Source organism: Macaca fascicularis, chromosome 1 (assembly GCF_037993035.2).
Source record: "Macaca fascicularis isolate 582-1 chromosome 1, T2T-MFA8v1.1".
NCBI lineage: Eukaryota > Metazoa > Chordata > Mammalia > Primates > Cercopithecidae > Macaca > Macaca fascicularis.
This window is the reverse complement of record NC_088375.1, coordinates 195,369,901-195,946,616: the sequence shown is the minus strand read 5'-3', so window position 1 is coordinate 195,946,616 and position 576,716 is coordinate 195,369,901. Positions and strand designations below refer to the sequence as shown.

General features: G+C 44.1%; 6 protein-coding genes and 1 non-coding gene across 47 annotated transcripts; 6 read left to right on the top strand and 1 right to left on the bottom strand.

Moving 5' to 3' along the window:
* The first annotated feature begins 19,675 nt into the window (after positions 1-19,675).
* On the top strand, positions 19,676-33,061 carry AKIRIN1 (akirin 1). Its single transcript, XM_005543905.5, has 5 exons — positions 19,676-19,997; positions 26,610-26,750; positions 29,389-29,523; positions 30,538-30,609; positions 31,233-33,061. Exons 1-5 carry the CDS (start codon positions 19,775-19,777, stop codon positions 31,241-31,243), a joined length of 582 nt encoding a protein of 193 aa, XP_005543962.2. The 5' UTR covers positions 19,676-19,774; the 3' UTR covers positions 31,244-33,061.
* A 22,850-nt stretch (positions 33,062-55,911) lies between these two features.
* On the top strand, positions 55,912-63,748 carry NDUFS5 (NADH:ubiquinone oxidoreductase subunit S5). 3 transcript variants are annotated; one of them, XM_045373936.2, is made up of 3 exons: positions 55,912-55,947; positions 58,376-58,593; positions 63,514-63,748. In XM_045373936.2, exons 2-3 carry the CDS (start codon positions 58,378-58,380, stop codon positions 63,616-63,618), a joined length of 321 nt encoding a protein of 106 aa, XP_045229871.1. In that variant the 5' UTR covers positions 55,912-55,947; positions 58,376-58,377; the 3' UTR covers positions 63,619-63,748. The 3 variants fall into 3 exon arrangements, with proteins under 3 accessions (XP_045229871.1, XP_045229864.1, XP_045229876.1); XM_045373929.2 differs by having other exon boundaries at positions 55,912-55,964; XM_045373941.2 differs by having other exon boundaries at positions 55,912-56,018.
* Positions 63,749-117,749: 54,001 nt separating this feature from the next.
* LOC135968272 (uncharacterized) lies at positions 117,750-140,803 on the top strand. Of its 2 annotated transcripts, XM_065534077.2 has the most exons (4): positions 117,750-117,896; positions 120,210-120,264; positions 121,018-121,289; positions 140,113-140,803. In XM_065534077.2, the coding sequence occupies exons 1-4, from the start codon at positions 117,821-117,823 to the stop codon at positions 140,247-140,249; spliced, it is 540 nt and encodes a 179-aa protein (XP_065390149.1). In that variant the 5' UTR covers positions 117,750-117,820; the 3' UTR covers positions 140,250-140,803. The 2 variants fall into 2 exon arrangements, with proteins under 2 accessions (XP_065390149.1, XP_065390153.1); XM_065534081.1 differs by lacking the exons at positions 121,018-121,289; positions 140,113-140,803 and having other exon boundaries at positions 117,806-118,408.
* A 1,016-nt stretch (positions 140,804-141,819) lies between these two features.
* Positions 141,820-528,091, top strand: LOC101867430 (microtubule actin crosslinking factor 1). 38 transcript variants are annotated; one of them, XM_065533991.1, is made up of 101 exons: positions 141,820-142,149; positions 271,880-271,941; positions 288,204-288,293; positions 290,043-290,138; positions 292,489-292,566; positions 295,821-295,913; positions 320,416-320,582; positions 321,406-321,518; positions 321,626-321,732; positions 322,283-322,402; positions 322,550-322,645; positions 323,293-323,420; positions 323,507-323,600; positions 323,808-323,962; positions 325,504-325,780; positions 330,088-330,216; positions 330,951-331,028; positions 331,639-331,800; positions 333,473-333,577; positions 334,213-334,308; positions 335,927-336,052; positions 338,500-338,652; positions 340,839-340,993; positions 347,198-347,324; positions 347,874-348,057; positions 348,463-348,632; positions 353,107-353,285; positions 353,985-354,123; positions 354,810-355,003; positions 356,038-356,200; positions 357,523-357,606; positions 360,407-360,514; positions 360,709-360,807; positions 362,156-362,308; positions 362,609-362,697; positions 365,164-365,299; positions 369,083-374,539; positions 374,927-375,076; positions 378,665-378,880; positions 378,967-379,116; positions 385,123-385,356; positions 387,615-387,764; positions 388,933-389,166; positions 391,488-391,712; positions 396,213-396,731; positions 397,525-397,701; positions 397,979-398,102; positions 399,534-399,742; positions 400,101-400,418; positions 407,038-407,204; positions 408,916-409,072; positions 411,362-411,479; positions 417,544-417,606; positions 418,285-418,526; positions 419,347-419,476; positions 421,050-421,249; positions 424,667-425,162; positions 426,423-427,894; positions 460,968-461,129; positions 461,324-461,494; positions 462,344-462,510; positions 466,332-466,491; positions 466,832-467,158; positions 468,111-468,195; positions 469,635-469,876; positions 470,515-470,721; positions 472,357-472,476; positions 472,900-473,007; positions 474,054-474,272; positions 475,190-475,393; positions 477,462-477,693; positions 478,960-479,186; positions 480,248-480,370; positions 480,469-480,570; positions 481,196-481,297; positions 481,391-481,564; positions 481,656-481,811; positions 481,953-482,150; positions 482,694-482,822; positions 483,613-483,786; positions 486,375-486,530; positions 486,635-486,841; positions 486,976-487,095; positions 487,536-487,705; positions 490,005-490,164; positions 491,082-491,276; positions 491,610-491,738; positions 492,622-492,765; positions 493,827-494,015; positions 498,495-498,615; positions 499,201-499,364; positions 500,764-500,926; positions 501,968-502,122; positions 503,993-504,067; positions 505,467-505,484; positions 508,684-508,801; positions 509,608-509,676; positions 521,072-521,283; positions 522,186-522,296; positions 525,680-525,809; positions 526,617-528,091. In XM_065533991.1, exons 1-101 carry the CDS (start codon positions 142,056-142,058, stop codon positions 526,871-526,873), a joined length of 22,659 nt encoding a protein of 7,552 aa, XP_065390063.1. In that variant the 5' UTR covers positions 141,820-142,055; the 3' UTR covers positions 526,874-528,091. The 38 variants fall into 38 exon arrangements, with proteins under 38 accessions (XP_065390063.1, XP_073867579.1, XP_065390087.1 ...); XM_065534015.1 differs by lacking the exon at positions 141,820-142,149 and adding an exon at positions 142,530-142,621; XM_065534003.1 differs by lacking the exon at positions 141,820-142,149 and adding an exon at positions 200,522-200,676.
* On the bottom strand, positions 161,013-161,117 carry LOC123570912 (U6 spliceosomal RNA). Its single transcript, XR_006695130.1, has one exon. It is a non-coding gene; the product is annotated as a U6 spliceosomal RNA (small nuclear RNA).
* Positions 528,092-532,662: 4,571 nt separating the features above from the next.
* Positions 532,663-567,883, top strand: LOC102137293 (bone morphogenetic protein 8B). The gene is made up of 7 exons (XM_045386722.2): positions 532,663-533,348; positions 553,026-553,215; positions 553,635-553,783; positions 560,967-561,161; positions 561,989-562,068; positions 562,549-562,659; positions 565,193-567,883. The coding sequence occupies exons 1-7, from the start codon at positions 533,015-533,017 to the stop codon at positions 565,340-565,342; spliced, it is 1,209 nt and encodes a 402-aa protein (XP_045242657.2). The 5' UTR covers positions 532,663-533,014; the 3' UTR covers positions 565,343-567,883.
* On the top strand, positions 556,821-559,650 carry LOC102136922 (succinyl-CoA:3-ketoacid coenzyme A transferase 2, mitochondrial-like). The gene is given in 2 exon segments (XM_005543876.4): positions 556,821-556,951; positions 556,953-559,650. Coding segments are annotated over 2 exon segments (1,554 nt in total). The 5' UTR covers positions 556,821-556,834; the 3' UTR covers positions 558,390-559,650.
* Positions 567,884-576,716: the final 8,833 nt, after the last annotated feature.

Below are 576,716 nucleotides of genomic sequence, written 5' to 3'. Positions count from 1 at the left end.
GGGCAACAAGAGTGAAACTCCGTCTCAAAAAAATAAAATAAATAAGAATAAAAAATAAAAGTAAATTAAAAAGACATCCCTTTTTAAAAACTATTATTTTAATAGAGAGAGAGATGGGGTCTCACTATGTTGCCCATGCTGGTCTCCAACTCCTGGCCTCAAGCAATCCTCCCACCTCAGCCTCCCAAAGTGCTGGGATTACAGGCATGAGCCACCACAACAGAGATCACTTTTTACTGTGATATGCCATCTACTGAAGAGATGAACTGCTCATGCAGAGATGATTAGTATCACACAGCATTTTTTTTTCTTTTTTCTTTTTTTTTTTTTTTTTTTTGAGATAGAATCTCTCTCTGTCGCCCAGGCTGGAATGGAATGGCGCGATCTCAGCTCACTACAAGCTCTGCCTCCCAGGTTCACGCCATTCTCCTGCCTCAGTCTCCCGAGTAGCTGGGACTACAGGTGCCTGCCACCACACCCAGCTAATTTTTTTGTATTTTTAATAGAGATGGGGTTTCACTGATCACACAGCATTTTAAATAGACACTTGCAACACTTAAGCAAGGTGGCTATGAAATTATTGCCATAGTACAGTATTACTACAGTTAATTTTATGAAGTTATGATTTAATGCTGCATCTTTACATTTTTTACATTTCTCTCCACTGTGAATGGCACCATGTATGGTCTGTGTTTGTGATATGTTAATGCTGAGAAGGGAAGAGCGTGGTCCCTTTAAATGATACAGAAATAAGGGAGGGCATGGTCCCTGACTAGGGCTCCACCCCCGCAGACCTAGGTGAGAGCAGGCACTCCTAGCTTTGCACCCAAATATTGCGTTTCCCAAGACCACCCTGGCCCGCCACACCCCCATCCTGTGCCTATAAAATCCGGAGACCCAAGCTGGGTGCAGTGGCTTATGCCTGTAATCCCAGCACTCTGGGAGGCCGAGGCGGGTGGATCACTTGAGGTCAGGAGTTCGAGACCAGCCTGGCTGTAATTTTTGCCCTGCTACAATTACAAAAATTAGCTGGGCGTAGTGGCGCCCGCCAGTAGTCCCAGCTACTCGGGAGGCTGAGGCAGGAGAATTGCTTGAACCCAAGAGGCAGAGGTTGCAGTGAACTGAGATCACGCCACTGCACTCCAGCCTGGGCAACAGAGCGAGATTCTGCCTCAAATAAAAAAAAACAAAAAACAAAAAACAAAAAACCAAGACCCCCAGCAAGGCACAGAAGGGGCTGGACATTGAGAGGAGCACATCGGTGTAGGAATACACCGGCATCCAGACTTCGAGAGGAACGCACTGGCACTCACATGCCGGCAGGCCACTGACCGGTGGAACATTGTGGAGTTTGGCTGGGGCAGTCGGAGGAGAGCCCGGGACGAGTGGCCCCACTCCAGGGGAAAACCAATCTCCCTTCTGGCTCCCACATCTGTTAAGAGCTAGTTCCACTCAGTAAAACCTTGCACTCGTTCTCCAAGCCCGTGTGTGATCTGATTCCTTTGGTACACCAAGGCAACAAACTCTGGGATACAGAAAGCCCTCTGTCCTTGCAACCAAGTAGAGGGTCTAATTGAGCTGGTTAGCACAAGCCACCTATAGACTAAAAGACTAAAAGAGCACCCTGTAACACAAGCCCACTGGGGCTTCAGCTGTAAACATTCACCCCTAGACACTGCGGTGGGGTTGGAGCCCCGCAGCCTCCCCATCTGTATGCTCCCCTAGAGGTCTGAACAGCAGGGCATTGAAGAAGTGAGCCACACCCCCATCACACGCCCTATGAAACGGGACAAGGGAACTTTCCCTGATTAATTTGTATCTGTAAGTTTTGATACACTTTAACTTTTTATAATAGATTTTTGTATATTTTATGATAGTAAATGAAAACATAGGCTAGTTTTGACACATTTTATGCATTCATGACATACCCAACGTTTTCTTTTTTTTGATATTTCTAAACTTGTTCATCTGTAAGTTTTCTCAAATTGTCACAAATGTCTAAAAATTTTTCCAACATGTTTATTTTTTAAAAATCTCAAATAAGTTGATCCATGCAGTTGAAACCTGTGTTGCTCAAGAGTTAACTGAAGTTCTTTCTTTTCTTTTTTTTTTTTTTTTCTGGAGGCGGAGTCTCACTCTGTCGCCCAGGCTGGAGGGCAGTGTCATGATCTCAGCTCACCATAATCTCCACCTCCTGGGTTCAAGCAATTCTCCTGCCTCAGCCTCCCGAGTAGCTGGGACTACAGGCACACGCCACCATTCCGGGCTAATTTTTGTAATTTTAGTAGAGACGGGGTTTCTTCATGTTGGCCAGGTTGGTCTCAAACTCCTGACCAAAAGTAATCCACTGGCCTCAGCCTCCGAAAGTGCTGGGATTACAGGCGTGAGCCACCACTCCCGGCCCTGAGGTTCTTTCTTTTATAACAGCTGGGTTTGCTGCTGTGGTTAGGAAGGTCTACTTCATACCTACATTGTACATGTGATCTCTTCTATTTTATTCTAAGATTTTTGTTCTTTAATTTTATGTTTTCATTTAAATATAAACGTTTAAACCATCTTTCTTTGGTTTTGTTTTGAAACTGAGTCTCCCTCTGTTGCCCAGGCCGGAGTACAATGGTGTGATCTCGCTCACTGCAACCTCCGTCTCCCGGTTCAAGCCATTAAACAGCTGGAACTATAGGTGTGCGCCACCACATCCAGCTAATTTTTGTATTTTTATTAGAGACGGGGTTTCACCATGTTGGTCAGGCTGGTCTCGAACTCCTGACCTCAGGTAATCTGCCCACCTTGGCCTCCCAAAGTGCTGGGATTACAGGCATTAGTCACCGCGCCCGGCCTAAACCATCTTTTGAAATGGTATGACATAGGGGTCAAATTATCTTTCACAGTTATTTTTCTTTCATATGGAGAAACAGTTCAATATCATTTACTAAATGAACCACTTTTTTGCCTGGCTTATAACAAATAACACTATTGTCACATGCTGAACTTTCTTCCATATCGGGATCTAGTTCTAGATTTTCTTTTCTTTTCTTTTTTTTTTTTTTTTTTGAGACAGGGTCTCATTCTGTTGCCCGGGCTGGAGTTCAATGGCACAATCTCGGCTCACCGCAACCTCTGCCTCCCAGAGTCAAGGGATTCTTCTGCCTCAGCCTCCCAAGTAGCTGGGACTACAGACATGCCACCACGCCCGGCTAATTTTTGTATTTTTTGGTAGAGACAGCGTTTCACCCTGTTGGCCAGGCTGGTCTCAAACTCCTGATCTCAAGTGATCTGCCTGCCTTAGCCTCCCAAAGTGCTGGGATTACAGGCATGAGCCACTGTGCCCAGCCTCTAGGTTTTCTATTATTTTTCCAGTATTCTATTCCTATGCCAATGTTATACTAATTTGATTAAAGTAGGTTTATGAATGTTCTGGTATCTAGTTAAGCAAGTAGCTGCCCTTCATTGTACTCCATGTTCATACTTACCTAGTTTATTCTAGGATATAAATTCTTCCATATGGATTTGAGATTATTTTAACGATTTCTTAAAAACTGCCTGCCTGGCCAGGTGCGGTGGCTCACGCCTGTAATCCCAGCACTTTGGTAAGCCGAGGCAGGCGGATCACTTGAGGTCAGGAGTTCAAGGTCAGGAGCTCAAGACTAGCCTGGCCAACATGGAGAAACCCCATCTCTACTAAAAATACAAAAATTAGCCTGGCATGGTGGTGATGCCTGCAATCCCAGCTACTTGGGAGGCTGAGGCAGGAGAATTGCTTGAACAGAGGCGGAGGTTGCCGTGAGCTGAGATTGCATCACTGCACTCCAACCTAGGTGACAAAGCAAGACTCTGTCTCAAACAAACAAACAAAAAACCTGCCTGCCGGAATTCTAATTGGAATTGCATTAAATATAAATATTTTTAAATATTTTTGTTGTTACAACGTTAAGTTTTCTTATCTAAAAACAAATAACTTTCTACTTGTCTAGCTTTGAACTTTATGTTGTTCAGTAACATTTTTATTATATTCTTCATATACATCCTGTGACTTTGTTCAGCTCATTTATAGGTATTTGAAAAAAACTGTTTACCAGGCATGGTGGCTAACACTTGTAATCCCAGCACTTTGGGGGCTGCTGAGGCAAGAGGATTCCTTGAGGTCAGGAGTTGGAGACCAGCCTGGGCAATATAGCCAGATCCTGTCTCTACAGTTTTGTCTTTATTTATTTATTTATTTATTTATTTATTTATTTTTATTTTTTGCTCTGTCGCCCAGGCTGGAATGCAGTCGCGAGATCCCAGCTTGCTGCAATCTGCCTCCGGGGCTCAAGTGATCCTCTCACCTAAGCCTCCCAAGTAGCTAGCACTATAGGTGCATGCCACCACACCTGGCTTATTTTTGTAGTTTTTATAGAGATGAAGTTTCACCATGTTGCCCAAGTTTCGCCATGTTGCCCAGGCTGGTCATGAACTCCTGGGCTTAAGTGATTCGCCCACCTTGGCCTCCCAAAGTGTTGGAATTACAGCAAACAAACAAACAAACAAAAATTGTTTTAATTAGCCAGTCATAGTGACACTCGCCTGTAGTCTCAGCTACTCAGGAGGCTGAGGTGGGAGGAAAACTTGAGCTCTGCAGTTTAAGGCTTCAGGGAGTCCAGATTTCACCACAGCACTTCAGCCTGGGTGACAGAGGGAGGTCCTGTCTCTATAAAAAAAATATATATATTTTTTGAGACGGAGTCTCACTCTAGGCTGGAGTGCAGTGGCGCAATTTCAGCTCACTGCAACCTCCACCTCCTGGGTTCAAGTGATTCTCCTGCCTCAGCCTCCTGAATAGCTGGGACTACCAGCACGCACCACCACACCCAGCTAATTTTTGTATTTTTAGTAGTGACAGGGTTTCACCATGTTGGCCAGGATGGTCTCAGTTTCTTGACCGCATGATCCACCCACCTCCGCCTCCCAAAGTGCTGGGATTACAGGCGTGAGCCACTGTGCTTGGCCTACAAAAAAATTTTTAGGATAAAAAATTTAAAGATCTTTTTTTAGAGACAGAGTCTCACTGTGTTACCCAGGCTGGCCTTGAACTTCTATGCTCAAACAATCCTGCATCTGCTTCCTAAGTAGCTAAGACTACAGGAAGTCCCACCACACCGGGCCCTGGGTATTTTATATTATTGAGAATGATTTTTTTTTTTTTTTAGAGACAGGTGTGTCTGGAATTGGTTCCTTCCAGTGGGTTCATGGTCTTGCTGACTTCAGGATTGAAGCCACAGATCTTCGCAGTGAGTGTTACAGCCCTTAAAGGTGGTGCGGACCCAAACAGTGAGCAGCGCAAGATTTACTGTGAAGAGTGAAAGACCAAAGCTTCCACAGCATGGAAGGAGACCCCAGTGGGTTGCCCCTGCTGGCTTGGGTGGCCAGCTTTTAGTCCCTTACTTAGCCCCACCCACATCCTGCTGATTGGTCCATTTTACAGAGCATTGATTGGTCTATTTTACAGAGTGCTGATTGGCCTGTTTTTACAGAGTGCTGATTGGTGCATTTACAAACCTTTAGCTAGACACAGAGCGCTGATTGGTGTGTTTACAATCCTCTAGCTAGACAGAAAAGTTCTCCAAGTCCCTACCCGACCCAGAAGCCCAGTTGGCTTCACCTCTCAATCCCCCACCTCTAAAGAGGACACCCCAACTGCTGTTGGGAATTGGGCGATGACTGTTCTAGCTACTTCCTGCTGGATAAGGGTGAAGAAGGGGCCCTGCAGTTATAGTGTCCTCCAGAGGGGAACGCTTTAAGCCAAAGGGCCAGTGGGTCAGTCCAGGGGTCCTCGATAGAAGTTGTTAGTTGAGCTCATTTGGGGTTCTCTTTATAAGACCATCTGTAGCTTGATGGCCTCTATTCTAGAGGAAACAAATTTGACAAGGAGGTTAAAAATACAGGGCCCAAAGATGGGTAATAGCAAAATGGCTGTCATGGGACCTAGAAAGGGGAGTAGCCAGGTTGCCCAACTCCAGAGGTTGGTATAAGAGTTTGAAAGGGGTTGTCTGATTTCAGAAACCTTTTCCTGTAAATGCTGAGTGGCATCTAGTACTATCCCTGACTGGTTAGCGTAAAAGCAACACTCTTCCCCTAAGAAGGTGCAAAGTCATCCTTTCTCAGTAGTGAGGAGGTCTAGGCCTCGGCGGTTTTGGAGAGTCACTGCTGCCAAAGAGTCTATATTGGATTGTAGTTACTATCCTTACTGGATAGATTTTGTTATTTCTTGCAAACTGTCTGAGAAATCCTTTGAGAATATGTGGTAGTAGGATAATGCATGTTACACTGTTAACTTTTAGCAAACTTTAGTTGAAAACCTTGTAAGTTTGGTTTTAATTTTTCTTTGCTAGTAATAAAAACCTCGTTCAGTCCATATTGACTTAGAGTTGGTATAGATGGCTCCTTCCTGATTCTGTAAGTACTTTAAGATTTGGCTGAGTGCAAACAACTCACATGTTTGAGCAGACCAATTATTAGGAAATTTTCCTAACTGCTTCTGTAAGAGTTCCCTTATGCTTACTGAATACCCATTGTGTCTTTTTTTTTTTCCTTAATCCCCTGGGAGGAACCATCTATCCTCCTGTCCTGAAGGGAGTTCCTCCTAGATCTGGTCAGACCTTTGTATGGTAATTAATTAAGATTTAGATCCCCCGTTAGGAAACCTGCTGGGTTAAGGATTTTTGATAGGAAGGCTATGGGTTGTCAGTGGCCTCAATGCTTTCAGGTTATGCCCTTGTTTGCACTGACAACAAGATGGTATTGGAGTATTACAGGGTCTCAGAGAAGACCTTCAATTATCAATTATAGGTTTTAAATTTAGCCTGGCTTTTAAAGGAATAGAGTACACAGTTTTTTCTTTACTACTTCCATCTCTCTTTCTTTCTTTTTGAATTCTTTGTCTCTCTCTTTCTGACTCCCTCTTTGTCTGTCTCTTCCTCTCTCTGTTTGACTCCCTCTTTGTCTCTGTCTCTTGGGGTCTCCCTATGTTGCCCAGGCTGGCATCAAACTCCTGGGCTCAGGCCAGGAGTGGTGGCTCAAACCTGTAATCCCAGCACTTTGGGAGGCCGAAGTGGGCGGATCACGAGATCAGGAGATCGAGACCATCCTGGCTAACACGGTGAAACCCTGTCTCTACTAAAAACACAAAAAATTAGCCGGGCTTGGTGGTGGGCGCCTGTAGTCCCAGCTACTTGGGAGGCTGAGGCAGGAGAATGGCGTGAACCTGGGAGGCGGAGCTTGCAGTGAGCTGAGATCAGTGCCACTGCACTCTAGCCTGGGCCACAGAGCAAGACTCCATCTAAAAAAACAAAAACAAAACAAAACAAAAAACTCCTGGGCTCAAGTGATCCTCCTGCGTTGACCTCTCAAAAGTGCTGGGATTACAGGTGTGAACCACTGCACCCCACTTCTCTTACTTTCTTTCTTTTGGGGGGGGGATAGAGTGTCGCCCAGGCTGGAGAGGAGCAGCTGGTGCCATCTTCGATCACTGCAACCTCCACCTCCTGATTCAAGTGATTCTCCTGCCTCAGCCTCCTGAATAGATGGGACTACAGACACGCACCACTACACCTGGCTAATATTTGAATTTTTAGTAGAGACAGAGTTTGGCCATATTGGACAGGCTGGTCTAAAACTCCTGACATCAGGTGATCTGCCTGCTTTGGTCTCCCAAAGTGCTGGGATTACAGGTGTCAGCCACCACACCTGCCCTTAATTTTTTAATATTAAATTTTTTTTCTTTTCATTATATTTTTTCATAACTGTGGTTCTCAGGTACATCAGAGGACTTGAATTTGCCTGTTCCCCTAAATGATAGGGTAAACGTGCTTTTGACATGTGATTAAACTGAACATTCTTAAGACTGGTACAGCTGGGTGCAGTGGCTCACATCTGGAATCTCAATGCTTTGGGAGGCTGAGGTGGGACAATCCCTTGAGACCAGGAGTTTGAGACCAGCCTGGGAAATATAGCGAGACTGTCTCTATAAAAATACTTTTTTTTTTTAAATTAGCCAGGCTTAGCTCCTGTAGTCCCAGCTACTCATGAGGCCGAGGAGGGAGAATCACTTGAGCCCAGGAGTTAGAGGCTGCCGTGAGCTATGATTCTACCATTGCAGTCCAGCCTGGCAATAGAGAAGACCCGATCCCTGAAAAAAAACAGAAAAAGACAAAGAAGAGGAAAGGCTACTGAATATTATTAAAGCCTTTTCAGCATCTATTGGTACAATCTTAAGGTTTTTCTTCTTTAATTCACGGAATTTATTTATTCATTTATTTATTTTTGAGGCAGAGTTTCGCTCTTGTTGCCCAGACTGGAGTGCAATGGCGCGATCTTGGCTGATTGCAACCTCCGCCTCCCAGGTTCAAGCGATTCTCCTGCCTCAGCCTCCCAAGTAGCTGGGATTACAGGCACCCACCACCATGCCTGACTAATTTTTGTATTTTTAGTAGAGACGGGGTTTCACCATGTTGGACAGGCTGGTCTTGAACTCTTGACCTCAGGCGATCCACCCTCCTTGGCCTCCCAAAGTGCTGGGATTACAGCGCCCAGCCAATTCAAGGAATTTATGAATTATGTTGATATGCTTCTTGATAGTCTAGCCACCCTCATACATTTGGAATGAGCTAGTTTGGTCACCCTGTGGACTTGAATCTGCCTGGGCCCCTAAATGATATGGTAAGCTGGTGTGACTCTGAAACCAACCCAATAGTCCCATAGACAGTTGTTTTTGGATAAACATAGAAATTAACCCTTCTGATCCTAAAGCTTGAAACTTACATTTGTTTTATCTGAGTTCCTTCCTCAAGAAAGGATCTCCAGGCCAGGCGCGGTGGCTCAAGCCTGTAATCCCAGCACTTTAGGAGGCCAAGATGGGCGGATCACGAGGTCAGGAGATCGAGACCATCCTGGCTAACACGGTGAAACCTTGTCTCTACTAAAAATACAAAAAAAAAAAAAAAAAAAAACCTAGCCGGGCAAGGTGGCGGGTGCCTGTAGTCCCAGCTGCTCAGGAGGCTGAGGCAGGAAATGGCATAAACCTGGGAGGCGGAGCTTGCAGTGAGCTGAGATCCGGCCACTGTATGTACTCCAGCCTGGGCAGCAGAGTGAGACTCCATCTCAAAAAAAAAAAAAAGAAAAGATCTCCAGTCCTCTCAAAATGTGTCAAAGAACTGAAACTCGCCAGATCATCTCGTCCAGACAATGAGACTCCAGGCCCCTCATTCATCATGATTGCTTCTTTATCCTTCTGAGCTTCTGCTTTCTCATACATAGTTACATTTCTTCCCCGTTATATAAATCCCAGATTTTAGCTGGTCAGGGAGATGGATTTGAGACCAAGCTGCTGTCTCCTTAGCTGCAGCACCCGATTAAAGCCTTCTTCTAGCAATACTCATAGCCTCCGTTATTGGTTTTCTGTGCTGCCAACAGTAGCACCTAGACCGAACTCCTGGTGTTTCGGGAACAACTCTTGTGTACTGGATTCCAATTGCTAATATTTTATTTGGAATGTTTGCCTCTGTTCATTAGTAAAGTTGGTCTATAGTTCTTTCTTGGTACTATATTTTTCAAGGTTTGGTTTTAAAATGATGTCAGCAGCATAAAATGAATTGGAGAGCTTCTCAATTTTCAATTGGATTAAATAACTGTAATAGGTCAAATAACTATAGACCTGTGTGTTCTTTCAAGGTTAAATGGAACTTAGTTGGAAAGCTATTAGGTTCTGTTCTTTTTATTATCTAAAAGTGGATCTTTAATCACCTTTCAGATCTCTTGTGATGTGTTCATTCTCACATTGCTATAAAGAAATACCTGAGATCGGCTAATTTAAACAGAAAAGAGGTTTGGGCCGGGCGCAGTGGTTCACACCTGTAATCCCAGCACTTTGGGAGGCCGAGGTGGGTGGATCACCTGAGGTCAGGAGTTCAAGACCAGCCTGGCCAACATGGCGAAATCCCATCTCTACTAAAAATACAAAAATTAGCCAGGTGTGGTGGCATGCCCCGGTAGTCCCAGCTACTTGGGAGGCTGAGGCAGGAGAATCGCTTAAACCCGGGAGGTGGAGGTTGCAGTGAGCCGAGATCACGCCACTGCACTCCAGCCTGTGTGACAAAGCGGGACTCTGTTCCCTGCCTCTCCTCACCAAAAAAAAAAAAAAAAAAAGAAAAAAGAAAAGAGGTTTGGCTGGCCACAGTGGCTCATGCCTATAATCAGAACACTTTGGGAGGCCAAGGCAGGTGGATCATTTGAGGCCAGGAGTTCAAGACCAGCCAGGCTAACACGGTGAAACCCCATCTCTACTAAAAATAAAAAAGTTAGCCAGGCATAGTAGTGTGTGCCTATAATCTCAGTTACTTGGGAAGCTGAGGCACAAGAATAACTTGAGCCCAGGAAGCAGTGCTTGAAGTGAGCCAAGATCACATCACTGTACTCCAGATTGGGTGACAGAGTGAGACTGTCTCAAAAGAAGTAAAATAAAAAATGTGTTGCCATCAAGTTGTACACAGTATTCTCTTATAATTCTTTTTCATTTCTAATTTATTTATGATTGGCTCCTTTCTTATTCCCAAGCTTAAACACTTTTTTCCTGTCTCCTTAGTGAGATTTTTAAGGAGTTTATTATCCTTTTAAAAAAAACTAATTTTCGCCAGGCGCGGTGGCTCAAGCCTGTAATCCCAGCACTTTGGGAGGCTGAGACGGGCGGATCACGAGGTCAGGAGATCGAGACCATCCTGGCAAACACGGTGAAACCCCGTCTCTACTAAAAAAACACACAAAAAAACTAGCCGGGCGAGGCAGCAGGCGCCTGTGGTCCCAGCTACTCAGGAGGCTGAGGCAGGAGAATGGCGCGAACCCGGGAGGTGGAGCTTGCAGTGAGCCGAGATAGCGCACTGTACTCCAGCCTGGGCGACAGAGCGAGACTCCGTCTCAAAAGAAAAAAAAAAAAAACACTAACGTTCAGATTTATTCATCCTTTTTACTATTTTTATGTCCTAGTTTACTAATTTCAGCTTTATCTCTTTTAGCTATCTTTTATTTTATTATTTTTTTAATTTCTTAAGATGAGTTTTAGGTCATGTATTTATATATTTTTTTTTCTTTTTTTTTTTTTTGAGACACGGCCTCACTCTGTCACCCAGGCTGTAGTCCAGTCACGTGATCTCAGCTCACTGCAGCCTCTGCCTCCTGCAGGTGAATCTTCCCACCTCAGCTTTCCAAGTGGCTAAGACTACAGGTGTACGCCACCATGCCCAGCTAATTTTTGTAGTTTTTGTACAGATGGGGTCTCACCATGTCGCCCAGGCTGGTCTTGAATTTCTGAGCTCAAGTGATCTTCCTGCCTCAGCCTCCCAAAGTGCTAGGAATACTGGCGTGAGCCACCGTGCCTGGCCTAATGTTTCATTTTTAATAATAAAGGCATTAAAGCGACAACATTCTAATTGAATATAGTTTTTGTTTTGTCCTATAGGTTTCAATCTGAAGTGTTCTGTTTTTCATTGCTTTCTAGATAGTTTACAACTTCAGTTTTTATTTCATCTTTGATCTCAATGTTATCTAGGAGTATGTTTATTAATTTACAGGCATTCATAGGTTTTCTTGTCACCTTTTCACTACATATTTCTAGTTTTATTAAATTATGATCAGAGCATGTGTTTTGTAAACTTGCTTTTTTTTTTTTTTTTTTTTTGAGATGGAGTCTTGCTCTGTCACCTATGATGGGGTGCAATGGGGCAATCGTGGCTCATTGAAACTTCTGACTCCCAGGTCAAGCGATTCTCAAGCCTCAGTCTCCTGAGTAGTTGAAATTACACCCAGCTAATTTTTGTATTTTTAGTAAAGACAGAGTTTCTGCCATGTTGGCCAGGCTGGTCTTGAACTCCTCGCCTCAAGTGATCCGCCTGCCTTGGCATCCCAAAGTAATAGGATTACAGGTGTAAACCACAATGCCCTGCCTAAACTTGCCTTTTTTTTTTTTTTTTTTTTTTTAAACAGAGTCTCACTCTGTTGCCAGGCTGGAGTGCAGAGGCGCGATCTCAACTCACTGCAACTTCTGCCTACGGGTTCAAGTGATTCTTGTGCCTCAGCCTCCCGAGTAGCTGGGATTACAGGCATGTGCCAACGCACCCAGCTAATTGTTTGTATTTTTAGTAGAGACGAGGTTTCACCATGTTGGCCAGGATGGTCTTGAACTCCTGACCTCGTGATCCACCTGCCTCGGCCTCCCAAAGTGCTGGGATTACAGGCGTGAGCCACCGCGCCTGGCCCTAAACTTGCTTTTTAAAACATGTGTTGACCAGGTAAGTGGCTAACACCTGTAATCCCAGTGCTTCGGGAGGCCAAGGCTGGTGGATCACTTGAGCCCAGGAGTTTGAGGTTACGGTGGGTGCCCAGATGTCTCTTCCATTTCAATTTTTTTTAACCTTTTTATGGTGTATCTCCAGATAGTCTATCAACATCCAGTGAGAAATATATGTATTTCCATAGTCTATCAGTATACAATAGATATCCAATGGATTTTTGTTTGTTTGTTTGAGACAGAGCCTCGCTCTGTCACCCAGGCTGCAGAGCAGTGGTGCAATCTCAGCTCACTGCAACCTCTGCCTCCCAGGTTCAAGCGATTCTCCTGCCTCAGCCTCTGGAGTAGCTGGGATTACAGGCGCGCGCCACCACACCAGGCGAATTTTTGTATTTTTAGTAGAGATGGGGTTTCACCATGTTGGCCAGGCTGATCTCAAACTCCTGACCTCAGGTGATCTGCCCACCTCGGCCTCCCAAACTGCTGGGATTACAGGCATGGGCCACTGAACTCGGCCTCCAATGGATATTAATGGACTATCTCAAATTTGTTATATATAACATATATTAATACATAAATATATAATTATATAAGCATAAAATATATAAATGAATATATAGACAAATATATTGTATTACAGCTGTGTTCCTCTGTAATCATATGTATTTTATTTTATGCATTTAAAAACATTCAGATAAGGGGTGTACAACACACAAGGAAAAGCTAAGAACTCCTACCTTTGACAATCCCACCTGCCCCTACAACTTCAGTAACCATTTTTCCACCAATTACTCACCTGAATTGTTTTCTCCAATTCAGATCTTTCTTGAATTCTAGACCCACATATTTACATACAAATACCTCCACTGGACGCCCAAGTGAGGCTTTAAAGGAACCTCTAACACAACATGTCCAAAACAAAACTCATTTTCCTCCTCAGTCTGATCATTTTCCAATGAAAACTTTCTCAGAATATGGTGCTGGGAAAGCCAGTAGCCTAGTCCATCTCCCTCACCTCCATATCTAATCCTCACCAAGGTCTGTTGATTTAATCTCCTAAACTTTGTTCATTTCCGTCTACTTTCCTCGTAGTGTGGAGGTGGAGGTTACTGGTGACCTTACTTGTTTTAGTGGAATGGGAAGGGCACAGGTCAGATAGACATGGGTTAATGAGTAGTGAGTAGGAGGCACAAAAAAGGAGGACATAAATACAGACAATTCCTTTGGAAACTTTGGACAAAGAATCCTAGAAGATTTTGGAAGATGGTATCTTTCATTCCTTCAATCCAAACAACACTGTTCCCTGGCACCAGTAAATAGGCAGAGCCTCAGATCTCTTGCTAGGCTTTACAAGGTAAACCAGCATAAAAACACCCCCTCCACTCTGTGAGGATATGAAAGAATTTGTGTGTGCTTGGAGGTGGGAGGTACCTGTAATATTACAAAAGGAATACTGCAAGACGTGCATCTGGACAGATACAGTAACCTCTTTATTGATTTCCTTCATCCATCCCTGCTCTCCTCCAAACTGTTTTCCACGGGGCAGCCATGAACTTCAAATGTAATTTCTGATCATATTTAAATTCCTTTCTTTGCTTTCCTCACTAGTTTTTTCTCCCTGACTCCAGATTCATACTCTGGACCACAGTCACTAGAGACGTATTTGGATTCCTCACACTATGTTCTCTTCTATCACAGGCCTTCATATGTGCTGTCCCCTCTGCTGTCTCCACCCTTTCGTTGTTTGATTAACTCCGACTGATTCATCAGCTTTTAGCTCAAATGTCATTTCTTCAGGGAAGTTTTCATTGCCCTTCAGGACAGGCTAGGACTCCTGACTTTAATCACATCCTGTCCTGTTCCTTCATAGTACTTGTCATAGTTTGCAGTTACATATTTGTTGTGATTATTTCATTAACATCTGTCATTTCTAACAGCTGGGACCCCTGTGAAGGGGGAAGGAGCCTCTTTTCATACCATGGTATCCTCAACCATGACATTAAGTTAGTATAAAGCCTAGCACACTGAAGATACTCAATAATGTGTGCGTATGTGTATACTGGCCAAGGGCCTGGATATGCAAAGCAAAGCAAACATGGACTGTGGCGATCTTATAAGGAGACACTAAACTGAGTGGCTATTTCAGGGCTCCCTGAAGAACATCTCTATGGTTAGGCCTTTGTCATCGGCAGCATATAATAGGATATACCATCTACTTGTTTGGTTTCTGAATCCACCCACACTCAGCAATGTGGACTCTCAGCTTTCAGAGAGAGACCAACCTTGAGATAATTGCCATTTCTTTCTTTTCTTTTTCTTTTTTTGAGACAGAGCCTCGCTCTGTCACCCAAGCTGGAGTGCAGCAGTGTAATCTTGGCTCGCTACAAACTCCACATCCTGGATTCAATCAATTCTCATGCCTCAGCCTCCCGAGTAGCTGGGATTACGTGCGTGTACCACCAGGCCTGCTAATTTTTGTATTTTTAGTAGAGACGGGTTTTCACCTTGTTAGCCGGGATGGTCTTGAACTCCTGGCCTTGTGATTCACCTGCCTCGACCTCCCAAAGTGCTGGGATTACAGGTGTGAGCCACCATGCCCGGCCCCATTTCTTCATTTGACCAATATTTATTCTGAACCTATCCCTACTGTATTCAAACACTGTATTGGGGGTGGAAAAACACAGATGAATGAGGCCTGGCTATTATTCTCAAGGAATTTATAGTTTGGAAGCATAGTCAGATACACAAATTATAACTTCCTCTCTTATTTATTTATTTATTTATTTATTTATTTATTTGGAGATGGAGTCTTGCTCTGTTGCCCAGGCTGGAGTGCAGTGTGGCACGATCTCAGCTCACTGCAACCTCTGCCTCCTCGGGTCAAGCGATTCTCCTACCTCAGCCTCCTGAGTAGCTGCAACTACAGGTGTGTGCCACCACACCCAGCTGATTTTTATATTTTTAGTAGAGACGGGGTTTCACCATGTTGGCCAGGATGGTTTCAATCTCCTGACCTCATGTGATCGGCCTGCCTTGGACTCCCAAAGTGCTGTGATTACAGGCATGAGCCACCATGCCCAGTCCATACTCAAAAGTTTTAGAGAATCTCAGAGAAGACAGTGACTATCAAAGCATTTCGTAAAACCCTAGCTTAGCCGGATGTGGTGGCTCACACCTGTAATCCCAGCACTTTCGGAGGCCAAGGAGGTGGATTATGAGGTCAGGAGATTGAGACCATCCTGGCTAACACGGTGAAACCCCTCCTCTACTAAAAATACAAAAACAAAAAATTAGCCAGGCATGGTGGCACGTGCCTGTAATCCCAGCTACTCAGGAGACTGAGGCAGGAGAATGGGAGGTTTCAGTCAGACGAGATCACGCCATTGCACTCTAGCCCGGGTGACAGAGCAAGACTAGGTCTCAAAAAAACAAAACAAAACTGCCATTGCACTCTAGCCCGGGGGACAGAGCAAGACTCCGTCTCAAAAAAAACAAAACAAAACCACACACAAAAAAATCCCTAGCTTATAGAAGTCTTGGTCGAGGTGGTTCATGCCTGTAATCCCAGGAGGCCAGGAGGTTGAGACCAGCATGGGCAATATAGTGAGACCTCTGTCTCTACAACAAATTTAGCAAATTTAAATTTAAGTTTAAAAATTAGCCAGGTGGGGCCAGGTGCGGTGGCTCACGCCTGTAATCCCAGCACTTTGGGAGGCTGAGGCAGGCAGATCACCTGAGGTCGGGAGTTCGAGACCAGCCTGACCAACATGGAGAAACCCCATCTCTACTAAAAATACAAAATTAGCCAGGCGTGGTGGCACATGCCTGTAATCCCAGATACTCAGGAGGCTGAGGCAGGAGAATTGCTTGAACCTGGGAGGCAGAGGTTGCAGTGAGCCAAGATTGCACCATTGCACTCCAGCCTGGGCAACAAGAGCAAAATTTCGTCTCAAAAAAAAAAAAAAAAAAAAAAAAAAGCCTGGTGTGGTGCTGCACACCTGTAGTCCTAACGACTTGGGAGGCTAAGCCCAGGAGTTTTCAGGGCTGCAGTGAGCTATGATTGCACCACTACACTCCAGCCTGGATGACAGAGTAAGACCCTGTCTGTAAAAGAGAAAAAAAAAAGTGCTATTTAGAATAACTACCCAAGGTGGCATACTTTTCAAACCTTCTAAGCTCTCACTTTGGACCTGTTTACACCATAAGAAGGCAATTTACTTGGCCCACATTAGACAACAAGCCCCTTAAAAAATAACCATCACTGGCCGGGCGCGGTGGCTCAAGCCTGTAATCCCAGCACTTTGGGAGGCCGAGGCGGGTGGATCACGAGGTCAGGAGATCGAGACCATCCTGGCTAACATGGTGAAACCCCGTCTCTACTAAAAAAATACAAAAAACTAGCCAGGCGTGGTGGCGGGCGCCTGTAGTCCCAGCTACTCGGAGGCTGAGGCGGGAGAATGGCGAACCCGGGAGGTGGAGCTTGCAGTGAGCCGAGATCGGGCCACTGCACTCTAGCCTGGGCCACACAGCGAGACTCCGTCTCAAAAAAAAAATAAATAAATAAATAAAATAACCATCACTATGCTGGACGCAGTGGCTCACGCCTGTAATCCCAGCACTTTGGGAGGCCAAGGCGGGGATCACTTGAGGTCAGGAATTTGAGATCAGCAGTTTGAGAAACCCGTCTGTAGTAAAAATACAAAAATTAACCGGGAATGGTGGCACGCGCCTGTAGTCCCAGCTACTGGGGAGGCTGAGGCAGCAGAATTGCTTGAACCCGGGAGGTGGAGGTTGCAGTCAGCTGAGATTACACCACTGCACTTCAGCCTGGATGACAGAGCAAAACTCTGCCTCAAAACAAACAAACAAGCAAACCATCACTAGGTAGGTTTTTTTTTGTTTTTTTTTTTGTTTGTTTTTGATACGGAGTCTCGCTCTGTCGCCCGGGCTGGAGTGCAGTGGCCGGATCTCAGCTCACTGCAAGCTCCGCCTCCCGGGTTTACGCCATTCTCCTGCCTCAGCCTCCCAACTAGCTGGGACTACAGGCGCCCGCCACCTCGCCCAGCTAGTTTTTTCTATTTTTTAGTAGAGACGGGGTTTCACCGTGTTAGCCAGGATGGTCTCGATCTCCTGACCTCGTGATCCGCACGTCTCGGCCTCCCAAAGTGCTGGGATTACAGGCTTGAGCAACCGCGCCCGGCCACTAGGTTGCTTTTTATGTCCTTGGCTTTCATTAGACATAACAAAAAGTATCCATGTCAATTTTGCTTTAGCATTTGTTGTTAAAATCTTCTTGATTGCTTTATTAAATCATTAACTGTTTCCTAATAAAATCACATGAGAAACTACCTTTAGAATTTGGTTATACAGGAAAAAAAAAATCTGTGATGTCTCCTATGATTAATTCATTCCTTTCAGATAGCAAAATAAATTCAACATGTACTGTGTTTTCATTTTTACCCTAGCATCCAGGAAACTCAGAACTACATTCTTCCTTCCTTCCTCCCTCCCTCCCTCCCTTCCTCTCTCTCTCTCCTTCCCTCCCTCTCTTTTTCTCTCTTTCTCTCCCTCCCTCTCTCTCTTTCTTTCTTTTTCTTTTTTGAGACAGGGTCTCACTCTGTCTCCCAGGCTGGAGCGCAGTGGCACAATCTCAAGGTGGCGAGTCCAAGCAATTCTCCCACCTCAAACTCCCCAGTGGCTGAGATTAAAAGTGTGCACCACTACGCCTGCCTAGTTTTTGTATTTTTAGTAGAGACAGAGACAGGGTTTTACCATGTTGTCCAGACTGGTCTCGAACTCCTATCTTCAAGTGATCCACCCGCGTCAGCCTCCAAAGTGCTGAGATTACAGGCGTGAGCCACCGCACCCAGCCAAGAACTAAATTTCAAATTCAGTTACAGTCTTGTTTAAAACTATGATGATTGTGATCTCCTTTTTCTCTGGCCCTAATATTCTATTTCTAGTTTTCTAGCCTATTGTAAAGTCCCTTTATGCTCTTTTGGACAAGAGAGGAGATAAAATTAACATTTGGTATGCTGATTTTAGAATTATTTCTGCAGTTTTACAAAGATAAATGCAAAAATACATGTCCTATGTTATGATATTTAAAGAATGTGTAGAGGTTACTCCGGGCACATTGCCTATGGGGTAGCCCTGTTCACAAGGAGCAGGGGGAAAAAAAAAAAAAGAATTTGTAGTAACTGAAGATGATCCACAGGAAAGCAATGGAAAAAGAACAATGAATGGGGACTGGGAGAGTATGCCCATATTCTCCAACTCAAATATTGTGGCACACTGATGTAGCATATGGGCTAATAGAAGTGAATATCTGAAATTCGGACTGTCCTGAAAAATCCTGGAGATATGTTGAAGACAGATCCCAGGAGTCATCGTCATTATTCAGTATATACAAGAAGTTACAGAAAGGCTTCATCCTTTCTTTGGATCACAGATTCCTTTGATGATCTGTTGAAAACATCGGAACTGCTCCCCAGAAAAATACAGAAGCGTAGAGTTTCAGAAAGCAGAACCCTCCTGTTATCTATTTATTTTTCCAGAATATCAAAAGCACTTTACAGTTGGTATTGCTGTAAAGAATTCAGAAAGACGAGGAAGAACCTGAGCTGCCAAGTCAGATGGGAAGAATGGCAAATCAGCTACTAGCTGAAGTTCTTAACACTCTGAAGCCATTCTAACACGGTTTAAGCCAGTGGGTGCTTTTTGTGTATTCTCAACTTTTTAAAGTAACATATCCCTTCGGTGAGGTGCTTAAGGTATGGGTCAGCTATCTCAAAAATACTCCCACAAACATCCCCACCCTCGCTCCCACCCCACAAATCTGCAAATAATTTCATGGGGTTCATGGACTTGCTAAAGCCCATCCTCCAATAATCGTTTCTGTTTAAGTGCAGACTTCCCAGGACTCAGCGGAATGCCCTCGATGACCTTTAACAATCACCCTTTTATCATGGGGACAAGAGCGGCCTAGAACGTTGTTTTTGGAGTCACCAGACCCCCACGGCCCCTCACCAGACCCCTTCAAGTTCTCCCCTCCCCCACGCCCGCGCAGCGCAGGTGCGAAAACCTTAGGGGCCACCCGGGCGCTACAGCCCCAAAGCGTGGGGGGGGATGGGACCCTGGGAGGGGCGGGGGTGGGGGTGGGGGCCTTCCCGGTGTTGCTTGGTGACCACGCTCTCCGCCCAGACCGTTCCATTTCTTCAACAGGGGGTGCCCCGGGCCGGGCCGGCGCTGACCAGCCTCGCAGAGCCACCCTCTTCCGGCCTGCCCCCCTCTGTCGGGCGATGGCGTGCGCCCGTGACGTCACAGAAGGCGGGGCCAGCGCCGCTGCCGGGTGCTGGAGGCGCCATTGGAGCCGGCTTGGCTAGCGAGCCCCGCTGAGGAGCCGGAGCTTGGGCCGCAGTTACCGCCGCGTCCGCTCCCGGTTCCTGGCCCCTCAGCAGCATGGCGTGCGGGGCGACGCTGAAGCGGCCCATGGAGTTCGAGGCGGCGCTGCTGAGTCCCGGCTCCCCGAAGCGGCGGCGCTGCGCCCCTCTGCCCGGCCCCACTCCGGGCCTCAGGCCCCCGGACGCCGAGCCGCCGCCGCCGCCGTTTCAGACGCAGACCCCACCGCAGAGTCTGCAGCAGCCCGCCCCGCCCGGCAGCGAGCGGCGCCTTCCAACTCCGGGTAACCTGCGCTGCTGCGGGCTTGGCAGGAAGCCAGGCCCAGGCATTTTTTTGGGGGCGTTGGGGGAGGGTTGGGAATACCAGGCCAGTTTACCCAGGGACCCCTTCTTTGCCTTGAGAAAAGGGAACTGGGATGCCGCTGGGTCTGGTTGCTTCCGGGGATGGGAGGCATCTGGGAGGGGTTGTGGGGCCACAGGGTCGGTTTTCGGTTTTCCTGGAGCAGGAGAGCCTGGAGGGGTGGACACCAAAGAGGAAGATGGGAATACCTCTGGCCGCTCAGGGCCCTCCTTGTCGCTGAAGCCCCTCCTGCCTCCGCTGGCCGGGTCTACACCGAGCCATCCTGCAGATCCAGTGGGCCATGGAGAATTGGATTCTGCTCACGAACCTGGCCTGGAGGGCGGGGGTGGGTTGGGGGCGGGTTACCGGGAAGGGGCGCGAGTGCGTGCTGTTTAGCGCTGTACTGTGTAGCTTGTAGGGAGACATGATTTCCAGAAGTCTTTAGGGACTCAGAGGCCGCCGGAAGAGTCACGGAATCCAATTTCAACCTGATCATTTCTAAGGGACTGGCCACGTTCTTTTATTATGTGGCTATTGCCTTGCACCATATATGGCTTGAAATCGGTAGATCATTAGCTAGAATTTGAGAATCCTACGACGTACGGAGGTTCTACAGAACCAAGAATGTAACTGTCCTTAACAGGGACTCTCCAGTAATGCATTCCACTTTGTCCAAGGAAAAGGAAGGACTGGCATTACAGTAGACACCTCATAGCGCAGGAGTAGAGGGGAGGGTGCTTCAGCATTAATATTCTGCGATTTTAAAGGACTTCCGGAAATGAGGGGGACGTCTCAATAATGGATTAGGGCAAGTCGTTTCTTTGTGTCTTCTTCTATTCCTCAAGCTTAAGCAAAACCTTAGGCTCACCCTAAAATCATCCTTTCTTCACCCCTTTTCAGTAGCAGTGCCTTCAGGTTTCATTTCCTCCTTCCTCTGCATATCGATCCGCAATGCAAATTGCAGGCCTTCTGCCTCACACCAAGATTCCTACACCCCGCTAAAGCTCTCCCAGACTTCATATCCTTAACTCGAGTTCACTTTTTTATTCTAGAATTCCAAGTACTTATGCACTGTGACCATATCTTACCTAGTCAGTCTCTTACGCATTTTTTTCAAACTGTGCCTCTGCTCTTTCCTCCAGACCCACCGCTCTGTGCCCTTATCATGTTTTTCCCTTCTGTTTGCTAATCCCAAAAGAGTAATTACTTCGTCTCTTATCCATTACCTGATTAACCTGCCCATAAAAACGCTGTTCTACTTTAAATTCCCTGGCCATTCATTGTTGTATAACCTTATGTACAGAATGAGATAATGTTTGCAAAAGTCCATTTTAAAGAACCCTCAAAGACAGGCGCCACAGATGGCCACTTGCAGGGATGTTTTGTTCTTCCTTGGCTCCCGCAGATACCTAAAGATAGTCCATAATCTTTTTGGGTCTCACTTCTGCAAATTGGAGTTAATATTTGCCCTATCTTTTGTTGAAGAACCCTCAAGATAGTTGCAGAAAATATTTTGAAAAGTATAAAGTGATGGGTTTAATGTAAATGTTTTATTTTTTCAATACTACCCTCTAGACTAATTCGGTTGTAGTTCACATTACAGTAGCTGCTTTGTAAGTGATTTTTGGGCCAGGCGAGGTGGCTTACGCCTGTAATCCCAGCACTTTGGGAGGCCATGGCGGGTGGATCACAAGATCAAGAGACCGAGACCATCCTGGCCAACATGGTGAAACCCCGTTTCTACTAAAAATAGCCGGTCGTGGTGGCTGGCGCCATCCCAGCTACGCAGGAGGCAAGAGATCACTCAAACTCGGGAGGCGGAGGTTGCATTGAGCCAAGCTCGTGCCACTGCACTCCAGCCTGGCGACAGAGCGAGACTCCATCTTAAAAAAAGTGGTTTTTGTTGTGGGGCGAGTGGTGGCGTGGGCCTGTAATCCCAGCTACTAGGGAAGCTGAGGCAGGAGAATCCTTTGAACCCGGGAGGCAGAGGTTGCTGTGAGCGGAGATCACACCATTGCACTCCAGCCTTGGGCAACAAGAGCAAAACTCCATCTCAAAAAAAAAAAGTGGGCAGGGTGTGGTGGCTCACACTTGCAATCCCTGCACTTTGGGAGGCTAAGGCAGGCGGATTGCTTGAGGCCAGGAGTTCGACACAAGTCTATGCAACATAATGAGACCTTGTTTCCACAAAAGAATTCTAAGGCCGGGCACAGTGGCTCACTCCTGTAATCCCAGCACTTTGGGAGGCAGAGGCAGGCGGATTACTTGAGGTCGGGAGTCTGAGACCACCCTGACCAACATGGAGAAATCCCGTCTCTACTAAAAATACAAAATTAGCCGGGAGTGGTGGTGCATGCCTGTAATCCCAGCTACTTGGAAGGTTGAGGCAGGAGACTGGTTTGAACCTGGGAGGCGGAGATTGTGGTGAGCCGAGATGGCGCCATTGCACTCCAGCCTGGGCAACAAGAGCTAAACTCCATCTCAAAAATAAAACAACTCAAAAATTAGCTGGGTAATTTTTCTGGAATCCAAAATGCTGCAAAGTCTGAACTGTTCCAAAAACTGAGTGTCAATATGACACTTAAAGGAAATACTTATTCATTGGAGTTTTTCTGATTTGGGGTAAGGGATGTTCAATTGGTAAGTATAATGGAACTATTCCGCAATCCAAAACTTCTGTCTCAGGCATGTTGGATGAGGGATGCTCAATCTGTATGGTACTTTTTGTGGAAAGATCCTGTAGAACTAAGGCTTTTATTGCTTAAATCTTTATTGAGGGGTAGGTGGATTCCAGGCATGGAGGAAGGGGTTGCTGACCACAGTAGCGTTTTAGCTGAGTCTTTTTTTTTTTTTTTTTTTTTTTTTTTTTTGAGACAGAGTCACTCTCTTGCCCAGGCTCTGTTACCCAGGCTGGAGTGTACTGGCGCAATCTCGGCTCACTGCCACCCCCGTCGCCTGTGTTAAAGCGATTCTCCTGCCTCAGCCTCCCCAGTAGCTGGGATTACAGGCATGCGTCACCACGCTTGGCTAATTTTTTTTTTTTTTTGAGATGGCATTTCATTCTTGTTTCCCAGACTGGAGTGCAGTAGTGTGATCTCAGCTCACTGCAACCTCTACCTCCCAGGTTCAAGCGATTCTTCTGCCTCAACCTCCCAAATCGCTGGGATTAGAGGTGCATACCACCATGCCCAGCTAATTTTTGTATTTTTAATAGAAATGGGGTTTCATCATATTGGTCAGGCTGGTCTCAAACACCTGACCTCAGGTGATCTGCCCGCCTCAGCCTCCCAAAGTCCTGGGGTTACAGGCATGAGCCACTGCACCCAGCCTGCTAATTTTTGTATTTTTAATCGAGACAGGGTTTCACTATGTTGGCCAAGCTGGTCTCGAACTCCTGACCTCAAGTGATCTGCCCACCTCGGGCTCCCAAAGTGCTGGGATTACAGGTGTGGGCCACTGCGCCCAGCTAGCTGAGTCTTGATAAAGTTTGAGCAATAGTCCCATTTCGAGCACAGGGAAACTGTGAGAGCAAAGTCCAAAAAATCCACAATTTAAGGAAAGAATAATGTGAATGAATTGTAGTGGAATCCAGATGGAACCAGGAAAATAAATTGAGGCCAGATCTTGGAAAGTGTTGACTGCCATGTTCAAGAGTTTGATTTTTGGTTTGCAGCAGGTAGGAACACTGTAGAGTGTGGAGGATGGGCTTAGACCTGAAAGAATCTGGCAGCACCATCTCAAGTAATGGAGGCAAGGATTAAAATTATCCACTGTTAAAATGAAATTTGGGTTTTTCTTTTTAAAAAAAATTTTGTGTTTTATATGGCCTTCTTCAGAAGAAAATCATGTCTACTTTCTTATTTTTTTCCCATGGATACCGTGTTTAGATTTCTGGACTTCTTAGTCCTACCACCCTCAAAATAGTATCTTTCCATTTGTTAACATTGCCATACAGGAGGCAGAGGTTTATCAAAGACCTTCTGTTCTCTTGAGCATTTTCCTCTTACTTGTCCTTTCTTGTTTCAAGTATTTCTAGTTCTTATCCTTGTATTGGCTCTGGCTTGAGGAATAAGACATTTTAAAATGAAGTGGGGCAGCGGTGGCTCTCGCCTGTATTCCCAGCACTTTGGGAGGCTGAGGCGGGTGGATCAGCTGAGATCAGGAGTTTGAGACCATTCTGGCCAACATGGCGAAACCCTGTCTCTACTAAAAATACAAAAATTTAGCTGGGTATGGTGGCGGGTGCCTGTAATCTCAACTACTCTGGAGGCTGAGGCAGGAGAATCACTTGAACCTGGGAGGTAGAGGTTGCAGTGAGCTGAGATTGTGCTATTTGCACTACAGCCTGGACAACAGAGTAAGACTCTCTCAAAAAATAAAATGAAGTGAAAACTTAATAAATTCAGGGATCTAAAATATGAGCTTCATAGCACTGTCTTCCTCTTCCTTTTTTTTTTTTTTTGAGGCAGAGTCTTACTCTGTCATCCAGACTGGAGTCCAAAGGCGTGATCTCAGCTCGCTGCAACCTCCGTCTCCCGGGTTGAAGCAATTCTCCTGCCTCAGCCTCCCAAGTAGCTGGGATTACAGGTGCATGCCACCATGCCCAGCTAATTTTTGTGTTTTTAGTAGAGACAATTTTGCCATGTTGGCCAGGCTGGTCTCTAACTCCTGATCTTAGGTGATCCACCTGCCTAGGCCTCCCAAAGGGCTGGGATTACAGGCGTGAGCCACCATGCGCAGCCTTTTTTTTTTTTTTTTTTTTTTGATACTGGGTCTTGTTATGTTGCCCAGGCTGGCCTCAAGTGATCCTCCCATCTAGGCCTTCCAAAGTGCTGGATTGCAGGCTTGAGCCACTGTGCCTGGCCCATGGCACTCTGTTTGTTTGTTTGTTTGTTTGTTTTTTGAGACAGAGTCTCATTGTGTTTCTCAGGGTGGAGTGCAGTGGCGCAATCTCGGCTCAATGCAACCTCCGCCTCCCGGGTTCAAGTAATTCTCCTGCCTCAGCTTCCCGAGTAGCTGGGACTACAGGCACCCGCCACCACGCCCGGCTAATTTTTTGTATTTTTAGTAGAGACAGTGTTTTACCATGTTAGCCAAGATAGTGTCGATCTCATGACCTCGTGATCTGCCTGCCTCAGCCTCCCAAAGTGCTGGGATTACAGGCGTGAGCCACCATACCCAGCCGGCCCATAGCACTCTTAAAGCATCTCCTACATTGTTCCAGTATTTAGGCTGAACAATTCCAGTATTTAGGCTGAACATTATTCCAGTATTTAGGGAGTTTGACTATGTGTGGAACCACTTGAATTCATGTCAGTTCCTGGACTGTACTGTCACTTGTTATGACATTATTGTTATCTTTGGTTTTTATTTTTATCACCTTATCAGGTAGGTATTTGATGTTTATATTGAAGAAGTAAAGATCTTGAATAACTTCTCAAGGTTATAGTCACACAGCTAGTAAGAAGCAAAGTGGCATTGTTAATACCTCCTTTAAAAAAAAGGTGGTTATATAGCAAAGTATACACTAGAATAATTTGAGTTGTTTGAGATGGGTACAGTTATCTTTTTTTTTTAAATTAGTAGGTACAAACAAAGAACTTGAAAACCACATCCTTTCAGATTCTTTGTTGTTTCTAGGAGTGTATTTCAAGGTAGTTAGTAATTTGTGTTTCCTGGGCTCCCTTTAATAGTGTTAGCAAATTTGCTTTGTGATTACCTTGACTTAGAATCTCCCCACACACTGCGTTGCCTCTTAGGATCAGAAAATTATTTTCTAAGCCCTGGCCATCACTTCTAGACGTTGAATCTCAGTTATTTCCTTGGTCAGTGTCCACACTGCAAACATAATGGTTTCTGCTGCCCTCTTTCCCAAAGTTTGTTTTGATTTGTTTTTTAGATAAATCATCCAGGCTCCCCTGTGGTTTTTTGTTGAGATGAGATTTTGCTGTGTTGTTCAGGCTAGTCTCCTGGGCTCAAGGGATCCTCCCCCCTCAGCCTGCAGAGTAGCTGGGATTACACCCAGCTTTGGAGCCACCACTTCCGGTTCCAAAGATGCTTTTTTAAAGTCCCATACGGGACAAGAGCTTCCTTGTTAGAAGGCCTTGGGCAGTATGAGACTCACCCCTTAATACCCTAGTTTGTGAAATTGTAAAATTTAAAGGAGATTAAAAAATAGTCCCTGTTAGGTAAACAGAGGTTTCTTTTACTGTAGATTGTACTAGTTAACCATCCAGCTAATTGCAGATCTTGTGTTCATTGCCACAGGAGAACGAGTAAAGGGAACTCTGGCTGGTTTATGCCAAAGTAGCTGTTCTTTTATGCATTGTTGAAATAGTGGCAATAAGAACATACTGTCTTTGAAGACACTGGGGAGTGCTTTGTACAGTATCAACATTTTGCTTGTTTATGTGGGGAGAGGGAAAGATTGAGACCTACATGCCAAAGGGAGTATCTGAAGTCTAGTCAGAAGATCTTTGTCTCTTCCCACTTCTGAAGAAAGTTTGAAGAAACGAGACAATAAAGTGAAAGCTCAAGTTTGTTTCTTTTTTGTTAGAGCAAATTTTTCAGAACATAAAACAAGAATATAGTCGTTATCAGAGGTGGAGACATTTAGAAGTTGTTCTTAATCAGAGTGAAGCTTGTGCTTCGGAAAGTCAACCTCACTCCTCAGCACTCACAGCACCTAGCTCTCCAGGTAAGCCCGCTTTGATCTGCAAAATCCACGTAAGGGTTTGTAAATGGTGCTTATAATGATGAATCCAGAATTGGCCTCCTCTAATGTAATACAGTTGCTAAAGTGGGTATATTAATACTAAAAGATGTTTTTAAAACTATACAGTCATGAAATTGGAAGAAACCTCACATTGATTTGATGTGCTTCCATCCACCCAATCAATACAAGACTATCTTCCTGTATAACTGCAATGTGTAATGTTGTAGCCAGTATGTAATAAATAGCCACATATGGGCTATTTAATTTTAAACTAATTAAAATTATATAAAATTTTGGCTGGGCGAGGTGGCTCATGCCTGTAATCCTAGCACTTTGGGAGACTGAGGCAGGCGGATCTCCTGAGGGCAAGAGTTCAAGACCAGCCTGGCCAACATGGCAAAACCTCGTCTCTACTAAAAATACAAAAAAATTAGCCAGGCATGGTGGCTCGCACCTGTAATCCCAGCTACTCAGGAGGCTGAGGTTACAGTGAGCTGAGGTCACACCACTGTACTACAGTCTGGGTGACAGAGTGAGTCTCTGTCTCAAAAAAAGAAAAAGTTTTTTTTTTTCAGTAGTCACATTTCAGGTACTTGGTAGCCACATATGGTTGTTGTATTGTACATACAATTACAAGATATTTCCATAATTGCAAAAAGCTCTGTTCAACAGGGACTGCTCATTATTGACAAGTGGTCAAAGAGGATGTGCTAAAAAATAGAATCTCAAGGTTGGAGACGATCTTTATGGTCATGTAGTGACTCAGTTTTGCCTGCCATATTGCCTCTTGTTGGGGTTCAACAGCCCAGTGTTTGACCATCTCCAGTGGTGGTGAAATCTGTCTCCTTTAACAGCAGCCAAGAGTCTATTTCCTCACAAAGTATTCTACTTAACAGTTCTAAAGGTTAAAAGTTACCTTGATTAAAAATTGTCTCCTTACAAAATATGAACTGGGGTTTGGCCGGAATTAGGGTTAGGGGAGAATGAGATACTGCTTGATGGGTAAGGGGTTTTAGTTTTTGTAGTGATGGAAGTGTTCTGGAACTAGAAGTGGTGGTAGTAGCGCAACATTTTGATTATGCTAAATGCCACTGTCTTGTTTGCTTTAAAGTGATTGCTTCTATGTTATGTGACGTTTACCTTAACAAATTATTACTTTTTTAAATCCAGAGTTCCTGGCTCTGGAACTGCACCCTTTCTAATTGCTCTTGCACATACATGATAAACCTGTCAGTGGTTACAAGAAGCACTATTCTCTTGAGATTTCAGTAATATAATTTTAAAGTAATAGGATATGTTATGGTTAACAAAACAATTACAAATAATGACTAGTGAGATGTTTTGGTTAAATTTTATTTGTAGAGAAAAAATACATCCTTTAGTTAGTTTAAGCAAAAAATTATTTGTTCCAGGGTGTTAAATGGCTTACAGGCTAACAAATGGCCAAAGAAACAGATTTTAGCCTGAGCTTTGAAGAACAACTCAGAACTGGGCTGCCACCAGGGCTGCCCCCCACCCCCACCCCCACCCCCCCGCTTTTTTTGTTTGTTTGTTTTTTGTTTTTTGAGATGGAATATTTCTCTGTCGCCCAGGCTGGAGTGCAGTGGCATGATCTCAGCTCGCTGGAACCTTCACCTCCTAGGTTCAAGCAATTCTGCTGTCTCAGCCTCCTGAGTAGCTGGGAATACAGGCGCCCACCAGCACGCCCGGCTATTTTTTGTATTTTTAGTAGACACGGGGTTTCACCATGTTGGCCAGGCTGGTCTCAAACTCCTGACCTCAAGTGATCCACCTGTCTTGGCCTCCAAAGTGCTGGAATTACGGGTGAGAGCCACCATGCCTGGCCAGGGCTGCTGCTTTTATCATGATCAGAAAGCCACTTGTGGGATCTGTTCACTTGCCAGCTCCAGAACCAGGCTAGTAGAAGCTTATCCCTGTGACTTATCTCTGTACTGAATTCAAATCTTCTGTCAGTGAACCTGATTAGGACAACCTTTTTTTCTTTTTTTTTTTTTGAGACAGAGTTTCACTCTTGTTCCCAGTTTGGAGTGCAGTGGTGTGATCTCGGCTCACTGCAACCTCTGCCTCTCAGGTTCAAGCGATTCTCCTATCTCAGCCTCCCGAGTAGCGGGGATTACAGGTGCCCGCCACCTTGCCCAGCTAATTTTTTGGTATTTTTAGTAGAGATGGGGGTTTCTTCATGTTGGTCAGGCTGGTCTCGAACTCCTGACCTCAGGTGATCCGCCCATCTCGACCTCCAAAAGTGCTGGGATTATAGGCATGGCCACTGCGCCCGGCCTTTTTTTTTTTTTTTTTTTTTTTTTGAGATGGCGTTTTACTGTTGCCCAGTCTGGAGTGCAGTGACACAATCTCAACTCACTGCAACCTCCACCTCAAGCAATTCTCCTGGCTCAGCCTCCTGAGTAGCTGGGATTATGTGCATGCCCCACCACGCCTGGCTAATTTTGTATTTTTAGTAGGGACAGGGTGTCTCCACGTTGGTCAGTCTGGTCTCGAACTCTCCACCTCAGATGATCCACCTGCCTTGGCCTCCTAAAGTGCTGTGATTATAGGTGTGAACCACCGCACCTGGCCCATACTCACTTTTTCTTTTGGCCAGGTTCCTCATGGATGAAGAAGGACCAGCCCACCTTTACCCTCCGACAAGTTGGAATAATATGTGAGCGTCTCTTAAAAGACTATGAAGATAAAATTCGGGAGGAGTATGAGCAAATCCTCAATACCAAACTAGCAGGTAGGCCGAGGCAGTAACTATGCCATTGTCCTTAACAGGGTTCAGTTAAGAATTAACGCCAGTTAAATAACTTAGAAAAAGAGAGTAGGACTTCATGCAAGGGAGTTTATTGAGTTGAGGGTATTGAAGTTACTCTTTGGTAGTTGCAAACACGTCATTTATACATTATATGGAAGGACTTTGTTGTTTTGTTTGTTTGTTTTTTGAGATGGAGTTTCGCTGTTGTTGCCCAGGCTGGAGTGCAATGGTGCGATCTCGGCTCACCACAACCTCCGCCTCCCAGGTTCAAGCAATTCTCCTGCCTCAGCCTCCTGAGTAGCTGGGATTACATGCGCCACCATGCCTAGCTAATTTTTTTGTATTTTTAGTGGAGACGGGGTGTCTGCATGTTGGTCAGGCTGGTCTGGAACTCCTAACCTCAGGTGATCCGCCCACCTTGGCCTCCCAAACTGCTGGGATTACAGGTGTGAGCCACTGCGCCCGGCCAGGACTTTGTTTTTTAAATAGAGACAAGGTTTTGCTATGAGCCCAGCTCCAGGAGTCTCCAGCTCTAGGCCTCAAGAAATACTCCACCTCAGCTTCCCAGAGTGCTGGCATTACAGGAGTGCTACACTTTGCCCAGTGGAAGGGATTTTTCATTTGCATTTCTGAAAAGAAACAAACCAAGCTCTTGCAATAATTTTGTGTGTCAGTAAAGGCATTGAGTAGGCCATTTGGGCTAGCTGGCTGGTAAACAGATGGTTGTGATACTGTACTAAACTCTCAACAGGTGTTATGGAAGAGTGCAGTATTGTCAACATAGTCAAACTTCCTAGTAGAAGTCATAGTTACGGATGTGGAGAGTTGGGTGTGATTTGGGAGGAACAGTAGAGTGAAAGCAAGGCTAGGGCAGGCTCTGGGTTCTAAGAGGAAGGGTGGAGAATTCATATTGGGAAGCTATTTGTCATCCTGACACTTGATTCTTAAAAATTGAGGGAGAGTTGCTGAGGATAAGTATGTACCGTCTTCTCACAGAACAATATGAATCTTTTGTGAAATTCACACATGATCAGATTATGCGACGGTATGGGACAAGGCCAACAAGCTGTAAGTATTGCTACATTTTCTTTGAATTTTCTGTTTCAAGAGCAAAATTTCTACACTGAATCTTAACTCCTGAGAGTAAAAAGTCCCTGTGAAATAAAATGTGCCTGCCAGTGTGCTAAGCGCATTAAATCCACACCAAAGCTTATATAATCCTCACAGTGACCCTATGAGGGAGTACTATTATTAGCTGCATTTTACCGGTAAAGATAGCAGTTACAGAGGTTAAATAATTTGCCCAAGCTTATATAGCTAGTGGTTCAGCTAGGATTAAAATCTAGGTAGTCTGACTCAAGCACCAATTTGTTACCTGTCTTTTCTCCAGAAAAATGGTTTCAGTTGTTAATTTATGAAAGTTGATTCCTTAAGTTAGTTTATCAAGTGTGGTCAGGATTTCTTATCCTAAATAATTTGCAACTACCAGATAGTCAAAGCATAAAATATAAACAGCTGTATATCTAACTGAATTTGAGTCAGGTTCCTTAAATTCTTGATTTTTAGTATCTTTTAAGTGGTGACTCATCGTTCATGCTATTTCTCACGTTTACTATTAGTGAAAATTTTTAAAGCATGACACTCCAATTTTTAGTATTCTTACCTTTTTGTTTTTTATTCCTAATTTACAGATGTGTCCTGAAGCTTTGTCACATATCTGGATACCAGGTTTGACCTCAAGAGATGGCTGCTGTACACTTTTTGCAACTGGTTTGATATCACATTTCAGCTCCAACTTTGCATCCTGAGAACACTTAAACGTTTCTGCAGGTCCATTTTATACAACTTGAAAGACCGTAAAACTTTCTGGTTGCCACAAGCATATCTTTCTTTTCTGCTCATCCAATAAACAGCTGTGCCCTACTGTGATAGATTTTCCAAACAAAAATACCTGGAGCAGCAGTTTAGCAAAATATGCCTTCAGTGGCACTCAACAAATGGAGTTTCCCCAAGCACAGTTCTGTAAGAAGTGCGTGTGAGAGTGTGTGTATATGTGTGTATGTGTATTTTAAGTTATTATTTGTATTGTGCAAAAAAAAATTTTTTTATCTTGGGGATTCTGGCTGTGAATTTGGTGCACGACAATTATGGTAAAAAAACATTTGCTTGGTCTACAGGAGATCATTAATGTTTTGTGACCATATAAGTTGTAACAGTGGATTGTTTTTATGTGTAGGTATTGTTAAATACAGGGACTGTTTCCAGGCACAGAACATGAATCGTAAGTTAGGATGGACATTAGATGTGATTATGATGATAAAGCGAAGGTCTGCAGTCCTATATCTACAGATGCGTGGTGAGAAATTAGAACAAACTGGAGATGGGCCATTGACACATGGACTCTGCCTGGGCATGTTAGGAAAATACTTTGACTCCAAGCCTTAAAATACTCACATGGAGTCGGCGCTCACCTCATTCACACAATCATAGAGCTCCCTGGACACTGAACCTCTAAAGGGAAAAGGTCTACCCTGGAGCAGGAGCATCAGGGTTTGCTTGGGAGCATGAGAGGTGAGCTCAGGGCTAGGCCTGGGCCAGGCCCCGGCAGCACTGCTACTTGGGAGGAGCCACTTCACCTTTGTATTAGTTATTAAAAATATAATTTGGGCTGGACGTAGTGGCTCACGCCTATAATCCCAGCACTTTGGGAGTCGGAGGCATGCGGATCACTTGAGGTCAGGAGTTTGAGACCACCCTGGCCAATACGGTGAAACCTCGTCTCTACTAAAAATACAACAAAATAAGCTGGGCGTGGTGGCAGGCGCCTGTAATCCCAGCTGCTTGGGAGGCTGAGGCAGGAGAATCGCTTGAACCTTGGAGGTGGAGGTTGCAGTGAGCACAGATCGCCCCACTGCACTCCAACCTGGGTGACAAAACGAGACTTCGTCTCAAAAAAACCATAGAATTTGGATCCTTTGGTCAGATTCTCCTGAATTCCTTTGAGGTGTCCATGGTCAACTGCTTCAGCTTTGTTTTGGCAACCCCCTGCCCAAAGTCGCACATAGGCTGTTCTTCACCTTGTTTCCAAGGCTGAGGAACAGAAAGTAGCCTCTGTTTTGAGGAGGTGGAAGTTAAGTATACATTTATTTTTTACTGTGACTTGTTCAGGACCACATTTTACAAAATGCCTTGTTTCCTTTATTGTTTCTGGAAAGGAAAGTTCTATTAATATTGTTTTACTTTGAATATAGAATAGTTTTTTTAATTAGGGCTTATTTTGAAAAATTCTGAGTTTAATTCAAATGTATGCCAATACCTTCCAAAGTAAGGTAATATTCAGAGACAGTTGTTCTGATCAGATGGCTTAGAGAAATTTCTGGAATATTCACATTCGAAGATTCCTTATTAATGAATGTCTTTGACTTAAATCTAACCAAAAACTGCAACATTATTCTTTGTACATTTTCATTATATAGTGTTAACAAGCTTAGTTGCAAACAAATAAAATACTTAAGCTATTTGTTTACCTTGCTTTCTTAATACTGTGATAATGTTTATTAATTAACATAACTTATGTGAGAGCTGCTATAACCATTTCCCCAGTTAAACATTGCATTGAAGATTTATGGACCTTTAAAAAAAAAGCCCAACAGTGATTTTTTTTTTTTTAGTAATTAAAGAATGATTTTACTTTGTATTTGAAGGGGATTTGTTTCATCTCTTCTTTTTTCAGGGTAGTCACTTGTTCCTAAAAGAGGAACATAGCAGTGGCTGTAATGGGAATGACTCTGCAGTGGTTAAGTCACACCAAAATAAGGAAAGAGCAGCTGTGGGGGCCATCAAAAGCTGTGGAGGCTGGACCAGTAATGGGGAATGCTGCCCCACTGAAGTCTTACTGGAGATCAGTGTGATGTGCTCACTTAACTATAAAGTGTCAGCCCCCATTCCAACTAAGTGACTCCTGGCTGGGAAGTAGAGTAGGTTTCTCTAAGGAAAATGACACCTGCTCACCCCACCCTCTCACTATACCCGTTGTTGTTAGGCTATCGTATAATGATAAGGTTGCCCTCTGAGGCCACAAGGTAAGACCAAACCGCCAGGGCTGGGCTTTGGGATCCGCTCTAAATAGACCACACATGTTTGTTTAGTGTTTATAATCTAGAGAAAAGAATTCCTGGGACAGAAAATGGGGGCCTGGAAGGTGGATCTTAGACTGGTGAATGAAGTAATTTTTCTCTAGACCTTGATTTCCAGAGCTTGAATTTAAGGGCATTCCTAGGTAGAGAAATGTCTTTGTCACATGGAAGTTATAGACCAAGGAAGACATCAACCTACAAAAACCTGTAAGGGTCTCTCAGGACCAGTGTTTTCAGAATATCTGGTGAGCTAGTTAATTTTTTTCTCTATTTTAATTCCAGTTATTATCCTCTTGATAAAGTCTTAAGCGTAAGGGGAAAAAAAGGAGTAAGTGTCCATCCTTGGGTCAGAAGTTAAAAGGAAGATCAGAACTCCTAAGGCAGTGATAATTGTTAAGATCTTCCTAAGGGGAAGACCATCAGGGAGTACAATAATTTAAGCCAGTGGAACGCAGTGGCACACACCTGTAATCCCGGCAGTTTGGAAGGCTGAGGTGGGCGGATCACCTGAGGTCAGGAGTTCGAGACCAGCCTGACCAACATGGTGAAACCCCATCTCTATTAAAATACAAAAATTAGCCGGGCAGGTGGCGGCACCTGTAATCTCAGCTACTTGGGAGGCTGAGGCGGGAGAATTGCCTGAAACCAGGAGGCAGAGGTTGCAGTGAGCCAAGATCGTGCCATTGCACTCCAGCCTGGCAACAGAGCAAGACTCTATCACAAAAAAAAAAAAAAAAAAAAGAATTTAAGCCAACCTTTCAGACCTGGTGAATCTTCTGCTTACCATGGAGGATTGGTTGGCTAGCGTAGTAGTTAAAGGACTGACTGGGTGTTTGTAGCTCTGTAGTTTAGTTTCTTCTCTGCCACTAATTTGCTTATGTCAGCCTTGCCAGGTTAATACACTTGCTGAACATGGCTTCCTTACCTGTAAAATTAAGGTTATAGTAGGTACGTACTGGGTTTTGTTTTCAAATGCAAGAAATAATCCAAGTAAAGAAAGTATTATAGCACAGCTTAGGACATAGACTGTGCACTTTAAAATGTTAGAGCAGGTTTCTTTATAGTAGTCTTTGTCAGACCTGGAGACCCAAACTTCAGTGTCCCAAGTAGTGATTCTCAGCTTTCCAATATGAATAGCTCCTTGTTAACATAAAGATCTCACTTTTTCTTATTAGAATTTGTACCTTTAAGTGTTTGGTTAAGGAAATAAAAGATGAATGACAACTGAATTTGGTAATGCCTTCCTGTGAATCTGTATTCACTATGTATGTTTTGTATGTTAATATAGCAGGGTCATACAAAAACTGGCCTATTTTTGTAAAGTTTTGTAGAAACACTGCTGCACCTATTCATTTCTCTGTGGCAGCTTTCACACTGCAACTCCAGACTTGAGTAGGTGCTACAAAGACCGAAGCGTGGGCCACAGAGCTGAAAATACTTACTCTATGTCCTTTTACAGAAAAGTGTGCTGGCCTTTGCACTACAGCATGAAGAAACATTTGGAAGAAAGCACACAGGCTGGGCACAGTGGCTCACGCCTGTAATCCCAGCACTTTGGGAGGCCAAGGTGGGCAGATTACTTGAGGATGGGAGTTCAAGACCAGCCTGGCCAACATGGAGAAATCCCATCTCTACTAAAAATGGAAAATTAGCCAGGCGTGGTGGTGCATACCTATTAGTAATCCCAGCTACTAGGAAGGCTGAGGCAGGAGAATTGCTTGAACCTGGGAGGTGGAAGTTGAAGTGAGCCAAGATCGTACCATTGCACACCCGCCTGGGCAACGAGCAAAATTTTGTCTCAATTTTAAAAAAAGAAAAAGCAACAAACAAGGCAAAGTTACTTCATTTATAATCCTTGTTGCATCATGAGTTGGTGAACACTTCCCCTAATATGTCATTCTTAATTATGTTACACCTTAAGTTGAGGTGTGATGAAAATACCCTTTTTGCTAAGAAATAAAAACTGATTGCCAAAGTAAGTATGTTACAGAAAAAGCTACTGAACAACTGTTTGGAGCACTGATTCTCAAGGATGGGGACAGGGAGCAATACTATTTGGGGAGGGGAAAAGATTTGAAATGACCAATTTTATTTCAAGCATTTTTAATTTTGGAATTTTAGGTACAAAAATGGGTGTGAATTTTGTTTAATAGAAGATAGCACAGCTCTAAAGATTGTAAAATACTGTTCTTAAGAAACAGAGTTTAATAGTGCCCATGGGCTATTAAAAAAGAACAGAAACTTCTTTGCTACTCTGGAGTCCTTTGTTAAAAACAGATTGAGGGAGTGCTGTAGTCTTCCAGAGCTACAGTTAAACTGGATGAGGTTGGACACTTGGAAAAAAGCGTACATTTACCCACCCTAAACCACACCTTCTTTTTTTTCTTCTTTTTTTTTGAGATGGAGTTTCATTCTTGTTTCCCAGGCTGGAGTGCATTGGTGCGATCTTGGCTCACAGCAACTTCTGTCTCCCGGGTTCAAGCAATTCTCCTGCCTCAGCCTTCTGAGTAACTGGGATTACAGGCATGCACCACCACGCCCAGCTAATTTTGTGTTTTTAGTAGAGACAGGGTTTCACCATGTTGGTCGGGTGGGTCTCGAACTCCTCACCTTGCGATCTACCCGTCTTAGCCTCCCAAAGTGCTGGGATTACAGGTGTGAGCCACCGCACCTGGCCACCAAACCATACTTTCAAGTAAGTAGCACTTTCTTGTACTGAAGGTGTGGTATTTTGAGAATTTAAAGTTCTGGTCTTCATGGGTCTTTGTTTACTGCTATATCTAATATCTCCTTTTTTTTTTTTTTTTTCCTTTTTTGAGAGAGTTTCAGTCTGTCGCCCAGGCTGGAGTGCAGTGGCGCCATCTTGGCTTACTGCATCCTCCGCCTCCCAGGTTCAAGCGATTCTTCTGCCTCAGTCTCTTGAATAGCTTGGATTACAGGTGCCTGCCACCACACCTGGCTAATTTTTGTATTTTTCAATAGAGACGGGGTTTCATCATATTGACTAGACTGGTCTCGAACTTCTGACCTCGTGATTCGCCCGCCTCAGCCTCTGAAAGTGCTGGGATTACAAGCATGAGCCACCACGCCCTTCATAGTACCTCATTTTGTGCCTGGTTATCTGTGAGCTGGACAGTATATTTGAAAAATTATGGCTGGGCATGGTGGCTTAGGCTGTGTGCGCTAGCTCACGCCTGTAATCCCAGCACTTTTGGAGGCCGAGGCGGGCGGATCACAAGGTCAGAAGTTTGAGACCAGCCTGGCCTATATAATGAAACCTCATCTCTACTAAAAATACAAAAAATTAGCCAGGCGTGGTAGCGGGTGCCTGTAATCCCAGCAACTAGGGAGGCTGAGCTGGGAGAATCACTTGAACCCAGGAGGCTGAGATTGCAGTGATCCAAGATCGCGTACCATTGCACTCCAGCCTAGGCAACGAGCAAAACTCTGTCTCAAAAAAAAAAAAAAAAAAAAAAAAAATATTTGCAGGAGTAAACAGGACAAGAGTGAGGGTATCTACCTCTAAGAAGGATTTATGTTTCCTGTGGCTGGGAATACTACCAAATCATCTGATGCAGGTTTCAGAAGACTGAAAGTACCTCAAGTCATCCAGATGAAATATAACCTGGTGGCAAATCCACTTGAGAACTGGTTTACTTTTTTTGTTTGTTTGTGGTGGTGGTGTTTTTTGAGACAGAGTCTCGCTCTGTCACCCAGGCTGGAGTGCAGTGGCACGATCTCGGTTCACTACAATCTCCGCCTCCCGGGTTCAAGGGATTCCCCTGCCTTGGCCTCCTGAATAGCTAGGAGTACAGGCACATACCACCAAGCACAGCTAATTTTGTGTTTTTAGTAGAGACAGGGTTTCACCATGTTGGCCAGGCTGGTCTTGAACTCCTGGCATCAGATCACGTGCCCACCTTGGCCTCCCAAAATACTAAGATTATAGGTGTAAGCCACCACGCCTGGCCAAGAAATGGTTTACTTTCTATTCACCTTTATCTTAAAGGTGTAATTCTTTGGGATCCCAAATTAAGGTGTCTGTGGGGAGAATTCCCACCATTATCTAGCCTTAGGTTTTGACTTTTGTGCAGTCCTCAAGGCTGCTGAAAGACTTCTAAAAGCGCAGCTCAGGCATCCAAGAACTTACAGATTGGCAAATGCCTTAAAGGAAAAAGCAGCTCTGACTGCTAGGCCCAGCTCTGTTTTCTCCTCGCTTAGACTTTGGTTCAGTTATTCCTTATTACCTGGTTAGCTTTTTGATGCTTTTAAGAGAATGACGGGCTGGGCGTGGTGGCTCATGCCTGTAATCCCAGCACTTTGGGAGGCTGAGGTGGGAGGATCATTTGAGACCAGCCGGGGCAACTTAAAGAGAACCTGTCTCTGCAAAAAATAAACTAAAAAAATTAGCCAGGTATGGTGGCACACACCTGTGGTGTCAGCTTCTTTGGAGGCTGAGGTGGAAGAATCACGAGCCTGGGAGGTTTAAGCTGCTGTGAGCCATGATTGTGCCATAGCAGTCCAGCTTGGGTGCCAGAGTAAGACTCTGTCTCAAAAAACTATATACATATAATTTTTTTTTAACTGCTTATTTTTTGAGGTGGAGTTTTGCTGCTGTTGCCCAGGCTGGAGTGCAGTGGCATGATCTCTGCTCATTGCAAACTCCGCCTCCCCAGTTCAAGTGATTCTCCTGCCTCAGCCTCCCCAAATAGCTGGGATTACAGTCATCTGCCACCATACCTGGCTAATTTTTGTATTTTTTAGTAGAGACGTGGGTTCACCATGTTGGCCAGGCTGGTCTCGAACTCATGACCTCAGGTGATCCACCTGCCTTGGCTTCCCCAAAGTGCTGGGATTACAGGTGTGAGCCACTGCGCCCAGACGTTTTCATTGCTTTTTAGTTGGCTTTGTCAGTAGGTTCTTCAATTTATTTTTTAGAGATGGTCTCCCTCTGTTGCCCATGTTGGAGTGCAGTGGTGCAGTCATAGCTCACTGCAGCTCAAGCGATCCCCCCACCCTCGGCCTCCCAAAGAGCTGAGATTACAGGTATGATCTCCCATATTTTCTTTTTTTTTTTTTTTTTTTGAGATGGAGTCTCGCTCTGTCACCCAGGCTGGAGTGCACTGGCCGGATCTCAGCTCACTGCAAGCTCCGCCTCCCGGGTTTACGCCATTCTCCTGCCTCAGCCTCCCGAGTAGCTGGGACTACAGGCGCCCGCCACCTCGCCCGGCTAAGTTTGTATTTTTTTTTAGTAGAGACGGGGTTTCACCGTGTCAGCCAGGATGGTCTCGATCTCCTGACCTCGTGATCCGCCCGTCTCGGCCTCCCAAAGTGCTGGGATTACAGGCTTGAGCCACCGCGCCCGGCCCATATTTTCTTTTTTTAAATTTAGGGTGACCATCGCCCATGGCACAGCCTTCAAGAGGTCATGTGCCCCAGGTGGATCCAGATTTTCTAATGCTCCATTTCTAGGAGTGAAATTACCTATGTATTTCTTGTCTCATCAGAGCTTTGATTAGTGGATGAAGGCTATTAACCTGCCTTGCTACACAACATGCCTTCTTGTTAGTTAAATGTAAGGAAAAGACATGTTTATTTGGCTTTGAGTGTTAATCATTCAGCAAATATTACTGCTGTCTTCTGTGTTCTTTATTTATGGAGGAATGATATTTGAGTTTTTAAAGCCTGACAAGTTCTATAAATGGCCCTAGCCTTTCTGTCTTAAACCCTGGTACCCAATTTAGAGTTTAACATCAATAGTCAACTGAATCTAGTGAGAAAGGACTCAGTCTAGCAAGAGATAATAAGCAGGCAAGGTAAAAGTTGGCAAGTGTTGTGTGACTGGTACAGGTAGTAGACTGAGGAGAGGGCGGTTCTGATCAGGGAAAGCTTCATTGGAGGAGGTAGGGTTGAAACAAGGTTCAAAGAATGAATGGTGGTATGCAGAGAGGACGTTCTTAGCCAGAGTACAAAACTGTTGTGCATCCCAGGAAAAGTCTGGAGCTAGGTAGTAGGGGCTAGATAATAGAGGGCTTTGACTAATACGAGTTTGGCCCTTATCCTGTGGAAATCTGAAGGATTTTGGGAAAATGAATTCAGGGCTAGGTGCAAGACCAGACTTAGAAGGGCAAATACCAGACTAAGACAGCCACTAAGAGCCTTTTTTTGTATGTGTGTGTGTCCAGTCAGAAGTTATGAGGCTTATATATTTATTACAAAGGATGATTAGCCATGGCTGTAGCTTCACCTAAGAGGAACGTGGCTCTTGGGCCGGGCACAGTGGCTCATGCCTGTAATCCCAGCACTTTGGGAGGTCAAGATGGGCAGATCACCTGAGGTCAGGAGTTCGAGACCAGCCTGACCAACATGGAGAAACCCCGTCTCTACTAAAAATACAAAACTAGCCGGGCATGATGGTGCATGGCTGTAATCCCAGTTACTCGGGAGACTGAGGCAGGAGAATCGCTTGAACCTGGGAGGCAGAGGTTGCAGTGAGCCGAGATCACGCCATTGCACTCCAGCCTGGGCAACAAGAGCAAAACTCTGTCTCAAAAAAAAAAAAAAAGAGGAATGTGGCTCTTGAATCTTTCTAGTCTCATCTTCCCTGTCTCCTTAGACACACCTTCGAAGATCCTTTTTATTTTGCTTTGGCTTGTCTTTCCCCCTAACTTTACTTAATCCAGCCCAATTCCATAGCTGCTGCTGGTTCCTTTAACAGCGGAGGGGAGTGGGGTGACATAGATTCTCTTAAACCTACCTATTTAAAGGCATTAATTAGCTTTTACATGCACTACTTTAAAATTTTCCTCTCAATTGTTTGAGTCCAGGAGTTCAAGGTTATGGTGAACTATGATTTCGCCATGCAGTCCAGCCGAGACGACAGAGCGAGACCCTGTCTTCTTAAAAAACAACAACAACAACAACTTTTTCCTCTCAAACTCTGTCCCTAGCATTGACTCAACCCATAATTTTTTTTTTTTTTCTTGAGATGGAGTTTCAAGAAAAAACTCCAGGCTGGAGGCAGTGGCACGGTCTCAGCTTACTGCAACCTCTGCCTCCCAGGTTCAAGCGATTCTCCTGCCTCAGCCTCCCACATAGCTGGGATTATGCCACCACACCCAGCTAATTTGTATTTTTAGCAGAGACGGGGGTTCTCCATGTTAGCCAAGCTGGTCTGGAACTCTTGACCTCAAGTGATCTACCCGCCTTGGCCTCCCAAAGTACAGGGATTACAGGCATGAGCCACCGTGCCCGGCCTTGACCTATTATATCTATTAATATGTTAATATTATTATATATATAATATATAGTATATGTATCTATTAATATGTTATTAGTATCTATTATGTCTTTTAAATAGTGAGTGACTTCACAGCTCAGTCTCTTTGTTCTGCATGTCTATTCTGAGTCGAAGCCCAGGTACACCTTAGGAAGGGCTGGATCCCCTTATCCTGTCCCTGAACACCAACTACCGAGACAGCTGATGAGGCTGGCTCGGTGTGTGACAGAGGCCCCCCAGAGTCAGCAGAGCCAAGCATACAGCGAACATCAGGCAGAGCAGGCCAGGGGCAGGGAAGACACTGGGGCAGGGCCAGTGGGCACATCCGGACCACCTGCAAGGACTCTGCAGGGAACCGTGACTACGGGCCAGTTGTGAGTAGTCCCCCTGCAGAGGCTGCCCACCCAAGGTTTGGTTGGGGTGGAATGTGATGACAGCATATACACTGAGAAGGTGGGAACTGGGGTCTAGGCATGGTGGCTCATGCCTGTAATCCTAGCACTGGGAGGCCGAGGCGAGTGGATCACCTGAGGTCAGGAGTTCGAGACCAGCCTGGGCAATGTCATGACACCCCGTGTCTACTTAAAATTCGATTTAAATAAAACAGTGGGGGCTTGGCGTGGTGGCTCACGCCTGTAATCCCAGCACTTTGGGAGGTTGAGGCGGGTGGATCACGAGGTCAAGAGATTGAGACCATCGTGGTCAACACGGTGAAACCCTGTCTCTACTAAAAATACAAAAACTTGCCGGACTTGGTGGTGGGCACCTGTAGTCCCAGCTACTTGGGAGGCTGAGGCAGGAGAATCGCTTGAATCCAGCAGGTGGAGATCGCGGTGAGCAGAGAGAACGCCACCGTACTTCAGCCTGGTGACAGAGTGAGACTCTGTCTCAGAAAACAAAACACTGGGAACAGGGTTGTCACCTACTTAACAGGGCTCTGAGAGAGCCAGGCAGGCCCAAAGTGGCTTGAGAAGGTAAGGGAAAAATCCTGGCCTGCGCTCAGGGTCACAGAGCGGGGCCCGGGGGAGTTCCTGCTGAGGGCAGGGCCTTGCCAGGCTTCAGTCTCCATCCAGTGCCAAAGGTGGGAGCTCCCAGGCTGTCAGCATCTCCAGATGAGGGCAGAAGGGAGAGGTTTAAACCCAAGTCACATGTCCAGCAATGGAGTCCCACTGCCGCAAAGTCTGGGAAGTGAGGAGCGCCTCTGCCCGGCCGCCGCCCCGTATGGGAAGTGAAGTGAGGAGCGCCTCTGCCCAACTGCCACCCCATCTGGGAAGTGAGGAGCGCCTCTGCCCGGCTGCTGTGCAACCCTCCAAGTGTGAAGTGACAGCCTTGTGTGTGATCTTTCTGCCCTCCCCAAGTTTGCATTTTCGACATTAAAGTTTACTTTTTAATTAAAAGTTCTAAATTGGAGAATTAAAAAAAAAAAGTAACAAATGAATTATGTGGCTACTCTTCCTCTTCCCCAGTTTTCAGTATTCTACTGAAACTCTTTACTGTTAACTCCCAGATGAAATAAATTTAAACCTTCTGTAGGCTGTCTCTCTGCAGCCAAAATCAGTGATTCAGCAGTCCTCATCGTAGAGAAGCTCACAATCTAGTGGGCAGAGGACTCTTTGGCAAGTGTTCTTTGGGTCTGGACAGAGAAAGAGCAGGGTGCTTCCTGGGGAAGGTTATTCAGCTGCTCTGGCAGGTTCCCTCCAGGTAGTGTAATTACCCTCATCTGTGTTCAGGAATGCTGACTCACTAATAAAGCTATATTAGTCTATAAAACCAGACTCCAGTGTGTTAATTTATGATGAGAATATATGTCAGGTAGACTGGTCCTTTGGCCATACTAGTTTGTTTTCTTCATGTAATCATACTACTTGGAAAGTCTAGTTAAAGTTAAGAGGCAGCTCTATAAATCAAAATGAGAGGAGTTAGTTGTTCTAGGGATGGGATATTTACCAAAATCAAGTTGCCCCTTCCACCATGAGCCTGGCACAGTCTCTCCCCGATTCATTTTGCCTCAGTGATTCCTGATTGTTTCACCTGTTCAACTTGATAGTTCCTACACCCCCAAATGGCACAGTCTTAGATGTCACTTAGACAATCGCTCTGGTTTCCATTATATTCCAGCCCTTAGGACCCGTTTGTTTTTCACATTACTTTGCTTCTCTGCTCTGTTGTGTCTGTCCTACAGCCGAATTACCAGGTTAGGAGCAGGGAGACTTTCCAAAGACCGTCTTCCCCAAATGTGCTACCCAGCTTATTCAAATCTGTGTGGCAGTGGTACCAGGATACAGACCTCAATAAAGTTCCCAATGTGCTACATTATAGATGGCCTATCTGTAGAAGGGTACTGTGAGAGCTTTTCTCAGGTTATGACTAAGAGGTGTGTAAACATGAGGGAACCTTACAGGTCAAGGACAGAAATCCCGTGAATGCAGACCCAGGGATCCTATAGACGGCTCTGCCTACAACCTTACAGACACCCTGTGCAGCTGAGGCTTGTTCAGAGGGGTGGGACTGAGGGCCTTGCATTAGGACTTCCAGCCCCGCTTTGTTACACTGGGAGCAAAGCTATGTTGGGAAGAATACCTAGTCCTATTCCACTGGGTGTCGGGGCAACGGGGATCCATGAAACGGAAAACAGTGATAGCCTTGGCTTGCCTCTCTATGCATGAAGGCCTCCTTTTTTTCAGCATAAAAACACCCGTGAAGCAATGGATATGCAGATCAGGCAAAGAAAAGGTAAAGGTGGGGAAGCGGGGAGTAGACAGCAATATTACCTCGCTTGTGACGTAGGGAGCAACAAAATGCAGGCAGCCGCCAGTGGCAACACACAGGCTCAGTTCTGGCAGAGGGTACTCTGGGAGTTGTAGTTTCTTAGCCTTTGCGGCCAAGGAAGACTGACACCTACATCCTTGCACCCCTGTCATGCATACAGCAAGACTGTATGCATGGCCCAGTGGAGGAGGCTGGGGCATCATCATTTAACAGTATCTATAATAGATGTTTACAGGGCTGGTGGGATCTCAAAAAGGCCTAGTAAATGCCTGAGGAATTCAGGAAGTTTTCACCAGAAAATGACATGATAAACCGTATCTGGATGGATTAGGTATTCACCAGGGAGACAGTGGGAAGGTGGCGGCAAGTGGGCGGGATCATTCTAGGCGAATAAACTGCTCCTATGAGCTTGGAATGTGAAAGCAATTGTGGATGGCTGAGAACACGAGTTTGAGTGGGGGCGGTAAGCAATGGGATCTAAGGATTTAGAAATGGGTGAATAATCTTGAATGCCAAACCCAAGAATTTTTATCTTTTCTTGAAGCATTGACACCTCACACAGCCGGAGCAGAATGAACGGCTCCCTCTGTTGTGTTTCATTCATTTTCTGTAACAGAAGATCACTGGCTACAACATTTTGACTGTTTCTTCATCCCAAGAACCCAAGGGTCATGAAAGTGTTGTTGTTTTCATAAGTTATTAGGGTACGGGTGGTATTTGGTTACATGAGTAAGTTCTTTAGTGGTAATCTGTGAGATTTTGATGCACCTATCACCCAAGCAGTATACACCATACCCTATTTGTAGTCTTTTATCCCTCACCTCCCTCGCGCCCTTTTCCCCAAGTCCCCAAAGTCCACTGTATTATCCTTAAGTCTTTGCATCCTCATAGCTTAACTCCCACATATCAGTGAGAACATACGATTTTTTATTTTCCATTCCTGAGTTACTTCACTTAGAATATTAGTCTCCAGTCTCATCCAGGTCGCTGCAAATGCCATTAATTCATTCCTTTTTATGGCTGAGTAGTATTCCATCATATATATATATACACTACAGTTTCTATTTTTTTTTTTTTTTGAGACGGAGTCTTGCTCTGTTGCCCAGGCTGGAGTGCAGTGGTGCGAACTCAGCTCACTGCAACCTCCGCCTCCTGGGTTCAAGCGATTCTCCTACCTCAGCCTCCCGAGTAGCTGGGACTACAGGCACGTGCCACCACACTCGGCTAATTTTTTGTATTTTTAGTAGAGACGGGATTTCACCGTGTTAGCCAGGATGGTCTCCATCTCCTGACCTCATGATCCGCCCACCTTGGCTTCCCAAAGTGCTGGGATTACAGGCATGAGCCACTGCGCCCAGCCCACAGTTTCTTTATCCACTCGTTGATTGATGGGCATTTGGGTTGGTTCCACATTTTTGCAACTGTGAATTGTGCTGCTATAAACGTGTGTGCAAGTATCTTTTTCATATAATGACTTCTTTTCGTCTGGATAGATACCCAGTAGTGAGATTGCTGGATCAAATTGTAGTTCTACTTTTAATTCTTTAAGGAATCTCCACACAGTTTTCCATAGTGGTTGTACTAGTTTACATTCCCACCAGCAGTGTAGAAGTGTTCCCTGTTCACTGCATCCATGCCAACATCTACTGCTTTTTTGTTTTATTTTATTTTATTTCATTTCATTTCATTTCATTTTTTAGAGACAAGAGTCTTGCACTATCCCCCAGGCTGGAGTGCAGTGGTGTGATCTCAGCTGACTACAACCTCTGACTCCCAGGTTTAAGCGATTCTCATGCTTTAGCTTCCCGAGTAGCTGGGATTACAGGCGCCTGCCACCACGCACAGCTAATTTTTGTACTTTTAGTAGAGACAGGCTTTCACCATGTTGGCCAGGCTGGTCTCAAACTCCTGGCCTCAGGTGATCTACCTGCCTTGGCCTCCCAAAGTGCTGAGATTACAGGCATGAGCCGCCATGCCTGGTTTTTGAATTTTTTTTTATTACGGCCATTCTTGCAGGAGTGTGTTGGTATCACATTATGGTTTTGATTTGCATTTCCCTGATCATTAGTGATGTTGAGCTTTTTTTCATATGTTTATCGGTCATTTGTGTATCTTCTTTTGGTAATTGTCTATTCATGTCCTTAGCCCACTTTTTGATGGGATTTGTTTTTTCTTACTGATTTGTTTGAGTTTGTTGTAGATTCTCGATATTAATCCTTTGTCAGATATAGATTGTGAAGATTTTCTCCCACTCTGTGGGTTGTCTGTTTACTCTGCTGGCTGTTCCTTTTGCCATGCAAAATCTCTTCAGTTTAATTAAGTCCCAACTATTTGTTTTTGTTTTTATTGCATTTGCTTTTGGGTTCTTGGTCATGAAATTCTTGCCTCAGCCAATGTCTAAGTTATTTTCTAGACTTTTTATAGTTTCAGGTCTTAGATTTAAGTCCTTAATCCATCTTGAGTTGATTTTTATATAAGGTGAGAGATGAGAATCCAGTTTCATTCTCCTACACGTGGCTAGCCAATTGTCTAGACACTATTTGTTGAAAAGGTATTCTTTCCTCACTTTATGTTTTTGTTTGCTTTGTCAAACATTAGTTGCGTGTAAATATTTGGGTTTATTTCTGGGTTCCCTATTCTGTTCCATTGGTCTCTGTGCCTATTTTTATTATTATTATTATTATTTTCTTTTTGAGATGGAGTCTCGCTCCTGTCGAGCAGGCTGGAGTGCGGTGGTGCAATCTTGGCTCGCTGCAACCTCCACCTTCCAGGTTCAAGCAATTCTCCTTCCTCACCTCCTGAGTAGCTGGGATTACACGTGTGTGCCACCACGCTGGGCTAATTTTTGTATTTTTAGTAGAGATGGGGTTTGGCCATATTGGCCAGGCTGGTGTCAAACTCCTGACCTCAGGTGATCCACCTGTCTCAGCCTCCCAAAGTGGTAGAATTACAGGTGTGAGCCACCACACCCGGCCTACATGCCTATTTTTATACCAGTACCATGCTGTTTTGTGACTATGGCCTTATAGTATAGTTTAAAATCAGGTAATGTGATGCCTCCAGATTTGTTCTTTCTGCTTAGTCTTGCTTTGGCTATGCAAGCTCTTTTTGGGTTCCATATAAATTTTATGATTTTTTTTTTTTTAGAATTGTTTTTTCTAATTCTGTGAAAAATGGCAGTGGTATTTTGATGGGAATTGCACTGAATTTATAGATTGCTTTTGACCAGTATGGTCATTTTCACAATATTGATTCTACCCATCCATGAACATGGGATGTGTTTCCATTTGTTTGTGTCATCTATCATTTCTTTCAGCAGTGTTTTGTAGTTTTCCTTGTAGAGGTCTTTTGCCTCCTTGGTTAGGTATATTCCTAAATATTTTATTATTATTTTTTGCAGCTATTGTAAAAGGGGCTGAGTTTTTTGTGTTTGTTTGTTTGTTTGTTTTGAGACAGAGTCCCACTCCATTACCCAGACTGGAGTGCAGTGGTGCGATCTTGGCTCACTGCAACTTCTGCCTCCCAGGTTCAAGTGATTCTCCTGCCTCAACCTCCAGAGTAGCTAGGATTACAGGCACCCGCTACCATGCCCACCTGATTTTTATTTTTTTTTTAGTAGAGACAGGGTTTCACCATGTTGGTCAGGCTGGTCTCAAACTCCTGACCTTGTGATCTGCCCTTCTTAGCCTCCCAAAGTGCAGGGATTACAGGTATGGGCCGCTGCGCCCAGCCAAATTTTTATATTTTTAGCAGAGACAGGGCTTCACCAAGTTGGCCAGGCTGGTCTCAAACTCCTGACCTTAGGTGATCCACCGGCCTTGGCTTCCCAAAGTGCTGGGATTACAGGTGTGAGGCACCGTGCCCAGCAGGGTTGAGTTCTTCATTTGATTCTCCGCTTGGTCGCTGTTGGTGTATAGAAGAGCTACTGATCTGTGTACATTAATCTTGTATCCAGAAACTTTGTTGAATTCTTTTATCAGTTCGAGGAGCTTTCTGGAGGAGTCTTTAGGGTTTTCAAAGTAAGCAATCATATCGTCAGCAAACAGTGACAGTTTGACTTCCTCTTTACCAGTTTGGGTGCCCTTTATTTCTTTATCTTGTCTGATTGCTCTGGCTAGGACTTCCAGTACTATGTTGAGAAGAAGTGGTGAGAGTGGGCAATCTGTCTTGTTTCCATTCTCAGAGGGAATGCTTTCAACTTTTCCCCATTCAGTATTATGTTGGCTGTGGGTTTGCCATAGATGGTTTTTATTACATTGAGGTATGTCCCTGTCCCTTGTATGCCAATTTTGCTGAGAGGTTTTTTTTTTTTTTCCTTCTGAGACAGAGTCTCACTCTGTCACCTGGGCTGGAGTGCAGTAGTGCAATCTTGGCTCACTGCAACCTCTGCCTCCCTGGTTCAAGTGATTCTCCTGCCCCAGCCTCCTGAGTAGCTGGGATTACAGGCGCGTGTCACCACACCTGGCTAATTTTTGTATTTTTAGTAGAGACGGGGTTTCATCATGTTGGTCAGGCTGGTCTCAAACTCCTGATCTCGGGATCCGCCCACCTCAGCCTCCCAAAGTGCTGGGATTACAGGCATGAGCCACCGTGCCCGACCCAATTTTGCTGAGAGTTTTAATCATAAAGTGATGCTGGATTTTATTGAATGCTTTTTCTGCATCTATTGAGATGATCATGTGATTTTTGTTTTTAATTCTTGTTTATGTGGTATGTCACATTTATTGACTTGCGTATGTTAAACCATCCCTGCATCTTTGGATCTTTGGCATGAAACCCACTTGATCATGGTGGATTATCTTTTTGATATGTAATTGGATTCAGTCAGTTAGTATTTTGTTAAGGATTTTAGAATCTGTATTCATTGAGGATATTGGTCTGTAGTTTTCTTTTTTGGTTATGTCCTTCCCTGGTTTTGGCATTAGGGTGATGCTGGCTTCATATAATGAATTAGGGAGGGTTCCTTCTTTATCTTGTGGAATAGTGTCAAAAGGATTGGTACCAATTCTTCTTTGAATGTCTGGTAGAATTCTGCTGTGAATCCATCTGGTCCTGGACTTTTTTTGTTGGTAATTTTTAAATTACCATTTCAATCTCACTGCTTGTTATTGTTCTGTTCAGGATATCCAATTTAAGTTAGGAGGGTTGTATTTTTCCAGGAATTTATCCGTCTCTTTTAGGTTTTCTAGTTTATGTGCGTAAAGGTGTTCATAGTAGCCTTGAATGATCTTTTATATTTCAGTGATGTCAGTTGTAGTGTCTCCTATTTCATTTCTTTTTATTTATTTTTGAGATGGAATTTCACTCTTGTTGCCCAAGCTGGAATGCAATGGCATGGTGTGCAACCTCTGCCTCCTGGGTTCAAGCGATTCTCCTGCCTCAGCCTCCCAAGTAGCTAGGATTACAGGCATGAGCCACCACACCTGGCCAATTTTGTATTTTTAGTAGAGACAGAGTTTCTCCATGTTGGTCAGGCTGGTCTCGAACTCCCAACCTCAGGTGATCTGCCCACCTTGACCTCCCAAAGTGCTGGGATTACAGGCGCTAGCCACCGTGCTCGGACTGTTTTGTTTCTTTTTTTTTTTTTTTTTTTTTTGAGACGGAGTCCCGCTCTGTCGCCCAGGCTGGAGTGCAGTGGCCAGATCTCAGCTCACTGCAAGCTCCGCCTCCCGGGTTCACGCCCGTTCTCCTGCCTCAGCCTCCCGAGTAGCTGGGACTACAGGCGCCCGCCACCTCGCCCGGCTAGTTTTTTGTATTTTTTAGTAGAGACGGGGTTTCACCGTGTTAGCCAGGATGGTCTCGATCTCCTGACCTCGTGATCCGCCCGTCTCGGCCTCCCAAAGTGCTGGGATTACAGGCTTGAGCCACCGCGCCCGGCCTGTTTTGTTTCTTAATGAGGTTGTTTGGATTTTCTCTCTTCTTTTCTTGGTTAATCTTGCTAATGGTCCATCAATTTTATTTATCTTTCAAAGAACCAGCTTTTTGTTTCATTTATCTTTTGTATTTTGTTTGTTTTAGTTTCATTTAGTTCTGCTCTGACCTTGGTTATTTCCTTTCTCCTGCTGGGTTTGGGTTTGGTCTGTTCTTGTTTCTCTAGTTCCTTGAGGTGTGACCTTAGAATGTCAATTTGTGCTCTTTCCATCTTTTCGATGTAGGCATTTAGGGCTATGAACTTTCCTCTTAGTAGCGCTTTTGCTGTATCCCAGAGATTTTGGTAGGTTGTGTCATTATTGTTGTTAGAAGTGTTTTTGAATGATCAGATTTGAGTTTTAGAAAAGTAGCCAGCAACAATAGGGGAGTGAGTAAGAAAGGAGCAAGACTGTGTACAAAAAGCCATCAGAGTTTCAATTCCTTTGCCTGCCTCCATTTTACCGGAATCTAAGGGTTGGCATCTGGCAGCTCAAAGGCCACTTCTAATCGGGGTTCTGTTTGGCCAGCACACACACACACACACACAAAAATTAGTCACCTCACATTTTAAAGTGGGAGGGTTCACATTTAAACAATAACAACAGATTTCTAGCTTCTCTTGAAAAATCTTCAGATTTGACAGTTTGGGGCCCCAATTCTCTTATAATAACAATAAGATGGACCTGAGTAGATGCTGCTGCCTTTAGGCAGAACATACGCTCTCCAGTTTGTCACATTTCCCACCACTCCCAGCCCTCAAACTGAGGCTATCTGTTGCCATTTATCCTGATGTAGTTGTTGTCATTTCCTGATAGTGAGCCCTTGGAGGCATTGGAGTTGCCCATCTTCATACTAATCCTGCATGGTCTTCTTCCCTCCCTTCCTTCTTTCCTCCCTCCCTCCCTCCCCCTCCCCCTCCCTCCCCCTCCCCCCCTCCTTCCCTCTCTCCTTCCTTCCCTTTCCTTTTTCCTTCCTTTCTCTTCTCTCCCTCTCTCTCTCCCTCTCTCCCTTTCTCTCCTTCTCTCCCTCTCTCTGTCTCTGTCTGTCTCTCTCTCTCTCTTTTTTTTTTTTGAGACGGAGTCTCACTCTGTCGCCCAGACTGGAGTGCAGTGACACCATCTCGGCTCACTGCAAGCTCCGCCTCCCGGGTTCATGCCATTCTCCTGCCTCAGCCTACGGAGTAGCTGGGACTACAGGCGCCCGCCACCACACCCGGCTAATTTTTTTGCATTTTTAGTAGAGACGGGGTTTCACCATGTTAGTCAGGATGGTCTCGATCTCCTGACCTCATGATCCGCCCACCTTGGCCTCCCAAAGTGCTGGGATTACAGGCATGAGCCACTGCGCCCATCTCTCTCTCTCTTTTTGACAGGGTCTTGCTCTGTCACCCAGACTGGAGTTCAGTAACTCAATCATAGCTCACTGCAGCCTCAACCTTTTGGGCTCAAGTGATCCTCCTGCCTCAGCCTCCTGAGTAGCTGGCACTACAAGCAACACATCGCCATGCCCAGCTAATTTTTTTTTTATTTTTATTTTTGTATAGACAAGGTCTCACTATGTTGCTCAGGCTGGTCTTGAACTCCTGGGCTCAAGCAATCCACTTCGGCCTCCTAAAGTGCTGGGATTACAGACATGAGCCATCATGTCCAACCCTGCATGGTATTTCTGAGGAATGATATGATGAAATCTGTGTTTTAGGATGATCAGTCATGCAGAACAGATTGAAGTGAGGAGTTGGGAGACAAGAAGGAAGAGATAAATTAGCAATTTGTTGAAGGAATATTTGACAGAAATTGTGCTGTAATTAAATACTGGATGAAAGAAAAGGAAAAGGCAGAATACAACTCCAGGGTTTGCTGCCTAAGTGGCTGGGAAGATGTCACCATCAACAAACAAGAAAGGGGACAGGGGACTGGAAAATGTAGTGATAACTTGCCACTAGCACTTCATGAGCAAGGGCCGTGAGCTACCAGTTATATAGTCCTGCAGTATTCAGCTGGACATACAAGAGGTCTTCACAAAGTTTATGAAAAATGTGTATTATGAAAAAACTATGCATAGATTTCAAAAACTTTTTGCACCACAATAAATTTGTACTAACTTGTTATAACATGTCTGAGCAGGATCTACTTTGAGGCACTATGAAGGATAAGACATTAGTTTGAAACGAGCCCCTGTAAGAGCAACATGAATTCTGCTAAAATTGAAGCAAGAATAAATATCAAGTTTATGGTTAAGCTTGGGTGGAAGAATGGTGACATCATTGATGCTTTATGAAAAGCTTATGGGGACAATGCCTCAAAGAAATCAGCAGTTTACAAATAGATAACTTGAGGTCTCAGGTGATCCACCCGCCTCGGCCTCCCAAAGTGCTAGGATTACAGGCATGAGCCACTGCACCCAGCTACGCCTGGCTAATTTTTGTATTTTTAGTAGAGACGGGGTTTTGCCATGTTGGACAGGCTGATTTTGAACTCCTGACCTCAGGTGATACACCTGCTCGGCCTCCCAAAGTGCTGGGATTACAAGCATGAGCCACCGCACCCGGCCAGATAATTTTTTTTAAGAAGGGATGAGATTAGGCTGGACTGTCGCTCTACTACAGACTCATAGTATTTATTTTCTTTAAGAATACTTGGCCAGGTGTGGTGGCTCATGCCTGTAATCTCAGCACTTTGAGATACCGAGGCAGGTGAATCACCGGAGGTCAGGAGTTCAAGACCAGCCTGGCCAACATGGCAAAACCCCATCTCTACTAAAAATACAAAAATTAGCTGGGCATGGTGGTGGGCGCCTATAATCCCAGCTACCCAGGAAGGCTGAGGCAGGAGAATTGTTTGAACCCGAGAGGCAGAGGTTGCAGTGAGCCAAGACCACGCCATTGCACTCCAGCCTGGGCAACGAAGCAAGATTCCATCTCAAAAAAAGAAACAAAATAAAGAAGGGATGAAATGATGTTGAAGACGAAAACCACAGTGGCAGACCATCCACATCAATTTATGAGAAAAATGTGTGTCCTAACTGAAGTGGGTTGACACCAGCAGAATAATAACCAACACGATAGGCATCTCACTTGGTTTGGCTTACATGATTCTGACTGAAAAACTAAAGTTGAGCAAACATTCCACTTGGTAGGTGCCAAACCATCATGCCCAGATCAGTTGCAGAGCTTTCAATGGGAATTTTAAATAAGCAGGATGAAGATCCTGAAGCATTTCATTGAAGAATTGTAACAGGAGATGAAACATGGCTTTACCAGTACAATCCTAAAGACAATGCACAACCAAAGCAATGGCTACCAAGAGGTGGAAGTGTCTGGTCAAAGCAAAAGTGGACCAGTCAAGAGCAAAGGTCATGACATTCGTTTTTTTGAATGTTCAAGGCATTTTGTTTACTGGATTTCTGGAGGGCCAAAGAACAATAACATCTGCTTATTATGAGAGTGTTTTGAGAAAGCTAGCAAAAATTTTAGCAGAAAAATGCCTGGGACAGCTTCACCAGAGAGTCATTCTCCACTATGACAATGTTCCTGCTCATTCCTCTCAGCAAACAAGGGCAATTTTGCAAGAGTTTTGATGGGAAATCATTAGGCATCCACCTTACAGTACTGATTTGGCTCCTTCTGACTTCCTTGTGTTTTCTTTCTTCTTCTTCTTCTTCTTCTTTTTTTTTTTTTTTTTTTTGAGACAGAGTTTCAGTCTTCTTGCCCAGGCTGGAGTGCAATGGTGCGATCTCGGTTCACTGCAACCTCTGCCTTTTGGGTTCAAGCGATGCTCCTGCCTCAGCCTCCTAAGTAGCTTGGATTACAGGTGCCTGCCACCATGCCTGGCTAATTTTTTTGTATTTTTAGTAGAGACAGGGTATCACCATATTGGCCAGGCTTGTCTTGAACTCCTGAACTCAGGTGATCTGCCTGCCTCAACCTCCCAAAATGCTGGGATTACAGGCATTAGCCACTGTACCTGGCCCTTGTTTTCTAATCTTAAAAAACTCTTTCAAGGGCACCCCATTTTTTCTTAGGTTAATAATGTATAAAAGAGGCTGTCTCATACTTACAAGCAGCCTGCCCTCAACTCTCTCTCAGGGTGTTAAAAGAAAATGTATAAAAGAGCCAGGCATGGTGGCTCATGCCTGTAATCTCAGCACATTGGGAGGCCCAGGCAGGATGATCAGTTGAGCCCAGGAGGTGGAGACCAGCCTGGGAAACATAGAGAGATCCTCATCTCCACAAAAAAAATTTTTTAAAGAATTATCTTGGCTGGGCGCAGTGGCTCACGCCTGTAATCCCAGCACTTTGGGAGGCCAAGGCGGGCAGATCATGAGGTCAAGAGATTGAGACCATCCTGGCCAATATGGTAAAACCTCGTCTCTACTAAAAAAAATACAAAAATTAGCTGGGCATGGTGGCCCACACCTATAGTCCCAGCTATTCAGGAAGCTGAGGCAGGAGAATCACTTGAACCTGGGAGGTGGAGGTTGCAGTGAGCTAAGATTGCACCACTGCACTCCAGCCTGGTGACAGAGCGAAACTCTGTCTCAAAAAAAAAAAAAAAAAAAAAAAGAATTAGCTGGGCACAGTGGTATGTCTGTAGTCCCAGCTACTTGGGAGGCTGAGGCAGGAAGACTGCTTGAGCCCTGGAGTTTGAGGCTGCAGTGAGCTATGATAGCACTACTGCACTCCAGCCTGGGTGATGGAGTGAAACCTTATCTCAAATAAGATGATGATAATAATAATAAAGACTGCCAGGCGCGTGGTGGCGTGCACATGTGGTCCCAGCTATTTGGGAGGCCGAGGTGGGAGGATCACCAGAGCTCAGGGAGGTTGAGGCTGCAGTAAACTGTGATTGTACCACTGCACTCCAGCGGGGCAATGGGAGTGAGACCCTGTCTCAACAATAATAATTATATATACACATATATGTTCTAGTATTTTCCTCCCATACCTCCAATGTATAATATCTCATGCACCCTGTGGTCCACCCCCCAAAGACATATACACAGCACTTTAGAGTCTCTGATGTAGTCAAAGGGAGTCATTGGAGGTTCTGGAACAGATGACAGGCATGGGAGCAGTTGATTCACAAACTGAAAGCTGAGACATCAAAGAACTGCGACTGCCTTGGAATGTTTCCCGTGTGCTAGCCACCGCCTCAGTGCTTTATACATAAATCAGTTAATCCCTATAGCAGCCCTCCATTGTGAGTACCATAATTATCTTAACAGATGAGGAGACTGAGGCACAGTGAAGTTAAAGTCACATGAAGTTGGTGGTGGGGGTCTACTTTTTTTTTTTTTTTTTTTTTGAGACGGAGTCTAGCTCTGTCCCCAGGCTGGAGTGCAGTGGCGCGATCTCGGCTCAGTGCAATCTCTGCCTCCCGGGTTCAAGTGATTCTCCTGCTTCAGCCTCCCAGTAGCTGGGATTACAGGCACTTGCTGCCACGCCCAGCTAAGTTTTGTATTTTTAGTGGAGACAGAGTTTCACCATATTGGCCAGGATGGTCTTGATCTCCGGAACTCGAGGTCCACCTCGGCCTCTCAAAGTGCTGGGATTACAGGCCTAAACCACTGCGACCGGCTGGGGGGCCTACATTTGACCCACGTGGTGGTTTGGGTTCATAGTCCATGTGCTTAACCACTAGTAGGCAGGCAGGGAGCCAGTGTTCTTTCTCTCCTGTGACTTTGGTGAAGTCTCTCACCAGTCAGTGTTGGCATGAGCATGCTAGGCACAGTGCAAGAAAGGAGCAAGAACTCACTAATGACTAGGACTTTCCTGTGTCTCTATAATTGATGGGTTTGGTTTCTTTTCTTTCTCTCTCTCCCTCCTCTCTCTCTTCTTCTTCCTCTCTCTCTCTCTCTCGCTCTCGCTGTCTCCCCCTGAGATAAGGTCTTGTTGTGCTGCCAGGACTGGAATGCAATGGAATGGTGTGATCATGGCTCACTACAGCCGTGATCTCCTGGGCTCAAGGGATCCTCCCACCTCAGCCTCCTGAGTAGCTGGAACCACAGGCATGCACCACCATGCCCGGTAATTTTTTATTTTTTGTAGAGAGTTTCGCCATGTTGCCCAGGCTGGTCTCGAACTCCTGGGCTGAAGCGATCTTCCTGCCTCAGCCTTCCAAGGTGCTGGGATTGCAGACGTCAGCCACCATACCAGGCCAAGGGGCTTGGTTTCTATGGTTTTCGGGAGAGACTGCTGAGGGAAGGTCAGCTTCCGGCGTCGCGCTGCAAACGTCGCGCTGAGGTCATCCTTTACGGCAGGCGTCCGCGTCGCAAGCTAGTCGTCCTGAAGCGGCGGCCAGAGAAGAGACAAGGGTACGAGCATCGGATCGGTAGGGGCTGTTTATATCCGCGCGTCAGTTTAGGTCAAGGACCTTCCTTCCGAGGTCTCTTTAACAGATTTCCTCTTGACTTGCTGTGTGTCCCCTTCTCCCAGACCCGAACTCAGGGCGTGTTCCCTGCCCTCCCAGGCCGCTTCACCTCCACAGCTAATGGCACCGAAGCCTGGAGATTGCCGCTCTCTCCACTTTCTAGATTTGTTTAGGTTTTTGCCGGACTAATGTTTTGGTTTTCTGTTTCTTAACCTAAAGTCTACGATCCTTATCCCAGCTTTCTAGGCTCTGCGTGATTTCGGCCCCGTCAACCTCCTGAGCTCATTTCATTCTTTTTCCCGTCATGCACGCTGCGCTCCATTGTCCCCCAAACATACCCAGCGCCTCCGGCTGTCTGTAACTCGGGCTGTTGCCCAACTGGAACACTCTGCCCATTGATCTTCACTTGGCTAACTCGCAAGCCATCTTAAAGGCATTTTCAAGTCTCCGGGCAGAGTTGGTGCTTCCTCCTTCGAGCTCTTACCCACTCGTGTTCCTTGCAGTGTATTCCCAGTTCCGAGTGTGTGTGTCTCTGGTGCTTACGTTGGAGCTGCTTTCCCCCGCATCTGAGTGCCTGGAACGTAACTACTCAGTAAATGATGACTGAGGGATGGGAAGGAACTTTAGAAGTTAAATTCACCTTTTTGTTGAGATGGAGTTTCGCTCTTATTGCCCAGGCTGGAGTGCAATGGCGCAATCTCGGTTCATCGCAACTTCCGCCTCCCGGATTCAAGCGATTCTCCTGCCTCAGCCTCCCTAGTAGCTGGGATTACAGGCATGCGCCCCCACGCCTGGCTAATTTTGTATTGTTTTTTAGTAGAGACGGGGTTTCGCCATGTTGGTCAGGCTGGTCTTGAACTCTCAACCTCAGGTGATCCGCCCGCCTCGGCCTCCCAGAGTGCTGAGATTACAGGTGTGAGCCACTGCGCCCGGCTAAATTCACCTTTACATCTACCATGAGTACACATTTATATTGGTATTTGTGAGTCTGCGCACGCGCTTCGTTTCAGTCAACTTAGGCAGTGAGGCTTTTTTTTTTTTGGAATACTGTTTTTTTTTTTACATTTAACATTATTATGTATTTGCATATAAATTTTTTTTTTCCCTAATATCTGTTATATTCTACAAAGTAAGTCTTAACCCATTTCTTTCACTCTGGGTTTTTTTTTGGTTTTGTTTTGTTTTTGAGACAGGATCTCGCTTTGTTGCCCAGGATGGAGTGCAGTGTCCAGGTCATAGCTCACTGAAGCCTTGAACTCCTGGCCTCAATCTCCTGCCTCAGCCTTAGGAGTAGCTGGGACTACAGGTGCATACCACCACAAGTGCCTTTTTAATTAATTAATTAATTGATTTATTTTTTTGAGGCAGAGAATCTGACCAAAGGATCCAAATTCTTTTTTTCTTCTTCTTTTTTTTTTTTTTTTTTTTTTTTGATACAGAGAACCTGACCAAAGAATCCAAATTCTTTTTTTTTTTTTTTTTTTTTGAGACGGAGTCTTGCTCTGTCACTCAGGCTGGAGTACAATGGTGCAATCTTGGCTTGCTCTGTCTCCCGGGTTCAAGCAGTTCTCCTGTCTCAGCCTCCCGAATAGTTGGGATTACAGGCATGTGACAACACGCCTGGCTAATTTTTTTGTATTTTTAGTAGAGATGGGGTTTCACCATATTGGCCAGGCTGGTCTTGAACTCCTGACCTCAGGTGATTCACCCACCTTGGCCTCCCAGAGTGCTGGGATTATAGGCGTGAGCCACCGCGCCTGGCCCACAAGTGGCTAATTAAAAAAAATTTTTTTAGGCCCGGCACAGTGGCTCACACCTGTAATCCCAGCACTTTGGGAGGCCAAGTCGGGCTGATCACCTGAGGTCGGGAGTTTGAGACCGACCAGCCTCGCCAACATACTGAAACCCTGTCTCTACTAAAAATACAAAAATTAACCGAGTGTGGTGGCGTGCACCTGTAGTCCCAGCTACTTGGGAGGCTGAGGCAGGAGAATCGCTTGAACCCAGAAGGTGGAGGTTGCAGTGAGCCGAGATCTCGCCATGCACTGCAGCCTGGGTGACAGACCGAGACTCCATCTCACACGATGGGTGAGCCACTGTTCCCGACTTAGAAAGGATTTCTATGCATTGTTCTTTAGTTATAATTATCTTTTCCTTGAGTTTTGAAAAAGCACAAAAACTGCTTATCTGCCATAAACTGGAAGAAGCTATTTAATGAAAAAGTTTGGTGAGAAGAAATCAGGAGAATAATATCAAACAGTGTTCTAGAGGGCTACTTATCATGATTATCTAATTTTTTTCTTAGAAATTTCTTAGTTGATTGCCTTCTTGTGGGATTTTATTTACTTATTTTTTTAAGTCTTCCATTACAGCCATGCCTTTCTTGGACATCCAGAAAAGGTTCGGCCTTAACATAGATCGATGGTGGACAATCCAGAGTGCTGAACAGCCCTACAAGCTTGCTCCTCGATGCCATGCTTTTGAAAAAGAATGGATAGAATGTGCACATGGAATTGGTGCTATCCGGGCAGAGAAAGAGTGCAAGATAGAATATGATGATTTTATAGAGTGTTTGCTTCGGCAGAAAACGGTAAGGAAGTGATGGAGGTGGAAGCTGAATTACTTTCTTGTTCCTTTGGGATTTTTTTTTTTTTAAAGACGAAGTCTTGCTTTTGTCCCCTAGGCTGGTGTGCGATGGTGCGACCTCGGCTCACTGCAGCCTCTGCCTCCCAGGTTCAGGCGATTCTCCTGCCTCAGCCTCCCGAGTAGCTGGGATTATAGGCGCCCGCCACCACACCCGGCTAATTTTTGTATTTTTAGTAGAGATGGGGTTTCACCATGCTGACCAGGCTTGTCCTGAATTCCTGACCTCAGGTGATCATCCCGCCTCGGCCTCCCAAAGTACTGGGATCATAGGCGTGAGCCACCATGCCCGGCCTCCTTTGGGATTACTCTTAAGTGTTTTTAGTGGGTCATAGGGCAGTGGCTTGCCAAATGTGAATTGGCAGAGCTTTTCTGGTGAAATACCTTTCCTACTTTGGTACCATGATGAGGAAATTAAATACCTTCAGATATGAGGATGGCCCACTGTTCCTCAGCATTCTTTCTCTTCTCCCAAATTTTCCTTAGTATTTTACCCTGCTTTAGCCACTAGGTTAGAAATTGCATGTGTGTGTATACCCATTTTTTCAGTTGGCTGTGAAGCAGAGAATATCAACTAGCTTTGAATGTTGACCCTTGAAATCTTTGGGTGAAAATATTTCAAATTCATTGAATCCAAAAGAGGTTTAACCTTGCAAATCCATTACATTCAAAATCTCTGGATTCATTCCACTCTGAAGAAGATGGAGGTGTTAATGAGATTGCTGTACATGAGTCTGAACAATGAATGCAGTGGAAAAAGGATGTTAACAGCTTAGTGTTCCCCTCCTCAAAAGTTGAATGAGTTGGCCAGGCACCGTGGCTCAAGCCTGTAATCCCAGCACTTTGGGAGGCCAAGGCTGGTGAATCATGAGGTCAGGAGTTTGAGACCAACCTGGTCAATATGGTGAAACCCTGTCTCTACTGAAAATACAAAAATTAGCTGGGCATGGTGGCACGCGCCTGTAGTCCCAGCTACTCGGGAGGCTGAGGCAGGAGAATTGCTTGAACCTGGGAGGTGGAGGTTGCAGTGAACCGAGGTCATGCTGCTGCACTCCAGCCTGGGCGACAGAGCAAGACTCTGTCTCAAAAAAAAAAAGTGGCTCATGCCTGTAATCCCAACACTTTGGGAGGCCAAGGCAGGCAGATCACCTGAGATCAGGAGTTCAAGACCAGCCTGGCCAACAAGGTGAAACCTCGTCCCTACTAAAAATACAAAAATTACCCAGGCATGGTGACAGGCGCATGTAATCTCAGCTGCTCAGGAGGGTGAGGCAAGAGAATTGCCTGAAACCAAGAGGCAGAGGTTGCGGTGAGCTGAGATCACGCCACTACACTCCAGTCTAGGCAACAGAGCGGGACTCCATCTCAAAAAAAAAAAAAAAAGATGGCCGGGCACAGTAGCTCAGGCCTGTAATCCCAGCACTTTAGGAAGTCGGAAGTCGAGGCAGGTGGATCATGAGGTCAGGAGTTCGAGACCAGCCTGACTAACATGGTGAAACACCATCTCTACTAAAAGTACAAAAAAATTAGCCGGGCATGGTGGCTGGCGCCTATAGTCCCAGCTACTCGAGAGGCTGAGGCAGGAGAATGGCATGAACCCAGGAGGTGGAGCTTGCAGTGAGATCGCGCCACTGCACTCCAGCCTGGGCGACAGAGCGAGACTCCATCTCAAGAAAAAAAAAAAGGAAAAATAAAAAGATTTTTATGAATTGATACCAACAGGAGGCATTGTAGTAAGGTAGAAAAAACATTGTATTGGGAGTTAGGAGAGTCAGCTTCTGATGCTGGTTCTGCCACCACTCATTTGTTGTTGGTTGGTTATTTTTAATTTATATCTTGAGACAGCGTCTCACTCCCATCGCCCAGGCTGGAATGCGGTTACATGTTCACAGCTCACTGCAGCCTCAACTTGGGCTTAGGTGATTCTTCCACTTCAGCCTCCCACGTAGCTGGGACTACAGGAGTGCATCACCACGCCCAGCTAATTTTTTGTATTTTAGTAGAGACAAGGTTTCACTATGTTGCCCAGACTGATCTTGAACTTCTGAGCTCAAGTGATCTCCCTGCCTTGGCCTCCCAACGTGCTGGGATTACAGGTGTGAGACACTGCACCTGGCCCTAATTTTGATTTTATGTATATAAAATAGAAATGGGATCTCCCTGTGTTGCCTAGGCTGGTCTTAAACTCCTGGGCTCAAGCGATCCCACATTGGCCTCCCAAAGTGCTGGGATTACAGGTGTGAGCCACCACACCCATCCTGTTAGTGGTGTTTTTGAGACAGGTCTTGTTCTGTCACCCAGGCTGGAGTGCAGTAGCGTGATCATAGCTTACTGCACTCTCGAGCTCCTAGGCTCAAGTCATCCTCCTGCCTCAGCCTGAAAATGGGGTCACCTTAAGTGAATAGATACCTCCCCGTAAGTGAAGAAGCTCGTGAGTCAGAGAATTAGAATCAAGTCCTATTGTAAGTTCTTAGCATATTATAATGCATTTATTTCTCACAATAATTCTATGAAATGAGTTACTATTAGTTTCCCCATTATACAGTTAAAAATTTAATTTTGGGAGGCTAAGGTGGATGGATTACCTGAGGTCAGGAGTTCGAGACCAGCCTGACTAACATGGTGAAACCCCCTCTCTACTAAAAATGCAAAAAATTAGCTGGGTATGGTGAGGGGGTGCCTGTAATCCCAGCTACTCAGGAGGCTGAGGCAGAAGAATCACTTGAACCCGAGAGGCAGAGGTTGCACTGAGCTGAGATCACGCCACTGCACTCCATCCAGCCTGGGCAACAAGAGCGAAACTCCGTCTCAAAAAAAACAAACAGATGAACAAACAAAATTTAAGGCAAGGAAAAGTTAAGGACATTGCCTGAACTTACATAGCTAGTAAATGGTGGAGCTGGGATTTTATCCTGGCAAGGCTGGCTTCAAAACCTATCCTTTTATCCAGAGTTACTGCTTTTAGCTCAGAGGAAGATTTGAAATATGGTATTGTCATAGTTCAAAACCATGACTAGTCTTGTGTTGGGAGACTCTTAAGATAAATGGTAAGAAAGTAGTCTTTTAAAATGTTTAATGTTTATATCAGGGTTTTTTTCTACTGAAGTTATAGCAATGCTACTTCTTTAAGGTTAATGAGATGTTTAACTGAATATATGAATTTTTCATATCTTTGTGAAAAGTTAGTCATTTGTTAAAAAATTTATGTCAGGAACTAGTCTAGGCACTAGGAATACAGTAAGCAAAACAGCAAAAAACTCTCTGACTCGGTGGAACTTATGCTACAGTGGGAGGAAGGGCAGAAAAATAACAAGTAAAAATACAGGTAATAAGAAGTACTATGAGGAGAATAAACAGGAGAAGGATAGAAAGTGCTAGGGGCAGGAGCTAGGTGGATGCTACTTTAAATAGGGTAGTCAGAGAAGAGCTCAGCAAAAGAAGACCAGAGAATTAAAGAAAGCGAGCCACATGGATATGAGGGAAGAATGTTCCATGCAGAGTAAACAGCAAGTGCAAAGGTCCCTGAGCCGACTGGAGGGAGCTAGGGGAAAATTAAGAGATGAAGTCGCTGCAGGAGGCCTTGTAAGCCATGATAAGGATTCATCTTTTTGTCTCACTAACATAGAAAGCCATTGGAGGGTTTTGAGCAGAGGAATAGTGCGATCAGAATTAGTAAATTTTCTATGTCACAGAACCCAGGGACCAGTTCATTGTTGTGGCTTTGGTGTAACATAGCTTTGATTTGTTGAGAAGCAACCAATGCCCTATCTGAGTAGAAGAGACAGAATTCAGGACTCAGCGGTGACTAGTGGATGAGTAAGAATCAGGCCTTTACTTCCATATGGAGAAAAGAGACCTCATATTGGCTATTTCTGCTTCATTCATACCCATTGCATAGTCACCAGCAGCAGTGCCACTTCCGCATAGAATATGTAAGTGCTGAGGTTGTCTTAACTTTTATTTATTTATTTTATTTTATTTTTTAATTTTTTTGTGTGATAGAGTCTCGCTCTGTCGCCCAGGCTGGAGTGCAGTACCGTGATCTTGACTCACTACAACCCCCGCCTCCCAGGTTCAAGCGATTTTCCTGCCTCAGCCTCCCAAGTAGCTGGAACCACAGGCGCGCACCACCATGACTGGCTAATTTTTGTATTTTTAGTAGAGACGGGGGTTCACCATATTGGCCAGGCTGGTCTCGAACTCCTGAGCTCGTGATCTGCCCGCCTTGGCCTCCCAAAGTGCTGGGATTACAGGCATGAGCCACCACGCCCAGCCCAGCTTTTATTTATTTATTTACTTATTGAGACAAAATCTCGCTCTGTCACCCAGGTTGGAGTGCAGCAGTGCAATCTTGGCTCACTCCAACCTCAACCTCCCAAGTTCAAGTGATTCTCCTGCCTCAGCCTCCCCAGTAGCTGGGATTACAGATGTGCACTACGATCCCCGGCTAATTTTTGTATTTTTAGTAGAGACAGGGTTTCACAATGTTGGCCAGCCTGGTCTCAAACTCCTGACCTCAGTTATCCACCTGCCTCAGTCTCCCAAAGTGCTGGGATTAACTTTTAATATTTTAAAGATTTTAGTGTACACAAATATGCCTCTTAAAGGTTTTTGCAAATATCTGTATTGCTATATATATTAAGAACATTTAGTTTTCAGAGAGGTTATATATACTAAAAATTTGTTTGAAAGCTTGGGAAGTGATTTCATGTTAATTCTTTGAAGGCAGACTTCATTTCAGAGGCCCTGTAAGATGAAAGGCCTTCTGTAGTTTAAAAATGAAACCAAAATTGATGTCAGTTTTTCCAGTTCTCACTTTATGGCACATATCTCCTCCCTCAGTTTAACTGCCATTTTCCTTTGACAGATGAGACGTGTGAATGCCATCAGGAGGCAGCGGGATAAGCTGATAAAGGAAGGGAAGTACACCCCTCCACCTCACCACATTGGCAAGGGGGAGCCTCGGCCCTGAGCAGAGCAGCTGGTGATGTCTGGAGGCTGATTTTCCCGTTCTCTGTTCTCCACTGGAAAGGTTGTTTACGGAAAACCTCCTTGTCAAAGTGTGTAAAAATAAAGGATTGCTCCATCCTATTTGTTCAAAATATTTTCTCCTGGATCATGCCTTTCTTTTCCTCCCGCCTCCTGTTCCCTCCCCTCCCCGCTCTCCTCTCCTCCCCTCCCTTCCCCCTCCCTCCCCTCCCCCTCCCTTCCCCCTCCTCTCCCCCTTCCCTTCCCTTCCCTCTCCCCTCCCCCTTCCTTTCCCTCTACCCTCCTCTCCCCCTTCCCTTCCCTTCCCTTCCCTCTCCCCTCCCCCTCCCCTCCCCTCCCCCTTCCCTTCCCCCTCCCCTTCCCTCCCTCTCCCCCTCCCCATCCCCCTCCCTCCTATTCCTGTCCCATCCCCTCCCTCCCACTCCCCTCCCCTTCCCCCTCCCCCCTCCCCTTCCCCCTCCCCCCTCCCCTTCCCCCTCCCCCCTCCCCTTCCCCCTCCCCCCTCCCCTTCCCACTCCCCTCCCCTTCCCACTCCCCTCCCCTTCCCACTCCCCCCTCCTCTTCCCACTCCCCTCCCCTCCCCCCTCCCCTTCCCTCTCCCCCCTCCCCTTCCCCTCCCCTCCTTTCCTTGTTTTGCTCTGTAGCCCAGGCTGGAGTGCACTGGCACGATCTCAGCTAACTGCAACCTCCATCTCCCAGGTTCAAGTGATTCTCTCACCTCTGCCTCCCTAGTAGCTGTGACTATAGTCACACATCACCACGCCCAGCTAATTTTCATATTTTTAGTAGAGATGGGGTTTCACCATGTTGACCAGGCTGGTCTCAAACTCCTGACCTCAAGTGATCTGCCCCACCTTGGCCTCCCAAGTGCTGGGATTACAGGCGTGAGCCACCATGCCCAGCCTATTTTATTCTTTAATATTTATTTTTTTGAGACAGGGTGTCACCAAGACCTAAGTGCAGTGACATGATGACGGCTCACTGCAGCCTCGACTTCCTGGGCTCCAACGATCCTACCAACTCAGCCTCCCAAGTTTCTGGGACCACATGTGTACACTGCTATGCCTGGCTAATTTTTGTAGTTTTTGTAGAGACAGGGTATTGCCATGTTGTCCCGGCTGGTCTCAAACTGCTGTGCTCAAGCGATCCACCCACCTTGGCCTCCTAAAGCGCTGGGATTTCAGGCATGAGCCATAGTTAACATGTTTAGAAGCTTGTGGTTTTTGTTTTTTGTTTTTGAGACAGAGTCTCTGTTGCCCAGGCTGGAGTGCAGTAGCACCATCTCGGCTCACTGCAACTTCCACCTCCCAAGTAAAAGAGATTCTCTTGCCTCACTTCCTGAGTAGCTGGGATGACAGACATGCGCCACCACGCTCAACTAGTTTTTGTATTTTTAGTAGAGATAGGGTTTCACCATATTGGATGTTGGCCAGGCTGGTCTTGAACTCGTGACCTGAAATGATCTTCCTGCCTCAGCCTCCCAAAGTGCTGGGATACCAGGCGTGAGCCACTGTGCCTGGCTAGAAATATGTTTTTAAAAGAAACAGACCAGGTGTGGTGGCTAACGCTTATAATCCCAGCACTTTGGGAGGCCAAGGAGGGTGGATCACTTGAGGTTAGGAGTTGTAGACCAGCTTAGGCAACATGATGAAACCCCATCTCTACTAAAAATACAAAAATTAGCTGTGTGTGATAGTGGGTGCCTGTAATCCCAGCTACTAAGGAGGCTGAGACAGGAGAATTGCTTGAACCTGGAAGGCAGAGGTTGCAGCAACCCGAGATCATACCACTGTGCTCCAGCCTGGACAACAAGAGCAAAACTCCATCTCAAGAAGAAAAAAAGACCCAGATATAGAAAGTATGAAGCTGCCTGGACATGGCAGTTCATGCCTGTAATCTTAGCACTTTGGGAGGCTGAAGCAGGTGGATCGCTTAAGCTCAGGAGTTTAAGACCAGCCTGGGCAATGTGGCAAAACCCCGTCTCTACAAAAATTATCTGGTGTGGTGGTGTGCATCTGTAGTCCCAGCTACTTGGGACGCTGAGGTGGGAGGATTGCTTGAGCCCAGGAGGCAGAGGTTGCAGTCAGCTGAGATTGCACCACTGCATTCCAGCCTGGGCAACAGAGCCAGACCTTGTCTAAGAAAAAAAAAATTATATGGGGTTATAAGGAACCTAGAATATGAAAAAACAATATTGAAAATGACAAGCATGGCCGGGCGCAGTGGCTCAAGCCTGTAATCCCAGCACTTTGGGAGGCCGAGACGGGTGGATCACGAGGTCAGGAGATCAAGGCCATCCGGGCTAACACGGTGAAACCCCGTCTCTACTAAAAATACAAAAAAACTAGCCGGGTGAGGTGGCGGGCGCCTGTAGTCCCAGCTACTCGGGAGGCTGAGGCAGGAGAATGGCGTAAACCTGGGAGGCGGAGCTTGCAGTGAGCTGAGATCCGGCCACTGTACTCCAGCCTGGGTGACAGAGCGAGACTCCATCTCAAAAAAAAAAAAAAAAAAAGAAAATGACAAGCATATTTAGAGGACTCAATACTTTCCAATTATTTCAGAACTTACTACAAAGCAGTAATAATCGAGACAGTGTGGTGTTAGCATAAGGTTAGACATATAGATAGAATTGCAAGTTCAGAAATAAACACATCTATAGTCAAATTTTAAAGTAATTTAAAAAAAAATCACAATAGGCAAGCATTTGGTCAGTTGTTTTTTGTTTGTTTGTTTGTTTGTTTTTTGAGATGGAGTCTCACTCTTGCCCTGGCTGGAGTAGTGCAATCTTGGTTCACTGTAACCTTTGCCTCCCAGATCCAAGTGATGATTCTCCTGCCTCAGCCTCCCTGTAGCTGGGGATTACAGGTGCACGCCACCATGCCTGGCTAATTTTTGTATTTTTAGTAGAGATGGGGTTTCACCATGTTGGTCAGGTTGGTCTCAATCTCCTGACCTCAGCCTCCCAAAGTGTTGGGATTTACAGGCCTGAGCCACTGCACCCTGACCAGTCAATTGTTTTTTGACAAGAGTACCAAGACTACTGAATGGTCAACAAGTGGTGCTGGGATAATCGAATAGCCACATGCAAAATAATGAAGTTGGACCTCCTAGTTATACTGTATACAAGTTGAAAGGTCTTTTCCTAGACCCAGCCTAACATTGGATAAAATGAATTTTCCATAAACTCAAAGAGAATTGCCTGCCAGAACAAAAACCAACACTTTTCAGTAAATAACAACAGAAGCCAGAGTCTACAACTTTTATCATTCACAATGTTTAGTATACAACAGACATGTATATTGTAAATGGGAAGTGGGACATATAGTAAAGGAGAAAAGCAGTCAACAGAAACAGACCCCAAGATGACTCAGAAGTTGAATCAGCAGAGAAGGCCTTAAAAGTATCTATCAAAAATATGTTTGGGCTGTGCATGGTGGCTCACCCCTGTAATCCCAGCACTTGGGGAGACCGAGGTGGGTGGATCACCTGAGGTCAGGAGTTCAAGACTAGCCTGGCCAACATGGTGAAACCCTGTCTCCACTAATAATACAAAAATTAGGTGTGGTGGCATGCGCCTGTAATCCCAGCTACTTGGAAGGCTGAGGCAGGAGAATCGCTTGAACCCAGGAGGTGGAGGTTGCAGTGAGCTGAGATTGCACCATTGCACTCCAGCCTGGGTAACAGACTGAAACTCTGTCTCAAAAAAAAAAAAAAAAGTTTGGCCAGGCACAGTGGCTTAAGCCTGTAATCCCAGCACTTTGGGTGGCCGAGGCAGGTGGATCACAAGGTCAGGATATCGAGACCATCCTGGCTAACATAGTGAAACCCCATCTCTACTAAAAATACAAAAAGAAATTAGCCAGGCGTGGTGGCGGTCACCTGTAGTCCCAGCTACTTGGGAGGCTGAGGCAGGAGAATAGTGTGAACCCAGGAGGCGGAGCTTGTAGTGAGCTGAGATTGAGCCACTGCACTCCAGCCTGGGTGACAGACCGAGACTCTGTCTCAAAAAAAAAAAAAAAAGTTCAAAGACTTAATAGTCATAATGAGTGAACAGACAGGCAATCTTAGAAGAGAAACAGAAACAGCAAAAGACCTTAATGAAAATCTTATGAAGAACACCTGCAATATCTAAGATAAATAATTTACTAGCTAGGCTTAACAAATTAGAGGGGAGGCCAGGCGCGGTGGCTTACGCCTGTAATCCCAGCAGCACTTTGGGAGCCTGAGGTGGGTGGACTGCCTGAGGTCAGGAGTTCGAGACCAGCCTGGCTAACATGGTGAAACCTCGTCTCTACTAAAAATACAAAAATTAGGTGGGCGTGGTGGCACATGCCTGTAGTCCCAGCTACTTGGGAGACTGAGGCAGGAGAACCGCTTGAACCTGGGAGGTGGAGGTTTCAGTGAGCCAAGATCACACCACAGCACTCCAGCCTGGGACAGAGCAAGACTCCATCACACACAAGAAAAAAGAGGCAAAAGGTTCAGTGAAGTTGAAGGTAGGTCAAAGCATACAAAGAGGGATGGCCGGAAAAAAAAGGCCAATACAGGAAATCTCAAAATCAGGCTGCTTTAAAGAAGCCAAAACAAATATATATATATATACAACCAGTATAGTGTGTATGCACAATAAGGTTTACACATACACACCATATGATTCCATTCATATGAAATTGAAATTCAAGAACAGGCAAACTAATCTCTGAGGATAGAAAGTAAAGCAATAATTGCCTAAGGAGGGGATAGGGATTGAATGGGAGAAGACATGAGGAACTTTCTGGGGTGATGGAAGTGTTCTATATCTTGAATATAGTGGTGATTAAATGGATATACCCAATCATGGAATCTCATGAAAGATACCCTTTATTTTTTATTTTTTGAGACAGAGTTTCACTTTTGTTGCCCAGGCTGGAGGGCAATGGCGCCATCTGGGCTCACCACAACCTCCACCTCCTGGGTTCAAGCAATTCTCCTGCCTCACCCTCCCGTGTAGCTGGGATTATAGGCATGCGCCACCACGCCTGGCTAATTTTGTAATTTTAGTAGAGACGGGGTTTCTCCATGTTGATCAGGGTGGTCTTGAACTCCCAACCTCAGGTGATCCGCCCGCCTCGGCCTCCCAAAGTGTTGGGGATACAGGCGCGAGCCGCTGTGCCTGGCCCTCCAAAGAGGATTTTAGAAGAGAGGAAACCGGTGAAAGGGATTCTTTAAGCCTGTTTATGAAGTCCTAGGTAGACCCCTGACTGACCCATACATCAAACTGAATAGAATTAACAACAACAACAAACTCAGCAACTAGAATATATAAAACTAGAAGTAGAAAATTTTAAAGTGGGCTGGGTGCAATGGCTCACGCCTGTAATCCTAGCACTTAGGGAGGCCAAGGCTTGAGCTCAGGAGTTCAAGACCAGCCTAGACAACGTAGTGAGACTATGTCTCTAATTTTTAAAAACAAATTAAAAAATATATATATAGATACACATGCAGAAACTATTATGAAAGAGTCTATCTGAAATTGTTTAAAAGAAAAATATAACAACCAGAATTTTTTTTTGTTTTGTTTTGTTTTGTTTTGAGACAGAGTTTCACTCTTGTTGCTGAGGCTGAAGTGCAATGGCATGAACTTGGCTCACTCTAACCTTTGCCTCCCAGATTCAAGCGATTCTCCTGCCTCAGCCTTCTGAGTAGCTGGGATTACAGGCGCCTGCCACTGCACTCAGCTAATTTTTTTATATTTTTAGTAGGGACAGGCTTTCACCAGGTTGGCCAGGCTGGTCTTGAACTCCTGAGCTCAGGTGATCGACCTGCCTCGGCCTCTCAACGTGCTGGAATTACAGACGTGAGCCACGGTGCCTGGCTCAGAATTTTTTTTTTTTTTTGAGGCGAAGTCCCCCTCTGTCGCCCAGGCTGGAGTGCAGTGGCATGATCTTGGCTCACTACAACCTCCACCTCCCGAGTTCAAGCAATTCTCCTGTCTCAGCTTCCCAAGTAGCTGGGACTACAGGTGCCCACCACCACGCCTGGTTAATTTTTGTATTTTTAGTAGAGACGGGGTTTCACCATATTGGTCAGGCTGGTCTTGAACTCCTGACCTAAGGTGATCCACCCGCCTTGACCTCCCAAAGCGCTGGGACTATAGGTGTGAGCCACCACACCCAGCCTCAGAATTTTTTTTGAAAAATGGATGGGCTCAGCCAGGTGCAGTGGCTCACGCCTGTAATCCCAGCACTTTGGAAGGCTGAGGCGGGTGGATTGCCTGAGGTTAGGAGTTTGAGACCAGTCTGGCCAACATGGTGAAACCCCATCTCTACTAAAAATATTTAAAAAAATTAGCCAGGTGTAGTGGCACACGCCTGTAATCCCAGTTACTCAAGAGGCTGAGGCAGGAGAATTGCTTGAACTAGGGAGGTGGAGGTTGCAGTGAGCCGAGATTGCGCCACTGCACTCCAGCCTGTGTGACAGAGCGAGACTCTGTCTCAAAAAAAAAAAAAGAAAAAAAGAAAAAAAATGGGTGGGCTCAGTAGCAGAGTGAAAATGACAGAGAAAAGAATCAGCGAGGCCAGGCATGGTGGCTCACACCTGTAATCCCAGCACTTTGGGAGGCAGACAGGGGCAGATCATGAGTTCAAGAGTTCAAGATCATCCTGGTCAACATGGTGAAACCCCTTCTTTACTGAAAATACAAAAATTAGTTGGGGTGATGCACGCCTGTAGTTTCAGCTACTTGGGAGGCTGAGGCAGGAAAATCACTTGAACTCAGGAGGTGGAGGTTTCTGTGAGCCAGGATCGTGCCACTGCACTCCAGCCTGGTGACAGAGCAAGACTCCGTCTCAAAAAAAGAATCAGTGAAGTTGTTGAAGATAGTATAGTTCTAAAAGAAAATGCAAAAGAATATGCAAAGATATATTAGGACACAGAAATCACTAACCATTAAGAAAAACTGATAATTTGGATTTTGTCAAAATTAAAATGTTTCTTCATCTGGCCAGCCACAGTGGCTCACCCCTGTAATCCCAATACTTTGGGAGGCCAAGGCAGGGCGGATCACTTGAGGCCAGGAGTTGGAAACAGCCTGGCCAACACGGCGAAACCCCATCTCTACCAAAAATACAAAAAACTTAGTCAGGCAGGGTGATGCACATCTGTAATCCCAGCTACTCAGAGTCAGGCACAAGAATCACTTGAACTCAGGAGGCAGAGGTTGCATTGTGCTGAGATCGTGCCACTGCACTCCAGCCTGGGGGACAGAGTAAAGCTGTCTCAAAAAAACAAAACAAACCTTTTGTTCATCAAAGGACACTATGAAGAAAATGAATACGCTAGCCAAAATTAAGAGAAATGTTCAATATACATATATCTGACGAAAGTCTTGTGTCTAAAGTACGTCTGTGTGTTTACACCAGTATATATTACTCATATCTGCAAATCTGTAACTAAAAGGCTCACAATACAGTGTTTTTTTTTTTTTTTTTTTTTTTTTTTTTTTTTTTAAATATGACGGAGTTTTGCTCTTATTGTCCAGGCTAGAGTGCTGGAGTGTAATAGTGTGATCTCAGCTCATTGTAACCTCCGCTTCCCAGGTTGAAGCGAGTCTCCTGCCTCAGCCGTCGAGTAGCTGGGATTACAGGCATGCGCCACCACGCCCAGCTAGTTTTGTATTTTTTTTTAATAGAGATGGAGTTTCTCCATGTTGGTCAGGCTGGTCTCGAACTCCCGACCTTAGGTGATCCACCTGCCTCGGCCTCCCAAAGTGCTGGAATTACAGGTATGAACCACTATGCCCAGCCAATACAACTTTTTAAAAATGACAAAATACTTGAACAGATATTTTCCTAAAAGAAGATATACAAATTGTTAATAAGCACATAAAAAGATAATATCATTAGTAATCTGGAAAATGCAAATTACAACCATGCTGAGATACCACCTCACATCCACTGGAATGTCCAAAATTTTTGAAAATCTGACATCGCCAAATGTTGCTGAAGATGTAGAGTGTCTGGAACTCTCTTACATTGCCAATAGGAATATAACATGATACAGTCACTTTGGAAAACTGTTGGCCTGTTTCTTATAAAGTTTAGTATACACTTACCACATGACTAAGAACCTTCATTCCTAGATATTTTCTCAAGATAAATGAAAATGTATGTTTAAATAGAGACTTGTACATGAATATTCATAGCAGCTTATAATAGCAATAATAATTATTGTTGTTACTTTTTGAGATGGAACCTTGCTCTGTCACACAGGCTGGAGTACAGTGGTACAATCTTGGCTCACTGCAACCTCCACCTCCTGGTTCAAGCGATTCTCCTGCCTCAGCCTCCCAAGTACCTGGGATTACAGGCACACGCCACCATACCCAGCTAATTTTCATATTTTTAGTAAAGTCGAGATTTCGCCCTGTTGGCCAGGCTGGTCTTGAACTCCTGACCTCAAATGATCTGCCTGCCTCGGCCTTCCAAAGTGGTGGTATTACAGACATGAGCCACTGCACCCAGCCCCGAAGTTTCTTATTTAATTGACAAAATCGTATATATTTATCATGTACAACACGCGGTTTTGAAATATGTATACATTGTAGAATGGCTAAGTCAAGCGAATTAATATATGCATTACTCCATATACTTTCATTTTTGTGGTGATAACACAAAATCTTAGTAATTTTTAAGAATACAATACACTGGCCGGGTGCGGTGGCTCATGCCTGTAATCCCAGCACTTTGGGAGACCGAGGGGGGTGGATCACTTGAGGTCAGGAGTTTGAGACCAGCCTGGCCAACATGGTGAAACCCCGTCTCTACTAAAAATATAAAAATTAGCCAGGCATGGTGGCACACACCTGTAATCCCAGCTACTCAGGAGGCTGAGGCAGGAGAATTACTTGAACCTGGGAGGCGGAGGTTGCAGTGAGCTGAGGTTGCACCACTGCACTCCAGCCTGGGTGACAGAGTGAGACTCCATCTCAAAAAAAAAAAAAAAAAAAAGAATGTAATACATTAATACATTGTTATTAATTATAGTCACCATGTTGTACAACAGTTCTCTTGAACATATTCCTTCAGTCTAATTGAAATTTTGTATCTTTGGACCAACATCTCTCCATCTACCCTCCTCAGGAGATAGAAATTCCTTATCCACAAGGATGGAGACAATGTTGGTCAACCTACTTTCATTTACCTAACATTACTTTTATTCTTGGTGTGACATCTGGCATGAAACCAAGGACAAGACACTCAGTTGAGCTTTGTGAAAGAGTGACAGATGATGGACAGAGTCATAGGCCCGCCTCTTACGGAGCTGAGAAATGAAATCTGGATACAGATAATTAGTTTGTGGAAGAAAGTACTCACTCATTTCCATGAAGGAAGCACAAGTCCTGGGTAGGCCCAGAGAAGGGAAAAAGCCTTTTTGGGCATGAAGTGAATGTTGAGGGTTGGAGACAGAAATGGTCTGGAGGCTTTGTAGCATTCATGTTGTGCCCTAAAGGACAGATAACATTTGGATATGAGAAGCTGTAGTGAGCCATGACTGCACCACTGCACTCCAGTCTGGGTGACAGGTTGAGACACTGTCTCAAAAAAAAAAAAAAAAGAAGAAGAAGATTTGGACATGAAGAGATGAAGAGATGCCAGGCATTACATACAGAGAATACAGCATGAGCAAAAGCATGGGTTTTTTTGTTTGTTTGGTTTTTGGTTTTTTTGAGATGGAGTTTTTTGCTCATTTTGCCCAGGCTGGAGTGCAGTGGCACAATCTCGGCTCACTGCAGCCTCTACCTCCTGGGTTCAAGCAATTCTCCTGCATCAGCCTCTCAAGTAGCTGGGATTACAGGTGCACACCTGCATGCCTGACAAATTTTTGTATTTTTAGGAGAGATGGGGTTTCACCATGTTGGTCAGGCTGGTCTCAAACTCCTGACCTCAGGTGATCGTCCTGCCTCAGCATCCCAAAGTGCTGGGATTACAGGTGTGAGGCACCGTGCCTGGCCAGCATGGAGGTATTTGAGAGCAATGGTGATCAGAACCATTTGGTTCAAGCAGCGGTTTTCAAACAGAAGTGGAGAAGGAATTATTAGCAGATCCCTGACATCCTCTTCAATCAGAGTTCCTCCACTGTGAACTGGTTTACATGTCAGCATTATGGATTTTGGTGCAACACCCCCAACCCCCCAACAAGAAGAAAAAGGAAGAAGAAGAGGAAGGAAGAAGAGAAAGACAAAGAAGAAGAAGGAGGAGGAGGCAGGAGGAGTAGCAGGGAGGAAGAAGGAGGAGGAAGATAAAAAGAAGGAGGAGGAAGAAAAAGAAGAAAGGAAGAAGGAGGAAGGAAGAAGAAAGAAGAAGAATTGGGAGGCTGAGGTGGGCAGATCACAAGGTCAGGAGTTCGAGACCAGCCTAGCCAACATGGTAAAACCCCATCACTTCTAAAAACACAAAAATTAGTTGGGCATGTTGGCACATGCCTATAATCCCAGCTACTTGGGAGGCTGAAGCAGGAGAATTGCTTGAACCCGTGAGGTGAAAGTTGCAGTGAGCCGAGATCTTGCCACTGGGCAACAAGAGCAAGACTCTGTCTTGAAAAAAGAAAAAGGAGGCCGGGCGCGGTGGCTCACGCCTGTAATCCCAGCACTTTGGGAGGCCGAGGCGGGCGGATCACAAGGTCAGGAGATCGAGACCACGGTGAAACCCCGTCTCTACTAAAAATACAAAAAATTAGCCGGGCGCGGCTGTGGGCGCCTGTAGTCCCAGCTACTCGGGAGGCTGAGGCAGGAGAATGGCGTGAACCCGGGAGGCGGAGCTTGCAGTGAGCCGAGATCGCGCCACTGCACTCCAGCCTGGGCGACAGAGCAAGACTCCGTCTCAAAAAAAAAAAAAAAAAAAAAAAAAAAAAAAAAAAAAAAAAAAGAAAAAGGAAAGAAAGGAGGAGGAGAAAGAAGAAGTTTTTATTGTTATTTTTTGAGATGGAATCTTGCTGTGTTGCCCAGGCTGGAGTACAGTGGCACACTCTTGACTCCCTGCCACCTCTGCCTCCTGGGTTCAAAGGAGAAGGAGGAAGAAAAAGAAAGAAGGAGAAAGACTGGGTGCAGTAGCTCATGCCTATAATCCCAGCACTTTGGGAGGCCTAGGCGGGTGGATCACAAGGTAAGGAGTTTGAGATCAGCCGGGCCAACATGGTGAAACCCTGCCTCTACTAAAGTACAAAAATTAGCCGGGCGTGGTCTGAGGCAGGAGAATCGCTTTAACCCAGGAGGAGGAGGTTGCAGTGAGTCGAGATGGCACTACTGCACTCCAGCCTGGGTGACAGAGTGAGACTTTGTCTCAAAAAAAAAAAAAAAAAAAAAAAGGGAAGAAAAGGAGGAGGAGGAGAAGCAGCAGGAGGAGGAGGAGAGGGAGGCGGAGAAGAAAGGAGGAGGAGGAGAAGGAGAAAGAAGAAGAAGGAGAAGGAGACGGAGAAGGAAGGAAGGAAGGAAGGAAGGAAGGAAGGAAGGAAGGAAGGAAGGAAGGAAGGAAGGAAAGAAAGAAAGAAGGAAAGAAAGAAAGAAAAAGAAAGAAAGAAGGAAAAAAAGAAAAAGAAAGAAGGAAAGAAAGAAAAAGAAAGAAAGGAAAGAAAGAAAAAGAAAGAAGGAAAGAAAGAAAAAGAAAGAAAGGAAAGAAAGAAAAAGAAAGAAAGAAGGAAAGAAAGAAAAAGAAAGAAAGAAGGAAAGAAAGAAAAAGAAAGAAGGAAAGAAAGAAAAAGAAAGAAAGAGAAAGAAAGAAAAAGAAAGAAAGAAAGAAAGAAAGAAAGAAAGAAAGAAAGAAAGAAAGAAAGAAAGAAAGAAAGAAAAAGAAAGAGAAAGAAAGAAAGAAGAAGAAGAAGGAGGAGGAGAAGGATAAGGGGGAGGAGGGAGAATGGAGAAGGAGGAGAAAAGTAGTTGAGGTTCAAACACCAAGAGGGAGCAAAGATTGAAAAAGATAAGATGAACCACGAAAGCAAGCACAGGAATTACTGACAGTACTGGGGAGCCCGTGTAGGTTTAGGATCTGAGCTTTTGGAAGATTGATCGGGTGGCCTTTGAGCCACCTGGTAAGTGGAAAGAACAAGAGAGGCTGGACCTGTGTTTTCAGGAAGCACATGTTGGCCCAGCAATCTCTGGCTTGTAGTGAGGAGGCACACAGCTGGCCGAGGACAGTGGTCGTGAAAATGCAGAGGAGGTAAAGTCCCTGCCCTCCTAGGGAGACTAGTCCTGATGTCCCTGCCTGGAGTCAGTCCAAATAGTGTCCTCTCCCTCCCCGCACTACCCAGCCCAGTCAGTTGGAGGACTTGCTCAACTCCAGTAGCCATTCAAGTCCCTGGAATTGGTGGCTGTCACTTGCAAACTATAGCAACTTGAGCAGAAATGGGCCAGGGTTACTTATCTTTAATCTGCATATCATTGGGAGGCACTTACCTGCTAGCTCTGGCTAAAAACTAGAGCAACCCTGACCTGCTGTAGCTCCTGCTGCCCGGACAACTCCTCCAATATGAAAGGGACGAGGGGAACTCAATGTTACAATGTCCTACTTGGAGCAGTAAGTTCAGTAGACAGATCACTTGCCTCATTAACATCAAGCATCCCAAAACCTAGTCTGGGTCAGTTTTGCCCAGAGTGGGGTTTGTAGAACATGGGTTCTCCTGGGATCCTATACCTAGCCCAGAATCAGTTCCAAAAGCCAGGCCATAGCAAATTGTCCTGCCAGCCAGACAGCAGAGAATCTGATGACAACAGGCAGAAGGAGCCGCTCCATAGCACCAAGCCCCGTTCCCCTGCTCCTGCTAGAAGTGGTTGGTGACAAGGACAGCAGTCATTACATTGCCCAGTGGTGTTCAAAGTCCTGGTCAGGATTCTGAATAAATGATGGGATTGAGCAGAAAAATCAAATCTATAGCATCATGAGCTGTCCTTGGGGGGATCCCAGCAGGAAGCGGATGGCATATTGGATTTGGTATGAATTGAAGAGTTTAATAAATTGACTATTTCTTAGGGAGGCCGAGGCGGGCGGATCACGAGGTCAGGAGATTGAGACCATCCTGGCTAACACAGTGAAACCCCGTCTCTACTAAAAATACAAAACGTTAGCCAGGCATGGTGGCATACACCTGTAGTCCCAGCTACTTGGGAGGCTGAGGCAGGAGAATGGCGTGAACACAGGAGGGGGAGCTTGCAGTGAGCCGAGATCACGCCACTGCACTCCAGCCTGGGCGACAGAGTGAGACTCCACCTCAGTCTCCCAAAATGCTGAAATTACAGGTGTGAGCCACCACGCCCAGCCTCTGAGTCGAAGTTTCTTTAATTGCAAAGTAGAGATCTTTCTTTTTTGTTTTTTGTTTGTTTGTTTTTTTCAGATGGAGTCTCGCTCTGTTGCCCAGGCTGCAGTGCAGTGGCTCGATCTCGGCTTACTGCAATCTCTGCCTCCCGGGTTCAAGCAATTCTCCTTCCTCAGCCTCCCGACTAGCTGGGACTACAGGTGTGTGCCACCATGCCTGGCTAATGTTTTGTATTTTTAGTAGAGACAGGATTTCACTGTGTTAGCCAGGATGGTCTCGATCTCCTGACCTCATGATCTGCCCGCCTCGGCCTCCCAAAGTGCTGGGATTACAGGCGTGAGCCACCGTGCCTGGCCTGAGATCATTCTTACTTCACAGGATTTTCCTGATAGTTAAGTGAACACACACACACACACACACACACACACACACACACACAGCATTTAACACAAAATACTTTGTACACAATAGATACTAGACAAAAGATAACCATGGCTACTGCTGCTGCTTTTTTCTCCTCCTCCTGCCTACTCTTCCCCCTCATCCTTTTCTCTATGGCCAAGCCCTCCTGAAGGATCTCTTTGAATTGGGTTACCTCCTAGTTTGACACCAGTGCTCTTTCCCTGTGGCATTGGAGGGCTAGGCACATGGCACTGTGGCCAAGGAGAAGGATGACGTTCCAGGCCAAACGCATCTGCAAATGTGTTGAGCTGGTGTCCTTGATAACAAATCAGATTGTTTTGTGTTTGGTCCCCCAGAGGCCTGAATACCTCAGGGAAGCCAAGGTTCCTACAGGAAGCTCGTGCCTGCTGTCCACGCTGGGCTTCATTTTATCAAAATACAGCAAAAAGCTCATCATTTCTCAGCTCTGGTCAGAAGCATCGGTGGCTGTTCCTGGACACAGAGCTGTGGACAAGGAGTGGTGAGGATTCAGGCAAGAGCAGATGGGCAGCTTCCCCTGGATGCTTCCCTCTCAGAAAGAAGCCAGAGTGCCCAGGATCAAAGAGGCTAGGAGGCTGATGAGGCCTTCTGTCCCTGAAAGCGGTCAGTGAACCCAAAGTTGAAAAGCCTGTGCTTTGAGAGTGGTTCTGCTGTGCTACTGATGCTGACAGTTTTAGAAACTGACATGGCAGAGCTGACCAGGCAGACTATATTTTTAGGACTCCGCTGGGGCCTATTGAAACGTCCACATTACTCGGATCACCAATCTGGCTGGAGCTACCAACACAGCATTCTTCGCTGTTTTAAAATACAGAGCTACCTCCCCTCGGGGCTTCACTTTGCAGCCACTGAGAATCCAAGGCTTCTGCTAAATTACATGTTTCCATGGGCCCACTGGCTTGCTCTGCAGGGCTCCCACAAGAATGGGCTGGGAGCATAACTGAGTAACTGAGTCATGATTAGGGGCTAATTGAGAGGAGAAATGAGCTAACTGTTTCCTAAGATAAGGGAGGGGAATTTTTTTTTTAAACTGTAACTGCTCAGAACAGTAAGTGCTAAGGCAGAGTTTCTGTGCTGGGAGACAGAACGCTTCTGCAGTGATGTAGCAGAATCCTTAAAGGATCCTGCCAACAACTCTTTTTTTCTGGTGTCATATCCAATCTTTGCTGCGGCCAACACTTCCTGGAGATGAAACACAACTTCGATACAGAGATAGCAAGTTCAGACTCCTGCCGTCATGCAAGGATGAGTGATGTGGGCCTTTTGCAAGTGAGTATGAAGAGGTGGGGCCCACGGTAAATTCAGTGCAGTATAATCCCTCTGCGGAGCAGTGGGCACCCAGCAACAGCCAACTGTTACCAAAACGGAGTGCAGGCCTAGCATGACTCATCTTCCAGCATTTCATGAGCAACCAGAAGTCTACATTTCTTTGAGAAAAAAAAATTGTTTTGAGACAGGGTCTCACTCTGTTGACCCGCCTGGAGTGTGTAGCTTCAACCTCCCGGGGCTTTCGTGATTCTCCCACCTCAAGTCTCCCAAGTAGCTGAGACTGCAGGCGTGTGCCACCACGCTGGATAATTGTGTGTGTGTGTGTATTTGTTTTTTTTTTTTTTTTTTTGAGACGGAGTCTCGCTCTGTCGCCAAAGCTGGAGTGCAGTGGCGCGATCTTGGTCACTGCAAGCTCCGCCTCCCAGGTTCATACCATTCTCCTGCCTCAGCCTCCCAAGTAGCTGGGACTACAGGCACCCGCCACCACGCCTGGCTAATTTTTTGTATTTTTTAGTAGAGACGGGGTTTCCCTGTGTTAGCCAGGATGGTCTCCATCTCCTGACCTGGTGATCCGCCCGCCTCAGCCTCCCAAAGTGCTGGGATTACAGGCATGAGCCACCACGCCCGCCCCATGCCAGTTGATATTTTTGTAGAGACAGGGCTTCGCCATGTTGTCCAGGCTGGTCTCCAACCCCTAGGATCCCCGCCTTGCCCTCCCACAATGTGGAGATTACAGGTATGAGCCACTGTGCGTGACCATTTTGAGGAATTTTTAAACACTGGCATTAATTTTTCAAAGTATGTGGAGCAACTTCTGCTTCTGAGAGATAGAGCAGGTATTCTTTTCCCCAGTCCTCCTGCTAAGTACAGCTAAAAACCCCCAAAACATTCTATATTATACAAAATGAACATAAGACTCCGAACAAGAAGAAAGCAGATTGGTTAGGGACCTGCAGACCCAAGGAATGACTGAGCAGTGACCTGCCTAAGTTTTCTTTTTGCCTCATATATGTCAGAACGGGTACTGGAGAAGCCAGCAACCCACAACTGCCAACGACTGCAGACAAAAGCCCCAAGAAAAGCTTGGTTTTTTTCTTTTCTTTTCTTTTTCTTTCTTTTTTTTTTTTTTTTTTTTTTTTTGAGTGAGTGTCTCACTCTATTGCCCAGGCTGGAGTGCAGCGGTGCAATCATGGCTCACTGCAGCCTTGACCTCCCAGGCTCAAGCTGCTGAGACTACAGATCTGCGCCACCATGCCTGGCTAATCAAAGCCAGGCTTTGATTTTTTTTTTTTTTTGAGACAGAGTTTTGCTCTTGTTGCCCAGGCTAGAGTGCAGTGGCGCGATCTCGGCTCACTGCAACCTCTGCCTCCTGGGCTCAAGCAGTTCTCCTGCTTCACCTCCTGAGTTGCTAGGATTATAGGCATGCACCATCACACCCAGCTATTTTTTGTATTTTTAGTAGTAGAGACAGGGTTTCACCATGTTGGTCAGGCTGGTCTCAAACTCCTGACCTCAGGTGATCTGCCTGCCTCGGCCTCCCAAACTGCTGGGATTACAGACATGAGCCAACGCGCCCGGCCTTTTTTTTTTTTGTAGAGATGGGTGTCTCGCTGTTTCCCAGGCTGATCTCAAATTCCTGGGCTCAAGCAATCCTCTGGTCTCAGCCTCCCAAAGTGCTGGAATTATAAGCATGAACCACGGTGTCCTGCAAGTCTGCTTTCTGTAGTCAAAGGACAAGAAAATAAACAGCCTAGAAAGACGAACAGCCTTGTTTTTTTATTTTTATCTTTCATTTGATTTGATTTTTTTTGAGACAGAGTCTCACTCTGTCGCCCAGGCTAGAGTGCAGTGGCATGATCTTGGCTCACTGCAACCTCTGCCTCCCAGGTTCAAGCAATTCTCCTGCCTGCCTCAGCCTCTCGTTCAGCCTCAGATGATCCGCCTGCCTCAGCCTCCCAAAGTGCTGGGATTACAGGCACGAGACACTGCGCCCAGCTGACAGACAGCCTTTAGACCATAGCCCCTCTACTCCAGCCCCACCCTCATCCCCATCAGCAAAGGCCAAGTGGAAAGCCTAGATCTCCACCCTTGCTGGGCTGTAATGAAGTACTCCTTCCCCTCCCCACCAGGGTGATTTAGAAGAGGCCTAGTTATCCACTCAGGCCTTTCATCCATAATCAAGGTCAGGCAGGAAAGGGGCAGGAAAAAAGAACAAAAAGAGCAAACACATAGAACAATACAATAGATTGTCTTTTTCCTCTTGAGTATTCTAAATTATGTTCAACAGTTGAAGCAAAAATTACACTTGTCTGGCCGGGCGTGGTGGCTCACACCTGTAATCCCAGCACTTTGGGAGGCCGAGGTGGGAGGATCACGAGGTCAGGAGATTGAGACCATCCTGGTGAACACTGAAACCCCATCTGTACTAAAAATACTAAAAATTAGCCGGGCGTGGTGGCAGGCGCCTGTAGTCCCAGCTACTTGGGAGGCTGAGGCAGGAGAACGGCATGAACCCGGGGGGCAGAGCTTTCAGTGAGCAGAGATCACGCCACCGCACTCCAGTCTGGGCAACAGAGCGAGACTCCGTCTCAAAAAAAAAAAAAAAAAATTATATGGCTGTCCATATATGTAGAGGAAATACTTAAGACAATTACATTATAAATAGCGAGAGTAAAGGGACACAGAAAAAGGTTTCTTTCTTTGTTTTTAACCTGGTAGAACTTTCCAGAGGTATAGAGGTAAAGTTTCTACATTTCACTCAAACTGGTAAAATGTCAACACCAGTACACTGTGATAAGTTACTGCATTCCAGCCTGGGCAACAGAGTGAGACCTTGCCTCAAAAAGGAAAAAAAAAAAAAAAAAAGGAATACATACCAAACTTAAATGTGTATGTACCAAACAACAGACTTGAAACATAAGTGAACCTGGCCGGATGCGGTGGCTCATGCTTGTAATTACAGAACTTTGGGAGGCCAAGGCAGGTGGATCACCTGAGGTCAGGAGTTCAAGACCAGCCTGGCCAACATGTTGAAACCCCCATCTCTATTAAAAATACAAAAATTGGCCGGGCGCGGTGGCTCAAGCCTGTAATCCCAGCACTTTGGGAGGCCGAGGCGGGTGGATCACGAGGTCAGGAGATCGAGACTATCCTGGCTAACATGGTGAAACCCCGTCTCTACTAAAAATACAAAAAACTAGCCGGGCGTGGTGGCGGGCGCCTGTAGTCTCAGCTACTTGGGAGGCTGAGGCGGGAGAATGGCGTGAACCCGGGAGGCGGAGCTTGCAGTGAGCCGAGATCACGCCACTGCACTCCAGCCTGGGAGACACAGCGAGACTCCGTCTCAAAAAAAAAAAAAAAACAAAAACAAAAATTAAGCTGGGCGCAGCAGCTTACGCCTGTAATCCCAGCACTATGGGAGGCCGAGGTGGGTGAATCATAAGGTCAAGAGATTGAGACTGTCCTGGCCAACATGGTGAAACCCCATCTCTACTAAAAAAATACAAAAATTAGCTGGGTATGGTGGTGCACAGCTGTAAACCCGGCACTCAGTAGGCTGAGGCAGGATAATCGCTTGAACCTAGGAGGCAGAGGTTGCAATGAGCCGAGATCATGCCATTGCACTCCAGCCTGGGCAATAAGAGCGAAACTCCATCTCAAAAAAAAAAAAACCCCAAAAACCAAAACAAAAAAAGCTATTAGACAGAAAGTCAACAAGTTCGGGAGGGTGGCTCACACCTGTAATAGGATATAGAATTTAACACTACCATTAGCCAACAGGATGTAATCAGCATTTATAGTACATCAACAACAACAAAATATACATTCTTTTTAAGCACCCATGAAACATATCAAGTTCAACCATATCTTGGGTTATAAGACAAACCTCAACAAATTTAAAATAATTGAAATCATACAGAGTGTATGACCAAAATGGACTCAAACTGAGAATTGATAACACAAAGACAATCTCCAGGAAGATCTTCAAACACTTGAAAACTAAATAATCTATGAATCAAAGAGCAAGCCTCAAGAGAAATAAAAAATACATTAACCTGAATGAAAATGAAAATACAATGTATCAAACTTTGTAAGATACAGCTAAATCACAACTAAGAAAGAAATTAATAGCACTAAATGCTCACATTAGAAAAGAGGAAAAAAATCTCAAATCAATAATATAAGCTTCCATCTCAGGAAATTAGAAAAGAATAAAATAACGCCAGGCATGGTGGCTCATGCCTGTAATCCCAGCACTTTGAGAGGCCAAGGCGGTTGGATCACCTGAGGTCAGGAGTTCGAGACCAGCCTGACCAACATGGAGAAACCCTGTCCCTACTAAAAATACAAAATTAGCCAGGTGTGGTGGCACATGCCTGTAATCTCAGCTACTAGGGAGGCTGAGGCAGGAGATTCGCTTGAACCTGGGAGGTGGAAGTTGTGGTGAGCCAAGATCGTGCCATTGCACTCCAGCCTGGGCAATAAGAGCAAAACTCCGTCTCAAAAAAAAGAAAAGAAAAGAAAAGAATAAAATAAACCCTAAACAAACAGAAGGAAGGAAAAGAAGAGAAATCCATATAATTGAAAACAGAAAAACAGTAGAGAATACCAACAAAACAGAAAACTGGTTCTTTGAAAAAAATCAGTAAAATTGACAAATCTCATATTTTCTTTTAATTGAGACAGGCTCTTGCTCTGTTATCTAGGCTAGAGTGCGATCACAGCTCACTGCAACCTCAACCTGCTGGGCTCAAGCAATTCTCCTGCCTCAGCCTCCTGAGTAGCTGTGACTACAGGTGCATGCCAATGTGCCTGTCTAATTTTTGTATTTTTTTTTAGAGACGGGGTTTTACCATGTTGCTCTGACTAGTCTTGAACTCCTGGGCTCAAGCTGTCCACCCACCTCAATCTCCCAAGGTGCTCGGATTACAGATGTGAGCCATTGCATCAAACCAAATTGACAAATCTTTAGCAAGGCTGACCTAAAAAGAGAGAGACAGGCTGTGTGTGATGGCTCACGCCTGTAGTCCTAGCACTTTGGGAGGGCAAGGCAGATGGATTGCTTGAGCTCAGGAGTTCAAGACCAGCCTGGGCAACACGTCAACAACCCAACCCTGCCTCTACAAAAAAATACAAAAATTAACGGGGCATGGTGGTGCACGTGTAGTCCTCGTTAATTGGGAGGCTGAGGCAGAAGGATCCCATAAACCAGGGAGGCAGAGGTTGCAGTGAGCTGAGATTGTGCCACTGCACTCCAGCCTGGGTGGCAGAGTGAGACTTCATCTCAAAACAATAGAAAAAAAAAAACGTATAGAGACAGAGTCTTGCTATGTTGCCCATGCTAGCCTTGAACTCCTAGGCCCAAGTGATCCTCCAGCCTCAGCTCTCCCAAAGTGCTGGGATTACAGGCATGAACCACTGTGTCCACCCCATATATTCTTCATATTAGGAATAAAACAGAAGCTATCACTGCAGACCCTGCAGATATCAATAAGGGAATTTTATTTTATATTTATTTATTTATTTATTTATTTATTTATTTATTGAGACAGAGTCTCGCTCTGTTGCCAGGCTGGAGTGCAGTGGCATGATCTCGGCTCACTGCAACCTCTGACTCCCCAGTTCAAGTGATTCTCCTGCCTCAGCCTGCCAAGTAGCTAGGATGACAGGAGCCCCCCCACCACACCCGGCTAATTTTTGTATTTATTTATTTTTATTATTATTTTTTTGAGATGGAGTCTTGCTCTGTTGCCCAGGCTGGAGTGCAGTGGCACGATCTCGGCTCACTGCAAGCTCCGCCTCCCGGGTTCATGTCATTCTCCTGCCTCAGCCTCCTGAGTAGCTGGGACTACAGGCACCCACCACCATGCCTGGCTAATTTTTGTATTTTTAGTAGAGATGGGGTTTCACCATGTTAGCCAGGATGGTCTTAATCTCCTGACCTCGTGATTCACCCACCTCTCCCTCCCAAAGTGCTGGGATTACAGGTGTGAGCCACCGCACCCAGCCAACTTTCCTATTTTTAGTAGAGACGGGGTTTCACTATGTTGGCCAGGATGGTCTCGCACTCCTGACCTCATAATCTGCCCGCCTTGGACTCCCAAAGTGCTGGGATTACAGGCGTTGGGCCTGGCCCTGGAAATTTTATAAACAATGTTACAAACACACATTTGACAACTTAGATGAACTGGACTAATTCCTTAAAAAATAAAAACTACTACAACACACCTGATATGAAGAAGATAATTTCAGTAGCTTTATAACTATTAAGGACGTTGAATTTGTAATTTAAAACGTGCCCCCCAAGAAATCTTTACTCCAGATGGTTTCAGTGGAGAATTCTGTTAAACGTTTAAAGAAGAATTAACACCAGTTCTACGAATCTGATCCAGAAAATGGAAGAGATGAAGCATTTCTTAAGTCATTTTATGAGGCCCATCTTACCCATATCAAAACCAGACAAAGAAAATACAAAAAAGATAGATACAGACCAATGACCTTTAATAAGAACACAGATACGGCCGGGCGCGGTGGCTCACGCCTGTAATCCCAGCACTTTGGGAGGCCGAGACGGGCGGATCATGAGGTCAGGAGATCGAGACCATCCTGGCTAACACGGTGAAACCCCGTCTCTACTAAAAAATACAAAAAACTAGCCGGGCGAGGTGGCGGGCGCCTATAGTCCCAGCTACTCGGGAGGCTGAGGCAGGAGAATGGCGTGAACCCGGCAGGCGGAGCTTGCAGTGAGCTGAGATCCGGCCACTGCACTCCAGCCTGGGCGACAGAGCGAGACTCCGTCACAAAAAAAAAAAAAAAAAACAAACAACAAAAAAAAAACACAGATACAAAAATCCTTAACAAAACATTAACAAATAGGCCAGGGGCGGTGCCTCATGCCTGTAATCCCAGCAGTTTGGGAGGCTGAAGTGGGTGGGTCACCTCAGGTCAGGAGTTGGAGACCAGCCTGACCAACATGGTGAAACCCTGTCTCTACTGGAAAAAAAAAAAAAAAAAAAAAAATTGAGCCGGACGTGGTGGTACGCGCCTGTAATCCCAGCTACTCCAGAGGCTGAGTCAGGAGAATCACTTAGAATCCAGGAGGTGGAGGTTGCAGTGAGCCACGATCACGCCACTGCACTCTAGTCTGGGCGACAGAGTGAGACTCTGTCTCAAAAAATATAATTATAATAAAATAAATAAATAAACAAATAAATAAATACCAAATACAGGCTGGGCACTGTGGCTCATGCCTGTAATCCCAGCACTTTGGGAGGCCGAGGCAGGCGGATCACCTGAGGTTAGGAGTTTGAGACTAGCCTGACCAACATGGATAAACCCCGTCTCTACTAAAAATACAAAATTGGCCAGGCACAGTGGCTCACGCCTGTAATCCCAGCACTTTGGGAGGCCTAGGTGGGCGGATCACGAGGTCAGGAGTTCGAAACCAGCCTGACCAACATGGCGAAACCCCGTCTCTACTAAAAATACAAAAATTAGCCGGGCATGGCAGTGAACACATGCAATCCCAGCTACTTGGGAGGCTGAGGCAGGAGAATCACTTGAACCCGGGAGGGGGAGGTTGCAGTGAGCCAAGATCGTGCCACTGCACTCCAGCCTAGGTGACAGAGTGAGATTCTATCTCAAAAATAAAATAAAAAATACAAATACAAATACAAAATTAGCCAGGCATGGTGGTGCATGCCTGTAATCCCAGCTACTTGGGAGGCTAAGGCAGGAGAATCGCTTGAACCTGAAAGGCAGAGGTTACAGTGAGCAGAGATTGTGCCATTGCACTCCAGCCTGGGCAACAAGAGAGAAACTCCGTCTCCAAAGAAAAAAAATGAGCCAGGCACGGTGGCTCACACCTGTAATCCCAGCACTCTGGGAGGCCAAGGCGGGTGGATCACGAGGTCAGGAGATCAAGACCATCTTGGCTAAGATGGTAAAACCCCATCTCTACTAAAAATATAAAAAATTAGGTGGGCATGGTGGCGGGCGCCTGTAGTCCCAGCTACTTGGGAGGCTGAGGCCGAAGAATGGCTTGAACCTGGGAGGTGGAGCTTGCAGTGAGCCGAGACAGCCACTGCAGTCCAGCCTGGGCAAAAGAGCGAGACTTTCCGTCTCAAAAATAATAAAAATAAAAAATAAATAAATAAAATAAAATAAATAAAAAAAAGAAAAAACAAATGAATAGAATTAAGCAATATATGAAAAGAATTATATACTATGACCAGGTGGGGATTATTCCAGGGATGCACGGCTGAGTCAATATTCAAAAATCAATCAATGTAATCCACCCTGTTAACAGGCTAAAGAAAAATCAATTGAAAGAGATAAAGCACTTGACAAAATTCCGTACCCATTCATAATAAAAACTCTCAGGAAACCAGAAATAAAAAGGAATTTTCTCAATTTGATAGAGTATCTACAAAAAACGTACAAGTAGCATCATACTTCATAGTGAGAGACTGAATGCTTTCCCCCTGACAGAACACAAGGCAAGCATGTCCACTCTCACCAATCTTATTCAACACACTGCTGGAAATTGTAGTCCGTGTAATAAGAATAGGAAAAGAATTTTAAAAGCATACATATTGGAAAGAAAGATATCAGGCTGTCCTTATAATGACATGATGGCCTTTATATAAAATTTCATGAAAAAAAGCTAGAATGAATAAGTGAATTCAACAAGGTCACAATACAAAATCAACATACAAATATCAACATATATATTAGCAATGAAAACACGGGCATCAACATTTAAAACATGATATCATTTTTAATCATAGAAAAAGGAAATATTTAGGTATGACTCTAATAAAACACATACAAGACTCAAATGATGAAAACTAGAAAATGCTGTTGAAATAAATCAAAGAGGCCGGGCGTGGTGGCTCAAGCCTGTAATCCCAGCACTTTGGGAGGCCGAGATGGGCGGATCACGAGGTCAGGAGATCGAGACCATCCTGGTTAACATGGTGAAACCCCATCTCTACTAAAAAAATACAAAAAACTAGCCGGGCGTGGTGGCGGGCACCTGTAGTCCCAGCTACTCGGGAGGCTGAGGCAGGAGAATGGTGTGAACCTGGGAGGCGGAGCTTGCAGTGAGCTGAGATCCGGCTACTGCACTCCAACCTGGGCGACACAGCGAGACTCCGTCTCAAAAAAAAAAAAAAGAAAGAAAGAAATCAAAGAAGATCTAAATAAATGGACAGATATACTGTTTTCATGGCTTCAAAGACTCATCACAGGAAGGATGTCAATTCTCCCTAAATTAATATACAAGTGCAATTCCTATCCAAATCCCAGCATGATTTTTGTAAATAAAGATTATTCTAAAATGTATGAGGAAAGGCAAAGAAACTAGAATAGCTGAAAGTTTTTTTTTTTTTTTTTTGAGACAGGGTCTCACTCTGTCACCCAGGCTGGACCACATTGGTGTGATCACAGCTCATTGCAACCTTGACCACCTGGGCTCAGGTAATCCTCCTACCTCAGCCTCCCAAGTAACTGGGACCACAAGTGCATGCCATCATGCCCAGCTAATTTTTTAAAATTATTTTTTATATAGACAAGGCCTTCCTGTGTTGCCCAGGGTGCTTGAACTCCTGGACTCAAGCAATCCTCCCACCTCAGCCTCCCAAAATGCTGGGATTACAGGTATAAGCCATTGTGCCCAACATAAAATCATTTTCCTTAAAAAAAGATTTTTTTTTGAGACAAGGTCTTGCTCTGTCACCCACCCAGCCTGGAGTGCAGTGGCACGATCTTGGCCCACTGCAGCCTCCCGAGTAGCTGCAACTATAGACATGTGCCACCGCACCCAGCTAATTTTTCAATTTTTTGTAGAGACGGGGTTTTGCCATGTTGCCCAGGCTGGTCTTGAACTCCTGAACTCAAGCAATCATCCCGACATGGCCTCCCAAAGTACTGGGATAACAGGCGAGTGCTACCACACGTGGCCTAAAATAATTTTTAAAAAGAAGATTAAGCTGGGTGTAGTGACTCATGTCTGTAATCTCAGCACTTTGGGAGGCTAAGGCAGGTGGATCACAAGGTCAGGAGTTTGAGACCAGCCTGACCAACATGGTGAAACCCCGTCTCTACTAAAAATAAAAAAAATTAGCCAGTCGTGGTGGCGTGCACCTGTAATCCCAGCTGCTTGGGAGGCTAAGGCAGGAGAATCGCTTGAACCTGGGTGGTGAAGTTTGCAGTGAGCCGAGATTGCATCACTGCACTCCAGCCTGGGCAACAGAGTGAGACTCTGTCTCAAAAAAGAAGATTAAAATGGAAGGAATCACCGCCCAATTTCAAGAATACAGCTATAGTAATTAGGACTGTGGGGTATTGGTGGATGGAAAGACACATCAATCAATGGAAGAAAATAGAGGACCCAGAAATACTCCATGCAATACAGTAGAGCAAGGATAGTTTTGTCAACAAATGGTACTGAAGCAAATTGATGTTCATAGGCAAAAATGAAAAAACAACTCCACAGAAACTGGCTTTCCGTGATCTGATACAGCCTGCCTAGAAGCAGAAGTTCTGGTTGCCCATCACACTGTTTTTAGTAAACCTAGAGTTTTATTTGAAATATTGAGTCTGTCTCACTTTCCACGACTTAGAGGATATAGGTTTTAATAAACAAAGAATAGTAGACTTTGGGAGACCAACACAGGCGGATCACGAGGTCAGGAGATCGAGACCATCCTGGCTAACACAGTGAAACTCCGTCTCTACTAAAAACACAAAAAATTAGCCCGGCGTGGTGGCGGGCGCCTGTACTCCCAGCTACTCAGGAGGTTGAGGCAGGAGAATGGCGTGAACCGGGGATGCGGAGCTTGCAGTGAGCTGAGATTGTGCCACTGCACTCCAGCCTGGGCAACAGAGCAAGACTCCGTCTCAAAAATAATAATAATAATAATAAATAATAATAGGCTTATGCCTGAGCCATGGGGCTTCAAAAATTAAGGGTAAAGGAAGAAGATTTAGCAAAGAGTCTGAATGGGAACTGAGAAAATGGGAAAATTGGGCAAGCATGGGATTTCAGAATGCAAGAGAATAGAGATTAATGTGTCAACTTAGGCCACCGTGCTCAGTTTTTGGTTAAGTACCAGTACAGAAGTTGCTGTGAGAGTATTTTTAGATAAGATTAACATTTAAATCAGGTGACTCTGAGTAAAGTAGATTACCCTCCAAAATATGGGTGAGCCCCATCCATCAGGCAAAGGCCTTAAGAGAAAAAAGATGGGCTGGGCGCGGTGGCTCACACCTGTAATCCCAGCACTTTGGGAGGCCGAGGTAGGTGGATCATGAGGTCGAGACCAGCCTGGTCAACATGGTGAAACCCTGTCTCTACTAATAATAAAAATTAGCCAGACGTGGTACCGTGCGCCTGTAGTCCCAGCTCCTTGGAAGGCTCAAGTAGGAGAATTGCTTGAACCCGGGAGGCAGAGGGTGCAGTTAGCCGAGATTGCGCCACTGCACTCCAGTCTGGGTGACAGAGCAAGATTCCGTCTTTATTTTTTTTTTTTTTTTTTTTTTTTTTTTTTTTTTTTTTTTTTTTTGAGACGGAGTCTCGCTCTGTCACCCAAGCTGGAGTGCAGTGGCCGGATCTCAGCTCACTGCAAGCTCCACCTCCCGGGTTCACGCCATTCTCCTGCCTCAGCCTCCCGAGTAGCTGGGACTACAGGCGTCTGCCACCTCGCCCGGCTAGTTTTTTGTATTTTTTTAGTAGAGACAGGGTTTCACCGTGTTAGCCAGGATGGTCTCGATCTCCTGACCTTGTGATCCGCCCGTCTCGGCCTCCCAAAGTGCTGGGATTACAGGCTTGAGCCACCGCGCCCGGCCAAGATTCCGTCTTTAAAAAAAAAAAAAAAAAAAAAAAGAGAAAAAGATGGAAAAGATGGAGAGCCACCGAGGAAGCAATAATTCTGTATCTAGACTGCCTTCAGACTTAAACTGCAACATCAACTCTTCCCTGGGTCTCTAGCTTGCTGGACTGTTCTACAGATTCAGATTTGCCAGCCCCCACAATAAGACAATTCCTTTAATTGCCTTAATTCTGATAAATACAGAGATCTAGGCTGGGTGCAGTGGCTCATGTTTGTAATGCTAGCACTTTGGGAGGCTGAGGTGGGCGGATCCCTTGAGGCTAGGAGTTGAAGACTAGCCTGACCAACATGACAATACCCCATCTCTGCTAAAAATACAAAATAATTAGCCAGATATAGTGGTGTGCAACTGTAATCCCAGCTATTCCTGAGGCTGAGAATCATTTGAACCCGGGAGGCAGAGGTTGCATGAATGCTGCTGAAAAAAAAAAAAGGTAAAATAAAAATATAAAAGTGACCATTAAAAAAAAAACCAGCCTAAACCTCATGCCTTATACAAAATTAACTCAAAATGGAACATAGGTTTAAATGTAAAATTACAACATGTTTAGAAGACAAGATAGAAGAAAATCATCAGGACCTAGGGGTCCTTCCCTAGGGCCCAGGGAAAAGTTATCAGACATGACGCCAAAAGTAAGAGCCGTAAGAGAAAAAAGAATACATAATTGGACTTCATCAAAATTACAGACTTTTGCTCTGTGAAAGACCCCGTTAAGAGGAAGAAAAGACAAACTACAAAGTGAGAGAAAATATTTGCAAACCATGTATCTGACAAAGGACTTATATTTAGAATATATATAAAGAATACTCAAGGCCAGGCATTGTGGCTCATTCCTGTAATACCAGCACATTGGGGGACTGAGGCAGGCAGATCACTTGAGGCCGGGAGCTTAAGACTAGCCAACATGGTAAAACCCCATCTCTGCTAAAAATACAAAAATTAGCTGGGCATGATGGTGCATGCCTGTAATCCCAGCTATTCAAGAGGCTGAGGCACGAGAATCACCTGAACCCAGGAGGTAGAGGTTGCAGTAAGCCGAGATCGCACCACTGCACTCCAGCCTGGGCTACAGAACTAGACTCTGTCTCAAAAAAAAAAAAAAAAAAAAAAAGAACACTCAACTCTCAACAGTAAGAAAAACGCCAGATAATCCAATTAGAAAATGGGCAAAAAAAGGCCGGGCATGGTGGCTCACACCTGTAATCCCAGCACTTTGGGAGGCCAAGGTGGGAGGATCATGAGGTCAGGAAATCGAGACTATCCTGGCTAACTCGGTGAAACCCCGTCTCTACTAAAAATACAAAAAATTAGCTGGGCTTGGTGGCGGGCGCCTGTAGTCGCAGCTACTCGGGAGGCTGAGGCAGGAGAATGGCATGAACCCATGAGGCAGAGCTTGCAATGAGCCGAGATTGTGCCACTGCACTCCAGCATGAGCAACAGAGCGAGATTCTGTCTCACAAAAAAACAAAAACAACAACAACAACAACAACAAAAAACAAAACTCCCCAAAGAGGATATGCAGAAGGCAAATAAACACATGAAAGAATGTTAACATAACTATCCATTAGGAAAATTAAGACCATGATGAGATACCATTATGTACTTGTGAGAACAGCTAAAATTAAAAAATAGGGCCAGGCGTGGTGGCTCATGCCTGTAATCCCAGCACTTTGGGAGGCTGAGGCAGGCGGATCGCTTGAGGCCAGGAGTTGGAGACCAGCCTGGCCAACATGGTGAAACCTTGTCTCTATTAAAAATGCAAAAATTAGCCTGGCATGGCTGTGGTGCACACCTGTAATCCCAGCTACTTGGAGAATTAATTGAACCCAGGAGGTGGAGGCTGCAGTGAGTCGAGATCATGACACTGTACTGTAGCCTAGGTGACAGAGTGAGATTCCATCTCAAAAAATAATTAGGCCGGGCGCGGTGGCTCAAGCCTGTAATCCCAGCACTTTGGGAGGCCGAGACGGGTGGATCACGAGGTCAGGAGATCGAGACCATCCTGGCTAACACGGTGAAACCCCGTCTCTACTAAAAAATACAAAAAACTAGCCGGGCGAGATGGCGGGCGCCTGTAGTCCCAGCTACTCGGGAGGCTGAGGCAGGAGAATGGAGTAAACCCCGGAGGCGGAGCTTGCAGTGAGCTGAGATCCGGCCACTGCACTCCAGCCCAGGCGACACAGCGAGACTCCGTCTCAAAAAAAAAAAAAAAAAAAAAAAAAAAAAATTAAAAAAACAAAAAAACCCACAAAACAACAGCAACAAAAAAAACCAGTGAGAATATCACATGCTAGAGGATGTGGACAATTGAATCTTTTTTTTTCTCTTTTTTTTTTTTTTTTTGAGACAGAGTCTTGCTCTGTTGCCCAGGCTGGAGTGCAGTGGAGTGATCTTGGCTCACTGCAACCTCTGCCTCCTGGATTGAAGCAATTATCCTGCCTCAGCCACCCAAGTAGCTGGGATTACAGGCGTGTGCCACCACATTTGGCTAATTTTTGTATTTTTAGTAGAGATGGAGTTTCACCATGTTGACCAGGCTGGCCTCGAACTCCTGACCTTGTGATCTGCCCACCTCAGCCTACCAAAGTGCTGGGATTACAGGCTTGAGGCACTACGCCCGGCCAACAGTTGAATCTTTCATACGTTACTGTTGGGAATGTAAAATGGAATAGCTACTCTGTAAGCTAATTTTGTATTTTCTTTATTATTTATTTATTTTTAAGAGACAAAAACTTGGAGTGCACTGGTGCCATCATAGCTTACTGCAGCCTTCAACTCCTGGGCTCCAGCAATCCTTCCACCTCAGCCCCCCGAGTAGCTGGGACTACAGGTGTGCACCCCGAAGTCTGGCTAATTTCTTAATTTTTAATTTTTGTAAACATAGGGCTTGATTACATTGCCCAGGCTGGTCTTGAACTCCTGAGCTCAAATGACCCTCCTGCCTTGGCCTCCCAGTGCACTGGGATTACAGGCATGAATCACCATGCCCGGCCCCACTATTTGCTTTAAACACTAAACATTCCCTTAGCATATGACCCAGAAATTTTCCTACTTGGTGTTTATCCCAGATAAATGAAAACTTATGTCCACATGAAAGCCTGTACATGATTTTTCATAACAGCTTTATTTGTAATAGCCAAAACTTGGAAACAATCAAAATGTCCATCAAATAGATGAATGGCTAAATAAACCGTGATATATCCATATCACATGTAGTGAGTTAAATGGGAGCCCCCCAAAAGACATGTACATATCTTAACTCCTGAACCTGTGAATGTGACGTTCGAAAATAGGGTCTTTGAAGCTGGGTGTGGTGGCTCACACCTGTAATCCCAGCACTTTGGGAGGCCAAGGTGGGTGCATCACCTGAGGTCAGGAGCTCGAGACCAGCCTAACCAACACGGAGAAACCCCATCTCTACTAAAAATACAAAATTAGCCGGGAGTGGTGGCACGCCCCTATAATCCCAGCTACTCAGGAGGCTGAGGCAGGAGAATCACTTGAACCTGGGAGGTAGAGGTTGCGGTGAACCGAGATCACGCCATTATACTCCAGCCTGGGCAACAAGAGCAAAAACTGCATCTCAAAAAAAAAAAAAAAAAAAAGGGTCTTTGCAGCTGTGATTAAGTTAGGGATCTTGAGATGAGATCGGCCTAGATTATTTGGGTGGGTCCTAAATCCGATGACAAGTGTCTTTTTTTCCCCAAGCAATCAATTCTCTTGTCAGCCTCCCTAGTTGCTGGGACCACAGGCATCTGCCACCACACCTGGCTGATTTTTTTTTTTTTTTTTTTTTTTGTGACAAAGTCTCTCTGATATCCAGGCTGGAGTGCAGTGGTACTATCTGGGCTCACTGCAACCTTGGCTTCCTGGGTTCAAGCAATTCTTATGCCTCAGCCTCCCAAGTAGCTGGGATTACACGGGTTCTCCACCATGCCCGGATAATTTTTGTATTTTTAGTAGAGACAGGTTTTGCTACGTTGGCCATGCTGGTCTTGAACTCCTGTCCACAAGTGATTCGCCGCCCTCGGCCTCCCAAAGTGCTGGAATTACAGGCGTGGGCCACCATGCCCAGCAAACACTTGGCTAATTTTTTAAAATTTTTATGTAGAGACAGGTCTCACTATGTTGCCCAGACTGGTCTCAAACTCCTCGGTTCAAATGATCCTCTCGCCTTTTCCTCCCAAAGTGCTGAAATTACAAAGGTGAGCCACGTCACCCAGCCAATAAGTGTCCTTTTAAGAGACAGGATAGGAAAAGGCACAGACATAGTGAAGGCCATGTGATTGGAGCGATGCCCTTACAAACCAAGGAATGGCTAGAACCAACAGAAACTAGCAAGGAAACACTCTCCCCTTGAGCCTTCAGGGGGAGCATGGCCTGGCTGACACCTGGGTTTCCGACTTCCAGCTTCCAGAACTATCAAAGAATAAATGTCTGTTGCTTTAAGCCACCAAGTTTGTTGTAATTGGTTATGGGAGTTCTAGGAAACAAATATACTGAATATACTATGGGATCCTACTTAGTAATAAAAAGGAACAAACTTGATACAGCAGCAACTTAGCTGGATCTCAAGGGCTGAGTTAGAAAAGCCATCTGAAAAGGTCACATACTCTATAGTTCCACTTACAAAACATTCTTAAAAAGACAAAAATTATAAAGATGGAAAAGAGTGCTTGCCAGGTGTTAGGGATGGTGGGGGACGGTGTAACTATAAAGGAATATCTCCCTGCACAAAGAAGGGAGATCTTTGTGGTGATATATTTATCTTGGTTGCAGTTGGGCTTACGGGAATATAAATGTGATAAAATGATGTAGAACTATGTATTCATGTCAGACCAGTATACATTTCCTGCTTTTGATATTGTATTGATGATGGAAGAGGCAGCCGTCGGAGGAAACTGAGTGAAGGCTACATGGAACTTTTCTGTACTATCTTTGCACTTCCTGTGCATTTATAATTATTTCAAAGTGAGAAGCCAAAAAAAAGTTAATTCGAATGAGGGAGCTGGGTGCAGTGGCTCATGCCAGTAATCCCAGCACTTTGGGAGGCTGAGGTGGGAGGATTGTTTGAGCCCGGAGTTCAAGACCAGCCTGGGCAACAAAGTGAGAACCCATTTCTATTTAAAAAAAAAAAAAAAAAAAAAAAAGACCGGGTGCGGTGACTCACGCCTATAATCCCAGCACTTTGGGAGGCCGAGGCGTGTGGATCATGAGGTCAGGAGTTCGAGACTAGCCTGGCCAATATGGCGAAACCCCATCTCTAGTAAAATGCACAAAAAATTAGCTGGGTCTGGTGGGGCATGCCTGTAGTCCCAGCTACTCAGCAGACTGAAGTAGGAGAATCGCTTGAACCCGGGAGGTGGAGGTTGTGGTGAGCCAAGATCACACCACTGCACTCCAGCTTGGGCAACAGAGTGAGACTCCATCCCCCACACCCCCGCAAAAAAAAAGGGCCAGGCACAGTGGCTCACAACTGTAATCCCAGCACTTTGGGAGGCCGAGGCAGGCAGATCGTAGATCATGAGGTCAAGAGTTCGAGACCAAGCTGGCCAACATGGTGAAACCTCGTCTCTACTAAGAATACAAAAAATTGGCCAGGAGCGGTGGCTCACGTCTGTAATCCCAGCATTTTGGGAGGCTGAGGCAGGCGGATCACGAGGTCAGGAGATCGAGACCATCCTGGCCAACATGGTGAAACCCTGTCTCTACCAAAAATACAAAAAAATTTAGCTGGGCATGGTGGCGTGTGCCTGTAATCCCAGCTAGTCAGGAGGCTGAGGCAGGAGAATTACTTGAACCAGGAAGTCGGAAGTTGCAGTAAGCCGAGATCGCGCCACTTACACTCCAGCCTGGTGACAGAGTGAGACTCCGTATCAAAAAAAAAAAGAATACAAAAATTAGCCATGCGTGCTGGTGGCGCATGCCTATAATTCCAGCTACTTGGGAGGCTGAGGCAGGAGAATTGCTTGAACCCAGGAGGCGGAGGTTACAGTGAGCCAAGATCATGCCACTGCACTCCAGCCTGGAGAACACAGCAAGACTCTGTCTTGAAAGAAAGAAAAAAAGAAGGAACTTTTTGGGACGATGAATATATTCTACGTTTCATGGGTGAATACAACTCTCAAAACTCATCCAACTAGACCCTTAATGTGGGTACATGTTCTTGCATGTAAATTATACCTCAGTAAAAGAAATTTTTTTTTTTTTTTTTTTTTTTTTTGAGACGGAGTCTTGCTCTGTCACCCAGGCTGGAGTGCAGTGGCCGGATCTCAGCTCACTGCAAGCTCCTCCTCTCGGGTTCATGCCATTCTCCTGCCTCAGCCTCCCGAGTAGCTGGGACTACAGGCACCCGCCACTTCGCCCGGCTAGTTTTTTGTATTTTTTAGTAGAGACGGGGTTTCACCATATTAGCCAGGATGGTCTCGATCTCCTGACCTCATGATCCGCCCGTCTCGGCCTCCCAAAGTGCTGGGATTACAGGCTTGAGCCACCACGCCCGGCCAAGAAATTTTTTATACAAAAATTAGCCGGGCGCGGTGGCGGGCTCCTGTAGTCACAGCTACTTGGTAGGCTGAGGCAGGAGAATCGCTTGAATCCGGAAGGCGGAGGTTGCAGTGAGCTGAGATCATGCCATTGCACTCTAGCCTGGGCCACAGAGCAAGACTCCATCTCAAAAAAAAAAAAAAAAAAAATTTAGTTAAAAAAAAAAAAGCAAGAGGAGCAAACAAAATGTGTTAGTTTTCAGCTGAGTTTTTCTAGGGCAAACACTAGAATATTCTACCTTTTGCTACCTGATACCTTATCAATCAAGATATATTACTGAGCACTTCGAGGCAAGGATTTCATCGCTTCCCCAACATCTGACATGGAATAGAAGCAGGTAAATGTTTACTAAATGAAGGTACGAAGCGGGCTTTTGGAGAGGAGATACACTCTGGCCTCCAGCCTAATGGAATAATTTATACTGTCTCTTGCTAACATACCTGGAGCCGTTTCCTCATTTTGTGATCCAAAGAGTAAACACGTAAAACCAGCCAATCTTAGGTTATATTCTGACCATCCTAGAGAGTAAACGCTCCAGGACATCAGAGTAAGAAGTCTGGACCAGGGGCAATTCTCTTTGTATAATGTGGATTATTGTTTATGTTCCTATCTTGTTTCCCTATTAGACTGTGAACTGGAGGGCCCGCACTTTTATGTGTCGTTCTAATCCTCTCAGTCCTTACAGTTCACTGAACCCAGCAGCCAGTCAAAAATCTTTGCCACTGTTGAATTGTAATGCCGTATGTTCAGGGGAATGCATTGCTGTTTATGACATGAAGGAGAACTTTCAAATTTAAGAAGCGATTGTTTTGCATGCTGAAGACAGTAGGTATTATAAAATACTTAAATGGGAGCCTTTCCCACCCCAGAATAACCTACTTAGCATTAAATAAATTTACTATTTAAAGTAGCCAAAGACCACTTCTAGAAATAGAACCTACAGAAATAATAGCAAATGCATGTAGAGAGAGAGAGAAAAAAAGAAGTCTTCATAAAAACAAACAAAATAAAACCGCATTTAGAAGATTTGTTGCAGCATTGTTTGTTTGTTTTGAGACAGGGTCTCACTCTGGCGTCCAGGTTGGAGTGCAGTGGTGAGGTCTCAGATCACTGCAACCTCTGCCTCCCGGGTTCCAGAGATTCTCGTGCCTCAGTCTCCCAAGTGGCTGGGATTGCAGGCATGCACCACCAAGCCCAGCTAATTTTGTATTTATTAATTTTTTAATTATTTTTTTTTGAGACAGACTCTCTCTCTGTCACTCAGGCTGGAGTGCAGTGGCACGATCTTGGCTCACTGCAACCTCTGCCTCCCGGGTTCAAGCTATTCTCCTGCTTCAGCCTCCTGAGTAGCTGTGATTACAGGTGCCTGCTCCCACGCCGGGCTAATTTTTGTATTTTTGGTAGACATGGGGTTTCACCATATTGGGCAGGCTGGTCTCAAACTCCTGACCTTGTAATCTGCCCTCCTAGGCCTCCCAAAGTGCTGGCATTACAGGTCTAAGCCACTACACCTGTCCAAAATGCACACCAGATTTTGAGAATTTTGTTCAAGAAAAATTACTTTTTTTTTTTTTTTGAGTAGTCTTGCTGTGCAGTGGCGCAATCTCGGCTCACTGCAAGCTCCACCCCCTGGGTTCACGCCATTCTCCCGCCTCAGCCTCCCGAGTAGCTGGGACTACAGGTGCCCACCACCACGCCCGGCTAATTTTTTGTATTTTTCTTTTTTTTTTTTTTTTGAGACGGAGTCTCGCTCTGTCACCCAGGCTGGAGTGCAGTGGCCGGATCTCAGCTCACTGCAAGCTCCGCCTCCCGGGTTCACGCCATTCTCCTGCCTCAGCCTCCCGAGTAGCTGGGACTACAGGCGCCTGCCACCTCGCCCGGCTAAGTTTTTGTATTTTTAGTAGAGACGGGGTTTCACTGTGTTAGCCAGGATGGTCTCGATCTCCTGACCTCATGATCCGCCCGTCTCGGCCTCCCAAAGTGCTGGGATTACAGGCTTGAGCCACCGCGCCCGGCCAATTTTTTGTATTTTTCGTAGAGACGAGGTTTCACCATTAGCCAGGATGGTCTCGATCTCCTGACTTTGTGATCCACCTGCCTGAGCCTCCCAAAGTGCTGGGATTACAGGCATGAGCCACCACCCCCAGCCAAAAGTACTTAAATTTTTAAAATATTGGTTACATTTTGAGATGATAATATCTTGGATATGTTGGACACATAGGGTCATTGTGAGGACTGAATATGCTGAGAGTTCTTATACATTTCCTGCCCTCATAAACGCCCAAGTTTCCTACTGTCAGCATCCCACAGTACAGTGGTACCTGTACAGTACAGTACACGCCTGTAATCCTAGCACTTTGAGAAGTCGAGGCGGGTGGATCACTTGAAGTCAGGTGTTTGAAACCAGCGTGGCCAACATGGCAAAACCCCATCTCTACCGAAAATACAAAGATTAACCGGTGTGGTGGCAGGTGTCTGTAATCCCAGCTACTCAGGAGGCTGAGGCAGGAGAATCGCTTGAATCCGGGAGGCAGAGGTTGCGGTGAGCCAAGATTGCTCCACTGCACTCCAGTCTGGATGACAGAGAGAGACTCCATGTCAAAATTAATTAATTAATTAATTAATAGCTCTGGTTGGGGGCAGTGGCTAATGCCTGTAATCTCAGCACTTTGAGAGGCCAAGACAGGAGCATCGCTTGAGCCCAGGAGTTCAAGACCAGTTTGGGCGACATAGGGAGACCCCATCTCTACAAAAATAAAAAAAATAGCCAAGTGTAGTGGTACATGTCTGTGGTCCCAACTCCTTGGGAGGTGGGAGGATCGCTTGGGCCTTGGGAGGTTGAGGCTGTGGTGTGTCATGATTGCATCACTGCATTCCAGCCTGGGCAACAGAGTGAGACTCTGTCTCAAAAAATAAAATAAAATAGTAACTCCCAGTGTGATGTTTTTCTATTTTATTCTTCCTGACACTTTTTAATAACTGCATTAGACAGAAAATAAACAGGTAAACAAATGAGCCACATGATGACAAAGTGATCAAAGTTATGAAGAAAATAAAGCAAGGCTTAAAGGAGGGGGCTACTTTGGATGGGTGGTCAAAAAGGGCCTCTTTGGGAAGGTGACTTCTAAGATGAATTTTAGGTGATGAAATGGCACCAATCATGCAATGATTTTAGGGAATTCCAAGCAGCCAGAATAGCTTTGCAGAATCCCAAAGTGGGACAGAAATTCACTTATCAGAGGAGCAGAAAGATTTGATTTGTTAGAATCCAGTGAGCAAGGGGGTGCTGGAGCACAAGTCAGATCATTTGAACATTATGGTCCATTGAAAAAAGTGCATATTTTAATCTAAGTGCAACTTTAATCTATTGCAACTGTGTAAGTGACATGGTTTATGGTTTGTTTGTTTATTTGTTTGTTTGAGATGGAGTTTCCTCTTGTTGCCCAGGCTGGAGTGCAACGGTTTGATGTCGGCTCACCGCAACCTCTGCTTCCTGGGTTCAAGTGATTCTCCTGCCTCAGCCTTCCGAGTAGCTGGGATTACGGGCATGCACCACCACTCCCGGCTAGTTTTGTATTTCTAGTAGAGATGGGGTTTCTCCATGTTGGTCAGGCTGTTCTTGAACTCCTGACCTTAGGCAATCCGCCTGCCTCAGCCTCCCAAAGTGCTGGGATTACAGGCATGAGCCACGGCACCCAGCCCAACCATAGGTGATCCGCCCACCTTGGCCTCCCAAAGTGCTGGGATTACAGGTATAAGTCACCGCACCCAGCCATTGATCTATATTTTAAACAATTCACTCTTGGCTGCAGTATGGATTGAAATAGGGGAGGGAGAATGAATGGAAATAGGAGGCCATTCAGAAGGCTGCTGCAGTTGTCCAGGTGAGTGATGGCAAGGCTTGGACAAAGATGGTGACAGCAAGATAGAAGAAATGGGTGAATTCAGGACATATTATGGAGGTAGTTTGTCAGAACTGGCTGATAGGGATAAGGGGAATGAGAGAAAGAAAAATCAAGAGTGACTTCTGGCTGGGTGTGGTAGCTCACGCCTGTAATCCCAGCACTTTGGGAGGTTGAGGCAGGTGGATCACCTGAGGTCAGGAGTTCGAGACCAGCCTGACCAATATGATGAAACCTCATCTCCAGTAAAAATACAAAAATTATCTGGGCACGGTGGCACGCTCCTGTAATCCCACCTACTTGGGAGGCTGAGACAGGAGAATCGCTTGAACCTGGGGGGTGGAGGTTGTAGTAAGTCGAGATTGCGCCACTGTACTCCAGCTTGGGCAACAAGAGCAAAACTCTGCCTCAAAAAAAAAAAGAAAGAAAGAAAAAAGAAAAAAAAACGACTTCTAAATCTTGGACTTGAGTAACTGGGAAGGTGGTCAAGCCATTTTCTGAGATGGCAAAAACTGGGAGAAGAACAGTTTTGTGGGTGTTCTGGGTGTTAGAAGCCAGATATCAAAAGTGTGTGGGACACTTAGGCTTTGAGATGCTTATTAGACAAGCAGGTCGGGAAGGAGGCAGTTGAATATGAGTCTGGAGCTGGGAGGAGAGAGATGAGAGCTGTAGGTACAGTTGGAAGTCAAATCTGGATGTCACCAGGTGTGGTGGCTCACACCTGTAGTCCCAGCACTTTGGGAGGCCAAGGCAGGCTGATCGCCTGAGGTCAGGAGTTTGAGACCAGCCTGGTCAACATGGTAAAACCCCCATCTCTACCAATAATACAAAAATTAGTCAGGCATGGTGGCGGGCACCTGTAGTCCCAGCTACTTGGGAGGCTGAGACACGAGAATCGCTTGAACCCGGAAGGCAGAGGTTGCAGTGAGCTGACATCGCGCTACTGCACTCCAGCCTGGGTAACAGAGTGAGACTCCATCTAAAAAAAATAAATAAATAAATAAAAACAAATCTGGATGTCATCAGTGTATGGATGGAAGGGATCAACTAGGAAAAGGTGGGAGGAAGAATGTTCTAGGCAGAGCTTGGAGATCTTCGAAGTCCCCCCAATTTGAGGATTCTGTGCTATTTCTTCGTTTGACAGTGCTACCTGCACAGAGTTTCAGTCTCAGGCTCATATTTCAATTTCAACCCGTCACCTGTCTTGAGTCCAGAGGGTCCAATGGAACAGGTTGAGATGGAGGGCAATTGTGGAAGGAAAAGCCAGTATTGAAGTGTGACCCCTGAAAATTTGAGACGGGTCTCAGTTTTTGTTTTTTTTTTAAACTGAGTCTGGCTCTGTCACAGGGCTGGAGTGCAGTGGCGGATCTCCGCTGACTGCAACCTCTGACTCCCTGATTTGTATTTATAGTGGTGACGGGGTTTCACCATGTTGGCCAGGATAGTCTTGATCTCTTCACCTTGTAATCTGCCCGCCTCGGCCTCCCAAAGTGCTGGGATTACAGGTGTAAGCCACCATGCCTGGCCAAGAATAATTATTTTTTTACATAGGCTTTAAATTGGCTTTAATGGAACTTTGTTCCATACAAGGAATCCCAGACAAGACTTTTTAAAAAACTGATCCCGGCCATGGATTTGTGCCATCAAATATCTATGAGTTGGGAGAATTTTCTCTCCCCTTGAGGTTCCAAGATGAACCTGGGGCTTCTGTGCCTGTTAGAAAGTGACATTCTTTACTTACCACAGGTCAGAAACCCTGTACATGAATTGTGTACAGAAAATATGAGGCCAGTTTTTCCAACGGCTTTATTGGCTCCATAAATCAACTTTTTTTTTTTTTGGTTTTTTGTTTTGTTTTGTTTTTTGAGACGGAGTCTCACTCTGTCACCCAGGCTGGAGTGCAGTGGCGCCATCTCAGCTCCCTGTGAGCTCCACCTCCTGGATTCACGCCGTTCTCCTGCCTCAGCCTCCCGAGTAGCTGGGACTACAGGTGCCCGCCACCTCCCCTGGCTAATTTTTTGTATTTTTAGTAGAGACGGGGGTTTCACCGTGTTAGCCAGAATGGTCTCAATCTCCTGACCTTGTGATCCACCAGCCTCCCAAAGCGCTGGGATTACAGGCGTGAGCCACCATGCCTGGCCTGTCAAGTTTTATTCCTTAAAGGAAAGCACCCCATTCCAGTCAAAGCCTTGGTTAAAATGACCAGTTTCTCCAATTGTGTCCTGTTACAAGTGAAAACAGATTCTTATTGCACTTATTCAAATAACTGTATTGCTGTAAGTTAAGAATACTCATGAATACTTTCCAAATTCTGGAGAAATCAGGTAGAGAGAAACAAATATTCTCCAAATTTTGTTCACGGGAGTATACTAAATTGTTAAAACCTATCAATAACTCAAAAAAAAAAAAAGTTTTAAGACTCTGAAAAACAAAACAAAGGATCAGCAACATTTTAAGTCACAAGTCGAAAGATTAGTTCAGTCCATACAGTTAATTTCTGTTCTGCTTAATACTCATGAACATTTTAGTTCTCCATGAGTCCTGAAAGTTTTTCCTCTATTCTGATGTCACAATCTCCAAAGTTATCAGAAGCCTGCATCCAGCAGCACCTGTTAAGAGTTTTTGATTATAAAACCACCTTCTAAAGAGGACCAAAACAAGACAACAATTGTCTGTGGATAACAAAAAGTTCTAGGACAGCCATAGTCAAAAACACAATTAAAAAGGAAATTCTTTGGGGGATGGGAGAGTGGCTCAAACCTGTAATCCCAGCACTTTGGGAGGCCAAGGCAGGTGGGTCACCTGAGGTCAGGGGTTCAAGACCAGCCTGGCCAACATGGTGAAACCCCATCTCTACTAAAAATACAAAAATTGGCTGGGTGCGGTGGCTCACATCTGTAATCTCAGTGCTTTGGGAGGTTAAGGCAGGAGGATGACAAAGTCAGGAGTTCGAGCTCAGCCTGTTCAGCGTGGTGAAACCCCGTGTCTACTAAAAAAAATACAAAAAAGGCTGGGCGCCATGGCTCATGCCTGTAATCCCAGCACTTTGGGAGGCCGAGGCAGGCGGATCATGAGGTCAGGAGATCGAGACCATCCTTGCTAACACGGTGAAACCCTGTCTCTACTAAATAACACAAAAAATTAGCTGGGCATGGTGGCAGGCGCCTGTAGTCCCAGCTACTCGGGAGGCTGAGGCAGGAGAATGGCGTGAACCCAGGGGGCGGAGCTTGCAGTGAGCCGAGATGGCACCACTGCACTCCAGCCTGGGCGACAGAGTGAGACTCCGTCTCAAAAAAAAAAAAAAAAAAAATACAAAAAGTAGGCTGCATGCAGTGGCTCACACCTCTAATAGCAGCACTTTGGAAGGCTGAGGCTGGTGGATCACCTGAGGTCGGGAGTTCAAGACCAGCCTGACCGACATGGAGAAACCTCACCTCTACTAAAAATACAAAATTAGCCAGGCGTGGTGGCACATGCCTGTAATCCCAGCTACTCAGGAGGCTGAGGCAGGAGAATCGCTTGAGCCGGGGAGGTGGAGGTTGTGGTGAGCCGAGATCATGCCATTGCACTCCAACCTGGGCAACAAGAGCGAAACTCCATCTCAAAATAATAATAATCATAATAATAATACAAAAATTAGCTGGGCATGGTGGTGTGTGCCTATAATCCCAGCTACTTGGGAGGCTGAGGCAGGAAAATTGCTTGAACCTGGGAGGTGGAGGTTGCAGTGAGATCGTGCCACTACACTCCAGCCTAGGTGACAGAGCAAGACTCCGTCTGAAAAAAAGAAAACAAACAAACAAACAAACAAAAAGGCTGGTCGCGGTGTCTCACACCTATAATCCTAGCACTTTGGGAGGCCAAGGCTGGCAGATCACGAGGTCAAGAGACTGAGACCACCCTGGCCAACATGGTGAAACCTCTTAACTACTAAAAATACATAAATTAGCTGGGCCTGGCTGGGAGCGGTGGCTCACGCCTGTAATCCCAGCCTTTGGGAGACCAAGGTGGGCGGATCACGAGGTCAGGAGATCGAGACCATCTTGGCTAACATGATGAAACCCCGTCTCTACTAAAAATACAAAAAAGATTAGCCGGTGCGGTGGCGGGGTGCCTATAGTCCCAGCTACTCGGGGGACTGAGGCAGGAGAATGGCGTGAGCCCGGGAGGCGGAGGTTGCAGTGAGTCTAGATCGTGCCACTGCACTCCAGCCTGGGTGACAGAGCAAGACTCCGTCTCAAAAAAAGAAAAAAAAAGGCCGGGCGCGGTGGCTCAAGCCTGTAATCCCAGCACTTTGGGAGGCCGAGACGGGCGGATCACGAGGTCAGGAGATCGAGACCATCCTGGCTAACACGGTGAAACCCCGTCTCTACTAAAAATACAAAAAACTGGCCGGGCGAGGTGGTGGGCGCCTGTAGTCCCAGCTACTTGGGAGGCTGAGGCAGGAGAATGGCGTAAACCCAGGAGGCGGAGCTTGCAGTGAGCTGAGATCCGGCCACTGCACTCCAGCATGGGCGACAGAGCGAGACTCCGTCTCAAACAAAAAAAACAAAAACAAAAACAACAAAAAAGAAAAAAAAAACACCAATTAGCTGGTCCTGGTGGCATGGGCCTGTAGTCTCAGTTCCTCGGGAGGCTGAGGAAGGAGAATGCTTGAACCTGAGAGGCAGAGGTTGCAGTGAGCCAAGATCGCGCCATTGAGCTCCAGCGTGGCGACAGAGCAAGACTCCGTCTCAAAAAGAAAAAAAAGAAAGAAAGAAATTGTTACCTCTGTGGCACACAATAATTTTAATTTAACAATTATGATTATCACTGATAATGTACACTAAGTTATGTCAGAATTATAGGAGTTTCCCATAATTTTAGAACCCATACCAATAACATATTTGTACAAATACAGCCCAAAGAAAAACCAGTACGATTTCCTATTTGACAATGCTTCCTGTATAAATTTTGTACCAAATAAGGCAAATTATGTTATTTTTTGGACTTTAGGGAACCTAATATCTTAAAGGATTTAATTAGGTCAGAAAAAGACATAATTCATCATTTGATTGTGAGAAGTTTGTCAAATATCAAAGGTTTTAAACATTTGATATCACAAAATAGAATCACAGGTTATTGTAAAATAAGTCATTCGTTTAACCAAAGCGATAACTCATGGATTTCAACGAAAGCCAGGAATCTTTATTCTTTGAGAGAGGAGACTTAATTTTCCAAACAATAAATCCTCATAAAGACAGCATGAAGCCAATTAAATTTGTTTTCCAAAATTTTATAAACATTCTATTAAATTTTAATCTTGACCATAAGATATAGCTTCCATAATCCTTTTATAACCTCTATTAAGGAGTGAGTTAATGCTTCAAGAAAACCTTGTTAACCTGACGCAGGAGCCCATATACTGGTCTTGCATTAGTGTGCCTTTTGACATTAATGGTTGATTGATTGATAGAGAAATTGAACTTATTTTATCTTTTTTTTTTTTTTTTTTTTGATACGGAGTCTTGCTCCGTCGCCCAGGCTGGAGTGCAGTGGCGCCATCTCAGTTCACTGCAAGCGCCGCCTCCCTGGTTCACGCCATTTTCCTGCCTCAGCCTCTCGAGTAGCTGGGACTACAGGCCCCCGCCACCTTGCCCGGCTAGTTTTTTTGTATTTTTTAGTAGAGACGGGGTTTCACGGTGTTAGCCAGGATGGTCTCGCTCCTGACCTCGTGATCTGCCTGTCTCAGCCTCCGAAAGTGCTGAGTTTACAGGCAAGATTATTTCTCTTTAAGCTTTCTTGCCACACACACAGAAAAATATCTTTTTATTTTTATAACTTTCTTTACATATATTTTTATTTCCTGGTTCTTTTTACCTTATTTTATTTTATTTTATTTTATTTTTTGAGATGGAGTCTTGCTCTGTCGCCCAGGCTGGAGTGCAGTGGCCGGATCTCAGCTCACTGCAAGCTCCACCACCTGGGTTTACGCCATTCTCCTGCCTCAGCCTCCCCAGTAGCTGGGACTACAGGCGCCCACCACCTCGCCCGGCTAGTTTTTTGTATTTTTAGTTTCGGGGTTTCACCGTATTAGCCAGGATGGTCTCGATCTCCTGACCTCGTGATCCGCCCGTCTCGGCCTCCCAAAGTGCTGGGATTACAGGCTTGAGCCGCCGCGCTTTTTACCTTATTTTATACATAAACATTTAAAGAAGCTTTGAATCAGACAAAAATTTTTCATCTTTTTTTTTATTGAGAGAGAATATTGCTCTGTCGTCCAGACTGGAGTGCACTGGTGCGCTCGGATCACTGCAACCTCTTCCTCCTGGGTTCAAGCGATTCTTCTGCCTCAGCCTCCCGAGTAACTGGGACTACAGGTGTGCCACCAAGCCCAGCTAATTTTTGTATTTTTAGTAGAGATGGGGTTTCACTATATTGGCCAGGCTGGTCTCGAACTCTTGATCTCGTGATCCACCTGTCTCAGCCTCCCAAGTGCTAGGATTACAGGTCTGAGCCACCGCATACTGGGCCTTTTTTTTTTTTTTTTTTTTTTTTTTTTTTGTGATGGAGTCTTGTTCTGTCACCCAGGCTGGAGTGAGTGCAATGGCTCCATCTCAGCTCACCAAAACCTCTGCCTCCTGGGTTCAAGGGATTCTCCTACCTCAGTCTTCCAAGTAGCTGGGATTACAGGCATGTGGCACGACGCCCGGTTAATTTTGCAGTTTTAGTAGAGACGGGAATTTCTCCCTGTTGGTCAGGCTGGTCTTGAACTTCCGACCTCAGGTGATCCGCCTGCCTCAGCCTCTCAAACTCTCAAAGTGCTGGGTTTACAGGAGTGAGCCAAGGCGCCCGGCCCATCTTTTTTTTTTTTTTTTTGAGAGGGAGTCTCGCTGTGTCACCCAGGCTGGAGTGCAATGGCGCGATCTCGGCTCACTACAAGCTCCGCCCCCTGGGTTCATGCCATTCTCCTGTCTCAGCCTCCGAAGTAGCTGGGACTACAGGCGCCCGCCACCAAGCCCCGCTAATTTTTTTGTGTTTTTAGTAGAGGCGGAGTTTCACTGTGTTAGCCAGATGGTCTCCATCTCCTGACCTTGTCATCCGCCCGCCTCCGCCTCCCAAAAGTGCTGGGATTACAGGCTTGAGCCACCGTGCCTGGCCTCTTTTTTTTTTTTTAAAGGACGCTTTTTTTTTTCCTGCAAGATGCCCAAATAACGAAATATATATTGTTTATTTTAATATAACTTTATATTCTAAATTATGACTGGTTTATGTACAAGTATTTATCCCTTTACATTTACCTAATTATGTTAATTGTTTACCAGGTTATTTATGAAAACTGTGATACTCATGAATGTAAAGTTATGAAACTGCCATTGTAAAATTATAACTGAGACAGTGAAATAAGATTTAACCTGACTCCATCTTGCTCTTTTTTTTTTTTTTTTTTTGAGATGGAGTTTTGCTCTTGTCATCCAGGCTGAAGTGCAATGATGTGTTTTCAGCTCACTGTAGCCTCTGCCTCCCGGGTTCAAGCGGTTCTCCTGCCTCAGCCTCCTGAGTAGCGGGGATTACAGGTGCGCGCCACCACACCTGGCTAATTTTTGTAGTTTTAGTAGAGATGGGGTTTCACCATGTTGGCCATACTGGTCTTGAACTCTTGACCTCAGGTGATTCACCTGCCTCAGCAGGTGCTGGGATTACAGGTGTAAGCCACCTCTCCAGGCCTCCTTCTTGCTCTTAACCTCCAAACTGTCCTTGTACGTTCCTGGGCATAGGCCAAACTAACTTTGGGAGGAACTTAGTTTATAGTTTAGCTTTGAAACAAAGATGATGACAGTCCTGTCTCAAAACACACCTCCTTATTGCCTGTGGACTAGACTGCCTAAAGCCACAGGATTAGAAGTCATGGTAATCTTACTAATTCAAGATGCAATTATTTTCATTAAACTCATATCAATGTCTTATTTATTAAAAATTACAGGTTGGGGCCATGTATGGTGGGTCACGTCTGTAATCCCAGAAATTTCGGAGGCCAAGGCGGGTGGATCACAAGGTCAGGAGTTTGAGACCAGCCTGGCCAATATGTTGAAACCCCATCTCTACTAAAAATACAAAAATTAGGCTGGGCATGGTGGCTCATGCCTGTAATCCCAGCACTTTGGGAGGCCGAGGCAGGCGGATCACACACGAGGTCAGGAGATTGAGAGCATCCTGGCTAACACGGTGAATCCCCGTCTCCACTAAAAAAAATACAAAAAATTAGCTGGGCTTTGTGGCAGACGCCTGTAGTCCCAGCTACTTGGGAGGCTGAGGCAGGAGAATGGCCTGAACCCGGAAGGCAGAGCTTGCGGTGATCCCAGATCGCGCCACTGCACTCCAGGATAGGCAACAGAGTGAGACTCTATCTCAAAAAAAAAAAAAAAAAAAATTAGCTGGGTATGGCGGCATGCATCTATAGTCCCAGTTACTCAGGAGGCTGAGGCAGGAGAATCACTTAAACCCAGGAGGCAGAGGTTGCAGTGAGCCAAGATTGTGCCACTGTACTCCAGTGTGGACGACAGAGCGAAACACTGTCTCAAAAATAAATAAATAAATAAAAATTAAAATTTAAATTTAAATTTAAAACATTTAAAAAAATAAAAATTACACAATCAAAAATCATTATCTTGGGCTGGGTTTATAGTCATGTAACCCCTATGCCAAATTTTGACACCTTATAGTATTTGGTAGGGATAAGTATGACATTGCTTGATTAATAAATACAAAACAAAAAAATGTATGCTGGCAATTGTTAAGACATTTCTAAGGTTACTTTACCAATAATTTAAAAATTAACTTATTTATTAAAGGCTATACTGAAGCTATAGAATCTTGAAAAAGCAACTGACTAGCCTTTTGTTTTTAGTATCTGATTTATTAGTATCTGATTTAAGGTCTTTTATTTTTCTTTAAGCCAATTAATTAGAGCTTTTAAAAATATTTTAATTGTGAAACATTTTGTACACAACACATAAATACATATAAAGACATATTAGGCATGCTGATGGAGGTACATTAAAGACCCTCCCCTTTTTTTTTTTTCCTATCTTGGATTTTCAGATTTTTTTTTTTTTTTTTTTTTGAGACAGAGTCTCACTCTGTCACCCAGGCTGGAGTACAGTGGCTTAATCTCAGCTCACTGAAACTTCTATCTCCCAGGTTCAAGCGATTCTCCTGCTTCAGTCTCCTGAGTAGCTGGGATTATAGGCTCCTGCCACCACGCCCAGCTAAGTTTTGTACTTTTAGTAGAGACGGAGTTTCACAATGTTGGCCAGGCTGGTCTCAAACTCCTGACCTCAGGTGATCCACCCACCTCAGCCTCTGAAAGTGCTGGGATTACAGGCGTGAGCCACCTGAGAAATCCTTTCTCTACCAAAAATACAAAATTACCCAGGCATGGTGGCACATGCCTGTAATCCCAGCTACTTGGGAGGCTGAGGCAGGAGAATTGCTTGAACCCGGGAGGCAGAGGTTATGGTGAGCCGAGATCATGCCATTGCACTCCAGCCTGGGCAACAAGAGCGAAACTCTGTCTCCAAAAAAATAAAATAAAATGAAAACTTTGCTCAAAAAAAGACAGTCTTAGGAGACAAAAACAAAAAACACGAAGGCCTTTCAAATACAAACATGGACACCTGCACACATACACACACACATCTTGATGTTAGCCTTTTAATTAAGGTGACTTTTAAGCACTGACCTCCTTTAAAAACAATTCTTTTTTTTCTTTTTCTTGAGACAGAGTCTCACTCTGTTGTCCAGGCTGGAGTGCAATGGCGTGATCTTGGCTCACTGCAACCTCTGCCTCCCAAATTCAAGCAGTTCTCCTGTCTCAGCCTCCCAAGTAGTTGGGATTACAGGCATGTGCTACCACTCCTGGCTAATTTTTGTATTTTTAGTAGAGATGGGGGTTTCACCATGTTGGTCAGGCTGGTCTCGAATTCCTGACCTCAAGTGATCTGCCTGCCTTGGCCTCTCACAGTGCTGTGATTACAGGCGTGAGCCACCATGCCTAGCCTCTTTTTTCTTAGTACGTATTTCAGCTAGGACAAAATGCTACCAAACTAACAATGATCACACAATTTATATGATTTCTGAGTGCTCTAAGCATAAGCAGAAATTAACACCAGCTGGTGGTTAAATGCTAACTTTACTTGTTTAAAAGGAATTTGCAAGACAGATTCCCAAACCAGTTTCTTACCTAGTGATGGGTCTCAGGCTGTAGACTGCTCTCTACCATCCTAGAAGCAGGAAAAAACAAACAAACAAACAAACAAAAACAAAACTCATTTTTCCTGTTGGAAGGAACCTCAGACTCCATAAAGGAGTTACCTGTTTTCTATCATCATGGAAGCAGGAAAAATTGTCTTCCTTGTGTTGGAAGCAAGTAAGACTCCAAAAAAAAAAAAAAAAAAAAAGAGGAGTTATACAACAAAATAAACTTCAGATCTTGACCAAATTTTGGGAGATCAGGGATTCTGTGGAGGGGGTGCTCTAAGACCTCAGCAAATTGTTCTATTGGTTTGAGCCATAAAGTTAGCTCATGCTGGTACCAAGCACCGATAGGAGATTTGTCAAAGGTCAGGGGCATCTCCACTCAGCATCCCTTTGTGGTTGCCATAATGTGAACCCCCAAAATTTGAGAGAGGTCTCCGTTTATTAAGAAAGTTTATTTTGCCTCTGGGCGCACTGGCTCATGCCTGTAATCCCAGCACTTTGGGAGGCCGAGGCAGGTGTATTACGAGGTCAGGAGTTCGAGACCAGCCTGGCCAACGTGGTGAAACCCCATCTCTACTAAAAATACAAAAATTAGCTGGGTGTGGTGGCGCGTGCCTGTAATTCCAGCTACTCAGGAAGCTGAGACAGGAGAACTGCTTGAACTCAGACCCAGGAGGCAGAGGTTGCGGTGAGCCGAGATCACGTCATTGCACTCCGGCCTGGGCAACAAGAGTGAAACTCTGTCTCAAAAAAGAAAGAAAGAAAGAAAGAAAGAAAGTTAATTTTGCCAAGGTTGAGGGCACGCCCATGACACAGCCTCAGGAAGTCCTGACAACATGAGCCCAAGGTATTCGGGGCACAGCTTAGTTTCATACATTTTAGGGAGACATGAGACATCAATCAATATATGTAAGAAATACATTGGTTTGGTCTGGAAAAGTGGGACAATGTGAAACAAAGACAGGAAGACTCCAACCAGAGAGGGGGCTTCTAGGTCACAGGTAGGTGAGAGATGAACACTTGCATTCTTTTGAATTTCTGATTAGCCTCTCCGATCAGACATACATCTATCTCAGTGAGCAGAGGGTGACTTTGAATAGAATGGGAGGCAGGTTTGCCCTAAGCAGTTTCCAGCTTGACTTTTCCCTTTAGCTTGTTGATTTGGGGGCCCCAAGATTTGTATTCCTTTCACAGAAGAATAAAGCTTTTCCAGGAAAACAGGTAACTGAAAGAGTTTCCATTTGGGTAAGGACTTAGAAAGACAAGGAGGAGAGGCCTAGTGAAATAACCTGGCCTCAAGCTTCTCAGCAGTGTCCTTTTTCTTCGCTCCCTCTCAGGGTACCCTGTACTTCCCCTGTCTCAGCACAAATCAAACTGAAGGGTAATTTTGCCCTTTTACTTGTCTGTCTCTCTGTCTCCCCACCTACACTGTGAGCAGCTCGAGGACAGGGGCCATGTCTGTCTGACTCTTTTTGTTTTTTTTCAAGACGGAGTCTTGCTCTGTCACTCAGGCTGGAATGCAGTGGCGTGGTCTCGGATCACTGCAACCTCTGCCTCCTGGGTTCAAGCAATTCCCCTGCCTCAGCTTCCCAAGTAGCTTGGATTACAGGTGCATGACACCACGCCCAGCTAATTTTTTTTTTTTTTTGAGACAGAGCCTCCTCTCTGTCACCCAGGTTGGAGTGCAGTGGCACGATCTGAGATCACTGCAAGCTCCGCCTCCTGGGTTCATGCCATTCTCCTGCCTCAGCCTCCTGAGTAGCTGGGACTACAGGCGCCCACCACCATACCTGGCTAATTTTTTTTTTGTATTTTTTAGTAGAGATGGGGTTTCACCATGTTAGCCAGGATGGTCTCAATCTCCTGACCTCGTGATCTGCCCGCTTCGTCCTCCCAAGTGCTGGGATTGCAGGCGTGAGCCACCACACCTGGCTAATTTTTGTATTTTTTGTAGAGACGGGGTTTCACCATGTTGTTCAGGCTGTTCTCAAACTCCTGACCTCCTGATCCTCCTGCTTTGGCCTCCCAAAATTCTGGGATTACAGGCTTGAGCCTCCCAGCCCGGCCTGTCTGATTCATTTTTGAATCACCAGTACAAAGCTAGATGTTGTTCTTTTTGTGAAAAGTTGCCCCATCAGACCCCAAAGAGGACCTTATCAGGCATTTGGGGTGTGAAGTTCCAAGGCCACTTGCTTCTGGAGGGAATGAGTAGTGGTCTGCAGTTGGTGAAATGAGACAGAATGGTGGGGAGCACTCACCAGACCTGGGGGATGTTGTGGACGGAAATAATTTTTAAGTGCCTGCACCTCTACCATCCTGTGAATCCTCAGGGACAAGGACCTGATTGGATTCACTTCTGTGTTCCCGACAGAACCCAGAACTCTCCCTAGGACATAGCATTCCTCCATAAAAGATTGCTGAAATGAACCGAAGCCCAGGAGCTCAAGGTTACTGGCCGGCTGCCAGCGGCGAAAAGCTTGGCAAATCTCCCCAGCAGCTCAGTCCCAGGGTAGCACTGTTGGAGTTGGAGAAACAGCCCTGGGAAGACACAGCTGAATGTCCTAAGTCCTACATCCAGAAGCTTCCGGAAGCTCCACTCACGGCTCACAGCATGAATAATTTAGGACAGGACTGGTGGTCAGATTTGGGAAGGGCATTGAGTTTGGAGAGGAGAGCCTCTTAGGTGTTCTCTCAGCAGGGCGGCCGTGCTGTCTGGCTTCCACGTGACTGCACAGCCTCCGTGAGCCCTCCCAGCTGGCCCTGCCTGCTGAGACCCTGCCCACAGGCCCTGGCCCTATGGAGGTTCAATTTCCCACCCAGGTCCCCCACACTGTTCCCATGCTTGCAGCTTGGCTTCCCTTGGTGTTCATCTTCTCCTCTCACCACGGAAGGACTGTGGCACTTACTTCTCTTCTCCTTCTCCTTCTTCTTTCTTCCTCTTCCTCTTCTTGTTCTTATTTGTAGACAGGGTCTCGCTGTGTTGCCCAAGGTAGTCTCAAGCTCCTGGAGGCCTCAAGAGATCCTCTCACCCCAGTCTCGCAAAGCAGTGGAATTACAGGCATCAGCTACTGTGACTTGATGCTCATTTATTTATTTATTTATTGAGACAGAGTTTCATTCTTGTTGCCCATGCCGGAGTGCAATGGCGTGATCTTGGGTCACTGCAACCTCTGCCTCCTGGGTTCAAGCGATTCTCCTGCCTCAGCCTTCCGAATAGCTGGGATTACAGGCACCCGCCACCATGCCCAGCTAATTTTTGTATTTTCAGTAGAGATGGGGTTTCACCATGTTAACCAGGCTGGTCTTGAACTCCTGACCTCAGGTGATCCACCCACCTCGGCCTCCCAAACTGCTGGGATTACAGGTGTGAGTCACCGCACCCGGCAACACTCATTTCTAAGTTGAAAATGATTCTTCAGCTTCAAGACTTAGTGCATTTTAGCCCACCCCACAGGATCTTTTTTATTTCTATTTTTAAAATTTTATTTTTTATTTTTTAGAGACAGAGTTTTGCTCTTGTTGCCCAGGCTGGAGTGCAATGGTGTGATCTTGGCTCACCACAACCTCTACCTCCCTGGTTCAAGTGATTCTCCTGCCTCAGCCTCCTGAGTAGCTGGAATTACAGGCATGCACCACCACGCCTGGCTAATTTTGTATTTTTAGTAGAGATGGGTTTCTCCATGTTGGTCAGGCTGGTCTTAAACTCCTAACCTCAGGTGATCAGCCCAGCTTGGCCTCCCAAAGTGCTGGGATCATAGGCATGAGCCACCGTGCTTGGCATATTTTGAAAATTTATTTGTTTATTTATTTTGAGATGGAGTCTCGCTCTGTCGCCCAGGCTGGAGTGCAGTGGCACTATCTCAGCTCACTGCAACCTCCACCTCCCAGGTTCCAGCGATTCTCCTGCCTCAGGCTCCTGAGTAGCTGGTATTAAAGGTACATGCCACCATACCCGGCTAATTGTTTTTTTTTTTTTTTTTTTTTTGAGATGGAGTCTTGCTCTGTCACCCAGGCTGGAGTGCAGTGGCATGATCTCGGCTCACTGCAACCTCTGCCTCCTGGGTTCAAACAATTCTCCTGCCTCAGCCTACCAAGTAGCTGGGATTACAGGCGTGCGCCACCACACCCAGCTAATTTTTGTATTTTTAGTAGAGATGGGGTTTCACCATATTGGTCAGGCTGGTCTCAAACCCCTGACCTCAGGTGATCTGCCCATCTCTGCCTTCCAAAGTGCTGGGATTACAGGTGTGAGACATCACACCTGGCTTACTCTCTGCCTCTATGAGCTCAATGTTTTTAGGTTCCACATGTAAGTGAGATTACACAGTATTTATTTTTCTGTGCCTGGCTCATTTCACTTAACATAGTATCTTCCAGGTTAATCTGTGTTGTCACAAATGACAGGATTTCTTTCTTTCTTTTTGTTGCTCTTGCCCAGGCTGGAATACAGTGGCTTGGTCACAACTCACTGTAGCTTCAAAAGCTCCTGGGCTCAAGTGATCCTCTTGTCTTAGCCTCCAGAGTAGTTAGGACTACAGGTGGGAGCCACTATGCCCAGCTAATTTATTTTTATTTTTAAATTTTTTTTGTAGAGTTGAGGTCTCCCCATGTTGCCCAGGCTGGTCTCAAACGCCTGGCCTCAAGCAATTATCCCATCTTGGCCTCCCAAAGTGTTGGGGTTACAAGTGTGAGCCACCACACCCAGCCAGGATTTTCTTCTTTTAAACGCTGACTAGTATTCCATTGTCCCATAGGAACTTTAGAATCAGGCTGCAGAATTCTCCAGTGCTGAGGCCTCTGCAGGCTTCTGTGGAGAAAATATCCCACAGAGGGACCTGCACTTAGGCAGATTACAATTGTGGTCTCCTAATCTTTCTCCGGAAGCCCCCGAGGTACCTGTGGTCTAAGGAAAAGAACCCTTGGCTGAGTCATAGGACCTAGATTCTTTGCCTTGGTTTCAGATAGTAGAGAGCAGTGGTTAAAGCATGAGATTTGGAGACAGGCTTGGATGAGAACCCCAGCTCCAACACTAGTTTGCTTTGTGATCTTCAGCAAGTCATTTAACCTCTTGAAGTTTCTGTTTCCTTATTTGTAAAATGAGAATAATAAAGGTAACTACTGCACAGGGTTTTTAGGAAGACTTAATGAGATAATATATGCAAAATGCTGAGTTTAGTAAATGGTGGTTGCTTTCCCTTAATACGAAAGAGTGCCTGCAAACACAGAAATTTAGCAAGTTTCAGTGGGTGGAAAACATCCCTTCCCATCTCCATTGTCCCTGCTCCAGTGCAAGCCTCATTACCTTTGGCTGGGACTACTAGAGTAGTCTCCCAAGCATAACCATCCACACCCATCTGGCACCTGCCTCTGGGTTACTTTCACTGTTACTTTGACACCTTTCTTGGCTGCTTATAATCATTAAATTTAGGCCAAATTTCTTTCTTGCTTTCTTGCTTTCTTGACGGAATTTTCACTCTTGTTGCCCAGGCTGGAGTGCAATGGCACGATCTCGGCTCACCACAACATCCACCTCCCGGGTTCAAGTGATTGTCCTGCCTCAGCCTCTCGAGTAGCTAGGATTACAGGCATGCGCCACAATGCCCGGCTAATTTTTTTGTATTTGTAGTAGAGACAGGGTTTCTCCATGTTTCTCAGGCTGATCTCGAACTCCCGACCTCAGGTGATCTGTGAGCCTCAGCCTCCCAAAGCGCTGGGATTACAGGCGTGAGCCACCACGCCCAGCCAGTTTAGGCCAAATTTCTTAGCTCAAGGACCTTTGTAAATTGCTCCAACACATTTTTTTTCTCCCAATCATTATGGTGAAAAATAACAGAATGTGAAATCTGAAGACAGGGCTCCAGTCCTGGGACCATCCACTTTCTCCCTACATGACTTTGAGGAAATCATCTCAGTTCTACATCTATACATTAGAAATAATACTGCCTCATGGGATGCATCCATCTTTCCTGCTGGACTGTGAGCCCGTGGTCAACAGGCAGGGATGAAATGCATCTTGCTCACACTCTATCTTCAGTATCCTGCATGCGGTCTGACACCGGATAGATGTTCAGCACATATTTGTTGAATGAATGAACAGGGTTGTGAGGACTGGATTTGGCGTGGTCCAGGTAAAGCGCCTGACACAGTCACCAGGAGACACGCCCATATGGTAGCTGTTGCTATGCAGGTTACTAAGTGGAATGACTTTAGACACATTCCCTCTCTCTCTGGAAACATTCACGTATCTGTCCTAGGAGAGGATAGAAGGGACTCCTGCCTCTTGTTTTGTGTATCATTAGATCGTGCGTGCAGAAGGAGCTCAATAAATGCTTCCTCGGTGGATAAAGCCTCTTCCAAGGCTCCACTTGGGGCTAGCGCTGTCTAAAGAGACTGAGTTCCCTCGTTGGGGCCTGGTTCTTTTCTGCTCTTTACCCTGCGGGGAAGATGAGGCCTTCTTTAGGTCCTTCCATTCAGTTCCAGAAGCCCAGAGGATAGGTGGGCCTATAGTTCCCGCAGGATCTGCAGGACGCTCTCCGGCAGCTGGAGCAGGAGCGCCAAGGGCGGGGACGGAATGTGGGTTTAAGGGAAACCGGCGAAAGCGGGGTGGGCATGGAAAAGGGTTGTTTGAGAATCGGGGTCTGGGCAGATGGACAGCTCGGCAGCCTGAGAGAGCGACTTGGGGACGGTGAGGAACTCCAAGGGGGCGGGTCGGCTGAGCTGGCCCCGGGTCAGCGAGCGGCCGCGGGGCCGGGGCGGAGAGGTCGCGGAGCAGAGGGCGGGGAATTTGGGGGTGTGGTTGGCCTGGGGGGGACACCGGAGGCCACCGGGGAGGAGCTGCAGAGGGGAGGGACCGCCTGGAGGCGGCAAGAGGACGCGGGGTCAGTGCGGAGGGGGCGCGGGGCGACGGACAGGCAGGGGAGCGCGGGGCGAGCGGAAGCGCAGGGGTGGGGTGCAGGGCGGGGGGAGCGCGCATCGGGGGGCGGGGGGCGGCGTCGGCGCTGGGAGTGGGGGAGCGGGTTGGGCGGCTGCGCCGGCTCTGCTTCAGCCGCTGCCGCTAGGGCGCGGGGGGCGGGGGGCTCGGCGGCGCGAGCTCGGCCATTGTGGGAGCCGCTCCCCTCGGCTCCGCCACGCTCCCCTCGACTGAGCTCCAGCTCGCTGCCGCCGCGGGTCCGTTTTCTTCCTCCTTCGGCTCCCAGGGTAAGGCATGGGGCGCAGGGTTGGATGCAGGCGCCCTACCCGGTGCGCGGGGTGCAGTGATTGATCGCCCCAGGCGGCCGCGCCCCAGCCCCCGGCAGCCGGCGGCCGTGGACAGGCGGCTTGACAGGCGCGGGCACAGCGGCCGTGCGGGCCTCGCACCTGCAGCCCCCGCGGCCGGAGCCGGGGAGCGGTGAAGACGCGGAGCTGGGGTTTCCCCTGTGCAGGCGCTGCCAGGGTGGAAGGGAGGCGTGTTCCCAGGTAAAATGGGACACGGAGCCCTGCCGGGGCCCGGCGCCGGACCTTCGGGAGCCGGCAGGGCTGGGCGGGGAAGGTCGCTTCCCGGCCCCAGGGCTCGGCCGCTGGCCCCAGCGCCCTGTTGGTCCTCGGTCGCGCGTCCCCGCTCTTTGTCAGCCACGCTTGGCGGGCACGCGGACCCACCCGCGTCGCTCCAGGCTCGCGGGCGCGCCCCTCCTCCACCGTGGGGAATCGGGTGGGGGCCAGGTGGGGAGGGTCGCAGCGAGTGAGAGCACCTGGTGAGGTGCCTGTCGCCGACCGGCCTGCGGCCTAGCGGGTGGGCTGGGGCATGGGCGGGCGCTTCTGTGAATCTCGGGGATTGATGGAATGACCCAGGTGACCGAGGGTCGGGCGGGAGCCCGGAGGTCAAACAAGTGTTTGTGAGCGGCCGGAGATTGACGGGGTAGAGCCTAAAAGGGACGCTTTCTCCGGGAGGAGGCCTTGGGAGAGCCGGCCTTTGTAGTGAAATGGGTGTCTTGGAGAGGAATGGGCGGTTCTGGGATGAAGCAGGTGGTCTGAGAGGAGGGGCATTTTTTCTGCCCCCGGGCTAAGGGTAGGGATGGAAGCTTGGCCTGAGTTTCCCAGAGGTTGAGGCTGTCACTTCAGCACCTGCCCTGGCACCAGAAGGTAATGGGAGGAGGGGTAAGTGCTAGGATAAAGGGCAAAGCTGTGCCAGGACCCTGGGTCCTTTCCTTTCTGCTTCCTGTGGCTAGATCCCTTCTAGATGTTCCTTGGGAAGAGGGCCCACATGCTGCTGGCACAAGGGGTGCCCTGGCAGGGAGGCTCTGCTGCCCGAGGCTGCCTACAGGCCTCCTACACCGTTTTTATGTTTCTTTTGTTATCTCTTTGAATTCTGTGCTTATGGTGGGGATCTGCCAATGACCCAGGAGGCTGTCTCTGCCCCTTGCTACCTCTAGGCTGAGAATCGAGAATCCCGGAGGAGCTGTGGTCACAGACCCATTGTGTCTAGCCATGTAGGCTACCTTGCTGTCTCTACATAGCTCTGTGTGCAGGTATTCCCTATAAGGGAAAATCAACAGCTCCTGCCCTCCCTGGACCCTACAGCCAAAGTCAGAGTTGGGTACCCGGGTTGGCTTTGGGACCTGTAGGAAGGCTGGTAGCTGAAGGCACATACCATTCGCGCTCTGATGGAGCCCTTGGCATGGTGGGCTGTGTGTAGCAGATGGTTCTGGGAAGCGAGCTTGACCTGGCTGAGGGAAGGCTGCCCAGTCTGGCTGGTGGAGCCCAGCTGGCCTTAGAGCAATTGTATTTTCACTCAACCCTCTCCACTAGCTAAACTGACCAGAAAAAATGGACTTTCTGTCCTATCCCCCCACCCCATCCTCATGCTGTGCCACTTATTCCCACAACAGCCCTTGGAATAAGCAAATGAACATTTAATCTAATGCCTGCTGGGTGCCATGCATGGCATCAACCAGTGCTATATTTGCATTTGACAATGTTCTTTAAATATCCTCTGAGGTGGAATATTACCCCCATTTTGCAGATGAAGAAACTGAGTCTCAGAGAGGTGAAGTGACTTGCCCAAGATCACAGCAATTGTAAGTGGCCAAACCAGAATTTATACCCAGGTCTGTCTTACTTCAAGTCTAGTACATTTTCTAATATATCTGCTGGAAACAGAGTGGGAGAAACCAGGGAATTTCTGCCTATTCTAGCCCATGGTTTGCTTCATGCCTGCTATTGAGATCATGCTTTAGCTTTTTGAAAATACTTCCCATCTGTTGCCCCACTTTATCCTTATAGCATTCCTGGGAGGTAAGTAGAACAGGAATATAATAATAGGTACTGTGTATTGAGTGCTTACTGGGCAGTAGGCACTATTAAGCACTTTACATGCAGGATTAAGCACTTTACATGCAGAACCCAACCCGATAGGGCTAGGTTCTAACTATCATCATCCCCATTTTGTAGATGAGGGTGCTGAGGCTCAGAGAGATTAAATGGCTTCTCCAGGCTCACACAGCTAGTAAATGGAGTAGAATTTAAACCCACAGCGTTCTGTCATGCGATCTGTGAGCTTAATCCTCCAAATGTGCCAAATAGCAATAATAATAGTTCCTAGGAATAGGAGCTAACTTTTACATGATGTTTTTAAGATTTATAGACATCATCACATATAATATCCCCCAAACCTCGTGAATTAGTTTTGGGATGTATTATCTTCATCCCATTTTCCAGGTGAAGAAACTGAGGTACAGATAGGCAGGACTAGAACCTCTGCTTCCCAAGTCCCAGTGTTCCTTATGGGATCATTGTCTGTGTCTGCTCACATTCAACCCTTTCTCCTTCAGATCACTTCTCCCTGGGCTCCCAGGCCCTCCTGCGGCAGCCCCCACCTGGGCCATGTCTTCCTCAGATGAAGAGACGCTCAGTGAGCGGTCATGTCGGAGTGAGCGGTCTTGTCGGAGTGAGCGATCTTACAGGAGCGAGCGGTCAGGGAGCCTGTCTCCCTGTCCCCCAGGGGACACCTTGCCCTGGAACCTGCCACTGCATGAGCAGAAAAAGCGGAAAAGCCAGGATTCGGTGCTGGACCCTGCAGAGCGTGCTGTGGTTAGAGTCGCTGGTAAGAGAGGTCCCCCAGCAGGCTGGATGGTGTGGGTGTGAGGGAGGAATGGGCCAGGGTGCAGCAGCTGTGTGGGGAGCTGAGGGGTCCTCACCAGGGTTTCTGACAAAGCAGCCATAATCTGATTTGTTATTATTATTCTTGGAAAGATGTTGAAATAACATTAACGAAAAACTCTAAAGAGGAAAATCTGCCACCCCTGTGCTCATATGAGACCTGTTTTCATTTCTGCACCTTCTTCCCTGTCTTTGTCTCCATTCAGTTATATTTTCTATGCAGTTGCCTTCATGGCTTAGGTACCATTCTGCAGCTGACTCTTTTTAGTTACTCTTATATTAAAAAGATTTTCCATATTGCACTTTAGACTTTATAGTTACCATTTCTAAAAGCTGTCTACTATTTCATGATTTTCTAAATCCTACTCTTTTTTCACTTTTTGGCTATATTAGAAGATGCTGCTGAGAACATGGTTAAGAATGATTTGACTTTTGTTATTTCCTTATAATGAAATCCTTGGAGACCACAGTTTTACTTGTATTGCCTTCCAAAAGTGGTGTACATGCTGACCTTTAACACAGTGTGAAGGCTGGGGCTACCTCCTGTGGTGGGATGTGCCCAGCTGTTTGCCAAGCAGCAGTGCAGTGCAGTAGTTATGAGTGTAAGCTTTGGAATCAGAGAGGGTAGGGTGCTGGATTGTGGCCCTGCCACTGACCAACTGTGTGACTCTGGGCAAGTCCCTTATTCTATCTCAGTGTCACTTTCTTTAAGAATGCCCACTGTGCAGGGATGCCTTGAAGGTGAGATGAGATACTGTGTGGAAAGCCCTTAGCACAGTTTTTGGCTCAATAAAGGAGATGCTTCCACTGAAGGCATCCACAGCTGCCTCCCCGAAGTGTGCTCAGCATCTCAGCAGGGTGTTGGTGCTACAGTACAGATAGGAAGATAGAGCAGTGCCTGCAGCTAATTCAGTGACATCACCCGCTTTCAAGCCATCACCAAGGCCTATACTGCTACCTTCTTTGTGTCCCTCAAATAATACAGCCACCCCCTCCACTGTGTCATCTCTCACCTGGACCTTCCAATGAGCATTTAATAGCTCTTCCTCTCTTAGTCTTGCCACTATCCTCCACATGACTAATAGAGTATTTTTTTTCTAAAATGCAAACCTCAATAACACATATTCTATTTTATGAAATGAAGTTTTGCCCGTACAACACTTCATTAAAAATACAATAAAAAATAAAATAACTTTGGGAGGCCGAGGCGGGCGGATCACAAGGTCAGGAGATCGAGACCACGGTGAAACCCCGTCTCTACTAAAAAAATACAAAAAATTAGCCGGGCGCGGTTGTGGGCGCCTGTAGTCCCAGCTACTCGGGAGGCTGAGGCAGGAGAATGGCGTGAACCCGGGAGGCGGAGCTTGCAGTGAGCCGAGATCGCGCCACTGTACTCCAGCCTGGGCGACAGAGCGAGACTCCGTCTCAAAAAAAAAAAAAAAAATAAAAATAAAATAAAATAAAATACAAACCTAATTCTATTACTCAGCTGCTTAAAAACCACCTTTGGCTCCTAATTTCCTGCAGAATAAAGGCTTCAGCATAAAGACCAATCAAAATTACTTACCTCTTCAGCTTCACCTGCCACCACCTCTACCCCCAATTTCCCTGCCACAGTACACTGTAACTTGCCCCCCAAAGGGATGCATCTTGCAGGATGAAACCACCACGCTTTAATTTTCTTCTCTGCAAGATGCTGGTAAACCCTCCTCCTCTTTTAAGTGCCGCCTCCTCTGTCCTTAATGCCCCCAGTGGTATCCAAAGCTTCCTCCTCCGCTCTAGCAGTCATACTTTTCTCTCCTCCATGTTCCCTTGTTCAATGTAGCAGTTAACCCACAGGGTGCCCATCACTCCCTTAGAACAGTGAGCAATTTGGGACGTGTCTTATGTTTTGAGTCCCTGAGGGCTGCACAGGGCCTTGTGCATGCTAGAGATCGACCGCTATTGAACGACTGAATGAATGCTGAATGAGTGTTTTGAGGATATTATGTGATGTGACAGATTGTGATCCAGAAACAGGCACTGAGCTGTAACAGAAAGTTAGAGAAAGGCTTATGTGGGCTCAGGTAATCAGGAAAGGACTTTAGAGGGAGTGAGCTCCAAGTGAGGAGACAGCAGTGGGGTCTAGAAGGCAGGAAGGAGAGTTTGAGCTCTTTCTAGTGGGCAACGAGGAGTCCTTGGAGGAAGTCCTTCTCAAAACCTTTGGGCCTGCAGCATCAGCCAGTAACAGAATTTTAGAGCTGTCCCTAGGGTGCAGGAAGGGCTTTACTTGTCCCCAGTCTTGAAGGGCCATAACTCAGGGCCCTGAAGACTCGTAAACCTCTTTCTCCTGAAGACAGAGTGGGCTGTCTCATTCTTCCTTCTTTATACCCTCTGCCTCTATCACTCATCACTCATGCATACTTAGATTGCTTTGTGATGATTTCCACTTCCAGTCTTCTCTGAGGAGGCCCACGGGATGATTTGCCTGCTGCTTCAGATTTGGAGTCTAGAATAGAAGTGGAGTGGACTCAAGGAGGCTTAATTTTACACAGGCAAGGCTCCTAAGGACCTGCTGGGTCAACTGAGCAAAGGGACGGCAGGTGCTGCGCTGTGCTGTGTTTCTGGCAGAGATGCTGATCTCCTTTGCATCCTGACACTGCTGAATGCCTCTTTTGAGGAGGGGGCTGGGCCAGTGAGGCTGAAAATGGGGAGACTGCCACGGTTAAAAATAACTTGTGCACTGCAGTTGGGCGTGTTTCTTTAGCAGGAGAGGAGAGAAGCAGCAGAGACGAGGCGGGACTGCGACTTTAGGGTCTTGCTGAAATCTTCATGTGATTTTAGAATGCTGTGGGGGCTCCACCAGAGTAATGGAAAAAAAGGCAGCCTTAGCTCTGCAGGAACTCCTTCACAGGAGGTGCAGGAGGGGCATGTCTGGGAGACCCCGGATGCTCTGAAGCTCTCTGAAGCAGAACTTTAATTGTGGGAGGAAATGAAATCAGTCTTACACTGGAAGCCAGCTGTGGCCTGTGCAATTTTCTCCTCCCCCTGGATCTTGCTTATGAAGCCAAGTGGGGGTGTTTGAATCACTCTTACCAAATAGAGAGCTTCCCTTTCCCTGGCCCACTCCGTGTCCTGAGCTGGTCTTAGGGCCTCGCCCTTGCTTGAGAGGCCCGTTGGGGCAAGCCTGGTGGTCACACATGTCAGAATAGAGAGGGATGTTGGGGCTGAGAAACCTGCTGATTTCAAACAGGTTTTAGGGTGCTGAACCTTGTTCTTCTGCCCATCTTCCTATTCTCATCCTTTCCCTCCATTTGTTTCTCCTTCTTCTTTGCCAGCCATATTCTCCACTCCCTAAGCCCAGCCACATTCAAATGTAACAAGAGTCACTAATGAAAGTGTCTTGTTTCTGTTTATCAGCTTTATGGTTTACACAGAGATTTCAAAATAACTCTGTTAGGCAGGACATATGTTAGCATCCGAGGCTCAGAAGGTTTAAGGGACTTGCCTGTAGTTACACAGGACTGGTAAACACAGATCTTCTAACTCCAAGTACATTGCTATTTCTTTTTATTGAGACAGAGTCTCACTCTGCCACCCAGGCTGAGCGCAGTGGCGTGATCTCAACTCACCGCAACCTTCATCTTCCGGTTCAAGCAATTCTCCTGCCTCAGCCTCCCAAGTAGCAGGGATTACAGGCGTGCACCACCATGCCCAGCTAATTTTCGTATTTTTAGTAGAGATGGGGTTTCACCACGTTGGTCAGGCTGGTCTTGAACTCCCGACCTCAGGTGATCCGCTTGCCTCGGCCTCCCAAAGTGCTGGGATTACAGGCGTGAGCCACTGCACACGTCCCTGTACATTGTTATTTCTATTTCCTTGGGCAGTACCTGGCAACCAGGCCAGTCTGAATCTTCTGTAGTTGACAGTCTAAATCTCCACACTCATCTGAGAGACTTGGTCACTTCCGGGAAAGGCCTCAGGATCCTGGTCTATAGAAACAGGAAAGGGGAGAGACAAAGATCTTGGAAAATTTGCCTCTTCCCCTCTGGCTTTCTGTCTAGTGAAGAGCAGTAGAAATATTCTTACTTAATGGTGGGGAGCAACAAGGAAGTGGGGCGCTAGGGAGCTTAGTCTAGCAAGGAGTACAACCCCAAAGGGTAGAAACAAAGAGAGGAAGAAATGATGTATCCCTTGGGACCTGTGAGGAGTATGTTGAGAACAGGGTACAAGACAGGGTGTCACATGGCTGTACACTGCACAACCTTGGGGGTGTGATTCACATCACATTTGTTGTCATTGCAGATGTGTACATTTATTATTACAAGTTTCCTGCAGATGGCAGTAACATATCTTGAAGAAGGGCTCATGTTTGGGCTAGGGCACGGTAGGGTGCAGGAAGATTCCACCAACTACTCATCAGTGAGGTATTCATTCGTCTAACATCACATAATCAGGACCCTCCCTGTCCTTGGCATTGATATTCAAAGATGACTGAAGATGTGGTCCCTTCTGCATGGAACTCAGTCTAGTGGAGAGGATAGAAGGGAAAAAGGCCGGGTGTAGTGGCTCACACCTGTAATCCCAGCATTTTGGGAGGCCGAGGCAGGAGAATTGCTAGAGCTAAGGAGTTCAAGACCAGCCTAGGAGACGCTGTCCCTATTTTTTTTTTTTTTTTTTTGAGTAGTTAGAAGGGAAAAAATAATTATATCCCCGTATATGTTGTGAAAAAGGGGAGCGCAGTGACTCAGAGCTAAGGACTGGACCCCTCTCTGGTTGTTCATTTATTCATTCATTCAACTAAAAAAGGGATTAAGCTATGTGCCAGTAGAAATCATCTATGGGATTCATTCCTGGGAGTATCAGCAAATGCTGCTGAAATGATCGTTCCCAACATCTGCTCCATTGTGGCCTTCTAGTCAGATGGCAATTGTTTCTCTGCACAGCCCTTGTTTCAGTTGGCTTTATATTCACGTTCATTGTTCCCAGGTTCATTTCCCTCACCAGCTCTGGAGCTCTCTGTAGTCAGGAGTCCCATCTTACCCTGTTTGCCCCGGGACAGAGAGTCATGAGAGCACTACTTGGTCAAAAGCTGGAGCTTACTCCTCTGGGCCCATGTGTCTCTCCTCCAGGTTGGGAGCTCTGAGAAGACATCTCACAGGCACGTCTCTGCTCATTCATTCATTCAATAAAAAAATGGAGTAAGCTCCTGCCACGTGCCAGGCACTGTGGAGACAACTGAATCTGGAGTCACAAGACTTAGGCAAATGACCTTGCTTCTTGAATCCTCAGTTTCCATATCTGTAAAAGGGAGATGGTGATGAAGGGTGTAAAAGGGAGATGAATGAGAATCAGAATGTGCTGGAAAAACACAGGTTCACATGGCCTGTTACTGCACTTAGCAGTGTCATTCCTTGTAACCTCCCTGGCAGCCAGATGAGGCAGTGGAGACTCAGGAGGCCAGCAGTTTCCCAGGCCAGCAAAGAAGGGGCCCAAGCCTCTTATTTCTGTCCCCTTCCTTTGTTCTTTAGGCCTTTGTCAGGGAGCAGATGGAAGTGGCTTATTTTGGCCAAGCTGTGAGTGGGAAGAAGGGAATGCAGGGATGGGAAATGGAACCCTAAAGACAATCTAATTGGGAATCCTTACTCCTGAGCTGGCAACCTTCCTTGCCCTGAGGCTCTTCGAGTTTTGTATCCAGGAAGGCTCCTCCTCCTTCCCAGCTTCTCTTCTTCCTGGCGGTGTCCTCAGAGTCTCTGTGGCCCTGTCCTGGAGCTTGGTTTCAGTAGCAGGAGAGATGAGCAGAGGAGAGTGCCCTGAAAGTGGGGCAGAATGAATTGTAGCTACACACCACCAGCTCAGCTCCAGCTCTTTGAAAGTAAATCTGGGTCACATTAGCTGTGGGCTGGAACATGACCACGTGGGCAGAATTCTGTGCAGGCAGCAGAAAAGACAGCCAATCTGTCCTTTCTCTGAGGTGCAGGGCCCCTGTGGGACCCCAGATGGTGTGGGAAGGTGGTTTCTGGATTGCAAGGTGTAATGTCGTCTTAACGCCATCATGCTTTTCTAGTGACTTCCTAGGTGACATAGAGAAAGGTATGGAATGGCAGTTTGGCTCATGCCTTTCTGTTTGTTATGGGAGAAGCCTACGCTGAAGGTAGGAATGCAGAGGAAGGACTGGTTACTTTGGGGACCGTGGAAGTCCATCATTTCTCAGTCTCATGGGCTCAGGGGTTAGATGCCACCAGAGTAGCTGACACTGCAGCAAGATCTAGGACTGCACTTGTTCTTTACTTCAGCAGTACTGTCCTTGAGGAAAGGTCTGTGAACAGATCCATCATCACTAAAATGTTATATGGATGCTGGCTGGCCTCCTCTTTCTGGTTGCTGTGGCTAGGGCCTGCCATGATTTGGCCCTGCCACTGCCTGTTGCCACCTGTCAGTTAGAAGCCTGCCAGCCTCTTCTTCTGTCTTGGCTTTCCTGTAGGAGCAGGATGGGTGCTCCTTGCTGGATTCTCTGCCTGGATCTGGGATGCTGCTACAGGGAAGGTCTGAAGTCCCTATAACTTGAAGGGTGATGATTATGGGCTGAAGCTTCTGTCCTAAGCTGTGCCCCACCCCTACCCCAGAAGATACCAGGCTTTTGCCTTGTGGTCAGGGGAGGATTCTGCCTCGGGCCTCAGTGGGTGTCTCCAGGGATGCCCTCCCTGGCTTATTCACACCTTTCCTCATGTGCTTACTCTTCCATTCATTCATGCAAAGGACTGGCTTTGGGAGTCAGCTGGAGTCCTAGTTTCCATTGCTCACTTACTAATTGGGTGACCCTGGGATGTTAGTAACCTAATTGAGCCTCAGTTTCTGATACTGTTAAAATGGGGGAACAAGACCACTACCTCAGAGACTTGCACAGTAGATTAAATGAGGTAGCTGGGAGTAGGATGCTTGGCCTAGTTCCTGCTATATAGTCAGCCCTTAATACTTTTTTTTGAGACAGAGTCTCGCTCTGTCACCAGACTGGAGTGCAGTGGCGCGATCTTGGCTCACTGAAGCCTCCACCTCCCAAGTTCAAGCGATTCTCCTGCCTTAGCCTCTGGAGTAGCTGGGACTACAGGTGCGCGCCACCACGCCCAGATAATTTTTGTATTTTTAGTAGAGATGGGTTTCACCATGTTGGCTGGGATGGTCTTGATGATCTGCCCGGCTTGGCCTCCCAAAGTGCTCGGATTATAGCCACTGTACCTGGCTGCCCTTGATACATATTAGCTCTTTTCATTAGTATCATTAATTCACTCATACATTTGTTCATAGATTCATGAATGTGCTGATTTATCCCCTTGCTTATTCACTGATTACACACTTGCTTATTTAACAAATATCCCTAGGGCTACTTTGTTCTAGGCTCAGACTGCACTTCAGAGCCCAGCTCCTGCCTATGAAGACAGTTAGAATGCGGCATGAGCTGAGCTACGGTGCAAGTCCAAAGAGTTCTGAGGAAGTTCTGAAAGGGAAGGAACTTCTACTCCTGCCCCTCCCTGGCTTAGAGCAATGATAGCATTTCTTCTGGAGCTGGGAAAAGAAATACGAATTAGCCAGGACAACCTGAAGAGACAGGGCACTTCCCGGTGGTTTGCATCTATTCTTGCTCTCCTTTCTTTGGCTTTAGTAGAAAGGGAAGAAGGAAAATGAAGAGAGAAGAGCTGGTGAGAATTAGGAACTAAAGAATCTAGAGGGTGGTTTGGGGAGTCTCTGGACTCAGTTTAGGAGCGCCTGAGAGCTGGTGCCAGCTGGAATCCTCCGGTAAATAATAGCTGGTAAAGCCAGCTATTATTAAAGCTGGTAGAGTCCTAGATGTGTGCCAGGCATTTTACATACATCATTTAATCCTCATAGAACCCTGAGAAGTAGTTGCTATTCTTAACAGACATGTTAAGGAACTTTTCTGAGGTTATACATTGACCAAATAATGGAGCTGGGATTCAGCATTACTTAATGTGCATGGCGCCCCCTGGCCCTCAACATGTACAATATGCTCTTTGGAGTTATTCAAGTGCTGAGTTTCGGGTCTGCCTAACTCCAAAGCCCTGGCACTTTTCAGGATATTTCAAATATGCTAAAGTAGTGAGAATAGTACTCCCATCACCCAGAAACAAGAATGATCAATTCATGGCCAATTTTATTTCATTCATACACTCCTGTCAGTGGAAAAAACACAGTTCCTGTTGTTTCTTTTTCTTTCTTTTCTTTTTTTTGAGACGGAGTCTCACTCTGTTGCCCAGGCTGGAGTGCTATGGCACCATCTCAGCTCACTGTAACCTCCGCCTCCCGGGTTCAAGCGATTCTTTGCCTCAGCTCCCTGAGTAACTGGGATTACAGGCACGTGACACCATGCCCGGCTAATTATTTTGTATTTTTTAGTAGAGACGGGGTTTCACCATCTTGGCCAGGCTGGTCTTGCACTCCTGACCTCGTGATCCGCCCACCTGGGCCTCCCAAAGTGCTGAGGTGTGAGCCACCGCGCCCGACTAGTTCCTGTTTTTCTATTCTCTTACTCAACAATCAACACAGAAGACTTCTGTGACCCCAATATATGTGAGGATTTCTCCCCACCAGCAAGTTAAACAATAGTTCTGCAGTGGACACCAGCAGGGTGTCCCCAGTTTAATTATGACACTGTCTACCAGGAAATAGCATCAGAGTTCACAGTTTGAGGGTTCAGTCCCCAAGACATTCCCCCACTTCACTACTTTTTTTTTGCAGGGGGAGATGGTGTCTTGCTCTTGTTGCCCAGGCTGGAGTGCAATGGCGCAATCTCTGCTCACTGCAACCTCTGCCTCCTGGGTTCAAGCGATTCTCCTGCCTCAGCCTTCCAAGTAGCTGGAATTACATGTGCGTGCCACCATGCCTGGCTAATTTTTTTTTTTTTTTTTTTGAGATGGAGTCTCGCTCTGTCACCAAGCTGGAGTGCAGTGGCGCAATCTCAGCTCATTGCAACCTCTGCCTCCCGGGTTCAAGTGATTCTTCTGCCTCAGCGTCCTGAGTAGCTGGGACTACAGGCATGCGCCACCACGCCTGGCTAATTTTTGTATATTTAGTAGAGATGGGGTTTCACCTTGTTGGCCAGGATGGTCTTAATCTCTTGACCTTGTGATCCGCCCACCTTGGCCGCCCAAAGTGCTGGGATTACAGGTGTGAGCCACTGCACCCGGCTGAGGGATTCTTTCTTTTCTTTTTTTTTTTTTTTGAGACAGAGTCTTACTCTTTTGCCCAGGCTGGAGTGCAGTGGTGTGATCTTGGCTCACTGCAACCTCTGCCTCCTGGTTCTCCTGTCTCAGCCTCCTGAGTAGCTGGGATTACAGGTGTGTGCCACCACGCCCAGCTAATTTTTGTATTTGTAGTGGAGGCGGGATTTCACCATGTTGGCCAGGCTGGTCTCAAACTCCTGACCTCAGGTGATCCACCTGCCTCGGCCTCCCAAAGTGCTGGGATTACAGGCATGAGCCACTGTGCCTAGCCCACCCCACTCCACTTCTAATGCCAATCACAAGACCCAAATTGTTTTTACCTGTGCTTCTGACTGACTGGCTATAAATGGGGTGCTGGCTGGGTTCAGTGACTCGTATCTGTAATCCCAGCATTTTGAGAGGCCAAGGTGATGAGCCACTGTGCCTAGCCCACCCCACTCCACTTCTAATGCCAATCACAAGACCCAAATTGTTTTTACCTGTGCTTCTGACTGACTGGCTATAAATGGGGTGCTGGCTGGGTGCAGTGACTCATACCTGTAATCCCAGCATTTTGAGAGGCCAAGGTGGGAGGATCGCTTGAAGCCAGGAGTTCGAGACCAGCCTGGGTAATACAGTGAGACCCTGTCTATACAGAAAATAAAACGAAGTTAGCCAGGCAGGAGAATCGCTTGAACCCAGGAGGTGGAGGTTGTGGCGAACTGAGATTGCGCCATTGCACTTCAGCCTGGGTAAGAAGAGTGAAATTTTGTCTCAAAAAAAAAAAAAAAAAAAAAGAGAGAGAGAGAAGGAAAGAAAGAAATTAGCCAGGCATGGTGGTATGCACCTGTAGTACCAACTACTCAGGATGCTGAGGTGGGAGGATTGCTTGAGCCTGGGAGGTCGAGGCTGCAGTGAGCTGAGATTGTGCACTGTACTCTAGCCTGGGCTACAGAGTGAGACTGGATCTCAAAACAAACAAAACAGAAACCAGAAAACATACAGAGGATACAGGTGAAGAGATGCAGAGGGCGAGGGCAAGGTATGGAAGAAGGAATGTGGAGCTTCCATGCCCTCCCTTGTATGCCACCCTTCATGAATCTTCACACGTTCACTTATCCTGGAAGCTCCCTGAATCTTAGGCCTTTCATGGAGACTTCCTTGGGTAGGCATGGTTGACAACCATGTAGAAATGTGATTGGGCAAAAAGGGTATGGTCTAACACTAACAGTGTGGAAACCCAGCAAAGCCTGGCTGTTCAGATTCTTCTTGGATTTTCTGTGCAGCATTCCTTCCCCCAGGATATGGGGCAAGACTCCTGAAATAGGGGCCTCATGATTACAGTCAGAAATGTGGGGGAAGGCAGCCGGGCGCCGTGGATCATGACTGTAATCCCAGCACTTTGGGAGGCTGAGGTGGGTGGATCACGAGGTCGAGAGATCGAGACCAACCTGGCCAACATGGTGAAATCTTGTCTCTACCAAAAATACCAAAAAATTAGCTGGGCTTGGTGGTGTGCACCTGTAGTCCCAGCTATTCAGGAGGCTGAGGCAGGAGAATCACTTGAACCCAGGAGAAGGAGGTTGCAGTGAGCTGAGATCACACCACTGCACTCCAGTCTGGCAACAGAGCGAGACTCTGTCTCAAAAAAAAAAAATTGTCGGGGAAGCCTGAGAGTTGTGGCTCACACATATAATCCCAGCACTTTGGGAGGCCGAGGAAGGAGGATCACTTGATGCCAAAAGTTCAAGACCAGCCTGGGCAACATAGTGAGACCACCATCTCCACACACACACACAAATTAATCAGGTGTGGTGGTGCATGCCTATAGTCCCAGCTAATCGGGAGGCTGAGATGGGAGGATCCCTTGAGCCCAGGCGGTCACTGCTGCAGTGAGCTATGATTGTACCACTACACTCCAGCATAAGCAACATAGTAAGACCTTGTCTCTACAGAGAATCAAAAAATAAGCCAGGTGTAGTGGCACATACCTGTGGTCCCAGCCACTCAGGAGGCTGAGGTGGGAGGATCGTTTGAGCCAGGGAAATTGAGGCTGCAGTGACCCGTGACCATCATCCAGCCTGAGTGACACAGTGAGACCCTGTCTAAAAAAGAAAAAAAAAAATTGCAGGGAAAATTGAGTCCTGCTTTGGGAGGAAAAAGAAACAGATGAAAGGAGGGCAGAAGGTCAGAAAGATTGTTTTCTAAGACTTGCTTTGCTTGTGAGGTCTACAGTGCCTCAACATTATAGCAGAAAACTATGACAAAGGCTATAGAAGTTATGAGCCAGGAACTGTGGACAAAAAATCCATATATTGCAACCCCACTTCTCCCTCCCCAGTTACGTATAAGAAGTTTCCAGTAGCTGGGTGTGGTGACTCATGCCTGTAATCCCAGCTACTCGGGAGGCTGGGGCAGGAGAATCACTTGAACTGGGAGGCAGAGGTTGCATTGAGTCGAGATTGTGCCACTGCACTCCAGCCTGGGTGACAGAGCAAGACTCTGTCTCAAAAAAAAAAAAAAAAAAAAAAAAATCAGAAAGTTCCAGTAATCACATTTACCTTCCTCAGTTTTTGTTTTTGAGACAGAGTCTTGCTCTGTTGCCCAGGCTGCAGTGCAGTGGCACAATTATAGCTCACTGCAACTTCAAACTCCTTCACTTCCCTCACTTTTTAACCGTTATATTATACTACCTTTCCTCTAGTAGTAAATATACCAGTTTATCTGCTTCAGAATCCATGTCTGAGGACTGGAACCACTGCCACCTGACCTACTGCCCGGAGTCTTCATGAGGGATTCTTTTTTTTTTTTCGAGATGGACTCTTGCTCTGTCACTTAGGTTGAAGTGCAGTGGTGTGATCTTGGCTCACTGCAACCTCTGCCTCCCAAGTTCAAGTAATTCTCCTGCCTCAGCCTCCCGAGTAGCTGGGATTACAGGTACCCGCCACCACTCCCAACTAATTTTTGTATTTGTAGTAGATACGGGGTTTCACCATGTTGGCCAGGCTGGTCTTGAACTCCTGACCTCAGATGATCTGCCTGTCTCAGCCTCCCACAGTGCTAGGATTACAGGAATGAACCACCGTGCCCAGCCTCTTCATGAGGGATTCTTTTTTTTTTTTTTTTTTTTTGAGACGGAGTCTCGCTCTGTTGCCCAGACTGGAGTGCAGTGGTGCAATCTCGGCTCACTGCAAGCTCTGCCTCCTGGGTTCATGTCATTCTCCTGCCTCAGCCTCCCGAGTAGCTGGGACCACAGGCAAACGCCACCACGCCCGGCTAATTTTTTGTATTTTTAGTAGAGACGGGGTTTCACCGAGTTAGCCAGGATGGTCTCAATCTCCTGACCTTGTGATCCACCCGCCTCGGCCTCCCAAAGTGCTGGGATTACAGGCATGAGCCACTGCACCCGGCCTTCATGAGGGATTCTAACACCCAGATGTTCAGGCTCCAGGGGCAGTGTGTCCCTCCTAGCGTTGCTTGGCTGATCCTCTGGTCCTTCCAGCTTGAGGTTCAGGCTTTACTCCCATAACACACAGAAGTAGGCTAGAGTCTATCTGGTTCTGTTCTGCCAGTATAATTAAACAAAATATCCCAAAAATGAGTTTCAAGGATTCAATCTTGACAGACTGAAGTTGAGTTGCAATAGGACTGAGGTCCTTAACATCATCACAGGAGGATGGCACAGTGGCTCATGCCTCTAACCTCAGAACTTTAGGAGGCCAAGGTGGGTGGATCACTTGAGCTCAGGGATTCAACATCAGCCTGGATTACATGGCGAAACCCCATCTCTACAAAAAATACAAAAATACAAAAATTAGCTGAGAGCGGTGGTGTGCACCTGTAGTACAAGCTATCTGGGGGACTGAGGCTAGAGGATCACTTGAGCCCAGGAGGTTGAGGCAGCAGTGAGCCATGTTCATGCCACTGCACTCCAGCCTGGGTGACAAAGCGAAACTCTGTCTCAAAAAAAAAAAAAAAAAATCATCAAGGGAATGAGTTTCGTTTTTGTCATAGGGGCCTGTGCCCCAGGACTGCCCTGATGCTGGTGAACTGCTTCGCGTGACTCTGATCTCAACTGAGAGCAGTGGCCACCACTCTTGAGGGCCTCTCCCGGCCTCAGTGATTTGTGCTCTTTCCAGGCTGCCTGTTAGTGCCTCTTTAGAGGTTTCTACCCTGAGGTGGTGTTGAATGGAGAGCTGTGGTTTCAAGTGAAGGGAAGTTTCATAGATAAAACAAAAGCCACACCTCACAGTTTGGGGAACCTCCCAATTCCCCAAAGAGTATAGACTCCCTCAGAGGACCCCCACAGGTTAAGACCCTGTCCTGCCTCAGAGCAGGAAGGGAGATTGGGTGTGGTTCAGCAGGGCTCACATTAGCCCGATTCCTTCAAGAGTGAAGATAAAAACAGTTTTACTGACAAAGAAGCTGGGAGACAGCAGAGGGGCCAATATCTTTTATAACTGCTATTGTTAGGTTCCGAATGACAGCCTTGGTGCTCAGCATCTTATGTGCTGTATTTGACCTGCTCCTCAAAACAACTTTAGGAGGCAGATGTGCTATAGCAGAGGAAGCAGAAACCCAGAGAGTTCGGTAACTTGCTCAAAGTCTCCCAGCCAGTAAGGGGCCATGCTTGGAATGGTGCTAGCTCTGCCTAGGGCAACCCACTGCCTCTCCCATTACAAGGAACAGTAGTTTAATAACAGCTAACATCTGTGTAGCACTTCAAGGTTCACAGAATGCCTTAACACCCATTATCACCACTGTGCCTCGGGAAGCCGGTGCGGTGAGGCCTTCCACGCCCCTTTGGGATAGCTGCCTGTCAGGGGTCCAGCCTCTGCTCATTTCCCCCAGGAAGCATGGGAGATTCTTTGGAATTGACTCTGACAAGCCATGGGAGAGGCCTAGGGAGAGGCTGAGGTGGAGCGACTTGGCCGGTTGCTATGGTAACCCAGATGGCTGAGTAACCATTTTGAGGGTTGCTATAGTGATGAGCTGCTGGTGGCAGGGATCTTGTCTTCCTGGGTGGCTGGCACCCTCCAGGCCTCTTAAATTGAGATGTTGCACTTTCTGAACAGAAGAGGGCAGCATGAGAGCAGGCAAAGGCTTCTTACCCCAGAGCGGATTTGGGAACTTGAGGCAAAGCTTAGAAAGGATTTCAAGGAGCTGGGCAGAAAGGGAGCTTTGGCTGGTGCTCAAGCTTCACTTCTGAGACTAGAACTAGGTAATTTTCTTCCAAGAGCTGGTCAAAGGATAATGTTTGGGGCTGCCCCTTCGGTGCCTGGCATCAGCTACTATTGGGGAATATAAAAGGCACAGCAGACAGCTACCCTTGCAAGGAGGAATGGAAAGAATATGTGCATGTGTGTGCACACACACAATCACTCAATCACTACTAGCAAAGAACTTCTTTTCTTTTCTTTTCTTCTTTCTTTCTTTCTTTCTTTTTTTTTTTTAGATGGAGTTTTGCTCTTGTTGCCCAGGCTGGAGTGCAATGGCATGATCTCGGCTCACTGCAACCTCTGCCTCCCGGGTTCAAGTGGTTCTCCTGCCTCAGCCTCCCAAGTAGCTGGGATTACAGGTGCCCGCCACCACGCCCAGCTAATTTTTTGTATTTTTAGTAGAGATGGGGTTTCACCATATTGGTCAGGCTGGCGTCGAACTCCTGACCTCAGGTGATCTGCCCGCCCTGGCCTCCCAAAGTGCTGGGATTACAGGCATGAGCCACCACGCCTGGCCTAAGAATTTCTTTATAAAGCATCAGTTAACACATAAAATAATACAGCATGAACCAAAGGCAAAGAAGAGCTGGGAATAAACTTTCTAGAGGTTGAGGAAGGAGCACTAGCAGAAAGAGAAATAATTTTGTACTTCCCTCTTTTCTCCCTACACATGAAGTGCCCTCAGCCCTTGACCAGTGAGTGGACATTGAGCTGGATTCTCAACTGTCTTGAATCAGATCTGGCTCCCTCCCCCGACCCCCATATGAGTTCAGTGAGGCATCCATTCCTTCAGCAAATATTTATTGAACATGTACTACGTGCAAAGTATTGTGTTAGGCCCAGTGATGAAGAAAGATGAAGTAGATGTCTTTGCTGTCAAGAACCTATGAAGTAGGAGGTTAAGGAGGCAGTGATACAAACATCCACAGTACATGTACCTGGAGTTCAAGACCAACACAGTGAGACCCTGTCTCTATAAAAATTTTTTTTTAAAAGCCGGGTACAGAGGCTCACACCTGTAATCCCAGCACTTTGGGAGGTTGAGGCAGGCTGACTACTTGAGCCCAAGAGTTCGAGACCAGCCTGGATAGCATGGTGAAATCCTGTCTCCACAAACAGTACAAAAATTAGCTGGGGTGTTGGCACCTGCCTGTAGTCCTAGTTGCTGGTGGGTTAGTTGGTGGGGGCGCTGAGGCAGGAGGATTGCTTGAGCCTAAGAGGCAGAGGTGTCAGTGAGCCGAGATTGTGCCACCGCACTCCAGCCTGGGTGATAGAGTAAGACGCTGCCTCTAAATAAATAAATAGAAAAAAAAATTCATGTCATTTGGGGTGAACTTTCAAGGTAAATTTCAGTAGGTGGAGTTGGGGGATGGGACATTCTAGGCAAAGCCTCAGAGTTTGATTATAGGGAAATGAGGTATACACAAGGGTGTCATAGCAGATCAGCCTGAAAAGGAAGATAGATGTCTAAATATGGAAGACTTGGAATTCCAGGCTTAGAATAAGAGATGCTGTGAGACAAACATACTCTCTCCTTAAATACTCTAGCCTTCCAGCTAGTCAGTAGTCACAGACAGCCAAGTATTTTAGGATCATCTGGTTCACTCATTCATACATTTAATCAAAAATTTAGGCCGGGTGCGGTGGCTCATGCCTGTAATCCCAGAACTTTGGGAGGCTGAGGCGGGCAGATTACCTGAGGTCAGGAGTTCGAGACTAGCCTGGCCAACAAGGTGAAACCCCATCTCTACTAAAAATACAAAAATTACCCAGGCGTGGTGGCGGGTGCCTATAATCCCCGCTACTCGAGAGACTGAGGCAGGAGAATCGCTTGAACTCGGGAGGTGGAGGTTACAGTGAGCCGAGATCGTACCATTGCACTCCAGCCTGGGTGACAGAGTGAGACTCCGTCTCAAAAGAAAAAAAAAAAAATTAAATATACAAATACGTGTGCGCACGCGCGCGTGTGTGTGTGTGTGTGTGTGTGTGTATGTATATGTATATTTTTAGAGACTGAATTTTGCCATGTTACCCAGGCTGGTCTTGAACTCCTGAGCTCAAGTGATCCTCTTGCCTTGGCCTCCCAAAGTGTTGGGATTACAGGTGTGAGCCACCATGCATAGCATTAAAGAAATAGTTGACCGGGTGTGGTAGCTCACACCTGTAATCCCAGCACTTTGGGAGGCTGAGGTGGGCGGATTACCTGAGGTTATAAGTTCGAGACTAGCCTGGCCAACAAGGTGAAACCCCATCTCCACTAAAAATACAAAAATTAGCCAGGCGTGGTGGTGGGCACCTGTAATCCCAGCTACTGGAGAGACTGAGGCAGGAGAATTGCTTGAACCCGGGAGGTGGAAGTTGCAGTGAACCGAGATTGTGCCATTGCACTCCAGCCTGGGTGACAGAGCGAGACTCCATCTCAAAAATAAATAAATAAACAAATGTGTGTGTGTGTATGTATGTTTTAGAGATCAAACTTTGCCATGTTGCCCAGGCTGGTCCTAAACTCCTGGGCTCAAGCAGTCCTCCGGCCTCGGCCTCCCAAAGTGTTGGGATTACAGGTGTGAGCCACCATGCACAGCATTAAAGAAATAGTTGTCTGGGTGCGGTGGATCATGCCTGTAATCCCAGCACTTTGGGAGGCTGAGGTGGGCAGTTCACGAGGTCAGGAGATCGAGACCATCCTGGCTAACACAGTGAAACCCCGTCTCTACAAAAAATACCAAAAATTAGCCGGGCGTGTTGGCGGGCACCTGTAGTCCCAGCTACTTGGGAGGCTGAGGCAGGAGAATGGTGTGAACCCGCGAGGTGGAGGTTGCAGTGAGCCGAGATCGCGCTACTGCACTCCAGCCTGGGTGACAGAGCAAGACGCTGTCTCAAAAAAAGAAAAAGAAATAGTTAATGAGTGCCCTATATGTGCCAGTGCCAGATCATTTGCTAGGTGGTAAGGATCCTGTGGTGAATTAGACGACAAACAGTCCCAGCCCTCAGGGAGCTTACGATTTAGTAAGGATGAAAGACACTGTACCATAACTTCAAGTGTGATGAGTATTACCAAAGGGTAGAGGAGGACCTATTAATTGGAGGAGGGGGGGTCAAGGAAGGCTTCCCCCTGGGGAATTTCAGCAGAAGCATGGGTAGGAGTGAGCCAGGCCAAAGTAGAGTGATGAAGGATTATAATCTGGGAGGAAAGCCGGTTGGATGGCCCTGAGGCGACATAACACATTTGAGGTGCTGAAAGCAATAGAAAGTGGCAGGGCTTTAAGGATAGGGGCATTTGATGAGGCTTTAATTGGGAGAACACCAAGGATAAAGGGCTTTAATTTCCTTGCATTACTCTTCTCCTCCACTAGATGCCCTTCTGAGTACATCCTTCTGCTTCCCCCATTGCAGCCTTCTTAGAAATGCAGCAGCAGTCTCACCCATCAGGAGCAAAAGAAAATCAAAGACCAAAAGGAGAAAGGCTCAGAGCTTTTGCGACTGTGTGGTCTGGCTATAAATTTAGACTGTTGCTTGAAAGAAGCGAAAAACCTCCCCTTCGTAGACTTCCTTCTTCCCATCCCCCCTGTCAGCCGGCTTTGTTCCTCTAGCCTTGTAAAATTTTCTCTGTATAAAACAGGAACATCAGCCAAACATGTGGACTTCCCCGCTTTCCATTCATTAGAAGAATGCATTATTTCAAAATCTCCTGGGAGCATTTAAATGCAAATTTTGTCAAGAAAGCAATTTGAGTCTTAGAGAAGCCCTCTAGCCACAACCCAAAGCAGAAGTTTCTTCTTTGATTTCTGTGTTTCTTAAAAGGAATCTCAACCCCTTGCCTTCTCCCCGCAACCCCCCCAGGTCTTCTCTGATTCTCACGGCAGACTCTTCCCCTTTTTGCCCCTGTTCTTTCTTCACCTTTGGCAAGCATCAGTGACACATCTTGAAGAACCTGCTCACAAAGTGGCGCATGTAGCAGCCCCAGGAGGGAATGGAGGGACTTTTCTATGTACTGTAATGGACATAAGGAGGCAGATGTCTGTGTGGGGGCGAGATGTCTGTGTGGAGGTGTTTGTATGCGTGATTTCTGTCTGGGCCTTCTTAGCCCTGCTGGCATAAAATAATATGGGAAATGCAGATGACTCAGCACTGACACAGTCAAGATCCCCAGAGTTAGCATTTCTATATTCTCTGCTGTTTACGAAAAATGTGCTTGTGCCATCAACCAGCAACTCATCCTGCTTTTTCCACTAAAAGCCTTTTACTGAAAAACATATATACTTCAAACTTATTCTCCTTCTTTTTGTAAACTGAGCTCATTAGCAGCTGACACCAAACTGATAACTAGTTCTTTTTGTTTGTTTGTTTTTAGCACGGAGGATTAAACTGGAAGGAAATGAGCATTTGTCTAAGGATCCTCCCTGTCCTCTTTCAGGCCCTTCCCTGCATGATCTTCATGCCCACAACTTGGGCAGGCCAGCAACACTTGATGGGAAAAGATATGATTAATGACTTGCTCACCTGATTTCTGATCAGGGTGTGGTGTGGAAACAACCAGCGTGCACCTATTAGCGAAAAGCGTCTTTTTTTTTTTTTTTTCTTGTTATGAATGTGCTGAGCATTGACCAAAATACTTGGCACTACTCACGAGGTACAAAGACACCTTCCCTAGCCTGGGGTTAAGAAGTTTCTCCTTCAAACTCTTGAGAATGGGAACTGGAATGGAAGCCTAAGTCCCAATTTTGGCTGCTCAGTGTTGCATGAATTCTTTTTTTACTTGCTAATTTGCCCTTATTGTGAGATCAGCCAGTGTAACTTCTTACCCACAACCACCTCTCCAGACCTCCTGAGAAATCAAGTTAACAGGGGAGGATAAAGGCTGAATGGGGGTGGAGGGCACAACGTGTCACCTACATTGACCAGAGTTCTTCATTCACTGCTCATGGCTCTGGCGCACTCCATGAATATTGGGATTGAATGATACACAACTGAATGTTGGATCAAATGATGTTGGGAGCTCTGTCCTCAAAATGGGCCCCAATAAATCCCTACCCATATTTTCCAGTTTCCTTTCTTTACTCTTTCCTTTCCCCTGATGACAAAGAATAATTGGCTTCCCCTTTTCTTCCCTGACCAGCTATGCTCCAGAGCCCTTTCTTTGTTCCCTAACAGTCCTGGTTCCGTCTCAGGTTCCCACATTTCTCCCTTTTGATCTCTGTCTCTCTGTTCAGATGGCTGTCACAGTTTAATAATCCTGGAGGGTCTATCCCCCACAGATTTATGTCTCCCAGTCTCTCCTCTTATTCACCCCATGGTGCAGTCAGAATCCTGTTTTCGTGCCTCCCTGGGTTGTCATTTCTCAGGTTCTGGCTCCTTGGCCTGGTTTACTTCATGGTGCTGGATCTGCCCCGTCACTTCTCGTTCAGCTTCTTCTGTTTCTGGAAAACCCTTTGTTCCCGGGATTCTTTGTGGGCTCAGTGTCCTCCGGGCCCACACTGCAGCCCTGTCTGGATCTTGCCCTTGTCCTGGTTCTGACCGCGTCTAGCCCTGGGATCTGAGGCATTGTGGTCTTTTGCCCTCTACTTTCCCTTCAGCTTCTCCAGGTCCTTCTCCAGCAGCCGCACAGGCCCCGCTGGGTTTCTATCCAGCCAGGGGGCTCCCTCCTTTGTCCCGCTCCCGGCGGCGTAAGTCAGCGTTGACTGGGGCTCCCGCCCGCTCTGTGGAGCCGGCCCGGGTCTCCCTGCCGTTCGGCCGGCCTAGCCTTTCATTCTGACGCGCGGGCCTCTTACCCAGCCGGACTCCCGCGTGGGCCGGCCTCTCGCGCCCCTCGGCTCGGGCCCCAGTCCGGGCCGGGCGGGGGTCGGCAGCCCCTGAGGGACCCGTGTGGGCAGCCCGGGCCCAGCCGGCCGCAGCCTGGGGCCGAGGACTCGCCGGGCCCCGGAGGCGGCGGGGAGAGGGGGCGGGGAACGGGCCGGGCCTGGCGCTCCTGACAGGAGGAGCCGCTGCCGCCGCCCGCCGCCGCCGCCGCCGCCGCGCCGGGGCGGGCTGAGGGAGGAGCGGAGCCGAGGGGTGGGGAGGCGGAAACGCTAGCCGGGACCGGCGGAGCGCGAGCGGGCCGGGTGCGAGCGGACTGAGGAGCGAAGCGCGACTGCCGGGCCGGGCGAGGCGGGCGGACAGCGGAGAGCAAGGGCGCCGTCGCCGCCTCTGATACGCACAAAGGGCAGAGGCTGGGGCCGCCGCCGCCGCCGCCGCCTCAGCGCGCGGGCCTGGAACCGGCAGCCCCCGGGGCTCGGGGAGAACGCGGTGCGGGCGGCCATGGCCGGCTACGTGCCGGGTCAGCAGCCGGCCAACCGCAGCCAGGAGAAGGAGTTCGTGCAGGCGTACGAGGATGTGCTGGAGCGCTACAAAGGTAGGGCCGGGGACTGGCCGGCGCTGAGGCCCGCGGGCCGGCGCGGCGTGGCCTTCGGTACCGGTCGGCTCGGCCGCTGCAGGTGGGGCGGCCGGGCGGGGTCGCACCCACCGCGCGGGGCTTGGCCCTGAGCTGCTGCTTCTCGGGGCCAGTTTATTTACAGAGTTGAGATGAGCCTTCGGAACCCGCTCCCGGGGCAGTCGGCGCGCTCAGAGCGCCAGTTACATGATTTGCCCTATTATCCGGCCCCAGCTGGAAGGAGGCGAGACAAGGCGCTGGCCCGGAGACCGGCCGCCGTGGGGAGTTGCTGGGGAGGAGGAGGAGGAGGAGTTGGGCGCGGGAGAAACCACCCGATCTGCTCTGGGTGCGAGCTTCCTCCCAGAGGCGCTCGGACCTCTGTGTGCCCGCGGAGAGTCTCTCCTTCGCCCCCTTTTGTCTCCCTGAGTCTCGGATGAGTCGCGTGGAAGCTGAGGTTGGGAAGCACCTTGGTGTCTTCGGGGTGGGGTGGGCAGCGGTGTGGGTGAGTGTGCAGGATTTGGTGGCGAGGCTTTCCCCGACCCCCATCTCCCCGGGGGTCTGGGCCTGCTGGAGGCAGGGGTCTATTTGTTTTTTTCCTCCAACATAAAGATTTGCCTTGGAGCTCGGATTTCAGCCCTGAAGGCTCTCTTGCGAGACACTTGTGCAAGTTAATGCCTAATCTGCGCCTTGGGTGTGTGGGGAGAAAGTTTTGACAGGCAGAGGGCCTGTGAACTGCATTTCCCTAACTGCTGTAGGTGCCCCTGAGTGGCAGCCAGGGATGCGTGGCCTTGGGAGGCCCTTGCCTTGATCTTTAACATCCAGTTCTGGGATTTTGCTTTGGGTGGCAGTTATCCTATCCACAGACGGGGAGATTTTCCCAGAAACGACACAGGCAGCACTTTTCCCCATTTTATTTAGCTCGGGCCCTTGTGACTAGGCCCTTAGTTTCTTTTTATCTGAAGGAGAGAAAACTTCAGCCCCTATGACTGAGCCCAGCATACTTGTTTACAGCACCTACCCAGTGAAGGGAAACTAATGAAGAAGCTGTAAGGCGCCCCCCCTCCCTTTTTTTTTTTTTTCTTGTGGCATTGGAACTCTGCTTGGGAATGCAGCAGGAAAAAAAATAGAGATGAAATGCGAAAAAGGACCTACTAGGGTTTCTACTTGTTCCCTCTGCATCAGCTCCTGTAAACTGTCCAGCTTTTCCTGCCTGCAGCAAGTTTTCTGTCAACCCCCTGTGGTCTTTCTTTTAAGAAATGTGGTTCATTTCAGAGCACAAAGAGGTTAGATTGTGCTGCTGAACTTCATTGAAAAAATGCTGCTCAGTGAATGGTTCCATTAAGTTTCCTTTGCAGGCTTTTGAGTAACACTGCTCTCTTCAGAGAGAGGAGATACATTAGGACCGTCTCGGGCTGTGACAGCTTCAAACGAGCAGAATTAAGGCCCAAAATAGGTGAAGAAATCTCAGCACCTCACTGGATGGTAGTGCTGGTGACCCCCAGCGGAAAGGAAGTTGGACTCCTAGCAAATGAGGCTGGGAAAGAAGGAGGCAGTAGGCCTTGTTCCAGGAGAGACCTCTTTTGTTCAGTTTTTTTTTAGCTGTCTCACTCAGTTTGGCTTTCCTCTGAAGGACCTTGATCAGGTGTGTAGGAACTTAATCCTTCCCAGATACAGGTCTCTTTCTTGAGGGGAGGAATGAGTTAAAAATGGTTGCCTAAAGTAAAGTAACTCGAGTTGTATAAGGTGGTCGTGCAGTCTGCTCTTGTGATCCGTGCAGAATGATCTCTCTTCCCCTCACTGCACCATTCTCACTGGGAAGTCAGAGTGGCTTAGCATCCGGGCCTTTGTTACTTTGCTTATGGAATTCCTGCATTTTTCAGACTTAGAAATCCCCGTACTACCTTAATAGGAGAACAGTTTGTCTAAGCAGAGGAGTGAACTGGAATCTATAGAGTGACCAGGGGAAGGAGTTTGTGAAGATCATGCCAAGTATTGGTTTTGGAAAGAGAGAGGGAAATACTGATGATGATGGGGTGTTCTAGACCCTTATTGGCTGGTCCCCACATTACTTGGATCTCTCTCTGCTGCTGTTAATTCATTCTACAGACTGAAGCAGGATTTTTATATGCAGAAGGAGAGCTAAAATTTTCAGCTGCCTAAACTGCCCCAAGGGCCAAGGTGAGAAGGGCAGTAATGTATTTGGAGTGTGAGGGAAGCAGAGCTGTGTGTATGTAGTGCAGCTGTATTAGGAATGGTAGTCAAGTATGGGTTTTCCAGAACTGTGCTTGGCAACTATTTTTTTTTTCTGTGTGGTGGCAGTGAGCATGGTCTTGGCAGGATTAGATGATTCAGCATGGAAATAAATGCTCTCCCTTATTTCCTAAATGTCCCAAAGGTTCTTTCAGATAGCTGGCCAGTAAACAGGAGGCATTAGATAATAACGCTGGATTCTAACATTTCAGAGTGGGCAGCAACCAAGAGAACCAGGGTATATCCTTCATTTCCCCAATTCGCTGACAGCCATTAAAATCTGTCTTGGAGGTGACACAATGTTAGATGCCAGAATTCTGAATGAGATCTGGTTTTTGCCCTTGGTTATTCACATCTGGTAAGGGAAAGGTACTCGCAAACAAGTAGTTATGATACTGTGATAAGTGCTAGAACAGAGATACTATGGAAGCAAGAGGAAGGCTGAAACCCTATTTGGGTTTACCTGGGAGATTTGACAAAGGAGGTGACATGAGAGGGTTTTTGTTTTTTGTTTTTTTGTTTTTGATTTTGTTTTGAGATGGAATCTCACTCTGCCGCCCAGGCTGGAGGGCAGTGGTGAGATCTCGGCTCACTGCAGCCTCCACCTCCCGGGTTAAAGTGATTCTCCTGCGTCAGCCTCCATAGTAGCTGGGATTACAGGCGCCCGCCACCACACCCGGCTTATTTTTAGTAGAGACAAGGTTTCACCATGTTGGCCAGGCTAGTCTCGAACTCCTGACGTCAGGTGATCCACCTGCCTCAGCCTCCCAAAGTGTTGGGATTGCAGACCTGAGCCACCATGCCCAGCCAGCGAGGCTTTTAAGGATGAATAGGATTTAGCTCGATAGAAGAGAGGGTGGGCTGGGGAGAAGGCAGAGGAAGTAAATAGCACATGCAAAGGTATGCAGGTGTGATAGTGAATGGAAGGACTTAAGGAGTGAGAGTAGTTGGGTGCCACTAAAGGGCTAGAGTTTTGGTGGGAGCACATGATACTGTAAATAATCCAAGGTCTAGCTTGTAAAGATTCTTTTTTGACTTTAATCCATGGGCAGTGAGGGAGACATTGAAGGTTTTGGAAAAGGAACAAAGGCTGGGCACGGTGGCTCTCGCCTGTAATCCCAACACTTTGGGAGGCTGAGGTAGGCAGATCACCTGAGGTCAGGAGTTCCAGACCAGCCTGGCCAACATGGTGAAACCCTGTCTCTACTAAAAATACAAAAATTGGCCGGGTGTGGTGGCGTGTGCTTGTAATCCCAGCTACTCGGGAGGCTGAGGTAGGAGAACCACTTGAACCTAGGAGGCAGAGGTTGCAGTGAGCCAAGATGGCGCCATTGCACTCCAGCCTAGATGACAAGAGCGAAACTCAGTCTCAAAAAATAAAAAAACCAACACTTAGGATGCCAATTTTATTAATTCATAATAAGAGAACACCTGTCCAGTGGTTAGAATATTTATATTGGTCTCCGTGGCACCCTCTTCTAGTACCAAAGTGCTTATGAAGTTGAGTTACTAATCAGATGGTTGCTTTGTAAATAAGGAAACAAAAGAGAAGTGAATCAGTTCAAGGAATATTTCATCCAGATGGTACCGGCCGGTCACAAAATTTTCTTCTCTGTGGCTTGAGGTCCTTACGAACACCAGAGGAAATTAAGAGGGAATAGTTGAGGAGGTAGGAGAACCAGGATTTTATTCTTCTCCTAGGATAGGGACCAACTCTACTGAAGAAGCAGGTTACATATGAGCATAGTTTTAGGTTTTAAAGAGGTGGTTAATAACCAGCATACTTGGTTGATGGTGGTTGGTTCAGACGGAATTAGACTTTGGTTTTCACAAAGCTTTAAGGGCTAAATAGTCTTTACTTGCTGGGCTGGGCTAGGAATAAAAAAGAACATTCACATTTCGACATTGGTAACATCTATCTGGTACTTATAAAATTCAGATTTCTCACTAGGTGTTGTGGGTTATGTGAAGCTAGTTAGGACCAATTTTCATTTATCCTAGTGCAGAAAATAACTTACAAAACTTACTGCACAGAGGGCTACGAGTGAAGAGTCTGCATATTACTTAACATACAAAATTGATATTGTAGAAAGACTGTGCTTTGGATTTCTTCAGTTTTGGGCTCCAGTCCTAGTTTATGCCAGTTAACTTCTACTGTGTGACCTTGGAAAAGTTTCTCTGATCTTTTGGGTTTCTCATTTGTTAAAATAGGGATGATAATACTAACTTCTTGGGATTCATGAGACTATAAATGAGCTCTGGGTGTATATTAGTCCTTTAATGTTTCATTTTATTTTACTTTATTTTATTTTGAAATGGAATATTGCTCTGTTGCCTAGGCTGGGGTGCAGTGGCATGATCTCGGCTCGCTGCAACCTCTGCCTCCCAGGTTCAAGCAATTCTCCTGTCTCAGCCTCCTGAATAGCTGGTGCTATTAGAGGTGCACGCCACCATGCCTGGCTAATTTTTTCTGTATTTTTTTTTTTTAGTAGAGACGGGGTTTCACCATGTTGGCCAGGCTGGTCTTGAACTCCTGAGCTTGTGATCCACCTGCCTCGGCCTCCCAAAGTGCTGGGATTACAGGCGTGAGCCTCCGCGCCTGGCCTATTTTATTTTTTAACTCTTTTCTCTCCTTTTCTTTTTTTTTTCTATCTCCTACCAGAAGGGTCCTTTAATGTTTAGAAAAACGTTGAATTTATATCTTATTTAAGCTTTATATGTTATATCCTGAAGGATAGTATTACACAGATGAGTAAATTTAGGCATACAGACTTAAAATTACTGTCTGAGAGCCAGGCTCCAGATTTCTGGGTGAAGGTTTCACATTGTATCACAGAAGAAAGTTTTAAAATCACAGCAGATGACTTGGGTTAAGTGAGATGATTGTGAAAATGCTTTGTTAGTATCATTATTGTTGTTAGTTTTAGTTTCTGAAGTATAGTCACACGCTTTAAGTGACACACATTTCCAGATCTCTGAACTGTGGAGAATTTCTTTTTCCCTTATTATGGGAGAAGTTTTATGATATATAAGTCACATCGAAATTTTCATACAAAAATAATGTGGTACAAAATGATGAAATTTTGTTAACACAGTGATTGGAAATTATGGGCTGAGGATTTGGGATTGTTTACCTAAGTAATGCTCTGAAGCGACCTCTTGGTTATATGTAGATTCAGCTTATTTATCCTTTTTAATGGATTTTTTTTTTTTTTTTTTTTTTTGAGACAGAATCTTGCTTTGTTGCCCAGGCTAGAGTGCAGTGTGGTGAGATCAGGGCTCACTGCAGCCTCCACCTCCCAAGCTCAAGTGATCTTCCCACCTCAAGCCTCCCAAGTACCGATTTTTAAATATTTTGAAGAGACAAGGTCTCACTACGTTGCCCAGGCTGATCTCAAACCCCTGGCCTCAAGTGATCATCCCGCCTTGGCCTCCCAAAGTGCTGAGATTACAGGCTTGAGCCACTGTGCCTGGCCTACACTCAGTTTTTAAGTTCCTTTTTAGAACAAAGTCCTAGAGTTGGAGTGGATAGTTTTTAGCCAGAACAAAAGAGTAATTGCTACTTCTGGACATGAACACTGTTAATTCAGAAAGTGAGTCAAGTCCGTCTGCTGGGAAATCACAAGTTTTGGCCACGTTCATGCTGTTGAAATAATAAAATGTGTCCATGTGCTAACAGTGCTTATGGGAGCTACTGCCTTGTCTTGAGCTTGTTGGCAAGTGACATAATACAAACCAGGGAAATGCACCAGCTTAAGCCTATTATCCTGGTATTTTTCAGTGCCAATTCCAGGTTTAAGAGATCTACGATGGAAAGAATACTTCAGAGTGCACATCTGAGAACAGAAATATCCCAAGATCAAAAGTCACAAATAAACAATTATAGATTGTAAGGAGTCTGTTGTGTTTTCTCAATGTTCTTGAAAACACCCAGTCTTTCTACTCCTTTTTCTAAGTAAGGTTGGCCCTTTCAGCTTCTGATAATTATATATTGAGCCATGTTGTGACTAGGTTGTATGGAATGCGAGAGCTCCTGCTTTTACTCTCATGGTTTTGATTGGAATTGAAGCCTCTCTTGTCTGGCTTCTACTGGTGGCATTTACTAATTTTCTGGCCTGGTAAATGGCTTGTGGTATCTAAGAATGTTTATTCCAATTTTTTGGAGACAGGGTCACCCATGCCGGAGTGCAGTGGTACCATTGTAGCTCACTCTAACCTCGAACTCCTGGGCTCAAGTGATCCTCCTATCTCAGCTTCCCGAGTAGCTAGGATTAAAGGTGCATGCCACCATGCCCAGCTAATTATTATATTTTATTTCATAGAGATGGGGTCTAGCAATGTTTTCTAGGCTAGTCTCGAATTCCTGGCTTCAAGCCATCCTCTTGCCCTGGCCTCCCAAAACACTGGGATTTCAGGTGTGTATCTTCTGAAAGTAACTAGTTTGTTATTTCTAATGAAATATTTTTTTCTTCCAGAGCTTCTCAGTTCCTGAAGTAAATTAGAATGAATCTCTTATTCTTTGTCTCTTTCAGGGCTTTTCATAATTTGACTTACTCTGCACACCCAACTATACCAACAGTTACCGCCTAACACAGTTCTCTTCTCCATTTGGGCTGAGCTTAGCAACCCTTCCCCTTGGGTCCTGTGCCTTTGTTTACATTCTCTTTTCCAGGAATGCCCTCTCCCTTCCTGATTATTAAATCTTTTTTTTGTTTTGTTTTGTTTTCTTGAGACAGAGTCTAGCTGTGTTGCCCAGGCTAGAGTGCAGTGGCATGATCTCAGCTCACTGCAACCTCCACCTCCTGGGTTCAAGTGATTCTCCTGCCTCAGCCTCCTGAGTAGCTGGGATTACAGGTGCATGCCACCACGCTTGGCTAATTTTTGTATTTTTTAATAGGGATGGGGTTTGCCACGTTGGTTAAACTGGTCTCGAATTCCTGACCTTGTGATCCGCCTGCCTTGGCCTCCCAAAGTGCTAGGATTACGGGTGTGAGCCACCGCACCCAGCATTCAAACCTTATTTCTTTTTTTTTTTTTTTTTTTTTGAGATGGAGTCTTGCTCTGTCACCCAGGCTGGAGTGCAGTGACCGGATTTCAGCTCACTGCAAGCTCCGCCTCCCGGGTTCACGCCATTCTCCTGCCTCAGCCTCCCGAGTAGCTGGGACTACAGGCGCCCGCCACCTCGCCCGGCTAGTTTTTTGTATTTTTTAGTAGAGACGGGTTTCACCGGGTTAGCCAGGATGGTCTCGATCTCCTGACCTTGTGATCCGCCCGTCTCGGCCTCCCAAAGTGCTGGGATTACAGACTTGAGCCACCGCGCCCGGCCCTTATTTCTTATTTATCTTTTTTTTTTTTTTTTTTTGAGACAGGGTTGCTCTGTTGCCCAGGCTGGAGTGCAATGGTGTGATTATGGCTCACTATAGCCTCGACTTCTTGGGCTCAAGTGATCCTCTCACCTCAGCCTCTTGAGTAGCTGGGACGACAGGTGTGTGCCACCATGCCTGGCCAATTTTAAATATGTGTGTGTGTGTGTGTATGTGTGTGTGTGTGTGTGTGTATGTGTGTATATATATATATATATATATATATATATTTTTTTTTTTTTTTTTTTCTTTCAGAGTTGAGATCTCCCTGTATTGCCCAGGATGGTCTCCAGTTCCTGGGTTCAAGTGATCCTCCTGCCTCACCCTCCCAAAGTGCTGGGATTACAAGTGTGAGCCACTGTGCCCAGCTTATCTCTTTTTTATTAAAGCCAAGCATGAAACCTGCGTTCTTCATGCGGCTTTCTCTGATTACTCTAAAATTAATCTTTCCTCTGTCATCCAGGCTGGAGTGCAGTGGCGTGATCATAGCTCACTGTAGGCTCGAACTCCTGGACTCGTGATCCTCTTGTCTCAGTCTCCCAAATAGCTGGGACTGTTGTGTTTCCGTAATGAAGTTTTATGCTCTTTTAGTGTAGGGACTTTTTATACTTCTTATGTATGTGGGTTAATTGGTAGGGGATTTCTCTTGAGAGAAGGGGCGAGCATATCAGTGCATATGTTATTTTTAGAGACATGGACTTTGATTTATATTTTTAAATAATTTCTCTTCATATTATGAACATATATTAATGTGGAAAATTGTAAACAATACAGGAAAGTATACAGAGCTTTAGATAATATGCTTTCTGTGGTTTTTGGGTGGGGGATGTGTGGGGGCAGGGGATGGAGAGGCAAGCTGACAAACAGGTAGATGCTTGGGAGAGAATGGAATGCGCAAGGATGGGACTTTTTTTTTTTCTAGATGGAGTCTTACTGTGTCACCAAGGCTGGAGTACAGTGGCGCAATCTGAGCTCACTACAGCCTCTGCCTCCTGGGTTCAAGCCATTCTTCTGCTTTAGCCTCCCAAGTAGCTGGGACTACAGGCATGTACCACCATGCCCGGCTAATTTTTGTATTTTTGGTAGAGGTGGAGTTTCGCCAAGTTGGCCAGGCTGGTCTCGAACTCCTGACCTCAGGTGATCCACCCACCTTGGCCTCCCAAACTGCTGGGATTATAAGCGTGAGCCACCGTTCCTGGCCAAGGATGGGATCTTTTTTGCTTGCCTGGGATCTTATATCCTCCACTTGCTGTGGCTACCTAAAATTGTGTTATAGTGTAAGTCTGCTTTCATTGGGCACAAGCTTTTATTTTTCTCTGTTCAAAATTGCTTTCTTCTGTATGACCATGTGTCAACCATCAGGAATGTTCCAATTATCAGGGATGATGAGTAGTCACCTAAGACTCATTAAATAATTGGTCAGTCAGCATCTTTCTTTTAGGCAAGAGCATTGCCAGATGTATCATTGGATCCCCTCTTACCATGGCAAATTTCTGTAGTGATTTTTATTCAGAACAATAAACACAATTCCTTTGTGTTGATGAAAAGAAAGGGCTTGCTTGAAGTGTCTTTTGGAGTTTATAGTTTTCAACCTGCAGGAACATGTTGGATTAAGACATATAAGAAGTGATTTTTTTTTTCTGTGCTTTTTAGTCAGTCAACAACCATGAATAAGCTCACTGTGTGCACTATATTCTACTAGTACCTATAAGCAGATACTATGATGGGGAAAGTGGTATTAGGGAGATGGGTGAGACACTTAGAAACACTGAAAGAATGATATTGAGATTAGGGGTAGGGAGAGGAAGATCCGGAATGCTAGTAGGAAGAATTTGAATTTTATGTGACAGGCAGGATTACTGAAGAGGTTATGTAAATTATGGATGACAGTGGAAATCTATTCTCTGGGAAGCCGCATTGTAATTGAGTCATGAGGTTAGATTAAGGGATTACTTTTTTGGGATTTTTAAATTTTTTTGAGATAGGGTCTTGCTCTGTTGCCCAGGCTGGAGTATAGTGGGGTGATGATAGCTCACTGTAGCCTCAAACTCCTGGACTCAAGCGATCCTCCTGCTTCAACCTTCTTAGAAACTGGGACTACGCCCAGCTCTAGGGATGACTGTTAAAGAAGAGAGGGTCATATTTGAGAACATTTTGGGCAGGTACAGGGAATTAAGTTTAGATACTAACATTGCTAATTCTTTTCTAGAAGATTTGCCTTGAAAAATAATTACCCCTCATCCCAGGACTTTTCTAGAACAAAGTTCTCTTCTTTTTTTTGTGACAAAGTCTTGCTCTGCTGTCTGGGCTGGAGTGCAGTGGTGCGATCTTGGCTTAATGCAGCCTCCTCTGTCTCCCAGGTTCAAGTAATTCTTGTGCCTCAGCCATCCGAGTAGCTGGGACCACGGGCTTGCACCACCATGCCTGACTAATTTTTGTATTTTTAGTAGAGACAGGGTTTCGCCGTGTTCACTGGTCTCGAACTCCTGGCCTCAAGTGATCCGCCCGCGTCGGCCTCCCAAAATGCTGGGATTACATCTTACTTCTTTAATAAAAATCTTTTAAAGATTTTACTGTGGCCTGGCACACTCATGCCTGTAATCCTAGCACTTTGGGAGGTCGAGGCGGGTGGATCACAAGGTCAGGAGTTTGAGACCAGCCTGACCAATATGGTGAAACCCTATTGGGCCAAAAATTAGCCGGGTGTGGTGGTGCGTGCCTGTAGTCCCAGCTACTTGGGAGGCTGAGGCAGGAGAATTGCTGGAACCCAGGAGGTGGAGCTTGCAGTGAGCTGAGATTGGGCCACTGCACTCCAGCCAGGGCAACAGAGCGAGACTCTGTCTCAAAAAAAAAAAAAAAAAAAAAAAAAAAAACTTTTACTCCTTCTGAACTTCTTAGATAGGGCTGTGCATTTGAACTGTAACTCAAGGTTGTATTTCTTAGCCTTTACTTCTCATTTAAATTAGCAATGCTGAATCCCCCAGTCCACCTATTCTACCCATTCTCTGGACAGCTTTCATTGTATGTTTCCAGGAATAAATACCTGGCAAGAATTGCATAAGAAATACCCTTAAATCCCCTCTGAGAGCTGAGTACAGTAGCTCAGGCCTGTAATCTCAGCTACTCGGGAGACTGAGACAGGAGGATTGCTTGAGCCTAGAAGTTTGAGGCCAACCAGGGCAACATAGTGAGATCCCTGTATTGAAAAAAAATCCCCTCTGCAATCTTCAGAGATATCTATCTATCTATCTGTCTGTCTGTCTGTCTGTCTGTCTATCTATCTTTTTTTTGAGACAGGGTCTCACTTTGTCACCCAAGCTGGAGTGCAGTGGCATGATCATAGCTCACTGCAGCCTCAATCTCCCAGGCTCAAGTGATTCTCCCAACCTGACCCCCCAAGTAGCTGGGACTATAGGCACATACCACCACACCTGGCTAGTTTTTGTGGAGATGGGGTTTTGCCATGTTGCCTAGGCTGGCCTTGAACTCCTGAGCTCACACAATCTGCTTGCCTCGGCCTTCCAAAGTACTGGGATTACAGGTGTGAGCCACCGTGTGGAGGCCAGTTATATCTTGATTTGCTAATCTCCCAGGGTGTCAGCAGGCTTGTTTGGAGGATCCATTTGTTCATTTAATTTTTTTTTTTTTTTTGAGATGGAGTCTTGCTCTGTCACCCAGGCTGGAGTGCAATGGCGCGATCTCCACTCACTGCAAGCTCCGCCCCCCGGGTTCATGCCATTTTCCTGCCTCAGCCTCCTGAGTAGCTGGGACTACAGGCACCCGCCACCATGCCCGACTAATTTTTTTGTGTGTTTTTAGTAGAGACAGGGTTTCACCGTGTTCGCCAGGATGGTCTTGATCTCCTGACCTCATGATCCATCTGCCTTGGCCTCCCAACGTGCTGGGATTACAGGCGTGAGCCACCGTGCCTGGCCCATTTATTCATTTAGTTAATAAATATTTATTGAATGTCTACTATGAACCAGAGAGTAGGCGACATGCTGAGACGACAAAGATATTGTCCTTGTATCTCTATGATCTTACTGTTTAATGGAGGAAACATATTGGCAAACTGACAGTTACTGTCTATTGTAGGGAGTGCTATCATTTAGAGAAATACTGGTGCTGTGGTAGTGAAGAGGAGTACCCAGTATAGCCAGAGTGGGAAAGTGTCCAGGAAGGCATCCAAGAGTAAGTGAAACCTGAATTGTTACCTAAAGGATGTGGGACCCCGAGCAAAACGTTTGGGGAAAGAGCATTCTGGGCAGCATGAACAGAAGTAAGGGGATGAGCAAGTTTGAGAGGGGTAATATTGGGCATTGGTAAGGTTGGAGCGTAGGATGTGAGGGAAGGAGAGAGAAGATGAGGTAGGGAGAGTGGGCAGGACAAAAATGTTGACTGGCTTTGTATGTCATATTGTATAGAGCTTGGACTTTATCCTAAAGGCTTTTGGGAGCCATTAAATAAAAGTAGGCAAGGGGCCGGGCCTGGTGGCTCACGCCTGTAATCCCAGCACTTTAGGAGGACGAGGCGGGTGGATCACGAGGTCAGGAGATCAAGACCATCCTGGCTAACATGGTGAAACCCCATCTCTACTAAAAATACAAAAAAAAAATTAGCCGGGCGTGGTGGCAGGCGCCTGTAGTCCCAGCTACTCGGGAGGCTGAGGCAGGAGAATGGCGTGAACCCGGGAGGTGGAGCTTGCAATGAGCTGAGATGTGCCACTGCACTCCAGCCAGGGCAACAGAGCGAGACTCCGTCTCAAAAAAAAAGTAGGCAAGGAAGACTGTGCTTAGATTTACATTTAGGAGTACTCTTCCTCTGGCAGCAGTGCCAAGGAAGGTAGGGGCGGGGAGGAAAGACTAGTGGCGGACAAGTTAGGAGGCTGTCACAGGAATTTAGGCAGGGAGTGAAACTAAGGTTGTGAAAGTAGTAATGTAACAAAGCAGGCAAATCAAGAAATGTGAAGGGGTAGCATCCATGTGTTTTGATGACTAATTGAATGTAGTGTATGAGGGGGAGAGGGAAGAACCTAGGATGACTTGCAGGTTTCTGGCTTGGGTATTTGCGTGGGTGGGTCGTGTCGTGAACTAAAATAGAGAATATAAGAGGAGGAAGGTTATTTTCAATGAAGTAGTGGCAGTGTTGATCCAGGAGAAGATACTGAGTTTAATTTAGGTTACATTGCGGTCGAGGCTTCTGAGGGATGCTAGGTAGAGATGTCCAGGAGGTAGTTGGTTGTAATGAACATGGAACTTAGGAGAGTGATAGGTGAGAGGGTGAGAGAGTCATTAGCTTATCAAACCACAGCCATAGGAGGGGAGAAGGAGCTGGCTTTAGGAGTGTATGTATATCGAGACAAAAACTCTGGGGAACTCCAACAGGGGAATGGTGTCAGAAGCAGAGTAAGAGGATCTCCTGAAGGAAATTGTCCACAGAAAGAGAGTGGTCAGAAAGGTAAGAGGAACAGGAGAGAAGTGAGTTTCAAGGAGTGTGTGACATACAGTGTAGATTATGCAGAGGTCAAATAAGACAAAGACTATAGATGTTGATATAAAGGTTACTGTTACTGGAACGTTTTCAGCGGAGTTGTGGGAAGTGAATGGAAAGTGCAGAAGAGGAGTCAGTGACCTTTGGAACTTGGACTTTGAAGGAAGAGAAGGAAGACAGGTGAAGGGTGGGGAGAGTTTTGTTTATATATTGTAACGTAGGAGAGACTTGAGCATGTTTATTTTAAGTGCTGTTTTGAAAGAGCCAGTAGAGAAGGAAGATATAATAAAATTCAAAAAAGGGAGATAAAAATTGATGGAGCATGGGATCTAGAGTCAAAAGTGTGTCTTTCAGAAAGGTCAGAGGGTAAAAAGTAAGAATGCAGGTGATTAAGTTGGTTGGTTAGAGGTGTAGGAACTTGAGGGGATTTCTCCTGATGCTCATATTCTCTCTATGAAGTAGGAGGTGAAGTTATTTGCTAAGAGTCAGGAGGAAGGAGAGAAGGGTGTGTGTGAGTGTGTGTGTGTGTATGTGTGTGTGTGTGTGTTTTTTTTTTTTCCCTCTAGCCCTAGAAGCACTCACCAACCTGATTGTAATAGATTCCAAGGCAGACAGGTAGATTGATCCAGGATCAGAATTTCCCAGCATAGTTTTGACAGAAGAATAAGGGGTCCTTGGGCCGGGCACAGTGGCTCACGCCTGTAATCCCAGCACTTTGGGAGGCTGAGACTGGCGGATCACGAGGTCAGGAGATCGAGACCATCCTGGCTAACACAGTGAAACCCCATCTCTACTAAAAATACAAAAAATTAGCCGGGCGTGGTGGCAGGTGCCTGTAGACCCAGCTACCTGGGAGGCTGAGGCAGGAGAATGGCGTGAACCTGGGAGGTGGAGCTTGCAAGTGAGCCAAGATCATGCCACTGCACTCCAGCCTGGGCAACAGAGTGAGACTCTCTCAAAAAAAAAAAAAAGGCCCGGGGGACCTTGTAGTTTGTCTAAAAATGTAGCATCAGTTTCATTATCGATTATTTGTATGTATTGTTCTCTGGCTGGCTTGTATTTTGGCCCCCCAGTAACATTGTCTACTCCTCTGGGAAGGAGCATATATGGAACTTGCATTCCTGCTTGTCATTTAGCAAAGTGCTACGCAGAAATTAATTCTTATATTTTTGTTGAGATAATTTGACTTTTGGACAGGACATCTTGACTTTTGACATAGAGAGAGGCTTTCCTCACTTGTGGTCTTTAATCCCCATCTCATTATCTGACATGGATAGTGGAGGATTCATTGGTTTGAGAGTGAACTCCAGGCTTAGCTTCTTCATTAATCTTAACAGGTTAGCTTTACTACTCTCCCCAAGGTAGCTGAGCTTAGAAACATTTTTGAGCTTTGCTTTCCATGAAGGTTACATAGTTAGTATACCCAGTTCTATTTGCACTAGGCTTGTGAAGACCTGGGTTTTTACAAGACTGGACAGAGGGACTACTGTGGAAAATGCAGCCTCCTTCTTGTTTGTTTTGGCAGGCAGGCAATGAAGGAGATAGATTTGTTCTCATGACTCAGAGCCCTACCTGCATTACCTTAACAGGTTCAATATAACCACCACCTTTCAGATGTGATAGTGTCCTTCAGAGTTTATCTGACCTTTATATCTAAAAAGAGTATTAGTTACCCTTTGTCCTCTACTTGCTTGGTTTTTTTTCCACTGTAGAGGATATTTCCTAATGTGTTAGGGCCAGCTCAGAATTGATGTAGTTATTTCCCATTGGCACATTCCACATCTTTAGTTGTTTATTGCCATGTTCCCCACAGTGTGACTTGTTTTGTGCTCCTTATTTTGTGAAGTTGGACTCTTATCAGATAAACTTGCCATGAATCACACTGGGGAGTGGAAGGTATGTCTCCACTAATTTGGAGAATCTTTGATCTTGTTTTCACTCCCTGGTTTGGCTTGTCCAGTACAATTTGTCTCTCAACCTGCAAGAGGGGTGTGTGTGTGTGTGTGTGTGTGTGTGTGTTTACTTGGGTGTCCCTTGCTTGTGGCTTCATCTATTGCCATGAATGGTTGACTTTAGGGCATGCCTCTTTGTGTATACAGACTTCCTGTACTATTGTTATCACCATCAGCAAAAATGTCTCTGTTAAGAGCCTCTTTGAATGTAGTATATAGTATATAACACTGAGAGTTCATAAACCCTCTGTCCTCTAGGGATTTACAGTATATAATACACATTACAAATGACAAAAGACGATAAAGAATGTGTAAGTGGTTGAACAAATAATGGATGATTACTCCTCATTTAGCTATCATTTTCACAGTAGAAGATATGCTAAAAAGACATGTAGTCAGTGAGGAAGAGGATTAACAGAGACAAGACCCTCTTCAGCTCCAACTAAGATGGCAGAGAGCTGCCACCTGTGGCCCTTTGGTACCAGGTAATTTCTCTCTGATATCCTTTCTAGTCATGCAGGACCTTTTGGCCATATTATCTATACATATGGGAAAGGATCCTAACAGGACCGTTGCTCTCTAGTGGTGACCTGTCACTGAAGTGGGAGGCTCCAGTTTCCAGCAGGGAGAGTGCCTGGAAGGCTTGGCTCTTCTGGTACAGTTATCTTTGTAACTTCAGGAAATTTATTCCACACCTACTACAAACACTCGTGTGCTCACAAGCACCACAGACAGAGCAGCAGCCAAGGCGAGCTGCAGCCTGAGCATGGGTCAGTGCAAGGTTGGAAAGAAGCTAACTGACCTGGCCTGAGTCACCTCTAGAAGGGCAGAGTGTAGCACTTGTCCTAGCCTTTGTTGGTTAGTTTCGCAAATGGAAAACAGGGACCAGAGTAGGTGGAGTACTTTGAGGTCCTCATACCTGTCAGAGGACTGGATCCTTGTTTTCGTTCTTGTTCTTATTGTTAATAAGTGTAATAACAGTATTCATTTAATACTGCCTTTATTAGGAAGAATGAGGAACTGCCAAAGGGCTGGAAATTTTCTTTACTTTCCCTGTGGGAGAGAAAGATAGATGGAGCATTACGTGCCCATCTCTCAGGCCTCCTCTCTCTGATTATCCTGTGGGAAGTACTTGGAAAGCAGTGAGGCAGTGGAGGGAATGGTCTAGGCCTTGGCATGAATATGTGGTTGTGAAGGCGTAAGACAAAATATCTTGTGTAGCTGGAGCACAGGTGCTCTGGTAAGAGGAAATAGGTTTGGGGGCAGTATTAAGGGGGCTAATAAATGCAGAAAATAGTATTTGTTGCTGTCATTAGTTGCTTTGCTTTGCCTTGCCTATATATGTTGTCTGATAGCAGAACCGAAACTCCAGCATCCTTTTGTCTCCTCCTCCTCTTCCTCCTCTTTTTCTTGATTATTTTCTGACTTATAAAGATGTATAATATCTCCAGTAAACAGGCTTGTGATGATATGGAAAGTTAAATAAATAAAAGTTCTAGAAATTGGAAAACTAAGTGGTGATTTCATTATGGTCTTTAAATATAACAAGTGTTATAGGCCACGGTGGCTCACGCCTCTAATCCCAGAACTTTGGGAGGCCAAGGCTGGCAGATCACCTGAGATCAGGAGTTCGAGACCATCGTGACCAACATGGAGAAACCCCGTCTGTACTAAAAATACAAAATTAGCTGGGCGTGGTGGCGCATGCGCATAATCCCAGCTACTCAAGAGGCCGAGGCAGGAGAATCACTTGAACTGGGGAGGCGGAGGTTGTGGTGAGCCGAGATTGTGCCATTGCACTCCAGCCTGGGCAACAAGAGTGAAACTCTGTCTCAAAAAAAAAAAAAAAAAAAAAACCAACCTAAAAAACAAACAAGTGTTATAATTGTAATTCTTGTAATTCCTTAAGCCAAAACTCCCTTATAACATTTCTTAGTTTTTTTTTTTTTTTTGAGACGGAGTCTTGCTCTGTCACCCAGGCTGGAGTGCAGTGGCCAGATCTCAGCTCACTGCAAGCTCCTCCTCTCGGGTTCACGCCATTCTCCTGCCTCAGCCTCCCGAGTAGCTGGGACTACAGGCACCCGCCACTTCGCCCGGCTAGTTTTTTGTATTTTTTAGTAGAGACGGGGTTTCACCGTATTAGCCAGGATGGTCTCGATCTCCTGACCTCATGATCCGCCCGTCTCAGCCTCCCAAAGTGCTGGGATTACAGGCTTGAGCCACCGCACCCGGCCCACATTTCTTAGTTTTTGTTGTTGTTGTTGCTGTTACTTTTCATGTGTATTTGTCTGAACTTCCCGGCTGTATTGTGATCTCTTTGAAGCTCTAGATTATGTCAGATGAGATGCATATGATGCACTTCATGAATTGAGCCACTTTGCAAATGATGCTGGTTGTTTTATTTCTTAGTGTTTTCAGCAACTTCCAGCACCTTTCACAATGTTTTTTTCCACGTGGTTGTTCCACAGATGTTGCATACTTGATATGTCCAAAAGGGACATTGTTGTCCCCGTCCCTGCTCCTGGGTCTGCCCTTCTCCTATGTTCCTGATTTTACTGAATGCTTTTCCCATCCATCCAGTGGAGAAATTCTAAATACTGAATGCTTTGTGTAAACTAAATATATAATCTGTCCTTTTCAGAGCTTAAGACTAAAGTGTTGCTATCAGATGGAGAATTGTAATGTGCAGAATATAATAAAGCCTCTTTTTTTTTTTTTTTTTTTTTTTTTTTTTAGAGACGGGAGTTTCTCTCTTGTTGCCCAGGCTGGAGTGCAATGGCACAATCTCGGCTCACCGCAACCTCTGCCTCCCAGTTTCAAGCGATTCTACTGCCTCAGCCTCCTGAGTAACTGGGTTTACAGGCATGTGGCACCATGCCTGGCTAATTTTGTATTTTTAGTAGAGACGGGGTTTCTCTGTGTTGGTCAGGCTGGTCTCGAACTCCTGATCTCAGGTGATCCACCTGTCTTGGCCTCCCAAAGTGGTGGGATTACAGGCGTGAGCCACCGCCCCTGGCCAATAAAGCCTCTTTATACCATTTTCTAATTTCCATTTCATAGAATTTTAAAACTGCATAAGCCTTTAACCTCTGTTTCTCAAATTCACTTTCCCCTTGGGATGTTATAATTCTACTTCACCTGACTCCTGGAACTCCTTGTTATTATGTAACATATTTTATTTATTTTGGTTGTTGTCTGAGTCTTCCTACTACAATGCAAACTTTTTTTTTGAGACTGAGTCTCACTGTATTGGCCAGGCTGGAGTGCAATGGTGTGATCTTGGCTCACTGCAACCTCCGCCTCCTGGGTTCAAGAGATTCTCCTGCCTCAGCTTCCCGAGTAGCTGGGATTACAGGTGTGCACCACCACACTCGGCTAATTTGTGTATTTTAGTAGACATGGGGTTTCACCATGTTGGCCAGGCTGGTCTTGAACTCCTGACCTCATGATCCACCCACCTTGGCCTCCCATAGTGCTGGGATTACAAGTGTGAGCCACCGCACCCGGTCAACAATGCAAACTTCTTTAAGAAAGATTTTTAAAAAAAATGTTTTTGGGTACGTAATAGGTGCATGTATTTATGAGGTACATGAGATGTTTTGATACAGGCATGCAATGTGAAATAAGCACATCATGGAGAATGGTGTATCTATCCCCTCAAGTATTTATCTTTGTGTTGCAAACAATCTAATTACACTCTAAGTTGTTTTAAAATGTACAAGTAAGTTATTATTGACTATAGTCACCCTTTTGTGCTATCAAATATTAGGTCTTATTCTAACTATTTTTTAAAAATGTAGAGCACTTCACGAATTTGTGTGTCATCCTTGTGCAGGGGCCCTCCCTAATCTCTCTGTTGTTCCAATTTTAGTATATGTGCTGCTGAAGTGAGCACTAGAATGCAAACTTCTTTTTTTTTTTTTTTTTTTTTTTTTTTTGAGACGGAGTCTTGCTCTGTTGCCCAGGCTGGAGTGCAGTGGCCGGATCTCAGCTCACTGCAAGCTCCGCCTCCCGGGTTCAGGCCATTCTCCTGCCTCAGCCTCCCGAGTAGCTGGGACTTCAGGTGCCCGCCGCCTCACCCGGCTAGTTTTTTGTATTTTTTAGTAGAGACGGGGTTTCACCATGTTAGCCAGGATGGTCTCGATCTCTTGACCTCGTGATCCGCCCGTCTCGGCCTCCCAAAGTGCTGGGATTACAGGCTTGAGCCACCGCGCCCGGCCTAGAATGCAAACTTCTTAAGAGTAGAGGTTTTTATTTGTGTATTAACTCATTTCCCTAGCACCTAGAAGAGTGTCTGGTGTAAAGTAGCTGCTCCAATAAATATTGAATGAATGAATTGGAAACGTTAAGTTAGTTCACTCTTGTTCCCCATAAGGAAAAGAGGCATGGAAAGGAACAATAACTTCCTCAAGCTAAAGCCATATCTCCTTACCAGGTAAATGGATTAAAAAAAAAATTAAATAAAATGATGCTTAATCACAGTTCCTTAATGTGGTTTGGTACTAATGTGTATTATGTACTTAACTGTATTATCTCTATGAAGAGGGGTGGAGAAGCAAAAGGGAAGAAGCTAATATATATTGAGCCCTTCCTATATGCCAGGTATTTTGTTTTATTTAATTAATTAATTTATTTATTTTTGACACAGAGTCTTGCTTTGTCGCCTGGTCTGGAGTGCGGTGGCGCGATCTCAGCTCGCTGCAACTTCCACCTCCCGGGTTCAAGCGATTCTTGTGCCTCAGCCTGCTGAGTAGCTGGGACTACAGGCACGTGCCACCACTCCCGGCTAACTTCTTATATTTTTAGTAGAGACAGGGTTTCGCCATTTTGACCAGGCTAGTCTCGAACTCCTGACCTTAGGCGGTCTGCCCACCTCGGCCTCCGAAAGTGCTAGCATTATAGGCTTGAGCCACTGTGCCAGGCCAGTCTTATTTAATCGTCATAAATGACTTCCTATGATAGTCCCGTAACCTTACTAGATTTTAACGGATGAGGGAACTGAGGCTTAAGGAACCTATATCACTTCCCGGAGGGTCACACAGCTAGTAAGTGACTGAACTGGGTTTCGAACCCAGGCCTGATTAACTCCATTTGGCCTTCTTTTACCTTAAGGCACAGGAAAATTTTGGATTTGTGGTCTGGGTTGCTTTAAGATTCCCAGATGAGACTACTCTTGAAAATGGTCTGATTTGAACTACTCAAGTAGAGTTACAAAAATTGTTTACCTTAAGATAACCCCATGGAGCAGTGGGGTTGTGTCTGTAGGGCTGTTGAGTAAAAAAAAATCCTGTGTTTCACATACTCCCACTCAGTTGTATCGTATATAATTCACATTTCAGACTTTCTTTTTAACCAGGGATCCAGAACAACTATAGAAAGGTGATTATGTAACATACTTGTACAGTGCAGCCACTTTTGTGTTTGGTAATATTCTTTTTTTTTTTTTTTTTTTTTTTGAGATGGAGTCTTGCTCTGTCACCCAGGCTGGGTGCAGTGGGGCGATATTGGCTCACTCTAACCTCTGCCTCCTGGGTTCAAGCAGTTCTCTACCTCAGCCTCCCGAGTAGCTGTGATTACAGGTGCCCACCACCAAAGTTGGCTAATTTTTTGTATTTTTAGTAGAGATAGGGTTTCACCATCTTGGCCAGGCTGGTCTTGAACTCCTGACCTCGTGATCCACCCGCCTCAGCCTCCCAAAGTATTGGGATTACAGGCGTGAGCCACCACGCCTGGCCAGTAGTACTCTTAAGCATGAAGAGCACAAACAAAAACTATGTCTAAAATATAGGGCAGGTAGACCAGGTGAGGACAGGTGAGGACTAAACCCAGTTGAAATTCATGGTTTCAGTAGTAAGTGGGCAGATCATAATTACCTGTGTTGCTCAGAGACCTAAGCTGAGAGTGGGGGTGGGGAGAGGTCTCACCCATTATCTTTGGAGAAATGATGGGAGTAAATAACCCATAGTTTCCAGTTTATTCCAGAAGCATTCTCGCCAGAGCCACAATGTTGATGTGGATTTTGAGTTGGACCTTGTTACTGCAAATCATCCAAGGTTAACATAGTTTCCTTAGTTTTCCTTATACCACAGACATTCATTTTGAACGCCCTGTTAGCTTCCTCTTAGGTAGCTTTGTGTGGCCTACCTTAGAAAGGAGGGTGGGGTCCGGAACGGGAGAGGAGGGAATAGTGAAAGTGACAGAAAAACAAAGGACTAATTAGGAGGTTCCTCAGTCATTTGGGAGTAGATCTTTTTCATTAGCTGATCACTGAGATAAAGGATGGAGGTGGTGATCCAGGAGGAGGAGGAGTTGTAGTAATCAGAAGCAGAATAGAATAACTTGGCAGTCAGTGGTGGTCCAAGGACCAGCATTTGATAGCTTGTTAGAAAAAAAAAAAATATATATATATATATATATATATATATATTTTTTTTTTTTTTGAAACAGAGTCTCGCTCTTTCACCCACGTTGGAGTGCAGTGGTGTGATCTTGGCTCATTGCAACTTCTGCCTCCCAGGTTCAAGCAATTCTAGTGCCTCAGCCTCCTGAATAGCTGTGACCACAGGTGCATGCCACCACACCCTGCTAATTTTTGTATTTTTAGTAGAGATGGGGTTTTACCATGTTGACCAGACTGGTCTGGAACTCCTGACCTCAGATGATCCACCCGCCTCAGCATCCCAAAGTGTTGGGATTACAGGCGTGAGCCACTGTGCCTGGCCTGAATCAATTTTAATTTTATCAAGATTCCCAGGTGACTTTTTTTTCTCTTAAGGCAGAGTCTTACTCTGTCGCCCAGGTTGGAGTGCATTGGTGTGATGACTGCTCACTGCAGCCTCAATCTTCCCGGGTTCAGGTGATCCTCCCACCTCAGTCTCCCAGATAGCTGGAACTATGGCTTGTGCTACCATGCCCGACTAATTCTTGTCCTTTTTTTTTTTTTTTCTTTTTTTTTTGTCTGAGACAGAGTCTTGCTCTGTCATCCAGGCTGAAGTGCAGTGGCGAGATCTTGGCTCACTGCAACCTCTGCCTCCCAGGTTCAAGCAATTCTCCTGCCCCAGCCTCCTGAGTAGCTGGGATTACAGGCACATGCTACCATGCCTGGCTAAGTTTTTTTGTATTTTTAGTAGAGATGGGGTTTCACCTTGTTGGCCAGGCTGGTCTCGAACTCCTCACCTCATGATCCGCCTGCTTTGGCCTCCCAAAGTGCTGGGATTACAGGCTTGAGCTACCGCACCCAACCAATTCTGGTATTTTTTTTTTTTTTTGTAGAGATGGGGCTTTGCCATGTTGCCCAGGCTGGTCTCAAGCTCCTGAGCTCAAGTGATCCGCCCACCTTGGCCTCCCAAAGTGCTAGGATTACAGGCATGAGCCACCACGCCTGGCCCCCAGGTGGTTCTTTAATTTGATTCTGTGCCTGTTAAAGTTTGAGAAGCACCAAGTTTGTGATTAGGTGGTTAGTGCAAGAGGCTTTGGAGTTGGACGGACCTGGGATTGAAACCTGGTTTGGCCATTTACTACCTGTGTGACTTTAGATAAATTATTTGAACTCTCTGTGACAGTTTCTCATATGTATAATAGGGGAACTCTCTATTTCATAGAGTTGTTGGGGAGAGTAAATGACATGGTGCATTTTGCAACAGACACTATCTTAGATTTAATGAAATTTAGTAATGTCTGTATCATATTAAGCACTGAGTCTAGCACAGCCTAGCATACTCAGTAAGTGTTATTACTAATAATTAAATTAGGCAAATTTACAGGAATAAAGAGACTTTCTCCTCTTCCTTTTTTTCTCTTTCAATATCTCTCAATGAGTACATTTGTCTGCAGTTTCATAAAGCAGTATTGTGTGTATATACTCTTTGGTGTTTTGCCTAGCATTATTTAGTGGTAGTTATAGCAGCAGCATTAACACATCTTGTACTTATTAATGTGCCAGGCATAATTTTAATGTACTTTATGCATATATTATTTCATTCAGTCCTTAGAGCAACCATGTGAAATAAATATTATTGTCTCAATTTTCAGATGAAACAGGACAAACAGGTTAAATGACTTGCCTGAGATCACATAGCCAGTCAGTGGCAGAATTAGGATTTGAATTGAGACAGTCTGATTCCAGCATCTGTGCTCTATTTTCATGTATTGCTATTGCTCTCCAATTTGTGTGGTGTAATGGAAATCAGGAAACTTTGATTGGATACTTGATTCTGCCACTGATTTATTTGTGACCTTGGTCAAGTCACTTGTCATCTTTGGGCCTATTTCCTTATTATAAAAATAGAGGGATTATCAAACTCAAAGGAAAGCAATTAAACAAAAAAAAAGACAAAAAAATGAAAAAAGAAAAAACACACAAAAACAGAGGGATTAGATAAGATTTGTAAAGTCTCTTCAGTGATTCATTCGGCATATAGTGATTTCAAGCAAAGGGTGGGAGAAAATTATATCTAGGGAATTGGTTCAAAAGTACTTGTTCAAGCAGGTTGGTGTCATTAAGAACCAGGGGTTTTTGCCAGGTGCAGTGGCTCATGCCTGTAATCCCAGCACTTGGGGAGGCCGAGGCGGGTGGATCACCTGAGGTCGGGAGTTCAAGACCAGCCTGACCGACATGGAGAAACCCTGTCTCTACTAAAAATACAAAATTAGCCAGACGTGGTGGCACATGCCTGTAATCCCAGCTACTAGGGAGGCTGAGGCAGGAGAATTGCTTAAACCTGGGAGACGGAGGTTGCGGTGAGCCGAGATCGTGCCACTGCACTCCAGCCTGGGCGACAGAGTAAGACTGTCTCAAACAAACAAAACAAAACAAACAACAGCAAAAACATATAATTAATAGGATAAATGCCATTTTTTTGACCAGCCTGGTCAACATAGTGAGACCTGTCTAATAATAATAATAATTATTATTATAGTAATAACAGCAACAGCAAAGTACTACAAACTGGGTGGCTTAAACAACAGATATTTATTGTCTTACAGTTCTGGAGGCGAGAAGTCTGAAAACAAGTTGTCACCAGAGCTGGTTCTTTCTGAAGGCTGTGAGGGAGAACCTGTTCCGTACATCTCTCTTCTAGTTTCTGGTTGCCTCAGATGTTCCTTGGCTTGTAAATGATGTTGTCTCACCGCCTTCACTTCTGTATGTGTCTGTCTGTGTTCAAATGTCCCCTTTTTATAAGAACACTAGTCATATTGGGTTGGAGCCTTTTCAAATGACCTCATCTTAACTTGATCATTTGTAAAGACCCTATTTCCAGATAAAGGCACATTCACAGTCCCTGGGGGTTGGAACATCTCTCTGGGGGATACAGTTCATCCTATAGCAAATGGTTTAGGGCCGAGCATGGTGGCTCACACCTGTAATCCCAGCACTTTGGGAGGCTGAAGCAGGCAGATCACCTGAGGTTAGGAGTTCGAGACCAGCCTGGCCAACATGGTGAAACCTTGTCTCTACTAAAAATACCAAGAAATTAGCTGGGCGTGGTGGCGGGTGCCTGTAATCTCAGCTACTTGGGAGGCTGAGGCAGGAGAATCACTTGAGCCTGGGAGGCAGAGGTTGCGGTGGGCTGAGACTGTGCCACTGCACTCCAGCCTGGGCAGCAGAGCAAGACTCTGTCTCCAAAACAAAACAAAACAAAAACAAAAAAATAAAAACAAATGGCGTAGTCAGTTTGTAACCTGGACAGAGGAGTGAACATATATGAAATTAACTTTCTTTGGTCTTTTAAGATTTATTACTAAGATTCTCTTAGTATACAGTTAAAACTCTCCTTGCCCTATTGGCTGGGTGCCTTGGCTCAAGCCTGTAATCTCAGCACTTTGGGAGGCTGAGGCAGGTGGATCACCTGAGGTAGGGAATTTGAGATCAACATGGTGAAACCCCGACTCTACTAAAAATAACAGATTAGCTGGGCGTGGTGGCACATGCCTGTAATCCCAGCTACTTAGGAGGCTGAGGCAGGAGAATTGCTTGAGCCCAGGAGGCAGTGATTGCAGTGAGCTTAGATTGCGCCACTGCACGCCAGCCTGGACGACACAGCAAGACTCCTTCTCAAAAAGAAAACAAAAGCTCTTCTTGTCCTGCTAATTCTGCATTTTGATTTTTGGCAGCATTTAGGAAAGAGCTGAGGTGGACCTGGTGTGTAGCTTTGGTGGGAGATGCCTGCCTTTTCTGGGCTGAATGATTTAATAATAATATAATAGCAGCTTTCATTAATTTTTTACTATGTGCCCGGAATGGACTGTGTTAAGCACTTTATGTACATTAACCCACTTAATTCTCATGATAACCCTGTGAAGGAGATTATCTCATTTTGCAGAGGAGAAAAGTGGGGCTCAGCCAGTGAAATAACTTGCTCAGGTTCTCTCACCTAGTAGTGAATGGTAGAGCAGTCATTTATATGTAGCTCTGCTGGACTTCAGAACTCCAGCTCTTAACTCAGTATATACCTTTCCTTCACTTCCTTGAATAGAACTGTCTGGCCTGAGACCTGAGTCTCCTTTTCTCTAAAAACTCCTAGTTCTGGAATGGTGCCAACTGAGGGGTCAGGGAAGTGACCTTTATTTGTGTTCCCTTGAGCTCTTATTGTTTTGAGTGGGAAAGAGAATGTGAAGTCAGTTGACATTTCCTACGTACTGGTTGCAGTCTTGCCATGGGGCCCTAGTCAGATGTGAGACGTTGTAAGTTACTTAAAAAAAAAAAAGTCCTAGCGGTTAAGAGGAAAAAACATAGGCCTGCTATGTTTATGTAACTCTCTTTTGTGTTATTACAAAATTAAACATGTTCACTGTAATACATTTAAGCAGAAATTACAAAGAAAAAAGTAAAAATTCTCTTTTCTAGTCTTTATTTTCTCCACCTAGGCCCACTGGTCAAGGTAACTACTGTTGAAGCTTCGGTTTGTATCCTTCCAGGTTTTTTTCTTTCCACGCTTGCTTTGGAACTGCACCTTTACATCGTTTATTCCTTTATCTTGGTTGTGTCTCTTCTTGACTCATGAGCCTTACCACTTATTTATTTTTATTAACATACATCTGGCTTACAGTTTAAAAAAAAATTTTTTTTTTAGAGACAGGGTCTTGCTACATTGCCCAGGCTAGTGTGCAGTGGCTGTTCACAGACACCATCACAGCACACTGCAGCCTCAAACTCCTGGTCTTAAGCAGTGCCCCCTGAGTAGCTGAGACTACAGGACTGCACCACTGCACTGGGCTGGCTTACTTTTGAGTCTCCCTTTGATACTTAAGAGTTCTGCCATAGGCCAGGCATGGTGGCTCACGCCTGTAATCCCACCACTTTGGGAGGCTGAGGCGGGTGGATCATGAGGTCAGGAGATCGAGACTGTCCTGACCAACATGGTGAAACCCTGTCTGTACTAAAAATATAAAAAATTAGCTGGGCATGGTGGCAGGTGCCTGTAGTCCCAGTTATTTGGGAAGCTGAGGCAGGAGAATGGCATGAACCCGGGAGGTGCAGCTTGCAATGAGCCGAGATTGCGCCACTGCTCTCTCCAGCGTGGGTGACAGGGTGAGACTCTGTCTCAAAAAAAAAAAAAAAAAAAAGATTTCTGCTATTGCACCCTTTTCTGTAAAGTCTTCCCTCACCTCCTGGTAAAATTTTACTTATCTTTGGAGCTCAGTTCAAGTCCTCCCTTTTCCATTAATCCTTTGCAAGCCATACTCACAGATGATAACTCATTCTGCCTCATAACTCATAGCATTAATTTCTACCACTCATTTGCCAGTTGACCATGAAATGCTGTGTATCATCACTTGTATTTTGTTATTTGTTATTTAACTTCTCACACATTTGCCCAGTTAGATTGTGCTGCTTGGGCTCATGGTCATTTATTCTTCTTTCTAGTCCCAGTTTTGCCTAACACAATGTCCTACATTTAGCAAGTAGTCAATAAATGTTGATGTGATTGGATTTTGTTAGTACTTCACACCCTTCTAAAGTTTAGATCAGGTGCTCAGAGCCGGAAGCCTAAGGGAACACTTACCTGGCTGACATCATCTTGGCTGCCTGTCAAGATGGGGTGTGTGCCTGAGAGAACTGCCTGTAAATGAAATACTTGTGCAACAGGTTATGTTTTCTCCTTTAGTGGGTGGGATTCAGGACGTCACATTGGGAAAAAGAGATTTTAAGTGTAGGAGGGTGGCTGAAAAGGGGATGGATGGGAGGATGCTACCTTGTGAGAGGTGGGGATATGGCTTTATTAAAAACATAAATATAGGCCGGGCGTGGTGGCTCAAGCCTGTAATCCCAGCACTTTGGGAGGCCGAGATGGGCGGATCACGAGGTCAGGAGATCGAGACCATCCTGGCTAACACGGTGAAACCCCGTCTCTACTAAGAAATACAAAAAAATAGCCGGACGAGGTGGCGGGCGCCTGTAGTCCCAGCTACTCGGGAGGCTGAGGCCGGAGAATGGCGTGAACCCGGGAGGCGGAGCTTGCAGTGAGCTGAGATCCGGCCACTGCACTCCAGCCTGGGCTACAGAGCGAGACTCCATCTCAAAAAAAAAAAAAAAAAAACATAAATATAAAAGGCCGGCATATTGCAGAGAAGCTTCTTGGAACCAGTAGGCTAATTAGGCAAACTGGCTTCTCTGGTGCAAACCAGTTATTAATTGCCATTTATTTTCTTTGCTATAAAACTGTACCACCCATCTACTTACTTTCTCATTAGAGTGAATCTGGAGAAAAGGCTTAGGTTAGATTTAGGAAACCCAGGAGAAAAATGCAGGACAGTCAGAGGAGGACAAGGGATGGGGATAGTCCTTTCTCTCATTTGTCTTACCAGCCCTAGACCTAAAGGGTGGCCAGGACCTCCTTGCATTTGCCAGTAGAGGTTGCTGTTGAAGTGGTATAAAACTTCTTGTTTCTATCCCTACTACCTCCTTTTGCCCCATCTTATTTTTCTCCTTCACTGACACCCTCTGATCACACACACATTATTGGTTAGTTATCATTCCCATCTCTGAGGCCTAGATATGCAGTGGACCACCCTGCCTTTAGCTGTCCAGACTTTGACTGCAACCTATCTTTCTATTCCACTCCTCCTCCCCTCCCCCAAGTGATTCGAAACGGAGAGGAAAGGAAATGGAGTTTGATGGTTTTAACTCTTCTGTGGCTGTGGCTTACGGGGGCAGAATGTTTTGGTTGCTTGATTTAGGGGTCTTGAGGTCTCCTAATACAATATTCTTTTTGCGCAAATTCGTGAAGCGTTCCATATTTTTACCGGCCGGGTGCGGTGGCTCAAGCCTGTAATCCCAGCACTTTGGGAGGCCGAGACGGGTGGATCACGAGGTCAGGAGATCGAGACCATCCTGGTGAACACAGTGAAACCCCGTCTCTACTAAAACTACAAAAAACTAGCCGGGCGAGGTGGCGGGCGCCTGTAGTCCCAGCTACTCGGGAGGCTGAGGCAGGAGAATGGCGTGAACCCGGGAGGCGGAGCTTGCAGTGAGCTGAGATCAGGCCACTGCACTCCAGCCTGGGCGACAGAGCGAGACTCCGTCTCAAAAAAAAAAAAAAAAAAAAAAAAAAAAAAAGACAGACCCCACTCCGTATTTTTTTTTTTTCCTCTGAGTAATGTGGACTCAGAAAGTTTTGTGTTGAAATGTCGGTACCTGCCCCTGAAGGAGAAAAGATCCCTTTCAGAGTTGATTTTTCCCCCCATTCATGGGGAATTCTTCTCATTATCAGAAGATGAAGATTAATGGTCCTTTGAACAGAGTATAAATATAGCCAACACCCTAATATATTTCTAATGATTGGGCTTTAGCTTTAAAAACGTTAGGCTAGATAGATGCCTCCCTATTTTTTGTGGGATGATTTAGCTGTAACTAGCTTGGAGGCAATAGCAATACTACATGATATTTTGTAGTCACATTAAACATTGAGATGGTACTGAGACTGCCTTGGTGGGGAGTTTTGGCCTATGGAAATGATGTGGGTTTTCGTTTCTACTCCTTTCTCTGTTTTCAGATAAATCCTCCCACATGTCCCATTCTCTGGCTCTGGGAAGTACTGACAGTAGGGAAAAGTTGGTACACTAATCTCATTGTTCAGATCAAGTTTCCTGGGTGCGGTTTTGCAGAACTTCCTACAAGAGCTGACTCAAGAGTTCTCTTCTATTGTGGAGTTGTTCCTGCTCTTACATGTCATACTAATTTATATCCTTGAAATTCTGAGCAGCATCATTTGGATGTGTTTAAGTTGGGAATGAAGGAAATGAAAATATTTTCAGAGGTTCCTTGAGAAAAGGGTTTCTATTGCTGGGTAAATCAACGTAACCTAGATGCTGTGGCTAAGAAGTGAAGAATTCTAAGCTTTTTTTTTCTCCCCTTTTCTTTTCTTTACTTTTTTTTTTTTTTTTAACATGTTTCACACTCATTTTATTAGTAAATAGACAACAGTTTGTTGTGGGTTTTTTGTTTGTTTGTTTGTTTTTGTTTTTGTTTTGGAGACAGAGTTGCACTCTTTCACCCAGGCTGGAGTGCAGTGGCGCAATCTCAGCTCACTGCAACCTCCGGCTTCCGGTTTCAAGCTACTTTCCTGCCTCAGCCTCCCAAGTAGCTGGGATTACAGGCGCCCACCACCACGCCTGGCTAATTTTTGTATTTTTGGTAGAGACGGGGTTTCACCATGTTGGCCAGGCTGGTCTCAAACTCCTGACCTTGTGATCCGCCCACCTTGGCCTCCCAAAGTGCTGGGATTACAGGCGTGAGCCACCGCACCTGGCCCCAAATGTCACCTCTCCATTTCCACTCTTGTCAAACAACTGGAAAGCCACTATGAACATGGAATCTGGAGCACATAAAACAGATTCAAATGCCAAGAACTCTTGATAGGAGATCAACCCATCCTTGGTTTGATCAGCTACTCCTGCCAAGAGCTGCACGATCTTTGGGTTACTATTTGGATCATTATACAGTCCAAGATAGCGCTGAACAAAGTCTTCTGGAGTCATGTAATGTTCTCCATCAACCTCAGTACTGGCATACTGTAGAAATATGTTTCTTAACTCATGAGGATCCCCTTGCTTAGTTGTCTGCACCTTGACCGCCATGCTGTGCTCGGAAGCCGGGGACGAGCGAGTTTTTTTTTTTTTTTTTTTTTTTGAGACAGAGTTTTGCTCTTGTTGCCCAAACTGGAGTGCAATGGTGCGATCTTGGCTCACTGCAACCTCCACCTTCCAGGTTCAAGTGATTCTCCTGCCTCAGCCTCCCGAGGAGCTGGGATTACAGGTGTTACAGGCGTGCGCCACTACACCCGGCTATTTTTTTGCATTTTCAGTAGAAACAGGGTTTCACCATGTTGGCCAGGCCGGTCTCTAACTCCTGACCTCAGGTGATCCACCCGCCTCAGCCTCCCAAAGTGCTGGGATTGCAGGCATGAGCCACTGTGCCCGGCCTTTTTTTTTCTTTTTTTTTTTTTAAGAGACAGAGTCTTGCTCTTTCACCCAGGCTGGGGTGCAGTGACATGATCATAACTCCTTGTAACCTTGAACTCCTGGGCTCAAGTGATCCTCCTGCCTCCACCTCCTGAGTAGGCTAGGAATACAGGCACATGCCATCATGCCCAGCTGAGTTTTATTGTTTTTTATTTTTTGTAGACACGGGGTCTCACTATATTGCCAAGGCTGGTCTTGAACTCCTGGCCTCAAGCTATCCTCCCACCTTAGCCTCCCAAAGTGTTGGATTATAGGTGTGAGACACCTTGTCCAGCGCCTGCTTTTCCTTTACGATGTCAGATCCCTCTGAATAACAAGTTATTTGCCTTTTTTTTTTTTCCCTCCATAAGACTGTGAGCACCTTGAGAGCTGCGCGAACATCTCACTTATCTTTATTTAGGATAGTGTCCAGCTTAAAGTGTCTATAAATGTATGTTGCATTGAATAGTGGAGGGAAACTTTAAATGCATTTACTGTAGACAGATGCATGCTTAGCATATTGAATTGGGAGACATTATTAGAAAGTGGAGATGGATAAAGGAATTTTTGTGGATATGATATAGGGAATTTTTGTTTCCTAAGGATTTAAAATTTTTGTTTACTTTTTTATTTAGAGATGGGGTCTTGCAGTGTTGCCTAGGCTGGTCTCGAACTGCTGCCTTCAGGTGATCCTCCTGCCTCAGCCTCCTGGGTAGCTGGAATTACAAGCATGAGACACTGCACCCAACTTGCTTAACAATTTTTAGAGTAACAGTTATTTTGCAGTTCCTTTACATGGAGAACCTTTAGAAGTGTTCCATCTGACTACCTTGGACAAGGCACTGCCACCTTTGTAGCAGGGACTAAAGGTACCTGCCCATTCCCCTCAAATGGAGGGATATCCCTCAGTAAAGGAAGGGGCTCAGAATTAGATTGGGAGTGGAGAAAGGGAGCATTGAGTCCCTCCTAGCCCTGCACTGCGGAAATGTAAAGCTATTATTATGATAATTGTTGTTGGCAAACAAGAAAAGTCTTAGCCTCTGGTTTGTACCTACACCCAGTCACAACCTCAGATTGGGTGGATGCAGACTTTAAATATTGGGGTCACCTGTAGCTGTTGGTAAAGGTCCCTGTGGTTTCACTGGGTGTTGTGCAAGCATTACTTTTTGGCTCTTTTCCCCGTGTCCATCAGTAAAAAGTAGGAAGTTTGAGGAGCCGTGCTTTCGGTTGGCAGCAGGCATTGGAGTGCCTTTATTTCCCACATTTAACTAGTAAATACACAACACTCCATAACAAGATGGCCCTGCTTGGAAATTCTTACCTAGGGAGTGACTGAAGCCTAAGAGGAACTGCACCGCCCCCTGTATTGAAAACTGAGTAGTCATTTCCCAGAGCATGGCTTGGATCCTGATCAGCTGATTTCCTGTCTCTACAGGGATGTGATGTGATCCCTCCCCCTTCCTTCTGGAAGAAATGGGTATTTTTTTTCATTTCCTGTTTGATAGCGTATTTTTTGAGTACCAGGAGACACTTGATGACTATAAATCATTTGGTATATTGGGGGCGGGAAGGAAGGAGGCTTTTGTTTTAATCAGAATGGCTTTCATTTGAGGAATTCAAAGCACATACATGAACCCAAGCTTCTTTGTTCCCATGGGAGAGACACAGGATCTAAGAAGATTGTTTTGAATCCCTTTCCTGGGCTGTGTCTACTTGACCTGCACTGGTAGAGCCCCTTCTCCCCTATAGGGTAGAAAAGCTTAGTCCCTCATGGGGATCTACATGCTGTGGATTCCGCTCTTGCCACATCCCCTACTCAGCCCTTTTCGTGCCTAGATCCGCTGGAGAACAACTGTTAGTCCCTGGGGGAAGTGACACCACCCTTGGAATGGAACCTGGCTGGATGCCCCTTGATCCCTGACTGAGTGACACAGACTGGGACAGGAATCTGGCTGTCCAGATTTCCTGTCCTCTGTCCTCACCAGCAGACTCTGCTGCTTCCACTCTGGGGCTGGGGGTATGGGGTGTGGTGGGATCTGGTTGCTAACTAGCAGCGCCACCTATGGACCTGCACAGCCACTTGTTTTCCTAACCAAGAGCTGCCGGTCCTGTCTGGCCTGTTCCTGATTCATATGGAGTGAGAGCAGAGGCCTGGAAGAGAGATCAGTGGGGAGGCAGTCATTGTGATCCCTTTTGTTTGTAGTGAAGCTTTGCTTAGTGTTTGAGGGCCTGGGGTTTAATTTTGTAACAGACTCTTACTATAGTTGTGTGTGTTTAACTCTAAGATTTTCTCCTTCTTCTCCTTTCTCCTTTCTCGTTTTTCGTCCTCCTCTTCCTTTCTCCTCCTCCTCCTTCTTCTTCTTGTCTGTTTTTTATTTTTCCCAACTTTATAAAGGTATAATTGATACATAAAAATTGTGTATCTTTATGGTGTACAATGTGATGTTTTGATATATGTATACATTGTGGAATGATTAAATCAAGCTAGTTAACATATCTATCACCTCACATAGTTTTGTGTGATGAGAATATTTAAGATTTACTACTTCCAGAATTTTCAAGTATACAATACATTGTTATTGCTATAGACACCATGCTGTACAATACATCTCCAGAACTTATTCATCTTTTCTAGAGTTTCTTTTTCTTTGATGAATTATTAGGTTTCTTCTTGACCTTGAAGAAGTTCAGAAAAATTCTTACAAAATAGGGAATTGCATGGTAGGTAGGTTATGAGAAGTTTTGTTTTTGGGTTTTGTGGGTATTACAAACAGCTTTTCCTAGTTTGCTAGGGATTTGCATGGGCAGGTATTTGCTGCATTTAAAGTTCTTAGATATTATCATCAGAAGAACAATCTTAACAAGAATAAGTGGAATCAGGGAGCATGCCCCTAACGTTTAACAGTACATTCTTCCTTTTACCTCTGTTGTTGACCATTCTTGCTCCAGGGGTTTTCAGTTTTCTTTTATTTTGTAGTATCAGATACATTTTCCCTCTAGGGTAGAAAGCAGCATCTTACAGTGGAAAGGAACCCTGGCTTTGGATCTCACTAGCTCTGTGGTCTTAAACAGTCACGTAACCCCCCTCAACTAGGTGCTTTTCCTAATTCCTCATTTGTAAAACATTGGTGGTGATAACCATGTTGCAGAGTTTTTGTAAAGGTTAAATGAGTTAATATACGTAAAGCACATTTGTTGGCACATAGTATGTAATTGTATCTTGTTTTTTGTTAGTAGGAGTCATAATAACAATACGATTGATTTTATCATGATAAAATACACTAACATAACATTTAGCATTTTAGCCATTTGTAAGGGTAAATTTAGTGGCATCAAGTGCATTCACTTGATTGTTGTTCAGCCATCACTATTATCCATCTTCAGAACTTTTTCATCTTAAACTAAAATTCTAAACCCATTAAACAATAACTCACCTTCCCCCTCCTTAGCCCCTGGCAAACACGATTCTACTTTCTGTTTCTATGCATTTGACTACTCTGTGTAGTGGAATCATACAGTATTTGTCCTGTTGTGTCTGGCTTATTTCATGTAGCATAATATCCTCAAGGTTCATTCATGTTGTAGCATGTGCCAGAATTTCCTTCTTCTTTAAAAGCCTAAATAATATTCCATTTATGTATCTACCACATTTTATTTATCCATTCATCTGTTGATGGATACCTGGCTTGCTAATAATATGATTATTTTGATTTTGTTTAACATTTTATTTAATTAATTAATTTATTTAGACGGAGTCTTGCTCTGTCGCCCAGGCTGGAGTGCAATGGCACGATTTCCGCTCACTGCAACCTCTGCTTCCTGGATTCAAGTGACTCTCCTGCCTCAGCCTCCCGAGTAGCTGGGATTTCAGATGTGTGCCACCACGCCTGACTAATTTTTGTATTTTTTTTAGTAGAGACGGGGTTTCACCATGTTGACCAGGCTGGTCTTGAATTCCTGATCACCTGTTTTGGCCTCCCTAAGTGCTGGGATTACAGACGTGAGTCACTGCGCCTGGCCAGATTATTTTTAATAGTGATGTATTGATTCTCTAAGGTTCGTTCAAAGGCTTCAAAGCTGGGGAGAAGAGGATGAAGTAGAACAATATCCTTGTTTGTGTGTTGACTTTCTCTCTCTGGGTTTTGCTTGCAGGACCTATTCTGATAGGAGTCTGATGAATGATGGACCTACTGAACCCCATACGGAGGGTCCAGACCTGGTAGAATTCTAGGAAAAAAAATTTTGCCTCCTAGTCTAATTTTTCTCAGTGATAAGCTACTCTGTGTGCTTACAGTTTGTCTATCTTGCTTCTCTCCCTCTCTCCTTTGCTCCTACTGTGAATGGGATTCTTGGAGTGGTGATATGTCTAGACTCTTGGATTGTTTTGCAGAGGTCAAAGGCTGAGAGGAAATTGCTGTGTAGCTGAGGGGTGATGAGTACAGCGAACAGCCAACTATGTGCCAGCCTGGCTTTCCAGGGCAGTATTTTTAGGATGTGTGTACCTATGTGTGTACACGCATATGTCTACACACACATACATACATATATACACACAACAAATATCCCATTATTGATACTTGACACAGTAAAGGAGCCACATGTTCTTCTCTGGGTTCTCCTCAATGCAGCCCACCACCAGAATGCATGCATTGGAAATGGGTCCAGGATAATGTGAGAGGTTTCCAAGGGGTTCCAAGTATAAAGAGCCTTAGCAGAAGGGCCTTGACAGCTTAGACAGGCTCTTACAGTGTCTACCAAAATTCTGAAGAAAGGCTACTATCCAGCTGTGATTTTTCTGCCCTCCAGGTTAGACCTGAAAAAGTCCGGGAGCCTAGCTTCTGTGTCCTGTACTTATGCTGGACATGGGTGGAGGGTGGGAAGGAGAGGCAGTAGTTCCTCCAAACCCTTGTATCTCCAACTGTGGATTCTCCTATTTGTTTATAGAGTGGAACGGGTGGTTTATACTGGTTTGTCCCCAGTTCCCGCTCTGTGCCTGAGGGGACTGCAGTGGCATTGGGATTTTTTGCCCAGTTGTGTCATGGACATAGAGACACGTCACCTCAGTGCACTCCCCTATGCAAATTGGCCTACCCTCATATTACCTGCTTTTGTACCTCCAATGCCTAGAGACCGGTTTTCTCTCAAAAGCTACTCAGGATGATTTTATGCTGTCTGCATAATAAAAGTGAATTAATTCTATATTAAATTAATAAAAATCATATTTAGTATTAGTCAACTAAGGTTGTATATGTATATATGACTAAAGAAAAATGAATTTTAAAAAAGAACCTATTTTAGAGAAACAGATTAAATATGAGCGACAGTAGGGGGCACTTGTATGACAGTAGAATAAAGACAAGCATAAGAGTGTTCAGTTTGAAATTTGAAGTTTAACTTTTCCTTGCTTCTTGGAAGTTCATGTTTTTTCCTCATGCAACTTTCTGCAAAACTGAAGGTTGGATTTTAAATATAAAATATGTGACATGACCAAGTTATATTTACTCTTTGTCAACTAAAAATGGACTTTTTTCAAAGTTCATTATTTATATTTTGTTTTATTTTATTTTGTTTTGTTTTGTTTTGTTTTATTTTGAGACAGAGTCTTCCTCTGTTGCCCAGGTTGGAATGCAGTGGTGCGATCTCAGCTCACTGCAACCTCCACCTCCCGGTTTCAAGAGATTCTCATGCCTTAGCCTCCTGAGTATCTGCAGTTACAGATGTACACCACCATGTCTGGCTAACTTTTGTATTTTTAGTAGAGACAGGGTTTTGCCCTGTGGGCCAGGCTGGTCTCGAACTTCTGGCCTCAAGTGATCTGTGTGCCTCGGCCTCCCAAAGTTGGGGTTACAGGCGTGAGCCACCATACCCAGTCTAATTTTTTTAAAGACAGGCTCTTGTTCTGTCGCACGGACTGGAGTGCAGTGGTGCAATCATAGCTCACTGTAACGTCTGTCTCCCAGGCTCAACGGATCCTCCCACCTCAGTTTCCCAAGTATCTGAGACTACAGGCGTGTGCCACTACACCTGGCTAATTTTTAAATTTTTTGTAAAGATGAAGTCTCATTGTATTGCCCAGGCTGGTCTCAAACTCCTGGGCTCAAGCCATCCTTCTGCCCTGGCCTCCCAAAGAACTGGGATTATAGGCATGAGCCACTGTGCCCCAGTTTTTTTTTTAATCTTCAGGTGCTCTTTGGCAAGCAAGTACGGATTGCTCGATTAAAAGTATTGCATTATCTCATTCAACTCTATGAACATACAAGACTTAAAAAAAATTTGTCTTGAGGCCAGGCGTGGTGGCTCATGCCTGTAATCCCAGCACTTTGGGAGGCCGAGGTGGGTGGATCACCTGAGGTCAGGAGTTCGAGACCAGCCTGGCCAACATGGAGAAACCCCGTCTCTACTAAAAATATAGAAATTAGCTGGGCATGGTAGCACGTGCCTGTAATCCAAGCTACTAGTAAAGGGGCTGAGGCAGGAGGATCACTTGATCCTGGGAGGCGGAGGTTTCAGTTAGCCGAGATCATGCCACTGCATTCCATCCTGGGCAACAGACAAGACTCAGTCTAAAAAAAAAAAAATCTGAAACAGTATTGGAAGCTTCAATTTCTATTTCAAAAAATTTGTGCTACTCTAGATTATGTGCTACCTGTCACTCAAGGATCTTGTTGAAATAGTTTCTTGTAAAAAAAACAATGAATCAAAACAAAACAAAACAAAAATGAGTGTATCTCATGTTGTGTTTAAGTAAAGGTCCTAACAAACACTTGAAAAATGGCTGGTGTTAGATGAACACAGCTTTCTTTCATTTCAATAATGATATTGAAAGGTTTTAAAGGTCAAATAATTTTTTTTTTTTTTTTTTTTGGAGACAGAGTCTTGCTCTGTCACCCATGCTGTAGTGCAATGGTGCAATCTCGGCTCACTGCAACCTCCACCTCCCAGGTTCAAATGATTCTCCTGCCTCAGCCTCCTGAGTAGCTGGGATTACAGGTGTGTGCCACCATGCCTGGCTAATTTTTGTATTTTTAGTAGAGACAGGGTTTTACCATGTTGGCCAGGCTGGTCTCGAACTCCTGATCTCGGGTGATCTGCCTGCCTTGGCCTCCCAAAGTGCTGGGATTACAGGCGTGAGCCACCGCGCCTGGCCTAAGGCCAAATAATTTTTATGAGTTGTCTGGAGAAGCTTTGATGAGGAATGACAGTATCATTTTCAAACTGGCCTCTGCACAAGCTACGTAATTTTGGGTATTCCATGTTACATGCATATGATATAGCTGGCTCTTAATCACCCTGTGAAAATGGAGTACAAGGCATGCTGAATACTTCAAATTCACAGATAACTACTAAAACTAACTTTAATCAACTGTCTCGTCATTTATTCCTACCTGAATTACCAAAGATGCCTGCTTATGGGGGGAAATTGAACAGATTTTTTTCCTCTTGTTTACCCTTTACCTTTTTTTAATGTTATCTGCCACTATATATATATATATATATATATATATATATATATATGTATATATATATATATATATATTTTTTTTTTTTTTTTTTTTTTTTTTTTTCAGACAGTCTCGCTCTGTCACTGCAACCTCTGCCGCCTCCCAGGTTCAACCGATTCTCCTGCCTCAGCTTCCCAAGTAACTGGGATTACAGGTGTCCCCTACGACGTCCAGCTAATTTTTGTATTTTAGTAGAGAAGGGGTTTCACCATGTTGGCCAGGCTGGTCTCAAATTCCTGACCTCAAGTGATCCTCCCATCTCAGCCTCCCAAGTTTGCCACTATTCTTTATATTCCAGCTAAAGTGAACTAGTGCTTTCTGCTTTTTTTTTTTCCCTAGCTTTCCTGCTTTCATGCCTTTGCTCATGCTGTTTTCTGTGCCTGCATTTTCCTTTAATTTCTACATTATATTTGGTCCTTACATATGCATCTCAAATGTTACTTTTTGTGGCTCCTTCCCTGATTGTCTCAGATACAAGTCATATCATCTTCCTGAATTGACATAATATTATTGAAAGAAATGCACTTAAAAGTAATAGTAATAACTGACAGCATTCATAGTCTGTTACAAAATGTTTTCACATGTATTAGCTCATTCAAACCTCACAGATGTTGTTTATCCCTCCTGTTTTACAGCTGAGGAAATTAAGACTTAAGGAGATTAAGTAACTTGCGTGAGGTTACCCATCTTTAGAACTAAACCTTTTTTTTTTTTTTGAATTTTTTTTTTTAGAGACAGGGTCTTGCTGTTGCACAGGCTGGAGTACAGTGGTATAAACATGGCTCACTGCAGCCTCAAACTCCTGGGCTCTTGAGATTGTCCCACTCCAGCCTCCTGAGTAGCTAGGACTATAGGCGCATGCCACTACACCCAGCTAAATTTTTGTGGTTTTTGTAGAGATGGAGTCTCACTGTGTTGCACAGGCTGGTCTTGAACTCCTGACCTGAAATGATCCTTCTTCCTTAGTCCTCCCAAGTGCTGGGATTACAGGCATGAGCCACCATACCTAGCATAAATCTAAATCTTATGACCTCAAATCCCATGTTCTTTCCACCAAACAATGCTATCTTATGATTCTTATCACTTGCTAGTATGGGTTAGAGTTACTTGTGTAAATGTCACATCTGGCCTACTATTTTGTACTGTCCTTAGATGAAAAGTTAATGCCTTATTCTTTGTCTGTAACATCCCATAGCACAGAGTATTGCATATAATAAGGCTTCAATAAACATTGCTAAAAGGCTGACAAATTCAAGAAATGTTGATGAATGCATGTACCTAGCACAGTGCCTCACACATAGATGCCTAATAAACATTTATTGAATTTAATTGTAAAATGGATCAAAGACCATAGTTAATAAGAGCTTATAGGGCGCTTAATAAGTGCCAGGCGACTGGGCACAGTGGCTCATGCCTGTGATCTCTGCACTTTGGGAGGCTGAGACAGGTGGATCACAAGGTCAGGAGGTTGAGTCTATCCTGGCCAACATGGTGAAACCCCGTCTCTACTAAAAATATGAAAATTAGCAGGTGTGGTGGCGCACATCTGTAATCCCAGCTACTCGGGAGGCTGAGGCAGGAGAATCTCTTGAACCCAGGAGGCGGAGGTTGCATTGAGCCGAGATTGCACCACTGCACTCCAGCCTGGGTGACAGAGTGAGACTCCGTCTCAAAAAAAAAAAAAAAAAAGTGCCAGTCACTGTTGTAAATGTTTTATGTCAAATCAACTAATTTAATCCTCACAACCTATCTCCATTTTACACTGGATGAAACTGAAGAACAGGAGAGCATAGTGACTTGCCCAGGGACACACAGCTGGTAAGCAGCAGAGTTAGGCTTCACAGTTTGGCTCTAGAATTCTCATGTACTCAAACATTATTCTATAATCAGTTGTTCATAATATTTTCACACTATTAAGTTCCTCCTGAATGCCTGTCTGTCTTGGGTGTAGCTCAAAGAATGAAAAGCAGAAGCAGCATAACTTGTTGAATATACTCTTGAGCCTGCGTCAGAATCATCTGGAGGGCATGTTAAAACACAGATTGCTGGGTCCCACCCTTAGTTCTGATTCAGTAGGTCTGAGGTGGGGCTTGAGAAATTGTGTTTCTCAAAAGTTCTCAGGAGATGCTGATGCTGCTGGTCTGGGGACCACAAATATACCACTTTGGCATATAGGTGTTAAGAGCATGGACTCAAGCTGCCGAGGTTTGAATCTCAGCTCTGCCGTTTATTAACTGAACTTGGGCAAGTTCTTGAACCTTTCTGTGCTTCAGTTCTCATCTGTAAAGTGTTTTACTGTTACCACTTATATCATAGGATTCTGACAGAGATTGAATGAAATAATGTGTAAAGTGCTTAAAATGGTGCTTGGTTCGTAGTAAGCATGCAGTCTTAGCTACAGTAATGGGGATAGGACATGTTTCTTGCCTTGTAGATTTTAGAGTCTAGTTATTGAACTTAAATCTAATAAATAATTTTTAAAAGTACAAAATCAGGTATTAGTTTACATGTTCTGATTCTACCTTAGATTTGGAAAGATGAAATGCATGTATCTTGGGGGATAGGGTGGGAAGTGGGGGACCAGGAGGAAGAAAGGTACATGAGACTAGAAGAGAATGGAAAGTTGTATAGTCAGAATTTGGAAAGGTTGGAATTGCTAGTGGTTTTGGTTTTTAGTTTACATGTTCTGATTCTACCTTAGATTTGGAAAGATGAAATGCATGTATCTTGGGGGATAGGGTGGGAAGTGGGGGACCAGGAGGAAGAAAGGTACATGAGACTAGAAGAGAATGGAAAGTTGTATAGTCAGAATTTGGAAAGGTTGGAATTGCTAGTGGTTTTGGTTTTATTACGTGAGAACTTGAGGGAGATAGAGGGAGGTGCCTGTGCTCTCTGTTTGCCAAAGAGATAACTGACTCCTTTTCACATTTCTCTTTCTTAGAGCTGGTATCTGGTCTGCAGGCAGTTCTGGCAGCGTTTGCTTTTTGTGGGGAACAATGGCTAAGGAAGTGGTTTGCTACTGGCTTCAAAAGTTGGGCTCTGTAGCCTTTATCCTCCACAGCTGCCTCACATAGTTTTGATTCTTCCTGAGAAAGGCAGTTGTTAGGTTTGGAAGTCTTCAGATTCCAGAGACAGCTGGGCAGCTGACCCTCTGGTAGCTATTTCCCAAACTGCCAGCCTCCTGTTGCCTCATCTCCCTGGGCCCCTTCTTTTTTACTTTGAAGCAATATCCTATATTTAGTGAACTAACCAATTTGAGGTTAGAGGAAATTTGATGGGGGAGTCTCTCCCACCTTAAAATCCTGGATGGATGGAATATTTGGGCCCAGGAACAAGAGGTATCCTGTTAAAAAAAATTTGACACCTTCATCAAGCATACTGCAAATGACAGCTTACAGTGCTATGAATGTACCTCTAGCTCATGGGCAAGGAGCAGTGTTTATTTTTGGGTGCCCTGAAGAAAATATTTGGGGGAAGGAGTGGGGAGAAGCTCAGGCAGCTCCATTTATGGTTGAGCAATGCTTGGTATTCTACAGAAGGGACCATATGGACAGTGGAAGAGAGTTTAGCATTCTGATTGTTCACCTCTTGCCCCTTCCATTCTGATGGCTAGTTAGGGACACCTCATTAGCTATCAGAGTGGAACAAGTATTTACCAGGCTGACATGAGCCTCAGCACTGCATCCTGCATCTTCTGCTTTCCCAGCCTGCTGAGTCACCACCTAGGAATGACAGTAGCCAGGTTACCACCTGGAGCACCTGGAGCGCTCTTGGCAAATTGCACTGTTGACTGGTTTTGGTCTCCTAGACACAGCTTGGGCCTCTCCAAGCCTGTTGGAGTGATAGGTTGGATCTTAGCTCTCCTTCCAGCTTGTTTCACAAGGCGCTGACCTACTTTTCAGGGACAATTAAGTGTTTGTGAGCAAAGGAAGGCGGTGACCCGAGTGAAGGTGAACCAGAGCTGCATTAAACAATCATTTGGAGTTACTTTTTCTATCTTACACAGGAGGCCCATCTCAGTCCAAATGGAATGGCAGATCAGGCTGATTGTGGTAGCCACATTCCAAATGCTTATCAAGATAGCCAACTAACCCTTGAATTTTTATTCTTTCTCTCAATGTACCTTAATATCAGAAGTTACTTTTCATAATCATTGTACCCCTTGTCTTTGGGCCATAGGAAAAGGTTTGGAAGGAAGTTGGGGCTCTTAGAGTGAATTATTGATGCAAGCTAGCTTTTGATACACTTTTTGGTGTATCGAAGATACACTTTCTGGTGGCAGTGTTTGGTTCATTTGTAACATCTTGGAGAGGATTGGAATCTCTTTGTCTTTTTGCATCAGGCCAGGATAATAGGATAGAGGGGAGCTAGATCTGTAGAGAATGAGCAAGTGGCTTATTTAGGGTTTCCTGCCCTTGTGAGGTAAGGGCTCAAGGATTAGATTCAGTCTTTCCATTTGCAGTGAAAGGAAGTAAACTTACTTTCCCACCCTCATCCTGGAGGTTACTTACGTTATTTGCAGACCCCAACTTCTGCCTCTCTGTTGAGTACACTTCTTATGCAGGTTGCCCTTACTGTTATATCTTACCACTGGGGGAAAGATCCAAGGCTTTGGGAAGGACAGTGACAGTTGTCCTACATTGGCTAGTTCCAAGACCCTGAGGGAATTGCCAAGCCAGCAGTTAGGCAATTTCTTTTTCTTTTCTTTCTTTCATTTTTTTTTTTTTTTTGAGACAATCTTGCTCTGTCGCCCAGCCTGCAGTGCACTCCACTCACTGCAAGCTCCGCCTCCCGGGTTCATGCTATTCTCCTGCCTCAGCCACCCGAGTAGCTGGGACTACAGGCGCCTGCCACCATGCCCGGCTAATTTTTTTGCATTTTTAGTAGAGACGGGGTTTCACCATGTTAGCCAGGATGGTCTCGATCTCCTGACCTCGTGATCCACCCACCTCGGCCTCCCAAAGTGCTGGGATTACAGGTGTGAGCTGCTGCGCCTGGTCTTTTTTTTGAGACGGAGTCTTGCTCTGTTGCCTAGGCTGGAGTGCAATGGCATGATCTCGGCTTACTGCAACTTCCGCCTCCCAGGTTCAAGCGATTCTCCTGCCTCAGCCTCCCAAGTAGCTGGGATTACAGGTGCCTGCCACCATACCCAGCTAATTTTTGTATTTTCAATAGAGGCAGGGTTTCACCATGTTGGCCAGGCTGGTCCCGAACTCCTGACCTCAGGTGATCCACCTGCCTTGGCCTCCCAAAGTGCTGGGATTACAGGGATAAGCCACCATGCCCAGCCAGCAATTTCTTAAACTTTTATTTTTAGCAACTCCACATACATGAGAACTCTCATAATCTCAAGTTATTGAAGTTACTGATATTGCACCCAGAGATCCAGATCAAATCTTAAGGAAGGAAGCAGCTTAGAGGAGAACTTCACCCTGCCAGTCTCTCATTGGAATTCCCTTCTAACAACATGTGAGGTGTCAGCCCCATTTGAAGAACTAGTTTATATATCAGAGCATGGCCTGGAAATCAGCATGGCATCAATTTTGGTCCTTTTTTTTTTTTTTTTAAAAAAAAGAGACAAGGTCTCACTATGTTGCCCAGGCTGGTCTCAAACTCCTGGGCTTAAATGATCCTCTCTCCTTGGCCACCCAAAGTGCTGGGATTATAGGTATGAGCCACTTTGCCTCACCAGTTTTGGTCTTATAGATGACTAAGTTTTTTGGGGGAGGGTATTTTAGGTGACGTGCAATTGCTCAATTCCTCCTAGACATCCCAGAATCTGGTCACAACCTCCTTTTTTCCACTTATCCTTTCCTTTATGCACATTAAACCTGTTCTCTGCTATTTCCCAGTCTATCAGCCCCTTTATGGTGTCAGTGCTTCCTGACCTGTCACATACAATAGGGCTTGTACTGGCATTCTCAGATCTCTTTTTTTTCTTCCACACCTTTCTTTTCTATCCCCATTGCTGAACCTGTGTTCATTTTCTCCACTGAGCTACTGAGTGCCACTGCATAACAGTGTACTGACTGACTCTGTTACAGATTTATGAGCTCCAGCCACAGCTTGGCTCTCAATCCTATCCTGAAACGTTTTTATTCTCTTCTGGTTGACTGCCATTCATTTTTTTCTATAGCAGCCATTCCAGACTTTCACCATTCTCTTCAAACTTGTTGCTCCATCCCACCTTATAAACTCTCAATAAGTCATTTAGCCTTTTACATCTCAATTTATCTGTAGCCTTTACCAGTCCTTACCACATTCCCTCCTATTTCAGAGGCAGGTCTCTGGGCATATACATATATTTTTTGTGTTCTTAGTTCCTCCCTTCCTAGTGACTCTTTGTAAATATGTTCGGGTTTTCTCCATCCTAAGATAAAAATTCCTTTAAGCTTATCTCTTCTTCAGACTAACTTTCTGTGCTTTTTTTTTCTTTACCACCAAACCATCTCAACAGCCTTTCTTCTACTCCTTTAGTCATTGTGAACCACTATAGCCAAGCTTTGTGCCCACCATCCCAATGAAAGGCTCTTGCGTGTGATGACTTGCTTGCAGAACTCAGCAGCCTCTTTTTGTTCTTATGCTGTTTCATCTTGTAACAGCATTTAACACCATTTGGACCTCTTTCCTTCCCTGACTGTGTGCTATCTCTGGATGAGCTGACCTACTCTGGTAATTTCATTTAGGAACTTCATCTGTGTGTACAGTGATGACTCTCTTACCAGAATCTGTAACTACCTATCGTATGAGCTTTTCCCCCAGGTCCAAACGTGTATTTCCAAATGACTACTGTCCTTTTCCACTTTGTCGCCTACAGAAATTTGCATGTAATGTATCCAGAACTGAGCTTATACAACCACTATGGAGAATGGTTTGGAGAACTAAAAATAGAGCTACCATACAGTCTAGTAACCCCACTCCTTAGGTATATACCCAAAAGAAAGGAAATCAGTATATTGAAGAGCTATCTGGACTCCCATGTTTATTGCAGCCTGTTCGCAATAGCCAAGATTTGGAAGCAACGTAAGTGTCCATCAACAGATGAATGGATAAAGAAAATGTGGGCCAGGCACAGTAGCTCACGCCTGTAATCCCAGCACTTTGAGAGGCTGAGGTGGGCGGATCATTTGAGGTTAGGAGTTCAAGACGAGCCTGGCCAACATGGCGAAACCCCGTCTCCACTAAAAATACAAAAACTAACCGGGTATGGTGGCGCACACCTGTAGTCCCAGCTACTCGGGAGGCTGAGGCATGAGAATTGCTTGAACCCAGAAGGTGAAGGTTACAGTGAGCTGAGATCATGTCACTGCAGTTGGGAAGGGGGGTTGGAATCACAGGGAAGTGGGAGATGGTTAATGGATGCAAAAAAATTAAAAGACTAAATAAAACCTAGTATTCACTAGTGCAACAGGGTGACTATAGTAAGAATAATTTAATTGTTCATTTAAAAATAACTAAAAGAGTTTAATTGGATTGTTTGAAACACAAATTTTTTGAGGTGATGGATACCCTATTTACCCTGATGTGATTAGTATACATTGCATGCCTATATCAAAATATCTCATGTAACCCATAAATATATACACCTACTGGGTACCCACAAATATTTGTCTTCCTTTATTTTCTTCTTCTTTTCCTTCTTTCTTCTTCCTTCTTCTTCTCCTGTTCCTCTCCTCCTCCTTCTCCCTCTTCCTCTCCTCCTCCTCCCCTTCTTCCCTCCCTCCTTCTTTTCTTCTTTTCCCTTTCCTTTCCCCTTTCCCCTCCTTTCTCCTTTCTCCTCTCCTCTCTTCTCCTCTCTTCTCCTCTCCTCTCCTCTCCTCTCCTTTCCTCTCTTCTCTCCTCTCCTTCCCTTCCCCTTTTCCCTTTTCTTCCTCTCCTCTCCTGTCCTCCCTCCCTCCCTCCCTTCCTTCCTTCTCTTTTCTTTTCTTTTTCCTTCCCTTTTCTCTTTCATTTCCTTCCTCCCTCCCTCCCTCCCTCCCTCCCTCCCTCCCTTCCTTCCTTCCTTCTTTCCTTCCCTCCCTCCCTCCCTCCCTCCCTCCCCTTCTTTCTTTCTTTTCCTCCTTTCTTTTCCTTCTTTCTTATTCAACAGGGTCTTGCTCTGCTGCCCAGGCTGGAGTACAGTGGCACAATCTTAGCTGACTGCAACCTGAATATCCCAGGCTCAAGCTGTCCTCCTGTCTCGCCCCTCAAGTAGCTGGGACTACAGGCACATACCACCAAGGCTGGTCTCGAACTCCTGGCCTCAAGCAGTCCTTCTGCCTTGGCCTCTCAAAGTGCTGGGATTATAAGCATGAGCCACGCTACTTGGCCCTATTTATTTTCCACATCTGATTGGACACTAAGTTCTGTTTGTCTAGCTGAAAAATATCTCAACAGCTATTCTTTCCTGGCTAGACTCACTGCCCTATTTTAGACTCTCGTCTTCTTTGACTTATGCCAGTGCTCACGCCACATTTCCTCTTAAAAACTGATGATCAGTTTCACCCCTTGTTTATGTTGTTTTCTATGCCTTGAATGATCTTTTTACTTTTTCTGCCTCACAAATACTTGTTCATACTGTAATCTTTTGTCCCAACTCAAAACTTAATAGATTTTAATAGTGTTCCTGATTCTTTCCTTCTATCCCAACCAGTAAAAAATTTCACTTACCTTTTTGTCTGAGTTCTTATGGTAGGATGTACATCCCTTTGTGATAGTGTTTATCATCTTTATTTTACAGTTTTCTGTTTGTCAGCCTCCCCTAGACTATGAGTTCAGTGACTGCAGGCTGTACTTTCTTCATCTTTGTTTTTTGGTGCCATAAACAATTTGTAGAATTGTTGGGCTGTATATAGAGTTCCTGCTTTCTCCAGATAAAGAATGTTTAGAAAAATCTGAAAGAGCTATGCTACTGTTGGGTATCAGTTGTGGCAGAGTCTCCCCTCCCCTTTTTACTTCACAAAATATTCATGTTTGTTGTAAGAAGATTTTAAAATAATAAATAAAAATATAAAATTAAAATGACTTAAAATCCTACCGTTTATAACTGCTATAAATATTTTGATGTTTTCTTTCTTTTTTTTTTTTTTTTTGAGACTGAGTCTGGCTCTGTCGCCCAGGCTGGAGTGCAGTGGCCGGATCTCAGCTCACTGCAAGCTCCGCCTCCCGGGTTTACGCCATTCTCCTGCCTCAGCCTCCCGAGTAGCTGGGACCACAGGCGCCCGCCACCTCGCCCAGCTAGTTTTTTGTATTTTTTAGTAGAGACGGGGTTTCACCGTGTTAGCCAGGATGGTCTCGATCTCCTGACCTTGTGATCCGCCCATCTCAGCCTCCCAAAGTGCTGGGATTACAGGCTTGAGCCACCGCGCCCGGCTATTTTGATGTTTTCTTTCAAATATTTTCTTGTGCAAATATGCATGTAATACATATTTGGAAAAAAACAGTTTGTAACGTATTTCTTAGTGTATGTTGAAAGTCTTTCAGTGTCAAAAATATGTATCAGCATCATGATTTATTAATATGTTGCTGTCAGTATTCTCTTGTATGGATGCATTGCACTTGAGACAGTCTTCTATTGTTGAACTTTTAGGTAATTTTGTACTGTTTGGTGTTATGAACAATGAGATCAATATACTTACATGTATATATTTGCATGCTTAACCATATTTTTAAAAAGATAAATTCCTAAGAATGGAATTGCTGAGTCAAAAGTTATTTATAGTACTTTAAAAAACTTTTGCCAAACTACTCTCCACAAAAGTTTTACCATGTGGTTGGGTTTTACATTTCACTGAGATTTTTTTCCCCATTTGGTAGATTTTATGTTGCCATTGGAGGTTTTATGCATTGGAATGATTTAATTAAGGCTGTGTTTCTAGGAATATTAATATAGCAGCATGTGCAACATGAATTGGATAAGGAAAGTCAGTTTTTTTGAGGCTATTTTAACAATCCAGGTGAGAGGTAATGAGGATCAGAAGAGAGAGGGTGACTCTAGAATACAGAAGAGGATGACTGGGAGAGGTATTTGGAGGAACTGATAGGACTTGAGAATGGGTTGGGTAAAGGATAGTGCCATTACCTGAAGTGGGAAGTTAAAAGGAGGCATTGGCTGGATGTAGTGGCACACCTGTAATCCCAGCACTTTGGGAGGCCGAGGTGGGGGGATCACTTGAGGTCAGGGGTTCGAGACCAGCATGGCGAAACCCCGTCTCTACTAAAAAGACAAAAAATAGCCAGGCATGGCGGTGCATCCCTGTAATCCCAACTACTAGGGAGGCTGAGGTGAGGCAGGAGAATCACTTGAACCCAGGAGGCGGAGGTCCCTGTGAGCTGAGATGGTGCCACTGCGCTCCAGCCTGGGTGACAGAGCGAGACTCTGTGTCAAAAAAAATAAAATAAAATAAAATAATAAATAAATAAAATTAAAAAAAATAAAAATAAAAGGAGGCATTGATTTTGGGAGGAAAGATACAGATTCACTTTTAGTAATTTCAGTTCTGTTTGCTGTGACATGCTCAGGTGGAAATGTTCAGCAAGCAGTTGGCACTACAGAGCTGCAGTAGAAGAGAGCCAGGGTTCAGTCATCCCAGCCTGATATTTAAAGTCCTTCATAATTGCCTCTCTAGCCTTCTCTCCAACCGCTTTCTCACTTCTAAGCCAGATAAGACTGTCTTAATCTTACCCCATTGTTCATCACCTGCCTAAAAGCCCTGTAGGAAGTCGTCTTTGATCACTCCATTGGAAGTTAGTTCCAGTTTTCTAAACTTAATGCTAGTCATATTTTTTTCCTGTATCATTTGTATTGTACTTTAACATCCTGTTTGTATGTATGCATTACTTTCTTCTACAGGATTTTAAACTCCTAGAACTTGGGACTGTATCATGAATTTTTTTTTTTTTTTTGAGGCAGTCTCACTGTCACCCACGCTGAAGTGCAGTGGTGCAATCTCGGCTCGCTGCAACCTCCTACACTCAAGCAATCCTCCCACCTCAGCCTCCCAAGTAACTGGGGTTACAGGTGCATGTCACCATGCCTGGCTAATTTTTTTTTGTATTTTTAGTAGAGACAGGGTTTTGCCATGTGCTCAGGCTGGTCTCAAATTCCTGAGCTCAATCGATTCGCCCATCTTGGCCTCCCACAGTGCTGGGATTACAGGCGTGAGCCACTGTGCCTGGCATAAACCTTTTTTGTCTCTCACATTACCAGCTCTGTATTTTGCACAGTGTCAAAAATATTTGGTGATTTACAAAGTAAATGGAATCTGCTTTAAGGTAATGGTAATGATACATTGGATTACTGTCATTCTGTACCTAATACCTACTAAAATATTAACATTATTTTAATGTGCATTTTCCTGTTTATTTTTCTTAAATACTCAGACATATTATGGGAGGGGGAGTGGAAAACGAAAGATGTGAAGTGAAAATCCCCTTTCACAGCCATGTTCTTTGTTTCCTCCAAGATTCTTGCAGAATGGTATATACCTGCCCTTTAGCTTCCAGCCCTCTCTGCTATACTGAAATTGCAGTTGTGAAGGTCACCAGTCACCTCCTAATTGCCAAATCCAATGGTAATTTTTCAGCTCTGATCTTACTTGACCTTTCTGTGGTACTTGACACTGTGAAACCTCCATTCTCCTTAAAAGTTTCTCCTTTCCTAACCTTTTGTGATTTTATCCTCTCCTGATTTTCTTTCTTCCTCATTTTCATATTTATCTTCCCTTTGTTGACCTTTAAAGAAAGATGCTTTCTAGGATTTTGTCCTTGGCACTCTATATAGTTTTCGTGAGTGATTTTATTCGTACTCATAGCTTCAACTGCTGTGGTGACTCTGGGCCAGTTTTCTCTTCCGAGCTCCAAGATTTTATCTCTGAGAGCTAGAGGACTTCTTTTGGATATCCTGTAGGTGTCTTTTACTCAACATGTTCCAGATGAAACCCTTTACTCTGGCAAACCTGCTCTTCTTTCTCTTATTCCTTACTTTATTTAAGGTACTATCTTCTACCCAGGCACACAAGTGAGATATTTGGGAATCATTTGAGAATCTTCCCTCTCTTTGTCCATACACCCTACTGGACCCCAACTCAAATCAAATGTTGTATAATTTCATTTTACATCTGTGTCCTTTCCTTTGTTTTGATAACAGTACTACTTTCTTAGTTCATATTCTATAACTATAGTGTCCTAATTGGTTTCCTCCCTTCCTTTTTGCTATTGCCAGAATGCTCTTTCTAAAATTAAAATCTGATTATAAAAATAGTCACTCGGAAGCCCTTGCAATGGGTTTCCATTGTCTTTGGGGTGAATCTGGTTTCTTTAGCATGGTATGCAAAGCTTTCATTTCTTGCCATTATTCTTCCAAAGTAGAATGTACGCTACATTCTAGCCATATTAAATTGTTTTGAGTTGCTTAAATGCTTCATGTTTCTACTTTGTTTCCTCTGTCTGAAACACTTCTGTTCCCGTCACTCTAATTCTCTGTGACCCTGAGGTCCCAGTTCAAGCATCATCTCCTTTGGAAATCCTTACCTAGGCCACTAGGCTTCTGCATCTCTTTATCAGTATTAGTTGTACCATATTATGTGTTAGTTTGCTTGTTTGCCTCCCTTACTAGATTATAAGTTGAGAGAGGAAAGAGACTGAGAGCTCTTCATTTCCATCCTCAGTGCTCTACAAATTTGGCACAGGGTAGTGAATAAAAAAACTGCTTGTTGAGTATATGAATGATTAAGAAGGGTACGTGTTCAGTGGCAGCACTGGGATCAGGATTCAGAACACATATTCTTGTCTTTTATAAAATACATATATTTTTTATTTTTTTTTAAGATGGAGTTTTGCTCTTGTTACCCAGGCTGTAGTGCAATGGCGTGATCTTGGCTCGCTGCAACCTCTGCCTCCCAGGTTCAAGCGATTCTCCTGCCTCAGCCTCCCGAGTAGCTAGGATTACAGACTCCCACCACTGTGCTCAGCTAAATTTTGCATTTTTAGTAGAGATGGGGTTTCACCATGTTGGCCAGGATGGTCTGGATCTCCTGACCTTGTGATCTGCCCACTTTGGCCTCCCAAAGCACTGGATTACAGGCGTACGACACTGCGCCTGGCGTGCATATGTATATCTTTAGGTAAAATTCTTTTTTTATTTTTATTTTTGTGTGTTTTTTTTGAGACAGAGTCTCGCTCTGTCGCCCAGACTGGAGTGCAGTGGTGCGATCTCAGCTCACTGCAAGCTCTGCCTCCCGGGTTCATGCCATTTTCCTGCCTCAGCCTCCTGAGTAGCTGGGACTATAGGTGCCCACCACCACGCCCAGCTAACGTTTTATATTTTTAGTAGAGACGGGGTTTCACCGTGTTAGCCAGGATGGTCTCGATCTCCTGACCTTGTGATCCACCCGCCTCAGCCTCCCAAAGTGCTGGGATTACAGGCGTGAGCCACCGTGCCTGGCCTGTAAAATTCTTTTTTTTTTTTTTTTGAGACGGAGTCTCGCTCTGTCACCCAGGCTGGAGTGCAGTGGCCGGATCTCAGCTCACTGCAAGCTCCGCCTCCCAGGTTCACGCCATTCTCCTGCCTCAGCCTCCCAAGTAGCTGGGACTATAGGCGCCCGCCACCTCGCCCGGCTAGTTTTTTGTATTTTTTAGTAGAGACGGGGTTTCACCGTGTTAGCCAGGATGGTCTCGATCTCCTGACCTCGTGATCCGCCCGTCTCGGCCTCCCAAAGTGCTGGGATTACAGGCGTGAGCCACTGCGCCCGGCCGGCCTGTAAAATTCTTAAATGTGGAATTGTTGTTTCAAAAGGTATGTATACTTGTAAATTTGATGGATACTTTGATTCATTGCTTTAATTTTTTTTTCTTTTTTAAACTCTATGGAATATTTCTAGTCACATTGCTGTAATTTTTAATTTTGTGTATTTCAAGCATATAGACAAGTACAGATAATGTATAGCAGATACATATGTACCCACTACTTTTTAAACAGATGTTGACACCCTCATTGAGGTTCTCCCTGTTAGGTACTTTTAGCACTTCCTCAACATTGTGATGTTCTCCCACAGAATTTTATCTTAGACGTCAGAGTAAAAAGTTCCTCAGAATTCATACACTAACATTCTGGATTCGCCACCATATATTCTATCTTGGACTTTCTTTTTAAATATAGCCTCATTGTTAGCAAAAGGCAGCTTCATAGGAAAATTCCATTATGTTATTTTTGGTGTCTGGAATCTGACTTCTGAAAAATGTTTATTTTGCTTTCTTCCTCTGCTGAAAAGCAACAAAAGAATGCTACCAGAACTTCATCACAAACCCAGTGACTTAAACAAATTAAAAAAGGGAAAAAAAAGGAAGGCAATTGGTGGCTTATGTTTCTGGAGACTTGTTTGATTTGCTGGCAGAACAGCCCAGGTGAGTTGAGCCAGCAAGAACTTTTCTTCCATTAGGTTTTTCAAAATAACCAAATGTGGTTCTCCTAATCTGGCACTGACCTTTAGCTGACTTAGTGGTATAGCTGTATCCTCTGGGTTTAGATGGAGTTGATTAGAGAAACTGTTCTTGCGAGAGGTAAGAAGCTGTTGACCTGACCTCTGTTACATCTGGCTGTTTCAATATGCCTTTGTGGAAATAAATGTCCTACTCTTCCATCTCTCTGCTAGAGATCTATAACCTTGTTGCAGTGGAAGGTGACTCTTACCTCTGATCTTTTCCTAGGTCCTCAGAATGCCTGGCAATGAGGCTTTTAAGTTATTTGGGGATTTTATAAACTGAGAGGGGAAACTTAGTCTCAGGTGGGGCTAGAATCTGAGGTCCTGTAGGTACAGATTTATCCTAAAAGCAAGTGTTTTGCCTTCTCTCTCAGGTGCTCAGTGCTTCTTACCTCATTTGATCTTGTAGTATTACATAAGCACCTTAGGGAGGAAAGGACTCAAAGGAGCCAACCATTTCTCCTTGGACCCACAGCCAAAAAGAAAAGGCTCAAGGAGAGTGAGCTTATTTGAGGGTCTGTAGCCTAAAGCATGGGCTCTTTTAAAGCCTCTTGTTGGGCCCTGTAGCATAGGTCTAATCCACATCACGTAATTTCCCGGGCCTGGGGTGGCCACAGGGTGAGCAGAGCTCTTTGTATCCTTTTTGCCAGACCTACACTTAATTGTCTTTAAAGCCTCACTTGGTCTTGCCATTTCAGTCCTTTCCTTCTAAGTAAGAAGCCTGACTTCTTTTGTCTTCCTTTCTTCAGCCCTGCAGAGGCAGCTATGGCCCTGGAGACAGCCCTTTCTTCAGGTGGCAAACTCATTTTCTGTCCAGTAGACCAGAAGGACAAGGTGTAATTCAACCCTTCTCTCCACCAGACACTGCTGCCAGGGGAAGACAATGAAGAAAGTGATCTTTGTTGCTCCCTGAATAGGACCCTGAACCTGGCACCTGCTTTTGTTATTGGCTTCTTAAGTCACTGGAGACATTTTTGCTGTTTCCTGGGTTAGCAGCTGCTTTGGGATAGTAGTGGCAACTGGTTGTCAGGATGTCAGTTCTGCCTCAAAGAAAATCAGTGTATTTTTATATGAGGAGAGTTACCTTTTCTGTTCTTAAATGTCTTCAGGGTTTGTCTGAAGAGTGAGCAGTTGGAAGTCAGCTGTGCCCTTAGTTTGATGACCCCATGACCCTCATCTTTGAATCTGAGGAGACACTACCATTTCTACTATCCAGTACTAACCAGGCCTGGCCCTGCTCAGCTTCCAAAATCAGAGGAGATCAGGTGTGTTCAGGGTGGTATGGCCGTGAATGAGACACTGCCATATTTTTTTGTCCTGCTCTCCCTCTGGTGAGACTGAGCTCTGGGTTTTAACACCTAGGTCAGTGTCTTGTACCTGGTAAGCATTCAACAGATACATGCGGGATGAATGATTGAATGAATTCCTTGATCTTGCTGTCCAGGTTTAGTTTCACTGACACTGATATGTGGGTGTTCTATGGGAGGGGGACCTTTGTTTTTAGGAGAAAGATTGCTTCAAAGGAATTATGGAAGGTGTTAATTTCTAGGGGGCTTTGGGGGAACTATGGAAACTCTAAGATACGACTTGTTCTTGCCTCATTGGTCAAGATCTTTCTCTTCGATTGTAACTGTCTGCTGACGGACTTGCCCTGTTTCAGGAGCAGTATCTGGAACCTGACTCATCTGGGCTCTGTCCCTGAGCAGGGTAAGGGATTTTTTTTTTTTTTTTTTTTTTTTAACAGCTATCCTGTCACTGTAGATTCAGAAGCCCTCAGGACCATATGTCATGCACTGTAGTCTGGACTTCCTGATCTGGCTGCACTTAGTCAAGTTCCACTCAGCTCTTAGGTGTCTGTGTCTTTGTAAGGGCTGTTGGAGACAGAAGGGCTTTTTTTCCACTTTGTCAGCAGCTGGCCAAAGAATGCCTGTTAGTCTGCCAGATCCTAAGTCTTTCACATTTGCCTGTCTGTGTCTGGAACTTAGGGCAGAATCTCTTACCACCTAAGATTACATCTCACTGTTTGCCTTTGTGGTACCCATTGGAGGATAAAAGACGAATAGCCATGAAAGGCATACAGAGGTATTGAACTATGATTCTTTGAAATGCTGTGATTCTGAAAAAAGATCCCTGGTCTCCAAGAATACAACTAGAGCCAGACCATTGCACCACCACTCTCCTTTCCCAAGAGCCTCTTTGGAACCATCACTCATTCCATAGTTCCAAACATCCTTGTTTTTGTTTAATTTTTATCTAATAAATGTTATTAAACAATTTTAATGGTGAAACACACAGAGGAAATGACAAACTAGCATCTGTTGTCTTTTAAATGCACTTAGTTCAAGTGGTTAAGTCAGTTGTTCCTGTTGTTAGATTGCTGTTGTCTAGTCTGCTTTCCTTCTTTAGGTGGGAGGAGTCTCTGAACAGACTTACAAAAAAGCAAAAGGGACCAGCTCTTCTTTAGCTGATTGATCATTCCTTTACATCTTACTCTTTTCAGCACTTAAATTCAGATTGTACTATGCTAATTTCTTTCAGATCATGACACAGAAGAGGTCTTAAGGTCAGTTCAGGAGTTCTTTAGCTAAGGTCCACTTGATACTTCTCCACTTGTAAACAAAAGTTTGTATGTAGATAAATATATATCTTTTTCTAGGGAAAAGTGTCCTTAGTTTTCATCAGATTCTCACTGGAGTTTATGATGTAAAAAAAGTTAAGACTTAGTATTTTATTTATTTATTTAAGATGGAGTTTTGCTCTTGTTGCCCAGGCTGGAGTGTAATGGCACAATCTCGGCTCACTGCAACCTCCGCCTCCCAGATTTAAGTGATTCTCCTGCCTCAGCCTCTCAAATAGCTGGGATTACAGGGGTCCACCACCATGTTCGGCTAATTGTTTTGTATTTTTAGTAGAGATGGGGTTTCACCATGTTGGCCAGGCTGGTCTTGAACTCCTGACCTCAGGTGATCCACCTGTTTTGGCCTCCCAAAGTGCTGGGATTACAGGCGTGAGCCATCATGTCCGGCCTGTGACTTAGTATTTTATAAGAATTTGGGGGCCTGGCATGGTGGCTCACGCCTATAATCCCAGCACTTTGGGAAGCCAAGGCGGGATGATCACTTGAGCCCGGAAGTTCGAGACCAGCCTGGGCGACATGGTGAAACACTGTCTCTACAAAAAATACAAAAATTAGCGAGGCGTGGGCCTGGTGACGTGTGTCTGTAGTCCCAGCTACTTGGGGGCTGAGGTGGGAGTATTACTTGAGCCTGGGAGGTTGAGGCTGTGGTGAGCCAAGATTGCACCACTACACTCCAGCCTGGGTGACAGAACAAGACCCTGTCCCAAAAACAACAAAAAAAGAATTTGGGCCTCCTGCCTCATATAGGTAGTTAGTGGCAAAGTTGAGATAGACTCTGAAATCCTGGTATTGTCTCTACAAGAGTCCATATGTGTCTTTTTTACTATATCCTACTGTCTAATTTATGCTCTTTAAGCACTAAACTCCTTTTTAACCTGTTTATCTTGCCTATCAAGTTGCTTTTTGAGAAAATGAACCATGTATTTGTGTTTCCACATAACTCCTAATACGTCTGCACAAAGTAGTACCTTGCTGGTTCTGTTGACTGACTAGTAGCATTGGAAGGCACAAAAGCTTGGGTTGGTTATTACTTCCCTTTCCATTATCTTTTTTTTTTTTCTTTCTTTCTTTCTTTCTAAGTTGGGATCTTGCTCCGTCACTCAGGCTGGAGTGCAGTGGTGCAATCATAGCTCCCTGTAGCCTCAACTTCCTGGGCTCAAGTGATCCTCCCACCTCAGCCTCCCCAGTAGCTGGGACTACAGCCATGGGACAGCACACCTGGTTAACATTTTTAGTTTTTATAGAGATGAGGTCTCACTATATTGCCCAGGCTGGTCTCAAACTTCTGGACTCAAGCAATCCACCCACCTTAGCCTCCCAAAGTATTGGGATTACAGGCGTGAGCCACCACACCCAGCCCCTTTCCATTATCTTAGCAGCTGTCACAGTTATTTAGCCTGATCTTTTAAAGTGGGCATACTCCCTTTTCTCTCTGTTTTTACAGTGCTGCTTACACAGTTTCTCCTCCTGCATCCAACCTTTGTAATTGGGAGTTTTGCAGAGCAGTATATTTGGTATGCTGTGAACTCTTCCCTAGGTCACTCAGTGGCATCCTGTGAGCCAGGTTGTCTGAAAAACTTCAAATCTTGGTGAGGGGTGGGGTGGGTGTATCTCCCATATGAGGGATTGTTCAGGGGATCTGACTCAGTTGACAGCTCCTGAGTTTCTAGTATGCCAAGGCTTTTGTGATAAGATGAACAAGAATTTTTCAAGCTCAGATTTGGGGAACATAGCTTCTTGCCATGCTTTCTCATTGGCACAATGTGTGACTTTTGGGCAGATACTTAACCTCTGTCTATTTACTTTTTCTTTTTTTGAGACAGGGTCTCACTTTGTCACCCAGGCTAGAGTGCAGTGGTGTGATCTTGGCTCACTGCAGCCTCAACTTCCCAAGTTCAAGTGATCCTTCATCCTCGGCTCCCCAAGTAGCTGGGACTGCAGGAACGTACTACCACACCCTGCTAATTTTTTGGAGTTTTTGTAGAGATGGGGTTTTGCCATGTTGCTCAGGCTGGACCTCTGTTTTCTCATCTGATAATGAAAAGCAATTATTTTCATAAAATACTTTCAAAGATGAGTCTAATAATGCAGATGAGCCATTTTGAGTTCCTTACAGCAAAGATGCTGTAGAAATTTCAGGATTTCCCCCCTTTAATTATAATATGGGTAGCTTATCCTAAGAGCCTGTGACTATTGGGATGGTCATCTTTTTTTTTTTTTTTTTTTTTTTTTTTTGAGACGGAGTCTTGCTCTGTCGCCCAGGTTGGAGTGCAGTAGGGTGATCTCGCTCACTGCAACCTCCACCTCCCGGGTTCACGCCATTCTCCTGCCTCAGCCTCCCGAATAGCTGGGACTACAGGTGCCTGCCATCATGCCCGGCTAATTTTTTGTATTTTTAGTAGAGATGGGGTTTCACCGTGTTAGCCAGGATGATCTCGATCTCCTGACCTCGTGATCCGCCCACCTCAGCCTCCCAAAGTGCTGGATTACAGGCGTGAGCCACCCTGCCCGGCCTGGGATGGTCATCTTTTTGAGGCCAACAGTAGAAAGAAATTTGCAGTAGTGACTGACACATTAAAGCAACCCCGAAACAAATCTGAATGAAATAGTGTCCTGGAGTTGGGCACATATGGGTGATATCTGGGTTGCATTTTCTCTCTGTTATCTGTGGAGAGGGGCCTGTATGAATGGTTGTGCTTTTAACATTTAGGAAATGAGCTTGACAGTTTCTGCTTCTTCCCTCCCCCTGCCTTGAACTGCCTTGATAGGCAGTGTCTCCTCTGTTGTGTGGCTATATTCCAGTCTATAAACATGACTGCTATAAGGAGGGTGCAGAGTATTGTTTATTTTGTAAAACCTGTCTCATTGCCATGTAATATTTGCTCAAGAGCTCCTGTTGTGGTGACATTCTTGTGGTGAGCATGGCCCTTTAAAGATTTTCTCAAATATTAAATGAGCCCCGACTGGTGTCCTGAAAAGCATTTAAGCTTCTTTCCCTAGAGTTTAAGCAAGAGTAGCAGTAATCCCAGTGGAGCCTGGGCTGGGGTCTAGAGAGAAGGTAGCAGATGAGGTGGCAGATGATAGGCAGGGGCGGTTGTGGTCCCGTAGCTCGTTTGCACAAAGGAGGGGCTGGCCTCTCCTGGGGAGGTATTTCCGCTCACTGGAACAAATGAGGGCTCTCAAAAGGCTGTAATGTAATGAAGCTTCTCTGGTGACGTCACTTGTAAATGTGGTCAAAGTCCAGTTCTTGGGGGCTAGTAGAAGCAGGAGTAGAGATCAGTCGGTTTGCATGCTTTCACTTCTCAGCTGTCACTGCCATGGTGCCTACTTTGAGCCAGTGAACCAACGCAGCTGGGCCGGGCATGAACGCTTACAAGTATCAGAAGTTCCTGGAGGGACTCAACAACCTTAGAGGTATTACAAGGCTTCAGGCTCCCTACCCTTTGTCCTTGCTGATCGTGTGAACACTTATTATGGTGTGTGTTGTATAGGGTCTGTCAAGCCCTCCTGCTCTGAGCTGGCCCTATTTTTTATGTGTTTAGGCAATTAAACAGAAGGGATAGAGTTTGTAAATGCAATCCTAAGTGAGTAGGAGAGAATCTCCTTAGGTACTTCAGCAACAGCCTGTTGTCTTGCTTGAATGGACAAGTAAGAAATGTCCCCTGCATTCTTGAGCTCAGAGGGCTCAGGGCACTCCCTGTTTTTTTTTGAGGTAGCCAGACAGTGTGGGTGGAGGGCTCTTGCCATAGGGCCCTGCAGCCTCACCTAGGTGTAGTTAGGTTTCTTGGGCCAGGGTTTCCAGTTGCTTGTATCTACAGTGAGTCAGAGTCCCATGTGGAGAGAACGGGAGTTGGGAGTGGGGAGGAGGGTGGAGGGAGGAATGCAGGTTGATGGGCTATTTTTAAGCCCTTTGTAAAGTAAGCCTTTGTAAAGGGTAAAACAATGACTTTGAAAGAGGCAGCTTTTTATTAAAGTAATATTTAAAGAAAATAGTGTTTTCTTTGCATCATTGGCAAATTCTTCACTGACCAGACATGAGAAGAATGTACTCAGATGTGATGTAGGACTCTTTTTGGATATTAACGAAAAAAAAAATGAATGAAATCTTTTTACTTTCCCATCTCTAATTAATAAGCGGTTTTATTTCCATTTGCAGAGGAGGGTGCTCAAACCATTTTTCTTTCATCAGTAGTTAGGATTCTGGACCCAGAGCAACCATGGGGTGTGTAGAGAGTGGGAGGAGGTAGAGGGAGGAAAGGAGTAAGCTGGGTTTTTTCAGGGATGAGGAAAGTGGCAGACAGGGTGTGGGCAGGAGATCTGTACTCCCTTCTTGCCAGGGTATATAGATGTTTTACTTTCTTTCATTATCTGTTGAAGACCTCTGGTTCTAAGAAATATATATGGAGAGCTTTGTATGCTATAAAGGGATATACAGGTCAGGCATGGTGGCTCGAACTCATAATCCGAACACTTTGGGAGGCTGAGGTGAGAGGGTCCCTTGAGCCCAGGAGTTCTAGACCAGCCTGGTCAACATAATGAGACCCCCCCCCACCATCTCTATAGAAATGTTAAAAAATTAGCTGGGCGTGGTGGTATGCACCTGTAGCCTTAACTACTTGGGAAGCTGAGGTGGAAGGATCACTCCGAGTTCATCTTAGAGGTACAGAACCCAAATAACACAGCAAAGAGCCCCAGAGTCTGGAGTGAGAACAGTGCTGCTGTCTGGTGCTAGAGACTATGTGAAGAAGGGAAGAATACCCACATCTGATCAAGCATATGTGTAAAATGCACCTTTGTCTCTGAGAAAGAGCAGTAGTATGGTGCTTTAGAGTGAAGGCAATAGATCTTTTCTCTCCACACTACTACTCACCTTGAATGGAGTTCTGTTTTCTAATCTCTCATTCACTATTGTTTGCTTCATTCACTTATATACGCTGTATAATAGTCTTTATAGCATAAAACATACAATATATAGCAGTTTCTCTTGTTCGCTCAAAGAAAGGATCAGATTTAAACTCTTCTTTGCTCCCTCAACCTGAGTCTTTTTCAGGTGGGAGAAGTTCCTGGAAAGAGGTCTTGTAGTTCTTTTGGTTTAGTCCTTACTATTTTTTGGAATGTTGCTAAAGGTCTTAGACAACTATTCCCCCAATTCTGGGCTGCCAGACAGAGAGTTAGATACAAACCATTGCCTTTGTCAAATCCTCCTGTGGGTTGAGTTTCACCCACTGTGCCCCCTAATTATGGCAAATGGTTACTTCCCTTCTTTTCACCTAATATCTTTGTGTATTCCAGAAGGGCTGATTCCCCTGTTCATTTAGTTACTGACTTTGCTTTTCTTGGCATGGTTCAGCTTGTAGACATTCCTCCATCTAGTGGGTAACTGTTGAAGGGAATCCAGTGGGAGAATAGAGACATTGTACAAGTTTTTGAAGTTCCAATCCCCAAATTCCTATGAATTATTGGTGTTTTGATGCCAGGATTGGGGTGCAATATTTTCCACTGCTGGTGCTTTTTCTGGAGGGCTTTAACTTATATTTTTCGAGCCTGCCAAAAACTTTAGTTATTGGGATGATTTCTGCCTAGATGGACCTCTCTCGTGGGTATGACAGGTTGAACTATTGACCCAAGTCCTGCTTTTTGGCAGAGTCCAGACCTGTGCCATGACTGGGATAAGTAGGTAATTAGGGATTAATTAGGGAGGCATAGAGGTAGGTGAAGTAGAGTGATGAGAAAGTGGTTCACTAGCCTTGACTAAGAAAAATTTGTGATAGGACTATGAGATAACTGACTTTTAAAACAGAAATATAATGGCCAGGTGCAGTGTCTCATGACTGTAATCCCAGTGCTTTGGGAAGCTGAGGCAGGAGGATCAGTTGAGCCTAGGAGTTTGAGACCATCCTGGGCAGCAGTAGCAAAACCCTATCTCTAAAAACAAATAAACAACACAAAAATTAGCCAGGCATGGTAGTGTGTGCCTAAGTTTCAGTTTCAGCTACTCAGCAGGCTGAGGTGGGAGGATTACTTCAGCTGGGAGTTTCGAGGCTGCAGCGAGCTATGATCGTGCCACTGTACTCCAGCCTGGGTGACAGAGTACGCCCTGTTTTTTTTTTGTTTTGTTTTTGTTTTTGTTTTTTTTTTTTTCCAATCTCCGCCTCCTAGGTTCAAGCCATTCTTGTACCTCAGCCTCCTGAGTAGCTGAGATTACAGGCATGTGCCCCTGTGCCTGGCTAATTTTTTGTATTTTTAGTAGAGATGGGGTTTCACCATGTTGGCCAGGCTGGTCTCAAACTCCTGACCTCAAGTGATCTGCCCGCCTTGGCCTCCCAAAGTGCTGGGATTACAGGCATGAGCCACTGCGCCCGGCCCCTGTCGCTTAAGTAAATAGATAGATTAAAAAACAAAAACATATATACCCCAACATACCTATGTAATTTTACCCTTCTCTTCCTTTGCATATACTGTCTTATTCCCTCTGCCTGGAATCCCATTATTTTCTTCTCTTTGCACCAAATTTCTGCTCATCTTTCAATGCCTAGCTCGAGTCTCATTTTCCCTCCCTAAGTTTTGTTTTTGTTTTTGTATTCCCAGTAGAATTATTCTCTCTCCCTCAGCTATGTTGTCATGGCACTTTAAACATACTTATTTTAGAGCATATCACATTATGTTTTAGTTATTTTATTAAACATTTGATTTTCCTGCTAGTCTTTACTTCTTGGTCAAGTTTTCTGTAACTTTCTTAGGCTTCAGTTTTTTCATTTGTAAGAAAGGGGATGATAGAATTTACTTTACAAGATGTTGTGAGGATTAAATGAAATAGTGAATATAACATCTGATGCAGACTAGGAGCCTGATAGATGTTAGCTATACTGTTTCTAAAGGCGGGAACTGTGTCTCATTTATCCTTGAGTCTCCTTCACCTAGCATAGTGCCTGGCACATAGTAAGCATAAAAAGAATATTTGGGGAATTGAATTGAACTAAATTCATATATTTAAATGTCCTTCAGTAGTCAACATAGGAGGTTAAAAAAATATTCTAACAATGGTGCCTATGCTGCATATTTTTATTTAAGCATGTTTTTGTGGGTTTTCTCTTCAGTGCCAGGTTATGACCCTCATAAGAAACTCCATAGTCGGCCAGGCGTGGTAGCTCACGCCTGTAATCCCAGCACTTTGGGAGGCAGAGGCTGGCGGATCACGAGGTCAGGAGATCCAGACCATCCTGGCCAACATGGTGAAATCCCATCTCTACTAAAAATGCAAAAATTAGCCGAGTGTGGTGGTGCGTGCCTGTAGTCCCAGCTATTCAGGAGGCTGAGGCAGGAAAATCACTTGAACCCAAGAGGCGGAGGCTGCAGTGAGCTGAGATCACGCCTCTGCACTCCAGCCTGGGTGACAGAGCAAGACTGTCTCAAAAAAAAGAAAAGAAAAGAAAAGAAAAGAAACTCCATAGTCATTTTATAATCATACCTAATTTTTGGTCAAAAGATGATATTACCCAAGACAAAATTAAACCCAATCTCAAAGAGTGAAAATGTACTACTATTGAAAACATTGGAGGCTGGGCGCGGTGGCTCAAGCCTGTAATCCCAGCACTTTGGGAGGCCGAGACGGGTGGATCACGAGGTCAGGAGATCGAGACCATCCTGGTGAACACAGTGAAACCCCGTCTCTACTAAAACTACAAAAAACTAGCCGGGCGAGGTGGCGGGCGCCTGTAGTCCCAGCTACTCGGGAGGCTGAGGCAGGAGAATGGCGTGAACCCGGGAGGCGGAGCTTGCAGTGAGCTGAGATCAGGCCACTGCACTCCAGCCTGGGCGACAGAGTGAGACTCTGTCTCAAAAAAAAAAAAAAAAAAAAGAAAACATTGGAAAGATGGTACTACTAGTCTGTAGCTGGTTCCAGATGAGGGGTTTCAGGTATTTTGAACAGTGGCAGTATTGTTGAATAAGTAGAAAAAGGTGACTACTGAGAAAGAACATGGTCCTTTTTGGTTCTCTTAGTTCTGATACATTTGTCAGATCATGTTTCTCATTATCTTAGAGCTTTACTTGGGACAGCCACTTAGTCTGCCTGCTGAGAAGCCTGTCCCCTGTTACCACATACAGTCAATCAGGACAAGCTCTCACACCCCAACATATACCCTCAGAGAGTGAATTCTTTTTTTAAGGGGGAGTGCTTTTTTCCCGTCTTCAACTTGGCTTGGAAAAAAGACTTTTGACTGTTTTTCTGATGTTAAATGATGGACTATATTGTCCTTATAGAAAGCAGAGGCCGGGCGCGGTGGCTCAAGCCTGTAATCCCAGCACTTTGGGAGGCCGAGACGGGTGGATCACGAGGTCAGGAGATCGAGACCATCCTGGCTAACACGGTGAAACCCCGTCTCTACTAAAAAATAGAAAAAACTAGCCGGGTGAGTTGGCGGGCACCTGTAGTCCCAGCTACTCGGGAGGCTGAGGCAGGAGAATGGCATAAACCCGGGAGGCGGAGCTTGCAGTGAGCTGAGATCCGGCCACTGCACTCCAGCCTGGGCAACAGAGCGAGACTCCATCTCAAAAAAAAAAAAAAAAAGAAAAAAGAAAAAAAAAAGAAAGCAGGGAAAAATAAACTAATAAAATCACCGAAATCCTACAAATTACTAGACTCATATTTTGCTGTATTTCCATCATCTTTTCTCTATCCATATGTATATAATGTTGCTTTTATATATATCTGTTGTTGTAGTTTTCTATCTTGCTCTTTATTATTTTGTGAGCATTCTTTATACCTTTATCTATCTACATGATGATTTTTTATAGCTTTATGGAATTCCATCAAATGGAACGTTCATTTAACATACTCCAGTAGTGGGGCATGTACATTTCTTCTAATTTTTCACTGCTATGATAATGACCATCCTTGTAAATAAATTTTTCTGTGCATTTCTGATTTTTTTAAAGGATGGATTTCCACAAGTGGAATTACTGGGTGTTAATACATATATTCAAAGCTCTGGATGTTGGCTTTTAATTTTATTTCACTTCTAAAAGCTACTGAGGGTAAGAAGAGGATACCTATAACACTGAATACCTCTCTGATAGCTCTTGGCCTCTTGTCCTCTAGGGATAGCCCTGTCTTCAGGCTTAGTGGCTGGGTGGCTCAGATGTTTTATTATCCAGTTAATTTCATGGTGGAACAGGTGCCAAGTGGCCTTCTCACTTAGTCAGCAGCTCCCATCATGTCATCATCGTATCACTGCACTGCTTTACTCTGAAGCTTTTCTCACAGCAACTCTAGGCATTTAAATAGCTTCATTGATCCTTCCAACCCTAGTACCCTTTTCTCTTGTGGTGGTAAGAGACCCATTAATGTTGACTGGGAAACTGCAGTAGCAAAAATGACCATCCATATTGTACAGAAATCCCACATTGGAACCCTAGATTGGTACCAGATTGAGGTTTTCTTTGTTTTCCTGCTGTTACTGAGCTAGCACCTAGGTAATAAATTGGGCCAGCTTAATTTGATAAAATAGGTTGACAAATTTTACTGTGTCAGCACCTCTGCTTTGGTAGATTTCTGCCTCTGGAAGAACCAGAACTGGTGCTGTGTTTTAAATCAGTGTATTGCAGCCAAGTGCAAATCAGCTTCTGTTACGTGGGACTGATAGCCTTAGAGTAGAATTATAGACTTGATGAGAGTACATCCTTGTTTCTGACTTGGAGTTGACATCCTGGAGCAGACAACGTGAGGTTTTCTAGCTGATGATAGACTGGGGATGTTTGGAGATTAGCTGGAGGACTGAGAGAAGGCACATGTGTAGGACTTGATGTGTAGGGTGCCAATGAGAAAGTCTCTGCTGCAGTTAGGATAGTGGAAAATGGCTTGAGTCACTGACAGGCTTGCGTCCTTCATAGTGAGAACTGTCTGCCTCTCCCATTCCCAGAGCCCTTAAGCAAAGCTGTCATAAAAGGGCGATTCTCTCCACTGCAGGAAATCTGGAAGTCTGCATGCTTCTGGGGTGAGGCCTGTCAACACCTTTTACAGCACTAGGCACCTAGTAGACCATGTGCTTATTTGGCTAGTTGATAGTTTTGTTCTGTTAAAGTTTTTTCTCTCCTTAATTGTGTACTTTTTAGGCTTACTGCATGTCACTGGGCTAGAGAGGGTCATCAGCACAAACTCACTTTGGGGTTGTTTTCAGTTGCTGCTGTTTTGCAGTGTGTGGGGTCAGTCTATTTTTTTGTTACAACTGGAGATGGTTGTTATACTATCCCTATTTCTCAAAGAGTGAGCCTGTATAGCTAACAAATATACAGTATCATTTTCCCCTCATCCTTGCTTTTGTTTTCTTATCAAGTAGGCATTAATATTGAAAGGTTAAGGCCCTCATCCTCACTATGCTCCTGCGGTTTCTTTTGGTTGTTGGAGAAACCCCAGCTGATAATACTACTTTTATGTCGATTATTCATTGTATCAACTGTGGGGATGGTACTTTCAATAAATACCAGTTAAATAGCATCTCTTGCTCATTTTGGAATGGCAGGAACTTTTTAGACTTCTTGGTTTGAAATCCTTTGATTTGCAAGATCACCTTTTACAATTTGTTACCAACTTAATTGCCTCACTCCTTGATCATGTTCCATGTTTCCTGTTGCATTTACTGGAAGTCTCCATCTCCTTCCTTTCATTGAGAACTTTCTGACAGGATACAAAGATGATTGATAGTCCCTGTCTTTGAGGGATTATCAGTCCTATATAGTCTAGTGGGGAGACTGTAGAGGGCATTAGATTTTTTTTTTTTTTTTTTTTTTTTTTTGAGATGGAGTCTTGCTCTGTCACCTAGGCTGGGATACAATGGCATGATCTCTGCTCACTGCAACCTCTGCCTCCCAGGTTCAGTGATTCTCCTGCATCAGCCTCCTGAGTAGCTGGGATTACAGGTGTGTGCCACCATGCTGGGCTGATTTTTGTATTTTTAGTAGAGACGGGGTTTCACCATGTTGCCCAGGCTGATCTTGAACTCCTGACCTCAGGTGATCTGCCAACCTTGGCCTCCCAAAGTGCTGGGATTACAGGTGTGAGCCACCATGCCCTACCAGCACTAGATATTTATTCATTCATTCATTCATTCATTCATTCATTCATTCGAGACGGAATTTCGCTCTTACTGGCCAGACTGGAGTGCAATGGCGTGATCTCAGCTCACTGCAACTTCCGCCTCCCGGGTTCAAGCAATTCTCCTGCCTCAGCCTCCCAAGTAGCTGGGATTTGCCCGCCACCACAGCTGGCTGATTTTTTTTGTATTTTTAGTAGAGACGGGGTTTTACCATGTTGCCCAGGCTGGTCTCGAACTCCTGACCTCAGGTGATCCACCTGCTTTGGCCTCCCAAAGTGCTGGGATTACAGGCATGAGCCACTGTGCCCAGCCAGCATTAGATACTTTTAAGGCAGAGGAATGACATAAACAACTAGGGTGGGTATTTTTTGAGAGGTAGGGTGGGGAGAGATAACTGGCAGCAGTGTGAAAGATCATTTATAGGGATCATTTACAGGGAAGTGAGGATATAGCTAAGTCAGTAAGTATGTACCTGATTTTAGTTTGTTTAGAATGCAAAGAGGTGAGAGAAGTAAAGAGCAGGGATGTTAAATCTTTCTTTTTTCTTTTTTTTTTTTTGACAGTTTCCCTCTTGTTGCCCAGGCTGGTGTGCAATGGCACAATTGTGGCTCACTGCAACCTCCGCCTCCCGGGCTCAAGCGATTCTCCTGCCTCAGCCTCCCGAGTAGCTGGGATTACAGGTGCCTGCCACCAGGCCCAGCTAATCCAGCTAATTTTTGTATTTTTAATAGAGACAGGCTCTTGCCATGTTGGCCAGGCTGGTCTTGAACTCCCGACCTTGGATGATCCACCCGCCTTGGCCTCCCAAAGTGCTGGGATTACAGGCGTGAGCCACCGTGCCTGGCCAGGGTTGTGTAATCTTTCTAAAAGAGAATTTGGGCTGGATGCAGTGGCTCATGGCTGTAATCCCAGCACTTTGGGAGGCCGAGGCGGGCGGATCACCTGAGGTCAGGAGTTTGAGACCAGCCTGACCAACAAGAAGAAACCCTGTCTCTACTAAAAATACAAAATTAGCCTCGTGTGGTGGCGCATGCCTGTAATCCCAGCTACTCAGGAGGCTGAGGCAGGAGAATCGCTTGAAGCCGGGAGGGGGGGAGGTTGCTGTGAGCTGAGATCGTGCCGTTGCACTCCAACCTGGGCAACAAGAGCAAAACTCCGTCTCAAAAAAAAAAAAAAAAAAAAAAAGCCAGGTGTGGTGACAGGCACCTATAATCTCAGCTACTCGGGAGGCTGAGGCAAGAGAATCGCTTGAGCCCGGGTGTTGGAGGTTGCAGTGAGCTGAGATCGCATCACTGCACTGCAGCCTGGGCAACAGGGCGAGACTCCGTTTAATAAATTAAAGAAAAAAAAAAAAAAAAAAAGAGAGAGAATTTGGTTTTTAGAAATATTTTATGTTGAATGCTAGCTGGAAGTGGAGATCCACTTTACCCCCACAGCTCAAGTTCAACTTAACCCTTATGTTGTGCAATGCTTTGTGTTTGGGTTGGTATTTCCTGGGACTGGTCAGGTGATGCATTTCAGCATGAAGCCTGTGTAGTGTCTGAAGAGTAGTGGCCCCAGGTGTCTATCAGTGATAAGAGGAGAGAAGCCCATTTAGCTCTGGACAGGGCCTCTGTTTCCTCTGAGATCTCTGGTCTACTCTCCCTGGTCTGGGGCTCCATCTTTACAAAACTTTTTACAGATAGATTTGAAGTGCCAACTTCATTCATTCTGTGTTGGAGTGCTGGCATTGGACACAACTGATTACATCCCTGCCTGTTTAAAATATTCTCTTCTTTTAACTTCAATGAGAGTATTTCATGGTTTTCCTTTACCTATCTGATTGCTGTTTGTCTGCTTTGTTAGGTCTTTTCCTTCTTCTGACTCTTAACTGGCAGTTTTCTAAGGGGTAAGGCAGTGTAGTGAAGTGGGAAGAACATGGACTTTGGATCCAGGCAGGGCTGGGTTCAAATCTATGTTGTTGTTTTTGTGTGTGTGTGTGTGTGTGGAGAACGGGGTCTCGCTATATTGCCCAGGTAGGTCTTGAACTCCTGGGCTCAAACTATCCTCTCGCCTCTGCCTCCCTGAGAGCTGGGATTACAGGCGTGAGCCAGCGCACCCGGCTCAAATCTATGTTTCTACATTTATCAGCTGAGTGACCTGGGGCAAGTTACTCACTTTTTCTGAGCCTCAGTTTTTTCATCTGTAAAATGGGGATAATAATATCTTCCATATAAAATTATGAGGATTAAACAGAGTAGTATAAGTAAATTTTCTTATTGCTTGATTGATTGGTTGATTGTAGAGATGGGGGTCTCCGTATGTTGTCCAGGCTGGTCTCAAACTCCCGGGCTCAAGCGATCCATCCCCTTGGCCTCGTAAAGTGCCGGGATTACAGCTATGAGCCACTGTGCCCAGCCCAAACTCAGTATTTTCAAACCAAGCTTAAATTTGGCTTTTCTATCCAAGTCCATATTTTTTGACAGTTGAGCTCACATTCTTCCAGTCTCTGAGATTAGAAACCTTGCAGATGTCTGTAACTCTTTTGTCTTCATCAACCCCCATTTTCAATGTCATTGAGTTCTTTTGTTCTTCAGAATTTCTCTTAAATTTGTCTTTTTCTCCCCATTCTCTATGCCATGACTCTAGTCCAGTCACTCATCACCTTGTGCCTGAATTACAGCAACTGCCTGATATTTTGTTTTCTGTGTCCTGTTTCTCTCTTCAGTTAACACTGAAGTAGCAGTTACTTGCCTAGTATTTCCTATTACTGAAAGTCCAGATTTGTTAAAAAGACCTTTTATGAGCTGGACGTGGTGGCTCATGCCTGTAATCCCAGCACTTTCGGAGGCTGAGACAGAAGGATTACTTGAGGTCAGGAGTCTGAGACCAGGCTAGGCAACATATGGAGACTGTGTCTCTACAAGAAAAAAAAATTTTTTTTTAAAGTAGCCAGACCTGATGGTGTGTACCTGTAGTCCCAGCTACTCAGGAGGATGAGGTGGGAGGATTGCTTGAGCCCAGAAGGTTCAGGCTGCAGTGAGCCATGACCCTGTCACTGCACTGTAGCTTGGGGACAGAGCAAGACCCTGTCTTAAAAAAAAGACAAAAACAAAAACAAAAAAACATTTTATGCTTTCATCCCCTTCCTACTTAACCAGGCTTATCTCATGTAATTTCCTAGAACACACCTTCAGCTCCACACAAACCCTGTTCCTCATTGTGTCTTATCCTCTCTCATTCATTCTCTCTCCTTTTCTTTTCTTTTCTTTTCTTTTGTTTCTTTTCTTTCTTTTCTTTCTTTTTTGACTGGAGTCTCACTCTGTTGCCCAGGCTGGAGTGCAGTGGCATGATCTTGGCTCACTGCAAGCTCTGCCTCCTGGGTTCACGCCATTCTCCTGCCTCAGCCTCCCGAGTAGCTGGGACTACAGGCACCCGCCACCATGCCCAGCTAATTTTTTTATTTTTTATTTTTTAGTAGAGACAGGGTTTCACTGTGTTAGACAGGATTGGCTCAATCTCCTGACCTCGTGATCCACCCGCCTCTGCCTCCCACAGGCATGAGAGATTATAGGCGTGAGCCACCGCGCCCGGCCTTTCCTTGCCCTTTAGTTTTCTTACCTGGAATGCCCTTGTTCTTTATACTTAACTGAAATGTATCTATTCCTTCAAGTTTCACCTGAAGTCTTTCTTCTGATGAAGACTTCTCTGATTATTGTAGTCCAAGTTGATGTATCACTTTCCCAAGCTAGTTTTATCTATCTATTGAAATTGTAAGCTTTTTTGAGAGAACTGTTTTATAGACATTTCTATTATTCCCACGGTGCCTCACTCATGCCTACCCAAGTTTAAATGCTCCTTACAGAGCACTTACAAAATGTGGTGGCCAAAGCCAATCACTCTTTCATTCAACAAATGTATATGAGCACCTACCATGTGTGCTGTGTTCTGCACTGGGATCCCAGCAATAAATAACAGAGTAACGAGACAGGTTATACTGTACAGAAACAGACACTAGACAAATATTTGTTGGTCAGCTGAATTTGTGGAAGCCAGGCAGGACTCTGAGGACAAATGATAAGAAGAGGGAGAATTTAGAAAATAAGATACCAATGAAACGACTATTATAGGAAAAAGGTGTTTAATGGATTCATTCAGCAAGTAATTTATTGAATATCCACTGATATAAATGTATTCCCAGGTATTAGGGATATACCAGTAAATAAAGCAAAGTCCTTTCCCTTGTAGAGCTTATATTCTATCATTTAGAGGCATTTTTGAAAAGAAAAGCACTTAATATTGGATGAAGCCCTTCAGTGGGAAGACAGCAGTGAAGGAGTTAAAATGCTTCTAGGGCTCTAGGCTTTGTTGAAACAGATGGTTTCTTTGCCCTAGGGAATGTTTTTAAGGGGGATTAGAGGACTGGGCTGAGGAAGGCCTGAGACCTCTTTCCCTCACGCCATAGCACACACACCTGCTGTTCTGGCGCCTGGTGAGCTATGTAACTTGTTCCCCACTTGGTAGGCACTTGTTTGCGGGCTTGTGATTGTGACTGTAGGGCTGGCTTTAAGCTTCTGACTTTTTTATCTTCCTTTCATGATTTTATTTGTTGTCCAACAGCAATGAAGTCCCATTTTAATTTAACAGACGTTGGGACTTGTCTTGTGTTCCTTTCTGGTCCATATTTACTTTTACATAATTGTAATCTTTCTGTTTGTGTGTGTGTGTGTGTATTTTTCTCCCAATCCAATTTATTTTATTGTGGTAAAATACACATGACAAAAAATTGATCATTGTAAGTACTTTAAAGTGTACAGTTCACTGACATTAAGTACATTCACAATATTGTACAAGCACCATGACTATTGAATTCCAGAACTTTTTCATGATCCCAAATGGAAATCCATTAAGCAGTCATTCCCCTTCCCTCCAACCCCTGGCAACCACTAATCAGCTTTGTGACTTGCCTGCCCTGGATTTGCTCATTCTGGATATTTTATATAAATTTAGTCATGTGGCCTTTTGTCTCTGGCTTCTTTCACTTAGCATATGCACATAGTTACATGCCTTTTCCATGTAACACTGTAAGGATTTTTTAAGTGTTTCCTTACAGACATTATAATTTTAAGTTATCTTGTTGATAATGGCTTCATTTAGCCATTCCTTTATTGTTGAATATTTGGATTGTTTCAAGTTGCTATTATTTTTTGAAATGCTACAGTGGACACCTCCCTGAGTGTGCTCTGCCATCTTTCAGGGGACTCTGAATGTTGCACATCAGCTGCAGAAGAGCCATTGTGCTTGATTTAGGGTAGTGTGGACTGTTATCCAGCTCTGTGGGAGGACAGTCAAGTAATGAATTTTATATAGAAGGGAGCGTTATTCTTTGCAAAATAAGACCATGATCTTCAGGGAGTGGCAGGGAAAAGTTTTTTTCCCCACTGCCTAGAATTCTCTGATACTCCGTCTATCCCTTTGGCTATAGGAAATAATTGATTATAGCAGTTGAAGATTAAATGTTTTATTTATTTACTCATTCAACAATTATTTGAGAGCCTACTATATGCCAGACATTTGAAACTTGCTCATGGGTTGAACTTGGCTAAACAGTGCCTTTCACTCCCTGGGCCTTTCATAGCTGCCTGGGAACGAGACTAGGACCTACTTCCAGAGTAATCAGAGAGGATCCAGAGGCCAGAGCCGTGTGGGGCCTTATTACCTCATGGTTTAATGCCTCAAGATTTGGTACCATTATAGATACTAATCACACATTAATTTGTCTGCTCACTCTGGGGATTTCCAGGCCAGGCTGCCACTTTTCATGCGTGGCTATTCTTGTTCACCACTCTAATAGAGTCCTGGCTGCTAGGAGATGAGCCATCAGGCCTGTGCTCTCTTAGTTTTGTTCACTATATCCTGGGCAAGGCAGCAAGGAGAAGGTGCTTACTGAGTGAGTATAAAAGCTTCAGGAACTTTATTATAGTAACGTTACTGTGTTCATGCAAGGGGTGAAGTTGGAATGTCACAGATTCTGAGTTAGCCCAGATATACTTGTGATTAGTGCTTCTGGGGCCTTCTTGCTTTCTGGCGGACAGCCCTCCTCCCATTTTTGTTCTTACTGACCCATTTAACAGAATAGTCTTAATTTCTCTCTACTTTGCTAGGAAAATAAAGACCACTTAGGGCCATTCAGGGCCACACACTCTGCTTACAAAACCCAGTGTGGAGTAGAAAAAGCACTGGAGGCCGGGCGCAGTGGCTCTGCCTATAATCCCAGCACTTTGGGAGGGTGAAGCGGGCGGATCACAAGGTCAGGAGGTGAGACCATCCTGGCCAACATGGTGAAGTCTCTACAAAAATGCAAAAAATTAGCTGGGTGTGGTGGCGCATGCCTCTAGTCCCAGCTATTTGGGAGGGAAATCGCTTGAACCCAGGAGGCAGAGGTTGCAGTGAGCTGAGATTGCGCCACTGAACTCCAGCCTGGCAACAGAGCCTCGACTCCATCTCAAAAAAAAAAAAAAAAGGAAAACACTGGAAACAATTGCTAGATCTTAAACATTCACTTAGGAAAATGTCAAACCTGTAGAATTGGAGTAAGAAGCAGAGAGGCTAGTGAGAGAGTTTAGGGATTAGGCCTGATCTCTGTCCTCTTCCACCTACCACTTGTTGCATTTCCTTCACTGTCAGAATTTGATTGTTCTGTGTCTGTATCTTCAGATGTATTTTTCTAGTGTATTTGAAAAACTGTTGAATAGTCCCCTCTGGGCCGGGAGGGAAGAGGGTTAGACAATCAGGAGTAGAGACTCTGTTATTTCTCTCTCTAGACCCAAACCCTGATGTTAACTGAAGGCCCAGAGTTACTGAGGGGCGGCTGTGTTTGTTTTTCAGTAGGCTGGCTTTACTGAGTGGGATACAAAAGCCCAAAGCACAGGCCATTCCCATAAGCCTAACATTTTCATATTTCTTTCTCTGCCAAAGAATCTTTGGTTAGGGTTAAGAATAACTAGTCTGTCTGTGGAAATACCAAGGCCTTTTGTTTGCCAGAAGAAAAGGGCTTTTGATTAAGGCTGCCTTCTCTCGCTCTCTCTCTTTTTTTTTTTTCTTAAGCTGCTGTGGGAAGACTTCAGAGCCTCTGAAGGTGCTGTATATTTAAGGGGTGTAAGGGAAGGAATGATAGCTAAATAGAACTAAGAGAGACTTAATCGTGCTTTACCACACATTTGTGCAGAGATGAACCACAGCAACAAAATCTATCCAAATTTTGGTCATTGCTTCTATTAGCCTTTCTTTCTTCCTACTTTTATGAAATCTACCCAAAATAGTAGTTCCCAAAGGACCTGCTGTACTGATCTGACCTTGAATCACACTCTATCACTTAGTATGATTTGGGGCATGTTACCTAACTTTTCTCTTTAGGCTAGAGTTTTGCAACTATAAAATGGAGATTACAAAAATTGAGATTTTGCAACTATAAACTGGAGATTATATTTTCATAGGGTTATAATGAGAATTGAATGAGTTAATATGTGAAAAATACTTAGAACAGTGCCTGGCACATAGTAAGAGCTCATCCCAGTAAATATTACTACTATTGCCTATGGCAAATGCTGAGTGTAGCTTTATTTTTCTGATTAGTAATTCCAAATGTGGCTTTCTAGGGTTAGCAGAGTCAGGGCTTTTTCTTTATAGAATGAAAAGGAAGCAGACATTCCCATTAGGCATGAACTTTTTATCAGTCAGAGGTAAAGGGAAAGATTTATTCTCTGTGTGGACTCATCTTAGAGGCCCAGTGTCGTCTTAATTGAATGTCAGCAAGGGAATCGGTTTCATCATGAAGAACTTACTCTTTGCCAAAAGCAAGGGCGGGGGTTGGGTTGTCTACTTTTAGTCTTTGTCTGAGAGTAGTGATGTTTCTTGTGCCCTAGGAAAGCTTGAACCAAGGTATGGAGAAGGGGCTCCTGGTCCTCCAAATTTACAGTAGTAAAAGAAGCAACAAACATCTTAGTAGGAAAAGGGGAAACGCTCAGGGCTGGGGCTGGTCCCAGTGACTCTACTACCAGGTCTGGAGAATGTCACTAGTGGAGGCTCTGGGCAAGTGCCTGGCCACTGCATTTCCCTGGCCATAGTAAGAGATGTACAGAATGACCTGCCTTAAGCCTCTGGGCTGTTTGTTTTATAAACTGCCACCTCCTTCCCCAAATTGCTGGGAGTGGCTAAGGAAGTGGCACAGAATTTTAGATTTTTGTGTCTTTCTTGCCCTTTTCTGTATTGTCTTTAGTTTTTAGGAAGGACTTTCTTGGCTGCCTTCTCCCTCCCCTACCTCGTTCCATCCTTCTCTTGCAAAGTAAAATCTCATCTTAATTCCTGCAGGAGGTTAGGTTGTAAAGTTTACACATACAGCGAAGATACCAAATAATCAAAATTATCATGGAAAAATATCTCAAATGACCCAGAAATCAAAGTATATAAACATGGTTTTGTGTATATGCCACGACAGAGTTGGAATACCATATGAAATAGTTGGCCTGTAATTAGGAGAAATTTTATATGAAAAAATAAGTATTCTCAAAAACCAGAATCATATTCAGCATTCGGAATGCTCACATTGTGAAGAGGCATACTGGACTGAGACATGCTCAAGTCTCAGATTCAAGTCCTCTCTTCTCATGTTCACCCTGCTAAATAACTTCCCTTTGGTGTAAAATCTCATTGAGTGGAATTGTGAGCAAACTTTTGAACTATTTAAATTATTTTTCTCTTCCTAGTCAAGTCTGCATAAATGCAAGTGTGTTGTGATTGTATTTTATCCTTCTTGTCTGCTTTCTGTTTTTCTAATTTCTTCTTCCCTTTTAAAAATCCTCACTGTGGGGGGACAGTGGCTCATGCCTATAATTCCAGCACTTTGGGAGGCTGAGGCAGGCGGATCGCTTGAGGCCAGGAGTTTGAGACCAGCCTGGCCAACATGGTGAAACCCAGTCTCTACTAAAAATACAAAAAAATAAAAAAATAAAAATAAAAATAGCCGGGTGTGATGGCGGGCGCCCGTAGTCTCAGCTACTCCGGAGGCTGAGGCAGGAGAATGGCGTGAACCCGGGAGGCAGAACTTACAGTGAGCTGAGATCACGCCACTGCACTCCAGCCTGGGTGACAAAGCGAGACTCCTTCTAAAAAAAAAAAAAAAAAAAGGCCGGGTGTGGTGTCAGGCACCTGTAATCCCAGCTTCTCGGGAGGCTGATGCAGGAGAATCACTTGAACCCGGGAGACAGAGATTGCAGTGAGCCGAGATCACACCTCTGTACTCCAGTCTGAGTGGCAGAGTGAGACTCTGTCTCCAAAAAAAAAAAAAAAATCCTCATTTTCTTCTTCTAAATCCATTTTATAGCACACAGCAATTCTTCTCTTACCCAGAATGCTTATTTGTGTGTTTGCTTGTCCCATTTCTTAATTATTTTCATTGTTCAGAATTCTTTAAAGGAGAATTGAGAGTAGGAAGGGAAGACTTCTAATAGTCCTCTTCATTTAAATTCTGTAATCATAGCTTCCACTCTCCTCCTCTTAGGTCCTCTAACTTGATTCTTATACCTTGCATATGAGGCTCTTTCTTTCCTTCTTTTTCCCCCTATTTTGGTCATTTTTCTGTGGAAAATTTCTGTTTATGCTTGAGGAGTTAAATATGAATTCTTGTTATACTTACTAAGCATCACTGGTTCTATCTCTAGATGTTTAATAGGTTTTTGGATCAATCCCAAATTCATAGTGTCATGAAAAGATAGATGAGGAGGCCGGGCGCGGTGGCTCAAGCCTGTAATCCCAGCACTTTGGGAGGCCGAGACGGGCGGATCACAAGGTCAGGAGATCGAGACCATCCTGGCTAACATGGTGAAACCCCGTCTCTACTAAAAATACAAAAAAACTAGCCGGGCGAGGTGGCGGGCGCCTGTAGTCCCAGCTACTCGGGAGGCTGAGGCAGGAGAATGGCGTAAACCCGGGAGGCGGAGCTTGCAGTGAGCTGAGATCCGGCCACTGCACTCCAGCCTGGGCGACAGAGCGAGACTCCGTCTCAAAAAAAAAAAAAAAAAAAGATAGATGAGGAACTAAGCCCACCTGGAGAAGACAAAGGCTACTTGGCCCAAGTAATATAGCTAGTTATTGACAAGCTTAAACCATGACCCAGGGTTCTGATGTGCACTTCAATGCCTTTCCTCCAAATCACGTTGCTTGCTGTTGAAGCCTTGGCTAGGAGTAATCTTTAGTAAGATCCTTGAATTGTAACTTCTTTTCTTTTGTTTAATTTTATTACAGTTCCTTCCTTTAACAAAAATGCTAAGTAATATAAACTTTAAGAGGGTTAAAATTAGTTAGGTTTCAAAGGTATATTTGAGAATTACGTAGCATCTCTTGAGATAGTCTAGAGACCTTAGAGCTATGTTGGGGCCTAAGGACTGGAAATCGCTGTCATCAGACTAGACATTTGAGAAAAGGGAGATTTTTATTTATTTGTTTTTGAGACGTAGTTTCGCTCTTGTTGCCCAGACTGGAGGCGCAATCTCGGTTCACCACAACCCCCGCCTCCCAGGTTCAAGCAATTTTCCTGCCTCAGCCTCCTGAGTAGCTGGGATTACAGGCATGTGCCACCACGCCCAGCTAATTTTGTATTTTTAGTAGACACGGGGTTTGTCCATGTTGGTCAGGCTGGTTTCAAACTCCTGACCTCAGGTGATCCGCCCGCCTCAGCCTCCCAAAGTGCTGGCATTACAGGCGTGAGCCACCGTGCCCAGTCTAACTAGTGTTTCTATAGGAGTTTTCCAGATTGATGCCTAATGTGCAAATAACCGCATCATCAGTCCCTGGCTGTCATCATTTTGCTGTGCAAAAAGGGAACATCAGAGAGGGGTCCAGGAGCCACTCCACATATCATTCATAAATGTTATTGCGAATGGAGAGAGGGATGATGGTGGGGGCAGGCATATTTGTGTTCATAGAGGAAGGTAGAACTGTAATCTTCATACCTAATTGCTTGGCATTGATAATATAACCATCTTTCAGAGAGTCAGCTCCAAGAGGTAACTGGGAAACATCTCAGTTTTGCTCCAGGTACTATTTCGTTTGCCATCTATACCAGAAGCTGTGGTGAATGGGAAAGCCATTGCTTTCTGAAGTGCCCTTAGGCCTTTCTCAGTGACTCTTATATTTTAAGAATCATTTGGGTGAGCATAATGCTGAAATCCTGTAGCTATGAAAGCTGCACTGCCATGGCAATAAAGCTCCCCATTGAATAAGTAAAATGGCAATTTCCAAGAATCTGGTAGTTATTTCAATCAAGTTGAGAAATGGGATCACCGAGAGGGTGATTTCCACAGAATCTAGGCTGTCAGGGAAATCTTTATTACCCATTGTCTTCTCCTTACAAATTCCAGGAGAGGAGTATGAGGTTATATTTGTGTCCTCAGTAAGCCCATAAAGGTTAGCCAGTGTGCTACCTTACAGTTACATTGTAATTTTCCTTTTCAACATTCTTTTTTTTTTTTTTAGTTAAATTTTACTTTAAGTTCTTGGATACATGTGCAGAACTTGCAGGTTTGTTACATAGGTATACAGGTGCCATGGTGGTTTGCATTCTTTTATATACCGAACATAATCTTAGTACCTCACAGACAGTGCACATGTACTAACACCGTTCCTGAAACCTTAAAATATAAGAAATATAGAAATACAGGTAGTTTGTAAGTCTTCGCTCTTGGGGAAGCCAATTTTGGATTTCCTTTGTCTTTTTGTCCTATCATACTCCTTGAAAGGGGTAGTAAAAGCATTTTTTCTCTTTTTCCCTCTCTGTAGTTCACCCCAGTGGGCACATAGTTGCTGGATTCAGGAACATTCTTTCCCAAATGATTCTTAAGGCATGCGGGTCACTGAGGTTTATTTTTAAATCCATAACCCAGGGTTCAGCAGTTGTCCTTAATTCCCGTGAGGAGGCTTTCAGCTGCCTAGACACCCCCACGTCTTTACTGGGCACATTCCAGCAGTCCTAAAGTCCTGACCCTCAGGAGTGAAATTCTGGTCTGGTGTTTCACTCCTGGAATTCCTTCATGAGGCACAGCCATGGCATGAATCAGGTATCAGATTGGAAAGCCAAGGGATCAGGTGGCTTGTGATCATAATATAAAAAGTTTCTAACGGTAAAGTGGTTTTGGAGACTTAATGCGTATTGAAAGTTTCCTTCTGCTTTATTGTCAGCCTTAGCCACCTCTTGATGGTCTCTTTAGTTCCTTTCCTGGATTGTCTAGGACCATGCTGGAGGCAGTCAGGACATAAGGAGTTAAACTGCAGTGAACTTACGGAGAATGATTAAACAGTGATTAATATTTTAACTTCTGTTTACAGGGGAGAAATGGATGTCATCAGGAAAAGGGTTTGTTTGCAGTTTTGACTGAAGTCATCTTATCTTAGTCAGGGTTGCCTGCCCTTATTCAATTTCATTTTTAGCTGCAAGGTGAACTCCCCCACACACTTATTTTTTCATGTCCGTCTTTGTCTTTGCTCGTATTCCACTCCATCCTTTCTTTCCCCCAACCCCGTGTTGCTCTAGGAAAACCAGCTCCACTCAGAACAGAGTTGGGGTGGGCCTTAGCTGCCCTCCTGCATCTTCTGTTTCTGGAAGTCTTTGGGATGAAGCACAGATGGGAGAGTCAGGATGCTGGAATGCCATTGAACTGGTGGAAAAAGCACTAGATAGGCAATTGAAGAGGCTTGGGTTTGAATTCCAGCTCTGCTACTTATTAGGTGTGTGATCTTGGACAAATTACTTAGTCTCTGTGAGTCTTAGTTTCCTGATCTGTAAAATGAGGGTGCTAATTTCTACCTGAAAGAATAAGAATTAGAGAGGATTAGAGTTATGTATATAAAGAGCATTGCCTGACACACACACAGTAGGCATTCAATTATGTGTGATCAAAAGAGGTCAGAGTTGATGGTAGAATTTAGACTGCCTCGGTTAGCTTTTTGCCTATTTTTCCTAGTGCTCATTGTATCGTTTATATATTATAGTTTAAAGTTATGCTTCCAGACACAGTAATCTGTAATCCCAGCCTTTGGGAGGCCAAGGCAGGTGGATCACTTGAGGTCAGGAGTTCGAGACCAGCCTGGCCAACATGGTGAAACCCTGTCTCTACTAAAAATACAAAAATTAGCCAGGCGTGGTGGCACGCACCTGTAATCCCAGCTACTCACGAGGCTGAGGCAGGAGAATCACTTGAACCCAGGAGGTGGAGGTTACAGTGAGCTGAGATCACACCACTGCACTCCAGCTTGGGCAACAGAGCAAGACTGTCTCAAAAATAAAATAAAATAAAAAATAAAGTTATGCTATCTTTTGCTTTTATTACAGTCTAATAAGGAGCTCGGACGACTCTTAGACCCCCCATAATCTCCATCACCCTCCTCAAAGCTGCTCTAAAACAAATTTAAGTAAAAAGTATCTTGCAACCAGATTGCAAGATACAAGCCTATTTTTAATGCAATTTCTGGTTCCCTACTCTGGTACTAATGCAAATATTTATTTCTCTTAGGGATGAGTTGTGGCCAGTTGATATAAAAGGAGATATAGGCCAGGCACGGTGGCTCACATCTGTAATCCCAGCACTTTGGGAGACTGAGGCAGGCGGATCACTTGGCGTCAGGAGTTCAAGACCAGCCTGGCCAACGTGGTGAAACCCCATCTCTACTAAAATACAAAAATTAGCAGGGCGTGGTAGCTCATGTCTGTAATTCCAGCTACCGGGGAGGATGAGGCAGGAGAATTGCTTGAACCTCGGAGGCAGAGGTTGCAGTGAGCCGAGATTGAGCCATTAGACTCCAGCCTGGGCAACAAAGTGAGACTCCACCTCACACACACACACAAAGAAGATATAATTTCTTCTTTTGATACTGTTTTACATATTTGATGCATTTATGATAGAGAAATGGATTATGGTTATTCTATCCTTCCTTTTACTAAGGTAGAATGAGCCAAGGCCGGTGGGACCTGACAGATCTCAGGGGCTTTGCCGTTCCTCTCAGCCCTAGTGATGGTTGGCTAAGTCTCTTTTTCTTAGGTCTCAGGGTATTCAGCTGTTTTGGGAACTTGTTGAAAATTGTTGTTTTGCAGTACAAAAGACACTCTGTTACTTTTTAATCAGTATATTTTTTTTGAGACAGGGTCTCGCTCTCTGTTCACTGCAGCCTCTGCCTCCTGGGTTCAAGTGATTCTTGTGCCACAACCTCCTGAGCAGCTGGGACTACAGGCGCGTGCTGCCATGCCCAGCTAATATTTTTGTATTTTTAGTACAGATGGGATTTTGCCATGTTGTCCAGGCTGTTCTTGAACTCCTGGCCTCAAGCAGTCCACCCGCCTTGGCCTCCCAAAGTGCTGGGATTATAGGCATTGAGCCACTGCACCTGGCCAGTAATCAGTATCTTTTTAGCATATTACTTCTTTTGGGGGGATCCTCCAAATCAAGGGTCTCCAGTGTGCTAAATATTTGATAGAGCAGGCCGGGCGCGGTGGCTCAAGCCTGTAATCCCAGCACTTTGGGAGGCCGAGACGGGCGGATCACGAGGTCAGGAGATCGAGACCATCCTGGCCGACACGGTGAAACCCCGTCTCTACTAAAAAATACAGAAAACTAGCCGGGCTAGGTGGCGGGCGCCTGTAGTCCCAGCTACTCGGGAGGCTAAGGCAGGAGAATGGCGTGAACCCGGGAGGCGGAGCTTGCAGTGAGCTGAGATCCGGCCACTGCACTCCAGCTGGGCGGCAGAGCGAGACTCTGTCTCAAAAAAAAAAAAAAAAAAAAAAATATTTGATAGAGCATAAGGAACTTTGAGTATTTTAGTTTCCGATTATTGGTAAAGAGTGGCTCAGATTGCCTTTTACTTTATAAAAGTTCATGCATTGGAAGACTTAATATTGTTAAGATGGCAACACTCCCGAAACTAATCTACAGATTCAATGCAGTCCCTATCAGAATCCCAGCGGGGTTTTTCTTCTTCGTCTTTCGTCTTTCTTCTCCTCCTCCTCCTCTTCCTCTTCTTCCTCTTCCTCTTCCTCCTCCTCTTCCTCCTCTTGTTCCAGAAATTGGCAAGCTCCTCCTGAAATTCATGTGAAAATGCAAGGGACACAGAATAGTCAAAGCAGTCTTGAAAAAGAACAACATTGGAGGACTCACACTTCCAAATTTGAAAACTTACTACAAAGCTACAGTAATTAAGACAGGATGGTACTGGCGTAGGGATAGACATATAGATCAATGGAATGGAATTGAGAGTCCAAAAATAAACGCTTACATTTATGGTAAATTGATTTGTGATAAAGGTGCCAAGACAATTCAATGTAGAAAGAATTGTCTTTTCAACAAATTGTACTGGAACAACTGGATATCCATATACAAAAGAATGAATTTGGCCAGGCGTGGTGGCTCACGCCTGTAATCCCAGCAATTTGGCAGGCAAAGGTGGGTGGATCACACAAGGTCAGGAGCTCGAGACCAGCCTGGCCAACATTGTGAAGCCCCATCTCTACTAAAAATACAAAAATTAGCTGGGTGTGGTGGTGGGTGCCTGTAATCCCAGCTACTCGGGAGGCTGAGGTAGGAGAATCGCTTGAAACCCATGAGGCAGAGGTTGTAGTGAGTCAAGATCACACCACTCCACTCCAGCGTGGGCAACAGAGCAAGACTCTGCCTCAAAAAAAAAAAAAAAAAAAAAAAAAAAAGAATTTAAAGCCTGACCTCACACAACATGTAAAACTTAAAGTGGATCATAGACCTATATATGAGCTAAAATTATAAAACTATTAGAAGAAAACTTAGGAGTAAATCTTTGTGACCTTGGATTAGGTAGTGGTTTCTTGTAGCTAACACTGAAAGTATACACAGAAAAGAAAAAAATAGAGAAATTATACTTGATCAAAATATGAAACCTTTGTGCTTCAAAGGACACTACCTAGAAAATGAAGACATCTCACAGAATGGGAGAAAATATTTGCAAATCATATATCTAATAAGAGACTTATATCCAAAATATATAAAGAATTCATTGAACTCAATAGTAAAAAGAAAACCCAATTAAAAAATGGGCAAAGGATTTATATAGCCATTTCTTCAAAGAAGATATACAAATGGCTAATAAGCACATGAAAAGATGCTTAGATGCTTAACATCATTAGTTATTAGGGAAATGCTAATCAAGATCACAATGAGATACCACTTCATACCCACTAGAATGGCTTTAATAAAAAAGAGAGTGAGGATGTGGAGAAATTGGAACCCTCCAACATTGCTGGTGGAAATATAAAATGGTGCACCTGCTTTAGAAAACAGTTTGATGGTTCTTCAAAAAGTTAAACATAGAGTTGCCACATGAGCCAGCAATTCCAAAGTGTATATCCAAAAGAACTGAAAACATATATTCATAGACAACTTGTACATAAATGTTCATAGCAGCATTATTCATAATAGCCCCAAAGCAGAAACAGTTGAAACATCTATCAACTGATGAATGGAAAAACACACTGTGGCATATCCATATAACAATATTATTTGTCAGTGAAAAGGAATGAAGTACTGATCGATGCTAACATGGATCAACCTTGAGAACATTAGACTAAGTGAAAGAAGCCAGACACAAAAGGCTTGTATTCCATTTATACAGAATAGGCAAAACCATAGAGACCATAAGTAGATTAGTGGTTGCTAGGGGTCAAGGAGGGGAGAATGGGAAGTGACTGCTAATTGGTATAGGGTTTCTTTTGGGGGTGATGAAATGTTCTAGTTAGATAATGTTGATGGTTGAACAACTCTGTGAATATACTGATATTTAAACAGCCGTTGAATTGTATACCTAAAAAGAGTGAATTTATGTTAACCAAATCTCAGTGAAGCTGTTATTAAAAATATTAGGCTGATTTGTAGGTATGAATAGTATTTTGTCTGTTTGTATTGGGCCCCTTATTGCTGCCACTGAGAATCTTGAAGTTGTCTTGAATACTTTGCTTCAGAACTGTCACTGTTTTGAGCAGGCAAGTTACTGTTGCCCCAAATCTTCAAGGTGAGAAACAGGTTTGCAATCATTTTTTGCAGGAGAATACATGATGGCACTTTATATCAGGAACTGAACTTTTAAGGTGAGCACTCTGAGGTTGAAGCATTTCCAAGTTTTAAGTGTGACTGTGCCCTGCCTTCATTCTTACTTCATCCTTTCAACTGTATGTCCCACTGGAGTAGCCAGTTTCCCAGCCCCATTCCCAGCTCCACCAAGATCCTCACTTCTTTCATCATTTTCACCTTTTTCCCTAGGCTATGTTTGATCTTGCTCTGAGACCTTCTTTCTTGGGAGGTATAGACAGAGTAGCTGCAGAAACCTCTGGGTGGCACCCTGCCCCCACAGGATTTCCAAAGAATGACATGTCTGGAAGAGGCTCAGGCTTGTGTTGGCAGGAAGAAGTGACTCATTTTTCATCAAAGGAATTTCAAAGAACATATAATGACAGGATGATGTCACAGGAGCAGGTGGAGACAGGAACCTTGATTGAGTTGCTGGAAGATGTTAAATGGTGTAGCTGCCTGGGCAGTCAGAATGATTGACCAGCATAAATCATAGGAAACGTCACCTGTTTTTTAGTTCCTGTTTCATGAGCCCTGTTGTGGGCAGCGTTGTTCATGTGCCCTCAGAGCATATGGTTGAGCCTATGCATGTCCTGGGTATACTGTGTTTGTTATCTGGGTGAGATGGCTCACAACATCCTGTGCTAGTCATGGACTTCTTTCACATGCAGGGCGGTGTGTGTGGGTTCCTGCACTTTGTGCCTCAGTTCTATAGCTAGCAGGGTCTGTGTCTTGGAAATGAACCTTACATGGTCATGGTGGCTGGGGTGAAGGCATGACATTTCCCCTGACATATTTAGAGAGGGGAACTTGCCTTGACATCAGAAGGTTAGATCTCAGAGTTTTTTACCTTATTGCCAAAAGACCCTAGTTCCATCTAGTATTTTGGCAAGAGCCGGATCTCTGCTCAAAGCCCAGTTAAGTCTTGTGGTGGTGTTTTTCTTCTTTGAGTAGAGGGTCCTCTACTCAAAGGTGTTGTGTACTCAATGGTGTTGTGTGGTTGAAGCTGATAAGGCGGGGTGGGGTGGGGTGGGGTGGTGGGATGGAGAGTTACAGTCAGGGTGAGTCTTACTATCTTTTCATATTGCAAAGCACTAAAGTTGGTTAGGTTATTCAGGCTCCTATTTATATTAAGATTGTGAAAGAGTGCTCCTGGTCATCATTATGCACCTACCAGAGTCTGTGTGATTATGAGGTTAGAGGCTAAATTAGCCATTTACACAAAGATAAAAGAGAGGCTAGCATTGATAATATTCTGCCTCAGGTTTCAGGCCTCTCAAGGAAGGTCTTAGGAGAGATGGCTTAGCAGTATCAATTGCTTCCTTTGTGCTTATAACTCGTTCATCTGAAGATGGTATGGAAAAAGGGACTTTTAGTCTGCATAGGACACCACCAAAAAAGCAGAAGATACTACCTCTCTTTAAGATATATCAGGGCTAGGGCTGGGCGCGGTGGCACATGCCTGTAATCCCAGCACTTTGGGAGGCCGAAGCGGGCGGATCACGAGGTCAGAAGATTGAGACCATCCTGGCTAACACTGTGAAACCCCCTGTCTATTAAAAATACAAAAAAATTAGCTGGGCGTGGTGGTGGGTGCCTGTAGTCCCAGCTACTCAGGAGGCTGAGGCAGGAGAATGGTGTGAACCTGGGAGGTGGAGCTTGCAGTGAGCCGACATGGCACCACTGCACTCCAGCCTGGGCGACAGAGCGAGACTCTGTCTCAAAAAAAGAAAAAAGAAAGATATATCAGAAGAGCTGGGCATGGTAGCTCACACCTGTAGTTCTAGCTACTTGGGAGGCTAAGGCAGGAGGATTGCTTGAGCCCAGGAGTTCGAGGTTATAGAATAGTGCCATGATTGTGCCTGTGTAGCCACTGTACTCCAACCTGGGTGACAGAGAGGCCCAGTTTCTTTTTAAAAAAAAAAAAAAAAAGTAAACCCAAGATATATTAGAAGCAAGAAGCAAAAGTTAGAAAACAACAACTATAATTTGAAAGGGAGGAAGGAAAGCTTTATTTCTTTCTTGATGCAGTCTTTAATTGTTACGTTCTTCTGGCTGATCATGAGTTTTGTTTTTAGACAATATTACTAGGTACACTGTGGGATGTAAACAGATCCTTGGAGTAGGATAAGAAGGAAATGAGTCAGATAACTTATTTCTTAGAGAAGGGTGCTGGACTTCCCTGGGGGTTAGTTAGCAATATTCCTCCTGCCTGCCAGCAGCCATCTCCCTGTGTCTCTTCATGAAATAACAAACCATTAGAAGAGATTTTTAACCTGAGGTGCTGAAGAACCCAGGGAGGAAAGTTCCCTAGGGTGTATTTGATTTGGGAGCCCCCTGAGGGTAATCTGTGGTGATGCGGTTTCAGAAGTTAACACCTGACTCATTATCAGATGAGTCTGAGCCCAAGAAGCAGCGTTGACCTTAACATCTTCTCACATCTGCCACATAATATATACAGGTCCTCTCTCCCTTTGGTTATGAGCTAAAGGCCTTTAATCATGAGGTAGAGCAGTGGATAAGGGAGAAATATCTGAAACCCAATTAACCAGAATGTTAAGGGAATCCGTGTGGGGGATGGGATTCTGAACCTCTCTCTCTCTCTCTTTCTCTCTCTCTCTCTCTCTCTCTCTGTCTCTGTGTGTGTGTGTGTGTGTGTGTGTGTGTGTGTGTGTGTGTTTGTGTGTGTTTTGGTGGGGGGCAAAATGACTTTCTTTTTTTTTTTTTAAATTTCAGACGGAGTCTCACTCTGTCACCAGGCTGGGGTGCAGTGGCGTGCTCAGCTCACTGCAACCACCAACTCCCAGGTTCAAGTGATTCTCCTGCCTCAGCCTCCCGAGTAGCTGGGATTACAGGCATGTGCCACCACGCCCAGCCTAGAAATGACTTTTTTGGGGGCTCACCTATAGGATAAAATCCAAACTCACCTTGTCATTTAAGATCTTTCATAATCCAGTCCAACTTTCTATAACATTAAATCAAAATTATACATGTTCTTATTTTAAAAGGTTCAAATATTACCATGAGGCATATGACAAAAATAATCTGTATTTTCCACTATATTCTTTCTTTTCTTTTTTTTGTAAGAGATAGAGTCTCACTCTGTCACCCAGGCTGGAGTGCAGTGGTGTGATCATGGCTCACTGCATGCTTGAACTCCTGGGCGCAAGGGTCTTCCCACCTCAGCTTCCTGAGTAGCTGAGACTATAGGCGTGCACCACTGTGCCTGGCTAATTTTTTTACTTCTTGTAGAAATGGGGTCTCGTTTTGTTCTCCAGGCTAGTCTCGAACTCCTGGCCTCAAATGATGCTCCTACCTTGGACTCTCAGAGTTCTGGGGTTGCTGGCGTGGGCCCCCACACCTGGCCCACATTTCTGTTTCTTTTTTTTCTGCACACAAAAACAGCCAGAATGTATTTCTTTCTCTTTTACTAGTGATTCTTGTTGTTTTTGTTTCTTTTTGTTTTTTTTTTTTTTGGTTTTGAACATTATCTGTTGATATTCTACACAAAATTAGGGTTTAGTGTTTTTATTCTTACCCCCTTAACATACACACTTTCTCTTCCCCTTTCTTCCCAAAGTCACGCATTATTGCCGTTATATTCAGTGTTCAGATTAATGTGATTATATAAATATTGCTTAAAGGTGAGCTAAGTAATATACTATGATTACATTTCCTTTCTGGACTAACTTTTAATTTTTCCTGGAATTAATAATTGCCATATTTTGTCACTTGTTTACTGATCTATGTACATACCTTCAGACTCTCTCATGGGGACTCTTAAGACTTCTCTCTCAGTATGTTGAAACATCAAATAATCTTTTAATTCAATAGTCTATTTGGAGACATCCCCCAGGAGCTTTCTCTTATTCACTCTGGATGGGTTGCTCTTAAAGTAAAGCTGTCTTGCCTTTAGTAAAGCTGTCATCCTGGCACTTCCCTTCACTATCATATGGGGAAATTCCCTCACCTGTCTTCCCTGTTGGATCTCATGTTTCCCAGAGCTGATGTTGTCACATTTCATGATGTACTCCATTTTTTCATTGTGGTATATCCTAGCTTCCTGAGGAAAGATACAAGGGAGGTCAACGTTTTTGAGACTTTGCTTATCTGAAAATGTCTTATTCTACTTTTCATTTGATTAAGAGTTTGAGTATAGAGTTCTAGGTTGCAAATCACTTTCTAGCAGATTTTTTTTTTTTTAATTATTTAAATTATTTTTTGTAGAAATGAGGTCTCGCTATGTTGCCCAAGCTGGCCTCAGACTCCTGGGTTCAAGCAATTGTCTGGCTAATATTTCCTTTTAAGGCTCTCTAAGGATATTAATTAGAGGCTCTTTCTTTCTTTCCTTTTCTTTTCTCTTTTCCTTTCTTTTTCTTTCTTTTCTTTCTCTCTCTCTCTTTCTTTTTCTTTCTTTCTTTCTCTTTCTCTCTCTCTCTCTCTCTCTTTCTTTCTTTCTCTTTCTCTCTTTCTCTTTTTCTTTCTTTCGTGCTTTCCTCTGCATCCAACATTGTCTCTGTTTCTTCTGAGCTCCTTCTATTTATTTTGGTCTCTGTCTTTCATGTTAGAAGCTCTCTTAAAATGTCTGATGTTTCTTTGTGATCTTCACGTTTAAGAGTTGGGCCCTAGCCAGACACAGTGGCTCACACCTATAATCCCAGCACTTTGGAAGGCCAAGGTCGGTGGCTTGCTTGAGCCCAGGAGTTTGAGACTAGCCTGGGCAACTCCATCTCTACAAAATATTACAAAAATGAGCCGGGTGTGGTGGCACATGGAGGCTGAGGTGGGCGGATCACTTGAGCCCCGGAGGATGAAGCTGTAGTAAGCTGAGACTGTGCCACTACACTCCAGCTTGGGCAACAGAGTGAGACCCTGTCTCCAAAAAGAAAAAAAAAACAGCTGGGCCCTAAAATGCTGATTGGTGGGACTTGTTAACTGGTATATTCCTAATGAATAACCAGGTAGAGGAGGTTGGTTTCCCCAGGAAAGAACTGGCCAGCCTCCCATCTGGAGGCCAATTCTGGCAGCTAGAGCTCTGGGCCAAGTGGAGCAATGGGCCAGTGTGGAAGGGCCTTATCGTTCATTGTCAAAGTTGATTGATTGATTGATTGATTGAGATGGAGTCTTACCCTGTCACTCAAGCTGGAGTGCAACCTCTGCCTCCCAGGTTCAAGCGATTCTCCTGCCACAGCCTCCCGAGTAGCTGGGATTACAGGCGTGTGCCACCACGCCCGGCTAATTTTGTATTTTTAGTAGAGGTGAGTTTCACCATGTTGGCCAGGCTGGTCTTGAATTCCTGAGCTTAGGTGATCCACCCACTTCAGCCTCCCAAAGTACTAGGATTACAGGTCCATGCCACCACGCCCAGTTAATTTTGTATTTTTAGTAGAGGTGGGGTTTCACCATGTTGGCCAGGCTGGTCTCAAAGTCTTGAGCTCAGGCGATCCACCCACTTTGGCTTCCCAAAGTGTTAGGATTACAGGCGTGAGCCACTGTGCCCGGCCCATTGTCAGATTTCATTTAATATCCCTGTTTTCACTGAGGCACCTGGCTCCTGACCTCACACGGGCCTGAAGACTTTCAACCGATCTTGCTTTTAACCTTACTCTGCAGCATGCCTCCTCCTACCAAGGCTTCAGAGGTTCCAGGTGCTTCCAATTTTTGAGCCTTTCTGAGGTTCTGCAGCACAATTTACCTTGTTTCTTATTGTTGCCCATTTCCTGCAGGCACTTAGCAGAGAGAGAGAAAGCTGACATTTAAGTTTTCTACCATTTGTTTATCCACACTCCAGTGTATCAAACTTTTGTTGCTATTTCTTATTCTTATTTTCTGTGGGTTTGTGCCATTTTAATTCTCTTACTGTCACTTTTCTGAGGTTTCTGAAAGGGAGCTAAATGTGCTTATTAAATTTGTGATGGACACCCTAAAGTTGGCAGAAGTTAATCTTCCCAATTTACTTACCTCTCTCTGAGCCTCCCCAAATCCCAACCCAAATACACAAACCCTGTGATTCATTCTAGTGTCACTTGTACTTTCTTTTTTTCATTCTCTTCCTCATGCTATCTCTCCTCCTGGAGTGTTTACTCTTCCTATTTCAGACTGTTGAAATCCTACACATTCTTCTAGTCCCAGGTTATATTTCTTATCTATGGAAGCCTTTTTTTGACTTCCCCAACAGGAAATGACCGTTTCATTGACTGAATTTCTGAAGTTCCATTCACTGAGTTCTTATAGTCTTGCCCTCCTCATGACACAGCCTGTACTGCTTTATGTTAAGATTATCTGTATACATATTTCTTCAGTTAGATTGTAAGCTTTTAAAGGATAGTAGCTTAAGACTGGCTTTGTAACTTTTTTGTTATGGATAACAATCAACATAGTACCTAGGCAACTAAATATTTCACAGAACCACAGAATTTTAGAGCTGGAAAAGAATTTAGAGTTCTAGAATGTCAATTCATTTTATGAATGAGTAAACAGATCCAGTGTAATGATCCTGAAGTCATTTAATAAGCCAAGAACAGAACTGGACCTATAATCGTCTCTAGTTCTGTAATGTCTAAATGCATGATAAAATCTGATTGTGCTTATTCAGATGTTCTGGTTTATCAAAGGTTATCCAGAGAGCACTTTTTGTTTCATTCTTGTTGAAAATTTTTGTAAATATCTTTTTGATTTTAGTAATTAGGTATGCCATAGGTAATTTCTTTTCTCTCTCCTTCCCTGCCTCTCTTCTTTCTCTCTTTCTTGTTCCCTCCTCTCCCCTCTCTTCCTTTCTCTTTTCCTTTTCTTTCTCCTTTTCTTTGTGTTTTATTTATTTATTTTTTATTTTCGTTTATTTATTTTTGGACAGATCTTGCTTTGTCACCCAGGTTGAAGTGTAGTGGCGTGAGTAGCTGGGACTACAGGTGTGCATCCCCACACCCAGCTAACTTTTTGTATTTTTTCATAACAACAGAGTTTTGCCATTTTGCCCAAGGTGGTCTCGAACTCCTGGGCTCAAGAAATCTGCCCTCTCAGCCTCCCAAAGTACTGGGATTACAGGCATGAGCCACTGCCTTGTGCTGTTTCTCTTTTTCTCTTTCTTTCTTTCTCTCCCTCTTTTTGATAAAAATCAGGATCTTGAATATTCTGGATTTTGTCAAAAACTAAGCTGGAGGCGGTATGGTGGCCTGTAATTCCAGCACTTTGGGAGGCTGATGCGGGTGGATCACTTGAGGCCAGGAGTTCGAGACTGGCTTGGCCAACATGGCAGAACCCCAGCTCTACTAAAAATACAAAAATTAGCCGAGCGTGGTGGTATGCCTGTAATCCCAGCTGCTTGGGAGGCTGAGGCACGAGAATCGCTTGAACCTGGGAGGTGAAGTTTGCAGTGAGCTGAGATTGCACCACTGCACTCCAGCCTGGGTAACAGAGTGAGAGTCTGTCTCAAAAAAAAAAAAAACAAAAACAAAAAACAAAGAAAACCAAAAAACCAAAACAACAACAACAAAAACTGAGCTGGATAATAGTTTTCTTCCCAGGCATATATGAGCATCAGAGACCCAAGGATTACAGGTAGGGAAAAAATTTAGGCAACTGTATTGAAGGTGCTCTGATTTTAAGAAAATTTTAAAAAGTCACAGGATATGATGTATTTGGGGTGATTCTTTTTTTTTTTTTTTTTTTTTTGACAGTTTATCAGGGATTATTATTGCTTAAGATAGCTTTGAAGTAAATTGTCTGTGTCAAAGACCTTCCTCCACTTCTCTCACTTATCTAGCTCTTGGCAGCTATTTCCAGAATGTTTGCACTAACTCCATAGATTCATGTCTGAAGGATTAGATACTCCAGGAACATCTACTTGGAGAAAGTTTAACTACAACTGTTGTCCATTTTTTGTTTAATGTGCCAGTCACTAATCAAAAAACCAGATGCTGTCATTTTCCTCATCCACTACTTGGGGCACCTAAGGGTGGATGGACAGATACTTAAGAGGCTGCCTCCTCCATCTGAGATTGGGCTTTTCATCAGGGCTGTGCCGCACAGTGTGATGCTGTGTGATAGCAGATGGCTCTGCTTCATGCCCATTACTTTTTGTTTTATCCAAAGTAGAAGCTGTGGTCCCCGGATTTTAGAGAGTAAGGGTTTATCATACTCATTGGCTTTTCTGCCTTTGCCCGTTTCTGCATTGCCACCTGGCTGCCATTAGAGGGAATTCATTACAACTCTGAGTCCCTGCAGGGAGCTGAGAGGAACTATCCTTGTGTTCGGGATGGGACATGTGTTCTTAAAACTGGGCCAGGCATGGTGGCTCCCAGCACTTTGGGAGGCCGAAGCAGGTGGATCACTTGAGTCCAGGAGTTTGAGACCAGCCTGGCCAACATGGTGAAACTCCGTTTATATTAAAAATACAAAAATTAGCTGGGTGTGGTGGTGTATGCCTGTAATTCCAGCTACTCAGGAGGCTGAGGCACAATAATTGCTTGAACCTGGGAAGTGGAGGCTGCAGTGAGCCGATATCTCACCACTGCACACCAGCCTGGGCGACAGAGCAAAACTCTGTCTCAAAAACAGAAAAAAAACAAAAAACTTAAAACGGTTACCCAGATCTCCTTTTATGACTTGTTCAGTCAGAGGCAGCTGGGAGGATGCACGCTGGGGAAGCATTACTCACCAGGCACACACAGTGGCCCTGACTGCTGGCAAGTAGTCTGGGCTGTGTTAAGAGTGAGTCACCTCGGGGAATGGAAAAATTGCAAGGTACTGAGGGTAGGAGTTGTGTGCCAGTGACTGCTCCTTCTCTGTCTGCTATTTTCTCTATAAGGACTCATCACAAAACCATAAATACTGGCGATCCTGTTGAGGCAGTTGAAGCCAACCAACTTTATGGTGATAATGTTTCCCATGAAAGGAATGAGCTGACTGGACATAGCATTGTTGCCTTCTATGTTACAGGTGTATATAGATTTTGATACAAGCTTGTACTTGTATAATGAAAGTTCCATATGTGAGAATTTTATTAGAATAAAAGCAACACAGGGTTTTCTTTGTTGTTTAAACTCAGTCTTCTGTGTCTATCTATCTTTGTCCAGTAGGGGTCACTGAGGGTTAGGCTGTCAATAAGAGAAACTCACTAATCTAATGATAGATGAGCCGGATTCCTTGTCTGTTGTGACATCTTTGTACATTCAGTACTATCTTTTTTTTTTTTTTTAATATATATTAGAGCAGAAACAAAAGGCATGAACTTGTATTAAGAACTTTATGGGCGAAGCACAGTGGCTCATGTCTGTAACCCCTGCACTTTGGGAGGCTGAGGTGGATGGATATCATCTGAGGTCAGGAGTTCGAGACCAGCCTGGCCAACATGGTGAAACCCTGTCTCTACCAAAAATGCAAAAAATTAGACAGGCGTGGTGGTGCACACCTGTAATCCCAGCTACTTGGGAGGCTGAGGCAGGAGATTCGCTTGAACCCGGGAGGCAGAGGTTGCAGTGAACCAAGATTACGCCATTGCACTCTAATCTGGGCAACAAGAGTGAAATTCCGTCTCCAAAAAAAAAAAAAAAAAATATATATATATATATATTTCTGGACAAAAATAACAATCCTGAGCAAGATTCTGGAATAGTGCCCATAGACATGGCTTCTTTTCTTCATATCATTTTTTTCTCTATTTCTTTAAGATGTTGGCTACCAGAGTTTCCTGGAAAAAGCTTACTAGATAGATACTATTTTACTGGGGAAAAGGGTCGAAATTCCAGAGACAGGGATTACTTAAAATGGTAATATGGCTGTTGAGTTGACTAGATATTCTTGTCCTTTCCCTTTTTGAAGCAATGCTGTTGAAGCCTAATTTGATTTAGTCATTGAGCTGGTTGGTGTCTTAGAGCTGTTCAATACCACGCATGTTACTTTCACTTACCTTCTTGCGTTCACCACTGAAGATGACTTGATGCCCTGCTAGGAGGCAGATTCTCTTGTATAGTAATCATAATAAAAAGAGTTGGCATTAATGAGTCGATGTTTAATGCTTTCTAAATAGTTAATGCTTACTGTGTGCCAAATATATTATGCATTTTCTCACTTAATCCTCACTATAACACTGTGAAGAGGTAATTTTATTATCCCCATTTGACACGAAATAACTATGGATTAAAGAGATTAAGTAATTCATTTAGAGATATACAACTAGAGATTGTGAAATTAGAATTTGAATATAGGTTTGGCTCACAAATTATATTTACAGCCCTGGTCAGAGAGAGAGAGAGAGAGAGAGAGAGAGAGAGAGAGAGGCACTTGGGTTTAAGAGTGAGTTTTCTGTTTTCTTTTTTTTTTGAGACAGAGTTTCATTTTTGTTGCCCAGGCTGGGGTGCAATGGCGTGATCTCAGCTCACTGCAACCTCCGCCTTCTGGGTTCAGGTGATTCTCTTGCCTCAGCCTCTCAAGTAGCTGGGATTACAGGCATGCCCGGGGAATTCTGTATTTTTAATAGAGATGGGGTTTCACCATATTGGTCAGGCTGCTCTCAAACTCCTGACCTCAGGTGATCCACTCACCTCATCCTCCCAAAGTGCTGGGATTACAGGCGTGAGCCACCGCACCTGGACAAGAGTGAGTTTTCTAAGTGCTGTACTGGAACATCTCTCACTTTATTTTCTGCCCCTCCTCCTTAGTGTTACTTTCCCTTTTCTTTCTTAAGGGTAAGACCTTCAATTGCTGAGCTTGATAAGAAGGCCATCTAGAGTTTAGATGCTGGGCAGAATCCGTATCTGGAGGGATTTCCAGAAGTGGAATTTCTTTTCTTTTCTTTTTTTTTTTTTTTTTTTTGAGACAGAGTCTTGTTCTGTTTCCCAGGCTGGAGTACAGTGGTGCGATCTTGGCTCACTACAGCCTCCACCTCCCGGACTCAAGAGATTCTTCTGACTCAGCCTCCCAGGTAGCTGGGACTATAGGCACATGCCATCATACCCGGCTAATTGTTGTATTTTTTAGTAGAGATTGGTGGCCAGGCTGGTCTTGAACTCCTGACCTTAGGTGATCCACCCACCTCAGCCTCTTAATGTGCTGGGATTACAGGCGTGAGCCACCACACCCAGCCAAAAGTGGAATTCCTTTCTCCCTGCCCTGCCCTCCCCTCCCCTCTCTATTGTCTTTCTCTGCTGTCTAGGCTAGAGTGCAGTGGTGTGATCATAGCTCACTGTGGCCTGAAATTCCTGGGCTGGAGTAATTCTCCTGCGTCAGCCTCCCAAGTAGCTAGAACTACAGGTGTGTAACCACTGTGCCTGACTCAGTGTTATTATGTTTTGGAGAGATGGGGTCTTGCTATGTTGCCCAGAGTGGTCTTGAACTCCTGTCCTCAGGCAGTCCTCCTGCCTCAGCTTCTCAAAGCACTGGGATTACAGGGGTGAGCCACTGCTCCCAGCCAAGCAGTGTAATTTCTGAATTAATAAACTAGCTTCCTTCCAGCTCCAAGAAAAAGCAAAACTTGTGTTCTTGGAGACATTTTTTTCTTTTAAATTCCCAGGTAGATTTGGAAGTTCACTGTTAAATGTGGTTCGACACCCTTGTTAGTGTATGTTACCTACTGGGTCTCTCTAGAAGAGCATTTTGAGTTATTTCTGCCGTAAGATGAATGGTTTTCCAGGCACTTGTTCTCGGTTGTATGTTTTTATGGTCAAAAAGGATGCATTACCAGAAGAAATGTTTATATTTTGGGAGTATTCATAATTTATTGGGCCCAGTTTTGCCCTTTCTGGTATGCCCCCCACTTCTTGCTCTTAAGCAGTTCTCAGATCCTCTTGTTCATTTATTAGTTTATTTGCTCATTCCACAAACAGTTATTTAGTGACTAAGATTTTATAAAGGAGAGCAGACATTTATCTAACTTCAAAAACAGTCTAGTGAGGGATTAACAGTATGTGCTCAGCTGTATTAAAAAGCACAAAGTGCTAAACTTGAGAGAAACAGAAAAAGTATAATAAAAGCTCAAGGGAGGGAGAAGTTTACTTCTCACTGGGATGGAGGGAGGGACTGGAGATAATTCTCTGGAAGTACTGGATTTAAGCTGGTCTATAGAAACAGGATTTTAATATCCGGAGATGGTAAGGAAAAATATGCCAGGATAATGAGGGAAATATTGTGAAGCCAGAGAGTTTTGGATTTAATTTGCTGATAGGGAGAAATGTAAAGTTTTACATGTGAAAGTTTTACAAGTGAAGTTATAAATAAACATTTATTAAGCATTTAAAATGTGCCAGTCATTATGGTGAATGAGGACAGGGTTGATAAACTGGAGACTGAGATTAGACAGATTAGGTAATTTAGGTGAGGTAAGTTATCAGTTGCCAAGGTTTTGTACAGTCTGAGCAGTATTCATAGTCTTTGTGGTCAGATGTAGTTTGTTTGCTGCTCCTCCAAATAATGACAATTATAACCAGTAATTATTGAGCACATATTGAGCACCTGAAACACATTAACTCATTCATCCTTACAACTCTGAGACAGGTGCTATCATTATCATCATTTTACAGATGAGGAAATTGACATTCCATGAAGTTAAGTAACTTGCCCAAAGATGCTAAATATGATGTATACATAGTAGTCTGGATTTAAACCAGGCAGACTAGGCTTATAATTCCCATGCTACTATAATACTCATGGCATCTAGGTTTACAAAGCAGTAAATGTGGAGATTTTCCTTACTTTGTTGTATTCAGTGACACTTGTGTATGTAGAATGTTCTTTGTAGACATTTTGGGCCTTTGCAAGTTGTCTCAATACCACATTGCCAAACCTTAGAGGCAGAGTCATGGATGTCTCCTAATTAAGTTATCTGAAGCCCACATCCTCTGCCTGTCTTCAGTTAGATGCCTAGTGTACTCATGGGAGGGGACAGATGACAAGAGTTTCAGGGCCAGGCTTTGATGTCTGCATCATGCCATTTCCAGAAACCCAAGGTTTTCAGTCCTATCAGTTATGTGCTATTCCCTCTACCAAATTTATAATCTTAGGTATATTTGTTGTATTTTTAAAAAGCCTTCTCTCTTTGTAAGCATTATTTTTCTAGATTTTGTTTTTTTATTTATGGTGTAACTTAAATTTTTAGTCTGAATCTGCTAAAGTTATGATGCTTGTGGATATCAATTATTTTGAGACCAAGTAAATCTCAATGACATTTGAATAAAACGTCTAGCATACCTTTGCACAGGCTGTTTTTGCTTGCAAACATTAAAGTAATTCTGGGATGTTGCCTTGTGTTGAGATTTCTTGTGGGTAACAGTTAGGGGAGACCATCCCAAATTCCTGTGGGTAATCCCGAAGAGGGGCAGATCTAAAATCTTAATGAAGTTCTTAGTCTGTCTTCTACAAGGCTTCTTTCATGGTTTGGGGCCTTGCCCGTTGGCTGTTTGTAAGGGATATCCTGGGGGGTGCTAAATGTGACTTTAAAAGGACTGTTCTTTGTATAATAAATGATCTCTTAAAAAGAAAACTAGTCACGCCCTCCTGCCAGCCTCTAACCACTTCCTATAAATGACAGCACACAGATCTTAGTTTCACTACGTGAAAAATTATTTTATTTTCATGAAAGCAGTTCTCCTCTGCTTCTGTCCTCCTTCCATCATACATATTATACACACACTCACACACACACACACACAAGCTGCAAATAGGCAAACTTTTTACCTGTCATATCAAGGTATAACATGCCATGTTTTGATGATCTTATGAGAATAAATTACTTTGGTTATCTTTCATTGTCTTCTCTAATAATAAAGGTAGGTTCAGAACATATCTTGGTATTTGAGTGCTTTGGATTTTTTCCCCCAAATTTCCTAGGTGTTTTTGAATGGCACAAACATGGTATATGATTTTCTAATTACTGGTGCCAGAAGCTCTTATAACAGCTTTATAATGGCTTCAGGTAGCAAATAGGGCAGAGAAATGGCTTTCACTTTGGGAAATGAAAATATGGTGAAGGTATTTGTAAGACTGAAAAGATGGTTGTGGTGGCTTATGCCTGTAATCCCAGCACTTTGGGAGGCAGAGGCGGGAGGGTCGCTCTTAAGGCCAGGAGTTTGAGACTAGCCTGGTCTACATAGTGAGACCCCATCTTCAAAAAAAATTAAAAAATTATGGCCAGCATGGTGGTGCATGTTTATAGTCCCAGCTCCTCGGGAGGCTAAACCAGGAGGATCACTTGAGCCTAGGAGTTCAAGGCTGTAGTGAGCTATGATCACACCACTGCATTCTGGCCTGGGCGACAGCGCGAGACCCTGTTTCGAAAAACATGGTTGAGAAATGGTGGACAGATGCCAAGTGAAGTGGCTCACGTCTATAATCCCTTCACTTTGGTAGGCCGAGGCAGGCAGATCACTTGAGCCCAGGAGTTCGAGACCAGCCTGGGAAACATGGCAAAACCCCATCTCTGCAAAAAACACAAAAATTAGCCAGACGTGGTGGCACGTGCCTGTAGTCCCAGCTACTCGGGAGGCAGAGGTGGGAGGATCACTTGAGCCCGGTAGTTTGAGGCTGCAGCAAGCTATGATTGTGCCACTGCATTCCAGCTTGGACTACAGAGTAAGACCCTGTCTCAAGAAATGGTGATAGAAATAGCACTAGCAGGCTGGGTGCGGTGGCTCATGCCTGTAATCCCAGCACTTTGGGAGGCTGAGGCGGGTGGATCACTTGAAGTCAGGAGTTGGACTGACCAACATGGCGAAACTCTGACTCTACTAAAAATACAAAAATTAGCTGGGTGTGGCATGGTGGCACACACCTGTAGTCACAGCTATTGGGGAGGCTGAGGCAGGAGACTTGCTTGAACCAGGGAGGTAGAGGTTGCAAAGATCGGAGCATCACTGTCGCCAGCCTAGGCGACAGAGCGAGACTCTGTCTTAAGACAAAAATAAAAATAAAAAGGAAGAAACAGCACTAGCAATTAATATATTCTGTTGTTGAGATTCTTTTCTTAAAGCCAGGTGGAACTATTGTATAAATAAGTCTTGTAAAGAGGAAGTATAAACACCTCAAGTTGCTTAACCTAAAGTTAGTGTACTTATTTTGACAGATTTTTTTTTTTTTTTGAGATGGAGTCTCGCCCTGTCGCCCAGGCTGGAGTGCAGTGGCATTATCTCGGCTCACTGCAAGCTCCGCCTCCTGGGTTCACGCCATTCTCCTGTCTCAGCCTCCCGAGTAGCTGGACTATAGGTGCTCGCCACCATGCCTGGCTGATGTTTTGTATTTTTAGTGGAGACGGGGTTTCACCATGTTAGCCAGGATGGTCTCGATCTCCTGACCTTGTGATCCACCCGCCTTGGCCTCCCAAAGTGCTGGGATTATAGGCGTGAGCCACCGCGCCTGGCCTATTTTGACAGAATTTTTTAGGAAAGGGATAAAATATATTGATTTGGAATCAGGCATATAAAAGTTCAGACATGGGCCAGGCACAGTGGCTCACGCCTGTAATCCCAACACTTTGGGAGGCCAAGGCAGGAGGATTGCTTGATTCCATGAGTTTGAGACCAACCTGGGCTGTAACAGTAAGATTCTGTCTCTACAGAAAAAAAAGAAAGAGAAAGAGAGAAAGAGCTCAGATGTCAGCTCATCTTCTTTCTTGGATGACCTTGGCAAAATAACTTGAATTTCTGGAGCCTCACGTGCTTGATTTATAAAATGGAGTAATAATAAATAGTTCCCAGGGATATTGCAGGGATCAAATGAAATAACAGATGTAAAGATGCTTTATAGTAGATGCTTAATAAATTTTAGTTTCCCTTCCTAGCAAGTCCACCTTCTTTGACCATCACAGCCCAGGAGCTTCTTCACTTCTCCACAGCAAGGGATGTGTTATAGTCATCTTGGTGTCCATAGTATCTGGCACAATGATCTGCATCTTTTAATGGAATGAATGAAGTGCTCTGTTTCAGAAGAGATGGAGCTCCAGCTTAGTCTCCACTGGACTACATCATCAATTTTTCCTTTCTAGTTCTTATTCCCTTCAGCAAACACTATTACATTTCACATGTCAAGAAGAATTCTCTATTGACCCTACATTACTCTCTCTGCTCCCCTTTACAGCTAAGTTCCTTGAAAGAGTTATTTTTCCCTGTCCCTGATTCTTCTCCTCCCATTCATTAGTTCTTGAATTGCTCCAGTCAGGCTTTTTCTCTACCATGCCATCAAAACTGCCCTTGTTAGAGTCACCAGTAACCACCTCCACATTGCTAAATTCAATGGTCAATTCTCAATCCTCAACTTGACATATTAATAGCTCTTACATGGTTAATTTTTACTTTTTAGAACACTTTCACCTCTCTTCTGGGACAGTTTACTCTTTTGGTTCTCCCTCTAATACACTGAATCCTCTTTTTTAGCCCCTTTTTGTTGTTCTTCCTCTTCCCTAGCTAATGTTGAAAGGTTTCCAGGACTTAGTCCTTGAACTTGATCTTTTCTCTATGTTTACGCCCTGAATGATGCCATCTAGTCTCCTGGCTCTAAAATTCCAGCCTGGGCCAGGCACGGTGGCTCACACCTGTAATCCCAGCACTTTGGGAGGCCGAGGCGGGTGGATCGCCTGAGATCAGGGGTTTGAGACCAGCCTGCCCAACATGGCAAAACCGTGTCTCTACTAAAAATACAAAAATTAGCCGGGCATGATGGTGGGCACCTGTAATCACAGCTACTTGGGAGGCTGAGGCAGGAGAATCACTTGAACCCGGTAGGTGGAGGTTGCAGTGAGCCAAGATAGTGCCACTGCACTGTAGTCTGGGTGACAGAGCTAGACTCCATCTCAGAGGGGGGAAAAAATCCAGGCTGGGTCTCTCCCTGAACTCTAGATTCATATATTCAATTGTCTATTCAAAGTTCCACTTGAGGGGTGGGCATGGTGGCTCAAGCCTGTAATCCCAGCACTTTAGGAGACCAAGGAAGGAGGATCACATGAGGCCAGGAGTTTGAGACCAGCCTGGGCAACATGGCGAAACCCGGGTCTTTAGGCATTTCAAACCTAATATATTCAAAAGGACATTTCTACCCTGTTCCCCAAAAAACAAACAACCACAGCCACCAATGAACCACAACCCTCTGCATCTCTGGTACCAATCTTCCCCATCTCAGGAAATAGCAGTCTGTCCTTTCAACCTTTCAATTTCTCAGGCCAACACTTTGGAGTTATTTTTTATTCTTTCCCTGCTCATTCCACAACCAATGTATAAGCAAATCCAGATGATTCCTTCTTTGTAATTATTACAGAATTTGAACACATTTTACCAACTCTGTTGCTGCATTCTGGCTCCACCCATCATTTTGTAGCCACCAATTTTCACTTGAATTATTATACTGGCATTATAGCTGGTTTCCTTGTACTCACTCTTATCTCACAGTAGTATGATCTCAACATAGGAACAAGAGCGATCCTTTTTTTGGTTGTTGTTGTTGTTGTTGTTGTTTTTTGAGATGGAATCTTGCTCTGTCGCCCAGGCTGGAGTGGCGCGATCTTGGCTCACTCCAACCTCCACCTCCCGGATTCAAGTGATTCTCCTGCCCCAGCCTCCTGAGTAGCTGGGACTACAGGCGCGTGCCACCATGCTTATTTTTTGTATTTTTAGTAGAGACATGGTTTCACTGTGTTAGTCAGAATGGTCTCAATCTCTTGACCTCACGATCCACCCGCCTCGGCCTCCCAAAGTGCTGGGATTACAGGCGTGATTGACTGTGCCCGGCTGAGCAATCCTTTTAAAACCTAAGTTAAATCATGTTACTATCTCACACAAAGCCCTCCAATGGCTTCCCGTTTCACCTAGAATAAAAGCCAAAGGTTTTACAATGATCTGTGCAACCATAGGTGATCTGAACTCGTCTCTGGCCTCCTCTCCTGATACTCTTTCCTTTCATCTTTCAGGTCCAGCCATTCTAGGTTCTTTGGTGTTCCCTGAACATAACAAACATACTTCTGCCTCAGGGACTTTGCACTTGTTCTTCTTTGGCTTATCCATTCTCCAGATAGCCATGTGACTTGTTTGCTCATATTTATCTGCTCAGATGTCACCTTATTAGAAGAGCCTTCTCTGACCATCATATATATATATAAAAGCGTAAACTTGACCGGGCGCAGTGGCTCATGCGTGTAATCCCAGCACTTTGGGAGGCCAAGGCAGTTGGATCACGAGGTCAGGAGTTCGAGACCAGCCTGCCCAATACGGTGAAACCCCGTCTCTACTGAAAATACAAAAATTAGCTAGGTGTGGTGGTACGTGCCTGTAGTCACAGCTGCTCGGGAGACTGAGGGAGGAGAATCACTTGAACCCAGGAGGTGGATGTTGCAGTGAGCCGAGATCACACCACTGCACTCCAGCCTGGGCAACAGAGCAAGACTCTGTCTCAAAAAAAAAAAAAAGTAAACTTTCCCCTATTGACATTGACTCTCCATCTCCTCTTCGTCTCCTTTAGTATTCTCCATAGCATTTATGTGACAAGCTATGTATTTACCTGTTTATATTTCTTTTCTATCTTCTCCTACTAGTATGTAAGTTCTATCAGAGCAAGGTCTTTGTTTTGTTTACTACTATTGTTTCTGGTACCTGGAACATGACCTGGCACATAGTATGAAGTAAATATTTGATGAGTGAAATGTGGGTTAGCACAAAATTGTAGATGATCTTATTGCCAGAGTTAAAAGTTCCCATTGTATTAGTGCTCCCATCAAAGGCCCTTTATTATTTTTCTGGGTAGTAGATTATTCACATCTAAAACTCTTTCCTTGTGCCTCAACAAGCTCTAAGAAAAAGCAAAAGGAAAATAAATAAATAAAGATTTCACATAGAAAAAAAATAAAACCCTTCGCTACTATTGGAAAAAAATAAACGACATATATAAAGCAATTTTCATTTTTTAAAGCTTGTGAGACTATAGCATCTTTATATCATAGTGTAATAGGTACTCTATAAATAAATAAACAGGGTCTCACTTTGTCTCAAATAAAAAGGCTGGAGTGCAGTGGCATGATCATGGCTTGCTGCACCCTTGATTCCTGGGCTCAAGCCATCTTCCCACCTCAGCCTCCCCAGTAGCTGGGACTATACACACATGCCACCACATCTGGCTAAATTTTAAAAATTTTTTGTAGAAATGGGGTCCCACTGTGTTACCCAGTCTGCTCCTGAACTCCTGGGCTCAAGTGATCTTCCTGCCTCAGCCTCCTGAAATGCAGGGATTACAAGCACGAGCCACTGCATCTGGCCTGATTTAGTCAGTTTGGACAAATGTATACAGTCATGGAACCACCCCCACAATCAACATAAGGAACATTTCCATCATCCCCTATAGTTCTTTTGTGATCCTTTTACTCAATTTCCTTCCCTCACTCTCAGCCTCTTCAATTTCTAGTTGTATAGTTTAGCTTTTCTAGAAAGTTATATAAATGGAATCACATGGCATGTAGCCTTTTGTGTTTGGCTTTTTTCATGTAGCATAATAGTTTTGAGAATCGTCTGTGTTGTTGTATGTATCAGTAGTTTTGTTCTATTTTATTGCAGAATATGTAGTCCGTTATATGGATGTACAATTTGTTTATACGTTTACCAGTTGATGGACATTTAGGTTGTTTCTAGTTTTTTATATTATGAATAATGCTGCTGTAAACATTCATATACAGGTCTTTGTGCGGACATACGTTTCTGTTTCTCTTGGATAGATACCTAGGAGTGAGATTGCTGGGACCTCTGGTCTAAGGCAGGGCACAGTGGCACACGCCTGTAATCCCAGCACCTTTGGAGGCCTCTGAGGCGAGATGATTGCTTGAGGTCAGGAGTTTGAGACCAGGCTGGCCAACATGGTGAAACCCCATCTCTACTAAAAATACAAAAATTAGCTGGGTGTGGTGGCATGCGCCTGTAATCCCAGCTACTCAGGAGGCTGAGGCAGGAGAATTGCTTCAACCTGGGAGGCAGAGGTTGCAGTGAACCAAGATCGTGCCTTCTGAAGTGCTGGGATTATAGGCGTGAACCACCACACCCAGCCAGATGGATTTTTTTAACCCTTGAAAAGTACTGCCTAAATGAGCAGTTTGCTCTCCTTGCTGATCTTCATCACATCTAGGTGTCAGGTCTGCTTCATGGGAGCTTGCCCTGTGTGTATCCTCCCCGGACTGATGTTCAGGCCCCTTGCTTCTCCTCCCGGGTTGTGGGTGTATGGAGGGGTTGCCGTCTGACAACTCCAGGATACTTGTAGTGCTCATACATCCTCTTGTACTTTGCTTCCTCCCCGCAAGAGGTTCCCTAGTGCTTCTGTGACTTTTTTCTTCTGGCTACATCCTGAAGTCTGGCCTTCCAGGCGGGTTGGGAATGGAAAGTTAAGTGTGACGTCCTCTGACACCCTCCCTTCTTGTAGAAGGGTCTGAGGTTTGTTTATTTAAGCTGAGCAGAGGATGCCAAAGATAGCGGTTTGAGTCAGCTTGACACTGACTTAGGCGCTCCTTTTCACTCTCCTTGTTCCTTCTTCCCTTTCCCCTCCCCCACTGGCCAGTTGTTTCCTGGGCTTTGTCTGAGCTACACTGTACAGTTTTAGTCCCAGTCTACTAGTGCCTGCTGAAAAACAGTCAGAGGCGAGATGGAGGAGAAGCTGCCAGGAAGTTTCTGACAACACTAAGCTCCGGCCTCTGCCTCTGTGCTGATAGTACAGGACAGCAGTAACCTCAGGAGAAAGGCATCCAGAGGCCTGCGCTGAGCTTGTGGCTAACTCAAGAGAGGAGAAAGGACGGGCCTGGAAATGCCCTTCTTAGATTCATCTTATTTACCACCAACCATCTTTATTTTGACTCACGTTCTTGGAGTTGCTGGTGTTCTATACTGGAAGAGGCATACCAGAGGTAGAGCAGGTAACTAACTGGTATCCAGTTATTCTTTAAATCTACTGTGGGACTTTTGAGGGTGGGGTGAATGACAGAGGTCTTCCCAGTTGCTTTCCTTAAAGGGCCAGTACGTCTTTCAGCTGGGGTGCTGTCAGACTTAAGTGTGTGTGTGTGAGTATAATGAAGAAGCTGGTCTGCCCTGGGGCCACTTTGGGATAGAGGGGGTGCTCTTTACAGTGAGTCTGTCTGGAGAGTGCTAGTTAGATGAGGTGATGACTGGGCCCGAAACTGAAGGGAAGTGGCTACTATGCTGACTTAGTCTTTCGTCGGAGAACTGAGCTCTTTCTTTACTTTCTCAATCTCGGAGTGGTTTATTGGACCCTTGTTTTTAACTGAAAACATACAGTAACTCTGTACCCTCCTCCAGGTATGTATTTGGGTTGGAGAAGTTTCTGTTAACTTGGTGTGTTTTGGGGTGAGAAAAGGCAGAGGAGGAAGGGTCAGTCAGCGGAAGGGGTCAGTCCTTGCCAAGGGGCATCCTGGAACACTGGGTGTCTGTGTTCTCTTTGATATCATTGATACTATTCCTACACAGTTTGGCTGTGTGTATGCGAATTATCTTGTTCAATGCAAGGAAGTTAATAATCCCTCTCTTTCCTAGGGAATCAGGCTTTGATAATTAAAAATTGGTTGGTTTTTTTTTTTTTTTTTGTAATGGCACCAGAGCCCTCATTCTTCCCATATTGCTATTAGTTATATTCTGTTGACTTCTAAACACTCAGAGCAGGGATCAGCCCTGAGTTTGGCTAATTCTGAGTCTCCATAGTTGAGGATTCATCTGGTCTAACTTTTACTGGAGTATACCCTTGGGTCTCATTGCCTTCAGTACTCTCATTGTGATGGGCTCACTACCTTCAAACTAAGGTATGTAGACACTTTTTATAGTGTATCTTACAAGTCAAGGTGGAGGTTTGATGGCTTATTATTTAGCTTTCTATTAAAAGTTCACAAACGCCTGACAGAATTAGAATTAGATTCAGTCATTCCCCAGTGTCCTTTCCAGTAAGTCCCAGAAAAGCTTTTGACTAAATATTCAGATCCTAGTGTGCGTCTATATCAGCAAAAACAAAGACAGACATTTTAGAAGTATGTTTGATTGTGTGGTGGTGTTTTTAAAAAAGCCACCTCAAAGTGGCTTTCCTGTATTTGAACTTAGAAAGAAAGAGATAGGCAGGCTTAAGTTGTTTGGTCCTATTTACTATTTCACATGTAATGAGAAAATAAATATAATATCATTTAGGTGGAGGCTGCTGCTTTTCTTTCCTTGTGCATTATGGTAATGTCATTTCTAAACATTAAATAACTAATAATTAGTTGTTAATATTTTTAAAGTTTATCTTCAGTATAGGACTTTTATGGAACTTAAGAGCTATCACTCTGCATTTTAAGTGAGTTCTTTTTTATGTTTAGAAATATTAATTTCACAAACAGCCATAAAGTAATTGAAATAAAAAGATACATTGTAAAAGGTTTTTATTTCTATGAAACAACTTTGATTCTAATACCAAATAGATATATTGGAAATGTGCTTTGTTCGCTTTATCTGTAAAATGAGAGATGTCTTTTTTCAATTGGAGACTATGGATTCCAAATCTTCCGTGGAGTTTCTTAGGAGATTCTGTACCCATTTTATTATAATTGCAATTTTAAGATGCATTTCATTTATTTAAAAATAATATGTACACTCTAAGTACTTGCCAGTTGGACATCACAGAATAAAGTTGTTCCACCATCTCTGTGTATATATTTGTACTGTTAGTAAATGTACCCTTGATTAAAAACACGAAGATTGTTTCTTCTGATCTAGCCTTTTTTTTTTTTTAATTGGAATTACGTACACTATTGCAGAGCAAATTATAGAACATAGGTCCTGTGCCTAATAATAGTAATAATAATGATTCAGGCAAAGCTCAGTTGTATGAGCTCAGGTGTTAACTGAACATAATAGTGAAGTGGGTAACTCATCTCTAGGTAGTAATATTGTAGTACTGGTTTAGTGTGTGTACCAGAAGTTTCTGTTCTTTTGTCTCACTTTTCTATTTGTGTTTACATATTATGAAGAATGTTCATAGTTTTGTTTTGTTTTTTTCTTTCTTTCTTTTTTGGAGACGGAGTTTTGCTCTTGTTGCCCAGACTGGAGTGCAGTGGTGCGCAGTACTGGCTCATCGCAAGCTCCGCCTCCCGGGTTCAAGTGATTCTCCTGCCTCAGCCTCCCAAGTAGCTGGGAATACAGGCATGTGCCACCACAGCCGGCTAATTTTGTATTTTTAGTAGAGACGGAGTTTCTCCATGTTGGTCAGGCTCATCTCGAACTCCTGACCTCAGGTGATCCCCCACCTTGGCCTCTTAAAGTGCTGGGATTACAGGTGTGAGCCACTGCACCTGGCCAAAGAATGTTCATAGTTTTAAATACTGAAGGTAACTGGCTTTGAAACAAATATTTGTGCTGTTCTTTCAGGCTCTCGTCTCAATTTATTTGAATAATGTCCTGAGATTATTAGGCAAACTGTGAAGCTGTTATTTGTTTCTATTTATTTGTGTGAATCACTTCTAAAAAATTGATTCTCGTCTTTGACCATACCACCCTGAACATGCCCAGTCTCATCTAAAAATTGATTCTCTGCAATAAAACACAACATAGAAATAAACCAGATGCTGGCTGGGCGCAGCGGCTCATACCTGTAATTCCAGCACTTTGGGAGGCCGAGGCGGGTGGATCACCTGAGGTCAGGAGTTCAAGACCAGCCTGGTCAACATGGTGAAACTCCATCTCTACTAAAAATACAAAAATTAGCTGGTGTGATGGCAGGTGCCTGTAATCCCAGCTACTTGAGAGGCTGAGGCAGGAGTTGCTTGAACTCAGGAGGTGGAGGTTGCAGTGAGCTGTGATCACACCACTGCACTCCAGCCTGGGCAACAGAATGAGAGTCCGTCTCAAAACAACAACAACAAAAAGAAATATAGCTGGGCGTGGTGGCTCACGCCTGTAATCCCAGCACTTTGGGAGGCCAAGGTGGGTGGATCACAAGGTCAGGAGATCGAGACCATCCTGGCTAACTCGGTGAAACCCCATCTCTATTAAATATACAAAAAATTAGCCGGGCACGGTGGCAGGCAACTGTAGTCCCAGCTACTCGGGAGGCTAAGGCAGGAGAATGGCATGAACACAGGAGGCGGAGCTTGCAGTAAGCCGAGATTGCGCCACCGCACTCCAGCCTGGGCAACAGAGTGAGACTCCGTCTCAAAAAAAAAAAAAAAAAAAAAAAGAAAGTTTTTGTTTTGTTTTGTTTTTTATTAAATCTACTCCCTTCCTGTTTCACGGGTTTTATTTCCTATCTTGGCCTTATAAGCATCCAGGACTCCAGCGTCATTTAAAAACTCACAGCTCTGCTATGGATGCTTGTCCTTTAGGGTAAGTAGTTACTACCTCTGGAAAGCCTTCCTTGACTGAAATACGAGTTCCTATTCTGTGCTCCAGTAGCACTCTGTTAATACTACTTATTCAAACCTGTATTGTCATCTTGCTTAGCTTCCCCTTCTCTCCTTACTAAGTAAAACAGGGACTCTTCTTTTTTTTCTTTTTTTTTCTTTCTTTTCTTTTTGAAACTGAGTCTCGCTTTGTTGCCCAGGCTGGAGTGCAGTGGCATGATGTTGGTTCACTGCAAATTCTGCCATCCGAGTTCAAGCAATTCGCCTGGGATTACAGGTGAAAACAGGGACTCTTACTCATCTCAGTATTTCCAGTGTCTGAGGCAAAATAGATGTCAGTAAATATGGCCGTGTGCAGTGGCTCACACCTGTAATCCCAGCACTTTGGGAGGCTGAGGTGGTGGATCACCTGAGGTCGGGAGTTCGAGACCAGCCTGACCAACATGGAGAAACCCTGTCTCTACTAAAAAATACAAAATTAGCAGGGTGTGGTGGCGCATGCCTGTAATCCCAGCTACTGGGGAGGTGGAGGTTGTGGTGAGCTGAGATCTCACCATTCCACTCCAGCCTGGGCAACAAGAGTGAAACTCCATCTAAAAAAAAAAGTCAGTAAATATTAACTTGAATAAATAAAAAAGTAAAGATGGCACTAGCTGTAAACTGTAGCAGGAACCACGCCATGTTCATTTGTTTATTAAGAGGGTTTGGTTTAGTTTAATGTGTGATCTAAAATGGATGCTTGGTATAGGTTAATTAGATGATATAGAGTTGCCCTGTGTTTTAGTTTAATCTCACATTGTGATAGTATAAGCAGGAAAAGAGCTTTATGTTTTTTTTCCTCTCTAGGGTCTTGTTTTCTTTACCTGTAAAATGAAGGAGTTGGATAATATGATCTCTTAAAGTTTTCTCCATTTCCAACATCCCACTAGGAAGAATAGCCATAATCCTGGATCCAAACTATATGAAGTACAATCTAAGATTGCATTCCATCACCTCCCCATCTTGGCTTTTTTAATTTAAAGCAGTTCCCTTTATCATACTATTGGGTTATATTAAACCTAAGATCAATTATAAAATGGCCAAACCTTGTACATGAATTGTCTCCCTTGCAATCGCTGCTATGCCTTTGGTTGTCTTGAACTTCAGCATAAGACTTATAGGTATCCTAGAGCCAGGCTTGGTGGCTCACGCCTGTAATCCTAGCACTTTGGGAGGTGAAGGCATGGGGACCACTTGAGGTTAAGGAATTTGAGACCAGCTTGGCCAACATGGTGAAACCCCATCTCTATCAAAAAATTAAAAAATTAGCTGGGTGTGGTGGTGTGCGCCTGTAATCCCAGCTAGTCGGGAAGCTGAGGTAGGAGAATCACTTGAACCCGGGAGGCAGAGGTTGCAGTGAGCCAAGATTGCACCACTGCATTCCAGCCTGGGCAACAGAGTGAGACTCCATCTCAGGAGAAAAAAAAAAGACCTACAGGTATCCTAGTTAAATTTTGTCCTGTGAGATTTGTTGCAGACTTCTAAACTTTTTAGATTTCTTTGAGCTTTAATTCTTCCATGTATGGCAATAGCTGTGTGTTCTTCATTTATGTTATCTACAAATTAGGTAAGCACATAATAGGGACTCAAATATTTGAATAAATGGTCATATATCTAACATATCTTTGCTCAAATAACTAAAGCATTAGAATGTTTAATCAAGGTATAGTCTTAGTCTTTCCCTTTCTTTTCCTTTTTTTTTTTCTTTTAAAGAAACAAGGTTTTGCTATGTTGCCCAGCCTGGACTTGAATTCCTGGGCTCAAGCCTCCTCCCACCTTAGCCTCCCAAGTAGCTGGGACTGTAGGCACCCTCTACCATGCCTGGCTCTTTTCCTTTCCTTTGCATTTTCTTTTTCTTTTTCTTTTTCTTTTTTTTTTTTTTGAGACGGAGTCTCGCTCTGTCGCCCAGGCTGGAGTGCAGTGATACCGGCATTACTGCAAGCTCCGCCTCCCGGGTTCACACCATTCTCCTGCCTCAGCCTCCCAAGTAGCTGGGACTATAGGCGCCCGCCACCACGCCTGGCTAATTTTTTTGTATTTTTAGTAGAGATGGGATTTCACCATATTAGCCAGGATGGTCTCGATCTCCTGACCTCGTAGTCCGCCTGCCTCGGTCTCCCAAAGTGCTGGGATTACACGTGTGAGCCACCGCGCCCGGCCTGCATTTTTTGTTTTCTTAAAGATTTGTACAGTGTAGTAGAAAGACCACTTAACTTGGAATCAGAAGATCTAGGCTCTAAGCCCTTGCTCTTCTGCTTACTACTATGTAATGCTGGACTGGTCACTTCCTCTGGTCTTCAAATTTCTAGGCTGTTTGAGAAGAAAAAAGACTAAGATCTCTAACTTTCTGTGATTCTGATTCAGTTCGATCATCTGGCTTGTTCTTGGAAGTCATATGGAATTGTGGTTGAGAGCAGGTTGAGAGTCTGGAGTCAGATTGCCTGTGTTTTTATCCTAGTTCTGCCACTACTGGCTGAGTGACATTAGTCTATCTGGGCCTCTGTTTCCTCATCTGCAAAATGGGTTTAATTATGCTGCTTGGTTGTTTTTACTTATTTTCTTCTTCTTGTTGTTCTTTTTTTTTTTTTTTCCCTTTTTTCTTTTTTTTGTGAGATAGAGTGTTGCTTTGTCGCCCAGGCTGGAGTGCAGTGGCATGATCTCAGCCCACTGCAACCTCTGCCTTCTGGGTTCAAGCGATTCTCCTGCCTCAGCCTCCCAGGTAGCTGGGATTTCAGGTGTCTGCCACCACGCCCAGTTAATTTTTGTATTTTTAGTAGAGGTGGGGTTTTACCATGTTGGCCAGGCTGGACTTGAATTCCTGACCTCAAGTGATCCGTCCAGAACTCCTGACCTCAAGAGGTCCGTCCATCTTGGCCTTTCAGAGTTCTGGGACTGCATGCATGAGCCATAACGCCCGGCCTTGACTTAGTTCTTAGAACACATTCTGCATGTGGTAAGGAATATGTGATTATTTGCCATCATTATTAGAATTTTTTCACATAAGATATCATTGAAGACATAGTACTTTCCTGTGAGCTATTGGAATGAAACAGTAATTGTCCTTATTTTTTAATTTTTTAAATTAAAAAAAATTTTCATATATAGAGACAGGCTTTCTCCATGTTGCCCACGCTGGTCTCGAACTCCTGGACTCAAGCAATCCTCCATGTCGTCCTCCCAAAGTGCTGGGATTACAGGCGTGAGCCACCAGCGCCCGGCCTGTCTTTATAGTTAGTAATTAAGAACTGTGACATGCCAGGTGTGGTGGCTCACGCCTGTAATCCCAACATTTTGGGAGGCTGAGGCGGGCGGATCATGAGGTCAGGAGTTCAAAACCAGCCTGGCCAAGATGGTGAAACCCTGTCTCTACTAAAAATACAAAAACTAGCCAGGCGCTGTCATGGGCACCTGTAATCCCAGCTACTTGGGAAGCTGAGGCAGGAGAATCGCTTGAACCCGGGAGGCAGAGGTTGCAGTGAGCCGAGATTGTGCCACTGCACTCTAGCGTGGGCAACAGAGCAAGACTCTGTCTCAAAAAAAAAAGAAAAAAAGAAAAAGAAATGTGACAGAAGCCAATACAGGGGTATATAAAAAGTAGGTGATATATTATGATCACTGTCTTATACGTTAGAAAGAAAGATGTTTGTGTCTTTTATATCCTTAATAGTGGGTGATTTGGGCATTTTAGGAAAGAGATTAAGTATATACCTTCAGTTTTCTTTGTTTCTGTGAGAAAGCCAGTAGCTGTCAATTCTCAGGTAACTTCTGACCACATGTGGAAATACTGGCCTGAACCTCTTCCCTCCACTCACCCTTTTTAAGATCTGCAGCTAGCAGCCAGATTCACTTTTTCCTACCTTTAACAGGAAATGACAAAAGGTTGGGGAAAAAAGAAGGGGAATGGCTTGGAGGACTCTACTGGCCCATCTCCTCTGGATAATTAAGAGCTGACTGACCTATTCAAAGTCCTCTCCTCCATTGCAACAGAACTTGCCCCCTTTTTGAGGCTCAGGACCTCTTGGGAACTTGAAGGGAAGGGCCTGTCTCCTGTAGGTAGACTGATCTTGTCCCCACGACTCTACCCTACTTTTCTCAATCTGCAGTGCCGTTAGGGGAAATAGGTTTTGCTTGAGTGCCAGGGAATTGAGGAGATGGCAGATTTTGGTTCACTGTCCTCCAGCTTCACCCAGTAATTATTATTTTAATTTTTAGATAATGTGAATTCAGTATTTCTAGAAGTTGCCACATGTGCTCATTTTGGATGTGTCCTAAATCTCTAGTCAACTAGAGTTAAGTATTTTTTTATTTTATTTTTTTTGAGATATAGTCTTATTCTGTCACCTTGGCTGGAGTGCAGTGGTGCAATCTCGGCTCACAGCAATCTCTGCCTCTGGAGTTCAAGTGATTCTCGTGCCTCAGCCTCCCAGGTAGCTGGAATTACAGGCATGTGCCACCATGCCCGCCTAATTTTTGTATTTTTTAGTAGAGGTGGAGTTTCGCCATGTTGGCCAGAGTGTCTGCAGCTCCTGACCTCAAGCGATCTGCCCACCTTGGCCTCCCAAAGTGCCAGCATTACAGGTGTGAGCCACTGTGCCTGGCCGAGTTAAATGTTTTTATTTCTTACCCTTCCCAAGAATATTTCACCTTCTTACATATACAACTCCTGTACCTTAGTGCTTATTCTGCTTTAGGTCCTTCTCAGAGACAGCAGAGTATAACAGGAAGCACAACTTTGGAACTGGACAGACGGACGTGTAATCTTGGTCAAGTTATTTAACCTTTTAAAGTCCTAGCATTTTTATCTCTAAAATGGAAATGATAATACCTTTCTTGGAGAATTGTTGTTGGGGTTAAATGAAATGATATTTAAAATTTTTAGTGCATTAACTGTGAACTAACAGTTACAGTAAATGTTCAGTTAATTTTAGCTTAGAGTATTCAGTGCCTTCTAAATGTGATAGAGATTGGGTTATGAAGACAAGAGTCCCTACACTCAGAGAATTTATTTTTTTATTTTTTATTTTTGAGAGAGTCTCACTCTGTGGTCCAGGCTGGAGTGCAGTGGTGCAATCTCGGCTCACTGCAACCTCCACCTCCCGGGTTCAAGCAGTTCTCTCACCTCAGCCTCCCAAATAGCTGGGATTACAGGCATGTGGCACCAAGCCCAGCTAATTTTTTTTGTATTTTAGTTAGAGACGGGGTTTTACCATGTTGGCCCCAGGGTGGTCTCGAACTCCTGAGCTCAGGCAATTTACCTGCCTCGGCCTCCTAAAGTGCTAGGATTACAGACGTGAGCCACTGCACTCAGTCTCACTCAGGGAATTTAAATCTGATAAAAGAAGAGGTTACTAAATATGAGTCAGGAAATGTTCATTCCTTTTTTTCTCTCTTCCCTATTTCTTATGCATTCCTTTTCCCAGTATAAGGCAAATTCTAGGAGGACCCTTCCTCTCCAAGGCTAAAAAGAGTCTTATAAGAGGGACAAACTGAGTACAATTGTCACAGGTTATCGGGGTGACTGAGAGCTTAGTCTAGGCGGGATAAAGTCAGCTGTGAGAACCGTTATTAGTAAGCAGTAACCAGGATTATTAGCAGTTTGTAGGTGGGAGGGATACCCACTTGGGAGTGAAGTTGTCAAGCAACTGAGGCAGGTCATAGGGCTTGTTTAAACTGAATGGCCTGCTAGGCAAGCTTGCATTTACTTGTTTTCATTTGTAGTCTTTCGGGCTAATCTCTGGAAACTTGCTTTCCTACGTGCTGCCCCTCCTCCCTGCCTGCCTTCAGGACAGGATTGAAAGCAGCATTAGCCTGAAGAAGTCGTTCTATTTAGGGAGCTAGAGCAGAGGGCCAGTGATTAGGCCCTTATCTGCAACGGGGCCTTTTTGAGTGTTGTGGGGCCAGGGCCGCAGTGTCTGTCCTGACACCCACAGAGGCTGGACTTCTCTGTCCCCTGGTTGGGTCAGAACTGGGAAGAACCAATAGAAGGGCCAGGCCAGCTGAATGAAAAAGCCCTTCATTGTGTTTCTTCAGCATTCCAGTGTCTGGTACAATTAGCCAAGACTCAGAAAACAAGTTGGACAAACAAGCAGGCAGCCTTCTACTGATGGATAAAAGGATTTCTGGCACAGCTGAGTTAAGTGCACTGACTGTAAAGACAGAGTAGGAGGCTCTGGGAAGAAGAAGGGGACTTTGGAATGCCATTCCTGGCTTTGAGGGGAAAGAATGGAGCAACAAGCAAACGGTATTTTTGAAGCTGATAAAATCTGCTGTGATAATCTACCTGGGAGGCTGGCTGAGGCGAGGCTGGCTGAGGTGGGGCTACTCTGTAAAGTACATGGAATCATTGGGGAGTGACTGTGACTCTTCCCTTTGGGCAGCTGTAAGTGCGGGGAACGGAAACTCTCTTTGGAATCTAGGGATCTGTTTGCAGTGGACAGTGAGTGTATGAGCTTGCTCCATTATAGTCTCTCCCATCATGAGACCTTCTCAGTTGGTTAACACTTTATGTGTACTTCTGCCTGAGAAGAGGCACACCTGAGGAGCAAGTTGTTGGGCAATGGATGCACTGTTCCTGACTTGGCAGCAAACCACTTAGCTCACTAGCTCTCCTGCAACTACGATTCCCCAGATTACAAGCTTCTGCTCTGCAAATGGAGGGTAACTCAAAGACCAGTTTCTACCTACTCGGGCTTACTCACTTCATACCTTGACTGGACTTTTGCATATGGAGCTCTCCCTCTGTGTGCTCTAATTGGTCTGGAAACACTGAGCCGGTGATACTTTTGAACAGCGTGCTATGTGCCTGAGACATGGACCCAATTTTTGGAAGTGCCCTAAGGAGGAGCTTCCTCTCTGACCTCAAGGGAAGAAGGAGGTCAGTAGGAAGTGGTGGGTGGAGCCACTTCTCTGTTCTGCTGTCTCCTCTCTACACCTCGCAGCCCTTTTTCAGGAGCTGTGAAGGGTGCACAGGCCACTAGCTGGAGGTCCTTTGGTACCCCCTCCTTTTAGGTGGGGTCAGCAGGCACAGGGGCGCCATGTGGCCGAGTTATCAAGATGAGCACGAGTTCAACGCCCACCTGGTTTGTCGCATGTGCTGTATGGGTTAGTATGTGAAGTTTTTTTTTTTCCTTGTCTGGGCCTGAGGATCCCAAATAGCCCTTGCTCTCATTGACTCATAGGAATGCATGGACTTTGAAGCCTTGTGGTGTTACAACCTTTGGGCTTGTTAAAATGTGCAGTGGAATAGATTGGGGTGCCCTACTTCCCCGGGGAACTTCTTAAGCTTGCAGTAACTGGCAGTTAAGAGCCCAAGCTTTGGGTGTAGGATTTTTTTATAGAGACTGAATTCATACTTATGCTTCTGCCTGTATCAGGAAACCACTCTTAAGGTATGTTGCATAGTGCTGAAAGTCCAGAGTGTATTTTTAGCAGAAGTTGGTTGGTTACGGAGTCCACCTCTGAGCAGACTGGGGGGGGATGGGTGGTAGGAGGGAGGAGTCATGGCCTCTGTTTCCTCTTTGGGGTTTAGCGCTAGTTCTTTTACACTTTACTCCGCCAGCTGTGACAGAGAGAGAAAAAGACTCAAAGATGATCTGGGGACAAGGACCTAAATAAGAGAGGCTAGGGGAAGAGTCATGTTAGCTGTGACTTAGATCTCTCTTGATAAGGCATCATTAAATAATGATTGTTTAAGTAATGTCCTGTGGCCTTGAACAAGTGACTTAACCTTTTTGGCCGTAGGTTTCCATGGTTTCAAAATTGTAGGGTATACACACTGGCGCTAGACTGAGAGACATCAATTCTCTGTAAAATAAAAAAAAAAAAAAGATAAAGAAAATATAGTATGTCTTTCATAAAGCTAAACTTGAAAGAATTGTTTTTTATTCTGAAATTGTCTTTCCTACTTTTTAATGTTAAAATATCCTTTATTTTATGAGAGAATTGTTATTATGTGGTAGTGTGTTTTTAAGATATTCCTACTTAGCAAAATGAAAAGTTGACAGCTGTTAGGCTTTCTGATTTATTGTGGAACATGTATTGGTCTATGAAATCTAAGTTTGGGAACCCCTGGTTTGGTAATCTGCTGTCTTTTGATTTTATACTTTGAGGCTCTAACAAGGAGCAAAATTGTGACCCAAACAGGCAGATTTTCATTAAAATATAAGTAACTCGTTGTTTGATAAAGAGAAGACCTTAGAAAAATCTCAGAGAAGGAGAGCAACAGAACTAGGGTTCTGATCAGTGTCCTGACTCCTAGGCTAGTGCTTCCAAGTAGGTGCTTTTTGAGGGAAAAAAGCTGATACAGCAATAATGCTTGGGGCACAGGAGGGGCAGTTTTAGTGGTCTACTTTTTTATCTTTCCTGTATCATTGAGATGTCTTCCCTGGGACCTACAAGAAAGAATTGCCTGTATCTAAAAGTGCTTGGAGATAAACATACAGCAAAAGGGCCTTTCCTGTAACCAACAGAGAAGTATAGGAAAGTCCAAAACCTTTACTGAAAGTTTCAGGGCAAAAATATAATATAGCCCCGTCTCCCACAATCCCACATAATCCCCTAAAGGCATTGTAGCCTAATAGCTAAGAAAATGGGCTTGGCATCAACTGTCTACATGGGGTTCCTACTCCACCACTTAACATCAAAACCAACTGGGAACATTGCTTAACCTTTCTCTAGCTTGGTTTCCTCATTTTTTATTTTTCTTTTTTTCATATCACTATAAAATAAAATCACTTGTATAGGGAGAATGGATGAAGATTAGCAGTAGATTTTCATGTTATATACTTTTCACTTTATATTACTGCTGTAACTACCAGCTAGCATTTATTAACTTATGTGTGAGAAACCAGGCTAAGTGCTTTCATATCATATACTCCTCACAATCACTCCATGATTTAGGGTCTGTTTTGTTTTATTTTATTTTAGAGGTGGAGTCTTACTCTTGCTCAGGCTGGAGTGCAGCGGCATGATCTTGGCTCACTGCAACCTCCACCTCAGGGGCTCCAGCGATTCTCCTGCCTCAACCTTCCAAGTAGCTGGAATTACAGGCATGCACCACCATGCCTGGCTAATTTTTGTATTTTTGGTAGAGATGGGGTTTCGCCATGTTGCCTAGGCTGGTCTTGAGCTCCTGACCTCAAGTGATCCATCTGTAAAAAATAAAAATAAATAAAATTACTATTCAAACCTCATTGCTTAAAAAAGGGATTAAAACAGACTCTAAATCAGCTGGGTGTGGTGGCTCATGCCTATAATCCCAGCACTTTGGGACGCTAAGGCAGGCAGATCAGTTGAGGTCAAGAGTTCAAGACCAGCCTGAGCAACATGGTGAAACCCCATCTCTACCAAAAAATACAAGTTAGCAGGGTGTGGTGGCGTGTGCCTATAGTCCAAGCTACGGGGGGTGGGGTTGGGGGGCGGCTGAGGTGGGAAGATCGCTTGAGCCTGGGAGGCAGAGGTTTCAGTGAGCCAAGATCCACTCCAGCCTGAGTGATAGAGCAAGACCCTGTCTCCAAAAAAAAAAAAAAGAGGCCGGGCACAGTGGCTCACACCTGTAATCCCAGCACTTTGGGAGGCCAAGGCGGGCGGATCATGAGGTCAGGAGATCGAGACCATCCTAGCTAACACGGTGAAACCCCGTCTGTACTAAAAATACAAAAAATTATCTGGGCATGGTGGCGGGCGACTGTAGTCCCAGCTACTTGGGAGGCTGAGGCAGGAGAATGGCGTGAACCTGGGAGGTGGAGGTTGCAGTCAGCCGAGATCACACCAGTGCACTCCAACCTGGGCAACAGAGCAAGACTCTGTCTCAAAAAAAAAAAAAAAAAAAAAAAGAAAAGAAAAGAAAAAAGAAAAAAAAAAGTTTCCCACATGATTTTGAGATGGTTGGTTTACAGACTGATATTTAGGAACTATTGGCCTAACTCCTCATTTTATTTGCAGAGTTGGAAATATAAATAAATTTTTAAAAACAACAAAGGACAAACTCCTAATTTTATAGGTGAAACTCAGGCTCAAAGAAGGGAAATGAATGCCATGTAAAGATATGAACCATAGACTAGACAGCAGGAAATCCAAGTTATAGACCTAGTTCTGCCCCTGTGTGACCTTGTCTAAATTATTTAATCTCTCTGGGCCTTGGTTTCTTCATCTTTAAGATGATTTTTGAGGACTCTTAAAACTCTCTCTTTGTATTTATGAAATACTTAGTTTTTCTGACTGTGATATTCCCATGAATTTTCTAAGAACTATTGAGCTTTTCTTCCTCTTGTGTTCTTATATGTCTTTCCCTCTCACTGTGGCTCTCTTTTTTTGCTACCATGCTTACTCCTGGATTTCTTTATCTCCCTTCTGCCCTTTATTCTCTGATTCTCAATAGTCCAAAGAACTACCGTTATAATAAAGATTAGGTTTTCCTAAGAAATAAGGTAAATTTTTTTTTTTTTTTTTTTAGACGGAGTCCTGCTTTACTCTGTCGCCCAGGCTGGAGTGCAATGGGGTGATCTCGGCTCACTGCAACCTCCGCCTCCCAGGTTCAAGTGTTTCTCCTGCCTCAGCCTCCCAAAGTGCTGGGATTACAGGCGTGAGCCACAGTGCCTGACCTGAAAATACCATCTTAATGTGTCCTGTAGCTATAACCTTGACACCTAGAGGACTCTCATTATATATTTGTTAAATGAATATTTTTCAGTACCTATCATTGTCCTAAATGTTGGATATTTAATGAAAAAAAAATTTTTTTTTGAGATAGAGTCTTACACTATTGCCCAGGCTGGAGAGCAGTGGCACAATCTCAGCTCGCAATCTCCACCTCCCAGGTTCAAGCGATTTTCCTACCTCAGCCTCCTGAATAGCTGGGATTACAGGAGCGCACCACTATGCCCGGCTAATTTTTGTATTTTTAGTAGAGATGGGATTTCACCATATTGGCCAAGCTGGTCTTGAATTCCTGACCTCAAGTGATCTGCCAGCCTCAGCCTCCCAAAATGCCGGGATTACAGGTGTGAGCCACTGCATCTGGCCTTTAATGAATTTTTTTTTTTTTTTTTTTTTAAAGTCAGAGTCTCACTCTGCCACCCAGGCTGGAGTGCAGTGGTGCAGTCTCAGCTCATGGCAGCCTCTGCCTTCTGAGTTCAAGCTATTCTCTTGCATCAGCCTCCCGAGTAGCTGGGATTACATGCGTGCACCACCACACCTGGCTAATTTTTGTCTTTTTTGGGGGTAGAGTCGAGGTTCCCCATATTGGTCAGGCTGGTCTTGAACTCCTGACCTCAAGTGATTCACCTACCTCGGCCTCCCAAAGTTCTGGGATTACAGGTGTGAGCCACTGCTCCTGGCTGGCCTTTAATGAAGTTTAAAGCATGGATCTTGACTTGAAAGAGCTCAATTCAGATACAGAAATGGACTTAGATACAGAGCTCTCTAATGATAGGTTTTATATGCTTAGTGCTAAGTAAATTGAAGAAACTTTTAAGTGCCATAGTTATCCAAAGGTGGCTGACATGTCCGGAAAAGTATTAACAGAAGCAAGACTTCAGCTGGACTTTGAAAGGAGGCTCTAAGTTAGATAAGCCCCAAGAGAAGAGGGTAGGTATTCCAGTTGGGGGAAAGGTTGCTCCTGGTAGAGTAGGACAGATGTGAAAGATATGTTTGGAGACAAGAAGATCCGAATGGTTGCAGTTGAGTCATGCAGGGGAGAGTGAAAGAGTAGATAGATTGTAAATTTCTTCAGGACAGAGACCAGGTCTTTGTCTCCTCTAACCACCTAAAACATAGTGAATAAAAACTGCAATTGAATTTTATAGGGTTGTAGAGGGCTTTGAATTCTAAAACGAAAGGGATCAAATCCGTAAAGTATTTTGAATAGAGAGAGAGGTGATATGGGCTAAGTTGTGATTAGGAAGATTTGTCCAAATAAGCTATCTGCTCTCTATTTGCCACAACTATCAGTTGTTAACTCCAATTCCTTATCTTCAGTTCTGACTGCTCTTCTGAACTCTAGACCAAAGATTCCAACTGTCCGTGAGAAGATCCTCCTAACACCTCACTCTTTGTCTTCTGCTTTACCCAGTGTACCCTCACCAAATCGTTAATCTCTTTCTGTTTTCATTATCTTGAAGTTCTACTCTTCTCCCAGTTGCTCTGGCTGGAAGCATGAGAATTGTCTTGAACTCTGCCATTCTTTACCCACCACCATCTAAAGGCTATTTAAAATAGCTAAAGGCTATTGTTTCTACCTCTACATTGCATGACAATGTACCTGCCCTCTTCTTACTTTCCTGCTGCCTCTGCCCTAATTCATGCTATTTCAAGATGTTTTTCCTGGTCTGTCATTGGAGCCTTCTAACTGGTTCTTCTGCCTCTTAGTGCCTTTCTGGTACAATGTGGCCTTCAGTGCAAAGCCAGATTAGTCTTCCCAAAACATACTCTAGGTCAGAAAATTTCAGTGGTTCTGCTTTGTCTACTTAATTAAGTACCTACTCCTTACTCTAGCTTTCTGGGTCCTTTGTGATGTCAGCTAGCTGTTCTGTTAGCCTGGTTGCTCATCACACTGCTAACTGCATGTGATGCATGCAATAGCTATACGTTCCCTAAACATATCCTGTATACTTACATGTCTCCAAATCACTACTTGTGCTTTGTAAATTTAAAAAAAAATTTTTTTTTTTTTTTTTTGAGACAGGGTCTTGTTGTCACCCAGGCTGGAGGGCCGTGACACAATCTTGGCTCACTGCAACCTCTGCCTCCTGGGCTCAAGCGACCCTCCCACCTCAGCCACCCAAGTAGCTGGGACCACAGGCTCAAGCCACCATGCCTGGCTTATTTTTGTATTTTTTGTGGAGGCAGTTTTGTCATGTTGCCCAGGCTGGTCTTGAACTCCTGAGCTCAAGTGATCCACACACCTCGATCTCCGAAAGTGCAGGGATTATAGGCATGAACCACCATGCCCAGCCTCCTTGTGTTTTTTTTTAGTTTGGAATCCTTTGACCCCTTTTTGGGCTGCCAGAATTCTACTCGTTATCCAAGGTTTATTGCAGACACCGTTCACTCCGTAGCCTTTTGTCTAAGATCAGGTGTAGTTCTACCACGCCTTCCATGAACACCTCTTACCTCTCTGTGAGGATTAATCAACTCTATGCTTGTGCTATAGTGTCATTTTGTGCAGCTTGTATCTGGTGTGTTATTTACTTGGTGTTACTGTTAATTATTTACATGTTGTTCTCCATCACTAGATTATAAACTTTATGAGGTCACAAAACAGGCCTCTTCCAACTTCAGTTCCTTTCTGTGTCAGCTGTGGTGTATCGTTTTTAGATTTCCAGGTGGTTGGTGTTTCTGGGCTTCTTGAAGTGCTTGTCATTTTTCTGTGGCCTTTGGAAACAGCAGAGACTCTTCTTTCACTTGTTTTTTGAATGATTCATAATGTACTGGGACTACATGGATAGGCTATGTTGGATCAGAATGTAGAACTTTGCACCTCAAATGCAGGCTTTCATTTGACGTCAGGCCTACTCTCAAATTGCTCCTAGTAGAGTAGGACAGATAAACAAATAAACAGTGATACCCTGCAATAAGCACACAAACTAGTGTGTGGAAGAGATGGGAAAAGCTCCTGGAGGAGGGGATAGTTGAGTTAAATGCTGAAGAATGAGTAGTCAGAGAAGGGGAGAGCGATATTCACAGTGTATGTGCAAAGGCATGGAACTGAGAGAAAACCTGCCCCATTTGCAGGAATTTTTTTAAACAAGGCTGGAAGTTTTTATGGAAAGGTAGAGGGATGAGTGGTAGGTAGGCATTCCATCATAATGGGTCTTAGCTCCCAAGCTAAAAAGTTTGAATGTTATCCTGAATGGAGGCATCAAGCTTTGGAATTGGGTAGAGCTGGGTTCAAGTTTGACTTCATGACTTACCTTGTGATCTTGGGCACGCTGCTTCATCTGTCTGGACTTTATTTTTCCAGTAAAATAATACCTAACTTACAGAGTTGTTGATCATTAGAAAGAATAGATATAAGGTGCTTAGCACATAAGTTGGTGCTCAATAAATGCTATTAAATTTTATTTATTTATTTATTTATTTTTGGAGGAGAGAATCTCACTCTGTCACCTAGGCTGAAGGAGTTCAGTGGTACTTTCTTGGCTCACTGTGACCTCCGCCTCCTGGGTTCAAGTGATCCTCATGCCTCGGCCGCCCAAGTAGCTGGGATTTTACAGGTGCCTGCCACCACGCCTGGCTAATTTGTATTTATAGTAGAGACAGGGTTTCACCAAGTAGACGAGGCTGGTTTTGAACTCCTGACCTCAAGTGATCCGCCTGCTTCCGCCTCCCAAAGTTCTGGGATTACAGGTGGGAGCCACCGCACCCAGCCTAAATGTCAACTGTTAATAATATTGGGCGAATAAGGGCTCACTGAAAGATTTTAAGGTGGACAGTTACAAGATCAACCTTGCCAGAAAGGTTGCTGACACCACTGAGAAGGGTGGATTACAGCAGGGATATCTGTTGGAAGCAAAGAGAAAAGAAGACTTCAGTTTTAGACAAGTTGAGTTTGAGATGAGCATGAAAGTTTTAGGAGGCCATTGAATCTATGAGAGTGGTAAAGGCCTCAGCTAAACATAGAGATTTGGAAATTATCATTGTATAGGTCACAACTGAAACTATGGATGTTCATTAAATCATTAAGGGAGAATGTAGAGAACAGCTATTTTTAATTTTTATTGAAAAGCTATGGATCCCCCTGCCCCCACCGCCCAACACACACACACACACACACATGACACAAAACATTTTGCATGTAATTTTAGGTGGTTCCTGAACACTCCTTCTCCAAAACCCGTTAGTGGACTCTTGGGTCCTTGAACATCTGAAGAAGCTGTAATACAGAATGAAAAGAAAAGAGGGCTAAGGATGAGTAACATTTAAGGGATGAACAGAAGAGAAGAAACAACCAAAGGAGGAAGAGGAAAACTAGGGTAGAATGGAGTCTCAGATTCAAGAGAGAGAGTCGATATTTAAAAGGTGAAGGAATGATCAGCAGTGTCTTCTGCTACAGAGAGTTTAAGTGAGATAGAACTCAAAACTATCCATTGGGTTGGCAATTAGGTGACTAGGGGGAGAGCAGTTTCAGTGAATGTGTGGGGCTGGAATCCAGGTCACATGGAATAAATAGGAAGTGGGGAAGTGGAGTCTGAGCGTTGTCATCATACTTGTTCAGAAGCCAACAGGAGAGAACCAGGAGAGAGAGAGCAGTTGAAGATACACAGACTAGGGAGTATTGTTGGATTAAGGTTCCCATGGAGAAGAGGAGCGATGATTTTAGGTAGAAGGACTGACTTAGGTTCTGAAAAGGGACAACTCTGGCAATGAACTAAAATAAAATTAGGGTAGGTATTGGTAGCACGATGCTCAAAGACCTTTGTTGATGAAGATCAATAAAGTTGGAAACAAATATTAAATCCTAATTAGGCTGGGTACAGTGGCTCATGTCTGTAATCCCAGCACTTTGGGAGGCTGAGGCGGGAGGATCACATGAGGCCAGGAGTTTGAGATTAGCTTGGACAACATACTGACACCCTGTCTCTACAAAAAATTTAAAAATTAGCCAGACATGATGGCGTGCACCTGTAGTCCTAGATACCTGGGAGGCTGAAGCAGGAGGATCGCTTGAGCCTGGGAGTTCGAGGTTGTGGTGAACTATGATCATGCCACTGCATTCCAGCCTAGGAAACAGAGTAAGACCCTGTCTCAAAACAACAACAAATAGCAAATTTTTCTAATTTAAGCCTTCTAATTCAGTAACCTCTAAGTAATTAATAAGGTTTAAAGTGTTAAATCTGAAAATTAGATGGGCAGTTGGGTTCTCCACTTCTGTAGAGATGCTGGTGGTGGGCCATGGGCTCTCACTTCTTTGTTTATAGCCTTTGGTGGGGCTGAGATTATAAAGAACATTAAAATGAATATTGCCTTTTCTTTGCCAGTTTTCCTGTCACATAAGGGTACTTTCTGAGACTTTTACCTCAGTTTTACCTTTCTGCCTAACCTGCAATGTTAGGCAGAAAGATGTTTGCTAGGCCTGGAGTTAAACTAGGGATTTTTGTGTTAGGAGCCAATCTAAAACTTACTAAATAGTTTGAGAGTCTGAGCTATTATTCTGAAGGTCAGTGTAATTCTTAAGGTTGCTTCTTGGATTTCCTTGCTGAAGATTAAGATCTATTAAACTCTAGGCACTGTAATATTCTTTGATCCTGAAGTTTAAACCAGGAATGAACTTTCATGTAATTGATGGGCTTACCAACATAGGATCTTAAAAAATTATCTTCCAGCTCTTAGGGGCAAAGGAATTCTATAAAACCGTTTTCTGAGGAGCTTATGGCTCAGCTCTAAGCAGGCTAGGTAGTCTTGGGAAGGGCTTGTAATCATGTTGCCTTTAATGATTATATTCACAGTAAGTACTTAAATGTCTTTCTCCAGAGCTGAAAGTCAGCTTTTTAGCTTTTGGAAGCATGATTGGTATGAGACCATCAGGTTTCCTTAGTACATTACCATTATGGAAGGGCTTGGTAGATTAGCAGAATAATTTATGGATAGTAATTTTTTTTTTTTTGAGATGGAGTCTTGCACTGTTGTCCAAACTTGAATGCAGTGGCGCGATCTCGGCTCACTGCAACCTCTGCCTCCCAGGTTGAAGCAATTCTCCTGCCTCAGCCTCCCGAGTAGCTGGGACTACAGGCCACCACACCCAGCTAATTTTTGTATTTTTAGTAGAGGCAGGGTTTTACTATGTTGGCCAGGCTGATCTCGAACGCCTGACCTTGTGATCCACCTGCCTTGGCCTCCCAAAGTGCTGGGATTACAGGTGTGAGCTACCGTGCCCCGCCTATGGATAGTAAAATTAAAAAGAATCATGCTACTCACATATTCAGGTCTAAACGAAATGAGGCAGTGTACTAAAAAGAAACCAGAAGAATTCCACCTCCTTTAAGGTACTTACTAGTTTAAAAGAAAATCTGTTAATTTTTTCCTTTTTCTTTTCTCTTTGTTGTTGTTGTTTTTTTTTTTTTTTTGAGACCGAGTCTTGCTCTGTCACCCAGGCTGTAGTACAGTGGTGCGATCTCGGCTCACTGCAAGCCCCGCCTCCTGAGTTCACGCCATTCTCTTGCTTCAGCCTCCCCAGCAGCTGGGACTACAGGCACACGCCGCAATGCCCAGATATTTTTTTTGTATTTTTAGTAGAGACGGAGTTTCACCGTGTTAGCCAGGATGGTCTCGATCTCCTGACCTCGTGATCCACCTGCCTTGGCCTCCCAAAGTACTGGGATTACAGGCACGAGCCACTGTGCCTGGCAATTTTTTCTTTTTTCATCTGTATGTTGTTTGACCTATTACAGCAAATATACATAGCTTTTATAAAAAAAGAAATTATGAAAAGAGAGAACACTTCTGTCATCAGAATGAAAATTTTTAAAATTAGAATCAGACTGTTTTTGGCTATGAAGGTAATTAATATAGTGAAGCACAGTGGGCCTGATATCATGTGAAAATGTAATGGACACAACTTTAGTTAGCTCTAATTTTTCCACCATGCCTTCTTATATCAGCACACAAGTGATACTTACTGGCATGTTGTGTTTTTGTTTTTTCAGACAGAGTCTCAGTCTGTTGTCCCATCTGGAGTGCAATGGCACAGTCATAACTTGCTGCAGCCTCAAACTCCCAGGCTCAAGTGATCCTTCTGCCTCGGCCTCCCAAAGTGCTAGGATTACAGGCATAAGCCAGCTTGCCTGGCAGGGTTTTGAGGTTTTTGTATATTGAACTGGATTCTTGTAGGTAACTCAGTTCTGATTTCATTTTGTGTGTTTCTGTAGCCAGTCTTCTAATCATACTTGGCCAATTAAGAGCACTCTCTGGTGGTTTTATGTTTGAGGTCTTACTATGTAGAGCTTTAGGTGTTGCAAGTTGTGGGAAATACAAAAATGTAAATCATGGTCTCTTCGAGGAGTTAATGATCTCACTGGTAATGTAAGAATAAGCATATTAAAAGTTCAGAACACTATATAATTATTTAAGTGCTGATTGAGTGATTAGCCCAGTAAGTAACATGGATATTTGGAGGACACAGAGACTATTGAGAACTGGAGTTGTCAGAAAAGGCAGCCAGAATTTTTCTTAAACACAAATCTGAGCATGTCATTCTCCAGTTCAAAATCTTTCAGTGCTTCCCCTTACCTATAGGATAAAGTTCAGGTTCCTTAAGCTTGTCATGAAAGGTCATGATTTTGCTCATACCATCCTATCTTGCCACTACCTAGTTGTCTTTCAACTATTCCTAATTCTGTGCAGTTCTTCGAACATAAGCTTTTTCTTGTCTCCATGAATTTGCATTAGCTATAACTTTATGTAGCGACTTTGTTCCTTCCCTTCTCTTTCTGGCTTATACTCATCTTTTAAGGTTAGATAGAGTCACTCCTCTTGGAAACTTCATTAAGTCCCCCATATTTCCTGTCCCTACCAAGGTATGCTTAACCTCTTATGTTCATGAGCACTCTGTGCTTACCTGTTATAGCACTTATCAAACTGCTTTGAAGTTATTTCTCTTATTTAAAGAATAAATGAGGCCAGGTGCCTGTAATCCCAGCATTTTGGGAGGTCAACGTGGGTGGATCACCTGAGGTCAGGAGTTTGAGACCAGCCTGGCCCATATGGTGAAACCCTGTCTCTACTAAAAATACAAAAATTAGCTTGATGTGGTGGTGGGCACCTGTAATCCCAGCTACTCTGGAGGCTGAGGCAGGAGAATCGCTGAAACCCAGGAGGCAGAGTTGCATTGAGCCCAGATCGCACCATTGCACTCCAGCCTGGGTGACAAGAGCAAAACTCTGTCTCAAAAACAAGCAAAAAAAGAATACATGAGTGAATGAATGAGGTGGATTTTAAAGAATAAATACCATTTGGAGAGATGAAGAGAAGTAGCCTGCCATGAAGGGAAAATAAGTAGTATGAGCAAAGTGTCAGTGATTTCGATGAGACTATAGTTGGAAGCTGATTCTGATTCAGTCTGCAGATGACACGGGCTTGGAAAGGATGATGATGTTGGATAACTAAATCAGCATCTAAAAATATCAAAATATGTTGGAATGACAGTGGTCAAATCCAATAAGAATCCTGGCTTCAAATACTTTCAAGACTCCATCAGTTGAAAGATGGATTAAACTTTTAAGTCTAATAATAATACTTTTTTTTTTTTTGAGATAGAGTCTCGCCCTGTTGCCAAGCTGGAGTGCAATGGCACGGTCTCAGCTCCCTGCAACCTCCGCCTCCCGGGTTCAAGCTGTTCTCCTGCCTCAGCCTCCCGAGTAGCTGGGATTACAGGCATGCGCCACCATGCCCGGCTAATTTTGTGGTTTTAGCAGAGACGGGGTTTCACTATGTTGGTCAGGCTGGTCTTGAACTTCCAACCTCAGGTGATCTGCCTGCCTCAGCCTCCCAAAGTGCTGGGATTACAGGCATGAGCCACTGCACCTGGCCTAATAATAATACATCTGACAGTCCCAAATGAGAGTCAATAGGCAGAAGTTATAAGGAAAGCAGATTATGACATTTTATAGAATTATTACATTGGTACATTGTCTTTCTTCCTCTGTTAGTGAATTCTCTGTTACCCTAAATTTTAAACATCAAGAATATCGTAGATTTATGGGAGAGCTGTAGAGACCTTTCAACGTGAACTTATGATTCTTTGTTGTCAAAGGGATTTGTGTGTCAGCAAAGAATTAGACTATATAATTTCTAAGGTCCATTCCTTAGTGCTGTAGTTCATAGTAGGAAGAAAATTGTTTCTTGCAAAGCAAGAAAGGATTCAAGGCTGAAAATAAGGATATGAAGATAAAAACAGAGGCCAAGATAAGAAGTGCTTATTGAATGGCTATAAACTCAGGAAAAATAAGTAGATAAATATATTCACCTGGCATGTAGAACGAGCATTGACATTGTTTGGAATGGCAGTATGTTGGCTTTTCCTAGGGGATCAATAAGAAGAAAATAACTGGGCATTGGGGAGAGAGAACCTGGCTGAAGCTTGTATGAATTACTAGTGAACCAGATTTATATACCTCTGCAACTTTTTATTTTATTTTATTTTATTTTTTTGAGACGGAGTCTCGTGCTGTCGCCCAGGCTGGAGTGCAGTGGCGCGATCTCGGCTCACTGCAAGCTCCGCCTCCCGGGTTCACGCCATTCTCCTGCCTCAGCCTCCCAAGTAGCTGGGACTATAGGCGCCCGCCACCTCGCCCGGCTATTTTTTTTTGTATTTTTTAGTAGAGACGGGGTTTCACTGTGTTAGCCAGGATGATCTCGATCTCCTGACCTCGTGATCCGCCCGTCTCGGCCTCCCAAAGTGCTGGGATTACAGGCTTGAGCCACCGCGCCCGGCCACCTCTGCAACCTTCTTCTGAAATGTTCTCTGTCTTGGAAAAGATATGGAAGAGTCAAGCAGCGGGCAATGGTGGTAATTTAGGTTTGCAGATTGTCATGGTGAATGTAGTAGTAGGTGGTTAGGCAGGGAGAGTCTCTGGGGTATTAGTGAGGGAAGCTTTGAATTGCATAACCATGTTGTCTAGCATGGACTGGGATTATTTTAAATGTCCTTTTTCTTTTTATGAGACTGTGTCTTACTCTGTCACCCAGGCTGGAGTGCAGTGGTGTGATCACGGCTCACTGCAACCTCCGCCTCCCAGGTTCGAGCGATCCTCCCACCCTCTCACCTCAGCCTCCTGAGTAGCTGGGACTACAGGTGCACACCACCAACTGGCCAATTTTTGTATTTTTAGCAGAGGTAGGGTTTTACCATGTTGGCCAGGCTGGTCTCCAACTCCTGAGCTCTAGTGATCCACTGGCCTCAGCCTCCCAAACTGCTGGGATTACAAGGCGTGAACACCATGCCCAGCTGTAGATGTCCTTAATGAGTAGGGTAAAATAAGAATGGAGTGATTGAAGGTTTAGAATGATTAGGAGAGGGTGTGAGAGACTGATAATGGTAAGTGCTAAATAGGTACGTTTGGGGAAGGAATAAGGCCCAAAATGTGGCAGTGTGGTGGCTGGACATGAATTGGAGATGAGTGCCCGTGGAGCCAAGTAGGCACAGATGCATTGTCACATATGTCTTCACGTATATGTAGAGAGGATAAATGAACCAAGTCATCAGGGAAGGCTAAGGTAGATTTGCCATGTGGAAGGGGCTAGGCTGCGGGGCATGGTCCATGACAGTGAGGATGATTTGAACAAGATGTTATAGGGGATGGTGTGGGCTTTCAAAAATAGAAAAGGACCAGGACTGATGGCTCAGTGGTCTAGAAATGGCTCTGGGGAATTGGCAAGAGTCGGAGAAAGTAAGTCCTTTACAGGATAAGGCCTCTGTGGAGCAGTCATTGTCAAGCATTGATAGTCATGTTTCTGTTAAAGAGGTAAAAAAAATGGAGAAAGAAAGGGAGTTTGCTACTATGACAGGAAAAGGGAGAGAGGGAAGAGATGTTCCGTGGGAGTAAACTGGGCAGCTTTGAGAGTTTGAGTGTTTTGATAATGGCTGGTAAAGAAATTGGAATGAAGAAATTACTGGGGTAGGGGAGGGAGGGAGTTGCGCATTACTCAGGCAGATCAGCACATGAAGAGTGAAATTTAACCACTGCAATATGTGTGTCCCAAATGTCAAGGCCACCCCATCTGTTGGTGGTATCATGGCTTTGGCTTTTTGAAGCTTGTTGTGAGAGAAGTGGGGAATCACTCTGTCCCCTGCTCTGCTCAAATTATCATGCTAAGGAGACTTTGCCATGGTATGATTTTTGAGGCACATGATGATTCTGTCTAATTTGTAAAGTGACAACGTGATCAGGACCAAAGAGGAAGTTCAGCTAGGCCAAACCTTCCTAAGAAGAAGTCACTGTCCCACAGTTATGTGGGTAAGTTGTTCTAGAGAAACATAGGTGTGGGCAGGGCTGCAGTGTGGGAACCTGTTACCTGGGTAGCACTAAGCCAGTGCCTTCTCTGTGTTTTCTTTACAGATGAACGGGACCGGGTTCAGAAGAAAACATTCACCAAGTGGGTCAACAAGCACTTAATGAAGGTAAGACCCCTTCATATATATGCTGCCCCAGCACCTCTCACTGCTTTCATCTGGATCGACTGTCATTCCGTCTTTCAGATGGTTTAGATTGCTTGCTGTGTGCTCGAGTCTATGAAGATACACATGTGACTTTTCTTTTCTCTTTCCTTTTTTAATAGAGAAGGGGTCTTGCCATGTTGCTCAGGCTGTTCTCAAACTCCTGGGCTCAAGCAATCCTACTGTCTCAGCCTCCAAGTTCTGGGATTACGGGCATGAGCCACCATGCCCAGCTTTTTGAAAACTAACATAGTCATAATAGCATGGAAACTTGTATTAATCTGCTTCTTGATGAAGACAGTATTACCTACCATTACATCAGGAGGCAGAGGTTGAGGATACCATGGGATGATTTAAAAAATTCAAAGAACAGTTTACTCCTAGCTTTATACATTACTTTATAAGCCTGTTTCTTTTTTATTTCATTTATTAATTTATTTTTTAAATAGAGACAGGGTCTCACTATGTTGCCCAGTCTGGTATCAAACTCCTGTGCTAAAGTGCTCCTCCTACCTTGGCCTCCTAAAGTGTTAGGATTACAGGCGTGAGCCACTTCGCCCAGTGTATTTTTATGTTTTAATCTGAATACTATGGAAGGATGATAGAGGGGGATTTTGTCTCTTTCTCTTAAAGTGCATGAAGCTTAAATGTTTAACTTGATGAATTTTTACATGAATTTTACCACCAGATAGTCTAAAATACAGAATATTTCTAGAATGGTTAGGGCTGGGTGAAGATTATTATTATCATTACTATTATTATTTTAAATAGAGGAGAAACCAAAACAGAGGCATGTTAAGACTCACCTAAGGATAATAATAATATAATAATTATAATTATATATTAGATATATAAATAAATATCATAATAATATATTATTATTATTATTTTAAATAGAAGAGAAACCAAAACAGAGGCATGTTAAGACTCACCTAAAGATAAAACAGTATGACTATTGTGGCAGTTAGGATCTGAAAACGCAAGTTTTTGAATTATAATAATAATTAGTGCTTCTCTGGGAAAGGTCACCAGTGATCCCTTAATTGCCCTATCCAGTAGCCTAGTTTTTTCTTCCTCTTATTTGATTTCTCTGTAGCATTTGATACTGTTGTCTACTCCTTAAAATCCTCTCTTACATTGACTTCTAGAACATTGCTTTTTCCTGAATTACCTCTTGCCTCTACGAATGCCTTTTTTTCTACCTGTTTCATTGACTTTTCTTCCTCTGTCTGACTCTTCCATGTTGGTGTTCCCCAGGATCCTAACCTTGGCCATTTTTTGGTTTTGTCTCTGTATTCTTTTTGGGCAGTCTCATCCATTGTAGCCACTGGGATTGTTTTGTTGCATGGAATGGAAAGAAACACAAGTAGAAATGGATATGGGATGATCTCACAGAATCTGGTGTCTAGATGCAGCTGGGCTTTATGAAACCTAAACAGTTATCCGAAAACTACTCTTGCTCTTTTTTTTTTTTTTTTTTTTGAGACAGAGTCTTACCCTGTTGCCCAGGCTGGAGTACAGTGGCAAGATCGGAGATCACTGTAGTCCTCCTGGGCTCGAGTGATTCTCCCACCTCATCCTCCCGAGTAGCTGGAACTATAGGCATGCACTACCACACCTGGCTAATTTTTAAAATTTTTTGTAGAGATGGGTTCTTACTGTGCTGCCCAGGTCTTTCTTGTGTTTGTTTGTTTGTTTGTTTTTTAAGATGGAATTTCACTCTTGTTGCCCAGGCTGGAGTGCAATGGCACAATCTCAGCTCACCACAACCTCCGCCTCCCGGGTTCAAGCAATTCTCCTGCCTCAGCCTCCTGAGTAGCTGGGATTACAGGCATGAGCCACCACGCCCGGCTAATTTTGTATTTTTAGTAGAGATGGGGTTTCTCCATGTTGGTCAGACTGGTCTCGAACTCCCAACCTCAGGTGATCCGCCCACCTCAGCCTCCCAAAGTGCTGAGATCATAGGCGTGAGCCACCGTGCCTGACCAACCCAGGTCTTTCTTGTTTATGGGGCCTTGTGTTCTTTCATTTTACTTCTGTGTACCTCCTATATTCATTTCTCTGCTTTTCTCTTACTGCTATGAGTGAGCCATGGCGGCTGTGCCTCAAACAGTGATGTAAACCCCTGAGGCCACATGATTCTGAATGCACAAACACAGAAAGTCTGATGGGCTGAGGTCTTCTTTTCCTCCATGGGCCGATTGTCCATCTGTAGTTCAGTAAACCGTGGGTAAGGAGGTGGTTACATAAATCATACATGGCTTCTTAGGACCACTTGTTTAATGAGTACTGCAGGTGAGCATGATTTTCACACTACAAAATCTGAATAAGGAGGCAATGATAGAGCCTTTTCTTGGATTCTTGCCTGAGCCAAAGGCGTGTGTCATGGTATATTTTACACGTTCATCTGTATGTTACCTAGCCATAGCTTTTATTGAACACACCCTAAATTGTTAAATATTTTCACTCATGTAGCTAGTTGTCCAAGTTAGGAACCTATTTGATTCAGTACTGCCCATAATCTCTCCCTTGTTACCAAGTCCAGTCAATCACTTGCAGCTCAGAAAGACTGCATGCATCTGTCTTCTCTTCTCCATATCGCTGCTTTTGTTCAGGGCCTTTGTGTCTGTTGCCTTGACCATTATAATAGTTTCCTAATAAAGTTTTCTATTATAACAATGGTAGTAATAGTATCTTGAAGACTTCCTGTAAATCAGACATATTCTCTATGTTTGTGTGTGACAGGGTTTGCTCTGTTACCAGGCTAGAGTGTAGTGGTACAATCATAGCTCACTACAGCCTCCAACTCCTGGGCTCAAGTGATCCTCCCACCACAGCCTCCCAAATAGCTCGGTTTATAGGCACGTGCCACTGTGCCTGGCTAATTTGTGTATGTGTGTTTGTAGAGATGGGGTCTTGGTATGTTGCCCAGGCTTGTCTTGTACTTCTGACCTCAAGCAATCCTCCTGCCTTGGCCTCCCAGTGTCTTGGCATTACAGTCATGAGCCACCATGTCTAGTCTAAATTGGACATTCTATATACTAAGTCCTTTACATGGATTATTTCATTTAATCCTTCAGTGATCTTATGCTGTGGATTCTGTTAATGTCCCCATTTTATAAATTACTTAGAGAGGGTAAGTAATTAGTTCAAGGTCATGCTGCTAGAAAAAGGCAGAACTGAAATTTTAAAATTCAGGCAACCTAAAGTCTAGAAACCATGCTCTTAACCCATGCAGAACTGGCTCTGGTTGCTGCCTACCTTTCCAGGCTCATAGCACCAAGTTTCCCTCATACCTTGAGCTCTTGCTGAACTGTGTGCCATGCTATTTTATGACTCTGTATCTTTGTTCATTCTACTCCCTGTGCTTGGAATACCTTTCCCAAGTTTGTTCTGCCTGGATAACACCAACTTAACACCTCTTCAATAAGTATTTTCCTGACTCTCTGATGTGGAACTGACTACCCTTTCTTTGTGCCCCTGACTGTACTCCTTATGTGCTTTTGTTAAAGCATCCAGAGTGTTTATATACATGGTGTATCTTTCAGCTATATCACCACTTGAGGGCAAATATTGTGTCTTACTATTTATAGTGTTAGGACAAAGAAGAAAGAGAGAGAAGTAAGGAGAAAAAGAAATTATAATTTCCTTTTTTTTTTTTTTGAGATGGAGTCTTGCTCTGTCGTCCGGCTGGAGTGCAGTGGTATGATCTCAGCTCACTGCAACCTCCGCCTCCTGGGTTCAAGCAACTCTCCTGCCTCAGCCTCCCAAGTAGCTGGAACTACAGGCGTGTGCCACCAAAACCTGGCTAATTTTTGTATTTTTAGTAGAGACAGGGTTTCACCATATTGGCCAGGCTGCTCTCCTGGCCTTGTGATCTGCCTGCCTCAGCCTTCCAAAGTCATGAGATTACAGGCGTGAGCCACCGCATCCAACCGTGATTTCCTTTTGTAAATTTCTTCTATGGCTACTAGTTGCCTCCAGAGTTTGATGTCACCTAATTCTGTCATGACATAGAGCACTTTGCAGCATTTCCAACCCACCTGTCCAGCTTCATTTGTAAGCACTCTGTTTTTTGTATCGCGCTGTAGCCACATGAGACAACTCACTGCTCCCTAAACACTGTGTACTTTCACACCTCCTTGCTTATTTATTTCTCTCCCTAGAATGCACGTCCCAGCCTCCTCTGCCTGGTCATCACCCACTTCACCTTCTAGGCCCAGCTCCAGTGTCACCTTCCTGAGATTCTGACCTCTGTTCCTCAGATTAAATCAATTGCAACTCCATCTCTATATCAGACTGCCTTGAAGAGATGCCTGTGTGTTCACTCACCGGTGTTCTCTGTTACAGTACTCATTGAGGACTGGGATTGTAGTATGCTACTTTCTCTGTTAAGTGCTGCACATAGCACATGAGAAGTATCCAATAAGTACTTATTACCTTGAGTAACTAATATTTCAATAGTGTTTATAGCTTCTGAAGCACATTCTTACCTGTCTTAATCCTTATAGTAACCTTGAAGTAAGTAAAGGTGTTTTATCCTCTCAATTTTAACAGCTAGGGAAAAATGAGAATTAGAGGAGTGAAGTGACTTTGCCAAAATGATACAGCTAGTGAGGGATGGAGCTAAGGATCAGTTAATCATGAGTCTTCTGATCAAAATTACTTGTTCTTTCTGCTAACTATGCTGGCAGCTGATTCTTTCATACCTTGTCTCTAACAGTTGGAGGAACTGAATCAATCCTGCCTTGAGCTTGTCCCCTGAACTTTGTAGTTGAATTCCAGTGCTCTGGCTCCTTGCTGCCTGTTTGTAGCTGATGCTGCCTGTTGGACCTCTGCCTCAGTGCTGTGTGATGACAGGAGGCTCAGGGAGGGAGAAGCTAGAGGAACACATCATAGCATTGTTAGAAACTGGAGGCCAGCCAAAGCTTTACTTAAATCCTTGGCTATTTTTCATCTCTTCTCAGGCCCCCAGCCTTACAGTTTCAACAACATTTGCTTATCTTGGGATATTTCAGAGAGAGATGCACTGCTATTCAGAGTTATTGCTCTAAATTGGAATTATTTGAATTTTGGGCTGAGAATTAGGGATTGAGATTTGTTTTTTGCAACTCAAGCATCCTTTGCTTTGCTCCCCAAGTACACCCCAGATTAATGTCATCTTCGGCAGGTAGACCAACGTAAGGACAAAACCAACCAGGTGGCCTGGCATGGTGGTTCATGCCTGTAATCCCACCACTCTGGGAGACTGAGGGGGATGGATCACTTGAGGTCAGGAGTTCAAGACCAGCCAGGCCAACATGGTAAAACCCCATCTCTACTAAAAATACAAAAATTAGCTGGGTGTGGTGGCTGGCGCCTGTAATCCCAGCTATTTTGGGAGGCTGAGGCAGGAGAGTCGATTGAACCCGGGAGGTGGAGGTTGCAGTGAGCTGAGATTGTGCCACTGCACTCCAGCATGGGTGACAGAGCAAGACTCTGTCTCAAATAAATAAATAAATAAAACCACAAACCAGGTCTCCCAACTTCTAGATTTAGTTGATCTTGAAATCTCTTGGATTCCCTGGTAACCTTTTGGGAAACAGCTTACTTTGGGATAAGCAAATTAATTATTCCTTATTGAGAACACTTCTGATCCAATCTTAAAAGAGATTTGTTAAAGATGTAAGCATCTGAAATAACCTAATTTAGAATGTAAACATACATATGTAAGAGTTCTGCTTATATACCAGAACCATCAAAAAGAGAAATCTAGGTTTCTAAATGAGGTCTTATTTAAATTACCTATGCTGTATCTCTGGGTGCTGGTAGCTGATGAAGTATATTCCCCTAAAGAGAACATGAAAGTATGTATGAGCTCCTTAGGAGGGAGAAAAATGCTTTTCTGGTCAGTTCCTGTTGACTTCAGGGGTTAGTAGTTACAAAGGAAAAGCCCAATATTTAATCTAGCAGATAGAGCAGTTCTTTCCATTTTTGTATACGCAATCTAGAAGCCCCTGGCTTTCCTGGAATTTTAGATAAAATTTCCGTATATACCAGCAAACGTTTTCAAATTTTTAGTGACGCTAACAACCCTTCCCTTCTTCCTTCCCTCCTTCCTTCCTTCCTTCCCTCCTTCCTTCCTTCCTTCCTTCCTTCCTTCCTTCCTTCCTTCCTTCCTTCCTTCCTTCCTTCCTTCCTTCCTTCCCTCCCTCCCTCCCTCCCTCCCTCCCTCCCTCCCTCCCTCCTTCCTTCCTTCCTTCCTTCCTTCCTTCCTTCCTTCCTTCCTTCCTTCCATCTGTCCATCCGTTGGTCCATCCGTCTTTCTTTCTGTCTTTCTGTTTCAAGAGACAAGGTCTCCCTATGTTCCCTAGGCTGGTCTCAAACTCCTGTGCTCAAGGAATCTTCCTGCTTTGGCCTCCCCAAGTGCTAGGATTACAGGCGTGAGCCACCACACCTGGCCCACTTAAAATTTCTCTATTTCTGTTTGAGACTCTCTAGTTGAATACAGGGTAGCACTGATTCCAGGTATTCTCTCCTATACAGCCTCTGTTTTGGCCACATGAGTCAATTCACTGACTCCCTAATCACTGGGTGGAACTTCATACCTTTTTGCTTATTCATGTCTGTGGGAAATATCAGAATGAGACTGGCAGTGTAGTTTAAGAAATTGACAAAGTGTAGTGCTGGTTAGATGCTGAGGAAAGGAGTGTTGCCTTTGTTGCCTATGTGTGACTATATGATAGTGGTTTGTGGCTGTCTTTGCCTGGACCTGATTTTTTTAGGGCTTAATTTCACTCTAAATGCTTGTCAGGCCTACATTTGGGCCTACATTTGGACTTGGGCTTTACTCTGGATTTTCTATTCCCTATGCTTAAGTGCCTGCCTATGAAAGTAAAGCTACCTTTTGTGGATTTTAATTTATTTTTTTGAGACGGAGTTTTGCTCTTTGCCCAGGCTGGCGTGCAATGGCGCGATCTTGGCTCACTGCAACTTCTGCCACCCGGGTTCAAGCGATTCTCCTGCCTCAGCCTCCCAAGTAGCTGGGATTACAGGCATGTACCACCACGCCTGGCTAATTTTGTATTTTTAGTAGAGATGGGGTTTCTTCATGTTGGTCAGGCTGGTCTTGAATTCCTGACCTCAGGTGATCCGCCCACCTTGGCCTCCCAAAGTGCTGGGATTACAGGCATGAACCACCACGCCCAGCCTGTGGATTTTAGAATCATCTACATTCTTAGAGAAGCTGTTAATCCGGGTTGACCAGTACCACTGTTAGATTCCTCACAATTTAGGGAATTCTCAAAACAGAGATACAATAAAAATTCTTACAGGCAAAGAACCTCACACTTTGTTCCCTCCCACCCCCGCTCTCAAACAGGGATTCCCAGCTGCTACTTTTATTCCCTGCATTTAAGCATAGTTCTTTCCAGAGTAAAGAAGTCTAGGACAACTATAATCTTTTTTTTTTTTAGTGTTGGGCTTTTCCTTGAAGGCAGATTTGGCCAATGAATCAATACGGGTTTCAGTTTTTACAGTTTGGAGATTTGCCATTCAGAAATCTATCTGAAATTACTAGGCTCACTTTCCCTTTCCCTGTATCTTTTAATAAGTGTAGGAGAGAGTAAATAACATGCTTTTCTCTTTAAAACTTTCTCCTCTGACCTATATATTGCTCTTCAACATAGTCTGAGTCAAGGAAATTGGGCTGCTTACATTTCCTTTTAATTGTTTAGAGGAAAGGTTTCTAGATCAAGTTTTCGGCAGGTGTCAATACTATGAGGCCAGGCGCAGTGGCTCACACCTGTAATATCAGCACTTTGGGAGGCCAAGGTGGGTGGATCACTTGACATCAGGTGTTCGAGACCAGCCTTACCGACATGGTGAAACCCCGTCTCTACTAAAAATGCAAAAATTAGCTGGGTGTGGTGACGCATGCCTGTAATACCAGCTATTTGGGAGGCTGAGGCAAGAGAATCGCTTGAACCCGGGAGGCAGAGGTTTTAGTGAGCTGAGATCACACCACTGTACTCCAGCCTGGGTGACAGAGCGAGGCTCCATCTCAAAAAAAAAAAAAAAAAAAAAAAAGGATACTATGTGACAACCCTTGGTCTTTTTTGTGTATGTATGGATGTATGGTGGGGAGGAGGGTAGTCTTATTATTTAAAATTGTTGATAATCTGTCATTTTGACCCTCCAGGCATCATAGAAGCCTTGTTAGGGGAGTCAGGGGACAATGTTCTAGGCTCAGCTCTGATACTTTCCAGCTAAATGATCTTACACAAGTTATTTAGCTTCTCTAGGCAATGGTTTTCTCATCTGTAAACTAAAGGTATTAGAGTTAAGTAATCTTTAAAGTCCCTTTGAGCTCAGATTAGGATTCCAAGCACTGAAGTGTAATTTATTCCCTTTGTTAAAGCCACTCAGAAATTGAGGAAAGCTGTTTATTTTTTCGTAGCTTTAAGTTAATCTTTAAAAAATGGAGGCCGGGTACAGTGACTCATGCCTGTAATCCCAGCACTTTGGGAGGCTGAGGTGGGTGGATCACTTGAGGCAAGGAGTTCAAGACCAGCCTGGCCAACATGGCGAAACCTTGTCTTTATTAAAGATACAAAAAAATTAGCTGGGCATAGCGGCGTGAGCCTTTAGTCCCAGCTACTCGGGAGGCTGAGGCAGGAGATTCACTTGAACCCAGGAGGCAGATATTGTAGTGAGCTGATATTGCACCACTGCACACCAGCCTGAGCAACAGAGTGAGACTCTGTCTCAAAAAAAAAAAAAAAAAAAACAGACAGCAGAGCCCTCCTTGGCTTATTAATGCTTGGGCATTGGGCAGGATTGGACTTGGTCTCTCAAAATCTAATTATTCACTAATTTTAAGAAATCACTTTATGGCTGGGTGTGATGGATCAAGCCTGTAATCCCAGCACTTCAGGAGGCTGAGGCTGGCAGCTTGAGGCCAGGAGTTTGAGACTAGCTTGGGCAACATGGCAAAACCCCATCTCTATAAAGAATAGAAAAAACTAACCAGGCATGGTTGTGTGTGCCTTGGGAGACTGAGGTGAGAGGATCACCTGAGCCCAGGAAGTCGAGGCTACAGTGAACTGTGATCGTGCCACTGCACGGGCGATGGAAGTGAGACCCTATCTCCAAAAAAAAAAAAAAGAAACAAACAAACAAAAAAAAAACTTTATGGCCAGGGACAGTGGCCCACACCTGTAATCCCAACACCTTGGGAGGCTGAGGTGAGAGGATCTCTTGAGGCCAGGAGTTTGAGACCAGCCTGGGTAATGTACTGAGACACCATCTTGCCCCCACAACCCCTGTCTCTATGAACATTCATTTACAAGTTTTTGTCTGGACATATATTTTCAGTTCTCTTTAATTACATACCTAGGTGCACAACTGGTGGATCGTATGGTAACTTGTGTTTAACATGTTAGTAACCATCACATTATCTTCTAAAGCAAGTGCACCGTTTTACATCCACACCAGCAGTGGATGAGGGTTCTAGTTTCTCTGCATTTTTGCTAAGGCTTATTATCTGTCTTTTATAGTATAGACATCCTAGAGAGCGTGAATCACTGCAGTTTTGATTTATATTTTCCTTATGACTAATGATGTTGAACATCTTTTCAGGTGTTTATTAGCCATTTATGTATCTTCGTTGGAGACATTTACTAATTTTTACAATGATTTTCTCAGAGTGTGCAAACAGGCAAGGTCCTGAATAATTGCAGTTTTTTACTCATTTATTGACAGAACATTATAATTATTTGTTAGAAAGAAGCATCCATATGGATGATTCTTGAACAATCTTGCTTCAGTTGGGTGCTTTTAAAACTTTTTCTTTTTTTGAGACAGGATCTCACTCTGTTGCAGTGGTGTGATAATAGTTCCCTGCAGCTTCAGTCAGCTGGGCTCAAGCAACCCTCCCACCTCAGACTCCTGAATAGCTGGGACTATAGGCATGCACCACCACACCTGGCTAACTTTTAAAATTTTTTGTTGAGATGGAGTCTCACTGTGTTGCCCCAACTGGTCTCAAACTCCTGGGCTCAAATAATCTTCCCAAAGTGCTCAATAACATGCTTGAGCCACCGTACCTGGCCTTCTGAAATTTTGTTGCTTAGTTCACTGGTCATTTTCCTAAGAGATTTGTGGAAAACTTCACAGGCAAACTAGTATGAGCAGAAGAGATGAGGATTTTAGGATGAGATAGATCTGGATTTGATCAGCCTGGCAATTTAGTAGATGTGTGATTGGGGGATGTTAATTGAGCCCTCCAAATCCTATCTCTGTGTCCAAAAAATTCCTGACACAGAAGCACCCAGTAAATGTTAGCTAATTCTTTACCCTTCTTTAGGTAGAGCTGTGTCTAGTATGCTTTAGAAACAAACTGTTGTTTTCTGTTGTTGACAATTTTCCAGGCAAGGGAAAAAAAAATCTCTTTGCATTCTCCTCTCCCATTACCTCTCTCTGTATCTCTTCAATAGTTCTATTTATTTTTTATTAAAAACTTTTTTTGCAGGGGACAGAGTCTCACTCTGTTGCCCAGGGAAGAGTGCAGTGGCACAATCTCGGCTCACTGCAACCTCTCCCTCCTGAGTTCAAGCAGTTCTCCTGTCTCAGCCTCCTGAGTAGCTAGAATGTAAGGAGTGCCTCACCATACCCGGCTAAGTTTTGTATTTTTATTTATTTATTTTTTGAGATGGAGTCGTGCACTGTAGCCCAAATTGGAGCGCAGTGTCATGATCTCGGCTCGATGCAACCTCTGCCTCCCAGGTTCAAGTGATTTTCCTGTCTTAGCCTCCTAAGTAGCTGGGATTACAGGTGCCCACCACCACACCCAGCTAATTTTTTGTATTTTTAGTAGAGACAGGGTTTCACTATGTTGGCCAGGCCGATCTCCAACTCTTGACCTCATGATCTACCCACCTTGGCCGCCCAAAGTGCTAGGAGTACAGATGTGAGCCACCACACCCGGCCAATTTTTTTTTTTTTTTTTGAGACCGAGTCTCTGTTGCCCAGGCTGAAGTGCAGTGGCGCCATCTTGGCTCACTGCCACCTGCGCATCCTGGGTTCAAGTGAATTCTCCTACCTCAGCCTCCCCAATAGCTAGGATTATAGGCGCATGCCACCACGCCCAGCTAATTTTTGTATTTTTCGTAGAGACAAGGTTTTGCTGTATTCGCCAGGCTGGTCTCAAACTCCTGACCTCAGGTGATCCATCTGCCTCCGCTTCCCAAAGTGCTGGAATTACAGGCGTGAGCCACCACGTCCTGCCAATTTTTGTATTTTTAGTAGAGAGGGAGTTTCACCATGTTGGTCAGGGTGGTCTCCAACTCCTGATCTCAGGTGATCTACCTGCCTCGACCTCCCAAAGTGATGGGATTACAGGGATGAGCCACTGTGCCTGGCCAATAGTTTTATTTTTATAGTTATTTGGTTACTGTAGTCAAACAAAGATTGAGAAGGCATAATAAGCTAGTTCTTATCTAAATTTCTTATAATATATACAAGTTTTGCTATCACAGGTATAACACATAATCAGAATTTTGAGAGACATTAGGGCCTTAGTGTGAAATTAACTTTACATTTTAAGTTGCCTCCTTTGTCTTTTCAGTACTCTGTGGTGTTTAATATCTGTTGATAAGATGACCTCACTTGGTCCTCAAGACCAACCGCAATTTGTTTATTATTATTATTATTATTTTTGAGTTGCAGTCTTGCTCTGTTGCCCAGGCTGGAATGCAGTGGTGCGATCCTGGCTCGCTGCAACCTCCGCCTGTGCGATTCTCATGCCTCAGCCTCCTGAGTAGCTGGGACTCCAGGCATGTGCCACCATGCACAACTTTTTTGTATTTTTAGTGGAGACGGGGTTTTGTCATGTTGGCCAGGCTTGTCTCAAACTCCCAACCTCAGGTAATCTCCCAGCCTCGGCCTCCCAAATTGCTGGTATTACAGGTGTGAGCCACTGCGCCTAGCAACCACAATTTATTTAAATATTTATTCAGGCTGGGAGTGGTAGCTCACGCCTGTAATCCCAACACTTTGGGAGGCTGAAGTGGGAGGACTGTTTGTGGCCAGGAGTTTGAGACCAGCCTGGGCAACATGGCAAGACTGTGTCTCAATCAGTCAATCAATATTTATTCATTTATTTATTTATTCGTTCAATGTCCTCACCTGATTTTTATTCCCTATGTTCAGATCTTATCTATCAAAAATAAATCCCTCATTTAACTTAGTTGTCCCTTCTCTTCTTAAGCCTTAATGTCAAGTATGTAATATTTTCTGACTTTTTAAAAAGCCTACCATTAATTTTAATCTGATTTTCACTCTACTACTCTCTTGAGAAATAGTCTCACAAAAGCACTTTATTTGTAGGAAAGTTAAAAAACTTTCTTAGTCCTTATCCTCGTTGACTTCTGCTGTAGTATTTGATACCAGTGATCATTCCTATCTTGATTACACTTCTTACATTTTTGCTTACCTCTTTCACTGTTACTGTTTTGTCTTTTTCTTCTGTCCTTTGTTGATTGCTTTTCCATCTCCTGCCTTCTAATTTTGGCTATTCCCTAAGGCTCAGTCCTTAGCACTCTGCTCTTCTGTCTTACTCCTAATCCAGAAAGCCCGTTTCCCGTGTCTTTAGCTAGCACCTCTGTGCATGTGACATCTAAACTTAAGTTCTCAGCTGATCCAAACTGAATTCTGGTATTTCCAGCTGCTTCAAGAACATTTCCATTTGCAACTCCTTTGCTGCCATTTTAAATTCAACATATTTAAAATTGAATTTGTCAAATCCACTGCCTTTTTAACAAACCTCATGACCTACCTATTTCTGTTAATGGTGCACTACTGTTGTTCCACACTGCAAGCTTGAAACCTTGGATCTATTTGAGGCAGGGGTTTTTGTTTTTGTTTTTGAGACAAAGTTTCACTCTTATTGCCCAGGCTGGAGTACAGTGGTGTGATCTTGGCTCATTGCAACCTCTGCCTCAGGAGAATCAAGCGATTCTCCTGCCTCAGCCTTCTGAGTAGCTGGGATTACAGGCGCCCATGACCACATCCGGCTAATTTTTTGTATTTTTAGTAGAGGCGGGGTTTCACCATGTTGGCCAGACTGGTCTCGAACTCCTGACCTCAGGTGATCCACCTGCCTCCGCCTCCCAGAGTGCTGAGATTATAGGTGTGAGAGGGAGGGGTTTTGAAATCTTGGAGCCCCTGGTGTGCTAGAGCCAGCTTATGGACTCATGAGAGCCAAATGTTAAATTTTCAGCAATTTTGTGAGCTGGTTGCTAAACACAGCTTTTTTTTTTTTGAGACTGAGTCTTGCTCTGTTGCCCAAGCTGGAGTGCAGTGGCGTGATCTTGGCTCACTGCAACCTCTGCCTCTGAGGTTCAAGGGATTCTCCTGTCTCAGCCTCCTGAGTAGCTGGGATTACAGGCACATACCACCATGCCCGGCTAATTTTTGCATTTTTAGTAGAGGCAGGGTTTCACCATGTTGGCCAGGCTGGTCTCGAACTCCTGACCTCAGGTGATCCTCCCGCCTCAGCCTCCCAAAGTGCTGGGATTACAAGTGTGAGCCACTGTGCCCAGCCACAGCTATTATTAAAAATTAAACTATGTAAACATACAATTAAATAAATTATATTTAAAATAAACATAATAAATTCTCAAAGCTCTTCATTTCATAATTATTTTGCTGCATGTTAGTATTGTCTGTGCTCTTGAGGTTATGTCTGTTGTGTCTCTGTGATGGAAATACTATACATAATGGTGTGCTACTGTACATTTCTTCCCAACATTGCATTTAGTGATATTATATTAGTAGCTTGAAATTGGTTGTATTGGGAATATTTACATCATGGAAATCTGCAAATTCTACAACTCTGAGTTAGATGTCTTGTTTTGTTTATTGTTTAGACTTAGTGATGGAGAAAATGTTAATATTGCAGATTAAATTTACAAGTGTGGGCCGGGCGCGGTGGCTTACGCCTGTAATCCCAGCACTTTGGGAGGCCGAGGCAGGCGGATCACGAGGTCAGGAGATTGAGGCCAACATGGTGAAACCCCATCTGTACTAAAAATACAAAAATTAGCTGGGTGTGGTGGTGCGCACCTGTAATCCCAGCTACTCAGGAGGTTGAGGCAGGAGAATCACTTGAACCCAGAAGGCAGAGGTTGCAGTGAGCCGAGATTGTGCCACTGCACTCCAGCCTAGTGACAGACCAAGACTCCGTCTCAAAAAATATATATATTCTTTCAGTTTTTAAAACTATGTTCCAGTTCATCATGAACCATCTTCCCCAGTTGTATAATGTACCTGTCACCTTCTTATTTCTTTACACACATACAAATAAACACACATACTTTGCATATGTCCATCTCTGTGCCTAGTCTTATGTGGTTTTTCCATCTTCTTTCTACTAAAACATTTGCTAATTCTCCAAGTCCTATTTCTTCAAGGAAGTCTTTGCAGATGTTTCCATTCTTTATCTTGTCCAATTTCCATTCTTATCCTATTTTGTTTCTTTTTCCTTTTTTTCCTTTTTTTTTTTTTTTTTTTTGGAGACAGGGTTAAAAAAGAAACCCCTCATTACAAAAGGGTCTTGGTTTGTCACTCAGGCTAGAGTGCACTGGTGCGATGATACCTCACTGCAGCCTTGAGCCTTGAATTCCTGGGTTCAAGCAGTCCTCCTGCCCTAGCCTCCCAAAGCACTGGTATTACAGGTGTGAGCCACTGCACCTGGCCTCCCCCTCTACTTTCAGAGCTACTTTGAATATTATAATTGGAAAGGACTTTAGTTTTCCACTCAAATGTAAAAATCTCCAAATCCCAGCCTCTACTCAAAAAATTATAGTAACTGAAATTCTACTACTTCTGAAAGTAGCTGTTTCTAATGTTGTCTGGAAAATTAATATATTAAAAATCAGTCTTCCTTATAATTTCTGCAAGCCTTCCCATTCTGTGTTGTGAACTCACTTTTTTTTTTTTTTTTTTTTTTGAGACAGGGTCTTGTTCTGTCGCCTATGCTGGAGTATAGCTAACTGTGATCATAGCTCACTGCAGCCTTGATTTCCTGGGCTCAAGTGATCCTCCCACCTCAGCTTCCTGAGTAGCTGGGACCATAGGCGTAAACCACCATGCCTGGCCTTTTTTTTTTTGTAGAGAAGCGGTCTCCCCACGTTGCCCAGGCTGATCTTGAACTGCTAGGCTCGTCTCAAACTCCTAGGGTCGAGGGATCCTTCTGCCTTGGCCTCCTAACATACTGGGATTGCAGGCACAAGCCACTGCACCTGGCAATGAGTATCACTTAATGAAGTTGTCACTAGACTGGGACTGAATCAGAAATCCGATTGCCACTTAACTTATAGCTAAGGGACCATAACATCTCAGAACCTTAGCTTCCTTCGTTTCTTTTACTTCACAAGGTAGTTGTTTGGATTAAATAAATAAAATGAGATGATGGCTGATTATAAAGCATAGTAGTTAATGGCAAAGACTAAAATCAGACCAAACTGAGGCCGGTTTTTCCACTTGGTGACCTCAGGCAAGTTACTTAACCTCTTTGTGCCTTATTTCCTCACGTGTAAAATAGAAATGATAATAATACTTACCTTAGAGATGTGAGAGATGGATAACATATTAAACATTTAGTACCGTGTTTGGTATTAACCATACTTTCTCCCAAAGTGAGATCTGTTTTTCCATAGTTTCAATTTTAAAGTTAATTCAAATTTCCCACAAAGAAAATTATTCTCAAATTCACTATTAGAAATATTTGGTAAGAGTAGGGTTAAATTAGAAGTACACCCCAGGAAACATTGGGTACCTAGCATTTAGTTTCTTTTGCAGCACTCTGGAGGGCTTTTCTGCCTCTGGCTGGACTCATCTACCCACCATTTGCCATGCTATTACATTTTGGCTAATAGTAATTCCTGAGGTGTCTCAGGATAATTAAGACTCCCCATCTTCTTGTCCAAACTTTCTAGGACATTGTTGCATGTTGGTTAGAGTATGTAATAGATCTGGAATCAATTTAAAAAACACACACGTTTCTGGTAAAGTATTATCATTTCACGTGTATTTTACTCCAATCTGAAGATTTCTGAATTTTATTATTTAATTGTTCTTCCACTTTTAAATTCTTTAATTTGTGTTTACCTAGAACCAGAGATTTTTATGTGGATAGTATAATTCAATATCAAATAAAAATCTGTCTGTTTCACTCTCATTCACAGGTCCGCAAGCACATCAATGATCTTTATGAAGATCTGCGGGATGGCCATAACCTGATCTCTCTGTTGGAGGTCCTCTCAGGCATCAAACTGGTGAGCTTCTCCTAATGAATGGCCTCACAATTGTGGCCCCACAAATGACATATTTGTCCATCTCGTTGAGTGCGAGGGCAGCAGCCATCACTGCTTCATCTATTAGGTGGGAGGAAGAAGTAGAAGGAAATGTTAGTGGACTTTATTTCTAATTCAGAATTTACAAATTATATAATTTAAATTGATGTATTATATGTTCTTATTTCTTGATGAAGTGAGGAATTAGTTATATTCCTTTTTATATCTGCATGTTTTTGCATTACTTTTTCTTTATTTTCTAGATACTAATATTTCAGAAACAGTAGATTCATGTTTAAAGGTTTTTTTAAATTAGGTGTATTTTTCTTCCTAGAGCTCTAGTCTGTAGAGACGCCTCTCATTTTCCAATCTATTATGAATTTTTAAAATTTTATGTATTCATAAAATTTAGCTAAAGACATGAAGTTTACATTTAAAAGCCCAGGTGTTTGAAGTTATTTTTTTCCCAAATCATCTCACTTTCTCCCTTCTGTGATTCATTGAGTCTCACAGATTTGGAGAGCTGCCAAAGTTGTTGTCTGAGTGTAGCCCTGGATATAGAACATCTGGGCTCCTTGAATAATTAATATGCCTGCTTCTTCCCAAAATGTTTTAACATTGATTATGGGAAACACCTACATATCTGAGGGCAAATCCTGTCTGAGCTTCTTGTCTTGCCAAATGATAGTTCTTTTACTTGCTTTCAGGGATGGAAATCACCCACTTGTAGGCCTACTGTTTTCTATATTTGAGCCTAATGGGAGCAGGTGATTCCATGTGGTTCATATTCTTTCTCTCGTGCCATAGACAACACAATTTTCATTTAGAAAAGTCCAGGGTTGAATACTGGAAATATCTGTGGAGAAATAGAGAACTGAAGAGATGTATAGCTCAAGTAGTCTGTGAAGAGCAGCCCACTCCCTGCCTTTCTTAGTCATTGTTGGTTGTGTTTAAGTAACAGAATTTGGCACATTTGATTTTACTGCTTAAGTGATATTCAGCTCCTTCTAGGACTGGGGCTTGGCTTCCCCTGGGCCCTTTGTTTTGGTTTTGTATATTTTTTTTTGCCTTGCAGTAGAATTAATTATATATTTTTTAATGGCCTAAAATTGATAGAAGCTTTTATTAGCATAGCCGGCACATTTAATTTCTAGTTCTTGCTCTCTGGCTCACATTTATAAATCTAATAAGTAATCAGAATTTTACTTTCATTGTGCTGGACTTTATTCTTCACCACTCACAAAGTTATATTTTGGGCAATGTGTCTGGTACATTTAATGAATTTGTAATGATTTGCTATTGAAAAGTGATCTCTTTTGGTTGTATTGCTTATGTAATAAGTTGAAACTACTTCAATCTAATTTCTTTTCGTAACCTTTGAAAACCTTTAGGTGTTTGTGGAGATACTGATAGGATATCATCTCTTCACCAAAAAACCATCCAGATATCTCTCTGACAGTTATTCTCACCATGTTTTTTCCCATAGTTGACTTAGGAAAGCAGAGAGGGTAGGAGGCCAAGGAGAATTGAAGATGTGTTTCATCATAAGAAGTGTTCAGTGTAACCATCTGCTCTGATTTTGATTTAGTTTTATGTCTTTTTCAGAGGTGGGAGGGTATTTTCATATTTGTTTTTCCTTTTTTTTAAAATGTTGCATTCATTTCCTTTCCATCTTTTTGTTGTGAATTTCTTGTTCCTCTGTTGTGTCTTTGCCTTGGTTGGTGGCCAAAGGAGCCAGCAGGGCTGAAGACCCTCCGTCTGGTGAGCATGCCCTCCTGGCGCCATACAAACAACGAGGAGCAGGAGGAGGAAGATGATGATGATGTAGTAGGTCCTCCTGGGGATGCCAGCATCCCAGCTGGCACTGCAGGGCCATCAGAGAGTCTGAGGTTCTCAAGGTCTCCAAGTAGTTCAGTTTTACCATTTGCCACCTTCTCATTTCACCTGGGAATTTGGGTCCCAAAGAAAGTAGTTAAAACTAATTGTGCCTTTTGTCACTGTTAGATGCTTGTGGACTGGGAATTGTTTTTCTTAGCTGAGAAGGGTTGGCACAAAAAGAATAATGGTTTTTGGAGGTGTCAAGTTCCCTTCTGACCTGGAGATCCATAGGTTTCTGGTGGCCTTGCTGTGTTTTCTGAGTCCAGAGTGCAGAATTGTGGAAAATTTAGTTGACAGCATGACAATTAATTGCTCACAGCTCCACAGTCCAGACTAACTGGTACTCTCCACCTCTCTGGCCTCTGGGTTCTCATCATACACCCTGTCATTTGTTTTCAAAACATCCTGTTTGCAAACTCACTGCATGGAGATACTCTGGCTTTGCTCAATAATATCTAGTTGCTATAGAGGACAGAGATTTAACTTGCATGTTCTTAGGGTATTTATTTTTGGTGAGGGGTACATATGAGTAAAGATTAGGGTATAAGAGGAGTACATTCTGCCTGCAGGCCCTAAATTATAGGCCAAAATCTTTTTCCAGAAACAAGAATTAGGCAATATCCTCATTCTCTGTCCTCTTAAAATCATTTTTAAAATACCTTTTGTCTCCCTTCTCATTGCCTTAGAATCTTCCATTTTATAGGCACTATCATCTTCTAGCCATATTCACAATTAGTTTAGCTGAAATGACTGAGAAAAGGTTCTTACTAAAAAGATTGTTCTTAAACCTTTGACTGAAGAAGTGATCCTGTGCGCAGAGGGGCCTTGACATCTCTGTGTACAGATCCTCCTGTTGGAGAAGGGTTGCTTCGAAGTGGTGGAGAGTGCCCAGAAGATGCTTCCATCTTTCTCTCTCCGTGTTTAGGCTACTTTTTGCCCATTTTAATTTGGAGCAATGTTTTTCTCTGTGTAGACACCCGCAGCAGAGCTACCTTATATTTTATCAGCCTTTAATTAGTGCCAATTTGACACTTACAAAAAAGTGGATATAACATAGTGAGAGTGATATTTCAGTCCAAATTTTAGTAAAATAAAAGCAACATTAGAAATTAAGCAGAAGAAAATGTTCTAGGGGTAGATACCCTTTCTGCGATACTTAGTAGGCAAAGAGACTGCATTCACTTTCTGACTGGTAATAGTTGAGCCTTGGACAGGGTACCAGAGACACTGGATAGAGATGGGCTTCTCTCCAATGGGTTGTATGACATCTGGGATTGAGTGACTGGCATAACTTTCTCAGGAGTAATTATGTTGACAGCCCTACACTATCAAAGTTTTGTTTGCTCTGGGTATTTCATGCTGAGGTAAAGGGTGCCCTTCAGTGACAGCTATGTTCCTGGGAAACTGGTTACTTCCTAATTTTTGCCTCCCATTTTGGATTTTTTCACTTGTTTCTTGAGCATATGTAACTTCTCATTTCCTATGGTTAAAAATCAGCTATCTGGTTTTTTTTTTTTTTTTTTTTTTTTTTTGAGGTAGAGTCTCACTCCATCTCCCAGGCTGGAGTACAGTACATGATCTTGGCTCACTGCAACTTCGACCTCCTGGGTTTAAGCGATTCTTGTGCTTCAGCCTCCCAGGTAGCTGGGATTACAGGCATGTGCCACCATGCCTGGCTAATTTTTGAGGAGCCAATGAAGAGATGGGGTTTCACCACGTTGGCCAGGCTTGTCTCGAACTCCTGGGCTCAAGCAGTCCTCTTGCCTCAGCCTCCCAAAGTGTTGGGATTATAGGTGTGAGCCACTGCACTTGGCCAAAAATTGGCTATCTTGAGCTCCTTTTGCCATGTTTGTAATAAGGCTGACTCCATCTACTACTGTGCAATATGTAATTAGGACTTTCCACCCTTTCTCTACGATAGCATTTAACTGTGATTTTAGGAGCCATAGAGCCAAAGTCTGTTCCCATTAACCTCACATCCAGAATCGAGTTCTGCCACATGTGACTGCAGATGAACCTGAACAGAAGCTGTGGCATTGATTCAGCATTAGTGGTCAAACAGTATTCTGTGTTTGTGAGATGCGTAGTGGTACACAAGGCATGTTGGGGACCTCAGAGAGCCTGGTCGAAACACGTACGGGCCTGGTCTTAGGGGGTGCTTTATGTAATGCTCCCACGCCTGGCTTCTACTGTGAGGAATTCTTGTGTGGTCCTTTAGTCCTTGAAATAAAAGAGAAAGGGTCTGTATGGTTAAATTGTGTAGCCAGAATTAACATCCCTTTTGTTTGTTTGTTTGCAGCCCCGGGAGAAGGGCAGGATGCGTTTTCATAGGCTGCAGAATGTGCAGATTGCCCTGGACTTCCTAAAGCAGCGACAGGTAAGACCATCACTTGCCTTACCCATTCTTCCAGGCTGTGTTGGCATTGGGGCCCTATTTAGAGATGTTTTTAGTGCCCCTTGTAAGCTCTCAGTAAATGCTAAATCTGATTGACCCAGTTCTGAGTCTTAACTTGCTAGCAAGCAATTGTATTCTGGTTAGAGAAATCAATCAGTACTCCTTACACAGAATTTGTGACCTCCTTGAGAGGAAGAATGTTCACAGAGAAGAACATGATGATAAAGATGGAATTTTGTGGACCCACTTTAGGTGGGGGTCAAAATGAAGATGAAAAATAAACTAGAAAAGAGATGGAAAAGAGGTGTAGCATCCAGGAAGAGAGAGGACCAAATTGGTATATCACGGTGAAAATGAGATAAGGGGGTGGTGTGGATTGTTGAATGCCACATCAGATCTGAGAAAAAGTCTAAGTTGTTAAGCATTGATAACTTAAGTGAGCAGTTTAATACAGGAGAAAGATATTTAGAGTATAGTAGACCTAGATATATGAAGGGAGAAATAAGTTTTTCCTTCCCTAGATGAGGAAGACAACAACCCATTTTTAGACATAGGAAGAGGAGCCAATGAAGAGAGTAAGATTGAAAATGAGCATGAGGAGGAGTATTAGTAGTCACAGAACGTTTCACCGAGAAGATACCTTAACATTATACTAGTCCAGTTTCTTCTTATAGATAAAGAGACTGAGACCCGGACAGGTAAATGACCTGCCTCAAATTACAAGTCAGAGCAAAGCTGGGACTTTAACTCAGGCCTTCTGACATGCAGTTTAGTGCACCTTCCACTATCCATGCTGCTTCCTACACAGCACCTTTCCTCCTTTGCTTCCTAACTGAGGGAACCAAATCCAGGGATTGATGGATGAGAAGCAGAGCACAACTGGTGTGGCCATCTTTGAAAAAGAAAAGAAAAACATCTCTTCTTCTTCTTCTGAGAGACAAGGAGAATGACAGAGGGAGGGGTGAAGATACAGAGACGGTTTGTGGTAGAAAGATGATGGATGAGGGAGTCAAAGAGTTCATCTGCTTAGAGTGAGCCGTATGGAAAATATTTGGGATATCTAGGGTTGCCAAGCAACAACAGGGTCAACATGACATTAAATGGTATGCATATTTTTGGAGTCAGTTCATTTTTGTCACTCTTATCAGTAATTCTCATTAACTTAGAAAATTCTCTGTTTGCTCTCATAACAATTTACTTCTGATATAACATTTCTTACTTTCTTGTTGTTTCTCTGTTTGCTCCAATGCATTGTAGGCTCTGTGAGGACGGGGAATAAGATCTTAACATTTTACCTTCATCTATCATAATGAATGGTCCTCAATTGGCACTTAATAAATATTTGCTGAAATAAATTGATAAATGAAAGGTGGTAGGAGAAGTGGAGGTTGCTGAAATGTTTAGGGTACTGGGAGAAAGCAGCATTGAAATGCCTGTGTGTGGAGCTAGAGGAAAAGGGTGGGGGCCTTACTGGGCAGAGTTTATGAGAAGAATTGATTAGCTGGAAGTCTAAATCAGGACAAAAAGTGACTTTGGTTACTATGATAGAATGAAAACGTGGCCAAGTAAGAACATTGGATTCAAAGAAGGGCAGGGAGATTACTAGAGCAGTTCTTGGTAATGGGAAAGTCCAAGATGTAGCTGTGCAGATGGCCAAGGTAGGGAAAAATAAAAGTCATCAGAATTCAAAAGGCAGGCAATTTGTGCAGATAGGGTAACATTTGGGACATCAATATAAATGCTAAATTTCCAGGAAAGGTGGTAGATGATGAGGCAGGAAAAGAGAATAGGTGCTAGGTACTGAGGTCATTGAGAAAAAGGTTAGCAGAGATTAGAAGGTGGTTTGGCCAAAGTTTGTAGACTTCACAATGAAAGGGGAAAGCTGACAGAGGTAGGACTGAGGAATGTGGACTTGGCTGGTACTGGTAACCCACCAACTGTCAACTGTTGGTGACTAGGAAAACTGAATTCTTGGGGAAGGGACAGGTTTTCCCACTTCCACGCCACTCCCACCTTATAGAAGAGGAGACCAAGATACAGAAAAGGGAAAGAACTTGCCCAGATGAATGTCATTGTAAGGGAGAAATGAGGCTTCCATTTGATAAGGTCACTAGGGTCCTTTTGAGACACACAAGTTTCAGTTCAATAGAAGAGATAAAGGGAGGACAGCTGAAGGAGACTGTGTCGCAGGACTCTGAGGGTATGATAGAGGAGGCTAACAGAGGTGAAGTAGAAGTAGGGTGGTTTGCCCAGGACACTCCCAGTTTTAAAGTTCCACATCCCAGGAAATTCCTCAGTTCCCAGCACACTGGGGCAGTAAGTCAGCCTGGGGAGAGGGTGTGTCAGGGCACATTGTGTTGCGGGGATGAGATTTTAGGAGTAAAGCAGGTGCTGCGGGAGGCATGGCAGTATGGATATCTGTGACAAAGATGGGATAATGGAGGTGAGAGCAGGCCAAAGACTGGTGAGAGAAGAGAGGCATCTCTCTTTTCTGTCTTTCTCTCTCAGAACCTTTAAAAAAAAAAAAGGCAAAAAAGAAAGAGAAATCTTGGACCTGATGGCAATAAAAAAGTGACCCACAATACCTTGTGCTTGTGAGGTTGCTTTTCTGGTGAGAATGCAAAATGGCATAGCCACGCTGATGACTTCTTTTAAAGCTAATCATATATCATATAACCCAGCAATCCCACTCCTAGGAATATACCCTAAAGAAATTACTATGCTCACACAAAAACCTGCACATGAATATTCATAATTGCCAAAAACTAGAAATAGTTCACATACCCTTCAATGGATGAATGGGTGAACAAAGAGTAGCATATCTCTATAATGGAATACTACTCAGCGATCAAAAGGAGCAAACTGTTGATTCATGCAACAACTTGGATAGGGATCTCAAGGGCATTATGCTGAGAGAAATAAAAAGTCTGTTTCAAAATGTTGCATGCCGCACTCTGGAAAAAGCAAAACAAGGGATCAGGATCAGATCAGTGGTTGTCAGGAATTAGGGGTGAGAGTTGGGTTTAACTACAAGGAGGGGGCCAGCACAAGGGACCTTTTTGGGGTGATGAAAGTGTTTTGTGGTGGTTGTTCCATGAATCTATACATGTGTTAAAACTCATAGAACTATACACCAAGAAAGAAATCAGTTTAACTATAAATTAATAATGAAATGATGCAAAAATTTAATCAAAACAAAAAGTCCTCTCTGAGTCTTGCTTTTGTTTCTTTTTCAGGTGAAACTAGTGAATATTCGCAATGATGACATCACAGATGGCAACCCCAAGTTGACCCTAGGTCTGATCTGGACCATTATTTTGCATTTCCAGGTAGGGTATGTGAAGTTTGGGATTCCTACTGCTTGATTTGGACATGGCCTAGAAAGTTGCACTGCCTTGCACAGACAGCATTGAGCCTTCCTTCTCTCTATATGGCAGTGAACAAAGGTGGATGGGAGTTGGAAAGGAAAATTAAGATTGGTCTGGAGACAAGCTGTTGTATCGTAAACCCAGAACTTCCTAATTATTTGCTTAATGAAATGGAGGGATTTTTTTTTTACCCATTTGTGGTTTGGCCCTGTCCTCAGCAGTCTGATTATTAGAGGTCTGTTTTTGCTCAGCTGAATCAAAATGAGGCTCTTGAAGGACTCAGAATATGAGGGTTGAGAAAAGCTGTTGGTGTTGATGCTTTAGAAGGGTGAAGTGAAGGTTCATAATCCTGCTCTAATGCAGACTTTTCCTCATCTCATAACCTTTAAACAAGCCCTGTTAATTATAATACTTTAGTATCTGGGTTTGTATATGCTGGCAAGCACAACCTTGCAGCGGCCATCACACCCAAGAGCATCTTGAATGTTCACATGGTCACATGGCCTTCCTCTTCCTAAGAAGGCAAATCCTTTTTAGATCTGAATTACTCTTGGAAAAGTACAGCCCTATTTTTATAAAAAGGCTGTTCTTTTACATCCCTTTTAGGTCAACCAAACAAAGCTATTTCTCAGATAGCTCTCTGATACCCAGTTGCTGCACATGAGGCTGATGGATTAGAGGGAGCATTTCTTCAGCTAGTGGGAAGAGAAGGCAGGGTCTGACTCCAGGGATGAAGCCAACGTGACATCCTAGCTGGGGAGTTGGCGCTACCTGCTGGTTAAAGATAGAACAACAGGTGTCCCTGAATTCCTGAGAGAAAAAGCTGAGTGCTTAGCTTGTTTCCTGAAGCTCTAGTTTGGAACCAATGCTGGCAGTCACCAGCATGGATAGGGCTAGGATTGTGTGGTGGTAACATGTATTTTTGTGGAACCACAGAGTATCCTCAGGCAAGCTTTGGGCATGGGGATAACCAGGAACATGAACTTGGCAGGTGTGCCTTGGCAGAATGGGAAACTTTGTTGAGCTTTCATGGAGGACTACAGTTATCCCTTTGGAACTCTTCTGAACAGAGGAGCTTTTAGAGAAATTTGTTTGTTTTTTGGCCACAAACCTGCCCTCACTGTGAGTGCCCAATGTTAGTCTCATAGATGTGAGGTAAGGAGAATTTATTCACTGTCTCTATTCACCCCAACTACTACAACTAAATTAATTTCTTCTTCTTTTTTTTTTTTTGACGGAGTTTCACTCTTCTTGCCCAGGCTGTAGTACAATGATGTGTTCTTGGCTCGCTGCAACCTCCACCGCCCAGGTTCAAGTGATTCTCCTGCCTCAGCCTCCCAAGTAGCTGGGATTACAGGCACCTGCCAACACGCCCAGCTAATTTATGCGTTTTTAGTAGAGATGGAGTTTCACCATGTTGGCCAGGCTGGTCTCGAACTCCTGACCTCAGGTGATCCACCTGCCTTGGTCTCCCAAAGTGCTAGGATTACAGGCGTGAGCCACTGCACCAGGCCATAACAAATATTTAAATAGAAAAAAACATTTTGTTTTGCTCTTGTTGCCCAGGCTGGAGTGCAATGGCACAGTCTCCATTCACTGCAACCTCCGCTTCCTGGGTTCAAGCGATTCTCCTGCCTCAGTCTTCCGAGTAGCTGGGATTACAGGCATGCGCCACTACACCCGGCTAATTTTGTATTTTTAGTAGAGACGGGGTTTCTCCATGTTGGTCAGGCTAGTCTTAAACTCCCGACCTCAGGTGATCCACCCGCCTCAGCCTCCCAAAGTGCTGGAATTACAGGCATGGCGCCCGGCCAGAAAAAACATTTCTTTGAAGCATTTAAAAATTTTATTTCTTTCTATTTATTAGTTTTCAGAATAATTAGTTGGTTCCCTAAGATTCTCCAAAGGTGACCAATAATAGTTTCTTTGTTCACCATCATTTTTTTAAATATCACTGTGACTCACAGATTTTTAAACAGACTTAATGTTGTTCCAATCAAATACAGTTACTCTTCTTCTTAATAAAATCAAATAGCTCCATCTTTGGCTGGAAAGAGGCTTTCACGTTGACTCTGAGTCCTTTGGCATGACCACAGTGGTCTTTGATAATTTCCTTTATTTCTTGTGTGATGAGGTGTTCCAGACTCTTTTTTTATATTTTCTGTCCCAGGCCTGAAATTCTCAATTTCTCCTAGGAACTGGTTCTTTATTTATTGACCACAGTCTGAATGCTCCTAGGTTGCCCATTATTTCTTTCTTTCTTTCCTTTTTTTTTTTTTTTTTTTTTTTTTTTGAGGCAGAGTTTTGCTCTTGTTGCCCAGGCTGGAGTGCAATGATGCCATCTTGGCTTACCAAAACCTCCACCTTCTGGGTTCAAGCGATTCTCCTGCCTCAGCCTCCCAAGTAGCTGGGATTACAGGCGTGTGCCACCACGCTCAGCTAATTTTTTTATTATTGGTAGAGACGGGGTTTCACCATGTTAGCCAGGCTGGTCTCAAACTCCTGACCTCAGGTGATCCACCTGCCTTGGCTTCTCGAAGTGCTTGGATTACAGGCGTGAGCCACCATGCCCGGCCGGTTGCCTATTATTTCTAGGCTTTTTCTATGAACAGAGCTAGGCAATACTTGTATTATCTCTAAACAACAACAATAACAAGAAACCAACCAAACAAACAAAAAAAGCCCATGAATTTGTGCTGATATTTCGAATTCAAATTTAGGATTGCAGGGTTTTATTTAACTTATTTGACTTTCTATTTCTATCTTTTTTTTTCTTATACTGAAAATCTTGATCTTAACAGTACTGTTGTTACCTACTCTTTTCCTACACACACAGAGATCTGTAAAGTCATATGTATTACTTGTAATATATTTGAATCCAAGTAACAATGTGAATGTTATTGTTAGCAGTATGATTACTTAGAATTTTATTATTGCATTGCAGTTCTTTTTGTCCTTAGTGTATATTTTCTAAGGACATGCAAATAATTATATTTTATTTCATTTATTATTTTGAAAAAGTAGATGGGGGTCTCACTATATTGCCCAGGCTAATCTTGAATTCCTGGGCTCAAGTCATCCTCCTGCCTCAGCCTCCTAAAGTGCTGGAATTATAGGCATGAGCCACTGGGCCCAGCCACAAATTACTATATTTTAAAGTCACTTGAAATAATTTCTTTCTGTTGTTGTTAAGCCACAAATTCAATACACAATTAAGGTTCATTTGTTTTTATTTGCTTTCAGTTCTGGGGGGTTGCTTTTTTCCTTTCAATTTTACCTTACATTATGTAGATCATTTACATTGTTCCAAAGGGAAATTTTAAAAAGTTAAATACAAATTGTGTTCAGAGAAGTCTAGCTTCCATCTCTGCTCCCTCCATTCTGTATCTTCCTTTTCTCAGTAGTTAGCTAAATGTTTTAAAACACCTTTTTGGTTATAATTTCTATTGTTTGTTTATTTTAGGAAAATGCTCTCATTAAAAACAACTTTACTGAGGTGTAACTTATATACCATCAAATCAACTTATTTTCCTTGTGTAATTTAATGATTTTTATGAGTTGTACAACCATCACCATAATCTAGTTTGGGGACATTTTCATCATCCAAATAAGATCCTTCTTGTTCATTTACAGTTATTGCCCATTTTCATCACCAGCCTCAGGCAGCTGCTAACTTATTTTCTATCTTAGTAGATTCACCTATTCTGGACATTTCATATAAATGGAATCCTATGATAGATGGTCTTTTGTATCTGGCTTTTTTCACTTAGCATAATATTTTTTGGTTCATCCATGTTGTGGCACATACCAGTACTTCATTCTTTTTTATTGCTGAATATTCTGTTGTATGGATATGTCATGTATTTTGTTTAAATATTAAGTCAGTTGATAAACATTTGAGTGGTTTTCACTTTTTCACTATTATAAAGTTGATATGTATTCATACCATACCAATCTATGTGGGTTTATGTTTTCATTTCTCTTGTGTATACATGTATATACCTAGGAATGGGATTTCTTGATTGTACAGTAAGCATGTTTAACTTTTTTTTTTTTTTTTTTTTTTTTTTTTGAGACGGAGTCTCGCTCTGTCACCCAGGCTGGAGTGCAGTGGCCGGATCTCAGCTCACTGCAAGCTCCGCCTCCCGGGTTCACGCCATTCTCCTGCCTCAGCCTCCCGAGTAGCTGGGACTACAGGCGCCCGCCACCTCGCCCGGCTAGTTTTTTGTATTTTTTAGTAGAGACAGAGTTTCACCGTGTTAACCAGGATGGTCTCGATCTCCCGACCTCGTGATCCGCCCGTCTCAGCCTCCCAAAGTGCTGGGATTACAGGCTTGAGCCACCGCGCCCGGCCGCATGTTTAACTTTTAAAGAAACTGCCAAATTGTCTTCCAAAATGGTGTATCATTTTACATTCCTACCAGCAATGTATGTGGTTTCCTGTGTCTTCACATCCTCACCAGTATTTATTGTCTGTTTTAGATTATAGCCATCACAGTGAGTGTGAAATTGTATCTCTTTGTGGTTTTAGTTTGCAGGAAAATGTATTATTTAATTGAATTCCACAAACATTGACTGGGAATCAGTTATGAGCAAGGTCTTAGGTAGGGTCTACAGAAGATACACGGCTGAGTGCAGTGGCTCACACCTGTAATCCCAGCACTTCGGGAGGCCTAGGTGGGCAGATCACTTGAGGTCAGGAGTTCAAGATCAGCCTGGCCAACATGGTGAAACCCCATCTCTACTAAAAATACAAAAATTAGCCAGGTATGGTGGCACACGCCTGTAGTCCCACCTACTCAGGAGGCTGCAAAACATGAGAATCACTTGAACCCGGGAGGTGCAGGCTGCAGTGAGCCGAGATTGTGCCACTGTACTCCAGCCTGGGCTACACGAGACTCCATCTCAAAAAAAAAAAAAAAAAGTCTACTACAGAAGATACAAAATTGAACTATATATGGACTATCTAGTTGAACCTTTATTATTTAGGAGAGTGGGAACAGACATACCATAAAATAACTTGACAGAGGTTTAGAGAATGAGAGAGGTATGGGTTAGGATGATGGGACACAGTATGAACTCAACAGTGGGCAGCAGTTACCAGTAACAACTTATTATATTTATTAATTGACTTTATAATTTCCAGGGCTTTTGACAGAGTCCACTGTTCTTTTTCCTGTTACCAATTTTACAGAAAGGTAATAGCAGCTTTGGCCTAGTCTGTCTTCTGCATGCATATTGGCTACCTGCTTTTCTCTGTTATTTCAGCACAGCCAAATGCCTATTTATTTGTCTTCTTGTAGGTGGGAGCACTACTCCCAGAATATTTTCTCAGTTTTAACTATGAATTCCTTTTCTTTGCCGTCCTGAGGGCTTGGTTTTTGCCTATATTAGCTAAGTGTTCCGATGTGTGGGGAAAGGGTCTCTGCTTGTAAAGCTTTTGATTGACTGATGAAGGATCATGTGGAGTGCCCCCACCCCACACCCCCAGGCTTGTCTTGCATCAGATTTGGCATGGTATGTCTCTTGCTAGTTTATCTGTCATTGTAGTTTTCTAGTCTTTTGTAATTGAACATCTATTGGCTGTTCTCACCAAGAACATGTGCTATGTAAAGCCAAATGGAAATTAATAGTAGAACTGCTACATGTTAGGGAATCAACAACATTGTTATTACGGTCCGTCTCTGTTACTGGTGTTAATGAAGTAGAATAATGATGTACATGTAGACATGGGTGGTAGTTTTCACCTCACGGGAATATTCAGTTGAAGGAGAAGGGAGAGGCTGGATCCAGATTAAAGATTTGCAACTGCTGATGAGGCTGGTAATATCAATAACTTAATGCAGAGGTTTATGGTTTCTAAAATGCTTTAACACATTTTTTTTAATGTGCTAAATGGTAGAGGTTCTTTTTAATTTTAATTTGAGTTTTTAGTTTTGAAAATCTCAAATACTCGGAAGAGTATATAACAGATCCTTATGTGTGTAACTAGTTGCCTTCAGAATTTAACAGGTGTTAATTTTGTTGTATTTGCTTCAGGTTTTTTTTCTCTCTTCCTCTTTAAAGCAATAAAACATCTCAGATACATTCAACTTTCTTGCCCTCTCTGCTCCCCAGGTAAATATTATCCTGAAGTTGATGTGTATCATTCCCATACATGCTTTTGTACATTTACAGCAGATGAGGTATTCATAAACAATATGTACTGTTGCTTGTATGTCTTTATATTTGACACACATAGTATCTTTGGTATGTCCTTTTTTCCCCTTTTTTCTTTTTTTTCTTTTTTGAGACGGAGTCTCACTCTGTCACCCAGGCTGGAGTGCAGTGGTGTGATCTCAGCTCACTGCAAGCTCCACCTCCCGAGTTCATGCCATTCTCCTGCCTCAGTCTCCCAAGTAGCTGGGACTACAGGCGCCCGCCACTTGCCTGGCTAATTTTTTATATTTTCAGTAGAGATGGGGTTTCACCGTGTTAGCCAGGGATCTTCTGACCTCGTGATCCACCTGCCTTGGCCTCCCAAAGTGCTGGGATTACAGGTGTGAGCCACTGTGCCTGGCCTTCCCCTTTTTTCTTAAACTTTGTTTTTGAAGTTTATCTGTATTAATAAAGGGAGACCTGATTTGTTCTTATTTTTTTTTTTTCTTGAGACAAAATTTTTCTGTTGTTGTCCAGGCTGGAGTGCAGTGGCATGATCTCAGCTCACTGCAACATCTGCCTGCCAGGTTCAGGTGATTCTCCTGCCTTAGGCTCCTGAGTAGCTGGGATTACAGGCATGTGCCACCACACCCAGCTAATTTTTGTATTTTTAGTAGAGACAGGGTTTTGCCATTTTGGCCAGGCTGGTCTGAAACTCCTGACGTCAGGTGATCCACCTGCCTTGGTCTCCCAAAGTGCTGTGATTACAGGCATGAGCCCCCGTGCCCAGCCTGATTTGTTCATTTTAACTAATTTAATGTAATGTAAGTGGTGACCCCTGTAGCTGTGTAACACATCTATTATTTGTAATATATTATTTAATTGTGTGAATAAAACATTCATTGCCACAGCGAACATCTGTGCATATGCATCCTTGTGCATATAGCAAAGAGGGTTTTGGGATTGATAACTGGACTGAAATTGCTAGGTTACATACTTTCCTTCAATTTGCGTATATTTTGCCGAATTGATCTAAAAGGTACTGTATGACTTACAGTATTGTATTGGGTAACGCTTACTACTATTTGACATATTACATGTTTACTTGTTTATTTGCTGCCTGGATGCCCATTGTAAGCTTAACAATGGCAGGGATTTTTGTCTCTTTTGTTCTTTTCTTTGCCTGGCATAGAATAGGCAGTCAGTAAATGTTTATTAAGTGAATGGATTATTTCATGGATTTGATCTTCTCAAAGCTTTGGAGTAGGTAGACCAGATAAATAGGCTGTAATGCCTGTTTTCTTATGCCCCTTTCTCAGATAAGGAAACTGAAACACAGAGACCAACTGACTTTTTTGGGTTACACACCCAGATATGATTTCTCGTCTTTTGGCTTTGTCCAAGCTTGTTTTAAGGTATGTGTTAAGATTTATAGTTCATCTAAAAGATACTATAAATTCTTTGTACTCAGAATCTGACAAAACTAGTTTTCCAACCCTCAAATATTTGTTAAATACTAGTGTATGCCTGGCATTTTGAAATTTTCAAAAAACAGGGAGGTCTTAGCTGGCTAGACTTGAGGTTTACATTTTTGTGCACTTCATGGCACTTGGTGCTTGGCATATAGTTGAGGCACCGCTTGTGTTTGTGGAATGAATGAGTTCTTTTGCTTTGGAGTCTTTCACTCTGGCTGTCTCTGTGGGAGACCTGTGGGCAGTAAAGAGTTATCTAGAAAATGCCAAAGGAGAAGGCATAAAGAATGTATAGGCCTCAAAGTGTGCTTTCCTAGAAGGCAGCGGGTCTTGTGTTAAGAGACCAGGGTAGAAGAGAAAAGGTCTTGGGGAAAGTTCTTGTAACCAGAGTTAACTTAGTTGAAAATATATCTAATACACATACTGAAAACTATAGTTTAGCCTATCTTAAATGTACTATGAACACTTATATTAGCTTACCATTGAGCATTTGGCCAAAATCATGTAACACAAAGCCTGTTTCATAGTAAAGTGTTGACTAGCTCATGTAATTTATTGAATGCTGTACTGAAAGTGAAAAACAGAATGGTTCTATGAGTACTTGAAGTACAGTTTCTACTGAATGCATATGGATTTCTCTCACCATTGGAAAGTCGAAAAATAAATTGGACCATTTTAAGTCAGGGACCATCTATATCTTAGGATCTCCCTGGGGGCTGGGGATGTCTTACAACTTTTAGCTCCTATAATAAATTGGAAGAAAAGAAATTTAGTGTAGGTCAAGTACTGAGCCAAGTACTTTATGGACATTATCTCATTAACTTTGTCTACAATCCCATTAAGTAGGTTGTAGTATGCACATTTTACAAGTAAGGAAACTGAACCATCTAATAAACTAGTTAAGTTACTTAGCTTTTGAGCTGGAAAGTTGAACCTAGATCCACCTTACTGAAATCTCTGCTCCTTTCCTAGACCAGTTTTTCTCTGGAGCGGAAGGAAAGGAAGGTCTGATTGGTCTGACATATGCAGAAATTAAAAAAAAAAAAGACTCACAGAAGTAAATTCTCAGAGAAACTCTACAGCAGTAGTAGTCATATTAAACAGCTATCTCTCTTGCCCCTAAGTTGATCAGTTTCAGGATTTTGGTTTGCTTGTACATCATTCATAAAATTCAAGTGCAGCTTAAAGTTTCCATAGTTCCAGGTTTGTTCACTGGAGGAGTGAAGGCCTGGTACCTGCCTAGAGAACTTCATATTGTAATGTCAGATTCTTTGTTAATTAAATGATTTGCAGTAGCCTGAGTTTCTTTCCCATGCTGTCTTCGCTTATTTCTTGCTATAGTTTGTGATGGCCATAAGATGGTGCTGCAGTTTTGAAGTCAGCCTTAAGGATAAGGCTTAGGGGAGGAACACCTACTGCAGTTGTGAGGCAGATGGGACATCAGGAGGGTCTTAGAAGGGATTGTGTAAAAGCTGTTGCTTTAGGGCTTCTTGTTGCTTTCCTTTTGTGGTCTTTTTTTTTTTTTTTTTTTAAAAGGTCTCCAGGAAAGATAGTTAAGGCTATGCTAGTGTAAGTCTGGATGGCTTGCATGGAACCAGGCAGGCTGCTGCTTTCTGCTGTGTGGCCTGGATCCTTTTGGTGTAGAATAAATAACTGCAATAGGAAAGAAACACGTATATAATTTTATTCTCCATTCACAGCCCTTTGGATTGTAGTCTTTTCCCATATAGCAGACACTATAATAAAAAAAATTGGGGTGGAGGAATGTTCACTGATATCATAAGGTGATTTTTGAATCCAACTTTTACAATCTGAAATTCAGACTTCCTGCCCTACTGCAATGGGAGTAAAAACCACCTGAGCCTCTTTTTAGCAGCTTCTTCTCTTACTCCCAAATGGCAACAAGTGTTATCTCTTTGATTGAGCTCTTGGTCCATGCAGTCTAATTACCAATTCAGAACAGTGGGAGAACTTCTTATTTTACACAACTGGCAACTGAGTACAGATTTCCACTCCTGCAGTAGTTAGAAGAGAGTAGTTGGGGTTGAAATTAAAAGTCTTAAAGTTAACAGAAGTTCATGTTCTGACTTTGTCACTTACTAGCTGTGTAACCTTGGGCTATTAATCAACTTTCTTAAACCTTAGTTTCTTTTTTCTTTTTTGGAGACAGTCTTGCTCTGTTGGCCAGGCTGGAGTGCAGTGATATGTGATCTTGGCTCACTGCAACCTCCACCTCCCGATTCAAGCAATTCTCATGCCTCAGCCTCCTGAATAGCTGGGACTAAGGGCGCACGCCCCTGTGCCCAGCTAATTTTTTGTATTTTAGTAGAGATGGAGTTTCACCATGTTGCCTAGGCTGGTCTTAAACTCCTGAGCTCAGGCAATCCGCCTGCCTTGGCCTTCTAGAGTGCTAGGATTATAGGCGTGAGCCACTGTGCCTGGCCAAACCTCAGTTTCTTTACCCATAAAATATAAAATAATAGTTTTGACCTCATATAGTGACTATAAGAATTAAATGAGAAAGTCCATGTAAATAACTTTGCACAGTGCTTGGCACACAGCAAGTGCAAAAAATATGTTAGATATTACCAGTGGCAGCATCAATAATTACTATTGAACATTTATGTCAAATATTGTTCATCAGAGACCCTGTTCATCTGTTGTATTTAGAAGTGGTATTCTTTTTACCAAGCACTCATATACTATACTCAAAACCAACTTCCAGATTTTCCTGGCTGTGTCATTGGCTGGCAGACTTAACAGATCTTTCTTTTCTTTTATAGGAAAAAGGAGGGAAATAAATGCTCCAGAAGGCTAGATCTTTAAAGTGTGTGTTCCTTTTCTTAACTGTAAGAAGGCGGCTCTGGTTTCTTCAGGTTATAATTTGATGAAAATAATTTTATTATTTTCTGACCTGAAAAAATTCAGAATATGTATATCTGCTTGATATTTTCTTTTGGGCATCTTGGTGCAACACTTCAAATCTATTTCATTTTGTAGTTTGGGAGCCATAATTGCAGCTTCACCAGCCTTGGTTCTTCTTGGCCTGGCCCTTCCCTTCCCTTGCTGGTTAGTACCAGCTAAGCTGGTTTGCTTTTTCCCTCTTTGATACTATTCTCCTCTTCCTTCTTCCACGTTACCTTCTGCCACGGCCTCTCTTCTTTTTCCCTCGCTTTTCAATTTACTCTTACATTTTCCCTCCTCCTCCTGGCCCTGCCTAGTTTCCCCTCCCCTGGTTTCTAGCTCCTTTTTGCTTTCTGTTTGTGTTACTGAGGGCAGTGCTCCAATTACCTCATATTTGGAGAGAGGAAGCTGCAGCCAATCCGGTTTCTGTCTGCTTTTAGGTCAAGTGATTTCTGAACTGCAGTGAGATGCTTTGAATTTGTCTTGTTGCAGCTCTGAGCCTGTAAGATGGCTGTCTGAATCGGCAGCGGCTGGAAGAGACAGAGAGAGGCGGGGAGGGAGGGAGAAAGAATTGGAGGGATTGCCGGCATAGTGCATGTTTTTAAATGTACGTTGAATCCGATGAAGCCAAGGTTGGGATTTCTGTGGGATCCCAGGACTGGCTTAGCTGCGTTTTTGCTGAGATTAGGAGAGGAAGGAAATGGGAAATTCACTGGGCTGTTTTAAGGAGCCAAAAGAGTCAATAGCTGTTCCTGAGAAGGCTCCCATATCTCCTAAGAAAAGGGTTCGGTTCAAAAGGAGGTGGAGAGGGAAGAAAATCCCTACTCCAGAGGCATCTCACCAGGAAGAAACCTCGGAAGGAACTGAAGTCATTGAAGAGACTGAAACCCTAACGAAGTTAACAGTGAGTCTCCAAAAGGAAGACGGAGTGGGAGGGGTAAAACATACCCCCCCAGATATTTTGCTGCCTAGGGACTCAGCCCCCAACTCGCAGGTAGTCGATCAGGGGATGATAGTACAGGTAAAGGAGAGATTCCAAGGGGAGGTCCAGACTGCCCACCTTTTGTTAGAGAATGAGTCATCAGTTGCTGGAGGGGTCTGGGATTCCCTGGAAGAGGGGATGACTGTCATTGCTCACCTGCTTGATAACCCAGCAGAAAGGAACTGTGAGAAGTCAGTGAGCCAACTGGTGGAATTTCCTAGGACAGCATCCTGCAGCAGCAGGGCTGTGCTGCTGCCTTTGCAAGGAGAGACTGCAGTGGAGAAAGGAAATATTCAGCTTGGGTTTCGGAGCTATGCTTCGCTTAGGACAGACTGCCCCACTGATACAGGAAATCAAGAACAATTTTCAGAGGGCTGGAGTGCGGAGGAAGGAACCAAGAGTGTTTCAGATGCCCCTCAGACAGGTTCCTGGATTGCAGAATGTTCTGTTTCTTCATCACTACTGGACAAGCCTGGAGGCCAAAGATGCACGGAGCCTTCCCATGTGGGTCGAGTGCCCCTCCAGGATTCCAGACTGCTTACTTCTCAGAGTGATTTGTCTATCAGCGGCGTGACTGTGAGCATTTTGCCCTCCTCCTCTGGCTATGGCAGTGATGGGCCGCACATACACGGGATCCAGCCTAAAGATACAGAACCTGAAAAGAGCTCTACTTCCTTCTCAGAAGAGGATGGCACTCTTTCTCTGGAGGCAAGCCACACCCTATCATGGGGTCTGGAAGAGGTAGGTGGGCATGTTCAAGAGAGAATCAAACTGCTGTTTGGAATCTTGGCCCTCAAACATATTAAAGCTGAGTGTAGTGAGCAGTGAGGATGTTGGTGCCTCTCAAACTCACCCCCATGTGAGTTAGTGTCTGCTAGAGCTCAGCAAGCAGAATCTATTTAGGTCTGCCCCTTGATACTTGAAACCAAGACTTGTCTCTGGGGAATCCCTGATTCTGGGTAGCCAAGCGGCATAATTGCTCAAGCTGTCTGGTGGGATTGTCTCTCGAGGTGCAATGCTAGATAGTACTTACTCTCAGGCAGGTCTGTTTACCAGCTTCCCTGCTACGAGAAGTTGTAGTGTAGCACAAGGGACGATGGGGAAGGGCCTACCTGAATCTCTGGAATAAATCTCTGGAATGAATGTGGAAGGGGTCAGGCAGCTATTGTCAGTGTATTTGCTCTTCCCCACAGGAGAGTGATGTTCTTACTAGAGCTGATGCAATCCCGTCCCCATGGGGAAATTTCTGACGGCAACCCTCATTCAGTATTTGTATAGGTGGAGAGGGCTCATCCTTCTTTGGTTCCTGATTCCAGGATTAGAGGAGAGGGACAGAGTTATCTGGGGATTAGTCGAGAGAGAGAGAGGGAGGTTAGGGCAATTTGAAGGTTTAAGGCTAGAAAAGTTTTTTTGTGTGTGATTGGACGTATTTAGGGCTTTAATGTGATTTTGTTTTGAGGAATATATTGCATGGATGGTGCTGCTGCTGGTGGTGGTAATGGCAGTTGCTGTGAATGTTTTAAAGGTCAAGGAGCAAGTGAGAATTCAGAGATCTGAACACTGAGATAAGGACTCAGCAATACCATGGGTAGCACAGCATCTGGTATGTAGGCGTGTGATTGTGTAGGTGATCAAAGTTATAATTCACCAATGGCTAAAGAACTTTTACTGGCATGTTGGCCTCTGCAGCAGAAGAAATAAAAACATTAGGACCTCAAAGTGCAAAAGGTATAAAATGAGGTAGGGCACTTTCCTTGCCTAGATGTGGGCCACTGATACTGTACAGGGGCTCTGATGTTTGCAGAGCAGGGGTATGGTCCACCTACTGGTGCCCTGCTTATCACTAGCAGCATGAGGCTGAGGATAGATACAAATTCTAAGCTAATCTGTGCCTAAAATTTCCTCTTTGGGGATAAATTTTCCCCACAGACAGCCTCATCTTAATGCCCTCTGTTATTAGAGTTTGGAGACTCCCAACAGTTCGAAGAAAAAGTGGCCATTGAAAAATGTCTATTTTATGGATGGGCAAGAGGTTTCTTGGGCCTCATATAAAAATGGGTATGTGTGTGGGGGAATGTGATAGTTGTGTTATGGTAGGAAGGACGGCAGTGAAACTACTGGGATATGGGGTACATGAATGTATTAAGTTATTCTCGCATTGCTATAAAGAAATAACCTGAGGCTGGGTAATTTACAAAAGTAAAGAGGTTTAATTGGTATACGGTTCTGCAGGCTGTACAGAAAGCATGATGCTGGCATCTGCTCAGCTTCTGAAGAGGCCTCAGGAAACTTACAATCTTGGTGGAAGGCAAAGGGGCAGTAGGCATGTCACTTGGCTAGAGCAGGAACGTGAGGTTGTGGACGGGATGTGCCACACACTTTTAAATGACCAAATCTCACGAAAACCCACCTACCCTCACGAGAACAGCACCAAGGGGATGTTGCTAAACCATTCATGAGAAATCCACTTTCATGATTCATGATCCAGTCATCTCCCACCAGGCCCCACTCCCAATATTAGGGATTACAATTCAACATGAGATTTGGTAGGGACACAGATTGAAACCATATCAATGAGTATTTGGGTTTCATCAGATAAAAAAGAATGTCAAAGTAAACTTTTATCTTGTGAATGTTGGAACAGATAGAGTAGTTGGGGGTAAAACCAACTGTGGAACTGATTGTTGTACAACTGGCATTAAAATTGAAATTGTGTAGTCATCATAACATTATAGGACACATGCTTGTAACTGAGTGTGAGATTTTCAGAAATTTGGCATGTAAAGTGAACTCCTAGTAAAATCAATCCTAGATAATGGACCGTAGATAGCAATGGCACCTTTGGGGCTGGATCTCCACACTGGCAAGGGAATGTTCTGCATGAGTCTCTGAAGAATCTTAAAGAAAAGATTGGTAGGAGAAACCTTTGGACCATGATCTGTAGTGTGACCGTATTGGCAGCAGTATGATTCCTTTGCTGTTCAGTATGATTCAAATTGGCATGTGGCATTTTCTGGGTAGCCAACCTCTCCATCTATTCCTTCTACCTTTTCACTGCAGACACAGTTATACTACTTACATATAGCCAAGGCTGAAAAACTAAGTGACCGAGTCTCAGCTCAGACACCTGGCATATTTCCAGGTTTTGTGTCCATCGTGTGATACAGGGACCACAGACTCACCATCCTATATGACAGATAAGTAACTTCTCAGTGTGACATTCCTTCAGAATGAAAGTCCTTAAGGCCAAGAGGCCACAACTCTCACTAGTCTCTGAAGGAACTGTCTTCAGGGAGCTGCTCCCCTCCCTAACAGGCTGTTCACAAGCTTGAGGACAGTAGCAGCCAGAGAGACAGAGAGGGCAACGCATACTGAAACCGATAGGCAGGGCAAGAGCATCTCTGCTGAAAGTGGGAGCACTGGGAGGGCACGGGTCAGAAGAGCAGCTGCTGCTGTTCACACACCAACTCCTGTCTAAACAGGAGACAGCTGGCAGTCCAATTGAATTGTTTTTTGCTTGTTTTTTTGGTGGTTGTTTTGTTTTTAATATGTCAGAGTAGTAACTCTCCTCAGAAAATAATTTGAGTTCCAACCAGTTTCTCTCTTCTGTTCATGGCTTGTTGATGAGAGTGAGACCAGGCTATGGATAGACATAAACTTCACCGTGGGTTTTGTTGCTTTTTAGGATGGAGAGAAATGGGAACTGATTCTGCTTCTTGCTAGTGTGGGGTTTAGATAGTAGAATATATATGATCTGCTTTTCCATTCACCTAGTATAGTTAATACTTCTTTTGTCAAGAAATAGTTAACACAGAAGCAAGATGACAAGGGTCAGCTGACAAATATGTTTTCAGAATGATAAGTAGACTAGGATTTGGAGCTGGATGGGAACAGGCTAATAGCAATCACTCTTTGATGTCAGACAAAGACCTTCTTCTCTGGCCCATTTCTTCTCTCAGGACTCCCTATTCCCAACTGCTTTCATTATCCATACTACTAATACCTGGCTTATTTCAACAAGGAACATTTTTGAAAATCCCTTCCTCCTCCCCATCATGGCTTCTGCTGCCAAGCTCCTGCCCACACTGTTAGCGAATCCCGTTTAACGAAGAATTTGCCTCTATACCAATGTCCTTTTTTTTTTTTTTTTTTTTTTTGACACGGAGTCTGACTGTCGCTGAGGATGGAGTTCAGTGGTGCAATCTCGGCTCACTGCAACCTCTGCCTCCTGGGTTCCAGCTATTCTCCTGCCTCAGCCTCCCGAGTAACTGGGATTACAGGCGCCCACCACCACGCCTGGCTATATACCAGTATTCTTGCCACAACCCTTTGAGTCTCTACAATTTTAGGTGAATAGTCAGATAACACTGGGGCCTAGAAATGATAAGAAAGAGATTGGTTGGTGTATTATCTTCTGGGCTCAGCCTTTTCAGTTTACAAGTATCCCTCTCCCAGTTTTCCTTTTTAATTATAGGGAGCGTTGTGTTACTAATACTGGCTTTGTACTGAAAGAAGAAAGCAAAATTAACCAGATGACACCATTGGGGGAATGTAGAAGGTAAAGTTACAGTTAGAGCTTTAAGAAAGGATTTTGTTTCTTTTTCAAAAAATTTTACTTAATTAAAAATGTTACTAAAGAATCGTTATTTTTTAGGTGTAACAATAGTGTTGTGGTTATGTTTAAAAAAAGGCCTTTTAGAGATACATACAGAAATGTTTTTAGAGAAATATAGGAGATTTACTTCATCATAATAGGGGAAGGGTGAAGTGGGTGGAATGTAGATGAAACAGGATTAGCTATGAGTTGATAATGGTTGAAACTGGGTAATGGGTACATAGGGGCTAATTATACTATTCTGTCTCTTTTTGTATATATATGAAAATTTCCATTTCAAATAGAAAGTTAACAAAATTGTATAAAAAGAAAATGAAAGTTAAAAATAAAATTGTATAAAAATAAAATGGAAAGTTAGGCCAAAATAAGTTGTATAAAAATAAAAAGGTAATAATACTGGCAAAATTATGATATAATGCAAATACAGTTGGCTCTCTGCATTGTGGGTTCTGCATCTGTGGATTCAACCCATGATGGATGGAAAATATTCTGAAGAAAAACATTGCATCTGTAATGAACATGTACAGACTTCATTATTCCCTAAACAAGATAACAACTATTTACTAACATTTGCATTGTATTAGGAATTATAAGTAATCTAGAGATTATTTAAAGGGTCTGGGAGGATGTACATACGTTGTACTACCCCATTTTGTATCTGGGACTTGAGCATTTGTGAATACTACCCCATTTTGTATCTGGGACTTGAGCATTTGTGGATTTTAGTATCTGCAGATTTTGGTATCTGAGGAAGGTCCTAGAACCAATTCTCCATGGATGACTGCTGAAAAGGGGTTACTGTCCTATAGATGAAGTGATTAAGAGCATGGAGCCAGATTGGCTAGGTTTGAATCCCAATTCTACAACTTACTAGCAGTATAACTTGGAACAGGTTACTTAACTTCTCTGTGCCACAATTTCCTTATATGTAAATGGAAGATAAGAATAGTACATACTTGGTAGGGTTGTTGTGAGAATAATATGAATTAATACAAGTAATCACAATAAATGCTAGTTAACATTATTACTTAAAAGAACAAGAAAACGAATGAGAAAAAGACAAACACCCTTGCAGAAAAATAGGGGAAAGTCCAGGGTTAAGCAATTCACAAAAAAAGGAAATCCAAATGCCTCATATACATAAGAAGACTCCTTCTTACTAATAAGGATATAAAGATCAAACAACAACAAGATACCATATCTCTCTCTCTCTCTCTCTCTGTGTGTGTGTGTGTGTGTCTCTCTCTCTCTCTCTCTATAGATATATATATGTATTTTTTTTTTTTTTTTTTTTGTGAGACGGAGTCTCGCTCTGTCACCCAGGCTGGAGTGCAGTGGTGCGATCTCTGCTCACTGCAAGCTCCACCTCCCAGGTTCACGCCATTCTCCCGCCTCAGCCTCCCGAGTAGCTGGGATTACAGGCGCCCGCCACCATGGCCGGCTAATTTTGTTTTTGTGTTTTTAGTACAGACAGGGTTTCACTGTGTTAGCCAGGATGGTCTCGATCTCTTGACCTCGTGATCCGCCCACCTCTGCCTCCCAAAGTGCTGGGTTTACAGGCATGAGCCACTGCACCTGGCCCCATATATTTTTTTAAAGAGATGAGGTCTCAGGTATGTTGTCCAGGCTAAAGAGCAGTGGCCATTCACAGGCACCATCATAGCGCACTGTAGCCTTGAACTCCTGGACTCAAGCTTGTAGCTGGGACTGCAAGCATACACCCATCAGATTGGCAGAAGATAACAACTCTGAAAATACCAAGTGTAGGCGAGGATGTAGAGTGATGGGAAAACCTCTTCATAGCACTTGAGTGGAAGTATAATTTGGTACTGTTCTTTAGAGAGTAGTTTGACAATATTTTGTAGAGTTGAAAAATGTCCATATTCTATTACCTAGGGTTTCCATTCTAATTATATTCCCTAGTGAGACCTCCAGGATGTGAATACTGAAAGGAGCACTCCCTTTTATAACTCTCATATTGGTAATAAACACCTTCTTTCTCTCTATTCCTCACCAACATAGCTGCCATTAGATCCCTCTAGCTGGGCATTTGTAGAACCACTGCATTGTACCTTCATCTGCTTCTTCTTCTTCTCCTTTTTTTTTTTTTTTTGAGAAAGAATCTTGCTCTGACACCCAGGCTGGAGAGCAATGGTGCAATCATAGCTCACTGGAACCTTGACATCTCGGGCTTAAATGATCCTCCTGCCTCAACTTCCCAAGTAGCTGGGACTACAGGGGAGTACAACGACACCCAGCTAATTTTTAAATTTTTTGTAGAGACAGGGTCTCACAGTGGTTCCCAGGCTCATCTTGAACTCCTGGATTCAAGTGATCCTCTTGCCTAGGCCTCCCAATGCGGTGGGATTACAGGAGTGAGCCACTGCACCCAGCCTTCATTTGCTTCTTGAAAGTTTTCAAGGTCTGATGCTTTATCTTTAGTGGGTGATGAGGTCAGCTAGAAACTTGAGGACATAATAATCAAGTACCTACTTGCTCAGAACAACTGTCCTATCCACTGCGAGACTTACAAAGTCTAAACTCCTCAGCTGGGTATTCCAGTTCCTTTGTAATCTATCTTATCTTTTCTATCGATTCCCAATTTAAACCTTCTCGTTTTAACAGATCAACCCCTTAACTACTATTTCTCTTTCACCTTATCTCAGTTTCTTGCGTAAACTTTGTTTACATCCACTTTCTACCTGGAATTCTTTCCTTCCTTGCCTTTCATCTGTTCTGTAACACCCTTCAAGGATGAGCTTAAATGGTACTTCTTCTAGAAATCTTTGTGATCACTCCAGCTCACAGTAATTTTCCATTCTGCTGAGATTCTATATTGGATATGACTATAATTATTGGTCTTTTTTAGCTTTAAATTTGTTTAACTCTTTCATGTGACCTACTGTAGATATAAGATGAAATTATTTTCCTCCAGAAGTTAACCTTCAGAAAAGAGATATTCTTTTTATATTTTACTTCTTATAAAGCATTTCTTGTTATTAGCCTTCCAGGGAGCTTATAGTCAGTTCATGAAAAAGGGTGAATAAATCTGTGTCACCATCTGCTAGTTTAATCACTTACCATTTTTTTGTAGAGATCAACTGCCATAATTGATTAAACAAAAAAGAGGAACCAAAAATCTAAGAAAGTTTTAGTTATTGTTCCTGGGAATATAATCTCCTAATTTGAAGTGTTGAAAGTAATTGTATACAAGCCTTAACATTAAAAATTTTTTTTAATCACTCACATTGCATATGAAACACACACATACATTATGGGGATCACAAATAAACACAACAGAATGAATGAAAAAAAAAAAAAAAAACCCAATCCAGTATTATGCAACTGGATTCTTGTGGTTTGAAATGAAATACCCAGAGACAATGTAGATTCAGAAAAATGCTGTCATTAACTTTAAAATCTTAAAAAGAAAAGTAGACAGTATTTTCTAGAAAATTCACTCAAAAAAATAGCTTTATTGAAGGAAAAAACATTGATGTTAAAGATGCATGTGAAGTTTGAATAATACGGTTTTTTGAAATAATAAAGGCAGAAAATACATTAACACTAAATGCATTAAATATACTGCTTAATTTTAAATATGTGTATATGTGTAAATAAATTTCTAAAAGTTTGCGTATTCAGGAGGACCACAGAGCTTCCCTTCCTGTATTCCTGTTTTAGTTTCACACACCTGTTGTTATCTGGGAAAATATTTGGGATAATCATATGTTAGTTATGGCATGTCTCAACTAAGTTCTTGCAGGGCAGACATGTCTTCTTTTTTTGTTTTCCACGTTTTTACCTGGCCAACTTCTACTTATTAAAACTCAGCACAGAGGTTGTTGCTGAGCAATCCTCTGGCATTGCTAGTTGGATTTACTTGCTTATCTCTGTCACAACATTGATCTCTTTGTATAGTAAATTGTCTCCCTGATTAAATTGCTTGAACTTGAGGCCTGAGGCTGTGTTTTTTTATTTTGAGATATTAAGAACTTAAGCACAGCTCCTAGAATATAATGGTTGCTCAAAAAATATTAACAGAATAAGTAAATGGTGTGTCTTTTTTTTGTTATTCTCCATGGTGCCTGTCATAGTGCTAAGATGTTGTTCAGTCAATATTGAATTATTAGGAAAACATTCAGCTTCTGGGAATACTTCAGAAAAGCAATTAACCAAGCTTTGGGAAGTGTGAGTTGAAAGGAAATTCAGGTGGAATTTGCATATTCTGCGGCATAATGTTGAGGCTGTTCTTCCTCTCCAAATGGCTTCCTCCTTAAAAAATCGAGATGAGAGAGAAAGATCTCTGAAACTGAAGCTGGATTTCTGCATTTGGGAGATTAAGGTAAAACTTCTGCATAGCCCAGAGGACAGTACTGTGCACACATATCATGTGTGAGTATACAGAAAAAGATTGATGAAAACCAAATTTAATTACTGAGATGGTTGTGATGATAATCCCATTTTTTCTCATCCAGTTTACAGTCTAGGAAGGGCCCTAATCCATACAGGGTTTTTTTTTTTTTTTTTTTTTTTTAAACTTAGGGATCCAAACATCTATCTCATTATAGCTATGTTTAAAATCTGAAGTAAAGCTGTTTGTTGAAGTAGTTTTAGTGCAATATACAGAAATACTAAGAGATGAGAGATGTTATCAGAAAGATTATGGCTGTAATGAACATACAATATCAGTTAACTAACTGGAATTTCATTTTTGGGTAAAGAACCCAAATACTCAGGTTTTGTTTTGCTTATTCAAGTTCTGTCTTTTTTTACGTCAACAAATCTATTTCCTGTTCCCAATAATGTTTTACTTTAATATGTATGCGAAGCAGCTACAGTGAAGGCAGTGGGATATATCAATGTTGCATTTAGCCAGTGAAATAGGTAGCTAGAAATGTTAAGGGGAACTGAAATAGAATTGGTACTAGGAAGAAGCTGTTTATAGGAAGAGCCATGATCCATTATTGAGTCCTTGGCTTTGCAGCTCCATAGCTTCTCTCCCCACTACTGCCCCTCCCCTAGCCCCAAGTAGACCTGGAATTGATTAAGTTTTAGGAAATTAACTCACACTGATCACATTTGCATGAGATTGGTCGATGTGAATTTATTAATTTACAAAATAAATTTTGACTGCCAAGTCATTCAAGAATTCAAATTGGCCACTTAGTGCTTTTGTTGCTTTATAATATCTATATGGGAAGCAAATAATAATCTGAAGGTTGTCACCTCATGTCAGGTGAACATGGAGTCAGAGCAGAGAGGTGGTGAGTGGAGGAATGATTTGTAGGATGGTCTTATTAGTTGGCATCATCAAAGTAGAATAGTCTGATTTCTTCCGTAGAAATGTACCTGTCAAGGGCATAAGAACCCATGTCCCTTGAATCTGCTGGGTAGGGCACAATTTCACCTTCACAGGCATAGAGGCAGTACTTCCTGGCTTCCCTTTTCTATACTCAATGCAAGCTTCCTATACTCGTCTATTCTCACGGTCTTTCTTCAGACATCTTAGTAATATTTATTTGCCTACAGCTTTCTTTTATTCTAAATATAGTGTTAAAGTTCCTGGCCCCTTTTTTTTTCTTTCCAATTTTAAAATATCATCTGATATTTAATCTCATCTATTATGAGTTTGTAAATTCAGACACTTGGAGATGCCTTATTATTGATTTCTCCCTTGTACTGGTCACAAGGGAAGCTACTACTTTCACGGTACTGCACCTGAATGAGATGACTAAGAGACAGGATGTTCTATTGACATGCCTGTGTTTTCTCTGCCCCAAACACCCAGACTAAAAATTGTGCTGGGTATGCTGTCTTATTATTATGGGAAGGAAATATATGTACCCTCGGCACTACCTACATCATCTTATTTAATCCTTATAATGATCCTTTGGGAAAATTATTATCCTATTTTAAATATGGGAAAAATTGGGCCAGGAGGCTTATGTGGTTTGCCTGAGGTCACATTTCTAGTAAATGCCTTCTTTCAAACACATATCTGTCTGAATCAAAGGCTTAATATTTTTCCTTAACAAGGATTATTTTTATAGTTTTTTATTATAAAAATAAAGTGTGGTCATTACTTAAAGTCTGAAAAAAAGAAGAGTAGGAAGAAAAAATAAAGTCATTCATAGTCCCACTCCAGAGGAGATAAATAATGCTAGCCTAAACTTGTTTCACTTTACACACTGCTTTGAAATAGCTACGTAACCTGTCTACAGATTCTAGATGGGCTTTATCCCAGAATACTTTTTTTTTTTTTTTTTTTTTTTGAGACAGAGTCCCACTCTGTCGCCTAGGCTGGAATGGTCTCAGACTCCTGACCTCAGGTGATCTGCTTGCCTTGGCCTCCCAAAGTGTTGGGCATACAGGCGTGAGCCACCGTGCCTGGCCCCCAAAATAGTTTTGTTTGCTTATTTTTATTATTTAATTCTTAAACCAAGTTATTATTAATTAAAACATGTTAAGGTCCCACCATACAACCAGCACAACACTAAGTGCAATGGGCAGTGCACCAAAGGACTATGATCCATGGGTCTCAGATTTGGAAGTTATTTCGTCCACAGCATCTTAGTTTCTGCTTGAACACGTCCAGTGGTGAGGAGCTCTCCCATATAGGGGTTGCTGTTCAGTTTTGTATTGTTAAGATGTGGTGCCAGCCCTCCTCAGGAAACCTGCATGCAGTCTAGGGGAGATAAGATTAAATATATGAAATAATAGTCCATACTGCCAAATAACATTTATTTATTTATTTTATGTTTTCGAGACAGAGTCTCACCCTGTCGCCCAGGCTAGAGTGCAGTGATGCAATTTCAGCTCACCACGACGTCCGCCTCCCAGGTTCAAACGATTCTCGTGCCTCAGCCTCCCAAGTAGTTGGGACTACAGTTGCGCGCCACCACTGGTTAATTTTTATATTTTTAGTAGAGATGGGGTTTCACCATGTCGGCCAGCCTGGTCTCGAACTCCTGACCTCAGGTGATCTGCCTGCCTCAGTCTCCCAAAGAGCTAGGATTACTGCGCCTAGCCCAAAATAACATTTAATTAGATGATGATACAGACTGTCAGTGCTGTGGGAGTTAGACAAGTAAGAATTGAAGGAAGACCAGCCTTCAAATAAAGAAGAGATAAGGGAACCCTTATTTGTTGAGCATAATCCTGAGTTTGGGCTAGCTGCTTTAATGTGTAATCTCACTGATTATCACAGCAACCCTGAAAAGGTGGTATTAGTCCCACTTTGCACACACGAGACATGCACCTGCATTACGATCTCTCTAAAATAGGTCTTGTTCTGTATTTTGGAGATTTCTTAAAATAACTTTTTTCTTATGAAAATGTACAGGATGTAGAAAATTTGGAAAATATGAAAATCACCTGTAATGTTACTCCATAGAGGTAACTATGATTATTAGTTTGCTGTATTTCTCACATACATACAGTATTTGTGCCTGTATTGCATACATAGGTGTATGTGTATGCATTTGTACATATATATGACTGTGTACTTAAATGTATATTTTGTGTGTCTTTTATACAAAATAAGATTACTATATATTATTTTGTTTATATTCTGTTTCTTAAATTTGGTAATCATTGTCCTATGTCATTAAAATTTTCTTTGTAAAACTTTTTTATTTATTTTTTTGAGATGGAGTCTCACTCTGTCACCCAGGCTGCAGTATTGTGGCATGATCATACTTCACTGCAGCCTTCATCTCTTGGCTTCAAGTGATCATCCCCCCTCAGCCTCCTGAGTAACTGGGACTACAGGCATGAGCCACTGCACCTGGCCTGAAACTTTCTAAAACATAACTTTTTAAGTGCTACAAAGAATTCTATTCTGCTATAATTGTGCTATGATTTATAACCAGTCAACCCCAACCCCTCATTAGTATTTAAGCTTTTTATAACTTTTTGCTAAGTCACCTTTATTATGCTTTGATAAATATTCATGTATAAAATTATTTGTTTATATTTCTGATGACTTCCTATCAAGTTGTATGTATGTTTTGAGACTTGATTCAAAACTGACATCCAGAGAAGTTATGGCATTTATACTCTCACTAGTGGCAGTCTATGACGGTACCCAATTTTAGATATTCTCTCCAATCGTGAATATTATCATTAAAAACAAACATTTCCTAATTTGACAGGTGAAAAATTACCTCTCATGGTTTTAATTTGTGTTTCTTTGACTAGCAAGGGGGTGAATATATGATGGAATAGTCCTCTGAAGTGCTTCCAGCTTTGGATCTTCGTTTTACTAAGAGCCATAGTGTATGGAGAAGAGAAGGCTGAAAGACTGTGTCTTATTTATAATGAATTATTCTGTGTCCCATCTTTTGGCAGATCTCTGACATCTACATTAGTGGAGAATCAGGGGATATGTCAGCTAAGGAGAAACTACTCCTGTGGACCCAGAAGGTGACAGCTGGTTACACAGGAATCAAATGCACCAACTTTTCCTCCTGCTGGAGTGATGGGAAGATGTTCAATGCACTCATTCACCGATACCGGTAAGAACAGTGGAATTTCTGTGCTCCTGCGGGGCTTCTTCTCATCTCTTGTTTGTAATTAGTTATAATGCTATTTCCACCTCCTCAAGCAAAAATCAAAGCTTTGATTCATTTGTTCATTTGAAAAAGGAATATCTATTTAACTAATTTCCTAGGAACTGGGCACAAGGAGCAGTGAAGAAAACAGCGAAAGTTTTTTCTCTCATGGAACTTTCCTTCCAGTAGGGAGAATAGGTAATAAATGTATGCCATCAAGCAGTGGTAAATGCAATGGCAGGATTAGAAAGTGGCAGAGGTTTGTGATATTTTGGACAGGGTGGTCAGAGATGGCCTCTTTGGTGAGCATATTAGAGCAGAGCCGTGAGGGAGTGAGTCATGCAGGCTTCTGGGGTCAGAGTGTTCCAGTTGGAAGAAATACAAGTGCAAAGGGCCTGGAGTGAGGGCTTGCTTGGAGTGGTTTTGGAGTGGTTTAGGAACAGCAGGTGGCTGAAGTGAGGTGAGGGAGATAGGAATTCTGAATGACAAAATTGAAAATTGTTGAGTTCTTAGTGGTCATAAACATGCCCCAATTTTCAGTGCTAACTGATGATATTTTTCCCATGACATTCAACAAACCTAAACTGTGTGTTTAAGTTTAGCATTAGGGAGCACTGAGCCCCTGGTATATACTTAAAAATGGAATTTGTGCTCTTCTTAACCTCCTGCTTTTTCTCTAACTCAGTGTTTTTCAGCTCTGGGAACTTTTAGGAGGTTTTCTTTTAGGAGGAACTCATGTGTGATGTGTAGATGTTGACCTTTCATGTGCCTTGCTGGACTTTTACAGACCCGATCTGGTAGACATGGAGAGGGTACAAATCCAAAGTAACCGAGAGAATCTGGAACAGGCTTTTGAAGTGGCAGAAAGACTAGGGGTCACTCGTCTGCTGGATGCAGAAGGTGAGAGAGAGTTTACTGAACTTGAGTAAGGAATGCGTATTCAGTATTCCTTCTTTTGGCAAGTTCCTTTGTTCTGACTAAGAAATTTCTTGTCCATTCTCTCTCAGATGTGGATGTGCCATCTCCAGATGAAAAGTCTGTAATCACTTATGTGTCTTCAATTTATGATGCCTTCCCTAAAGTCCCTGAGGGTGGAGAAGGGATCAGTGCTACGGTAAAAGAACATTTTCCTAGAAGGCCTTCTGACTTTGATTCATTTGGGTGGAATGTATTGCTTAGACACTTTCTTAAGTACTGATGGTATACTCATGGTATCAAACTATATATCCAGTATCTTTATCATACATGGACATTATCCTTGGCCCTGGAAATGAGTCTAGATACTGCTAATTTTGTAACAATTAGCATAGACTATTTGGTGCTAAATGCCAGCAAGGAATGTCCCTTTCATCCCTAGCTGTAATTCAAGATGAGGAAGTATTTTATCAGTCATTCATATATCAGCTTGATTAGGTAGATCACAGCTCTTTTCAGAATATTTTTAGTAGCTTGGTTTGTAGCCTTTCTTAGTGTCAGGAAATTGAATCCCAGCCTGAGAGCCCTTGAGGAGCTTTGAAACTGGCACTGTGAGCATTAAACTGAGCAGCATCTAGGCAATTAAAGGAAAGGGATTTTATATAGTTTGGAGTGGCCTGAGCTACTTCCTCTTGTGGTTGTTTTGGATATTGCTAATCAGGTGTGTGATGTTTACCTTCTGGCAACAGGAAGTGGACTCCAGGTGGCAAGAATACCAAAGCCGAGTGGACTCCCTCATTCCCTGGATCAAACAGCATACAATACTGATGTCAGATAAAACTTTTCCCCAAAACCCTGTTGAACTAAAGGTAAAGTCAAGGACTTAAATTTTTTTGGTAAAATCTTTCTAGGGAGTAAGTCTCCAAGCTTATCAATGCTGGCTTCTGGGTGAGGTGGTATGAAAAATTGGGTCCTAAAGTTTGTGTCCATTCATTCACCAAATATTAATTTTATAGGCACTTTATAACCAATATATACACTTCAAAGAAACAGAAATTCTGGCCAAGGAGAGAGAAAAAGGAAGAATTGAGGAATTATATAAATTACTAGAGGTAAGAGAGCTTATCCTTTGCTGAGACTTGGGGTTTGCTGGTCTGTACTGTTGTTGCTTCTTGATTATAGATTCCTTGTGTTCTCTTCCCAAACTGCATTAATAGAAGTACTCTCCTGGTGACAAATAATAGCACCACTCTCAGGTTGGTCTTAAAATATTGTGGTAAAGGGGCAGTGTCAGCCATCTCTGTTTTTTAAAGGGCTTATTGAAAAATGGCATATATTTATTCAGAAATCTTGAGTTTTGTGGATAAATTTTTCTGCTTCTCAGAGGGAAGCTGAATCTTTCCCTAGGGTGGAAAGAAGAGAGACTTCTGTTCAGAATTTGATTCCTAGAGAATTTGAAGTTGTAGAGATGAGACTGTAACCTTGCCAGAATAAAAGTTACTGAGGGGAAAGGAGGATTTATAGAAAGTGTAAAAGGAATGGAAGGACTTAGAGTAGGTAGTCCCTACATTCTAGAGGTGACTTTTCTGCTCTTTACCTCAAGGGTGAAGAACCTGATACATATTTGATTGTTTTTCCATGTTAGACAATAGGAAAAACTGCTGAATGGCTGGGTAAGGAAGCAAGAAGTGATGTGTAAATCAAAACTGGGACAAGAGGGCATGGCTGTGTTTTGGGACTGAAAGAGTGGCTCTTTCAGGTGTGGATTGAATTTGGCCGAATTAAACTGCCTCAAGGTTATCACCCTAATGATGTGGAAGAAGAGTGGGGAAAGCTCATCATAGAGATGCTGGAGCGAGAGAAATCACTTCGGCCGGCTGTGGAGAGGTGGGTCCAGATCCTGAGAGTGGTCTGACATTATTTATTGAGCTGCTGTGAACCTTTCACATGACTATGGTTTTATCTTATTTCAGGCTGGAATTGCTGCTACAGATTGCAAACAAAATTCAGAATGGTGCTTTGAACTGTGAAGAAAAACTGACACTAGCTAAGAATACCTTGCAGGCTGTAAGTCTCTGACTGTTTTTGTCCCACATCTATGTCACATGTTTTCTGCTTCTCACCCTCTGCTCTAATGGTTGAAGTTAGCAATCGAGGAATCCAGATGTATTACTTCCCTTTTCTTTGGAATTGCAGTAGACTCCTTGGCTCCCTCTGTCCTAGTGAGTGGGGCAATGGAAGTTTTCCCACTGTTATTCTCTCTTCCTGTCTCAGGATGCTGCTCATCTGGAATCAGGACAACCGGTACAATGTGAGTCAGATGTCATTATGTACATTCAGGAGTGTGAAGGTCTCATCAGGCAGCTGCAGGTGGATCTCCAGATCCTGCGGGATGAGAATTACTACCAGCTAGAAGAGCTGGCTTTTAGGTGAGGAACAAGGGACTCAAACGGAGGGCTTACTTGCTTACTGCTGAGACTCATGGATCAAGAGTAGAGCAAGAGTCAGGCACTTAATCTTTTAACTTGGACATTTGAGGTCAGTGTCTCAATGGAGATACTACAGATGTCTTGGGCAGCAATGTTCAGTTAGTGGAGGACAGTTTCTCCTTATTGCACCCCTATCCCACTAAGTACCTATAGGATTACTTCAATCGTTGTGGCCTTTTATAACATCCCACATATTTTCTTTTAATTAATTAATTAGTTAAAGACAGGGTCTCACTTTTGTTGCCCAGGCTGGAGTGCAATGGCACAATCATGGCTCACTGCAGCCTCGACTTCCTGAGCTCAAGCGATCCTTCCACCTCAGCCTCCCAGGTAGCTAGGCCTATAAGTGCAGGCTGCCATGCCCAGCTAATTTTTGTATTTTTAGTAGAGACGGGGTTTTGCCATCTTGCCCATGCTGATCTCAATCTCCTGGGCTCAAGCGATCCTCCTGCCTCAGCCTCCCGAAGTGCTGAGATTACAGGCATGAACCACTATATCTGGCCCGTTCTCATATATTTTAGAACGACCTGCAGGGGTGAGACACAACACAACTTCTGATTTAGAAACATTGGTGATCCATCACATTCTTTTTATAGGGGAGAAAACTGAGACCCACAGAAGATGAAAATTGTGTAAAATCATGTGGCTAGTTTTTTTTTTCTTTTTTTTTGAGACGGCACCTCACTCTGTAGCCCAGGATGGAGTGCAGTGGCACAATCTCAGCTCACTGCGACTTCTGCCTGCTGGGTCCAAGCAATTCTCCTGCTTCAGCCTCAGAGTAGCTGGGAGTACACGCGTGTACCACCATGCCCAGCTAATTTTTGTATTTTTACTAGAGATGGGGTTTCACCATGTTGGCCAGGCTGGTCTTGAATTCCTGACCTTGTGATCCACCTGTCTCGGCCTCCCAAGGCTAGTTTTACAGAGCCGAGACTAGGACCCACATTTCTTGACCCCTAATCCATTGTTTGTTTTATTATACTATTTGAGAGTTCTATAAATAGTATTGTTAGCTTCCCTCCATTTAACACTGTAATTTAGCATTTGTCTTAAAAACAATTCTGAACTAGATGGAGATGTTAATAATATCACCTTGTATTCATATAGCACTTTTTCTAAACACTTTTCCTTATATGATCTCATTTTTATTTTTTGTTTTTTATTTTATTTTTTTTGAGACCGGGTCTTGCTCTGTCACCCAGGCTGGGATGCAGTGGTGTGATCTCAGCTCACTGCAACCTCCGCCTCCTGAGTTCAAGCAATTCTCCTACCTCAGCCTCCTGAGTAGCTGGGACTACAGGCATGTGCCACTACACCTGGCTAATTTTCGTATTTTTAGTACAGACAGGGTTTCACCATGTTGGCCAGGGTGGCTCATTTTTATTTTTATCATATCTTTGTCAAATGGATAAGGAAGATTTTATTTTTAAAAGTATACTATAGATTTAAATCCCTTCCTTTTTTCTCTTCTTCCATTTCAGGGTCATGCGTCTGCAGGATGAGCTGGTCACCTTGCGCCTAGAGTGTACAAACCTGTACCGGAAGGGCCATTTCACTTCACTTGAATTGGTTCCACCCTCTACTTTAACCACTACTCATCTGAAAGCAGAACCCTTAACCAAGGCACCCTATTCTTCTTCTACCTCCTGGTTCCGAAAGCCTATGACTCGGGCTGAACTTGTGGCTATCAGCTCCTCTGAAGATGAAGGCAATCTCCGATTTGTGTATGAACTACTGTCTTGGGTAGAAGAGATGCAGGTGGGTGTATATCCAAAAGCTTATGCAGTACACTAGTGTTTACCAGATTTAGCAGCTTATCTAAGAGGACGAGATTGCTTTGTGTTCCCTGTGCAGATTCCCTTAATTATTATTATTCTTTCATTTGAGTGATGGGGTCTTGCTATGTTGCCCAGGCTGGACTGGGGCTGAAGTGATCCTCCTGCCTCAGCCTCTTGAGTAGCTGGAACAATAGGTATATACCACCATACCTGGCTTGACTTTCTTAATTATTGATGCTGCCTGAGACCCAAGCCCCCTTCTCCTTAAATCTTGCATGGGTGAGGTTGGCACAAATTCTCACAGTCCCATACTGAATAGCATACAGTTTTCCCTTTGGGAATCTTTTCCCTCAGCTAACTGTACTCTAAGTGAGAGCTTGGGGAAAATTGCCATGTCATACATCTGTTATCTTTTTTTAATTAAATTTTTTTTGTGTGGGCACATAGAAGGTATATATATTTATACGATACATGAGATATTTTGATACAGGCATGTAATGTATAATCACATCATGGAAAATGGGGTATCTGTCATCTCAAGAAATTTATCCTTTGTGTTACAAACAATCCAGTTATACTCTTTTAGTTATTTAAAAATGTATAGGCTGGGAGCCGGGCGCGGTGGCTTACACCTGTATTCCCAGCACTTTGGGAGGCCTGGGTGGGCGGATCACGAGGTCAGGAGATCAGGACCGTCCTGGCTACACGGTGAAACCCTATCTCTACTAAAAATATAAAAAATTAGCCAGAAGTGGTGGCAGGTGCCTGTAGTCCCAGCTTCTCAGGAGGCTGAGGCAGAAGAATGGCGTGAACCAGGGAGGTGGAGCTTGCAGTGAGCCGAGATGGCGCCACTGCACTCCAGCCTGGGTGACAGAGCGAGACTCCATCTCAAAAAAAAAAAAGTATAGACTGGATGCGGTGGCTCACACCTATAATCCTAGCACTTTGGGAGGCCGAGGTGGGCGGATTGTGTGAGTCCAGGAGTTCAAGACCAGTCTGGGTAACAGGCGAAACCCCATCTCTATGGAAAATTAACCAGGAATGATGGCGCACACCTGTGGTCCCAGCTACTTGGGAGGTTGAAGTGGGAGGATCACTTGAGCCTGGGAGGCAGAGGTTGCAGCGAGCCAAGATAGCACTGCTGCGCTCCAGCCTGGGCAACAGAGCAGTACCCCATCTCAAAAATAAAAGTTGAAACAAAAAAATGTACAAGTAAATTATTTTGACTGTAGTCATCCTGTTGCTCTATCAGATGCTAGGTAGTATTCATTCTTTAACTATTTTTTTTTTGTACCCATTAATCATCCCCACCTCCCTCTGACCCCGTACTACTCTTCCCAGCCTGTTTTGATTTATACATCCCACAACTAAGTGAGAACATGCAATGTTTGTCTTTCTGTGCCTAGCATATTTCACTTAACATAATAACCTCTAGTTCCATCCATATTGTTGCAAATGACAGGTTCTCATTCTTTTTTATGATTGAATAGTACTCCATTGTGTTTAAGTACCACATTTTCTTTCTCCATTCATCTGTGATGGACACTTAGTTTGCTTCCAAATTCTGGCTATTGTGAATAGTGGTGCAACAAACATGTGAAAATGCAGATCTCTTTGATACACTGATTTCCTTTCTTTTGAGTATACACCCAGTAGTGGGATTGCTAGATCATACGGTAGCTCTATTGTTAGTGATCTGAGGAATCTCCAAACTGTTCTCCATAGTGGTTGTAGTAATTTACATTCCCACCAACAGCATACAAGGCTTTCTCCATATCCTCACCAGCATTTGTATATTGCCTGTCTTTTGGATAAAACCCATTTTAAGTGGGGTGAGATGATATCACAGTGTAGTTTTGATTTGCATTTCTCTGATAATCAGTGATGTTGAGCACCTTTTCATATGCTTGTTTGCCATTTGTGTGTCTTCTTTTGAGATATGTCGATTCAAATCTTTTGCTCATTTTTAATTGGATTATTAGATTTTTTTTTTCCAGTAGAGTTGTTTGAGCTCCTTATATATTCCAGTTATTAATCCCTTGTCAGATGAGTAGTTTGCAAACATTTTATCCCATTCTGTGGGTTGTCCCCCCGCCTTTTTTTTTTTGAGACAGAGTCTCATTCTGTCTCCCAGGCTGGAGTGCAATGGCGCAGTCTTGACTCACTGCAATCTCTGGATTCTAAGCAATTCTTATGCCTCAGCCTCCCAAGTAGCTGGGATTACAGGCACGCGCCACTATACCCAGCTAATTTTGTATTTTTAGTAGAGATGGGATTTCACCATGTTGGCCAGGCTGGTCTCAAACTCCTGACCTCAGGTGATCCACCTGCCTTGGCCTCCCAAAGTGCTGGGATTGCAGGCGTGAACCACCATGCCCAGCCTGTCCCTTTCCTTTGTTGATTCACTGTGCAGTAGCTTTTTAACTTGATGTAATCCTATTTGTTCATTTTAGCTTTGGTTGCCTGTGTTTGTGTGGTATTACTCAAGAAATTTTTTCCTAGACCAGTGTCTTGGAAAGTGTTTCCGGTATTTTCTTGTAGTAGTTTCATAGTTTAAGGTGTTAATCCATTTTGATTTGATTTTTGTATATGACAAGGGACGGGTCAAGTTTCATTCTTCTATATACCGATATCCAGTTTTCCCAGCACAATTAATCGAAGAGACTGTCCTTACCCCAGTGTATGTTCTTGGCACCTTTGTTGAAAATGAGTTCATTGTAGGTGTATGGATTTGTTTCTGGGTTCTGTATTCTGTTCCGTTGGTCTATGTGTCCATTTCTAGGCTAGTACTATGCTGTTTTGGTTACTATAGCTCTGTAGTATAATTTGAAGTCAAGTAATGTGATTCCTCTGGTTTTGTTCTTTTTGCTCAGGGTAGCTTTGACTATTTTGGGTCTTTTGTGGTTCCATATAAATTTTAGAATTGTTTTTTCTATTTCTGTGAAGAATGTCTTATATTTTTTATAGGGTAAATCTGTTTTTTTTTTTTAATTCTCTCATTAACAGAGGAGTTTATTCTTCATTTTTTGTTGTTGATCATAACTTTTTTTCTTTTTGAGATGGAATTTCACTCTTGTTGCCTAAGCTGGAGTGCAATAGTGCGATCTCAGCTCACTGCAACCTCTGCCTCCAGGGTTCAAGCGATTCTCCTGCCTCAGCCTCCCTAGTAGCTGGGATTACAGGCATGTGCCACCATGCCCAGCTAATTTTTTTTTTTTTTTAAGTAGAAACAGGGTTTCACTGTGTTAGCCAGGCTGGTCTCGAACTCCTGACCCTCAGGTGATCTGCCCACCTTGGCCTCCCAAAGTGCTGGGATTACAGGCGTGAGCCATTGCGCTGGCCTCAACCTTTTTTTTTTTTTTTTTTTTTTGGAGACAGAGTCTCACTCTGTCACCCAGGCTGGAGTGCAGTGGCACGATCTCCACTCATTGCAATCTCTGCCTCCTGGGTTCAAGCCAAGCAATTCTCCTGCCTCAGCCTCCCGAGTAGCTGGGATTACAGGTGCCCAACACCACGCCTGGCTAATTTTTGTATTTTTAGTAGAGATGGGGTTTCACCATGTTGACCACGCTGGTCTTGAACTCCTGACCTCAGGTGATCCACCCACCTCAGCCCCCCAAAGTGCTGGGATCACAGGCATGAGCCACTGTGCCCGGCAATCATAACTCTTAAGTTTAAGCAAGACTACTGTATTCTGCAGTTCCAAGGGGCCCTATTTACATGTGTTCTATGATAGTGGTTCAAATTTGATATTGCCCTTATCTTTCTAACCCTTTTGTTTTATATTAAATTCTTCCTATGTCCACATAATATATTCCCTATGTAGCAATAAATAAAAATATCCCAAAATAAACTGTTTTGAAATTATCTTCCATTGGCCAGTAGTTGACGTCATGAATGAAGCTAAATATTTTCAGATACTTCTTTGTTATATCAGTTATGATTGTGAAATTAAAAGACTCCATAAAGAGAAATGCCTAAAGTGTAAAGTTAAGCATTTTAAGCCTGTGAAGTTCCCTTTCCCTTCTGGTTGATTGCTCTAGGAATGTATACTAATAATGCAGCAGGAAAAGCTGCTCTATTGTATAATTGGTGAGCTCTGCTCTCCTGCTCCTTAGCGGTGATGATGGCGTAATTTTTTTGTAAGAGGCTGTAGATTGAAGGAGATGGCCTAGATGTCTTTTGCTCAGTCCTCTACCCCTTGCTTCCTTGTCCAAACGTTGATTCTGACCATTTTCCTACCAAGCCATTCAGTAAATTATGTGGTATATGTTTTTTCTTTTTCAGATGAAACTGGAACGAGCAGAGTGGGGCAATGACCTGCCTAGTGTGGAGTTGCAGTTAGAAACGCAGCAGCACATCCATACCAGTGTAGAAGAGCTGGGCTCAAGTGTCAAGGAGGCCAGGTTGTATGAGGTGCGTAGCCTTCAGAATCCACATTACAGGAGGTACGTGGATGGAACGGATGAAAGGACAGTGCACACAATAAAGCTGTATCGAAGTACGAGGGTGCTCTGGAATAGAATAATGATGATGAAGAGTGGTTTATGACAAATTCCCTTTTCACATGAAGTGTTTCTGTTAATCTTTGAAATAAACTTGTGAGAAAAGTATTTTTATTAACCCCTTTTTACTAAAAAGAAAAGTGATACTAGAAGCTGAGAGGTCAGAATTAGTAAGTAATGGATGCAGATCCAAACTCAAGCCCTCTGCCTCTATAAATTCAGGCACTTTTTGCTTCCCCATCTGCCTGCAGTTGAGAGCTGGTATAGAGAAACTATTGACACAGTTTTCTCTCTCCTTCAGTCTCTGTTCTATCTTCCCATTTTATATTTCAACTCTTCCCTTCAAAAAAACAATTGAGTGGGAATCATCAGGCATTGGTTTTGCTTAGAAGCTAGCTACCAGAATTGCTGGAAACACAGGATAGTGAGGTCTGTTGTTTGTAATTACCCTGCTCAACTGTTGCCCACTTAGTGCTGCTCCAAGCTATAAAATATGACTCAGAAATTTGTTGTCCAAGCTTCTGTTTTCTTAGAGCAACCAATCCATATCTCTATCTAGACATAATATTTGCATAGTTGCAACCATAACACATAGTTTACTTACTCTTTCTCTAATGTATTTTTATTTCGTTCTTTTCTAATCAGGGAAAGATGTCCCAGAATTTCCGTACCAGCTATGCTGAAACTCTTGGAAAGCTGGAGACACAGTATTGTAAATTGAAGGTAAGTTTCTGCCGATTCTCTTATGTTCTGCTTATACAGAGTCTGGTGTCTCCCAATCAATTCTCTTACCTAATTCAGAAATCTCCTGGTTTGGCCCTGTTTTGGTTTTCTGTTTATTAGGTTATGCCATTTACTATGCACTTATTCATATGTATTATAACATTTTCTCAGTTTTCTTAACGGGTCAGAAGCTACTGTTCTTAAAAGTTTTAAATAAATATAACCTATCCTAGGTATTGTGCTTCAGCAAACCTGTGGCTATATGCACTTTGAGAGACCAAAACTAAAAGTTTGAGATTGTAGAGAGGGGACTTTCCCTCTGATCTATTGTTTTTCATCCCTGTTTATCAAGAGTGTCCAGAGTAGGACAGCCCAGGACCATTCTTTATCCAGGGAGCACCACAAAGGCCTTATGAATTCTGTCTTCTACTTAGGATTGACAAGAGTTCTGGGAGTCTTATATCAAACTTGTACAAAACTTGAATCCATGGGGAAAAATCCAGAGATTAAAAGCAAATTCATTTCCTGAGTTATTCTCTACTTTGATGCAAATGTGCTATCTTCTACACAAAGGCTAGCAGTCTAACCTTATAATCCTTGCTTTGTCTAGGAAACTTCTAGCTTCCGGATGAGGCACCTTCAGAGCCTACATAAATTTGTTTCCAGAGCTACAGCTGAGTTGATCTGGTTGAATGAGAAGGAGGAGGAGGAACTAGCATATGACTGGAGTGACAACAATTCCAATATCTCAGCCAAGAGAAATTACTTCTCTGTGAGTCTAGCACAGCAGCAGGCCTGTAATATTTATTTGACAGCAGCAGAAGGAGACAGGGGCTAGTCTGCTGAAAGCTTGGGTGGCTGGAGTTGCATTCTGCTAGATAGAAATAGGGGCCCTACTCAGTGCATCCATGCATGTGAGAAGTGTAAATGGAGAGAGGGACAGTAGAACCTTAGAATTAATTTATCTAGAATGCATTTAGAATGGCAGTGTCTTGGGTGAATACAGCAGCAATCTGTAAATTGAGTCATTTCAGAAGCAATACAGCTTTGTGGTTAAGATTATAGGCTTTGGAGTACCTAAGTTCAAATTCTTATTCTTCCACTAACTAGCTCTATAACCTTGGGAAGTCATTTGATCTCTCTGGACCTCCATAAAATGAGATAATAGCACCACTTCGAAGCTATCCCCTTCCCTAATAGCACGTATTCCCAAAGGGTTGTATAAAAGATTAAGATTTAATAAGCTAACCTAGACAAAGCATTTAGTATAGTATTATTTAACTGGGATATACTCTGGACTTTCCACAAATTTCTGAATTCTCCTTTATTCATTTATTAACTTTTTTGTTTCAATCTCTTTGTTTGTAAAATGGGAAGGGAAATTTAACATTGGACAATAGGACACTGCTTTTTATTCTTTTCACTGAAAGATGTAGACAAGTTAGGATTATTTTTTGCTACTTTTAGTATTTTCACACTCAGAAGATTTTTAAAGATTTTGTAAACTATGCAAATAGGGAGTTTCTTGTTTTTGTTTTTAACATGCACTTTAGATACTTTAGAAGGAAGAATGCATACTATAATACAATAAACAGGCTATGTGAGAACTGAAATTAGGCTATAACAGAGATATAAAGAAAGTGCTCTGAAAGCATAGTAAGGATCAGTATCCAGCTTCACAGAAGAGCTGGCATTTAACTTGGGTCCTGCAGTTAATAGAATTTAGTCAGTAGAGAGCATTGTAGGCTGAATACTCTAAGCAAAGCCAGCCAGTCACTGATACCCATGTCCTGGTGTGTCATGTACTGGTGTGGGTGCTGATGTGCAGGAACTGTCCACTCCAGACAAGTTATCTCCTTTCTGTGGTCCAATGCTCATTCTGTGTTCCCGCATTTTACTCACATATGGGTCAGGTCCCATGTCCTTTGTGAATATTTTCCAGTAATTCTAGTGTTTGTGCCCTTCTCTGCAATCCTCTGGCATGCACTGTTTATACATCTCATTTTGCCACCAATTCTATATTGTAGGTTCCTTTAAAATAGGGGAGGGAAGGCCGGGCGTGGTGGCTCACAACTGTAATCCCAGCACTTTGGGAGGCCGAGGCGGGCAGATCACGAGGTCAGGAGATCGAAACCATCCTGGCTAACATGGTGAAACCCTGTCTCTACTAAAAATACAAAAAATCAGCCAGGCGTGGTGGTGGGCAACTATAGTCCCAGCTACTTGGGAGGCTGAGGCAGGAGAATGGCGTGAACCCGGGAGGCGGAGCTTGCAGTGAGCCAAGATTGCGCCACTGCACTCCAGCCTGGGAGACAGAGCAAGACTCTGTCTCAAAAAATAAATAAATAAATAAATAAATAAGGGAGGGAACACAGCTTTTATTTATGCTAGCCACTACCCACTGCCAAGAGCACTTATTCTGTAAAATTGAATTCAATTTTCAGGAGTTGACAATGGAACTGGAGGAGAAACAGGATGTGTTTCGTTCTCTACAAGATACAGCAGAACTACTTTCACTTGAGAACCACCCAGCCAAGCAGACAGTGGAGGTGTGTGACTCGAGAATATGTGGAGGTCAAATGCTGAGAGGTTGTTGTTATAAAAGTGTTCAAATTAGAGACTTTGTTCAACTGAAAGACTTGGAGGAAGTGTCAGGGATCATTTGTCTTGGGTCTTCTCTGTTTTCATTCCTGACTGTTCCTGTATCCCTCAAAAGCCTGCAAACATTTCTGTTAGTCTAAGGAGACTACTGAGAGAAACGATAGAAGGTACATTGGCTCCCAGCTTTCAGAGGAAAAGCGGACTTGGACTGTATTTCTTCAAGTAACTGTCCAGACAGATCCTGACTTGACTCTTGTTGATGTGGTGCCTTTGCCAAAAGAAGAGAAACAGTGGAAGAATTCTGGAGGAATTTATGCCTGGGTTTTGCTGCCTGGATCATTTACTTACAACTGAGTGTGGAAGAGGCCTTTTCTATGTAACCCCCTCTAACAAAACCATTTTGGATTAAAGGAACACTTCTTACACATGGGAAGCATTGAGCAGATGCCAGTCAAGTATCTCCACATCTTTTCTGTTGGCTTCTCTATCATTAGCAGAGTTGTACTTGGAAAATAGTATTGCACATATATATATTGAGTCTGTTAAACTCATGCCCTTCTGTCTGTGTGCTTGTTTATTGCAGGCGTATAGTGCTGCTGTCCAGTCCCAGTTGCAGTGGATGAAGCAGCTGTGCCTGTGTGTTGAGCAGCATGTGAAAGAGAATACTGCTTATTTTCAGGTATGATGGATTTCTGTGTTTGTGTGTGTGTGTACATATGTATGTTGAAGGTGAGGTTACAAACACATCTGCATTAGTGTGCGTTTGCTGTATAAACCACCACCTTAAAATTTAGTTGCTTAAAACAATAGTCATTTAGATAGCTCGTGATTCAGTAGCTGAGCACTTTGGGCAGGGCTTTGCGAAGTGGTTCATCTTATCTTGCCTGTCTTACTCATGGCTGCAGACAGGCTGGGGGCTGGTTGGTCCCAAATGGCATTGCTCATGTCCAAGAGTTGGCTAGGTGCTGGAGCACCAAGCCGTGTGTCTCTAGCATCCAGCAGCTTTCTTCACAACGTGGCTGTGTTTCACAAGCAGAAAGAGAGAGCAAGTCCTAGAGCACAAGCCCTTTTTTCCTGCTTCTGTCACATTTATTAATGTGCCTTTGGTTAAAGCCAGACGTGTGGCTATGCCTAACTTCAAGTTGAGGAGAAATAGACTCCACCTCTTGATGGGAGGAGCTGTAAAATATCATGATCTTTTTTGTCTTTTTTCCATCTGTCAGAACATGAAAGAATGTACTGCTGGCTGGGCGCAGTGACTCATGCCTGTAATCCTAGCACTTTGGGAGGCCAAGGCGGGCAGATCACTTAAGGTCAGGAGTTCAAGACCAGCCTGGCCAACATGGTGAAACCCCTTCTCTATTAAAAATACAAAAATTAGCTGGGTGTGGTAGTACACATCTGTAGTCCCAGCTACTTGGGAAGCTGAAGCAGGAGAAGTACTTGAACCTGGGAGGCAGAGGTTGCCGTGAGCCAAGATCACACCACTGCACTCCAGCCTGGGTGACAGAGCAAGTGTCTTAAAAAAAAAAAAAAAGTACTGCTTATTTTCAGGTGAGGTGGGAGGAGGAAATAAGCCATTATCTCTGTTTTTGCCCTAATTTTTTTTTTTTTTTTGAGACGGAGCCTCACTCTGTCGCCCAGGCTGGAGTGCAGTGGCGCAATCTCGGCTCACTGCAAACTCTGCCTCCCGGGTTCACGCCATTCTCCTGCCTTAGCCTCCTGAGTAGCTGTGACTACAGGCGCCCGCCACCACGCCCAGCTAATTTTTTTTTTTTTTTTTTTTAGTAGAGACGGGGTTTCACCATGTTAGCCAAGAAGACCTTGATCTCCTGACCTCATGATCCGCCCACCTCAGCCTCCCAAATAGCTGGGATTACAGGCATGAGCCACCATGCCCGGCCTTTTGCCCTAAATTAAATAGTCTCCCTGATTATTTCATAACATGAATTGAAACATTTGATCACTCAACCTTAGGTTTTTCATGAAATACACCCCACAGCCAAATGCTGTACCTAGCCAGAAGTCAAGAGGAAAGAGCAGTGATTTCTGAGGGGGTGAAACAACTAACTTTTCTATAGGGTAGGGTTTGGGGTAGTCAACACTAATATTTTGCTGCATGGCTTTTTAAGCCCTTCGGTTTATGTTTCAGTGGTCCTTGTAATGAACTCTCACTAATCCAGTAGGGTGTAATCAGCTTTGCTAAGCTCTGCGTAGTAAAATTGTTCTTTCTCAGTTAACATTCCGGGTGTTCTGATGTTTTGAGCAGAAGGCATCCTTCCTTTGTATTCCCATAGTTCTTCAGTGATGCACGAGAGCTGGAGTCATTCTTGAGGAACCTCCAAGATTCCATTAAACGAAAATATTCCTGTGACCACAACACCAGCTTATCCCGCCTTGAAGACCTGCTCCAGGACTCCATGGTGGGTGTTGCCTCAGTGGGGATGATTACTTCTGGGAAAGAGCCTAAACCATATCAGCTGCTGCTGTTTATATCCTTGAAAGCTCCAGGGCAGTGGGCCGTTGTTGTAATAAAGTTTGGCTTACATTCAAATAGAGTTTAATCGATGTGGTTCTGTCTCTTTCCTTTTTTCCTTTTCTTTTAAAGAAGTTGCTAATAAGATTTCTTTGGGTATGTTATTGAAGTAAAGGCCTAGTCTTCTCCTCTGAGCCACTTTGAGCTCCTTATACTTTCCTTGCATTTTTCCTGTTTTAATGTAATAGTTGGAGCCAAGGATGAGGTGTTGAGCATGAAAAAAAGGTTGAAGGGGATTAGTTTATCAAATTCTTTGTTACTCTCTTATGCAAAAAAAGAACTAAAAAAAAAAAAAAAAAAAAAAGAAATACACCTAAGTCAAAATTTTCCTCCTTTGTAGTTTTCTTTTGAATGATAATTAAAATTGATTTTAATTCAAAGAAACATGTAATGTAATATTTGTGCAGTTATTTATGAAGCAATATTAATTTTTAAGAAATAGTTTTATATTCAGTATTTAGTTCAAATCAATTTTATATTCATTTTCTCCAATGAATTATTTCTTCAGGAGTGCTGGTAATTAGCAGAAAGACTACTTGTGTTTAGTGAATGTATATTACACAGAGTTGGCAAGACAAGGCTCAAGCTACATCTCAAATTAAGATAGAAATGTATATGTAATAAGGAACTTACTTTTCCTTTGTGAGAAGCAAGGGGAACCTCGCATTTCAATAGAAAAGTCTAAATAAGAGAACTAGAATAACCCAAAACAGTTCATTTTTTTTTAGTGGGTAAGATTTGAGCATTTGTGAATATAAGGTTTTTTTATTTTTATTTTTTTACACTTTCAGGTATTGTAAACCTATGAGTGGTTTTACATTCACCTGGGCAAATAGTCTGTTAATTTAATTTGGAATGAAGGATGAAAACCTGACTTTTCAGATGTTGTCTATAAAATATCTCTCTCGGAGGTACTACAAATATGAAGGAGGAATATAATCCTTGGCTATTATCTCCTCCCTCCCACAGAGTACCTTCTGTCGTAGGGTAACTCCTCTGCAATGGTTGTCATATCTTCTCTTCTCGAGGGTCGCTGCTCTGTTCCCTCCTCTCCAGGTCAGGGTCATCGGGTTGGCGGCGTCATCGGGGCATGGAGTCACCTGGGTCTGCTCCTCAGCTTGTCCGTCAGGTTCGGGAGCATCTGTCCTGGCTTCTGGTTCTTTTCAGAACTTTTACCACGCTGAGCACTTGGTCTCTGGAGCTTGAGCTGTTTGGCTGTGGGTTAGACAGAAATTGACATCTTATTTCAAGGAAACTGAAATGGGTAGACCAGCTCTCAAGTATGGAAATGTGGCTGTCTCCCTGATATATTCCATTCCTCTTTCTTAACTAATAAGTTAAAGTTGTATTTCTTCCAATCATGCTCCCGGGGACAGGCACAGGTAGTTTATTTAAGCATTTCTTTTTCTTTACTTGCATATTCTTAGTTCTTTAATGGCATTTCCTAACATTATTAACTCTTTACTCTCATCGCATCTACATCCATCCTAAGAAAGCCATCTTCTGGGGAGACTTTTACACCTCAAAATGGGCTTGAAACATCTGGGTTAATGGATAAAGTTTATCTTTTACTCTTTAATGGAATTGGTAATGGTTTACTACCAATTTTGTTAACAAGAAGTTTATTCGTTTTTAAGATTATTGGATTTGCAGAGATTTGAGAGTTTCAATTTTGCATGATACTTCTTTCTAACCAATCAAATTTATGTGAATATAGCACAGCAAATACTGAGAGGTAAACCCTAAATCATTTGTCATGATACCTTCACCAACAGCATTGTTGGTTGAAGAGCTAAGATCTTTCTCAAGAAAGCTTGACTCAATTTAGGAGAATAAAATATTTAGAGTAGAGCTTGGGAGATAAAATTATTTTTAAAAATTTAAATAAGTATAACTAGCTTCTCCTAAGCAAAAAGGGAAGAACTGGTTTCTACCAGTGAGAAACTGACTAATAATAATATACCAATTATTGATTTTAACTTTCATGTTCTCTGAATCATGTTTAGATAAATTTTTTATTAGCTATATAGCTGTATTTGGAAGCTAGAAGTATTTGTTTTTATTTTGGTTTTTGCATGTGACTTTATGGTTCATAGAAAGTGGCACAGGGAGAAAGCTGCAAAGTTTGAGTGCAAAAGCACTTGGTAGAAGACAGAAACATTCTCTCCTTTTTTCTTTATCCTCGTGTAAGTCTTTAAGATGGCTCCACCAACCATCCCTACTTAACTGAGAGATGACATTCTCTGAGGGAGTGGAGTATTCAGTTTTCTTTGTTAACTTAGTCACCCTGAGTAGCAACATTAATGTCATTTTGTTTTTCTTCTCATTTTGTAGGATGAAAAGGAGCAGCTTATACAGTCCAAGAGTTCCGTTGCCAGTCTTGTCGGGAGATCAAAAACCATTGTTCAGCTAAAACCACGCAGTCCAGACCATTTGTTAAAGAGCACCATTTCTGTTAAGGCCATCTGTGACTATCGGCAGATCGAGGTGAGGAGGTAGAAAGGGTACTTCTGGGACACAGAGGGAAGGAAGAAAGAAGGGAAGCCTTCAGTTAGGGTTATGATGATAAGGAAAGATCAAATTACAGAGTTTTTAAAATTTAAACATGCTGAAATCTCTCCTATCATTTAAAAAAAAAAAACTAAAAACTTCAATCCTATAATCTTGACCTGCTCCCTGCCTCAGTGATTGGCATCATTATCTACTCAGTTGCCTAAGTGTTGACAGAGATGGTACTTTGTAGCACCTGGGAGATATCCTTGACTCACCCACCCCTCTTATCCTCCACAGCTAATAGGACCATCAAGTTTGTACTAATTTGTAAATATCCCTTAAACATACTTTTTCTGTCCCTGCTAATATTTCCCTAAAAGCATAAGCAGCTGGGTGCAGTGGCTCATGCCTGTAATTCCAGCGCTTTAGGAGGCCGAGGCGCGTGGATCACTTGAACTCAGGAGTTTGAGACCAGCTTGGGCAACATGGTGAAACTATGTCTCTATAAGAATCGCTTGAGCCCAGGAAGCGGAGGTTGCAGTGAGCCAGGATCGTGCCATTTGCACCCCAGCCTGGGTTACAGGAGTAAAACCCTGTCTCAGAAAAAATAAAAGGCATAAGTTTATTTCACTTGGATTATTGTATCAGCCTCCCCATTTAGTGCACAAAGGATCCTACCACCAGCATGTTCTTTTTTTTTTTTTTTTTTTTTGAGATGGAATCTTGCTCTGTGGCCCAGGCTGGAATGCAGTGGCACCATCTCAGCTCACTGCAACCTCCGCTCCCTGGGTTCAAGCAATTCTCCTGCCTCAGCCTCCCAAGTAGCTGGGACTACAGGCATATGCCATCACTCCCAGCTAATTTTTTGTATCTTTAGTAGAGACGGGGTTTCACCATGTTAGCCAGGATGTTCTTGATCTCCTGACCTCGTGATCTGCCCACCTCAGCCTCCCAAAGTGCTGGGATTACAGGCATGAGCCACCGCGCTTAGCCTTTTTTTTTTTTTCTTTAAATTACAATCCTATGCTTAAATCTTATAATAATTACTCATTGCTCTTGGGAAAAAGCCTAAACTCCTTAAGGTGGCTTTAAGTTCTTAAGTAATCTGTCTTTACCCCTCTAGCCAAGACTGGGTCATATCCTTTATTCCCTGGTAAATTGCATTTGTCACACAGTATTATAACTACATACACCACCAGAATATGTGGAAATACAGACTATGTTTGTCTGCTTACCACTGTACCTTTTTATTTATTTATTTATGTTTTGTGATAGTGTCCCACTCTGTGCCCAGGCTGGAGTGCAGTGGCACTATCATGGCTCACTGCAGCCTTGACCTCCTCGGGCTCAGGTGATCCTCCCACCTCAGCCTCCCGAGTAGCTGGGACTACAGGCATGCACTACTATACCCAGCTAATTTTTGTATTTTTTGTAGAGATGAGGTTTTACTATGTTACCTAGGCTGGTCTTGAACTCCTGGGTTCAAGCGGCCTGCCTACCTTAGCCTTCAGAAGTGCTGGGATTATAGATGTGAGCTGCTGTGCCTGGCCAATTATACTGTCTTTATCTCCAGTGTCCTAGCACAGAGTAGACACTCAAGAAATACATATTATACAAAAGAATGAATTAATTAAAAAATGGAAAAAAAATAAAAATTTAAAAATGGGACTGCACTTTTGTGTGTCTCGATATTTCTGCCTATAAGTTAGGGATAATAATCTTGATCACTTGTCTCTCAAGAGAAAGACTTGATAATTCCAAAATGCTTAAACGTTTTCAGGGGTTTGGGTGGTATAGGAAGGGGGGAGAGGAAATATCATAAAAACAATGTTTTGATTATTCGCGTTCCATTAGTTTTTACTCTAGTAGATTTTTGTGCTGAGATCACTCTTGAGCCTTTATAATCTTATTATAATTTTCATATTCTGGGTTACTTGACATGTAACATGTATTTAATACATATTTGTTTCCTTGATTTATTTGGTGTCACAGTTTTTCCTGTGTTGTAGATTTATACCCATTATCTTTTGGCAAAAATGAGAAGCCCTTACTAAGTGATAGCAGAAATTTTCTTAAGCAGATTTTTTTCTTAAGGTTTTGATAGTTTTGGGATGAGGCACCAGGTAATAATGGGTTGTTGCTTTATCCATTAGCAATAACTGGTAAATTTATCTCTTCAGATTACTATTTGCAAAAATGATGAATGTGTGCTAGAAGATAATTCTCAGCGGACCAAATGGAAAGTGATCAGCCCCACAGGGAATGAGGCAATGGTGCCATCAGTCTGCTTCCTCATTCCCCCACCCAATAAGGATGCCATTGAGATGGCCAGCAGGTAACTTGGCTCAGCTGCCACTGGTACACCCACCTCTGCTGTTGGCCTCGGTGAACCAATGGAGGGATGAGTGTGCATTTGTGATCTTCTTGCACACAGTTGTAAAGTTCCTCCTGGGAGAGGCTTCTCATTGGAGATATCAAGTCTCCTACTGCCAGCCACATAGTAGATCTTCAATAAATATTTCTGTTCAACTAGAGTATATTCAGTGATATTTCTTTTTTAAAGAACTCTTGCTTATAAATAGCTTACTCTCAAAAGATTGATTTTTTTTTTACCAGCCTGGCCAACATGGTAAAACCCGTCTCTACTAAAAATACAAAAATTAGCTGGACGTGGTGGCGCATGCTTGTAGTCCCAGCTACTCGGGAGACTTAGGCATGAGAATCACTTGAACCCAGGACGCGGAGTTTGCAGTCAGCTGAGATCACACCACTGCACTCCAGCCGCCTGGGCGACAGAGCGAGACTCTGTCTCCAAAAAAAAAGATTGGGCTGGGCAGAGTGGCGCATGCCTGTAATCCCAGCACTTTGGGAGGCCGAGGCAGGCAGATCATTTGAGGTCAGGAGTTCAAGACCAGCCTGGCCAACATGGTGAAACCCCGTTTCTACTAAAAATACATTAAAAAAAAAAAAAGCCAGGCATGATGGCAGTTGCCTGTAATCCCAGCTACTCGGGAGGCTGAGGCAGTAGAATTGGAGAATCGCTTGAACCGAGATTGCGCCACTGCACTCCAGCCTAAGCGACAGAGGGAGACTCCGTCTCAAAAAAAAAAAAAAGAAGGTTGATTTTTTGGGGGGGTCATTAGTTATCATTAGTTTATTATAAAAGAGAGATATGGAAATTATTTACATGATGAAAGATTTCAGAACTTCAGTGGAATGGCCAGCTTCACGTTGATGCCATTTCAATAGTGACTTATTTCATTCTACGTACTTTCAAAGAATGTCATCGTCTTTAAATAGGAAATAATCCTTGTCATCTAGAACTACTTTGGTGCCTCCATATTCTGGGAGAAGAACTTTATCTCCAACTTTCATGCTAACTGGTTGAATCTCTCCACCCTTTCCTTTAGAACCTGACCCAACAGCAACTACTGTTGCTTGAAATACTTTTCCTTAAGATTTTTCTGGACGCATAATGCCTCCTTTGGTTACAGTTTCAGCAGCACTCCTTTCAAACTTTTTTTTTTTTTTTAAGATGGAGCCTTGCTCTGTTGCCCAGGCTGGAGTGCCGTGGTGTGATCTCGGCTCATTGCAAGCTCCGCCTCCTGGGTTCATGCCATTCTCCTGCCTCAGCCTCCTGAATAGCTGAGACTACAGGCGCCCACCACCATGCCCGGCTAAAGTTTTTGTATTTTTAGTAGAGACAGGATTTCACCATTTTAGCCAGGATGGTCTTGATCTCCTGACCTCGTGATCCACCTGCCTCGGCCTCCCAAAGTGCTGGGATTACAGGCATGAGCCACTGCACCCGGCCTGAGTGGAAGAAACTTTCTAAATGCTTGTCCTGCCATGACTCTCTCTGCCTGAGACTCCGAATTTTTTTTTTTTTTTTTTTTTTTATGGCAGCTAAATTTTCTTTAATTTTTTTTAAAGTAATTTATGGGCCAGGCACCGTGGCTTATGCTTGTAATCCCAGCACTTTGAGAGGCTGAGGTTTTTGGATTACTTGAGGTCAGGAGTTCGAGACCAGCCTGAGCAACATGATGAAACTCCGTCTCTACTAAAAATACAGACAATTAGCCTGGCATGGTGGTGCACAATTGTGGTCCCAACTACTTAGGAGGCTGAGGCAGGAGAATTGCTTGAACCCAGGGTGTGGAGGTTGCAGTAAGCCGAGATTGCGCCACTGCACTCCAGCCTGGGTGACAGAGTGAGACTCTGTCTCAAAAAAAAAAAATACATATATATATACATATTTTTTTATATATATAAAATATATATATGTTTATGTACATATTTTAGAAAGCTGGGTTATACTATAAAGTTTATTATAATAAATATTAGCTATCACCTCTCCTGTCCCAAAGTTCCACTTTCCAGAGTCAACTGTTTTCAGCAGATTTTGCTGGGTTATAAACCCACATTTCTGAATGTAATTTTTTCCTGCTATTTCCTTGTTTGTTTTCAACTTCAGAAATTATCTATTAACTTTTTACTCTAGGAAATTAACATTTAGCTTTCTCTACATGCATATATGCATACACTTCTTTCATCTTCCAAATGTAGTTATGTCACAGTTTTTGTTTAAGTTGATATTTTTTGTTTTATTAGTACATGCATTGTTTAAAGCTGAGCCAGATTGTACTCTAGGGGACTATTGTGAGGCGACTGTGCCTTACGTCTCTGTCTCGGAACTCATCCTCTGCCTCTCTCCTTGCTTGTACTTAGCTGCAGTCACTCTGGTCTTTCCTCTGTTTCTCACACACAGACCACATATTCTTGCCTCGGGGCCTTTGGACTTCCTGCTTGCCTCTGATATTTACATGATTCACTCCCTCACTTTGTTCAGTTTATCTTAGAACCCTCATGGACCACCATCCCCACTCACTGCATGCCACTCTCTGTCTTCTTCTCATTTTATTTTTCTTCAGAACTCTTAATATTGCCTAACAGATTATGTGTTTGTTTATTCTCTCCTATTAGAGATTTTTGTCCATTTTGTTTACTTCTGTATCTTTAGCACTTAGAACCATTCCCAGCACATAGCAGGTATTCAATAACTGGTTGTTGAATGAAAGAATGAATGAGTAGGTGAGTGAATATATTTACGAATAAATTATTTTATTTACTTTCTTTTTTTTTTTTTTTGGTTTGAGACCGAGTCTCCCTCTGTCGCCCAGGCTGGAGTGCAGTGGTACAGTTTGGGCTCACTACAACCTCTGCCTCCTGAGTAGCTGGGATTACAGGAGTGTGCCACCACGACTGGCTAATTTTTGTAGTTTTAGTAGAGACGGGGTTTCATTATGTTGGCCAGGCTGGTCTCGAACTCCTGACCTCAAGTGATCCACCTGCCTCGGCCTCCCAGAGTACAGGGATTACAGGCATGAGCCACTGCACCTGACCCCTGTTTTATTTACAGGCATGAGCCACTGCACCTGACCCCTGTTTTATTTACTTTCTTATATAATTTTTGTTTCCTTGGAGTGGGTAATTGTTTTGTTTTTTACTTTGCTTAGTTGTCCCCAAACTCTCCTACATTACTGTAAAAGGATTCCCAATATGGCCAAACACCACAGGCAATTTTCATTTTTCTTTTGGAAACATTTATTCTGGACCATTCTATCTTTTGTGTGTGTGTGTGGGGGGGGGTGGGTGTACCTGTTCTGTAGGCCTGATTTGGTCCTGTCTCTGTGATATTTCACGCTATGTTGGACCCACTGATTCCTAGATTCCAAGTCTTATTTATTAGTGTACTCCTTGGTTTGGTGGATTACACTCTCCAGTGCCTTATTGAAAAAGGCTGAGTAGGAGGTAAATTTTTTGAGACCTCATATCTGAAAATATTTGTCTTCTTCTTCCTCTAACTGACAAGATACATTTTTTTGGGAAATTATTATTATTATTATTATTATTATTATTATTAAGATAGAGTCTTGATATGTTGCCCAGGCTGGAGTGGAGTGCACAATCTTAGCACACTGCAGCTGCCACCTCCTGGGCTCAAGTGATTCTCCTACCTCAGCCTCCCAAGTAGCTGGGACCACAGGTGCATGTCCCCATGCCCGGCTAATTTTTGTATTTTTAGTAAAGACAGGATTTCACCATGTTGGCCAGGCTGGTCTCGAACTCCTGACCTCAAGTAGTCTGCCTGCCTCAGCCTTCCAAAGTGCTGGGATTACAGGCGTGAGCCACCATGCCCAGACTGGAAATTATTTTTACTTTGAACTTTGAAATCATTGCTCTATTGCTTTCTAACTTTCAGGATTTCTTGTTTAGATGTATAGTGCCATTTTCATTCTTTCTCTTTTTTTTTTTTTTTTAGGCTTACATAATAGTAAAACTTATCTTTTGTCATAAGCAGTACTATTGGTTTTGACAAAGGCTTAGAATTGTTTATCCTTCACCACTATCATGATACGGAACAGTTTGATACTTTCACCTTTTGAAAGAAATCTTTATTTCTCTGGAGGTGTTTAAATGCTTCTCTTTGTCTCTAATCTTGAAAAGGGATGCTGTACCTTTGAGTCTTTTTGTATTCATTATGCTAATGAACACAAACTAGAAACTTGCTTTCAGGTTTGAGGAAGTTTTTTCTTGGATGATGATGATGATGATGATGAAGATGATGACGATTTGAGACAGTCTCCCTCTGTCAGCCAGGCTGAAGTGCAGTGGCGCAATCTTGGCTCTGTGCAATCTCTGCCTCCTGGGTTCAAGCAATTCTCCTGCCTCAGCCTCCCGAGTAGTTGGGACTTACAGGCATGCGCCACCACACCCAGCTAATGTTTGTACTTTTAGTAGAGACGGGGTTTCACCATGCTGGTCAGGCTGGTCTTGAACTGCTGACCTTGTGATTTGCCACCTTGGACTCCCAAAGTGCTGGAATTATAGGCATGAGCCACCACGCCCAGCCTGGATTATTTCTTTTTTTTCTTTTTTTTTTTGAGATGGAGTCTCGCTGTGTCACCCAGGCTGGAGTGCAGTGGCGCAGTCTTGGCTAACCACAAGCTCTGCCTCTTGGGTTCACTCCATTCTCCTGCCTCAGCCTCCCGAGTAGCTGGAACTACTGACATCTGCCACCACACCTAGCTAATTTTTTATATTTTTAGTAGAGATGGGGTTTCACCATGTTAGCTAGGATGGTCTCTATCTTCTGACCTCGTGATCTGCCTGCCTCGGCCTCCCAAAGTGCTGGGATTACAGGCGTGAGCCACCGCACTGACCTTATTTCTTTTCTAATGTTCTCTTATTTTCTTTATTGTTGTTGTTGTTGTTGCTTTTTTATATTTTTATTCTTCTTTGAGATTTCCTGAACTTTGAATTTCAACTCTACTGAAATTTTAGTGGGACTTTTGGAGAGAGGGAAGATTAAACTTACAGATTTAATGCCTCTTGTTTAACTGATGTCCTGGCTTCTGGTTTTCCATCCTGTTCTTTATATCTTGCATGTTTTTCTCAACTTGAAGAAATTCAAGGTAACATGGTGGGTGTGTAAGAAAGAGTGTGTCTGTGTATTTGTGTATTCGTAAGTCTTGAAATCAAGATTGAATTAGACATGAGATGCTTGGGGAAAAAAAATCTCAAACCCTTCATACTGCAGTTTTCTTTTTTTTTTTTTTCTTGAAATGGAGTTGTGCTATTGTTGCCCAGGCTGGAGTGCAATGGCACGATCTCGGCTCACTGCAACCTCCACCTCCCGGGTTCAAGCAGTTCTCCTGCCTCAGCCTCCCAAGTAGCTGAGATTACAGGCATCTACCACCACACCTGACTAATTTTTGTATTTTTAATACAAAATTGTTGGTCAGCCTGGTGGTCTGTGTTGGTCAGGCTGGTCTTGAACTCCCGACCTCAGGTGATCCACCAGCCTCAGCCTCCCAAAGTGCTGGGATTACAGGCGTGAGCCATGCAGTTTTCTTTTATATACCAGGTGAATTTCTTAAACTGCTATTAGCTTATCAGTATTTTAGCATTTTTATAAATGTTTGGAACACAGCAAATCAATTTGTAAACATTGATATAATCATTTTTCAACAATTCTGGATGGGATGTTGTTTATGCCTTTCCCTATTATTGTTCTCTCTGGTTATTTCTTCTCTCTGGCTTGTAATCATCGTATTATAACCAGGTAACATTTATGAAATTACTAAATATGTGCTAACATAATATGCATAATGCTATAGCAAATCCAAGTTGAAGATCCCAATTAATTAATGTAGTTTAGTTTTGTTGTTGTTGTTGTTGTTTTTTAATAGAGATGAGGTCTCACTATGTCAACCAGGCTGGTCTTGAACTCCTGGGCTCAAGCAGTCCTCCCACCTTGGCCTCCAAAAGTTCTGGGATTACAAGCATGAGCCACCACGCCCAGCCTCAGTTAATTTAGTTCTAAAAATTCCTGGGATGTTAGTATTTGACTTGTTGCCTTTCTCTGCTCAACGTATAAGCTCAGTTCTGCTAAGGCAATCACATTTTTCCTTAGAAGATCTCTAATGTGGAGCTGAAGTCTTACAAAGGTAATAGTCAAGTTCTGTGTTATTTCTAGGGTCGAACAATCTTATCAGAAGGTGATGGCCCTTTGGCACCAGCTACATGTTAACACCAAAAGCCTTATATCTTGGAACTATCTGCGTAAAGACCTTGACCTTATACAGACCTGGAACCTAGAAAAGGTAATTGTGAAAACCTTACCCCAGGCTCACATTCTGTTGGCAAGATTTTTTCAGAAGGAGCTTTTTTTCCTTACTGTGAGACTTTTCCCCACCCAAATGGAGTAAAGTGGACTCAGGGATACCATTTTACAGTTAGAGACCTGAGGTTCTTGCAAGTTAGAAGTAGCAATTTGAATGGTAAAGGAAACTCCTAATTAGAATAAGTAACATCTTTGGTCTTCTTGGCAAGGGTAGAACGTTGCAGGCTTTTTCTCACTCTGTAAGACAAGCATGTCTTTTGCATAAGAATACGTAGTAGGTGAATACTTGTGAACAATTATCAAGAGTTATGTCCAGTGGGGCACAAAGGGTGCTTCTGGGGTGCTGGTAATGTTCTGCTTCTTAATCTGAATGCTGATTAAATGGAGGAATTCAAATTATAAAAATCCACATGTTTACAATTATGGTTTGTGCACTGTTTTGTATATATGTTACTTCAATAAAATGGAGGAAAAGAGAAAGTGTTATATTTTTATTCTGTTGCAATTTCTTCTGGCTTTTTCTTTCTAGCTTCGATCCTCAGCACCAGGGGAGTGTCATCAGATTATGAAGAATCTTCAGGCCCACTGTGAAGACTTTCTGCAGGATAGTCGTGACTCTGTGCTGTTCTCAGTGGCTGATCGCTTGCGCTTGGAAGAGGAAGTGGAAGCTTGTAAAGCCCACTTCCAGCACCTGATGAAGTCCATGGAGAATGGTGTGTGCACCGGGAAGAGGGAAAGAGAATAGTAGAATGAGAGCCTTTCAAGGGGTTGCTATGAAACCCTTCATATAAATGAGAAAGTAGCATCACTGCTTTTTTCCATTTGAGTTGCTACGAACTTGAGATAGAGAAGAACTTATAGATGAATTCTCAAAATCAGATCATGGAAGAAGAGGTCTGTTGATATTTCGTTTGTTACTGCTAATCAACCTATCACATTGTCTTGTGGCTGTAACATGTTTGGACTCTGAAAGATTAGTATACAATATGTGAAATTTAGGATCAGGTAGAATCAGGCAGAAGATTCCCTAAATAAAGCCTTGCTTTCGTCAGTAGGATATCAGATCTGCTTATCTCTAATGTCGAACTTACTGGTCTTTTGTGTTTGTTCATTCACAGAGGACAAAGAGGAGACTGTGGCCAAGATGTACATTTCAGAGTTGAAGAACATCCGGCTACGCCTGGAGGAGTATGAACAGAGGGTGGTCAAACGAATTCAGTCTCTAGCCAGCTCTAGGACTGACAGAGATGCCCGGCAGGACAGTGCATTAAGGATTGCAGAGCAAGAAGTAAGCCCTAAGAGCAGGGTGGATGCTGGTTGTGTAGTGAATGCTTTCAGAGTTCATTGGATGGCAAGAGTATGGAACCTAAGAAATAAGGCAATAGACTCAAGACAGTCCTTCTCAGGAGTTCTTCTTGCAGTCTATAAATGTCTTTTACCTGTGGAGAAGTGTGATTTCAGCTCCATGTGTATTGCTCAATGTTGATTAGTTTCCTACAGAGTTGAGAAGGCAAACAGACTAGTAAATTGTTCTAAGCAGTATATTTGGGCTATGTATTTTGAAACTGCTTAGTAGAGATGCTGCTCTTGCTTCTATCCCTTATGCGCCTGTGCTACTTTCAGTGACTTGGTTACCTTCAGTCATATGACCAGTAAATACAAGGAATGACTCTGATTTGTATGTGGGCTCTGATATATGCTCTGTCTGCGACTTTGAGCAAGTGAACTCTCATCCCTAGTTTACTTTTGTAAAATGGAGATGGCAATGCGCGATATAGGGTTATTTTGAAAATTAAATGGTATAGTACATATAATGAGCTTCCTGAAAAAGTAAAATACTATGAAAATGTAGGATAGTATTCTTGAAGTAAAAGCAGCAAATATATATTGCTTTATTAAGTCCTCTGAGGCATACAAAGAAAAGTAAGCCAAGTTCCTTGTTTTTTGGCTTATAGTGTAGTGAAAGAAAAAGAAAAAGTTAAAATTATGATTAGAAACTTCAGTATAAGATATAAGAGATGTCATGAATATAGTAACTAGTATATTTCCAAGCAAAGATTGCTGTAGGAACTTAGAGTGTTTCTAGAACATTTCTAATTAGAATGGTATGAGAGAGCTCTATGAAGCCTATTAAATTTGATCTGGGAGCTTAAAGGAGATGGAAAGGAACGGCCAGTGAGGAGGAGTGATTTTTCCAACTTTCTATTTTTTTCCCCCAAACCTGAAGAGAAGGGTGAGAGGGAAGTATGATTTTTACTGGTGGACAGGGAGGTAATATAAGGCATATCATAGGAGCCTGGGAATTCTCATGTGGAAGCTTTTTACTTTTCCATAGGGTGATACAAAATCTATTTGTCCCTGAAAAATAGGACACACTAAGAAATAAAGGTCGACTGGATGCTTTGGGAGGCCAAGGTGGGAGAATCGCTTAAACCCAAGAGTTTGAGGCTTCAGTGAGCTATAACTGCACCACTGCACTCGAGCCTGAGTGAAAGAGTGAGACCCTGTCTCAAGATACATATATACATACATCTAAAATACCTTTCTTTTTAAAACTTTATTTTGAAATAATTTAAGATATATAGAAAAGTTTTATTCTCTTATACGTCTCACCTAGAGTCCCCAAATGTTAATATTTTTGTACATTTGCTTTATCATTTTATTCTATATATTATACATAATAATATTCCTTTTTTATCTTGAGAGGAAGTTCCAGACATGAAACTCCTTTATTCCTGAATACTTCAGTGTACATCTTCAAAAAAAAAAAGACAGCATCTTACATAACCATGGAGCAATGATAAACACCAGGAAATTAACATTGATACAGGTCGGGCGTGGTGGCTCATGTCTGTAATCCTAGCACTTTGGGAGGCTGATGTGGGCGGATTGCATGAGACCAGGAGTTGGAGACCAGCCTGGCCAACATGGCAAAACCCCATCTCCACTAAAACTACAAAAAGTAGCCAGGCGTGGTGGCAAGTGCCTGTAATCCCAGCTATTCAAGTGGCTGAGGTATGAGAATCACTTGAACCCGGGAGGTGGAGGTTACAGTGAGCCAAGATCACACCATTGCCCTCCAGCCTGGGTGACAGAGCAAAACTCTGTCTCAAACAGACAAACAAACAAACAAACATTGATATAATACTGCTATCCAAGCTCACACGCCATTAAAATTTCATCAGTTGATCAAATAATGACCTTTATATCCTCATACCATCCATCCCTGGCAACCCCAAGAAGGAAGGTCCAGGATTCAGTCCAGTATTACATATTGCATTTGGTTGCTGTGTATCTTCAGATTTCTTCAACTTGAAACAGTTTCTCAACTTTCCATCATCTTTCATGACCTTAACTTTTTTTATGAGTGTAGGTCATTTATATTGTAGAATAAATGTAGAATATTTTGTCCTTCTGTTTGTGGTTATCTGAGGCTTCTTCCTGATTAGTGTTAGGTCTTACAATTTTGGCAGGAATCCTACAGAAGTAATACTGTGTCCTTGGTACATTAGTGTGTCATATAAGGATGCATGTGACATTACTGGTGATGTTAACTTTGATCTCTGGTTCCTATTTTCCCTTTGTAATTACTAAGTATCTTATGGGGAGGTACTGGAGACTATGTAAATATCCTATTTTTCATCAAATTTTCACCAACTAGTTTTAACATCCATTGTTAATTCATGACTGAATCAATTATTAGTATCATAGTTGCCAAAAACTGCTTTTCTAATTCTGTCATTCCTTTTACATAAAAAACATTTATGTTCTATGGAAAAAGAAAAACCAACCTTCTTTCCTTTTCTGTAGTTTGTCTTCCTTCCTTCCCTCCCTCCCTTTTTTTTCTTCCCTCCTTCCCTTGCTTTCTTCTTTCATTATTTATTTATGTCAATATATACTCATGGATTCTTATTTTATCCAGTGGTGTGTAATTTGTTACTGTCATTGTTTTCATTGTTTTGATGCTCAAAATTTCCCAAAGTTAGCCAATGGAAGCCCCTTCAAGCTGGCTTTTTTGTCCTTTTAACATGCACCCATCATTTTTTGAGTTATTTCTTTCTTTCTCTTTTTTTAGATAGAGATGAGTCTCACTATATTACCCAGGCTGGTCTCCAACTCCTGGCTTCCAGCAGTCCTCCTGCCTTAGCCTCCCAAAAGTGCTGGGATTACAGGCATGGGCCACGATGCCCAACGAAGTTCTTTCTTTTTGACAAAATAAGATCTTCCAGGTTCATCTTGCTTTTTCCAGTCTCAACCCTGGAAATCAGCTGTTTCTCCAAGGAGTTCTGATTCTTTTGGGCAGAGAATATTATTTAGAAGCTAAGATCTGGGTGCCGAATGTACTCATTGTTGTGGGACTATTATTGCTTATAGGCCCACTTAGCAGACAGAGCTAGAAAACATAGGCCGGGTGTGGTGGCTCACACCTATAATCCCAGCAGTTTGGGAGGCCAAGGCAGGTGGATCACCTGAGGTCAGGAGTTGGAGACCAGCCTGGCCAACATGGTAAAACCCCCATCTCTACCAATAATACAAAAATTAGCTGGGCATGGTGGCACGTGCCTATAATCCTAGCTACTTGGGAGGCTGAGGCAGGAGGATCGCTTGTACTCAGGAGATGGAGGTTGCAGTGATCTGAGATCGTGCCCTTGCAGTCCAGCCTAACAAGGTGAAACTCTGTCTCAAGAAAAAAAAAGAAACATATATTTACAAATATATATATGCATATACACACACGTACACACATGTGTTACATATACACACATATACATGTGTGTAAGTTTACAGATATAAATATAGGTCAGTATATTTATTGATCTCTCAATTTCTCTCTCTCTCTCACACACACGAACACACACACACACGAATTCGTATGTATTTGTCTCTATCCAGTTCCCAACCCCATAGCACAGGGATTATTCTAGCCTCTTTCCATATTTTTAACCCCCTTCCCCAAGTCTGAAAAACCTGCTTTATGTTATCCACAATGTATTTACTTATTGTTCAATCCTAGCATTTACTAATAGTAGTTTCAGAATTGTTAACTCACTGCAATAAACAAACCTACCAAAGTAGAGTTTAACATTTATTTATAGTTCCTTTTGTCTTTAACCTAAAGGTATATCTATAGTTCGAATACTATGTTTGGAAATTACTTGCGTGTGTTCATACCCCTTCTTCCCTTTCAGTGTGATTATGTTATTTATCTGAAATACAGTTAGGCTTATATATTTCTGTTGTGTTCCATTTGAGAGCCACCCCTCAATTTTCCTTATTTATTTCTTTATAAGAATGTAAAACAGTAACATGGTTCTAAAAGTCAAATCTATACAAAAAGAAGTGTATTGCCCTCTAGCTAGTCCTTTTATCCCATTTGCCTTCATTTGATCCTTTCAATTCCATTCTTTTCATCTCATTAGTTTCTGGCTATCCTTTCTGTCTGTCCGTTTGCATAAACATATATACATATATTTTCTCATTTTCCCTTCTTTTATATACAAAATATAACATACTATACTGTTGACTTTGCTTCTTCTACTTAAAAATATATGCTAAAACCACTTAATTCCCAGAAATCTTTCTCATTTCATTTACAGCTGAATAATTCCCCATCATATGGCTGTTTCATAGTTTATTCAACCAGCCTCCTGTATATGGGCATTTAGGTGGTTTCCAATATTTAGCTATTACAAATAAGGACTTCTTTCTACCTTTTTTGTTCAATTCTCTCTCCCTCTTTATGTGTGTCTTGTTCCTGGCAGCACACCCAGGAGGATTTACAGCAACTGAGGTCAGACTTGGATGCAGTTTCTATGAAATGTGACAGCTTTCTCCATCAGTCTCCATCTAGTTCAAGTGTCCCAACTCTGCGCTCAGAACTGAATCTTCTGGTGGAGAAGATGGACCATGTCTATGGTCTCTCTACTGTATATCTGAATAAGTGAGTGAGCTGAGGTTTTGGGCCCAAGGGCAATATTTTCCATTGGGATAAGAAAGAGAAAGGCTTAGAGTGTTTCATGAATAATGGAGAGAGATTATAGATCCTGAAGAGCATGTACTGATAATGAGAGGTCTTGGCTTTAGTTCCTGGTAACATTAAGTAGGTTCATTTGGACTGCAGTGTAGAAGTGCCAGTGATATGGATGGGGAATTAATTTGCAATGTTACGACTATGATTTACTTCACTTCTGTTTGATTAAATATTTCTGAAAATAATACTTAATGGAATGAAGAGAAAGGAAGAGAAACTAAAGAATAAAACGAAAAGTTTTTAGTTGAACTAGGTATTAGACTTTGCAGGTCTTCCCTTTTCCCACCCATCTCTACCCATGACTTTGAAGAGTAGCACATCTTAAACTCTTCATAGTGTAAAATGGGTTTCTGGCTTCATGCCTTTCCTCCATGAGTCCACCACGTGTATGCATGTTCCAGTGCCACTTAGAACTTTATTTTGAATTGGCTTAAATTGGCAGCATAAAAACCATGTTTACTTGTTTTCAGAAAACCCTGTCAATATCTAAAAATGGTGGCATTGATTTTGGTCATTTTGTTTTATGAACCTCTCTATAGCACTCCAGGTACATAACCCTGGCTCCTAAAATTCATGTGTTAATGAAGGAATGTGTATTTGTCCCCATAGGTTAAAGACAGTTGATGTTATAGTACGTAGCATACAGGATGCCGAACTCTTGGTCAAAGGTTATGAGATTAAGCTGAGTCAAGAAGAAGCAGTACTGGCAGATCTCTCAGCTCTGGAGGCCCATCGGTCGACATTACGGGTGAGTTGCTCTGAGTTTCTTAGGAGGCCGACTTAACATATTCGTCGCTTTGGGTTAGCAGAGAAATGCAGTTTTGGATGGCATGACACTGATTTAAATTAGCATTTGAATAAGGCAGAATGCCATATTAAACATATTTTAATATGTATTCAAAGAAGAAGGGACTGAGAAGTATGTCTAGCTAGAAAGGCAAGAGAAAGGACTATGTTTTTCGATTTATTTTTTCCCTTTTCACCTGAATAAAATCATGGCTTAATTGGATACAGTCAATGGTTGTGCCCTAAGTTTATAAATCACTTAGCTGTTATCTAATTTGATTCTCACAAGTCACTCTGTGAGGTGGACAAGAAGAGATTTTTATTTCCATTTACAGATGAGAAAACCAAAACTTAGTCTGGCTAAATGACTTATCTTGGTTTCATATGTTATAAGTGGGGAAGCCAGGTTTCAAACACAAGTACTATGCACATTTCTCTATAGAGTACTGTCTGTCCTTGACATCCCAGTGTGTATCAGGAAAGCAGAGACCATGACATGTGGAGGCAGTCCTGCCACAAACGTTCCAGGGCACAATCACAGATACAATGTGGAATTAGCTGTAGACCGTGTCCTTGTTTCCTGCCTTAGACTGACTCCTTTTTAGCACGGAAAATATACAGCCTGTTTCTGTACTTATGTTTCCATAGCACTGGTTTAGTGATGTGAAGGACAAGAATTCAGTGTTTTCAGTCCTGGATGAGGAAATTGACAAGGCCAAGGCAGTGGCAGAGCAGATGAGTCGTCTGACGCCAGAGCGAAACCTGGATTTGGAGCGCTATCAGGAAAAAGGCTCCCAGCTGCAGGAGCGTTGGCACCGAGTCATTGCCCAACTCGAGATTCGGTGAGTGGTGGCCCCACCTTTTTCTCCTATCAGAGTTCAGGGACTAGGTTTTAAACAAAAACAGAGTTATATCTGTACGTTTATATTTAAAGGTAGAAATGTATAGGGAGAGGTGGAAATTTAAAAACCACATAAATTCTGGACAAGATAAGTGATAGAAAAGTGAGACCCGCAATCCCAAAGCAGATGTAATGCCTCTCCTGTGTCCCAGGTCTTTTCTAGTTAAGACGTTGATGTCAGTGGCTTACTGGAATGTAGACTTGAAAGGTCACTTCTCAAGGACAAAACCTATACTCTAGTTCTTGTTTTATTAGCTTTGTATCCAAATATGAGCCATTTTTTCATGATGGAGCTTTACAGAATTTCTTGCTTTCATCTCATTTGCTAATTCAGTAACTTTTCATCTCTGTTACTAGAGGTCCTGCTTCTAATGACAGATATAAATAGGAAGGATAGAAACTGCACCTTTTGGAGGCTAAGCTGGTTAGGGAAATTTGTAGGGAGAGGAGCTTAACAGCTCATGTAAGTTTTCATTCTAATTGGAGTATTATCACAAAGCTGGTTAGACTAAGAGAAGTCTAACCAGGAAGTAACAGGAAATAATGACTATTTTTCACTTCTCTCCCCTCTCTGCCCTGAGAAATTATAGTGATTCACAAATCATAGCTGTGCTATACTGACAGATACTCTGTCATCAGGGAATAGAACTGTACAGCCAATACTACCTTATTGGTCACCCCGGTAATTCTTGGCAACGTAGGTGAAAAACTTGACAAGGATTATTGTGGGATGCTAGACCACAAGGCAGCATCCAGGGCTAGCAGGTCACGACTGGTTCTACTCACTTTTTCGACCATAGGGTGCTGATACATGCATAGGTCTCACTCAGCCTTACATCGCTGTTCCCCAAAGATAAAGATGGATCATTTGTGGTCAAGCCCAACTGGACACATGGGTTAAAGAGGGAATTACCTCATTTACCTTACTGTATATGTACCAAGGTATCTGATAGCAGTTTCCCTTTGTTCTTCTAGCCAATCTGAACTAGAAAGTATCCAGGAAGTTCTGGGAGATTACCGAGCCTGCCATGGAACTCTCATCAAGTGGATTGAGGAAACCACTGCCCAGCAGGAAATGATGAAGCCAGGCCAGGCAGAGGATAGCAGAGTGCTTTCGGAGCAGCTCAGCCAGCAGACAGTGAGTGTGGTATTAGCTCTGGAGGGAAGAGTTAGAAATTTAAATTTTGTTTATCATAAAAGAAAATGATGTACTAGCAATTAAAGCTTCCTCCAAATGGAAGATATTCCAAGTTCCCTTTTCTTAGCGTGGTTTGAACAGGATGGTCCCAAGATACTGGCTTTGCATTTAGACTAGAGAACCTTTCAGGTACCTTCAGTTCTGAGTTTCTGTAACTGTCTTGAAACCACTAGATGGACAGATTAAAATTGTCTTTATTTTGTTTCTTTAGATTACATTTTATTTTACTAGGATTAGATATGGGGTTTTGAAAACCAAGGGAAAATTCTAAGTAGATGAAAATGATTTTTTTTTTTTTTTAAATGATTCATTTTAAGCATTTTTGTTGTTGGCATTTTGTTTTGTTTTGTTTAGCATTATGGTTAAGAGTATGAGGCCGGGCGCGGTGGCTCACACCTGTAATCCCAGCACTTTGGGAGGCCAAAGTGGGCGGATCACAGGGTCAGGAGATAGAGACCATCCTGACTAACACGGTGAAACCCCATCTCTACTAAAAATACAAAAAATTAGCCGGGTGTGGTTCTGTAGTCCCAGCTACTCAGGAGACTGAGGCAGGAGAATGGCGTGAACCCAGGAGGCGGAGCTTGCAGTGAGCTGAGATCATGCCGCTGCACTCTAGCCTGGGCAACAGAGTGAGACTCCATCTCAAAAAAAGTATGAGATCTGGAGTTGTATTGCCTGGATTCCAATCCTGGCTCACTTATCTGCTATAAGCCTTTGAGGAAGTTATTTAGCCTCGCAGTGTTCTACTTCCTTATCAATAAAATGGACATAGTTTGTTATTTATTTAACCTTATGAGATTATTGTTGCTAGGATTAACTGAAGTGATACATATAAAATACTTAGAATAGTAGTTCTCAAAGTGTGGACCCCAGACTAGCAGCATCCGTATCACCTGGGGACGTGTTAGGAATGCAGGTTCTTGGATCCAGCACAGTGGCTCCTTCCTGTAATTGCAGCACTGTGGGAGGCTGAGGCAGGGGGATCACTTGAGGAAAGGAGTTTGAGACCAGCCTGGTTAAGAAAGTGAGAACTTGTCTCTACAAAAGATTAAAAAGACAAAAAAGTACAAATTTGTGAACCCAAACCCACTGAACCAGAAACTCTGGAGGTGAGGCCTCACGGTATGTGTTTTAACCACTCTTTCCAGCAATTCTGATGCAGCTAAGGTTTGAAAACTACTGCTTTAGAACATAGTAAATATTCAGCTGTTTCAATGGTGGTAATGGCAATGATAATGTTGTGATATTTTGCTTCCTAGGCTCTATTTGCAGAAATTGAGAGAAATCAGACAAAACTGGATCAATGTCAAAAATTTTCCCAGCAGTACTCTACTATTGTAAAGGTAACTTTACCACATCCCAAAAAGAACATGAATCATCACCAGCTCAGGAAAACCTACATCTTCACTGTAGGTTCTATTTCTGGACAAATTAAGCAGAGTTCTTATGCTAGAAGCTGGCCTGATCCTTCAGTTAAGCAGATATATATTTCCTGCAACCCTATGTTTGGGGTTGCTTGGAGAAGTAGTAGATGTTGGCTGCCATTTGAGGAATCTCCATTTGCATGACGTAGGCCATTTAAACTTAACATGGCAAAAACAGAATGTTTGAGTTTTATTCTTAAATATGCTTCTTACTTGTCTTTCCTATCTCGGAAATAGTATTGCCATTTTTTTGTAGTTGCTGAGGCAAAAAACCCAGGAGTCATCCTAAACTCTCGTCTTTGCCTTAAGCTTTATATTCTCCGTTGGCTCTGTCTTCAGGCATGTCCCAAATCTGACTACCTGTCATTATCTCCCCCTATATTTCCCTAGTTCACATTCCAGTGAAGAATCTTGTACTGAAGACTACTACAGTACCCTCTGAGCTGGTCTCTTGCTTCTGCTCTGGCCCCCACAGGCTATTTTCCCACACAGTAGCCAAAATCGCCTTTTTAGAACATATTGCATGTCACTGAATCTTAGACTCCATTGATTACAAGCTACACTATAATTTTCTACATGCCAAAAAGAGGAAAAAAGAAGAAACTCTGCCAATTATGTAACATGCCATTGATTCTAAGATATATTCCAATTTGAAAGACTAAAATGTGGAGAAAATGTGTACCTTAGAATAGATAAAATATGGTAAATAAGATCATGTCAATAAAAGTCATAATAAAATTCTAAATCCTTACATGGTTTGTAAGGCCGTGAATAATTTAGCTCTCCCCTATTTCTCTTAGAACATCTTTAAAGAAAAATAACTTGAGACCAGGTGTGGTGGCTTATACCTGTAATCCCAGCACTTTAGGAGGCCAAGGCAAGAGGGTTCTTGATTCCAGAAGTTTGAGACCAGCCTGGGCAACACATCAAGATCCCATCATTACAAAAAATTTTTTAAATTAGCTGGGTGTAGTGGTGTGCACCTGTAGTCCCAGCTCCTCAAGAGGCTGAGGTGGGAGGATCACTTGAGCCTGGGACATTGAGGCTATTGAGCCATGATTGTGTCACTGCACTCCAACTTGGGCAACTCTGTCTCCAAAAAAAAGAAAAAAATAACTTGAGATTATTGTATATTTATTTGTTTATTCTGTGACTCTTACTAGAATATAAGTTCCAAGGGAGCAAAGTTTTTCCTGACTTGTTTCTCAGTATGTGTGTATAGCACTCAAAACAATGGCAAGTACATAGAAGATGCTTAACAAATACTTTTGAATGAAGGCATTCCTTTAGTTAATAACAGAACACTCACTGTAAGAAAGAGTTGAGTTCAAACTCTTCACCATTTTCCAGGCTTACTTTGAGTATGCACTTAGCATATGTTTCTGTTACTATATCTATAAAATGAGAACAATAATACCTCACTGAGTGATTGCAAAGATTAAATGAGATAATATATACATAGGACCATGCCTCAAACTTAAAGTGCACTCAGCAAGTGGTAGCAATTGCTTTGATTATAATTATTTTAATGTTGCTACTACTATTTTTCATGGATTCCTTTACAAATTCATTCCTTGTTTTCCTTGTATCAGAGTTTTTTTAAGTAGACAGCAGAAGGACGTTTTAGGCAAAGGAACTGCATAATCCCAGGCAGAGAAGAATGAAAATACTTGATTATAGAGGAAATAGAGAGTATTCTGGTATAGCTAGAAGGCATAATAAGGAACAGTGACTATGGAAAATGAGAGGTGAGATTGGGGCCAACCCATGACAGGCCTTGTTTCATTGTTTTGGCTTTGTCTTCTATTCTTGCTTCTCAAAGTGTTATCTTTGAACCAGTAGCATCAGTATCGCCTGGGAGCTTATTAGAAATGTAGAATCTCAGACCTGCTGAATCAGATTGTGCATTTTAATAAGATCCCCATATAATTTATATGCATGTTGGTGTTTGAAAAGCTCTATTCTAGATCACTGAAAGCTTTTTAAGGAGAAGAATGATGTGGTCATCTTTGGGTTTTAGAAAAAGTATTCTGGTGGAACAATAGAGAATAGATTGAGATGAGACTAGAAGCAGTGAAAGTACATAAGAGGCTACTGCACTCATAAGGCTACTTCATGTGAGAGAAGAAGCAAGTAGACTAGGGCAGAACTTGCAGGGTTGCAGAGGAAGTGGCAGAATAATATGGTAAAATGACAACACTGGTTTAGGGATTAGAAAACTAAGATTCTAATCTTGACTCTGTTACTTACCCACTTAGTTAATTAGGGAAATTCACATCCCATCTCTGGGTTTCACTTTCCCCACAGATGAGATGAAAGGGTTGGTCAGACTGCAACTAAGGGGTCAGCAAACTATGACCCACAGGCCAAATCTTGTCCCCACACCTGTTTTTGTATGGCCAATGAGAAAAGGTTGAAAAGAAAATCAAAAGAATAATATTTTATGATGTGAAAATTATATGAACTTCAGTTTTCAGTGTTCATAAGTAAAGTTTTATTCTAACAACCACACTCTTTCATCTATATATTGCCTATGGCTGCTTTCACATATATAGTATGGCCTGATATTTTCTGCCTGGCCTTTTACAGGAAAAGTTTGCTAACCTCCAGCCTGAGTGGTCACCAAAATGCTTCTAGCAATAAAAAGCTATGATTTATTACATGATGTATGTGAATTATAAAACCCTGAGTAACTGTAGTGAAATTCATCCTTTCCTAGGACTATGAATTGCAACTGATGACATACAAGGCCTTTGTGGAATCGCAGCAGAAATCCCCTGGCAAGCGCCGTCGCATGCTTTCCTCTTCAGATGCCATCACTCAAGAGGTGAGAGGGTGGCGGAAGGAAATACACCACTGCCTTCCCTTAAGGAAAGATTCATTTGCCTGGGCCTTATATTTTGATTTAGGGCTCACTTTTCTGGTGAACATGTGACTCCATGAACATTTCCTCTTATTTTCAACTATTTACATTTCATTTTCTGGCAGATGATTTATTTAAATTGTTCTTTTGAACCACAGTTCATGGACTTAAGGACTCGCTACACAGCATTGGTGACTTTAACAACTCAGCACGTGAAATACATCAGTGATGCACTCCGGCGTCTGGAGGAGGAGGAGGTGAGGACAATTGGGTCCAATATTATCTTGAAAGTGCAGTAAAACAGCTTAGCCAGCATGGTGGTGTGTGCCTGTAGTCTCTGGTACCCAGGAGGCTGAGGTGGGAAGATCACTTGAGCCTAGGAGTTTGAGTCCAGTCTGTGTGACATAGGGAAATCCCCTCTCTACAAAAAATATTTCAAAATTATCTGGGCATGGTGGCACATGCCTGTGGTCCCAGTTACTTGGGAGGCTGAGGTGGAAGGATCACTTGGGCCTGGGAAATTGAGGCTGTAGTGACCCATGATTGTGCCACTGCACTCCATCCGGGGCAATAGGCTGTCTCAAAAAAAAAGCCCAAAATATCCCATGTACCCCATAAATATATACACCAACTATGTACCCACAAAAATTAAAAAATTTTTTTAAACCAGCAAAAAATTATATATGTTATATATGTAATATATATTATACAATTAAATTGTTATATAATTTTTGAGAGACAAGGAAGTTAGAATACTATGTACAATTATGATTTCATTAAAAACAAAACTACATGTTTTTATAGACAAAACTAATAAATAGACAAAACTATTAAATAGACAAAACTATTATGTCTTTGTATACTACAAAGACATAATAAGGCATAGAAAGAAGTTTATAGGCATTTATACCAAATCTCTGTGGAAATAAGATTAAATAAGATTTAAATCTTTTTAATTTAAAGATTTAAAGATTTAAAGATTTAAATAAGATTTAAATCTTTATTAAAATAAAGATTAAATAAGATTAAATTACATAATTGTGTGTTTTAGACTTGTTTGAATTTATTGTAATAAGCATGTCATCTTTTTGTAATTATAAAAATCTTCTGTCTTTGTAAAATAAGTTTCTGCATATTCAGTCTCTCTTATAAAAGAAAAACTGTTAAAACATTAACCATACCATCTTTTGCTTTTTAAATTAGCAAGACTTTCTTTATATCCATACCTACATAATATAATCTCAGTAGGCTTCAGCCTCTTCTCTTCTTACAGATCCACCTGTAAACCTAAGAATTATGAAAATGAGTAAGATGCTATATGTGAAGAGATTTTTTAAAAAATCATTAAGTAATTATTGAGTGCCTATTATATTTGTTTGTATTTTTCAGAATGGTATTAAACCTAGGTATAACAAATTCAGCTCACAAACACCTGTGAGCAATACTGTAGCCTGGCTAAATTATACTTGGGGTTATTTTCACAGCCTACTTATTTAGGTAACTTTTGTATCTGTTTTTAGGAAGACTTCATTTAAGAAAATCTGAAGTCATGCCAACCTAATAAAAGACATTGCTAGAATATTGATTTTCTATTTCCTATTCTAGAAAGTGGTAGAAGAGGAGAAACAAGAACATGTGGAGAAGGTTAAAGAACTTTTGGGCTGGGTGTCTACTCTAGCGAGGAATACACAAGGAAAAGCTACCTCATCCCAGACCAAAGAATCAACAGACATTGAAAAAGCTATTTTGGAACAGCAGGTGAGAGGAAGGTCCATCTCTGTTTATCTGGGTAGAATAATACATGTTAATGCATTAGGTGGAATAGTAGAAGTCACGTGTGGGCCATTCCAGAAGTGATTGCTACCTAAGTAAATGTTAACTTAAAGAAATTTAAGAAGCCATCTTGTTTGTTCTTGTACCTTTTTATCAGCTGTAGCTCGTTGGTGATAATTTGACCTAAGCTGCATGTTTTCTGTAGGATTAAAACAATTTTTTAAATAAATTCTGACTGTTATTTCTTGGGTTTTGAAGCCTTTTCTCTTTATTTCTACCATGTAGGTTCTGGCAGAAGAGCTGACAACAAAGAAAGAACAAGTCTCTGAAGCTATTAAAACATCACAGATCTTCTTGGCCAAGCATGGTCATAAGTGAGTATTAAATGAGAGATCATGGCACATCTGGTCTATCAGGCTAAAACTTATGGCTGTAATGAGATTTCAGACTGGAGAATTCAGGGCAGCAAGAGTCAGATTATGGGGGACCCTGTAGTTCATACTGAAGAGTTTGCATTTAATTTGTTGGCTAGGGGAAGAGATTTTAAACATGATTGTGTTTTGCTTTTAAAAGTTGCTAGAACAGTTATATAAAGAAAGGACATGTAGTGAGAATAGAGGCTGAGAGGCCTGTTAAGAGGCTGTTCTGATAATGTAGGCAAGAAATGATGAGGAATGGAAATGAAGAGACTAATATTCAAGAGATGTTAAGGATAATGAATCTATGGGTTTGGTTACACTTAAAAATTATCACATAAAGTGACAGAGATTTGAATTATCGGCGTATTAGAAAGCATGAGGGTAGATTACTCCAAAGGGTTTTTCGGGGCTTCTCAGCCTGTTGAGGAAGCCTCAGAGAAGGAAAAGGAAAATATGAGTGATAACTCAGAACCCAAGAAAGAACAGAGTTCCAAAAAGGAGAGAAGTTCAGAAGTCAAGAAAAGTTGAATAATATCTGTACATTTGGCAAGTTAGAAGTCTCTGGTGCCTCTGGTGACAAGTTGTGGCATGAGGTCAGATTTAGTATGGTGAGGAGCACATTGGAGGCAAGCAAGGTGAAACAGAACTGCTCTTTGAAGAAGCCAGGACATAGGAGAGGAAAAATGTAATAGAATCAATATTTAAAAATGGAGTATATGATCAAGAAGGTTTTGTTTTCTTAAAAGCTACAATGGAATTAACTATGTTTTGGAGTAAGTCTAAGGACAAAAGGAAGGAAATAATTAGAGAAAGGTCCCAGTGGACATGCAAGAGGATGAAACTCATTGATCATTAGAAAGTACAACCTTAAACAGGAAATTGAGGCCACTTTTTTTCTGAGGTGGAGATGAGGGAAAGGAGATTAAGAAAGGTATGGATAGAGGTAAATTTGTTAGGACTGAAGCCAGAAAGTAGGAGAATTAGTGCCCAGTGGTCTGTATGTTCTCTTTGAAATAGGCAGAAAGGTTTGTTGAAAGGATGGTGTCCAGGAGAAAGGAAGAAGAACTTGGCTGGGAATTTACAAGAGGATTGTCAGGAAATATTGTGGCCCAATTGAGATTGGAAACCAGTTGGCTCTCTCTATGTGGTTGTGGAATTTTTTTTTTCCTCTAACTGGATTTACCTAGCAGCCTTAGTGTAGGAGCAGAAGAGACTGATGGTTTGATTGATTGGGGGTTGGACATTTATCAGGTTAGTCAGTGGAGAGTGCAAGGATAATGGTAGGGAACTGATTAAGAATGTGGATTGTGGGGTCTGGCCTCTGAAGAAAAGAAACTTAATAGAGAAGACTGATAGAATAAGAGGAAATAGAGGTGTTAAGGAAGGCTTAGGACATATCCATGAGTTGATGATAGTTCCCATTTGAATCAACAGAGTTCATTCTCAGGAACATAATGTGGAATGAAAAAAGAAAGTTGCAGGATTCATCAGATTCAAGAGGTGGTTACCTTTGGGAAGAAAGGGAAAGGAATGGACTCGTTGACAAATATACAGTGGGCTTTAATTATATCTGTAATGTCTTATTTCTTAGAAAAGGGGGGGTCTAAAGCCGCCAGGTGCGGTGGCTCGTGCCTATAATCCCAGTGATTTGGGAGGCTGAGGCAGGAGAATCACCTGAGTTCAGGAGTTTGAGACCAGCCTGGCCAACATGGTGAAACCCTGTCTCTACTAAAATTACAAAAATTAGCTCAGTGTGGTGGCAGGCACCTGTAATCCCAGCTACTCGGGAGGCTGAGGCAGGGGAATCACTTGAACCCAGGAAGTGGAGGTTGCAGTAAGCCAAGATTGCACCACTGCACTTCAACCTGGGCGACAGAGTGAGACTTCATCTCAAAAAAAAAAAAAAGAAAAAGAAAAAGAAAAGGGCCTAAAGCGCATATGTAAAATAGTAAATCGTGAAGTGAAAGCTGGGTAGCTAGATAACAGGTAAATGAGAATTTGTTATATTCTTCTGCCTGTTTAAATATTTTATTTTAAAAAGAAAATAGGTATAGAAGGAGTAAAGAAAGATAAAACTGGAAGGTAGAGTTATAATCATATAGTGGATTATTGAAGTCTAAGATTTCAGAAGCAGAATAATTTCAGATGATAGAAGGGTCTAAATTTGACGTTTGTAGGTGGGGCTAAAGTGGAGATGAGGTCATTTGAACTACAAGCATGGGGTGGACATAGCACTGACATCACCAAGAACCATGACTTGATCTGAGATAGACAGAAAAACTGAGTGAAATGCCAGAGTCTCCCATGAATATGGAAGAAGATCATCCATCCAAGATGAAGAAGTAGTAATTTTGAAGCAATGGAGCAGAGTTTGGGGATTTTTTTTTTTCCCTAAAAAAACTTTAATGCTTCATCTTCCAGGCTCTCAGAAAAAGAGAAGAAACAAATATCTGAGCAATTGAATGCCCTAAACCAGGCTTACCATGACCTTTGTGATGGTTCTGCAAATCAGCTTCAGCAGCTTCAGAGCCAGTTGGCTCACCAGACAGAACAAAAGGTACTTTTAGTTTTCATCTCCAAATATTGGGTGGATACCTTTTGAATGGTATGAAAGCAGCTTTGCTGATTCAGAGTCATGATCACTAGCTTTCCATGACCAATGTGACTTAATTTTTAACCTCACCTTAGCAGCCATGTGTCTTGTGTTTCCTTACTGGGGTTCCATGATGTGTTGGTCAGTCAAAAGCACTAGAAGACACAGCTGACCCTTTAGACCTTGTTCACCTTTTTTGTCTTATGCCATTTTGTGGCAGACAGCAGTTGAGGAGAACATAAATTCTGTATTGTATATGATCACAGGGCAGTAAGATACTCCCTTGTGGCATTGTCACATGAAAGTTGATAGCCAAGAGTTCTGGATATTGGAAAGAAAAACCTGTGAACCTCTTCCCTTCATACTAAGGCAATGAGAAATTTAAGTTCCAAAGCAAACTAGTAGAGTAGTTTCACTGACTAAGACGCTGGTTCCCCTCACCCATAGTCATCTCATCATGTGGCATCTTTACCAGTTCCCCTCCATGTTCATTTCCTGGACCATATGAAAGTCATCATATTTCCTGCTGGTTGTCCTAAGTTCTTCCTGGATACCTGTGCGTGTGTGTACACTTATCATAATATATACATGTGTCTCTGGGATATATATGTGTGTTTGCCTGCTTATTTCCTATGTTGTGAAGCAATGGCCAACTTATGTGGGGCAGGCCAAAATTAAGCTCATGTGATAGTCAAATTTGGTCCAGATGATGCTCAAAATGATATTCAGACAAAGCATGTCTTGATTCTGGTCCTTGGATATAAATTTTGTGCAACAGGAGTTGTAAAGACCATAAGACAGAACTAGCAATGATTTGATGGTATATTTCCAAAAACAAAGTGCTAGTATAACATTCTCCATTTAAGGTAGCCCACTTCCAGTGGCTTGTTGCTTCACCATATAAGGGAGTATGTGAAAAGTTTTAACAATTGCTTGCTGAGAACATCCAGTTCTCATTTTGAAAGGTTAAAAAAGGGGGGAAAAGGAAAGAAAGAAAAAAAGAAAGACAAGCTGCTGAGCACCACTACATTGAGCATGATGTGTCTCCTGTACTGTTTGTGTGTTTCATGTGAAGTATTGTTCTGATTAACTGACATCCTTGCTTACAAGTTTCACTAACCCTTTGGAGTTTAAGCACAAATGCACAAAGGGAAAAGAGGACGACCTGTTTGGGGTTCTTTTTTGCAAAAACAAACAGTCGCATGCTGGACGCTAACACCAAGCTTACACTGTTGTGTGTGATACGGCTGAGCTGCTCCATAAGGCTCTATCTTTTATCTGCCTGAGGAGTGCCCTGCAACTCTGGTAAGTAGAAGCCTTTTATGTTTTCTTTCCTCCTCTCCTTCTGTCTCTTAATGCTTGTTTAGGTCAGAATGTCCATGTTTGGTAGGATAGAAATGAGTTTCTCTGGATTTTTTCCCAGCTGAGTGTTTCCTGCCTATTCTCCAATTGTGAGGGTGTTGGAAGTAACATTGTAGACTTTTCTCTTTGGCTAGACTCCAGGCCTTTCTTCAGTGTCAGCATTTTTGAGACTCCATGAATCTCACAAAAGAAATGAAAAGTTCTCAAAGGAATGTTTTTCTTTGTCATATTGTCTGTTCTGAATAGTCTTTCATGGATTTTCTAAAAGGAATTTTTCAGGTATCTTGAAATTTTTCAGGTATCACATTCCAGTGAACTTTTTCCTTCAATTTCTTTAAAACAGACACTTAGGGAATTTGCATAATATATATGTTTAAATTATACAGATTGAACTTTCTCTTCTTGGTCAGAAAACAAGGGGATAGGGAATAAATAATACTTTAGTGTGGAGAAGTCTGTCAGTTATTCCATTGATTGAATACATATGTAGAAATGGAGATGAGAACCAAATATACTGTTCTTTTATTTGCTGTCCATACTGTATTCTTATTGTATGCACCTCATCAAGCTTGAAATCCTCAGTGCGTGTTTCTAAAATCTGAGGGGAAATGGTTTAATGATTTTAAGGGTTTCCTTATTACTTATCCATATTCGTCCCATGTTTATTGAATGACAGCTACTGCTCCTAGACCTTCATGGGCAATGGATCAGCTCTTATGGAACTTACTCACTGAGGTAAAATGGAATGCTATTATTTAGGAGGCAGGGAAGTAATTGGAAACTGCTTCCACAAGATCCTCCATCAATAAGGTAGAGAGTTAAATAAGTAATCAGAAAGTAGCACTGACCAAAGAGGGACAGATAAAATTATATACAGAAAATGAAAATAGTGAACATAAATAAGAGCTGAAAAGTTGGAGAGTAATAAAAATGATGAAGTGTTGTTAAGTGGTTAAACACTTAAATAATTTAAAATCTGAATGTATTATTCTGTGATAAAAGATCTCAAAATGAGAATTCTTTAGGAGCTCTTTCTAGGATTTGCAAGAGTAATTTTGACAGTGTATATGCCTTATTCACTGACCTTAGGACCTAACTCCTGTGTTAAGATGTGACTCTACTGTACTTGTCTTTTATAGTTTTCTGGGTCTGACTCTGGGAGGGCATACAAGATTTAGAGTCAGACCTTGATTTATTTCTGGAACTTACTAGTTTTGTGACCTTGGACAAGTTACCTAAACTATGTGCCTCATTTTCATTTCTTCAAACTAAAGATTCAAACAATTGTTTTCATAGGATTACTGTGAGAATTAAATGTCAGTGTTCAATAGATCTAATAATAAGTGACAGCTGTAGTCATGGTTATTGTGCTACCCATTCTAGCCTGGACCAGAAGAAAAGTTACTAGTGGTTCCGTAGGCAAGGGTTCCCGATCTATTTCTTCCTTGTCTTGCTACTTCCAAGTCCTAGAACTAATTTAATTTAGAGCCATTGCCTTGGGAGAAGCTAGCATTGTCCAAGAATGCGAGTATCCCAGTGGCTAAAATACTTTCTTGAGTAATATACACAGGCCTGTTTACTGGGATGCACAATTGTTCTGGAGCTATTGGACTGCATAAATCCCTCTTATTCTGTGGACCAGTCCTGCTATGCTCATCAGCAGGGAATTGCTACTTCCAGAGTCTTCTGTGTGGTTTACAACAGCAAAAACTTGTTTTATGGGGTTGAATTCTCACTTTGGGGGAACTGTTATGCGTCTGTAAGAAACTTTATGATGATTTGGTCTTAAAAATAAGATTAAATCCTATCACTTTCACTGCTTGCCACCCTGTAGAGCTTGTCACTCAGATATGCTTAATGCCACTATCTCTCAAGTGATCTAGGAACTTCTGGTCTAGTAAACATTCTGCAGTGTAGAAAAACTCTTTTTTATTATTAACACTGGGTGGCTTGCTTCAGAATATTTCCTACATGTTGGGGCTTATACTATAGTTCTTTTTTTTTTTTTTGAGACGGAGTCTCATTCTGTCACCCAGACTGGAATGCAATGGTAAAATCTCAGCTCACTGCAACCCTCCACCTCCCGGGTTCAAGCAATTCTCCTGCTTCAGCCTCCTGAGTAGCTGGGATTACAGGCAGGCACCACCAAGCCCAACTAATTTTTGTATTTTTAGTAGAGACGGGGTTTTCACCATGTTGGTCAGGCTGGTCTCGAACTCCTGACCTCATGATCTGCCCGCCTCGGGCAGATTATAGGCGTGAGCCACCATGCCTGGCCTAAATACTATAGTTCTTTGAATGACTCCTTTCAATCGTTGTGCTTTGCCATTGGCTCTGATTCAGTTTTCTTTTCCTTTTTTTTTTTTTTTTTTTTTTTTTTTTTAGGATTGCAGAGCAGTTGCTGGGGTGATTGACCTAGGCACAGTGGAGATATTTCCTATCTTCAAAGCCATGCGAAAGGGCCTCCTTGACCAAGACACAGGCCTTGCACTTCTGGAATCTCAGGTTATCATGTCTGGCCTCATTGCCCCTGAGACTGGTGAAAACCTCTCTTTGGAGGAGGGCCTAGCCAGAAACCTCATTAATCCCCAGATGTACCAGGAGCTCCGGGAGCTACAGGATGCCCTGGCCTTAATAAGCAGGCTTACTGAGAGCAGAGGCCCTCTTTCTGTGGTGGAAGCAATTGAGAAGAGAATAATCAGTGAGAGAGTTGGACTGAAAATCTTAGAAGCTCACCTGGCAACTGGAGGTTTCAGTCTTTCCCCTAGTGAGAACTGTATTAACCTGGAAGAGGCTTTTCATCAAGGCCTCATTTCTGCATGGCTTCATTCAGTGTTAGAGTCTCATCTTAGAACATCCAAGAATTTGATAGACCCTAACACAGCTGAGAAAATTGGTTTACTGGATCTGATGCAACGATGTATTGTCCACCAGGAATCAGGATTCAAATTACTGCCTGTCAAACAATTGGCAGGGGGAATGGTGAGCTTGAAATCAGGCCGGAAGGTTAGCATTTTCCGTGCAGTTCAGGAAGGGCTGATAGATAGGCAGGTCACTGTCCGGTTGCTGGAAGCTCAGCTTTTTGCTGGTGGCATAGTAGATCCAAGAACAGGACACCGACTTACAGTGGAAGAGGCTGTAAGACATAATTTGATTGACCAAGATATGGCCTGTGGTATCCTTATAAGGCAGCTTCAGACAGGAGGCATCATAGACACTGTCACGGGGCAAAGGCTAACAATAAATGAAGCAGTGAGCAATGATCTAGTAGCTGCTAAGATCGCCCTTGTGATTCTGGAGTCCCTCTGGTCATTCATGGGTTTGCTGTGGCCTGAATCTGGAGAGATCCTCCCAATTACAGATGCCCTAGAACAAGGTATTGTGTCTACTGAACTAGCACATAAAATCCTTAGTAACCGACAGCACATTAAGGCTCTGTTTCTACCAGCAACCACAGAGATTTTGTCCTGGAAGAAAGCAATAGAAAGTGGTATCCTGGACAGAGATCTTGCCAATAACTTAAAATCGATTTGTATACCTGATGTGATGCCCCACATGCAACTAGCAGACTCTGCAGAACAAAATATTAATCATGGAGCAGCAGTTCTACCGTGCAGCAAGAGCCAACCTAAGGCCATAGCAAGCAAGAGTGAGAATCTGTTGTTCCAGCTGATGACTCACAGCTATATTAATGTACAAAATGGACAGAGGCTGCTTCTGTTAGATAAAGAGCTGATGGAGATACTAACATCCAGAGACAAGTATCAAACAAGTCCTCCAGAAGTGGTTGAAATTGGACATCAAAGGCAAAAAACTCCTGAGGGATTGCAAGAGTCAGCTAATGTGAAAATCTCAGGAACTTTCAGCGATGGGTGGACTGTGAGGCTGCCTGAGTTCCAGTTTTCTTCTCAGAACAAAGAATATCCCAATCAGGAAGATTGCACTACAGAAAAAGGCAAAAAGACCACTGTAGAAACAGAAGATTCTTCTGTAGAGAACCCTGAAGAGGATCTGTTTGTAGAACAAAAAGAGAGAAATTCAAATGTTGACTCTTTGAAGGTAATAAATAAAGTCAAATTAGAGGTACAAAGGCAGTTGATAGATACCACAAGGGAAGACCAAACAGCAGTGTCTATCAAAGAAAATGCCAGCAGGGGACACCTCCTGACTGTACCTCCTGCGGAGGCGGAAGGTGTGCCGTTGGTGGTTGACAAGGATCTTTTTTCTGTTGAAACACCAAAGAAAGAACATCAGCCTCTCAGAAACACTTCTTTTACGTGTCAGAATGAACAAGCACACACTCTTGAGACTGAATATATTCATGATGAAACTGGAGGATCTCACATAAAACCCCAAAGCAAAAAGTCAGAAGTTCAGGTAAAGAAAACTCTAGGTGTAAAGTTAGAACTAAAGTCTGAAACTGATGTGAACATTCATCCTCTGGACAAAAAGCAAATGTTAAAGAAAACATTTTTGGCTAAGGATGACCATAAAGAAACTCAAGAAGCACAGAACATCGCAGGTGGTAGTATGATGATATTAGAAAAGACCAATGAGGAAGATAATGGCAGGGAAACTTTTCTGTCCTACAGTCATCCATCAGAATTGCTTGAAGAAGCTACCTTAAATGTGTTATCTGCACAGTTACTAGATGGTGGTATCTTTCATGAACAAACAGGTCAAAAGCTCTTACTAAATGAAGCAATATCCCGAGGCATCGTGCCAAGTCACACTGCCGTGAAGCTTATGGAGAAGCTGAACATGTTTCAGGGGTTCTTTGACTCTCAGACGTGTGAGTCTTTGACAACTGAAGAAGTCATTAATGAAGGTCTGATGGATGAGAAATTATTACATAATGTCCTCATGGCAGACAAAGCTATAAGTGGTATCTTAGACCCCCGTACCCACACACTATGCTCTGTAAAGGATGCAGTTACGGTTGGACTTCTTGACAAGGAAACAGCCACCAGAATTTTAGAGAGGCAGGTGGTGACTGGTGGAATTATTGATCTGAAACGAGGCAAAAAAGTTTCAGTAACTTTGGCCTCAACTCTTGGCTTGGTGGACATTGCTGACCAGCCAGAGCTTATAAATCTGGAGAAAGCTTCCAAAGGTAGAGATGCTGAAAAAACAGTTAGGGAGAGATTAATTAGTTTACAAATGGAAACAACAGGACTTATAGACCCTGATAGTAAAGCCCCTTTAACAGTTGTGCAGTCCATTGACAGAGGTCTTTTGGAGAGAGAGGAGGCCATTCGTTTGTTGACTAAGCAGGTGCTAGATGGAGGTATCATTCACCATATATCTGGGATGAGACTTTCTGTTGATAATGCCTTCAGACATGGCTTAATTGGTGAAGATTTAGCCAAGAAACTCAAAAGAGTTGAAAACTTAAACATCCATCAGATTTTCAATCCTGAAACAAAGGAAACTGTTTCCCTCCCTAAAGCCATAAAATTAGATCTTATTACCCCAGACCTGAAAAGAGAAATCCAGGAAGTTCAGGCCTTTAGTGGAAACTTTGTGGATCTCATTTCTGGTCAGAGATTGACCTTGGCAGAAGCTAAAAAAGAAGGACTGTTAACTAATGAAGCAGTATTGTCTCCAGGAATGATGCATGGCATTGTAGATCCCGAGAACTGCAGAATTGTCCCCTACTCAGAATTAGTCAAGAAATGTAAGATTGATATTGAATCTGGACAGAGATATCTAGAAGTAATTCCCTTCTCAGACATTAAAGATGGAGTGAGCGACAAAGTGCTTTCATTGTCTCAAGCAATTCAGCTTGGAAAAGTAGACTTTGCATCTACGCTGAAGGTTCTGGAAGCCCAGGCAAATACTGGTGGAATCATAGACACTGCTACTGGAAAAAGACTGACATTGGCATCAGCTTTGGAAGAGGAACTGGTGGATGAAAACATGGTCAGAATTATTGCATCTCATCAGGTGTTAAATGGAGGAATTGTTGACATATTTAGTGATCAGAGAGTGACTTTAGCGGAAGCTATTGAGAAAAGACTGATCAGTCCTGAACTGGCAAATATGATCCAAATAGATACTTCAGAGTTCAGCGATCACAGGGCTCAGATTGAAAAGCAAGAGGGGATTGAAGTGTGTGCATTGCAAAATGAATCTCTAAGAAAGGATATGTTAATTGCTTGTAATCAGACTGCTGAAATGAGTTGTAATAAAGTAGAAGAGAGTGAGAGATTACTTCAAGTTGAAAATCAGTCTGCACAAGAAAAGGTTAAAGTGAGAGTTTCTGATGGGGAGCAGGCAAAAAAGAGCAGGGAAATTTCCTTAAAGGAATTTAGGTGCAAGGATCAACATAAGCCAAGAATGTCTCCAGATGCTAAAGAATTTATCAGTATCATAAATCCTCATAATCTTAAAGGTGAATCCTTGGGCCAAGTGTCATTGACACATACTTACTCTGAAGTTTGTGATTTTAAACTCAAAGAAGTGGCTAGAAATAACATGGGAAATGACACAAATGAAGAGCAGGAAAAAGCAGAGACAAAAATAGAAATTATTTCTCATATGAAGCAGTCTACCTCATGTCTAGATTCTGAAGAAATAAGAGAAAATCAAGGGGAAGTGATTTTGGAAGTACAAGAAACATATTGTGAAACATCAGGCAAATTGCCGAGTGAGCAGGTTTTGCAGCAACCAATGAATGCTGGGGTGAAAAGTAAGAGGGAGAAGAGGGAGGTGATTGTAGAAGAAAGCATCAGAACATGCAAATCAGCATTTCTTTCTGAAGAAAAGTTGTATCAGGAAACTGCCATTAGAGATGAGCATGACTGCCATATAAAGAGCCAGCCTAGGGAAATGACCTCAAGTGAAAAAGGGAAAGAAGCTGATACAGAAAAGGGATTTTCTGTTATTTTTAAAACTGAAGACTCTTCTTCCCAAGTGGTACCTCAAGGAATTTCTGTAAAACATCTAGATGCTTTAACACTCTTCAGCTCTAAACAGGCCAGTGAAGGAAAAGTAAACAATTTAAGTCTCTGCTTGACTTTAAAACCAGAAGAAAACTTATCTCAAGAAATTGCTTGTGGGGCCCAGAGTGAACCATTCCCTTCTATGACCCCAAGACCTGAAGGATTGCACTACCAGGAATCAGATGGAAAAGCCCAAGTGACAGGCTCATCCCAAATTTCCAAAACAGACAGGTCTTTCCAAGGAACCACCAGACGGGAGACCAACTATCATCAAGATTCCTGTGTTACTTCTAAAACCAAGGAAACCAAACATCTCATTTCCTCATCTAATGAATGTAAAGAAAAGTCATACCAAGAAGTATCCTTTGACCCAGCAAGAGGTCTCAAATTGGAAGAAATTACAGTTTCTAGACCAGATTCAAAAGAAGTCAGTTATCTAGAATTCTCAGACAGAAGAGACCTTCATCATCAGGGCAGCAAGAGTGATGATAAACTTTGTGGAACTCTCAAATCTGAAATAGCAACACAGGAAATAACTGGAGAGAAATTTCTAGAAATGGCAAACCCTAACGTTACAGGTCTGCAAGCAGGATCCATTGAGGACATAGTGACTCAGAGAGGTTCCAGAGTCTTGGGATCCTTTCTTCCAGAGAAACTATTCAAAGGAGTGTCTCAGAAAGAGAATACAGGGCAACAGAATGCCATCATTAGTCCTACTGTTCCAGAGACCAGTGAAGAAAAGACAATGTCCCTAACAGTATGCTCTACAGTGAAGACAGAGAAGACACCACAGGAAAAGGTCAGAGAAAGCCCTGGCATTGAACAAACTCCCTTCATGACTGCACTTGGAGGAAAGGGAAATGGAGGTGTAAACCCAGAGCCCTTCAGAGCAACACAAGTAAGTGGTGTGCTTTTTTTTTCCCCCTAAAGATATAATTAGTTTAATGCTAAAATTCTTAACTGGGTACAGAGTTTACATATGTATAATTGTATACCTATATACATTTTAAGGCACTAGATGATTCTCTAAGATATAACTTAGTTTATCATCATCTGTTTGTAACAAAGTTGTTGAAAAATTAGGCATTGGCTCTGAATGTCTTTCTGAAATCTGCAAGGGTTTTAAATAGAAACAAGCTAATAGAAATACTAGGATGATGCTACCTAAAATCAGAATAACTTTTGGAAATTTTGGTAAAATGATGCTTGTAGATTGATAGCTCTGAGCTTCTGCTCTCTAAGGAAGAATGTCAGAACTGAGTCAGCTTTCTTTTTGGCTCCACAGAATGTATTTACCCGGCAACTCTGTTTAGAACATGATGAAAAGCTAGTATCCTATCTGTCTCTGTTACGGAACATTGAAATGAGGACCAGACAGATGCAGCCTTTGGAGCTAAACCTGGCAGAACTACAGGATCTGCTGTGTCAGGCCAAGGTAGGTTCCCAGGGACTTCCACCACAGACATCAGCTTCAAGATAGCTGCCTCCATCTTCCTTGAAGATTTCAAGACTTACTAGGACCTGCTTGCACTCTATTCTAGGGTAAACAATCTCAGACCCTTGTCAGATAATTATGAGATGGGCCACATTTGGATAGATTGGATAAGATTTATAAAGGATAGACTTTAACAGACCTTGGATTTGGCTATGAATGTAATTACTACCAATTTTTTTGTTGTTGTTGTTGTTTTGCTTTTGTTTTTTTTGAGATGGAATCTTGCTCTGTCGCCCAGGCTGGAGTGCAGTAGCGTGATCTTGGCTCACTGCAACCTCTGCCTCCCAGGTTCAAGCAATTCTCCTGCCTCAGCCTCCCGAATAGCTGGGACTACAGGTACCCGCCACCATGCCTGGCTAATTTTTTTTTTTTTTTTTTTTTTTAAGTAGAGATGGGGTTTCACCAGTTGCCCAGGCTGATTTCAAAGTCCTGAGCTCAGGCAAGCCACCTGCCTCGGCCTCCCAAAGTGCTAGGATTACAGGCACGAGCCACCACACCCGGCCCTACCAGTTGTTATCTGTGTGGTTTTGGATTGATTTAGGTAAATTCAAAGGCAGAGTGATTGGTTATGAAACTATTGCAGTAATTCAAACAAGAAATGTTGGAGGCTTAAAACAGTAGGTTAGATATATAAGTTAATCTCTCTTACTTCAAACTATACTAAGACATCAGGAAAAAGGTTTTTTGTGTTTTAAGCACGTAAATTCATAAAGAGCAAGAAAGGAGAAAACAACAGCAAAATTTTAGAAGTTAGAAAGCAGATAGATGAGGAGGTAACTACCTTAGCAAGCTAGAGTAAACCAGATCCTCAACTTACAGTGGAGGAAGCTAAGGAACAACCTGATTTACACACTACAGAACTCCCCAAAACCTCAAAAATTGGGAGCACCAGAAAGAGATGAAAGTGGATATGCAAACGGGCTTCTAATTGGTTTAAAGTCTGTTTAAGAAACAATTAGACCTTTAGATTTTCAACTTACTTCACATAGCCTGGCAACTGCTCATGCCGTGCACTAACAGAAGACTGGATGTTCATCCTCTGAGGAAAGTAATTCAGAGTGTCTCTTGACTAGAGAGAGCAGCCATTTATTGAAGGTAAATATTCCATACAGAAATCAGTAGGATTAACTGGAAGTTCACATACATACTGAATTTTGAGCTATATCCTTGCTCCCGCTATGGTTTGACCAGCCCAAGGAGGAAGACCTAATGGTACTGATATAAGTGGTTTCCCAACTGTATAGCCCAACTCCATCACCCTCAGTGAAGACTACAGCCAGTAGAGTTTGTAGTCTGCTTTTTAGGGCATTACTCTCCACTTGAGCATCCAGAAAGCTTCTGATACAAAAGGAGAGGCTAAAACAAAGAAAAAGAAACTTGGACAAAATAGACTATTTAGGAAGAAAAACATACTCAGGGCCAGTCACGGTGGCTCATGCCTATAATCCCAGCTCTTTGGTAGGCCAAGGCAAGAGGATTGCTTGAGCTCAGGAGTTTGAGACCATCCTGGGCAACGTAGTAAGAAATTAGCCAAGCCTGGTGGTGTACACCCTAGTCCCAACCACTCAGGAAGCTGAGGCAGGAGGATTTGCCTGAGCCCAGGAGTTTGAGGTTTCATTGAGCTATGAATGCACCACTGCACTCTAGGCTGGGAGATGGAGTAAGACCTTGTCTTAAAAAAAAAGAAAGGGCCGGGCACAGTGGCTCATGCCTGTAATCCCAGCACTTTGGGAGGCCGAGGCAGGCGGATCACGAGGTCAGGAGATCAAGACCATCCTGGTGAACACGGTGAAACCCCGTCTCTACTGAAACTACAAAAAAATTAGCCAGGCGTGGTGGCGGGCGCCTGTAGTCCCAGCTTCCAGGGAGGCTGAGGCAGGAGAATGGCGTTAACCCAGGAGGCGGCGGAGCTTGCAGTGAGCAGAGATCATGCCACTGCACTCCAGCCTGGGCAACAGAGCAAGACTCTGTCTCAAAAAAAAAAAAAAAAAAACCAGAAAGAAAAATATATTCGAAAGCACTACCATTTAAAGGACAAAAAATAAAATAGATTGAAAAAGTCTAACTGGAGATCTCTGAAGAACACCTGGAAATACTTGTCTCACAGAAACCAAAGGAGAAGGAGTCAGTCCTAGTAACTGCCGCAGGGAGATTGAGTACAATGAGGACTCAAGGGGAGATTCAGCTCCTGAAAGTTATTGATGATTTTGAACAGTTTCAGTGGAGTGATCGGATATAAACTAACTTGCAGCTGGAATAAATGGGAGGTTGGAAGGTGGAGACAATTAATATAGATCATTCTTTCCAGAAGTCTTAGGTACAGGCAAGGAATGAGGTGGGACACTACTTGAAGGAGATGGATTGAAAGGAATGTTATGAATGGGTTTTGGACTGAGGAGAAAGAACCAATTGAAAAAGAGAACTTGAAGTTAGAAGAGAGAGGAAGTGGTAACTGATAGAACCAGTCCCCTAAAAACATAGAAAGTCAGCCTTTAGAGGGAGGAAGAGTGGCTATTTCACTGAAATTGGAGGTTAAGAGTTGTCATAGGATTGGAGTCACAATGAAGACAGATTGTAGTGGTTTACTGGTTCTCTCAGTATCTAGTGTGTGGCCTTGGGTAGGATGGCTGAACTGGGGCTGAGGATGATGCGCCAAAGAACTATATCAAGTTCTTCCACAGCTTATTTCTGGCTTCACTGTTGAGGACCAGAATATTACAGACTAGATGAGTGGAAAAGCTGGTTGGGGATAGCTTTGTGTTCTTTGGTTCCATGACCCTGGAATTTAGAGTGGAAGAGTCATCCTTTGGGTTTATTTTGTAGCACATTAATTCTGCACAGCTGCTCCTTGGAGAAAGGCATAATGATACTCTCAGAGAGGCAGCAAGTTACAGTGGAGGGAGCAGACTGCACTGAGTCAGAAAACCTGAATCCAAATCCTGGCTGTACTTCTTACCAGCTGGGTGACCTTGAACACTGTTCACATTTTTTTTTTTTTTTTTTGAGACGGAGTCTCGCTGTGTCGCCCAGGCTGGAGTGCAGTGGCCGGATCTCAGCTCACTGCAAGCTCCGCCTCCCGGGTTTACGCCATTCTCCTGCCTCAGCCTCCCGAGTAGCTGGGACTACAGGCGCCCGCCACCTCGCCCGGCTAGTTTTTTGTATTTTTTAGTAGAGACGGGGTTTCACCGTGTTAGCCAGGATGGTCTCAATCTCCTGATCTCGTGATCCGCCCATCTCGGCCTCCCAAAGTGCTGGGATTACAGGCTTGAGCCACCGCGCCCGGCCTGTTCACATTTTTTTTTAAAGCAATGAGACATCTCTTCTGTAAATCCAGAACAATAACATCTACCTTGCCTACCTCATGAATTAGTGATTGCAAGAACCAAGTAAATTAATGAAAGTACATAAAAACATTTTCTAAGCCCTAAAATGTGTGTAGACATGGGGTAAGAGAGAAATGTGTTCACAGCTGATTCCCAGAGGGTTTCTAGTCTTGCTTTTATAGGTAACTCCACTTTATTCCCTCAGGTATTAGACAGGGAGTTAAAGGATCTGACCACCTTGGTCAGTCAGGAATTAGAGTGTGTGAATCAAATTATCATCAGCCAACCTCAAGAAGTTCCTGCTCAACTGTTGAAGGCTCTAGAGAAAGATGCCAAGAATCTTCAGAAGTCTCTCAGTTCTGTGAGTGACACTTGGAATTCCAGGTTACTCCACTTCCAGAATGCTGTGGAAATAGAAAAGGTAGCATTTTGCTTTTATTCATAAAAGCTCACAAAGTCTGGGTGGCTGGGAGATTTTCATAATGTGATTTGCCATTTATTTCTTAGACTAAAGTGTTAAATCAGCACACACAGCTAGAAGGCAGACTTCAAGATCTGAGAGCCTGGGTTGGCAATACCATTCTTATTCTGAACAGCAAGGGATCTAACAGTGAAACAGATGTTGACAGCCTGAACCGCTGTCTCCAACAATATGAGGTAAACTCTCCACCCATTCTCAAGCATGTTTTCTTTGTCCTTTGAGTTATATCAATTTTATTTTCCTGCTAGGCAAACCAGTATCCATATTTATCTTTCTTTCTTTTTCTTTCTTTTTTTTTTTTTTTTTTTTTTTGAGACGGAGTCTTGCTCTGTCGCCCAAGCTGGAGCGCAGTGGCACGTTGCCAGCTCACTGCAACCTCTGCCTCCCGGGTTCAAGTGATTCTCTTGCCTCAGCCTCCTGAGTAGCTGGGACTATAGGTACCTACCTCCACGCCTGGCTCATTTTTGTACTTTTTAGTAGAGACGGGATTTCACCATGTTGGTCAGGCTGGTCTCAAACTCCGGACCTCAGGTGATCTACCCACCTCGGCCTCCCAAAGTGCTGGGATTATAGGTGTGAGCCACTGCACCTGGCCATTTATCTTTCTTAGAAAGATAAATTTCCAAGAAAGTCAGCTATGTTTAGGTTTTTAAATTATCATATCCCTGGCTGGGTGTGGCAGTTCACACCTGTAATACCAGCACTTTGGGAGGCCAAGGCGGGTGGATCACCTGAGGTCAGGAGTTCGAGACCAGCCTGGCCAACATGGTGAAACCCTGTCTCTACTAAAAATTCAAAAAAATTAGGCAGGCGGGGTGGCAGGTGCCTGTAATCCTAGCTACTTAGGAGGCTGAGGCAGGAGAATCGCTTGAACCCAGGAAGCGGAGGTTGCAGTGAGCTGAGATCACACCATTGCACAACAGCCTGGGCAACAAGAATGAAACTCCGTCTAAAAAAAAAAAAAAAAGAGATCATATCCCTGGAGCTTCTGTGATTATGATCATTTCTCCCTTCAGCTGTTCTCTGAGATACCGTCTACAGAATGACCTGTTATTATCAGTCTCATCTTCTCTTTATAAATGAGCATCTAGGATCCATCCTTTGTTTCTCTTTTGACCAAGATCCAATCCTACAAACACACACACACATACCAGTTTCAGGAGATCTTTTTGTTGTTGTTTGTACATGTGCAGGTTTGTTATATAGGTAAACTGCATGTCATGGGGATTTGATGTACAGATAATTTTATCACCTGGGTAATAAGCACAGTACCCAATAGGTATTTTTTCTGTTCCTGTCTCTCCTGCCACCCCCTCACTCTCAAGTAGGCCCCAGTATCTGTTGTTCATCTCCTAGTATCCATGTATTCTTGTTTAGCTTCCACTTATAAGTGAGAACATGCCATATTTGGCTTTCTGTTCCTGTGTTAGTTTGCTTAGGATAATGGCCTCCAGCTCCATCCATATTGCTTTAAAGGATATGATCGCATTCTTTTGTATGGCTGGATAGTATTCCATAAAATGTGGTGTCCACATTTTCTTTATCCAGCCTACCATTGATGGGCATTTAGGTTGATTCCATATCTTTGCTATTGTGAATAGTGCTACACGGAACATACACGTACATGTGTCTTTATGATAGAATGATTTACATTCCTTTGGATATATACCCAATAATGGGATTGCTAGGTCAGATGGTATTTCTAAGTTCCTGTGAAATCGCTGCAGTGCTTTCCACCATGGCTGAACTCAGGAGAATTTTTGATTGGTTATTTAGAGCATGGGTTGGCAAACTTTTTTTTTGTTTTTTTTTTTTTTGAGACGGAGTCTCGCTCTGTCACCGAAGCTGGAGTGCAGTGGTGTGATCTCGGCTCACTGCAACCTCCATTCCCCTGCATGAGCCTCCCAAGTAGCTGGGATTACAGGCACACACCACCGTGCCTGGCTAAAATTTTTTGTATTTTCAATAGAGGTGGGGTTTCACTATGTTGCCCAGAGTGGTCTCAAACTCCTGACCTCAGGCAATCTACCCACCTTGGTCTCCCAAAGTGCTGGGATTATAGGCGTGAGCCACAGTGTCTGGCCAGCAAACTTTTTAAATAAAGGGCCAGATAATAAATATCATAGGTTTTATGAACCATATGCAAAAGACCTATTTCTGTTGCAATCACGCAAAATTAAAGCAGCCATAGCTACATAAACAAATGGCTATGGCCATGTTCCAATAAAACTTTATTTACAAAAACATGTGACAGGCCAGATTTTGCTTGGGGGCCATAGTTTGTTGACCCCCCTGCTCTAGAGAGATGCTTTTCTTCTTCTTAAGCCCCAGATTAATTGATTCTTTTTATTAGTCAATGAGAGAAAAGTTAGGACCATGAGATACATGTGAGCCAGCGAGTTTTCTCCCAAATATTGTTCTTTTTTTGTTCTATTTAAGATTATATCAGGTATTACAGTAGTTTATCAACCCTCTGCTATAGAGAGAGATCCCTCTCCTTCAACTTTTTAGAACGTCAGAACAGAACTAGAAATGACCCCTCCTTCTGTTCTATCTTCTTCCTCTTCCCCAGTCTTAAGAGAAGCAGACATAAAAGTTTGTCCATGATCAACCTTGTACACAATCTCATCCCTCTTTATCACGCAAGAGTTGACCGGCCTCCTTTTCTTATACCCTTTATCCAAAGATATCACTGAGGGAGAGAGTTTCAGACTTTATTCAGGCTTTATCTCTTTGCTAAGATATTACAAAGAAGCATGCATGAAAAAAATTCCCATGACATAGTATGAGATATAAAAACATAGAGACATAGAGCATGTCATACATTGGTGCCCTCCCCTAGTTATAACATATGAATCCTCTTGTCGGCAGAGAACAACAGTCTGAGCCTTGTTTTCCCAGTGATAGTTTCCTAAATTATTATGTTCACAGAGGAAGGAAGCTTTGTCTTATTGTTAGCAGCGGCAAATCCATGTGAGTCTGCAACAGCTCGGTTCTTGCCTCCTCACGCGAAAGAATTTGACCAAGGGGCATAAGGCAGAGGGAGAGACTGAGGCAAGTTTTAGAGCAGGAGTGAAAGTTTATTTAAAAGTTTTAGGGCTGGGCACGGTGGCTCACGCCTGTAATCCCAGCACTTTGGGAGGCCAAGGCAGGCGGATCACGAGGTCAGGAAATCGAGACCATCCTGGCTAACACAGTGAAACCCCTTCTCTACTAAAAATACAAAAAATTAGCCGGGTGTGTTGGCAGGCGCCTGTAGTCCCAGCTGCAGGTGCCTGTAGTCCCAGCTACTCGGGAGGCTGAGGCAGGAGAATGGCGTGAACCCAGGAGGTGGAGCTTGCAGTGAGCCGAGATTGTGCCACTGCACTCCAGCCTGGGTGACAGAGCAAGTCTCCGTCTCAAAAAAAAAAAAAAAAAAAATTAGCCGGGCGTGGTGGCACATGCCTGTTATCTCAGCTACTCGTGAGGCCGAGGCAGGAGAATCTCTTGAACCCGGGAGGCAGAGGTTGTGGTGAGCTGAGATTGCACAATTGCACTCCAAGCTGGGCAACAAGAGGGCAGTTCCATCTCAAAAAAAAATTCCATCTCAAAAAAAGAAAAAAGAAAGTTTTAGGGCTGAGCATGGTGGCTCATGCCTATAATCCTAACACTTTGGGAGGCCAAGGCGGGAGGATCACCTGAAGTTCAGGATTTCAAGAGCAGCCTGGCCAACATGGTGAAACCCCGTCTCTACTGAAAACAAAATACAAAATTAACTGGACATGGTGGCAGGTGCCTGTAATCCCAGTTACTTGGGAGGCTGAGGCAGGAGAATCGCTTGAACCCAGGAGGTGGAGATTGCAATGAGCTGAAATCATGCCACTGGACTCCAGCCTGGATGACAGAGTGCGACCACGTCTTAAAAAAAAAAAAAAGTTTAGAGCAGGAATGAAAGGAAGTAAAGCACACTTGGAAGAGAGCCAAACGGGCAACTTGAGAGATCCTAGTGTGCTGTCTGTCCTTTGACTTGTGTTTTATATGTTGGCATGCTTCAAGGGGTTATGTTTTTCCTCCCCTGGTTCTTCCCTTGGGGTGGGCTGTCTGCATGTGCAGTGACCTGCCAGCACTTGGGAGGGGTCCGATGCGCAGTGTGTTTACTGAAGTTGTATACGTGCTCACTTGAGGCGTTTTTCCCTTACCAGTCGAGCGTTCCTAGGAGAAGTTCATATACCGATTTAAACACCGCCACTTTGCCTCTTAGTGTGCATGCTTGAGCCCACTTGCCCGGCTCTTGAGATCTTATCAGTAAGCTGCTAATCACCAGCTTTACGTGTTTTCTATCTATTAAAAGCATGCCTTTCTCTGTTGCCGACTACAACCAATTATTATTTTAGAGAGATGGTTGAACAACCGCCTGACCATCACCTGATGGTCACCTGACATTCTTGGAGGTGACCATCAGGTAATGTGGAGGTGGGCAGGGCCTCTCATGCCCTGCTCATGTCTGCCTAACTACCTACTGTAACATTATGATAAATATTCAAGAAGCCCTTTCTGCCTACTTTGCAGGATTGACTACTCTCAATTGATCTACTGTCAGTTTCAAAGTGATGGAGATCCAGTATAAAATAAATGATAATCACCGAATGTTTGTAGGAAGATTACTTGCTTTTAATAGTCTGAAAACAGATGATTTTAGTGTTTGGATAGTTTTTACTACTTTAAGGGAAAAATATAACTATAACACAAGAAAGTCTGAGTGTAATCTTTCACAGTTTTAAAAATAGTATAAACAGCATCATTTACTCAAAAAATCAAAATTTAGGCTGGGTGCAGTGGCTCATGCCTGTAATCCCAGCACTTTGGGAGGCTGAGTGGAAGGATCACTTGAGCCCAGCAGTTCGAGACCAGCCTGGGCAATGTAGTGAGACACCGTGTCTACAGATAATTTTAAAAATTAGCTAGGCATGGTGGTACACACCTTTGGTCCCAGCTACTTAGAAGGCTGAGGTGAGAGGATTGCTTGAGCCCGGGAGGTCCAGGCTGCAGTGAGCTTTGTATGCGTCACTGCACTCCAACCTGGGTGACAGCAAGATCCTATCTCAAAAAACAAAAATTTTAGCAAATCACAAACAAATTATGTATTTTCTCAGTACTGGCCTACCAGTAACTCATTGCTGGATGGATACAAATAGATATTTGAACCTAAGAAAGAACAATTAGGTACATCTCAGATCAGAAATTCATGTTATATTTTCCAAAACTTTTTGAAAAAATTTATGGCCAGGCGCGGTGACTCACGCCTGTAATCTCAGCACTTTGGGAGGCCAAGGAGGGCGGATCACTTGAGGCCAGGAGTTCAAGACAAGCCTGGCCAACATGGCAAAACCCTATCTCTACTAAAAGTACAAAAAATTAGCCAGGCATGGTGGTATGCACCTGTAGGCCCAGCTATTCAGAAGGTAGAGGCACAAGAATTGCTTGAACCAGTGAGGTAGAGGTTGCAATGAGCCAAGATTGTACCACTGCACTCCAGCCTGGGCAACGGAGCGAGACTCCATCTAAAAAAAAAAAAAAAGTCTCTCTCACTTTCGGTCTCTCCAAACTCCTCATAAATTAGAATTAAGTTTCCTTTATTGGACCTACCTTGATTTCCAAATGCAGTAAGCAGCTCTTTTATTTATGCTTGCATAATTATACTATTGCTAATCCAAAATATCTGTGAATTTATTTATTTATTTATTATTATTTTTTTTTTTTTGAGATGGAGTTTCGCTCTGTCGCCCAGGCTGGAGTGCAGTGACGCAATCTCGGCTTACTGCACACTCCGCTTCCCGGGTTCACGCCATTCTCCTGCCTCAGCCTCCCAAGTAGCTGGGACTACAGGCGCCCGCCACCACGCCCAGCTAATTTTTTGTACTTCTAGTAGAGAAGGAGTTTCACCGTGTTAGCCAGGATGGTCTCGATCTCCTGACCTTGTGATCTGCCCACCTTGGCCTCCCAAAGTGCTGGGATTACAGGCATGAGCCACCGTGCCCAGCCAAGAGAGACTTTAATTCTAGTTTGGCCCTAGAATCATTAGTGCCAGTTATGAGAGTACGGGAAATTAGCCTCTCTGATTCTGTTAGTTTTCTTCATGGACTGAGAAATGGAAGTATCATGGTTTTGTTTTGCTTTTTGTTTCCTTTTTCCATTTACCTTAGGATTTGAAACAGCCCATGGCTGAAAGGAAATCTCAGCTGGATGCTCTTGCTTTTGATGTTCAGTTCTTTATCTCAGAACATGCCCAGGACTTGTCCCCTCAGCAGAATCGACAGATGCTGAGGCTTCTGAATGAACTGCAAAGGTCCTTCCAGGAAATTTTGGAACAGACTGCAGCTCAGGTGGATGCCTTGCAGGGCCATCTTCAACAGATGGAGCAGGAGGCCCTGGTGAAGGTCAGACTGAACCAGCAGCTGGGCTCAGTTTGTCTGTGAGGGTGTCCTCTGTCATTGGGTTTTCTGGCCAGACTCTGTGCATCATGATTGCAGGAGTTTGGGTTTACCAGTTTTGAAATTTCATGTCATGCAGGCCAGTATGGTTCTAGTCCAGGAGACACCTGTTCTGGCTGTTTTTCTTGCCATGTCTTTGGTTTTATGTATGTGTGAGAGAATGTATGTGTTGACATGTGTATGCATATGCAAGTGTTTTCTTTTAGTGAGACTTTTTCTTCACTGTATCTCATTGTCTGTGACTTTCAAATGAAAATCATGTATCTAGTCCTTTCCCTACTTTACTTTCTCCTTTAGCATTGTTTTGAGGGCTCGTAAGAACATCTAGATACTCTGAGCTCTTGAGGAGAAGCGTTCTGAAATCAGTTTCATTCTATTTAATCTATTTCAAATGATTTACAGTAAGGTTCCCTGACAATCCTTAAGTGGCTGACAAGGAAATTTTTATTAGAATCGTATTAATTTTTGGCTCTTTAAAAAATTAATATTATTTTCTTGCACCTTTCCTCACACTGTAGTGCCCAGTGCTTATTCAATCATGGAAAACAGTATGTAGAAGCAGGCATGATACTAAAAGAAACAAACAATCAAAAAACTAACCATCCTACCATCTTCCATCACAACTCACTTCTTGCAAAGCTCAGCTCAACATAATTGCATTAATAATAACATCAAAACCTTAGAATACCTAGAATGATGTTCATGCCATTTCTGCTGTTTGAATAGTAAGTTGGCATATAACAAGATGATATTAGAATTGTCATTATCACCATAAAGTTTGTCTCAAGGGCTCCTTTATTAAATATTGTGCAAAAACTTGAGCTTTTGAGTCAGACTTTAGGGGAATTAGGGTAGTTTATGCCATATGTCCCCTTTTACTGTCTCATTTTTTCAACTGTATTGAAATTGAGATATACTAATGGAAAGCCTTAGGTTACCTTCGAAAACTGAGCATGTGCAGTGCTCTCATTCGGGAGTTTATATAGCATGATATAACCTTTGGATAATTAATGAAGTAAAATTCCTCTGAGCCACCTAAAGACAAGACCCAGCCCAGATTCAGGGTAGACGCCTGAGCTGCAGCAGGTGATAGAACTGCATGTGAACATTCTCCCTGAGCATGTAATTAATTCCACAATGCTTATTAACCTTGTTATTGTCAGAAATGCTCTGCTTCTCTCAATATTTCCCCTGAATGTGTGTGTATGTCTCTGTGTTAACTTGTTTGCTTTGCTTTTTTCAGATTCAGTCTGCACCCATCCTAACCCATGAAGATCCTGTTTTACAGCTGAAGAGCTCTTAGGAGTTCTCTTCCAGAGCCCTTCTATTTGTCCTAAAGAGGGGGAGAGAGGGCCAGTTGGGCACCTGTTTGTAAGTGCAGGTGACTAAAACGCCATCAGAAGGTAGAAACTGGTGGAAAATGGTTTTAGAAGGATGGTCAGGAGAACACATCATGCTCAATTGCTCAGTCAGGTGCTTCAATGTCATACAACTGAGATAAAATCTAGAGAAAGGATCAGGCACAGAAACATATTCCCTCTCTCTCCTTGGGCCTGACCTGTTCCTTTGATATTAGTGTAGACACCTAAAGGACTGAGCCAGTTGCTATTCTTGGGCACTTTCCTTCTCAAAATAGCCAAATCTAGCCCTTCATGCCTGGCATGTAATCATTTTATTTAATGAGTCTCTGGATTGATGAGATATTTGATTTATAAAGTCAGCTCAATTATTAAGAAGCTCAATTAACTTATGAATTATCCAGGTCTTTGATTTTTCTTTCTACTCCAATTCTTCTACTTTTGCATATTATGTAGCAAGTCTCTGGTTCTAGTGGAGGGATTGATCAGAACCACTAAATTATTATCATCACCATTATCATGTGTGGATTTCAAGCATCTGGGCTCTTTCTTCTCCATTTCCAAAGATAATAACAGCAGTCTGGTGAAGGAGCCCCCAAACCAAAACCTGAACTAGAAGCATTCTCATAATTATCCTGATTGTTATCCAATACATAGACCCAGATCAATGGACTGTCCAAATGAGGGGAGCTTTCCGAATATGACTTCTGTGTCTTTTCCTATTCTAGTCTCCCACCAACGTTTCCATCCTTGGGATAACCTTCTTGTTTTACATTTCAGGGAGTTTCTTGTATTTGTAACATGTGAATTAGTAAATGTTTTTTGACCCCTTTGCATTTTAATTAGACCCTGCAGAAACAACAAAATACTTGTCACCAGCAACTGGAGGATCTTTGCAGTTGGGTAGGACAGGCAGAAAGAGCACTGGCAGGCCACCAAGGCAGAACCACCCGGCAGGATCTCTCTGCTTTGCAGAAGAACCAAAGTGACTTGAAGGTCAGTGTGAATCCGTCAGTTTTGACACAAAGTCTCACTCTATCGCTCAGGCTGGAGTACAGTGGCATTATCTTGGTTCACTGCAGCTTCGACCTCCTGGGCTCAGGCAATCCTCCCACCTCAGCCTTCCCAGGGGCTGGGACAAGTCATGAGCCACTATGTCCTAATTTTTTATTTATTTTGTAGAGATGGGGTATCACTATGTTGCCAAAGCTGGTCTCGAACTCTGGGCTCAAGCAATCCTCCTACCTTGGCCTTGGCCTCTCAAAATGTTAGGATAACAGGCGTGAGCCACCGTGCCTGGCGATGTTTTCATTCCTTCGACAAATATTTATTGCTTAAGGGTTAGCAATAATGGTAAACAGACATCATCCCTGGCCTTGTGAAGCACACAAGTCTAGCACAAGTCTAGTAGGGCATACAGAAATTATACAGATTATTATAAAAATGAACATAAAATTATTAACTGTTATATCTGTGAAGGAAAACTCATATGGGAACATATAGCAGAGAGACCCAATCTAGAGTAGAATTTCAGAAAAGATTATCTTGAAGAATTGTCACCTAAACTTGAGAAATGAAAGATATGTAGGGGTTAATGCATGAAGAGGTAGGAAGAGGAAGAGAACATACCAGGCAGAGGCTTATGTATTGTTCTTGAGGTGGGAATGGTATTGAGCACAACATATTCAAGAACTGAAAGAAAGCTAGTTCAATTGGACTGCAAAGAACAAGAGGAAAATTAGGGAAAGTTGAAGTTGGAGGGGTAAGTGGGACTTATATCACACAGGACCCTATAGGCCACATTAAGGATAAGGAGTGATACCCAAGAGAGTATAAAGGCCCATCAGGCCTCGACTATGCTAAGATCATGTTGTCAACAATTCTTTATGGAAAGAATGATCCCTTTGAGGATAATGCATTGCAAAATGAAAAATCTCTCATGCTCATGTTTGTGGACAACCTTCTTTTTTGGCTTCACTAAATATTTGCTTAGAAAATGAAGTAAAATTTCTTTGCATCGATTTAAGCCTAAACCTGAAAAAAATTGTAGTCAGGGACTATATACAGGACTATATGTCATCCTAGCCATTCCATCTTTATACCATTAGAGGACTTAGAAGCACGAAAGTTGAAGGCTCTGCCATTCCTATTTTCTTGTGTTAAGGATTTACAGGATGACATTCAGAATCATGCCACCTCATTTGCCGCTGTTGTCAAGGATATTGAGGGGTTCATGGAAGAGAATCAGACCAAGCTGAGCCCACATGAGTTGACAGCTCTTCGGGAAAAGCTTCATCAGGCTAAGGAGCAATATGAGGCGCTCCGGGAACAGACACGGGTGGCCCAGAAGGAGCTGGAGGAAGCAGTGACCTCTGCCTTACAGCAGGAGACTGAAAAGGTAATAAACTGCTATGACACTTGATAGTTTTCAAAAAAGAATTTTGGTACCAACACAAAAGACAATGAGGGGAAAACAGTCTTATAGCATGCACAGAATCATGAGAAAGGGCTACTTCAGGAGCTAGTCTGGTTTTTGTTTTTTGAGACAGAATCTCTGTCACCCAGGCTGGAGTGCATGATCTTGGCTTACTGCAACCTCTGCCTGCCGGGTTCAAGTGATTCTCCTGCCTCAGCCTCAGCCTCCCAAGTAGCTGGGATTACAGGTGCCCGTCACCACGCCTAGCTAATTTTTGTGTTTTTAGTAGAGATGGGATTTCACCAGGTTGGCCAGGCTGGCTAGTCTGTATTTTTACAAGAATCTTTATTTTTACAAGAAACGTCCACGAGGAGTTTGTAAAGGAGTTTGTCAGTGCAGTTGGTAAAAAGTACATATTCCTCCCCCAACCCCAAAACATCTTGCTATCTGCATACTCAGTCCTCTAATTAAAAAATATCAGAAAGAACTTAGTGAGGAAGGGTATTATTATGGGTAGGAAAAAAGCAAATGGCTTTTTTTTTTTTTTTTTTTTTGAGACAGAGTTTTGCTCTGTTGCTGAGACTAGAGTACAGTGGTACAATCTTAGCTCACTGCAACCTCTGCCTTCTGGGTTCAAGTGATTCTCGTGCCTCAGCCTCATGAGTAGCTGGGACTACAGGCGCATGCCACCACACCCAGCTAATTTTTGTATTTTTAGTAGAGACGGGGTTTCACCATGTTGACCAGGCTGGTCTCAAACTCCTGACCTCAAGTGATTCTCCTGCCTTGGCCTCCCAAAGTGCTGGGATTACAGGTGTGAGCCACTGTGCCCAGCCAAATGACGTATTTTAATATGAATCTAGACTGGTGATCTAAGAGTACTAGGGAAAAATATCTATGAAGTCTTAGTGAGCCAAAAGCTGTCCCTGAGCTGCCTCTATAGTTACAGTGGGAATCGTGGCACTGGGATAAACCAGAGAAGCCAAAGTCTCAAATGGTCTTCTGCACCCCAGTCAGCACTGGCGGATTGAATTTGAATCCTTTGTTTAGCCTTGGATGCTGACACTAATGAGGAAAGTAGAGAACATGGAAAAGAAAAATAAATTACCTGAAGATGAATTTTTTTTTTTTTTTTTTGAGACAGAGTCTTGCTCTGTCGCCCAGGCTGGAGTACAGTGGCAGAATCTCGGCTCACTGCAAGCTCTGCCTCCCAGGTTCACGCCATTCTCCTGCCTCAGCCTCCCAAGTAGCTGGGACTACAGGCGCCCGCCATCTCGCCTGGCTAATATTTTGTGTTTTTTTTAGTAGAGACGGGGTTTTACCATGTTAGCCAGGATGGTCTCGATCTCCTGACCTCGTGATCTGCCCGCCTCGGCCTCCCGAAGTGCTGGGATTACAGGCATGAGCCACCGTGCCCAGCCCTGGAGATGAATTTTGAAATAGATAAATATATAACTTGGCGTAACCTATTTAATTTTACATGTAGAGCCAGTAAATAGAATTTCAAAGGCAAGTTGAAGAATTAAATGTTTCCCTATAGCCTCAGGTGAGAGAAAAAATTTGAAAAGAGCTAAATGTTCTGTTTAGTTGAGGAAAGGATGAAAGAAGTTTGTCTTTCCTTTAGGAAAGAGCAGCCAGGTAATTGAATGTGACCGTGCTATTTCTTACCCTACCAAGCCAGTCCAGCACTTCTGTGTACCTTGAAAGATTCTGTGAAGCATTGCTCAGGTGGCAGGACTAAATGATCTCTTAATAAAATATTTCTGAATCCTAAGATTTGTTTTGTTTTGAGACAGAGTATTGCTGTGTCACCCAAGCTGGAGTGCAGTGGCACAATCTTGGCTCACTGCATCCTCCACCTCCCAGGTTCAAATGATACTCGTGCCTCAGCCTCCCGAGTAGCTGGGTCTACAGGTGTGCACCACCACACCCAGATAATTTTTTGTATTTTTAGTAGAGATGGGGTTTCACCATGTTGACCAGTCTGGTCTCAAACTCCTGATCCTCAAGTGATCCACCAGACCTCCCAAAGTGCTGGGATAACAGGCATGAGCCACTGTGTCCTGCCTCTTTTTTTTGTTTTGTTTTTTAAGCAGTAAGATATAATGAAATGTAGAGATATTTTTAATAATTTTTCAAAAGATTTTAAAAGATGTGAATTCTCTTTTGTATGTGCAAAGACTGTTTATACCCAGTCTTAGAATTAGCATAAAATTATCTCCTCCCCTTTACCCCATTACTTAACCTGTGGTTGTTGATTGGGTATGTAAAGCCTTCTCACTAGACAACCTCTGTGACTTCAGAGTAAAGCAGCAAAGGAACTGGCAGAGAACAAGAAGAAAATCGATGCTCTCCTGGATTGGGTAACTTCAGTAGGATCATCTGGTGGACAGCTGCTGACCAACCTTCCAGGAATGGAGCAGCTCTCGAAAGCTAGTTTGGAGAAAGGAACCTTGGACACCACTGATGGTTACATGGGGGTGAATCAAGCCCCAGAGAAACTGGACAAGCACTGTGAGAAGATGAAGGTAAGGGTGTTAGCTTATCCTCACTGTGCTAGAGAAATCTCTCCTGCCCTGAGCAAGTAACCACAATCACCTTGTCCCTAAATCCGGTGAGAACCTCTCAGTTTGTATCTTCTTTGATGTCTCAGCAGCTTTGACACTGTTGGCCAATCCTCTTGAAATACTTTGTCCCTTGGTTTCCATACTACTACTCTGCCCTGACCACCTTTTTACTTTCCCCTGGCCAGCTTTTCAAATACTGATGCTTCCAGGTGTATCCTAGGCCCTCTTTTTATCTTTCAGAACATACTTTCCTTGGGTAGTCTCATCTACTCACAACACTGTAATTGCCATTTGCACTAATGAATTCTGTGTATGCATTTCCTTCTAGCCCTGATTCCTGTCCTGAGCTTCAAACCAGTATATAAATCTGTCTGCCTATTTGCAACTTGAGCCCACAAGCACATCAGCCTGAAAATGGAACTACTGTTTCCTATGATACTCCTCCCACAATCAAACATTCTCTTTCCTTTATTCCCACTTCATTGTCTGAACTAGACATCATCCTAGATTCCATTTTCTCTCTCACTCTCCCACGTCAAATCAAGCATCAGATCTCATGCTAATTTTATTTCTTTCAAAGTCAGCTACACTTCTTCATCTTCATTGAGATATTATTGTAGTTTAGAACCACTATCTGCTTTCACTGGTATTATTATAGTAGCTTCTACTGGTCTTCTTGCCTCTTGGTTTTTACCTTCCAGTCCATTGTCCTTACTACTAAGGAATCGTTCTAAAATGCCATATCCTTGCTTAACCCTTTTTATGATTCCCTGTTGCCCTCAAGATTACATGGTTAACTCTCCTCTCAGCCCCTACCCACTGGGATCTAGTCTACTTATTTGGCCTTATCGGTCACCTTCCTTTATACTTGAGCATCTGCTTATATTGATTCCTTTTAGTTTATTGGCTAAACTGTGCTCTCACTTTCCTCTGGGCCTTTATATGCTCTTAGAACTTACTTGCTTCTCCATTGCATAAAGTAAGGAGGGGCCCAGCTATTGGTTAATTTTTACTCATTCTTCAGATCTCAGCTTAGAGTTCCCTTCCTCTAGGAAGCCCATATTCATCACCACTCACCAAAGTTAGGGTATATATTCCCCCTATATGCTCTTCTTTCTCTCTCTTTTTTTTTTTTTTTAAAGACAGAGTCTTACTCTGTTACCCAGGTTGGAGTGCAGTGGCGCGATCTTGGCTCATCGCAACCTCCATCCCCTGGAGTCAAGTGATTCTTATGCATCAGCCTCCCAAGTAGCTAGGATTACAGGCACGTGCCACCATGCCTAGCTAAGTTTTGTATTTTTAGTAGAGATGGGGTATCACTATGTTGGCCAGACTGGTCTCAAACTCCTGACCTCAGGTGATTTGCTCACCTCCCAAAGTGCTGGGATTACAGGTGCCCAGCCTATAAGCTCCTCTTATACCCTTTCCTACTTTGTAGCATTTCTCATTCTGTATTAGTTTTGTTGTCTATATTGCCCTCTAGATGCTAGGCTTGAAAACACGCACTGTTTCGTACAGGTTTCCTGTTCTGTAACAAAACAAAACAAAACAAAAAAGCAGAAGTCACTTCTTACTGTTTATTGCTACTCATTTATTTATTCATTTAGCAATGACTGAATAGCTGCCATATGCCAGGAATTAGAAATAAACCAGTGAGTCAACCCAGTAAACTATCTTCAAGGGCATCAACTGGTGTATACAGGCACATTCTATTGAATGATTGAAAGAAGATTACATATTTAGGACACTTACAACACATAGATCATATATTTTAGTGGTGGCACCTTTGTAGAAAGAATATTGGCTTAGTTGGAATACTTGTGTTGAGTGGCCTGTGTGGACCATTGTCATATTTTATATTAATAGGATTTCTGCCTCTTGCATTACGCTTTTGGAAGGTCCATCATAATGTGTTCCCCAAAGCCCTGGTAGTCTTATAAGAGGACAGAGCAAAAATGGTTCTGCTGTCATAGGGCGCTTCTGACACCTTTTGCTGGCAGCAGTCAACCTAACCAAGTGGTATCTCCCTTCCAGGAAGGAACCTCCTTATGGGTAGGTGAGTTGGAGGGTGAGAATGGAGGACACCTGAGTGATATACAGACAAGTGTAGTACTGCTCCTGTTTCACTATCTAATTGAGCAAGATATATTTGTCATTCCAGCTTTCTTTTTTTTTTTTCTTCTGCTTTTTTTTTTCTTTTCTTTTCTTTTTTTTTTTTTTTTTTTTTTTTGAGACAGAGTCTCACTCTGTCACCAGGCTGGAGTGCAGTAGTACAATCTCAGCTCACTGCAACCTCCGCCTCCTGGGTTCAAGCCATTCTCCTGCCTCAGCCTCTCGAGTAGCTGGGATTACAGGCGCACACCACCATGCCCAGCTAATTTTTGTATTTTTAGTAGAGACGGAGTTTCACCATGTTGGCCAGCATGGTCTCGATCTCTTGACCTCGTGATCCACCCGCCTCGGCCTCCCAAAGTGCTGGGATTAGAGGCGTGAGCCACTGCGCCCGACTGTTTTTTCTTTTGTAAAGAGATGAGGCCTCACTTTGCCACCCAGGCTGAAGTGCAGTGGTACGATCATAGCTCACTGTAACCTTCAAGTCCTGGGCTCCAGTAATCCTCTCAAGTAGCTAGGACTACAGGTGTGCACTCACCATGCCTCATTCATTTTTTTTTTTAAGAGACAGTCTTGCTATGTTGTTGCTCAGGCTGGTGTCAAAATCCTAGCTTCAGTGATACTCCTGCATCAACCTCCTAGTCACTCAGTTTTCTTGAAATGATGTGGGAAGCTGAGGCGATCAGGTTGCTGTTGATACAGGCTAAAAGTAGACGATGATCAGTAGTCCTTCTCTAAGTAGTGGCATAAACAGTATAGGTAGTCAGGAATACTGACAACTCCCACTGTCTTCTAGACTCGGGAAGAACATCTTATGTTTCAAAACAGAAACTCACAACTCCTCAAAGAACTCATATTCCGTTGGAATAGAAAGAAGGTCTGTGTATAAGCACATAGACAAAGTACATACAAATAGAAAGTACAAATTACTTATTATTACCCAGAAATACAGTTTACTTTCTAATTATCGAATTAATTTTCCATGGCCTTTCCTAGTAGGGACAGTCTTCATGGACACATGAGTGACAGTTAAGAACTTGCATTTTTTTTTTTGAGACAGAGTCTCAGTCCGTTGCCAGGCTGGAGTGCAGTGGCACGATCTCGGCTCACTGCAACCTCTGCCTCCCAGGTTCAAGCAATTCTCCTGCCTCAGCCTCCCAAGTAGCTGGGATTACAGGCACGTGCCACCATGCCCAGCTAATTTTTGTATTTTTAGTAGAGACGGAGTTTCACCACATTGGCCAGCATGGTCTCGAACTCTTGACCTCGTGATCCACCCGCCTTGGCCTCCCAAAGTTCTAGGATTACAGGCATGAGCCTGGCCAAACTTGCAATTTTTATATTGTCGTATGTATGATTTATTCAGCTACCCTTCCACTTATGTAGATGATTATTAGTTGTCCATTTGTCTAGTTTAGCTAAGAGAGTCAGGTTTGAGTTGCAGTTCTGTTCCTTAACAAACCGCATGACCTTAGTCAAGATATATAATGTCTTTTTGGTATTCAGTTAATCCTTTTTTTTTTTTTCGAGATGGAGTTTCACTCTTGTTGCCTAGGCTGGAGTGCAATGGCATGATCTTGCTTGCTCACTGCAACCTCCGCCTCCTGGGTTCAAGTGATTCTCCTGCCTCAGCCTCCCGAGTAGCTAGGACTACAGGCACGCACCACCACACCCAGCTAATTACGTATTTTTGGTAGAGATGGGGTTTCACCATGTTTGGTCAGGCTGGTCTTGAACTCCTGACCTCAGATGATCTGCCTGCCTCGGCCTCCCAAAGTTCTGGGATTACAGGCGTGAGCCACCGCACCCAGCTGGTATTCACTTATTCTTAATATGGGTATTATATTGTCTAACTATATTATAGGTTGTGCCACAAAGCAAATGAGATAATACATGTAAAATCTCTTTGAAAACCATAAAGTCCTATACATGTCATTTCAGAGGGGATTGGCATGTGGCATACTATTTAGAGAGTGACTGATATTGATGATTTCTGAGCAGCTGGAAAAGTGGTCTATTGAGTAGAGAGAGAGACCTCTCCCTACTTCTAGCTTATATGTAGATGGTCCTTAAAGATTATAAGTAAAATTTAAGAGTCAGCATCTAAATTAAAGGGCTATACCTAAAACAAGGGGCTGAATTGAATAAAATGAAGTTAACGGAAAAATGTGAGATGCAGCAAAGCTGAGAGAGGTGTATGGCTTGACAGTAATGTGGGTGAAAAGACCAAGGCTTAATGTGAGCAGACCTCACATGGAGTATGCAGTCCAATCTTGTATACCTCAAATTATTGTGGATTCCCTACTGATTGTCCTTTGTTTGGGGGGATTTTTTTTTTTTCTTTACCAGGCCCGTCACCAAGAATTGCTGTCCCAGCAGCAACATTTCATTCTGGCCACCCAGTCAGCTCAGGCCTTCCTGGATCAGCATGGCCACAATCTCACACCTGAGGAACAACAGATGCTGCAAGAAAAGCTGGGAGAGCTAAAGGAGCAATATTCTACTTCCCTGGCCCAATCAGAGGCAGAACTGAAGCAGGTGCAGACACTTCAGGATGAGTTGCAGAAATTTCTACAGGATCATAGAGAGTTTGAAAGCTGGTTGGAACGATCTGAGAAAGAGCTGGAGAACATGCATAAAGGAGGCAGCAGCCCCGAGGCCCTTCCCTCCCTGCTGAAGCGGCAAGGAAGCTTCTCAGAGGATGTCATTTCCCACAAAGGAGACTTGAGATTTGTGACTATCTCAGGACAGAAAGTCTTGGACACGGAAAACAGTTTTAAGGAAGGCAAAGAACCATCAGAAATTGGAAACTTAGTAAAGGACAAGTTGAAGGATGCAACAGAAAGGTACACTGCTCTCCACTCAGAGGTAAGGGGGCAGTTCCTGGCATCCTTGTGAAACAATCATGGCAGCCTTCACACAATGTAGGTAGTGTCTGGAGCTCAGAATAAGAACCCCAGGACACAGTAGGAGAGCTGATTTATACTTGAACCATGGGCAGAAGGTCTTCACAAACAATGCAAAAAATGGAACATACATAGGTATTAGCCCAAAGGCCTAATAGCTAGCTAATACCTAATACCTAGCACTGGCAGGAGTATGTCACACTGATGATGAAGGTGGAAGTATTCACCTTCCTGTATCCTGACCAGCAGACTTGGGCTCCCAAGAGACATAGCACACAGGGGAAATTTAAACCAACTGCACAGTTTTTATTTCTGGACAGAGCATGTAGGGTATATCCTTACCTTCCTTCCTATCTAAAGAACTTCCTCTTTCTTCTAAAGTTTAGAATCCAGTCAGCTCTTCTTACCTGTCTTATGCCTTCTGCCAACACTTCTAATCCCCAAGAAAAAACACTCTTTGCACTTCTTAACCCCTACCTTTGTCTGCAACCTGCTATTCATTTCTTTGGGGCCTTGTCATATATCTCATTAAATTTTCCTGGATATGTAAGAAGGTCGAGGTGAATAATATGGAGCAAACTGTGGGGACCCACACTTATAGATCATTGCTACCCATCTATCCATGTGTTCTGGCACTACCCTTATCTGAAGTTACAGTGAGTTCTCTGTAACAAAGCCAGGCCTCTTTCTTTGGGCAACTGCTGCCTTTGGCCTGACCTTGCTTAAGTCTGCTTACCTTCCTTTCTTTGGCACAGTGTACACGATTAGGATTTCACCTGAATATGCTGTTAGGCCAGTATCATCAATTCCAAAACAGTGCTGACAGCCTGCAGGCCTGGATGCAGACTTGTGAGGCCAATGTGGGGAAGCTCCTCTCAGATACAGTTGCCTCCGACCCTGGAGTTCTCCAGCAGCAGCTTGCAACAACAAAGGTAAGTCAGGATACAGGCTGTGTTGTGGTGTCAAGACCTTGTATTCCATGGCGTAAAGTACCCCAAAATAAAGCAAATGCTTACATAAAATAAAGGCAGTAGTTGGGATGCCTTGGACGAGATCTGAGTGCTAAATACTTGCTTCTAATATTTATGGCTATGGGTAAACTTAGAATTTTTCTGTAAAGCTGTTCAGTAGCTCCGAATTCCTAGAATCAGCTTTGATTACTTACTTAGATGGTTTTTTTGTTTGTTTGTTTTTTTCATGGACAAGCAGCAGTTGCAGGAGGAATTGGCTGAGCACCAAGTACCTGTGGAAAAACTCCAAAAAGTAGCTCGTGACATAATGGAAATTGAAGGGGAGCCAGCCCCAGACCACAAGCATGTTCAAGAAACTACAGGTATAAAGCAGCAACAGTATAATAGTACTCCCTTAATTCCTAGTATGTGCCTCTGTTCTGCAATATGTCACATTGTGTTGTGCAAATATCTGTGGTGCCAGGCTAGAGGCTGAGAATGTAAACATGAATAGACATAGACTGTCATCAAAGAGCTCATCCTCTAATGAACTTTCTTCTTGCACCATTGAAGGACCTTCACAATCTGGCTTCAGTCCCTTTTCCCCAGGCATCTATCTTCTAGCCACACCTACGTCTTCTTTCCCAAGTAAACCACTTACATTGTATTACCCCTGAAGTTTTTCCTATTGCTTAGCTGCTAACATTTATTGGATGCTTACAAAGCATGGTGAAATCTTGCCTATGCTTCAAGATGTAGCCAAGAGTATATCATGGTGACTTTAGTTAATAACAGTATATCGTATACAGGCCGGGCGTGGTGGCTCACGCCTGTAATCCTAGCACTTTGAGAGGCCGAGGCAGGTGGACCACAAGGTCAGGAGATTGAGACCATCCTGGCCTACAAGGTGAAACCCCGTCTCTACTGAAAATACAAAAAATAAAAAAAATTAGCCGGGCATGGTGGCAGGCACCTGTAATCCCAGCTACTCCGGAGGCTGAGGCAGGAGAATAGCGTGAGCCCGGGAGGTGGAGCTGGCAGTGAGCTGAGATTGCACCACTGCACTCCAGCCTGGGCAACAGAGCAAGACTCTGTCTCAAAAAAAAAAAAAAAAAAAATATATATATATATATATATATATATCGTATGCTTGAAAATTGCTACGAGTGTATATTGTAAGTGTTTTCACCACAAAAAACTGATAAGTATGTGAGGTAATGCATATGTTAAATAGCTTGACTTAGCCATTCCACTCCTTAAAAGAAACGAAAGATAATTATTCTTCCTTCTGGGCTTCTCAAGGACAGTACTTCTAGTATTAATATACCACTTAAGATTTTATTTTTATCATTGATTATGATGTGTCTTCCTCTGCCTATGCTCTGTTTCAAAGTCTTTAAGTTGTAGATGTCAGATAAGATACTTAAATATCTTTAGTCCTCAGCATCTAGTACAATTTCTGGTTTTTTGTATGCGGTAAATAAATAATGCTTATTGAACTTGGCTCTAATACTAATTCATTTCAAGCTTATTTCTTCCATTGGTCTTAATGTCAATTATTATTACAATTACTATGTTGAATGTAGGACTGGGCATGGTGGCTCATGCCTGTAATCCAGGCACTTTAGGAGGCTGAAGCAGGAAGATTGCTTGAGGCCAGGAGTTCAAGACCAGCATGGGCAACATATTGAGACTACATCCCTATAAAAAAATTGATAATAGTAAAGATTTTAAATGAGCAATTTAAATCCAGTCTTTAAAAGCATAATGCAAAAACTGTTTCCACTCTTTCTTTTCATGGCCTGATTTTTCAGATTCCATACTCAGCCACTTCCAAAGCCTCTCCTATAGCCTGGCTGAGCGATCTTCTCTGCTGCAGAAAGCAATTGCCCAATCTCAGAGTGTCCAGGAAAGCCTGGAGAGCCTGTCACAGTCTATTGGGGAAGTTGAACAAAACCTGGAAGGGAAGCAGGTGGCATCACTCTCATCAGGAGTCATCCAGGAAGCCTTAGCCACAAATATGGTAAGACCTGTGTCCCAAGAGCTAGCGTAGAGGGTATGTTTGCTATGTGCCATCATTATATAATGTTAAAAAAGTAACAAGAGAGAACTTAACATCTGCGAATCATCTAATAAGATTTAGAAATGATAACTAATCCATGTAAAGATATCTCTACCCAGTTGAGCTGGAATGAAAGTGGTGATAGCAAAGTCATGTGGTAGAAGGAGTGGAGAGCTAAGGGGATGAGATGTGTGGTCTTCTGAAGGCTCAGTTGCAGTCCTCCAGTCCCCCTTGTGAGATAGCATATAGTTATTAGTTTGTGGCTCAGATGTCCTGGAATAAGTGAGCCAAGAGCTGACAGACGTGTTCTTCATGACAGAAATTGAAGCAGGACATTGCTCGGCAAAAGAGCAGCTTGGAGGCCACCCGTGAGATGGTGACCCGATTCATGGAGACAGCAGACAGTACCACAGCAGCAGTGCTGCAGGGCAAACTGGCAGAGGTGAGCCAGCGGTTCGAACAGCTCTGTTTACAGCAGCAAGAAAAGGAGAGCTCCCTAAAGAAGCTTCTGCCCCAGGCAGAGATGTTTGAACATCTCTCTGGTAAGCTGCAGCAATTCATGGAAAACAAAAGTCGGATGCTGGCCTCTGGAAATCAGCCAGATCAAGATATTACACGTTTCTTCCAACAGATCCAGGTGAGGATATATCTGCCATGTTAGCAGAATAAAGGGAAGAGAAGGGCCAGGAGAGAACCAGCATTTACTGAGCACATACTACGTCAGTCAGTATACTGGAAACCTTACCTGCATTATCTTTGGGAATTATTACAGTGATCCTGTAAACTAGGTATCATTTGTCCATTTTTTAACCAATACAGTCAATATTTATTTTTCACTCTTATTACATGTTCACCCCAAATCAGCGGAGCCACTCAGCTCATCATAGTCACTCAAGGGATGCAGATTGATGGAGATTTCATCCTGATAAAAGCTTTCATGATTACTGCTTCAGTGGGAAAAGGGCGTATTTTATCTATTTACATTTTATTAGTCAAATCACTTTCCACAAAACCACCTATACCTTTCAAGAGGGTGAGGAAATGTAATCTCACCACGTACCTAGAAGGTGCAAAGCTAGAAATATTTGGTAAAAAGTATTAACAACTACCGCAGATATATACCCAGAAGTAGAATTGCCAAGTCATAGTATATGCATATATTAATTTAATTTGACTCAGTAGTGCCCAATTTAAGCTCCAGAATGGCTGTACCAGCACACATTCCCACCCGTAGTACTTCAGCATTCCTATATCTCTGCATTGCTGCCTTCGCTTTTTCCAGCTTTCTAACATTTTCTGTATTAAAGTAGAATCTCATTGTTTGGTTTTGTTTGCTCTCCTTTTTGCTTTGAATGATTTCGAACTTTACAGAAAAGCAGAAGGAATGGTCCATTAAACACCAGCATACTCTTCATCTAGATTCACCAGTTGCTAATTGTTTTCCCTCTGTTATAAAAATATAAGAGTATCATTATGGGCTTCTATATTTGGTATTACCATTATTCTTTATGATACTTAACGTTTTCCCAAATGTGGTCGGTGGGAGCCCCTTCAAGCTGTCTCCTGTGGCTTTTTTTTTTTTTTTAATAATTTCACATTGCTATATTTTATATTCAAGTAAGTTACAGCAGACATGTACTAAATTGAAAGTACAAATGGGAACAGATAAAACTTTTTTTCCTGTGGCTTTTTGACATGTCTTCCTCAGCATAAGAGCACTTTTGGCACTTAAGGTATTTGTGGCACAATAATGTATTTCCTTGTCCCCTATCTGAAATCAGCTATTTATCCAAGGAGCCCCACTTATAGTGGGGAATGATATTTAGAAACCAAATCTGGACACTAGGTGAGCTACTGGAGTGTCACTACTTTAGTTCTTTTTAATAGATAGTGTTAGGAAATATATGTGTATGTTTTTTATATCATAAAATCATACTGACAGTCTAGTTTCAACTCAATACCATAGGAATCTTCCTCCTTTCCACATTTGTATCTTCCTTTCCTGTAGGGAGAACCCTAGTTCCCAGCAACAACTTCAATATATTTACTTGTTTTATTCTACAATAAATATAAGATAGTTTTAGAATTACACTAGTATTTCTACCAATAACAAGCCTGCTAAATAAAATTGAATATTTCTTTGGATTTGTTTTAGTCCTTAGCCTATGACCCACTGTGTACTGTATTCAAAAATTACCTGAATTATTTTTTCTGTAATTTCATATATAATTAGATTTGTTTCTATTTGTATTCAACTTTAGGACTTTATTTTTCTATCTTTGTTGATTAAACTTATTTTTAAATATGTAAAGCATTAACATAGCTCAAAAGTTAAAACTATTCAAAAAGTTATACTCAAGGTATAGGAAGTGAATAAGGATACAGTCTCAGTGTCCTTCCTGTCTCTTCCGTCCCATTTTCACCCATCCCCAAAGTAACACATTTTAGGTTTATTTTTTTCTATTTCTCTTTACCAAAATGAACATACACACACATTCTTATTTCCCATTCTTCCTTACAAAAAAGAAGGGTATATTACGTAATCCTTTGCTTTTTTACTTAATATGTCTTGGAAATCACTTAATATGGATTCACAGACATCTTCATTTTTTAAACCATACATTCATTGTGTAGAAGAATTATAGTTTAATCAACAAGACTCCTTTTTTTTTTTTTTTTTTTTTTTTTTGAGACAGAGTCTTACTCTGTGCCCTGTAGCCCAGACTGAAGTGCAGTGGCACGATCTTGTCTCACTGTAACCTCAACCTCCACCTCCCGGGTTCAAGCGATTCTCCTGCCTTCGCCTCCCAAGAAGCTGGGATTATAGGTGCCTGTCACCATGTCTGGATAGTTTTTTTGTATTTTTATTAGAGATGGGGTTTCACCATGTTGGCCAGGCTGATCTCCAACTCCTGACCTCAGGTGATCTGCCTGCCTCGGCCTCCCAGAGGGATTACACGCATGAGCCACCACACCTGGCCACCAAGACTTACATGTGTGGACATTTCAGTTGTTGTTTCCGAAATTGTGCTATTACAACTGAATAACTGTGTGTATTTTTTCCTATCAGAGTAAGTTCCTAGAGTGGAGTTGTTGCATTAAAGGGTAAATACATGTGTAGTTTTGTTAGAAATAGCCAGATTCCCCTCCTTTGAGATTTCACCGCTTCGCATTCCCACTAGCAGTGTATTAGAGTACCTGTTTCCCCTACAGCCTCACCAACAAAATTTATTACCAAGCTTTTAAATTTTTTCTGGTGTGATTGGTAAAACATGGTATGTGAATGTGGTTTTAATTTTTATTTCTCTTATAAGCGAGGTTGAGTATATTTTTACATTTAAGAGTCATTTATTTGTGAACTATCTGTTCATGCATTTTGTCCTTTTTTGGTCAAGATTTTTGGTCTTCTCTCAAGTTTTAGAGTTTTAAAAATTTTTTTAGAGTTCTTATATATTAGAGAGATTAATTATCTGTGATACATTAGAAATATTGTTTCCCAGTTTGTGCTTTTGACTTACGGTGTTTTTTGACATGTAAATGTGGAATTTTTGTTCTAAACAGAAGATTTTATCAGTATTTTATTAAATATGTATTTTTAGTCAAAGTTTGAAAGATTTTTGTCACACCCAGGTTATGAAAAAAATTATTCATGCTTTGTTCCAAAACTTGTTTTAATTTTTTTTACATTTGAATCTTTTAACAATTTAAGCTTATTCTGAAGTACGAATCATGTTTATCTTTTTGTATCATGTCTATCTAGTTGTTCATAATACAAGTTGAGTGTCCCTAATCCAAAATTTGAAATGCTCCAAAATCTGAAACTTTTTTTTTTTTTTTTGAGGCGGAGTCTTGCTCTGTCGCCTAGGCCGGAGTGCAGTGGCATGATCTCAGCTCACTGCAAGCTCCGTCTCCCGGGTTCATGCCATTCTCCTGCCTCAGCCTCCCAAGTAGCTGGGACTACAGGTGCCCACCACCATGCCCGGCTAATTTCTTTTTGTATTTTTAGTAGATGGGGTTTCACCAGGTTAACCAGGATGGCTACGATCTCCTGACCTTGTGATCCACCTGCCTCGGCCTCCCAAAGTGCTGGGATTACAGGTGTTTGCCCGGCCCAAAATGAAACTTTTTGAGAGCTGACGTGACACTCAGAGGTCATGCTCAAAGGAAAGACTCATTGGAGCACTTCAGATTTCAGAGCTTCAGATTAGGGATGCTCAGCTGCTAAGTATAATGCAAATATTCCAAAATCTGGAAGAGTCTGGAATTCAAAACACTTCTGGTCCCAAGCATAAAGGATATCCAACCTGTAACATTTATTTGAAAAGTCCATCTTTTCCCCAAACTTAAGAAACCATCTTCATCATATACCCAATTTTTATATGTCTTTGAGTCTATTTCTGGATTTTCTTTTTTTTCTTTCTTTTTTGTTTTTTTAAGAATGGGGTCTTGTTCTGTCACCCAGGCTGGGGTGCAGTGGTGTGATCTCAGCTCACTGCTCGTCTTTCTATTCGTGTACCAGAGCATACTATTTTAATTATAGAGGCTTTATGGTATATTTTAATGTGTGGTAGAGAGCTAGTCCTCCTCATTTTTTTTCTTGCAAAATTTTTCATAGGTATAGTTGCGCATTTATTTTTCTATGTGAATTTAGGAATCACCTTTATTAGTTCTAGAGAAAAAAACTTGTTAGCATTTTTATTTGGGTCACACTAAATGTATTTATTCACACAAACGCATATACATACATAGGCAAATACATATGCATACACTTTATGGATGTGTTTCCATCTAGTCAGATCTGCTTTTGTGTTTTTCAGGAGTGTTTTTGATTTTTTTGTTCTTTTTTGTTTTGAGATGGGGTCCTGCTCTGTTGCCCAGGCTGGAGTTCAGTAGCATGATCATAGCTCACTACAGCCTCAACTCTTGGGCTCAAGTGATTATCAGGGGTCTCAGCCTCCCCAGCAACTGGGATTACAAGCAAGAGCCACTGTACCCAACTTCAGAAATGTTTTAAAATTTAGATTTTATGTTTCTTGTTAGTTGATTACAAAGATTGAGCCTTTTGTCTTGCTATTGTAAGTTGAAGTTTTCATTATTGATTTTTGTGTGTTAATTTTATATCCTACTACCTTATTTAACTTCCTCGTTGTTTGATTTCATTGTATCGTTGATTATCTTGGGTTTTACAAATACACCTTTTTTTTTTTTTTTTTTTTTTGAGACAGAGACTTGCTGTGTTACCCAGGCTGGAGTGCTGTGGCACAATCTCGGCTCACTGCAATCTCCACCTCCTGGGTTTAAGCAATTTCCAGCTAATTTTTGTGTTTTTAGTAGCGACAGGTTTCACCCACGTTGGCCAGACTGGTCTTGAACTCCTGAACTCAAGTGATCCTCCCGCCTCAGCCTCCCAAAGTGCTAGGATTACAAGAATGAGCCACCACGCTTGGCCTTTTTTTTTTTTTTTTTTTTTTGAGACAGAGTCTTACTCTGTTGCCCAGGCTGGAATGCAGTGGCACAATCTTGGCTCACTGCAACCTCCTCCTCCCAAATTGAAGTGATTCTTCTGCCTTAGCCTCCCAAGCAGCTGGGACTACAGGAGTGTGCCATCATGCCTGGCTAATTTTTGTAATTTTAGTGGAGACGGGGTTTCACCACGTTGGCCAGTCTGGTCTCAAACTCCTGACCTCAAGTGATCAGCCTGCCTTGGCCTTCCAAAGTGCTGGGATTACAGGTGTGAGCCACTGTGCCTGGCCCTACAAATATACTTTCATGTAATCTACAAATACAGTTTTATCTCTTCTTTTTCAATTCTTATTCCACAGATTGTTTTCTCTTAATTGTATTGGCTTTTTTAATTATTAAATTAACTTTTTTTAAAAAAATAGAGATGGAGGCCGGGCACGGTAGCTCATGCCTGTAATCCCAGCACTTTGGGAGGCCGAGGCGGGTGGATCACAAGGTCAGGTGATAGAAACCACCCTGGCGAACATGGTGAAACCCCGTTTCTACTAAAAACACAAAAAATTAGCCGGGCGTGGTGGCGGGTGCCTGTAGTCCCAGCTACTCGAGAGGCTGAGGCAGGAGAATGGTGTGAACCCGGGAGGCGGAGGTTGCAGTGAGCTGAGATGGCGCCACTGCACTCCAGCCTGGGCAACAGAGCCAGACTTTGTCTCAAAAAAAAAAAAAAAAAAATAGAGATGGAGTTTTGCCATGTTGCCCAGGGTGGTCTTGAACTCGTGGGCTTAAAGTGATCCACCTACCTTGGCCCCCAAAAGTTCTGGGGATTATAGGCGTGTGCCACTGCGCCTGGCTGATATCTTAAGTACAATGTTAAATAATAGTGGAGATAGTGTGTTTACCCCCATTTTATACAAGAGACCATGAAGCTTAGAGTAGTTTAGTAGCTTAAGATCACAAGTTAGTAAGTGGCAAAGTGTGATTGAATATCAGGTCTATTTGACTCCTAAAACTTTCATTCTTTACATCCTGTCATGGTACCTCCCAAGTCTTTGAACATTTGTTTAGAGGAGACAAGACTGTTTTGTAATTCCTACCCACTCTCCAGTGAATTGAAGTTGTCCTACATATTTATCAGATTTTTTTTTTTTTTTTTTTTTTTGAGACAGAGTCTCACTCTGTCACCCAGGCTGGAGTGCAGTGGCCGGATCTCAGCTCACTGCAGGCTCCACCTCCTGGGTTCATGCCATTCTCCTGCCTCAGCCTCCTGAGTAGCTGGGACTACAGGCGCCCGCCACCTTGCCCGGCTAGTTTTTTGTATTTTTTTAGTAGAGACGGGGTTTCCCCCTGTTAGCCAGGATGGTCTCGATCTCCTGACCTCATGATCCGCCCGTCTCAGCCTCCCAAAGTGCTGGGATTACAGGCTTGAACCACCGTGCCCGGCCTATCAGATTTTTTTAATTGGGCTTTTTAATACAAAAAAAATTAGCCAGGCATGGTGGCAGGAGCCTGTAATCCCAGCTGCTTGCAATACTGAGGCAGAAGAATCGCTTGAACCTGGGAGGTGGAGGTTGCAGTGAGCCAAGATAGTGCCATTGCACTCCAGCCTGGGTGACACGAGTGAAACTCTTGTCTCAAAAGAAAAAAAAAAGTTTAGTTTTGTTTTTAAACTTTTCACTGAGTTACATATTTATTGTTTTGATCTAGCATTTGACCTGGTAAGCATACCTCTTTCCTTCTTTTTAGAGTATATTTATAAGGATTAGAGGATTTAATACATATCCTTGTTTGCTTGACAGGAACTCAATTTGGAAATGGAAGACCAACAGGAGAACCTAGATACTCTTGAGCACCTGGTCACTGAACTGAGCTCTTGTGGCTTTGCACTGGACCTGTCCCAGCATCAGGACAGGGTACAGAACCTCAGAAAAGACTTCACAGAGCTACAGAAGACAGTTAAAGAGAGGTGAGTTATCACTTGTGTTGGTCAGCATTGGGGAACTATTTTTTCTTGTTATGGAGTGAAATGATCTTTTCTCTTTTCTTCCTTTACCAGAAAAGATGGCATCTAAAACTACTACTGAGTCATAGGAGGGTGAAAAGTGCCATTTTTTAGGCAAAGCTACCTAATCTACTTGATGCTTAGTAGTTTGTCTTTTTTCTTTCTTTTTTTTTTTTTCTGAGATGGAGTCTCACTGTCACCCAGGCTGGAGTGCAGTGGTGCTATCTCGGCTCACTACAACCTCCATCTCTTGGGTTCAAGCAATTCTTCTACCTCAGCTTCCTGAATGGCTAGGATTACAGGTGCCCACCACCATGCCCAACTAATTTTTGCATTTTTAGTAGAGACAGGGTTTCACCACTTTGGCCAGGCTGGTCTCGAACTCCTGACCTCAGGTGATCAACCCGCCTCAGCCTCCCAAAGTGCTGGGATTACAGGCGTGAGCCACCGCACCCAGTCACTTAGTGGTTTTTCTAATAGTAGCTAACAGAAAATAGGGATGAGTTCCTTCTCTTTGTGATCAGAAGCCTAGGCCACTTGGACCAAACAGAACAAATTTGAGGCAGCAAGTAAGATTATAGAATAATTTTGAAAGAAGAGAAAAATTGGAAGAGACTTCCTAGACATAATTAAGGGTTATGTTGGCACTCCCCTGGCTTTTTTTTTTTTTTTTAAGATACAGGGTCTTGCTATGTTGACCAGGCTAGTTGTGAGCTCCTGGCCTCATAGATCCTACTGCCTTGGCCTCCCAACATGCTGGGTAGGATTATACACCATGCCCAGCCCTGCTGCTTGTTTTGACCACATTTAAGTTGCTGTTTTAGAGGAGTATCTGGATTCTTCTTTCAAGGCAAACAAGGGAATATATGACAAGGCTGGCTGATTTTGGTCCCTGTTGAAAAGCCATGGTTCCCCACTGGACAGCCTCACATGGATTTAAGAACATGAACAAGACTTCTTATCTCAGTTTAGCCATAAACATGTTCTTGATTTAGCAGATAACTGCCTTAGTGATTAGAAGAAAAGAGTCGCTCAAACCAACATTATTAGCAGCAGGTTATCTAATGGAGAGGATGGGGACAAAGGTGAAGAAAGCTTTTGTTTTTCTTCCCCTATACTGAGGGCCTTTTTACTGTATGAGGAATCAGGATTTCTGAATTGACATATGTCTGATAAATATGGCCATTTCCAAAACTTTCCTTTTGATTTAGTTTATTCATTGGCGTGATTAATCTAGAACTAATCACCTAACTTCTGTGAGCCTCAGTTTCAGCACCTTCCTTGCTAAAGCAATCAGCATTTGAATTGGTCCTTGAAAGAGTCAAATAGCTAAAATGTAGCATGGCTGGAATCGAGATCCAAAGACTGCATTCTTTCCATTGTATCACAGTACCTAAATAGCAGCCTCCCTTTAGTTTTTCTCACTTTCACTTTAGCCTGGAGTAAGATTGAAGACCTCTTTCCTCAGAAATGTCCAAACAAGGGCAATATATTCCTGAGTTTGGTACTCTTTAACATTATATGTGGTTGTTCAGCCAAACCTGCTGTGGAAAAGATTATGAGAAAGAAAGGCCATGTTAGGTAACTGATGTCTAGAGTCACAGAATGAGCTAGTCTTAGCTCAAGTTGACTTTATAAAACAGTCTGGCAAGTAACAAAACTGCTTCATTGACAGAGAGAAAGATGCATCATCTTGCCAGGAACAGTTGGATGAATTCCGGAAACTGGTCAGGACCTTCCAGAAATGGCTGAAAGAAACTGAAGGGAGTATTCCACCTACAGAAACTTCTATGAGTGCTAAAGAGTTAGAAAAGCAGATTGAACACCTGAAGGTAGGTGAACAAAGGGACTCCAAGAATTGGACTAGGCACTGGTTTGAATACTTGTATTAACTGGCCTCCAGCTGTGGTGGGGAAATGTATGAGAAATCCAAGTTGTCACTCTGCATCAGAACAGAAATTCCTCCGTTTTCTTTATGTGGTAACAATCTACCCATACAGTCTTTGAGAAGCATACACTCTCTTTGTATGTTTGAGAATTAGACAAATATATTTGAGCAAGTAACCAGATAATATTATCAGGAAATTGAGGATAGAAGAACTAGTACTACTTCAGCTAATAAAGGAAAAGCTAGAATCAGATGGTTGGAAGGTACCTTCAAGGATGGGACCAACCTTCCTCCCATTCCCTGCAAAATCCCTTCTGTACTGTCTTTGATCCGTAATCATCCAGCCTCTGCTTATACCTCTAACCTGAGTCTTCCTTTTGTTGAAATAAGCCAAATATGCCTCTAACTGTCATGCACTTACGCTTATTTTCTCAGTAAAGCACACTTTATCTTGAGCAGATGAAAGAGAATAGTTTGATTGCTTTCACAGAGCTGGTGCCAGGAGTGTTTGCTGTTGGGAATTCCCTAGGACAGAGCTTTCCCAACATTTTTGTTTCACAGTGCCCATGGTGTTTTAAGAAATTTGTCATGGCACCTCAAGGCCAAAAAAAAAAAAGAAACAAAACAAAAAAACTCCTAATACTTCTACTTGCTAAGAAGTTAGGTCCAAAGAACTTAGTAGTTGTTCATATGGTGTTCAACAGATGTCACAACTGTATTTTCCTCAAAAATGTAAAATATTCTGTGAGTCAAGCCACAGTTTGGGGACTGTGGCTCTTCAGAATCAAGAGTGATTAATGGCCAGGCGCAGTGGCTCACGCCTGTAATCCCAGCACTTTGGGAGGCCGAGGTGGGTGGATCACAAGGTCAGGAATTCAAGATCAGCCTAGCCAAGATGGTGAAACCCCATCTCTACTAAAAATAAAAAATTAGCTGGGCATGGTGGCGGGCACTTGTAATTCCAGCTACTTGAGAGGCTGAGGCAAAGAATTGCTTGAACTGGGGAGGCGGAGGTTGCAGTGAGCTGAGATGGCGCACTGTACTGCAGCCTGGGTGACAGAGAGTGAGACTCTGTCTCAAAAAAAAAAAAAAAAAAAAAAGAGTGATTAGTTAAGGAACTGACAAGCAGTGACCAAGGGTCATTTTGAAATTAGGCAATATGAGTAGGGCTCTGTGCCTTTCTCTGCAGCTTAAAGTCAAAAGCAAACTAAGTAGATTGTCAGGGATATTCAGTATGGAGGAGGGCATTGAAGGCTAGAATGGTGTCCTTGCTCTGAAAGGAGTAAAATCCTACAACTATGGCAGGAGACATCTTGGAGACTTAACATGATGTGGTACTTTTGTCTTAGAGCAAATGCCATTGTTTCCTAATGGATTTCTATGGTAGTTGGATCTTTGATTTCAAACCCAATATAAAGTTTCCTTAATAAATGGAAAGTATAGCCTATGATTCTATATATTTTTCTGTATCTCAATATCTAGCTCCTCATTTATCCTCCAGTTACTATTTCTTTTTTCATCTTTGTATGCATGTTGTTCCCTCTTGTCAGTCTGGCAAACTCTTATCTTACTTTTTTTTTTTTTTAAAGACAGAGTCTCACTCTGTTGTCCAGGCTGGGGTGCCATGGCGCGATCTCAGCTCACTGCAACCTCTGCCTCCCAGGTACAAACAACTCTCCCATCACAGCCCCCTGAGTCACTGGGATTACAGGCGCCTGCCACCATGCCTGGCTAATTTTTTTTTTGTATTTTTAGTAGAGACAGGGTTTCACCATGTCAGCCAGTCTGGTCTTGTACTCCTGACCTCAAGTAATCTGCCCGCCTCAGCCTCCCAAAGTGCTGGGATTACAGGCGTGAACCACGATGCCCAGCCATTATCTTAACTCAAAGCTTTCCTTCCTCTAGGCAGAATTAGATAGAACTCCTCTTGTGCTCTTGGAATTCACAGACTGTCCATAATACTATAATAGCATTTATCACATTATAATGCAGTTGATAATCTGAGCTTCTGATTTTAGAAATTGTGTCATAATTCTATTTTATACCCCAGTGCTTGGCATGCTACCAGGCATATAGTAAATATTCAATAGATGTTTGATAAATGAATAAATAAATCAGAAGGATGGTCTCTTAATGCTTGTCAAAACACTAGGGAGTATATATAGAATTGGTGTCTCTACTTATGAGGAAAAAGCCCCAGATATTACATTTAGCCATTTTCTTCTTTAAACAGAGTCTACTAGATGACTGGGCAAGTAAGGGAACTCTGGTGGAAGAAATCAATTGCAAAGGTACTCCTTTAGAAAATCTCATCATGGAAATCACAGCACCTGATTCCCAAGGCAAGACAGGTGAGTACGGGCTCTTCAAAATATAGTGAATAAAAATTGCTCTTTGCTTTTGGCCTTTGGAGATGCCTCTTTATACAATTAAAGTGAAAATCAAGGTTGGGTATGAAAACAAAGTGCATCCCCAAAGCAGTCTTCCCCTGCAACCTGACCTGTCACCCCTTTTGCTATATAACGTTGCTTCATTTTGCAAAATTCCTTCCCATGATGGGAAAAGTAAATGAACTAGTTGGCCCACTTAGAACTATCAGATGGCTGGGCGCGGTGGCTCACACCTGTAATCCCAGCACTTTGGGAGGCCAAGGCGGGCGGGTCACAAGGTCAAGAGATCGAGACCATCCTGGCTAACACAGTGAAACTACAAAACTCTCTACTAAAACTACAAAAAAGAAAAAAAGTAGCCAGGCATGGCAGTGTGTGCCCATAGTCCCAGCTACTCGGGAGGCTGAGGCAGGAGAATGGCGTGAACCCGGGAGACAGAGCTTGCAGTGAGCCCAGATCACGGCACTGCACTCCAGCCTGGGCAACAGAGCGAGACTCCTTCTCAAAAAAAAAAGAACTCTGGGAGGCAGAGCTTGCAGTGAGCCAAGATCATGCCACTGCACTCCAGCCTGGGCGACAGAGCGAGACTCCATCTCAACAAAAAAAAAGAACTATCAAATGAACATAGAATAATTAAAATAAGATTTTCATCTTGAGAATTTCCCTTTTTTGAACGTATAAATGGGATGAGTATGCATCATCTTTAAACTTGGGTACTGGCCAGGCACGAAGTCAGGAGATCAAAACCAGCCTGGCAACATGGTGAAACCCTGTCTCTACTAAAAATACAAAAATTAGGCCGGGTGCGGCGGCTCACACCTGTAGTAATCTCAGCACTTTGGGAGGCCAAGGCGGGTAGATCACGAAGTCAGGAGATTGAGACCATCCTGGCTAACACGGTGAAACCCCGTCTCTACTAAAAACACAAAAAATTAGCCAGGCATGGTGGCGGGTGCCTGTAGTCCCAGCTACTCAGGAGGCTGAGGCAGGAGAATGGTGTGAACCCAGGAGGTGGAGCTTGCAGTGAGCCGAGATCACGCCACTGTACTCCAGCCTGGGCAACAGACAGAGTGAGACTCTGTCTCCAAAAAAAAGTACACAAACATTAGCCAGGCATGGTGGTATGCGCCTATAGTCCCAGCTACTGGGGAGTCTGAAACATGAGAATACCTTGAACCTGGTAGATGGAGGTTTCATTGAGCCGTGATGGTGCCTGCACTCTAGCCTGGGCAACAGACAGAGCAAGACACCGTCTCAAAAAAAAATTGGGCAAGCCTGGATAGGTATGAGTGTGATAACCAGGAAGAAGCAAGTATTTAGAAGTCAGTATTGGGTCAGGCGTGGTGGTTCATGCCTGTAATCTCAGCACTTTGGGAGGCCTAGGTGGGCTGATCACTTGAGGTCGGGAGTTCAAGACCAGCCTGGCCAACATGGTGAAACCTTGTCTCAACTAAAAATATAAAAATGAGCCAGGCCTGGTGACTCATGCCTGTAATCCCAGCTATTCGGGAGGCTGAGGCAGGAGAATCACTTGAACCTGGGAGGCAGAGGTTGCAGTGAGCTGAGATTGTGCCACTGTACTCCAGCCTGGGTGACAGACCAAGACCCCATTTCAAAAAAAAAAAAAGAAATCAGTACTTCAAAGGGGGTACAAAGATTGTGCTCACATGTGTATATAATCTTTCACTGCAAATTAAGTCCTTGAAGCAAAATCTAATATGAAGGCCAGGCACAGTGGCTCACGCCTGTAATCACAGCACTTAGGGAGGCCCAGGCAGGTGGATCACGTGAGGCCAGGAGTTTGAGACCAGCTTGGCCAACATGGTGAAACTCCGTCTCTACTAAAATACAAAAATTAGCCAAGCATGGTGGCTTGCACCTGTAATCCTAGCTACTCGGGAGGCCGATGGGGAAGAATTGCTTGAACCCGGGAGGCAGAGGTTGCAGTGAGCCCAGATCGCGCCACTGTACTCCAGCCTGTGTGACAGGGCGAGACTGTGTCTCAAAAACAAAAAAAAAATCTCATATGAGTTCTCAGTCACTTGCTCGTTGTTAATTGAGATCCCATAGATTTTATTACTAGTCTATGATAGTGCACTCCTATAGTCACTTAACGAGTAAAGGAAAAATTTATTTGCTTTCTGAAAATGTGCACTTTTCTATAGTATTCTAAAGTTAAAAGGTATTTTGGAACTATCCACAAGTGACAACATTTTAGGGAATTGGTGATATAACAACCTCTACGTTCATTGACTTATTCGTTTGTGACTAGATCAGAGTCAGCAAACTTTTTCTATAAAGGGCCAGATAGTAAATATTTTAGGCTTGCAGGGTATATGGTCTCTGTCACAGTTGTATACCTACCTCTGCCATTGTAACAAAAGCAGCCAAAGACAATACATTAATAGAAATGAGTGGTTGTGGCTGTATTCCAGTAAAACTTTGTTGAAACAGATGAAGGACCAGATTTGGCTGGTGAGCTATAGTTTACTGACTCCTAGACTAGATCATTTTAAAAAAAAAGAGAGAAAAAACAGAAATGTCATATAGAACAAAAATTTCATGTAGAAAAACAGAAATCTCATATAGAACCCTACTACATAAAACAAAACATTTTGTTGGTGGCCAGGCTCGGTGGCTCACACCTGTAATCCCAGCACTTTGGGAGGCTGAGGTGGGTGGATCACGAGGTAAGGAGATCGAGACCATCCTGGCTAACATGGTGAAACCGTGTCTCTACTAAAAATACAAAAAATTAGCTGGGCGTGGTGGTGGGCACCTGTAGTCCCAGCTACTCAGGAGTCTTAGGCAGGAGAATGGCTTGAACCCGGGAGGTGGAGCTCGCAGTGAGCTGAGATTGCACCACTGCACTCCAGCCTGGGAGACAGAGTAAGACTCTGTCTCAAAAAATAAATAAATACATAATAAAAAATTTAAAAAAAAAAAAAACATTTTGTTGGCATAAGTTTCCCTTATACGTTATTTTATAGCATTAATCTTTTTTTTTTTTTTTTTTTTTTTTTTTTTTTTTTTTTTTTTTTTTGAGACGGAGTCTTGCTCTGTCACCCAGGCTGGAGTGCAGTGGCCGGATCTCAGCTCACTGCAAGCTCCGCCTCCCGGGTTTACGCCATTCTCCTACCTCAGCCTCCCGAGTAGCTGGGACTACAGGCGCCCGCCACCGCGCCCGGCTAGTTTTTTGTATTTTTAGTAGAGACGGAGTTTCACCGTGTTAGCCAGGATGGTCTCGATCTCCTGACCTCGTGATCCGCCCGCCTCGGCCTCCCAAAGTGCTGGGATTACAGGCTTGAGCCACCGCGCCCGGCCATCAAAGTTAAATCACTAAGAATATTTAATGAGGGCTCTTACACATAGAAAACACTTAAGACTGACATTGAGGACAAAAACTGTCCAACTGACTTGAAGTGTTAGGAATTATATTATTACACAATTCTGTCCCAGTGAGAACTGTGTAGATATACAGAGAGCAAGCTGTGTTATATTTTTGGTCATGTTATTTAATGTATTACACATATGCTATAGATGTTTTTCTTTGTATAGTATACATGAGTGAACATGGACAGGTTTGAATATCATAAATTGCTGGTGAAGAGCTACCACCTTTCCAATCAGGGACACTCAAAAATAAGTTAAAATAGATGCTTAGACGTGTCAGGAGCTGCTTTACTTTCCCCGGAAAAGCAGCATAATTGGTTTTATCTGATGGGTTAAGGTGTAGAATTCAGCATAATTGAACATGAGTGTTTTATTATCATTTCTAAGTAGTTAGAAATGTCTGTGAATATTACATTTAAACCAAACTTTAACCACAATCCCTAAAGCACCTTTCTAGGGTGCTTTGAAAATCAGTTTGAAAATTACTATCCTGAGTGCTCTCAAAGTTCTCCTCCAACTCTGAAAAACCATATATATTTCAGTACCTTACATTTATGTAGCTCTGTTTCATAAAGTACTTTGACATACATTGGTTCATGATCTTTTCCCAGTTACCTCATGAGAGTTAACAGAGTAGGTTGTATTATCTTTAAATCCTGCAGAAGAAACTATGTTTGTAGATTAAGGCTCACATACTGAGTTAGTGACAACCTTGGTTAGTACCTTCTTCTGCTACCTACTAGTCCAGTTTCTTCTTTTCCATCACCACACTGCAATGGAATATGATTTTTCTATTTTGTATTTTTTAATTGAAAATATAATAACATTAACATTTAAAAGTTTTATAATCACCACCGTAATTCAACTAATTTTTTTCCTTGTTTTTAGAGACAGGGTCTCCTCTGTCACCCAGGCTGGAGGACAGTAGTGTGATCATGGCTCACTGTAGCTTTGACCTCCTAGGCCCAAGCAGTCATTCCACCTCAAGCTCCCAAGTAGCTAGGACCACAAATGTGCACTGTCATGCCTAACTTTTTTTTTTTTTTAACATTTTTTTGTAGAGACAGGGTCTTGTGTTGCCTAGGCTGGTCTTAAACTTCCAACCTCCCAAAGTGCTGGGATTACAGGCGTGGGCCATCACACCTGGCCCACAACTATTTTGTTTTTGTTTTGAGACGGAGTCTCGCTCTGTCACCCAGACTGGAGTACAGTGGCACCATCTTGGCTCACTGCAACCTCACTGAATCCTGAGTTCAAGCGATTCTCCTGCCTCAGCCTCCCCAGTAGCTGGGACTACAGGCTTCCGCCTCCACACCCAGCGAATTTTTTGTATTTTAGTAGAGATGGGATTTCACCACGTTGCCCAGGCCGGTCTCAAACATCCTGAGCTCAGGCAGTTCACCCACCTCAGCCTCCCAAAGTGCTAGGATTACAGGGGTGAGCCACCGCGCCCGGCCAACTATTTCGTAATATAACCTTGCACATAACTTTTTGTAAAGTGAAGTCAGTGCATACAAGAGTTTTCTGTCGTTTTAAAGTATCATTATGAATATTTTTCAGATTTCTGTATAATATTTATCATTACATCACCTGGTTTTTACAACTATCTTGGGAAACTTTTCTGAAATATAAGGAATCAGTTTGGGGAGAATGTATGTGAAATTATGGTGATTAGAAACAGAACCAAAGGCCCAAAGCACAATTTATGGGAATGTTGATGAGCCATATTTATTGGCACTTAGGATTTCTGTTTTTTCTTGGGGAAGGGTGAGCAAGAAGAGGTTATGAAAGAAAAGGCAAATAATCTTCCTTTAGAAACAATATATGAAGGGTTCATTTTAATGTCTTTATTAGAAGAAGGCTGCTTTTTAGGGCAGGCACGGTGACTCATGCCTATAATCCCATTACTTTGGGAGGTCGAGGCAGGCAGATCACCTCAGGTCAGGAGTTTGAGACCAGCCTAATCAACATGGTAAAACCCCGTCTCTACTAAAAATACAAAAATTAGCTGGGCCTGGTGGCAGGCGCCTGTAATTCCAGCTATTTGGGCGGCTGAGATGGGAGAATTGCTTGAACCCGGGAGGTGGAAGTTGCAGTGAGCCGAGATCATGCCACTGCACTTTAGTCTGGGCAACAGAGTGAGACTCTGTCTCAAAAAAAAAAAAAAAAAAGAAAAAGAAAAAACAATAGGCTGCTTTTTATGTCCTTAATGATAGTTATTTTCATTTTTATTATATTGAAAGACATTGATATAAAAGGTAAAACTTTCTGGCTTTATTATAAAAGCTCATTCCAAAATATGGCAAGTACCATTCTAGACTTAATAATTTTACCAGTACTTGCTTTACAAAATTAGGGCAGCATCCAAAGAATTCAAGTTGGAGATTTAATAAGAAGGGAATATGAATTTCCTCTAGAAAGGATTAAGAATCATTCCTGCTAAGGTCCTCAAGTGACATTTTGTTGCCTGGCAGCTAAAATAATTTGTCTCTTTCCATGACTATGTTGTCTTGTGCTGTGTTAACTTCCTGATACCTAAGCTTAAAGTGAGGGCCAAAGGACAAATTCAGTGCCTATATGTATTCCTAACACGTTGGTCTTGCCCTGTTTGTCTCCCTGTCCTTCTGCTCAGGTTCCATACTGCCCTCTGTAGGAAGCTCTGTAGGCAGTGTAAACGGATACCACACCTGCAAAGGTGAGAATGCCATTTCAACAGTGCTTCTTTGTTGGATGTGTTAGGACAGTGTCCATGTTTGCATCTGTGTATGTTGCAATATGTGTGGAAGAACTGCTGCCAGAATGGGTGTGAGGATAAAAATCTGGGGAGAAGCAACTGTGGTTTTCTGGCTGTAGACCATAAACAGGTTGGCAGCCCCTGAAGCTAAAGGCATTGTAGAAAAACAATAGACTGGATCACTAGATAAGGCAAATAGGGAAAGAACTCAAAGAAAATATATGTTAATCTTTGAATTTTAAAGAAGTTATACTAGAGGTAATCTAGTCTAGCTCTCAGCCTCCAAGCTAGGTGACTTCTCTGTAGTTTGGAGAAGAAGGAATGGAAGAATACTCCAAGCACCTTAATCCCAGTAGTACACTAAGGTTAATTTCTTACTTTGCTCCGTTCACTTTTATTGTTCCCATGTTTAGCATTTTAAGGTATACATTTGAGTATATAATGCCAAAACTAGAATGCAGATTAATGAGAACTCTTTTGTTTTGTGTATATAAACAGGAACTTTTGTATGATTTAGCAGGAAGATAATCTCTAGTTCACTAGAAGGAGTAAGAGGGATGCAAGTAATTTAGGAGTGAGGAGTCAAGGAACATACTTGAAGAGCTGTCTCCAATCTGATTTCTGTTTCTATGATACTAGATCTGACGGAGATCCAGTGTGACATGTCAGATGTAAACTTGAAGTATGAGAAACTGGGTGGAATACTTCATGAACGCCAGGAAAGCCTTCAGGCTATCCTCAACAGAATGGAGGAGGTTCAGAAGGAGGCAAACTCTGTGCTGCAGTGGCTAGAATCAAAAGAGGAAGTCCTGAAATCCATGGATGCCATGTCATCTCCAACCAAGACAGAAACAGTGAAAGCCCAAGCTGAATCTAACAAGGTATTGTGTTTACATTAGTTGCCTCCCAACACCAAGAGGAAGAGACAGCTGTACCAGTGTTCCTGCCCAAGCCCAGGCATCTGAGAGAGAGACATGGGCAACAATCCAGGCTGTGATGGGCAGTGTGTTTGACTTTCTAAATGATTAATATGCCTTAACTCTCCTAGAGAATTTTCTTATGAAATTAGAAATTGTTATAAGTTAGATTCAGAAACAAAACCAGATATGTTTGCAGAAAAAGAATAGCCCTCCCCAGAATCATTAGCTCATTGAGAATGGGATCTCATTTTCTATATGATGCTGTAAGCAAGACAAACCATTCTTATCAAAGTACCTTTCCAGTTCTTGGAAGGATCTAAATAACTGATTACAGTTCATTCTTAAGATTCACATGTGAGACTAGGAAAAATGTCAGAAGATATAAGACCGTAGAAAATCCTGTAGGAAATTTTCACCAAAACTTTTAATATTCCCATTGAGCATAGCATCTCATCTCCTTCAAGATGTGTTATCATCATATCTTGGTATTTTTCGTTTATTGGGATTAATAATTCCTTCTACTATAATTCTCAATAGTAGAACTATTGAGTTCTACTGATGTGTTATACATAAAAGAAACTCAGATCCTGCCATTTAGATTTTCAGTTTAAAATAAAAATTGAAATAGAAGGGTTAAGTATCTTAACATCACTAAACAAGTCATTGATAGGATCCTAGTAGAACCTATAATAACCGCCCAGTTTTCCAATCATTTCTACCACACACACAGCTTCGTTTCCTGTCCAGAATCTCAGGGCATGCATGGCATTCTTTCTCCTAGGCCTTCCTGGCTGAATTGGAACAGAATTCTCCAAAAATTCAAAAAGTAAAGGAAGCCCTGGCCGGATTACTGGTGACATATCCCAACTCACAGGAAGCTGAAAATTGGAAGAAAATTGAAGAAGAACTCAGTAAGTTTTCACAGGAGTGTTGCAAGTTTGCTAAGTTACTCATCTTCAAAGCAAGTAGAGAATTTCAGCACATCCTATACAACAGGAATTATTTTTAGTTAATTTTTATAAATAAGCAATTAGGGCCCAGATAGAGCCAGAGCATGAGCCTGAATTGGGAAGAAAATTAGAAATTCCACTCAAAGAGTCAGAAGTTTGGCTTTCTTGGGCAAGTCAAACTAATAATCTGCTGTAATCAGGAACCAAAGAGAGGCCAGGAACAGTGGCTCACACCTGTAATCTCAGCACTTTGGGAATCTGAGACAGGAGGATTGCTTGAATCTAGGGGTTCAAACCAGTCTGGGCAACATAGCAAGATCCTATCTCTACAAAAAGTAAGGAAAAACAAATTAGCCAGGTGTGGTGGCGTGAGCCTGGAGTCCTAGCTACTGGGGAGGCTGAGGTGAGACGATTGCTTGAGCCCGGGAGTTCAAGGCTGTAGTAAGCTATGATTGTGCCACTAAACTCCAACCTGGGCAACAGAAGGGGACCTTGTCTCCAAAAAAGCATAACTAAAGAACTAAAGAATATTGATGATAAAAATGAAAGATGGAAATAATAAAAATATTCAATAAAGGGTTTAGATAAATTATGTGCTCATAATATTGAACTGTAAACAGCGTAGATGAATTTTTTTTAATTTAATTTAATTTTTTTTTTTGAGATGGAGTTTTGCTCTTGTTGCCCACGGTAGAGTGCAATGGTATGATCTTGGCTCACTGTAACCTCCGCCTCCCGGGTTCAAGTGATTCTCCTGCCTCAGCCTCCCGAGTAGCTGGGATTACAGGCATGCGCCACCATGCCCAGCTAATTTTGTATTTTTAGTAGAGAGGGGATTTCTCCATGTTGGTCAGGCTGGTCTCGAACTCCCGACCTCAAGTGATCCGCCCACCTCGGCCTCCCAAAGTGCTGGGATTACAGGTGTGAGCCCCCTGCGTGGCCTTTTTTTTTTTTTTTTTTTTTTTTGAGACAGGGTCTTGTTCTGTCACCCAGGCTAGAGTGTAGTGGCACGATATAGCTCACTACAGCCTTGACTTCCCTGGCTCAAGCAGTCTTCCTGCTTCAGCCTCTTGAGTAGCTGGGACCACAGGCATGTGCTACCACAACTAGCCAATTTCTGAATTTTTTTTGCAGAGATAGGGTCTTGCTTTGTTGTCCAAGCTGGCCTTGAACTCTTGGGCTCAAGTGATCTTCCCACTTGAGGAGTTCAAGAACAGCCTGGGCAACATAGGGAGATCCCGTCTCTACAAAAAATAAAAAATTACCTGGGCATGGTGGCGCATGCCTATAGTCCCAGCTACTTGGGAGGCTGAGGTGGGAGGATCACTTGGGCCCAGGAGGTTAAGGCTTCAGTGAGCCATGATCGGGCCACCACTTTATCCTGGGTGATAGAGTGAGACGCTGTCTCAAATAAGTAAATAAATAAATAACACTTCTGGGGTCATTTCCTGCAGTATATTAGGAACATAACTTGGGGATCAGGCCAGTTGTTGATGAGAGTAAAGCAATACATTCCCTCATTTCCTCTCTACAGATTCCCGATGGGAAAGGGCCACTGAGGTGACTGTGGCTCGGCAAAGGCAGCTAGAGGAATCTGCAGGTCATCTGGCCAGCTTCCAGGCTGCAGAATCCCAGCTCCGGCCATGGATGATGGAGAAAGAACTGATGATGGGAGTGCTGGGGCCCCTGTCTATTGACCCCAACATGTTGAATGCACAAAAGCAACAGGTCCAGGTGAGCAATATAGCAACAAAGAAATTGGAATCACATGAAACTGGGTTTGAATGTTTCTCCCAGTAAGTAGATTTCATATGATCGTAGACAAGTCATTTAATCTCTCAGAGTCTCAGTTTAAATGAGGTATTTATAAGGTGTTAATCATGGTGCCTGTAAAATAGTAAACAGTCAAAAACTCTTATTATTAACAGAGACAGTAAGATGAGTAGATATGAGAATGGGCAGTTTTTCTGTCTAAATTATGGAATTATATTTTACTTGTGGCCAGGCGTGGTGGCTTACACCTGTAATCCCAGCACTTTGGGAGGTCAAGGTGGGCGGGTCACAAGGTCAAGAGATCGAGACCATCCTGGCTAACATGGTGAAACACCATCTCTACTAAAAATACAAAAAATTAGCCGGACGTGGTGGCACGTGCCTATAATCCCAGATACTCGGGAGGCTGAGGCAGGAGAATCTCTTGAACCCAGGAGCCAGAGGTTGCAGTGAGACTAGATTGTGCCACTGCACTCCTGCCTGGACAATAGTGTGACACCGTCTCAAAAAAAAAAATTTTTTTTCACTTGTAATCCCCTGTGATAGGATCCACATTACTTAATATCTTATATCTGCTGGCTTTACATAGGATTTTCTGTGATCAAACCTCAAAAAAATTGATTTAAGTGCCTAACATCGTAGAAATTTAGGTTGGTCAGGCTGGGTGCGGTTGTTCACGCCTATAATCCTAGCACTTTGGGAAGCCAAGGTGGGTGGATCACCTGAGGTCAGGAGTTCAAGACCAGCCTGGCCAACATGGTGAAACCTCGCCTCTACTAAAAATACAAAAATTAGCTGGGCGTGGTGGTGGGCGCCTGTAGTCCCAGCTACTCAGGAGGCTAAGGCAGGAGAATTGCTTGAACCCATAGCACAAAGGTTGCCACAAGCAGAGATGGTGCCACTGCACTCCAACCTGGGCAACAGAGCAAAAACTGCTTCAAAACAGAAAAAAAAAAAAGAAAAGAAAGAAATTTCGGTTGGTCAAAATTATGTCATTTCCAATGAAATCCTGCCTAGAGGCTTTTCCTTCTTTTACATTCTCCCACAGCCTGGTCCATGTCTTCTCAACCTACCAGGTTCCTTAAGTTAAGACCTAAGAGTGCTTTTTGAAGGAACTGTTTCTTTCAGTTCCTGCATCCAGGTAATTATTGAGTCCTATTTAGTCTAATTACAAATATTTTTCTAATCCAGGGTTTTTAAACTTTTTGGTTTCAAGAACCCCTTTTATTCTCTGAAAAATTACTGAGGATCCCCCAGAGCTTGTGTTTATCTGTTAACATTATTGTACTAAAATACTGAGGAATTTTAAAAGTATATATTTAAAATTTTTAAATAGCAATGGTAAAACCATCACATTAACCTAAATAACATATTTTTAATGAAAAAATAGCGTTTTCTGAAACATAAAAGTTTAATGATAAGAGTGGCATTGGCCGGGCGTGGTGGCTTATGCCTGTAATCCCAGCACTTTGGGAGGCCGAGGCAGGCGGATCATGAGATCAGGAGATCAAGAGCATCCTGGCTAGCACAGTGAAACCCTGTCTCTATTAAAAATACAAAAAGTTAGCCGGGTGTGGTGGTGGGCACCTGTAGTCCCAGCTGCTGGGGAGGCTGAGGCAGGAGAATGGCGTGAACTCGGGAGGCAGAGCTGGCGGTGAGCCGAGATCGCACCACTGCACTCCAGCCTGGGCGACAGAGCGAGACTCTGTCTCAAAAAAAAAAAAAAAAAAAAAAAAAGGAGGGGGGACATTGTTTTATATCTTTGCAAATCTTAATTTCTGGCTTAATAGGCTATTCTTATATCTGCTTCTGCATATCTGTTACAATATCAAGCACCACGTAGCCTCTGGAAAACATCATTGAACATTTGTGACAGCACAAAAATTTTAAAAGGCAACTAACATCTTAGTATTATGAAAATGGTTTTGATCTGTGTATGTCTGCTAATCCTAGACCCTCCCCTGAAGTGCCTTTCACCAGCCTTAATTTCTACTCTGCTTGGAGAACTACTCATTCTTTATTGTCACATCTGGGGAGCCTTTCCTGATTTCTGTCTTCTGCCATTTGTCATCCCCAACGGAATTAATCACCCTATTCCATGCTTTCACAGTTCTGTGTTGCATGTTCACATCACTGTTTAATCATTTTTACTTTTGTTACATTTTATTATAGTTCATTGTTTATACATTTGTCATTTTGTGAGGCTGTGTCTTATTTATTTTTGTGCAGTGTAAATACTGAGTACTTTCTATAAATTATCTCATTTAATCCTTACAACAGCCAAAATAAGTACTCTACTGTCCTAGTTTTGTGCAGTATAAATACTGATTACTTTCTATAAATTATCTAATTTAATCCTTATAACAGCCAAAATAAGTACTCTACTGTCCTCATTTTACAGATGAGGAAGCTGGGGTTTGAGAACTTATTAAATCTTGCCTAAGGTCATACAGCTAGTAGGTGACAGAACCAGGATTTGAACACAGACAGTCTGACTCCAGATCCTGTAATCTTAACTTTTTTGATGACAGCAGCAAGGGATAGAAAAGAAATAAAAAGTCGTAGTCATTGCCTTAAAGAAGCTCTTTGTCTAATTATGCTATATTATAAAATACAGATTGTATATGCTCTTCGAATTCTAAGAAAGAAACTAAGAAAAACAGACACTGAGAGTTGACATGGCAAGCCCAGCTAGTAATACAGCTGGCTCTGGGATCCAGTGTTCTGAACTCCCTATTTAGAGGCTTGGGTATTGCATGGCAAGGCACATGAATGCCAACTTTAATTTCTCAGCCATGTCTGGCCTTAGTAACTGACATTGAAACAGAATGGGACAAATAAGGAAAAGAAATAAAATAGGAACAATCACTGAGCCTTTCAAAATAAGTTTTTATTAAGCAATTGTTAAGTGATACTGCCTCAGCCTACTAGCCCGGTCCTTTAGTTTTCTGGTTTATTTTTTAAAGTAGTTGGCACTATTTGGCACAATCCAACATCAGTTTTTGTTTTGACACTGCTTTTTCTTTTTTGGAGACAAGGTCTCACTATGTTGCCCAGGCTGGAGTGCAGTGGTGCTGTCTCAGCTCATTGCAGCCTCAGCCTCCTGGGTTCAAGCAATTCTCATGCCTCAGCCTCCCAAGTAGCTGGGACTACAGGTGTTCACCATCACGCCCCACTAATTTTTGTATTTTTAGTAGAGACGGGGTTTCGCCACATTGGCCAGACTAGTCTTGGACTCCTGACCTCAAGTGATCCTCCCACCTCGGCCTCCCAAAGTACTGCGATTACAGACGCGAGCCACTGTGCCTGGCCTGACACTGCTTTTAGATAGATCTGTTTTTTTCCTGTCTAAACATCTTGGTGTCATTTCTGTTTCAGTTTATGCTAAAGGAATTTGAAGCACGCAGGCAACAGCATGAACAACTGAATGAGGCAGCTCAGGGCATCCTAACAGGCCCTGGAGATGTCTCTCTATCCACCAGCCAAGTACAGAAAGAACTCCAGAGCATCAATCAGAAATGGGTTGAGCTGACTGACAAACTCAACTCCCGTTCCACCCAAATTGACCAAGCTATTGTTAAGAGCACCCAGTACCAGGAACTGCTCCAGGACTTATCAGAGAAAGTGAGGGCAGTTGGACAACGACTGAGTGGCCAGTCAGCTATCAGCACCCAACCAGAGGCTGTAAAGCAGCAATTGGAAGAGACCAGTGAAATTCGATCTGACTTGGAGCAGTTAGACCATGAGGTTAAGGAGGCTCAGACACTGTGCGATGAACTCTCAGTGCTCATTGGTGAGCAATACCTCAAGGATGAACTGAAGAAGCGTTTGGAGACAGTTGCCCTGCCTCTCCAAGGTTTAGAAGACCTTGCAGGTAAGTTGGAGTGAAGAACATACTTCTGCCATTATTAGAGGCAAGCAGAAAGAAGGAATGGGTTAGGAGTAGTCCCAAGAATCTAGGATTCCCTTACGTAATTTTTAGGCTCAGAATGGTGTTAATCCAATTCCTTCTGCTAGTTGCAATGAGAACTGCTGTGGTTGTTACACAGTGAGCACTTACAAAATGTGAAGGTTTACATAGCATAGTCCTAAAGATAAAAGCTCTAATAAAATTTCAACCAGCAAGTAGAGATTCATCCCCATAGATGTACTAAGTGGAGTTCCACATATACTCGCATTGATACCCAACCTTTTTTTTTTTTTAAATATTATGCACACCACACACACAGGTTCTCACTCTGTCACCCAGGCTGGAGTACAGTAGTGTGATCATGGCTCACTGCAGCCTCAGTCTCCTGGGCTCAAGTGATCCTCCCACTTCAGTCTCCCAAGTAACTGGGACTATAGGCACATGCCACCATGCCCAGCTGTTTTTTTTTTTTTTTTTTTTTTTTTTTTTTGAGACAGAGTTTCACTCTGTCACCCTAGCTAGAGTGCAGTGGCATGATCTTGGATCACTGCAACCTCCACCTCCTCAATTCAAGCAGTCCTCTTGCCTCAGCCTCCCAAGTAGCTGGGACTACAAGCACGTGCCACCATGCCTGGCTAATTTTTGTATTTTTAGTAGAGACGGTGTTTCACCATGTTGGCCAGGCTGGTCTCGAACTCTTGACCTTGTGAACCGCCCACCTCGGCCTCCCAAAGTGCTGGGATTACAGGCTTAAACCACCGCACCCGGCGATTATTTTTATTTTTAGTAGAGACGAGGTCTTGCTTTGTTGCCCAAGCTAGTCTTGAACTCCTGGGCTCAACTGATCCTCCCACCTCAGCCTCCCCAAGTGCTGGGATTACAGGCATGAGCCACCGCACCCATCCTCTTCTGGACTTATTATAACTTGGTAGAAGAAAAATTGTGTCATTCATTTATTATTTATCTTTCTGAAAATGTTTATGACTTTCACGTTTACCAGCTAGAAGTCAAAGTTTACTTCTGTTACTTAGATCACCTTACAAGGTTGCTATGAGGATTAAATAAGATAGTGTATATGAAGGAGCCTAATTATATGCCTCTTTTTGGTAGGCCCTCAAGTAACATTAGTTCCCTTCCCCTAAGATTAGACCATATATTCTCAGCAAACATTTTAAATGCCAGGGTTCAGGCATTATTAATTTCAATTTTATTTTCTCATTTCAGCCGATCGCATGAACAGACTCCAGGCAGCTCTTGCCAGCACCCAGCAGTTCCAGCAAATGTTTGATGAGCTGAGGACCTGGTTGGATGATAAACAAAGCCAGCAAGCAAAAAACTGCCCCATTTCTGCAAAATTGGAGCGGTTACATTCTCAGCTACAGGAGAATGAAGAGTTTCAGAAAAGTCTTAATCAACACAGTGGCTCCTATGAGGTGATTGTGGCTGAAGGGGAGTCTCTACTTCTTTCTGTACCTCCTGGAGAAGAGAAAAGGACTCTACAAAACCAGTTGGTTGAGCTCAAAAACCATTGGGAAGAGCTTAGTAAAAAAACTGCAGACAGACAATCCAGGCTCAAGGATTGTATGCAGAAAGCTCAGAAATATCAGTGGCATGTGGAAGACCTTGTGCCATGGATAGAAGATTGTAAAGCTAAGATGTCTGAGTTGCGAGTCACTCTGGATCCAGTGCAGCTAGAGTCCAGTCTCCTGAGATCAAAGGCTATGCTGAGTGAGGTGGAGAAGCGCCGCTCCCTGCTGGAAATATTGAATAGTGCTGCTGACATTCTGATCAATTCTTCAGAAGCAGATGAGGATGGAATCCGGGATGAGAAGGCTGGGATCAACCAGAACATGGATGCTATCACAGAAGAGCTGCAGGCCAAAACAGGGTCACTCGAAGAAATGACTCAGAGGCTCAAGGAGTTCCAGGAAAGCTTTAAGAATATTGAAAAGAAGGTTGAAGGAGCCAAACACCAACTTGAGATCTTTGATGCTCTGGGTTCTCAAGCCTGTAGCAACAAGAACCTGGAGAAGCTAAGAGCTCAACAGGAAGTGCTGCAGGCCCTAGAGCCTCAGGTAGACTATCTGAGGAACTTTACTCAGGGGCTGGTAGAAGATGCCCCAGATGGATCTGATGCTTCCCAACTTCTCCATCAAGCTGAGGTCACCCAGCAAGAGTTCCTCGAAGTTAAGCAAAGAGTGAACAGTGGTTGTGTGATGATGGAAAACAAGCTGGAGGGGATTGGCCAGTTTCACTGCCGGGTACGAGAGATGTTTTCTCAATTGGCAGACCTGGATGATGAGCTAGATGGCATGGGTGCTGTTGGCAGAGACACTGATAGCCTCCAGTCCCAAATCGAGGATGTGCGACTATTCCTTAACAAAATTCAGGTCGTCAAATTAGACATAGAGGCCTCTGAAGCGGAGTGTCGACATATGCTAGAAGAAGAGGGGACTCTGGACTTGTTAGGTCTCAAAAGGGAGCTAGAAGCCCTGAACAAACAGTGTGGCAAACTGACAGAGAGGGGGAAAGCTCGTCAGGAACAGCTGGAACTCACACTAGGCCGTGTAGAGGACTTCTACAGGAAATTGAAAGGACTCAATGACGCGACCACAGCAGCAGAGGAGGCAGAGGCCCTCCAGTGGGTAGTGGGGACCGAAGTGGAAATCATTAACCAACAATTAGCAGATTTTAAAGTAAGTCTTAACCTTGTTTTTCTTTTTCTTTTACATGTATTTATTTGCTTGTAACTTGGAAACCATTAGAGTATACATTTTAACTTCTGTCCCTAGTTCTATTATTGTCACTTCCATCACCATGAAAGCACACTGTCTGAAGACTAAATAGTCTCTTGGACTTCTGAGCAAACTGGTTTGAGCATTTTTCTTTTTTTCTTTTTTTTTTCTGAGAGAGGGTCTCCCTCTCTCACCCAGGCTTGGAGTGCAGTGGTGCGATCTTGGCTCACTGCAGACTCACCTCATAGGCTCAAGCAATCCTCCCACTTCAGCCTCCCAAGTAGCTGGTACCACAGGCGCCACCATACCCGGCTAATTTTTTGTATTTTTTGTAGAGACGAGGTTTTGCCATGTCTCCCAGGCTGGTCTCAGAACTCCTGAGCTCAGGCAATCTGCCCACCTCAGCCTACCAAAGTGTTGGGATTACAGGCATGGGCCACCAAGCCCAGCCAGAGCATTTTTCTATTGTAGTTTATTTCAGTCTTTATAACCAATTAAGGATATAGAAAGAAATGTCCAAGTCTTATCTCTTACTCTAAGAATTTCCTCTTAGGGTTTCTTGAGATTTCAGATTACCAGATTTTGTAATAGCAGTGAATGTATCTTCAGGTCTCTGTTATTCTTTTCTTTTCTTTTCTTTTCTTTTTTTTTGGAGAGAGTCTTGCTCTGTTGCCCAGGTTGGAATGCGGTGGGGCAATCTGGTCTCACTGAAACCTCCACCTCCCAGGTTCAAGTGATCCTCCTGCCTCAGCCTCCCGAGTAGCTGGGGTTACAGGTGCTCACCACCACACCTGGTTAATTTTTATATTTTTAGTAGAGATGGGGTTTCACCATGTTGGCCAGGCTGGTCTCAAACTCGTAACCTCAAGTGATCCACCTGCCCCAGCCTCCCAAAGTGCTGGGATTACAGGCATTAGTCACCGCACTCAGCCCCCTGTTTTTCAAATTGAGGTATGAAAAGCCCTAAGTTAAACATAGTCTCATCTTCCTAAAGTGTTATTTTTACACAGATTTTAGGGGAGGATATTGATGTATATTTGATATATTATGGAATAAAACATAAAATTATCATTAATTATTAAAATAAAACATGACACTTCAAATAAATCTCCCATTTATATAGTAAGCAGCTTAATAATACATCCCAGACTCCTCAAGAGTACAAGTTCTTTGCCTATAGGAGTGGTTGAGAAGTACTGCCTTAATTGCAAAAATACTTTAATTCTTTGCCTGAGCCAAAATTTCCAGTCCTGAGATTGTGTGAGTATAAATTAAAGTAACAGATGATTATATGACCCAAAAGTGTGGATTTACTGGGTTAGGAGCACATCTGTTGGATCTTGGCTCTCACTATATGAACCTTTTGCCCCTAGAGTTTTCTTTGTTGTAAATACCTAAAAGTCTCTCACTCTGCCACTGTACATGGAACAGATTTGGAAAGGATACTTCCAGCACTTTGTTTCCATCACTAGTTAACTATTCCTACTTACACAGTTAATACTCCCACCATTAAAGTAAAATTGTGATCTCAGAGACCTTGCTTGCCAGCGTTGTCTTAAAAACATGAATGCAGAGGTAATGTTGACACCAGCTCAGAGCCACATGGTCCTAGAGAGATCACAGTTTTGTAGACAGGATCCAAGTGCAAAAACGTGGCTGTTTCAGAAGGGCCCCTCTAGGAGCTTGGAGGAAATTCAGCACTAAAGTGTGACATTGGCTGAAGGCCTTCTTACCATGTTTGGAGATAGTACAATTTTGAGCAAGAGGAGTCATCGTATTTGGGTTTCTTGAGGCACCCAGATAAGGAAAGGGTAGGTAGAGAAAACTTAAACCCGTGAAGCAGTGCGTTCCTCTTAGAAACTCCCTTTCTAGTAGTAGTGTGGCTTTCCCTGTTGCACATTTTTCTTTCCTCTTTTGTTATAAGTGTCTCAAAAGCAGAGACTTTCTTCTACAGGTATGCTTCAGTTATCCAGTTTACTTGGATCCAGGCTATTTAGAATTAACCATCTAACCAACTAAATGAAGTTTTTAGAAAACTGAAACTTATCCTTTTAGGCTCCAAAATAGTTTTATCTAACCAGGTTCTGGTTTATATAGGAATTATTTTAAACTCAGTTTGCCTGATTTTCTAAATATGTATTATGCATAAGTTTTTTCTAATGAGTACAGGTTAACATTATTTAAATGGCTGTACTGTTCTATACTATGGTGATATTGATATTCTGAAAGATGTGAGAGACATTTGGGGCTGCTTTGTATTAAGTATTCCCAAATTACTGTGCACTTTGATTTCTATATTGAAGTTATTGTTTAGGGCCTCTATAGTATTGTACTGGTTGGATTGGCTGTGCATGTGTGTGTGGAGAGGAGGAGGTAATTTCAGGATTTCTGCCCACCGCCATGATATTGGGTATTATTTCTTACGGCTATCACTCGTCACTGCTGTCATTTGGTCTGTGTAGTCTATTCCTCCCTTCTAATCTTCATTGAGCTAGAAAATGAGATAAACAGGCCTGTTAAAATTGCATTAGATATGAGCTAAAATATGCAAAAGAGTCCACATGCAGGCATATTAGTGTTTGGATTTGAGGACAAGTCATCTTTTCCTTTTCATTTAATCCTTGATTTCTAGAGACATTCTGACTTTTGATGTTGCTGGAAGATTTCAAAAAATTACTGGGCATTACTTTGTTTTATTTGTATCCTAGTATGTTGCCTAATAGTGCTCAGAGTTCAATAGCACTTAGTTGCTTGTCATAGCCAAATTCGTTTCACTGATTTCTAAAAATAAGCCTTCCACCTCAGATACTCTGGATGTGAAGGCTGGGACTGGACACTGATCGGCTGGACTCTTGCAGAGTGTGTTCATCAACAGTGGACTGGTGTTGACAAGACAAGCCTGGAAGAAGAGTGGGAGAAGGGAGAAGGGTGGTGGAGTGTCCCGTGTGTAGTCCATTGTCAAGTCAATAGGTAGTTACCATAAAATGATCAGTATCCCCCCTCAAGTTGGGGATGCAAATCAAAAGCCCTGTTCTACCTGTCCACCTTGTAGGGAAGTCAAAAGCTTTGGAAAGAGTTTTTGCCTTCTCCCAGCAAAAGTCTTTGGTCAGGAGGGGAGGAGCATATTCTTGGCTGAACTCATGCTGAGCTCATCGGAAGTGAAAACAATAAGAGGAGAAAAATTCTGTGGGTCAGTTCCATAGTCCCCGGGAGGCCGCATAAAGGGAAGGTCTTTTTGGACCCATTCTGAGGACTGAGTCATTTTCATGATGTAAGTGTTGAGTTCCTGGGTTAATGTGTTATAGTCCAGCCACAGATTAATCTTTCCTTACTCCAGCAGCAGACCAGATTTATAAAGTATGACTCTGTTTTCAGATTCAAATTATTTTTAATAAGGAAAAAACAAAGATGAAGATAAATATTTTTAAAAACAGCATTAACTGTAAGTTTTCAACTTTTTTCTTTTTTTAATGGAATCATACTCTTAGCACAGAATCTGCATAAGAGAAGAGGATATGAATCTGGGAGATGGAAACTCTGCTTTGACCCAGCTCACTTCATGGGAGATAGCCAGAATAGACAGATAAGTTAGGCCTGTGAAGAACCCCTAGTCTTACTTGGGACTGTACAATCGTGCTGATAGATCCGTGGATCTGCAGTCTGTGGGGAAAATTATTTCTTCCTTAAATGAAAGTGGAAAACTAAAATACATTATTCCTAGGAAAGGCTTTCCCTCAGTTGCTTCTGAATGATTAGTAGGTCCTCGCTGGCTGACCAGATTCTGTCACATGGGAGTAGAAGAGAGTTCTTTTCCACTCAAACCAGACAGAGACCTTAGGCTTCCTGAGTTAGGATCTTTACCAGGTTCAGCTCTCTGTTGGAAGTAGAAAGGAAGAAGCCATTCTAGAAATCACTAATGAGAGAATTGAGCTTGTTTTCAGAAAGCTGGAAAGAAAAGACTTTGGCTAATCTCTTCAGGAAATTCCGTTTTCCTGAACAAGGGAGTCTCTGGTTATTGAGGAAAAGGAATTGTATGTGTCTAACAGGAGGCTAACAAGAAAGGAAGGACCTTTTTATCACTGGAACTTCAGCCAAAGAATTCCCCTAGACCTTCCTGGGAATGGTTAAAAAAAAAAAAAAATCTATTAAGTCTCTGATAACAAGAGACTTTCCTTATTTTGAAATTCCCTATGTAGGTTTTACTTGAATTGAGATCATTCTGAATCTTAAACCAACCCCTGCTTTGCCCCCTGCTCCCCCCAAAAACCATGTGACTTCTCGCTCAGAAAGTATTTGATGGTTTGGGCATCATACTGGTGAGCATTATCAAGAAACCTGGATGCACTTTCATTCACTCATTTTTCATATGTATTTATATTGCTGTGTATTCGGGTCATGCTTCAGACTTGGCATTCTACCTCTCAGTGATAAGAATGAACAGTGGGGCCAGGCACAGTAGCTCACGCCTGTAATCATAGCGTTCTGGGAGGCCAGTGTGGGCAGATCACTTGAGCCCAGGAGTTCGAGACCAGCCTGGGCAACAAAGTGAGGCCCTTCTACAAAAAATAAATAAATTAGCCAGGCATGGTGGCACATGCTTGTGGTCCCAGCTTACACAGGAGGCTGAGGCAGGAGGATCACTTGATCCTAGGACATTGAGGCTGCAGTGGGCTGCGTTCATGCCACTGTAGTCCAGTGTGGGTAACAGAGTGAGACCCTCTCTCAAGCAAGGAAGGGAAGGGAAGGGGAAGGGGAAGGGAGAAGGGAGGGGGAGGGAAGGGGAAGGAGGAGAAGGAAGGAAGGGAGGGAGGCAGGAAAGAAAGAAGGAAGAGGAGAAGAAGAAGGAGGAGGAAGAGGAGGAGGAGGAGGAGAAGGAGAGGAAGAGGAAGAAGAAGAAAAGAAGAAAGGGAGGGAGGAAGGAAGGGAGGGAGGAAGGAAGGAAGGAAGGCAGGGAGGGAGGAAGGGAGGGAGGGAGGGAGGGAAGAAGGAAGGAAAATGGGAAACTGACTCACAGACCGCTTTAGGGTCTGTGAGTTTCTCATAGTGGTTCACTTCGCCCAGTGGTGCATATAAAGCACCCAAACCAGTTGCTCTTTTCCTTTCTTGTCTTTGAGGCTGGGCTGTTGGGTTGTAATAGGTACAGCATCAGGCTTCCTTAGGATTATTTTCATTACTAATTCAGGTTGAGCAGAGCCCAGGATCAGGGTCTCAGTGTACTTGAAGTTTCTACTGGGGGACCTAGCTTTCCTACTATGAAAACAGAATAAGAAAGTCTTGTAAACGCCTTCTTTTGATTTATTGATTTATTTATTTTATTTATTTATTTTTTTGCCGCATAGAAAGCAAGCTTAGGCATCTTCATGTGCACATGAGAAAAGTCCTGGAAAAGGCCAGGCACAGTGGCTCACGCCTGTAATCCCAGCCCTTTGGAAGGCTGAGGTGGGTGCATCACCTGAGGTCAGGAGTTTGAGACCAGCCTGGTCAACATGGTGAAACCCTGTCTCTATTAAAAATACAAAAATTAGCCGGGCATGGTGGCACATGCCTGTAGTCCCAGCTATTCAGGGAGGCTGAGGCAGGAGAATGGCTTGAACCCAGGAAGCAGAGGTTGCAATGAGCCGAGATCACGCCACTGTACTCCAGCCTGGGTGACAGAAAGAGACTCTGTCTCCAAAAAAAAAAAAAAGAAAAAGAAAAAGAAAAGGCCCTGGAAGACAGGGCGCAGCATGGAGTTGAAAGACTACCAGTTTACTCCTTTCTTTCAAACGATTGCAAAGACAGTATCAGCTCATCTACGTTTTTGGCAGTTAGTACACCAGCCTGAGAGTGAGTCAGTAGAGGGTAGAGCAAATGAGGTTAGCATTATCTACCTGCCCTTGGAGAGACAGGAAATCACACTCGGTATGACCTGTCTGTCACCTGGAGGTTTAGGTTTCCCCAGCTTTACTAAGATGAGTGGGAATCCTCTATCCCTGCCAACCCCTACCTTGTACTAACCCTTCCTTGGCCTGTCTTGGTTTTTTGCTTTCTTCCTTAAACAAAACTACTCCAAATAGGAACTAGGGTCCAAGGAAATAAAGACAATATCCTAAAATGGATTTCTCAATTTCAGCACTGTTGACATTTTTGGGTGGTGGGTAGGGAGGAAAGAGGCAGCCACTCATGCTACCACCTCTGCCCACCACTATCAACATTTTGGACCGGATAATTCTTTGTTGTGAGAAGCTGTCCTGTGCATTGTAGGCTTTTTAGCAGCATTTCTGACCTAGTAACTTCCCAGTTGTAAAACTAAAAATGTCTCCTTGGAAGGCAGGATTACCCTCTGTTGATAACTATAGCCCTGGAAGAAATTGCCACCTATACATGGGAAACTTAGAATTCAGGTGGAATAGGTTACTAGTTAAATATTTATGTAACAAGCAGCCTTCTGATAATCTGATTATGACTGTGTATAGTGGCAACAACTATTTCTAAGTCAGCTTTCCTTTAAGCCAGGCCCTGGATTCTTTATTTTTGCTGGTCTTAATCTCTGTCTGGCTTTAATATCTCCTGGTCACTTTCCCTGGCTGGAATTTGCATACAGTTGTCAGTTGTTGATGCAGGTGTTTGGTTGATGATGCATTGCCAAAGAGAAGAGGAATTTCCTTTGTGGACATATTTCAGGGAGCTTCCTTGTTCTGTGCCTTTAAGGGGAGACTACAGTCTCTCAGTTGTTCTCCACAGCCAACCAAGAGTTTGGCTGCTGATATTTATAACCCTTATGTGACCACCCCCACCTCCCCACCCCACAAAGAATTCCAATGCTCTGTAATAATCCTCTCCACCCCCACCATAGCAACTGGATGGGGAGAAGGTGAAGGAGCCTTTAAGGCCTTTAAGTTTGCTTCATGTTGAACCTTTTCCAGCTCCCTTTTAAAGTATTACCAGTTAGTATTTTAAATATCAGTGTCACAAGCAAAATTCCAGGCTTGCAGCCACTGCATCATCTTAAAGGAGCCTCATGCCCCAGTGAAGATAGTAAAATTGAATGGAAGGTAGTAAAATCATCAAGAAAGGACTGATAGATTTTACATAAATCTGTCTGGAAATTTGATAGCAAGGTGAGATTTTAAAGCAACAAACGGGGTGGGCGCAGTGACTTACGCCTGTAATCCCAGCATTTTGGGAGGCCAAGGCAGATGGATCTCGAGGTCAGGAGATCGAGACCATCCTGGCCAACATGGCAAAACCCCGTCTTAGCCGGGCGTGGTGGCATGCACCTGTAATCCCAGCTACTCAGGAGGCTGAGGCAGGAGAATCGCTTGAACCCAGGAGGCGGAGGTTGCAGTGAGCCAACATCACACCACTGCACTCCAGCCTGGGTGACAGAGCGAAACTCCATCTCAAAAAAAAAAAAAGCAACAAATATATCTGTAACCAAAGAAAAGGACTGAGCAGTTGGATTTGGATACTAAAATTCTTTACATACAATATCAGCATGTAGCATTCACAACTAAGATTTATCATTTGTATAAGAAAGAAGGAATATGTTTCCAGAAAAACTAGAATGTACCCTGTACAGAACTTGTATGTATTGATCGTTGAGTATTTGATTAGTCAACGTGGTTGAGATAAGCACAGACTTGCAGAACAGGACTGATCCTCACTGTGCCTAGAAATGAATGGTAAATGGTCTCAGCCTTAGGCTAGTTCTGGAGCTTCAGAAAAATATTCTGGGCACTTTCAAGCTCGCTGATAAGCTGTGAGCTTCTAGGAAGTATGATGAGTTTCTTTGAAGGGCCGTTTATTGTTAGAGTTGCTGGTTTACTAGGAATAAAATGAGTTCCACAGGGAGTCATGTCAGGTCACTGCACCAAACCATCACTGTAAAGGGCTGTCTCCTGCTGAATGGATTCTTCACAAGTCTCAGCTGTCCCAGCTGGAAAAACCCAGCTATGGGTAGAATGTGCACCCTCCCTATTTTGCCACCACTAAGTGCTTTTCAACTATGAGTCTTTCTTATTGGCTACAGAAGGTTAATAGGATACACTTACTCTCTAGGACGTCATAAACTATTTTTCTATCACGAGTCCTGTCGTTTGAAATATGGATCTTTGCTACACATGGTAATGGTTTATGGATCGTTTTATGGGGGCTAAAAGGAAATGATTCTATATTCCTTGTAACCCATCCTTACTGAGCAGTTGCTCTGTGCTAGTCCTTGTGGTGGGTACTGGAGTCTCAGATAGTCTCTAGTTAACAGTGTATGGATGTGCCTTGACTTACAGTGAAATTATGTCTGGATAAACCCATCATAACTCAAAAAGACTGTAAGTCAGAAATGCATTTAATGTACCTACTGACCATAGCTCAGCTTAGCCTACCTTAAACATACTCAAACACTTACATTAGCCTACAGTTGGGCAAAATCATCTAACACAAAGCCTATTTTATAATAAAGTGCTGACTCACTCATGTAATTTATTGAATATTGTACTGAAATTGAGAAACTGAACGATTGTATGGGTATTTGAAGTATGATTTCTACTGAATGCATATCACTTTCACCATTATAAAGTTGAAAAATCTTAAGTTGGCCGGGCGTGGTGGCTCATGCCTGTAATCCCAGCACTTTGGGAGGCCAAGGCAGGTGGATCACGAGGTCAGGAGATCTAGACCGTCCTGGCTAACATGGTGAAACCCCGTCTCTACTAAAAATACAGAAAAATTAGCCAGGCATGGTGGTGGGCGCCTGTAGTCCCAGCTGCTGGGGAGGCTGAGGCAGGAGAATGGCGTGAACCCGGGAGGCGGAGCTCACAGTGAGCTGAGATCATGCCACTGCATTCCAGCCTGGGCAACAGAGCGAGACTCTGTCTCAAAAAAAAAAAGAAAAATCTTAAGTTAAACCATTGTTAAGTCAGACCATCTATAGTAAGGGAAACAGATATAGAGAATTACAGTGGTAGTGATGTAGTGGTAAATGCGGTAAGAAAGATCTGAGTCTAAATGATCTCTGAAAAAAACTGTAAATCAGATGTTTAAAATCCCATTTTGCAGATAATAAAACTTAGACTTGAAGAGGTTGAAATAACTTGTTCGAGCCACATAGCAAGTAAATATTAGAGTTGGGATTGGGAAGGTCTGTTTGGCACCAAAGTTTATGCTACACCAGTGGTTGTCAACCAAGCAAAGCTTTGCAGAAACTCCCACTTCCCGCCACTCCTTTTTTTTTTTTTTTTTTAAACAGAGTTTCACTCCCATCACACAGGCTAGAGTGCAATGGCACAATCATGGCTCACTGCAGCCTCGACCTCCCAGTCTCAAGTGATCCTCCTGCCTCAGCCCCACAAGTAGCTGGAATTACAGGTGCCCGCTGCCATGCCTGGCTAATTTTTGTATCTTTTGTAGAGATAGGGTTTCACCATGTTGCCAAGGCCAGCCTTGAACTCCTGAGCTCAAATGATCTGCCTACCTCAGCCTCTCAGAGTGCTGGTATTACAGGAATGAGCCACCATGCCTGGCCCAGAGACATTTTTTATTGTTATGACTGGAAAAGCTGCTACTGGCATCTAGTAAGTGCTGCTAAACAACCTACAATACACAGGATGGCCCCTTACAATGAAAGAATTATTCAGCTTACTTCTAGAAAGCTAGGGAATTTGATTTTTGCCATCTTCAGATCCCATGACAAGTAAGAGTTAACTGATTAAATAGTTCCACTTCCTGGGAATGCTTCTGTGGTTTTCCTCTTCTTTAAAGAAAATTAGTTAAGAAATAGTGTTGCTTCTGGGAGTGACTTATACAGATAGAGTCAGGATCTTGGGGAACTAATCTGAGTCAGCGACTGAAGAATTTTCTCCACGCCTGACCAGTCCCCACCCCGCACTGCCACAAGGCTCCTGCTGTGGAAATCAATCAGCTGTGTATCTCAGGCTGCTTCCTGTAAATGGCATTAGCCCTTGCACCAGCTGGGAGTACTGATGTCAGTGTGATTTTATCAGACTCTGTTTCTTTTGAGCCTTACTGTTTGGAACAAAGGACCCTCTGTTAAGAATGCAGAGAGCTAGTGTGATTGGATAGCTAGCATATATGTACATGGTTCCTATGGAAAAAAAACAGACATAAATTATGCTATAGCCCTCTAAAATTTGGGTCTCCAAAATGATTTCCCGACCTTCTGTCTATATTCACAGTTCTTTCTGTAAGTACTTATCCTTCCCCCAAAGTAATTCGAGGGCCATCTGATCTGATAAATGGTGGTATCCTTCAGAACTAGCATATTTTTGTGTTTCCAGTCTTGGACATATTTGATCCCCACTATCTTTCCAGTGGTATTTCCTATATAGACCATCCACTACATCCAGTTACCCCAGACACTCCTTATACATTTTACGTATTTGATTTCTGAAGTCATAGGTCAAGTCCACTTCTTTATAAAGCTGTTTTTTTTTGGGGGGGGATGGATTATGGCTCTGTCACCCAAGCTGGAGTACAGTGGTGCGATCTCGGCTCACTGCAACTTCTGACTCCCAGGTTCAAGTGATTCTCTTGCCTCAGCCTCCCAAGTATCTGGGATTACAGGCACGCATCATCACGCCTGGCTAATTTTTTTGTATTTTTATTAGAGACGGGTTTCGCCATGTTAGCCAGGCTGGTCTCGAACTCCTGACCTCAGGTGATCTGCCCACCTCGGCCTCCCAAAGTTCTGGGATTATATTATAGGCATGAGCCACCATGCCCGGCCTTATAAAGGCTTTTGATCTCCCCGGCTCACTACTTCTGATCTCTTAATCATTTACAATGTATAACTTACTTGACTTTTATTACATACTACCTAATTTTGACATTTTCTGATTATATTCATCTGTCCTATCCCCTCAGTTAATTCACTTTTGTGTCCCTTAATGTAGTTAGCATATTGGTATATACATAGTTGGAGATGAGAGAATTATTTGACTGACTGGATGAACATTCTTTATTTCTCATAAACCATGTGAGCTCTAGGATTCAAAATGCTGTCTACTCTGCAAGACTTGAGATATGTATCCTTGTGTGTCCTGAAGAAATTCTAATCTTAGCCTGATTTCCTCAGCTCTCCATCTTCCTTCTGGGCTTCCTTCCTTCTCTGCTAGTTAGTATATGTTAAGGGAACACAATCTTTTTTCAGTATAAGAGAGCAAAACTAAGAAAGAAATGTGCTACTTTTTATGCACAGAGTCATTGGTACTTACTCAATTAGTTGACAGTTTAGTGTAGTGAAAAAAACTGAATACAGGTTTGAGTCAGAAGTATCCAGGTTTGAATCCTGGCTCTATCATTTACTAGCTGAGTGACCTTGAGGGAAATGACTTAACCTCTCTGAATCCTATTTACTTTAACTATAAAATACAAGTATTGGTAAATCATACCTTTAGGATTTTTATGAAAATTAAATGAAGTGATATCTCTAAAAGCATTAGACTTATATTCGGTGCTCAGGTCACTAGATGATAATATGCTTTTTTAAAAAAGAAGCTTATCTAGACATATAAATTAGAATATTTTGAATTTTTTTTCATTTTTGTTTTTTGTTTGTTTGTTTTTGAGACAGGGTCTCACTTTGTCACTCAAGCCTGAAGTACAGTGGCATGATCATGGCTCACTGCAGCCTCAACCTCCTAGGCTCAAGCGATCCTCCCGCCTCAACCCCCGCAAGTAGCTGGGATTAGAGGCATGCACCACCACAACCAGCTAATTTTTGTATCTTTTGTAGAGACGAGGTTTCACCATGTTGCCCAGGCTAGTCTTGAACTCCTGAGTTCAAGTGATCCGCCCACCTCAGCCTCCCAAAATGCTGGGGTTATAAACATGAGCCACTGTATCGAGCCTATGAAATCTTTTTAATAACAACAGTTACCCCTCTTTGTGACTAGCGATCATCATTCATCATTCTCCAGAAGACTTGATCTAAGGCCCAGCACCAGAGAAGATTGGTTTTTTCTTCTTGGAAATTGGAAAAATGGAAATTATGAGGATAAAGTAAAATTAGTTTGATAACAATGAAACAAGTGGATGGACAGTCTTCCTGAGCAGTTTTTGTGGGAACAATAGTGTAGGGCTTATTTCTAGCCCTAGAGTGGCAATAATAGGCAAGTTTAGGTCATGACTCAACACAGCTTAAAATATATTTTATGTACACGTACATATACATACATGTTTATTCATTAATTTTTTCATTTATGCATTTCTATCAGAATCCTACAACCAGCAGGTTTTTCTGAGACCATTTTGGCCTTGGCTTGTATGCTCTACAAATTAATATTATTTTCAAATCATTAACCAGAATTAACCAGAAGACATTACCAGCTCAGTGACTTCCCCAGCCTCTCAGTGCCCATTAGATCAGCTCTAATGATCTCAGGGATTTTGGCCTAATTAGCTTTTATTGTAGACCATGTTATCTTCCTTTGTTACCATACAATGGCAACTACTAAGTCAGCATCTTTAGGAAAGACACCTCTTAATATTAATCAATCTTTAATTAAAACATTGAGGGCTGAGGTGAAAAATATCGGCAGAGTTTCAGAGGCAAGCAGCTTAAAATACAGATATAATTCATTTGTCTGCCAATCTCATACCAGATTGAAATGTTTTACAGAAAGTCTTTAATTCTTTACAGTTTCAGCAAATATGTGTTTTTAATGTTTTTAACATTTGGTCATGTGTATATATCAGTCAAGGAAAGAAGATAATTCAAAGAAATTGTATGTGCCTTAGATTTTCTCCATCTTGAATTAATTGTATTTATCAAGTGAACCATTTTATATCTCTGTCATCTTGCAATTCATTCTCAAAGGATAAGCTCTGGTTTTGGTCTAATTCTTTAAATTCATACCTAAGCTGTTTGTTTCTTTATCAATGATAAGAATTTTCCTTAGTAACAAATTGAAAGAGATGGTTTTTAGAAATCTCTTCTCTCTGTATTATTTATTCTGCCTTCTTTTCTAATATTCAAGAGCAGGGGCTGGGCGCAGTGGCTCACACCTGTAATCCCAGCACTTTGGGAATACACCAAGGCAGGCAGATCACTTGAGGTCAGGAGTTCGAAACCAGCCTGGCCAACATGGTAAAACCCCATCTCTACCAAAAATACAAAAATTAGCCAGGCTTGGTGGTGGGCACGTGTAATTCCAGCTACACAGGAGGCTGAGGCAGGAGAATCGCTTGAACCTGGGAGGTAGAGGTTGCAGGGAGCCAAGATCATGCCATATCACTCCACCTGGGTGACAGAGTGAGATTCTGTCTCAAAAAGAAGAAAAAAAAAAAAAAAAAAAAAAGGTGATTCAACCCAGGGACCTCTTTCATGGAAATAACCAAGCAACTTTGCGATGATCATGCCACTCTGGAACTGGAAAGACTACTCTCAGTCCCAGGGGGAGGCCCACATCATCACTTTCTCAGGAAAACCTCCCCTGAGCTTCCAAGCCAGGTTGAGGCCCATGACCCATGTTCTCATAGCACGGTGTGCTTTTCTTTCAGAGTAATTATGCAGTTGATTAAAATGAATGTCCTTCTCCCTTACTAGAACGTAGGCTTCTGACTATGTCTTGCTCATCACTCACTCTCTTAGTGCCTGGCATAGTTTAGGGCACATAGTAAATCCCAATAAATATTTGGTGAATGGATGAAAAGAAGAGAATCAACGATATAACCTTGTAAAATTAGTTGCCTCAAGAGGATAGGAAGAGGAATCCAAGGAGACAAAGGACTGGCTAGAAAGATAGCATCAGGATACCACGGTGTCATGGAAGTCAAAAGAACACAGTCTCAAGAGGAAGGAAGGACCCATACTTATTTCTCACCACTGCTTATCCTTAACCCCCTCTAATCTGATCCAACACCCATCACTGTGCTGAAACTGCTCTCTTAGATATTCACTGGCTTCCTAGTTGCCAAGTCTAGTGGCCTTGTCTACCTCACTGTTCTCCTCTTTCGTTGTGTAGCATTTAATATCAGATCTTCTTTCTTGAAAGTTAATTTACTTTCTGGACATTGTGCTCTTCCATTTTCTTCTCTGGCTGCCCTTCTGCTTTCCTTTTTGGTTTGTCTTCCTATCTCTTAAATATGTGGTTCCTGAAACTCTGTCATCTGTCTCTTCTCTCTGCACTCAACCTCTGAGATGCCAGCTTTTCACTGTTCCATGGGGAAAGGCTTCCAAATCTGTCTTTCTCTCTCTTTTGTTTTTTATTTGTTTGGTTGGTTGGTTGGTTTTTGTTTTGTTTTGTTTTTTGAGATGGCATCTCACTCTGTCTCCCAGGCTGGAGTGCAGTGGTGCGATCTTGGCTCACTGCAGTCTCCACTTCCCTGGGTTCAAGTGGTTCTCCTGCCTCAGCCTCCCAAGTAGCTGGGACTACAGGTGCATGCCACCATACCCGGCTAATTTTTGTATTTTTAGTAAAGACGGGGTTTCACCATGTTGGCCAGGCTGGTCTTAAACTCCTGACCTCAGGTGATCTGCCTGTCTCGGCCTCCCAAAGTGCTGGGATTACAGGTGTGAGCCACCACACCTGGCCCAAATCTGTATCTCTATCCCAACATTGATTCTTTAGTGTGAGGGGCCTTTCTAGACACCTTCACATGGGTCGCTTTTTAGTATTTCACATACAGAATGGTCTAAAATAAATGAATTCAAATATTTTCTTCTTTCCTGCTGTTGTTTTATAATAAGTACTACTATGATCTTAGTAACCTAAGAGTAACACTATATGGCATTATCTTTGTTTTTTTTCCCCTAACCTCTACCTTCTCTTTGGTCAGTTGTGAAGCCCAAATATTCTTCCTCTGCGATTACTTTCACAGCCCTCTTCCTCATTTTTACTAGCCGTATTATTCTGGACAAGTATGCTTGCCACCCTAAGCTTCATTTATAAAGATTTGGGTTTTTTAAATGAGATAATATAAGTGACAGTTGTGTGAGCACCCCGTCCCAAAGTCCTCATTAAAATTTTTTTGGGGGGCCGGGCTTGGGGCTGTAATCCCAGTACTTTGGGAGGCCAAGGTGGGTGGATCACCTGAGGTCAGGAGTTTGAGACCAGTCTGACCAACATGGCGAAACTCCGTCTCTACTAAAAATAGAAAAATTAGCCGGGTATGGTGGTGTGTGCCTGTAATCCCAGCTACATGGGAAGCTAAGGCAGGAGAATCGCTTGAACTTGAGAGGCAGAGGTTGCAATGAACGAGATCGCGCCACTGCATTCCAGCCTGGCGACAGAGTGAGACTCTGCCTCAAGTAAATAAATAAATAAATAAAATAAAAAGTTTTTTTTGCTGGGCACGGTGGCTCATGCTGTAAGCGCAGTTGGGAGGCCTAGGCGGGTGCATCGCTTAATCTCAGACAACATGGTAAAACCCCATCTCTACTAAAAATACAAAAATTAGCTGGGCATGGTGGTGCACATCTGTCATCCCAGCTACTTGGGAGGCTGAGGCAGGAGAATCACTTAAACCCGAGAGGTGGAGGTTGCAGTGAACCAAGATCATGTCACTGCACCCCAGCCTGGGCAGCAAAGTGAGACCCTGTCTGGGAAAAAAAAAAAAAAATTAACGACAAAAAAAAATATTTTACAGACAGGATCTCACTCTGTCGCCAGACTAGCGTGCATTAACACAATTACAGCTCATTGTAACCTTGAACTTCTGGGCTAAACGATTTTTCTCAACTCAACCTCCCAAGTAGCTAGGACTACAGATGCACATGCCTGGCCAATTTTTTAACTTTTTGTAGAGATGAGTATCTTGCAATGTTGCTCTGGCTAGTCTTGAACTCCTGGCCTCAAGGGATACCCCTGCCTCAGTTTCTCAAAGTATTGGAATTACAGGCGTGAGCCATTGAGCCCAGCCAGAATTTGCTGCTTTAGAGTCCTGCCTTTGGCTCTTTTCTTAGAAATATTTGTCTTTGCCATCTCTGTATATCTGAAATCCTAATGAGTAAATGTGATTCCCTCCACAAAGCCTTCTCTGATACCTCCTGCCTTCCTTCTTCCCACCCTTCTGTCAGGTCTTTTCTAACTTGCAAAGCCCCATGATTTTGTCATCACCATGGTTTTGGTAACCATTAGTCTAAAAAAGAGGATTAATACACTGTCTTTTGGAAAGTCTACAAGCAGGAAAGGGCTTACAGGGGTCATAGAGTTCCTGCAAAGTGTGTGGAAAGTTTTCTCATGGGTTCACGAGTACATGAGAGCTCAAATAGCATCAAAATCTTTAGTATCCCACTTAAAGCAAACTTCATGTCATGCTGTGTTGCTTTATGAACCACTCTGTAGCCATGTTTATAATAATAAAAGTACCAAAGGATGGCAGTGACTGATGCCCAACAGGTACAGACTAACACTGTGGAGTTTCTACTTGCTACTAAATAATGCTTGTAAAATCTAAAGATCCTAAGATGAAAGGCATTGTGTAGATTTAAAATGAGCAAGATCCAACCAGTCCTCTGTATCCTCTTCCAGTCAGAATTAGTCTTCCAGGAGAGAGCACCCATCAAGGTGGGTGAAAAGGCATCATAGAATCTAGGGAAGTGTGAATCTGGGGTCTCCAGACTGTCCCAGAGGGCTGGCATTTTAGGTCTGAAGCAGACAAGGGCAGGATGCCAGGTCCAAAACTTGGAAAGGGAGCTATGTTAGGGTGTGAGAAGACTCTACCCGGCTGTCTTTCATTAGGAAGACTGCGGGAGGGAGCTAGAAGGGCCAGGGTTTTTCTTTCTTCTAAGTTCACTGAAGGAAAATCTAACACCAAATTCTGTACTTGGGAATTTCAAAATGAGTAGATAATTCTTTGAACTCTGTAATCAACTAACTGGAAACTCATTTGAAATTTGGCTTCAGTGCATATATTTGTGGTTACAGGAGTGGGGGAAATATCTGAAGAAGGTCTCTGGAGCTCCCTGTATTTCTCTTTTAAAAAGTTTATACATAGCATGTGAAATGAACAGATGCCTTTTTTTTTTTTTGGTAGCTATCAGGGCAACAAGAGGTGAAAAGCCGTATCAGGTATTTATTTCAGTCACTGAGATGGCTATTGGCAGAGTTCCACATACCTAAACTAAGGAGAAACTCATGAACAGATAAAAATTAAGACATGGAGGAGACCTTGTGCTTCCTCTCTTGATTTATTTCTACACACATTGATGATTTTTTAAAAAGAGCAAAGCACTCAGAGAGCATTCTTTGGCTTTGCGTTTTGGGGTTTTTTTGGAGGTGGGGTGGGAGGATTAAATTACTATATGTAATTTCTCTTTAGGGTGTATTTAAATTTATTTTCCGAAAACCCTAATTAGAGAGAGTGTGACTACAGATAATAAGTAATTTGAATTGGAATTTCATAGTTGTAGAAATGCTCCATTTATTTATTTATGTGGATCACTGATGAGAGTGGTAAGAATATTGGTAGATAGATGTGGGAAGGAATTATTTAAGAATAGGCTGGATTGGTTGGTACCTGACTTGGTGAGGAAACAGTAAAGGAATTTCTGCTCGTGAAGTTTGTGATTCCACATGAAGATAATTCTTTATGGCTAGGCAGAGTGGCTCATGCCTGTAATCCCAGCACTTTGGGAGGCTGAGGTGAGTGGATCACCTGAGGTCAGGTCACCAGCCTGGCCAACAAGGGGTGAAACCCCATCTCTACTAAAAATACAAAAAATTAGCTGGGTGCAGTGGCGTGTGCCTATAATCCCAGCTACTCGGGAGGCTGAGGCAGGAGAATCACTTGAACCCGGAAGGCAAAGGTTGCAGTAAGCCAAGATTGTGCCATTGCACTCTAGTCTAGGCGACACAGTGAGACAGAGTCTCACTCAAAAAAAAAAACAACCAAAAATTCTTTATAATAGAATAACCACCCATCTTTCATCCAGAGCCAGAATTCCTGAGATTCTTCCAACCAGAGGGGCCCTGGCATGCTAAACAGTCTGTTATGATATCTGAACACTTAAGTGAATGTATTTGGCCAGGGAGATTTGCTAGTAAAATTGATCTTTCCTTCCCTGAGTTTTTCCAGTTGTGCCGAATAATTAAAGGAAAATTAAAACCTGGATTCCCTAAACTGTTAAGTATCAGATCTGTAAGCTATCAGTCCTTAGGATTATGGTGTTATCAGAGTTAGAAATGACTTTAAAATTCATCTGAACAAACTGCAGAAGATTTGTGAATCTGTTTTCCCAAATCTCTGCCAAATGAGTGCTTGAATTTCTGCTCAAACACCTCCAGGATAAGGAAAGTCACCAGTGTAGGGGACACCCTATTCTTTGAATAGCCGTGAGAAGCTCTTTGTTGGTTTTAAATCTTAGATCTTAGTGTGCCAGCTTAAGGAGACATCCAAAGCAAGTTTCCTTCCTCCCACGTCTCAGCCCTTCAGATACTTCATGCTAATTACATCTCCTAGAACTTTCTCTAGGTCAAACATTATTGGTTCTTGTACTGTTTGTTCTTCATAGGACAGGGTTTCTAGTGTCTTGGCAGTATAGGACCAAGAGGACACAGGATTCTGGGGCAGTGCCTCTAAAAGTTTTAGAACTAAAAAATATTAAAACTAGAAAGGGTGTCAAGACACAACCTAGTCTGCCTCCCCACCCCTTTCAGTTTACAGATGGGCAGAGTCTTTTGGATTTGAGTGGGTAAAATTGATCAGCAGCCTTTGTTGAAGTGAGAAATGAAGTGTAAAGCATTTTACCAGAGAAAGGTCTTTTAGTTGCCTAATTCCCATTACAGGCTTCAGCTCACTTCTCATTTTTGCCAAGGACCAGTCTGATTCTCTAAGTAAGCCTAAGGCTCAGCTCAAGGTTTTAGTGCCAGATCTCCATACACCAGGTATTGGTTTCACTTACTGTTTGTGTAAAGGGTAGAAATAACTTTTCCATAAGTTTTGCCATATATATTGACAACATGGTCCGACAGGGATTCCGAATTTTAATAGATGTTTTTTTCCTTCATAAAATCAGAGAATGGCCATCAAAGGAGAACAGAGTATTGGACCCCTTCAGAGACGCAGCTGCCTCTGGTGGACAGTTTCCTGGGTTGCCCTTTGTACTTTCTTTGTTTAACAATCACCAGGTGACCAGGTGGCTTTTCTAAAAGCCAAAGGCCGTGGACGACGGGATTGTGAGCTACTTTTCTCTAGTATTTTCTATTTGAGATTTGAAATACCCATGCTTTTCATCTAGTCCAAGGAGGCTCAGGTTTCCTTGGCTGTGCGCAGCTATAAAGGAGCCAGGTGTTTGGTCGTAGGGCTCAGCTGTTGGCATCCCCACCTTCCCCCAACACCCCATTTTCCTCCTCATTGATACCACTCAGGTCTGTGAGCAGAGAAATCCTGGTGGGAGAATTGATCAGGACTTGATATACTTGAGAAGGGGGAGAGGGAAGGTAGAATGTGCCTAGAGTTATCCAATAACTTGGTCTCTGAGCGTGACCGAATTCCTTTGGGGCACCGGGAAAGTGCCGGGTTTAAGGCTGGAGTGTTCTTCGGTCCGGCAAGGGGCGCGCTAAAGGTGACATTGGAAGGAGCAGGGACAGCCTTTGGCGGCAGAGCTGGAGCCGAGAGCGATGCAGGCAGCCCACCCCAGCCGGCGCGACCTGCCGGCACACGGGAACTCGAGTGGCCCTCGCCGGAGCCGGCTAGCTGGGGGAGTGGGGGCGCCCCTTCTGGATTCGTTCGCCTTAGGGCTGGGCTCGGAGCCGGGCCGGTTGGAGCGAGACGGGGACGGGAGGGGCCGGGCCAACGGGAGGAGGGCGGGGCTTTCCTTTGTCAGGGGATTTGCGCCGCGCAGCCGAGACTCGCGCGGGTTCCGTTCCTCTCCTTGCGCCCTCTCCAGGGGCGGGGCGTTCCCCTCTGGCCCCTGGGCGCGGTGGGCGTGAACGGCTGGCGCCCCGGGTCCCTCGCTCCGAATCCTGCAGAAGCCCCTCCTTCGGCGCCTCCGCTTCCAATCCTCTGCCCCGCTCCCTCCTCTTTCGGGGTCGCTCCTCTCCCCGGCCCCGCCCCCGCTGGGCCCCGCCCCCGCCCGCGCCCTCCTCCCTGGGCTCTCCGCGTCGCGCGCTCCCCGGCTTCCAGGGGCCTGCCCGGGCGGGGCGGCGCAGCGCGGCGGCGCGGGGAAGGGGGAGGAGAGCCGCCAGCCAGCCGAGCACTTCCAGCGAGCGAGCTAGCTAGCGGGCCGTGCGGCGCGGGGGAGGAGGGCTCGCCCCCCGCCCGGCCCGAGCGGAGCCTTTTGTTCCCAGCCAGAAGTTTGCATGCCGGGACCGTGACAGCTGCGGGCGGGGAGGACGGCGGGGCCGCGGGGCCGGCGGCGTGGTGGAGAATAGAGGCGGCTGCTTGTCATGCAGCCCACGGCGTGGCGGCTGCGGGCCGGGGACTGGCGGCGGCGGGGGAGGCGGCGCCCACAGCACTCGGGACTCAGCTGCCGGAGGGACAAACTAACTTCCTGAGCGCGGGACCTGAGGCCGGCGCGGCCGGGAGCCACCTGCAACCTGCGGTGAGGCGACCCTGGCCCTCGGGGCGCGCGGCATGGCGCGGGGAAGCGGGCCTTGCTAAGCGAGCCCCTCCGACAGACCCGCGGCCGCTGCTGCCGCCCGCCCTCCCGCCCGCTTTTCCGAGGGCCTGGCCTGGGGCTCGGCTCGCCTTGTTTTGCAGCCACAGCGCAGGGTTGGCCTGGGAGCCACAACAATGCCATGATGTTTTGGAGACAGGAAGCCCCAAGCTGGCCCCGAATGAAGGACTTCCTGTGTTTAAAGTTGCAGGAATATCCGCCGACCATCCCAGTTCAAATGCAAACACCCCAGCTAGGGAGGACGAATGGCTAATTCAGACCAGCTGGACTCTCCAGGGCTGGAACTGAGGATAAAATGAAAGGAATTCTTAGGAGCTTGGGCCATACTTGAAGACTAGAGAAGCTGTGCCATTGTTATTAAAGGATACAATCGGCATAAATTTGCTGCTCCCAACTCTGCTTCGTTGAGAAGTGAGTGGAACTAGATATCGAAAAAAACTTGTCAATATGAGATGATTTTTGTTGACTGAATTTGAAAGAGCAGTGCTCTTTAAAAAAAAAATTAAACCATAAGCCATACAAGGAATTATTTTAAATTATATCGTCTCTCTGTCAACTATGAGGCTGCTAGCCTGTGAGGAAAAAGCTGTTTGTATTAGAGCTTCTCCCAGAATGGTTTCAAAACGGGACTTCCAGGCCGAATTTCTGGAGGGCAGATGCAGTTGGTGGTTTGGGGTATGAACAACTAAAAGGATTTATAACTTATGTAGAATGCATTTGGGGGGAACCTGTGAAAAATACTTTTGAAAGATTTATGGTTCATCTTGATTGAAAAAGGATGGGTAAGCCACTCAGCAGACCAGACTGTTTAAGGCGGAACCCCACCTGCCTGGGGAAAGGAGAGGAGGAGGATGGCTACATAGAGGACTGCTATGTTCCACAACGGTCTATATATGATACAATGAGGATAAATGAGCAAATTGACCAGGGGTCAAAGCTTAACCAGACTTCTAAAAGCACCATGGAAAAGATGGAAGGAAGTACTATATCCAGCAATGGTACATTAGGAGCAGCATCTAATGTTTTTGAATCTAGAGCACCAGAAGGTAAGAAGCTGGATGAGAGGATAATATTTGATGCACTAAAGCTAAGCAGTGATGTGCAAAAATCAGCACCTGTGCCACCCAGAAGGCGGCCAAATGCAGAACGCAAAGACAATGTTAACAGGAGATCGTGGAAGTCCTTCATGCCACCTAACTTCCCAGAATTTGCAGAGAGGATAGAAGCCTCTCTCAGTGAGGTATCAGAAGCTGGTGCTTCAAATCCTTCCTTGCAAGAGAAGAAGGAGTCGAGTTCTGCATTAACAGAAAGTTCTGGTCATTTGGACCACAGGGAACCTCAGTCAGAGTCAGTAACTCTGGAACATGTGTCCAAATCCCTAGGTATTCCAGAGGTGCAAGATGTAAAAAACTTAAGTGGAGACTGCCAGAACTTTAGATTTCAGCAGCACAGTGCAAACCCTCCCCATGAATTCCAGCCTCTAGAATCAGAAGCTGCAGCAACAAGTGGTAACACAGATGTAATGCAGGAATCCAGATTCTCAAGTGCAACCTGGCCGAGGGCCACAAAAAGTTTAGCTAAGGGAGGCTTCAGTGAGAAGCAGCACCCCCTTGGGGACACAGCCTGCACTGTGGAAATGCCACCTCTCTCCCCTTGCCTGAGTGAAGAGCTGTTAGATCCAGAATTGCATGTTCTCATAACCCCCAGCCTGAGAGAGAAAACAGAGTCTGAGCTAAAGTTTGAGGAGGATGAGCGATGGATCATGATGGAGGCTGAGGGAGAGTGGGAGGAAGATAAACTGTCAGAGAGGGAAAAGACTTTTCTGATGGCAGATGAGAAGAACAGCCTGGCAGATATTTTTGAAGAAAGAGAACAAGAAAACACAGCAGTGGTGGAGGATGGATCCGATTGCTTAGCTGCTGTCTTGAGGACTTTTGGCCACCTATCTCTTGGTCAGATTTGTTGCCCTGATGACCCACAGCCAGCCAAGGACCAGTTGGCTACTGTTCCCAAGGATATACCCCTGGATTGTGATTGTGTTCTTACAGGTGAGGATATTCTTGGTGAGGTGGCAAACAAAACTGCTCAGGGGCTAGAGGGTCTTGTTTCAGATTCAGCATGTACTGTGGGTCCTATTGATGCAGAACAGCTCTCTGACACAGACTCAGTGCAGGTGTTTCTTGAACTTGAAAAGGAGTGTTTATGTGAAGAAGGAGTAACTCCTGTAGTTGAGCTACAGAATCAAACCTCTTCTGAAGGGCTGGCTGCATCCCAGGATGCAGAAAATTTACTTGTAATTAGTCATTTTCCAGGAGCTGCCTTAGAAAAGGAACAGCATTTAGGCCTTTTACATGTAAGGGCAAAAGACTATGATACTGGATTGGATTGTGGACATTTTAATACCCTGGATTCTTCTCAGGTGCCTAATGCTGTGGAACTTATTGCCCACGTTGATATCATGAGAGACACTTCCACTGTTAGCAAGGAGGAATGTGAAAAAGTGCCTTTTAGCCCCAGGACTGCAGAATTTAAGTCCACACAGCCAGCTGATCTGGATTCACTGGAAAAGCTGGACCCAGGGGGACTGCTGAACTCTGATCACAGGGTTTCTCATGAAGAAAAATTAGCAGGCTTCATTGCTTCTGTGCTGGCCAAAGACAATGGCAATTTGTCCCAGGGAGACTGCAGTCAAACTGAGGGGAATGGTGAGCAGTGCATTGAGAGGATCACCTTCAGTTTTGCTTTTAATCATGAACTAACAGATGTTACCTCAGGATCTGAAGTAGAGGTGTTATATGAATCAAATTTACTAACAGATGAAATTCATTTGGAAAGTGGGAATGTAACTGTTAATCAAGAAAATAACAGTCTGACGTCGATGGGCAATGTGGTCGCTTGTGAATTGTCCGTGGAGAAAGTTTGTGATGAGGATGGTGAGTCAAAAGAGCTGGATTATCGAGCCGTGCTTTTGGAGGATCAAGCCCCAGCACATTTCCACGGAAACTTCCCAGAGCAGGTCTTCCAGGATCTCCAGAGGAAGTCCCCAGAGTCAGAGGTTTTGAGTCTGCACCTGCTGGTTGGAGAAATGAGACTTAATCCAGATGGAGTGGAAACTGTGAATAATACAGAGCCTGAGCTGAATGTGGCATCATCAGAGGGAGGGGAGATGGAAAGGAGAGATTCAGATTCATTCCTAAATATTCTTCCAGAGAAACAAGTTACTGAGGCTGGTACTACTGAAGCAGTTTTAGAGGAATGGAGACCCATCCTCCAGAGGCCTTCCTGGACGGCTGCAGTGCCCACTGGCGAAGATGCCCTAGATGCTGCACTGCCCACCCCAGAGGAGGATATCTCAATTGCTGCAGTGCCTGCCCCAGAGGGAACTGATGGAGCTGCTGCTATAGTGCCCTTCCCATATGAGGACATCCTAGTTGCTTCAATAGTCTCCTTAGAGGAGGAGGATGTCATAGCTGCTGCAGTATCAGCCCCAGAGAGGGCTACTGTCCCAGCTATTACAGTGTCTGTCCCTGAAGGGACTGCTGCAGTTACTGTGGTATCCTCCCCAGAGGAGACTGCTCCAGCTGTTGCAGTGGCCATCACACAGGAGAGTATGTCAGCTGTTGCAGGGTTCTCCCCAGAGTGGACTGTTCTAGCTGTTGCAGTACCCATTGCAGAGGAGGATGGTACACCAGAAGGGCCTGTCACCTCAGCTACCACAGTGCATGCTCCTGAGGAGCCTGATATTGCAGCTGTTAGAGTGTCCACTCCAGAGGAGCCCGCCTCCCCAGCTGCTGCAGTGCCCACCCCAGAGGAGCCCGCCTCCCCAGCTGCTGCAGTGCCCACCCCAGAGGAGCCCGCCTCCCCAGCTGCTGCAGTGCCCACCCCAGAGGAATCTGCCTCCTTTGCAGCTGTGGTGGCCACCCCAGAGGAACCCACTTCCCTGGCAGCTTCAGTGCCCACCCTTGCAGCTATGGTGACCACCCTAGAGGAACTCACTTTCCTGGCAGCTTCAGTGCCCAACCCAGAGGAACCCGCCTCCCCAGCAGCTGCAGTGCCCACCCTAGAGGAACCCACCTCCTCAGCAGCTGCAGTGCCCACCCCTGAGGAGCCTGCCTCCCCAGTAGCTGCAGTGTCCAACCTAGAGGAGCCCGCCTTCCAAGCAACTGCAGTGCCCGCCCCCCAGGAGCCTGCCTCCCCAGCAGCTGCAGTGTCCAACCTAGAGGAGCCCGCCCCAGAGGTGCCTGCCATCCCTGCTGCTTCAGTGCCCACCCCAGAGGTGCCTGCCATCCCAGCTGCTGCAGTGCCTCCTATGGAGGAAGTTTTCCCCATTGGTGTGCCCTTCCTGGGAGTTTCTGCCCACACTGACTCAGTGCCTATTTCAGAAGAAGGAACTCCTGTTCTAGAGGAGGCTTCCTCCACTGCAATGTGGATCAAGGAGGACCTTGATTCCCTAGTATTTGACATAAAAGAGGTGACCAGCACAGTGCTACGTGTGAAAGTGCCTCTGGCTGCAACCACTGAATTAAATTCAGATGAGGTAATTGTTGCCCATTTTGATTCTGGGAAGGGTCTAGAGTAAAGTGAAATTTTCTAGGGTGACCTGGTGTTGATGAGAAATGGTGCAGATAGTTCTTTCTTTTGTTCTTTTTGGGTCTCCTGGGCTTATAGTTTGTAGTCTTTCTGTTGAGTTTATGGGGAAAATATACTTTAATTTTGTCTGGTGAAAAACTTTATAATTTCATGCTTCGTTTTTTATTCAGATAAACCAATCCCAAGGAAAACAGGGATATAAACAGTTGTTGATTTACATTTTTAAAAAGATGATTAGCAGGAAAGGGTGATTCTGCTTTTGAATTATACAGTGAGCATGTTCTTTCCTAAACCAAGAGATAGTTTGTTGATTGGTGGTGTCAACATTTAGGTAGAGGCCAGAGTGTGAGCTTTGGAATGACACCTGGGGTGCTTCTTAACCACTCTGGGAAAATTAGCTATTCTTGAGTCTCCTGTTTCTTCATTTGTTAAGGCAGAACTCTGTGAGGATAAAATGAGGTACATTTAATGTACCAAGCATATAAGATTACCAATCACTGGCCATATCCTTCCCGTTCTTTTCAAGTAAGTATGTTGGTTAGTTGAAAGAATTTACCAAAGCAGACTGGGGAGAAGCAGTAAAGCTAAGTGATTAAGAACTTTTAAATGCAAATGTGTGTTTCTGAAAACCAGAGCTAGGCATAATGTTTATGAAAAATAGAGATATTTTAGTCATCTTTGTCAAACTGCCTTTGTGTCCTTAAGCAAGTCACTTTCTTTTCCAGGACCTCTTGTTTCTTAATCTATAAAACAAGAAAATTGGGCTAAATGTCCTCTTGGGTCTCTCTTGGCTCGAAGATTCTTAATGTTAGAGAACCGAATGTGTTAGGAAACAGTTGGAAATGATGTTCCACATCCTTGAGCACTCCTAGTCCAAGGAATTTGAGATCAGCAGCTTTCCACGGTTAACTGCCCAGATTTCATTTGGTCAGTGGTTAAGAGTGAAGGAGTTAGAGGTTTAATCTGAACACAGATATGACTGAGTGAGAAGATTGTTTTGATTTTACTGCACCCCTAGGACTCAAATAGTGCCTTCTTCATAGTAGGCATTTGCCGTTGACTGGCTGACTGAATGCATGAATATCAATTTCCTAGATTATGGATGGATGCTACAAGAAAGATGGGTTTTCTCATTCACCTCATTGCAGAGCCTTTCAGGGCAGCCTTAAGTCAGGTAGAGCTCCTGTTAAACATGCAGGTCCTGACAACAAAATCATTTTGATTGCATGCCATAAACTCTTTGATTAAGAGGATTGATTAAGATCATCTGGCCTTGCTGAGTGGCGGTGATTTTACCTTGAGCTTTACCAGTTGTTTTGTCATGTAGCATTCCATCAAATTAGGATGCATCATCTTTGAGACTGATGGATTTTTTATCCATTTTTCCAAGTTTTATTGAATTTGGAATTAACACTGAGATCCCAATAGCCTGTCCAAAGTGAAGACAATAGGTCAACAACAGAGTAAATTTCTTGCACTGACATTCTTGATAATACAGAATATTTCACCAGGCACAATGGCTCACACCTATAATCCCAACATTTAGGAAGCCAAGGCAAGAGGATTGCTTGAGGCCAGGAGTTGGAGAACAGCCTAGGCAACATAGTAAGACCGCATCTCTAAGAAAATAAAAATTTTTAAAAACCCAGAATATCTCCGGTGTAAAGCTTATATAGCAGTAATCATGAAATACAAGGATTAAATTTATAGTGAGGCAATCAAATCCACATAAAGGGGAAAAAAATCATAGAAATCCTGTATCATTCTCTAGGATCCTTGTTTCCTCATCTGCAAAATGAGTAGATGGCTACATAATCTCTATCCTTCCAGCTACAGTAAGTAATCCTTTTATGAAATATTGACTGATGTAAATGACAGGAGAAGGAAATGGTAGCCCAGCTGCAAAGTTGCCCATCTCTGAAGTGTGGTTACTTTGTGGAATATCTGGAAGTGAGCAAATGCCTTTATCTGTGTACAGGAAAGGAAAGATCTGAGCCTCAGCCAGGGCTGTTAACCAACAAGAATGTAGACAGGCTATTTTGAAAATACTGAAACAAAACAAATCATTATAGAGTTAGCATTAGTGTACAGGTTTGCTAAATTGGTGAAATATTATTTTAAAAGGTTTTTCCAAGATGAGAGATTACGAATTTTTTATTTCTTCCATTCCCTTAAGAGGATTCCAACAGGCAACTAAAACTGCCATTTTTATATATAAACACTTAGAACTCGACAAGTGATTTAGAATGAACTGAGGTCCTCTATGTCTGTACAAGTGCAGACATGTATACATGGTTAAAATAGATATAAACTTTGTATTTGCCAATAACAACAGAGTTTGGTAGAAGCAAAATGCCAAAAACTTGTTTGCTTTTTCTGTAGTGGGATCTGAGGCCTACTGAGACCAATCTCTGGTTATATAAACTCCCTACTTATTTATAGACTTCTCCAGTCTTAATCCAAGTCACTGGTTCAAAGGAAGAAAAAAACCTTTTGTATAAAATAAGAGTTCTATAAGATTAAAATTTGCCAAGAGTCTTTTTAAGCAAAAATTGGGGAGCACCACAATTCCAGTTCAGTGTTTGAATGCTCTGCTGGTCAGCAGAATCTTCATTGTTTTTTTTTTTTTTTTGCATTCCCTAACACCCTTTCCATGCAAGGATTCATTCGTTCACCAAATAAAAATTATTATTTATTTATTATTATTTTTTAAAGACAGAGTCTCACTCTGTTGCCCAGGCTGGAGTACAGTGACACAATCTTGGCTCACTGCAACCTCTGCCTCCCGGGTTCAAGCAATTATCCTGCCTCAGCCTCCCAAATAGTTGGGATTACAGGCACGTGCCACCACACACAGCCTTTTTTTTTTTTTTTTTTTGTATTTTTAGTAGAGACAGGGTTTCACCATGTTGGCCAGGCTGGTCGTGAACTCCTGACCTCAGGTGATCCGCCTGCCTTGGCATCCCAAAGTGCTGGGATTACAGGCATAAGCCACCACGCCTGGCCTGAATAAATATTATGAGTACCTACTCTGTGCCAGGTACTAGGCTCCTACAGTAAATAGAATTGGCATGGTCCTTGCCCTTGTGGAACTTATGCTGAGTGGGGGAGGCAGATATTAAGGAAACCACGCATAAATAAATATAAAATAAATACATAGTTAGAAATTTTGGCAAATTCTTTGAATAAAAAGATGTCAATGGATTTGAAGACAATAGGGTGGATTGAAGATATATTTTGGAGGTGAAATCAACAAGATCTGATTGTGACTTCTGTGTTGGGGTGAGGGAGTTATCAAGGGTGACTTTTAGGTTCTGGTTTGTACAGTGGAATGGATGGTGTAAATTATTGATTTAAGGAAGAGCAGATTTTGGGGTAAGGGAAAGTGGGAGATACTGTTTTATTTTTGAACTGTTAGGCTTGGGATGCCTATGGTTCATTTTTTGCATGGAGATATTAAGAAAGCAGTTGGATGTATAGGTTTGAAACTCAGAGAGATCAATTGAGAGTCATAAGCATTTATTGTGGTTAGTATTTAAACCCATAGAAATTTATGGAATTCCCTAGGAAGAGTATAGAAAGAGAAGAGAGTCCAGGACTGACATCGTCCCCTCACTCCCACCCCGAAAGACTTCAACATTTAGAGATCTAGAAGAGGAGAAAGAGAACAAAGGACAACAGAAAAGAGTCAGTCAGGGTAAAACTGGAAAAATGCAATAACAAGGCTGGATGCCGTGGCTCATGCCTGTATTCCCAGCACTTTGGGAGGCTGAGGCAGGCAGATCTCTTGAGGTCAGGCGTTCAAGATCAGCCTGGCCAACATGGTGAAACCCTGTCTCTACCAAAAAAACACAAAATTAGCTGGGTGTGGTGGCGCGTGCCTGTAGTCCCAGCTACTTGCGAGGCTGAGGTGGGAGAATCACTTGAACCTGGGAGGCAGAGGTTGCAGTGAGCCGAGATTGTGTCACTGCACTCCAGCCTGGGCAACAGTGTGAGACCATGTCTCAAAAAAAAGAAAAAAAATGCAGTAACAAAGACAAAAGTGTTTTAAGGAGTTCTTTAGGAAATTTTCTATTTTGTATCCTAGTTGCATCTTACAACCTTGCAGCAATGTTTAGTGTACTTCTTTGGAAAATGTCTGCCAGTGCTGCTTAGTTAATAACATGGCACAGTCCTGTTTCACTAACAGTGTTTGAAATACCAAGGAGTAGGAATTTTAGTGTATCTAAAAGCACTGGTTTTGCAAAACAGCTTTATTTGGGAGTTGAGAGAAGGAAGCAGGTGTTTTCAGATGTACGTTCTTTAACGTTCTGTTCACTTATATTCCAAATAAATAGATAATATTTAGAGGTGTTTTCGTATCTTTTTCAACTTATGAGAAATGATACAAATACCCATTGTCCCTGTCAATCCATAGAGTGAAGGTGAGAAATGAAGGAATAGCTAATGCTTCTATAGGAAATGTCTGTAAACAAAGTAAATCCAAAATTTTAAAGTAGCAGTAGCTCTTATTATAGATTGAACATCCAAAATGCGAAATGCTCCCGTCTGAAACTTTCTGAATGTTGGCATGATGCTCAAAAGAAATGCTCATTGGAGCATTTCAGATTTCAGATTTCCAGATTTGGGATGCTCAACCAGTAAGTATTTAATGCAGATATTCCAAAATTTGAATAAATCTGAAATCAGAAACACTTCTGATCCCAAGCATTTTGGATAAGGGATATTCAACTTGCGTATGAAAGAGATTATTGAACTATTTAAATATAATTTTACTTCTCTTTCTTTCTTTCTTTGAGATGGAGTTTCTCTCTTGTTGCCCAGGCTGGAGTGCAGTAGCACGATCTTGGCTCACTGAAACCTCCTCCTCCCGGGTTCAAGTAATTCTTGTGCCTCAGCCTCCCAAGTAGCTGGGACTACAGGCGTACACCACCATGCCTAGCAAATTTGTGTGTGTGTGTGTGTGTGTGTGTGTGTGTGTGTATTTTTAGTAGAGATGAGGTTTTGCCATGTTGCCCAGGCTCCTGACATCTGGCAATCTGCCCGCCTTGGCCTCCCAAAGTGCCAGGATTACAGGCATGAGCCACTGTGCCTAACCTATTTTACTTTTCTGTATCATTTACAGTGCTATCCAGTAGGACTTGCTGCCAAGATGGAGATGTTCTCTATCGATGGTCCAGTTGAGTAACTGGACTTTGACCATGTGAAATGTGGCTAGTGGGTCTGAGGAACTGGATTTTAAATTTAATTTAAATGTCAGTATGTAGCTGCTGGCTGTCATGTTGGAAAGCACAGAAAGAATTTAAATGTCAGTTGTAGAGTGAGATAGGATTTGGTTATTGAATAAAAGAGGGCCCTGTAATGTGGACTTGACATCTTCCCTCCATACTTTGGCTTTCTGCCTTCTTTGCCTTTTCATTCCTTCACCTTCACCACCATCATTTTATCGTACCAAAAGCAACTTTAAACTTGGGATGTTTTTCCTGTCTCTAATCTGATTTTTCTTCAGCAGAAACATCTTTAATGCTACAAAATGGAATTATAGCAGTTGTTTTTTCTGGGAACCATGTTGTTGGAGAAATAGTCATTTTAACTGAACTGCTTTGTAATGTTGCCTAAGAAAATATGGTATAATCAAATTACAGTAAAAAATGAAGTGCACTCATAATTACTTTTATAACCTTCCTTTTTCAGTGTTCCCTGGGGCTTTCCCTCTCTGGTAATCTTAGCCAGCCATAGACCATTCTTTCTAGAATCAGTTTCCTAATGCTAGTGTGGTCTGTGGTCTCATATTGACCAAATTTGGTCTTACTCAAACTTATCATTTTCTTTTATATTATTTTCGTCCTCTTCCATTTTCTGTCATCCTCTGGCCTTAATTGACTCACCTGGCTCAGGGAAGAAAAAGGAAGGGAAATAAATCCAGGCTAGAGAAATATGGCTGGTTCTATCCCTCTGATAACTGAGAGAAACCCAATTTTTTTTATTTTTTATTTATTTATTTATTTATTTATTTACTTTTGAGACGGAGTCTCACTCTGTCGCCCAGGCTGGAGTGCAATGGCACGATCTCTGCTCACTGCAACCTCCGCCTCCTGGGTTCAGGCAGTTCTCCTGTCTCAGCCTCCTGAGTAGCTGGGATTACAGACGCGTGCCACCACGTCCGGCTAATTTTTGTATTTTTACTAGAGATAGGGTTTCACCATGTTAGTCAGGCTGGTCTCAAACTCCTGACCTCGTGATCTGCCTGCCTCAGCTTCCCAAAGTGCTGGGATTACAGGTGTGAGCCACCGCACCCGGCCGAGAAACCTGATCAAACCTGATCTTAGGGACAAATTTTTTTTTCATTATTTTCCTTTATACAATTTTTTTTTTTTTTTTTTTTTTTTGTGAGACGGAGTCTCGCTCTGTTGCCCAGGCTGGAGTGCAGTGGTGCTATCTCGGCTCACTGCAAGCTCCGCCTCCCGGGTTCACGCCATTCTCCTGCCTCAGCCTTCCGAGTATCTGGGACTACAGGCGCCTGCCACCATGCCTGGCTAAGTTTTTGTATTTTTAGTAGAGATGGGGTTTCACCGTGTTAGCCAGGATGGTCTTGATCTCCTGACCTCCTGATCTGCCCGCCTCAGCCTCCCAAAGAGCTGGGATTATAGGCGTGAGCCACTGCACCTGGCCCCTTCATACTCTTAATGTGGCAGAAGTACCATTCTCTTCTGACCCTTTTCGTTTCCTTTTAGACATGTCTAAATCATAATGGAGCTTAACTGTAGTACAGCAAAGTATACACATTGCTTGTTACATATATTCACATTGTTTTAAAATTCTGTTGTACCATGGTAAACATGGATAATACAGTATCATTTTTGAGCAGTTTTTTAAATGTAAATCTGTATCTTATTCAGAGTGTGTGTCTGAAGTTATTAAGGACATTTCCCAACGTTACTGGCCCATTTCTCTTTGTAATCAGAGGAATTCTGTTTCAAGATTATTGCTGTGTGTGGTCTGTGGCTCTTGATCAGAATGAAGTTAAACGGCCACAGGGGGATTAAGCTATGAGGTTGGCGTTTTTCACACTGTTATGTTTTGACTAATTGAGTTATTAGTCCTAGTCAGAGAGGAGCATTTCTTATTAGTGGTCAGTTAAGGCTATTCCCCAAGGGATATTTCATTGTAAATACTAGTCATTTGGTATCATTCTTCCCTTTTAGGAAGAAATATACATTGCACTTACTTGTACAGCATTTTGAGGTTGATGCTTTTCTATTCTCCATGGCTTGTTGCATTAAAAATTAAGCAACAGGCCGGGCGCAGTGGCTCACACCTGTAATCCCAGCACTTTGGGAGGCCACAGTGGGCGGATCACAAGGTCAGGAGATCGAGACCATCCTGGCTAACATGGTGAAACCCCATCTCCACTAAAAATACAAAAAAATTAGCTGGGCATGGTGGCGGGCGCCTGGAGTCCCAGCTACTTGTAAGACTGAGGCAGGAGAATGGCGTGAACCCGGGGGGTGGAGCTTGCAGAGAGCCGAATTCACACCACTGCACTCCAGCCTGGGTGACAGAATGAGACTCTGTCTCCAAAAAAAAAACAAAAAACAAAAAAATTAAGCAACAGATTTTTTTAAAAAGAAGAACAAAGGAAAGAGTCATTGGGTTAAAGACCTAAGTAGCGTCATAACTCTCTGGAATTACATGTCCGTAGGAGAATGTATTGAAATACAAAACCACGTGTTTTCTTGATGCTTCACATGCAAATGCTTGTTCTTTCTTTTTATTCCTGGTTGTCTTTCATTAAGTCATAAATGCCCCAAGAATAACCAGTCTCTGTGTGGTATAGAGAGTCTAATAGCCTTTGTATTAAATCTTTTTTGGCTTGCAATTATCTAGATGTTTCAGAAAGAACAAGTGGATCCTCTTCAGATGAAATTGCAGCAGGTGAATGGACTTGGCCAGGGATTAATTCAGAGTGCAGGAAAAGACTGTGATGTGCAGGGTTTAGAACATGACATGGAAGAGATCAATGCTCGATGGAATACATTGAATAAAAAGGTGAGTGACAATGGGGTAACAAGTGTACTGGAAACAAAAGGCATAGAAAAGAGACATCTGAATCTAAGGTTTCCCGAAACCTGAATGGAAATAAAAATTTAGCAGTTGCAATCTATAATTACTAAAAGAGGTCAGTAGTAATTTGAAAACTACTTTCTCCTTTCTCATAATGAACCTACATGTTCATGATACAGGTCGCACAAAGAATTGCACAGTTACAGGAGGCCTTGTTGCATTGTGGGAAGTTTCAAGATGCCTTGGAGCCATTGCTCAGCTGGTTGGCAGATACGGAGGAGCTCATAGCCAATCAGAAACCTCCATCTGCTGAGTATAAAGTGGTAAAAGCACAGATCCAAGAACAGAAGGTAAGTGATAATGTTGGGACAGTGAACTGTAACAGCCATAGGGAGTGGTAGACAACATATTTGCTTGTAGTTTAAGAAGCAATTCAGAGTTTTAGTAGAATCCTAACCTACTTTGTGTCGTCCTGAAAAGTGGAAATTGATTTTTCATTATCTTACCTAAATCTACTGGTTTACTGTGGCATATGTTAGACTGAATAATTTTGCCTGTTCATGTATCCTATTTCAGTGTTCATCCACAATTTTATGTTAAGAGGTTTTTGGTGTTTTCAGGGTCTGCAATATTCTAAATAGTGTTGTATATCATGTACAAAGTTTTATCTATATTTTTTGTTGGTTTAATTTCTATTTTAGTGCAGTTTTTTCTTTTTAAAAACAATTTATCCCAAAGGAAATTTTATTTTATTTTTCTCAGCTTTATTGGTGTATAGTTGACAAATAAAAATTGTGTGTGTTTATAATTTACAATGTGATGGTTTGAGATATATATATGTGTGTGTATATATATATACACACACACACATTGTGAAATGTTTACCATAGTCAAAATAATTAACGTATTAATCATCTCAAATGTTAACCATTTTTTAGGGCACTTTTCTCTTGGTTCAAAGGAAGTTCCCTGTTAGTCACATAATGGCAATCACTGCTCCATTTAAAAATTTAAGTGTGTGTGAAAAGTGTGTGAGTGGTGAGAACTGTGCTATATCTCCTGTTTTTGCCTCAAGGATGAAAAAAACTTCTTTTACTCAATGAAGCTTAGGATTTGGCCGGTTGGTTTCTTTTGTTTTTCTTCCTAGTTCAGATTTCAAAATGATGCTGTGTTACAACTTTTCATTCTCTTTATAATAGTTGCTCCAGCGGCTCCTAGATGATCGAAAGGCCACAGTAGACATGCTTCAAGCAGAAGGAGGCAGAATAGCCCAGTCAGCAGAGCTGGCTGATAGAGAGAAAATCACCGGGCAGCTGAAGAGTCTTGAAAGTAGATGGACTGAACTACTCAGTAAGGCAGCAGCCAGGTAAGACCAAAGGAATTTGAGGAGTGGGTCAGAGGTTTGTTTTGTTCTTCTTCAACTTACTATCACTAAAGTGCTCTTTAAGTTCTTGGATGATTCATACAGATTTTTGGAAAGTGTTTAATGGCTTTTATTTGAACTGGGATAAGATTTTAGAGATGATGCTCATAACCAGAATCACACTTAGGAAATGGTCTCCTGCATCTTTATAAATTTCCAAGAACTGGAAAACTCATTGCTCTGTGTGGTGGTTCTGCTGTAGTATAATCATAGTTCCAAATGACAGACACAGACTCCTACAGTCCAGCCAAGTTATTTTCTGAGTTTTTGAAACAGATTCCCCCCCCTTATGTTTATAAATAATGCTTTTGATACTTGGAATTGAAATGTGTCATATTTCTTTTCTATTAGCTTATACTAATATTAGATTTTTTTGCCTTTAGAAGCTAGTCTGTGGTTTTGTTAAATATCTGAGAATTCGAGAGATGCATGAACTTACCTCAATATATGGTCAAAAAGACAGGCAACAAATCTTCCTCCTCCAAGGAAACATTCCCTTTCTCTTTCCATAGCTATAAGTCATGCTGTCACTTGAGCTTAGTAAGTCACATAGATGTCTTTACTTTTATACAGTCCCCAGTTTTAAAATTAAATACCAACTAATGAGAAATCAATAAGAGAGTTGATCATTTGTTATTGTACCCTTTACGTTTCCTAGGTAGCCTATGGCAGTCTTCAAATAATTCCCTCTTCAGTCTTTTTATGGCCACCTGCCCATGACTTGCTTATTCCTTACCTGAGTTGCAAAGTATGGCTTGCCCATGTTAGTGGAAGAAACAAAATGGAAAGAATTTGACTTACTTGTATTTCCAGATTTGTACTGCTTATTTTCTTTTCTCTCTGTGCATTTCCAGTAATGGTACCATTAGCTTTCCAGTTTCCTAGGCTTAAAAACTCAACTCCATTTTTACTTTTTTTTTTTTAATTTCTCCTTTATGCCCACATCTATCAGCATGCTAAATTCTGTCTATTTTACTTTACAGTGTCTTTCCTGTCCATCTGTTTCTCTAATTCCCACTCTCCCCTCAGTTCATGACTTAGGAGCCTCTCACTAGTTGTATTGAGATAGCTTCTTCACTAATCACTCTACCACTTACCCTCAGGCCTTCCCCTTCCCATCCCCCAGCTGCAGGTGAACCTTTCTGAAATAAGCCTTTAATCATATCTTTTCAGGCTCAGAGACACTTAATTGACTCCCTGTTAAAATAAAACCTTTAGATTATGAGGCTGACACACTGCCTGCTCTACTAAGAAGGTGCTTAAAATAAAATCTGAACTCTAACCCACCATTCAGAGCCCTCTATTTGACCTACCTTGTTTCTACTATTCTTCTCACTCCTTGTATTATAGCTGAAGTAAACTATATTCTGTTCTTTAATATCTTCTGACAGTGTCCTAACCCTGTGTCTTATTTTATGGTGTGTTATAATACATCTTTCATGAAGTGCTTTTGTCCATCTCTCTTCTGTAAAACTTTCCTTTGTTCCCCAAGCATGGAATAACTTTTCCTGCCTCTTCACTGCCATAACTCTTTATCTGTACCTTGTATTATGATCATTATTTTAGGTACTTACCTTCCTGGTCCATAAATTCCTTGAAGTCATGGTTTATCTTATACATATTTTTATGACTCTTTCCTTCTACTTGTTTCCATCCTCCTAGCCTAATATAGTTTCTGGGCCAATCTTTTAAACAGAAACAAATACCAAGAGTAGATATTTGATGCTTCTAAATTATTTTTAGCTCTTCTCCCTAAAAATACCTTAAATCTTATTACAATACATTCTTCAAATTTTCAGATTCCAAAATCAAATGAGTAAGAAAGACATAAAAATTACAGGCAATTTTTTAAAAATTAAATTCTAGTTTAATAATAATTTTTAATATTGTATGTTTTAGTTGCATTGCTTGAAGATATATTTTGAAGGCTGGCATAAACAAACTAGGAAAGAAAGTTTTAGACTTAGATTGCCACTTAAAAAATGTTTTTCTTCATATTCAAACATAATTGAATTTCCAGTAATCAAAATGCCACATTTTTTAATTTAAATCACTTTTTTTTTTTTTTTTTTTTTGAGATGGAGTTTCGCTCTGTCGCCCAGGCTGGAGTGTAGTGGCGCGATCTCAGCTCACTGCAAGGTCCGCCTCCCGGGTTCATGCCATTCTCCTGCCTTAGCCTCCCGAGTAGCTGGGACTACAGGCGCCTGCCACCTCGCCAGGCTAGTTTTTTGTATTTTTTTTAGTAGAGACGGGGTATCACCTTGTTAGCCAGGATGGTCTCGATCTCCTGACCTTGTGATCCGCGCGTCTCGGCCTCCCAAAGTGCTGGGATTACAGGCTTGAGCCACCGCGCCCGGACTTTTTTTTTTTTTTTTTTTTGAGATGGAGTTTCGCTCTGTCGCCCAGGCTGGAGTGTAGTGGCGCAATCTCAGCTCACTTCAAGGTCCACCTCCCGGGTTCACACCATTCTCCTGCCTCAGCCTCCTGAGTAGCTGGGACTACAGGTGCCCACCACCAAACCCGGCTAATTTTTTATATTTTTAGTAGAAACGGGGTTTCACTGTGTTAGCCAGGATGATCTCGATCTCTTGACCTCGTAATCCGCCTGCCTCAGCCTCCCAAAGTGCTGGCATTACAGGGGTGAGCCACCATACCCGGCTAAACCACTTTTGTTAAAATAACTTTGTCAGGGCATAACTAGCATAGGGCCTGGCGTAAATTAGGTCTTCAGTAAAGGTTTGCTGAACTTAAGTGCATCATATGCTCCCAGGCCTCTTCAGATGCCATATCTTTTTAGTCTGTTTTTAGTAATTCGAAGACAACATTATGACCTTTCATTATTCATCTGTGTGCTAATACAGTTCTGTGGTTGTTTTCTTGTCTGTTCTTTGTCAGGCTGTCTCCAATATCCAGACTTCCTCCTGCCTTTGTAATTTGCTGCTTTTATTTTATAGAATAAAACAAACCACAGGTACTTTGAAAAGAACATCTCTTAGCACCTCTATGGTCTCAGTGACAATCATGTATCCAAAGAAAAGCCAAGCTTAGTATGGATGTTATATTAAATAAGATTCCAAGTGAGATGTAAAGTCTATAGTTTTTTTTGCAGGGGGAGGGGTGCTTTTTGTGTTGGCAAATTCAGCCAGCATGAGGTTTTTTGTTTCTTTTTTGTTTTTTTGCCTTAAATCTGGATTCTAAGTTATGTTCTGGGGCTTGAAATTACCAGAAGCCTGACTGGATTTTGGGAAGTTGGGGAGGGAGTTCTAGTTCATAGGTGATATACAGTCTTTACTCTTCAGATATCTTCACTCACAAATGAAGGTAGTAGTGACAGAGAGAATGAAAACAGACACCTTTTTGCCTCCTTTAAACTTTGTTTTGGTCACATGTTCAAGTGATATATATGCTACATTCTGTTTTGATTTGGGTCAACATGGTATAAGGAGAACATCAGAAGATTTGATTCTGCTGTTGCTACTCACCAGGTGATTGGACAAATCTTTCTTTAAGTTTTCTGAGTCAACTTTCTCTTTTATAATACGAGGATAATTATTCTGTCCACCTTACAAGGTTATGACAGAATGAGAATAAGGTTAATGGTGTGAAATCCTTTAAAACATTGAAATGCTACGTAATGTGTGTTCTGTTTACTATTGGTATTTAAACTGTACCTGGAAAAAGACTGTTCTTTTACTGAGTATAGTACTATTACCAGTCTTAATGTGACTTTTTTCCTGAGCAGCTTGTTCTATATATTCGTGTAGGCAAAAACAGCTGGAAGACATCCTGGTTCTGGCCAAACAGTTCCATGAGACAGCTGAGCCTATTTCGGACTTCTTATCTGTCACAGAGAAAAAGCTTGCTAACTCAGAACCTGTTGGCACTCAGACTGCCAAAATACAGCAGCAGATCATTCGACACAAGGTAGGGAATGGTTACAGTAAATGAAAACAGAAAACTGGATTTAGAAATCCTAGAAATGAGTAAACTGCCTGCAGCGTTCTCGAGGATGTGTGTTTTGTGGGTTTAACTTAAAATATGATCAGATTATTAATTGGAAAAGTCACATTCTTGAAATACAAATAGAAATTGATAAGCTACCATTGGAATAAACAGCTTTTGTTCCCAATTTTTGTATTATTTTTGCCCTTCAGTCGGTGAATTTTTTAATTGTTTAATTTGTTGTATCATTTGTTAATTCATTTTGTGTTTACTTTTCATTTATTTTGTTTCTGTTATTCATTTTTTCCATCTGGATTTCCAGGCTCTGGAAGAAGACATAGAAAACCATGCAACAGATGTGCACCAGGCAGTCAAAATTGGGCAGTCCCTCTCCTCCCTGACATCTCCTGCAGAACAGGGTGTGCTGTCAGAAAAGATAGACTCATTGCAGGCCCGATACAGTGAAATTCAAGACCGCTGTTGTCGGAAGGCAGCCCTGCTTGAACAAGCTCTGTCTAATGCTAGGCTGTTTGGGGAGGATGAGGTGGAGGTGCTCAACTGGCTGGCTGAGGTTGAGGACAAGCTCAGTTCAGTATTCGTAAAGGATTTCAAACAGGATGTCCTGCACAAACAGCATGCTGACCACCTGGTATTCATGTTTCCATTTTTATTGGTTATGTTATTTTGTTATTTTGATTCATGTTTCTCTTCATTTATTTATTTTTTTTCTTCATTACACACACTTCAACTTTATTTTATACACAAGTACCTAGTTTGTGGACTTGTTGACTGCCTATCTGTTTTTGAATGAGTCCATGGAAATACTTATATTTAACAAGTTGAATCAGTAATTCTAGAAGATAGTACAGGGTGTAGTCAGTCAGGGGCCATCTGAACTCCAACTCATGATTTACGTTATTAGCTGATGGGTCACTAAGATTCTATTTGAGCAGTTTTATGAAAGATAATGTACTTTAACAAAAGCAGATCTATATATGTAGTGCCCAGGATTTGATATTAGATCAAGTTAGAACTTTTAGGATATTTCTGGATTTGCTCAAATTCCAGGGATTCTGTGTCATCTTAATAGAAGAGTTTGCCTTTTTCATTTCACTTTTATGAAATCTGTTTGGAAGCAGTAAAGATAGGTAATTTTTCTTATAGTCTGATTCTTTTGCTTCATTAACTTTAAACATGAAGAGAGTTTTTAACCAGGATTCTGTTTTAAGTCAATTTGTTCTTACTGAATTTCTTCTCTTGAACTTTCTGTTTATTCCTCATTTTGGACACAGTAGACAATTTTGCTGAATTTCACTTCTACCTTTCTTGGGTTCAGGTTTGGTACCAATAGATTGGTAAAGCTGATGTAATTCTAAGTTTTTCTCATCCAGTACTTAGGAAAGCTTGCCTATAGGTATCTGATTTAATTATTTTAAATAGTCAGTGGGCTCACCAAAGAGAAAATGAGGGGATCAAATATCTGATGTTTAAATTAAACTAGTATTCATCTCTTTACTTTAAATTTGGTCTCTTAAGGGTCTCACATTTTGTTTCCTTTGTAGTGCCACAGTTTTGGCATTAATGGTATTCTTTCCTTTCAGGCTTTAAATGAAGAAATTGTTAATAGAAAGAAGAATGTAGACCAAGCTATTAAAAATGGTCAGGCTCTTCTAAAACAAACCACAGGTACTTTGAAAAGTGCGTCTCTTAGCACCCCTACGGTCTCAAAGACGATCATGTACCCAAGGAAAGGAGTTCCCTGCCTTAGCCTCCTCTCTATGTATATATGAGAAGCTTAGTATTCACTGATTGTATTCCCTGCTGTGCTCCAGAAGGTTATTTCCTGCTAAATCTTTTGAAAACTACAACGTTGTCTCACATCTGGTTATAGATGGTGATTTCGCTTCTCCTTCAATAGAGGAGCCAGCATCCACTGAAAGGTGCTGGGAACATCTAGAAACATTTGAAGCTGAACTCAGATTTTAATAATTCAGAAATGGCTTCTTTTATCCAGTTGAAAGTTTATTTTAAGGCCGGGTGCGGTGGCTCAAGCTTGTAATCCCAGCACTTTGGGAGGCCGAGACGGGCGGATCACAAGGTCAGGAGATCCAGACCATCCTGGCTAACACGGTGAAACCTCGTCTCTATTAAGAAATACAAAAAACTAGCCGGGCGAGGTGGCGGGCGCCTGTAGTCCCAGCTACTCGGGAGGCTGAGGCAGGAGAATGGCGTGAACCTGGGAGGCGGGGCTTGCAGTGAGCTGAGATCCGGCCACTGCACTCCAGCCTGGGTGACAGAGCAAGACTCCGTCTCAAAAAAAAAAAAAAAAAAAAAAAAAGTTTATTTTATTTCCCATTTGCCCTTAGTATGGGATGGGTGAAATCATTACCACAGAGAGAGAGAGCGTCTATGAAATTAAAGCTCTGGCCGGGCGCGGAGGCTCAAGCCTGTAATCCCAGCACTTTGGGAGGCCAAGACGGGCGGATCACGAGGTCAGGAGATCGAGACCATCCTGGCTAACACGGTGAAACCCGGTCTCTACTAAAAAAATACAAAAAAACGGCCGGGCGCGGTGGCTCACGCCTGTAATCCCAGCACTTTGGGAGGCCGAGACGGGCGGATCACGAGGTCAGGAGATCGAGACCATCCTGGCTAACACGGTGAAACCCCGTCTCTACTAAAAAATACAAAACACTAGCCGGGCGAGGTGGCGGGCGCCTATAGTCCCAGCTACTCGGGAGGCTGAGGCAGGAGAATGGCGTGAACCCGGGAGGCGGAGCTTGCAGTGAGCTGAGATCCGGCCACCGCACTCCAGCCTGGGTGACAGAGCGAGACTCCGTCTCAAAAAAAAAAAAAAAATACAAAAAAACTAGCCGGGCGAGGTGGCGGGCGCCCGTAGTCCCAGCTACTTGGGAGGCTGAGGCAGGAGAATGGCGTAAACCCGGGAGGCGGAGCTTGCAGTGAGCTGAGATCCGGCCACTGCACTCCAGCCTGGGCGACAGAGCGAGACTCCGTCTCAAAAAAAAAAAAAAAAGAAATTAAAGCTCTGATTTGAAGAAAGGGGATCAGAGAATCCTCATTCCTAGATCTCTTAAATATGAATAATTGTGTGCTATCTTCCATAGGTGAGGAGGTGTTACTTATCCAGGAAAAACTAGATGGAATAAAGACTCGTTACACAGACATCACAGTTACTAGCTCCAAGGCCCTCAGAACTTTAGAGCAAGCCCGGCAACTGGCCACCAAGTTCCAGTCTACTTACGAGGAACTGACCGGGTGGCTGAGGGAGGTGGAGGAGGAGCTGGCAGCCAGTGGAGGACAGTCTCCCACAGGGGAGCAGATACCCCAGTTTCAGCAAAGACAGAAGGTGAGCTGTTATTTTACCGTAAAAGGAAAAAAAGCCTTCCTCTTTATCAGAATCCTTAAGTTTTATCAACCTTGACCTTAAATATAAACTAAAAATGTGTGCCCCCCTTTCTTGTTTACTCATGGACAGTAAGAATTGACATAAAGACATGTATGTTACACATACATTATGAAGAAGAAAGTTGAATCAAGTTTGCTTTGTAACATTTTATAACTTACCTCTATTATTTATTCTCTAAAGAGTGCTTCATGGTTTTATTTGATTTCTCTGCAGGATCTAGTATAGTTCTAGATGCATAGAACTATTGTATAGGTACTTGTTAGGTTAAATACTGAGCCTTTGGTTAAAGCATTATTTGTCATTTCTGTTGAAGCAAGGAGATGAAAGAAGTATTACTTGTTTTACCCAGAGACAGTCTGGCTCAAAAAGTCTTACAGACAATTCTAAACAAGCAACAGTGAAGTCTAGTCAGGCTTCAGAATGATTGAAAAATCTGAGATGAGAAAAAAATAACTGAAGGAAGGAGGTCAGAGTCCTGCTGGGATGTGTGGTGGTAGAGATAGCACTTTCCACCCAGCACAGCTGCTGATGTGCTTTATTTAGCAAGGTATGGCCTGAAAACTCTTTTCCCTCCTTAGGAATTAAAGAAGGAGGTCATGGAGCACAGGCTGGTGTTGGACACAGTGAATGAGGTGAGCCGTGCTCTCTTAGAGCTGGTGCCCTGGAGAGCCAGAGAAGGGCTGGATAAACTTGTGTCCGATGCTAACGAGCAGTACAAACTAGTCAGTGACACTATTGGACAAAGGGTGGATGAAATTGATGCTGCTATTCAGAGATCACAACAGGTAATGTTTATAATACCTCTGCATTAATATTTTAGACAGTATTGATGTGTGAGATTCAGTACTATGACCCACATAAATACAGACTCAGAAATAAGAATGAGCTCAAGCTAAATCTGATGGAATAAATATGTTTCATTGATGGGAAATGATTGGGTAGAAGTTTATGAAGATGGATCCAGGATTTGACCAAAATACTTGACCCCTTTGAGTAGAGAAGTACTTGGAGAAGAGTCTACATGAGGCCTTTTCTTAGCTAATGCCCTGCTAAGAAGGCTGATGGTGATGGGAGTAGATAATATCTAGATTCAAAAGGTCCAAATGCATCACAGTCTTAGTTTGACATGATTAACTCTCTTAGCATTAGATGGAAGAGGGGACGGAATCAAGAACTATAATTACTATCAAATATGCAAACCAAAATAGCAGAACTATCTAAAATAGAACCTTCTCAGTAAACACAGGTGTCATATTTCCCATGATCTTTTTTCCTTCCTGCTTTCTGGAAAAAAATCATTTGTTCTTTTGTGTAGCTGGATACATACCACTTAATGTGCCGCAGTACAAAAAATAAGTTAATATAACTCCTTAGGATCATAGTGATGAACGTATGCTTTTTGAACCACACAGAAATTTGCTCTGAGTCCAGGTGTATCCCCAATGTGTCTTTAGAGTTATCCCTAATCTTGGCCAGGTATGTCAATATGAAATTTATTGTGCTTGGGAGAAGCATATTTTAAATATCAATGTATATTGGCCAAGTTGAAGAGGAAGAGATAAAAGACTGGGGAGGTCAGGCATAGGAGACGGGGCTCACACCTGTAGTCCCAGCACTTTGGGAGGCTAAGGCAGGAGAATCCCTTGAGGGCAAGAGTTCGAGACCAGCCTGGGCAACATAACAAGACACCATCTCTACAGAAATATTAAAAAATTAGCCAAGCATGGTGGCAATTGCCTATGTAGTCCTAGCTATTAGAGAGGCTGAGGTGGGAGGATCACTTGAGCCTAGGAGTTAGAGGCTACAGTGAGCTATGATTGTGCTACTGCACTCCAGCCTGAGCAACAGAATCAGACCCTGTCTCTGAGGGGGCAAGGAAGGGGGGAAGATTGGGGAGCCTTCATGAAACAACAGTCACGTAGAACATGTTCTTTGTTTTCGTTATTACATAACCATTTAAAAATGGTGTTGTTCTTCTGGGGTTTTGTGCTACTTCAGCTGAGCGGGCACTTCCAAGTTAGCTTGACTCAGCTGTCTACTGCCATATTAGGTTTACATTTAAACATCTGACTAAACCTACTGTTCCATGTCTGGGTAGGAAAGAGCAATGGCAGGAAGAGTATAGTCTCATAAAAACACTGATTAGAAGCATATTTCTTTTGAAGGGGATTGATATCTGTTACTTCTAGCTGTAGAAACTGAGTTCTGTAACTTATTTTAAAGAAATTGAAATATGGTCAGTTCTAACTTGTTTGCATCTTGAATTGTGATTTTATGAAATTCTTCCCAGTTTGGACTCTACTTTGTGAGATATAAACTATATTACTGAAAATCCAGGCCCTGCTGTGTTGAATAAATTACAGTTCTGAGGAGACTTGGCTGTATATAATTTGTTTATTTTTCTTTAATACGTCTATTAGTATGAGCAAGCTGCCGATGCAGAACTAGCTTGGGTTGCTGAAACAAAACGGAAACTGATGGCTCTGGGTCCAATTCGCCTGGAACAGGACCAGACCACAGCTCAGCTTCAGGTACAGAAGGTATGTGCCCACTCTTTCCTGAGCTAACAGAATCATCAGTAACTTAGAGTGACAAGGAGAGTTTCGGACTATCCCATGTCAAGTGGAATAATTTAATGGCGTGATGGTAAATAGAAATTAATTTTCTATGTACTTGGTTGAGACGAGGAAGAATTTTTTTTTTTTTTTTTTTTTTGCTTTGTAAGAAAGGAAAAATAGGCCCATTAATCCATAATTAGCAATTTCCTTGGTGATTTTTAGGAGAGTAGAAATTTTTGTAAGCTAGTAAAAAGATAAGCTAAAGAAGATGTTGGATAGGCAAAGTGTCAAACTGTATAAGAACAATTTTTAATGTGGCTTTTTCATGGATTTTGTCTTAACCTTCAGTAACACAGGAAAAGGGTCTTTTTACTTCTTGACTTAACTACATTTTACTTTTCAAAGGCTTTCTCCATTGACATTATTCGACACAAAGATTCAATGGATGAACTCTTCAGTCACCGTAGTGAAATCTTTGGCACATGTGGGGAGGAGCAGAAAACTGTATTACAGGTGAATTACATTTATTTATTTGCCATATTGTTCCTGTCTTGATCATGGTGAATTAGAAGCACAATTGTGAAATGATGGTTTAAGGCTTTTTCCTTCCTGGACTTTTCTTACAATTGTTATTACAGTCCAGCTTTATCCTTCTAAAAGGTCATACCTAAGTTTTAAAAGGATTGGTCAAGATAGTTTGTTGACAGGTTTTTTTGTTTTGTTTTGTTTTGTTTTATAAAGGATATATTTAACCACAGTTTCCTCAGAAATACTCATAAACTGACTGAGCTACTCATCCTAAACATTTGAAGCATAAATGGCAGGTTTCTGGAGACTTTTTTTTAATCAGAAGAAAAATGACAGGCAAAACTTGGATAGGCAAAGATTCCATCGTAGCCCCTTAGATGTTCAGTTTTAAACTGATCCATTATAATAACACTATATTGGCCAGGCACGGTGGCTGATGCCTGTTATCCCAGCGTTTTGGGAGGCCAAGGTGGGTAGATTACCTGAGGTCAGCAGTTTGAGACCAGCCTGGCCAACATGGAGAAACCCTGTCTCTACTAAAAATACAAAAATTAGCTGGACCTGGCGGCGGGAACCTGTAATCCCAGCTACTCGGGAAGCTGAAGCAGGAGAATCCCTTGAACCCAGGAGGCGGAGGTTGCAGTGAGCCGAGATCACGCCACTGCACTCCAGCCTTGGTGACAAAGTGAGACACTGTCTCAAAAACATATATAATAATAATAATGCTATATCTAAGGTTGTGTGTCATTACTGAAAGATTAAATTTGCTGTGTTTTTCTTACACTATTTTACTGCCTTTTAAACTTTTATCTTTTAAAAATTAGAAATAAAATATATGTATGATAGGAAAATTAGAAAATTTCAGTTAAGTATAAAGAAGAAAATAAAAATCACTTCTAATCTTTATTCATATTTTAAAATAATTTATTTGTGTATTCTTTTAGACTTTTTAATGTATATATACCTACTTTTTTTCTTAAGAGTTTATAATAGTAATACTTAAACTTTTTTTTTTTTTTTTACTCACATAGGAAAAGACAGAGTCTCTAATACAGCAATATGAAGCCATTAGCCTACTCAATTCAGAGCGTTATGCCCGCCTAGAGCGGGCCCAGGTCTTAGTAAACCAGTTTTGGGAAACTTACGAAGAGCTCAGCCCCTGGATTGAGGAAACTCGGGCACTAATAGCACAGTTACCCCCTCCAGCCATTGATCATGAGCAGCTCAGGCAGCAACAAGAGGAAATGAGGGTAAGGAGCATGCCAAATTTCATTTTATTGCTCTAAAATGGTCTCTATAATTTATTTAAAAACAACATTTCTTAGTGTCTATAGGTGCAAGTTCTGTGTTATGAAGTTAATTCTTAATCAGTTAGAATTCCTTTCATAATATATAATCTGAATTATTTCCTTTGTTGTTTAATATCAATTGATTAAACACTAAGATTATAGAGATATCGAGAACCTTGGAATGACAGAGCTAAAGAAACAACTCACTAAAAATCAATGGAATTTAAAATATTTCCGGGGATAGTAGCATGTTGTTACACTCAAGGTGTGGTTGGATGGTACTTTCTACTTAGGCACCAACTGGAGTGAAAGCCATGAGGTAATGTCAGAAGGCATTTGCTCTGTATAGTTAATGACACTTTAAAATGTTTATTTCTGGTTTATGGCTTGTGCTTATTGCTATTCCTATAAGTGGAAGGATATAAACTAGACTTAGCCAACAGTAAAGTCAAGGAGTGGTTGGATTGCCAAAAATGTTGCTATTCATAGCTTATCCAGCTTGGTATCTCAGTCTGGGGAGGTAGACAATTATTAAACCATGTAGAGTAAAATAGAATACATAGAAGTACTTATGATTACAGAAGAGTGTGGAGTAGACTTGTATGACACAGGTGGTAGGGGAAGAGAAGAGAGGATGTTTCCAGGAAGGCTGCTAGGGTGATGAGACATCAGAACTGACTTTTAAAAATTAAGAGAATTGGGTAGAGTCAGAACCTAAGATTTAGGTGTTTTTCTGTTCCTGCACAAATGGTGAGATGCTGGGCCTTGCTGGTTTTTAACAATTTTGTTTGTTCCTCTTAAAGTTGATATTAGCTCTGAACAAAGTAAGTGAACTGGTATAAAAGTATTCATTATGGTTTAATTATTTTTTTACCTAGCAATTAAGGGAATCTATTGCTGAACACAAACCTCATATTGACAAACTACTAAAGATAGGCCCACAACTAAAGGAATTAAACCCCGAGGAAGGGGAAATGGTGGAAGAAAAATACCAGAAAGCAGAAAACATGTATGCCCAAATAAAGGAGGAGGTGCGCCAGCGAGCCCTGGCTCTGGATGAGGCCGTGTCCCAGTCCGCACAGGTATGTGTGTGTCTGACACTCATAACCTTCAACTGTCTGCTGTTCTAAACAAGAGGTCTCTGTATCGGGTATGCCTCTGTGCTCAGCAATGTCCAGACCAGCATGTTAATACTTGATTGGTATATAGAACAGAAAGCTTAGCCTATCTGCATTTTTATTCCAAGGAACATTGGCATACTGACATTCTGAGGAGAGTGAAATGCATCTTGGCTGGTATATATTGTCTGTTGATGGTTTCTCTGAAAACTTTATGTTGTGATGATCCTTTAGCACATGATTTTGGATAAATCTACCTTGCAGATTCAAAAGCAGTGACTGCCTCAAAAAAGTACTTGTTGAACCTGTTACTTTTTAGCTTTAGAGCAACAGCACATTAGTTTTCTTAAGCAACCAGCTAACTCATATTTAAGATGCTTGAGTAGGGAGTAGTAAGAGCCAAAGAGAAGCATAAACCAGCAGAGGGGTTTAAAGCATGTAACTACATACTTTCAACTAATATATTACTCTTAGTGGTACTGTTGTCATGTCTGGGTATTTTATTCCTATGTTTAGTCAATATTCTTGGTTAATATTTGTACTTACTCAAGTTTCTCCCCCCACCTTCCGTCCCATCTCTCACTCACATTGTGGAATGTGTTACTTTGTGTTGTTGCTGCCTGCTCCTGTCTTCCCCACATCGTCACATTTCATTGTTGTGTTGACCGCGCCCACCATTACAGATTACAGAGGTAAGGTACCCATCCCCATTGGGACTAGGGTGTTCTTATAATGCTGAAAATTGAGGTCATTACCTATAAGGGAATTTCCCTTAACTTTAGTGGAATAAATTTAATTAGTGCAGTTTATTATGTCAGTTTCATCTGGGGTGGAACCTAGACGTGAGAGAGTGATGGGAAGTGATTTTGTTAAAAGGAGTCCCACCATGTTTTTTCTATAGGACACTTGAAATTGATAAGCCTTTCTCTAACTAAAACCAGAGTTGGTTTGAGATAGATTTTTTCTTAGGAGGCAAGCTTATCTGTTTTGCTCTCTTTTCTCCCCTCTCTGCATCAAATTTTAATGAGAACTTTTCAGTTGTAGTCATGTTCTTCAAAGTACCAGAAAACTGGGACAGTAATAATTCTTTAAGAACAAGGTTAGATTTGGTCTTCCTTAATTACCTTAAATTATTCCAACATTTTTTCCTCTTATTGTTCCATAAGGTGGGTCATTAAATTGCATGCCATGATACTTTTAAACTACAAGTCGTGTAGCATATTAAGTTCCCCATCCATTTACACAGCTGGTGGAGGGCATCTAACTTGTTGGTCTAGTCTGTTGCATGCAACTGTCATCTCAGATGTTGACATACTGACTCTCAGCAGTTTCATAGTCTTGTCCCTTTTTTGTTACATGAGTTGGAATAGGAGAAATATTGTGGCAGCACTAAAGATTTGAATTGGTTTCTAGTATATTCATATATTTAGAGTCTTAAAAGAAATATTGGCTTTTTTTTTTTTTTTTTCTAATGGGCCAGTTCTGGTGTACTATGCCCAAAACAGTTTTGTAGTTTTTTTGTGTGTTTTTTGTTTTGTTTTGTTTTGTTTGAGACAGAGTCTTACTCTGTCACCCAGGCTGGAGTGCAGTGGCACAATCTCAGCTCACTGCAACCTCTGCCCCCCAGGTTCAAGTGATTCGTGCCTCAGCCTCCCTAGTAGCTGGGACTACAGGCGCACACCACCAAGGCCGGCTAATTTTTTGTATTTTTATTAGGGACAGAGTTTCACCATGTTGGCCAGGCTGGTCTCGAACTCCTGACCTCAGGTGATCCACACACCTCAGCCTCCCAAGGTGCTGGGAGTGAGCCACACAGGTGTGAGCCACTGCCCCTCACACACACAGGTGTGAGCCACTGCCCCTGGCCCAAAACAGTTTCTTAACCAAACTCAACACTTAACAGCCATTGGGCTAGACTGAGCACAGGTTATCCTAAACAGTACTAGGACAATATCTTGTCCTTATTCCTTAACATTTCCCCAAGAAGAGTGATGAGGTATGCTGTGATGGTAATGTTCCAACATTTGTTTAGTTTCATGATAAAATTGAGCCTATGTTGGAGACACTGGAGAATCTTTCCTCTCGCCTACGTATGCCACCACTGATCCCTGCTGAAGTAGACAAGATCAGAGAGTGCATCAGTGACAATAAGAGTGCCACCGTGGAGCTAGAAAAACTGCAGCCATCCTTTGAGGCTTTGAAGCGCCGTGGAGAGGAGCTTATTGGACGATCTCAGGGAGCAGACAAGGATCTGGCTGCAAAAGGTGCTTGATGACTGTCATTATTTTTAAAAATCAACAGAATAAATTCTAGGCTGTGGTTATTTTCAGCATCCCACCAGATTTATTTCTTTCTTTGAATGTAAAGGCAGTCCCCAGTAATGAGTATTCCAGAAAGTCATTGGAAAATCATTTGGAATTCAGAACACATTTCCCCATTGAAACAAGGTTACAATTGGTAGTTAGATTCCCAGGCCAGGAAACAAAAGCTCCTTTAACCCCTAACGTGAGTAAACTACGGTATCAGTAGTGGGTAGAACATAGCTACCTTTTGTAACACTTTCCATGGGAAACATACAAGTTTAACACAGAACATTGGAAACAGAGTTCTCATCTCAGCCCTTTTGTAAGTTAGGGGTTTTGCACTACCTTTATAGTAGGTGATAGCTCATTTCTGGATTACTTCTGTAATCCCTTTATGTGGGAGACCAATGTAAGAGGAAAACGCTAGTGTAGAAATAGGCCAGGGCCACCCGCAGTGGCTCATGCCTGTAACCCCAGCACTTTGGGAGGCTGAGGTGGGCAAATCACTCAAGGCCAGGAGTTCGACACCAGCCTGGCCAACATAGCAAAATTTTGTAAAAATACAAAAATTGGCTGGGCGTGGTGGTGTGCGCCTGTAACCTCAACCATTCAGGAGGCTGAGGTGGAAGAATCACTTGAACCTGGGAGGCAAGTGAGCCAAGATCACGCCGCTGCACTCCAGCCTGGGTGACAGAGTGAAATTCCCTCTCTTTAAAAAAAAAAAACAGAAAGAAAGAAAGAAAGAAATAATAGGCCAGGTGCGGTGGCTCATGCTGATAATCCAAGCACTTTGGGAGGGCAAAGTGGGTGGATCACCTGAGGTCAGGAATTTGAGACCAGCCTGGCCAACATGGTGAAACCCCGACTCTACTAAAAGTATAAAAATTAGCCGGGCATGGTGGCGCATGCCTGTAATCCTAGCTACTTGGGAGGCTAAGGCAGGAGAATCTCTGGAACCCGGAGGCAGAGGTTGCAGTGAGCCGAGATTGCACCACTGCACTCCAGTCTGGGTGACAAGAGCGAGACTCCGTCTCAAAAAAGAAAAGAAGAAAAGAAAGAAAGAATAGTAAAACTAAAATAGAAAATTATCCTTTAGTTATAAATGCTTAGCATTTTTTTTTAAAGATAGTTTCGTTGAAAAGGTCAGAGTTAGATGGAATTTCTGAAGAGACCAATTTCAGGCTCTTAGGGAAGTTCTATTCATATCTCTTTTTTTAACCTGCTCAGAAATCCAGGATAAATTGGATCAAATGGTATTCTTCTGGGAGGACATCAAAGCTCGGGCTGAAGAGCGAGAAATCAAATTTCTTGATGTCCTTGAATTAGCGGAGAAGTTCTGGTATGACATGGCAGCTCTCCTGACCACCATCAAAGACACCCAGGATATTGTCCATGACTTGGAAAGCCCAGGCATTGATCCTTCCATCATCAAACAACAGGTTGAAGCTGCTGAGGTAAGAAGGAAACAAAACCTTTTCTTTTAGGTGTCTGTCCTCTAGAAAAAGCACTTTATCAAATCAAAGTGAGGTATGTTAATAGCTTAGCCAGGCTGAGCACCTTAAAGGTTTCTGTTTTTGTTTTTGTTTTTTGCTCTTGTCACCCAGGCTGGAATGCAATTGCATGATCTTGGCTCACTGCAACCTCCGCCTCCCGGGTTCAAGCGGTTCTCCTGCCTCAACCTCCTGAGTAGCTGGGATTACAGGCATGCACCACTATGCCTGGCTAATTTTTGTATTTTTAGTAGAGACGGGCGGGGGGGGGTTCCCCCCCATATTGACCAGCTGGTTCCAAATTCCTGACCTCAGATGATCCACCCACCTCGGCCTCCCAAAGTGCTGGGATTACAGGTGTGAGCCACTGCTCCAGGCCTAAAGTTTCTTTTTAAGTTGAGACATTCTCCAATTGAAAAAAACCTGCTCATTATATTACATTTCTTAAGTGTAGAAAAATAGACGGTAGACAATAAAAATCGATTTTTGGACTCATTATCTAGAGATAACAGTTGTTACTTTGACATACTTTTTTCTAGTCTTTTGGTGCTTTTTTCTTTTTTTTCTTTTTTTTTATTTTTATTTTTTATTTTTATTTTTTTGAGACAGCCTCTCACTGCAACCCAGGCTGGATTGCAGTGGCACGATCTTGGCTCACTGCAACCTCCACCTCCCAGGCTCAAGCAATCCAGCCATCTCAGCCTACCTAGTAGCTGGGACTACAGTCATATGCCACCACACCCGGCTATTTTTTTGGAGGCAGGAAGGGATGAACCTTTGGTAAATGATTGAAGCTCACTGTGCCTTTTCTGTACTATTTTATATATACATATATCTATATGTAATACATATTTTGTGTATATGAAAAATAACCACTTAGAGTCTGAAGCTTTAGCGTCCAGATAAGTGAAATTGACAGTTACATTGCTCATCTGCTATTGATGGGGTATAAATCACATTTGCAAAGTTTGGTAAGTTCTGTTCTGTTTTCTGTTTTGGCTTATATTCTGTTCATTTACATGTAGACTATTAAGGAAGAGACAGATGGTCTGCATGAGGAGCTGGAGTTTATTCGGATCCTTGGAGCAGATTTGATTTTTGCCTGTGGAGAAACTGAGAAGCCTGAAGTGAGGAAGAGCATTGATGAGGTGTGGAGAAATGGATGAGGCATTCAGTTAGAACATTAGTGGGCTCAGACTGAAGAGTGATACTGATTGAAGAATGTGATTGAATGTTTTTCCCCTAGATGAATAATGCTTGGGAGAACTTAAACAAAACATGGAAAGAGAGGCTAGAAAAACTTGAGGATGCTATGCAAGCTGCTGTGCAGTATCAGGACACTCTTCAGGTGAGAGGCCAGTAGGTGACCACCAAGGAAATACAGGTTCTGTTTTTTGTCATTTTTATCATTTTCAGAATTCAGCACAAGAGTGGATCACCTTCACAGGACTGCAGACCTAAGATAGTGCTATTTCCACAAATCTAGCCAAAGTTCCCCACTTGTAGTGAAAAAAGTAGTGACATCTGTCTGAATTCTTACTCTTCCTGCCATTTTTATCGTTCCCTGCTCATCATAGATTCATTCAACTATGTTGTGAAGCTGGTCTTACTGTGAAAGTCATTGCTTGCCAGAGGTTCCAAACCCAGGTTATCTTCAAGCACAGTTTGGCACAGTTACTTCAGAACACCATGAGCTTGCTAGCTGGGATTGAGAAATCTTAACTTTTATTCAAATTTAGTTCATTTCCAAATTGTACTTTATTTTGAACATTATTTTGATAATGTTGGCTCCATTATTAAATCACTGTATTATTAAAAAGATCATTATTCCTTATCTGTGCCCCTTACCTAAAATCACAAACAGCACAAGGTGCTTTGATTGATTTATGTCTTCTTATGTTAGCAGGGATAATGTTCATTCTCTCCCAAATACTTCTGGTTGTTTTTGACTGTTTACTTGTCTTTTGTTCTAGTCTATGTTTGACTGGCTAGATAACACTGTGATTAAACTCTGCACCATGCCCCCTGTTGGCACGGACCTCAATACTGTTAAAGATCAGTTAAATGAAATGAAGGTTTGTATCTGGGTATGGCTTTTGAAGAAGAGTTGTTTTATTTTAGTTTTTAAAGACTTGATTTGATGTTAACATTGAGTGTGTCTTTGGCAGGAGTTCAAAGTCGAAGTTTACCAGCAGCAAATTGAGATGGAGAAGCTTAATCACCAGGGTGAACTGATGTTAAAGAAAGCTACTGATGAGACAGACAGAGACATTATACGAGAACCACTGACAGAACTCAAACACCTCTGGGAGAACCTGGGTGAGAAAATCGCCCACCGACAGGTAAGGCAGGTGGTAGATGACATCAGTGAACTACTCTCTGCTCTTTTCTAATTTCCTAATGAATGTTCCCTTTCTGTCTTTTCCTGAGTAGCACAAACTAGAAGGTGCTCTTTTGGCCCTTGGTCAGTTCCAACATGCCTTAGAGGAACTAATGAGTTGGCTGACTCATACTGAAGAGTTGTTAGATGCTCAGAGACCAATAAGTGGAGACCCAAAAGTCATTGAAGTTGAGCTTGCAAAACACCATGTAAGTATTTTCATTTCTTCATCTCTAACCCTATTGAGACCAGATAATTGCCACCAGAAGCAATCGAATGTTGTGTATACCTTAGAGAACCAAGTTAGATGATCTCCATGGAGATAAATTATGTTGTTCAACATTTTTTAGGTCCTAAAAAATGATGTTTTGGCTCATCAAGCCACAGTGGAAACAGTCAACAAAGCTGGCAATGAGCTTCTTGAATCCAGTGCTGGAGATGATGCCAGCAGCTTAAGGAGCCGTTTGGAAACCATGAACCAATGCTGGGAGTCAGTGTTACAGAAAACAGAGGAGAGGGAGCAGCAGCTTCAGTCAACTCTGCAGCAGGTACATGTGACATCCAAGTGAGGTAGGAAGAGCTATACAGATAACAGAAAGCCTGTCTAAGAGAGAGGAGATCAATTTGAAAAGCAAAGAACCCCTTATGTCTTGAGGGGAAGGTTCATACTGTGCTGTAATTTATCTGGAAAGAGCAGCTTTTGATTGGGTAGTTCTTTTTTGAATTCGTTTGTAGCTCAGTCTTTTTATTCACTATTCAAAGTTAGTAGAGCTTCACTTGTATGATTCCCTTTTTGTGTTGGATCAAGTCAGGTCTCTCCCTGTTCAAGAGTACCTTAATCATATAGTCAATTCACCTGATTGTGTCAGGCATTTATAATATGTTATAGTGAGGTCTAAAGGGTTCTGCTAGATTCTAACAATAATATTGGCCCCATGCTAATCTGGCAACAGAACAGCTTTGCCAGAGAGCAGCCCAGAATTCCTCCCTCAAGATAAATTCCTCATATCATTTGGAAAGTTTACTTTTGAAGCTGAGAATTGATTACTGATGTGGTTGACATATCTTTTTCTATATCTTTTTCTCAAAAGGCCCAGGGCTTCCACAGTGAAATTGAAGATTTCCTCTTGGAACTTACTAGAATGGAGAGCCAGCTTTCTGCATCTAAGCCCACAGGAGGACTTCCTGAAACTGCTAGGGAACAGCTTGATACACATATGGTAATAGCAGTTTTTTTAAATTGAGTATAAGCATCCCATATTCAATAGCTCCCTTCCAAGTTCATAGTGATGTATTAATATGTATCTGGAAATCTACAAAGAAGTGCATTTTTACCAAAAATATAGTATAACCTTTGGGGATTGCTCCCTGTTACAGGCTTCTAATACCTTACAGTAGGCAGCAGTAGTGACAGGCAAGGGTCAGCTGGAAATTTTGAGTTAATCGGCTTTATTGGCACACATATATTGACTTGAAGATGACAGCATCAAGAAGAAAAATATATAACACAGATGTGTTTGTACTTAAGAAGGAAACTACTTAATGGAGGTTTACGGAAATCAAATAGTTACTAACAGTATTTCAAGAATGCATGCTAGAACCAAAAGCAACATAATTTCTAGGCAAATTTTTCATGAAAAGTGGAAATAGATTATTGGAGTCTTTTGAGGGATCTCTAATCCTTAAAAAATGTTTTTCTTCTATCGGTGATAAAATTATTTTAACATTTTAATTTGTCACTTGTTATTTTATTTAGTAAAATATGTTAATATTTACATTTTAATACAAATGAATTCTAAGCAATTAGTATTTCCTTATTACAGCTACTTTTATTATTAAGTATGGTGGGTCTCATTCCCTTATAGCTCAGCACTTGCACTGATTCCAAAAGAATGGCTTTTAATCAAGATGATCTCTTCCTGGACTTTCCCAGACTCTGCTACAGAATCTATATGTAGGTGTCTTCCAGAGAATGGGTATAATTGATATCTTTCCTGCCTTTTCTTGTAGGAACTCTATTCCCAGCTGAAAGCCAGGGAAGAGACTTATAATCAACTACTTGACAAGGGCAGACTCATGCTTCTAAGCCGTGATGACTCTGGGTCTGGCTCCAAGACAGAACAGAGTGTAGCACTTTTGGAGCAGAAGTGGCATGCGGTCAGCAGTAAGATGGAAGAAAGAAAGGTACAGTGTATGATCCCCATGTTTGAGTAATTTACTGACTGATTGCATGTATAATAATTGCCATCTCATTTATATGAAGATTTTTTGAAGACCAGGGTATTGTAACAGAAGTTGCAGAACTGATTCTGTCCGTGTTGAGTCGCATTGATGTTATAAGTTTCTGTTGTTGTTTGCTTATATAATTATTCATTCCTTACCTGTTAAGACATTACTGCCATTGTTGCTCTGTGGTGGGTTTTATGTCCTATATTAATCATCAATTTGTGTTCTACTTAAAAACAAGATTTTGCTGGAGTTGGTGTCTTGGAGTTGAGAGATTGGGGACAGGGCATGTAGGGACGATGACTAATAATTCTCCACAAGGAATTTGGTTCCTAATGTAAATGCAGTATGCAAGGAAATTTACTAGAAATCAGGAGAGAAGTAAATTATATGACCTCTTCCTACTCATCCTCAAAGATCAAATTCTCTTCTCTACAAAATAATGAAAGATGATTAGGGATGAAGGTGTTTGCCCAAAAAGATTATTTTTTATGAGTACAGAGTTTCACTGTATTTTTTGCTGGTCAGATCAAGCATGCAATATATACATAAACCTGTTGACCACATTCACTCAATGAATAGTTATTGAGCAAGTGTGTGCCAAGCCCCGTGCCTGATTTATGGTGGAAACACTAAAGATGACCCTATCATTGGGAAATTAATGAACAGAAGGACATAAAACACATGAATATCTTGAGAGAAGCATTAATTTCCTAAAAGCCTTCTAGCATGGGATTGGGTAATTTGGTTATATAAAGAATGGCTAAAGGACCTAAGTGTATGCTAATTCTTGGACAGGGCCAGACCTGGTGGCTCGCACCTGTAATTCCAGCACTTGGGAGGCTGATGCAGGAGGATTGCTTAACACCAGGAGTTTGAGACCAGCCTGGGCAATATAGCAAGACCCCATCTCTACAAAAATACCTAAAAATTGGCCAGGTGTGATGGCACACGCCTGTAGTCCTAGCTACTTGGGAGGCTGAAGTAGGAGGCTCACCTGATCCTGGAGGGTTGAGGCTGCAGTGAGAGGTGATGGTGCCACTGCATTCTAGCTTGGGTGACATCAAGAACCTGTCTCCAAAAAAAAAAAAAACACAACTAATCCTTGGACAGGCTGTCATCCATAGATCCTGCAGAAGGCAAAGCTAAGATTAAATAAACTATTCTAGCTCATAAACAAGAAATTTTCAGAGAGTTTTCTTAATAGTTGAGCAAAATACCTTAAGACATAGTTGCCCATCATCAGAAATGGTCAGGCAAAAACTGAATGTCAAGGATAGTTTATTATCTTGCAGGAACATTACCTTCAGGATCAGTAAAATCATTTATTAAATGTGTGTGGTGCTGTATTAAGAAAATACAAAGAATATGTAGATACAAAGAATATAAAGATATAAATTAGATATAAAAGTATATCTTTTATATCTATAAAGTAAATATAAAAAATATAAAGAATATGTAGATAGAATGATGTGGAAAGAATTCCTATCTAGGAAGTTGTAATATATTAATTTCTAAACATTCCTCTGTATATTTGAAGTGGATTTCATTTTTCCACCTGATTTGTTTAGATTGGGTTTGTACATTTTTATAACATTTATTGTAATAGCTTCTTTTTTGGGTGGCGGTGGGGGAGTTACAAAAATAACCTGAAAACGCAAAAAGGAAAATAGAAATTATAACCCAGTCAGGTAGAATTAACAAGTTAACATTTTTAGTGTACATCTTGGAGTTTTTTCTGTGAATATTTTGGAAATACTCATTTTTGCCAGCCCATCATTTTTACTTTGCCTGCCTAGTAGGTCGGCCAGAGGCAGAAGTCATTACCAAAAGGTTAGTGTAGGTCTCTGAGGATGGAGTTTATGAACTCTGTGGGATTGAAGTGTACTTGTGAGGAGCAGCCTTTTCCCTGAATGAGCTATTGTTGTTGCCGTTCTTAGGTAAATGAAAGTGTCTGAAAATCTACATCTAGTGTTGTCAGATTTTTGCCTAGAATGTCTTGGCTTCTTTCATTACCTCTTCTTCTTATAGCATAAGCATAATTTTCAGACTCATATTTTCATATGCCATATTTTCTGAAAACATGTATTTAAACAAAGAGTACTACATTGAACATCATCTTTGTAGTAAATTGCTTTTCATTTAGCCATTTTTATACCACAAAAAGTATATTAAAGGAAACTGAAACATTACCCAAAGCAGGTTGCAGATCCTACAGCTGTCACCACTGAAGGGTCTGTTCACTTACGGTTATTGAATAGTCTTAATCCCGTTCAAGGAAATGGAGAGTAGCAGAGAAAGGAACTTAGCTGCTTATTGTGCTCTATTTCCTTTTCCATGTACACAGTTCTTGCCCACTTGTTTCAGACAATAACATTAAAATGTCCCCTTCTTTACAAATAAAGCATGTTTGAAGGTCGATTAAATGAGGCTTCCTTTTTAGAGGTCATTTCATTTGGTGTACAATTCATGCCTTTGTTGCTGAAGCTATAATTCCTGAAATTGGCACTTTTTCTTTGTGTGTGTGTGTTTTACTTGAAATTCAGTCAAAGCTGGAAGAGGCCCTCAACTTGGCAACAGAATTCCAGAATTCCCTACAAGAATTTATCAACTGGCTCACTCTAGCAGAGCAGAGTTTAAACATCGCTTCTCCACCAAGCCTGATTCTAAATACTGTCCTTTCCCAGATAGAAGAGCACAAGGTAACTATGATATTACGATGCTGCCTTCTTTTTGAAAGCACTAATTGAAAGAAATGCCCCTTTATCTTATCTTAAGCTTAAAAAGAGCACTGTTGTTCCTTCAGGTTTTTGCTAATGAAGTAAATGCTCATCGAGACCAGATCATTGAGCTGGATCAAACTGGGAATCAATTAAAGTTCCTTAGCCAAAAACAGGATGTTGTTCTGATCAAGAATTTGTTGGTTAGCGTGCAGTCTCGATGGGAGAAGGTTGTCCAGCGATCTATTGAAAGAGGGCGATCACTAGATGATGCCAGGAAGCGGGCAAAACAAGTAAGTTGGGGAGGAGAGATACTAATTCACTGAAGAATCTTGGGCTGCATGTATTGAGTCTCTGGGATGATTCTCAAATGTGCTGTATAGTGTGTATATTCATTCCTGTTAACTTACTTCTTATGTAATTTTAGTTCCATGAAGCTTGGAAAAAACTGATTGACTGGCTAGAAGATGCCGAGAGTCACCTGGACTCAGAACTAGAGATATCCAATGACCCAGACAAAATTAAACTTCAGCTTTCTAAGCATAAGGTAAAGCAGTTAATTGGTCTTAGGTCCCAAGAATACTATTCACTAAAGCTTGTAGCTTGCCAAAAATACAAATCAGAGCTAGTAAAAGGAAAACCAATCGGTTAATGTTTAAAAGTCAAAATGATGAAGCCAGGGTTCCATTTTATATCTAGATAATCTAATCATGATATTTGCTCATTTAAATAACAGTTTAAGCAAAGTAGATATGGGAGTAACTAATTAAAACTGTAGGCTTTCACAAATTGTCAGGCACTTCTGTGTATGGTATAAACAAAAAATTATGAATTTCTTAAGGATAAGCTATGGTTAATTTTAGTTCAAAAAAACTGGTGACATTCATACTTTATTTGGTTTCTAGCCTGAAAACTCAAATTATTTTGTTCCAAATCAAGATGTCATCTGACTTTTAACACTTTTTTGTTTTCTTTCTGGAAACATAGGAGTTTCAGAAAACTCTTGGTGGCAAGCAGCCTGTGTATGATACCACAATTAGAACTGGCAGAGCACTGAAAGAAAAGACTTTGCTTCCCGAAGATACTCAGAAACTTGACAATTTCCTAGGAGAAGTCAGAGACAAATGGGATACTGTTTGTGGCAAGTCTGTGGAGCGGTGAGCATGAATGTCCCCTTCAGGGGTCTAACCGGGATCCCAAAAGCAAGAGGCTCTTACCAGATTCTATAAAATGGTAATAGGCCGGGCGCGGTGGCTCAAGCCTGTAATCCCAGCACTTTGGGAGGCCGAGACGGGCGGATCACGAGGTTAGGAGATCGAGACCATCCTGGCTAACACAGTGAAACCCCGTCTTTACTAAAAAATACAAAAAACTAGCCGGGCGAGGTGGCGGGCGCCTGTAGTCCCAGCTACTCGGGAGGCTGAGGCAGGAGAATGGCGTAGACCCGGGAGGCGGAGCTTGCAGTGAGCTGAGATCCGGCCACTGCACTCCAGCCTGGGCGACAGAGCGAGACTCCGTCTCCAAAAAAAAAAAAAAAAAAAAATGGTGATAAAGCTAATGCATCAGTAAGACGTTTTGTACCATCTTAATACCACCAGTTAGTTCAAAGACTATTATAATTTAAATAAAATGTATAAAAATTCTCATTTTAAACTTGAACTTTACTGTATTAGAAAGAGAGAGACCTATAAAATCAAAGCAACAATAATAGAAGATCAGTAACTCAAAAGTATTTGTAAATTGTCAATTTGTAATACCAACAGCTGTCTTATTGACTGCTCTGGGACACTCCAAAGCCTCTACATGCATTACCTCATTTTACCATAATGATACCTGACCTTTGCTGGGCAATTACTACTGAATATATACCAAACAGTGGCTAATAATAATTTAATCCTCATAACCACTGAGGTGGGTACCACTTTTATTGCCATTTTACAGATGAGAAAATGACCATAAAGAGGTTCTTAACTCCCCTAAGGTCACTCAGCTACCATATTGGCAAAGCTGAGGTTTAAATCGTGGCAGTTTGGTTCTAAAAGTTGTACTTTTATCTATTCGTACCCACTATGCCATGCTAAATATTACAATATCGCTACCCTATTTGTACTTTTTTTTCTTTTTTTTTTTTTTGAGAAGGAGTCTTGCTGTGTCTCCCAGGCTAGAGTGCAGTGGCGCGATCTCGGCTCACTGCAAGCTCCGCCTCCTGGGTTCACACCATTCTCCTGCCTCAGCCTCCTGAGTAGCTGGGACTACAGGTACCTGCCACCACGCTTGGCTAATTTTTTGTATTTTTAGTAGAGATGAGGTTTCACTATGTTAGCCAGGATGGTCTCGATCACCTGACCTCATGATCCACCCACCTCAGCCTCCCAAAGTGCTGGGATTACAGGCATGAGCCACCGTGCCCAGCATTTTTCTTTTTTTTTTGGTCTTGTTGAGACAGGGTCTAGCTCTCTCACCCAGGCTGGAGTGCAGAGCTTACTGCAGCCTTCAACTCGTGGGCTCAAGTGATCCTCCCACCTCAGCCTCTCGAGTAGCTCAGACTACAGGCATGTGCCACCACACCTGGCTAATGTTTTTTGTTTTTGTTTTTGAGACGGAATCTTCCTCTGTCGCCCAGGCTGGAGTGCAGTGGCACAATCTCGGCTCGGCTCACTGCAACCTCCGTCTCCCGGGTTCAAGCAATTCTCCTTCCTCAGCCTCCTGAGTAGCTGGGACTATAGGTGCATGCCACCACGCCCAGCTAATTTTTAAAAATATTTTTAGTAGAGATGGGGTTTCACCATATTGACCAGGCTGGTCTGGAACTCCTGACCTCTTGATCCACCCGCCTCGGCGTCCCAAAGTGCTGGGATTACAGGCGTCAGCCACCACACCCAGCCATTGGTTTTTATTTGAGTAGAGACAAGGTCTTGCTATTGTCCAGGCTGTTCTCTAACTCCTGACCTCAAGTGATCCACCTTGGCCTGCCAGAGTGCTGGGATTACAAGTGTGAGCCAACACACTTGGCCTGTACTCCAATTTTTTTTGATGAGGTGGCTGAGGTTCAGGGAGATGAAGAAACAGCCTAAGGTCACACAACTGATACAGAGCTAGGAGTTGAACTCCTGATTCCTGATCATTACCAAAACCATCATCTTTTACTTGGAATGGTATAAGGAGATTAACACAGACCTTGGGTTGTTAGAGTGTGCCTGTGTGTCACTGGGCTATAAGATGCCTGAAGGGTATCTCTCTCTGTCCCCTGTGCTACCCTTAATCCATTCTAGAGGGTGGTTTGATTTAAAATGTCTCACCATCTCTCAGTTACTTTTTACTCTATTTCTAACTGTTCTAATGTAGAAGTCACTCTCTATATAGGGTTCAAACAATATTCCCTTTCAGCGAGGCAGAATTGTGGGCCATTTGTAAAAGGAATCCCTAAAAATGGTAGCATTTGTGTGCATTTCTCAGGCAGCACAAGTTGGAGGAAGCCCTGCTCTTTTCGGGTCAGTTCATGGATGCTTTGCAGGCCTTGGTTGACTGGTTATACAAGGTGGAGCCACAGCTGGCTGAGGACCAACCCGTGCACGGGGACCTCGACCTCGTCATGAACCTCATGGATGCACACAAGGTAAGGGCGAGGTCTGGGCTATGTTGGAGTGCAGTGCCCTAGGATCTTCTACATGTGATTGCCTTGCCCTTCTTTCTAGGGGAGAAAGAGAGCCTGACAGTTGCTTTGTGTGTTCAAACAAACTGTTGCTGAGATTCTGCATTAGTCACAGAATTTACCAAAATTGGTTTGATTCAGATTTGGCAATGTGTAAACTTCACTTCAAGGTTGCCCCTCTTCCTGTTTGTTTCAGTTGAGTCACAAAATGGATTTAAATTCCAACGGAAACCCGTAAGATATCCATTTCCACTGACTCCTAAAATGGAAATGAGTGATTTTTTTTAAACCACTTCTGAACCTAACAGTCTTAACACCATGCACGCCAATATTTAACATCATCTCTACCTGTCATGTTGGATTATGTAATATCCTCCTGTTTCAGCACAAGCATTTAACTTTACCTTGAAATTACAACAGATTCTTGTTATGTGCAGAGCAGTTATGTTTTTATTTCCCATAATTCTGGAAACATTAGTATAATGATTACCATTTTACAGATGAAGAAACTGGGCCTTAAGCAACTTTTCAAAATTATGTGTCTCCCAAATGCCTGAGCTAGCATTTAGAGCCACTTTTTCTGGTTGTTTTTTTTTTTTTTCTTTTTTTTTTTCCATGAGATTTGGTCTCGCCATGTTGCCCAGACTGGTCTTGAACTCCTGGGCTCAAGCAATCCTCTCATCTTGGCATCCCAAAATGCTGGGATTGCAGGCATGAGCCACTGCGCCCGGCCTGGTTGTTTTTTCTTATACATTGCTCTGCCTCCCTCTATGCATAAAAGACACATGATTAGAACCTACCAAGAAAATTATTATTTCCCAGTGGTTTCTTGGACTCAAAACATTCCTCAAACAAACTAATTCTCCTATTTTCTTTTCTAGGTTTTCCAGAAGGAACTGGGAAAGCGAACAGGAACCGTTCAGGTCCTGAAGCGGTCAGGCCGTGAGCTGATTGAGAATAGTCGAGATGACACCACTTGGGTAAAAGGGCAGCTCCAGGAACTGAGCACTCGCTGGGACACTGTCTGTAAACTCTCTGTTTCCAAACAAAGCCGGCTTGAGCAGGCCTTGAAACAGGTAAGAGACATTTGCTGTCCCAACCCAAGGGATAGATCTGAGTGGGTTTATTTTGTTTTTCTTTTACTAGAATCTGTTCCAGTCAGTCTTGAATTAAGTGTAACAGAGTTGAAAATTGATATTCTGAATGTTCTATAAAACTTTAACATTCATTTTGAGAAATAATGAATTCAGCTGATTTTCAAAGATCTACAAATGAAAGATAACCTTTGTGGAGTTTTGATGAGGCCATGAAATGTCTGAATGAACACTGGACCCTTTCCCTGGCATGTCCCAGTGTCTAGGTCCTTGGCTGCAGAGAGAGGTTGAATCTTTTGTGCTTGGTTATTTCAGGCGGAAGTGTTTCGGGACACAGTTCACATGCTGTTGGAGTGGCTTTCTGAAGCAGAGCAAACGCTTCGCTTTCGGGGAGCACTTCCTGATGACACAGAGGCCCTGCAGTCCCTCATTGACACCCATAAGGTAATTCAGCCTTGCGGTTTGGTGACCTCATGCTACCTACCACCTTAAGGGCTGCCTACCACTAAATGAAAGCAACTTTTTCTTGGAATTATCAGAACTCACATGAGAAGGAACAAAACCAGTGGCCCTAGCTCATAGCAGGAATGAAAGGGAAATAGCTGTTGGGTTTTTTGACATCTTAAACATTAACATTCATTCTTAGAAAAGTAATATATGTTGGTTGTAACAAGTTTTTAAAACATGGTATTATATAAAGAAAAACGTGGACTATTTCATCTTCTTTCCTCCTCACCTGCATATTCCTTTGTTTGCCTTTCCTTATGTTACCAGCTTTAGGCCCTGATATGATCCCCCAGAACCACTTACCAAGCTGTAGAGTATGGTGCAGTGTCTGGGGTCTCAGTCTATCCTAAAGAGGTGGGAAATGTTGTTTCCCTTTTTAAATTTTTATTTTATCCACTCAGAGATTTTAATCATGGTTTTATCATTACATTCTGTTATGGGTATTTTTAAAATATTATGATTTTTATAACTATAATTATATTTTTCCAATACAAATATGTTTACCAACATGAAATGAATAAATGAAAAATGGGATTAAAAAAGAAAGAAACTAACTCGAATAGGAAAAAGGGGGCATACCTCTGTGTGTCCTATTCTTGTTGTCATCTCCACCACAGAAAGTCATTCTTGTGTAAACCCCTCACCTTCCCACATCTTTTAGAATTAAAATGCCATAAATAACTAAGTACAGGCTTTTAGAGGTCTGTGTCAACACGTGGAGGAAAAAGAAAACATTGAAATTTATCCCCCCTCAATGTAAACTAACAGTGCTGCTAATGTAGACTTTTTAAGTATTTGTTTTAAAATCTTTTTTGTTAAGGAATTCATGAAGAAAGTAGAAGAAAAGCGAGTGGACGTTAACTCAGCAGTAGCCATGGGAGAAGTCATCCTGGCTGTCTGCCACCCCGATTGCATCACAACCATCAAACACTGGATCACCATCATCCGAGCTCGCTTTGAGGAGGTGAGTCCCTGGTTCAGAGGAGGACCACACACGCCCAGTAAACTATTACTATAGTATAGTATTTTTCTCCTAGGTAAGGAATCTTTCACTCACTGTGAATATCTCAGCAAAAATTAAGTTAACATTTTAGTAAAGACTGTTTTCTTGGTAATGTGTGGCAACGAGGAGTAATAGTGTTGGCATAGTGCTATGTTAATAGTGACTTTCAGTGGACATGTTGTGTATAGTGTCCCCTCTTTCCTGGGAAGTCCTGTGTTAATAGGATGTAGAGCTGACCCTGGAACAATGTGTGTTTCAACTGCACAGGTCCACTTATATGCGGTTATTGTTCGGTAAATGCAGTCAGCCCTCCATATTGGTTGGGGTCCACATTCACAGCCAAACGTGGATAGAAAATACAGTATTCACGGGAAGCGAAGCCCATGTGTACAGAGGGCAGACTTTTGCAGGTTCCACAAAACCAATTACAGACCTTGAGTATGCATGGATTTTAGTATCCGCAGGTGGTACTGGGACCAGTTCCCTGTGGATACCAAGGAACAACTATACTAGATTTGCTTTCAAGAGAGCTGATATTTTATTCCAGCTCTTATCCCAGTTGTCACTGGGGTAATAGTGAAGTCTCTTGACTGTTTGGGTGCTCTCTCCTCTAAAAAGTCATTGGGTTCGCCGGGAGCAGTGGATCACGCCTGTAATCCTAGAGCTTTGGGAGGCTGAGTCAGGCGGATTACCCGAGCTCAGGAGTTCAAGACAAGCCTGGGCAACATGGTGAAACCCGTCTCTACAAAAATACAAAAAATTAGCCGGGCATGGTGGCGCAAGTCTGTAATCCCAGTTACTTGGGAGGCTGAAGCAGGAGAATCACTTGAACCCAGGAGGCAGAGGTTGCAGTGAGCCGAGTTTGTGCCACTGCACTCCAGTCTGGGTGACAGAGCAAGAGTCTGTCTCCAAAAAAATAAACAAAAATAAAAAGTCATTGTCAAAATCAGATGAAAAAGGGCTTTGGAAACAAAGAGGTATGCTTGACTGAAAGAGACCATGGTTTCCTTCTTTTTCCACAGGTCCTGACATGGGCTAAGCAGCACCAGCAGCGTCTTGAAACGGCCTTGTCAGAACTGGTGGCTAATGCTGAGCTCCTGGAAGAACTTCTGGCATGGATCCAGTGGGCTGAGACCACCCTCATTCAGCGGGATCAGGAGCCAATCCCACAGAACATTGACCGAGTTAAAGCCCTTATCGCTGAGCATCAGGTGTCTTAACCTCACTGTGTGATCACTGGTGTTTTCCATGTTGGGCATGGATACCATCTCTGTTGCCCTGTATATTTGTTTTTAAATTGCTGCTTAACACATTACCACAGACTTAGCATCTTAAAACAACACATACTTACTTACCTCATAGTTTCTGTGCTTCAGTCGCCTGGGCATGAGTTGACTAGGTCCTCTTCCTGTAGTCTCCCCAGGCAGAAATCAGGGTGTCAGCCAGTACTATAGTCTGATCTGGAGTTCAGGGTCCTCTTTTAGGCTCACTCAGGTTGTTGGCAGAATCTAGGTCCTGGTGGATGTAGGACTGAGGTCTCTAACTTTCTTGCTGGCTCTCAGCTAGGAGTTGCTCTTACCTCCTAGAGGCCCCCTCAGGTCTTAACCACACAGCCAGCTGGAGAAACTGTCCAAGGTCCTATATGGAGTCTTGAAATGTAATGGAGAATGAAATGTAATTACGAGAGTGACTGTTCTATCATTTGCCCACACTCAAGGGAGGGGGATTACATTGAGTGTGCATACAGGAGTGGGAATCTTGGGGGCCTTCTTAGAAGTCTGCCTGCCACAGCCTGTTTTTATTGACCATCATCTGAGCCAAGGGCCCACTGGTCCCCATTATACCTAGTTCAGAAAGCTCTCTCACATGAACCCAGTGATCAGTGAAGGTGCACATCAGACTAAACTGAATGGAGGAAAGCTCAGGTGAGCCATCTTCATAATATATCCTTAAGAGGCAAATACTGTTTTTAACCATAATCATTTATACTGAATTCAAGTGTGAATCTTGATTAGTTATACTGTAGACTGTATGGTCATTTTAGTTTATATAAACAATTACCCCTGCAAGTGAGAACTCACTATACAGATGGTCCCTGACTTGCAGTCTTTCAACTTTATGATGGTTCAAAGGTTATACGTATTCAGTAGAAACCATACAATTCGAGGCCAGGTGCAGTGGCACACACCTGTAATCCCAGCACTTTTGGAGGCTGAGGGGGGCAGACCACTTGAGGTCAGGAGTTTGAGACCAGCCTAGCCAACATGGTGAAACTCTATCTCTACTAAAAATATAAAAATTAGTTGGGTGTGGTTGTGGTTGTGATTGCCTGTAATCCCAGCTACTCAAGCGGCTGAGGCAGGAGAATCACTTGAACCAGGGACGTAGAGGTTGCAGTGAGCTGAGATCGCACCACTGCACTCCAGCCTGGGTGACAGAGCAAGACTCCGTCTCAAATACAAAACAAAATAAAAAATACACTTTGAGTACCCATACAACCATTCTTTCACTTTGATTACATGAGATAGTCAACACTTTATTATAAAATAGGGTCTGTGTTAGATGATTTTGCCTAACTATAGACTAACGTGTTTTGAGCATGTTTAAGGTTGGCCAGGCTAAGCTACGATGTTCCATATTTTAGGTGTGTTATATTTTCAGCTTAACGATGGGTTTGCCAGAATGTAACTTCGTCATAAATCGAGGAGCACCTATCCTTCCTGTGGGATGTACCTCCTCTCTGAGAGATTATCTTCTTCCTATCCAGTTCCTCTCTTTTCTGTTTTCCCCTCTCTCCTCTATGTCTTCAGTCTCTCCCTGTTTATTCTTTTCTCTAAAGCTTCCAGACATGTCCTTCCAACCCAATGTTCCCCTCAAGTTACCACTGTGTTGCCTCCCCCCTTTTTCAGCTACGCTTCTTGTTCCCTGTCTCATCTCCATTTTTCCCATCACTCCCCAGATCCCTGTGGTCTGGCTGACACTGTTCTGGTCACATTCTACTGGCTAAATCCAACAGAGGTTTTTCAGTCTTTATTTTGTTTGACATGTGACATAGCTGGCTCTTCATCCCTTCCCAAAACTTTCCTTTTGACTTCTGTGTCCTTTAATCTTTGTGTTTTCCTCTGATCTCTCTGACTGTTCCTTTTTAGTCTTTTTAGCTGGTTCCTCTTCCCTGCCTATGCATTAATGTTGTTCCCTGATGTCTCATTTGTGATGCTCTCACACTGCTGAGATTTATCTGGTCTAACAGCTTTAGCTATTACCTATAAAGCTTCTGCATCTTTTTCTTTTTTTTTTTTCTTTTTATTTTTGGTGGGTACATAGTAGGTCTATATAGGGTATATGGGATATTTTGATACAAGCGCAAAATGTGTAATAGTCACATCAGAGTAAATGGGGTATCTATCATCTCAACCATTTATCCTTTATGCTACAAACCAATTACACTCTTTTAGTTATTTTAAAATGTACAATTAAATTATTGTTGACTATAGTCATTCTATTGTGCTATCAAATACTAGATCTTATTCATTCTTTCTATTTTTTTGTACCCATTAACCATCCCCATGTCTCCCACCAAACTCACACTACCCTTCCCAGCCTGTGGTAGCCATCATTCTACTATCTATCTCCATCAGTTCAATTGTTTTAATTTTTTTTTTATTATGATAAGTTCTAGGGTACATGTGCACAATGTGCAGGTTTGTTACATATGTATACATGTGCCATGTTGGTGAGCTGCACCCATCAACTCATCATTTACACCAGGTATATCTCCTAATGCTATCCCTCCCCCCACCCCCTCCCCACAATAGGACCCAGTGTGTGATGCTCCCCTTCCTGTGTCCAAGTGATCTCATTGTTCAGTTCCCACCTGTGAGTGAGAACATGCAGTGTTTGTTTTTCTGTTCTTGCGATAGTTTGCTGAGAATGATGGTTTCCAGCTGCATCCATGTCCCTACAAAGGACATGAACTCATCCTTTTTTATGGCTGCATAGTATTCCATGGTGTATATGTGCCACATTTTCTTAATCCAGTCTGTCACTGATGGACATTTGGGTTGATTCCAAGTCTTTGCTATTGTGAATAGTGCCGCAATAAACATATGTGTGCATGTGTCTTTATAGTAGCATGACTTATAATCCTTTGGGTATATCCCCAGTAATGGGATGGCTGGGTCAAATGGTATTTCTAGTTCTAGATCCTTGAGGAATCGCCACACCGTTTTCCACAGTGGTTGAACTAGTTTACAGTCCCACCAACAGTGTAAAAGTGTTCCTGTTTTTCCACATCCTCTCCAGCACCTGTTGTTTCCTGATTTTTTAATGATCGCCATTCTAACTGGTGTGAGATGGTATCTCATTGTGGTTTTGATTTGCATTTCTCTGATGGCCAGTGATGATGAGCGTTTTTTCATGTGTCTGTTGGCTGTCTTTGCATCTTTTTCATCTCCAGCACCATCATCTCCTAAAGTCCAGACATACAGTAAACTAGAAGCCATTCTAAAATTCCACTTCATCTTTGCCTCCTTGCCTGACACTATTTGTCCATTCCAAATCTGCCTCCCCTTTCCTCATTCAGAAGGCTGTGATGTCTGGAGTTCCTTCTTTTCCTCTTCCCCCTACATCTAGCCACTCACCAGGGCTTGTCAGTCCCACTTTCAAAATATCTCTTGGCTCCATCTTTCCAGCCCTGGCTCCAACCCTCACCGTGTTTTGCCTCAGTTACTGCAATGGTTTCTTAACCTGTCTTCTCACTGCTAGGCACTCTCTATCCCACACTTCCCCCCACCCCCATATCACTCCACCTTTTACACTGAAGCCAGAGTGATAGCTGTAAAGCATCATATCTCTTACCTGGATCGAAATCTTTCAGCTGCCCCCCATTGCTCTCAGAATAAATGGCCAACCCTTAGCCTGACACAGAAGCCTTTTGTGATCTGTCTCCTGCCTGCCTCTTCAACCCTGCCTCTTGCCATTCCTCTGATTGCATCCCCTGCCCAGCCAGTGAGTGGAGGGGTCCTGGCCACAGCACTGTCAGGCATCCCTGTCTCTGTTTAGGTTGCACCCTCTTCCAGGACTGCCTTCCTACCATTTGTTGACTATTTCTTCATTGCTCAGTGTGTCAGTCCATTTGCATTGCTCTAAAGGAATTCCTGAGACTGGGTAATTTATAAAGAAAACAGGTTTATTTTGGCTTACGGTTCTGCAGGCTGTACAGGAAGCATGGTGCCAATATCTGCTTCTGGTGAAGGCCTCAGGAAGCTTAGAATCATGGTGGAAGGCAAAGGGGAGCCAGCATGTTACATGGCAAGAGAGGGAAAGAGAGAAAGAGGAGGAGATAGCAGGCTCCTTTTAAACAGCCAGCTCTCATGTGAACTAACAGCAAGAACTCACTCATTACCATGGGGAGGGCACCAAGGCCATTCATGAGGAATTTGCCCCCATAACTCAATCACGTCCCATTAGACCCCACCTCCAACATTGGAAATCACATTTCAACACGAGATTTGGAGGGGACAAGTATCCAAACTACATAACATACCTCAGTAACTCAACTCAGGCACTGGCCTCCAGGCAGACTTTCCTACCACCACAAGCCATAAAGTACCCATCCTAGCTCTTCTTTTGCCCCCATAGGAGTAAAAATACAATTTTTAACTCTTTTTCATATTTTTTGTGTTTAACAGACGTTTATGGAGGAGATGACTCGCAAACAGCCTGACGTGGACCGGGTCACCAAGACATACAAAAGGAAAAATATAGAGCCTACTCATGCGCCTTTCATAGAGAAATCCCGCAGCGGAGGCAGTATGTTTCCAGCCCCCTCTGTTAGGATGCTTCATTCCTGCTAATTGAAGATGAGCACTTTCCAAATGCCTGTCAAAAAAAAATTGTATTCCATTTTCAAAAACCGTATTGGTTTTGAACCAAAATCTTTTGTTTTTGAAACTCACTTTTCTTACATTGACAGACAGTAGCTATACTCCATATTCTTGGATTGGTATGAAATTATGAGGTGGTTAAGCTTATTCTTTAACAGTGGCCTTTCCATTGTTTTGGTTATCAGCGCTAGCTGTTTACATTTGACTTGCACTAATTCAATCAGCAAAACAGCTCCTACAGAATATGTTGCTTTCTTAGTTGAGTTAATGTGTCATCAGCTCACTAAGGTGGGACAGAATTGCTTGGAGATATGTAGGCGCAGGTAAGTTTGTGCTGGGAGGATCAATACTTTTGGAATTAGTATACCTCCGTATCTAAATATTGCCAAGTCCCGTATTTCTTAGTTACTGACTGGATATTATTCTAAAGATCTCCTAAGTTTATACATACAGCTATTTCTCCTTGTGTGCTAACCAGCTGTTCTAATCTTGTGTTTATTTTTCCTTTTAGGGAAATCCTTAAGTCAGCCGACCCCTCCTCCCATGCCAATCCTTTCACAATCTGAAGCAAAAAACCCACGGATCAACCAGCTTTCTGCCCGCTGGCAGCAGGTGTGGCTCTTAGCACTGGAGCGGCAAAGGAAGCTGAACGACGCCTTGGATCGGCTGGAGGAGGTAATGCCCTGCTGAGTGGCCTTCCCTGAAACAAAGTGATTTTTTCAATCAAAACACAGCCCTTCTGAGGCTCTCTAAATGTAAACCGTGTGTCCTGACTGACTTCTTCACAAATAGAAATAGACCTATACCAAGCCAGTACCCATTCTTTGAGGCCCCTGAATGAGAAAAGACACATTTATAAGAAAACCATTCATGACAAAGTAGGCCAAAGCTTCTAGGTGTGGAAAGCAAGAAAACAGCCAGTCCATAGTGAGGGCCAGGACGTGATCTGCCTCAGCATCTTGCTGTGGTTGGGAATCAGGAACAGAACTTTGGAAATTTGTCTCCAGATATGTAGCAGAGCACAAAAATGACCCTTGTTGAGCCTTTCATGTAAAAACAGATGCTACACAATTATGAAATAGGAGTAATTTTTAATGATTTTGTTATTTTATTAGTCTTCACTTGATCATGAAAAGCAACTCTATTTTGAAGTGTCATTACCCAGTAAAAAAAATATATATATATAGTACTGTACTTCCTAGTTTCTAAAACAAGCCTCTAATATATTTTGTATTTTTTTATTTGTGCATATCAAAGCAGCTATGCCTGGAAGTGAGTGTTCTGTGTTTTATTTATTTTTTCCTTAGGTCAGTTGACTTTTAAGCTTATTGGGTTCTTGGTGCTTTTTTCCCCCCATTCCTTCTAACTTTGGAGTTTGAAAGACCAAGGGGAAACTGCTGCACTGTTTAAGTCATTTTGAGTGTATATCATTAACATAGACTTAAGTAGCTGAAAATTGTCTTGCCCACTGCATAGGCCTGCTGTTTTCCATCAAGGCCAAATATTTAACATGGAGGTCAGATGGGAAATTTGCTCTCTGGTGCCATTCCAAAGAAACATGCTTGGATACAACACTGGGTTCCCAATGCTTCCATCCAGAACTCGGATTTTTCTCATTGAAATCTCAGAAGATAGTGGTAAACACGAGCCTCCTGATGTGAGCCCTATGTGTGATTATAATGCCTTTCAAAACAACATAACTGAGGAGTGCTAAGGATCTCCCTTCTGGGTTAGAATCCATTCCCTTGCATCTAAGAGAGTGATCCTTTGAAAAGCCCAAAGGGAAAGCAAGGCTGGCTTCACCCATTCTCATTCTATGTGCTCCATATTTTCCATGGTGGTTCAGTTATTGTTTCTCTTGCTATATTCCATTATACCACAGCTCGTGTAAATAGTCATGGCTTTAAGTGAAGGAGCCGGATTGTGCCTTCACAAAAGAAGCAAACACATAGATTTCATTGTTGGTGCCCCCTGGAAGCATGGCTTTACTGAATGTCTGAAAGTTTGGTATGCTCTGGGCAACTTTTGAGGGCCCAAAAAATAAATCTTATTGACACTTCTGATTTCTGTGTAGTTGAAGGAATTTGCCAACTTTGACTTTGATGTCTGGAGGAAAAAGTATATGCGTTGGATGAATCACAAAAAGTCTCGAGTGATGGATTTCTTCCGGCGCATTGATAAGGACCAGGATGGGAAGATAACACGTCAGGAGTTTATCGATGGCATTTTAGCATCCAGTGAGTCTAGTCATCATCCCAAACATGGGTCACGCCTGGATTCCTTGCGCTTTGTAGAAGCTGTGATATTCTAGCTAAACAATCTTTCTGAAGCTGGCCAGGAGCTATGGCTCACACCTGTAATTTCAGCACTTTGGGAGGCAGGTGGCACAGGCATGGTGGCACACCTGTGGTCCTAGCTACTTGGGAGGCTGAGGTGAATCACCTGAGCCTGGGGAGGTCAAGGCTGCAGTAAACTGTAATCGTGCCATTGAAGTCCAGCCTGGGCAACAGAGTGAGACTCTGTCTCCAAAAAAAAAAAAAGAAAAAGACAGTGGTTAACCAGAGGTTTTCAGCTGGGAAACAATATGATTCACACTTCCCTTTGTGTAGCAGTTTGTCAAGAATCTAAGACAGTAATCTAAACATAGGAAAACTTCATACTATTAATTCCAAACTGTCACTATTCTGAAATAATCTAAATATTCAATAATTGTGGGGTGGGTAAGTATATTCTTGAGTGATAGGTGTGTGGGTGGTTGTAATATTATGTTTATGCTTTTTGGTATATCTGAAATGTGGAATATTACCTTCTTTTCATTGCATTTGGGGTAGGGGGGCCTATAAGTGGATATGTATTACTTTTCAGGAAAAATCAAGACATAAATTTTTTTGCTCTTAAGTATTTATGGCCAGGAGTGGTGGCTCACACCTGTAATCCCAGCACTTTGGGAGGCTAAGACGGGTGGATCACTTGAGGCTGGGAGTTCAAGACCAGCCTGGCCAACATGGCAAAACCTCGTCTCTGCTAAAAACACACAAAAAATTAGCCGGGCCTGGTGGCAGGCACCTGTATTCCCAGCTCCTTGGGAAGCTGAGGCAGGAGAATCGCTTGAATCTGGGAGACGGAAGTTGCAGTGAGCTGAGATTGCACCACTGCACTCTGCCTGGGTGACAGAGCGAGACCTTGTCTCAAAAAAAAAAAAAAAAGGTATTTCTCTAACTGCTAACCAAACAAGTAAGCCCTCTTTTAAGTTTCAAAATATGATTCCTTTCCTCCAGAGTTCCCCACCACCAAGTTAGAAATGACTGCTGTGGCTGACATTTTTGACCGAGATGGGGATGGTTACATTGATTATTATGAATTTGTAGCTGCTCTTCATCCCAACAAGGATGCGTATCGACCAACAACCGATGCAGATAAAATTGAAGATGAGGTAAGGGAAATAATTATATTTTGAGTATACTTCTGGCTATAGGTTTATAATATCCTGAATTTGGTTGGGTTCAATGATCATATTAGCCTTTGACTTGTCTGTTGGGAGATAATTATTTGGAGTTCTATTTTGAGATCTCTTTTTAGATAGCATTTCAAAGAGTCCCAGAGGATCTCTGACATCTGAGCCCTAGCTCAGGCTAGATAGATTACTCAAGTGAGTCATGTCTGTGTGGTGCTCTGAAGTTTACAGAGAACCTTTGCAGGGTACCATACTCATCCTGGTTCACTTGTCCTGTGTTTTGGGATAGACTCATCTTACTCCTGAGCATGCTACCTGGAATCTAGGGAAATGGTCTACCAGTGTAGCATTTAAGGGTTATTTAAGGGTTGAAATGAACTGAGCATGGTGGCTTACATCTGTAGCCCCAGCACATTGGGAGGTCAACATGGGAGGATCACTGGAGCCCAGGAGTTCGAGACCAGCTTGGGCAACATAGTATGATTCTGTCTGTCCCCCGCAAAAAAAAAAAAATTAGCCAGGTGTAGTGGCAAGTGCTTATAGCCCCAACTACTCAGGAGACAGATGGAAGAATGACTTGAGCATGGGAGGTCAAAGATGCAGTGAGCTGTGATCATGCCACTATACTCCAGCCTGGGCAACAGAGCAAGACTTGTCTCAAAAAAATAAATGTTTAAAAGGGGGGTAAAATGTAATGTTTAAAAATGGTGTATACCCATCATGCTTTCTGCCTTGTTAAAAACTACCACACTGGGCCAGGCGCAGTGGCTCACACCTGTAATCCCAGCACTTTGGGAGGTCGAGGAGGGCGGATCACAAGGTCAGCAGATTGAGACCATCCTGATGAACATGGTGAAACCCTGCCTCTACTAAAAAATACAAAAAAAATAGCCGGGCGTGGTGGCGGGTGCCTGTAGTCCCAGCTTCTAGGGAGGCTGAGGCAGGAGAATGGCATTAACTCGGGAGGCGGCGGAGCTTGCAGTGAGCAGAGATCGTGCCACTGCACTCCAGCCTGGGCGACAGAGCGAGACTCTGTCTCAAAAAAAAAAAAAAAAAACTACCACACTGAAACTACCAAATTGATTAGTGCCATCTGGAAATCCTAGCATCTGTTGATAACAGATCTTGGGAAGGGAGAGGTGCTGGAATAGGTCTTAGGAGTGGCCCTGGAACACACCAGGACTTCCAGGGAATCTCCGTCTCCTAGGGTGAAATTTAAAGCAGTTCATAATTTGCTTTATTAATAATTTGATTTTGATGTCAGCATATTAGCAATTTTCTCTGAAGGAATTTTGAAGCAGGAATAAAGAATGTGTTATATAGTCACTTGGGAATTTCTTTCATGCCTTTTCTTTCTCAGTGTCTCAATTAGTTCACTTAGTAAGAACATATACTAATTTGGAACAGATGATAAATGCATATGTCAGAAACCTGAAATACCTAAAAAGTAAATAGTGAGCTGGGCGCGGTGGCTTATGCCTGTAATCCCAGCACTTTGGGAAGCTGAGGCAGGCAGATCACCTGAGGTTCAAGGCCAGCCTGACCAACATGGAGAAACCATCTCTCTACTAAAAAAATACAAAAAATTAGCTGGGCGTACCTATAATCCCAGCCACTCGGGAGGCTGAGGTAGGAGAATTGTTTGAACCCAGGAGGCGGAGGTTGCAGTGGAGCTGAGATCGCGCCATTGCCCTCCAGCCTGGGCAACAAGAGCGAAACTCCATCTCAAAAAGAAAAAAAAAAAGTAAATATTGAATAGCCTCCCTGCTTATATGTAAAAATCTTTGTTTCTCTAAATAGGAAGTCTTACTGTACCCTTTACACTTTTCTTTTTGTTCACAACCAATAGGTTACAAGACAAGTGGCTCAGTGCAAATGTGCAAAAAGGTTTCAGGTGGAGCAGATCGGAGAGAATAAATACCGGGTAAGGAAGAGAAAAACCAATACTTTGTGGTGGTGGTTTCTCATATGTGGCTGATCCCACCTTTTCCTCCTGTTGCTTAGAGTCCCAGAGCCCATCAGACTTGAGATGTGGTCACTCTCTGACCTCATCTCTACAGATGCCAAGTGTCAGGTACCCTGTTCCATCTGAAAACTAGTCCATATCTACTTAGATAGTAGTTTGTATTTGAGTTTTAAGATAGGAGATATTTCAGATCTGTCACTTCACATCTGACAAAGTCTTTAGGGGGATGAAGGTACCTTTGGAAACAATTATATCTAATGACTGACCACTTACCCCCAAAGAGATGGTCATTGTGAGCCTGAGTGGCTCCCAGGCTAGAGAGGCCTGGGGAAACTGTGTTGAAGCCCCAACAGATACTGTGCCTGCTCTGGGCTGGGCTACAAATGGGGCCCAGGAGCCCTGAGGAGACATCAGGCTCAGTGGTCTTCTCTGGAAAGCCATGCTAGGTGTGGCGATAACTGACAGTGAACTATACTTGTGTTTTAGCTTCTTTTGGGACCAGGGTCAGGGACATAGAAGAATCTGAAACAGGTCTCCTAAAATATATCAACAGCTCATCAGGATTCTCTAAAGTCCTAAGAAAAATCTCTGATTGGCAAAGAGGATTTAGATTGCACTAAGAAACACAGGAAGATCCATGTTTCATTAGTATATCCAAAATGTCCTCAAAGTACATCACATCCACCCCATGCTACAGTTTCCTGAGGAGCACTGGGTGAATCTGCCTTAAATATAACCTAGGGCATTTAGTTAATAAAGCTCCAGGTGATCTTATGCCTGCTTGTTGGGTTTTGTTTTCTTGTTTTTTGTTTTTAATTATTAGAGAAATGAATTAACAAGAACAACATAGAGTGGAGAGTTAGTTCATAGTTTATAAAACCACATCCCTGGCCAGGCATGGTGGCTCACACCTGTAATCCCAGAACTTTGGGAGGTAGGGGCGAGTGAGCAGATCACTTGAGGTCAGGAATTCAAGACCAGCCTGGCCAACATGGTGAAACACCGTCTCCACTAATAACACAAAAATTAGCTCGGCTTGGTAGTGCACGCCTGTAATCCCAACTACTAGGGAGGCTGAGGCAGGAGAATTGCTTGAACACCGGGGTTGGAGGTTGCAGTGAGCCGCGATCACGCCACTGCACTCCAGCCTGGGCAACAGAGCGAGACTCTCAAAAAAAAAAAATTAAAATTAAAACCACATCCCTATGGCAGGAGCTTGATAAGAATATGTTCGGTGTGTGTCACTTTGCCAGAAGAACGTAATGATATGATTTTCATTCCTTAGTGTTAATTTGACAAAATGTTCTCTTTTTTTTTCCCCTCCTTTTCCTCCATCCTTTACTCTTACTGTCTATAGTTCTTCCTCGGCAATCAGGTACAGTGTGCCTTGCAATGTTCTCCTTCTCAATGGATATGGTCTGTGTAGCTAATGCTGCCTGTTCTTCGCTATGGGGAGAGGATGTACTCTGAAGCATGCCTGGGTCACACCTGGTTGTCTTACCAAGTGGAGAAACTGCTGATGAGGCCAGCATTGCAAAGCTATCTTAGCAGCAAAAGAATATAAGTATAATTTTTTTATAAAGGAGATGAAGTGGAGGAAACTGAAGCTATGGTATCAATCCATTCCACTTCTAAAAAGAGAATGGTTTTGTACTTCTGTGTTAGAAGTCAGATTACCAAACAGCACAGTTCTTATTTATGTTAGAATCTTTTGACAGTTAATAAATTTTGTAATGTATGGTAAGTCAATTCCCGAAGAACTTCAGTACTGTTTAAATATATTTTTAATATTTCTAGTTACTTATATTGCATTTTATAATTACAAGGTACCTGAGAAGTGTAGTGTGGAGATCATAATTGGCCGTGGCCTGAAGTATGCTGATGATGGCCAGCCATCCAAGATTTAATGGGACCAAATTAGACTTGCAAAAAAGATTGGATGCTTTGACTCCACTTGGTAACTCTAACCTTTCAGATCTTTTTGAGTGCTGTGGGGTCCTGTGTCCTCCAATGTGGAAGGAAGTTGCATGAGTAAAATCTGTCTCTCTGATATGAAATTATAAACCCTAAGAGTTGATTTGAGGCCCTCAAACATCCCAGGCCTTGCAAGTCACTATAGAAATGTTCTAGGCAAGTGAGAAGAATAGGGGATAAGAGAAAAAAACTAAAGATGAGAACAAACTGACTTTAAAAAAAAAAATCATTGCTTGAGAGTGTCCAATATGCCTATATGCTGGCGACTGTGTGTGAATACTAGGGTGCCTTTGAAGAGGGTGCCGACACCCTCTTCTAGTGCTCCATTGACCTGGGGAGGGTCAGATGAGTTCTAATGTTGGGAACGGAATTATGAAGTTCATTTTATACACAGGCACCTGAGGCCTCAAAGATCACATGCCTACTCTCACACAGCTAATGTCAGCCACTGCAAGAACTCAAGTCCCTGTAAGGGGTTTTCCTTTTGAAAGGTGGAAACAAAGTTACTGACCCTTAGGACTCTTATTCTGAGTTCTTTGCCTCACTGACAACCCTGTCCTACCAGGTGTGCACAGGTCTCCATTTTTAGAGCTGCCGTGATCCCTCCCACCACTCGTGACTCTGGCCTCAACCTCCCCAGCTACAGTGGCTGCTGGCTTGGTCAAACCTCCTTTCCCCCATAACTTAGCAGAAACAAGTTAGAATCTTTCAAAGAGAGCTTTAGTGAGAAATTAAGTTGGGGGGGGGGGGACATGAAATAAATGGAGTGATAAATTATAGTACACAGTATTCCAAGAATAAAGTACTCCCGGGCTTCCTTCCTGATTCACCCTGGGGCACAGGCGCATACTCCCTGCCTCTCACCCATCCAGAGAAGACCCTTTGCAGTGATTCAGGCCAGCACTGCTCTTGGGTGGAATCCTCCATGTCTCAGAACCTCCCACAGGGCTTCCCATTTTCACTTGTGGGGCCCAACTTCTGGGAGGGGGGCTCTCACAGAGTCTGGGGGGGGCAACTTCCTTCCCAAGACAGGAGGTGTATTCTCTTTCAAGTCTGGGTTCAGTGCTTCTGCTACCACACAGTGGTTTTGCTGTAGTCACTTTCTATAAACATGTTTAAATTGTATCAGATGAGAGGTGTGGGACTACTTTTATTTTCAAAGTAAAGGGCTGGGAGGGAGGATACGGTATTTTTCAATCGCCTTGCCCATGCAAATAGTGCATTTGAGTCAGAGCAGCTAAGGAATATAGAGAATTACCACAAATATATTAATTTTGAGGGAGGAAGGCTATATGACCTCAGATATCCTTTCTTGCATTTTCAGTTTTTCTGCCTTGTTTTAAAGTTAGAGTTGTCCTTTATAACATTGAAAATCCTACCACCTCCATACCTGAGGAACCCCTGAATTAAATAATTTTAGGAATTCCATTTCTCCAACCAAATGTTTGTTTGTTTTGGAAACTCTGCATACTTCTCTTTTGTTGCTCCTTACTTCATTTTGGAAAGAGGATAATTTATGCCATGAGAAACTCCAAATGTTTAGAGCTGGGAAGTAGGAATGTTTGGGCAAGAAAAAAGGGAAAACATAAATAATCAGAAATGCTTGTTTTAGCATCTAAAATGATTATTGGATACTGTTTATAATCATCGTGGGAGCTGCAGTTTTTCATTGCTTCAACTCAATTTTAGTATAAATATGACCTAATCATTTGTTCAGCTGAAGAAACTTTTCTCCTGGTGACATTGCAATTAGCAAATACTTCGGGTTTATTTCTGAAAACCTGATGCAGAAAATCAAATTTTCTTCTAAGCTTGTAATAATGATGCTTTGCAAAGGTTTCCTTAAGGCTTGAAAAGTATTTGCTATTTTCCATTTAGCTTTAAAGCATACTGTATTCAGAAGTTGACATCCACCATCTTTCTTTTAGGAAAACAAATTAGCATACCAAGAATATGAATTTTTAATTGGGCAGAATCTCTTTTAAAAAAATCAAATGACCTAACACTTTGTCTGCCTTCCTACCTCTCCTTTTGGTGCAGAGGCAGTGGTGTGACCATTAAAAGTTAATTTTATCCCAATAGAAAGTATATTGGCTGGGTGCAGTGTCTCATGCCTATAATCCCAGCCCTTTGGGAGGCTGAGGCTGGCAAATCACAAGGTTAGGAGTTCGAGACCAGCCTGACAAACATGGTGAAACTCTGTCTCTACTAATAATATAAAAATTAGCTGGGCGTGGTGGCACACGCCTAATAAACCCAGCTACTTGGGAGGCTGAGGCAGGAGAATCGCTTGAACCTGGGAGGCAGAGGTTGCAGTAAGCCGAGATCACGCCATTGTACTCCAGCCTGGGCAACAAGAATGAAACTCTGTCTCACAAAGAAAAAAGTATATCAAGACACCAGTCTTCAGGTTGATATTTCTGCTTTTCTATTTTTAAAATCCTTTTGTGAAATATATAAAAATGCAAAATTGTGAGAGTTAAAAATTCTCCCGTAGCTATCAAATTGTCATTCCTGTCTGAATACAGTCTGCTTTGGGAGAAAAATACAGATCTACTTTAAGACATATATATTAATTAAATTTCCTTTTGATTCTACAGTTTGGGGATTCTCAGCAGTTGCGGCTGGTCCGTATTCTGCGCAGCACCGTGATGGTCCGCGTTGGTGGAGGATGGATGGCCTTGGATGAATTTTTAGTGAAAAATGATCCCTGCCGAGGTAAGGAACCATTCTGAGCATGAATTACGTGTTAGCTATGCCCCCAGCAGTGATCTTTTATTACAGGAAGCACTGATGGTGGGGTCTGTCTGTCTTTATTTTGTTAAGCTGCCCAGGTGTCATCCCACTAGCACAGATTAGAACTCAGGGGTGCCAGCATAGGCCAGGGAGAAAAAGCTGAAGAGGTTAATGCCGTTTGGGGAGGTAGGTCTAGAGGAATGCAGTAATGAGAATTAAGAATGTATTGGTGTTACTTGAATGTTTCAGTTTGGGGTATTAAATTAACACTATCCTAGAAAGGAGCCTGGTGAAGCCCTTTAGGTTCCCTCTTAGTGCCTCAGATCCCTTTGCCTGTAATTCCTGTGACTGACACTCAGGGAGGGTGTTAGGCCCTTCTCATCCAGGGAAGAACTGGTGAGCCCCCTAGACCAGGAGGGAGGATGAAGACACCTACGTGTAAGCCCATTCACTTGTAAGGCAGGTGGCCACCTAAGCAAGACCATGGGTTGTCTTTCTATTAAATGTGAAAAGGCTGGCCCACCAGCCCAGAAGCATAAGGAAACTGTCAATTTAATGAGTGGTGGCACCTGCAGCTAGGGGGTGTGTGGGAACTGCAACAGGGAAGAGATGACCAATTCCAATTGCTAAATCCTCTTCAGCTGTGTCCTTGCCTTTTTCCTGTTAGCAGAGCTGCATGTGGGTGCACAAGAGGCTCCCCCACTGTCTGCCAATTTGTCTTTCTTGACTAGTTTCTGCGTTTCCTGCCCTGTCTCTGTTTCTTTGTGTTTACATATTTTTTATTCTAGTTCACCATCCTGGGAGTAAAATAAAGCGCTCTGATTCCAGCTCTTCGATTTCCAGTCAGTCTCCCATAGGTTGGCTTTTAAGCTTTGTCCCTCTTCCTCACACCCTAGCCCATTGAGAATGGCTTTGCTTCTTAAACTGTAACATCTCTTGGTTCTGTGTATCTGCTGCATTCATGAATGCTTGAAATGGCCAAACCATAGCTTTTCTAACTACTCAAGTTGATGGTGCATAAAATACTGTTGAGACTGTCCATGGAATTTGTTTTGAGTTTCTATTTAACAAATACTTGTATAGTTTTATGTGCCACAGACTGTTACAAGTACTTTACAAGTAACACATTTATGCCTCATATGAGGTGTAGATGCTTTTATCTGTGTTTTACAGAATAGGAAATTGAGGCATAGAAAACATAAATATTTTGCCCAAAGACAACAACTAGTAAATGGCAGAGATGAGATTCAAATTCAGGGCAATCAGAGTCTAGAGTATGTGCCCCTAGCCAGCATGTTACATGTTTCAGAGACTGACACACCTTTGTGTGTGTTTATTATTGGATCAGCCTGCATAATTATTAAGGTTTATTTATAAACCTAGCAGAAATGTTTACTGTACAGTACATAACTTCTTTGGAAATGATTTATAGTCATATTCTGAAGCATTGAGTGAGGACAGAGCTAAACACAGCAGTTTTCACATGAATTCAGATATGCCCATAAGTAGTTCCTCTTATTTTAATTCATTCTGTGTTTACTACAGTAAACCAGAGTAAAAGTTCAGCAGTAATAATTTTCATTAGATGTTCCTTTTTTAAGAAAAACTGGGGCCAGGTACAGTGGAATCCCAGTAGGTTGGGAGCCTGAGGCAGGAGGATTGCTGGAGCTCAGGAGTTCAAGACCAACCTGGGCAACATAGTGAAACCCCGTCTCCAAAAAAAATTTTTTTTAATTAGCTAAGCATGGTGGTACACACCTGTGTAGTCCTAGCTACTCTGGAGGCTGAGGTGGGAGTATTGCTTGAGCCTAGGAATTCAAAGCTACAGTGAGCCATGATCGTGCCACTGCACTCCAGCCTGGGCAACAGGGCAAGACTCTGTCTACAAAAAATTAACTTTGAGGGCTGGGCGCGGTGGCTCAAGCCTGTAATCCCAGCACTTTGGGAGGCCGAGACGGGCGGATCACGAGGTCAGGAGATCGAGACCATCCTGGTTAACACGGTGAAACCCCGTCTCTACTAAAAAATACAAAAAAACTAGCCGGGCGAGGTGGCGGGCGCCTGTAGTCCCAGCTACTCCGGAGGCTGAGGCAGGAGAATGGCGTGAACCCGGGAGGTGGAGCTTGCAGTGAGCTGAGATCCGGCCACTGCACTCCAGCTTGGGTGACAGAGCGAGACTCCGTCTCAAAAAAAAAAAAAAAAAAAAAAAAAAAATTAACTTTGAAAACACTTTCTGATAAAAACTTGAAAGTATTTAGTTTTAGAATTTAAAAGTCGTCTTTTATTGCTTTAATGAGAAACAATATATGCCATTTTAACTTTAACTCAGTAAAACAACTTTATTCCTTTTCAAATCTATGAATAAGGTCCATTTTTCCTGTCATGTATGATGGGACTAAATAAAAGATATATTGCATGTGGCATTTTGGAATCCTTGATTGCCGTTTCTTTGCTGCCTGCTCTGTTTGTGATAACATCATGCTGCTGGCCCAGGAGAACACTGCTTGCTTTGTCCTTATCTTAGTATCTGAAATTTGGAATCCCAAGGAAATTGGGGAGGGCCATCTAGAAGCTATTTTCTATGAAAGCTAGTCACCTTTTTTAGCATCCCTTGGAGCAAACAAGGTAAGACTTTCCTGTGTCTCTCCAGGAGTGCTCTCCTGGAGCTCAGTAATCATCTCAATCCATTGACTGTGGAGAGAACTCTCCAGAAGTTTTAAATTTCATAACTTTATTAGCGATGGGCAGGATGTGCTATCTTCAATCAAATAAAAAATGGTTCTAGGCAATGAACACCTAAGGACTAGGATGGATTATAATAAGGTAGAAGGGTGTGAAGGTTGAGAAGAGAACAAAGTTATTTGAAAAACTGTATTGGAAGTTCTATAAGGATTAATATGACTTCTGGAAACACTGCTTACAGTAGGTTTTGTACTCATGGATGTTGCATATTTCCTTGGGTCTCTGGACCACAGAGAATGCTATACTGAGGACAGTACAAAGTGCGTGACAAGGTTCTTAACACCAGTGTGCACTATCATTTCTTACCTCCCTTTACACGGCTATTTTAAAAGGTAGAACGTATCTCAAACTGCATATTGCTTTAGTCATGTGTAAAAAAATGAAAATATTTTGCTAGCTAGATTTGCCAATCTCCTGGTACTGTGAAAATCAGATATTTCAGTTTCTGAATTTATCCATGGCGCAGGAAATCATGATGTTTTGGATGGAGAGAAAACCAGTGCTCCTGCCTAGATAATAGGTATACCTGTACCTAAGGTACTGTGTATGTTTTTGATCATTACACATATTAGCTCCCCCAGATAAGTGAAGATCTAAGAAATTTCATTTATGAAGATTTAAAAGACACATTTTGGCATAGAACTGATTTTTTTCAGATTGTTATACAAATAACATAAAATTTACCACCCTAACCATTTTTAAGTACAAGACTGAGTACATTTGTGTCGTACTACCGTCACCACCATCCACCCACAGAAGTCTCTTCGTCTTATAAAACTGAAACCCTATAGCCGTTAAACAATAGGTTAGAACTGAATTTTAACATGCCCGCACCAGCCAATGTCAGGTGGCCAGCATAACTCCCTTAGCAAAGACAGCCTCTTTGGTGGTTGATGAACTGAGCTTGAGGTGGCTGCCATCATGGTCTGGTTCTGCAGGTTCAATGGTAGATCTTTTCTCCAGTGAAAAGAATGGTGAGGGGGAAAATCCTATCACAGTAGTCAACCAAGTACTAGGTATCTTCTCTTTTTTTTAACTTTATAATACCCAATGTTAGGAAAATATTTGAATCAATGTAAACATTAAAAGTACCTTTACTACTAAATTCAAGTGCTAGTACATAAATTTTGCTTAATTAGAATTTGGTGTTTCCTTCTAGTTTGAGAAAAATGTTTACTTTTTACTTTTGGGATTGCCCCAGAAATCAGTTTTCACAGCTTCCGTTTATTGTTTGTTGTCGCCTCCTCCCATCCCAGCCTTTTCTAGCTTATCAAAGTATTAATTGCCCTCTTAACACCTTTTTTAATTCTTAAAATTGGCCGCTTTTAAGTTTATTTCTGAAGAAATAGCTTTCATTTCTTCCAAGTGGTGTATATAAAATGTTCCTTACCAAGAATTGTTTCATTGCCTTGCATCTTCAAATATATTTTTTTTAAATGCAAATATCTTGGCCGGGCACGGTGACTCATGCCTGTAATCCCAGCACTTTGGGAGGCCGAGACGGGCGGATCACAAGGTCAGGAGATCGAGACCATCTGGCTAACACGGTGAAACCCCGTCTCTACTAAAATACAAAATATATTAGCCGGACGTGGTGGCGGGCACCTGTAGTCCCAGCTACTCGGGAGGCTGAGGCAGGAGAATGGCGTGAACCCGGGAGGTGGAGCTTGCAGCGAGCCGAGATAGCGCCACTGCACCCCAGCCTGGGCGACAGAGAAAGACTTCGTCTCAAAACAAAAACAAAAATAAAATGCAAATATCCATGTGAGTTATAGCATATTAAGCTAATATTAGCTAGGCATGGCTTAGCATAAATTAAATATTCATTGGTCTCTTGACCGAGATGAGAGCACCAGAAATATGGGAATTTTACTGTTGTGAGCTTAAGAGCATAAAGACCAAGAAGATGGAAATTACAGAGAGAGGAAGGAAAATAAAAGGGAGAAGACAAGACTCTAAAACCCCAATTTAAGTAAGCCATTATTTTTATTTTTCACTTGAATTTAGAACTTACTTTTTTTTTTTTTTTTTTGGAGACAGAGTCTTGCTGTGTCACCCAGGCTGGAGTGCAGTGGCACAGTCTCGGCTCACTGCAAGCTCAGCCTCCCAGGTTCACACCATTCTGCTGCCTCAGCCTCCCCAGCACTGGGACTATAGGCGCCCACCGCCACACCCGGCTAGTTTTTTTGTATTTTTAGTAGAGACGGGGTTTCACCATGTTAGCCAGGATGATCTGGATCTGACCTCGTGATCCGCCGGCCTCGGCCTCCCAAAGTGCTGGGATTACAGGCGTGAGCCGCTGCACCTGGCAAGTTTAGACCTTCTAAATGAGGCATCATGGAAGCATGCAGGAGCTAGCTAACCACTGTTTACAGTCTCAGATTACCTTAATGCCTATATTGTGTGCGTTTGGCATGGCTGTAGTAACCTGGAAGGATGACGATAGGGAATTGTTCACACATCTTTGCATCTCTAGCCAGTGAAATACTATACCAAGAGGTGACCATTGACTAGAGATTTCCCTGTGAAAACAGGGACTGTCTCGTTATGTTTATTTGTTTCGTTATGATGTGTAAGCGTACCCTAAGAAGAATGACAAACTGTATTTTCCCAGCATCCTGCATGCACCCAGCTAGGAAAGCAAGTGAGACACCCTTTGGGCCCTCAGCAGTCATTTAATGAGGCGTTACAATGTGCCTACCTCATGATAGCCTCTGGGACTAACAGGGTCATGACATAGGAGATCAGCATAGGATCCTGTGATAGAATTAAACAGATTCTCAGATCACAAAATGCACAGGTTAAATGTGTTGCCGTTAACATGGGATAATCTTCCTTCTTGTACTATCTTTCTTATGGAAAGCTATTCTATCTGCTCTTTTAAATTGCTTTAACAGTCTATATGTAGTAGATGTTGGCAGTCACAAATTTAACCTTGTGGTTTCAGTCATGAAAATTCATGGATTTGCATTTGTGGCTGGTGTGCAAGAGAGCAGGTCACACAGCGAGAGAGTGAGCCTCACTGGCCACTGACTCCTCACTTTAACACAGCTTGATGCTTCTGTTCTTCATCCCCATGAAATAATGAGCACTTCTTAATGGAAGCACTTCTTAGTGAGTTCATGAAGGTTGCGAGATCTGTTCCTTGAAACTGTTGAGAGACTATTGTTTTCAGAGGCTATTTCAGAGAAACAGAGGCTACTCTGTTTCACGGATACTTACTGAAACCCTAAATGCAAGCCTGGCACTGGGATCCAAAGGTAAATTAAGATGATGGTCCCTGCCTGCAGAAGCTCTCAGCCTAGTGCAGGGAACAAACATGTGAATACATGCCCTTCTATTTGGTAAAATGAATAGTTGAGAGAGCAAGAGAGGAAGAGATGACTGCCCATTAAGATGGAGAAGGTATCAGGAAAAGGACGTATTGGGCCGGGCATAGTGGCTCACACATATAATCCCAACACTTTGGGAGGCCTAGTGGGGAGGATCACTTCAGGCCAAAAATTTAAGACCAGCCTAGGCAACATAGCAAGACCCCATCTCTCTTTTAAAAATAAATATAGGCCGGGTGCAGCAGCTCATTCCTGTAATCCCAGCACTTTGGGAGGCCGAGGTGGGCAGATCATGAGGTCAGGAGTTCGAGACCAGCCAGGCCAATATGGTGAAACCCAGTCTCTACTAAAAATACAAAAAAAACTTGCCGGGCATGGTATCATGAGCCTGTTGTCCCAGCTACTTGGGAGGCTGAGGCAGGAGAATTGCTTGAATCCAGTAGCTAGAGGTTGCAGTGAGCCGAGACTATGCCACTGCACTCTATCCTAGGCAATAGAGGGAGACTCTGTCTCAAAAAATAATAATAATAAATATATGGCCAGGCACGATAGCTCACACCTGTAATCCTAGCACTCTGGGAGGCTGAGCCGGGCAGATCACCCGAGGTCAGGAGTTCAAGACCAGCCTGGCCCACATGGTGAAACCCTGTCTGTACTAAAAATACAAAAATTAATTGGGCCTGGTGGTGTACATATGTAACCCCAGCTACTCGAGAGTCTGAGGCAGGAGAATCGCTTGAACCGAGGAGGCGGAGGTTGTGGTGAGCTGAGATTGTGCCACTGCACTCTAGCCTGGGCGACAGAACAAGACTCCATCTCAAAAAATAACTAAATAAAAGGCCGGGCGCGGTGGCTCAAGCCTGTAATCCCAGCACTTTGGGAGGCCGAGACAGGTGGATCACGAGGTCAGGAGATCGAGACCATCCTGGCTAACACGGTGAAACCCCGTCTCTACTAAAAAATACAAAAAACTAGCCGGGCGAGGTGGCGGGCGCCTGTAGTCCCAGCTACTCGGGAGGCTGAGGCAGGAGAATGGCGTGAACCCGAGAGGAGGAGCTTGCAGTGAGCTGAGATCCGGCCACAGCACTCCAGCCTGGGTGACAGAGCAAGACTCCGTCTCAAAAAAAAATTTTAAAAATAAATAAATAAATAAAAATAAATTGTGTGTGTGTGTGTGTGTCAGTGTATGTGTGTATATACTGCACTCCAGTCTGGGTGACAGAGTGAGACCCTATCTCAAGAAAAAGGTTTTGAAAAAGGAAAAGGAGGTGTTGCTTCAGCTACATCTTAAAGGAGGTAACACTTGACCAGACAGGAAAAGGGATCTGGACGTTCTCAGTACAGAAACCCCATGTTCATATGAACAGAAGTGTCAGCAGCTGAAAAAGTAAGAGGACAAGTAGTCCCATGGAACTGCAGCCAAGTGTACAAGGTTAGCGACCAGATAAGACTCTGGACAGGGGTCAGCATCAGGGGCCAGGTGATGGATGCCAGACCACTGGGTCCTGGGTACTTGCCACATTGTGCCTTCCTAGTCCCCAAGATGTGGTCCTCAAAAAAAATGAAAAGTCATGGTCAAATGCATTTGGGAGATGCTGAGTTAAAGCTCTCCCAAGCAGGGAAATACAGAGGACCAAACCCCTTTTGTAGGAAAACCCTAGAAAACCTCACTTGGTGAATTCTGCTATAAGCAGTGAAACACTATGGAAGGATTCTGAACTGTTAACAGATTTTCATTTAGAAATTTATTCTGCAAAATACAAAAATTAGCCAGGCAAGGTGGTACGTACATGCCTATAGTCCCAGCTACTTGAGAGGCTGAGGTCGGGGGATCGCTTGAGCCTGGGAGGTGGAGGCTACAGTGAGCCATGTTTGCGTCACTGCACTCCAGCCTGAGTGACGAAGTGAGACCCTATCTCAAAAAAAAAAAAGGAAAAAAAATGCATTCTGCAGAATGAGAGAATGAGTGAGGGCTGGGTGGGTGGTGAGATGAGAAACAAGGAGGCCAGTGGGAAGGCTGCTACAGATACCCAGTGGGGAGGGGGTGCTCCATGAAACACCTGAGTGCAAGGGGGCGTGCACAGGCTCAGGGATTCAAGAGGCATTCGAGGTAGAATCAATAGACTGAACTGTCCTCGGGAGGGAGGGACCTACGTTGGTGCCAGGGTTTTGGTTCCCAGCTCTGGTCATGTCTTATCAGCCATTGGATATAACTTCTGGCATCCAGCAGGAAGGCCTGCCCTGCTAATACATTTGGAGTTGGGTGTGACTGTATGGTGGCACTGAAGCCTCAATGGGTGAGGTCATCAGCAGGTGGAGTCTAAGAGGGAGAACGGGACTGTGGACAGATCCAGAGGACACCCATGTTTTAGAAGTGGGTGGGGAGGAGAGGTCAGCAAGGGAGCAGGCATCCTTGAAGTCAGGGGAGGACAGGGTTTCAAAACCAAGAGAGCAGCGTGTAGTAACCCTCCACGTGCAAGTTACAACAGCGGAGAGATGCTTTTACCTAACAAATTGTGAGATTTTTTTCCTGTATGCACTCATGCTCATAGCACAATAATTGGCCAGAATGAAGTAAATTTAATATACTCATATTATTTTGGAGAATGTACACTAGTATAACATTTTGGAATCAGCTGGCATCTGTCAACCTTGACACATGGTTGACATTTATCAGTTGATGTTTTTACCTAAGGTAAAACATCATGTAATTTCTCCCCAGAAAATCTACATGTAGAAATTTATCCTAGGCTGGGCGCGGTGGCTCACGCCTGTAATCCCAGCACTTTGGGAGGCCAAGGTAGGCAGATCACAAGGTCAGATCACAAGGTCAGGAGATCGAGACCATCCTGGCTAATACGGTGAAACCCCGTCTCTACTAAAAATACGAAAAATTAGCCAAGCGTGGTGGCGGGCGCCTGTAGTCCCAGCTACCCAGGAGGCTGAGGCAGGAGAATTGCTTGAACCCAGAAGGCAGAGGTTACAGTGAGCCAAGATTGGGCCACTGCACTCCAGCCTGGGCAACAGACCAAGACTCTGTCTCAAAAAAGAAAAAAGAAATTTATTCTAAGGAAATATAGTGGATACATGCAAAATGTTTTACAAATTGTCATAGCATTGGCTACAATGTTTAAAATATTTAAACAAAAATGCAATATTGGACTGGTTAAATAAATTCACATCCATATGATGAAATAATACATAGCAGCTAGTTAAAATTTTGCATGAGACATGTAGGGCATGGAGGAAAGTTTCTGGGGTGGCTCAACGCCTGTAATCCTAGCACTTTGGGAGGCTGAGGCGGGTGGGTCACCTGAGGTCAGGTCAGTGTTTTTGAAACCCTGTCCTCCCCTGGCTTCAAGGACGCCTGCTCCTTTGCTGACAGCTCCTCCCTGCGCACTTCCAAAACATGGGTGTCCACTGGGTCTGTCCACAGTCCCGTTCTCCCTCTTAGAGATATATATACACACACATATATACACATATACACACACGTATACACTTAGTATACATATATACATACACTTAGTATGTGTGTATACACACACACACACAGATGTGCAAAGGAGTAAGACACACCAACATTATAATAGTGATGTCCCTTGGGTTGTGAGATTAAGTGACTTTTGTTGTCATTTTGGTTTTTGAGACAGCGTCTTTCTCACCCAGGTTAGAGTGCAGTGGCGTGATCACAGCTCACTGCAGCCTTGACTTCCCAGGCCCAAGCAATCCTCCCACCTCAGCCTCCAGAGTAGCTGGGTCTACAGGCACATGCCACCATGCCTAGCTAATTTGTTAATTTTTTGCAGAGTTGGAGTTTCACCATGTTGCCCAGGCTGGTCTCCAACCTGGGCTCGAGCACTCTGCCTGAGCCTCCCAAAAGTGCTGGGATTACAGGCATGAGCCATTAAGCAATTTTCATTGCCCTCCTGAGATAGAGGTTGTCAGTGACCTTTGCCAGAGCTATTTCTGTGAGTGGTGGGGATGGAAGCGTGAGTGGTCTGAGGGGAGGAGTGGAGACAGCGAGTGTAGGTGGTGATGCAGAAAGCTAGGCTGGGAATGGCTTGGGGGTCAGAGGACAAAGAGGACAAGTCAAGTGGAAGACATGAGTTGTAGGTCCACCTCTACTGCCACTTTGCTTGACCTCAGCCTCTGTGAGTACTTCAGTTTCTCTGTAACATAGGGATGCTAATTACGGTCAGGTGCATTATTGCACATTCTGTGAACTGTGCAGTGCATAGGGAACATATCACTGTTATGGTATTGGAGAATGCCCTTCCTAAAACATTTAAAATGTCACTTCCTTCAACTGCAATGCAATTTCAAAGTTTTCCTCTTACATCTTTTTTTTTTTTTTTCTGGCAGCATTTGCTCAGAAGTGAACTTTATTTTTTTTTTTTTTTTTTTTGGAGATGGTGTTTCACTCTGTCACCCAGACTGGAGTGCAGTGGTGTGATCTCAGCTCATTGTAACCTCTGCCTCCTGGGTTCAAGTGATTCTTCTGCCTCAGCCTCCTGAGTATCTTGGACTACAGGCATGCACCACCATGCCCAGCTAATTTTTGTATTTTTAGTAAAGACAGGGTTTTGCCATGTTGGCCAAGCTGGTCTCGAACTCCTGGCCTCAAGTGATCACCCATCTTGGCCTCCCAAAGTGCTGGGATTATAGACGTGAGCCACTTTGCCCGGCCAAGGGTCACGTATAGTTGAGACTTGAGGAGGAAGGACACACTGGATCATGGAAGGAAACAGTTTAGCATTTCAGGGACCATTAAGTCATAGATCATCTAGACAACAGGGCTCTTAGAGACCGGTTGACCTGATCGTCTCTGGTGAGCCTGAGGAAACTGAGGCCAGAGCAGGAAAAAATCACAGTTGGCAACAGAGCTTAGACTATAACTCAGAGGTTTTGATATCCAAGTGAGTGCTTTTAAGCTGATACTTTGATATGTTCTGTCAGCATATAATATATTGAGAAGAATTTGGATTTGATTTAGGAATTTGGAACCATGCTGCTTGGACACTTACGTAACCTGATTTAAAACCTGATTCTACCAAAATTCCTCAAATTCCTTGAGGGCCATATGGGGTAGGACAGAAGAGAAAGTGGACAAAATTTCCTGCCACCTTCTAGATTTATGGTTTCTGACCAGTTAAACATCTGTTATAGAAAAGAATGACAAATATTTTGCTCATAATGATTGCCTTTTCTCCAGCAGTCCCATTTGTTTAGCTGTGTCTAGTACTTTGTAAAGAGTGCACAGTTTAGAGTGGATGAGGAGGTAGAGGGTTTCTGCAGGATTACATCTTACAGTGAGAAATAATCTAAGAACATATTCTAGAGGGATTATGTCTTTTAAATTAGTAGCATCTTTCGCATTTAACATTTGTGTTGGCTGTGCGTAAGATCTTCCAATGGAATCCGCATTTTAAGTTCTGGTTGTGCAGCCCCAGAAAGCCACAAGACAGCGCTAACTGGCTTCCCGTGCTGTCTCCATGTTCTTTGCATCTTGATGTTCCTCTCCTACTTGCAGTTGCACCTTTAGCCTTTTACTTCTTTCAGTTTTTCACTTAACAGTTTCTCACTAGCAAGTTTTGTGCATGGTCTTGATGTCTCTCTCTCTCCCCACCTACATGTTTACTTCTTAATGATTCTCTCCTGATCTTTTTACTGTCCTGAGTTCCTGGACTCCTTTCTTTAGGATTGTTACTGACTGAATTCAAATAGAAGAGTCTAAACAATGTCGATTTCAGTAATATTTTTCTCTACTCTATCCTGCAAAAATTGAGCAAAAAGTACACATGTACTATGAGAGAGAAAAGAGGGCTTTTGATTTAATTTCAGAGGTTTGTGAACTGTTGCATCTGCTTTACCTCTAGTAGTCACAGTGTGCTTACTCCAGGGACAGTGGCAAAGCAAGACACTAACAGCAGAGTGGGCTGGTCCTTCTTTATACACAGAGACTTGCTTATTATACAGTTAACATATCTGCTATGGGTAGGAACCTTGACAAGGCTGATGTGTCATGAGTTTGTCTCTATTTTTGAAGTACCCACAGATGATACTAAACCTATATAACTTTATATAACTGTTATCATGGGGTCAAGCCACTGTATAGCCATCAAAGATACATTTTTGAGAATAACTGATATTGTGTGTGTGTTTATTTCCTTTTTAGCACGAGGTAGAACTAACATTGAACTTAGAGAGAAATTCATCCTACCAGAGGGGGCATCCCAGGGAATGACCCCCTTCCGCTCACGGGGTCGAAGGTCCAAACCATCTTCCCGGGCAGCTTCCCCTACTCGTTCCAGCTCCAGTGCTAGTCAGAGTAACCACAGCTGTACATCCATGCCATCTTCTCCAGCCACCCCAGCCAGTGGAACCAAGGTACGTACTGATCTCCATTATGCCCTTCTTCCCCACTCCCACCCTCACAGATGTTCATTGTTCACGGTAGCCTCTGAAAGACTCCAGTGAGGAGAAGAAATAAAAATAAAAATGTTTTGTTTTATAAATAAAACATGAAAATATACAGACCAAGGCTGCCCTATTCCTAGCAGTACACAGATATATGGCCTTTAAGATGACTCCAAAGGACATTTATTAAAATATGCACTCAGCCTGGTTATGTCAGAAATGTTTATTTCCTCATGTTCTCACTTTAAGTTTGAGCCCGTCCAGTGTTACTACTTTTGAAAATCCAGGCTGAACACAGTGGCTCATGCCTGTAATCCCAGCCTTTGGGAAGCTGTGGTGGGAGGATCCCTTGAGGCCAGAAGTTCAAGACCAGCGTGGGCAACATAGCAAGACCATCTCTACAAATTTCTAAATTTATCATCTCTAATTTTTAAATTTAGCCTAGCATAGTGGTGAGCACCTATAGTCCCAGCTACTCAGGAGGCTCAGGCAAGAGGATTTCTTGAGCCCAGAAATGCAAGACTGCAGTGAGCTATGAATGCACCACTGCACTCCAGCCTGGGCAACAGAGTAAGACTCCGTCTCTAAAAAATAAAAATAAAAAAATAAAAAATTTAAGGGAAAAGGAAAGAAAATCCAGGCACTGGCTGTGCAGTGGAGCTAACAGCTAAGTTTGATGTTACGATGGGTTATGTATGAAGGATGTTAGTGCCTGCCTGGTCCTTCTCATCCTGATGGACCAACATGCATTTTATTTTGTTTTCTGTGTCTTTAAAATTTAGTATCTTCTATTTTTTTCTGTTCCCAATGTGCACCCTTTTTGTTCCTTTTTCAATTGTTCCCATCCTTCCCTTTGGATTTCCGTTTCACAGACTTCACTTCAGTTCTCTCGCTGTTATGACAAACCCTGGTTGGTAAACAGTAAAGCTGGCACCCCTATCAGGGACAGCCATTCTCCTGACCTCCAGCTGCCCAGCCCCGAGGTAGAGTATGGCTTTGCTGACTGAGGACACAGTCAAGACAAGGCCCTCACTAATGGACTTGACCAGCTCTTCTTCCTGACACGAATCCCTGCATTCTTCCATCTCTGTGGTGCTTGCTGTCACAGCTGATTCATCTAGTCCAGTGTTTTCAGGGGTTTCTAACTCGGATTCACCAAAATTGGAGAGAAATAAGAGATACCTGAAACTAGATTAATAACTTAATAACTTTATAACAATCTTGAGAATGATACTTGTTCAGAATGGTAAATGATGGTCATTCCTGGAGATTTGTTTATTGATATCATTTATAATCAGGCCTCTTGGAATCTCCAAATGTCAGATACTCAGACGAGTTATGAACACTTGAAATTCAACTATGGCGCATGTTCTACAATGTTCTATCTTTGCTTAGAACAGAAGAGTGGTTGGCGCCACCCACCCTGAGACACATGTCCAGGGTGGTTGGTATTGCCACACCACACTGGTCCGAGGCATGGGTGCTGTCTCCTTCAGCCAAGCACAGCACCAGTGAACACTGCTCTGAGGCTCACATTCTAGCTTCTGAATTTCTTGGCCTAGGCACTTGAGTTTCTGTAGCCTTGATTTGAATACACATGCCAGCAATTAAGCATGTTCAAGTGCAGCCATTAAAATGCCTGAACGCTTTTGGAAGAGCAGTGTTTTAGAAATAAAACATGGACTAGTGGCTTGTCTGATAGCAGTGCAGTTTGCATTCTAGCTCCTACCGGGAAACATTGGATTCTTGTGCCTCAAAAGACAGTGTTGCCTTCAGTCTTAGAAAGCCTTAGCCAGGGAAACAAGGGATGTACAAGAAGGCAATGGCTGTGAATGAGCCGCTGTTTAGAGGTTCATTTTACTCCAAGCTAAAACTCCAGTTCAGAAACATATCTGGTTTAGAGTATGATCTGGGGACCTACTGCCACTAAACTCCTAGATTTACCCTGCTCATCTTGCTTTTCTTCTTTCCTTAATGGCTCCAGTTTCATAAAAATCTCAGAAGTTCTATTTTAAATTTTAGATGTTTAATGATGAGGTACAAATTCTCATACAGTTCTGATAAATCAGGGCTTTTGTTCTGTCTTAAGGTTTTATTTTCTGTTTCATTTCATTTTGAGGCTTCATCTTTCCTTACTTATTGTGTTCTGTAGCCAGGCCATCTTCTGACTTGGAATTCTAGCCCGGGGTCTAGCTGTTGTGTTCCAGCAGCAGTGCTCAGGAACCTTAGCTTCTGAAACTGGTGCTCTTCCTCCTATGTGGCCAGGAAAGTTTGTGCTTGAGTGTTAATCACTTTCTGTCGCTTATGCTTTTTCTTGATAAATTTAAGAAGTACAGCAAACACAATGAGATGGGTTGCTTTTCTCTTCTATTTGCATAAACGTCTTAAAGGTCCTGGAAAACAATTTACGTAATTGATTTCAAAGAAAAATTAGAATGGCATGCTGTAGCATGTGGCGTAAGTGGTTGTGTTTTTTTTTTTTTTTTTCGTTTTTTAAAAAGCGAAGTAGAGACAAGGTCAAATAATGGATGTTTAAAACGTTTAAGGATCAGCCTGGCCAACATGGCAAAACTCCGTATCTACTAAAAATACAAAAATTAGCTGGATGTGGTGGAGGCACTGGTTGTCCCAGCTACAAGGGAGGCTGAGGCAGGAGATCACTGGAACCTGGGAGGCAGAGGTTGCAGTGAGCCAAGATTGTGCCACTGCACTCTAGCCTGGGCAACAGAGTGAGACTGTCTCAAAAAAAAAAAAAAAGAAAAAAACCCACACAGATTTAAGTCTGGACAAGGTGGCTCACCCCTGTAATCCCAACACTTTGTGAGGCTGAGGTGAGCAGATCACTTGAGCCCAGGAGTTCAGGACCACCCTGGGCAACATGGAGAAACCCTGTCTCTACAAAAAATACAAAAATAAGCCAGCCAGTAGGGAGGCTGAGGTGGGAGGATTGCTTGAGCCTGGGCAGTCAAGGCTGCAATGAGCTGTGAAGTATGCCACTGCGCTCCAGTCTGGGTGATGGAGCAAGACTCTGTCTCAAAACAAAAAAACAAACAAACAAAAAAACCCACACATTTAAAATATTCTTTTTCCTGCAGTTAAGACTACTATCTAAAAAACCAAAAAACATCACTTAAATAGGAAACATAGCACCTGTTGGCAGCAGTGATAATAATATATAGCTCTTTTCCAGTTTGGGAAGTGCTTCTATATATCATTTATTTGTTCAACAAGTTGTTATTGAGTTCCTCTTCTGTGCCAGACAATTTTACATGCTGAGGATGTGAGAGTGAACAAAACAAAGTCCCTGCTTTTATGAAGTTGATGCTTTAATGCAGGAGAGACGGGCAACGAACAAGTAATATCATACGTAAGACAGTGATGAGTACTGTGCAGAACACAGGAAGCAGGGGAGAGAATAGAAGTGTACAAGCAGTGTTCTGAGTAGTGAGGCAAGACCTCTCTGCTAAGGTCATCCTTTCAGTAGAGCCTCCGCAGGGAATGAGGGGTCAGCCACACGTATCTGGGGTACCTTGGGGGGTAGTGATTGTGAACAACAGTCCAGGCAAAATGAACAGCAAGGGGACAAGACTGGGGGACCCTCACTGGGCCATTGGTGAAACAGCAAGGAAGCCAGTGTGGCTGGGATGGACTGATGAGGAGTGTGGTAGAAATGAAGTCAGAGAGGCAGGATTTAATCCCTGATTTCCCAAGAGAGAAGCAAAGACAGATGTTGATTTCAACCAGTCCCGGAACCCAGACTCAAACCCAGGTCTCCAGGCTCTTCACACACAGACTTGTTCCTGATGTCTCAGTCCCACAGTCATGTGCTTCTCATAGTTTATTTGATCCACGAGTTAGGTAATTTTATCTGCATTTTACCAATAAGGATAATGACTAAAAGATCTTACTAAAGTTACTGCACCTACTTAGTGTTAAGAGATTGGAGTAATACTTGAATCTCCATATCAAATAGGTGGGGCTAAAACTCATTTCAAATTTTTAACCCCAAAATCTTGATACCTAGGATTATTCGAATTTCTTTTTCCTTTACTCATTCACCATAATCGTTTGTTGTAACTATTGTAATCTTACTGAGGATTTTTTTTTTCCATTTATAGTGGAAATTAGTAAAACAAAAGGTATTTGAAGACATTTTGAAACTTTTAATTGGAACATAAAACTTTTATTTTGGGAATTATCAAAATATATGACCTAGGATACTTTAAGAGAAATCTTTGTTTTCCTGGACTTTTAATTTGCTTTTCAACTGAACAAATGTAAGGAGGTGTTTGGAGACCTTTGAAAGTTGAATTTCTAGCAAAGATTTTACCAAGTAAAATGTGACCTTTTTATTATTTTTTTTAAGGTTATCTCATCATCAGGTAGCAAGTTGAAACGACCAACACCAACTTTTCATTCTAGTCGGACATCCCTTGCTGGTGATACCAGCAATAGTTCTTCCCCGGCCTCCACAGGTGCCAAAACTAACCGGGCAGGTAAGTACCTGCCCCGTGGCCTACAAGCCAGGCTGAGAATTTGGAAACAACAGCCTGTGTGGAATGTTTCACTGCTCCCAAGGAGCCGGTAATGAGAGTGGCACTTAGTGTAATGCCCAGAAAGACAGACGTGCAGATGCTCAAGTGACCTTTACTTTTTCTGTCATTACAATTAGCTTTAAGCTTTCCTTCTGAGATGAGATGCTTCCACAGCCAAAAGCTGGGCCATGTGTTCTCATCAGAAATGATCTCATTTGAGAGAATGTAAAAGGAAATGTGGGTCTTCCTCAGACACCAGTCCAGTGTTGGGATGAGCAGCTTGCTAGTAATGTTTCCAACACATCATACTTATGATGGCTGCTGTTGAACTGAGAAAGGCAGGGGAAGATCACATCTGTTCCCCTGCTGCTGTTCCTCATGGGAACCTAGGAATCTGCCTTCATTTCCTGCTGGCTGCTTCCCCTCATTTGGCCTCTATCCATCCTGCCCATGGATTAGCCCAGCTGGCAGGCTCACCCACCTGTGCTGAGGTGGTTGAGCAACCCTGCTTGCCTCCACTTTGGGGGCATGGAAGGTGACAGTGCTGCTGATAGAAGTGGCTTTCTAATCCCTAGGAGACAGCTTCTCAAGTAGAATCACAAAGCTAGAAAAGGCCTCAGCAACTTCTGTATAGATGAGGAAACGGGGGTGCAGAAAGGCTGTGAGATTTGCTTAAGATCACACAGGATCAGAACCCTAGCCTCTGCTCACTTGTTCTTCCACCCCATGCCGTCTCTGTAAGTCTGCTGTTTGATTCTTGAATTCCAGACCCTAAAAAGTCAGCCAGTCGCCCTGGGAGTCGGGCTGGGAGTCGAGCCGGGAGTCGAGCCAGCAGCCGGCGAGGAAGCGATGCCTCTGACTTTGACCTCTTAGAGACACAGTCTGCTTGTTCCGACACTTCAGAAAGCAGCGCTGCAGGGGGCCAAGGCAACTCCAGGAGAGGGCTAAACAAACCTTCCAAAATCCCAACCATGTCTAAGAAGACCACCACTGCCTCCCCCAGGACTCCAGGTCCCAAGCGATAACACTGTCCAAGCACCCCCAAGCCACTCTCCACTTTGAATCCTGCTCCGTACATTGGGTGTATATTTATTCTGAACGGGAGAAGTTATATTGTTAAAAGTGTAAAAGAATAATTGTGTTATGAAGCTGCCTTATTTTTTTTTCTTTTTGTAAGTTACTATTTTCATGTGAATATTTATGTAGATAAAATTTGCCTCCTGGTAACCCTGTAATGGATGGGGCCCAGAAATGAAATATTTGAGAAAAACAAGTGAAAAGGTCAAGATACAAATGTGTATTAAAAAAAAAAAAAAAAAAAAAAAAGCCTATTAATAGGGTTTCTGCGCGGTGCAGGGTTGTAAACCTGCTTTATCTTTTAGGATTATTCCTAAATGCATCTTCTTTATAAACTTGACTTGCTATCTCAGCAAGATAAATTATATTAAAAAAAAATAAGAATCCTGCAGTGTTTAAGGAACTCTTTTTTTGTAAATCATAGACACCTCAATTAGCAAGAACTGAGGGGAGGGCACTTATTACTGCTTTTTCCATTGTTTAATGTTTTGTGATTTTTAGCTAAAGAGAGGGAACCTCATCTAAGTAACATTTGCACATGATACAGCAAAAGGAGTTCATTGCAATACTGTCTTTGGATATTGTTTCAGTACTGGGTGTTTAAAGGACAAATGGCTGCTAGAATTCAGGGGTAAATGTACATGTTCAGAAAACGTCAGAACATTTGGGGTTTTAAACTTGATTTGTTGCTCCCTACCAGCCTAGACACCGATAACTCTTGTGTTCACCAGGACCCAGACCCTTGGCAAGGGATAGGCTTGTTGGTGACATTGTGAATTTCAAATTTGTTTTATCCACTCTTTTTGCTATTTATTTAAATGGTCGATCAACTTCCCACAAACTGAGGAATGAATTCCATGAGCCTGTTCTGAAAATGTGGACGTAAGACAAACACGTGCTCGTCCTTTAATGGAGTTCACCAGCACACTTGTTAACCAGTCCCGTTTGCTTTCGTCTTTTTTTGTGCGTAATAAAGTCAACTGACCAAGTGACCATGAAGAGGGGCTGTCTGGGGCTCCTGTTTTTTAGCTGCTGTTCTTCAGCTCCGACCATGTTGCTGTGTGATTATCTCAATTGGTTTTAATTGAGGCAGAAACTGAAGCTCTACCAATGAACTGTTTAAAAACAAGACACACTTTTGTATTAAAATTGCTTGCAGTAACAAATATTTTGTATTTCCTGATTTTCTTTTCAAGCACTACCTTATCTATAAATGTTACCCTGGAGTATAATCATGTTATAGGTACTTAAATGCATTATACGAATCAAAATATCTTGACGGATAAATTGTAGAGCTTAATAGATTTTGTTTTCTTTCATCCTTGTTAATTTTGTTTAATATGGCTGGGCATGGTGGCTCACGCCCATAATCCCAGCACTATGGGGCGCCAAGGCAGGAGGATCACTTGAGTTCAGAATTTGAGACCAGGCTGGGAAACATAGTAAGACCTTGTATCTACTAAAACTAAAAAAGCAATTAGGCATGGTGGCACATGCCTGTAGCCCCAACTACTAGGGAGGTTAAGGTGGGAGGATCACGTGAGCCATGATTGCACCACTGCTTTCCAGCCTGGGTGACACAGCAAGACCCTGTCTCAAAAAAAAAAAAAAAAAAACGGATATTAACATGAACATGTAGGATATCTGTCCTACTTACATGATTAAACAAATAGCATTATGTAAAAAGATACTAGAAATCTTGGAGATACTGGGTTCTGAGAGAATGGGACCAATTTTTCATACTATGTCACAGTATGCTGAAATTTCTGGTTAAGTGGTAGAATTTCAGAGGTGGAAGCAAAATCGGTCATCATATCTAGCTCCTTTGTTTTACAGATGGAGAAACTGAGATGGGAAAGTAGAAGAGAAAGTGATTTCCCTGAGCTCACGAAATGAATAAATGACAGAAGTGAACCTTGAAGTTCTCCACTCCTTATTCAAGTCTGGCACTTCTGTTTCCTCCAGCCTCTAGACAGTCGGCTTTATAATAGAGCAGCCAAATGCTAACTTAGTAACAAGAAGAAAAGGGCTAGAGGCTTCGGAGGTAAAGGGGCTGAAACTCATGCCACCTGTGTTCTTGGTCATCAGGCCACATTCCTTATGACATAGGCATTTGGTGAGGTCGATGCATGTTTGCCAAAGCTGTGAAGGCCAAATATCCTGATTAAAAGGAATTTGGAGCCTAATGGATTCTGAAGGAAGTGCTTACTCTGTTCTCCATAGAACTGAGGAACTTCAAGCTGCCGGGACTTTGTATAGGATAGTGTTTTCACCCTAATTTGCTTCCCCTTCTAGGCCTCTTGGCAGGAGAAGCATGCGAGACCAGCTTGACCTCCATCTTCCTAGATCCTGGACTATGGTACAGAATCTTAACAAGTAATTAAGGTTTTCTGGCAAAGTTCACCTGGCAGTGGCACCAACAAAAAGTGCATTTTTTTTCTTTTTTTCTTTTTTTTTTTTTTTGAGATAGGGACTCACTCTGTTGCCCACTGGAGTGCAGTGGCACAGTCTGGGTCGACCGCAACCTCCGCCTCCCAAGCTCAAACGATTCTCCTGCCTCAGCCTCCTGAGTAGCTGGAGTTACAGGCGTGCACCACCATGCCTGGCTAAAGGTGCGTTTCCATTCAACAAATGCCTGCACACAAGAACATGTAGGAAATAACTAGATGCTAGGAAAAGGGTTAAAGTATAATCACGGTTCTGGGCCGGGTATGGTGGCTCACACCTGTAATCCCAGCACTTTGGGAGACTGAGGCGGGTGGATCACCTGAGGTCAGGTGACCAGCCTGGTCAAGGTGGTGAAACCCCATCTCTACTAAAAATACAAAAATTAGCCAGGTGTGGTGGTGGGCACCTGTAATCCCAGCTACTCGGGGGGCTGAGGCAGGACAATTGCTTGAATCTGGGAGGCAGAGGTTGCAGTGAGCCAAGATTGTGCCACTACACTCCAGCCTGGGTGACAAGAGTGAAACTCCGTCTCAAAAATATATATATATATATGTGTGTGTGTGTGTGTGTGTGTGTGTATGTAAAATCACAGTCCTGTGATAGAAATGGTAAATGAGGAAGGCAAATTTGGTGTCTGCTGGGGACTTGAATGATGCAATAACTAGCTCATGTTTTTTGAGTGCTTACTGTAAGCCAGTGGTTATGCTAAGTGCTCTATATACATTCTCACTGAATACCCTTATCAGTTCTATGATCATTAGCCCCCTTTTCTTGATGAGACACTGAGTCTGAGAGGTTAAGATCACAGAGTTGCCAGGTGGCTAGGGAAAGCCCTTGTTTTGACACCACTTTCTCCAAGAAAGCTACCCCACCTCAGTTCCCTTCCAGTCCTAGTATTCTGGGATTCCACTCCCACATGGTCTGCTCCCACTTCCCTGCTCCTCTGCCCTTCCAGCCACTTTGTTGGCTCCTCTGTGGGAGCACAGCTTTCATTCTGCCTTGGGAAATTGCCGTGTTCACCAGCTGTCACCCCTGTTGCTGTGGGGTCTGCTCAGGGGCAGAGGCTTGTCCGCTCCATCTCTGGCTCAGGGCACAGCACAGAGCAGCTCACGGTGGTTGTTGCTGAACTGAATTGCGGGCAGAGGCCCTTGAAATGGCTAAAATCTGCTGTTTAGGTTTATGGGAATGTGAAGCCCGTTGTTTAGAAAACACAGCTCTATCTCCACATCGTAAATTGAGAAATGATTTCTATTATAAGAATCAGCCCAGCACTGGGCAGCTTGCAGTCTAGCTGGGAGCCCAGAATTGCACAAAACAAACGTGAGAATTGCACAGGCTGGATCTAGGGCCTCAAGTGATGCGCAGTGGATTCAAAAGGGGCATGCAGAGAGGACAGTGAAGGGGCCGTGAACAGGAGATTCCAAGACTCTGACCAAGATGACATGGGGACAAAGCCCTGTGGATTCAGCCTCCTAAACAGCTTTCTCTGCCCCTCCACCCCATCACCATTAGCAGCTCATTGTCATTGTACCCACTCCCACATCTGATTACTGTACCTGCCTCCAACTGCAGGGCCCTGACTCCTGTCTCCCTCTGATCCATATTCCGCTCTGCTTCCATGCTCTGGTCTTGGGTACTTTCAACGGTTATTCTGCATTATCCTTAGCTCAGTATCCTTATGGGACAGTCCCAGTCTGCAGAGAAGCCCCAGCCTCTAGGCGGTGGCATCCACGTCTGCTCCGCCTGGAGCCGGTGCAGGTGCCTCATGGGGGGCGCTCTGGGGACCGCGCAGAAAATTTACGGGCAGTGTGGAAATATACCTGTTGGGTAAAAGACAAACTAGGCATGTGTTTAAGCCACCAGCAAATGACTATTTAGATTACTAATTTGATGTAGAAAATTTTATTGAGGTGATGACTTCAAAACGTGATTTTGAGGGCATTATACACTTGCTTCAAGGTTTAATCTTCAATCCACATGGGGGGGCACCATAATCTGGTGCCCAGGGCTCTCGTCTAGCTCCTGTGAGGCCCTTTGCGGTCCCTCCCTTGCCAGCCCCTCCAGCCTTGGCCATTTGCCCCCTGGGCTCTCCAGGTTCTACTGCCCCCCTGCCCAAGCCCAGCTCCACTGCTGTGTGACATGGCGTAAGTCCCTTAACCGCTGTGTGCCTCAGTTTCCTCATATGTTAAAAGAGGAGGTTCCAGTGGTATGTACCCCCTAACGATGTGCGAGCATCACAGAAATGACACGGGACACACACTCAGAACATGCCTCGCGCATGGAAAGTGCTGACTGTTACCATTATTAGGCTCCCCCCCGGGGTCTCAGGGCCTTGGCACAAGCTATTCCGTCTGCCTGAAGCACTTCCCTCCACTGACCTTTCCCAGCGCAGTCTAGGTGCCTTCTTCCGCAGCGCCTGAACCACACAGGAATAATTATGTAAGGCGAGAGCGCGCCCAGGGAAGAGCAGGGTGTGCAGAAAGAGACTGAGTCAGTCGAGACGTTTCCGCGGGGATCCTTCTCCTACCAGGCCTGCACCGGGGCTGTGGCGACTAAGAAGACGTGCACAGGTGGCTCCCGAGTGTTCGGGAAGGGCCCCAGAGCCTCTGGCCCGGATGGAGGCAGGAAGCGGAGTCTCCTCTGCAAAGCTGTATCAGTACCGGGGACGCAGGGCGCGCAGCGTGGGCTGGCGGGGGCGGCCCGCCTGGGACCCTGCCCGGGCTCACGCGGGAGCCAGGTGGGGGACGCATGGAGAGGCAGCCGAGCAGGTGCTGGGAAGGAGGCGCCCTCAGAAGCGCATGCAGGGGCCACGGGGAAGGCGCCAGGAGGCGGCGAGGGGCCGCGGTGGCCGGAACCCGGGCCGGCTACTGCGGGCAGAGGAACGTGCCCCACCCCCGGGGCTTGGCTGGCACCGCCCGGCTCTCCAGACGGGGCTGGGGCCTCGTGTCGGGCCCGGTGACGACCCCCGCACACCACGGCAGGGCGACCGGGTGGCACCACTGGCGAGACTGGGACGGCGCCGCAGCCTTAGGATCTATGCGCCTAGGCCCGCGGCGGGAGCCACTACGGCCATGACCACGCTGACGCCCAGGCTGCAGGCCCCTCGCCCGGACCACCTGCCAGCCACCCCGAGTTCGCACCTCCGGGTCGCCCCACCCGCGACACCGGCCGCCGCCCCAGGACCCTCGCGGGCGTGGCCTCCGCGCCCCGGCCCCGCCCCCGCGCCCCCATTGGTCAGTCCCGGGGGTGGGCGGGCGGCACCGACGGCTGAGCCGGGACTGAGACTCGCGGGAATCGCGCAGCACTGGTCGCTGCCGGAGCTCGCCCGTCGACCCTGCGCTGCGCGGACCGCGGCCACAGACGGACTGGTGGGCACGGCGGCGACAGACGGATTGGCTGACAGTCCCAGTCCTCGGAGGAGCCCCGGCCTCGAGGCGGTGGCGTCGGCGTCCGCTTGTCCCAGAGCCGGGGCAGGTGCCGCTCGGGGGGCGCTCCAGGGACCGCGCTGAGGCCGCGTACGCCGCCCGCCGAGGCCGGCCCCCCGCTCGCCGAACCCAGCTCCCCGCTCGCCATCGGGGCGTCCCCGGGCCCAGGGGCGGCCGCGGAGCCGATGCGCGCCAGCTGAGCGTCCCCGGCCCGCCATGGCCGCGCTTCCCGGCCCGCTCTGGCTCCTAGGCCTGGCGTTGTGCGCGCTGGGCGGGGGCAGCCCCGGCCTGCGACCCCAGCCCGGCTGTCCCCAGCGACGTCTGGGCGCGCGCGAGCGCCGGGACGTGCAGCGCGAGATCCTGGCGGTGCTCGGGCTACCCGGGCGGCCCCGGCTCCGCGCGCCACCCGCCGCCTCCCGGCTGCCCGCGTCCGCGCCGCTCTTCATGCTGGACCTGTACCACGCCATGGCCGACGACGACGACGAGGACGGCGCGCCCGCGGAGCGGCGCCTGGGCCGCGCCGACCTGATCATGAGCTTCGTCAACATGGGTGAGTGCGGCCGCCCGCGCGGGGACCCTCGGAGTAAACTGGCTACAGGGGAGAGTGCGCGCATCCGCCGGGCCCTGGCCGAACGGTGTGTCACAGACGGTGAACGCGAACCACAGGGGAGTGGGACCGCCGTGGATAGGGAAAGTCTAAGGGTCATGGGGCCCCCTGGGCTGCGGGGTGGTCAGGAGCAGGGTGGGGGGAACTGTGGACTCCCAGGCGCTGCCTTCACCCTGCCCCAAACACACCCAGGAGTAAGAATCAGGTGATGTCCTTGCCCACCTGGGGTGCTCCAGGCAGACAGCCTGGTCCTGGGGAGACAGGTGAGTAAACAGAGGCCGGGATGCTGTCACTGTGATAAGGGCAGTACTGAGGAGAGGGACAAAGTTCAGCGTGGAAACCTGTGGTCACATCATCAGAGTGACCAGAGCTAACTCGCCTGCCCTGAGTCCCCAGCAGGCTCTTCCCTGTGCGGAGCCTGGGTGAGGCGCGGCTGTCAGGGGAGCGGCTGGGGAAGGAGCAGGCTCAGTTCAGTGGGGCAGGGACTGTGGCCTTGTCACCCTGGGCCCAACACCTCGGATGTGATCTGGTATAAGGTGAGTGTCCGGGCCTGTGGAATGGCCCAGTGGGTAGCTGGACCCACTTTGTTCTCCGAGGCAAAGCCTGGCTTTTCCTGTCTGCAAACATCTTGTCACACCCTGGAGCGATTTATTTCTTAAGATCTCAGAGATTTTTTTTTCCAGTACTAAACTCTTTGGTCTATGGTTGTGTAGTTACTGTTGGTCAGGTCCCCCATCTGCTTTGCCTCCTGTCTGTGGCTAGTGACAGGCCAGGGTCTGGGGGCCAAGGACCACAGCTCAGCCCAAAGTAGGGGAGCTGTGGGGCTGAGAGGAGGGAGAGGGAACCTGCCCCGGCCACCAGCCTCCCTCCACAGACAACATCATTAATTCTTCATCCTCACGACAACCCTGGTAACAGCCACCGTCTTCATCCCCGTCTCCCCGATGAGGACAGTGAGGCTCAGAGAGGCAGCGCCATGCCTAGGACAGTGCAGCCTCAAAGCCGCTGAGCCAGGACAGCCAGAAAGCCTGACTGTCCGTCCCTCCGGTGCCCAGTGAGATGACATTGCTGTTGTCAGGTCAGGCTTTCAGGGTGCAGAGAGCTTTCTGAGGAGTCTGGGCTGAAGAACACAGGGGACTGAGCCGCAGCAGGTTTTGTGGGGCCATCAGCCGTTTGCTTCCTACACTAGGGCAGAAGAGGGCATGGCCAAGCCTCTGCTCCCCACAACCCAAGAGCTGGTGGTGGAGGTGAGCAGCAGGAGACAGCCGTTCACCATCGGTGAGCGCCCAGTGCCAGGCACAGGAATCTGGCCGGTGGGATCTGGATGCTGCCTTCCTAGTTAGAGGACAGGGTGGGGGATGTGGGACAGAGGAGACCATCGTGAAGCTGGGACTGGGCCTCTGTCATCAGGACAGGCTGACACTGGGCTCAAGACCAAGAAGAGCTGTGGATGGAGTCGTCCAAGAATGTCCCCGGGGGAGTCGACCATCAGAATGAGTCACCACCCAGCCCATGTCCTGCCTCCCCTGGCATCCCCTGGGTCAGGACATGCCCAGCCTGGTGGGGCTGTTGCTGGGAATTGGGCAGGGTCTACCCCTCTGTGTGACCTTAGGGAAGTTCCTCACCCTCTCAGCCTTGGTTGCTCCTTGTAAAATGAGGTGCCTGGTGACCTGTCCTCAGGGTTGTTGTGTGATTGGTAGAGGGGCAGGAATGGAAAGCCTGTGCTGCTCCCCTCAGGGTGAACCTGGACCTGGCCATTTCTAGCCTTCCAGCTGTAGCCCAGCCTTAGTGTGGAGGTGACAGGAACATCTCCACATGTCTTGTACACCTGAAACCCAGAAATGAACTCTAAAAGCCCATCAAAGGTGTTTGTACTTATTTTTAAAATGAAAAGTAGCATGTGAAATTTTTCTCTTTTTTTCTTTCTTTTTCTTTTTTTTTTTTTTTTTTAAGAGGCAGGGTCTCGCTCCATTCCCCAGGCTGGAGTGTAGTGGTGTGATTATAGCTCACTGTGGCCTCTAATTCCTGGGCTCAAGCAGTCCTCCTCCTTCAGCCTCCCCAGTAGCTAGGGCTACAGTTGCACACCACCACACCCAGATAATTTTAAAATATTTCTTGTAGAGATGGGGAGGCTCACTATATTGCCCAGGCTGGTCTTGAACTCCTGAACTGAAGCAATCCTCCCACCTCAGCCTCCCAAAGTGCTGGGATTACAGGCGAACTTTCACAGCCTTACAATGCCTCATTTAATTCATGTGAGACTCTTTTGCCAGCCCTGTTTCATGGGCTCAGAGAGGTTAAATGGCCAGCCCAGGGGCCACACAGCACATCCGGGATGACATCCATGGCTGTGGATTCCAAATCCCAGCTTCCTCCCACCCCAGCTCTGGGCATTTCATGCAGACCTGTAGCCTCCAGCGCTGCGGGATTAACAAGCAGGTGGTTGTTAGTGGAAGCCCAGGCTGCGGGTGGGCGTGGCCAGCTGTCAGAAGGGCTTCTTTATTCTGCTCTGCTAACTGCACTAGTAGAACTCTCTCAGAGTAGCTTTAACTGGTAATTACTGAGGCCGTGGGGCAGGTGGGGGCGGGTAGACACATACCAGGATGCTGTCAGTGTTTGGAGGCCCCTGAAGGTTGGCGGCCCCAGAGCCACCACGGGATCTAATAGCAGGGTCGCTGTGGTGTCACCGCCCACACCCAGGCTCCCACACCTGCTCCCGCCAGCTCCACCTCTCCTATCAGCCTCGTCTGGCTCCTGAATAGCCAGGCCTGGTGCCCCTAGGGCCCAGCTGTTGATGGCAGCCTGTAGGACCCAGAGGGTGGGACTCTCACAGGCCTCCCGCCATGGCTCAGGTCTCTGTGCAGAGCAGGTGCTTTAGGAAGGCAAGCCTACGTCCTGATGTTCAGAGTCTGCTGCAATGGGAGGCCGGGGCTGGGGTCAGAGCCGGGGCCCCGGCTGGCCTGTCATCCATATCAGCCTGTAGACCTGGGCTCTCTTGGGCAGGACAGTGATGGAGCAGTTGGATTCTGGTCTCTCTGCTCAGGGAGGGGAGAGCCCTGAACTGGGAGGCAGGACCCAGGTTCTTGTGCTGCCTGGGCCTGCCATTAACTCCTGCATGTCCTGGGCCACGGCCCTTCCCTTCCCTGAGCCTCTGCTTTCTCGTCCATTCTACGGTGATGGCATCCGAAAAGCAAGGTGCCTCCCATCCCTGACCATGTGGCTCTGTGGCAGAGGCGCCTTCTCACAACACCGCCATGGCTTGGCCCCAGTGCCTCAGGCCGGCCCGGCCCCTCCTGAGGGAGGAAGGATGGTAGGAAGGACCACCTCTGCACACTCCTTCTCAATCCTTCTCCACCCATGTCAGCGGAGAGGCAGGTGCCCATGTTCCAGATTGAGAAACTGAGGCATACACAGGACTAGCAGGCAGAAGTCCAGCCAGGATCAGAATGCAGGCAGCTTCACTTTCGTCCTCACCCCTTCCTGAACCAGACAGATTTGCTCCTGTGGTCTCCAGTGGCCATGGACCGGGGTGTTGATGAACAGAGCCGTCTGGATTTGGGAGAAGCAGGACTGAGTGGGAATTCAGGACCTGGCCCGGGTCCTGCTCTGCCCTTGCCATGTGACCTGGAAGGGTGGCACCATCTCCGTGGGCCCTGGGGCCACTTCCTTTGTTTCTTTACTAGGGACCTTTTTCATTTTCCCATTCATTCATTCAGCAAATCATTCTGTAGCACCTACCAAGGACCAGGCACAGTTCTAGTCACTGGGGATATAACAGTGAAAAAAGTATCACGCCTGTAATCCCAGCACTTTGGGAGGCCGAGACGGGCGGATCACGAGGTCAGGAGATCGAGACCATCCTGGCTAACACGGTGAAACCCGTCTCTACCAAAAATACAAAAAAAATTAGCCGGGCGTGGTGGTGGGCATCTGTAGTCCCAGCTACTCAGGAGGCTGAGGCAGGAGAATGGCGTGAACCCGGGAGGCGGATCTTGCAGTGAGCCAAGATCGCGCCACTGCACTCCAGCCTGGGCAACAGAGAGAGATTCTGTCTCAAAAAAAAAAAAAAATGAAAAAAGTAAAGTTCCTGTCCTCAGGGAGATGACTTTCTAGTGCGAGAGACACATAATACATACGTGAGCCCTAAAGGTAATTAGGGCTCCTGGAAACAGGAGGGGCTGAACAATGGCGAGACAGATAGGGCTAGATTGGGGGTTTCTGACCTGAGACCCACACACACGGAATTTGCATGCTGACACCGACACCTGATCTCAGTGTGATCTGGGCTTTCCAGTCAACCTCCCCAAGCCTCAGTTTCCTCCTCTGTAAAATGGAGATACTCATCTTATGGGGCTGTTCCGGGCTTGTGTGAGATGATACCCAGCAATGCCCATGTGCCCAGAACCTCCGCATCTGTTCCGTCATTTGTATCTCACAATTGCCGTCACATCTGTGTTTGAAAGAGAAGAGAATGAGGCTCAGAGCAGTTAGGTGGTTTTCCCAAGGCCACACAGTGGGTCGTCTCCCTGTCTCCATGTCAGACATAGCAGCTGCGTCCACCAGGTCCCGGCCTATCATTAGATGCAGTAAGTGCTGTCAAATTGAACTAAACGTGAATGTGTGTTGTAAGCTAAGAAGCCTGTTGTTAAAGTATTTTTATTTTGGGGGGATTTATAGAAATAATGCATGCTCATTCTACAAAATTCAGATTCTGCAGAAGCATGTAACTTGGGTGCCCCTGGGGAGCCCCATTCCTACCAGACAGTCCCTCCAGCATCTACTTTCTGATCTTCATTGCCATGGCCTGTTCTTTGAACTTCACATAAATGGAATCTTACAGTGCATACTCTTGAGTCTAGTCTTTGACTCAGCATACTTCTGTTTCCATTTTCCTCCATGTTGTTGTATCTGTAGTTCTTTCTTTCCTAACTGAGTTGTATTCCATTGCATGAATATACATGCCACAGTCCATCCATTGTTAGGGACATTCGGGTTGTTCTGAACACTTTTACCCACGTCCCTCTGTGGATATATTAAAGTGGGAATTTTAATCTTGCGTGTGCCATTTGAGAGCTGTGCGATGCTGAGCAGCTTGCTTCAAGTCCCTCAAACTCAGTTTCCACACCTTTGAGACAAGGTAAGTGAGCCAGCCTCACGGGGTTGCATGCAGTGTAGCCAGCTGGAGGCTGACACACAGAAGGAACTTCACAAATGGGTGCTGACCGCGCCCCACTTCTGTACCATTGCTCATTGGGTAGCTCCTTCATAGAATACACTTACCTCCATTTTTGCTTGTGAAAACTCCACCCACTTTTAAATGAAGGTGGGTCAGGGTTTCCATAAATCTCTCTGCTCCTACCCCACAATCCCACAGGGACAGGCTCTTTCCAGGCAGAAGCCCCACCTGCCTTGCATGCACTTCTCTTAGGATTCTAGTCGCTTTCTGCCTGTGTGACCCAGGGGCACACCTAACCCCTCTTTCTCATACTTCTCAGCAGCCCCTGAACAACCTGAGAACACGACCAAGTCTGACTCTTCCCTGCCCCCGCCCCTGCCCCCCCACCCTTTGCCCCCCCACCCTTTGCCCCCCTCGTTGCCCCCCCCCCACCCCTGTGGCAGGAAGTTGAGGGAAAGAGGAACCCAGCAGGAGGCAGGGAGAGCCAGGAGGAGCCTGGGCCTGGTCAGATGGGACAGAGTGGGGCCAGCCCTCCCTGTCTGTGTGGGGGCCAACTATGGGTGCCACAGCTCCCTGGGCCCTCCCCTGGGACCCCGAGTCCCCACAGGGCCCCGCCAGGAGGAAGGTGGCTTCACAGGCATTCTCGGGTGTCTATTGACAGGAGGGCCTTGTTGACGGGTGACCCCCATCCCAGTATGTCCCATTGAACTCCAGGGCCACTCGTTTCACACTGGCCCCAAGTGTGAACATCCACATCACGGGCCTCTAATCTGACACGGGCCTCTAATCTAACCCTGGAAACCCTCTGCCCCCCTTGGCCTCAGTTTCCCCATCTCTGCAGGGTTGCCCAAAGGCCTTTCCAGCTCTGACCGAAGAATGTGCCCACCCCCTGCCTGCTGATGGGGGCTCCTCCGGGGTGAGGCACAGGGTGGGGAGGTGCACCCAGCCCCCCTCCTCCCGGAACCTCTTTCCCACAGGCAAGAGAGGATGTGTCACTGTGACCACTTCTTTCTGGAAAATTCCCACAGTTCAGTTCTTTCCTGGGATTTCACTGGAGGAATTGCATCTTTCTTGCTCACATCTCCTGGGATCTATTCTTGGCCTTGGCGGGCTTGATGTGGTGGTATGTGTGGGTGTTCCCTTTTAATTTGGGGTCCAGAGCTGTCTGAGGCCTGGACCGGTAATTATGAGAGCAGCACCATTTATGGAAACAGCCCTTGAAGCAAGCCAGTGATGAGACCCGGCTGGAAATACCTCAGCATGGAGGCCTGGGCCTGCCTGGAGGTGGTGCTGAGATTTCTGGGTGGGAGAAGCCCCTTCAGGACGCAGAACCAACGGGTCATGAGTCCCGCCCTCCCTTGGCCTGCAGAGGCTGTGGGGCCCAAGTCTTGTTTTGGGTCTGAAATGGGGCACCCCCCAGCCTTTGCTGCCTGTGGGACAAGCCAGACCAGCCCGGCCCAGGCACCCCAGGCTCTGGGGGAGCCACTGTCCACCCTCAGGGGCCAGGCCGGGAGAGGAGGCAGGTCCACAGCAGTCAGGAATGTCGGTGGCTTCTGATAGAGTCACACAGGGACATGGTAGCCACACCCGGACTGGCAGTGATACCCAGCCCAAAGGGCTCTGAGCCGCTGTCCTGGGGACAAGAGGCCCTTGGGAAGAAGGCGCTGGGGCACCCCCGCTCTAGAGCCCTGGAACACAGCGGCCGATGAGCCAACATGCAAGTCTCCCATATCCACCCACGTGGCTCCGTCCTGGCCCTCCAAGGGCTCGCTGTCCAGAGGAACAGCTGAACCAGAGACAGCAAGCCCTGGCATGGGGGCCAGGAGAGGTTGAAAGCCTGACCTGCCTGGGGTCTGAGGACTGGGAGGCTTCTCAGCCGGACTGAGAGGGACGGGGCCGCCTGGGGAGAGCAGCTTCCAGGAGGGACTCTGCGGGAGGCGTCTGCAGGCAGAAGGCACAAGAGGCCCGAGGGACAGATGGCAGGGCCAGCGCAGGGAGGGCCCTGGGACACTCTTCCTGTGGGCCCTTCGGGGCTGGGGAGGGTCTGAGGGGAGGTGGGACCAGTCACAGGCCACAGGAGTCTGTTCTGAGCTGGAGGATGAGGGTGTCTTTTGAAGTCTCACTTTTTGGTCAGAAATAAGACAGATTTAGGTTGTCTGAGTGAGACTGAATTACCCAGGGCACAAAAATAGCTAGAGCCCTTGTTGATGCTGGGCTGAGGGTCGCAGAGTTTGGCATCTGGAGGCCTAGCCTGGAGTGGCTGGTGGCCATGCCCGGTGAAGGCCACCTCCTGCCCCCAGTGGCCTTTCCTGGAAGAGCAGGATCCGGAGGTTGCTTTATCCGAGGCTGGAGGCGGAGGCTGAGGGCTCTCTGATGGTTTATTTTCCCAGAGCCATGGTGAGGTGGTGCAGAAGTAACCTTTTCTGCCTCCCATGTGCCTCTCCGTGGGGTGGCATTGTCTGTCCTGGATTCTGAGCCAAGCCCCCCAGCCGGTGTGTCTCAATGGAACTGGCTGTCACCAGTCCCTGTTGGCTGCAGAAAGCTCTATAGGCACACTGTGGCCCAAGTGACTTCTCACCTCCCAAGGTCATGGACTGTCACAACATTGGTTGGCAGCAACTGAAGTTTTGAAGTTCTTCCCAGGTCACAGGGCCTCTTTGAATCACTGTGCTGAGTTCTTGGAGGCTAGAAACAGGATTTCTTGGAGATGGACTGGCCTTGCCTGTCACTGCAACCTCCTCTCACACACTTCAGCCCCCTGACCACTAGATTCCAGCCACACCAGCCTCCTTGATGTTTCTCGAACATGCAGGGCCTTTGTATCCACTGTTCCCTCTGCCTAGAAGGCCGTCCTCCTCTTCACACGACTGGTTCCTTCTCCCACAGTCGAGGGTATTTTCCCCTTACTTCCCAGGTTTTAGACTAATGAATGGATCCCTAGCACTTTTGAAAGGCAGAGTTTCTCCACTACTGACAATCTTGCCTCCCAGGAAACATTTGACAATATCTGGAGACATTTTGAGTTGTGTAAATGAAGAGGGGAAGGGAGTGCTGCTGTCAGCTAAGGGGCGGAGGCCAGGGATGCTGCTAAACATCCTGCAGCACACAAAAGAGCCCCTACAACAAAGAATTATCCGGCCCACATCGTCAGTGGTGCCACAACTGAGAAACCTGTTCAAGGTGACCCGTGTTTGATGGTGGTGATGATGATGGGCTCACCCTTTATTAGATACAAGGTTGTCTTATTCTGTCTTGTGTTGCTGTAACAGACTCCCTAAGACTGAGTAATTTACAAAAAAAAAAAGAGAGGTTTATTTTATTTTATTTTATTTTATTTTATTTTTGAGACAGAGTCTTGCTCTGTCACCCTGGCTGGAGTGCAATGGTACAATTTCAGCTCACTGCAACCTCTACCTCCTGGGTTCAAGGAGTTCTCCTGCCTCAGCCTCCCAAGTAGCTAGGACTACAGGTGCCTGCCACCACACCTGGCTAATTTTTTGTATTTTTAGTAGAGATGGGATTTTACCACATTGGCCAGGCTGATCTTGACCTCCTGACCTCAGGTGATCCACCCACCTCAGCCTTCCAAAGTGCTGGGATTACAGGTATAAGTCACCGTGCCCAGCCGAAATGCGGCTACTGGCTGAAAGGCTCAAGGCTAGGCAGCTGCATCTGGTGAGAGCCTCAGGCTACTTCAACTCATGGCAGAAAGTGGCAGGACAGTGGGTGTGTGCAAAGAGAGCAAGTGGTGAGAGGAAGCAAGAGAGCAAGCCAGACTTTTTAACAGCCTCCCCCGTCTGGGGAACTAATCCATTCCCCTGAGAGGGAGAACTCACCCACTGGCCCCCTCCACCATGGCATTAGTCTGTGAGGGATTCACCCCCATGACCAGACACCTCCCACTAGGTACCACCTCCCATCACAGCCACACTGGGGATTAAATTTCATTGTGAGTTTTGTCGGGGATAGACCACATCCAAACTGTAGCAAGGGGTATATTATCTGTACTGTTCACCTTGCTTTTTTCTTTTTCTTTTTTTGAGACAGAGTCTCACCCTGGAGTGCCATGGTGCAATCACAGCTCACTGCAGTCTCAACCTCCCAGGCTCAAGCCGTTCTCCTACCTCAGCCTCCTGAATAGACTATAGGCAAAGTGCCATCGTGCCTGGCTAATTTTGTTGGTTTGTTTTGTTTTGAGACAGGGTCTCTTCTCACTCTGCCTCAAAACAAAGAGCTAAAGTGCAGTGACGTGATCTCAGCTCACTGCAACCTCTGATGCCTGGCTAATTTTAAAAAATTTTCTAGAGACAGGGTCTCCCTGCGTTGCCCCAGACTGATCTTGAACTCCTGCCCTCAAGTGGTCCTCCTGCCTTGGCCTCCCAAAGTGATGGGGTTACAGGCATAAGCCATCACAGCCAGCTGGGACATTTTCTTAGAAGTACAGTTTCTGAGTCACAGCATGTATCATTTTGCTAGATTATTGCCAGATTTCCCACCCTAGGGATTGTGCCACTTTGCATTCCTGCCAGCAATGCCCAGAAGTGTTCAGGTCTGATCTTAGAGTATCTTACTCATGAGGCCTTCTCAAACATCACATCTAAAGAAACCCCACACTGGGCCGGGTGTAGTGGCTCACATCTGTAATCCCAGCACTTTGGGAGGCCGAAGCGGGTGGATCACAAGGTCAGGAGTTCAAGACCAGCCTGGCCAAGATGGTGAAACCCTGTCTCTACTAAAAATACAAAAGTTAGCTGGGCTCAGTGACAGGCACTTGTAATCCCAGCTACTCGGGAGGCTGACACAGGAGAATCGCTTGAACGCAGGCAGCAGAGGTTGCAGTGAGCTGAGATCGCGCTACTGCACTCCAGTCTGGCCAACAAAGTGAGACTCTGTCTCAAAAAAAAGAAAAAGGAAAGAAAAGGAAACCCCGCACTGGACTGGAATTGGAGATGTCAGTATGACCTCAGATATTTACAAAATATATTTATAAAAACAGATACATACAGATGTGTGTTTTTGCACACATTAATGTACACACATATATCCTAGCTTTGTCCACTAAAAGGGCCTAAAAGTATTGACACTCCAGGACAGTGAGCAGCCCAGTGCCCAAATCTTGGTTTCTAAATATCTCTCCTAAAAGGAAACAAAACAAAACAGAACTCCTTGCAGAAATGGCTGATTCCAGGGGTGGGGATGGGAACTCCCAGGATGCACCTAGAGCATCTTGTGGTGCCAGTTAGAAGTGCTCAGAAAAGGATGGTGGGGGTGGTCAGAAGGACACAGGAGCCAACCTGAAGGAGCTGCCAGTGGCCAAAAGTAGAACAATTTGAGCAATGAAATAAATAACAACAGTATGAGATATAGCCCATAGAATAAAATAAACACCTTTGAATCCATAATGATATAAATAAATAATTAGGCTGGGCACAGTGGCTCACACCTGTAATCCCAGCACTTTGGGAGGCCAAGGTGGGCAGATCACCTGAGGTCAGGAATTCGAGACCAGCCTGACCAATATGGTTAAATCTTGTCTCTACTGAAAAAAATACAAAATTAGCCAGGCATAGTGGTGCACACCTGTAGTCCCAACTACTCAGGAGGCTGAGGCAGGAGAATAACTTGAACCTGGGAAGCAAAGGTTGCAGTGAGCCGAGATCATGCCATTGCACTCCAGCCTGGGCAACAGAGCAAGACTCTGTCTTAAAATAAATATTTAAATAAATAAATAAATGTAGAAGAAAGAACAAATCTTCCCTTAAAAAGAATTCCAATTAATACATGTACAAGGAAAGAAGGAAATAGAAAATCACTATTCCAGCCTGGACAAAACAGCAAGACCCCATCTCTACAAAAAATACAAAAAATTAGCTAGGTGTGGTAGTGCATGACTGTAGTCCCAGCTACTCGACAGGCTGAGGTGGGAGGATCCCTTAAGCCCTGGGAGGTTGAGGTTGCATCACTGCACTGCAGCGTAGGTGACCAAGTGAGACCCTGTCTCAAAAAATGAAAAAGAAAGAAAATCACTATTGGCTCATGTCTATGATCCCAGCAAGGTGAGCCAGGAGTTCAAGACCAGCCTGGGCAACATAGTGAGAGTTCATCTCTACAAAAAAATAAATTAGGCAGGCCAGGCATGGTGGTACTACGCTTACAGTCTTTTTTTTTTTTTTTAAACAGAGTCTCTTTCTGTATCCCAGGCTGGAATGGAGTGGTGCAATCTTGGGTCACTGCAACCTCCACCTCCCAGGTTCAAGCGATTCCCCTGCCTCAGCCTCCTGAGTAGCTGGGACTACAGTCATGTGCCACCACACCTGGCTAATTTCTTGTTTTTAGTAGAGATGAGGTTTCACCATGTTGGCCAGTATGGTCTCAATCTCCTGACCTCGTGATCCACCTGCCTCAGCCTCCCAAAGTGCTGGGATTATAGGCAGGGACCACTGCGCCTGGCCTGCTTATAGTCTTAACTGCTCAGGAGGCTGAGATGGGAGGATCACTTGAGTCTGGGAGGTTGTGGCTGCAGTAAGCCACAATCACACCACTGGACTCCAGCCTGGGCGACAGAGTGAGACTCTGTCTCAAAAAACAAAACAAAACAAAACAAAAAAAGTATTTTCCTCATGATATTTATTATTTACAAAATGAAAAATCGTGACATTACAGTGGAGAAACCTGGCAGACACCACAGTAACCAGGGAATCAAAGTTCATGCCACTAGTAATAAGACAGATTGGTATATATTGTCCCATTTGATGCTCTGAGAAGGGCATATCACTTTGAAGGGGGCCTGTGCCTCCACACCTGTGGGTATTTCTCGAAAGGTAGAGACGAGAGACTGAGAAAAGAAATAAGACACAGAGAGACGAAGTATAGAGGAAGAAAATGGGCTGAGGGGACCGGTACTCAGCATACACAGGACCCGCACCGGCACTGGTCTCTGAGTTCCCTCAGTATTTATTGATCACTATCTCTACCATCTCGGTGAGGGGGATGTGGCAGGACTATAGGGTAATGACGGGGAGAGGATCAGCAGGAAAACATGTGAGCAAAGGACTCTGTGTCATAAATAAGTTTAAGGAAAGGTGCTGTGCCTTGATGTGCACGTAGGCCAGATTTATGTTTGACTTTACACAAACATCTCAATGCAGTAAAGAGCAGTATTGCCGCCAGCATGTTCAGTCAGTATAGCATGAGACTCTTAATCTCAGGGTCACGGGTTCAAGCCCCATGTTGGGCGCCAGATGAAGGGGGCCTGCCCCTCCACACCTGTGGGTATTTCTCAAAAGGTGGAGATGAGAGACTGAGAAAAGAAATAAGACACAGAGACAAAGTACAGAGGAAGAAAAGTGGGCCCAGGGGACCAGAGCTGAGCATACGGTGGACCCGCACCGGCACTGGTTCCGTCAGTATTTATTGATCACTATCTCTACCATCTTGGTGAGGGAAATGTGGCAGGACTATGGGGTAATGGTGGGGAGAGGGTCAGCAGGAAAACATGTGAGCAAAGGACTCTGTGTCATAAAGAAGTTTAAGGAAAGGTGCTGTGCCTTGATGTGCACATAGGCCAGATTTATGTTTGACTTTACATAAACGCCCCAATGCAGTAAAGAGCGGTATTGCTGCCAGCATGTCTCACCTCCAGCCATAAGGTGATTTTCTCCTATCTCAGTAAATAGAATGTACAATTGGGTTTTACACCGAGACATTCCAATCCCAGGGACAAGCAGGGGACAGATGCCTTCCTCTTATCTCAACTTCAAAGAGGTCTTCCTCTTTTCACTAATCCTCCTCAGCACAGACCCTTTATGGGTGTCAGCCTGGGGGATGGTCAGGTCTTTCCCTTCCCACAAGGCCGTATTTCAGGCTGTCTCAGTAGGGGGAACCTTGGACGATGCCCAGGCTTTCTTGGGCAGAGGTCCCTGGGGCCTTCCGCAGTGCGTTGTGTCCCTGGGTACTCAGGACTGGAGAATGGGGATCACTTTTACCAAGTGTACTGCCTACAAACACATTTTTAACAAAGCACATCCTGCACAGCCCTAAATCCATTAAATCTTGAGTCAATACAGCACATGTTTCTGCAAGCATAGGGTTGGGGCTAGGGTTACAGATTAACAGCATCTCAAAGCAGAAGGATTTTTCCTAGTACGGATCAAAATGGAGTTTCTTTTTTTTTTTTTTTTTTTTTTTTTTTTTGAGACGGAGTCTTGCTTTGTGGTCCAGGCTGGAGTGCAGTGGCCGAATCTCAGCTCACTGCAAGCTCCGCCTCCCGGGTTTACGCCATTCTCCTGCCTCAGCCTCCCGAGTAGCTGGGACTACAGGCACCCGCCACCTCGCCTGGCTAGTTTTTTGTATTTTTTAGTAGAGACGGGGTTTCACCGTGTTAGCCAGGATGGTCTCGATCTCCTGACCTCGTGATCCGCCCTTCTCGGCCTCCCAAAGTGCTGGGATTACAGGCTTGAGCCACCGCGCCCGGCCAAAATGGAGTTTCTTATATCTTCCTTTTTCTATATAGACACAGGAACAGTCTGATCTCTCTTTCCCCCACACACTTCTGTGGTATTCTCCAAAATCCATAACTTAATTCAAACTTGAGAAAACATGTGACAAACCCAAATTGAGGGGCGTGCTACAAATAACTGACCAGCACTCTTCAAAAGTATCAAGGCTAGGTATGGTGGCTCATGCCTGTAATCCCAGCACTCTGGGAGGCCAAGGCAAGAGGACTGCTTGAGCCCAGGAGTTCAAGACCAGCCTGGGCAACATAGTGAGCCCTTGTCTCAATAAACAATTTTTTAAAAACTTAGCTGGGCATGATGGGGTATACCTGTGGTCCCTGCTACCCGAGAGGCTGAACTGTGAGGATCACCTGAGCCCAGGTGGTTGAGGCTGCAGCGAGCTGTGACTGTGCCACTGCACTCCAGTCTGGGTGACAGAGCAAAACCATGTCTCAAAAAAAAAAAAAAAAAAAAAAAAAAATACAGTGTCAAGGTTGAAAGGGAAGGAAAGACTGAGGAATAGTCACATCAGAGGGGCCCCAGGGGAAATGACACTAAAGGTATTAATGTATCAATAACATGGGATCCTAGATTGAATCCTTGGCAGAAAAAGATATTAGTAGGACAGTTGGTAAAATTAGAGAAAAGTCTGGATTTAGTTAACAGTATCAATTTCCTATTTTTTTTTTTTTGAAACGGAGTCTCACTCTGTCACCCAGGCTAGAGTGCAGTGGTGCGATCTCAGCTCACTGCAACCTCCACCTCCCAGGTTCAAGCAGTTCTGTGCCTCAGCCTCCCGAGTAGCTGGGATTACAGGCACCTACCACCACACCCAGCCAATTTTTGTATTTTTAGTAGAGACAGGGTTTCACCATCTTGGCTGGACTGCTCTTGAACTCCTGACCTCATGATCCACCCTCCTCAGCCTCCCAACGTGCTGGGATTACAGGCGTGAGCCACCGTACCCATCCCCCCAATTTCCTGATTTTCTTATACTACAGATTGGTTATGTAAGAAGCTATCATTAGGGGAAGCTATCAGGGAAAGAATGGAAAGTCTGCACTGTTCATGCCATTTCTCTTTAGATGTAAATAATCCTAAAGTATTTCAAAATCCAGTTAAAAACATAAATAAGGCAGCCCCCACACTCCCTGTGTTATTCCCAGTCCCCCCATCTTTGTGTACTTCCTAGCACTTAGCACATAGGCTGATCTTGTTTGTTAACTTTCATGTTTGTTTTTTGTTTTTTTTTTTTTTTTTTGAGACGGAGTCTCGCTCTGCCGCCCAGGCTGGAGTGCAGTGGCCGGATCTCAGCTCACTGCAAGCTCCGTCTCCCGGGTTCCCGCCATTCTCCTGCCTCAGCCTCCCGAGTAGCTGGGACTACAGGCGCCCGCCACCACGCCCGGCTAGTTTTTTGTATTTTTTTAGTAGAGACGGGGTTTCACCGTGTTAGCCAGGATGGTCTCGATCTCCTGACCTCGTGATCCGCCCGTCTCGGCCTCCCAAAGTGCTGGGATTACAGGCTTGAGCCACCGCGCCCGGCCCATGTTTGTTATCTTACTTCCCTGCAAGCCTGTAAACCCCATGGGGACAGGAGCTGCCCCACCTTGCTTACCGCAGTGTCTCCTGCACCTAAATAATGACTTGTGCACCATTAGTACTGCTTTAAAATGTACTGAATAATGAATTAATTCATATTCCTGGCTGTGACCAGGAAAAATGAATGAGGAAAAGTCAGTGTTCTTATAAAGCCTTCAGATCATGAGAAGGCAACAAAGACAGAACCTCCTCCTTCATGCCCAAAAGTGAAATTATGGGATGCTCAAAAATAGGATCCCTGTCCCAGATTTTGCAGATAGGGGAAATAAATGTGCTGCCCAGAAACCTTGCTCCACACATCAGTGGCTCCTCCCGGGGCCACCATGGAGAGGGGATTCCTGGCAGGATGTATCTCAGATGACTGGGATCAGGACATTGGCCTGACAGACAGCATCTCCCGCACGGGCCTCCCAGCCTATCTGAATCTGACAGGGAGCCCTGGAATGAGCTTCCCAACCCTACAACTGGCAGCAGAATTTTACTGGGAAAACCCAAGAAATCACGTTGTGCAGACCTAGGCCTTTCCCAGGAATTCCCTCCGTGGACCCTCAAATCAGCAGCCGCTGGGAGGCAGCAGCAGGCATTTCATGCTGTGTATTGAGGGCCTGTCAAGAGGCCTCGAGCGCTTTTGGCCAATTCCAGCATGGTTTTTATGCCCCTTTTCACAGCATCAGACGGAGGTGGTCCACAGTAGCGGAAGGAGCCCAGCGAGGAGTCAGGGTTCTGTTTCCACATGTGGGAACGTGGGAGGAGATTGTATTTGGTACTTTCTGTCTGAGCCAGAACTGGGGGACCGTCCCAGTGGCATTGCTGAGGTGTGGCCGCTCAGCCAGGCATCTTTGGGAGATTCCAGACCTTGATTCTATGGGAAGGTGGGGGCTGGGCATTCACTGACAAGGAAATGTTCCCGAATAGTGTGGGAGAAGCATTCGCTGGACTGAAACCAAGAACTGGTTACAGTCAACAAACCTTGCTCTTCATCATTTTCATTTGACCCTGTTTCAAAGTGTTATTTTGCAGGCGTGGACACTGAGCCCAGAAGGTTAAGTGCCTTGACAAAGGTCAGGCAGGTGAAAAGGAAGCACCTGGAAGTTGAACTGCTAGATTTCCATGGTGTATTTCCTCTCATTCCACACTTTTATTTAGAAAAAAAGAAAACTGGCCGGGCGCAATGGCTCACGCCTGTAATCCCAGCACTTTGGGAGGCCGAGATGGGTGGATCACGAGGTCAGGAGATCAAGAACATCCTGGCTAACACGGTGAAACCCCATCTTTACTAAAAATACAAAAAATTAGCTAGGCGTGGTGGCAGGCAGCTGTAGTCCCAGCTACTCGGGAGCCTGAGGCAGGAGAATGGCGTGAACCCGGGAGGCGGAGCTTGCAGTGAGCTGAGATAGTGCCGCTGCACTCCAGCCTGGGCGACAGAGTGAGATTCCGTCTCAAAAAGGAAAAGAAAAAGAGAAAACTGAACATCTCCCTTTCCCCACCATGGCCGCTGAGTTTCAGACATGGCCTCCTGATGGTCCTGGCTGGATGTTTGTCACTTTGATACTTTAAGTTGGAAAAGTAGCTGTTAACCGCCAGAGCCATGGCTGCCCTCCTATCCCATGGCCCCTGCCTGTTCACAGCCCTGGGTGGGAAGGACAGAATCCCCACTTTGCAGACAAGGAGACTGAGGTCACACAGGTTGCTCACACGGTCAGGGCTGGGGCCAGGAACCCAGCTACTGGCCAGAGAATCTACCCTTCCAATGCTCTCTTAGCCACTAAAGCAGGGGCTATCTGCCCACGAACCTTCATAGGGGAAAATCTGGGTCCCAACAAATGCTCTTCCTCAGCCCCAGCTTTTGAGAAATATCTTTTCTATCCAAAGGTACAACCACTGGCCAGCTGCAGACCCACACAGCTCCAGCAAAGAAAGGGCAGTCCCTTCACCCGGTCACGGTAATGCCTATTTCAGTGTCACACCCCAGGAAGTTTTATCAGTTTCTGATAAAAATCATTATTTTCCTAAAAATTTCCCAACTTCCAGGCTTGCCTGGAACAGCCAGGGGAGGCAGTTTCCTGTGCTGGAATTCCTGGGTGGTTTATCGATTTCACAAGCCCACAGCGGGGAAGTTTGGAACTCGGGTCGGTTCAGTTGAACAAAACTCTTGAGTCAGCCTGGGTAGACCCCCAGGTCAGGCAGGGAGGGAGGCCACAGAGCACGGGCGTCCCCACAGAGCTGATGGGTTTGTGGGCTGTTCCCTCAGTCCTCGGATCCCACATGAAGTCAGCATGTGGCCTGCCGACAGGGATACCAGTGAGCCCCAGGACCCACCCGGCAGCCCTGCTGTGCCCTGGGACACAAGCACACAGCCATGCTTTGAAAGTGGACAGGAGAAGCCGCGAGTGAGCTGCTCGTCACTGTTGCATGCCCTGTGACAGCCAACAGCGTGGACTGATTTCGTCTTGCAAATGGGGGATTCTTACCCAGCCATGTAACACAGCAGGGTCTGCAGATCCTGAACCCACTGAAATTGTCACCCAAGTCATGTTGTGTGAGTGTGTTAGGGAAGAGAGCACACGTACATAGATATTCATGGGAGGAGGTCCAGAACTCTGCCATCAGTGATCTCTGCCTACGGGGAGAGATCGTCGCCTGCGTCACGGCACCTGAGCAGCCCGGCTCTCAGGCGGGCTTTTGTGGCGTGCCCAGCACCCTCAGGTGCTGTGGAACAAGGCAAGTTCTTTTCTTCTCCGTCCTGGGCTGGGATGAGCGGCCACCTCCTGCCCACACATTTCTGGCCCCATCCCCCGCCCCACACAGCTGTTCGCCTGCCCATGGCTGGACCAGGTCCCCACCGCAAGGACAGGAAGTGCTCCCCACATCCGCCTCGGCCCGCACAGCCTGGTGCTTTTCCAAACCTGACTGTGGTCACTGAGCCCAGTAACCAGAGAGAATTTTTAAAAAGACTCACAAACATATCATTGAAATCTCAGTGTTGGGTTTTGGGGAAGGCACTGGGCGGCTCCCACCCCTGCTTTCCGGAAACACAGATTTCTAGAGTTTGAGAGGGACAGGAGGCTAAAGTGAGACTGCTCTAAATATAGCATCCTGGGTATTTCCGGACACCTGGGGAAATGTGGGCTTTATTCCGCAACTGTGGCATTTGTTTGACTGTCAGGCCAGCCCCCGCCACGGGGCCCTGCCGCCCATCTCACCTCCAGCCTGGCCTCTACCCTCGCCTCCACCGCCTCCACCGTGTCTTCTAATTCCCCGCCCCCCACGCCGCCCCCCTGCTGCCCCCATCCCCTGTGCTCCCCACTGGCCAGAAGCGCAGCCCAGGCTCCTGGCCCGGGATTGGCACCCTCAGCAGGCAGGCCGCAGCAGAGCTCATGTGCTGTCCCCAGCATTGCCGACCTGTGGGCGCCTCCACCCCTGCGCATGTGAGGTCCCCTCTCCCTAGAGCACCCTCCCCGCCACCTTCTCCACCTACCAAGACCCCATCCTACCCTTCAAAGCCAGTTCAGATGCCACCTGCTCAGATCCCATCACCCAGTGAGACCCTCCGACTTCCCCAGCACCTGACTGGCCTCTCCGGGAGTTGTCACTCCTGCCCTGGTTTTTCTTGTTCCTTTCCACGTTTCCCTCCTTCCTCCTCCACCTTGTTCCAGAAAGGAAACGTCAGTCTCCTGCCCTCTGCTGTTTCCTGGTGCTTGCTTTCCCTGCCCTGCCCTCAGGCCCCTCTGCTCTGGCCCTCTGCCCTGGCTGGCCAGCCCCTGCAGGGCCCGTCTCCCTGACCCATGGCAGATTTGCACTCATGCCTCAGCCCAGCTCAGCTGTCAGCCCTGAGCCCTCCCCTGCCACACCTCCCATCCAGGCAGTGGGCAGGCTCTGGATGGCTCGTGTCCCCCGAGATGCCTTCAGTGATGTCGGTTTTGTCCCTGTCTACCAGGTTTCCCTGCAGGGCCGGGGCCCTTTTCTGCCTTGGGTCCAATGTCCATCTTCCCTTTAGCCTGGAAGCTCCCAGAGGAGGCTCCCTCCTCTGTCTCATCTCCGGGTCCCAGGACCAGCCAGACCGAGAAGGGGCGCAATGGGAGTTTGGGGTTTGGAGCCTGGGGTCTGTTGAGCACCAGCCAGGTGCAGGGCTCAGGCTGAGCCTGGCTGCAGGGCCTCTCAGCCCTGTCTGCTCCCTGGGACCAAGCCTGGAACAAACGTTTGCACAAAAGGAAACCGGCCCCGCCAGGCCTCCCTGGGTCCCCTCCACCTTGAGTGGTGGGTGGCTGGGGGCGGTGGCTCACACCAGCTCTGCCCACTCCAAAGTCCGAGCCATTCCAAGTGCCAGCCCAGCTCTGCTTTGTCTTCTAGTGGAGCGAGATCATGCCCTGGGCCACCGGGAGCCCCACTGGAAGGAGTTCCGCTTTGACCTGACCCAGATCCCGGATGGGGAGGCGGTCACAGCTGCGGAGTTCCGGATTTACAAGGTGCCCAGCATCCACCTGCTCAACAGGACCCTCCACGTCAGCATGTTCCAGGTGGTCCAGGAGCAGGCCAACAGGTGCCTTCCCCTTGGCCCAGGTGCCCCTGCCCCTGCCCGCCTCACAGTCTCATGGTCAAGGCAACCCAGCAGGGAGTGGGGGTTGGTGGAACACTTCCCAGAGGACCCGAAAGAGACCCTCAAAGACGGGAAAGATGCTTGGCCCGAGCCCCCTGCACTGCGGGAAGAGCCCCAGTGACAGTCCTGCCTTCAAGTCCCTGCCCTGCCATCCTGGCTATGGGGACTTGAACAGCTCATTGAACCACTGAGCCTCAGTTTCCTCATGTGTACACCTCTGTGGGCTGAGGCGGTGAGATGAGGCTCAGAAGGGGCACAGGCAGAGTCAGGTAGGAGATGCCCCGGTGACGGCCCCCAGCGGGTCCTGGAGACACAGAGGCAGCTGTGCCGGCCGCCGGTTAATTGTTCTTTCGTGTCCACAGGGAGTCTGACTTGTTCTTTTTGGATCTTCAGACGCTCCGAGCTGGGGACGAGGGCTGGCTGGTGCTGGACGTCACAGCAGCCAGTGACCGCTGGTTGCTGAAGCGTCACAAGGACCTGGGACTCCGCCTCTATGTGGAGACTGAGGACGGTGAGGCTGGGGGCTCTGTGGGAGCAGCCCCTGGGGCTTCTCTGTGCCAGCACAGGCAGCAGCTTCCTGTGGCCCTGGGCTCCCGGCCTCACCAGCTGTGCCCGCTGCAAGGGTCACTGAGGTCCAAGGCACAAGGTCTGGCCCAGTGGGGGCGCTCCCTCCTCTCCCTCTGCTTCCCAGGAGGCAGGCGGTTCCTCCCACGGAGCAGCCTCCACCCTGGGAGTTTCTGTCCTGGGAAGGGAAGGAGGGGAAGTGGCTGTATCCTCAGACACTGAGGCCAGGAGGCTGGGTTTGAAGCCCAGCTCGGCAGTGCCCTGCCTCAGTGACCTTGGCTGGGACTTACCTTTCCAGACCCTGTCTTCTCTTCTGTAGGATGGGGATTCATGCCCTTGTTCATTCCACAGGTGAAATTGGGGAGAGCCTCTTTTATGCCAGGCAGTAGGAAGACAAAGGCCAAAGTGGGCATGAGATGGGCATGTTTGAGGCCCGGCAAGGGGGCGCCATGGAGCAGCGGTGAGGGCGGGGGTCCCAGGGGCCATTCTGAGTCAGGGTGAACCAGGGCCAGGCGGTGAGGTTCTTAGCGTCGTTGATTTTATTTAGTAGCAGTGGTGGACGACAGGATCTGATTCAGGTTTTAAAAGAGAACCCTCTGAGATGCCCCCCTCTCAGGGTGGAGCAGAGCTCCCCACCCCTTCCGTGGGCCGCACAATGACTTGCTTCCTGAAAGTGCCCTGTGGACAGGGCGTGGGGTACCTGACGCGCAGCACCTCAGCCAGGTGAGGAAGCCCCACTGCAGTGACCGGCACGGGGCTGGCATGTGCACTGGGTGTAAGGGAAGGAGCAGACCACTGAGCTTCAGAGGCCCCCCCCGCTGTGAACCCGAAACCCCAGTCCAACCACAAGAAGACCATCAAACCCAAAGAGAAAGGCGTTCCGCAGAATACCTGGCAAACACTTCTCAAAACCGCCAAGCTCATCAAAAAAAAGGAAGGTTGGGAAATTGGAAGAGCCCAGAGGCACCTAAGACGACCAGCTCAGTGCATGTGGGGTCCTGGGTGGAATCCTGGACCAGCAAAAGGGCATTAGGGGAAGGTTAGGAAATCCAGATCAATCATGGTGTTTACTTAATAATAAGATACCAGTACTGGTCCATTAGTTATGAGAAAGGTACCCTACTAGTTTAAACTATTAACATTTCCCAGGGGAAACTGGGTCCAGGTATATGGGAACTCCTTGTGTGGTTTTTTTTTTCTTTGAGACAGGGTTTGGCTCTGTTGCTCAGGGTGGAGTGCAGTGGCGCAATCGCAGCTCACGGTAACCTCCAGCTCCTGGGCTCCAGCGATCCTCCCACCTCAGCCTCTGTACTACCTTTGCAAATTTTTATGTAACTATTAACTGTTGTAAAATTAAAACTTTACTGAATATATGCATAAAATAAGGAACCCCCTGACTTCAGTGGGGAGAGCAGACTGAGAGGGACAAGAGTGAAGTCACAGAGACTCGTGGGGGCCCCACAGTGGTGCAGGTGGGCGCTGTGAGCGGCCTGTTGGTAGCAGTGGAGATGGAGAAAGATGAGTCGATTTCAGTGTCAGGACATGCTTATAGCTGGCGAGGAGGTGAGGGAACGGGAGGAAGCCTGAATGATGTGTGGATGGAACCAGTGGATTTTTTTCAATAGATTTCTCTTTTTGGGGAAAGATAGATGAAGGGCACATTTGAGTTGTGTGGCCAAGGGTTCTTTTTTGGCTGGAATATTACTGAGCCCCCTGGGATGTTACTGAGCTCACTGGTCCTCATGGAAATGCCATTCCAGGGACAGGTGAGCGTGAAGACCCAGGCGAGGGAAGTGCTGGCATGTAAGTGGATTTAAAGCGTGGGGTGGGACCAGATCATCTAGGGAAGGAGGTAGTGATGGAGAAGAAAGAGGGCCTGGCCCAGAGCAGTGGGACCTCCAACATCCAGAGACCTCACAAGGAGGGGCCACAGCGAGCCCACAGAGACCAGCCAGGGAGGGAGCAGCACACCTGGAGGACGAGGTGACCAAGATGCCAGAGTCAAGTGTTTCCAGATGCAAGGGTTTGTCGTTTGTGTCCAGCTGTGGGCACTGAAGGCAAGAACAGAGAAGTGACCGAGGGTTTTGCCTCACAGAGGTTGTTGATGGCCCAAATCTCCGTGGAGTGTGGGTCTGACTGGGGAGGTGGAGGGAGACAGGCAGTGGAGGCAGGAGACAGCTCTTTCCAGAACCTTTGCTGGGGAAGGGGAGCAGAGACATGGGCTGGGGCTGGAGAGAACCCGGGACAAGGCAGGTCCTTTACAGGTGAGGAGACGCCTGCACCCTGCTGTGGTGATGGAGTGATTCTGTGCAGAGGGAAGAAAACTGCAAAATTCCGCACAAGTTGGAGCAGGGAGCTGGAGTGGGGGAGGTGGAGAGGGCAGGGGGATGCAGAGGACAAGGCTGGAGACTCTTCAGAGCGGGGACCCTTCCTGATGAAGGTGAGGGATAGTGTCCCCACTCTCACAGTGAGGGCTGAACCTGAGCTCTGGGGGGCTGTAGTGGGGGGGGGGCACTCACTCTCCGTGTTGTCACAGGATTAAAGGAGGGTGCTTGGCACAGAGTGATGCCCAGTGAGGGTGGTCATGACCGTCGGTCTCACCCAGCAGTGCCTGCTCATTAGATATTTGGTGTCTCTAATGAGCGGGGAAGCTTGGGCGGGGCGGTTGGAGTTTGTGCCTGAGGCTCCACTGGGGCAGGAGGGGATCTGGCTGGTGCCCTCCACGCGGAGCCTGACCTCAACTCTGTCCTGCGCCCGGGGCCTGTGCGCTGGACACGGAGGACTGACACGAGGGCTCCTCCCCAGCCCAGGGCGGAGCGGAGGAGCGGCCCCCTCCCTGTGGTGGGTCGCGGGCCTGGCCTAGAGCCTGCGCCTGGCGGGGGAGACCTGCTGGGCGGGAGTGCGTCAGGGCGCGGGCGCCCTCCCTGCTCTGCGACGCGGACCCCGGGGCGCACGCGGGGCGCACACCGCCTCTCCTGGCCTCTGACCCGCGCCGACCATGGCGGCGCTGCGGCTCCTGGCGTCGGCGCTCGGGCGCGGGGTCCCCGCCGGCGGGGCTGCTCAGGGCTCGCGCTGTCCCAGGGCTGCGCTCGCCTCTCTGCCACCAGTCCCGGCCCCGCGCCAAGTTCTACACGGACCCGGTGGAGATGGTGAAGGACATCTCTGACGGGGCGACCATCATGGTCGGGGCCTTCGGGCTCTGTGGGATCCCCGAGAACCTGATCGCCGCGCTGCTCAGGACCGGCGTGAAGGACTTGCAGGTGGTCAGCAGCAACGTGGGCGTGGAGGACTTCGGCCTGGGCCTCCTGATGGCCTCCAGGCAGATCCGCCGCATCGTCTGTTCCTACGTGGGCGAGAACACGCTGTGCGAGAGCCAGTACCTGGCAGGAGAGCTGGAGCTGGAGCTCACGCCCCAAGGCACCCTGGCCGAGCGCATCCGCGCGGGGGGCGCCGGGGTACCCGCCTTCTACACCCCCACGGGCTACGGGACCCTGGTCCAGGAAGGGGGCGCCCCCATCCGCTACACCCCGGACGGCCACCGGGCTATCATGAGCCAGCCCCGAGAGGTGAGGGAGTTCCAAGGCGACCACTTCCTTTTGGAGGGCGCCATCCGGGCGGACTTCGCCCTGGTGAAAGGGTGGAAGGCCGACCGGGCAGGAAACGTGGTCTTCAGGGGGAGCGCCCGCAATTTCAACGTGCCCATGTGCAAAGCTGCAGACGTCACGGCGGTGGAGGTGGAAGAGATCGTGGATGTGGGGACTTTTCCCCCAGAAGACATCCACGTTCCAAACATTTATGTAGATCGTGTGATAAAGGGGTAGAAATACGAGAAACGAATTGAGCGCTTGACATCAGGAAAGAGGAAAATGGAGACGGCGAAAAGAAAGGAAGCCAGGACGCGCATCATCAGACGCGCAGCTCTGGAATTTGAGGACGGCAAGTACGCCAATCTGGGCATAGGCATCCCCCTGCTGGCCAGCAACTTCATCAGCCCCAGCATGACCGTGCATCTTCACAGCGAGAACGGGATCCTGGGCCTGGGCCCGTTTCCCACGGAAGATGAGGTGGATGCCGACGTCATCAATGCAGGCAAACAGACCGTCACGGTGCTTCCCGGGGGCTGCTTCTTCGCCAGCGACGACTCCTTCGCCATCATCCGAGGGGGACACCTCCACCTAACCATGCTCGGAGCCATGCAGGTTTCCAGATACGGCGACCTGGCAAACTGGATGATCCCTGGCAAGAAGGTGAAAGGCATGGGCGGTGCCATGGACTTGGTGTCCAGTCCGAAGACCAGAGTGGTGGTCACCATGGAGCACTGCACAAAGGACAACATCCCTAAGATCATGGAGAAATGCACCATGCCACTGACCGGGAAGCAGTGCGTGGACCGCATCATCACCGAGAAGGCCGTGTTTGACGTGCACAGGAAGAGAGGGTTGACGCTGACGGAGCTCTGGGAGGGCCTGACCGTGGACGACGTCAGAAAGAGCACGGGGTGTGCCTTTGCTGTGTGCCCGAACCTCAGGCCCATGCAGCAGGTGGCACCCTGATGGGACCCGGATCTGGGGGGGGTGCACTCCTCAGGGGGTCCCACCGGGTTCCCCAGGGGACGTCGGTTACCGCAGGAATGCATTTACCCAGCGCTGGGAGGCGTTTGCTGCTGGCCTCCAACTTTCCTCCCTAGGTGGACTGTGCTCCTCCAGAGAGCTGCGACTTTAATTAAAAACAACAGGAAAACAGATCAGCTCCTCACTGTGTTCCTCAAGCACTAAAAGGAAGGAGAGGAGTAGGGTGGGGGAGCTTCTCCAGGCCTGCCAGATGCAGGGCTCTGAACCTAGACCTGCTGTTAGTCCCCTTTTGCCACCCCCATCTCCCCGAACCACACCCAGCCAGGCCCCTGCAATTTGCTTGGAAAGTATATGATAATCCTGGCTCTGACCCACCTTGGTCTGGGACCCTGAACAGTTGCTGCTCTCTCTGGGCCTTAGTTTCTGCTTCTGTAAAATGGGAACCTGGGATTAGCTACTTCGAGTCCCCAGTCAGGCTCACCTGGCCTGTGAGACCTACAGAGGGGTTCCCAGCACCCAAGCCAGGCCTGGCTCACAGGGGCTCTGTGAGGGTCTGTGGTGTAACTGATCTAATGTGACATTCTATCCTGTGTCTGGGAGACCCCCGTAAGACCCTTGAACACAGCTGCACAGAAGCAAATAGTGAGCAAAGCATGCAGGACTGATGGCCCCTCTGGCCCCAACGCTGCCAGGGCTCCCCAGGGAATCGCAGGACAGAGCCACACATGCAGCCTGGAGGGCTGCCCTGGGCCCCAGGTTGTCCCCATGTGTCAGCCAGTCCGCAGAGTGACACTCCAGTGCCCAGGCTGGTGACCCTCACCACCCCACACAGGCTGCTCTGTTCTCTCCTCGTTGTGACCTGTCTTGCCTTTTCCTCTGCACCCTGGCTCTGGTCCTTGTATTTCTGCTGCTTCCCCATAACCTTGACTCACCGTGAACCAAGCTCTGCCCAGTGGCTTCTCTCTGGGCCTCCTTGCTGTCAGTGCCTGCAGCTCACAGCCTCCCTGTCTCAGCAGCTCTTGTCCACACTCCTGTTTGTGGCAGATGATGTCACAGGTCAAAGGTTGGTCTCTGGATTCACTGGTGGTTCAATCAACTGGCCAGTGGACACCGGGACTGAGGCACAGCTGCTTAAGGGCTGACCTTTGAGTGGGACTAAGGGTGGGGCAGGCATTGTCCTTGACCTGCAGGGTGTACTGGAGAAGTATGTAGGAATAAATACATCTGTATGTGTAGTGTCTAAGCGTATGTGCCTCTGCGTGTTTATACAGACCCACATATATGCATGTGTGTACATACATGTGTACATCTGTGCTTGTAAAGTAGAGGTGAAATGTGCTTTTGTGTAAACTGAAGAACTGGCAATGTTTAAAGAGACAAGAAAATGAACTGGTAATCATGCTTCTGCAATTCAGTATCAGGAAATTTCACCCATGCACAGAGTGAAGAGGCTCCATTGCACTCCCATCTTTATCGTGAAAAGCAGGAAATAACCTGCGTTATCTGATGACGAGCTCCAGGGCTTCGAACTCCGGTGCTGAAGCCATCCTCCAGCCTCAGCTTCCCAAAGTGCTGGGATTCCAGGTGTGAGCCGCCATACCTGGCGACTTGAAAGCTGAAAAAAAAGAATGAGGACATCTTTGCTGGGCTGACAACTGTGTAAAACTTAAACTGACAGAATAGCCCAGAAAAATGAAAATGTATGGGAGTTGGAAGGGCTTTAAAATGGTATTTTTTTCTCAAAACTTTATCGTGGTTAACTGCTTTTACAATAGAAAGGTTATTGAAATCCAAACAAGTACAGGAGGATGCAGTTTTATTGGTGAAAGGTTAGTTATCATGTGTTTTAGCAGCATCCTCAGTCTGGAAGCGGCTGTGGGGGACAATCCCCTGTTTACAGGCTTCACTCCTCCTGGGGCTGAGGCCCAGGTCAGATCTCTGCTTCAGCCTTTTCTTTTTTCTCCATAAACCCAGCTCGTGCATAAGAACTTGGGGTCTGGAATGGGACTGCCGCAGGCTGAAACCTGGGCTCTGGGACTTGGTTCCAATGTCTCTGCTCTGCCTGGCGTCTCCCTTATGGGCATCAGGGAGACAGTTAATGCCCTGCTCTTGGGCTGTGCCCAGCAGAGAAGCACTCACTAAACTTGGCAGATGCTGCCACAAGCTGTCTCGGTGATAAATTTGACATTCACACCCCAGAAAGTGCGGGATGGAAGACAGAACACAGGCCTCGGGGTCCTTGGACTGAGGTGGGAGCGCTGGTTCTCGAAGTCACTGGCAGTAGGACTCTGCGTCTCCTGTGAAGAAGGAGCTGCAGGATTACTGTAAGGACCCAATGAGGTCATCCATGGGAAAAATCTTCAAACTTGAGAGATGTGGACTGGCTGGGGCTGGACCAAGGACTCCAGGCTTCAGATGTGGAAACTGAGGCTCAGCAGGGACCCTCGGGTCCTCAGCCTTCACGCTCCTGGACCTGCCCAGGCCCCGGCAGAGAGATCCCTGCTGTGTCCGCTGCAGGGCCACTGCCCGCGAGTGACCCCTCTCTCCTTTCTGTCGCAGGGCACAGCGTGGATCCTGGCCTGGCCGGCCTGCTGGGTCAACGGGCCCCGCGCTCCCGACAGCCTTTCGTGGTTACTTTCTTCAGGGCCAGTCCGAGTCCCATCCGCACCCCTCGGGCAGTGAGGCCACTGAGAAGGAGGCAGCCGAAGAAAACCAACGAGCTGCCGCAGGCCAACCGACTCCCAGGGATCTTTGGTGAGGGCTGGGCGGGGTGGGGCCGAGGCCCTGCGGGCTTCCAGTTGAGAGAGGCAGGGTGAGAACCAAGTGGTGGCCCAGAGCCCTCAGGCTCAGGTCGGTTCAAGCTGACGGCCACTCTCCAGCCACCTTTCCTGACCCCATCTTTTGCCCTGATGCACCCTGGCGACCGGCACTCCAGAGGCCTGTCCTGGCTGTCCCTGCCACCCAGAAGGCCCCTCTCTCCCCCTGGCTCCTCCAGGTCTTTCCCAGGAGCCTCCATCAGAATGAGCTGCCCCTTCCCTGGGAGCCGCAGCCCCTCGTGACCCGCGGTTGTGCCTGGGCACCCCGCAGCATCCTCGGCTGCTTATGTGAAGTTTTCTCCCCAACTGGGCCAAGCCCTTCAGGATCAGGGACAGGCCTGACCCGACCCTGTGCCCTCCTTCCCAGGGAGTCGGCCCCTGACTGGCCTGGTCATGAGCCACTTGAACCTGAGGAATGGGTGTGGCAGCAGAGGGTGGGCTGGAGTCACAGGGGTCTCTAGAGAGGAGGCGGCACAGGATGGCCGAGGGTCCTGCTGGGCTGTTTCCTGGCGTGTCCAGACGCTCACAGGCTGAAGGACAGGGGAGTGCTGAGCACAGTGTCACTCTAGCCGTCGGGAGCCATGGCAGGCTCTTCAGCTGGGTCACGGTACAAGCAGAGTTTCAGGGATGGGCTTTATGAGACCAAATGGTTTCCTGTCATTCATTTGACAAATGTGCTCATCAGGGCATCTCCCACCCTGGTACCCTGTAGTAGCTGCACAGAGCAGGAACCCCAGAAAAGACCTTGCCCTTCTGTCCCTGCAGATGACGTCCACGGCTCCCACGGGCGGCAGGTCTGCCGTCGGCACGAGCTCTACGTCAGCTTCCAGGACCTTGGCTGGCTGGTAATTGCTGACTCTCCTTGTTTCTGAAATGACAATCACCACCTGTAGATCAGAAGTGAATCTGTAGGGAGGACATAGAATCATGAGTGACTTCAATTTTCTTAGGTATTTTTTTCTTCTGTGTTTTCCAAGTTTTCTAAAGTAAGAATATGGTGAGAAAGGGTTTTTTTTTTAACCATGAAAATGAAGACTGAATCAACTAAGCCGTCAGCATTGCCACAGGGTAACTGAGACCTCCCTGCATGGGCTGTGACTGCAGCTCTGGGAGGCGTGGGCAGGGAGGGCTGGCTGGGGAGAAGACGCAGAGTGAGGATGGGGGGTGTTGCGCCTGAGCTCCTGCCCAGCCTTGTCTGCTGGGGGTTCCTGGGTGGATTCAAGCCTCTTGGGGGAGACTGCCCTGCAGGGGTGGAGGGTGGGTTTGAGCCCTGAGGCTCAGGGAGGGGCACATGGATGGGACTCACCTTCTCCCATGTCCCCTAGGACTGGGTCATCGCCCCCCAAGGCTACTCAGCCTATTACTGTGAGGGGGAGTGCTCCTTCCCGCTGGACTCCTGCATGAACGCCACCAACCACGCCATCCTGCAGTCCCTGGTCAGTACCATGTCCATCCTGCCCAGCCCCCTGGGATGGGGGGCCCTGCAGAGAGGGGTCTGGTCCAGCCAGCCGGGAGGATAGCAAGGCCACCTGCTCCATGTCTCAGGGAGCTTTCTCTGCACAGTCAGTAACGTTGCTAACTTCCCACAGCTCTGCAGGAACTGGTCCTCATACAACCACACTAGCACACATAGACTCACACCTGAACACGGACACACTCCACACTGACACTGAACAGTCGTATACACGTGCCTGTTCTATGCATCGCACATGCTCCTGTGGGACATTTAACGCACCTGCGTGTGGTGCCCAGACAGAGGCACAGCACACGAAATAGACTGTGTGGGGGCTGTGTGATCTTAACACACGGGCCCCTGAGTACACTAGCAGGTCTGTCCCCCTATGATATGTGCGTACAGTGTGCGGGACGTGTGTGTGCACACACCCACCTGTGCCACACCGCAGGCAGGAAGCATCTAGACGGTTTGGCTCTCAACCTTTTGGCTTTTCCCCCAGTTTCTCTCTTGGTCATTTGTGTTTTCTCTGGATCCCCTGGCTTTTGATGCCTTGTTGTCTGGGGCAACCTTCAAAGATGAAAGCAGGCTTCTGATGGGATCACTGGTGCTGCTCACTGCGGAGTGCTCTGTGTGTTTGCAGATTCTGGCACCGAGGCTTCCTTCTAGAACTTTTTACCTAGAATTCCAGTTCCTGGTATTCCACAGCCTTATGTTTTCCTCTTAGGAGGTTCAACGGTGATGCCTTGATCAGGTGTGGTGGCTTATCCTGTAATCGCAGCACATGAGCCCAGAAGTTCGAGACAAGCCTGGGCAACATGGCGAAACCCTGTCTCTAAAATAAAAATTAAAACACACACACACACACACACACACACACGTGTGCATGCAATGCCTTGGTGTGAGAGGAAAGAAATTACCAAAAGCTGCTCTGAGCCTATGATAATGCTTCCTTTCTGGGCAGTCAAATGGCATTTGCTGGATACCTGGAGCCACCTCCTTGGAAAGGCCCAGGGGTGATGAGGACGCGTGGGGCGGCCCAGCCCAGCCACCCTTTATGCTGTGTGGTTCTCACAGCTGCATGTGTGGGAGGCACACGGGAAGGTGACTGCACCTGCAGCTCCCAGACTCCATCCTCTCTACCCTGGCCCCTCAGGGGCTCAACTAAAGTGAGCGCTCACAGCCTGCTGGGCAGCAAACAGACAGGCGCTGTGCTCTAGGGGAGGCTGTCAGCGGGCACAGAAGCAAACCAACCATGGAGCTGACGCCTCCTGTGAGGAAGAGCAGAGCGGCTGCGCCATCAGTGGAGTGAGACTGGGACCAGCCTCTCCGCACAAGGAGGGGCACGTCAGCAGCTGGAGGAGGAATGTTCCATCAGAAGGAGCAACTGCAAGGCCCTAAGACAGTAGCAAGTTGGCCCCAAGTTCAGGGTTAGCAGGGAGGAGGGGCTGGGTGCAGTGAAGGCGAGGAGAGCGGAGGGAGGTGATGCCGGGAGTAGGCAGGGCTGTCTCCCCTAGGACCTGGGGGTCCCTGGGAATGAGGGTGGATTTTATTCCAAGCAACCCGACAGGCTGTCAGAGGTGTTTAACAAAGCAGTGACCTGGTCCGCGTCACCCTCCAGAACGACCTTTCTGGCTTAGGGAGGCTGATGGTGGGGGTAGTGGAAGGCAGAGGAGCAGGGGACGAGTGAGGGCTGCTGTGGTCACCTGGCAGGTGATGGCAGCTGGACGGGGCAGGTGGTCCGAGGCAGCATGGAGGTGGAGGTTGAGCCAGGGGCTGCTCCCAGGGAAGGGAGAAGGCGAGAGGAGTCATCCAGGAGGCCTCCCGGGTGGGGGCTATGATGTAAGGGCAGGAGGAACTCCGTGTTCTGCTGAGGCCCCATTAGACCCCAAGTGCAGAAGCGGAGAGGGGAGCAGGATCCACAAGTCTGATGTTCAGAAGAGAGGTCCAAGCTGAGCCCGGGGAGTGGAGAGGTGCGGGCACATGCAGGGCCCTGAAGTGCTGAGGGCAGATGCGGGTCTCTGGGGGAAGGAGCAGCACAGGAGAGGGGCTAAGGCTTGGCCTCCCAGAGCCTGGGGAGGGAGGCTGGGGTGTGGGGAGGCAGAGCCTCTGGGGGTCCGAAGGGCCAAAAGAAAAAAGTGGTCCTTCCAGGCTCCCCCTTGGGGACCTCACTAAGGCACAAACCTGGCCATGAGGTTCTCCTTCCCATTATCCCCAGGAGGAAGTCTAAGCCCTTGGCCTGGGACTTGAGGCCCCTCATTAGTGCCCTGCCCACTTGCCCCACCCCCCGGGGCTGCCACGTGTCCCTCCCTGGGCACTGCAGGTCACTACGGCTCCTGCCCCCAGAGCCCTCAAGGCTGCTCTTATTCCTGTTAATATTTCTTATTATTGTGCTGCTCCCATGTGGCTTGGAGATGGCCAGGGCGGGGAGCAGGTGGAGCTGGGGCAGGACTGGGTGGGTCCTCGGAGGAGGCTACTGGGCTTATGCCCCTGCCTGTACCCCCCTCCCTGGCCAGGTGCACCTGATGAAGCCAGACGCGGTCCCCAAGGCATGCTGCGCGCCCACCAAGCTAAGCGCCACCTCTGTGCTCTACTATGATAGCAGCAACAACGTCATCCTGCGCAAGCACCGCAACATGGTGGTCAAGGCCTGCGGCTGCCACTGAGCCCACCCGCCTGCCCGGCCCTGCTGCAGCCGCCCTTCTCATCCGGATCGGGCCCCGCAGAGGCAGAAAACCCTTAAATGCTGTCACAGCTCAAGCAGGAGTGTCAGGGGCCCTCACTCTCTGTGCCTACTTCCTGTCAGGCTGCTTCTGGTCCTTTCTATGTCCCTCTGTGCCCCTCCCTGGGGTTTGTGGCTGTCACCCTGTCCAACACTTTGGTGGCCTAAGGCACACGGCAGCTTCAGAGCCCGTGCTGACTGCACTGTTTGGAGTCAGCACAGAAGTCCTATCTTAGGACCTGTCAGACTGTGGCTGGCCCTGGATGGTCTGAGGTTGGCTGACCCGAGCTTTTCTCCATTCACCAGAGGGTTTAGGTGTGGGGAGAAGGGCTCTGCCCCTTCCCAGGTACAATACTGGCCATTTCTGGGCATAATTGGACACGCTCATGTTCTCAGCAGTGTGTTCTGGGATTCTTCTCATTTGGTCCAGGGTGCAGTTAGCATATTAGAAAAAGAATAAGCTGGACATCTCCACAAAGCCACTGGGGATTTTTTTTTTTTTTTTTGGAGACGGAGTCTCACTCTGTTGCCCAGGCTGGGGTACAGTGGTGCAATCCCGGCTCACTGCAACCTCTGCCTCCCAGGTTCAAGCAATTCTCGTGCCTCAGCCTCCTGAGTAGCTGGAATTACAGGAGCCCGCCACCATGCCCGGCTCATTTTTGTATTTTTAGTAGAGACAGGGTTTTACCATATTGGCCACGCTGGTCTTGAACTCCTGACCTCAAGTGATCCGTCCGCCTGGGCTCCCAAAGTGCTGGGATTACAGGCGTGAGCCACCGTGCCTGGCCACTGGGGATATTTTATGTCATGTATGTTCCCTTGCCCTGGGCCTGCCCCGTTTCCTGCCTAGGAAAGAGGTATGACTCCCAGAGGAGCAAAGAATCCTGTGGGCTTCCAGTTCCCTCCACCATCTCTACCACACTGACCTATTTGGGGCTCAGCACTGAGACAGAGACAAGACCAGTAGCTCCAATGTGTGGTCTAGGCTGGCAGAGAGCAGATGCCCCCGCAGCCTACTCCCCTTGCCCATGGCTCACGTCAGTAATCAACCTATGTACCTTTTCCACTGAACCTGGACAGGGCCTCGGGCCTCAGCACAGAACTGCAGACAGCCACCACCAGGCATTGTCAATGAGACCTCAGTTCCTGCTCCTGCCCCACTGCAGAGCAATCCATTCCATCCAGAGCAGGGTGACTGGCGGTCTCTGGCCGGGCATGGGGCAAGGGTGGGGACTGCCAGTGTTTGCTTGTGTCTACGAGTTACGAACAAGCTGGCCACCAAAATTGGCGTCACCTTGGGTGCCCACCAGCGCTGTCCTGTCTTGGGCCTGTGAGTCAAAGAAAAGGTCCCTGTCCCAGGGAGTGACAGGCAGTAATTAGGCTGAGTTGGGTGGGGAGGTTTGTCTCAGCCTCTGTTGTTCCCGGAAACCGCTGTTCTCCTTGGAGCAGCCACTGGGAGTTGGAGTGTTTATTTGATTTCTGACTTGCTAAGCCTGTAATTTACCTGCTGGAATAGACAGAGTCCAGCTGCCCAAACCGTGTCATTAAAAGCAGATCCTGGGTCCACCCCATCCACAGGCACAGCCCGGCGGGGTGGCTCCACCTCCCCATGTGCCCAAGGATGCGCCTCTCTGGAGTTCACATGCTGCACCCCCAGGGAGGGGCCTGGGGAGAGCTGGTCTGGCAGCAGGGGTGGAGGCTGGCGCCATGCTGCAGGACAGCAGCCCCTCCACCTGGACCAGGGAGGGCCTCCGCGTGCAAGCGCAGAGGAAGAGACCTTCCCATGTACATAAAGGGTGGGCCCAGGCTGTCTGGAAGATGGTGAGTTCCCCATTAGTCTAGGACTTCAAGCTCAGCTAGCAGGGATTGGAAGAGGCAATGGCCTGAGTGTCAGGAGACAGGTATTCTAGTTCCAACTCAGGCACTGACTTGGTGTTCCCTTTCTTATTCACACTTCAGTTTCTCACCTGCGACATGAGGACATAGGACTCTTTCATTCCAGAGGCTCTTCCAACCCAGAGAACCCGTCTGCCCCCATGACCTTCTCCCAAGCTTGAGACATGGCCTGAGTCCCCAGCTGCCATAGGACTTGGGGCCTATCTGCCACTGCAGGCCCTGATTTAACAGCTCTCTTCTTCCAATACTGGGCAGTAGAGTTTTTGAAACTGACAAACGTGGCCGGGCGCGGTGGCTCACGCCTGTAATCCCAGCACTTTGGGAGGCCGAGGCGGGCGGATCATGAGGTCAGGAGATCAAGACCATCCTGGCTAACACAGTGAAACCCCGTCTCTACTAAAAAAAGACCAAAAAAAAAAATTAGCCGGGTGTGGTGGCAGGCGCCTGTAGTCCCAGCTACTCGGGAGGCTGAGGCAGGAGAATGGCGTGAACCCGGGAGGCGGAGCTTGCAGTGAGCCGAGATCGCGCCACTGCACTCCAGCCTGGGCAACAGAGCAAGACTCTGTCTCAAAAAAAAAAAAAAAAGAAACTGACAAATGTGTGGTCTCTTCAGTGCCCAGTGTGTAACCTGGCATGGTTTGGGTGTGCTAGGAGTTTGTGAAATGCATGTTTTCAAGACACAAATGCTGCCATGCCCATCAGGTGTGCAGAGTAGGCCTGAGGAGCACGATGAGACTCCCATTTTACGCAGCAAAGCACAAAGTATGACAGTCATGGCCTTCCTGGTGGCCAGACTTCTAGTAACTTTAGCCACCCAGACAGCCACCAAATGACATCACATAGAGAAGGCCTCAGAAAGGGAGGAGGTCGTATGGACACACAGCTGATAAGGGGTCAGTGCTCAGCTACCAAGGTCGTCTTCTGGCCTGGTTGCCTCCCACAGCCAAGGATGCATTCAAGGCTGCAGATCAGGAGCATAAATAAGGGTGGTCAACTCAGGCCTACTGGCTGCAACAAGCAGCCACTGACAGGGAGTCTGGGCCATTCGGTGCAGAACAACCCCCCAACCCAGTGGCCATCTTCACAACTGCAGCACAGTGCTGGCCCTAATGCCAGGTGAGCACACAAAGTCCTGTTTCTTTATCTTTAAATAGGGACCTGGGCGATGTGCTTTAGAGAAATTCCTTATTACTTCACAGGAAAGGAGGCTGTGAAAAGGAGAGGGCAGGTTTTGGAGCCAAGTCAACCTGGCATCAAGTCCTGGCTGCCTTCTTTTTTTTTTTTTTTTTAAGACAGGGTCTTGCTTTGTCATCCAGGCTGGAGTGCAGTGGCAGTATCATGGCTCACTGCAGCCTCAATCTGCTGGGCTCAAGCAATCCTCCCACCTCAGTCCGAGTCGACACACCACCACACCCAGTTAATTTTTATATTTTTTGCAGAAACCAGGTCTCACTATGTTGCCCAGGCCAGTCTTTAACTTTGCCCAGGCCAGTCTTGAACTCCTGAGCTCAAGCAATCCTCCTGCCTCAGTCTCCCGAAGTGCGAGGATTACAGGCATGAGCCACTGCACCTGGCCTCTGCCTCTTCTTAATTTGACATCATGTACCTGCTGCGCCTGCTCCTTCCTCACACTCTGTAGAAGAGGGTGCTAGTCCTGCCCTTTTGAGGCCTCCATGAGGGCCAAATGTGCCACGGGACCCTTAGTGCCATGCCTGCGCAGACCTGTGGAATAAACAGCACTTCTGAGCAGGCTCATTTTAAAGGGACTTGCAAATTTGGGCCTGCCTTGTGTGCCTTCCTCATAAAACCCACTCCTCCCAGAATGTGCTTGGAGGTGCTGCTGTATTTACCTGAGAGCTGTGCTTTTCTTCAAAAAACCTAAACGTGGTCATCTCTTGGATGAGGTGTGGCCCTGCACCCTCGCCTGCTTGTGGAAGGAGTCTGGGCCAACAGTGACCTGCGCTAGGGTCTCCGCTGAGGAAGTGGCAGGTATTGTGGCCCTGACCTGGCCCTATGCCCTGACCTGGCCCTATACTGAGTGTGGGGCCCACCTGTGCCCTCATGGGCAGCTGAAGGGGGAGCTTTCTACCCCAGGTTCCTTTCCTTACTGAGAAGTCTTCAGTAAACAGTTGCCGCTCTCCATCCCCTGCTTTTTTAAAAATGTTTTTTCTCACATAAGAAAATGTTATCTGTGTGCTGGGGAAAATTTTGAAAATAACAAAAACCAGAATACAACCACCCAAAATTAACCACAGAGATAACCACTGTTCATAATTCCTTCTCCAGTCTTTTTTCTTGGCACATACACATTCGTCTTTATATATGACATATAGATATTTTACAAAGTTAGGATCCTATTCTATGCACTGCTTGGTGATCGGATCTATTCAATGTATGAAACATTTTGAAAGTTCCTCTGATTAAATGTTCTTTGAAAACACAACTATTAGTAGCCTTCCATCCCTTGAGTTCTGCTTGAGCTTCTCCCTTGTATGTCTGGTCTTGCGGTCCCTTCCTCAGAGGCCGGGGCGGGGCTCCCGTGAGCAGGGCAGCAGGCAGCCCGGTGCTCAGATCGCATGGCCACGAGGCTGGCCACTGGTCTGGAATCCTTGGGCCAAGAACCTCCTCTCCTTCTCTGTGCAACACTTGGCACAAGTAGGGGCAGGTGCCTCACCTCTGAGGCTCAGGTGACCTCAAAGTACAAGGGTCACAGGTGGACCCACTGGGATAACTTCTGGGGAAACCCTGATGGTTCCTCTCCCACTGGCCTCTGGCTGGTCCCTTGGTCCCTCCTTCCCAGGGTAATCAGGCAAGCACAGCAATAAGGTCCTCCCTTGTTTCACAAGGTTGTGGGACCAGTTCTCCCTCCCGGGGCCTTGGGCCAGCCTGCCTGTCACCCCCAGAATCCACCATGTTGAGCACTTCACACACATCCTCTTCTCTCCTGGGCTTCATGGCAGCCCTGCGTAGCTGCCTTATCCTGGCCTCAATGCTGCCTGTCCTGACGGCCATGACTGACCAGCAGTAATGACATCGACATTGAGGAGTGAGTCCTGCTGGGAGCGCTGCCGTCCCAAGCTGATCCAGGGGGCGAAGCCCCACCCAGGGTGCCAGAGATGGAGCTGGCTTGGAGTCACTGGGGCCAGGGCAATAGGCTTCTCCTTTCCCCACCAACCTCACCCTGGTGGATTCTCAACATCAAGACTTGATTTAGCCAGCACTTTGGGAGGCTGAGGTGGGTGGATCACCTAAGGTTCAAGACCAGCCTGGCCAACATGGCAAAACCCCCATCTCTACTGAAAATATAAAAATTAGTTGGGCATGGTGGCGGGTGCCTGTAATCCCAGCTTCTTGGGAGGCTGAGGCAGGAGAATTACTTGAACCTGGGAGGCAGAGTAGTGAGCTAAGATCATGCCATTGCACTCCAGCCTGAGTGACAAGAGCAAAACTCCGTCTCAAAAAAAAAAAAAAAAAAAAAGAACTGATTCAGATAGAGCTCCTAGGATATGTCATGGGAGCCAGTGGGGAGCCCTGGGGGAGGTTTTTGGAGACTGATAGGACTCAGCTTCAACACCTGAAGGAGGCCATGAGGTGGCCTGGCTGGCCCAAAACTGGTGCAGGGTGAGAGGCCATCCTAGCACAGGCTGCGCACCATGACACCACACTGCAGTTTCCAGGTAGGCCTGGGGTTGGGAGGAGGAAGTAGAAGCCACCCCTGGCTCGTTTCTCCCCAGCACCAAGCACATCCGCTGACTAAAGAAGGGCCCTGGGTGCTCCTCAGTAATACAGTTCTGTCGGTTAAGGGAGTACATAGTGAGTGCCAGGCCAGTGAGACTGATGACAGATGCCCATCAGGCACAGGACCAGCTGGTGTGACAGCAGGAATGGTAACCAACCAGAAAGAGAAGACAGAGGCACTTTTACATGGCTTTCACTTCTACTGCCCCACAATGGGCTGACGAGGGCATCTCCTAAGGGACTTGGCCTAAGGCAGAAGAGCAGCAGCAGAGATGCTATGGCCTGTCCCAGCAGCAATCTCTGAAAACACCTGGCTGGCAGGCAGCAGTATAAGAACTAGGATTGGCCGGGCGCGGTGGCTCAAGCCTGTAATCCCAGCACTTTGGGAGGCCGAGACGGGCGGATCACGAGGTCAGGAGATCGAGACCATCCTGGCTAACACAGTGAAACCCCGTCTCTACTAAAAATACAAAAACTTAGCCGGGCGAGGTGGCAGGCGCCTGTAGTCCCAGCTACTCGGGAGGCTGAGGCAGGAGAATGGCGTGAACCCGGGAGGCGGAGCTTGCAGTGAGCTGAGATCCGGCCACTGCACTCCAGCCTGGGTGACAGAGCGAGACTCCGTCTCAAAAAAAAAAAAAAAAAAAAAAGAACTAGGATTTATTTTAGCAAACCAAACAGAACAAAACATCCAGGAGCCACACTGGTGGGCCCACAGCAGACCCAGCAGCAAAAGCCGGGAAAAGTGGTGGTTGGTGAAGGAGCACCTGTGCTGGCTCCTGGGCCCACAGCTGCACTTGGGAACAGTCCAGGCTGTGCCTACAGAGATGCTCCAAGCTGACCCTAAGGCAGGCCTCAGGACACAAATGCTGCTTGCTTCAAACAGGGCACCCTCGGTGCTGCCTCCTCTGAGGCTGGCAGCTCCCTCCTGGATGTGCAGGGGCAAGAGCAGAGTGGAGAGCAAAGAGAGTGCCACACGTACTCCCCACAGTTGCCAATGATCACCTCTGCCTTGGCTTCCCATCCTTGCCTTTGCAGACGGAACAGAAGAGGGGACACTCAGGGGAGTGAAAGAGCAGAATAAAGACAGACTTTAGGGACATCCACCCCTACCTGCCCCCTGGGGACACTGGCCCTAACAGTGGTGGAGCTCACCATCTAGTGAAATAGAGTCACCTAAAAAAGATGTGGATTCATCTCATCTCAGGAATGCAAAGTTGGTTTAACATCTAAAAATCAATCAGTGTAACAGACAATTATCAATAGTATAAGGGACAAAACCCACATAATCATCTCAGATACAGAAAAAGCAGTAGACAAAATCCAATACCTTTGTATAATGAAAACTCAATAAACTAGGAATGGAAAGGGGAACTTTCTCAATCTGATAAAAGGTATCAACAGAAAACTACATGGCGAAAGACAAGATGCTTTCCCCCTAAGTTCAGGAACAAGATGAGGATATCTGTCCTTGACATTTCTATTCAACATTGCACTGAAGGTTCTAGCCAGGGTAATTAGGTGAAAAAAATGAAATGAAAGGCATCCAATCAGCAAGGAAAATGTAAAGCTATTTCTATTTGCAGATGACACACTCTTGCATATAGAAAATCCTAAAAAATCCACAAAAAAACTATTAGAACTAATAAACAAGCTTAGCAATGTTGCAGAATACACAATCAATATACAATTGATTATATATATTTTTGTAGAGACAAGGTCTAATTATGTTGCCTCAGGCTGGTCTCAAACTCCTGGACTCAAGTGATTTTCCCATCTCAGTCTCCCAACGTGCTGGGATTACGAGTGTGAACCACCATGCCTGGCCTGTTTTGTGGTTTTCAAAGTATAAGCTGTATACATCTCTTAAACTTATGCCTAAATATTTTACTCTTTTTTATGCTATCATAAGTATAATTGTTTTTCTTTTTATTCTGTTTTCAGGTTGTTCATTGCTAATGTATAGAAATATAATTGCTATATATATGGCCAGGTGTGGTGGCTCACACCTGTAATCCCAGCACTTTGGGAGGCCAAGGTGGGCAGATCACAAAGTCAGGAGATCGAGACCATCCTGGCTAATGCAGTGAAACCCCGTCTCCACTAAAAATACAAAAAATTAGCCAGGCATGGTGGCGGGCACCTGTAGTCCCAGCTATTCAGGAGGCTGAGGCAGGAGAATGGCGTAAACCCGGGAGGCGGAGCTTGCAGTGAGCCGAGATGGTGCCACTGCACTCCAGCCTGGGTGACATTGTGAGATTCTATCTCAAAAAAAAAAAAAAAAAAAGTATAATATATATATATATCTTTTTTTTCTTTAGAAGGGTCTTGCTCTGTTATCCAGGCTGGAGTACAGTGGTGCAGTCACAGCTGTCTATAAAAAAATTTAAAAATTAGCCAGGTGTGGTGGTGTGTGCCTATAGTTCCAGCTGGTTGTAAAGCTGAAACATAAGGACCGCTTGAGTACAGGAGTTCAAGACTGTGGTGAGCTGTGATTGCACCACTGCACTCCAGCCTGGGCAACAGAGTGAGACCCTGTCTAAAAAAAAAAAAAAAAAGAATGAGACAAACTATTTGCAAATTATACATCTGATAAGAGACTTGTATCTAGAATATTTAAAGAATTCTCACTCGCTAGGCATGATGGCTCACACCTATAATTCCAGCATTTTGGGAGGACAAGATGGGAGGATTGCTTCAGCCCTGGAGCTCAAGATCAGCCTGGATAACATAGCAAGATCCCATCCCAATTAAAAAAAAAAAGAAAAAGAAAACCACACAACATTACTGAAAAACACTGAAGAAGACCTAAACAAATGAAAAGATATCCTGCGTTCATGGGATTAGAAGACTTAATATTGTTAAGATGACGATACTCCATGGCCGGGCGCGGTGGCTCAAGCCTGTAATCCCAGCACTTTGGGAGGCCGAGACGGGCGGATCACGAGGTCAGGAGATCGAGAGACGATCCCGGCTAACACGGTGAAACCCCGTCTCTACTAAAAAATACAAAAAAATAGCCGGGCGAGGTGGCGGGCGCCTGTAGTCCCAGCTACTCGGGAGGCTGAGGCAGGAGAATGGCGTGAACCCGGGAGGCGGAGCTTGCAGTGAGCTGAGATCCGGCCACTGCACTCCAGCCTGGGCGACAGAGCAAGACTCCGTCTCAAAAAAAAAAAAAAAAAAAAAAAAAAAAAAAAAAAAAAAAAAAAGATGACGATACTCCTAAATTGATCTATACATTCAGTGCAATCTGTATTAAAATCCTAGCTGGCTTTTTTTGTACAAGTTGACAAGCTTATCTCAAAATTCATAAGAAATGTAAGAGACTCAGGATAACCAAAACAATCTTGAAAGGAAAAATAAAGTTGGAGGACTAGCATTTCCGGAATTAAAAACTTACTACAAAGCTACAGAATTTAAGACACAGTAGTAATGGCCTAATGACAGACATATAGATCAACAAAATATAATTTAGAATCCAGAAGAAACCCTTACATTTATAGTCAACTATATTCACCAAGGATACCAAGACAATTAAACAGGAAAAAACTAGCCTTTTCAACAAATGGTGCTAGGACGACTGAAAATCCACCTGCAAAAGAGTAACACTGGACCACTTTCCTCACACTATACACAAAAATTAACCCCAAATGGAGCAAAGACTTGAATGTAAAAGAGAAAACCATAAAATACTTAATAGAAAATGTAGGAGTAGGCCGGGCGCGGTGGCTCAAGCCTGTAATCCCAGCACTTTGGGAGGCCGAGACGGGCGGATCACGAGGTCAGGAGATCAAGACCATCCTGGCTAACACGGTGAAACCCCGTCTCTACTAAAAAGTACAAAAAACTAGCCGGGCGAGGTGGCGGGCGCCTGTAGTCCCAGCTACTCAGGAGGCTGAGGCAGGAGAATGGCGGGAACCCGGGAGGCGGAGCTTGCAGTGAGCTGAGATCTGGCCACTGCACCCCAGCCTGGGCGACAGAGGGAGACTCCGTCTCAAAAAAAAAAAAAAAAAAAAAAAAAGAAAGAAAATGTAGGAGTAAATCTTCATCATCACTACACCAAAAGTACAAGTGACAAAAAAAAAATAAATTAGACTTTATCAAAATTAAAATATTTTGTGCTTGAAACAACGCCATCAAAAAAGTGAATAGACAACCCACAGAATGAGAGAAAAGGCCGGGTCCAGCGGCTCACACCTGTAATCCCAACACTTTGGGAGGCCAAGGTGGGCGGATCATGAGGTCAGGAGATCGACACCATCCTGGCTAACACAGTGAAACCCGGTCTCTACTAAAAACTAAAAAAAATTAGCCGGGCGTGGTGGCAGGCGTCTGTAGACCCAGCGATTCGGGAGGCTGAGGCAGGAGAATGGCATGAACCTGGGAGGCGGAGCTTGCAGTGAGCCCAGATCGCACCACTATACTCCAGCCTGAGCGACAGAGCGAGACTCCATCTCAAAAAAAAAAAAAAAAAAAAAATTTAAAACTAGCCAGGTGTGGTGGTATGTACCTACTAGTCCCAGCTACTTGGGAGGCTGAGGCAGGAGGATCACTGGAGCTCAGGAGGTTGAGGCTGCAAGTGAGCCAAGATCATGCCACTGCACTGCAGCTTGGGAGACAGAGCAAGACTCTGCCTCAACAACAACAAAACAAACAAATAAAAAGCCTGGGTTTGCCAGGGGACTAGGGGGCATAGGATAAGGAGCTACAGCTCATTGTGGCAATAAGAAACTCCCCTCTTCATGGCTGGGCCTCTAGACTGGGTACCCCCTTCATAGGGGAACCATGTCCCATTCTACTCTTTTTGTTTGTTTTTTGAGACATGATCTCACTCTGTCATCCAGGCTGGAGTGCTGTGGCCCAATCATAGCTCACTGCAGCCTTAACCTCCCAGGATCAAGCAATCCTCCCGCCACAGCCTCTCAAGTAGCTGTGACCAGGCACACACCACCACACCCAGCTAATTTTGTATTTTTTGTAGAGATGGGGTTTTGCCATGTTGCCCAGGCTGGTGTCAAACTCCAGGGCTCAAGCAATCTGCCTGCCTAGGCCTAAAGTGTTGGGATTACGGGCACGAGCCACCACACCTGGCTCCATTCCACTAGATTCCCAGAGTCAATCAGAGAGCCTGGCATATAACAGAGCAGCCTGTCAATAACTTTTCTTTTGAGATGGAATCTTGCTCTGTTGCCCAGGCTGGAGTGCAGTGGTGCGATCTTGGCTCACTGCAACCTCCGCCTCCTGGGTTCAAGCAATTCTACTGCCTCAGCCTCCCAAGTAGCTGAGATTACATGTACCCACCACCACACCTGGCTATTTTTTTTTTGTATTTTTAGCAGAGACGGGGTTTCACCATGTTGGCCAGGGTGGTTTCTAACTCCTGACTTCAGGTGATCTGCCAGCCTTGGCCTCCCAAAGTGCTGGGATTATAGGCATGAGCCACCACACCCAACCAATAGCTTTTTAAAATAAATATTCAAATATTTATTGCATGCTTGCTGTGTGCCAGACACTGTTCCAGAATACAATGGTGAACAAGAAAGCCTAAGTCCTGCCCTCATGAGGCTGACATGGGAGAAAGGGAGACAGAAAACAAATAAGTAAAATAATAAATGTATAATACAATTTCAGGTAATAAGCATAAGGAGAAAACTGAAGCTGATTAAAAAGAAGAGTGAGATGGCAGG

Excerpts from the sequence above, each read along its gene's own strand:
- LOC135968272 (XM_065534081.1), top strand. The coding sequence starts at position 117,821 with ATGGAAAAGGGTTGTTTGAGAATCGGGGTCTGGGCAGATGGACAGCTC. Across the intron at positions 118,409-120,209 it reads TTCCTCCTTCGGCTCCCAGG|ATGAAGAAACTGAGTCTCAG; the intron begins GTAAGGCATGGG and ends CCCATTTTGCAG.
- LOC102137293 (XM_045386722.2), top strand. The coding sequence starts at position 533,015 with ATGGCCGCGCTTCCCGGCCCGCTCTGGCTCCTAGGCCTGGCGTTGTGC. Across the intron at positions 533,349-553,025 it reads CATGAGCTTCGTCAACATGG|TGGAGCGAGATCATGCCCTG; the intron begins GTGAGTGCGGCC and ends TTTGTCTTCTAG. Across the intron at positions 553,216-553,634 it reads GTCCAGGAGCAGGCCAACAG|GGAGTCTGACTTGTTCTTTT; the intron begins GTGCCTTCCCCT and ends TCGTGTCCACAG.
- NDUFS5 (XM_045373936.2), top strand. The coding sequence starts at position 58,378 with ATGCCTTTCTTGGACATCCAGAAAAGGTTCGGCCTTAACATAGATCGA. Across the intron at positions 58,594-63,513 it reads GTTTGCTTCGGCAGAAAACG|ATGAGACGTGTGAATGCCAT; the intron begins GTAAGGAAGTGA and ends TTCCTTTGACAG.
- AKIRIN1 (XM_005543905.5), top strand. The coding sequence starts at position 19,775 with ATGGCGTGCGGGGCGACGCTGAAGCGGCCCATGGAGTTCGAGGCGGCG. Across the intron at positions 19,998-26,609 it reads GCGGCGCCTTCCAACTCCGG|AGCAAATTTTTCAGAACATA; the intron begins GTAACCTGCGCT and ends CTTTTTTGTTAG. Across the intron at positions 26,751-29,388 it reads CACAGCACCTAGCTCTCCAG|GTTCCTCATGGATGAAGAAG; the intron begins GTAAGCCCGCTT and ends TCTTTTGGCCAG.
- LOC101867430 (XM_065533946.1), top strand. The coding sequence starts at position 307,167 with ATGGGAAATTCACTGGGCTGTTTTAAGGAGCCAAAAGAGTCAATAGCT. Across the intron at positions 425,163-426,422 it reads AGGTTTAGAAGACCTTGCAG|CCGATCGCATGAACAGACTC; the intron begins GTAAGTTGGAGT and ends TTCTCATTTCAG. Across the intron at positions 482,151-482,693 it reads TTCAGTCAACTCTGCAGCAG|GCCCAGGGCTTCCACAGTGA; the intron begins GTACATGTGACA and ends TTTTCTCAAAAG.